Genomic DNA, 576,716 nt, shown 5'->3' with positions numbered 1-576,716 from the left:
TTTGGGACCAAGTGTACGAAGAATCGTTATGACCGCGTCGGTTGTCATAACCTGCACAAGAACACTACCCGCATAAACCTGTTTGATATGTGTAAAAACATAATAAAACATGCAGAACAGCATAATTCAGTGACATTAGTGCTAAATCCATGGCGAAACTATGACAAAAACCCACATTGATAAGAAATTATAGCTAATTATGAATTTTTTACCATAAATAGGGGGGTAAAAGTCATTTTTTACCATTGTTACCATTTTGAGTTGTGAAGAACGTTGAGGAGCTGCAAGGTTGACGGAGCGATTTCCAGCCCATACAGACACCATTCATCCGGCAGCTTGTTCCAGGTAGGTTCTCCTCTCCCTGCGTTTCATTTTGAGCCTTTTTTTGAGCAATTCCACGATGGGATGTGGCCCTTTGGGCGAATTTTTTGAGCGTTGGTGCGCTCTCGGTCAGCGCGGGTTTCTCGCTCGGGACCGCGCTGATCGATTTACATTTACACGTACCACCTCATGGGTCAGCGCGGAAAACATGTGTGCTTCCGCGCTAACCCAAGGAAAAAACAACGGTGCGCCATTATCAGCGCGACTGTTTTAAAAACAGCCGCGCTGGCGCCGTAAAGATTTATTTTTTAAGAAATGAACGTACAAATCTCAACGGTTAGCATCCTAATATTTTTTCATGGTCTTGCAGGGCAAAATGTCTTTTGTTTGGCAAGAGAGAGCTCACGATGATGAGGATATAGCCGCTTATGCACTAGCCGAATGCCGAAATGCAATGCGAGCATGCAGGTTCTTGAAATTCTTCCTTACTCCGCGCCTGAGGGCGCAGCCTGACTTGCTTGAGCTCTTAATCAGAGCTTGGAACCCAGTGGATGGAAAATTCACGATCCGTGGCCAGGACATTGAGTTTGATTCCACGGACATTTACTTTTTGACTGGATTGTCACGCCGGGGCCAGATGCCCATCCTGGAGGGGCAACGACCCAGCGGTGAGACTCTTGATCAGCTCATGGCTCGAGTGTGCCCACGGGCTGTGAAAACACGGAGCGGGAAAGTTGGTATCCCGACAGTGGAGGACATGCCTCTTCGCACCATACTCTTTCTAGTGACACGGGCAGCGGGCTCTTTGGCCAATCATGAGGCCTCAAAGACCCAACTACTACTAGCTCTGGAGTGCTTACAGCCCACCATTTTCAACTGGGCAGCAGCTGTGACGACTAGCATGAAGAGGCAACTGAGCAACTGCCGACGCGGAGAGTCGAAGCAGTTTGCATATGGGTCCCTTCTACTTCCACTCATGCTGGAGCGGGTGTCGGCTCTACAGCTACATACCATGGCCGTGGACCCACCTAGAGGCCCCCGGGAGACGAGGGCCAGCCGATGGGCCCGTGTCATTCCACGTGGAGGTGGCGGCCGCCCAGTGGCTTGGGGAGTGTATTTCCAAGAGTGGCTGGATCGACAGGCTATTATCGTGGAGGACTGGCCATATGCCGGTATGGATTTCCGGAATGATCCGGACATGCCACTGCCCGCGGGAGAGCACTGGGACGATGGAGGTATGACACTTGATCTCTTTTTAATGTTTTTTTGATGTTTTTGATTTTTCATGTACATGCCTTGATAAATGTCACGGTGTGCAGATGTGGGACCCGCGAGACCCATTGGCCTAGCCCCAACGGCACGGAGAGAGGGGCAAGGAGCTGGAGCCCTGGCCCTAGTTCCTCCAGGAGTTGATACGTCGGAGACTGTAGCTCGCAACCTCGAGGGTTTGCTGGAGGGGGTGCCAGATTACCAGGGGGTCGAGGAGGTCCCTATTGCTCATCAGATCCACACAGTGGGGGTGGCACCTAGGATGCACCGCCTTTTGAGGCGAGTGGCACGGGCAGCAGTATGCTATAGAGAGCATAACCCAGATTAGTAGTTATCTAGGTTTTTCCCACTGATGTTTTTGAGAGACACCTGTCTCGGATGTACCAAGAACACCGGATTTATTTTTTGGACATATACACTTATTTTTGAGTGCCTCAGTGCGCCACACGATATATATATATATATATATATATATATATATATATATATATATATATATATATATATACTGTTTTTGGATGGATCGTTTCACATGTGATGATGTTTTTTAATATGTTATGCAAATGTCTAATACAAATGTGATCTAATGTATCAGTTGCACAACACACGACCCATGTATTTTCATTTTTATGCAAGCTTAAAAGCACATATGCAGGCACACATGCAAACTATGCTTGGAAAAGAAATTATTTACACATGCTTATCCTATGGTCTTATTATGTTTTCTATATCTTCTTGTATGATGTTTATCTATTACGCAAATGTCTATCCAACACATGGTTTGCCAATGCATCAGTTAACGTATTTAATCGTCTCGGAATATGTTGATATGTGATATAATCAAAATTCCTTTCTAACAATCTCACACATAAATACAACCTTAGAATGCATTGGTCTCTGATGGAATATCGCCCGTTGAGTTGGTGGACGACAAGTTGGGAGTCCAGGTTTACCACAAATGCACGGATGCCAAGATCAACTGCTTCGGCTAGTAATTCAATTACAGCACTGTATTCGGCAACATTGTTGGTGGTACGGCCCAAGCATACGCCTTGAAGATCTAGCAACTCGCCGTGAGGATCGTAGATTGCCCACGCCGCAGAAGACAAATTACAAGTACTACGGCAGGCGCCATCGGCAAAGCCAACATAAGGTGTACTAGACATCTGCACAAGAAGGAGAAAACAAAATAAGAGGCAAACACGCCTTCACACCAAAGCAAAACTAGAAATCATGCACACATAACACACTTGCTAAGAACACACGTATGTACAAACTAGGTGCACGAGATCATGCATAATATTTTTTCAAATAGAGCCCGTTGCGGGGCTTGTCGAGAGGATTTCCTTCGTAATCGATCAGCTCATATGCCCCCTTTTGCAAAACTCTCTTCACGATATAGGGGCCTAGCCACATGGATTCGAGTTTACCTGCCCCCAGCTTATCCTTAGCTTGATCGTAGAGCAGTACTAGATCTCCCTCAACAAAGGAACGAGGTTGAATGGTATTGTCGAAGTGAGCCTTAACCCTCTTCTTCTGCGCTTCAATAGCTAGAGAAGCTAAGCGACGGGTCTCGTCTAGCCTTTCTAAATAGAGAAGTCGTTCCTCCACCGGAGTGGTGTTGGGAAGCAACTCGACAGCTAACTTTAACGAAGGAATCTCACACTCAACAGGAAGGGTGGCCTCCAGTCCATAAACAAGCTGAAAAGGAGTGAAACCGGTGGCGTCCTTCACAGAGGTCCGGTAAGCCCACAAGGCAGGGAACAGCATCAGATGCCAGTTAGACTTGTGCGTATTCACGGTACGTTGGAGCATTGTGATCAAAACTTTGTTCACGGCTTCAACTTGGCCGTTAGATTGAGGGTAATACGGCGTCGAGCTATCTTGACGCAAGCCTAGCTGGGTCGTTAGTTCCGTCATCATGTGATTACGGAAATGTTTTCCGTGATCTGTGACAATAGCCTGGGGGACTCCGAACCGAGTAATGACATGATTAAACAAAAACTGCACCGCCGTGTAACCGTCTTCGTTCAATGTAGGCATCGCTTCGGCCCATTTGGTGAAATAATCCACGGCAACGATGATGTACCCATGCCCCCCGGCCGAACGAGGGTTACAGGACGTATAATCGATGCCCCATTTGGCAAATGGACCTACGGAAACAACGGGGTGCAGTGGTGCGGGAGGTGCACGCATTTTCCGGTGGTAAACCTGACATTCATGACATGCGCGGACGGCAAGGATGCAGTCCTTAAAGATAGAAGGCCAGAAATAACCAGCACGGAGAATTTTCTGGGCGGTGGCATATCCGGACATATGGCCGCCACAAGCACCGGAGTGGCAGTCATTTAATACCCGCTCAGCCTCCTCGAGAGTCAAACAGCGACGGAGAACAGAATCAATGCCGAGGCGGTATAGGGTATCGCCAATAATGCGATAGGGTTGAGATTGGTGACGAATCCTCCGTCGAGCGTCTTTCGATACATTAGGACGGAAGGAAGACGTCTGCAAATATACTATGATGTCCCCATACCAAGGGTCGAGGGTGCTGATTAGAAACAATGTTTCATCCGGGATATGCTCTTCCGAACGGGATGGTGCAGAAGAGGATGGCAAAGAACAGAGCAATTCTGCAAAGACCAGAGATTTCTTAGACTTGGCAGCAGTAAATTCCAAGTCAAACTCTTGTAGGATGACAATCCATTTCGAGTACTTGCCCCCCAGCAGCTGACGCGACAAGATGTAGGTCATTGGGTTGCAGTCGGAAATCACGGTCGTAGTGCGCAATAGGATATAGTGCCGGAATCGTTGGACGGCGCAGACAGCTGCCAATGCCAACTTCTCGACATAAGCGTAACGAGTTTCTGTATCCAGGAGATTGCGACTAAGGTAATAGATAACGTGCTCGTTGCCATCATCATCATCCTGTACCAGAACCATGCCGATGGTGGTATCAGCGGCAGCTAGATAGAGAGAATAATCACGGTGATAGTTCGGAGGTCTTAGGAGTGGGGCCGAGACAAGGAGGTCCTTGAGTCGCTCGAAAGACTCCTGGGCGATGGCATCCCAATGAAAGGGTGTGTCTCGCTTTAATAACCGTGTGAAACCCTTAGCCACCTCGTTATAATTCGGAATGAATCGTCTAAGGAAATTCACTTTACCCTGCAAGCTCTGGAATTGCTGTAAAGAGGCAGGGGGAGGAAGATTCAAGATGGCCTCCACTTTGAGGGGATCCAGACGGATGCCTTCTCGGGAGACGATGAACCCGAGCAGTCGGCCAGATTCTACGCAGAAGACACACTTATGAGGATTAAGCCTTATGCGGTAGTGTCGACAGCGGAGAAAAATCTCGCGAAGATGAGAGGGATGGTCCTGACGCTTAGCTGAATGAGCCGGAAGGTCATCCAGGTAAGGCTGTACAATGTGACGAATATCATGAAAGGCATAAGACATTGCACGTTGAAATGTAGCACCGGCATTCTTTAGACCGAAAGGAAGCTTCTTATAGGCGAAGGTGCCCCAAGGACAAATAAAAGTTGTCTTATGCTGGTCCGTGGGTGCAATGTTGATCTGGTTATAGCCAGAGAAGCCGTCCATAAATGAGTAAATCTCACTTCCGGCGCACTCATCAATAAGCTGATCGATGAAGGGCGTAGGAAAGTTATCTTTCGGACAGGCACGATTGATATCACGATAGTCAACACAGACCCGGATAGTGCCCTGCTTTTTATTCATAGGGACTATATTAGACACCCAATCCGTAAGAGGAATGGGGTAGATGAAACCAGCTTTAAGAAGCTTTTCGACTTCGGCCTTGATGGCTGCAGCCTTTCGGGGGTGCACAGGGCGTAAGTGCTGACGAACAGGCTTAGCATATGGATACGTAGGTATTTCGTGCACCACTATACTAGGATCGATGCCAGGCATTTCTTCATAGGACCATGCGAAGACATCACAAAATTCGCGAAATAGAGTAGTATAGAGTTGAACTTCCTAAGGAGTGCAAGTGACTCCGATATGAATGTGCTCGACGATCCCTGGTTTGACAGAGATGTCAATCGGTTGGGTTTGCGTGATATTTCCCATATTTCCCTCCGACACTTGATAAAGCTGAATGGGTGTTTGGAGGGGCGGGGATGGGACACATGAAGCAAACCGCTCGAGACATGCAGTCATTTCCGGATGAGGTGGGAGAAACGAAGAGCGATGGTGGTGATCTGACCATGGGAGCTCTTCGAGAGACATGGTCTCTATGATGGCTTCGTCGGAGGGAAATATTTCCTTCAATGGATCTGAAGTAGCCTCATCTCCTAGCCAAGGGAAATGATCATATGAATCGGGAACACTGCTCGGGAGAGCAGGTTCATCAGGGGGAGCCGATGCAGCGACAATCTCGATGTAGTTGAGTTCGGTAGGACTCAACGGCATCATATCACCCCAAGAGTCTTCCTGATTAGCAGGAGGAAGAATCCACGGATCTGAGCGTACAGAGATCATGTTAATAGGGGCGAGATTCGGAGGTGGGTGGGGAAAGACTCCCATTAAAGTGGGATCTTTGAAAAGTCCATCACCCACGTTCACGAGTGACTTTGAGGTATGCTCCACGAATGGCACATTACCTTCAGAAGAAGAGGCGAAGGAGAGATGGTCTACCGTGACAATCTTCCCTTGGTGAGGGAAACGAATGACACGGAACAGGGAGGAAGCCACGGCTTGCATGGCGTAAGTCCAGCTCCGTCCGAGGAGGAGGTTGTATGTCAGATTGGCGTCGACAACTTCGACCTCCACTTCTACGGTCTTTCCTTCCAAAGAGATGGGTAAGCGTTGGAGGATACCGTAAGGACGGGATTCTCTTCCATCGAAAGCTTCTAACGTTGTAGGGGACTGACTCAAAGCAGGGGAACCAATCGCCTTCCAGCAAGCAACTGACATGATGCAGGTTGAGGCACCTTCATCAATAACTGTACGATGAATCGTTCTGCTATTGATGATGACCTGTATAAGGAAGGCGACCTGGTGAGGCAGTCTCTGTGTAAAACCCTCGAGATCGAAAGAAATCAAATCTGAATCTGCCGGGTCGATGCCACCAATCGCTGATAGCAGGGACTTCCTCTGGGAGGGGCAGCTCTGGAGGACTTCTAAAGCGGACATAGCAGACGGAGCCTGAGCTAAGTCCTCAACAATGCTATAGTGCTGGGCAGCACGAGCATTAGGGTTGTAAGATGACTTCCTGAGTACACCTTTTGGAGGGGGTCGGGGGATCGTCTCAGTGCTGGGCCTTTCGATGTGGAGAGGACCAGAACTAGACGGAGGAGCGCTGGAGGGAACCTCCGGCTCTTTCCCGGCACGAGATGGATAATCTTTCGCTCGATTTGAAACATGGATGGGGATCGTGCCAGCCATGAACACTTGAGAACCGAACGAGGAAGAGGATTGAGATGGGTCTGCCACCATTTGGGTCTGCTGGGAAGGGAAAGGCTCTTTGAGCACGGCAGGGGTCCCAGGAGCACCTTTCAATAACCGACTAACTTCGGACCGCCTTGGGCAGTCCTTAGTGTAGTGATCCTCATCACATATGAGACAAGGATACTTAGGTTTTCGTTTAGCTCCTTCCTCGGGTGGAGGTTTAGGGGCATCCTGCTTTGGCTGTCCAGATTTATCTTTAGCTTTCCCCTTATTTTTCCCTTTTGAGGATTTATCCGCCGCGGTGGACTGAACGACGTTTACCTCGGAGGTACTTCCAGGATTAGATTGGCCCTGAGAAGCATTTTCATTAGAAGCGTTCTGTTTTTGCTTCCCAGGGTTCACGGCCGATTTCTTTGATGACGAATTAACAGAGCCAATGACTCCATCAACAGATGGTTTGGGCGGAGCCTTGGTCTGTCCAGGCCTCGGGGCGTCTGGAAAATAATCATACAGAGTACCCGACTGAGAGTATACTAAGTCTAGGTACTGAGCTCGCACGATCGCTTGTTCTTCAGTTACACAAGCTCCCATAGCGATGTCTTTTGCAATTTTAGGGACAAAGGAAGTTGTGAACCAATCGGTCAGGAGTTGATCAAGAATCCAGAATTTGATCAAGCGGCGACGCCTTCTCCATTCATGTATATGATCGGATATGTGCGTAGTCGTGTCCTATTTTAGAGACGTGAGGAGATTGGTCCCTGTCTCGTACCGAATGGGTAACTGAAAATGAGTTAAAAACGCCATAGCCAGCGAGTTGAAATCTTGAAACATGCCGCGATTCAGCTCAATGTACCACTTAGCGGCTGAGCCGGTGAGAGTTCTCTGAAAGAGGCGAAGTCGGATAGAGTCATCAAGCCATGAGTTCGATGAACACCAGAGGTGATAGGTCATAACATGTGCTTGAGGATCCTCACCTGCCTTGCCATCAAATTTTGGACAATCACCGGGTATTTTAGTTGGAACTGGTGGCCAATGCGCATTGTGCAAAATGGGATCATTCGTTAACTTGGACACATCCGGAAGTTCCAACGTCGCTAAGAATGGCAATTGAGGGTTAAAGGACATTTGTGGATGTGGATTCGAGGCAGTATTAGGGTTCCAACCAGGTGGTGGTTGCCCCCATGGACTCTGTCCAGATGGACCTGGCCCAAAAGGGCCTGGCGCATAAGGACCTTGTCCAGATGGACCTGGCCCAAAAGGGCCTGGCACATAGGGACCTTGTCCGTAGGGGTTCTGCCCATATGTATTTTGTCCATATGCAGACAGTTGACCCTGAGTCTACCCCCCAGCACCCCATGTATTAGCAACTTGACCCGCAGGTGCAACATACTGATAATTTTGGTAAGGAGTGACCTGCGTCTGTTGATAATTCTGGTAAGGGGTAAACTGAGTTTGCCCCTGGGGTTGCTGGTAGCCATACATTTGCTGGGCTCCATACTGAGCCTGATAAGCAGGCTGCGCTTGGTAGGAAGGCTGGGGTTGTGGCCCGCCTTGCATTTGATAACCCACTTGAGTTTGAGGCCCAGAATAATGTCCTTGAACTGGCTGGGCTTGGATCATCTGGCCGGAAGGTTGGCCTGGTTGAATTTGGGATGGACCTGCTTGCCCAGAAGGACGTACTTGCTGGGTGCCAGGTTGTCCTTGAGCAACCAAGGGTTGTCCTTGCGGAACAGATGGCCGAGCTGGCTGGATGGCTGGTTGACCTTGCGGTTGGCTAGCCTGTCCAGCTGGATGAGTAGGACGGACAGTGGGTTGGCCTTGTTGCACAGAGGGCTGGCCCGTTTGTCCGGAGGGTTGTACTGGCTGAGCAGTGGGTTGGCCCTGCTGTACGTAGGGTTGCCCCCCTTGCCCAGAAGGTTGCACGGGCTGAGCAGTGGGTTGGCCCTGCTGTACGTAGGGTTGTCCCCCTTGCCCAGAAGGATGACTAGACTGGACAGCGGGTTGGCCTTGCTGCACGTAGGGTTGCCCCCCTTGCCCAGAAGGATACCCTTGTTGGATTGTTGGTTAACCTTGAGGGGTATAATTTTGCCCAGTTTGTCCAGTGGGATACCCTTGCTGGAAACCAGGTTGGCCTTGTTGGATGAAAGGCTGCCCTGGCTGACTAGACGGGTAACCTTGCTGGGTACCAGGTTGTCCTGGGTATCCAGAAGGTTGACTCTGATAGGGAAAATATGGACCTCCCATGGCCGAAGGTTGTCCCGGGTAGGGTTGTCCTTGTGGGCCCCCAGATTGTCCTGGGTAAGACTGGCCATAAAGTGGTTGCCCTTGGGGGGCTTGCACATAAGGTGGCTGGCCTAGATTAGGTGGTCCTTGAGGCTATCCAGGAATTTCCTGGCGCCCACGAAAAGTATGAGTAACGGGATCATAAGTAATGTTTAATGGTGTCGAGACTTCAACGAAATGTTGACGAGGCGCGGATTGAACCTGCTCGAGGTACTGACCGTTAGAATCATAATAAAAGAGCGGACCTTGGTAATTCGGGTCCACAATGGGTTGCCCATGGGCATCATACGGCCCCCCTCCTGGAACAGGACCAGAAGAGGGCTGAGCACTTTGTGCAGGATCGATGACTCCAGACGAAACCCCTGGTTGGCTACTGCTCACTTGACTGTGAGAGGGACCAGCCCCAGGGTTTGTGGATGAAGATGTTGTGACAGCACTGACGACTGGAGTTGAGTACGCTACACAAACAGTTGGATTTGTGGGAACTGAGGTAACAGGCGTATTAGGGGGTTGCGAAAGAAAGGGTTCCGTGGTGGCAATGACACTAGGATCCCATATAGTTGTAGAAGGCATTCTGGCAGCTATTCTATCCCTCATTGATTGATACCGTGGAGGGAGTGGAGAAGTAGCTGGAATGGGAGTTTCAATACTTGACACCACGGGTGTCTCACCTGCGCTGGGAGATGTCTCGTCCATGTTGGAAGTGGACATCGGAGACGACATACTGGGAGGAGTAACAGGAATATCGTCCTCGTCAGGCTCCCAGATAGGGTTCCAATCTTCTTCGTAATCCGGGTCGCCCGGGGCACGTACGTTGATAGGCTGGATACTCGGGATAACCGGAAGAGTATCGCTTACAACTGGTACCTCAGGAGCAACAGAAGATGGAGAACCTTGCTCACTCGGACCGGGAGTTGACGGGTCAGCTAGGATGAAAAACCCCACACAAAACCCTAAAGGAAACTAACGATAAAGACCCTACTCAGACTAACGCATACAAAATCTAACCAGGTGATGTTATCGTGGCCGAATAAATTTTTAAGACACAGGAACTGAACTTGACCTTTTCATGTTTCAAGAGTCGAGAAAAGGACGAAAAGATGACTCTAGTCTCCTTCGAATATTTAATGAGCACGAAGTGACAAGAAGCTCACTAGCACCTTTTCATTTAGGGAGTCCGAAAAGGATCAAAAGTGACTGCTCTGGAGATTCTAGGCAAAGGGTTTACCAAGCAATCCGTAAAACTGCTTATACACCTTGGCAATCGTATGAGAACCAAGGACTTTCCGTACTGGAGTCAATCTTCCCGAATGTTGTGTTCAGTGCGTTACGGCTCGCAGGGCGGCAGACTCGGCTTCCTATGGATCAAGGTCGATAACCTAGTGGGGTCTCCCCTATATACGCGACGGTACGTGGGAGCTCAAATCCATGCTAGACCACTATCAAGTCACAAGAGGAGGAATCACCCAACCGTAATGTGAAACAACAGTGACTAGGTTTAACGACGCCGGAGCACGTCTCTAGCCTAGACCTCTACAATATGAGCGTTAAGTTCCAATGCGTTTTTAGATTTATTCAATTTATTTTATGGTTGATCTTGAATTAAGTTTCGGTTTCAGGCCTTATCGTATGATCTCTCACAATTACCTAGATGCAAACTACATGCCAAAGAATACCATTTTGTTCGATGAATTCTAACTATGAGAAGGTTAAGAGCTTTCAATCAAACAAAATGAACTTAAAACAATCAAACAATCTAATGCAGCTAATGACAAAGAAATAAAATTTTTCTTTTGAGAACACAAATCAATGAAATGCTCTTCTTTTCATTAACTATTGAATGCAAGGTAACATTGTCCATAGGGAGAAAGAGATGCCGAGAGACCTCTGCGCGCTTCCCTGCCTTGGCCGCCTCCTGACCTGACCTTCACGCTGCCCCGTGCCTTGCAGCCTCGCTGCGAGGCCTGCGCTCTCAGCGATCGGGCCTCCTGCCCCCCGTGCCCGTTCCTCCCCTTTTCCTTATCCCCGTGTATTCTCCCCTTCTCTTACCCCCCCCGCCTCTCCTGATCTCGCCTCGCCCTGCCTCGCTTCTGCGCCTAGCAGCGTTTGCTGCTAGGTCGCTCTGGCCTCTGACAGATTCCCGACCATGGCGGCCTCGGGCCCTTCAGGACCGGACCCGGATGAACTAATGAAATCTTTCGCTTCCCTAACCCAGGAGAACTCTTCGGAAAGGATCAGGCCCGTTACTTCTCGCTTCGTGAAAAAAATGGATGAGATCCCTGAAATCCCGCTCCCCCCTGCCCTTCCCAGGAGGGCGGCGGTAGCTCTAGCCGATAGAGGTTTAGTTGGTCAGTTCACGGGTTTATGGCCCTCCCCTCGCACAGTTCAGCGATGGGTGGAAAGAAACTGGAACTCAATCGTGCAAGGCAAGATCGCGATTCGCTTCTGCGGAAGAGGGTTCTTCACCTTCCTCTTCGAAACAGTGGAAGATCGAAACCTAATCTTCAGGAATGGCCCATACTTTATGGACACAAGAGGCCTTTACCTGAACAGGTGGACTCCTGACTTCGATCCGGAGATGGACGTCCCCAACGCGGTTCCCGTTTGGGTCCGGCTCCCGCATCTGCCCCTTCATTGCTGGGGAGATGAATCAGTGAAGGCAATTGGAAATGGAATAGGGAAGTATATTGACAGATCGGAACCTAAGGAGAACATGCATGCATGTGCAAGAATCTGTGTAGAAGTGGATCTAGGAAAGGGACTACCAGAAGCCATCAAACTCAGAGTCGATCAATGGACGCACCTTCAGCAAGTCGATTATGAACAGCTTCCTTTCAAATGCAAGGTATGTCATGAATATGGACATTTCGCCAATAGATGTAGTAAAGCAAATGCAAATGTTTCTGATTCTAACCCTGAAACAGCAGAGGAAGCCTGGGAAACTGTCAAAAAGAAGAGGCCCAACCCTCCAAATGGAAACAGTAAAAACCCTATAGTCTCCCCCCTCCCCCCTTCTCCGTCAGGCCCGACTATTCCCTCATCCTCCAACCAATTCGAAACCCTATCTGAGGTTGATCCTCCTTCCCCCCCCCCCTCCCCGAGAGCCCCCCCTGTCACCCCCGCCTCCCCCCCGCCTCCCTCCCCCCCGCCTTCCTCCCCTCCCCACACAATAGAGAGAATATTAACCCGGAACAAGTCCAAGGAAAGCAACACATCTGTAGAACCACCAAGAAAAGTCGGAAGGAAATCAAATAAGGAGATAAGGGATGAGACGGCAGCAAAAGAAATGACAACAGGGATTCAACAACCAATGGACACCTATCTGGACAAGACGAAAGGAAATGGAGAGAAAGGGAAAGAGAAAGGAGGTTCCCACACCAAAACAAACAAGTGATGAATCTGGTCTCTTGGAACTGTAGGGGGATGGGCTCCTCCCTCAAGGTCAATGCAGTCCGCGATCTTCTTAAATCAGAACACCCTGACATCCTCCTCCTCCAGGAGACCAAAATTAATGAGCAGGACTTCAAGAACTACCTAAAGAATAGCAGAGCCTATGAAGGAATTGCAGTAAGCGCATCTGGCGCCTCAGGTGGTATAGGGACCATCTGGAACAAACAAAAATGGAACCTTTTAAATCAAAGACAAAGCAACTGGTGGATCCGTTCAGATATACAAAACACAGCAGGGACAGAAGATTACACTATCTATAATGTCTACGCCCCTCCCCATTTCCGGGACAAAGATGCTTGCTGGAAGTCAATTGCGGCAGACCTCCAGGGGACACAAGGTCGAAGCATTTTTCTAGGGGGAGACCTGAATCTAATACGAAATGCTGAAGAAAAGATGGGGGGGAACTTCTTGGCAGATCCCTCAAGGGAAGCCCTCGAAGAAATCATTCTAAACCACAATTTAGTGGACTTCCCTCCTCAGAATGGGCGCTTTACCTGGTCCAACAAGAGAGCAGGTCGAAACAACATCAAAGAAAGATTGGATCGTATCCTAGTCCAAGATAGAATAGTGGCTAAATTTGCATGCATCAAAAGCCTCATTATCCAAGGATATTTCTCAGACCATAAGCCTGTAGCACTTAAATTGGATAAAGGAGCAAACTTGGGACCGCTCCCATTCAGATACAACAAAGCGTGGGATAACCAGGAAGACTTCCGAGCTCTGATTAAAGAGCAGTGGTCAATAGAGATCAGAGGATCCCCGCACTATGTTTGGGAATCCAAAATAAAGATCCTGCGTTGGGCCATAAAGCATTGGGCCAAAAGCAAGGCAGTAGCAGAGAATCGAAACAAATCAGCACTCCAAGCAAAGCTAACGCAGTGGGACCAAGAGAAAGATAGCAGACAAGACACGGAAGAGGAGCAAATCAAAGAGATGGAACTTCAAAAGGAACTGTACAAGCTGAACAGAAAAGAAGAAGAGGAACAAAGACAAAAGTCAAGGTGTCTATGGCTCAAGTCGGGAGATAGGAACACCTCCTTTTTTCACAACAATCTGAAAATGAGGAGAGCGGGTAACAACATAGACAAAATAACAGTGGATGGAGTAGAAATAAAAGAGCAAAAGGAAATCATGGAGGCTGCGTCCGCTCACTTCCAAGAACTCCTCACCGCGGACCAGCAAAGTAGTGATGGCATGGAAATCCTTGACACGATGGACTGCAAAATCTCTGAGGACCAAAACTCTGAGCTGGATAAAGAGATTACTGAAGAAGAGATCGAGCAAACAATCCGCAACATGGCCTCAGACAAGGCCCCGGGACCTGATGGTTTCACTGTGGACTTCTACAAGACACATTGGGACATCATCAAAAAGGACTATATCAGAACAGTAAGAAATTTCTTCCAAAAAGGCAAGATGGGTGGTGGAATGAAATCCTCCTTCCTAGCTTTAATCCCCAAAGACCCCAACCCTCTCTCCTTTAACCGCTTTCGCCCTATCTCCCTCTGTAATGTCTCCTACAAAATCATAACTAAGATCCTTGCTAACAGGCTCAAATCCATTCTCCCCACTCTCATCTCTGAGAACCAAGGGGGTTTTGTCCCGAAGAGGCAAATCACTGACAATGTAATTCTCATTCAAGAGGCTATTCAAAGCAGTATCTCTAGGAAAGAAAAGGGTATGATAATGAAGCTGGACATGGCCAATGCTTTCGATCGAGTTAACCACTCTTTTCTTCAGGCTGTCCTTGAAAAGATGGGCATATCCGAGCTCTTTATAAGCAGGGTGCTGGAGTGCATATCGGGCAATTGGACAGCCCCCCTCATCAATGGAAGACCCAGCAAAGCTTTCAAAAGCTCGAGGGGCCTGAGGCAAGGGTGCCCGCTCTCTCCCTTCCTTTACATTCTCATGGCAGAAGCTCTAAGCTCGAAGCTGGAAAATTTGAGGAGGAAAAGAGAAATAACAGGGATTGAAATTGTCAGAGGGTCGAAAGGAATTAATCACTCTCTGTTTGCGGATGATACCCTCCTTATAGGAGGTGCCTCTTGCATAATGGCGAGAAGATTCAAAAAAGTCTTGGACCTCTTTCTTCTAGCCTCAGGTGGCAAACTCAACAATAATAAATGTATGTTATACGCCTGGAACATTCCTAATCATATCTTACAGTGCATTTCCCTCATCATGGAAATTCCAGCTCAGCTAAACTGGTCCCATTTCATGTATCTGGGCCTCCCCCTGGCAAAAGAGACAATCAAATCAGGCATTTGGGTCAAGATCATCGAAAAACTCAGAGGCAAATTGCAAAGTTGGGGAGTGCACTGGTTAAACTTAGCAGGTAGATCGATTCTAATCAAGTCCATCCTCGCCTCTCTTCCCATTTATCAGTTCGCTATCGCTCTAGCCCCGGCAAGCACCCATAAACACATGGAGTTAATAATCCGAAGCTTTCTGTGGCAAGGTGGCAAGCAGAATACTAAGAAGTTCAGTTTGGTCAAATGGGATAAGGTGATCCTTCCAGTGGAAAAGGGCGGGCTAGGAATAAGGGTTCCTAGGCTAGCAAACCTCGCATTGGGCTTCAAACTTATCTGGAGGATTCTAAACGAAAGAGATGCATGGTGGACTACCATAATAAAGAAGAAATACTTGAACGGTCCAAACAGCAATATCCTATCAGAAAACATTATAGAAAGACAAGGCACTCCGACTTGGAACCTTATCAAGAAATCGCTCCCCCTTTGCAAACCTTTCATCTCTAGAGCTCCTGGGAATGGCAGCGAAATAAGTATCTGGAGAGATAGAATAATGGGGTCACAGGCCAGAGATACACTTCGTCATCTGTTTCCCCTCCAACGGTGGATGGCTGATTCGAATTTCAATTCTCTCTCCGACATCTCTTTATGGGATCATGATTGCTGGGCTGGCTGGTCCCTCCCCAATCTCCCAATGAACTTAGCCAATCTTTGGGACGAGCTCAAAAGCTCCCTCAGTGGCTCAGCCCCCACTAATAGAGGGAAAGAAGACAAGTTCGTTTGGGACCCAAATGGGAGCAATTACTCAGTTAAAGAAGGCTACAAAGCCCTCCAGGACATCTCAGTGGTAAACAATTGGTCCCTGTACAAAGCTGCATGGCGCCCTGAATGCCTCCCCAAGGTCAAATTATTCAATTGGACTCTTCTTCACGGCAAAATTCTAACTGCTGAGAACCTCAGAAAGCGAGGTATCCAGGGGCCTTCTATGTGTTGTTTATGTAAATCAGCAGAAGAAACCATCACTCATCTCTTCGTTGAGTGCCCGATTTCTAAAGCTTGTTGGCATCTCCTCTCTGGTGCTATCTCTTCAGAAGCCCTTCCTCCTCAGATCTCGACCCTCCATAAAAAATGGGACAAAAGACTCCATCAACCCAAAAAAGGCAATCACATAGTGCACAGGATATGGAACAGCATCCCTGCTAATCTGAGTTGGCAAATCTGGATTGCACGTAATAAGTGCATTTTCAATAACCAAAAGCCTACCACTACAGGCATTGTGGCTAAATCCATTGCCCTCATTGCTGAGTCTTTCGAAGCAATAGGGGTATCTAAGAAAGACATGGAGGTCGAGGATGAGAGGCTCAAGGAATGGCTGGGAAAATTCAACCTTACACCAAGTCCATGTGCTGGTATCAGAGAAAGGAAGGGCAGTCAAAATTGGAAGCTTCGTGGCACCGAAGAGGAAATTAGTAATTGGATAAGAAATCAAAAAAGGCCTATCCTGTATTTCGATGGGGCCTCAAAAAAGAACCCGGGTCAAGCTGGGGCCGGTGGGATCATAAAGGATTTACAGGGGAACACTATGGTATCCTTTGAATGGGGATTAGGCCAAATGCCCAATAACAAAGCAGAGGCCTATGGTCTCCTTTTGGGCTCTCTCATTTCAAAGAATCTCGGCCTTCAGAACCTTCTCATATTAGGAGATTCAGCTATAGTAATCGCTGCCATGAGCACAGGGAGAGAATTCAAACATCTGGCCCTCAACAATATCAAGAATCGAATCATGGAGAATGTTAGAGCGTTAGGAGAAGTTACTTTCAGACACATCCTCAGGAATTTCAACAAGGAGGCAAACCAGCAAGCAAATCAAGCGGTCAGAAGGAGTCTCGGTCAGGTCAGGGAGAATAATTCATTCTATGTCAAGGATATCCCGTAACCATAAGCCCTCCGCCGCCCCTTATCAGGGGAGAAGTCATTTCAGGCATCCGAGCCATCTTATCGTATCTTTCTCCATATCTCAAAGCTGCACAAACTGGCTTAATGACAGATCCTCTCGATCTCGGGCCTCTAAATCTCTCATCGTCCCCATAGCACGCGTGACATCTCGTCCTTCCAAGGCAGGCTCTCTCTGCGTCTTCAGCAAAGCCCATACTTCTCGTACTCAGACAGTCAAAAGGGTAATCATGGCCCTTGATCGTTTTCCTCCTATCCTCGAGCCTACTCAGTCTCGATTCACCCGCGCGAGGAACCTCCCTTCATCTACAAATAGTGGAAAGCTCCATAACCTTTCCTCAGTCAGTGATCGAGTCTCTACTGCCCTTTCAAATCCTTGGTGTAGTTCGGAAGCTCTCTCCTCTTCAAGGATTCTTGTCATCCGTCCAGAACCAGGGGTAAGACAGTACCAGTTTTATGTGATTTTGTTTTTATTTAACAGTGGTTCTTGTTCCTCCAGCAGAGACCTCCAGAAGGTTGAGAGGCCCTATCGTCTTCTCCTAAATCCTCAGCTTCTCAGCGGTCCTGCGTCCTCCAAGGCTGTCTCAGGTTCCCTCTTCAATAGCACGCACTCACCTCTTATTCCTCAGGTCATTACAATGGCGGGACAGCAAGGCCAGCCCTCCAACCAGGCCCAGAATAAAGATCCATTGGGGAACATTTTCAATAACAAAGAATGCAATATGTGTATGGCACACACCATTATGATCAACAGTCTGAAAGCTCAGGTGAAGGAATTAACAGAGGACTACCACGCGGATAGGAATTCCAAAAGAAAGAAGTTGGAAAAAAGAAAAAGGGAGATTGAAGACTTAAAAGATCGTTGTATCCACATGGAGGCGGTTATAGACCATCTGCGCACCCTCACTGAGAGCCAACAGGCAGAAAATTCGACTAGAGCCAGCGCCCGGAAGGAGGACTCGGTCACACAACACTACCCTTGATTTCATGCATTGCAAATTTGCTTGGTTAGGAGGTTCCTATGTAAGGCAGTACAGCCGCTTGTTTACTGTATTGTGTTCAATTAAGAGAAACTATGAGGATAATGGGTCTGCGTACCCGATTTTGTGCCTCAGTTCTCATTCTTTCCCTCGCTATGTACTAGCTCTTTTTTCAGAAAGTTTTTCTAATATATGAGTAGCCGACATTGTAAAAAAAAAAAACTATTGAATGCAAAAGATACTAGTTTGATTTCTCTTTCAATGGCACTATGCACTTTAAAATGAATTTTGAGAGACAGCAACACCGAGCAACAAGAAGCAAAATCACTCAATGCAAAGCACAACAAGCGTGAAAAGAGCCGATTGAACCCTAGAAACTGTGATCTGTGCCTGGGTAGCGAAACAATCGAAGGATCGGTTCAACAACAATCGCCTCAAGCAAACAAGCAAAGAAAGCAAAAAGAGAAAGGTTTCCGCAATAGCAAAGGCAAGCAGCAACGAACTTTTGTGAACAAGTGAATAAAACAAGGTCAATCCAGTGAAAACGGGATGATGGCACTAGGTCACGAGACACAAAAACGAAATTCGTCCAACAAGACTTCGCAAGCAAGTGTGTAACAGTTCAAACAATAAATATCAAGTCATAAACCAGGTAGAAAAAGCTGGAGATAGTAAAACCAACAGGCTCAGGAGGTAAAATTGAAACAAATTCAATTTTACAGGATCAGCGCGGGTAGCGCTCAGCAACTGTGCGCTGACAAGAGGTCATGCGTAGCAACTTGGCGCTGTCAGCGCGGAAGGACACGACTTAAGCGCGCTGGTTCGATTTCAGAACTGTCGCGACTGTTTTACGTACAAGCGCGATGACAACAGGTTTAAAGAAACAACTATGCGCTGTCAGCGCAACTGTTTTGATATAAACCGCGCTGAGGTTAAAAAAAGAGGCAAAATCAGGCCAAAAACTCCCAAACCAAGGCCAGAACTCTTTAAACAATTAAGACACTTCCCAGATTGAACCAGGAGGGCTAAAAACAGAGAACTAATCCCCAATTTTGAAAAGAGAGAACAATCAAACTCAAACACAAAGATGGACAAAAGAGACAAAAGGCTAGCTCCTACTGTGGTCGCCAAATTGTTGAAGAGGCAAATCCCCTCTACGGATAGAGGCGATCCCTACTAGCCCAGAATGGGACTAGCAACAATCAATCAATGCTACTGTGCAAGTTCCTAATTGCAATTAAAAGAGAGGCAAAGAACACCTACTTGGATTCCAACGCTATGTTTGATGAAGAGATGCCGCTCTCGCTCCTTCGCCTTGGCCGGTCACAATCTTCTGCGATCTCCGTGAATAGATACCTACACACACGAAGAGAAAGACAAACACAAGCGTGAAATCTAATAAAAGCAATTATACATCAGTCAGAAAGGATGTAATTCACATTAACCATCACAAGACAAATGAGAATGGAACCATAAGAGTAGTCATCTATTATTAAATCAATTACAGAGAAAGGTACAACCAATGTTCTGACGCTGAGTCCTTCTCTTAAGGGTCCGGCCAGCAAGTCCCTTAAGCATTCACCCTTGGAGGTAAGTTCTCCCAGCACAAAAGCTCTCTATCACACAAGCAATACTCACAACCTTCCTTAAGCTTGCTCTAGCAAAACCACACTTGTCACACCAACTACCTACTAGCAGCATCAAACCAAGCACTATGAATTCCACACTATCCAAACTAGCTTCTCATGGTAATGGTGGAGGTTTAAATAGAGAAGGAGTCTCCATGGATGGTGGAAGGACAAGCTTATCTTCAAGGAAGGTGGTTCCAAATGACGAACAGACATGCCATAGAAGGGAGGGCGATACTCACAAGGCTAACAACCAGACCTGGAACCATCTGGAAGGCTGGCTGTTGGAACAAATTCGCCCAAACTGGATCAGCGCGGGTGTAACACTGGACTGGCGCGCTGACAGCGCATCACAATAACAGAGCAGGCTGTGTCAGCGCGGTTCAATACTTTGATAGGATGCGCTGGCGCATAAAATTCGACCAGCGCGAGAAACTCGTGTCCTTCCGCGCTGGCAGCGCATCAGTTACACTATGAGCCGCCAGTCAGCGCGGGAATTTTAATAACAGACGCACTGATGAAATAAACTTAGGCAAAATGGGTCATTTGGCCAGTTTAGAGAGCATGAACATGGTGGATTTGATTTCATGGCATGATAGGGAGACTGACAAGGAGACAGTGACAATTTACTGCGTAACACTTGCTTCCACTTGGAGACTGAGAGCCTCTTACTCATCCTTGGTCGAACTCAGTGAGGCAAGTGTCATTGGAGAAGATTCTGGAAGCTTCCATTGTCTTTCCACCTCGCGGAATGGCACTGCCATTTGTCATTTCCCGCTCAACGCACCCTAGTAGTGCATTTAGGTGCATTGCAATGCACCTAGCTAGTGTATTTGGGTGCTATGCAACGCAGCTAGCCAGTGGAGCAGCTGAAATGATCCTGATTTGACTGATTCTGAGCAGTTTCTGGTGGAGAACTTTTGGGAGAAGCTGTAATTTGTTGACCTTGTTCCTTTAGGGGTCGGAACAACACTTTCAGGGACTTAGGATCCCTTGGTTTATGGACATTTCATGCTTAGAGCTGTAAGGCACAAAAATGTCTATAACAACATAGCTCTTTATCGATCAATCAACTATAGTTTTCAAATCTATGGCCTTGTCGTGTTTCAACCCTACCCCCCTATAGCCCCACCCCACAATTCCTATACCCAAGGCTCTATTTTGTTTTTGGTGCATACAAGCTGAAAATTGTTGGTTTATTTTAATTATTCTAATTTATTTCAAAGTCTATAAGTCAACATTCCCATTGAGTTATGTGTTCTTTGCATTGTCTCACAAAATTGTTTAGGTTTTAACCTCGTACAATTAATTGTTGCAAACATATTTTGAATAAAACAAAAACATGAAATGGGAAACACACACATTAACATAGATATTTTACCCTAAAAACTCAAACCAAGAAAACCAGAAATATTGGTGAATTTCGATGGCTTGAAACATTTTTCCATGAATGGTGTCTTGTCCTACAAACTGTGTCTTGTTCTACAATGAACTAGATTTTTAAGATAGATATGGGCCAATTATAGATAGTGCTACACATAGATTTTTATCAATCAATCAACTATAATTTTCAAATCTATGGCCTCGTCGTGTTTCAACCCTGCCCCCCTACAGGCCCACCCCACAATTCCTATACCCAAGGCTCTATTTTGTTTTTGGTGCATACAAGCTAAAAATGGTTAGTTTAATTTAATTATTCTAATTTATTTCAAAGTCTATTACTCAACATTCCCATTGAGTTATGTGTTCTTTGCATTGTCTTACAAAATTGTGTAGGTTTTAATCTCACACAATTAATTATTGCAAACATACTTTGAGTAAAACAAAAATATGAAATGGGAAACACACACATTAACATAGATATTTTACCCTGAAAACTCAAACCAGGAAAACCAGAAATATTTTTTAGTATGTCCATCTTTACAGTACTAAAATACTATATGTTTGTGTGTGTTTGTATCCCATGACATTCATAAATCTCCAATCCATTTATCATGGATTATAATACAATTGTAGTTTCTTAATCGAAACTACAAAACCATGAAGTAAACCACCATGCACCAGAAACCCATTACAAGTAAAACCATGTGTCAAAAACTACCAAAAATGGATGCAAAAAGATGCCCAATTTTTGTCAGGGGTATTGCCCCCAAATTCCCACATAGGGGGGCTTCGATCTCCCTACAAATCCCTTAATAAGGGTAGCTTATTCCCCCTTTGTGACCCACCCATTTCACATGGGGGTATATGTGCAAAGAATATAATGCATACCCAACATTCTCTCACTTGTTTTTTTATTTATAGGGAGTTGCAAGAGTACATTATCAACAATCCAGGGAAATAATGCCCATTATTTCTCTACACCAAGAGAAATTATTTGTGCTCATAGTTTTCTTAATGAATTTGCAACATTATTCAAAGTCTCCACCTCGACCAACAACATCTCCTTTTATTTAACCATATCTCTCACAAAATAATATTGAACATCAATATCCTTTGTCTTAGAATGATACGTTAAGTTCTTCGCTAGGAATATTGCATTTTGACTATCACAATTGATGCTCATAACTCACTGTACAAAACCAATACTTGAACATAATCTCTGCAAGCATACTAATTCCTTCTTGCATGAGTGGCTTCCATGTATTCAACTACTATAATTGAGAGTTCCAATACAAATTATCTCTTTCTCATCTAAATAATTACTTCTCCAAATAGATTAAACACATACCCACTTGTAGATCTTCTACGATCCAAATCTCAAATCATGTCTACATCAATGAAGCATGTATCTTCGAAACTCTATCCAATCATATTATTCCTTGGTAGCACAATCCATAACTAGCAGTGCAGCATAGATACTTGAAATCCCTCTATTTTGTTGTCCAATGTTCCTTCCCTATTTTGGACATATACATGCTTAATACTCCCACTACATGTGCAATATATGATCTAGTATAGCCATTGCACACATCAAACTTCCAACCACATTGACATATGGAACATGTGACACTTCCTCTTCCTCTTCCCGTGTCTCGATACATTGATCTATAGATAATTTTACACCTATAGGAATATATGCCTTTACTATTTTACATTTCTACATATTAAAATTTTGCAATATTGTCTCGACATCTTCCTCTAATTTAACCAGATTTTCTTGCTTTCTCGATGTATTTTTTAATTTCCATGCCCAAAATAAAATTTTCAACACTAATATCCTTCATGTCAACTTAGAATACAATTGAATTTTCACTTCCTAGATGATTTCCATATAAAAAAATTCAAAATAAATAATATGATCATCAACTAATTTGAAATACTAGTGATCTGCTTTGCTCCTTGTGAATCACGTCCCAACATATAAGTATCAATTTTTTGATACCACAACCTCCTTTATTTCTTTAACCCATATAGGGACTTTTTATTATGCATACCAACTACTTCTTTCACTCACCATAAAGCCTTCATACTACTTCAAGTAGATTTCTTATTCCAAATCCCTCTGTAGAAATTTTGTCTTCACATCCATTTGTTCTACTTCAAAATCAAAAGAAACATCAACAAATAAAAGAAATATAATAGAAGTTAACTTGGAAACAATAGAAAATATCTCATTAAAGTCGATTTCATAGACCTGGGAATAACCTTTTGCTACTAAATGAGCTTTGTATTTCTCCACTTTGACTTTTGCATTCAGTTTCTTCTTAAACACCCATTTGCTACCAATGGGATTTCTTCCTGCTTGTAACTCAACTAGATCTCAAGCCTCATTTTTGTCTAAGGCTTTCATTTCTTCAACCATGGCCTTTTTCCATAATTTTCCATCCCCTGAATCCACTGCCTACCTAACAATTCTAGGATCATCATTAGTAATGGACAAAGTAAATTTTGAATGGAAACCAAGTGGAGTATTCCTTTCTAACCGCTTTCTTTCCGTAATTGGTCTCCTCAATACCATAATATGTTCTTCTTCTTATTATTATAATTGTTCTTATCTAGAGTTTGATTCATCATCCTTCAATTCAAACTCTATCTTCTCTAGTTCTTTCTCCCTTGGTATGACTTCCTATTTGACAACATATTTGATTTCTCTAAATACCACATCTTGACTATACACAACCTTCTTAATTTTTGGGTTCCAAAGCTTATAACCTTTCAAACCATATTTATATCCAATTAAGATACACTTTTGGTTGTCTTATTTAGCTTACCCATATTCTCCTTTGGAATGGGTACATAATCATCATATCCAAATACCCTAATATGTTCAAGAGAAGGTTTCTTACCAATCCATGTGGAGTTTTATCATCCAATGTTGATGAGGGTGATATCTTTAGCTTGTAACACATAGTATCCACTACCTCTACCCGAAATTCATGTCCTAACCCGACAGTACTCAGCATGCTCCTTTCTTACTCCATTAGTGTCCTATTTAACATTTATATAACTCCATTATGTTGAGGTGTGTATGGAGTATTATTATACCTTGCTATATGACACTTCTTATAGAATTATTTGAATTCATTCCCATGGAATTCTCCACCATTATTTTTCCTTGACACCTTAATTCTCTTCTCTGTTTGATTTTCCACAAGAGCCTTAAACTCTTTGAATTTGTCAAATACTTTATATTTATTGGGAAAAATACTTTGGGGGGGGGGGGGGGGGGGGGGGGGGGGTTGAATTAGTATTTTAAAAACATTAAACTTTTCATTTTCATATGTTGGCTTCTGTACGCAACTTTACTGAAGGGAACCCGCGTGTGTACGTGACTATTCTTAAGGAAACTACCGTATATCTAGTAAGATTTACTTTCCAGTTAATTCATCTTCTATTTAACTTGATCCAGTGCATCAGTACTTCATTAAAAATTAAATAGACATTAACCAGGTGTATTAAGAACAAAATAAACCATCACACATAAGCAACACACATGAACACCAAGATTTAAGGTGGAAACCCAATGCAGGAAAAAAAACACCTATTATTGTCGTCTCTGTCTTCATTTTAATATAAAGAAAAAAAATTACAGTATTGTACTTTCGCAGACTCATACCAATACGCAGGCACCCACCTGCAGAAGACTACTACCTTCACGCGTTCTCCATATCCTACTGGAAGGGATATCCAACCCCTTGGATCTTGTATTGGATTCAACATGTACCAGTACGCAAGCACCCACTTGCAAAAGGATACAACCTTCACTGGTTCTCCATATACTACTAGAAGGGAGATCTAATCCCCTGATCTTATTTACCAACTACCACTGGAAGGAAGCTCCAACTCCCTCATCTTCGGGGACCACGTTTCATAAATTTTCATACTAGATCCACCTGTTGCACAACATCACAACTTGTAGGCCACGTTTCATCAAATTTTCAGACTAGACCCACTACCAACATTTAAGCTCAATACCCATCATCAAAACTAAAATTCAACCATTGTAACTCAATCATCAATATTTGACCCAACTGAATCAACCAATCACTGAAACTCAATCAATCAAGTAAAACAGTCATATCATTATAAACAAAATACCAAACAACATACTGCACATCACAGAGACCAGATTTGTTACTGCAAACCCTAATCAACCATCTATTAAAATATATACGCTACTTTGAAGTAGAAAACCCGCATATGTACGTTCTTTTCCTAAAGAATACCCGCGTACAAATATTCAACCACTAAAATCTAAAAACTAGACCACTATCACTCTCTAACAAACACTGAATCATACACGGATTTTACTGCAACATTCTGAAAGAACCACAGAACCTTCATTGATCTTCAATCACAATCAGCAAGCAACTTCAATATTCTTCAATCAATCAATCCATAATCAAAACATCACTGTTTAAACCTGGATCATCAAGGAGACGTCATTGACAGACAACAGAAACACATCAAAATTGATAAAATTGATCAAACAACCTTTTCATCAAAACCCTACTTTTTGTACGTGCTTTCCTCAAAGAATATACGCATGTGTACATGCTTTCCAGGAAACAAACCCACGTGTGTGCGACTTACTAGAAACACACTCACGTGTGTACGCACCTTGCAGAATATAAAACTTGCGTACATATCTGCAAATTCATAATCAAATCTTTGCTGCAACACAGAATTTTAGACATACCTAGATCTTGGTATACACAGAAAATCACGCATTAAGACGCTATCAACACAAATCAAATCATCTCATAATCATGATTGTCATCTCAGATCTATTATATTCAAGCCATCATCAAACTCCTGAGTGCATACTTAGTTTAGATCAAGCAAAGCATTAATAGCCTATTATATGCATATTTGCTTCATATCTAACTATTCATAAGATTTCCATCACTTGCACACATACTACCACTTTGATCTTCATAACCTTATATAGCTTAGCATTTATCCAATACCACAGGTCAAAATCATACACCAACCAATGGTTTTCTTAGACTGGATCAAAGCATTCATTGTTGGGCTCAATACCACAAGGAAATACCATGGTAAGTACACTTGCTATTTAGAACACCATGGTGTGGAAACTGTACGTGCCTTTGCTTCTTCATACTTGCATGTGTACATGGCTGTGCTTAACAGAACCCGCGTATACATCTTGAACTTTCAACTTTATCATACCTTTGCCTATGAACTGCTATGCCTTTGTCAAAACACTCTATCACATCTATAGATACATCATGTTTACATCTTCAACAAGTAGATTTCCATCAATAGAAAACTCATAAATTAGGTTGCCATTCATCGTGTAGGTTTCCAGCAAGGACAACACATAATTCATAATGCCAACAATCTCCTCCTTTGGACTTGATGGCAACCACTTTGGTGTTTGGTCACCACAATCTATAGATACCTGTAAAACACATCAAGCCAAGCACCAAGCCAAGATATTCTCCAAACACCAAGCTACTTTCCCCCTTTGACATCAAGGGAAAAGGGCTGACCAATGTTGAATTAAGACTTATGTACCTGAACTACTGAGTATAAACACTGATCATGCTCCCCCTAAGCACACACCGAAGTTTTTGATGGATGTACAATGAAGTACATGACTCTATGACTCATATGACTTGTCCTATCACCAAGGACTCAAACTTACATAAATCACCCAATCACAATGGGTTTACATATTTGACATCATTATTACATCAACTTCCCAAACACAATGGGGTTACAAATTACATCATATATCCAAAAGGACTTGACCACAATAGTCCATACATGAGTGAATTTTAAAATAAGTACATCATAGGTCTTTACATGACCCTTACATAAAATTATATATATGACATGTAGAAACAATACCAAAGACCTTAATAAGACCATGATAGTATACCATATACGATCTGCACCATAATCATATGTCAACAATACCAAGAAAAACAACATGTGACCTGTTGATAAATATCATTAAGAAAACATAATGCCAACAATGCATTATTTGAAGCATAGAAAATGCTCCCCTTGAACCTGTGCCAACTGTTCACTGTTAGATCATTTCATTTATCAATTAGGATATCAAAGAATCTTCAACAACCAGTCATCCATCAAGTCATCAAAAAATTTATACAAGCCAAAATCACTTTCAAATAGCATCAATAGACTGTAACCTTCAACCATCAGAGGAGAAAAGCCAAACAATAATTGACTGAAGCATATTAGACCCTTCTCCTGAGTCTGTCCCATTATTTCTTCATCAAACCAAGATATACGTGATTGTTCAGTTCAGAACTCGCGTATACACACGACTTTTCTTCATAGGATTTGCTTACAGAAACTGAAATACTGAAATTTCACACCTTCATCTCCCCATCAATTTGTTCTATTTGTACCTATGCATTGTTAATATACCAGAGCCATTGTCAGCAGTATAAGCAGCACGAAAATAAAAATCAACCATGAGATTCATTATCAAGACAAAAAGTGTATTACTCCACCTGATATTACACATCAGTGATCTTGAGGACCTGATAATCATCTTATGTTTTCATGAGGTCAAGTACCTCTCACCACTTCTACAGTCACTGATAGAAATATTCATTTAAGAATAATGGATTGCAATAGGCACCATCTTCTTTTACTCTAAGTCTGAATCTTTCTCATATCTATGAGAATTTTGTTCTTCAAACACATATAATTTGTCTCGATTTCTATATCCTCTTATTATGACTTTTCCAGTTACTTCATTCATAACCTTACACTTGGTTGATGTAAACACAATTATATTTCCCTTATCTTCCATTTTTCCTACACTTAGAATATTCTTCTTTAGCCCTTGAACTAATAAAGCATCAATTGCTGCTCTAGTTTTATTAATTTTGGCTTTACCTTGTCCTAGAACTTTTGTTGAAACATCAATTCCAAGAATAACATTACCATGATGGTTCTTCCTGAGAGACTACATTTTACTCTTATCTCCAGGCATGTGATGAGAATATCCACTATCTATGTACCACTCATGTTCATCTTCAAATGAGTAGAGAGAAAGACCACACCTTATATATTCTTATTTGTGGATCCATCTTTTTTAGATTTTCTAATATTAATGTTCTTATCTAGTTGCTTACCATGTTGTTAGTGGCGATCCATAGACTTGTTCCTACATTCTTTTGCTACATGCCCAAATTTGTTACAAGCATAACATCCTATATGCTTCATATTCCTTCTATTGCAATCAATGGCTTTGTGACCAAACATATTGCAAGCAAAACAATATCCCTTAAAGTACCTAGAAGGTGATGATCTTTCTGTGAGTCGGTTATTAGCTTGAAACATTCTACTTCTCCAGTTGGTTGCAACGTGACCATAATTATGACATATAGAACATTTTACATTATTGATCAAAGGAGAAAATTTATTAACACTTCTATAGTTAGGAGTAAATGATTTCCTTTAAAGTTTTTCTTTCCTTGGTTGTTGACAAGGTTGACTTTTTATCTCTTTGTTGAGCACTTCAAATTTTGCATTAGAATTATTTACCTCAACTTGTGAACTAGATTATCCTTCAACAATTTCATGAAAACCAAGAGTAGATTTGATGATAGGAGACCTTTGACTACTAAGAATATTATCTAGAATCTTAGTACTATCTTGAAATCACAAATGTTTAACATTTCTTTCTAATTTACCTTTTAGGATATTTACCTCAACCTGATATTGCTTCTTCTTTTCTAGACATTGTTTCTTCGTGATTTCTTCAACCTTTCTTTCTTCCTCCATTTGTTGTTTTAATTTGAGAATCTCTTCTTTCAACCCATTTCCTTGTTCTTCAAAAACTTAAAGTAGATCTTCATTCGTATTTGATTTTTCAAGATCTTCTTCCCTTAGAGAGATGACCTCAGCTTCAATACCTTCACAATATTGGTTAGATATCATACCATCATGATCCTTGTTATCATAAGCTTGCAACTTATCATTAAGATTAACAATCTTGTTCAAAGCAAGATCAAGTTTTGTTCTAATATCAACAATTTCTTCCAACCTTTCTTTTGAATCATCAACTCCATTTGTCATTTTGGACACATTGTTAGATATAAGATTACCTGAGAGATCTTCCTTTGGGACTTGTTCATGTATTACTTGTAACTTATCCCATACTTGCTTTGCAGTAGTATAATACATAACCTTATTCAATATTGAATCAGATATGCTACAAAAGATGTTACTCAAAGCCTTATTGTTATTTTTCACTTCCTTGTCTGATGGAGGAAACTTGGTGTAACCATTGCACACTAGATGCCAGACATCGAGATTCATCATATTATGTTTCGTCTTTCCTTTGCATTGTTGATAATTATCTTTGCTTGGCATAGGCACATCTGCATGGTCCATTTATTCTAACTTGCCTTGATATACTGCTTGAAGAGGCTTACTTTCACTTTTACCCATAAGTGCAAACTCAGTGGTTTCACTATCATCGTCATTATCATTGTTGCATAGAAAAGAAAATTGATCACATCTTAAATTAAAACCCATACCTGATGATGCTTCATCTTCTTCATTCTTGATCAATAGAACACAAGTTGCTCCCAAACTCAAATATTTGCTGACATCTGTACTTGTTACTGCATCTGATATATTCCTGTTAAAGTTCTTAATAGAAGTATCATTTTCTTCCAGGGCATCCATGAAATTATCATCAGACTCATCTTCAAATGCCATAAGTAATTGACAATCTTGATCAGACTCACCTTCTTCGCCATTTGAAAGACCTTCATTGTCTTCATGTGTATAAAAACTTCTTTTGTTTTCAAACCTCTTCCTATTCATTTTTGCAGCTTCTTTTCCTTTCTCTTGATTTTATTTATAAGGAAATTTAGCAACATAATGACCAACTCTACCACGGGAAAAAAATTTGAAAGGAATCTTACCTCTGAATCTTCCTTTACCCACTTAGAGTTTCTTTACGAAGTTTGCCTCTTCTTCTTCTGATACATAACCTGATTCTTGTAGAAATTTTGAATAATATAACACTTATTCACAGAGATTATTCTGATTATACACTATTTGCAGAATGCATGCATAATACATAACCTCCTCTACCATTGATCATCAATTTGCAGAATTAAGAAACAATCGCATGCGCACATTGAAACATCAATCACACATATCAACACAGTATGTAATGGGGAAAGAATACAGCTGAAAACCCCCAACTATCTATATATTATAATGATAGAGAACATGTAATAGTACATAGTACAATACTCCTCACAAGTACTCAGTACTATCTCCACCTGCTACACACAAACTAGCTCAGATCTGAACAAGTTCCTGGTTCAAATCTCCTCCACTGTTTGCTTGCCTCTACTGCGCAATCCAAGTTGAGAATGAATCTGATCCAAGCTCATTTTCACTTGGCCTGTACTGTGCAATCCTCATTGGCAATCTCAATCAATGATTGTGCAAATATCATGCACAGCTATAGTCACAACTGATAGTAGTCTCACTCTTTCACCCACCTCTAACACTTGTCTCCATTGAACTGTCCATGCACTGAGTTAACTGATGTATTCTTTAGTTGATTTATGAGTTAATAATTAGTGAATTAATTAATAATTAATTCACATCACTCATCACTAGTGTATTTGGCAGTTAGACTAAATACAACTAGTTCAACTAAGTCAAACTGAACACAACTCCATCAACTCCTCAATCAACTCCACCAAACTCAATCACTTGAGTTCTAACTAAATTCCATCATGCAATAGCTCAACTAACCCATAGGAAAAGCGTATTTCCTTCTAGAAGTTGCATGTGCCACATCCGTAGCTCGAACTAAAGTGCTGCAAGAGGATAATATAATGTTTATAGTCCAAATATTATTAAGAGCGAATAATATTCAACTGTTCTATTTTTAGACTGGCAATCTAAAAATAGACTCTGCCCATATGTCTAAAAATAGAAGTCCATCTATTTTTACCAACATGACCAATCATCCACAAATAGCATCCTACAACCCATAGACCATGATCCATATGTCTAAAAATAGACTTTGCGCCAAAAATAGCCTGCAGGCCCACTTAGTGAAGGCGACTTCTTTTCACTAAGCTCCATCATCTTGTTGCATTTTCAACAATTCTTCCTTCTCTTTTCCTTTTGCAGTAGCTTTGAAGGTTGTTTCTCTCATATCTGAAGGACCACCTTTCCTCATCTCAAATGTTGTCAATATTCCATGGAGTTGATCAAGTGTGAGACTTTTTAGATCCTCCATTTCTTCAATAGTAGATACTTTGGTTTCAAACTTCGGAGTTAGAGATCTTAAAATTTTTCAATAATAGAAGTCTCTTTTATTTCTTCACCAAAAATTCTTATGGAATTCACAACTTCATCTACTCTAAGAAAAAATGTTGCAATGCCTTCATCATCATGCATTTTCAATGTTTCATATTGTATTATGAATGTTTGATGTTTAGCAATTTTTACCTTGGTGTCACCTTCATAACTTTGGATAATCTTATTCCACATTCCCTTTGTTTTGTTCAACTGCATTACATTCACGAACTCGGTCTCAGTCAAATTTCCCAAGATGGAATTTACAGCTTTTGCATCGGTTTCATATTGTTTCTTTCCTGTAGTATCTGAAGGAATAGAGGCTGGAAATTGATATCCACTTTCAACGATTTCCCACACATCATATCCTAGTGCCTGCAAGTATTCTCTCATCCTAAATTTCCAAAAGACAAATTTAGTTCCATTAAATATATGAGGTCTGATAGAAAATACTCCTTCGTGACTACTCATCTTGATTAATCTCCTTTAAGCGATCAAACTTCTGCCAAAGGACCTGCTCTAATCCCAATTGTTAAGAAAAATATTGAGGGGGGGGTGAATCAGTATTTTCAAATCATTAAACTTTTCATTTTCATATTCTAATTTTTGTAAACAACTTTACTAAAGAGAACCCGAGTGTGTACATGATTGTTCTTAAGAAAACTAGCGTATATCCAGTAAGATTTACTTTCCAGTTAATTCATCTTCTGTTCAACTAGATACAGTGCATCAGTACTTCATTAAACATTAAAGAGATAGTAACCATGTGCAATAAGAAAAAAAATTAACCATCACACATAAGCAACACACATGAACGCCAGGATTTAAGGTGGAAACCCAATGCGGGAAAACAAACCACTTGTTGTTGTCGTCTCTGTCTTCCTTTTAATATAAAGAAAATATTTTACAATCTTGTATTGGCACAGACTCATACCAATACGTAGGCACCGACCTACAGAAGGCTACTACCTTCACTCATTTTCCAACTTCTACTAGAAGGGAGCTCCAACCCCCTGGATCTTGTACTAGCATAAACTTGTACTAGTACACAGGCACCCACCTGCAGAAGGCTACAACCTTCGCTTATTTTCCAACTGTTATTGAAAGGGAGCTCCAACCCACTGATCTAATTTACCAGCTACCACTGGAAGGAAGCTCCAAATCCCTCATCTCCGAGGACCATGTTTCATAAATTTTCATACTAGATCCACCTTCTACACAACATCACAACTTGTAGGCCATGTTTCATCAAATTTTCAAAATGGACCCACTACCAACATTTAATCTCAATACCCATCATCAAAACTAAAACTCAACCATTGTAAATCAATCATCGATCTCTGGCCCAACTGAATCAACCAATCAATGAAACCCAATCAACTAGAACTCAATCAATAAACTAGAACAGTAAGATCATTGTAACCAAAATACCAAACAACATAGTGCACATCAAAAAGACCAGATTATGTTACTGCAAACCCGGATTAACCATTTGTCAAAATATGTACGCTACTTTGCAATAGAAAAACCACGTATGTACGCGCTTTTCCTGAAGCATACCCACATACAGATCTTCAACTACTGAAACCTGAAAACTAGACCATTGTCACTCTGAAACAAACACTGAATCATACACAGATTTACTGCAACATTCTGAAAGAACCACAGAACCTTCACTGATCTTCAATCACAATCAAAAAGTAACTTCAACATTCTTCAATCAATCAATCCATAATCAAAACATCACTATTTAAATCCAGATCATCAAGAAGACTTCATTGACAGACAACAAAAACACATAAAAATTGATAAAACTGATCAGACAACCTTTTCATCAAAACCCTACTTTTTGTATGCATTTTCCTCAAATAATATCCGTGTGTGTACATTCTTTTTAGGAAACAAACCCGCATGTACACGCTTTTCAAGAAACAAACCCACGTGTACGCGACTTACCAGAAACACACTCGCGTGTGTACGTGCTTTGCAGGCTATAAAACCCGCGTACAAATCTGCAAATTCAAAATCAAATCTTCGCTGCAACACAAAACTTTAGACATACCCAGATCTCGGCATACACAGAAAATCACACGTTAAGACGCTATCAACACAAATCAAATCATCTCATAATCATGATTGTCATCTCAGATCTATTGGATCTGATCCATCATCAAACTCCCGGGTGCATACTTAGTTTAGATCAAGCAAAGCATTAATAGCCCATTATATTCATATTTACTTTAGATCTAAGTATTCATAATATTTCCATCACTTTCACACATATTACCACTTTGATCTTCATCACCTTATATAGCTTAGCCTTTATCCAATACCATAGGTCAAAACCATACTCCAGCCAATGGTTTTCTTAGAAAGGATCAAAACATCTGCTGCTGGGCTCAATACCACAGGGAAATACCATGGTAAGTACCCTTGGTATTTAGAATACCATGGTTCGAAAACTATATGTGCCTTTTCTTCTTCATACTCACGTGTGTACGTGGCTTTTCTTAATAGAACCTGCATATACTTCTTGAACTTTCAACTTCATCATACCTCTACCTCTGAACTATTATGCCTTTGTCAAAATACTCTATCACATTTGTAGGCACATCTTGTTTACATCTTCAACAAGTAGATTTCCATCAAGAGACAACTCATCAATTAGGTTTCCATTCATCGAGTAGGTTTCCATCAAGGAAAACACATAATTCATAATGCCAAAAATCTTTTCTCTAGAGATTGTAGGAGTTTTTTCTTCTTTAACTCCACTCTTAGGAACAATGGATCTGTTGTACCTATCACTAATCATGTGTCCCAACAGCTTATAGAGAGTTCCAATCTAAACTACACTCAATAATACCATTGCTCCTTGAACTTTTCTGCAAGTATCCTTTTCACACATTATTTAACACCTACATCGCTCATCTTGCTTACAAAAGTCAAATTTCTCACTAATCATGGGATATACAGAACACTAGTAAGTGTTATAATGCTTCCACTCACGACCTTCAACTTCACTTTTCCTCATCCTACAATTATGGTTGTCGAGTCATCTCCTATGAAAAATATCACCACCATCATATCTTTCATACTCATAAAACCACTCCCTATGAGGAGTCATATGAAAGGGTGACCTTGAGTCAACCAACCATATAAGGGTGCCCTAAGTACGAATCCCCTCCTTCATATAAGGATGTTTTTTCTTATGTAGAAAGAGAATCATCGAATCCCTTTTCTTTCTTAGTAATTTTGGATCTATTGTCTTTCTTGTAATTTTTTTTGGAGATTTAGATCTTACTCTAGATTTAGGTATTCCTCTTGAGGACTTAATTTTATTTCTATTATGGGAGTGTCATCTTATAGATAAGGCATCTATGTTCTTACTTTCTATGTTTTCTGTCTCATCTCCTCTGATAACAAGGATGAGACTATATTATTGAAACTTAAAGTAATTACCATACTAACTATGGAAATAACCAAACTATACCGTGAGTTTGGTAATGAGCACAACAAATGGATACATGTATCTTCATCTAAAATATTAATATTAACAGATAATAGATGACTTACCACATTATTGAAGGTAATTAGATGTTATGCCAGTGGGGCTTTAATCTTCATCCTCGAGCTATATAAATTTTTCTATACCAACAATTTGTTCACTAGGGACTTAGACTAATACCAGGTTCCTAACTTGTTCCATAATTCCTTCATTATAGCTTATGCTAAAATAATTAATAATATTGAATTTGAGAAACACAATTGTATTGTGCTCTTTACCTTTCAACCCAACTTGGTTCAGTCTTTTATTGGCATCCCTATCAAAGCAATACCCAAATCCACAATGAGTCACTGATCTTTGTCGACCAATAGATCTTCCATTTTGAGCTTACATAGCTCAAAACTCTGCCCATTGAATTTTTCAATCGCTACCTTTGAACTACTCACCATTTCCTTTCACCATAAGAATCAATTATGTAGGTGTCCCATTGTAATAGGTTCTACCACATGCCCAAGCAAAACCCCTTAGCCACAAAAGCACCCCTTGAATCCAAACTTGGTATGATACAAATTGTAGGTTTTAACCCTATACAGTTAATTATTGCAAATATATTCTTAATAAAATAGAAAATATGCATTGGAAAACACACACATTGACACAGATATTTTACACTAGAAACCCAAACTTGGAAAACTAGAAAGATTTTTCAGTATATTCATCTTTATAGTGTGTGTGTGTATATATATATATATCCCATGAAATCAATAGACTACCAATACATTTATCTTGGATTATAATACAACAATATTTCTTTAATTGAAACTACAAAACCATAGGCTAAACCACCATGCACCACAAAAATGCTAAAAAAAAATTCGTGTCTTGAAACCATGAAAAATGGACACAAAAAACCATCGCAAAAATATTTCTAGGGGGCACCCCTCAAAGCCCCATGTAGGGGAGCTTTCACCTCCTAGCTACACTTGATGCAACATGCAACACATGGGGTAATTGTGTAAAGAATATAACACATACCCAACAAATTGATCTTAGGTATGGGTCATGAACTAGTGAATCTTGAAAACATTTTTGCTTAATATCGACATAACTTTTATGTGAAAGAAGTGGCATGTATTAACATCATGTAAACATTGAAAAGTAATACTCAAACAAAGGCACTAGAAATAATGTGAAAATAATTTCTCATTTTTATTTTCTTTTAATGAAAGAAAATTGATCTTAGACAAAAATAATAAACAACAAACAACATTATGAATGTAACAACCTTGGTCAAATTTCCATGTAATAAAGTTAATAAAGGCAAAATAATAACCAAGGTCATGGGGCACGTATTCCAAGCTGGGTGTTGGGAAAAACATCCTAGTGTGGGTGTTCATTCGGTTTATTATGGCTAAGTAAAGTGGCAAAGGCAATGGAAAAGGCTTTGGAAAGGCAAAGCGGCATTAATTGGCATTTTATTTATGAAAATAATAGAAATTAGGAGAAAAGGAAGGTGAAAGGTCACAAGTTGCATGTGAGGAGGAAAATGAAGGAAAATAATGGAAATTGAAGAAAATAGAGGCCTCATTAATAAAAAGGCTTCAGAGGATAAGTTGGTACCTTTTGTCAGTGCAGTTTTTGAGCTCTCTCTCTATTTCTCTCTCTCTCTCACTCTTGGACACTTCGAGCATTCTTGGAGCACTCTAGCATTGGATCAAGGAAAGTAAGGGAAGGACCAATAAGGCAAAGGAAAGCAAAGATCAAGCAAGTAAGAACAGCATCTAGCAGCTACAACGTGATTATTTGCAGGTATCGATTTGCATGTGTGATTTCCTTGTTAGTTTTGGCATGCATGGTACATGCATGTGAGTATTTGGTTCTCTTGTTGTCATTGGCATGGTTTTTTCCAGGTGGTACAGTGTTCTTCAACCTTTCTTTTCCATTTTTAGATAGCGATGGTGTGATGGGTTCTCTTTTATTTAGTTAATTTGGATTGTCAGATGGTTTTGAAACTAAGTGAAGTGGTCTCTGAAAGAAAGAACCCAAGGCCTAGGAATCCCTAGACTAGACTAGGATTGCGGTAAAGCTAGATTTTGTGTGCCTTTGTGGGCCTAGGAATCCTCAACGAGTGAATGGAGGTATATACAGTAAATCCTAGAGGTGTGTGCCCTCGATCAAGCCTATAAATCCTTGACCGACGAATGGCGAGATATACGGTAAATCCTGGAGGGTGGAGTATTGATTAGGCCTAGGAATCCTCGACCGTTGTATGGTAGGATATACGGTAAAGCCTAGAAACTAGGAGGCATGAAAATTCCTTACAGTATAGGTGGAGAAATCTGGTGGCATCCATGCTTTTTTAGGGCCTACTGATATAATGGGGATTGCGGTAAAGCTTAATGAAACCTGGTTTGGTTTGGTTTTGAGTCCCACATTCATTCTTGGAATATGGCACGAGGGTGATTAGCTGAAAGAAATATTTGGTTCAACCAATATATGGTCAGGTGGTTCGTGGAAGTCCCATACCTGGTTGGATTTTGTATTCATTAATAATAGCTTCTTCTCCTTGGTATTTCATGTGTAAATATATTGGTTTATATGTGATTATTATGGTTGTTATATCCTTGTTATTTCTGTTGGTTATATGTTGGTTATGAGTATGTTTTATGATAGACTTGATGTATGGATCTCATCATGTTTTGATTATCAAATGAATGAACAACGAATATATGACCTAATAGATGATATTCAAGCTATTTTGATAAGGCATCAATGCTTCTTGATGATTCTCAGATAAGTATGATACCCTTATGTTTATATATGTTGTTATGACCTGTAGATTGCATATTTGTGACATGTTTGATGAAATGCCTGTCATGGCTAGTAGGGGTCAAATCAATTACTTGTACCAGTGATTGCATTAGTAGCCTTATTCCATTTTTGTTTATCATTTATGGGAGTTTCATGAAATTTTGGGTAGTGGCTTGAGACCTAGCCCTGAAAAGTGGCACAGAATCTAGGGTCATTGGCTCAGAACTGGCATGCCTTGTTGTGGGAGCAAATGGAAGGCATCAGTTGCATGCATGGTTTGTCATGGGAGTGGTTGGGGATCCATATGAGTGAAATATCAAGGATTCTTAGGGGTTGGTCACCTAGAAAGGTTGGTTGGCTCTTGAAGGTTTTGTAGCATGTGTGGAAGGTTATAATGGTTTTGTTTTGTCAGTTCCACTTCCTTAACTGAACATGGGGAGTTGAATCACATCATAGTACCCTCTCATCACAAGCTTACCCTAGCGGACCAGTTAACTTGGGTAAATGTGGGAGGAGGGTGTTATAAAGTGGTATCAAAGCATGGTTCACCCCTTGGAATGGATGGGTGGTGTGTTGGTCATGCATTCATGTCAGTTGCATATATGTGTTCTCTATGCTTTTGGTATATGTACTTTTTGTGTATGCATGGTGGTGGTCATGGTTGTAGTGGTGTCGCCACATAAAAGTGGATGGTGTGTTGTTGGATGTGGTCGTCATGACTGTATTTTGGTTATGCATTGGCTATGCATGTCAGTTGTTATGAAACCAGCTCAAGAAAAGATAGAAAAGATAGATCAACGACTTAGAATTCAGCCTCTTCGAGGGGGAAACCTCCTTTACATTATATAAATGAACAATTCTTGGATGATACAAATGAAAAGACCTCCTTTCTATATATAGGAGTCTAAGGGGTCATAACATAATCAGAGCCGACATAAAAATAATAATGTAAGGGCACAATAATAACAATAGTGGGCTTCTATGGGGCACATTAGTAACAATATGGGCACTACAGGGGTACATCAATATAATAAGTGGGTTGTACTAATAACAATAAGGGGTTACACTAGTATTATAGGGGCCTAACATGCCCCTCTCCTTCAAAAAGCGTTGTCCTCAATGCTTGAGTAGTTCTTGATGCTTTTGTATAAAATTCTTGTCCTCCCATGTGGAATCTTCAACGGGTAAGTTCTTCCACTCGATGAGATACTCTGAAATTGATCGATTCCGTAGCTGTCAGGTTCTTGTTTCTGTGACTGCTCCAGGTTCCAATATGATTTTTCCTTCCTTTTCAATATCTGGCAATATTGTTTGAACTGAGATCTTTTGCAACTTTTGAATAAGTGGCCATACTTCTTTGTCCTTCCATTCATCCCTTGCTTCGTTTATCCAATCTAGTTGGATAATAGAAATAGCACAAAACAATGCTTCCACATCCTCATCCTTGAAGAGTCTTCCCATTCGGTAAGGTCGCCATTTTTTAAGTGCATGTAGTATTGCCAACATTTCCTTCTCATAAATAGCTTGCTTTAGATGTAGCAATAAAAATACCCAATCGCCTACATCAAAACATTTTTCACTATGATGTTGATCTACTTGTTGTTTCATTTGATTTTGCACCAAAGTGGCGCTATGCTTTAAAAGTTGGAGAACTTGTTGTTGATGCTCGATGTGATCTTTCACTGCTTGAACCTTTTTCTTCTTGATATATCCTTCTATCTTTAGAGTTTGAGGAGTGGTAATTTCTTCCAATCCTTTACAAGATATGGTCAGATTCATTTCTTGACGCTCGATGTGATCTTTCACTTCTTGAACATTTTTCTTCTTGATATGTCCTTCTGTCTTGCTAGTTTGAGGAGTGGTAATGCCGACCAGTGAATTACAAGATATGGTTGGATTCATTTCTTCTTTATTGATGTGATCTTTCACTTCTTGCACCTTTTTCTTCTTGATATTTCCTTCTATCTTGAGAGTTTGAGGAGTGGTCATTCTTGCCAATAGTTTACAAGATATGTTCTGATTCATTTCTTCTTTCTCTGGGGTTGGGTCCTGGCATATATCCTCTTCTTTTGATGTTTCTTGATCCTTTTCTTCCTCCTCTTCATACTCTATGTAAAATATTTTCTTCTCAGCACACTTATGACCTTTAGTGCATTTGCTATCACAATTGTAACAAAGCCCTTTTTCTCTTTTTTCTTCCAATTGTTGTGGTGTAACCCTTATAGGTTGTGGAAGGCTAGGAGGAACAACATGTCCATCTTTATAGTTGTGAGGGGTAGACTCCCTTGTTGCCATAATTTTACTTTCAAATATGTCACAAAGCCCTTTTACTCTTTCCAATTGTTGTGGTGTTGCTCTAAAGAAGGTGTTGCTCTTTGTATCCTCATAATGTGCTATCATTTCCTCCATGAGAATTGACCACGTAACAAGTTTTTTACGAGAACAAAGCCCTTTATACCATAAAAATTGATCTGGTTCTAAATATGAAGATGCAATACATACCTTTTGTAACAGTGGTACACCATGTAGATCAAAATATTGCTCCATCTGAAGTATCCAATTTACCGGATCCTTGCCATCAAACTTCCTCATCTTGCTTTTTCTTGATTTTAGGACCTCAAACTTGAAATGATTGTAACTCTGTACTTGCGGATATTTAAGTTCTGAAATTGCTACCTATAGTATCCCTCTGTGTCCTCTTTCCAATGCCACCAGTCTGATCCAAATTGGATTATCCAAAAAAGAGTTATGCATAATCTCCCAATATGATCTGATTATAGACCTTTCCAGAAGAGCGAACTTGTATGAAGTTCCACATGTCAATTTTTCGACCTTTGGCTCTGAAAAAGATATACAAGAAACTACAGTCCGTCCTCTTTCTGTACCTTCTTATGAAATTTCAATCCGATCCCCAGAGAGAAAGTTATGACGATTTTCCCCAGGTTACTTGTTTTGAATGTAATTCAGGAGTCTGCAAAAAGACCAACTTCCTCAGATCATATCTCCGCAAATATCACGCAAAAAGCTCTGAAATACGGATCCAAGGTTCACCACGATTTCTTCTCAAATGGGTTTTTTTTGCGACTTCTGAAACGTCATAGAAAAGAAGTTATAGTGAAAATGCCACGATGACCTGTTTGGAGCAGCGAAACCCTAGAATCCAAAGCTCTGATACCAAATGTTATGAAACCAGCTCAAGAAAAGATAGAAAAGATAGATCAACGCCTTAGAATTCAGCCTCTTCGAGGGGGCAACCTCCTTTACATTATATAACAATTCTTGGATGATACAAATGAAAAGAACTCCTTTCTATATATAGGAGTCTAAGGGGTCATAAAATAATCAGAGCCAACATAACAATAATAATGTAAGGGCACAATAATAACAATAGTGGGCTTCTATGGGGCACATTAGTAACAATATGGTCACTACATGGGTACATCAATATAATAAGTGGGTTGTACTAATAACAATAAGGGGTTACACTAGTAGTATAGGGGCCTAACATCATTGCTTATATATTGTTATGCATACATTGATATGGTTGTAGTTGTCATGCATGAGGTCATGGTATGTGGTTGGTATGATCAGGCATTGATAACTGGATAGTGGTTAAACTGATGTTATATGTTGATGTGATTATGATTATACATGTATTGTGCTAATCTAGTTGATCTTGCATATGAGATATCCTCACCTGAACCATACTGAGGTATGTCGATTAAGTTATATTTTAGTTTTATCTTGACATGGTGTACTTGTAGGAAAGAGATCAGATATGACTAGCAATATGGTAGACTACAAGTCATGAGATTCTCCCTATGGGTCAGATGAGTAGCATGGTGCTGAGAATTCTTCTGACTTGGCAGACACATTTAGAAGTTTGAAGGAAAAAATAAGGAGTTGAAAGTCAGATAATGATAGGATCATTCAGGCACAGGAGAAACAAGCAGACGTTAATGTAGTAATCCTTCAAAGTTTGTCATAATTGTAGAGACATGGACTGCTTCAGATCAGCCATGGGAAGGAGGACATAACTAATGGGGCATATGGCAGTAGGTCTCATGGTGGGAACAGGTCAGATAGAGATGACACGATTAGAGATGGCAGGCTCTTGGATGCTTTGGATAGGAGAGGTGATGGACACAAGTTCTCTTCTAGTTATAATTTTAATTGAAACTATGATCATCATCGTTATCATCCTTACAGGAGGAGTGACAAGGGATATTTTCTAGATGAGTTCAATAAAGCAAAGCCACTTACCTTTGATGGGTATTTGAAGGAGTTAGAGGATGCATAGGCATGGCTACTTGGGATGAAGAAATTTTCTGAGCTACATGATTACATGGAGAACATGAAGGCCATAATAGTTATCTTCATCCTCAAAGGGAAAGCAGACATCTCATGTGAATATGTGAAGCGGGTTAGAGACATCAGGACAGAAGAGTTGAGTTGGAATGAATTCAAGAGAATTTTAAGGAAGAAGTACTTGTCAGAAAGGTACTATGACGGAAAATCCAAGGAATTCTATGACAGATGAGGAATGCATGACTAAGTTCTTGGAGTTATTGAGGTATGTACCATATCTTAAGGATGAGAAGGCCAAACTTCATAGATTTCTCAATGGATTTCCATTAGCATTTAGAGGTCGTATTGAGTATGATGAGCCTCAGTAGCTCTAGGAAGTTATTGGGAAATTTAAGCATTGTTATGGGCAGTCAAAGCGCAAGACAGAATCTCAACAAGTTTGGAAATTGAAAGACAAAGATAAAGGTAAATGGCAGCCGAAAAGAACAAGGCCTCAGGCTGCAGGTGAGAAAGAAAATATTGCACCTTACAAGAAGTTTAATGGGTCACGGCATGGAGGGCGGAAAAATAAAGGTGATGGTACAGGATAGTTGTAGTGTTATACATGTGGTAAGGAGCATATTAAGAGGGATTGTTCACAAAATCAGGGTGGTAGGCCTTAGATTTACAGTGCACAGGAAGCACAAAAGTTGGGGATGTTGGGCAGAACATTCCACGGATTTATGCAGCGTTGGATAACAAGCAGGAATATCACCAGGATTATTTGCAAGTATTATTTTGCATGCATGATTTCCTTATTAGTTTTGGCATGAATGGTACATGCATGTGAGAATTTGGTTCTCTTGTTGTCATTGGCATGGTTTTTTCCAGGTTTGACAGTGTTCTTCAACCTTTCTTTTCCATTTCCGGATAGCCATGGTGTGATGGGTTCTATTTTATTTGGTTAATCTGGATTGTCGGATGGTTTTGAAACTGAGTGAGGTGGTATATGAAAGAAAGAACCCAAGGCCTAGGAATCCCTGGACTAGACTAGGATTGCGGTAAAGATGGATTTTGTGTGCCTTTGTGGGCCTAGGAATCCTCAACCAGTGAATGGAGGTATATCAGTAAATCCTAGAGGTGTGTGCCCTTGATCAGACCTAGGAATCCTTGACCAGTGAGTGACGAGATATACGATAAATCCTAGAGGGTGGAGTCTTGATTAGGCATAGGAATCCTCGACCATTGTATGAAGAGATATACGGTAAAGCCTAGAGACTAGGAGGCAGGAAAATTCCTCATAGTGTAGGTGGAGAAATTCAATGACATCCATGCTTGTTTAGGGCCTAGTGATCCAATGGGGATTGCGTAAAGCCAGAGGAAACCTAGTTTGGTTTGGTTTTGAGTCCCACATTCATGCATGGAATATGGCACATGGGTGATTGGCTGAAAGAAAGATTTAGTTCAGCCAATTTATGGTCAGGTGGTTCGTGAAAGTCCTGTACCTAGTTGGATTTTGCATTCATTAATAATAGATTCTTCTCCTTGGTATTTCATGTGTAAATGTGCAGGTTTATATGTGATTATTATGGTTATTATGTCCTTGTTATTTCTATTGGTTATATTTTGGTTATGAGTATGTTTTATGACATACTTGATGTATGGATCTCATCATGTTTTGATTAGAAAATGAATGAGAAATTAATATATGACCTAATAGATGATATTGTAGATAAGGCATCAATGCTTCTTGACGATTCTCGGATAAGTATGAGACCCCTATACTTAGATATGTTCTTATGACCTGTAGATTACATATTTGTGACATGTTTGACGAAATTCTTTTCATGGCTAGTAGGGGTCAGATCAGGTACTTGTACAAATGATTGCATTAGTAGCCTTATTCCATTGTTGTTTATCATTTATGGGGGTTTCATGAAGTTTTGGGCAGTGGCCCAAGACCTAACCCTGAAAAGTGGCATAGAATCTAGGTTCGTTGTGAGAACTAGCTGAAAAAGTCCATAATTGTTGGCATGCCTTCTGACTGGATGGCCTCAGTCGCATGCGTGGTTTGTCATGGGAGTGGCTAGGGGTCCATATCAATGAAATATCAAGTTGTCTCAAGGTTTGGTCACTTGGAAAGGTTGGTTGGCTCTTGAAGGTTTTGTAGCATGTGGGAAGGTCAAAATGGTTCTGTTTTGTCGGTTCCACTTCCTTAACTATACAAGGGGAGTTGAATCACATCATAGTAGCATCTCATCACATGTTTACCCCAATGGACTATTTAACTTAGGTAAATGCAGGAGGATGGTGTTACAATGAAAACTTTAGAAACTCCAACATGTTTTCCACTTAAATTTTTTCCTATGACTAACAATGCAAAGAATCACATTGTAAAATGGAAAACAAAATCACACGTGTAAAGTAGTAGAAAAATTGCATGCAACATGGAAAAACAAGTAAAATTAGTCCACAAATAGCACATATGGATTTAATAGAGAAAATTGTTCACAATGGCATGGATCACTAAAAAAAGTTGCATATATTAGTGTAAAAAACAAGACAAAGTTGCATGTAGAAATAAAACAAGGTGTGCATTAGAACTAGGAAAAAGTTGTACATAATGCATGAACAAAAAAAACAATGGCATAGATCTACACAAACCCAATAAAAATGAAAATTTTGAGGAAATACACACAATTAACAAAAATAATGAAAAGGGTATTGAAGTAGAACTAATTTCAAATCAACAAAGACAAGTAAAGCACATGAAATACAAGACTAATCTATAGAGGGAAAAATTATAATATCTAATCCCTAGTGGAGTTGCCATTTACTATGGTAGAATTTAACTAATGGATTAGTACACAAGCAAGTGACCTAAAATGCAAAGAATACTTTCCATAAACAAGCAATGTGATGATATGCAAGATCCAGGTTAACGAAAGAAGAAAATATGCTAACATAGAGGCATGCCTTAAAAGCATTCACTTTGGTGATTGATTTGGTGGAGTGGAAGGAGGTGAATCTTGTATGTGACAAGAATACTCAAGAATTCCTATAACCAAACAGCGAAAAACCAAAAACTTACCTTCCTCCAAAGTGATTAACTATTAGTTTAAGAGTGCTTATTAGCCAACTTGAAATCAATTCTAAAATCATTATTCATTTGGACTACCATGAACTTAAATGGTTAACAAGACATTATTGGCGGGGAGGGGGAAGGGATATAAGATTTTAGATGAACGAACAAATAATATTATCTAGAATGTGCAATGATGATCCCAACCCATGTCATTTAGGTTCATTCATCAAGACGACTCCCTGTGGTTTCACAATAAACTCACATCGTAAACTTCATTTCTCTCTGTAACTCATAATAGAAACATGTGGGCATGAACTTTAAAAATCGGTGAAGACCACTAACTTTTACCCAATAAGCTCTACATACACAGGAAGATTCATTTATAATTGGGTGGAGGACCTTCCTTGAATGGGAAAAAAATAATTTCCGAGGGATAAAAACAAAAAGGATAATCACATAGGGATAACAACAAAAAGGACAAAAGAAATAGTAAAACCAGGAAAGTAACAACTTTGTCAACTAGTTGGGTGATCAATTTGAAATATATTGAGTAATAATCAAACATATGAATTATATTGAAAGTTAATATGATATATGAATATTTAAGGACTTACATGCAGTTATTGAGTGATTTTCCATGTACAAGCATAGCAAAGTAAAATTGACAAATTTTTACACTTCCATTTAGGACATTTTAATGTAAGGACCAAATGTGGGTATAAAAAAAATCTGAAAGGGACCCAACTAGGAAGTTTCTATGTCTCATGAAAACAAAATCTAGTTATAAAAGTATTTTAGGTACCATTACTCTCTTGATCATTAATGGCAGAGTAGCATTACTCTTTTGATCATCAAAGATATAGTTGCAATGGATATTAGAAGTGAATGAGTTCAAAGCAAATAATTCATCCTTATGCCTTGAATTATTTTAAAATATATATTATAGTACAATGATAATTATTATTAATATCATAAAAGCATATGCATATATTTATTCCAAAATAAATCGAATTTTTATAATATTTATACAAACTATAAATACATAAATAATTAATATTTTTTAAAGATAAAAATCATATTATTCATCAAGGAAAATATATACATAATCAGTCTATCATTGAACATTCCAAGCTTCAAAAAAAATTGAATCTGATTTTGCTCCTCCTAAAGAGATTAATTGTCTATACATCCAAAAAGGCTATAGCATATCTAGATCATACACACTGATTATGAACACCATGCACCCCTCCTTTGGAAAAACACTCAGGAAACGTAAAAAGGAAACTAGAACTAGCTAGAAAAAGAGATATGTCTCCATGGATTCAATGCCTTCAACGTCCAAAAATTCATAAACACCAACAAAACTCATTAGGAGGCGTGTTCCTCCTTTAAGAGAGAATTTGCCTCAACACATAGTTCTCATAGAATGTGGAAAAAATAGATATTCTCAAAACAAGACATTGTCTAATGGATATCACTGAGGAGAGTTTCTAAGCCGATATTTAACACAAAAACCCTACAACTTGCCCAACCAGTTACGACCTTAGGGTCACCCATAATTTTTAGTCTAGGTAAGCCTCTTTTACGATCCAATTCAGAAAAAGCCAAAGCATTGTAATTTTAGTTTTGTTTCTTGTCCCTTGACCAGGGCCATATCGACAATACAAGAAATGTGAATGGCTAAAATAGATAATGACACCCACCCAACATCGAGGTCGGTGACCTTGACAAGCTCCATCGAAGTAACCCCATTGATCTGAGGTGTACAAGGAATGAAATGAAATGCAGTAAAGTAAATGGAATATACACAGAGAAATATATAAAAGATTACAATAATGTGGTGAACACCCAAATTTTATTAATAAATGAAATAATAAAATATCGTAGAACACAAACTGGATAGAATGGTGGTAGATATCTCTAAATAAAGAGAGATGGAGGCTACACACATTCACAAATGTTATTACAAGAGGCCAAAAAATTGGCCTTTTAACATAAATAAAGAACCTTAGAGGTCCAAAAATATAACCATCGAAGATGAAAATGCGAAAATGTTTGTGATGGTGTTACTTGGTACTCAAATTTATGGGGTTGTAACTTTTTCATACAATCTCTATTTTCTGCACTCGGTAGCCTATTGGAAATGTCTAGCTAAGAATTACACATTCTAGTTGGGGCCTAGGCTAGAAACAATTATTATTTTTTGGGGCCCGGCCACATAAAAAATCATCATTTAGGACCTCAAAACAAACTTGGAAGTTTATGACCCAAAAAACTGTAAAAAATATGCCAAGATGGAGAACTATGCTTTGAGCCAATGGAATAGTTGGGTGGCTACCTATGCCTAGCTAGATCAATCCTACCCCCTTAGGAAGCAATGGCATAAAAAATCATCATTTAGGACCTCAAAACAAACTTGGAAGTTTATGACCCAAAAAAATGTAGAAAATATGCCAAGATGGAGAACTATGCTTTGAGCCAATGAAATAGTTGGGTGGCTACCTATGCATGCCTAGATTAATCCTACCCCCTTGGGAAGCAATGGCATACATTTCATTGAGTGCCCCCATCATATGGGAAAACTTCTGTTGAATTTGGCTCCTAGTTAACCACTTGCCTTGGTGAAGAAGTTGCCCTGCTTTCACAACCTCGCAGAGTTGTATGTGTTGCTAGCAAGTATATTTTGTCTTGGTGTCCATGATGTGATCCACTATAGCCTTTTCAATGTACTCAATATTGAGTAATGTGGGGGTCAATTTCTCAATCACCTTTGACGTTCCCAACAGAGGTGGAAAATATGGTTGAAGCAACTCCACATTAAACATTGGGTGCAAGCCAAGGAAAGGGGGAATGCTTAATTCAAAATCATTTTCACCTACATCATTTGTGATTATGTAAGGCCTATATCAAAGTGGTTTGAGATTTTATTGGGGCTTGTGAGATTCCCTTTCTATAAATGTAACCACACCTTATCACCAACCTAAAATTTATGTGGAGCCCTATGTTGGACATGTTGTTTCTTGTACTTGTTGTTGCCTTTATGTAGGATATCATGGACCTATTGTTTGAGACAATGGATCTGATCAACAAATTTGATTGACTTATATGCCTCAACCTAAGCATAGTAAGAATATGTCTGTGAAAATGCAATGGGCATAGTTACATCAATTAGGGCCAATGGTTCGAACCCCGAGCACACCTAAAAAGGAAGGTAGCCAATATATTTGTGGAGGACTATGTTATAACTATGTTGAACACATGGAAGGATTTTGCCCATGTATGGGGATGCTCAAAGTTGTGCATGTGTAATATATGCACAATCATCTTGTTGACCACTTATGATTTTCCATCCGATTAGGGATGAAAGGCAATCGATTTAGCCAACTAGGTATCCATGAGATACCATAGGCTAGACTAAAAGGTGTTGAGGAACCTATTGTCCCTATATAGAATAATTGTCCTATGTGGCCCAAAATTAACCCAAACATGCTCGAAGAAGAGTTTAGCAATAGCTTCAGCTATGATACTCTTCTTTCAAGGTGACAAAATGGTCATCTTAGAAAATCAGTTGACAACCACAAACACACAATCATTACCATGACTGGTGGATGGAAAACCTGGCATGTAATCCATGGAGAATGACTCCCACTTCTTTTTTGGGGTAGGTATAGGAGTGTATAACCCCTACTTCTCAATGTCTGGTTTAGCAATGGCACATGCAGTGCATCATCTGATATACTATTGGACATCCTATTGAAGCTTTGGTCAATAGAAATAATTTTGAAGTACTATTATTATATTCTCCACTCGAAGGTGCCATGCCACCCAATTGTAATATGAATCCCAAATCAACTTGGCATGCTCACTTGAAGGAATGCAAAGGTGGCCTAGGTAGCACAAGAGCGCCTCATGGAGGTGCAAGTTTGGAAATTTCTTTCTTGTCATTAACATCTAGCATGTGGCAGCAATGTCAAGGTCAGTGTTATATATTTGTGGCCACCTAGAGGTCTCGTGCACACAAAAGTTAATAATTATGGTTAGTGCCACAACTAGGGGTCAACTAAGGCAGTCTATGACATGATTGGTGCTACCCTTCTTGTATTTGATGTTCAAATGGAATTATTGTAGCATGTGGACCATTTTTTATTGCAGTCATTCTATAACTTTCCTTGTAACTGTATGAATTGAAAATGTCTATGATTAGTGTGGATGATTATCTCCTTCCCTATAATATAATGCACCCATTATTGATAGCCTTGCATAATGGAGCACGTCTTCTTATCATAGTTGGGGTATCTTTGGACAGTATTAGAGAGTGTTTTAGTATGATAGGTCACCATATGTCCTTGCTGAGTGAGGAATACACCAATATCATAGTCAGAGGCATATGTATCAATCTCAAATGTTTGTTATAGGTATGATAAGGTGAGGGATTGGTGGAGAGAAAAGGTGGTGTTTCAGATCCTCAAATGTCTTATGTTGTGACTCAGACCATAAAAAAATTATTTTGCTCTACCTTTGGTCACTTGAATTAAGGGCCAAGTTGATGAGCCTAGGTATTGTAGCAAGAATGTTGCAACTCCCAGGGCTACCAGCTTTACTTATCAACCCGAGGTTCGTACAAACTTGGAGGTGACTATGCTATATACACAAGTAGAAGTGAAGGTACTGCCTGTTGTCACTGCTCATCTGGAAAGAGACCCCATGGGTTCCAAGCCAGACTTCTATAGGGTCAGAAGAATCTTTATTTTGATGGAAGGAGAGAAAACCTAGTCTATGGGAGAGCTATTCTACTGCATAAATTAACAAAGCAATCATGTAATGCTAATTTCCTAAGTTGCAAAAGTAAAATCATCAAAACTTGGACTAAGGGTTAAATAATGGAAACTAGGCTAGGTCTGTGTCTAAGCAGAAGAATGGTCAGAGATCAAAATGTTAGAAAGGGGACGTAATGAGAAACAGTGCATAAGAACCGTTCGATCAGGCGGTTGGAAAGCAAATTAACAACTGAGATCAAATCGCAGGAGGGTACGTAGGCAGATGGCCGAACATGGTCAACTAACGAGATGGATGGCTGAGATTATATCGTGGAATAAATCAGCAGATGGATGGTGGAGATCACGGGAAAAAGAAACATGCGGAAATGGTGTTGGGTGAAGCGACAGTCGTCAGATCAAGAGACAGATGGAAGGGAGATATGGAAGCGGGCAAATGAAAACGTGTGAAAATGGGAGAGCGGGTTTAGAGGGTGGTAAATGGAATATCGCGTGCCCTCAAAGCTATAAGCAGTTTTGTAGAATTTCACGTGATTAGCCTCCCCGACTGACATATAGCACGGGGAAACCGCTCATATCGCGTGCCCTCGACCAGATAATGGTCAGACAGGAGATCCACGTGATATCACACGAAGGCCGTTAGATCTAGCAAGGCAGATCTACGATGTGGAATGGACCGAGTAGGTTGATGAGCAGGTGTGCGATAGTCATCGAATCAACTGAGGCAGATCGACGGCGGGGATTTAAAGGGCAAAAATTCAAATGCAAAAAGGAATCTGAGCGGTGATTGGTCAGTTTTGTTGTGTAAAGTGATTTACCGGCAAAAATCGTTTAAACATGAATTTAACAGCTTCTGCTTAAGTGTTTCGTGCTGAAGGGGAATGACATGGGAATGTGAGTGAGGTTTGAATGACAGAAAGAGAGCGAATCGAGCTGATGACTATTAAAGGGGCAGAGTGACAATGAACTCAGTGACTGTGTTTAAACGACAAACCCTTTGTGAAAACCAAAACCCTGTGTTTTTGGGGTTGCTGCAGGGTTTCTTCCTCACATCATGGTCCCAGAGGGAGGAGGTGAGGCTAAGACACCTGTGAGCAACCTTGTGGATCTTTTCTTTGCTACCAGGTTAATTGAAAGCATGAATGAAGCAAACTAAATCACAACTAATCTGTTATGCACTACTGTAATGAGACTGCAACTATTCAAGCAAATGAACAGAAAATAGGAAGTTGCTTAAGTACATGAACAGGAAAGCCATAAATATGTGTTGAACCACTGTAATGAAAATGCATCTATTTAACCAAATGAACAATCAAACCATGCATCTATGCTACTGCTGCAATGGAAATGAATTTCTTAAGTAAATGAACAAAAAACAGGAATCTAAGCTAGGATAACAATACAATAAAGAGGAGCTTTGGCTGCTAGGGTTGGGCCCTAACCCAAGAGCTTCAGCCCTCTGAGTTAACTTAGTGATGGCTCAAGTCAAAACTCATCTTCATTATAAAAGAACTATATTACATCAAACTGTTACAAGGCAGAGTTCCACAATAAAAGTTCGAAACGTGACTAGCTCACAAAGTACTGGTTAACTGACTAAAAAAACTGAGGTCTTAAACCTCTCTATTTATACATCTGAAGTCTCAACGACTTCCCTCAAAATTAGGGAGGTAATAGCTCCCAACTTAATGGTAACTTGTCCTTTCACTTTCACTAGCTCGGCTACCTTCTAGTAGGGAGGTTGCTTGTACTTCCACTTGATTGGTTGTCTTTAGTACTCCTGATTTGGTTGTTTGTACTTTTAGCTGATGGAGGGATATTCAAATGGATGGGCAGTAAATGAGGAGGATTTACCTCCTGTAATTCCTCTCCCTTGTCCCATCTGAGTTTTTACCAAGGTCTTTTACCATAGTTCCTTTCTTTTACCTTTTATCCCTGCATTTCCCTCGCTTTTATCCTTTATTCTTGCATTACATGCACATGAGACCACGAAGAAAAATATCCAACTCTAAATCATCTCATAAGAAAAATATAATCAAAATTATGCAATAAGTTGTGAGAATAGTTGGTTTGATTAAGCTAGGAGGTGAATTAAGGCCAATTAAGGCCCATATAATTACTCAATGATGAGACTCATCACAAGTGATATAATAGAACCCCAACACAAATATTCGGTAGAAGTTAGCAAGACCCAAGATTACAAAGCTCTGTTAGTGTTTCAGGGTTGGTTGCATGACTTAGATCATGGCTAAGTCCACATACACCCCATGTCCATCCACAATGTATCCCAAATATTGAATTTTATGCATGCCAATTTTCCAAATGAACATTTCTCCAAATTGGCATAAAACTTGTGTTGTCGCAGGGTGCTCAAGGCCTACTAAATATGTTGCAAATTTTATGCCCAAGTTCTACTAAAAATAAGGATTTCATCCAAATATAAAACCACAAAATTGTTTGTGGATGGCTATAGGATATCATCAATAATCCTCATGAATGTTGCTAGAGAATTAGTCAAGACAAAGGGCATGACCAACCACTTGAAAAGGCCTTCTTTAGATTTGAATGTTTTCATCCATACATCAGTTGGTTCAATTGGAACCTAATGGTAGGTTGACTTCAAATCAATATTAAATAACTTGGCACATTTAAGCTATTGAAGAAGATCATAAATCCTAGGGATTGGGTATCTAGTCTTGATAGGGATTTTTTTAGGGTTCGATAATCAATACAAAGTATGCATGTCCCATCCTTCTTCTGTACCAATACAATTGGACTCTCACAAGGTGAGAAGCTCGGTTGATTGTGGCCCTCTTGGATGAGCTTATGAATATAACATTTTATTTTCTCATTCTACAAGAGAGAGCATCTATATCGTGGGCCATTAGTAAAGGAGTTCTAGGTATCATGTCAATTTATTGTTTGACTTGCTAATGTAGGGGCATCCCCACAAGGGGAGTGTAGATATCTCTGTATGTCTCTACAATATTGTCCACTTGCTTATGTTTTGTAGATAAGCCTTACGTAAATATTGTTGTGGTTGCAATGACCTTATTTTCACCTTATAATTGAACCATGAAGAGAACAAACTTTTCATCTTGAGATATTACCTTTTTGGCATTGTTTTGCTAAGATAAATGAAATTATTGTAGTTGGGACTACCTTTGGTTTCATGTAGAGTTGAATTATGAGAGTAATAATGACACTATAAGGATGAGACTCATAAGAAAAATGACATTTTCACATATAAGGTTTTCCTAAGAGAACATCACAAACTTCAAGTGCGGCAACATTACATAATACCTCATCTTTGAAGGGCTTGAAGAAATAAGACAGGTAGCAATGCTAACTGACATGGATGCCTTGTCCATGGCTTAACCAAAAATTGGTCTATGGTTAGTGGTGTGGCATTATTGGAAGCTTCAATATCTTGATGACATTAGCTAATATCAAGTTCTTTTATATCTCATTGTCAATGATGAAATGGAATGGGATCCCCTTCACCCACATCTATGACTAGAAGAGGCACTTCCCCTCTTCAAGCTCCTTGGGCTCTTTTGGTTGGATCTTTATGGTTGAGATGGTAGAATTAGGTTATGAATTAATGATATCATTTCCTTTATCGTGTTCCAAATTAGAATTAGAGCCACATTTGTGATGTATTATTAGGACAACAATACTTGTGGAAGCAACATATTGTGTATGAATCAAGGCCCCGTGTTGTTATTGTTACTTTGGGAAATAAGTTGTATAGGATACCAGAGGTAGCACCACCTACCGCCATCTCTTTGGTTACTGCAAAACAATGCAGTAAGCTCATTTCCAAAACCAGGAAATTTGTTTTCTTGATGATATGCCATCAAGGAAAGAAGAATATGGTGGCCACGACCTCCAAACAGGGCCCCTCCGTATGACAACTATAGATGGACAAGGTCATGGAGGAGTATGAGGATATCTTCACCTACCCCACAGGGATTCCTCCGCACTGTCAGGTCAAGCACTCCATCGATCTAACCCCAGGTGCATCGCTGCCCAATGGACCAATCTATTGGTGCTCCATTCTGGAGAACGATGAAATCAAGAGGCAAATTCAGGAGCTGCTATAGAAAGGTCACATCCACCCGAGTTCATCGCCTTGTGGAAGCCCGATCATGTTGGTATAGAAGAAGGATGGGACTTGGAGACTCTGTACTGACTATCGAGCACTGAACAAGATCACTGTCCATAATAGGTACCCGATCCCACGGATTGATGACCTCTTGGACCAACTGAAAGGGGAAAAATATTTCAGCAAGATCGATTTGAAGTCAAGATATAACCAGGTACCAATCGCACCCTCCTATTTGTGGAAGACTGCTTTCAAAGCTAAGGAGGGCCTTTTCAAATGGTTGATTATGCCTTTCGGATTGACGAATGCTCCTGCAACCTTCATGAGGCTAATGGATGACATCTTGCGGCCATTCATCAACTCATTGGTAGTGGTATACATGGATGACATCCTAATATTCAGCCAGAGTTGGGAAGAGCACCTCCACCACATCCGAGAGGTTCTCCACACACTATGGCAACACAAGTTATGTTCCAATTTGAAGAAATGCACTTTTGGCATGACCCAGGTTCAGTATCTGGAATACATTATTGATGAACAGGGGATGCATGTGGATCCAACCAAGATCCAAGTCATTCGGGATTAGCCATCTCCAACCACTCTGACAAAGCTTCGCAGCTTTCTAGGTCTTGCCAACTTCTACCGCAGGTACGTGTTGGGATTTTCTCATATCACTTGGCCCTTAAGTCAAGTCACCAAGGGAGGAGCAAAAGAAAAATTATTTTGGTCTGAATCTCAACAGAAGGTATTCATAGGTTTGAAATATCGCCTCTGCTCCGCACCAGTGCTCGTATTACCAGACTTGCAACAACCATTTGAGGTTGAGACAGATGCCTCTAACTATGCTATTGGGGCAGTCGTTACTCAACACGGGCATCCAGTGGCATATCACAGTGAGACACTTTCAAACACAGTCCGAAGTATCCCACTTATGACAAAGAGATGTATTCCATTGTGCAGGCCTACCGACAATGGAAGCATTACATTTTGGGGAAGGAAATGGTCATCCACACAGACCACCGACACCTTCAGTTCATACAAACCCAAGGGAAATTGCAGAATGATCGCCATGAAAAGTGGTCCACATAACTGCAACAAGTCCATTTGAATATCAAGTATAAGAAGGGAAACACCAATAATGTTGCAGATTGCCTCAATCGACCACCGATCATGGCGTTAACCACTGTGCTCAACTCTTGTGGGCATGAGACTTCTGATTGGCCACTTCTCTACAAAAGCGATCCAAAATTTGGCCACACATACCAGACACTCTTGGAGGGTTAGCATGTTCCAGATTTTCACCTCCATGATGCCCTGTTATGCCACCTAGGTCACCTTTGTGTTCCTTCAAGCGAGCGTGCCAAGATGATTTGGGAAGCACACTACAGTCGGGTTGTTGGGCATTTCGGGGTTGATAAAATGATGGCAGTACTGCAAAAGTATTTCTATTGGCCGAATCTTTAATAGGATGTTGGGAAGTACATCAAATCATGCACTACCTGTGCCATTGCCAAACCAACAATCAAGAAGCAAGGCCTCTATAGTCCGCTGCCTACCCCTAGTCGACCTTGGGAATCCATCTCCATGGATTACATGTCAAGCATTCCTTCCAATAAGCATGGAAATGACTATTTTTTTGTGGTCGTCGACAGGTTCTCAAAGATGGCCATTATGGCAGCTTGCAAGAAGAATATCACATCAGAAGCCACTGCTGAACTCTTCTTTGAACGAGTGTGGGTACACTTTGGGATCCCACAGTCTATCATCTTAGATCGAGATAGCAGGTTCCTCATTACATTTTGGTCAAGTTTCTGGTCGATGCTGGACACCAAACTCACTAATTCCACAGCCTTCCATCCTCAAACTGATGGCTAGACAGAGGTTGTCAACAGGATGATCGTGAACATTCTGCGTATGTACAACTCAAAGCATCCATGCACATGGGACGAGAGCCTCCCCTATGTTCAACACAGCTACAACCGGGCTCTCCACGGCTCGACTAGTCACAGCCCATTTTAGGTGGGCTTGGGATTCTAGCCACTATGTCCCATTGATGCAGGCATGCCATTTGTAGCTACTCACGCAGATTTGGCTCATGTCCAGTCCGAAACAGATAAGGCAAAAAGCTTCATTGAGCACATCCAACATATTCACCAGCAAGTCCATGACATTCTGGAGAAATCAAATGCCAAGTACAAGCAGCAACATGATCAACATCGGGTGCCACATAAGTTTCAGGTGGGCGACAAAGTCTGGTTGCATTTATAAAAGGAACGCCTTACCAGAGCCTATCAGAAACTCCAATATGGTCCTTAAACCATTACCAAGGTTGTTGGAGACAATGCATTTGAGCTCAGCATTCCCCCATTCCTTGGCGTGCACCTAGTGTTCAATGTGGACCGCCTTCGGCCATACTTTCCACCATTACTAGACACATCCGACATTGCAAAACAACTCACACCCACAAAGTTAAATCCAGATTGCATGGAACAAGCTACAACTGATCGGATCATGGACACACAGATTAAGCACACTCGCCAGCAGAATATCCAACTTTATCGAGTTGTCAAAGCAGGCCAACTCCTTCACCAGGGCAAGTGTCTCACCAGGGACCAAGTTCAACAGAAGTTCCCTCATCTCATGGAGGAACTCAACAGAATGGGGACCATTGCTTCCTAAGGGGGCGAGGAATGATCTAGGTGGATATTGGTGGCCACCCACCAATTCCACTTGGACCCCCACCATTTCTTCTTTCAGTTTTTTAGTTTTCTTAATTGTAGCACAATTTACTATTTTTAGCAGTTTTTCGGGTCCTAAACTTCCGAAACCGTTTTGAGGCCCTAAATGACATTTATTTGGAAATCTATCACTAGTGATTTCCTACCTAAAATCGTTTTTTTCGTCATGGTCCTCGGAGAGATCTTTCCAACGAGCTATCATGCGTGTCAAACAGAGATAATATGACTAAGTCGCAACCCCGGGAAGTTGGTTGCCCAACTCACCCCAACGGGGCCCATAAACTCTTGGTGTTACATCTCCTCGGGTTAGGGTTTTGATTGTTTAGGGTTTTCTCTTATTGTTCAATAATAAAAATGCCCTTGAGCCTCATTGTAAGGCAGTTCAGAGGCATGTAGCCGCCACATCTCTTCTCAGAGATAAGCTACCATCGCCCTAGCTGGTTTATTTCCATTTCTGTTTGTAAGCATATTTCAATATTTTACATTAATGAAATGAAGCATTATTTCCATTGCATCTCTGTGTTTATGGTTATATCTGTAATTTTTTGTGTTCCTGTTTAAATCTGGATCAGTTACGCCCACTTTTACATCCCTTTTTGCATCTTATTTTTCATCTTCATTTGCTTATTTTTTCGCATCTATCATTACATCCACTTTTGTTGTGACACAATTTGTGCCATGTTTTGTACTTACAGTTGTACCCACGTTTGCTTCCAATTTTTCATCCATCTTCACATCCTCTTTTGCATAAAATATTGCATCTATTTTTTCATCCACTTTTGTGTTGGGTTTTGCGTCTCATTTTGTATCTTCTTTCGCATGTACTTCCATTGCATCCATATTTTGCATCCAATTTTGTTTCTCCTGTTGCACTCGTGTTTTCATCCACTTTTACATCCCTTATAGCATCTTGTCTTGCATCTAAGTTTGCATATTTTTTTGTGTCTATTATTACATCCACTTTCTCATCCACTTTTGTTGTGCTATGATTTGTGCCATATCTTATGCCTACCATTGCAACCCACATTTTCTTCCACTATTGCATCCACATTTGCATCCTCTTTTGTGTCTAGGTTTGCATCAAATATTGTTTATGTTTTTTGGATCCCATTTTGAATCTACTTTTACATCCACTTTTGATTCGTCCAATTTTGCAACTAATTTTGTGTCCACTATTGCACCCATGTTTGGCCCATGTTTACATCCCTTTTTGCATCCAAGTTTTCCTCCTTTTTTCATTCAAGTTTGTGTCTTCTTTTTTTTACATTCATTGTTGTATCCACATTTGTTTCACCACAATTCATGTTAATTTTTATGCCTACTATTGTTCCCATGTTTTCTTCCACTTTTTCATCCATGTTTGAATCCTATTTTGTGTTCAGGTTTGCATCAACTATTGCATCTACTTTTTCATCCACTTTTGTGTCAATTTTTCTGTCTTGTTTTGCATCTACTTATGTTGTGTCCACTCTTCATCCAATTTACATCTATTTTTACCCCCATTTTTTTTGTTCACTTTTGCATCCCTTTTCCAACACACATCATATTTTTTGCATTGATGATATTTCTTATGACATTGAAAATTATGAACAACTGATGACAATGTCAATAATTATGATGATGATGATAATGAAGATGATGACGATGACATGAATTGTGATTATTATGATAATGACAATGATGATAAAGACGATGGGGGTTACAATGACAATGATGATGACGATGTTAATGACCTTGGCCATTCTTCCCAATTTTTAAATGTTGTCATGGTCATAATCATAATAATTATCTTTGGTGTCATCTTCCGAGTCATCATCATCTAATCATCTTTATCATTATTCTCATCTTGGTCATGATCAACGACAATAATGACATGAATGATGATTATGATGTTCATGATGAAGATGACAACAATTATGATAAAACTTATATTAGTTATAATGATGGGGATGGTGACAATTATAATGATGATGATAATGGTAGTTATGATGATGGGGATGGTGACAATTATAATGACGATGATAATGGTAGTGATGATGATGATCATCATCAATCATCTCTAAAAAATAAAGTTGTTATTTCTCTTGCATATATCATGTGTCCTAACAACCCTTTTCGAACACTCGTAACATTTTTTGGGTGGATGATATTTCTTACAATACCTATAATTATGAACAATTAACGACAATGTCCATAATCATGATGATGATTATGATGATGAAGACATGAATGGTGATTATGAATATAATGAAATGATGACAATAATGATGACGATGATGGTGGTGATGATGGAGATAATGAAGATGATGACCCTCCCTCTAAACTAGGGAGGTACTGACAAAAAAATACTCTGAAGTTGAAATATTCATATAAGAAGGGATCTGGATTGATAAAAATCAATGATGATTTACATCATCATAGCCAACATTGTCAAAATAGAAAGGCCTTGACTAACAATTTTATCTCTCCATTAGATCAAAGCATAATGTTGGGAGGCATAAATTTGGACACCACTGTCTCTCTAGAAACTTACCCCACTAGGATGTTCACTAGGTATGTCCTCACATGATCATTTCCTAATCCACTATCATAATATTTGACATCAGGAAATGTCAATACTCATGACTATCCTTATCTTGGATTAATGTACTTGAGTTATGGCAGTTAGTCCTAGTCAAAGTACAAATTCTCAAAGAATAGTGGTCCCAGATGTTTATCCAATCCACCATTCTCCCTATTGGCGTCTTTACTAGGCTTATGACTGTTAGTCCTGGCCATTGTACATGAAACATGGATAATATGGTGTCTACCCTCACTCCCTCTCAATGAGAGAGGAGACATCCACAAGCATAAGATTTTCTCAAGAATACCCATCATTTTCATAGAGAATAACATCATTAATTTGTTTTCATCACATGGCACCTTTATGATTAAGCATTCATAGATTTGTGGCAAAATATTTCCCCTTTTGTCATTTGTGATGAAATAAAATCAAAAAGTGAAAGCCAAAATCATTAAAGATACATTATAATGATTTATCTAAGTCTAAACTCTAAGGTTGAAGTGAAAATTCATGTAAATGTTATATCTATGAGTTGTGCCAAACTTATGAAAACCTTATTCCTTAAGTCCTATATATAAGAAAAATAAAAAGAAAGAAAAATAAGGCCCAATGAATGGTAACTCATGTATTCACTCCCTCTTTGGAAAATATATGAATATATACACTCCTAGTCACACTTGATCACATGTTTGTGATGGTTAAATCATGAAATCCTCTTTTCCCCTTGCATTTTCACTTCATCATTTAAGCACCTAATTGAGGATCTAAGGAATGTTTGTTTCCTAAGGGTTTCATGTCTACTCTTGGTTTACTTATGTCACACTATTGTCAATTTATGTGACGGAATAAAATACATAAGTTTGTGGAGTTATTAGAACAGTGTATTAAGTTAGTAACTACAGACACATGTATTACATCTTAGTGATCCACATGTGTGGGTTGGAGGCTCATTGCTTGACAACTTTAATGGAGACTACTTTATGGCTTTAATGGTATAGCTTACAAAATATCTTGTTAAGCATTGTGATTCAACCTTTCTTTTCCTCGAGACACTTGATAATATTGAAGTCACTCCCAATAATCCATGGAAATGGGGAGTATAAATTACTTGTGCTAGAAATAGAATTGATAAATAGAGGTTTTCCATTTGTGATATTGGATTCATAGACATTGGATGCATGGTAGTAGTCCTCGATGTCAATTAACTAAAATTGTATTGTCATAATGCGAAAAGAGGTAAACATATTGGTAACCTTGATGTCCTGATCATTTCAAATAATAACCATTCCACCCAAGTATCTCTAAGCATCAATCACTACTACTTGGAAATTCCTCCCCCATTTGCTAATTATATGAGGTAGAACCTCACTTAATATTTTTGTTTCTTATATCAACATTATTGATGGGTGCTTTGCATACCATTTTTCTTTTAGGAGTCTTTGTTTTCCTTTACTATTGAGGCCCCTCATGTTCCATGAGACTATTTTCATCGAGAATTTACACAAAAAGGAAGTATAATGTGACTAAAAAAAAACATGTTAAAATATTTAAGTGCTTGGACAATTCCACTTCATGACTCCTATATTTCCTTAACTTGGGACCAAATGGTGAACTTGATGGCCTTAAGGGAAATTGACCAATGAAAATCTAAAAGAGAGGTGACTTTTGACTTTATCACATATAGTTTAATATACTAAAAAAAATATCCATAACAATTTCATCAATCAATGAATCATTCAAAAAATATCCAAAACAATTTCATGAAGCAATGAATCATTGCATTATAAAATACAATCTATAAACCTTTTGGGAATGTTTTGCTAAACCATGCTAAAAAACCAACATATTTAATATTAATATTTAACAATAATATGGGCAATAACACATTTTGATAAATTAAATAACATATTATCAAGCCTAAAAAATGTCACTAATAGAAAACTATAAAGCATGCAACTAATGGAAGTGACCACTCAAGGCCACCATAAGACAATTAATCTATTAAGACCATGATTAATGGGGACAAAGATCTACAAATGACAAAGGAAAACCTATTTTAACTTTATTGTTTTATTAGGTTCAAGATGAACATTTCAAGATATAATGAAGAACATAATTAGTTTTATTGCATTAAGAAAACCCAAGCACATTCTATAACTTAGCAAGGAAGAGATGTATAATACCCATTTGAGCAATACAACACATGGCATTAAGTTAGTTCTTTATATATAATTTAAACTCCTATCATAAAATCACAAATTTAGCATGAATGGGATGTTTAAAATCCATTTTTATAAAAACAAAATATATTTTTTCTTATAGAAAAAATTACCAAAAACTAAATATATTTTTTTAGAAAATTAAAAAAAAAAATACTAAAACTAAACATATATATATAAATTAATTAATTAATTAAAAAAAAAAAAAAAAAAAAAAAAAAAAAAAAAAAAAACATAAGCAAACTAGAATTTGACACTCTTGTTCACTTTCGGAACCTCATAAGGTGGAATGTGATCTCTTTATCCTCATGTTTAGCTTTTTCCTAAAAAATAAAAGCATAAAAAAGTGGGAAAGAGCCATAAAGCATGGGGAAGCTTTTTCTTAAGCACCAAAGCATTTGAAAAGTGGAAAAAACCATTTTTATGAGGAAACATTATTCACCCAAAATATTTTTCCCAAATTGAACTAATGAGGAATTTGGGGAATCTTCATAGCCTTCACTTTGCTATATATTGGAGGCTTGGCCATTGAGAAAATGATGGGAATTCTTGTATTGTCATGATGCTGAGATCTATCTTGAGAGGGAGAGTTTTGGAGCTAGGAGTTGGGAGAGGTGTTGCTGCAACTACGTCTGATTGTTGTAACTTTCCTCCAACTCCTTTATTAATATAGATTAGTTGTTCTTCCTTCTAAATGTTTCTATTCATTCTTTACTTATTTTATTTAACTAATGAATGTATGGGATTTTGGTTTATATTTATTTATTCAATAATATTTATATGTTTCTAATAGTTTCGATTATCAAGATATTATGTTGTGAAGGTTGGTTTATTCTCTCTCTTATGTGTAGGACCAAGCTTTGGAGCTAGCTAGGAGCGCTTCCTAGCTATACTAAAAACTTCAAGAAGACCTGCATGCGAGGACTCATAAGAATTCCTTCTCTTTTTTTTAATCTATACTCTCTTAATTGGTATGTCCTAGGTTTCCGGTATAAACTGAGAGGGTTTTATGCTCATTTAACCATGCATTAAATCCTACAACAAAATGATATTTATAAACTTTAATATATTTCACTATGTAAATGAAATTAGTAAAATGAACCCATAGAGGGGGTCATCAATGGAAATAAAAGTAAAACTTTAAACAAGAAGCCAAAAGTGGATGTAACCATGGATGCAAAATTGGGAGTAGAATTGTATGTTAAACTAGCCATCAAAACAAGATGCAAACAATGACACAAAAAGGGTTTTAAAGTAAAATTAAAAAAGGGTGCAACACTAGACACAAATAAGGGAACAAAATAGGGCATATGAAAGGATACCAAATTGGGTGCAAATAGGGATGCAAAAATGGACGCCAAAATGAGGATGCAAAGGATGGTGTAAAATTAGGATGCAAAATTGGGTGCAAAAAGCATGTAAGAAAAGACACAAAACAAGATGCAAAATGGGACTAAAAAAGGGTGAAACCAAGGATGTCAAAAATTATACATAACTAGATGAAAAATCAAACTAAAATCTGGTGCAAAATGAGATGCAAATGTGGACACAAAATGTGGCCAAAAAAGGACGCAAATTTGGATGCCAAAAAGGATACAAAATTAGATACCAAAAAGGATGCAAATTTCGACATAAAAAATGGTGCAAAATTGGATACAAAAGAAGAAAAAATTGTGCAAAAATGGGCATAAAAATGGCTGAAATTTGGAAGCAAATTGAGATGCAACATTGGATGTAAAATGAGGTGCATCAAATCATTCAAAACTTGGTGCAAAAACAAATTCAAAAGTAGATGAAAAAAATGGCTCAAAATTGAATGTAACAATAGAGACAAAATGGGATGCAAAGGTGGATGCAACACGTGGTTCAACATAGGACGCAAATTTAGATGCAAAATTGGATGCAAGAAATGGTGTTAAAAATGATGCTAAATTGGATGCAACAAATGATGAAAAATTAGATGCAAAATATGGTGCAAAATAGGATGCAAAAAATGGGAGCAAAATTGGATGCAAAAAATGGTGCAAAAATGCATGCAAAATTTGGCACTAAATCAGATTCAACATATGGTGCAAAATTGGATGGAAAAAATGGTGTAAAAAAAGGCAGAAAAACTGGAGAAAAATAGATGTAAAAATAAGTATAAAATTACAAGCAAAAAATGGCATAAGACCAGATGCAAATATTAGAACAAACTGGATGTAAAAAAAGAGCACTAAATCAGATGCCAAAGATGGTGTAAAACTCGATGCAAATTATGACACAAAACTAGAAGCAAAGAATGCCACAAAAGAGGAAGCAAAAAATGATGCAAAAATAGATGCAAAAAATGGCACAAAACTAGAAGCAAAACCTGTTGTAAAACCAAATGAAAATCTTGGTGCAAAATATGATGCAAAAAATGATGGAAAAATTGGCGTAAAAAAATATTCAAAATTTGGTGCAAAAATGGACGCTTTAAAAATTGTATAATAGAGTCGGATTCAGCGTCAGGCTGCTCATCCTAATTGAGAAAAAAAATGCACTAAAATCTGGTGTTAAATCTGGCCCAAATTACCTGTTTTGTTGTAGATAAGGAGCAGATTTTTCTAATACCACTGATCTGAGGCATACAAGGAGTAAAATGAAATACATGAAAGTAAATGAAACACACACAAATAAATATAACATATATTACAATAATGTGGTGAAAACACAACTTTTAATAATAAATGAAATAACATAATAATGTAGAATACAAACTGAATAGAATGGTGGTAGTTATCCTTGAACATAGAGATATGGACGCTACATGCATTTTCAAAAGCTATTACAAGAGGTTGAAAAAATAACCTTTTAACATAAATAAAGAACTATAGAGGTCCAAAAACAAAACCTAAGAAGATGAAATGCCCAAAGGTTTGCAGATCTCATTGGGATTAGTTGGTACATCAACTTTCTCGAGTTATAAATTTTGCATATGATCTCCCAAAGCCTAGTAATATTGCTTGGGCCCACACCATGTCAAAAAAACACCATTTAGGGCCTCAAAACATCTATGGAAGTTTAACACTCAGAAAATTATAGAAAAACTGCCAAGATGGAAAACTATGCTTTGAGCTAGTGGAATAGGTGGGTGGTCACCTATGTCCACAAGGATCACCCATGGCATGTCATAATGCAAAATAGGAAGGACTGGATTACATTTATCTGGTTTCTCCATATCAATCTTAAATTCAATTTCCAATGTTATAATTTTAGGTGCAAAGGCTTCAAGAGCAAGAGACTTGTCCTCAAAGACCTTGATATTTTGTGATCTCCATATACTAGACGTCAATAAGCATGGAATCCCACTGAAATACTTTGCATGTTTGTATACTAATCATATTTTGAAGCAAACACCCAAACATGTACTTTCTCAACTTCCCTTTGGATTGAATTCATTCCAAATGATAGATACAACCTAAGAAACATAGTTGCATCGATCAAAAAGATGGAAATGAGATTCCTTCTGACTCATGGAAAGGGGACAATGATTAGGGCCATTTCAACCCTTCCTTAGGATAAATTCCTAGGCTATAAATCTATTGATTTATGTTAGCCAAGGTAATATTAGACTTCAAGGGAGCATTTGACTTCCTGATAGCCTTCCATCACCACATACTTTGGCCACTAAATAAGTCATATAACCAATCTTTATATCCAAGTTTCGATGTGAATGATCATATCTAAGGATTTTTGGTCTAGCATATTACATATTATACATTCTATTGAACATAAATGTGATAGGAGTGTACAATACCTATGAAAATATCCCACTCTTCTGCTAAAATCTTTGAGAGACCCAGGGCAGTATTCACCTTCCCCTGATCTTTCCCCTGACTTGTGGAACATGTGCCTAAGCATTAGCTAAAGAAAGGATGCTTAAGTTACCAAGGGATTGGATGAGAGGATATAAGAGGCTATAATCATTCCTTTCTCCAAACCATGGATCCTTACGAATCCAAACATTGTGGCCATCCTCCACCCTCCATGTCACCTATTTTCCTACTAGAGGGAATGCATTAACCAATGTTTCCCGGAAAATTGAACCCTTTGATGATATTTTTGGGAGCCTGAACCAATCAGCTAAGGAAATCCTTTGGAAGTACTTAGCTTGAAAAAATTTAAGCCATAAATAAACCTCTTGAGAGAGCCTCCACAAGTCTTTTCCAACAAGTGCCTTAGAAAATAAGTGAATATCTATAATACCCAATCCTCCTAGTTCCTTCAAGGCCACTAGCCTTGACCACTTGACTTGTGTCATACTTTGTTTACGTATAGCCTCATACCATGAGAAGTGGAAGCAGTCTTTCGTAATAAAATAGATGATCCCTTTAGGAATAACATTTATGGAGGTCTAGTAGTCTTGTATGCTTTCCAAAATTGATTTAAGGAGCACTAGCTAACATCTTATAGATAAGAAATAATTTGCCCAAATTGAAATGTGAGCTTCCACTTTTTTCACCAACCAAAGTCAATTGAAATGTGAGCTTCCACTTCTTTGAGCATGCAAATAGGTATATATCAGCTACAACAATATTATCTCCATCGACAAAACAACATTTTCATTAGGGCATTTCATCAAATAGTTTGTATGCAATGAATCATTAAAGCATTTAGAGATATTTTCAAACACTTTGCATGCAAACTAATATAACAAATTCTTCATAGCATATTTCCTAAATTATAGAAGTCCAAATTCTAAAATTTGAACCAAGTGATCAATGGGAGTTCCCCTCACTATGGTTTAGATTTCAACCTCCGAAACCTCCCAGATGAAAAATGTAGTAGAAACTCTAATGTGATGACTTTGAAGTATGATTTTAGGAGCATTCAGGAAACCTGACTTTCTTTGGTCATATCTCATAAAATATCATGACCTAAGATCTAAAAGTTTAACCAAATGATCAACAGGATTTCCCCTCACTATGTTCCAAGTTTCAGATTTTGTAACCTCTGAGAAGAAAATTTATAGCAAAAATACCAACATGAACTATTTGGTGCATGATTTTAGGAACATTCATAAAGCTTGAGTTCCTCTCATCATATCTCCTAAAATATCACGATCCAAGATTTGAAAGTTAGACCAGATGATCAGCGGGATTTTCCCTCAGTATGGTCCAAGATTTAGCTTATAGAACCTCCCAAAATAAAAATTATAGAAGAAATTCTACAATGACCTATTTAAAGATACATTTAGGAATCCCAAATTCCTTTAGTCATATTTCCTAAAATTTCACAACCCAAAATCTGAAAACTAGACAAGAGGATCAACAAGATTTCCCCTCACCATGGTCCAAGTTTTAGCTTCTGGAAACTCCTAAAAGAAAATTCATAGCATAAAAGTGAGAAATAGTAATCACATAATCCTACATTTCCACATGCAACATATTAACTTGCACATAAAAATCAAGACATCTTTCTTACAACCCCAAGATAGAATTTCAATTTAATCCATAGAAAAGTTAAGGCATTTTTCCTATTGATTCCATGCAATACTTTCCTACATCCATGAAAAAATATCACATATCTATACATTAATTTCAATAAGTAAATCATCATATTCATAGCTCAAAATTAATAACACTATATGAGATCTAACAATGGTTTAAAATGAAGGTGGGACTTCGATTTTCCGCCCCAACCATTGACTAGTAATAACTTGTATTTCTTGTAGCAGTCACCCCTGAGCTAGATCCATGATCCAAGGGGATTTTTCAAGCAAACTCAGCTAGAAATCATGCTCACAAGTTTGGCTCCTTGCCTGTAAAAATCCATTTATGTCCTTGAACTTCTTTATTCAACAAAATGCTAGCCAACTCTTGTTTCTTTAATGTCTTTTTATCCTTTTTCTTATGTGTCTCTTCATGTTCCTCATGGAACATTCTTCAATATATTTCTTGCTAGCTACACATTTGATTAAGCAATGGTTCCAACTAACACCACTTATGTTCTTATTCCTTTTCACCCTCAGATTGTGGAATTTTGATCCCACTCTTCAATCCATTTGAAAAAATGTATAATCATTATAATTAGACTACAATTACATTACAACAATAAGGGGAAGTACACCAGAGGTGTTACAAACACCACCCCCTTAAGGGGAACACTGTCATCGGTGTTCTCAGTAGCAAAATACTAAAATAAAACTGAGCTTTATAAACAACTTTTACATCCACTTTTTCAACAACAAAAGATGGGTGCAACACCCTTATTTGTTCAGACATCTTCCAGATGGCTTAATTGGGTCCAAAGTGTTTCCATTACACCTTAACCTACTCGTTTACTTAATTCTAGAGCATAATACAACAATGTCTAGCCATGCAAACCATTATGCTTAGTCCTCCTTCAGGAAACAATTTTAGCTCATTGCTTTCAAGGACACATTCTTGATCCCAATCGATATGCACATGATTATGTGAAAACAAATTCATCTTTCAAGTTATGGCATCCCCTTGTCTACTTCATTAGTCCCCCAGGAAATCTATTTCTTCTTTCGTGCAGTCACACACCTTCCAAGTTTAGGCACCCCCTTCTCTACTTCCCAGTCCCTTGGGTGATCCATCCCTTGGTAAGGTTTCCCCGCACAAGAAGAGTCTTCATAACCAACGCCTCCCTCTACCTGGATTCAATAACACACCATATCAATCATGACATATCTCATGGTAATCTATGTGTATCATTGGGTTCTAGTGTCACCACAATGGCCCAACTTTATGAATCAAAACTTTAAAACAAATTAAATCATAATCTTACCATAAATTTCTTTGAACCGATAATTAATACTTACCTTTGTGGCTTCCTCTTTTCTCCTGAACTGGTTGGTTTATCAGTCGAGGCAAGCACTCAATGTTGTATTCTTCAACAAGATTTGTCTTCACTTCTGGCTCACTTAGTGGTTCTCAGCCAAAGCAAGCACATAGTGGCAATTATACTGTTCCATGTATTCTTTTCATATAGGTCCAAATAAGCCCCTCCCCCCGCTCACTCACCTTCCAACAAGTGTGGGAACTTCCAATCTCGGTAGTCTTCTATTAACATGAATATTATTTACCACCAAAATTCCCATCACAACTTTGTTATCATCACAACTCCCACATCATTACAACTCCCTCGTCATCACAACTCCTAGACCTAGGTAGTCCCCAATTCCAGGTAGCCTTCTTGTCCCAATATCATCACACCTCAAACAAGGAAGGTGTCCTTATTCAACAAGTATATAAGTGGCTAGCTAGCACTTTGGTGGTAGTAATAGCCAAACTATATGATTTAACAGTTGAAGCAAACACTCAGTGGCATATATGCCTCATCATTTGACCAAGGAGTCTTGTTCAGACAATTTAGTATGTCCTAAATTTCTACATTAATTATCAATCCGGGAGTCATAAACTGATGAAGCGTGGCGCACTATATGTGCAAGACAACCTCTTTCTTACTTTTTATTGTTTTCAATTTTATTTTGTTTTGGAGGATTTTATCTTTGTTTGTCTCCTAATGCGAATGGAAATCCTATTCCTAAGTTTTAAGAATACTTTAGAAGGCAAGTATGGATATATAATTTAAAGAAATTATGTCCTTTATGATGACTTCCAAAGCCTAACACTTCAGAGGATCCAAAACATACTAGTGATGAAATTAGTACTTGAACAAGAATGTAAATGTGCAACTATTCAAATCAAACAAATGATGAACTATTGACCATGAAATCACTATCTCTACTGCTCATCTAAATACAAAAATAAAAGTTAAGCTATTACACTCAAACAAACCAAAAATTGCAGAATAATAAAAGAAAAATCAATTTACTTCACTTATAGTCCGATAGCTCGCCTAGTAGCTTTTCGAGGTTAAGCCATGGCTCTGGAGATAACATTAATAACATGAAGAATTGATATCTAATTTACCTAATTGAAGATGAAAGTAAAATCAAGTCACTTCACTTATAATCCGATAGCTCGCCAAGTAGCTTTTCGGGGTTAAGCCATGGCTCTGGAGATAACGTCAATAACATGAAGAACCTGATATCTAATTAAAAAAAAAAAAAGTAAAATCAAATCACTTCACTCATAATCCAATAGATCGCCAAGTATCTTTTCGGGGTTAAGCCATGGCTCTGGAGATAACGTTAAATGACATGAAGAATTTGATATCTAAACTAACTAACAACAGCAAATGAATAAGACTAAAATCAGAGCATAACTGAAATTGAAAAGCTAAGAAAACAAAGTTAGCAGAGAGGCCAATCTCATGTCACTATTTGATGCAAAAATTATATGAAAATGCTCGAGCGTAACCTATCCTGAAACACACCGATCAGTGTTAGCAAAAATATACAGCGCTGGAAAATCATGTACAGGAATGAAACATTAACACCATAACTAAAATATGAAATATACACAGGTGGAAAAACTATGAAATATCTACAATGGAAATGAGACAACAACACATAAAAACTTTACAGAAATAAAGAAACAAAACCTCAGCCAGCAGGGGCCCTCTGCACGGCCTTGGTTAACACGTTGTCAGTCTGAAATTACGCTCACACAGTCATATAAGACAGAGTCTTGTTATATTGAAAAATAGAGGAAGGATCCTCTCGTTACAATAATAGGACCAATGTCACAGCATAGTACATGAACTAACAGCAAGATTACATAAAAAAAACTAGCTACATGCATTTGCAAACGCGTTATTTATAAACGAAATTACGTAACTTTTTTCCTATGAAACACCTTCAGCAGAGGACACGTAAAAAGACAGCATCCGTGAGCTTAGCGTGTTGGTTGCCATGATCATTCAATCTACCAAAAGGTGGTTGTTGGATTTGTGTTGTGGAGGCAATCTACAACTGTCAAAATGAATCCATGGATCTAGGAACGGTCTCGGACCCTTCACATGTTGAAAACATAGCCCTGTTTGACGTAGAACTCCTCGTTTGACCAAGGCTTTCCTCTACGAATTTGGCTGAACCAATAGGATCTGCTCCATGTCCAAATCATTTCTAAACTTCCCACATGCCTTATTTTGCTTGCCAACACCTGTAACTTAGAGATGAAAAAAAACAGCTACGGAATCCTAGGTCAGCTGCGGAAAGTGGCTGCATTCCGCAGCTGATGAGAAAAATCTAAGTCAAATAGCAAACTCAAAAATATAGTTAGAAAACCACTTAAATGCACTCTTATAATCAATATGTAATGATCTTTGATAGCTTATAAGGCACTGGTGAGGGGAAAAAGTCTAGAAAGTGTGTAGAAGAGATGTAGTTTCAGCGTTCAACATACCCCCACTGTGAAGGTGTTGCATGTCCTCATGCAACCAAAACTGTGACCATCCTCCCTTCAGTTCATGTGTTCTCAGACCTCTACTAACACATCCAGCCTTCTTTTCTTCTTTCTTGGTACCACTATCATCCTAGGCTTTCTCATTACGCACCTAAATTTGAGGTTGATAAGAGCTCTACTCAACCTCCTGCTCTTTTTCTTCAATTTCCTATTTTTCTTCTGCCACAGCCCAAGATGCAACATGGTGTTGTCATGAATAATTTTATCCAACCTGCTCTATTCTTTCAATGTTTCATTTTCTCTTTTGATGTGTCTATTCAGGACTTCTAGTTCAAAAACTTCCTGTTTTAATGATTGGATTAGAGCTTCCTGAGCTGTATTAGGCTGGGTAGATGAAGTGCCTTGATCTGTGGTAGTCTTCTCCAACAACTCAATAAAATCATACATTTCTTGTTGGGTTGGATCTATCTCATGTGTAGCTTTTCTTGGGCTGACCCCAAAATCTGGCTGAGAAGGACTGATCTCAAAATCTCGAGTACGACTAATCTCAAAATCTGGTTGAGAAATAGGAGTATGTTGTGGGCTACGACCGGGAGGGATTGCTGGAGATTGTTTTGGTGTTTCCCCTCCTAAGTCAATGAAGTGGGCCCTTTTAGTTTGTACTTTCTTCAGTTTTCCTTTAAGTCTGGAGCTCCTCCTTAGATTCTGTGAGCTGGTGTCTCCTTTCTCCACACTCTGTTTTTCTTTCCCTTTTCTCTTTGTTGTAGCTACTTGTTCCTTAAGGTAAATTAGTCTTTCAGGAAGTCTTTGATCCTCTTCTGAGGAAGGTTTTGGGGTTTGATAGACAGCTTCAATATTTCTTTTCCCCTTTAGTTTTCCTTGCTTCCTAACCTCAGTGCTTTCCTTCCTACTTTCAGACAACTTCTCTTCCTTATAAGTATCTTTAGCTATGCTAGTAGGAGTGTCCTGAATGTTCACACTTGTTTTCCTTCTCCTACTTTTCCTTGCTGAGCTACTTTCAGGTGTTTCAGGTGGGTCCTGAAAGAAGTTTCTAATCAAGAACTATTCCCAGGTGTCCTTTCTTTCCTTCAACTATTTTTCAATCAAAATTTTTACAAGGCCGTGATGGTAAAGTTGGGGTTCTATGTCATCTAGATTCTTTTGTACAGTTATGGGCATCTTCTTCAGGCTATTCAACAGAAAGTAAGGCAAATTGATGGTTTGATTTTCTAGAAAATTCATTAGCAACCAGATGTGGTACATGTACATGGACCCAAACCGTCCTTCACATGTAATAAACTTCTGAATTATCAGTAATGAACTAGTCCACTTTTCCACTAAAGCAGAGATAGGGATTCCACGTTTGAAAATGGTTATATCCATACCTAGATTGCACAAGATAGTCCTACAAGCCCTCTCATCAAAATCTTTGTTTTTGAACCACCGTTCCCCCTCCTGTGGGAGTTTCGTTGCTGCTGCGATAGATGCCTCTGTGACTGAAAATTTAAGATCTCCAACCTAAACTTCCACGCCAATAAAAGACCTTGCAAATGTCTTCGTGACTTCTTTATTGTGACCTCTGAATTTCTAGATGAACTGCAGCCACAATGCCTTCCTTAATATTCTTTTCAATTGTGGATAACCCTCCATGAATTTAGGCCCGTCCGGCTCTGTCCTTACTAGAAGGCCCATTCCTTCCTCCTACCTTAAAATATCTTTGTGAGTGATGGATTGTGAGTAATGGATTGACGGAGGTGAAACGGTTGTGTTAGTGGGAGATGGAGAAGGATTGTGGAGAAAAACCAGTAGTTGTAAATGGAAGAGCAGAGAACAAGTAGTGAAAATGAGTTCACGAAGCGGAGGCTTATGTGAACAGGCCAGGAATAACAAACGCAACTACAATGGGATAGTATGGAAATAGAGTGAGCCCGGCTTTTGAACTAGAAGGCTACGGAATAGGCGTTAGCATGTTCTCAAAATGACTGTGGATTTGTGCAACAGGAAAGAGCCGTGATCAAATAGATTACGTCCTCATAATTACCCGGTTCACAGGTGGAATGCCAACGTACAACTAAACACAAGTTAAATTTGGAGGCGGATCATGAGGCCGTTAAAAATTAATGCAAAGTTCGTGGTGGAATTATGTAAAGGCCATGGAGCGGTTATGAAAGCTATCAATGCGAATCATTACACATAATGGAGCCGGTGGTTTCATAACTATATAGAATGTGCTTTAAAATGCTATTTGAAATGAATTTTGCTTACCTTAGAATCTTACCACTTCCGTCCACTGACCTTTGATTGGCTGCTTCCTGTTGGTGCTTTAGGTGCTTTATATCTTCAAAATATTTTCCTTTGTCATACCTGCATTTGGTTCTCATTATTATTTGGCTAACATCTGACTGTCAGTGCTGAATAATAGAGTGTTAGCTACAGAATCAACAATCAGCTGTGGAAACAGAATTCAACTGCGGAAACTGACACAGTGAACATATAACTGAATGGAGATGGATGGAAATGAATGCTGACTGAGTGAATGATATATGAAAACTGGTCATGAAAGGGCTTTTATTGGCAGAATGTGATGATGAAATGGAATGAAATGAAGTGAAGTGAAGCGAAATGAAGTGAAGTGACATGAAACTATGAATAAAATGAGACGGATTTTTTTTGGAAAATATAGGGCGTCAAAAGTTTCTGATTTTCACCCTGTATTTTCTGTATAAGACTGCCAATCAGTGATTAGTTTTCAGGCTTATACAATTTTTTTTATTTTTATTTTTTAATAAACACTGAAAAGAACAAAGACTAGGCTGGTGGAGAAGAAGGATTCTTCTTCACCAGCCTTATTGCAGAATTATCTTGAAAGATTTTGACAAATTCCTCCTTTGAGAGTGGCTTATGATAGATCTTTAATCTGTGACCATTCACAATAAGAGGAGTTTGATATTCATCAATGGTTTTGATTCTTACCGCTCCATTGCTAAAGACTTTGTCAATCTCATATGGCCCAAGCCAATGAGTCTGAAATTTACCTTTGAAATCTTTGAACTTGGAATCAAATAACAATGCCCAATCTCCTTCTTGAAACTTTTTCTCCTTGATGTATTTGTCATGCCACTTAGCTCTTTGATATTGAACTAGATCAGTTCTTAGGATTGCTTCTTGTCTGATCTCATCTAGTTCATTCAACTGCTCCATTCTATGCTTTTGGGCTTCTGATAGATCCATTCCCAATTGAACTGCCATCTTGAAGGTTCTAACTATGAACTCAATGGGGAGCAAAACTTCTTTCCCATAAACAAGTTCATAGGGAGAATGTCCTATTGTATTCCTCCATGTAGTTCTGTAGGCCCATAAGGCTTCAGGAAGCCTTTCTGCCCAATTTCTTCTGTGTAGATGAACAGTCTTGGTAATGATGCCTTCAATAACTTTGTTTGTAGACTCCACTTGACCATTTGCTTGTGGATGGTAAGGAGTAGATTTTATGTGCTTGACCTTGTACTCTTCCATTAACTTCTCCACCAATTTGGATGTGAATTGACCTCCCTGATCTGTCATAATTTCTCTTGGAACACCAAAGCGAGTAAAAATATCCTCATAAAGAAAACTAACAATTGAATTCTCAGTAGCAGAAAATAATGCTTTGGCTTCTACCCATTTAGTGACATAATCAGTACATACCAATATATACTTTCTTTGTTTAGATGGTGGGTTAATAGGTCCAATGAAGTCTAAAGCCCATTTTTCAAAGGGTTCGATGAGTACCTGTGGTTATAATGGCATTTCATTTGAGATGGTAGGTTTCCCTACTCTTTGGCAGCTGTCACATCTTTTGACATATTGTTTTGTATCTTTGAAGAGGGATGGCCAATAATATCCTAAAGAGAGGATTTTATAGGTTGTCATTTTGTCAGCAAAGTTTCCGCCGCATGGTTCATCATGACATGATTTGAGAATATCAGGCATCTCATCTTCCCTAACACATCTTCTGATCACAAGATCTAGGCCTGTTTTAAATAATTCGTTAGAAATCCATGAATATTTTTAAATCTCCTGAATAATCTTTCTTCTTTCACTAGGAAATAAATGTGGAGGTAGTTTCCCTGTAACCAAATAGTTAGCTATATCTACATACCAAGGAGTCTTAGTAGTTACTGCAAATAAATATTCATCAGGAAACTTGTCCTCTATAGGAGAATCTTCTTTAGTATTCTGAATCCTAGACAAGAAATCAGCTACTGTGTTTTGTTTCCCTAGTCTATCTAACACAGTAATATTGAATTCCTGTAAAAGTAGGAGCCAACTTGTAACTCTGCCATTAGTAATGGGTTTTTTCATTAGATATCTAATTGCAGAATGATCAGTATGAGTAAATGTTTCATAGTCTATTATATAATGTCTGAACTTATTGATTGCATGAACAACAGCTAAGAACTCTTTTTCAGTCACAGTATAGTTCAACTCAGTGGGAGTTAAATTTTTACTGGTATAGTAAATGGCATAAGGAACTAAATCTTTGTGTCCTAATATAGCCCCTAGAGCTGTATCTGAAGCATCTGTAGAAATATGGAAAGGAAGTTTCCAATTTGGTCCTCTCAAGATAGGTGCTTCAGATATTCTTGTTTTCAAAGTTTCAAATGCTGATTGGAAATCAGGACCCCATTTGAATTCACAGTCTTTTGTAAGCAGTTTGAAGAGTGGAGATGCTATTTTGGTGAAGTTTTCTATAAATATTCTATAATATCCAGTAAATCCTAGAAAACTTCTAACATCTTTTTGACCATTTGGAATAGGTAACTTGGAGATGATTTCAACTTTTGATCTATCAACTTTAATCCCATCCCCTGAAATATGATGTCCTAAAACAATACCTTCAGTAAACATCATAAAGCATTTTTCATGGCTTAATGAAAGGTTTCTTTCTTTACATATTATAAGGACTTTTTCCAAATTTTCTAATGCCTCTTCAAACGAATCACCATAAACTGTAATATCATCCATATATACCTCTACACAATCATGGATTAGATCAGAAAAAATTCCTAGTACTGCTCTTTGGAATGTTGCAGGTGCATTACATAATCCAAAAGGAAGCACTCGATAAGAAAAAGTTCCCCATGGATAGGTAAATGTGGTCTTATTCTGATCTTCAGGTGCTATCTGAATTTGATTATAACCACTAAAACCATCCAGAAATGAAAAGTACTTTTTGCCTGCTAATGTATCTAATACTTAATCGATAAAGGGCAAAGAAAAGTGATCCTTCAAAGTTGCTTTATTCAATTCGTTGTAATCAATGCATACCCTCCATTTACCATTCTTTTTGGGTACTATAACCAAAGGAGAAACCCATCGGCTATCTGAAATTGGGTAAATGAAGTTTACATTGAGTAGTTTTTGGAGCTCTTCATCACTATCTCCCTAAGATTTGGATTCATCCTTCTCTGAGGTTGTCTGATTGGTCTACTATTTTCCTCAATATAGATATGATGGATGCAAGTCTTAGGGTCAATACCTTTCATATCAGTATACTCCCATGCAAATGCAGCAGAATGTCTTTGCAAGATTTTGGTTAGCTCTTCCTGTTGTGACTTTTCCAAATTTTTGTTGATATTCAGTGTTTTTCCTGGAAAATTTTCAATGGTAGAACTACCAAACTCTTCCATAGAGTAAAGAGACATTTGTCTTGATGATAAATATTCAATATCAGAATCTAATTGAAATTGTTTTTGGTCATATTCTGAAGATGTTTCAAAATTTTCTAATGTGTTCAAAATTTGACTTTCTTCACTAATTTCAGAGATAGTAAAGACAGGTTGTATAATATCTTCATCGTCGACCCATTCATTGTCTCCTACTTCTATAATTTCTTTTGTTGGAGGATACAAATTGAATTTCTTTGTCGAACTACCATCAGAAATATACATATCCCCAGATCTACAACTAATGAAAGCATCAGTTGTGGCTAGCCAAGGTCTTCCTAAGATGAGTGGATGCCCTCCTAAATTACTCTTGGGAGTCAAAATCATGAAATCTTCTGGATATTCTCAAGAATCTAAGGAGACTGAAATATCTTCTAGTACACCATCTAGTTTGATTATTGATATATCTGCAAGTTGCAGTAAGGTGGGTGTAAAAAGAAGATTAGGAAGTTTAAGTTGTTCCATAGTCTGTCTACTCATAATGTTTATAGCAGCCCCTAAGTCAATCAAAGTGTTTGGAATTTCTATCCCATTTATATGTGTCTTGACAATTGGACTACCTGGATCCACATATTTCTGCATGGTAATCTTTCCCATCATGATATCTACACTTTTTCCTACTAGGTGGATTCTTCGTGTATCTCTTGGTTTCCTCCCTAGTCTTTTGAGACTCAACTCCTTTATTTTTTTTGCTAGAATAGGAATCTCTCTAATGGATTGTAGTAAGGGAATCTTGATACAGACATTCTTTAATTCATCTAGAAAATCATAGCCAAGCAACAAGATTTGTTTTTCCACCCCTTTGTCAATTTGTAATCTTTCCGGGAAAGGAGGCGTGGATGAAGATACAGGTTGCTCAACTATAAGAGTTGTGGGGGTTGACTCTTTTTCTTTTTCTTTTTGAATGATTGGGTTTTGAAGAGATGCTTCCTTAGAACCTTTATTGACTTTAAGAGAATCCTCCTCAGAGGTACCTTGCTCTTGAACATCTATAGAAGGTTTTTCTAAAACTCTACCAGATCTGAGTTGAACATCATTAAGAGGAACAATCATATAGGTAGGAAATTGTTGTCCTTCTACCATGTAAGAATTCTGAAGATTTTTTTTGTTGGGATTTGGCAATGGCTGGGCTGGTAGTTGATTTGTCTTTTGTTGAAATGGAAGCAAGAGTTGAGAATTTGGATTTTGTTGAGAAGGTTGTTGTTGTGGAAATGGCAATGAAAGTTGTGGGTTTTGATTTGGAAGTTGTGGATTTTGTTGATTTTGAAAAGATGGAGGATATTGATAAAATTGAGCAAATCTCCCATAAGGATTTTGCATCCCTTGTGCCCATGATTGGTATGGATTTTGAGGTTGGGGCCAAGGTTGTTGCCAAGAATTCCAATTTGGCAGGAGCTGAAAATTCATAGGATTGTTAAATCCTTGATTTTGTTGCCCCTGCCACGGTCTTCTTGAAACAAAACAAAGGGACTCTACTGAATTTGGATCTTCCTGAAAGACAGCTTTGAGCCCAGGAATTGAAGGACAATCCTTGGTCTCATGACTTTCTGAGCAAATCATACATGTTTCTACAACTTTTTCATCCAAGGGGAATTCCCTTAGAGCATGTTTCTTTCTACATTTTGGACAAAAGATGGCCAAGGCATCAGCTTCTGCTTTCTGCTTGTTTTGTATTTTAAGGGTGTCTAGTTGTTCACTAAGGCTCCCTAGAATATCAGTTTTGAACTCATCAAGCATATTACCAATCTCTGCCCTACTTACTGATCCAGTTGCAGATTTGTTTGCTCTAATAAGAGAAAGATCTCTCGGCCCTTTTCTAGTTTTAGATTTTCCCCTTGAGAGATGGACACATAGTTCTACTATGTCACGAAGTGGAAGTTGAGAAATGTCTCCCTTCCCCATCATGTTTAAAATATCTATCCATTCATCTCTAATGGCTTTCTATAGAAGGGCTTTCAAGGTTTCCTCGTCTAAATTACTCATTTTTTCTCTCTTTAAGTTGTATTGAAATCTTTCAAGTAAATCCTCCAAGTTTTCATCTTCTTTTTGCATCATCTTGAATACCTCATCCTTATGATTGGTGGGCATACAATAATCCAAGTATCTATCCAAAAATGTTTGTTTCATATCATTCCAAGTCCTAATAGATTGAGTGACTAATCCCATGAACCATTTCAAAGCAGCTCTTTTCAATGTTGAAGGAAATAGTTTGAGTTTTTGAGCATCTTCCATATAGTCATAGGTTCGGCACAAGACTTCAAACTCAAATAGAAATGTTTCAGGATCCTCACTTCACAGCCCATAGAAGTTTGGGAGGACAGATGGTGAAATTTTTCTCATTGTTGTATGAGTTTCCTCATCGGCTATAGGGAATCCAAATGAGTTATCTCCTTCCCTATTTCCCCCATTGTTACCTCTACCGCCTCCATTATTTCCTATTCCTCTACCTCTACCCGCTCCTCCAAATCCATCTACTACTTCCTCTGTCATGATAGTTTCCTCAAAGTCTTCTGGTTCTTCTATTAATGGTGAACAAGGGAGAGTTTCTCCCTTTCCCTCTTCTTCAGGTGATTCTGCTTCTTTGATTACAATATGTTCCCCTGTAGAAGTGAAGAAAGGTTCTTCTCCTAGATCAGATTTAGTAGATAGTGTGAGAGAATCTCCTAATTCGGCCGCTGCCCCTTGAATTCCAGGAATCCTAAGGGTGGGAGTATGAGTCGGAGATGGAGGTGTATCTTGTCTATACCTTGAAGTAGTTGGAGTTGTGAAAATCGAACTTTTGGCCCTAGCTATAAACCTTCCCCTAGAATCTCTTGCTCTATGCATGTCATTTTTTTATTTTTATTTTTTTTTAGGTCGGGCTAATAATTCTCTTTCTAATCTTCCAGGTCACACTAGGTGCAAGAAGAGAGCATAATCAAGAAATTATTGAACTAATAACTCCCTTTTCTGATCCTCCAAATCACACTAGGTGCAAGAGGAGAGCATACTGCAAGAAGTTATCAATTTTTCCCTTCCCCCTTTTTTTTTAAGAGAATGGCTACCTAGTTACACGTCCCCGGCAATGGTGCCAAAATGTTTAGTCAATTTAGTATGTCCTAAATTGCTACATTAATTATCAATCCGAGGGTCGTAAACTGATGAAGTGTGGTGCACTATATGTGCAAGACAACCTCTTACTTTTTATTGTTTTCAATTTTATTTTGTTTTTGGGGATTTTATCTTTGTTTGTCTCCTAATGCGAATGGAAATCCTATTCCTAAGTTTTAAGAATACTTTAGAAGGCAAGTATGGATATAGATTTTAAGGCAATTATGTCATTTATGATGACTTCCAGAGCTTAACACTTCAGAGGATCTCAAAACATACTAGTGATGAATTAGTACTTGAACAAGAATGTAAATGTGCAGCTATTCAAATCAAACAAATGATGAACTACTGATCATGAAATCACTATCTTTTCTGCTCATTTAAATACAAAAATAAAAGTTAAGCTATTGCACTCAAACAAACCAAAAATTACAGACTAATGAAAGAAAAATCAATTTACTTCACTTATAGTCTGATAGCTCGCCAAGTAGCTTTTCGGGGTTAAGCCATGGCTTTAAAGATAACGTCAATAACATGAAGAATTGATATCTAATTTACCTAATTGCATATGAAAGTAAAATCAAGTCACTTCACTTATAGTCTGATAGCTCGCCAAGTAGCTTCTCGAGGTTAAGCCATGGCTCTAGAGAAAACGTCAATAACATGAAGAACCTAATATCTAATTAAAAAAATAAAAGTAAAATCAAATCACTTCACTCATAATCCGATAGCTTGCCAAGTAGTTTTTTGGGGTTAAGCCATGGCTCTGGAGATAACGTTAAATGACATGAAGAATTTGATATCTAAACTAACTAACAACAGCAAATGAATAAGACTGAAATCATAGCATAACTGAAATTGAAAAGCTAAGAAAACAAAGTCAGCAGAGAGGCCAATCTCATGTCACTATTTGATGCAAAAATTATATTAAAATGCTCGAGCGTAACCTATCCTGAAACACACCGATCAGTGTTAGCAAAAATACACAGCACTGGAAAATCATGTACAGGAATGAAACATTAACACCATAACTAAAATATGAAATATACACAGGTTGACAAACTATGAAATATCTACAATGGAAATGAGACAACAACACATAAAAAATTTACAGAAATAAAGAAACAAAACCTCAGCTAGCAGGGGCCCTCTGCACAGCCTTGGTTAACACGCTGTCAGTCCGAAATTACGCTCACACAGTCATATAAAACAGATTCTTGTTATATTGCAAAACAGAGGAAGGATCCTCACGTTACAATAGTAGGACCAATGTCATGACACACTACATGAACTAACAGCAAGATTACATAAAATAAAATAAAAATAAAAAAATTAAAAAAAAAAAAAAAACGAGCTACATGTGTTTGCAAATGCGTTATCTATAAAGGAAATTACATAATTGTTTTCCTATGAAACACCTTCAGAAGAGGACACGTAAAAAGGCAGCATCCATGAGCTTAGCGTGTTGGTTTCCATGATCATTCAATCTACCAAAAGGCGGCTGTCATGGAGGCATTCTACAGCTGTCAAAATGAATCCATGGATCTAGGAACAGTCTCAGACCCTTCACGTGTTGAAAACAGAGACCTGTTTGTCGTAGAACTCCTCGTTTGACCATCATTTGACCAAGGCTTTCCTCTACAAATTTGGCTGAACCAATAGGACCTGCTACATGTCCAGATCATTTCTGAACTGCCCATGTGCCTTGTTTTGCTTGCTGACACCTGTAACCTAGAGATCAACAAAAACAGCTGCGGAATCTTGAGTCAGCTACATTCCGCAACTGATAAGCAAAATCTAAGTCAAATAGCAAACACAAAAATATAGTTAGAAAACCACTTAAATTCACTATTATAATCAATATGTAATGATCTTTGATAGCTTATGAGGCACTGGCGAGGGGAAAAAGTCTAGGAAAGTGTGTAGAAGAGATGTGGTTTCAAGGCTCAACAAATCTAGTTAGTAGTTAGTACACCTTTTGATATAACCTTTAGCATTTCCTTTTCATAACATCATATAAATGTGGGCACATAAATGTCATAATGACATGATCATAATAATAATTAACAACAAGAATTCCCACTTCCTCAATGTATTCCTTACATGACAGGGGTTCTCATTGGATAACCTCATTATGTTATCCCAAACATGTCATGCACATATTCATCATATTTTTAGGAGCATTAACAAATCATCCTTCCACAAGAATGATTCCTAAGAATAACTTTCAAATGAAATGGCATTGCATACATTCATTTCATCATTAATATGTTCATGAAATATAACTTATTCACATGCCAGACAATGTTTTTTTTTTTTGACTTTAACGGTTAATTTTTTAATTGGTGACAAAACAGCTACCGCGTACTTATTACATCGGAGTAGATTCCTCAATTTTATGGTCTCTCAGATTTCTTGTTACACAGTGAGGTCCATGGACTTGCTTTGACACATAATCGCCCTTTGGGAAATAAATTCGCAGAGTCTCTGCCTAAAAGGTTCTGAACATCTTTAAAGGATCGTTTGTCCACACAATCATTGGCTGTTACCTGTTGCCACTGGGAGATTTCAGAATTTGACTTGCTTCAACCTAGAATTTGATATGCCGTCTTCTATCTCTGTTCCTCAGACCTCAACCAACCAGCACTTCATTTTTCAATTATGGCTTTCAAATCAATGGCACAAGACAAAATGCTTTTTAAAGAGAATCAGATTGTGCTTTCATTGGGCATCTTTAAAGGATCGTTTTTCCACACAAGTATTGGCTGTTACCTGTTGCCAGTAGGACATTTCAGACCTGAGTTGCTTCAACCTGGAATTTGATATGCCGTCTTCCATCTCTGTTCATCAAACCTCAACCAACCAGCACCTGATTTTTCAATTATGGCTTTCAAATGAATGTCACAAGATAAGAACATTTTTTAAAGAGAGAGATTGCGTTTTCCTTGGGAAAACAACTTGCTGTCGCTAACAAATATATTCGATGCACTATCAGGTACAATGCTTAGTTCAGCTTGCACTGATGCTAGATTCATATTCCCCTTTGCAGGTGACAAGGCGGTGGAACCAATGGATATGAAATATTCTGTCACATGATCATCTTTCTGTAGTTAATCGAAATTCATGGAAAGGTTTGTTCTGCTAACAGTCTCAACAAGCTTAAGAGTTGACAGACAGGAAAAGGTCCAGAATTATTGCTGCCATTCTTGGCTTTCTTCCGATATGTGGTTGGGGTACCAGTAATAAACTCTTTTATTTCTACCTGTAGCACACCTGTAAAGTGCATTCATCCAATCAATCACACAACGCCCAAGTCGATTCAGGATTCTGCTGGGAACAGAGTTTATAGAGCCTGCCAGGAACAGAGATTCCAAAGCATCTAACTTTTCTTGATTGCCTGCCCTTGGAGCTTGGTGTAATTGATTCCTGGTAACTAGTTCAGCAAAAGCCTGATGGATATCCAAGGTTGCTGGTTCAGTAGCTGATCCCCAATGCATCAGAAAGAACAGTTTTCCTGGGTAAGACTATTAAGGGATGATGCAGAGAGATTCTTCAGAGTTGACTGAAAGGGTTCTTTGGCTGCTGGCTGAGCCAAGATTGGCTTCCAAATCGGCTTGAGAATTTAGCTGCCTCATTATATGATAGAAGGAAATTTTCCGAAACTTGGCCAGCATGGGTCTAATTTTCTTGAGAATTCGGCCTAAATGGATCTGCAAAGGATTCGAGAGTGAGTTCATTGCTTGAATGATGAGCCGAGAGTCTCCAAAGACCGTCAGGGATTGAATGTTCCGTTTAAGAGCCAGAGTCAGCCCCTGCCACAAAGCTAGAGCCTCAGCTCTATTGTTTGATTCGATTCCCAGACCCCAATGATACCTGAGTAATGTAGTGCCATCGGGATTCAGCAGAATTCCACCTCCACCCGCAGCTCCTGGATTGCCTTTAGAGGCCCCGTCGAAGAATAGACAGTGGTCATCTAGGGCCGATCTCCACTTTAGAAATTCTTGTTCTTCCAGGCGTATTTCCCACATAGCATGGCAAGAGGCTGGAGTAATAGGGATGGTTTGATTATTTGGAACAATATCTTTCAGCCAAAGCTCCTCCTCACTGTCCAGATTCGCTTCATTCCTTAAGGCCGGCTTAGCTTCCAATGTCTCTCCCAGAATAGCTTTAATTTTGGATATAACGTTGTTTGATGTGCAGATTTCTCCTCTGAATATTCTGTTATTCCTTTCCAGCCATAACTTCCAGCAGATGAATTTAGGGATCCACATCCATGCAGTCTTAAGCAGGTTTTTTTTATTGAGGCAGAACGATGATAGCTTGGCCCACTCGTGAAGCAGGTTTGGCACATTTCTTGGCAGCTCAATCTTGTCCGCCCTTGAACTCAGAACCCCCTTCCAAACTGCCTTGGCAAAGGGGCACAGCAACAACAGGTGATCAGCTGTTTCTTCCTCTGATATACATAATGGGCATCTGGATGGCCCTTCCATTCCACGTTTTCTCAGGTTATCTCCTGTGAGAATACTGTTATGAGCAAGCGTCCAGCAGAAGAAGTCTATTTTTGGGAGAGAAGGGAAGCTCCATATGAATTTCCATTGCGTTGGGTCTGGAGGAACATTCGGAACAGCAATCAAACTTTTGTATCCTTCAGCAACCGAGAAGGAACCAGTATGGGAGCCCCACCCTCTTTTGTCCTTGGTTGTTGCTGACAAGGGAGATTTTCCTTGGAGTTTGTCTAATAGTAATGAAGCTTCAGATTGCAAATGGTGAGGTACCTCTCCTAGATTCCAGTTGTCCCATCTTCTGCCAGCATCCTCCGTCCAGGTGGATATGTCCCAAAGGGTTTCCTTATTGTTGGAATGCAGCCATAGTTTAATATTTGCCAGGCCTTCTATATGGTGTAGTGGCTGGTCTCCAAGAATCTGATCTTCCCAAATTCTAATTTTTTTCCCATTACCTGGGATCCAGTAGAGGTTGGGACTGAAGTTCTCCAGAGCCGCGATACAAAGCTTGGATATTGGGGAACCTTTGGAGGTTTTTGGTGGAAGGTCCAAACATCTCAAACGTTGACCTTGAAAGTATTTCTTCCACAGTACTTTCTTGCTCCAGCTTATTTTCCCAGCCACAATATTCCACAAAATTTTTGAGCCTAGAGCGAGATTTTGAGCAGCCAAATCTCTCATTTGCAGACCTCCTTCCATGAATGGTCTCTTAATGGTATCCCAATTTACTAAATGAAGTCTTCTTTCATTGTTTTCCCCCCTTCCCACAGGAATCTCCTCAGCATACCATCCATTTTACTGAGAAAGGTTTTGGGGGCAAGGAGAATGGAGTGCTGAAAAAGAGGCATGCTTGTTAGGACAGATTTTATAAGAATTATTTTCCCAGCAGTGTTCAGCCAGGAGGCTCCCCAGGCTTGTATTCTGAGCTTAAGCTTGTCCAAAAGGGGCATCCAGTGGGTAACTTTAGGGATGGATCTGAAAATTGGGATCCCAAGATATTTGAATGATTCCCAATCCTGACAGATTTTCATCTCAAGAAGCCTAGCTATGTCAGCCAGATTTTTGGCTGAGCAGTTCCAGCCATAGATTGTGCTTTTTGAATAGTTTATCTTGCTGCCGGAGGCTTCCTTATAGATGTCCAGTTCCTTTTTAAAAGATCTGGCCGAATTAATGCTCGCTCCACCTAGAAGCAGAGTATCGTCGGCAAATTGGGCATGGTTTATGTCTTTGACATTATGCACCATTCTGAGGCCTGGCAGAATTTGGACTTGCTGACAGAAGTCGAGCTGGAAACTAAGCACTGAGGCTTGAATAGCATAGAGAAGCGGGGACAGCGGACAGCCTTGTCTTAATCCCCTGGAAGCTGTAAAAAATTCAGTCGAACGGCCATTTACCAACGGTGCAATCCAAGGAGAGGCAATGCAGGCTTTCACCCAATTTATGAAGTTTATTGAGAAGCCCATTTTCGTCATAACAGCAAACAGAAAGTCATGCCTCACCCTGTCAAAGGCATTAGCCAAATCGAGTTTTATTACCATTCCTTTCTCTTTTCTCTGGCCACTTGAGTGAACTGCCTCTTGAACCAGCACAATATTATCCAGTATCTTTCTCCCTTTGATGAAGCCTCCTTGGTTCTCCGGTATGATGTCCGGCAGAATATTCTTGAGGCGAATGGATATTATTTTGGTAATCAGTTTATAGCTAGTATTACACAGCGAAATGGGTCGAAATCTACTGAAATCTGAAGCTCCTTTCTCTTTCGGAAGCAATGCAAGGAAGGCTGAATTGGTACTGCCTCCTATCTTTGCGCAGAATTGGGACTTCCTAACCATTCTCAGGAGGTCTTTATTGATAGTTGACCAGCAAGACTGAAAGAACCTAGCAGTGAACCCATCAGGCCCTGGCGCTTTATCCGGTTCCATGCAATCCAAGGCTTTCTTGAGCTCATCCATGCTGATCGGGGCAGTCAGCATATTATTGACAGGGTCTTGCACACAGAAGGGGATTAGATTATACGGATAGGCTTGAGGATCTATAGGCTGGTCATCAGGCGCTGAATAGAGATCTTTAAAAAAGGAGAATGTTGCTCTCTTGATGCCTTCAAAATCTTTAACCACTGCATCTTGGAAGCGGATTTCTGAAACATTTTTGAATTGCTTTCGAGCTTCGGCATGCTTGTGGAAAAAACTAGTATTTTTGTCGCCGGCCTGTAACCATAAGTTTCTAGATTTTTGTCTCCAATACTCCTCTTCGTCCCTACTAGCTTTATGAAGGGCTTTTTGCAACTCAACTTCTTTTTGGAGCAGACTTTGGGTAATAACTGAATCCTCCATTGATGATTGGAGGGCAGCAAGGTTTTCTATAGACTCTTTTCTCTTGGCAGCAGGTGTTTTCAAAGCTTTAGCCCACTCCTTGAGTCTTCTCTTAAGAGCCCGCAACTTTTCTTCCCACACGAAGAAAGGGGATCCCTGTATTTTCCGGTTCCAGACTTCAGAAACCACCTCATTGAAACCCTCTTGCTGAATCCGCAATGGGCTAAATCTAAATGGAATGGGGCCAAGAAAACCATCCATGGAGAGCTCGAGACTTATTGGTTTATGATCGGAGGTGCAGTTGGGCAGAATTTTGGATGATGCCATTAGCCCGCTAGTAAGAAAGGAGGCTTGGACTAGGAATTTGTCCAATCGAGCAGCTATATGGTTGGGCCCTAATCTTTTATTAGACCAAGTGTATTTCCCAGCTGATGGTTTGATGTCCTCCAAATCCCAGCCAATCATGATATCTTCTACCCATTCTCTGGCTGGGTCCCTTACAGGGGAACCACCTTTTTTCTCTTCAGCAGCTAGAGTAACGTTCAGATCCCCTGCAATAATGATGTTTTCTGGATTGTGCAATAAAAGAAAGGACTGGAGCGAGTCCCAACAAATTTTTTTCTCCGATGGAGAGACCGGAGCATAAAGGTTAAACATACTTACTTGTTGACCAGAGTCTTTGTGAAGGAGCTGAGTGAAAATCCAGTGCTGGCAACTTTCTTCTTGAATCAAGTCGTATTTGGAGCTGTCCCAGAAGGAGGCAATCCCACCAGAGGCACCTCTAGCACTGACAGCTCTACCAGGGCCTTTGCGCCAGAATGTTTTGCTGGATTGGAGGAGAAGAGTGTCCTCCAGCTTTGTCTCCTGGATGAGAAAGATTTCAGGCACATGCAACCTCACAATGTCTTTCAGGGCCTCTTCTTTCAGCCTGCTACCTAATCCTCTACAATTCTAGGAGACGTATTTCATTATTTACTGGGGTGGGGGGGAGTGGATCCTTTTGGAGCCTTGTTATGCTTGCGCCCAGATCTGGTGTTCATCATTCCCTTGAGAGTTTTCTGGGAGCCTTGGAGAACATCCATGTAGGTTTTCTCCTCTCTCTGTTTCTTCTTGGATTTCCGGCCCCTGGTCGATTTGATAGGAGAAATTTGTGAGCTGTCTGATTCGGATTCTCTTTCTTCTGATTCTTCCCCTGAGTCAGATGCAAGACTAATGTGCTCGTCGTTGCCTGCTTTTTCCCCTTGATCTGCCTTGGCTAGGTGGGCATTTGATTCTTCTTCGGTATCTTTCCTTTTCTTCGGCTGATCTTCAGTTTCTTCATGGTTCTCTGAGGCCTCCCCCTTTTCACCTGAGGATGGGCCTTCATTTGAGACTGGTTTGGTCTTGTCATTGGACTGGGGATTCCCCTTTGGTCCTGTCTGCTTCTTCTCATTTGGCTTTGAGACTACCTTTCCCTTTTTTATTTCCTTCCATCCTTCTTCTTCCTCTTTGTCCACTGATGGTGCTTTGGGGCAGTTTCATTGAAAATGGTCGTGCTCATGGCAGATTCTGCATTTAAATGGCAGTTGCTCGTAGTCCAGCTTCTGGAAGTGGTGCCAGTCTCCCACTGTAAGCTTGATGGCTTCCGGTAGTCCAGCTTCTAGGTCAACTTCCACGCAGATTCTGGCGCAGGTGTATTGGCCCTTGTTATCAGCTTTGTCGATGAATCTGCCCAGTCTGTTTCCTATCTTTTGCAGAGATTGATAGCTCCAGCAGTGTATTGGCAGATTGGGAAGCCGAACCCAAACAGGGACCTCCTTTGGAACATCGACTGAGGGGTCAAAGTCGGGTGTCCATTTATTCAGAAAGAGACCTTGGTTTCCCATGAAATATGGGCCATTTCTGAACACCAGATCTCGGTCTTCCTTGGTAGTGAATTCGAAGATGAAAAAGCCCCTTCCAACCGCGTAGCTGATCACATTGTTGGGAAGCAGGGGTCTCCAGTTTCGTTGAACCCATTCATCAGTCGATTTTGTTGTTGGCCACCGACCCATAAATTGCCCCACTAAACCTCTGTCAGCCAAGGCAAGGGCGATTTTGATCGTTTGGTCTTCCGGCAAAGCGATTTCTGGGATTTCATCCAGCTTTTTGATAAACTTCGGGACTTCAGGATGAGGTCGTTTTTTCCCCCTCTGCGTTAGAATGCTTCGGAAGGCTTCTGCTGGAGATAGCGGAGGGGTGGGAGAGGGCTCCGCACCCCCTGGAGCAGCCATGGCGGCGGGCAGTCGATCGCAGACCTAGCCTGATCGCATATCAGAGCGCGCGCAGCCTGAAATTTTTAGCTTTTGAAACATTTATTATTGGCCCACATGCCAGACAATGTTAAGTTTAGAAAACCTCTTGGAAATCATGCAAAGCATGCGTTAATTTGGAAACAACGGCTTCCAAACTCAGCTAAAGGAATTTTTCACCCAATTCCTTCCCTTTTACACTTCTTATTGTAGAAATTATGTGTATCTTTGCAGCTACTTATGAATTTTTAATAAAAATCACAAGACATAAACCTACTCTACTACTTTGCAGACAATACTTCACAATTTAGAACAAAAAATTTAGACATGCAATAACAAATAACAAACATGCACATAGTATTTGTCCAAGGAAAAGTAATTTGCTAAAAACCCCAATTCTTGCTTTCATTAATATGATGAATAAAGATGTATTACAATTGCTTTTCTCAATTGAGCACAACCTGCCAGTGAATAACCCCTCTCTCTGCTCACTAAGAAGCTCTGACGCAGACTTAGTCAATTTCTGCCTCTACTTGAGCCCATATTTCCTTGTGCAATTCCTTGAGAAATTAGGCCCCTATTATTTAGGAATTTTTCCAAAATGGATTGTGCAATTCCCAAGGTTGATCATCGGATTGCATGAAACACCTATACACTCAAGACTAGTCTACAATTGATGTTACACTGCCTTGGAACCTCCACCACAACTGGGGAAATCTAATTCTCTGCATGAACTGGCTATATTGGGTTGATTGATTAGTTAATTGGATGATCACTAAGTTTGACTAAAGTCCCATTGCACAACCGACCTTCCACTAGTTCCTCCAATAATTGGAACTAGTTAAACTAAAAACAACCTAAGATAACTGACCTTGATTGCTAAAAATTAGAAATCACACATGCTTAACTGAACTCTAACTCCTCCAACTTGAATTTACTGAGTAAACTAGGTGACACAAGCCATGTCACACAAGTTAACTGCATCCAATTTGTCTATTGATGTGGATCAAATTTGAATTTAATCAATTTAATCAAAGGCAAAATCAAATTCAGATTTTCTTACTGCATTTTTCAACACTCCCTCTCAGCAAGAAAGGGATTATCAACCACCCCTATCCTGCACCTATGGAACTTGAAATTCCATCTTGACAAGGCCTTTTTCAATATGTCAACATCTTGTTCCTCTTTCAGAATACACTGCAACAACATTATCTGCCTCTGCACACAGTCTTGTATATTGTGATACCGGATATCTATATGCTTGTATCGATCAAGAAAAACAGGATTCTCGGAGAGATTGATACAACTTTGATTATCATAGTAGATCACAGTTGGACCCATCATCTGACCAAACAATCCAACAAGTATCTTTCTCATCCAGATCGCCTCACATGTTGCTTGACTTGCAGCCATGTATTCTACTTTTATCGAGCTAAGTGCCATAGATATTTGCTTCATGTTATACTAGGAAACTGCTACAAAGCAAACACTGAAAATTCCCCCCTGGTGTACTCTTTAAGTCTGATGGACTCCCTGCCCAATTTTCATCTATGAAGCCACACATATTCACTCCCTCTGTCTGTATATACCATAATCCAAACTGTTAGTGCCTCTAAGGTACTGCAAAACATGCTTAGATACCTTCCAAAATAATTTGGTTGGCCTAACCATAACTTGGCTTCGTTGTTTTACTGCATAGAACATATCTAGTTATGTGTTCACAACATACATCAATGAACCCACTATTTTTCGATAAATGGTAGCATCCACTTCTTCACCTAAAGTGGCATCCTCCTTCCTCCAATTGGTCGCTAGAGGTGTCTCGATGGGTTTTCAACTCTCCAAGAGTAATATCTATAGTATCTCATTTGCATACTTTCCTTGAGAGACAAATAGTTCCCCATCACCTTGCCATTCTTCCAACCCAAGGAAGTAGTGCATGAAACCCATGTCCTTCATTTAAAATTCTCTTACAAGGTCCTCCATGCAAGATCTGGTCAACTACTCATCACTGGTTAAAATAAAATCATCAACACATAAGACAATAATAAGCAATTTACCTTATACCAAGATGTGATAGAGGTTTGCATCCACTTCACATTTTGGTGAAGCCCAAACCAGTCAGATAGTTGTCGATCCTAGTGTATCAAGCATGAGGTGCTTGTTTAAGACTATACAAAGCTCACTTAAGTCTACACAAATGATACTCTCAATCAAAATTCTCAAAGCCTTCTGGTTTCTTGATGTACACCTCCTCCTCAATAACTCCATTGAGTAATGTTTTTACATCCATCTAGTGGATCTTCCACCACATCTGTGCAACCAGAGCAAAAATTGATCTAATGGATGAGTACCTTGCTATGGGATAAAAGGTCTCCTCATAGCTAATTCCTTCAACTTGAGAGTACCCCTTGGCCACAAATATGGCCTTATGCCTTTTTATTCTTTCATTTGTTTCCTACTTAACCTTGAAGATCCATCGTACACCCACAACTGATTTATCTGTTGGTCTTGGGACCACTTCCCAAAAATTATTCTTTACAATGGATTCATATTCCTCCACCATTGCATCAACCCATATAGGTTGCTGTATTGTTTCCTCAAAAGAGGATGGCTCGGTATCTACAAGCTCAGTCATTAGATCCATGTAGCCAGTGAACCAATCATGGGACCTTCTTTGCCTGCAATGATTTGTAGGAGCACCCACATTCTCCCTCACATCCTGCACAATTCTCTCAGCTTCTCAGGTTCTTTTTCTACCTTGCTTGGATACTTTTTCTTGAGTGGATGTCTCCACCCTCTACTCATCTTCTTGTGGCTGCTCCACAACTTCCTGAGGTTGCTCCTTTGGAGCTAAAATCTCCTCTTTTGGTGGGATCTGAAGCTCCCTCTCAAGAGAGCACCACATCTCTTTCTCCTCAACAAAATTTACATCCCTTCGCACAGCGGTCACTCTTAGGGATGACAAGTACACACAGTAGTTGTGAGGAGTTTATGTATAACCCACAAATACCCCCAATTCTACTGTCGACTTGAGCTTCTTCCTTGATTCTTTGGAGACATGGTAGTAAACAGAGGCTCTAAAAATCTTAAAGTGCGACACATCCGGCTTCCTCCCTGAGAAAGCCTCCTCGGTTGTAATCATGCCTAGAATCTGATGAGGACTATGGTTCTATAAATAGACTTTTGTGTTGCATGCCTCATCCCAAAAATGCAAAGGTAGGCCTTGGTTATACAACATCATCCTCATTTCTCCCATAATGCTACAGTTCTTTCTCTCAGCCACCCCATTCTATTTTGGGTTGTGGGGTTATGTCAATTCTCGTTGAATGTGTTATGCGGAATCTACCACTGCGAATAAAACCGTCTTCCCTATGCCTGTTGGAATGACCTAGAACAACAGAAAGACAAATGGACTAATGTTTTCCTTAAAGAAAATAGATAAAGGGATGAAGCCTACCCAAAATTTTCCATATGCTTCGCTCCTTCCTTGGCTTGAACGCTTCAATCCTACCTCTAATCGAGAGATTATTGATTACATGACTAAAAGTTAGTCACCACAAATATTTCAAGTGAGTTACTAATAAATTTGAACAATTTCAAGTGACCCAACAAAAAACGACTAATTTAGTCTAGGGAAAAAATAAACGACTAGATAATAAGTGACCCAACTAAAAACGATAATTTAAATGACTAATTTAGTCCAAGACTAAAATATATGACTAGATAATAAGTGACAAAATTAAAAATGATTAACGTAAATGGCTATTATAGTCTAAGGATAAAAATATGACCAACTAACAAGTACAACAAGTATATGATTTAGTCATTTATGCTAGTCATTTTTAATTGTCACTTGGGAAATGGAACATTGCAATTTTGATATTGAAGTGTTACATTTCACTAAATTTTGACATTGCAGATGGATTCAGAGATGAACAAGGTGTCTGAATCCATCTACAATGTTAAAATTTAGAGACAAAGGGGATGCTTCCCCACATTCATGGATCACATCAACAATAAACTTGTTAATGTGGACTGGCACACCTTACCCAAGAGATTTGATCTAGGCATTTGATAGTGTAAAACTAGCCAAATATCCATCAACGGTGATAAAAAAATTGTTTAGATAACCCTTATTCTCCCTGTGAAAATACTAACTTTTCCACATTTGTGAATACATGTTAAAAATAATTATAACCATCTTAATCACAAATTAATTATAAATTTATTGTTATTTGTTATTCCGCTTTGATATAAAAGTGCATGTTTAAAAATCTCTTCAACAAAATGAATGTTTAAAATAGTAACCATAAAGGGATTATGTAAATTATATTATTCACTTAAAACAAAAGGTGAAAATCTTCCAGAAAACATATAAGATTTCTAAATCTTAAAAATAGCTTAAAATACAAATTAATCTATTTTTCCATTTTCTTATTTTACAAAACAAAAACACTCCAAGAAAAATAAACAAATTCTCTCATACCTATTTAAAAAGCTAAAGACTCTTCAATATCTTAACACAAATGAAAGTGGTGGAGGGAAAAATCAAAGAAAAGCTAAAAAACAAAAATCAAAGTGGTGGAGGTAAAAATCAAATAAAAGCTTAAAAAAAAAAATCAAAGTGGTGGAGGGAAAAATCAAAGAAAAGCTTAAAAAAAAGACGGAATGCCTTTTTATAAGAGAGGGGCACATTTTACATGTTAATGTAAATAATATGCCATCAAAATTCCACGTTGTTCATAAGGGTTTTCCCAAATTTGACAAGAAAAAGAAAGAATGAAACAAAATCTTATCAAAAAGGTGATGTCACTCAGAGGTGATTAACACTCATACACAATTTATCCCCCCAACAATTGAGGGGTTTTTTTTTTACAAAAATGAAAGCAAAAAAATGCAATTTCACTAGGGAATTCTAGTTTCACACCCTAGATGCAATGCATAATGCATAAGATTTTTCTTTTCAATTTCACTTAATTTTTAGATGAAAACTAAGATGCTAAGTTTAATCACTAATTCAAACAAACTTTTCAGAATGATGACTAAAACACCAATTCGTCTAAGCACTCAATGATAAAATAAAATCAATTTGTAAATGACCTAATGATAAGAACAAAGGAAAATATAAATGAATTCTTATCAAAGGCACTCAAAAACGAAATCAAACCAAATGGAGGCTTTAGAGAGACCAAAAGATACTCAAAGACACAAGGAAGAGTGGCTAGACAAACACTAATCAGAGAGAAAATCAAGAAAAAGAAAATTTGTGCATGAACAGGGGCCAATGCAAGTGCAAAGGAGGCACCAAAGCTATGCAACACAGGATCAAATAAGGCTCAGCTAGGGTGAAATGCTTTGTCACAAGACCAAAGGGTGTGTTGGTCCAAGGATGCAATGTTCTGACACAAGGATTGCAATTGAGACTCGATGAACGGTATTCCTAGGTCTATTATTGACTGAATAAGATAGTAAATTTCTCAAGAAGAGGTAAGACAAGCACAATGGACAAAGAAACCAATAAGGGAATACACCGCTCCCTAGTACGGTCACCAATTTATTATGTAGAATCTACGATTATGGACAGAAGTATCTTGCCTAGGCCTGGTGGACTGACCTAGAACAATACAAAGACAAAGGGACTAAATTTTCCCTTGAGGAAAATAGATAATGGAATGAAACCACCCGCCCGCCCGGCCCGGGTGCCCTCACCCGCCCGCCCCACCCCTCCGGGCAACCCACCCACGCCCCCCTCACCCGCCCGCCCGGCCCGGGCGCCCTCACCCACCACCCCTCCCGGCGCCCTCACCCGCCCGCCCCACCCACCCCCGGGCGCCCTCACCCACCCTCCCGCCCAGCCCGAGCGCCCTCACCTGCCCGCCCCACCCACCCCCAGGCGCCCTCACCCGCCCGCCCGCCTGGCCCGGGTGCCCTCACCAGCCCGCCCCACCCACCCCCGGGCGCCCTCACCCGCCCGCCTGGCCCGAGCAGCCTCACCCGCCATCGCCCGCCCCACCCCTTCGAGCGCCCTCACCCGCCAACCCCACCCACCCCCGGGCGCCCTCACACACCCACCCGCCCCACCCACCCCCGGGCTCCCTCACCCGCTCGCCCGCCCGGCCCGGGCGCCCTCACCCACCCGCCCCACCCCTTCGGGCGCCCTCACCCGCCATCGCCTGCCCCACCCCTTCGGGCGCCCTCACCCGCCATCGCCTGCCCCACCCCTTCGAGCGCCCTCACCCGCCATCGCCTGCCCCACCCCTTCGGGCGCCCTCACCCGCCCCCTCGCCCGGCGCCCTCACCTACTTGCTCGCCTCACAGGAACCCCCCTCCGCCCGGGTGCCCACCCACCCTCCCTCATCCCCACGAGCAGGGCTCGTGCAGGCGCCACCCGCGCCCCCGCCCGGCAAGCAGGGCGATTCCCGGAATCGCCCTGCCTGCCGGGCGGGGGCGTGGGCGGCCCGGGTGGCGCCTGCATGAGGGAGGGCGCCCTAGTGCAGGTGCCACCCGGACCGCCCGCGCACCTCGCCCGACAGGCATGGCGATTCCCGGAATCGCCCTGCCTGTCGAGCGGGCGGCCCGGGTGGCGCTTGCACGAGGGAGGGCGTTGTCACGCCCCCAATTATTTTTTCCTTAAATTGGTTGGGTGCGGCACCGCCTAAGTTAATAACTTTATCCATCGTTAATTAACTTTACGAACTACGCCTTCAACAATTCATAATAATCATGAATTAACATTATTAATGTGCGGAATCCATCAATAATACAAGAACAATAATAACCCAATAATATAAGAGAAGTAATCTTTTATTATATATGTGAAAGATTACAATGACCGGGAGCGACGCTCCACCGGCGTTCATAAACAAGGCAGGCGCCCGCCCGTGCAAGAGCGCACGGCGGTCTTGCCTCAACCTTAACCGAATACACAAAACAACATACAACCGAGTTCTTTGTCGAACGGGCAGGCGCGCCCGTGCACGACCCACGCCCAACACAAACCCAACTCCGTGTATACACTTCGGCAGGCGGGCGCCCTTGCACGCCCACCACCCACACCTCCAACTGTCGTGCGAAGTCTAAGAACCGTGCCCGGCACCCGGGCGCATCTCTCGCCCTTTGCTACGGCTATTCCCCTACTCGCACTTCTCCTCTTCGTTGAAGATCGAAGCGATGATTGTTGGTTGAAATGCCAACTCCCTTCGCGCATATATACGCTACCTCCGTGTAGCGCTATGCTTCGGTCGACACTCCAAATAAACTTCCAACCGCACGCCTTTGAATGATATGCGATGCCTTTACATGGTCGGCCCGCCCATGGTGCGGGACCGCCCCACCAGCTCACCCTACATTCGCCATCGCACCTCGGTCGGCTTGCCTAAACGAGCCCTCCTCAACTCGCCATATAAGTGGAACGCCATTCTGCCCGCGCACATTAGTATAGAGCCTCATCCTTGGTTTCCCACGCATTGTTTCATGCCTTAGTCACATTTCGTGACGTTGGATGCGCGCGCCCGGTCATCGCATAACCGCAGGTCGTCACATCCTCCCCCACTGGAAATCATTGTCGCCCTCGACAATCCTGCTCTTCTCATCAGCTTCCTGTTGTACTTCTCGATCTTGTCCTTCCATCTCCAAAGTGAGTCCTCTGATTCCCAACTTTCTTCCTCCGATGCATTCTTCCATCTGACAAGAAATTCCCTTCTCATGTGGCAACCAACCCCTGTAGTTCTGAGTCTCAAAATCTTCTCCAACTCCAGTCCTGGCTTGTCCACAATTCCGGTTGGTCCTCTCAGTGGTTCAGCTCTCTCTGGATGGTCTGAATCAAGTCTACATCTCTTCAATTGACTCACATGAAAAATTGGATGCTTCATGTGCATATGGCACGGAAGCTCCAGCGCGTAAGCAACTTCCCCCACTCTCTTCTTCACTCGGAATGGTCCCTCATACTTCCGTATCAATATTCTCGTAGTCCCCTTGGCTGGCTGAAACTGCTCCTTGGTAATCCTGAGAAACACCATATCTCCCACACTGAAGTGTGCCTCCCGTCTCCCACGATCAGCATACTTTTTCATCCTCCTCGCAGCATCGTGCAAGCACAAGCGTGCTAACTCCAAGGTCTCCTCCCAAGCCTTCATGAACCTCTTCGCATGAGGACTTCTCAAGAAGCCTCTCGTCACTATGGTATGTGGTGCAACCGGCATCTGTCCATTCACCAACTCAAATGGACTATACCCTATCGCGGAACTCTTTTAAATATTGTAGCTAAACTGAGCAATATCCAAGAGTTCAGGCCAATTCTTCTGATCAGCCGTCACATAATGTCGCAAGTAGTCCTCTAGCAATGCGTTGATCCTCTAAGTCTGTCCATCTGTCTGCAGATGGTAACTCGAACTCATCAACAACTCTGTCCCGACTAGCTTGAACAATGTGGTCCAAAATATGCCTGTAAAATGCGGATCTCTATCCGACACAATGCTCAATGGCAACCCCCAATACTTCACTATGTTCTTAAAGAACAACTCCGCAGTCCGCTTGGCTCCACAAGGTATCTTTATAGGAACAAAGACAGCATACTTGGAAAAACGATCAACCACGACCATAATCCCATTATACCCATGAACCTGTGGCAACTGAGTGATGAAGTCCATCGAGACACTCATCCATGGCCTCTCTGGAATCGGTAAAGGCTGCAACAGTCCTCCTTGCCTCTGAGTATCCGATTTGTCTTGCTGACAAATGATGCACGTATGTACATACTCCTCTACATCCTCCCACATCTTCTCCCAAAAGAATCCTCTCTCCAACAATGCCAAAGAACGACGCATCCCTGGGTGGCCAGCCCATCGCGAGTCTTGGCACTCCTTCAAAAGGTGCCTCCTGAGTCCAGATGACTTTGGAACATAGAGTCAGTTTCCAAAGAACAAGAACCCGTCTCATAGAAAGAACTTTCGTGTCTTCCCCTCCTTTATCTGCTTCACTATATTCTGCGCCAAAGTATTGGTTTCAACACTTTCTTTGATCTTATTCTGCATCTCTTTTGACATCTGAATTGGACTTCTACTCCTAGCTGCCCGGTCTTCTCCCTCCAATGCTGCAAGTTGTCCCTTCCTGCTGAGGGCATCTGCTATCGCATTGTGTCTTCTCGGTCTATACTCGATAGTCATGTCGAATTCTGCCAAGAAGTCCTGCCAACGAGCTTGCTTCGCAGAAAGCTTCTGTTGTGATGCAAAATAACTTGCTGCAACGTGGTCAATCTTGAAAACAAACGGCTTCCCAATCAGGTAATGCCTCCACACATGAAGACAGTGGATGATGGCAGTCATCTCCTTCTCATGAACTGGATACCTTCGTTCTCTATCCTGCAACTTCTAACTTTCATACGCCACCGGATGCCCATCCTGCATAAGAACCCCTCATATGGCAAAATCTGAAGCATCAGTGTGCACCTCAAATGGTCTCTCGAAGCCAGGTAACTTCAGTATCGGTGCTGTAACCATCCTCTTCTTCAAATCATCAAATGCCTCTTGACATTTATCCATCCAACTCCACCTCTTGTCTTTCTTCAATAGGTATGTCAGTGTTGATGTCACCTTGGAGTACCCCTCTACAAACTTTCGTTGGTAGTTGGTCATGCCCAAGAACACCCTCATCTCATGGACATTCTTCGGTTCAACCCAGTCCTCGATCGCCTTCACTCTGCTCGGCTCCATCCGTATGTACCCTTGACCAACAATATGCCCAAGGAACGGAATCTCGGTCTGAGCGAACACACACTTAGACTTCTTCAAGAACAACTGATTTGCCCTCAGTGCCTCGAACACCATTGCCAAGTGCTTCTTATGATCCTCCATGTTGTCACTGAACACTACTATATCATCCAAGTACACTACTACGAATGAATCCAAGTATGGTCGTAGGACATCGTTCATCAAAGTGCAAAACGTAGCAGGAGCGTTACACAACCCGAATGGCATAACAAGGAACTCAAAGCTACCATACCTTGTTACTATCGCAGTCTTCTTCTCATCTCCTTCAGCTATCCGCACCTGATAATACCCATGCCTCAAGTCCAGCTTGGAAAACACTTGGGCTTTTGCAAGCTTGGCAAAGCAATCAGCAGCTAATGGCAAAGGATACCTGTTCCTTACCATCTGCTTGTTCAATGCATGGTAATCACAGTACATCCGTAGCTCATTCGAATCCTTCTTCCGCTGGAACAATACCGGAGCTCCATAAGGGGACCTTGAAGGTCTAATGAAACCTGCATTAGCTAACTCCTTTAACTTTCATTTCAACTCCTCCAACTCAGGCCCTGACAATCGATAAGGTGCTTTAGCCGGGGGTTGCTTTCCTGGCTCAAGCTCAATGCTATGGTCCACTGCACGCCTTGGTGGAAGTTTCTTTGGTAGCTCATCAGGCATCAAATCTGCATATTTGGTCAGTACCTCAGAAATCTCAGCTGGAACAGGCGTCCCCACTCCATCACCTTCGACATCCTTGAACATCACCGCATATGTCTCCATATCTGACTCCTTCATAGCCTTCTCCAAACTCAATGCCGAAACATGCTGCACCTTGACTTCCCTCATTTGCCTATGAGTGGGCAAAGTCCAAGTTTGTGTCTGTCCAACCAGCACCACCTCATCATAGAAGGGGACAACAATAGCCTTGTTGCCCTTCAATAAATCCTGTTTGAGTAGCATATCAAAGTCGTTCATCTCCATCACCGTGAAGTCCAACTGACCCTTCCAGTCTTTTATCTGCACAGGTACTTCATGTACCAAACCCGCCACTTTAGCTCTAGATTTCACTTCCTTGACTTCCACATTTGATGGGAAGATCATCAGTCCAACCTCTTTTTCCAACCGTGTCGTCATGAGGTTATGAGTGGCCCCCGTGTCCACCAGAGCTTGAATGGTCTTGCCATGAACCATCAAGTCCACGAAACCCAGACTGTTCATCCACGATTTCTCCATAACTTTTCCATGTTCATCAAGCTTCTTCAACCCTAAATCAGCTTCACCTGTCATGAGCAACCCTGCTCCATCAAGCTTCATCAACCCTAAATCAACTCTGATACCACCTGTCACGCCCCCAATTCTTTTTTCCTTAAATTGGCCGGGTGCGGCACCACCTAAGTTAATAACTTTATCCATCGTTAATTAACTTTACGAACTACGCCTTCAACAATTCATAATGATCATGAATTAACATTATTAATGCGCGGAATCCATCAATAATACAAGAACAATAATAACCCAATAATATAAGAGAAGTAATCTTTTATTATATATGTGAAAGATTACAATGACCGGGAATGACGCTCCACCGGCATTCATAAACAAGGCGGGCGCCTGCCCGTGCAAGAGCGCACGGCGGTCTTGCCTCAACCATAACCGAATACACAATACAAAATACAACCGAGTTCTTTGTCGAACGGGTGGGCGCGCCCGTGCATGACCCACGCCCAACACAAACCCAACTCCGTATATACACTTCGGAGGGCGGGCGCCCTTGCACGCCCACCACCCGCACCTCCAACCGTCGTGTGAAGTCTAAGAACCGTGCCCGGCACCCGAGCGCATCTCTCGCCCTTTGCTACGGCTATCCCCTATTCGCACTTCTCCTTTTCGTTGAAGATCGAAGCGATGATCGTTGGTTGAAATGCCAACTCCCTTCGCGCATATATACGCTACCTTCGTGTAGCGCTATGCTTTCGGTCGACACTCCAATAAACTCCCAACCGCGCGCCTTTGAATGATATGCAATGTCTTTTACATAGTCGGCTTGCCCATGGTGCGGGACCGCCCCACCAGCTTTCCCTACATTCGCCATCGCACCTCGGTCGACTTGCCTAAACGAGCCCTCCTCAACTCACCATATAAGTGGAATGCCATTCTGCCCACGCACATTAGTATAACGCCTCATCCTTGGTCGCCCACGCATTGTTTCATGCCTTAGCCGCATTTTGTGGCGTTGGATGCGCGCGCCCGGTCATCGCATAACCGCAGGTCGTCACACGCGCCCTCGTGCAGGCGCCACCCGGGCCACCCGCGCGATTCCGGGAATCGCCCTGCCTGCCGAGCGGGGGCGCGGGCGGCCCGGGTGGTGCCTGCACGAGGGAGGGCGGGAATCGCCCTGCCTACCGGGTGGGGGCGCGGGCAGCCTGGGTGGCGCCTGCACGAGGGAGGGCGCCCTTATGTAGGCGCCACCCGAGCCACCCGCGCCCTCGCCCGGTAGGGAGGGCGATTCAGGGAATCGCCCTATCTACCGGGCGGGGGCGCGGGTGGCGCTTGTAAGAGGCCGCCCTCGTGCAGGTGCCACCCGGGTCGCCGCCCGGCAGGCAGGGCGATTCCCGGAATTGCCCTGCCTGCCGGGCGCGGGCGCGGGCGACCCGGGTGACGCCTGCACGAGGGCGCCCGGGCGGAGGGGGGTTTGGGTGAGGCGGGCGGGTGGGTGAGGGCGCCGGGCAAGGGGGCGGGTGAGGGCGCCCGAAGGGGTGTGTCACGCCCCTACACCTGCGGTAGTCTTCCAACCACTTATAGCGAGGTGCGGCACCACCGAACACTTTCTTTTCACCAATACTAATGTTCGTGGACTACGCCTATTTCACTTTTTCCTTAGTTTGTGTTTCGCAACCAAGCAATATTATGTTTATCCTTTATACTAATGAACACCCATACTCATTCATTATCATCAGCAATTATAAAAGAGAACAACAATTGCACAGTATAAAGGGAGGGGCAACTCCCTGTAATATGAGTCTGCCCGATAATATATTAAGAACATCAATTTACAATATACAAGTATGTCTTGGCAAGACCAAGTCTCATACTTAGCCAATTTTTACAATCAAAGGCAACCCTGCCTTTTACAACCTTGTGCACACCTTGCACGATGGGCGGGTGCTCACCCGAGCCACCAAGACACCCACGCCAAGTCCGGCACAAATCTGCACTCCAGAACAATCCCGGGCACACCTTGCCCAACCTTCGACTAATTCCAAGAACACTGACCAAGCGTACAACCTCCTATGAGAAGAGCGCATGAGCTATGCGCATTCCTTCTCTTTTCTGCGCACTTGTCTCCTTCTTGAATCCTTGCGAAGATGCCTTGTTCGAATGATTAGTTTAAACGCTCAAACATGCCATAATATATACACATTTTAGTGTGTGTGGTGGCTTGCCCAGCCGACCCTGTAAGGTCCTCGGGTGCGCAGGCGAACCGGGCACGGGCGCGCGGGCGTGCACAGCGAGTTGGGCTGCATGATCCAGGCGCGCGCACGCGGGCGAGTTGCGGTGGCGACATTTATGTGATGGTCATGCGACGTTCTCTTGGATGTTATGCAACGATGATAAGGGAGCGTTGGTTTTATATGCGTATGGAGCATGGAGCGATACGTTTGGAGGCCGACCTATGATGCGAAGGGAAGCCGACAAGCTAAAGCGAAGTTTTATGATAGCGTTGGGGCGTTGGGCAAGTCGGCCAGGTGCCAGACTTAGCCCCAACACTTGGTATATATTGTAATGGCGTGGAGTCATTTGAATCATCATTCGATCAACGTACATCTTCGCACAAGTAAGTGGAGGCGCAGTCTTGTGCGCAATACAAGGAGAAGGCGCAGTTTTACACATGCGCCCATTCTTGGGCGAGTCGCACAAGGGGAATGCGTTGAGCTTAGTGTTGGGTGAAGGTGTGGGCGGAGGTGCGCCCGGTGGTCGGGTGAGGGTGTGCACAGGTGTGTGGTGCCCGAATTGTGCGACGACTTGGCGTGGGTGTCTTGGCGACTTGGATGAGCGCCCGCCCACCGTGCAAGTGTGCACGAAGGTGAATGAAGGCTGGAACCAGAGGTCGTAGAGTTGGGCAGGTGGTACTACGTGTTGTTCATACGATTTGGGCATTTTTCAAGAGTTGGCAAGTGGGACTACGGGTGGGCAGGGCTACATGGTTTGGGCATTTGCGACCAAACGAAGAGTGAACCGGCGAAGACGTGCGATAAGGTGAACGACGGGTTGGTGAGTCGTGCGGAGACCGTGCGGAGGTGCCGATGAGCTGGGCAACTGAGTTTGCTAAAGTTGTGAAAATTGACTAAGTGTAAATTTGGGGTGTCCAAAGATTTAGCTTGTACATTGTAAAAGTGAAGTTTATATAATATATTGATTCGGGCATACTCATATTGCAGGGAGTTGCCCCTCCCTTTATACTATGAAATTGTCTTCTTCGTTTATAATTGTTGTTGATAATGAATGAGTATGGGTGTTCATTGGTATAAAGGATAAACATAATAATACTTGGCTGCGAAACACAAACTAAGTAGGAGTAAGTGAATTAAGGCGTAGTCCACGAACATAAGTATTGGTGAAAAGAAAGTGTTCGATGGTGCCGCACCTCGCTATAAGCAGTTGAAAGACTACCGCAGGTGTAGGGGCGTGATAGTTGGTATCAAAGCTCAGTTGGAGCTAGTGTTAGAGCAGGGTTGCTCATGACGAAGTGCAGGTGTGGGTACACTTGGAAGCTTGACAGTTGATGACAGTGAAAGCAGGTACTTGCAGGTGAAGGAAGCTAGTTTCACATACAAGTGGAACAAGGGCTGGTTCATGATTGCAGGGAACTTGGTGAAGCTGGTGAATGGTGAAACAAGTTTGGCAGAGGTGAAGCTTAGTGCTTGGACCAAGCTGAACGACAAGGCATGGCAAGTTTGGAAGAATGCGAAGGGAAGCTCTTGCTTACCTTATACAGGTTGAAGAGGATGAAAGAAGAGAATCCCCAGATTCGGAAGGAACTTGAAGTCTTGGAAAAGAATGTTGAAGACGAACTTCTTCAACTTGGTTGGACAATGGAGCAAGGTGAAGTTGCAGATTGTGCTATCAAGGAAGAGGAAGCGGTGATAGTTGAAGATGTTGCAGATATGACAATGATGGAGGATGAACTTGAGATTGATCAAGTTGGACCAGGATCGTGCAGTTTGCAGACATGGATGGATGAGGATACTCACATGGAGGAGCCTCATGATGATGATGAAGTAAGTATTGATACTTGTGTTTCACTTGAGCATTTGGTAGATGGACCGTATGCAGGGAAGGGCAAAACCAGTTTGCTGATGCAAGGGAGCGTCTTACCATGGATGTCTATGATGATTGTTGATTGTTGCAGGACTTGTTGGGGTTGTTTGTGACCTTATGGCAGAAGGTGCAAAGGCCCGTGACAAGGGAGGAACATGATGATCGTTGTGGAGGAGTGGGTCATGTTTTAGCCACTTTGGCTAAGTGCCCGGCATGGCTCATGGACAGATTGAAGGGCACACTCTTGAGGTACGATGGTGCTTGGGTGGACTTCTCATGGCCGAGACCAAGAGCAAGTCTTGGTGGAACCTTTAGTGGGGGAGCTATGATGGAAGGGACTCGTGATGATGATGATATGGTTGGGTGACCGAGTTCACTAGACCAAAGATTGCAGACTTGGATGAGGATGACCGATTATTGTGATGGGTCTACTTGATTGGACTACATGGACAAGTTAGTCATGGACATCAGGTTGGAGACATGGAGCATGGCAGTCTTATGCAAAGACATTATGCGGAAGCACTTGTAGAGGTGTCACTTATGGGCATCCAATGAGGAGTGCCAAGGCAGGGATGTTATGCAAATGGATTTGCTGATGTGACATGGAGATGTTTTACTTATGAGCCGATGGAGAGGTTGTACACTCTTGTACAACAAGGCCATGGAGTTGGATGGATTTGTGAGCAGACAATGGAGCATTCCTACTACATGGAGAGCTGAGGCATCTTGTAGAGACCTTTGGGCCGCGACTTGTATGCTTTCTGAGGTATTGGTTGGGGATGGTTTATGGGGCTCATGATGACATGAGATTGTTGTGACTTTTGGGGACTTCATAGATGGTGGACTTAGAAGATCTGATGCATTTAGGAGCTGAGGTCAGGGACTTTGATGCACGATGGGGTTCATACTTTCAAGTACATGTATGGGAATGGCTTGAAAGAGTGACTTGATGTGGAGGATCGATATGAGACACTTTGGAGTGATGGAGTTACGATGATGATGATGCCTTGGTGGCAACACTTGGGCATGAGTTGAGCCGAGACTCAACTACTTTTACACATGAGAGCTGATTGATCTATGATCATGGGCACCACATGGATAGATGAGACAAGTAGATACTTGTTTCTATGGCAGACTTAATGGATGGCACATTGTAGATATGATGGAGGTTGCTTCATGGACCTGGATGTGACGCACTGAGAGCCAGTTTGATGAGATGGTCTCTTCACATGGAGGAGATACACATATGGATGATGTTGGGATAGATGTGGCTGATTTCATATAGCACATTAACACCAAACATCATGGACAGCATGTTGCAGATGAGATGAGGACTACTTCATGGACCTGAGCATGGCTTACACTTATAGGGAGATGGATTCTTGATCGAGTTAAGGATGTGACAGGATGTTTTGAGAAACGACTAATGATGACATGTGGATGTTCACTCTCATGGTTTGAGTGTGACAGTTGGACTAGCTACCCAACTAGTTCAAACATGGGGGCATGCAGTGTGCAGAGATGTGTTAGCATTGTGTTGGAGTATCATGGCAGCAGTTCACATGATGACACATGATGAGGTTGACACGAGATGTTGTAGTGGGCATGTAGCTTGGATGGATGGACCAACCTTCCATGATGGAGAGCAGCATGTGGTGATTGTGACAGGGTGATCGATGATCATGGATTGAGATGATCTCTAATATATGACATACCGATGAGGTGTATACCTTGGTATGGTGGTCTTGGTGACAGTTGGTTACCGGGGCGAGACATGATGGAGACAGTGGTTCTACATATGTTGCAGAGATGGTTGCAGTATGTGGAGGAGTTGACATCATGGATATTGATCATCTTGGTGGATGGCTACCAGGATGATATGTTGTCGAGGACGACAACGATTTCAGGTGGAGGAGGATGTAAGGTCCTCGGGTGCACAGGCGAACCGGGCACGGGCGCGCGGGCGTGCACGGCGAGTTGGGCTGCACGACCCGGGCGCGCGCACACGGGCGAGCTGCGGTGGCGACACTTATGCGACGTTCTCTTGGATGTTATGCGACGATGATGAGGGAGCGTTGGTTTTATATGCGTATGGAGCATGGAGCAATACGTTTGGAGGCCGACCTATGATGCGAAGGGAAGCCGACAAGCTAAAGCGAAGTTTTATGATAGCGTTGGGGCATTGGGCAAGTCGGCCAGGCGCCAGACTTAGCCCCAACACTTGGTATATATTGTAACGGCGTGGAGTCATTTGAATCATCATTCGATCAACGTACATCTTCGCACAAGTAAGTGGAGGCTCAGTCTTGTGCACAATACAAGGAGAAGGCACAGTTTTACACATGCGCCCATTCTTGGGCGAGTCGCACAAGGGGAACGCATTGAGCTTGGTGTTGGGTGAAGGTGTGGGCAGAGGTGCGCCCGGTAGTCGGGTGAGGGTGTGCACAGGTGTGTGGCGCCCGAATTGTACGACGACTTGGCGTGGGTGTCTTGGCGACTCGGGTGAGCGCCCGCCCACCGTGCAAGTGTGCACGAAGGTGAACGAAAGCTGGAACCGGAGGTCGTAGAGTTGGGCAGGCGGTACTACGTGCTGTTCACACGATTTGGGCATTTGTCAAGAGTTGGAAAGTGGGACTACGGGTGGGCAGGTGTACACGGTTTGGGCGTTTGCGACCAAACGAAGAGCGAACTGGTGAAGACGTGCGACGAGGTGAACGACGGGTTGGTGAGTCGTGCGGCGACCGTGCGGAGGTGCCGACGAGCTGGGCAACCGAGTTTGCCGAAGTTGTGAAAATTGACTAAGTGTAAATTTGGGGTTTCCCAAGATTTAGCTTGTACATTGTAAAAGTGAAGTTTATATAATATATTGATTTGGGCAGACTCATATTGCAGGGAGTTGCCCCTCCCTTTATACTGTGCAATTGTCTTCTTCGTTTATAATTGCTGTTGATAATGAATGAGTATGGGTGTTCATTGGTATAAAGGATAAACATAATAATACTTGGTTGTGAAACACAAACTATGTTATGAAACCAGCTCAAGAAAAGATAGAAAAGAAAGATCAACGCCTTAGAATTCAGCCTCTTCGAGGGGGCAACCTCCTTTACATTACATAAATGAACAATTCTTGGATGATACAAATGACAAAACCTCCTTTCTATATATAGGAGTCTAAGGAGTCACAATATAATCCAGCCGACCTAACAATAATAATATAAAGCCACAAAAATAACAATAGAGGGATTCTATGGGGCACAGAAATAACAATATGGGGGTAATAGGGGCACAACAATATAAATAAGGGGTATAACTACAATAGTAATGGGGTAATCACTAGTATTATAGGGACCCAACATGCCCCTCTCCTTCAAAAAAGTGTTGTCCTCAACGCTTGAGTAGTTCTGGATACTTCTGCATAAAATTCTCATCCTCCCATGTGGAATCTTCAGCGGATAAGTTCTTCCACTTGATAAGATACTCTGAAATTGATCGATTTCGTAGCTGTCGAGTTCTTGTTTCTGTGACTGCTTCCGGTTCCAATATAATTTTTCCTTCCTCGTCAAGTTCTGGCAATATTGTTTGAACTGGGAGCTTGTCGCCTATAACCTTCTTTAAACATGAAACATGGAAAACTGGGTGCAATCGAGAAGCTGCAGGAAGCTCCAATTTGTATGCCATAGTACCAATCTTTTGCAACACCTTGTACGGACCATAATACTTTGGTGATAATTTATTATCCTTCTTAGCTTGCTTTAGGGACATTTGCTTATATGGTTGTAGCCGTAGGAATACCCAATCACCTACATCAAAACTTCTTTCACTGCGATGTTGATCTGCCTGTTGTTTCATTCTATTTTGTGCCAACACGAGGTTATCCTTTAAGAGTTGGAGGACTTGTTGTTGATGTTCGATGTGATGTTCCACTGCCTGAACCTTAGAATTTTCTCTTAAATATGATGTGATGGATGGTGGTTGATACCCATAAAGTGCCATAAATGGGGTCATTTTTGTTGCTGTATGGAAGGAAGTGTTATACCACCATTCAGCCAGAGGCAACCATTTGACCCATTGTGTCTGTTTATCAGATACAAAGCAACGAAGATATCCTTCCAAACATTTGTTTACTATCTCAGTTTGCCCATCAGATTGAGGATGATAAGATGAGCTATGAGCTAACTGAGTACCAAGACAAGAAAATAATTCTGTCCAAAAATTTCCAGTGAAAATGGGATCTCTGTCACTTACAATAATCTTTGGGTTTCCATGTAGCTTTTGAACTGTTTCCATAAATGCAGTAGAAACTGTACTGGCTTTAAATGGATGTGATAATGCACAAAAGTGTGCATACTTGGTAAGTCTGTCAACTACCACCATGATGACACTCTTTCCCTCAGACTTGGGTAAACCTGTGATAAAATCCATTGAAACCTCCTCCCAACGTTGGCTTGGAATGGATAAAGGTTGTAATAGACCCGGTGTCTTAATTGTTTCAACTTTATTTTGTTGGCAAACCAAACATTCCGCCACAAACTTTTGAATATCTGATTTAAGGCCATCCCAAAAAAATTCCTTCTTAACCCTGTGGTAAGTTTTTAAAAATCCTGAGTGCCCTCCTAAGGGAGAAGTGTGCAATTCCATAAGAATCTTTTGTTTTAGCTGGGAATTCTTACAGAGGTATAAGCGATCTTTGTACCATAACGAATCATTTTGCCAGCTAAATGTATCAGAAGTACTGGAATCTTGTTGTAGCTTTCGAATAAGTGCCCACACTTCTTCGTCATTCTTCCATTCCTCCCTTGCTTCGTTTATCCAATCTGGTTGGATAATAGAAATGGCACACAACAATGCTTCCACATCCTCATCCTTTCTTGAGAGTGCATCTGCCACCACATTTTGCTTCCCTTTTTTGTAGATGATTTCAAAGTCATAACCCAACATCTTTGTGACCCACTTTTGTTGCTCTTCAGAGGATAATCTTTGTTCTAAAAAGTATTTAAGGCTATCATGATCCGTTTTTACCTTGAAGTGTCTTCCCATTAGGTAGGGTCGCCATTTCTTAAGTGCATGGAGTATTGCCAACATTTCCTTCTCATAAATAGCTTTGCTTAAAAACTTTCCCTTGATTGGACGACTTTCAAAAGCAATGGGTCTTTCATCTTGCATTAGAACAGCACCAATTCCATTTCCTGAAGCATCACATTCCACAATAAAGGTTTTTGTGAAGTCCGGTGTAGCTAAGACCGGTGCTTGGCACATTGCCTCTTTAAGATGTTCAAAGGCCTTTGTTGCTTCCGGAGTCCATGAAAATGAATCTTTCTTCAATAATGTTGTTAGAGGTGCTGCTATTCTCCCATAATTCTTAACAAACTTGCGATAATACCCTGTCAACCCAAGAAATCCTCGCAGATGCTTTATGGATGTGGGGATTTTCCATTCCTTAATGGCTTTAATTTTGCTAGGGTCTACCTTAACTCCTTCATGAGATACAATATGACCCAAATATTCCACCTCCTGGACTCCAAAGAAACATTTGGATCTTTTTGCATATAATTGTTTCTCCTCCAATAGTTGTAGCACCTTGTCAACATGTTCAACATGATCCTTCCAAGACTTGCTGTAGATTAGTATATCATCAAAAAATACTAACACAAATTTTCTAAGGAATGGTTTGAAAATTGAATTCATCAAACCTTGAAATGTTGAAGGTGCATTGGTAAGGCCAAAAGGCATGACCAAAAATTCATAATGACCCTCATGAGTTCTAAATGCCGTTTTCGGAATGTCTTCAATCTTCATTCTGATTTGATGATATCCGAACGAAGATCCAACTTGGTGAAGTAAATTGATCCATGCAATTCATCCAGTAATTCATCAATGACAGGAATGGGGAACTTATCTTTAATAGTGAGCTTGTTGAGCTCCCTATAATCTGGACACATGCGCCATGATCCATCCTTCTTGTGCACCAATACTACTGGAGCTGAGAAAGAACTTTGACTCGGTTGAATTATACCAGCCTCTAGCATTTCTGCAACCATACGTTCAATTTCACTTTTTTGGACATAGGGATATCTGTACGGCCTGATGTTTGGAGGAACACTTCCTGGAATCAGATGAATAGCATGATCATGATCACGCATAGGTGGGAGACCTTTGGGAGTCTCAAATACCTTGGAATGATTGTCCAGGACTTTTTGGAGATCTGGAGAAATAGATGATTCCAATGTGGAAACATCTAGCGAACATAATTGTGCAATTACACCTCTTTGCTCCTTTTTAGAAGCTTTGTCATGCCATTAGAGCTGATTATCTTTCCTGGTTTCCCTGCAATACCCCTTAATTCAACTTCCTTTCCTTCCACAGAAAATTTCATGAAAAGTTCTTGAAAATTAAAAGCTATTGTACCCAAGGATTGTAGCCATTGGACTCCTAGTACAACATCAGCACCTCCCATTGGAATGGAAAGCATTGGGCTAGTCAATACATATTCTCCCATGGATAGCTTGATATTATGGCACTTTCCAGAACAATTTATTGTTCCTCCATTTGCAATCATCACTTGACACTCTGGTGCTGGATATAGGAAGCAATTCAATTCTTTTGCTACCCTACAATGAATAAAATTGTGGGTGCTTCCTGAATCAATCAACACTATTACCTTTTTCTTCTTGATTTGTCCTTCTATCTTGATGGTTTGAGGAGTGGTAATTCCCGCCAATGCATTACAAGATATGGTCGGATTTATTTGTTCTTCATCTAGGCTTTGTTCCTGGAATATATCCTCTTCTTTTGACCTTTCTTGCTCCTTTTCTTCTTCCTCTTCACAATCTATGTAGAATAATTTCTTCTCAGCACACTTATGACCTTTTGTGTATTTGCTATCACAATTGTAACAAAGCCCTTTTGCTCTTTTTTCTTCCAATTGTTGTGGTGTCAACCTTGTAGGTTGTGGAAGACTATGGGCAACAACACTTCCGTCTTTATAGTTGTGAATGGTATGCTTCCTAGTTGCCATAATTTTGCTTTCCATTTTTCTTGCTAACCTGAATGCCTTCTCTAATGAATCAGGTTCCCAAAGGCGCACATCATGTTGGATATTATCCTTTAAAGACCCTATGAACACATCAATCCTATGCTCCTCTGGAATATCTTTTACCCTTATGTTCAATTTTTGGAACTCCTCAATGTGCTCCATTATTGAACCCTTTTGTTTGAGACTTATCAATTGGCTAAAAAAAGTGTTGCTTTTTGTATCCTCATAATGTGCTATCAATTCTTCCGTAAAAATTGCCCAAGTGATAAATTGTTTACGAGAACAAAGCCATTGATACCATACAAACTGATTTGGTTCCAAATATAAAGTTGCCATACGTACCTTTTGTGTGTTTTGCACATTATTGAGATCGAAGAATTGCTCCATCTGTAATATCCATGTGGCGGGATCCTTGCCATCAAACTTCCTCATATCGATTTTTGGAACATGGTGAGTCTTCGATCCAACATTAGAGTCTATGGAATCATGATTAACATTTCTTTTGTTCTCATCATGAGTTTCCTTTAGTACTCTTTCACCCTTAGTGACCATTTCTTGTAGCAACTTATTCATATTTATCTTCAATTCTTCCATCTTATCATCCATGCCATCAATTTTAGCGTCCATGCCATTCACCTTAGCTTCCATGCCATCCATCTTAGCTTCTACGCCTTTCTTTAAATAGTCCATCTTAGCTTCTACACCTTTCTTTAAACCATCCATCTTAGCTTATACATCTTTCTTTAAACCATCCATCTTAGATTCTGTTCCTTTTTGTGCAAGGGACATTTGTTGCACTTGGTCTTGTAATTTTGATATATCATGTAGCATTTCTTCCTCTTCTTCATGAGTCATGCTAGAGCTTTCAGGTTCCTTACTAGGTGTTTGCATTTTCTTTCCTCGGGGCATCAGTTACCGATAATAATGCTCTACTATGCCCTTTGAATTCCTCAAAATAAATTTTCAAACCAAGCTTAAGCAAAAATTTAAAAAAATCTACACACCTTTTTTCACTTTGTAGGAGCTTGATATTGCCTCTGATGTATCTCTGTACTTTCCAATCATCTAGTTCTGAAATTGTGACCTGTAGTAGCTCTCTGTGTCCTCTTTCCAATGCCACAAGTCTGATCCAAATTGGATTCTCCAAGAAAGAGTTATGCAAATCTCCCAAGTGACCTGATTATAGACTTTCAGTAGAGCGAACTTGTATGAAGTGCCACAGTCACTTTTCGACCTTTGGTTCTGAAAACATATACAAGAAACTACAGTCCGTCCTCTTTCTGTACCTTCTTACGAAATTTCAATCCGATCCCCAGAGAGAAAGTTATGACGATTTTCCCCAGGTCACCTGTTTTGAATGTAATTCAGGAGTCTGCAAAAAGACCAACTTCCTCAGATCATATCTCCGCAAATATCACGCGAAAAGCTCTGAAATTCGGACCCAAGGTTCAGCGCGATTTCTTCTCAAATGGGTTTTTTTTGCGACTTCTGAAACGTCACAGAAAAAAGTTATAGCGAAAATGCCACGATGACCTGTTTGGAGCAGCGAAACCCTAGAATCCAAAGCTCTGATACCAAATGTTATGAAACCAGCTCAAGAAAAGATAGAAAAGAAAGATCAACGCCTTAGAATTCAGCCTCTTCGAGGGGGCAACCTCCTTTACATTACATAAATGAACAATTCTTGGATGATACAAATGACAAAACCTCCTTTCTATATATAGGAGTCTAAGGAGTCACAATATAATCCAGCCGACCTAACAATAATAATATAAAGCCACAAAAATAACAATAGAGGGATTCTATGGGGCACAGAAATAACAATATGGGGGTAATAGGGGCACAACAATATAAATAAGGGGTATAACTACAATAGTAATGGGGTAATCACTAGTATTATAGAGACCCAACAAACTAAGTAGGAGAAAGTGAATTAAGGCGTAGTCCACGAACATAAGTATTGGTGAAAAGAAAGTGTTCAGCGGTGCCGCACCTCGCTATAAGCGGTTGAAAGACTACCGCAGGTGTAGGGGTGTGACAAACCCCAAAACACATGGTTACACACCCCTTCAATGCCTTTACATGTCGGCCTTGCCCTTCCTCATAGGTCGGCCAACCCTCAACGCAAGGCGCTCCCATCGTGGGTTATAAACCATCGCATTTTTTCCAAGTGTCGTAAATTTGTCGTTTACACTTTCGTCGCAAGCAGCTCGCCGTTTCGTCGCATTGTCGTGCAGCGCGTGCCCGCCCGCGCGCCCGTCGTGCACACCGACGCGCCCGGCGCCCGACCGTGCCCGTCGTGCACACCGACACGCCCGGTGCCCAACCGTGCCCGCGGCCGAGGACCTTACAGGGTGGGGCGGGCGGGCGGGCGAGGGCTCCTGAAGGGGTGGGTCAGGCAGGCGGGCGAGGGCGCCCGAAGGAGTTAGGGCGCCGGGAGGGCTGGAGCGGGCGGGTGAGGGGGTGGAGGGAGGGCAGGTGAGGGGGTGCGGGGCGGGCGGGTTGGGGGATAGGTAGGGAGGGTGCCCGGAGGGGTGCGGCGGGTGGGTGAGGGCGCTCGGTGGGTGGGTGAGGGCGCCGGGTGGGGTGTGGCAGGTGAGGGCGCCCGGGCCGGGCGGGCGGGTGAGTGGGGCGGGGGGGGAGTAGGGAGAGTTGGGGTGGGTGGGGCGGCGGGGGAGTAGGGAGAGTGGGGTGAGGGCACCCGGGCCGGGGAGGGTTGTGGGGGTTGGGTCGGGGCGCCCGGGCAGTGGGGCGGGTGAGGGTGCCCGGGCCGCCGGGGTGGGGGGGTTGGGATGCTTGGGGGGTGAGTGGGTGAGGGCGCCCGTGCCGTGCGGGGGGGGTTGGGTGAGGGTGCCCGAGCAAAATGTTTTATTCGTGATTTACTTTTTTACACTGGAATGTTAATGCATGTCCTTTTGGAATATGAGGGGCGGTGGGTGGGGTGATTATTGATTAAAATTTATGATATATTTTCGTTGTTAATTTAAGTTAATATGTTTTTATTATTTACTTATTTATGTGTTTCTATTTTTCAGGAAAATGGCATCAAAGAGAATTTCAGTGAATCTTTCTAGACCAAAGACTCATAAAGGTGCATCTAAAAGAAACATTGGTGAACGAACTCCACCTGAGCTCATGACTACAAATCTTTCAAGTGCCTCAAGTGATAAGAAGATGATTTCAGACTGGAAGAATTCGAAAGAAGTGAAATTTCCATCAAGAATGTGGTATGTGAAAGAAAGAGAAAGCGCAAATGTGAATATATCTCTATATATCGATATACTGAATGATAATGGAATTTTTGAGGTGATGGGAAGAGTCGTAGATATGTGTTCGGTACCAGACACTGAAGTTGTTTACGTACTTACAAAAGCTCCCAAGTCACATGAAAGGGTTAAATACCAACTATCATATTCATTGTATGACACGAGAGAGGTATCTACAAAGTTGTGTAGTCAAATCGTAAATGAGATGACACAAAACATCGTAAGTATTGTTATTTATATTTGTATTTTGCGTTTTTGAAAGTGTCTCGCTATATTTTTTAACTTTGTTTTTTATTGACATATGATATTTTGTTTGGCAGAATTTCGTTGAAAGTTGTTCAATTAGGTTGGGAGGCATTCATTTCATTGAGAATGATATCATGAAAGTTGTCAGCAGTTTTTACTCAGTGTCAGAAGAAGATATGGAAAATAGGAAAAATGAAGTAATTGATAATGCTACAAAACTACATCCAAAGAATCAGAAAAAAAAGGTCTCTGGTGGATAAATCTAGCAAGGGTAAACAAGTTACTTTTGAGAACGATGAAGTTGAAATTGACAATGAAACATATGTTGTCATTACTGAAGATGACATTGGAACTGAGAAGAGCCATAAAAATCCAAAAGTAACAATGCCCAAGAATAACTCTGTTGGGAATGTTATGACCAAGAAAAGTAAAGTTGATGATTTTGAAGCAGTCATTACCAGCAGTCAAGAACCTAGTGAAACTTCAAAAGAAAGCAGAGAAATCATTACACCAGGAGCTGATTTAGAATATGGCATTATCAAAACAAAACAAAATGTCATTCGAGAGAATTTGAAAAAGAGAAACTTAAATGATGGTGGTCGCACATTTCAGCTTAATGTCAGGCAAACCTATAAAGCAAGTGAAGGACAATGTCAATATCAAGTTAGAAAGCCACATCATCTGCATGTTCACAACTTGAAGACATTGATGAGGTACAATCCATATGCTCATGTGGTTAGTTATGTGCTTCTTGTTGATCCACTTCAAGTTCCCAACAAAGAAGCATTTGATAAGTCAAAATGTTTTGAATACAATTATTATGTGCTTGGGGGGAACCATTCTGTAGAAGCTCAAAGACAATTGATGGAGGAATATCCTAATAACCCACGTTTTGAAACAATGAAATGTATCATTTACGCTGGTTTATCTGATACAGAAACAAAGTTAGTGGCATGGGATCATAATTCAGATAATGAATATAGGATGTCTATGACTTTCATCCAAAGGGTTAGATATATTCATAGTGAATTTGAAGAAAAATTTGGTGGGGATAGGACAAAAGTTACTGCAGATTTCCGAAAGGAATGTTGTATGGAAATAGGATATCAAATTGAAGAGAAAACCAATTCAAAAGGTGGAAAAGGAAGCAAACATAATGATTTATTCAGAGGTGTTGATAACATTTTCCAATTGGCATTTAGAACTGGAGATGTTTGGAGGTTGATTGATGAGATTTTTAGCATGTGGGAAGACATTGCCATTAAAAACCATAAGGTCAAAAAGTATAAGCCATTCATATGTGGCAACAGTAAATTAGCTCCTGAAATGAAGCATCTTCCAGACGATATGACTATCACATCTTGGAGGGCGATGCAAGGAGTGAAAGATGAAAAAATTGTCAAAACAATATTAACTCGTGTGAGGTTAGGGGAATTATCATTGGAGGAAATGTCTGAAGAATTTCAAAAGTAAGTTTGTTGAAATATTTTTATTTATTTCTAGATTATAATTATATTTTAAATAAAACATGTTGTTCTTGGTAGTATTTGTTATACATATCATTATATTAACTTTTTGTTACTTTATCTATGCAGTCACAAAGTTTACATGAAAATTCAAGAACAAATGGTTAGATTGTTGAATGAAGATAGTTGGGATGATGTCGTACGCAACCATCTAGATTCAAGTTCTACATCAACATTAAAAGCTTTTTATCTTGCATTTAAAAAGGTATCTTGATTTATACATTCATTTTTATTCACTTGTGTACTATTTTTAATGTATAACTTAAACATATATTTGTTTATTTTATAAAAGATGAGGAAGGATGATAATGGAGTGCCAGATAGTTTCAAAACCTTTATTGAAAAAATAAAGATTGAAAGACTGAGGAAGAAATGTATTAAGGATATTCAACTTGATCCAACTCTTAATCATTTCATTTGGAATGGGCTAGACACTATTCAATATCAATTAATACAAGGCGACTGTGAAGACATTGCTAAACTCATACCTAAAAGGGATTATACCCTAGTCATTGCAGATATTCCCCATGGTTTCAATATTCCAAACATTGACTATGATAGTGACCCTTATACTTATCAAGATTTTAGTAAAGTGGTTGCGGGATTTGTAGAAGTCACGTCATCACCATTATGGAGATTTGTGACATTTCATTCAGACACACAATTGGCAATGATATTGTCAAGCTTCAAGGGGAAAACAAATTCAAGGATGCAGCTTACATGGTAAGACGTTTAAAATGTATATTTGATTAATGTTGAAAAATTTATTTATGTACAAGTTAATTGAACTTTTACTATTTCATGTTACAGGGAAAAGTCAAATCTTCTTCACAATGAAGATCAACAATTTATAAATGATTGTGAGTTCATTCATAAAAGTCAAATCTTCTTCACAATGAAGATCAACAATTTATAAATGATTGTGAGTTCATTCATATTGATAGTTGGGCAAAAGATGAGAGCCATATGTCTATGATTTTTAATCGTGTAGACAGAAAGAGTCATAGCCAAATATTGAGTTATGATGCTGTTGTGAGAAAACTAACATATGAAGACAAAGAAGCAAAAGGAGAGATAGTTAACATTTATCAAAAACCACAATTATTGATTAACTATCTTATAGACATTTGTTCAAATGAAGGAGATTGGGTTTTGGATTTATTTTCTGGCTCTGGTAAGTTTTATTATATGGAATTGAATTTCAATATGTTATTTTTTTAATTAATATGTCATTGTACTAATTTAGTTCATTATTTCTTTTGTGCTTGATAATTAGGTACAACATTAGCATGTTGCCTTCAAAAAGGAAGAAATTGCATTGCAATTGAAAAAGATCCAGTACAGTGCAATTTCATTCAGCAAAGAATTAATGCTCTTCAATTTCTTCTAGATGCAATGCAAGAAATTGGGTTGAAGAAAGGGGACTTTAGTGAATCACGTGTAGCAAAAAAGGAAAAGGAACCCCAACCACCATTACATGGAATGTTTGGAAAGACATACATTGGGAGTTTCGCAGACATCAAAGACCCATTAGAAGAGGAAAATGAGCAAAATGAAACAGAAAATATTGTGGAAGAGGACAATGATGAAACTCTAGAGGACAAAGAGTTTGGATTACGTGACATTGTTGATTAAATTTAAGTTATGCTTGTAAATCAAGCTTTGCAATGTTTTGACTTTGACATTTTATGAGAAGAATAAACACTCAATTAGGGTTGTTATACGTTCAATATTGGTAATATGTGATTTTTGCATTGATTTTTATGTTAATCATTATTTTTTGAAAAAAAAAGGTGATTCTTATTATTTTTTTGACATGAAATTCATAGAAAAAGCTATTATTTAACCATTTTTAGTTAAAATTATCGTATAAAAATTGTGATTTTGACATGTCAATTCTAGCAAAAAATTATCAAAACGTGTAGTTTTTTAGTTATATTTATGTTAAAAATTGTTATTTTTATGTCCATTGTTAAAAAATATTGTTTTTTAGAAACAATTATTTCATGTGGATTGAAAAATTAATTAAGGATGTATAAATATGTAGAATATCGAAAAGTCTAAATATCGACCTTCTAATTTAAAAATGCAAAACGATAAAAACTTCACGGGGAAAAAAAAAATGTGAAGAAAACGACCACTTCAAAAATTATCAAATTTACTAAATAATTATTTACATTTTATACATTAAAAATTTTAAATCCAAAAAACAGGGCTTTTAAAAAAGGAGTGTGATGCAGAATGCTCACTTTTTTAAATCAGCATGAAAATCACTACCATTCTAAAACGTGATGTACATAAAAAAAATTAAAGTGCCAAAAACTATGCTCTAAAAAAACATGTGTGTTCTGCATCACCCATTTCAAAATCAGGTCACTTTTTTGCTATCTCTACGAAACGGGTAACAGTATCAATTCCCATTTCAAAGTTTACATTGTTTCTCTCTTTGGGTTGTAAAGTCAACCAAGACCTACTGCATGGTATGCAACCCTTGCTTGGGTGGTTTTATACCTACTCCCCCATCTCTCTCATAATTGATTGGGGGTTAAGTAGTTCAATTCAAACATCAAGTGTTAGAAACATTAATTTTAGGAAAGATAGGAAACTTCTCAATCTCCCTTACAAGCTCGAATCAATGTGGTGGAAATTTTATCACCTCAACACATTTTATCAATATGCAACAATGTAACAATGTTCCATAACCATTTTCATTATAACAATAAATAGAATAATGCATCAAGAAGCCAATATAGCATCAACAGTGCATCAATATGACATCACATCAACACTAGAAGACACAATTTTTTACGTGGAAATCCTTACAGGAGAAAACCACAAGTTATTCTTCTTCTTCTTCTTTTTCAATTCATTACATGGATTTGCAAGAATTAAACTGTTGGAGGCACTTACACCCAAGATATGCAAGCAACTATTTGTGATAGGCTACAACCTAACTGAAGCACCAACCTCAAAAATGTGCAAGAAACTACCCTTCTATAGGCTACAACCTGATTGAGACACTAACCTCAGAGATGAGAAAGCTTCGACTTTCTTGTAGGCTTCAACCTGATTGAGGCACCAACCTCGGTGGAGGCTCCCACCTCCTTCTTCAACTTCGTGTGGACCACTTTTCATAATATTCAAACTGGATCCACCTGCTCTTTAATATAAGGCTTCAAAATTTATCATGTTGTTGTTGTCATACTATTGTCATCAACCTGTCATACCCTGTCCATGATCTGTTCCAACCTGTTCATCAATCAAGTCACATAAAGCCCTTTTTGAAACCTTGTTATGCCCACATACATGATAGTAACTGTAACCTGCTCATAAGTCCTCAAAACACATAATAGTGATCCTAGACATCAAAATTATGTCATCAAGGATTTCCATGCCTTCATAATTGTTCACCACTGAGCCTTGATCATCGTGCTTCTTCTTTAAACCAATTTGGCCTTGTAATGAGCCCCAAAACCCCCAAAAACTATATAAAACCAATATTCTACAAAATTCCCTTTTGAGGGCACACTCTACAGAATGGTTGTTTCATGATAGCTGATCTACAAAATGTATGTCATTAGTATCTTAATTATGCAACAAAACAAAAATTGTGGGGAAAATTTGAAAATGATTTTTTCCTAACTTGATAACCATTGGGGCTCGAACCTAGTTCTTGGCCATCATTGTACAAGCCCACTACCAATTGGCCTATTGTATGTCACTTGAAACACCATCCTTTCGACTTAGTTTTATTGTGAGTGATCTGCCTTCAAAGGAGAGAGCGTCGAGATTTGATCTTATGTCTTTGTAATATATGTTTCCAACCATTATGTCACCTCAATGGTTCCAAGTGAAATGAGCCATGTCAATAGAACTTGCATCATAATAGAACTCATTAGCCGAACTTTGAAGCCATGTCATAATAGAACTCACCGGGCGAACTCTGGAACCATGTCATAACCTGTTGAGCTTTGGAACCATGCCATAATATAACTCTTGTGGGTAAAATTTTCAATGTCATAATAGAACTCATCGGTTGATCTTTGGAACGATGTCATAATAGAAATCTCTGGGTGATATTTAGAACCACGTCATAACCAAACTCACTGGGTGAACACACATCACAACTGAACTCACCAGGTGAACATTGGAACCATGTCAAAACCCAACTCAACGAGCGAACACTGGAACCATGTCACAACCAAGCTCATTGGGTGAGCATTGGAACCATGTCATAACCGACTGAGCTTTGGAACCATGTCATAATAGAACTCTTCGAGTGAACATGTGATGGAATCATGTAGCGAAACTGCATCTTTACACAATTCACGGAAATTAAATTAATTAAACCCTTGTTTAATTAAACTATTAGACCCCGACCTCTTTAGCGGAACTCAAACCAAATTAAAATTCCATTCAAACCTTATCGCATCCGAAAACTATGCTAACCAGCACACATCTTCTAGAGCGATATCTTTCAGATCTTGTTCATACATAATGAACGGTTGTGATCAATCTGGACTTCAACTGGATTAAATCATAGTCTATATGATATCGTGTCTGAAATCTGGATTAAACCTCGTTCATTTCTCGACGCGATTACCGTTCGATCTGACCCTTTCAAACAGACGGTCACGATTAACTGAGCTATTAACTCAGTTTTATAAAATATCGCGTCTGTTTTTGGAATTAACCTCCGCGCTTGTTGGCACGCGATGACCGTCAGATCACTTCAACGGTCACAATCGATTTATCAATTAAATCAGCTTTATAATGTTATCAGGTCCACTAGCTTGGTTAATGCACTTGTTAATTCACACCCGATCACCATTGGATCTTCTCCCAAATAGATCATCATTGATTCATACTATGATTAATGATGATTTGTTAGTGCATTCAATCTTTGTCCGCTTTCAATTGGCGACCAACAAATTAAATCCTTTGTCCAGGCAATCATCAAACAACAAACTCCACGAAAAAATTCAAGTTTGCACACAATTTCCCGTATATAACAGAGTATTCAACCTACAACTTAAGGAATCAATGAAACCAAATTACATATCAAAAGATCACACAGAAACGCATTTTGAACACAAAACTCCTTTCATTCATAACAATATTTACATATATATTCAAAACATCTCGTGCTCTGATCTATTCTCACCACTACTTAGCTCTCTCTAACACTCCTAACACTTTCTAACACTCTATAACACTTTGCCCCTCACTCTCCTTGCAGGTTTACATTTATAGCATAATTACATAATTATGGATTATACTAAATCCATGATTTTTGCCATAATTTACTCAACTAATTCCTATTTGAGGATCTCATAATCCCTAAGATCCCTATGAGATCCACACATATTTATTATCCCTGATATTCTCACATAATTGAGAATATTTTACAACTGAAAACCTCACACATAGATTTCTCACTCAATCTATACAAGATTCCTTAAAATAATTAAAAACATCACCCCCCTAAATCAACCAAATGAACAATAATATTTTGAGCAGGATGCTCTTGCATCAAACTCTTGATGTAGAAAAAAAATCATAGACTCTTGTCTATGAGGTTTGTCACTTTTCTGTAGTAATGTGATAGCTACAAGTCTGAATGACTTGCTACCTCCAGAATTCCAAACTCTGTTTTGTTGATGGTCCTTCAAAGGAGTAACTTCATCTTGTAGTCTGGCATTAAATTTGCGGAATAATATCTTCGGAGAATGATTAAACATGATTCTCGACTTTCCATACTTCATCATCCTATGTTATGGAAATATAGACTTGTGAACTGTATGTGGAAACTTGAATACCCATTTTCCTGGTTTCCAAATTTTGAACGAGTCTCGAACTGGTTCACCATCTGCACCTATAACTTTGTTAGGTAACTCTGTCGTGCTAAGATTAGTAAGAACTAAATCTGAAAGTTCGCCATCATCATCACTCTAACTGTCAACCAAATTTTGTATATCTATAAAACAATTTTCTCCACCATGCTCTAGGAGTAATTCCTCTTTGTTAATCACATCAACACAGTTGATGTTCTCTATGGTGTCCTTTCCTCCTTTTGTTGCAATTTCTCTAGTCTCAACTTCTTTGGCTTCTGTCTCTTTAGCTATTGTTTCCTTCTCTAATTGAGTTGCAAACTCAACTTCATGGAATGAAAAACAATCATCCCAATTTCCTTTAGGTTCACAAAAGACTTCTTAATCATAGTAATGGTCATTAGCTATCTCTATAGCAACAAATTCCTTATTTAGTACCATACCTACATTCACAGACAAACTATTAGTTTTAAAAATATCAGACCTTTCGGTCTCTTTTGATGATTCAAGCACCAAATTCCCACCATGGAATTTCTGGGTTTCAGCAAATCCTCTTTGTTGTGACTCAACTCCTATGAGTTTCTCCTTCTCCAACAAAGAAATATGCATTTGTTCAATTTTGTTCATCAACATAACATTCCATTTTTGTTGCAATAGATTCCACTTGATCCGTTTCCTTATTCTCCATCCATGTCTTCGGTCTTCATTCTCTTTCTCTTGAAACCATTCCTGTAGTATATTCAACTCTTCTTTCATAACTGCAATACTTATCCTACGCTCTTCATGACTCATCTGACATTTATTTGAACCTTTCCTAAGTTTCTCCATGTTCATTTTCACTAATTCTTCAAACTCAAATCAATAACCGAAATCCAATAAAAGAAATTAGTTACCTCAATCAAATTCTAAAACTGACTCCTCTTTTTTTCCCTTTGCTTCCATTGTGCCTTTGGTTTTCCTTGTCATATGTTTTCTTGATCTCTCGTAACAACATTCATGAACTGCAACAAAACCTCTATAGTAACAATTCCTCCTTGCTACATGATACCTCACCAAGCTTCTCTCCTCCAAGCTTAGCCTTTTGGCATTTCTCTCGTTCTCTTCTTTGGAACCATATGAGCACTCCTTACTCTAAGCTGCTGCAGATCTTCTCACCTTCCTCTGATGTTACTTTGCACAAAAATTATAAAGAGTAACGCTGACCAATCTGCAATATAATCATACTTCACGTAGAATCTTCTTCTACTCTGATACCACTTCGATGCAATGAAACTGCATCTTTACACAATTCGTGGAAATTAAATTAATTAAGCCCCTGTTTAATTAAATTATTAGACCCCCGACATCTTTAGCAAAACTCAAACCAAATTAAAATTTCTTTCAATCCTTATCGCGTCCGAAAACTATGCTAACCAACACATATATTCCAGAGCGATATCCGTCAAATGTCATTCATACATAATGAACGATTGTGATTGATCCATACTTCAACTGGATTAAATCACAGTCCATATGATATCGCGTCCGAAATCTGGATTAAACCTCGTTCATTTCCTGACGCAATTACCATTCCGTCGGACCCTTTCAAACAGACGGTCACGATTACCTAAGCTATTAACTCAGTTTTATAAAATATCGCGTCCGTTTTTGGAATTAACCTCAACGCTTGTTGGCATGTGATGATCGTCGGATCACTTCAACGGTCACGATCGATTTATCAATTAACTTGGCTTTATAATGTTATCGGGTCCGCTAGCTGGGTTAACGCACTTGTTAATTCGCACTTGATCACCATTGGATCTTCTCCCAAATAGATCATCATTGATCCATCCTGTGATCAATGATGATTTGTTAGTGCATTCAATATTTGTCCACTTTCAACCGGCGACCAACAAATTAAAGCCCTTGTCTAGGCGATCATCAAACAACAGACTCCACAAAAGGTTTCAAGTTCGCACACAATTTCCCATATATAACATAGGATTCAGCCTACAACTTAAGGAATCAACAAAACCAAATTACATAACAAAAGATCACACAGAAACACGTTTTGAACACAAAACTCCTTTCATTCATAACAATATTTACATATATATTTAGAACATCTCGTGCTCTGATCTATTCTCACCACTACTTAGCTCTCTCTAACACTCCTAACACTTTCTAACACCCTGTAACACTCTACCCCTCACTCTCCTCGTAGGCTTACATTTATAGCATAATTATGGATTATACTAAATCCATGATTTTTGCCATAATTTACTCAACTAATTCTTATTCTAGGATCTCATAATCCCTAAGATCCCTACAAGATCTACACATATCAATTATCCCTGATATTCTCGCATAGTTGAGAATATTTTACAACTAAAAATCTCACACTAGATTTCTCACTCAATCTATACAAGATTCCTAAAAATAATTAAAAACATCACCCCCCTAAATCAACCAAATGAACAATAATATTCTGAGCATGATGCTCCTGCATCATGGACAATGCTAAATCACTAGACATGCAACCTCCGCTAAAACATTTTGCTCTGCTATATTAATGTCCTGTGAAAAATTGACTTCCGTCAATTCACAAAACTCACATACAAACTTTGCTTAGAATCCTTAGTTTTGTTGTTATGCTTGAGTGTGTCTCGAAATGAGATCTTTCCCTTGTATTTATATTATCCAGGTTGTCCCAAGGCATAGATGGCTGACCATAAAAAATGAAATATTTGGAGTTTAAGCCATATGTTTAAGAGGGTTGACCATAAAACCAATGTAAACTTGGTGTTTAACCCATATGTTTTGTCGCCTATGACCATAATCATGTGACCAAGGACACTAACACCCAACCTTTTACACGATATGACCATGATGCCATGTGACTATGACCCTAGTGCCCATGGTCGTCCGCATGATGACATTAGGATGGTGTCATCATGACACATGGGAACTTGTGAGGGGTGCCACGTGTCACCCATATTTGAACTTTTCACCAGTCAAAAACTGCCAAATGTACCTATCGTGTGGCAACCCTTGGTGGCACCACATCACCCTACTGATGTCATCACAACTAACAAATCGGATTGCACCACATCTTAACATCTTATTCATTCAGTGGGAGTGGTCAAATGTCATGCATATAGGCTCATCATCCATCATTTATACTTGTGATCATTGTTAGATTTGTCAAAAGTTGCATGTTGTTTAACGTTGTTAAATAATGCGCAAGTTCATGCACCCGAAATTGTCGATTGACCTTCTAGTGGTGGATCCACCCTCAACATGTGCAACCTTTAACAAATTTGGTGACTTTGGGTTTTGGCTCCATAGCTTAGGTCCTTAACTAATGTTGATTTTCAAATGACCATAACTTCTCATCTGAAAGGATTTTTTCAGAGCGTTATATACCATTGGAAAGGTCTCAACGAGGACTACCCAACCATAATATCCATAGGTTTATTAGGACATCATAAGTTCATAAAAAAATCAATAATTTCAAACCTCTTTGACTACACTTGATGAGGGCATGCTAGAGATCATGTTGTCATACTACTTCATGCATGATGCTACTTCTTTGTTAGGCATTCCCTTTGACATTAATGACACTTGTTGTAATTAATGGAAATGCTATGTGCAACAATCCTTTCATACATTGGGATTTGTATAGGCTGGACTTCTTCTTCAATATTAGCAATTTAAAATTAAATTTAATAGGATATTTACATCAAACAATTTTGGCATGATATCCATGTTGGTTCTCAAACATTATCATCCTTTAATTACATTTACAAAGCCCAAGGATGAGAAAAAGGATACTAAACCTGACTGCAATTTCCGCTTTTCTTCCAAGTTACCACTAATTAAATGGTCCACGGGGGCCCAATCCTTGTCCATTAGGGACAAATGCCTTTAATTTTATGTTTCAATATAGGGATTTTGTAAAGTTCTTTAGGCACTTATGCATTTCAAACTTAAAGTTTGTAATATTGTAATATTATTTTTGACTGTCACAGAGAGCTATTTTATAGAGTACGTATCCTTTGTGGTTTCTAGGATTAAAAAAAATAATGAAATCTTGTGGATGTTCTTATATTACTCTTTATGATCTTTGAAATAATGAAATCATTTTAGAGTTATGTAAAAATATGGGCCACTTCTTTACTTTTTTTCTATGAATTAGCTTCAAGTATTTTTTTCTCATGATGCATGAAGGGATGTGTACAAGGAATGAATTAGTGAGTTGATATTTATTTATGCTATTTTCATTCCTTTCCTTTATTTCTTTTGAAAAGGCACTTGGTACAGTCATAGGTTAATGTGTTGAATGCTTAAATTTCTATCTTTTGAGTTTTTTTGAACATATGAGTGAATGAAAAAAGGAGTACCACCTATATAAAAATGCACAAGGAACTTTTATAAATCCCTAGGAGTTTGACTTTGGTTCTTAAGAAGAAAAGAGATCAATAGGCATTTGGAAACACTTGTGCTAATTAGAGTGCTTGATATGGAGAAGACTAAAGGAAACTAGCTTGTCATCTTTTGTACACTTGGGGGGGGACTCAAGTGTAGGTGCCAATGAGGACTTGCCAATGCGTATACTTTCTTGTTGTAGATAATTAGTGTAGTGACCATTTTTTTTTATGCGATTCTTAGTTAAGAGGAGTTTATGGTTAAGGTTTTATTATGGTTTCTCTAACGAAGGTTTAGAAAGCATGATCTATACTAACTCGTATTAAACTATTGAGATGTATTTGTAACTTCATCTCTCATATATATATATATATACAAGCTATTCAAACTTTTTGTACTTCCAATTTTGAATTTTAGTTTATGTTCTTGTAGTTTAAAATGTTAATTATATTCATTAATTTAACATAATATTAAGTATATTTTGTTTAATGATTAAATAAATTTATAAAAACCAAGAACTTAGATTTATAGTTGTTAGAAATTTCCTATAATATAATATCAAATATAATGTTTATTCTTTTACACTACTTTATATATTTGATTAGATAAATATCAAATATATATTATTGAAATTTGCATTTCACAATATAAACATTGAAAATTCTCTCTCACACATTTAAGTCTAACATATTTCTAATATATATATATATATGCTTTGCATTATGTTAAGTGAAAAAATAAAAATAAAAAAATGCTATTGATTTGCTTGGAACGAAACTAGACTAGTAACATAAGTTTAAAGTTTCGAGGTTGCTAAGACCTCATCTAACAAGATTATTTTGTAAATAAAAACTTATAAAAACAAGGTGGTTATGCCGGACCTTACATACATCGACATGAGAAGACAAAAAAGACTTAATAGTGTTACAAGCAAAAAACTAGTGAGTCATAACAACTATTGGGCTGAATCTCTAGGCATCCGCGCTCGCTGGTCACTATCCTCATCTAAGGAGAATGAGATATTGATTGATCTCCTAGCTAGAATGGTCAGCTTGCAGTCTATATTGTCATTTTTTTCTTCTAGCTCTATCAATTTGATAGAATTATCCTATTGAGTCCTCATGTACCTCCCTATGTTGCCCACAATATTCAAAATGATGTTTAACCATGTGTCGACTTTGTGTCATGATCAATGAAGTGATGGGAATGCATGTAAGGCACCAAGTATAATGGGAGCTACAATCCGCTTTCATGTGAATTTGTATCATATCAAGGCGAGAAAGGGAGCCCCGCTCAAAGGCACCCTCCTTGGAGACATATTTATAAAATTTCAACACAACATACTTAAACAATTTTAGTCATTAACACCCATCAAATAGATGGACAAAATTATTTACTATTACCATAAGTTTTAATATTGCCATGTTTTATAATTATTTATTTTTTCTTGGGTCTTTTTATAACTGCCTAAGACATAGTATATTGTAATCAATTTTGATCAAAATGCTTTGACTCTTAATTAATTTGCAAATTTTTAGAAATTATTTCTAAAGCTTACTAAAATTTTGGTAAAATTAAATATTAAACTTATTTTTTTTAGAAATTGAAAATTATTTTTAAAATTTGAAATTCTAATTTTTTATTGGTGGATGACTAATTTTATGTGGTTTAAAATTGATTTTTCATAATTAAAAATTGTTAGAAAATAAATAAAAAATCTCTACCAAGTGTCGCCGTAAATCAATTACCGGTTTTTTTTCTTCTTCCAAATTTATGGATTTTTCCATAATATTTTATTTTCCAAAAAACAATTGTGATATACTTTTGCTAACCATGGAAATTGACAGATTTAAAAAACAAAAGCAACAACACATATTACATTGATTTTTCTCTACCTATATTATATATTTTTCACAATTCAATTTAAAATCATGATGCAATATAAAAAATAAAATTTAAGTCAACACTACAATAAACAAGGGCTACATAGTAGCTAGTATTTGCCGCTTAGCTTAAATATAGCTTAATTAAACTAAAAAATAATAAAGACAAAGATTTCATCACAAAAATAAAATAATTAATAAAACATTGTATTGTTGAATGCAATCACCAAAAATTAAAAAATATGATTAACTAATATTGTTTATATTAACATATATACACTTTAATATATATGTTTTAAGCAAAGTCTTTCGTAGAAATATGTTTTTAATATAATAAAAGGTCATCTTAAGTTGAAAATATGGAAAAAAAAATATATATAGATAAAAAAAAAATAATAATAATAAATTAATAAATTATAACTCATACAAATGGTAATAAGACCTCAACCAATCACTTTACAAAAATAAATGAATTTAAATAATAATAAAAAAACAAGCAAAAATTGAATTTCCAATGTTAAACTATTGATAACTGGAATAATTTTTTGGTCAAAGACAAACTAATACACAGTCAAAGAAACATTGAATGTGTAATACCATGCCTGTGTCATAAGATTTTCTCTTTTCTCTTCACAATTTTAATCATAACTTAAAAATAAAAATAATTTAGGAATCTTTTGCACTCATACTTAAGCCTTTGTGTAACTATTTTTTATTTTTTATTTTTTAATTTTTTAATTTTTAATTTTTATTTTATTTTATTATTATTATTATTATTTTTTTAATATACTAGACATTGTATTTTTTTATATTACATATTTTATTACAAGTGAATTATTTGCCATGTGATTAAGACGACACATGATACTTCATATCAATTTGACTTTTTTGACATAGAAATTCTTCCATAAATTTAAAGTTAAATAAATAGTTTGTTATAATAATTAGCTTTTTAAAAATTTATTTATTTTATTTATATTATATATATACATTATTTAATATAAAGATACTAGACATTGTAATTTCTCCTCCTTATTTTGTCCCATAAGCTAAAGATGGAATAAAATGTGCACAAACACATTTCAATAAACTCTTAACTTTTGTAACAAACTATGATGTTGGGGCTAATGTTTCATCCAAAATTATATATGCATCTATCTTTATTTTGCTCCAAGGTTATCTAGTCCATTAATTACTTTCGTTGCTTCCTTCATCCTATTCAAATGTCTTTCATTATTAGATTTATGAATTTGTTCAAGCATTCAATAATTATTATCGATTACTTTTTGCATAAGAGGCGGGTACTAAGCAACAACACTTCATATTACACTTTTTAAAGTATTGATAACCATACTGTCCTTTTCCTGTAAATTTATTAATGATGATTACCACTCTTTTAAATGTATTAATAATAATGATTAGCTTAGACTAATTTTAATCTATTAAATTTTGACAAATTAAATTAATTTTATTATTTAAATAGTAATATTAAACTGGCAATTGCACTTGATGTTCCAAAGGAAATATTGTAAGTAGATGACATATGGAGAAAGAGCATAGATAAAGACATATGTGCTACGTTATAATTTGAGTGAGAGAATTCTTAATGTTATTCAATAACGTTTTCAAATCTAATGTTAAACAACAAATATTTGTTGCAATGTAAGTGTTATGATACGTGAACATGTCACATTAGGGATTTTCTTAGCTGGATTATTTATTAACAACCTTGGATATTGTAATGGTTAGCTCACCAGAATAGATCTTAAAATTGCTACTACTACAGTCAAGCTATGCTCTACTCAGTGAGTATTAACAAAATGACAAAGCACAACATAAATATCATGAAATGAATATGGAACAACAATTAAAAAGCCACAAAATGCAACATCACGCAAACAATATATACCTTGGAGAAGCTAGATGCGGGTAAAATATTTCTAGCAGTCCAAAGTTTTCTTTGTCGTTTAAGTGGGCATGGTCAACATCAACAGTATCTTAATTAACTATGACCATTTCATGTTCCCCTAAATTTTCAATTTTGTTAGATGTTGGGCAAGCATCAATTCTAGTGTCATCACTCAGGCCCAAACATTGATGGTTGCCAAATGCAATATTTTCAATATCTTAACATCCTGACACTATAATAACAACCTATGAATTCAATGAACCTTGAGAAGCCTGATCTTCTCCCATATAAGATATAGGTGCAATAAAACTTGAAGGGGAGTACTCCAAACCACTTTGGTTATACATGAATTCTACAAATCTCCCATATATGTTACCTTCACATTTGACATGTGCAAAACATTCAATTGAGAAAGATTTTACAGAGGCAATTTGTTTAACTACAGAGGATTCATCATCTATCTTTGCAGCCTCGACAGTGAGAGTTGTAGAAACAAAATCTAACATTTTTTTTCATTTGGTACTGATCAGGCTCCTGCAAGCCATTCTCGCCAGGAACATTTTCAGTTGGATCTTCATTTACACCAATGGTTTCATCACCAGGATTCCATCCAAGTACCAATTCCGCAATGACATATCAATCAAGTCAACTATTTCTGTCACATCTTGATAAAAAAAAGGTTCAAGTTGCTCAATAATTTCATTTGCAAAACCAATAGTTGTATCATTGCCTATATGAAAGTGGAAATGAATATTCCTTGTAGGGTCTGGAGGAAGAGACAAAAACATCTCATTCGTGAAACATCTAGTAAAAACTAAACTGTGATACTACTAAAATGCCCAAATAATTTAAACTATGAACCAGAATAGATCTGCCCACAAATGAATAACTTTTATCACAAGTTGGAATTTATTACCTTCTTGGTTTGCAATGTGGAAATGTACAAATATCTTATTGTTATCTTTTATCTTCCCTTTTAATTTTAATTTTTTACCATTTGTCGAGCTTCACACTCCCAGGCTAGCCAAGGGTGGAATAGAACCAATTTTCTTTGTTTCAAAATCAGAAGGAATCTGGTTCTCTCCATCAGTATCCATAGACGAATATTCAGAGGGAGGATGTGAAACAACATTGATATCATTACAAATTGATGATATCTCATCATTTCCGCTAGTGCCCTTCTCTTCCAAAGCCTTAAATTCTTCTTTCTTGTCTCCTAGTCTGAGCATGACAGTTGAGGATTGGGTGCAATTTGTAAACTCCTTATTTCCATCACATTGAAGAAAATGATCCAACAAAAGCTCCTTTGCAAGCAATCTCTAGGTTGTTGCAACCATACATTTTTCAATGAATGCTCTTGTTTGTGGATCTTTTATTTTATTCAAGGCAACATGATTTATACCTTGATGAAGGAAGCGAAATAATCATAGTGTATCAACAAAGGAAATGTTGGGTAAACATTAATCGAAAAATTTCTAAGGGAATTAAAACTGAAAAATACTTAATAATGAGATGACAGAAAAATAATTTACAAATGTCACTTTTCTATAAATTTGAGCTATATTATTGCATTCGTTGTACGAATACTCAAAGGTCACCATCTCCAGCAGGCACATACCAAAAGAATAGATGTCAACCAATCGATCATAATCCTCTTCATAAAGCTCAGGAGCCATAAATTCTAGAGTCCTTGCAAATTACAATTGTTCAAATGCATGAAACCACACCGCTTTTAGGGATCATACAATTAAAGAGATTTTTTCCAAAAACAATTATGAACCTTACCAATAACACTATGAACACGTGCTTGCCACATTATAGTGGAAACTGGTGATTTGTTATGAACAACAATTTTTCCGTGCTAGCTAATAAAAGTAGAGAAAACAATCAATTCTCATAATATACAATATTAAATGCAAACATCATTGTTTCAAACATATTTGTAAAATTAATTGCAACTTTCCAAAGCATGGAGAAACAATCACAAATACAATGTCTTTCCATGTTAAAATTACACACCAGAGAAGCATTGATCGAATGTATTTCTCTAGGCATGCAACTATTTGAATAAAAAACAATTTCATATTTGGCTAAAATGAACTTCTAAGTACTCTTCAAGGAACTGAAATCGAAATGGGCATTCAACTCTTCCATATTAAATTTTGGATTTAGATAATTTCAACCAAAAAATCAGTTATAAGGAGCATGGTTCTGTGTAATTTTGAACATCATTGTTTTGATGTTTCTAAATGCAAGTGGGTCTTCAATAAACTAATATATACTTACTATGAAATATTTATACCATTATTGATAAGTAGAAATGCACTTAAAACAAATGAGTAGAAGGATGATCAATGAAAACATGAATTGGCATCACAATGCATACTGAAATATCTTAACCAAAACAAAGCGAGTCTCCTAAAGAGCTAAAATGTACTTCTCTTTAAAGTCCATCTACTGTATACTTATAGTACGTCTGGAGTTCATCTATGGACAGGGGTACATGTATTCTCTAGAACACTCTACATTACCTTTTAGTTTCTCACCTTTATCTCTTTCTAAAGATTCATAAAATTAAGACTTCGACTTCTTTAATACTTTCCAGATTTGAGGTCACACTACTTTCTCTATTTGATTCCTCTCAAGTAGTCAAATCCTCTTGAACCTTTGGCTGACATAGTTGGAGGTGAGAATGGAAGAACTGGACCATTGGAACAACATTATTTTGTATCAATATGTTTTAAGTTTTATCAAACTAATAGCACTAGACACTGTTAAACATCACAAATTTGTATTCAATAAACAATGTGTTTGGTATACTCTTTAAGGAGATACAAGAATGGAAGATCAACAAAGACTACAACCACACCAAGGATAGAATCTATAAGCCACCATAGTGAAAGAAAATGCCATAAATGAATTCCTACAGTCAACAACCATGGTGAAATAGAAGCACTAACCTTCTACATACAATTTTTATAGGGTGGTTTCTGGAGAATTATGTTATTTCCCAAGCATAATTGAATTGACTTCTTCAAATGAAAAGGGGTCCTCCCAATAACGCCCATAACCTCATTCGAGCCACAAACCTCAACCCAATTATAAACTTGTCCTCAACAATAGCTACAATATGACCACAGACTATGGAAGCCAAAATCATGTTATAAGTTACCAACCAATGCAATCAAAACCAACACACTGAAGAGGAAACTCATGCCAGGCTAAAAAGGAACAATCCAGTCCTTTATCACCATCTTTGCAACAATATGTAAACAATTTCTTATGCACAATTTCATGAGCAACTAAAACTAATGCATTTAAATGTAATTGCCAAAGAAGTTCACTCTGTTAGTTCTAACAATGAACTTTTGCCATGTTATTCATACCTGTCAACAGTTATAAGGGTTCCAGATTTTGTAACTAAGGTTTTTGCCCAACCTTTTTTCATACTCCATGCATCGATTAAGTAAGATTCATGAGGGTTGAGTTAACATCTCGAATTCCTACCAACACTTAAAAAGGAACACATATATTAGAGCAAATGGAAACCTCAGTCATCATGTATATGAGCTAGAATGTACATAATATATAGTTAAGAGTTTGGATGAGTCAAGTTGTAATTGATTTATAATCAACGAAACGAGAATAATGGAATGACATAATGCTTGGAATAGCCTTTGTGAGGCACCTGGAGGGAAGCTAAATAGAAAATTGACCAAAATAAACCTCACAGTATATCAGGTGGCTCAAGACTTGGTTGCAGGGGAAAGCAAATGACAATAATGAAAATGAGCGAACGGTAGGGTTAGTATTTTGGGAAGCCTAACCCTCTTCCCCAACTAACATATTGTAGAGGTCACAATCACTTCCTTGTTCTCTGATTCTGCTACTAATGCACCCTTCTTCCTGTGCTCCATGTTTCAATTCTTCTTCTCCCCCATCCCACTGTTGCCATTTGAATGCCTCTTTATTTCCCCTTCTACCGCTTCACTAAACTTACGTGTATTCTATTTCACCAGAGGTAGTTGCGGGAGGTTGAGTGTGACATTCTCTACCGCGTATAATGATCCAATGAAGAAAAATCCTCTAATCATTTAATACACAAAATCGACGATACATGCCACATTACAATGGCATGGGAAGGGAGTTCTTCCCAAAAGAACACCTTACAATGTAATTAATTTTAAACAAATTTAAGATAATAAAATGAATTACTTATAAGATGTACAATATAGCGTTAAAAAAGAAAAAAAAGAAAAAAAACTTCATATCTTCAATATGGGAATGAAAAAAAATTAAATTTAATTCCAGTGGTAATGATTTGATAATGATTTTGCAACGACGGATTTTACCTGCGGACCCGATTCTGGGCGTAAGGGGCCTCCATATCTCGTAAGTAACTCATTCTTTAGTTCCTCCTATTTCCCCCTTTGAATTCCGGCAACTGGTTATAGTCGTTAGCATCCCAGGCTAAGCGCTGAGGTTTTCTCGGCCTTCAGAAAATTCCCGTGAAAACTTTGTGGCCTTGTAGGCAAATGTTGTATTTCTTCTGAAAACAGAGTGAATACTTAAAAGAGGCATTCGGCTGCTAGGAATGGCCTGAAAATGAAGTTGTTGTGAGAATGCTTCTAAATTCTGCGTTTTTTCCCCTCCCTGAATTGGGTGCATTACGGAAGGGTTTTAACTCGAACGAGCCATATTTTGTCCGAAGCGTATAAGCTGTAGAAAACTGGTCAAATTTGACAATTTCTGCGGCTTAAACGGTCAAAGAAATGAATGTGCTTTTCTGCCACTAGGGTTTTGATTTTTATGGCGTTAGAAGGAGATCCCGGCCCACTAGGCTAAAATCTTATATCGTTATTTTGTGCTTCTGGCAGGGTTTTTAACGCGGTAAATTCCGTGTTCCTCGTCAGAAGCCTTTTTCTGTTCGGAATAACTTTCTCTCAAGGTTAAGTAAGTCATCTGTTCATGGTAACCTTAGGCCGGCTGTGAAAAATGGCGGGATTAGACTATTTCGCGTCTTAACGGTCAAAAATTTGTTGCTACTTACAATTTCGTGATATGAGACTTTTCTGTCTTGAAGGGCTTGGAATAGGCTTAATAATGGACCTTTAATTCCTCTAGCAGGGTTTAAAATCGTTGAGCTCTGTATTTATTGTAAAAATCGTTTTCTTGTTGGGAACATTTCTCTTTTGAGATAAGTTAATTTCTCGTCGGTACTTTAGGTAACAGAACAAGATGTTAGTAATGTGACGGTCTGCGTGTTTAGCAACTATTAAAATCGCTACTAAGTTCAAGGTTTTTTTTTGTTTTTTTTTCTATTTCGAATATGCTTACCGGCTTAAGAGAGTTGTTATGTGGTTTTGAAGCGACAAATAAGAGGGTCTAATTGGGACTGGTACACTCATCCACCTGATCGTTGTAATGGTTTGTCCTAGGAGAATGTTAAGAACGCTGGACGTGTCGGTAAAAGAAGGCACGGGTTTTGGCTGCAGAAGGCTAGAGGAGTAGGTAGTACAAGGTCATAGGTGTGGGCGACGTGGTTGTGGTTATGGTGAGAGAGCGTGGCATAGGCAGAAGAGGAAGCAGAGGTAGAGGCAGAAGAGGAAGCAGAGGTAGAGGCAGACCGCTTCTCCCTTCTTGGCATGGCCAGGGAGCAAAACTCTTTGATGGCAACATCACCAGGCCATATCAGCACCTAGTTGCAGACTTGGAGGCCTAGGAGGCGGGCAATACTGGCGACTTCACAATTTGCTGGGTTGCCACGTCAGCTATCAGGAACATGCTATTGTGGTGCTCAAGGGACATGTTTTGGATTTTGACTCACTTGAGTAATGCCTGGGCAACGTTGCAAACTATTGTTGGTGTTTTGGGCTTCGACTTCTAAATCCTTCCTCGCATATGAACACTTCCTTCTCTTAGAGCCCCATAGATTCTACCTCGTAAGACACCAGACCCCGAAGGTAGAATCTGTGTAACATTGAGGGCCAATCCTCATCCAGACCTTGACAATAGCACAACACAATGGAGGACATTCCTATGGATACCGACACATTTGGTAGCAAAGGATTGCAAACCAGGGGCTAGGGTGGCATCATCCGGCCTCCACCAATAGTGCACCATCCACTAGTTGGGAACCTTTTGCCAACTAAGCACCCTTTGCCTGATGACGATGACTACTATAGACCAATGCCAGTGGAATGGGAAGATCCACCCGAGATCAAGCATGGCGAGGAGAACCTCGACATGTAGAACTTTGCATTATTTAGGCTATCATTGCAACTCAGGCATTTTAAGGTTACTATCCTTCTTTTCTTTTCAATTTTCTTTCTGATGTTCTAAACTATTCGGGAGGTCATTTGGTTTTCCTCACAAGAGCAGATGGTCCTACATGTAATAGTTTTTTACAACCAACCTCTATTGCTTTTGGCTCAATCCAATAATTGGCTGGCCAAGACTCTCTAAGCATGTAAACTCTACATTTTTTGTAATACAAAAATTGCTAACTTACAAAAAATATATATGCTTGTGTGATTTATTTTGTGATATTTATTTTCCTGCAAGTGTGACAATTACTTTCCTACAATTGTGCTCTTTACAGTCCTGCAAAATGTGAATTGGATTGCAAGTAGATTTCTCTTGGTGACTTGTGAAAGCATCTCAATATCTTGTCTTGTGACACTCATTTAGATTACTACAACTTTAGATTGTACTAACACATATGGTGCATGACAATTTGCAAGTTCTATTTGAACCTCAAATTGACAATTAAATGTACAGTCTTTTGGTTGTATTTCTAAACAATTAGAAAGGTAATTGAAAGGCCTGCTATTTTTGGTTCCCATTGTCATTAATTCAGTAAGTTGTCAATGATATAGCAATTATTTGATTTTTTGCTTCAGTAGAAAGAATTTCTTTTCATGAAGATTAATACAATCAATTCTTTTACAACGAGTTACTTAGACAAAACATATTTTTAATTTCTCATGCCCATAACTAGACATCAGAGTTGTAAAATATAACTAGGTTTGGTCTTCATAATGACATGTAATTATGATCTTTGTAAATGATGAAATAAAAAGAATAAAATTATTTTTGTAATGCCTTGCTTCATTTTTTCATGAGTAAGAGATTTTACTTGTTAGTGGCTCCTATTGAGAGCTTTAGGATTTATCATTAACTGAAAGAGTCAATGTCATGTATGAAGAGCTCTTCTTGAGCATATGTAAAATGTATATGAGTCTATGTCTATGTCTAAATAGCCCTCCAAATGACAAGCACAATCCTCCTCTTCATGTCGGCTTCAAGTAAAGATAAGACCTTCATGTCGACTCACAGTTAAAGGGACACATCTCTTCGTTGGATCATGTCGGCTTATTATGGAGACAAACTACTATATATACCCAGCAAGGATCTTTGCATAAGCATAGTTCAGAACTTAGACAACTCTGAGATTTTCGGTGCTAGTTACAGTCAACAGTTTGTGGATCTCTTTGAAGTTTTGGATAAATAATGGCAGTCATCAAGCTCGGATCTCCACAGAAGAACAAGGATGATTTCTCTGAAATTTGGGTCACAGTCACAGTGACAAGAAAGGAGTCTAGTTCGGATGTCAAGATACATAATGAACTCGGAATAGTGATGAAGGAATAGCGAAGATCTTTCATGATGAAGGGACAACAAAGATACAAGCAAGGAGGATCTACAGTAGACAGTTTGGATGCCTCTTTGATGGACAATGTTATAAAAGTAGACAACTCGGATGATAAAGGCTAGAAGGAACTCAGATCTGTCATGAAGGAACAACGAAGACATTGTAGAGACTTCAAATGATGCAAGGTACAGTTCAACGCTATAATGGAGACAATACTTTGATGAGCTATGTGCTATGATTCAGTTCAGATCTATTATAGTCTCGGTACAACTACAGTAAGAAGATCTTGGTGCTATGATGAAGTCACAATGACAAGAAGGATCAAAGGAAAGAGGAAGAGAAGAAGAGAAGACAATGTCTTGGTCTTGGAGTGGCTATTAGGTCAAGGGTCTTGGTCTTGGTATTCGTTAATTGGAATCTCTATAAGAAGAATTTGTGTGGGTTTTCCTCTCAAAAGGTGAGATGTTTTGGCCCTGGCTGAGAAGCCTACATACTGTGTCACTTGTCTCTTTTACTATGCATGTTGGTGATTGTCATGATGAAAGAACACATTAATAAACTAACGAAGAAAAGACTATAAGATAAGAAGTAAAAGTGCATCACAAGCAATTATCAAGCAGAGAAATTATTAACTTTAAATGCCCTAGATTCCTCAACATGGTATCAGAGCTAAGGTGCTGAAGTCAAAGGAAAGTTATCAAAGAGACATTCAAGGATCAAGTTTTAAGAAGGGCATCAAAGCAAGTTGAAGGTTATCAAAGAAAAGGATCAAGATCTATATTGAAGAATCAAACCCTAGATTGAAGAAGCAGTCTACAACAACAAGGGCTTTTGTTTCTATAGTCATCATCAAAAGGCCACAAAAACCCTCATCAAGTTGTCTACAAGGCATGATAAGCTTGAAGGACTTTAAAGATAAAGATCACATCATCTTGGAGAAAGTCAAAACCCTAGAAACATTTTTGATCTACACTACAAGAGAAGTCGAAGTATATTGAAGGCGAGAAGGCATTATCATCATCTTCAAAGCTATAAGGCAAGTTCCCTCTCATTCAAGCAAGGTTCCTCTCCTTGCCCTTGAAGAAGATCATCCATTGGAGCAACAAGTACATCTTCTTCAACCATCATCAAAATGATCAAGTAAGAAGATTTCATCTTCACTTGTCAAGTAAGTATTTTTCATTCTTTAATCAATTTGGTAAAATGACTTCGTGGTTGCAAGGAGATCTATAAGTTGGATGGGTCATTAAAGTTCCTTGCATGAAAAAGGAGGATAGACATAGTCCTCTAAGGAGGTGAAGTCATTGAACATATTAAAAGGTCTCCTCTGAATTCATGGAAATGGAGACATCAAAGAGATGCATATGATAAACTCGTAAGAATACTCTCTGAAGATGCAAGAAGGAAGGTCACATGAATTAGATCTGATCTACACAAAAAGTAAAGGTATCAAAGGATGAAGGATATCTTCATAAGATCTCATCGACAAGATCTAGGAAAGTAGATAATCATCATTGATCTATAATGCACTAACTGATAATCAAGGTAACAAATATCCATGGGATAAGAAAGTTACCTCATTCAACAACTTGTGATTTCTACGCAAGATAGAAGAAGACAAGTTGAGGGCAAAAATGTTGAAGGTTAAGGACTCAAACATTTGCTGGAAGGAAAGGAAGTTTGAAAAATTATGGTTCTCAAAAGAAAAGAAAAGCATAGCTGAGATTCAATGCTATGGATGCAAAGACTATGAACATTACAAAAAAGATTGTCCTTAGATCAAGGACAATAACAAGAAGGATAGAAAAGAAGTCCATTTCACCAAAGAAGTGGAGGAGGTTGAAAGAAGAAAGTTTAAGGAAGAGAAGTATTAGAAGCAAGAGCTCGTGACATCACCATCGAAGACATGAAGGATATCTGGTACAAAGGATATAGCTCTTTGTGACTTAAGTGAAAAATCAAAGGAAGAAGTCATCCAGGACAAGTCTCATCATACATCAGTTTAAAAGGGAAACATCTGCTGAATAAGAATATGTGAGATAGAATCCTCATTGAAGGATCCGTTCTAGAAAAGAAGCAAGTGTTTCATTAGGAACTCCAACTTGTGGATTTCATGGGATGATGTTATGATGACATAAGAGATGAAGCAAATCAAGGGGTTGAAGATCTTTTCAATCAAGGAAACTGCTGAAAGAAGCCTAGATGACCTAAAGGTAAATAAGGTACGTATGCTTCTATTTAATATTATAGTCATGTCGTATGGTTGCAGGTAACAAGGAGCACTACTTCCATTTCAAGAAGCATGATCAAAAGAAAGGAATCTCCTCCTATGAAAGAATTTCAGAAAGGCATGAGTCGCACTAGTTAAAATCAACATAATATGTCCTCATATGAAGTATGAGATGGTTGGCTAAGATTGAGGAACTCTGATTGGAAGCTCCTGGGAATGAAGTATGTGAAAAGATAGGAAGAGATCGTGATAATGTGCAATGAAGATAGAAGGCATTCAACACCCGAAGTCCAAGAAGATTTGACTAGAAGATCTCCAGGAAGAATGTAAAGACTCTGATGGAAGTTGGAAAAAGATAAAGACCCTTGACAATGGATATTAGTGGAAGATGTGTCAATCTACATGCAAGATGTTGATACTTAAAGGAAGATGTGATGGTAAAGACAATCTTGATTTGAAGTATTCATTGATTATTTTTGAACTAATATTTGGATGAGCTTATGTAGGTGGACCATATAGAAGGATGTAATGTCCCTCCAAAAAATATGGCATGAAAACAGATTGACATAAAGCAAAGCTAGATGGAAAATTTGATGGATCACTTTCCGATGAGTTGAGAACATGACTAACTCATGGACAAAAGTGATGGATGAATTGTGCCCTATGAAGAAGTCCCCAAACAAGAAGATTCCTTGACAAAAAAGAAGTTCATGACATCGAAGGAAGGAGCTCTTCAAGCAGCTGGTTGTTCGAGAATCTCCACAAGAGAAGCTACAGAAAGTCCCTAGTTAAGAGGGAGCATGATAAAGAAGTTTTTTACTTGGAAATTCCCAAGCAAGAAGCTTAGGTACATTACTTTGTGATGGAATGAGTACATTCCTTAAATGGAATATGTCCTCCTGGTTTGAAAAAAGAGAGAGACGTGTCATTCTGGTCTTCACCTGGGAAGATAGAATGGAGGATTGTGTAATCATTTGGCATCTGATGCTCTTTGAGGATGAGATAGGGCATCCAACAGTAAGAGTAGTCGTGGAGGACCGATATTCTTTGAGGACTGGGGAGTCCAAGATAAGAATAGTCCTCATGGAGCATACCCTGAGAGAACTCGGGTGGGGTATGTTCTGAGAGAGACAATGATGAGTGTGTCTATAAATCATTGGTCTCGCCAACATTGTGCTCTGATCTTGTGGAGAGATAGAGTTTTTAGTCAAGGCCTTGCTATATAACAATGCCGGTTGGTATGATGCTATACAAATGAGTTACAAATCCAAATTCTTCTTATGGGAAATTCTTCAGATTGAGAATAACCAAGTATCATGGTCCATTATGAATACCTCCCTAGTTAAGAGGAGTGTTGTAGGAGTGCTATGATGAACTCACGATGACAAGAAGGATCAAAGGAAAGAGGAAGAGAAGAAGAGAAGATAGTGTCTTGGTCTTGGAGTGGCTATTAGGTTAAGGGTCTTGGTATTTGTCAATTGGAATCTCTATAAAAAGAATTTGTGTGGGTTTTACTCTCAAAAGGTGAAAGGTTTTGGCCCTGGCTGAGAAACTTACATACTGTGTCACTTCTCTCTTTTACTATGCATGTTGGTAATTGTCTTGATGAAAGAATACATTAATAAGCTAACGAAGAAAAGACTATAAGATAAGAAGTAAAAGTGCATCACAAGCAATTATCAAATAGAGAAATTATTAACTTTAAATGCCCTAGATTTCTCAACAATCAGTAGAGTAGATTTACCAAAAACCCTTAAAAAACTAATAGCACATGGTAATCTCAAGAAAAGAAAGGGCATGATCAACCAAATTACTTGATCTCCCACAATGAGCTCTCTTGCCAAAAAGAAGACTGAAATCTCTAGCTAGAAGCCCAAGGTCACACAAGCTCCATCCTCTGCAACAATGAAAGCTTTATTTTCTGAGGATCTAGTCAATGAGCAGTTCCACTCTAAGGAAGTAACTTTTCTAGACTCTCCTAAAGCACCATCAAAGGAAGAAGACAAGCCCCAACTAGAGGTGGCCCACAAAGTCGAGGAGGAAGCAACCACCTTCGAATTCCCCATCCTTGAGTTAGATGAAGAAACAAAGATGAAAATCATTCCTCACTCAGCTCTTCCCAACTTCCATAGTGTTTCCAAGGAAGATCCTAATAACTTTCTTTTTGAATTTGATGTACTCTACTGAAGCTATGAGTACATGTCAGATGCTAATAAGTTAATCGTAAAGGTTGAGCTGATTTAAAGAACCATTTCTGAAACTATAAAGATTTACTGAATTGTAAATATTGTAAAGGAGTTTTTATGAGCTATCTATCCTGAACAGAGTATGAAACTTAAAAAAAATTTCTGTTCTAAATTTATGCAAAACTTCATATGACTAATTGCTTGATTCGATGATAAGTACTTATTTGTTCTGCTGTGGATGAAAATGTTTCAGAACTTCTCCAGTTTGCTCCCCTTTACCAAAAGACCGAAACCACCCAGCTAAACTGATTCTATTGGTAACTCAAGTTTATAAGGTTCCGTACTTCTTCAATATCCCCTTTGTTCTTCCTTCTTCTTTTCTGATGCCCTCCCAAAACTGTTCTTTCTGGTTTATAAATTGTTTCTTAGCGATGGCCACCCTTCCTCCAGCAACGCACCGCTTCATTTCCTCGTGACACCCTTCCTATGTCACGTCATATATATTTCTTTTTTAAAAGGTATATTGATTTTTGATTAAATATCCTTTTGTTTGATTTTAATATAAAGGTTTAGTCTTATATTAAAATACTTTATCATTAGTTTATTTATTATTTTTTTAATTGATTAATATAATTTATTTAATATTAATTTTATAGATAGTTCATTACATACACCCCCCCTTAAGAAAACTTCGTCCCGAAGTTAGAGTTTTATTTTATATGAATATTTATGACAGCGATTAGTACATTCTTCTTAGGATTGTGTATTGAGGTTAAATTCTTAGTTAATGTGAGGGCACTATAAATTTGGTGTTTTGAATACTTTAGGTTTATAACTTTAATGATCATGTTTTATTTCATCAGGTTCCTTAGTTATTACAAAATCACCCTATCCTTCCTACTATCTTTTGCTCCCATTTTATCTGTCCTCTACTGGAGTATGTCATGGGGTTAGTTATACTGGCATAACCATTTATAAACTCCAAGGATGACAATGTCGGTTATATCGACTTGATCCCTAGTAGGCATCTGGTAGTCATCATCACATGTCTAGGGGAGCGTGATTCGCATAATCCTCCCATGACCCCAGGGTTCGGAGGATACACGGTGGGCAACACCTCCGCCCCTCCTAGTAGAATCAGGGTTAATACCCTATCATGGAATCTCTTTGAGCTTTAATTGTTTTGAGGTTTCTGTCATCATGCGTTCATTTGGTAACGGATATTATCTGCAATCTTAAACACTTGTCCATGCAAAAATGTGCATTAACACATTCCAAACAAATAGCTTATGTATAATTCACACGTGTCAATTATAGTATAACATACTTTGCCTTATTCTATTCATGTCATTAACTTTCATATTAAAATGTAATCATTCTTTGATTTTTATCTCATCAATCATATTGATATGCATAAATGAAACAAAATTATAATATCTTAATTCCCATCAGAAGCAAAATTACTTAAATATTTAAACTTTACTTTGATAACTATAATTTAATAAGATCAATAACATATTCCGTCTTGGTATCCATGTACTAGCGGAATTAAACATATATTATGTCATAAAAATTCACATTTATATATAATCATTTCAAAATGGTTTTGAGTCTCTGATTTAAAGTAAAGTAAATATATACAAAACATGGTTTAAAGTTCTTCAAAATTGACACAAGTTGGGGTATTTTTGACATATGATTTCCATATCTTCCCAAGTAACCGATCCAAGACTATACTTGTCCCACTGGACTTTAACTTGGTCTACCAAACGATTTCGGAGCTGTCGAACTCTACGTTCTAGTATACATAATGGTTCGACCAATATGGTTCCTTCGTCTGATACCTGCAGTTCCTTCCATTGAAGGTTATGAGATTGGTCAACTATGTAATGCTTTAATACAGATACATGAAATACATTATGAACTTTATGCAAGTGAGGTGGCAGTGCAAGACGATAGGCGACAGGTCCAACTCTTTCCATGACTTTAAATGGTCCAATAAATCGGGGTGATAATTTTGTCCATTTTCCGAATCAGATAGTACTCTTATTCAGTTTGATTGGGATGACAACCTGATCCCCTACTTCATACTTCCTATCAGTTCTGTGAGCATCAACATAACTCTTTTGTCTATCCTGTGCTTCTTTTAACCTCTGTCTAATTTGTTTTACTTGCTCCTCCATTTCTTGTATTAACTTTGGCCCTACTAACACTTGATCTTCTAACTTATCCCAACTTAACGGTGTTCTGTAAGGTCTGCTGTATAATGTTTCAAATGGAGGCATTCCGATTGAACTGTGATAACTGTTATTGTATGCAATTTCGACTAAGGATAAATAATTTTCCCAGTGTGATTGCTAATCCATAACATATATCCTCAACATATCTTCAAGTACTTGATTTACCCTTTCTGTTTGCCCATCAGTTTCAGGATGATAAGCTGTGCTCAAATTTAGTTGAGTTCCTAAGGCTGACTGCATGCAAGTCCAGAATCTTGAAGTGAATCGAGAATCTCTATCTGATATAATCTTCTTAGGTACTCCATGAAATCTGATAATTTCATTTATGAATACTCGAGCTACGTCAGCAACTTCATAAGTATCTCTTACGGGAATGAAATGGGCGCTTTTTGTTAATTTATCCACTACTACCAGAATGACATTGTGTCTTTGAGAAGTAAGAGGTAGCCCAGTGATAAAATCCATAGGAATACAGATACATGAAATACATTATGAACTTTATGCAAGTGAGGTGGCAGTGCAAGACGATAGGCGACAGGTCCAACTCTTTCCATGACTTTAAATGGTCCAATAAATCGGGGTGATAATTTTGTCCATTTTCCGAATCAGATAGTACTCTTATTCAGTTTGATTGGGATGACAACCTGATCCCCTACTTCATACTTCCTATCAGTTCTGTGAGCATCAACATAACTCTTTTGTCTATCCTGTGCTTCTTTTAACCTCTGTCTAATTTGTTTTACTTGCTCCTCCATTTCTTGTATTAACTTTGGCCCTACTAACACTTGATCTTCTAACTTATCCCAACTTAACGGTGTTCTGTAAGGTCTGCTGTATAATGTTTCAAATGGAGGCATTCCGATTGAACTGTGATAACTGTTATTGTATGCAATTTCGACTAAGGATAAATAATTTTCCCAATGTGATTGCTGATCCATAACATACATCCTCAACATATCTTCAAGTACTTGATTTACCCTTTCTGTTTGCCCATCAGTTTCAGGATGATAAGCTGTGCTCAAATTTAGTTGAGTTCCTAACGCTGATTGCATGCAAGTCCAGAATCTTGAAGTGAATCGAGAATCTTTATCTGATATAATCTTCTTAGGTACTCCATGAAATCTGATAATTTCATTTATGAATACTCGAGCTACGTCAGCAACTTCATAAGTATCTCTTACGGGAATGAAATGGGCGCTTTTTGTTAATTTATCCACTACTACCAGAATGACATTGTGTCTTTGAGAAGTAAGAGGTAGCCCAGTGATAAAATCCATAGGAATAATCTCCCAATTGGTCGTGAGGTTTTAAAAGACCCGCTGGATGACAATGATCTGTTTTTACTTGTTGACATTCCAAACATCTTGCAATGAATTGAACGATATCACGTTTCATGCCCGACCAGAAGAAAAGTTTCTTGGTATCCGTATACATTTTCTTTACTCCAGGATGTGCACAATACACTGCTCTGTGAGCTTCCTTAAGGATAGTGTCTCGAAGATCCCTATTATCAGGAATATACATCCTCCCATGAAATCGTAAGATTCCATCATCTTCTAGTTCATATTCTTCAAACTTAGATTCTTTTGGCTTTTTACTATTAAGACTAGATCTTACCTTTAAATACCAACTATCCTTTATGAGATGTTCTAGTACTTGTTGCCTTAAGTCTACTTTGATAGGTATGAGGGAGAATATCCGTGGTCTTCTGCTTAAAGCATCTGCTACTACATTTTCTTTTCCTTTAATATATGATATTCCAAAGTCATATTCACTTAGGAATTCACTCCATCGTCTTTGTCTAGCATTCAAGTCTCTTTGGGTGAACAAATATTGTAGACGTTGATGGTCGTTTTTAAGTGTAAAACTTCGCCCCATTACATAATGTCTCCAAATCTTTAAAGTTAGTACTACAACGGCTAACTCTAAATCGTGAGTAGCATAGAGTTCTTCACGAGGCTTTAACTTTCTTGAGACATATGCTATTACTCCTCTATCTTGCATCAATACTGCACTTGGCCCTTGTTTGGATGCATCCGTACATACCGTAAAATCTTTGTCCATATTAGGGACTCTTAAGATTGATGCACTAGTTAGTAGTCTTTTGAGTTCAAAGAATGCTTTATTACATTCCTTAGTCCATTCATATTTAACACCTTTACGCTGAAGGGTTGTAATTGGCTTTGCAATTTTGGAGAATCCTTCCACAAATCTTTGATAGTAACCGACTAAACCCATAAAGCTTCGTACTTCATGTGCGTTTTTCGGTATTGGCCATTCCATGATTGCTTTTATCTTTTCAGGGTCTACTGAGATCCTTTTACTTGATATGATATGATCTAGGTAATGAATCTTTTCCTGAAAGAACGAACACTTGGATAATTTTCCATACAACTGATGTTTTCTGAGGCAGCACAACACTATCCGTAAATGATCTTCATGTTGTTTCTCATTCTTGGAATAGATGAGTATATCATCTAAAAAGATTTGTACAAATTGATCAAGATATTTGCGGAAAACACTGTTCATAAGATTCATGAATACTGCTGGTGCATTTGTTAACCCAAATGGTACCACAGTGAATTCATAGTGTCCAAAGCGTGTTCGGAATGCAGTCTTAGAAATATCGCTTTCAGAAATCCTTAGCTGATGATAGCCTGATCGAAGATCAATTTTTGAAAAGACATCAACTCCTTTCATTTGATCGAAGAGATCATCAATTCGAAGCATAGGATATCTATTCTTTACTAGCGCTCGATTTAAGTCTCGATAATCTATGCATAATTTTAAGGATCCATCTTTTTTTGACAAAAATTACAGGAGCACCCCAATGTGATACACTGGGCCAAATATGTCCTATATCCAATAGTTCCTTCAATTGAATTTGTAATTCTTGAAGTTCTGGAGCTGTCATTCTATAAGGTGTTTTAGAAATTGGTTGAGTACCAGGTTTCAATTCTATTGTGAGATCTAGCTTTCTTTCAGGAGGTAATCTTGGTAGTTTCTTTGGAAATACATCCGGAAATTTGGCTAACACTAGATATTGTTCTAAGGACGGTCTTTTTTCTTTACTTCTTGAATTACATATGCCTGACAACCTTTTCTTAAGCAACGCTTCATTTTCATTGCTGATATGTAGCGTAAAGATACTTTTCTCTTGATTCCTTGAATTTGGATCGCTTCTCCTTCATCATTTATACCTAGAATTCTTTTCCATAACAATCTACCCAAGCTTGATGAGCTTCTAGCCAATCCATACCTATGACAAGATCATAAGTCCCTAAGGTTGTGACATAAACTTTCAATTTAGTCGAACAGACCCCTAGGTCAATTTTGCATTGATCCACACTTAAGTCTACAGATTGGAGTTCTCTTGAGGCCATTTCTACCTGTCTGAAATCATTTTGTCTGCGAGCTGCCAACCCACATTTGTTTAATGCATATGACGAAATGAAACTATCTGTGGCACCAGTATCAAATAAGATTTTGAGTTTTATACCATTAATAATATCTGAAGATTCCACTACAGTGGATTGATGCGTTGCTTGATCGTTGTTGATTAATGCATGAATTCTATGATTGCCTTGGGGATTTGGTATTGGTGCCTTTCCAGTCCTATGCAATATACTTGATGAAGCTTCTGGACAATCACGTTGGAAAGGTGGTCCTCCACATCCCCAACAATTAACCTGTGTCGGTCCTCTTGAATCAGGACGTGAATTTCTAGATAAAGAGCTTCATCCTCTCATGTTGCTTCCTCTCGAATTTCTTCCTCTATTAGTAGTTCCACGAGATTTCCATGGACTGGTGTTTGATGATTCAGCAGCTATAGTATTAACTGCCATGGGAGCTCTTGTTCCTACATCTCTTGGGATAAATTTACCATAAGGTGGTCTTGAGCTACCTCCCTTGAAGAAATTTCAGGGAGTCTTTCCTGAAAACCCTGATTGTAAAGATTCTACTGGCCCGGCATCCTTTTTAATTCCTAGATGTTCTTCTGCATAACGGCCACATTCTACCGCTTCAGCTACTGATGATGGTTTCCACATCCTCACCAAGGCCCTGATGCGAGGATTTAACCCAAATATGGAGCGTTTAGCCTGACGTTCATCAGAATCTAAGTAGTGAATGTATTTCACAAGCTTCATAAACCTTATCTCATATTCCTCCACTGTTTTATTACCTTGAATTAATGTATGAAAGGCTCCTGCTTGTTGTTCTTGAAAATATGGAGGTAAATACTTTGCGCGGAATATTTCCTCGAACAATTCCTAAGGGACATTATCTGTTGTGAGGTGTAGTTGTTTTTCCAGATTTCAACGATTCAAGGCACTTTCTTTTAATTGAAATATATCAATTTTTGTTTTTGCAGAGGAAGAGTATTCTCTTAATTTAAAACATCTGTTCATTCCTTCCAACCATGCCTCAGCATGTTTTCCAGCTCGACCTCCTGAAAATTCTGGGAGTTTAATTTTCTGAAGCTCCCTAGAAATATCTTCCTTTGATCTTTTATACTCAAAATGCTTTGGTTCCGCTGAATTGGTTGCTAAGGGTTGAAGTTCTTCTTTGGTCTTAGCCATGGTTGACCCTTTTAATGTTTTCAATAAAGCTTCCAATGAGTTCATTATCACGGTCAACTCCAGTGCTGGAGCGATTGGTGTTGATGATGGTCTCGATGGAGACGATGATGATGGTGGTGGCGATGGAGATGGTGATGACGACGGTGGTGGCATTAATGACGATGATGTTGCCCGATCACGTCGTCGTCGCCCATTTGTCCTTACCATTGTAATATTTCCTGTATTCATAATAAAATTTATAAGAATTTGAGGTATACATTCAGATTTAACATATGTTTTTTTTTGTGGCAATTTCACAGTTATAAACGGTTATAGTTTTTTTTGTTGCTATTTTTACCTGCTAGGCAGGTCTTACTGGTACCGAGGTCAAGGAGGGTGGTCTCACGACCTCTTTGTCCTAATGCAGGGAATCCTACCCCAATGTGTAATAATACTTTTCTAATGCATGAGTCTTTTAATTATTATTTTTTTTTGTTAATTTTAAGTTAAACTAAGAGAATAATAAGTATTCGAATATAATCTGTTATTATTATTGGGCCAATCTTAGTCTATCTTCTCTTTAAATATATATTTATAGTAAACAAATATAATATCACTACTTTACATAAAAAAAAACCACTGAAATTCTTTACTAATTAATTTAACAGTGTTCTTCTTCGTTATTATAGATGAATAATTTTTTTTTAGCAAATGGAATGTATAATTCGAAGTGCTCCTTGTGGGCTCCTCCCTTCGACTTAGTGATTTTGTATTAAGCGTTGCCTTGGTTTGTGACCTTCGATAACATATATGGCTAGCATTGAATGGAGGCTTCAACATATAACATATATCAACCGAACTTTTAATGGGTCGATATATTCAGGTTTCCGAGCATGTGGTGGCGAAGAACTATTATATATATGAAATATAACGAATAAATTGCGAGCAAATTTCGATGATAGAGTGGCACTGTGGTGGTGGCGGCCCTTTGAAACTTGTGGCATGGCCTTCCCTGGTTATAGACTTGCGCGTATGGTAGTTTTTTTTTTTTGGCAAGATAATTCATGTGGGTTACCACCGCCATTATCTGAAAAGCGAGATAATTCGCGTCAGTTATGCCTGGTATGTGATGTATCCTTGCCGGATATGCGATTTGCCTCTGGCGCGAACCATTCCCGACACTGTATACGCGAGTTTATTCTGGGCAATGCGAGTAATTATTGCCTGTCATGCGAGGTATTTCACTGTGAGTGGGTGCAAAATGCCAGATATGCGAATTATCAATGCCGGATATGCGTGTTATCATGCCGGATACGCGCGTTATCTCCGGTGCATATAACGCGAATGTACAACATATATATATATATATATATATATATATATATATATATATATATTATGATATATATTACGACATTGTAATGGGGAGTTTGGCAGGGTAAAACCCCCATCCGACACTTTCATAATTTAACATCGCACACGGTAAAAAAAATCTGAATATTGTTTATATATCATATAATATAACTGACCCACCGCTATATATATATATATATATATATATTTATATGACCAGTATTAAGGTTTGACGCAATATAATTTATGTTGTTTAATATATATATACGGTATGATATATCATATTTGTTTGAACCTTAATTCATCGCTTGACACCTGAACCGTATTTAAAATAAAGCTATTTCCTTGGCGCGTTTCCACAATAACATGATTGCATACTTCGCATGTTATTTCTTCTATTGACGTCTGGTCCTTTAGAGGTTAGCGGACTTATGTAAAAAAAAATATGTTGTTATATAGCACTGCTATTCATGCCCTTTATTTCCAGTCTTTATGAATTGATCCATACACGGGTATCACTGTGAATTGCAGCAACTAGACATCGGTTGTGGTGGTCTTTTGATAGCAAGAATAGTAACCAAGAGCCTTACGTAGAAGGTTCTAGGAGTACAGGCAGTTGTGCAAGCTGCGGTCACCAGAAAACAGCTAGTCCATGATTGCCGAGCAGCCACCAGAACCAACAAGGAAGCATGTAAAGCCACCAGGTAGCCATCAAGAAGCGGGGGTAGCAGGAATCTCGGGCAGTCAATAGACGAGCAATAGTAGTTGCAGAGATCCGGAAAGCAAAGAAATTTTTTAGAGCAAGTGTTCAGGTTACTTGTTGGGCAATGGCAGGTTCCCGGGCAGGAATTTGAACATCTAGCAGAAAGAAATAGGACCACTTTGAGATCAAAAAAATCAATTTCATGCTTGAACGACTAAGCACGGTTGATCAGATGTCAATGATAATAAGGAAGTTTACCTCTGGGACTTCGCTGCCACCATTTGAAGAATTTCGTCATAGGATGGTTAAGTGCTTAAGGGAAGTACTGTTTGGCCTGAAACCATGCTTGGGTAAAGCATGCACATGTAAACTAATTCCCTCATTACCTTTCTTCTTTTCCGATACAGAGTTACCTTTCTAGAATAAGGACTCTCTTCTTAGTCATCTTAAAAACAGAAGTATTTAGTAATGGAGAGTGTTTTAGTTGCAATTCTTCAGTCAGAAGATGCATTTGTCGCAGTGAAGCACTTGCTATCACTACTATGTTTGTAATAGAAGGTTTTCTATAATATTTTGTCACAAACTTTTTGACTCTTTGTTCTTTGTTTTAGATCAGGCAACGCTGTCTTAACAGACTTAACAGATCCGAGAGTTTGAACATGTCTCTGATATCAAATGTAAAGGCTGAGCTGATTTAAAGAACCATTTTTGAAACTATAAAGATTTATTGAACTGTAAATATTGTAAAGGAGTTTTTATAGAGCTATCTATCCTGAACAGAGTATGAAACCTTAAAAAATTTCTGTTCTAAATTTATGCAAAACTTCATATGACTAATTGCTTGATTCAATGATAAGTACTTACTTGGTCTGTTGCGGATGTCTGCTGCGGATGAAAATGTTTCAGAACTTCTCAAGTTCGCTCCCGTTTACCAAAAGACCGAAACCACCCAGCCAAACTGAGCAGAACCTCGCTGCTTAGTCCAGTAAGCTTCTCAGTTGAAGCAAATTGTTCCCTGTGCCCAGAAACCTCAGAACAACCAGCTCTCCTTCCGTTGGTAACTCAAGTTTATAAGGTTGCGTACTTCTTCAGTATCCCCTTCGTTCAACCTTCTTTCTGATGCCCTCCCAAAACTGTTCTTTTTGGTTTATAAATTGTTTCTTGGCAATGGCCGCCCTTCCTCCAGCAACCCACCGCTTCATTTCCTCGTGACACTCTTCCCATGTCACGTCATATATATTTCTTTTTTAAAAGGTATATTGATTTCTGATTAAATATCTTTTTGTTTGATTTTAATATAAAGGTTTAGGCTTATATTAAAATACTTTATCATTAGTTTATTTTTATTATTTTATTAATTGACTAATATAATTTATTTAATATTAATTTTATAGATAGGTCGTTACATTATTGTTATTCCTTGCCACAATCAAGAATGCAACACTATGCTAGTTCATGAGCCATAGTAAAAGTAGTATCCACATGTGGGAATAGATGAAGAAGAATTCCTAAAAAATACCTAAACTGCGATAAGGATAAGAAAAGAAGGGAAAAGGTTGTTAAAATAACCTAAAATGAAGAAGAGAGCCCTGAAGACAATGTTGAAAGGTTCAACTACAATCTTTACATGGCAAGACAAGAAAACCTAGCTCTTGATACACTACATGTCTTGGTACTATGAGGAATTCAAGATGATTATATTGAACTCCTCAATCTGATGGGAGGTGGAGATGTCTGTCAACAACCTTACACCGTCATCACTGAATTATGTCAAAGATATTCTAGGGGCACTTTGATGGTTGGTAAAAGATCTAGACACATACTAACAAGAATTGGCAAAGGTTGTTGGTTGTGGGGTGACAAGATCAGAGGTTGGGAACATGCTTGAATGTTTTAAGTTTTTAACATCAATTTACTCAGTTCCTTGAGCTACTAGTTGGATACCCTACAAATGAAGAAGAAGAGGAAAGAAACAGAGTTTGCCCTGGTCATCTTCTCCCCGAAGTGCAGAAGAAAACACCCACTGAAGGAATGTCCCTTGGATTAAATTGAGGTTTGTTAATTTTAGGTATGTTCTATGCTTAGAGCAATTTATTTCAATTTTCACAGTTAGCTCCATATTTTTTCCGAATTAGCAATCACATCAGCATTAAAGTAAACTGCAGATAGAACATAAACATAAATCGCAGAAGACAAGCCAAGACAAGAGGACACAAGATGTGGCACTAGCCAGGGACAAACCCCAATGTGGGGAAGCCCTTGATTAATTCTTCTTATATGTTCTTCAATAGTTCAGCAGAGAGAGAGAGAGATAATACATTTACAATAGAAGTCAACACTTTGACTTATCTAGATAAGAGCATAGATAATCTCTATGAAGATGATACATGAGATCAATTGAAGACATGTTGCTTCAACTGATTCTCCAAGGTGACTCCTTCACTTATTGTTGTGCTGCATTTCGTCATAATGCTGCACCTCACCGCGCTGCACCATGTTGCACCCATCATCACTATGTTGCATCTCATCACGCTTCATTAATCATGACTATACCCATCACTGTACTGCATTATGTGCCATTGCTGCACCATGTTGCCATCTCGACCTATGTGTTGGTTGCTCCTTGCTTGCTTGTTGTCTCTAGCATGCTTGTTGTCCTTAGCATGCTTATTGTTGCATGCTAGTTGTCCCTATGTTAGTTAGTTGTCCCTTGCATGCTGCTCTCTTTCGGAGACAAATGCTCCGGCTATTTCGGCAGTACCCGATAGTTCTGATAGTCCCGGTAGTTTCGGCTTTTCTGGCAGTTTCGGCATTTCCAGATTTTCTGGAAGTTCCGGCTTTTCCGGCATTTCCAACTTTTTTGACAGTTCCGACTTTTCCGACAGTTTCGGCTTTTCCGGCTTTTTTGACAATTCCGTCTTTTCCGGCAGTTCCGTCTTATCCAGCAGTTCCGACTTTTTCGGCTTTTCTAGCAGTTCTTGCTTTTTTGACATTTCCGGCTTTTCTGGTAGTTCTGGCAGTTCTGACTTTTCCGGCAGTTCTGGCTTTTCCGGCAGTTCTGGCTTTTCTGGCTTTTCCGGCAGTTCCAACCTTTTCAGCATTTTCGGCTTTTTCGGATTTTCCGACTTTTCTGACAGTTCCAGCTTTCTGCCCTCTAGATGAGGGAAACGTTATTCCTTAGGAACTCTCCTCCTACTAAAACCCAAAGACAAGTAGAGAGAGGAAGAGATTCCAAGTGTGTTGAAATGACTTGAAGGCCACCTCTATTTATACTAAAACGTTGAGCACATGTGGGGTTTATTTGGTTGCTGGCAGACCTTGACGAATTGTCTTATAACGCAAATAAATTCATAACTCCATGAATACTTATTAGAATTGGATGATCTTTAGATCTATCCTACAGCTCTCGATGAGAGGGATCCAAGAAAAATATCAGCTGCCATAAATAAGACGACCCACATGGAGTTTGACCATAGCCACCAATTTTAACACTCCCTCTCAACTAGGGAGAACTCCATCCGTTGATCCATATGTCTGACTGTACTGTTTCTGCCATCAGTGCCCTGCACTGCTCTGCTCTGCTCTGATCTGTTGAGCTCTGCTCTGCTTTGATCTGCTGAGCTCGACTCTGTTCTGCTCTGCTGAACCATGAAGAAGAAGAATTGATTGAGAATGTATCACACTGTTCTCTACTGACCCGAAGTCAGTTTCATTTGAAGAGAGTGTGTCACATCACTCTTACTGACCCGAACTCAGTTTTATTGATCTCAGATATCACAAGAGAGTGTCTCAAACCACTCATACTGATCCCATATCAGTTTCATTGATCCCAGATCAATGTCACAAGAGAGTGTCTCAAACCACTCATACTGATCCCAAATCAGTTTCATTGATCCCAGATCAATGTCACAAGAGAGTGTCTCAAACCACTCATATTGATCCCAGATCAGTGTCATTGATCCCAGATCAATGGAGGTCATCCTAGCATAGGGAGTATGGTAGATATAGCGATGCGTCCATCGATAGTACTATTATGGTCCCTATCCTTATTTCCCTGCTCATTGATCAGATGAGAGGTACTTTCCATGAGTCCCAGACTGCATGGGTAGGATGCCTCGACAGGAGAACTAATCATCCTATCCACAGGAGAACGAATCATCCTATCAGTGGATGCCATAGAGAACTAATCATCTTGGCCCACAGGAGAACTAATCATCCTGTTCCACAGTCACCACGGAGAACAAATCATCATGGCCCACAGGAGAGCTAATCATCCTGTTCCATAGTTGCCACGGAGAACAAATCATCCTGGCCCACAGGAGAACTAATCATCCTGTTCCACAGTTGCCATGGGAGAACTAATCATCCCGAACCACAGGAGAACTAATCATCATGTTCCACAGTTGCCACGAGAGAACTAATCATCCCGGTCCACAGAAGAACTAATCATCTTGTTCATAGTGCACCACTAGGGGAGGGTGAGTTGCCCTGTGGTCTTATGTTGCTCCAGTACGTACCCCAAGCCCCTTAGAGCTCCCAGAGCTCAATGCATGCAACATGCAGGACCCTTATAAGAAGGTCTCTCAACGACTCCAAGTCATTCGGGAACATCACAGATTTGACCTTTCCCTGGGGCTTTGACAAAATTTATGCGACTTGTACATTAGTCTCAATGCGATGGAGCCTCCTCGCTCATCGACTTACCATATCGCAGATAAGGCAATATTTGATGTCTATCTGCTGGAGCAATCATCGAATACGGTATTCCTCAATAATCGAATCCCCCCTCTGGCTGTCACAGAGAATCACAGTGGTATTCATCATGTGTACAAACAACTCACTTAAGAGCTTCTGCAACCATGCAACTTCACATGAGATCATACTCGTAGCTATGTATTCGGTCTCGGTGGTGCTTATAGCAACTGACTTCTGCTTCCTGCTCATCCATGATATCGAAGCAGAATCCAAAGAGAACCAGCACTGCGAAGTGTTCTAGTGATCCTGCACGCTGCCTGCCCAGTCAGCATTCGAATAATCATGCAGTTTCATATTTCTGGTAGTGTATCTCAATCCATGAGAGATTGTGCCCCGAAGATATCTCAGAAGATTCTTGGCACCAATCCAGTGAGGCTCAACCAAATATGAGCTCACCATACTAACTGCAAAACATATGTCTGGACGAAAGTTCACCAAGAACATCAAGGCGAATGAGTTTATCAAACTCAGAGGCATTTCCCAAATCTGGTTCGACATCACTACCATATAACTTCTGAAAGTTAAGATCCTTGAGGTAGTCACAGGCTTGCAGTTTATCATTCCACATCTGGAATCCAACTCCCTCTTACTTCTGCAAATGAGAGGGTCTGCAACTATCAGAAATAGGTCGTCCTCATAAGGTGCCGGTATGAGAGGTCTATCATCCGCAACCTTCGGGTAATGGTTTGGATCGGTTTCACTCCTAGTGAATCTCAACTTCATCAGACAGCGATCAATCCTCTCATACTATGCCCGAGGTGTTTTGCTTCAAGCCATAGAGGGCTTTCTTCCACCTGTATAAATGAGATTCCCAATCATGAATCTCAAACTCTTCGGGTTGTTCCAAACCTGTGCACCTGCTGCATGAGGGGAATGGTACCCTTATAAGATTTTCCTTCGGTACATCCCAGACATGTACCTTCATGCTCTACTTGAATTCAGAAATCCCTATCACCATTTGACTCACATGAGGTAGGCCCCCATAGGTAGACCTCCGGTGTTATAGATGTGATATGTCAATTGACATGATCCCCAATGGACCATCCTGCAGCTTGATACAAATTGCCAACCCTGAACCCATTGAAAAAAGCATCTTTGAAAATTATATTTTTTAACACGTACCTTTCCATCGATGAATGCCACCCTGAAACCTTTGACTTCCATTTCCGTGATGGACACCAAGTTCTTCTTGCAATCAGGTACATAAAAGAGATTCTGTAAATGAATCAAGTTACCCTTATTCAATTGAGAGTTAACATTCCCTACACCCTTTCCAGGATAGATGGCATCGGCTCCAAGTATAATCCCACGATTGTTTCCATCTCTACCAAATTAAAGAGTGCACCCATCTATCCGATGAAGTGCCTTGAAGCATTACAATCTATAAGCCAGATTCCCAAAGAATCTGGAGGAGAGGGCCAATACAAGATAACGCTTCTTTATTTTATCAGAAACAACATTTGATTCTTCATACATGGGGTTCCTTGCTTTCTATGAAGAGTCGACTATTTCCTTGATGACCTGTATTACCTGTCATTCCTTTGATCATTGAAGATGTCCCTGGAATGATTGTTATCATCATCAAGTGATGTGTCCCTGCCATCCGGACGCTCCTTCGCATAATGGACGAACTAGTTATCTGCTTGTTTGGTGTGGAGCCTGATTATTTTCTGTATTCAAAGGTTTCAGCTGGATGTATACCCCAGGAACACTGTACACCCCTCCACGCGGAGGGGGGGTGTGGGGCGGGGGGGGACTTGTCCTTCCCGCGGGTGGGGGTAGTGCCCCCAAAGCTAAAAATAGATTAAAATTGCCTTCTAAAAGTCTAGTAATTTCTAGTCAATCTGGGCTGTTCATTAGGCGGATGATCTGACGGTAGAAGTTATGTTTAATTTAGGGTTTTTTGCCCTAGAAGGCAACCTCTCACTATATATGAGGGAATTGTATTGTGTCTATGGATATCTGGATTTTGAGTGAGAAAGAGAGAGGAGATTGAGAGCGAAGAGGGTGTTACAGCGGATCTGCTGTAGGTTGTATCTCTTCAGTTTGGTGGATAATATAATAAAAGAAGGACTGGCTGTTTCTCCATGGATGTAGCCCAAACTGGGTGAACCACGTATATCTGTGTCTCTCTTGTTTTATGCGTTTTTTGTGTTTATATTTCTGCAATATTTTATGTGTTCCATTGCTCCGTAATATATAATTTTCTAACAATTGGTATCAGAGCCGAAGGTCTATTTGGCTGATAAACTCGTAGAAGAGAAGGATTCCTGGTTCAAGTTGGAGCAATGGCGGAAGATGGTAGGTTTAGGGTCGAAAAATTCAATGGCCAAAACTTCTCGCTGTGGAAGATGCAAATGGAAGATTATCTGTATCAGAAAGATTTGTACCTACCATTGGGCAGAAAAACAAAGATGCCGACGGGTATGACAGATGAAGAATGGAATCTTCTTGATAGAAAGGCACTCGGAACAATACGGCTGTGCCTTGCGGCGCCGGTAGCATTTAATATTTCAAAGGAAACGACAACGCAGGGTTTAATGTCGGCATTGGCCAAACCATATGAAAAACCCTTTGCCTCAAATGAGGTATTTCTTATGAAGCGTTTATTTAATATGAAGATGTCAGAAGGTGGATCTGTTGCAGACCATTTAAATGATTTTAATATAGTTACAAGTCAGTTAAGTTCTGTAGGGGTAAATTTTGATGATGAAGTTAGGGCTTTGTTATTTTTGTGCTCATTGCTAGAAAGTTGGAATGGTTTAGTTATGGCCATTAGTAACTCTGTCTCTGGATCTAGTACTTTAAAGTTTGATGATGTTGGTGCAATCTTTAGCGAGGAAATGCGACGGAAAAGCTCCGGTGAGACATCAGGTAATGCTTTGACTGCAAAGACTAGGGGAAGAAAAATGGAAAGAGGAAAGAGCTTAGGATATCACAGTGAGTCAAGAAAACACAGATCCAAGTCCAAATCGGGGATAGTGTGCTGGAAATGCGGGAAGAAAGGACACCTGAAGAAAGAATGTAGATCTCAGAAGGGAAAAGAAAGAGATGCGCAACAAGAAAACAATCATGAAACAAATGTGACAGGTGAGGTGTTACAAGATGCTTTGATTCTTTTTTTTCGAAAATATTACTGATGCCTGGGGGGTAGATTCAGGTGCCTCATTCCATGCCACACCTGATAAGAAATATTTTCATGACTATGTTCAAAGAGATTTTGGACAAGTCCGTTTGGGTGATGATAAACCCTGTAAAATCATTGAAATGGGTACAGTTTTCATAAAACAGCAAAATGGAAATCAGGGGCTATTGAAGGAGGTAAGGCATGTTCCAGATCTGAAGAAAAATCTGATTTCAACCGGGCAGTTGGGAGGTGAAGGTTGCATAACTACTTTCACAGATAAAACCTGGAAGGTCACCAAAGGAGCCCTGGTAATAGCAAAAGGCGAAAAGGTTGGTACATTGTATTTGTGCAATGGTATTTCTAATTCTGTTAATGCTTTAACCTCTACATGAGAAGATATGGCATTGTGGCATCATAGGCTCGGGCACATGAGTGAGAAGGGGATGCAGATTCTTCAGTCAAGAAATTTGTTGCCAGGTTTGAAGCATGTTGATTTAAAATTTTGTGAAAATTGTGTTTATGGAAAAGAGAAGAGAGTCAGATTCCTTAGAGTTGTGAAAGAAAAGAAGAGCGAAAAATTAGAGATTGTGCATACAGATGTATGGGGACCTGCTCAGGTATCATCTCTTGGTGGCTCTCGTTATTATGTTACTTTTATTGATGATGCAACCAGAAAAACCTGGATTTATTGTATTCGAAATAAATCTGATGTATCTGATATTTTTAAGAAATGGAGAGCTTTGGTTGAAAATGAGACAGGGAAAAGGTTGAAGTGTCTCAGATCAAATAATGGAGGTGAATATTGCAGCAAAGAGTTTGATAGGCACTGTTCAGAGAATGGAATTCACAGAAAGAAGACACTTCCAAGAACACCACAAGAAAATGGTGTGTCAGAAAGGATGAACATGACAATCATGGAGCGTGCAAGGTGCATGAGATTACATGCGAGATTGCCTTTACAATTTTGGGCAGATGCTGTAGACACTGTTGTTTATCTAATAAACAGAGAGCCTTCAAGTTCCTTGGATGGTGCTATTCCAGAAGAGGCATGGATAGGTAAAAAGGTAAACTACTCATTTTTAAAGACTTTTGGTTGTGAAGCCTTTGTCCACATTAATAAAGAAAATAGAACAAAGCTTGAGACAAAATCAAAGAAATGTACCTTATTGGATATGGTGTTAATGATTTTGGTTATCGCTTATATGATTATGAAAATCACAAAATCATTAGGAGCAGAGATGTAATATTCAATGAAAAGGTTTTGTATAAGGATCAGCTGCAGGAAAAGAAACAGGAAAAAGAAAACAGAGAATACACAGTGCTTGACAACATCATAGAAAAAGTGATGGTGCCTGAAATTCATAATGATCAACAGCCAGAACAATAACCACAACAGCAACAAGCACCTCAAACACCTGAAAGTGGTGTTAGAAGATCTACCAAGATAAGTAGACCCCCTGAACGATACTCTCCTTCATTATATTATGTATTGTTAATTGATTCTGGTGAACCAGAATGTTATGAAGAAGCAATGTAGGTAGAAACTAAGAAGAAGTGGGAGCAAGCCATGAAAGAAGAGATGGACTCCTTAGCACATAACCAGACTTGGGACTTAGTTAGGTTGCCTGTAGGTAAAACAACATTGCAGAATAAATGGGTTTACAGGCTGAAGGAAGATGGAGGAAAACAGAGGTACAAAGCTAGACTTGTGGTGAAGGGGTTTGCACAGAAGAAAGGTATTGACTTTGATGAAATATTTTCTCCTGTTGTAAAATGACTTCAATTAGAACTATTTTAAGTCTAGTAGCAGGTGAAGATTTGCATCTTGAGCAGTTAGATGTAAAGACAACCTTTCTCCATGGGGATTTGGAGAAAGAGATATATATGCAGCAACCACAAGGATATGAGGTAAAAGGGAAGGAGAAACTAGTGTGCAGGTTGAAGAAGAGCTTGTATGGCTTAAAACAGGCTCCAAGACAGTGGTATCTAAAATTTGACTGGTTTATCTTTGAACAAGGTTATACTAGATGTCAACTCTGATCATTGTGTTTATCTCAAAAGGCAAAATGATGGCAGCTATATTATATTGTTATTGTATGTAGATGACGTGCTTGTTGCAAGTTCTAACATGTAGGAAATAAATGTGCTCAAAATAAAATTGGCAAACTCATTTGCAATGAAGGATTTGGGTGCTGCAAAACAAATCCTTGGTATGAGAATAACTAGAGACAGGAAGAATCGTAAATTAACATTGTATCAAAGTGAGTACATAGGAAAGGTGTTGAAAAGGTTTAATATGCAGAATGCAAAACCAGTTGGTATACCTTTGGCTAGCCATTTCAAATTAAGCAAGGAGGCGTGTCCCAAGACTCAAGAAGAAATGGCTCATATGTCTAAAGTTCCATATGCATCAGCAAATGGAAGTTTAATGTATGCAATGGTTTGCACAAGGTCTGATATTGCACATGCAGTGGAAGTTGTAAGCAGGTACTTGAACAATCCAGGAAAAGAACATTTGATGGCAGTGAAGTGGATTCTCAGGTATTTGAGAGGTACCACAAATCAAGCATTATGCTTTGGTGGTTCAAACATTGCTCTACAGGGATATGTTGATGCAGATATGGTAGGTGACAGAGATAACAGGAGGAGAACTACAGGATATGTATTTACTGTAGGTGGAACAACTGTCAGTTGAGTTTCAAAAATCCAAAGTGTTGTTGCACTTTCAACAACAGAAGCAGAGTATGTTGCTGCTACAGAGGCTAGTAAAGAAATGATTTGGTTACAAAGGTTTCTTGATGAATTGGGTAAGAAGCAAGAGTTGGAAAGGTTATACAGTGACACCAGAGTGCCATACATCTTGCAAAGAACTCTGCATTTCATTCCAAGACTAAACATATACAGCTCAAGTACCATTTCATATGGTCAGCATTGGAAGATGGACAGTTGAAGCTGGAAAAGATACACACTAGCGAGAATCCTACAGATATGCTAACAAAAGTTGTAACCAGGGAGAAACTGAGAATTTGCTCAGTTTCAATTGGTTTTCAAGTATGATGAAGAAGAAGAGAAACAACCAGGTCCAAAGTGGAGTCATTGTCTAGCAAACGAAGCAGTGGTGGAGTTGCTATAATCAGTCTCCAAGTGGGAGATTCTTGGGTGTGGAGCCTGATTATCTTCTGTATTCAAAGGTTTCAGCTGGATTTATACCCCAGGAACATTGTACACCCCTCCACGCGGGGGGGTAAACCCCCCCCCCCCCCCCGGCTGGGGGGTCCTGGGGCCAGCGGGGGTTCGGGGGTAGTGCCCCCGAAGTTAAAAATAAATGTAAAATTGCCTTGTAAAAGTCTAGTAATTTCTAGTCAATCTGGGCCATTCATTAGGGTGTTGATTTGACGGTAGAAGTTATGTTTAATTTAGGGTTTTTTGCCCTAGAAGGCAACCCCTCACTATATATGAGGGAATTGTATTGTGTCTATGGATATCTGGATTTTGAGTGAGAAAGAGAGAGGAGATTGAGAGCGAAGAGGGTGTTACAGCGGATCTGCTGTAAGTTGTATATCTTCAGTTTGTTGGATAATATAATAAAAGAAGGACTGGTTGTTTCTCTGTGGATGTAGCCCAAACTGGGTGAACCACGTATATCTGTGTCTCTCTTGTTTTGTGCGTTTTCTGTGTTTATATTTTTGCAATATTTTATGTGTTCCATTGTTCCGTAATATATAATTTTCTAACACTACCTTTCCTTCCACCCTGAGAACCGGTCTTCCAATGAAGTGATCTTTAGGTAGGCCATATTCCGTTGCGCCATTATGATAATATTCTCTGCTTCGACTTTACACTTGGTGAATTTGAAGAGGGATGAGGAATCCACTGATCCTTTTGTCCTTTCCCAATTGTCTTCGGTGATTGCTCTCACTCTTGCTTGGGCATTGTCTTCACCTAAGCTCTGATACCATGTTAATTTTAGGTATGTTCTATGCTTAGAGCAATTTATTACAATTTTCATAGTTAGCTCCATATCTTTTCCAAATTAGCAACCACATCAACATTAAAGTAAACTACAGATAGAACATAAACATAAATCGTAGAAGACAAGCCAAGACAAGAGGACAAGAGGACAAACCCCAATGTGGGGAAACTCTTGATCAATTCTTCTTATATGTTCTTCAATAGTTTAGCAGAGAGAGAGAGATAGTACGTTTACAACAGAAGTCAACACTTTGACTTATCTAGATAAGAGCATAGATCATCTCTAAGAAGATGATACATGAGATCAATTGAAGACATGTTGCTTCAACTGATTCTCCAATGTGACTCCTTCACCTATCATTGTGCTGCATTTCGTCATCATGCTGCACCTCACCGGGGTTACACCATGTTGCACCCATCATCACTATGCTGCATCTCATCATGCTTCATTAATCATGACTGTACCCATCATTGCACTGCATTATGTGCCATTGCTGCAGCATGTTGCCATCCTGACCTATGTGTTGACTGCACCTTGCTTATTTGTGGTCCCTTGTTTGCTTGTTGTCCCTAGCATGCGTGTTGTCCTTAGCATGCTTGTTGTTGCATGCTAGTTGTCCCTATGTTAGTTAGCTGTCCCTTGCATGCTACTCTCCTTCGGAGACAAATGCTCCGGCTGTTCCGCAGTTCTGGCTATCCCGACAGTTCTGGCTTTTTTGGCGGTTTCGACTTTTCCGGCTGTTCCGGCATATCCGGCTTTTCCGGCTTTTCTGACAATTCTGGCTTTTCCAACATTTTAGGCTTTTCTGGCTTTTTCGACTTTCATGGCAATTCCGGCTTTTCCGCCTGTTTTGTCTTTTTCGGCAGTTCCGACTTTTCCGGCAGTTCCGGCTTTTCTAGCTTTTCCGGCAGTTCCGGCTTTTCAGGCAGTTCCATCTTTTCTGGCTTTTCTGGCGTTTCTAGCAGTTCCGACTTTTCTGGCATTTCCGGCTTTTCCGGCAGTTCCGACTTTTCCGGCTTTTCTGGCAGTTCTAGTTTTCTCCCCTCTGGATCAGGGCAATGTTATTCCTTAGGATCTCTCCTCCTACTAAAACCCAAAGACAAGTAGAGAGAGGAAGAGATCCCAAGTGTGTTGAAATGACTTGAAGGCCACCTCTATTTATACTAAAACGTTGAGCACATGTGGGGTTTATTTGGTTGCTGGCCGACCTTGACGAATTGTCTTATAACGCAAATAAATTCATAACTCCATGAATACTTATTAGAATTGGATGATCTTTAGATCAATCCTACACCTCTCGATGAGAGGGATCCAAGAAAAGTATCAGTTGCCATAAATAAGATGACCCACATGTAGTTTGGCCCTAGTTGCCAATTTTAACAAGGTTTGATGTAACATCCCTCACATTTACCCTTATTTTTTGTTGGGTGTGGAGCATGATTATCATCCTAATTTAGAGGTCTTTGTTTCAGCCGGATGTATACCCCAGGAAGATTGTACATCCCTCCACGTCGGGGGGGGGGGTGCGGGGGTGCGGGGGGGGACTTGTTCGTCCCCCGGGGGTTCGTGGGGGCCCATTCCCCCCTCGGCTGGGGGGTCCGGGGGCTAGAGGTTCCCTGGCGGGGTTTTGGGGGCAGCGCCCCCGAAGCTAAAAACAGATGTAAAATTGCTTTGTAAAAGTATAGTAATTTCTAGTCAATCTGGGCCGTTCATTAGGCAGATGATCTAATGGTAGAATTTATGTTTAGTTTAGGGTTTTCGCCCTAGAAGGCAACCCCTCTCTTGTATGAGGGTATTGTATTGAGGTTGTGGAATATATGTGTATTCTCAGAGCGAGAAACATAAAGGTGAAACTGTGAGAGAAAATAGAGGATATTACAGCAAATCTGTTGTAAGTTGTGTCTCTTCATTTTGCTGGATAATAGAAAGGAAGGACTGGCTGTTCGGGGTGGACGTAGCCCAAACTGGGTGAACCACGTATATTTGTGTCTCTCTGGTTTTATGTGTTTGTGTTTTTCCGCATATTATATGTCTTGCATTTCTCTGTCATATATATAATATTTTTCTAACAACTGGTATCAGAGCCAAAGGTCTATTTGGCTGATAAACTCGCAGGAAAGAAGGGTTTCTCATTTGAGTGGGAGTAATGGCGGAAGATGGTAAGTTTAGGGTCAAGAAATTTAACGACCAAAATTTCCCGCCGTGGAAGATGCAGATGGAAAATTATCTGTATCAGAAAGATTTGTACCTACCATTGAGCGGAAAAACAAAGAAGCCGATGGCTATGACAAATGCGGAATGTAACATTCTCGATAGAAAGGCACTCAGAATAGTACGGTTGTGCCTCGCAGTGTCGGTCGCCTTCAACATTTCGAAGGAAACAACAACAGAGGGTTTGATTCAGGCGTTAGTGAAACCATATGAAAAACCCTCGGCCTCAAACAAGGCATTTTTTATGAAACAATTATTTAATATGAAGATGTCGGAAGGTGGATTTGTTGCAGAACATTTAAATGATTTTAATACAGTTACAAGTCAGTTAAGTTCTGTAGGGTTAAACTTTGATAATGAAGTTAGAGCTCTGTTATTCTTGTGCTCATTGCTAGAAAGTTGGAATGGTTTAGCAATGGCCATTAGTAACTTTGTTTCTGGATCTAGTACTTTAAATTTGGATGATGTTGTCGGTGCTATCCTTAGTGAGGAAATGCTACGGAAAAGCTCTGGTGAGACATCGGGTAATGCTTTGAGTGCAAAGTCTAGGGGAAGAAGAATGGAAAGAGGAAACAGCTTAGGATATCGCAGTAAATCAAGGAAAGACAGATCCAAGTCCAGATCAGAGATAGTGTGCTGGAAATGCGGAAAGAAAGGACACCTAAAGAAAGACTGTAGATCTTGGAAGGGAAAAGAAGGAGAGGCACAACAAGAAAATAATCATGAAGCAAATGTGATAGGTGAGGTGTTACAAGATGTTTTGATTCTTTCTTTCGAAAATATTACAGATTCCTGGGTGGTAGATTCAGGGGCCTCATTCCATGCCACACCTGATAAGAAATATTTTCATGACTATGTTCAAGGAGATTTTGGACAAGTCCGTTTGGGTGATGATAAACCCTGTAAAATTGTTGGAATGGGTAAGGTTCTTGTAAAACAGCGAATGGAAACCAATGGCTACTAAAGGAGGTAAGGCATGTTCCAGATCTGAAGAAAAATTTGATTTCAACCGGACAGTTAGGCGGTGAAGGTTGTGTGACAACTTTCACAGATAAAGTTTGGAAGGTCACCAAAGGAGCTCTAGTAATAGCAAAAGGCGAAAAGGTTGGTACATTGTATTTATGCAATGGTATTTCTAACTCTGTTAATGCTTTAACTTCCAAAGGAGCAGATGCAGCATTATGGCATCATAGGCTCGGACACATTAGTGAGAAGGGGATGAAGATTCTTCACTCAAGGAATTTGTTGTCGGGTTTGAAGAATGTTGATTTGGATTTCTGTGAGAATTGCATTTATGGAAAACACAAGAGAGTCAGATTTCTTAGAGTTGGGAAAGAAAAGAAGAGCGAAAAAGTAGAGCTTATGCATACAGATGTATGGGGACCTGCTCAGGTATCATCTCTTGATGGCTCTCGTTATTATGTTACTTTTATTGATGATGCAACTAGAAAAACTTGGATTTATTGTATTCAAAATAAATATGATGTATTTGATACTTTCAAGAAATGGAAAGCTTTGGTTGAGATTGAGATAGGAAAGAAATTGAAGTATCTTAGATCAGACAATGGAGGTGAATATTGCAGCAAAGAGTTTGATAGGTACTATTCAGAGCATGGAATTCGTAGAGAAAAGACAGTTCCAAAAACACCGCAAGAAAATGGTGTGTCAGAAAGGATGAATAGAACAATCATGGAGTGTGCAAGGTGCATGAGATTGCATGCAGGATTGCCTTTACAATTTTGGGCAGATGCTGTAGATACTGCTGTTTATCTAATAAACAGAGGGCCTTCAAGTTCCTTGGATGGTGGTATTCCAGACGAAGCATGGACAGGTAAAAAGGTAAACTACTCCTTTTTAAAGCCTTTTGGTTGTGAGGCCTTTGTCCATATTAATAAAGAAAATAGAACGAAGCTTGAGGCAAAATCAAAGAAATGTACCTTTATTGGATATGGTGTTAATGATTTTGGTTATCGCTTATATGATTATGAAAATCACAAAATCATTAGGAGCAGTGATGTAATATTCAATGAAAAGGTTTTGTATAAGAATCAGTTGCAGGAAAATAAACAGGGAAAAGAAAACAAGGAATATGCAGTTCTTGATGGGATCACTGAAAAAGTAAAGGTGCCTGAAAATAATAATAATCAACAACCACATCAACAACAACCACCACAACAGCAATAGGCACCCCAAACACTTGAAAGTGGTGTTAGAAGATCTACTAGGATAAGTATATCCCCTGAATGATACTCTCCTTCATTATACTATTTATTGTTGACTGGTTCTGGTGAATCCGAATGTTATGAAGAAGCAATGCAGGTTGAAAGCAGGAAGAAGTGGGAGCTAGCCATGGAAGAAGAGATGGACTCCTTAACGCATAACTAGACTTGGGACTTAGTCAGGTTGCCTGCAGGTAAAACTACATTGCAGAATAAATGGGTTTATAGGCTGAAGGAAGAAGATGGAGGAAAACAGAGGTACAAAGCTAGACTTGTGGTGAAGGGGTTTGCACAGAAGAAAGGTTTTGATTTTGATGAAATATTTTCTCCTGTTGTTAAAATGACTTCAATCAGAACTATTTTAAGTCTAGTAGCAATGGAGGATTTGCATCTTGACCAGTTAGACGTAAAGACAACCTTTCTCCAGGGGGATTTGGAGAAAGAGATATATATGCGGCAGCCACAAGGATACAAGGTAAAAGGGAAGGAGAAACTAGTGTGCAGGTTGAAGAAGAGCTTGTATGGATTAAAACAGGCTCCAAGGTAGTGGTATCTAAAATTTGACAAGTTTATCTCTGAAACAAGGTTATACTAGATGTCACTCTGATCATTGTGTTTATCTGAAAAAGCAAAATGATGGCAGTTGTATTATATTGTTATTGTATGTAGATGACATGCTTGTTGCAGGGTCTAACATGCAGGAAATAAATGTGCTCAAAAGAAAATTGGCAAATTCATTTGCAATGAATGATTTGGGAGTTGCAAAACAAATCCTTGGTATGAGAATAACTAGAGTCAGGAAAAATCGCAAATTAACATTGTCTCAGAATGAGTACATACAAAAGGTGTTGAAAAGATTTAATATGCACAATGCAAAACCAGTTAGTACACCTTTTGCTAGCCATTTCAAACTTAGTAAGGAGATGTGCCCAAAGACCCAAGAAGACATGGATTATATGTCTAAAGTTCCATATGCATTAACAGTTGGAAGCTAAATGTATGCAATGGTCTGCACAAGGTCTGATATTGCACATGCAGTGGGAGTTGTAAGCAGGTACATAAACAATCCAGGAAAAGAACATTGGATGGCAGTGAAGTGGATTCTCAGGTATTTGAGAGGTACCACAAATCAAGCATTATGCTTTGGTGGTTCAAACATTGCTCTACAGGGATATGTTGATGCAGATATGGTAGGTGATAGAGATAACAGGAGCACTACAGGATATGTATTTACTATAGGTGGAACAACTGTCAAGAGGAGCACTAGAGGATATGTATTTACTGTGATGCTTATTACTACAAAAAAAGTGATAAACCACCTTGTTGCTTGCTGTAGGAACAATTGATAAACCATCTTGGTGCTTGCTATAGGAACAACTGATAAAACACCTTGGTGCTTGTTGTTAGAAGGAAGTTGATAAAGCACTTGGACAGTGGTTGTATACTCTAAGTGTTAAAACAAGCCTTTTGTATGAATTCCCTGAGCAACATTCCTCAGACATTGGATCCAACTTCAGGTTGGTCAGTTGCAATAAAGCTACATTGTAGCTAGCCTATGGTTGGGTGGAGAGTGGAAGTCCCTCCTTCAGTTTCCAGCCAATTTAAAACTCACATATAAGTCTATTATATTTGCATGTGTACAATGTTATGTTTGTGGCTACTATGAGAGTAGGCATGCCTGTGATTTTAAGTATCTGGGTTGTACTACTCAACATTATGTCTATGATTGAAATATGAACCTATATGATTATGTTCAATTAATTGATAAATCATAACCCTTTGAGTAAGTTTAGCTAATTTAAAGGAGGTCAGTAAAGTTTAATTGAATGGTATCAATTTTCTTGGTGTGGTTATATAAACTCTGTGAATTGAGTGTTAGGGGTGCCTATCCCTATTGTTAGTGAATATTCACAAAATTGAAGCTCTCGAGTTGCCCCTTTTGTAATAGAAATTCACCAAAAATTTGAGGTTTCAAGACCTTGGGCCCTTATACCATAATACACATAGTTTTTGGGGTTCAGAGAAGTCCCCATTTGTTTTATAAACCTCCAAGCTTAAGCTCTTCTATCGGTCATTAGATTGACAAAGTAGGCTAATGCAACATATATATATATATATATATATATATATATATATATAGAGAGAGAGAGAGAGAGAGAGAGAGAGAGAGAGAGAGCGAAATCTTTCAAATGACATGATTCCACATAAAAATATTGTGAGTGTTGCACATGAGATTAATTACTAATCCTTTTATTTAAGATGCTTAAACAATGTTTAACCAATGTTTAAACTTATCGGCCCAGGGAACATAATACCAGAGGAAATGCAATATCGGGGAGATGATTCTAGGAGAAATGTTCTTAGGGAAATGGCACTCGGGGAAGTGGCCCTGAGGACATGCAGTGCCGGCCTAGGTAACTACAATACTGGGATATGTAATCCTAGGGATCATGGTATTGAGGAGGTGATCCCAGGCAACAAGTTACTGGGGAATGTGACCTCGGGTAACATGACAAAAAGTGGAGTATCATTGGGGAACATGGGCCCCGAGGAAAGTATTAGAACACCGGCCTGGGAAAGATAGTACTGAGAACCACAATGTCGGGGAAGCTAAAAGTGTGTGTTAGTACTAGTTCGACGTCAAACTGAGAAAAAAGTCTTAAAACTGGAAATAAAAGATTTTCTCGGAAAATTACTTTATTAATACTAAGCGCTGATCGTAATTAATGAAATTAACATTTGTGATTAGTGCTTATCTGAAGTGATCAACAGGATATTGGTAATGAGAGATTTGTTAATAAAATGTTTCATGGAATGGCTGGTGCTGATAGACCTAGCCCAATATGATGTGTGTACCATATGGACCCCACGTGGGGGTGGCATGGCACCATGTGGCCTAGGCATGGCCACATGGGTGCCATGTAGACTTCTCTTGATGATGTGGCCTCTTACATGGGCTAGATTTCTAAAGGGCATAACTTTCTACCCATAACTTGCATTGAGGTAAAATTTATAGCACCATAAAGCTCTCAACAAGCTAAATATGGTGGTGGCATTAGTTTTAGGATTTTAAGAATTTGAGAAAAGAGGTTGTTGTAACACCATCTTCACAACAGACCTTGGAGATCGGATCAAATAGGTAATACTCCCACAACCCAAGATGGCTTTAAGGGGGTGGGAGGTGTGTGACATTTGTGCCATATGTAGCAAAAAACATGCAACAAATAATTGCCCATATCTTCCTAGTTTGAAGGTTGTTAATCAAGAAGTAGAAGAACTAGAACAACTGTGTTTTGTGTCCCAAAAAGGACCATAGCAGTGGAAACCCGAAGGTATGATTCAAGGTTGGTCTCAAGGTTATAATTTTTATTAGACTAACCCTTCTATGCAATATACTTCTCAACCAGGGTGGAGAAAGCCTACTTATGGAGATCCTCAACAGGTTGTTGTAAAGCTACCCATGCAACTTCTACCTCTTTCATAGATACAAGCATCCACATTAGCCCCTCCCCCTCCACAATTACTTGCAAAAACTATTCCTAACCCTAATAATGGAAGGGCAACCCAACCAACATAAGTTGTTGGACTTGCCACCTACCCTACCTATTTTATCTCTGCCCTAGATTGTCAGGATATTCATCTTCGGTCTAGTAAGATATTAACCCAAAACCATCGTCCTATCTATATTGAAGATTTGAATGCGGATGTCCAAAATGAAGAACCATAACAAGAAACATCTCTTGGACCTTTAAATGATCATGCATGCCCCAAATCCCAAATCCTACTTTATGTAGAGAGACTAACCAATTGAAGCCTATTACTCAACCCAAGTTTTACTTCTTGGTAGAACTCAAGAATGTGTGTGTTAAAATATCGTTGTTCCAGTAGTCAAGAATGTGCCCATCTATTTGAGAGTTGCAAGGGAAATTTTTTAAGAATGTTGCTTGAAGAAGGAAGCATCTCCACACTATGCATGTCATAGGAAAGCTATTAGACTTAATGATGAGGGGCTTCTCGCAGCCAAATATTCTAACACTAGCAGGCCGATCGTAATTTAAATATCAATAATATAATCATTCCTAACACTCTAATTGATCTGGGTGTTGTCATTAATGTCATAACTCAAGGAACTATGGAAGCCCTAGGACTCTATGGTCTTAGACAAATGCCTAGTTTATTCCAATGTGCTAACAGATCCACCATTAAATGAAAGGGAATTTTAGAAGAACTAGTGATCTTCTTAGATTCGTGGTAATGTCTCACTGGGTTTATGGTCCTAGAACCCAAATCTTCTCTGGGTGGGTATCCTTTAATCCTGGGAAGGCCATGGTTGGCCACTATCAATGCTTATGTTGGTTGTCGATCTGGTAACATGACCATCTCTCACAGGACCTCTACTAAAACATTGACACTTTATCCTCCCAAGAAGCCCAACATAGCTTTTGAAATACCACTCTGGGCCGACAAAGAGGTTAGTGATGAAGAAGAAGAAGCTCACCTAGTCCTCTCTATGGGCCAATATCTATCCATGAGAGAGAAAATTAAGGATGATGAAACTAGTGATTGAAAGCTTCATCATCTTCCTCAACCAACTCAGATGCTCTTGACTATGTTATACATTCCAAAACATATGCTTCTCTTGCCTCAACAAGGAATTCACCTTTATAACATGAGTCTTCTACTAAATATGACCACGCATCCACTACATAAACTATAGAAATCATCCCTGGGAAGGCCTTGAACGTCAATTAGGGACCGAGTAAACACCAAAAAGATTGATTGGTCGAAGTGCTACAAAATAATAGGGATGCCTTTGCCTAGGATTACTCTGACATGAAGGGGATCCATCCCTATCTGTGTACACACCAAATATACATTAAAGAAGGATCTATACCCATCTTCCTGTTGGAGAATACAATAGGGAAGCTATTAATTCAATTATCCTTAACCTTAATAATTGCTTGTGGACTTTGTTTATCTTCTTATGTTTCTTTATTAGATCTTTTCATCAAACAATTATCAAGAGCAAAAATAATAAAGACAATGGACACAGGAATTAGGCTCCAAGCCAGGGCAAAACCCCTCTAAGGGGAAAACCTAGAAAGAATCTCCTCTTCTTATAGAATCTGCTTCAAAATGAGAAAACTAAGGCCCAAAACCCTAGACCAAGTCCTCCAAGCACCAAGTCAGTCCCCCAAGAATCCCTTCCAATTAGGTCAAGGATTAATCAAGTCAACAAGGGTCAATCCTTCTTCAACCAGCTTCCAGCTTCAACTTCGGCCCCCAGCTTCAAGTCTGCAACTTTGATCCCTTGGAATAGTAGAAATACTTCTTTCTGGCACGTGACAATCTTCCAAGAACTTCTTCCTCAAGCAAGTCAATGTCTTCAAAGTCAACGAGAGTCAAGGCTAGGTCAAAACAGTGTTTCGGCCCTCCTGCAACTTGGATCTGAGATTCTTGGCCTTTTGCAACTTAGACTTGTAATTTTCCGCCTGCAGTAACCCTAACCCTTTGCACGTGTGGACAAAAATATAAAGAAATTAGGTCTTTCTCTTTTGCTTGATCTTCTTCCTTGTCTTCTAGCTTTCTTCGCTCCTCTTCATTCTTGATATCAAACTCTTCTTGGTGCAGATCAAATTGGTGCTAAATGAGGTTGAAGTTGCTTCTATTTATAGCCTTTCCATGAGGTCGAATAGCCTCTCCTAGGCTGACTTGTCATTGGCAAGGCCAACTCGTGCTTGGAGGCTCATAGGACTTTCTAGACTCATAATTAATAGCTTTTACCTATTACAACTTGCCTAATAAGGTCTTATACAAACGACAAGGACTCTCTTGACTTAAGAAAATTATTGATATGACAAACCATAGGAGCATGAAATGCATGCTTGACCTATATGACCAATAAAATGAAGCATGAAACCCATGCTTAAAAATAATATTCTTCTTTCTTCTTTTTCTTGAAACATAAGATATACATATTGACATGAGTATAATGACAATTATGAAGGCCGAAACTAGTTACATTTTCCAACACTCCCTCTTAACTAGGGAGGTATTCATAATTATACAACCGTACAAGGATATTCTCAAACTAAAGAGTTCTCATAAGAAGAGTCGGATTGGTAAGCCATCTCTAATCATCAATCATCATGACCAACATTGTCAGCATGGTAAGGCCTTAACTTGACAAACTCTTCTCATATCAGAGCATAATGCTGGGAGTCTTTGTGTGAGATACCACACTACCTCTTCAAGGTACATACCCTTGTTGGAAAATGTAACTATGTCCAAACGTCATTAATGTACTCGAGTCACTATGTAATGTACTTGTCAAAAGAATAAAGAAAATAATAATAATTATTATTATTATTGTGACTTATGAAAGCATGGGTTTCATGCTTGGGTCACCATATTTTAGGTCAAAGTCCCCATTGAGGACTTCTAGGATTTATTTTGAGTCAATACAGTCATTGGACTTTTGAAGAGACCCTTCTTGGGCTTTTGAATCATGTAAAAAGGTTAAGTATTGAGTCAAATATGAATTATGTAACCTCCACACCATGTCAGCCTAAGGACCATATTCGATCCCACATGAAGCCCATAAAAGCAAGCTCATTGAATTTATTTGGAGCATCATTCTCTCACACAAGTTCGAAATCTCTTGTAGTTGGAAAAAGTGCAAAGTTCTCTTGTAGCTGGGAAAGAGTGCGAAGTCTGTTGCCGGGAAGCCAAAGTGAATGCGAGTTTGGGGAAGTCTAAGGAGAAAGGAAAAATCGAAATTTTGGTGCCTCTCTCTCTCTTTGTTTCGTGGTCTGGATTGGGAGATCGAAGTCTCCTAAGTTTCGCTGTTGTTGGAAGCTGCTAGTCGAAGTTGCTGGAAGGGGTTGAAGATCTGGGAGGTTGACTTGGTGTGGAGGGAAAGTCTGGTCTTGGTCTAGGGTGAAAAGTCTCAAAGAATACTATTGAAAGGAAGAATTATCTTTACTGGGTTTTCCTCTCGAGGGGGTTTTTTCCCTGGCATGTGCCTATATCTTGTGTCTCTTGTTTTGTGATCTTCATACACGCATAATATGGTAATTGCTTGATGAAAGATAAGATAATAAAGAAGTAAAAGAAGGCAACACACTCACAAGTAATTATCAAGAAAGGAGAATCAAACCCTAATATAACTACTTTGATTTTCAAACATGGTATCAGAGCTAAGGTCAGGAAGAGTCAAAGATCACTTTGTTGGCATGGATTCTCCCTCTATGATGAACTACATAAGAATGGGTTTCAACACTGCTGGAAGCTGGATCAAGAAGGTCATCTACTACTTGTTCAACAAGGTCAAGAGTCAAGGATTCTTGGCTGCTCTTACAGGTTCTCTTACTGATGACTATGCTGTTAGAGGCCTGGGATCAACATCGTTGAAGCTGGATAATGGATCGAAGCTGCATTCTATATGTTCCAGGTTTGAAAAAGAATTTGCTTTTTATTGTTTAGAAGATAAAAGGGAAGAATTGTTTTTGTTGATGGAAAAGTATTGGTTTGGGAAAAAGATTCCAATATTGATAATGCTAGGGTTATTGAAGTTCGTGAAACTAGTGAAACTAGGTCTAAAGAGATATTAGACCTCATCCATTCCGATGTGTGTGGGCCCATGTCTGACAAATCACTTGGAGGTCATCTCTACTATGTAACATTCATTGATGACCATTCTAGAAAGACATGGCTCTACCTCCTCAAGACAAAGATGAAGTATTTGATAAGTTCAAGGAGTTTAGGGCTGAAGTGGAAACCCTAACCAAAAGAAAGATAAAATCTCTGAGATCTGAAAATGGTGGGAAATACACTTCTAAGGAATTGATTGCATATTGTTAGGAAGCTGATATTAAGAGGGAGATCATTGTTCCCTATTATCCCGAAAAAAATAAATTGGCCGAAAGGAAGAATAGGCCAATTGAAGAAAGCATTCGAACTATGATCCTTGATCAAGATCTACTAAAGTTCTTATGGGAAGAAGCAGCGTCGACAATCGTCTCCATTCAAAATAGGAGTCCTCATAAGAATCTTGATAATACAACACCTGAAGAAGTATTCACAGGAAAGAAGCCGAGTGTGGATCACCTCTGAATCTTTGGAAGTCCAACATATATTCATGTTCTGTAAGACATCTGCTATATTCTCAAGAAGTATGAAGGAGAACCTCTCAGGACAAGGTAGGTCAAGGAACAAAGGTATGCTTTAAATACATTGATTTCCTTATATTGAAAGGATTATTTATTTTACAGTCTATTACTAACATTGTTATGTCTAGTTATATTGAATCATAATGATTCTTGTTTCTTTTTTTGGGTGATTCATCTCTTGATATATCTACCCACCCCCTCTCATATTCTGAACTGATTTTGTAGAACCCTAGACAGATCATGGAAAAACCTAACTGAAGGGTATGTTAATGTGAATGTCTGAAACCCTAAACTGCTTAGGGATATTGTGAAATGCTTGGGATTTTGGTATGATCAGGAAAACCTAACTTGTTAGGGTTGAATGATAAGCTCTAAAATCCCGAACTTTTGATGTTTTGGTTATGTTGGGTTTGCTATGTTTCTACATTGAAACCCTAGTTCATTAGGGTTTGGTGGAATGTGTGAGCAAGACCCTTATATTGTCTTGTGGTATGTGTGTGTTTGTCTGATCAAACCCTAGTGTAATAAAGATTGTTATGTGTTTAACTCTTATTAATATTTGTGAAGTTGGGTTTGACTAACACATGATATGAAATATATTTACATGATGATGAAATCTAGGGATGTATAGATGTGTCCTCTTGGATGAATCCCTAGCTTGGTCTAGGACAAATGTATTAATGTTGTTGGACATATGATATGATTATGAACTCCTAGATATATGTGTTGACCTAGTCATAGATGGTCATAAGTCTTAGGATTTAATGGAAATCCTCGTATGAGATTCTAAGATGATGGTATTTGGAAATCTAGGGTTTTTTAGCTAAACCCTAGTGAAGTTAAATTGTCTAGTATGTGTGATATAAAAATCTGAAATCTATTAAATGATTGTTGAAAATGAAAATCTAGGGTTTTGCAGTTAAATCCTAATAGTAACATTGTCAAGGGTGTGTAATGTAACAATTTGGGATCTTTGGAATGATTGTTGAGATCGTGAAAATGAAATTCTATGGTTTTGGAGTTGAACCTTAGTCAAAGTAAAATCTCTGAATTTGATGATTTGAGATTTGTGTAAGATTGTTGAAATTATGAAAATGGAACTCTTAAGGGTTTTGGAATGAAACCTTAGTCGAAGTAAAAATCTCTAATGTATGATGAGATGACTATATGATATTTTGAAATTTATGACAAATTGTTGAAATTGAGTTTTGAATGGATTTGATGATTGATCGGAAATGTAGGGTTTGCAAATAACCCTAATGGAAGCTGGTCATGTTAATCACTGAGCTGTGATTGACTTTGATTGATTCTTTTGTATGAAATCTAGGATTTGTATGAATCTCTAGTGAGAAGTCTAACATATGAATTTTGAAAGGTTGTTGGATGCTTTATATTTGTCTGAATTGTTTCTAGGGTTTGCTATATGTTGTAGTAAGGTATGTCATACCTTTGGAAGTAACATTGAAACCCTAGATGGAATGAAAGTTGTTATGAAGAAGTCTAGGGTTTGTGACTAAGTCCCTAACAAGATGATGAAGAGTATATGTCTCTTGTTTGTAAATTAAGTCTAGGTATCTGATATGTATAAAGTTGAAATGCTTCTGTGATTTTAATATGGCTAACATCATGCTTCTATAGATTTGGTTGTACTTGCTATCTAAGTTGTGCAGGTACACAATCTTCAATTTGGTGAAGATGCTCGTTGATAAGCATGATGAGGATGATAGTAACTCTGATGAAATGGTTGGAATTCAGGAAAGATTCTCCGATAACGAAATGAAGAAGCAGAACTCCCTAAGTTAAGGAGTCTGGATGAAATCTCCCTAGGTTAAGAGGGAGCTTGAATGGAAGGAATCTCCCTAGGATAAGAGGATGATTGAGAATATTCCTTGTATAGGAATGATTAGATCCTCTCTGTTTAAGAGGGAGTGACAGATATGATTCTTTGCTTCATGTGTCATGCACTAGACCAGGACTAATAGTCGTAAGTTTTAGTGAAGGCCATGAGTAGGAGAAGGAAATTGGAGAATGCATTTTGAGGTGCTGCTGAAAGAAGGAAAGCAGGATCTGATTGAAGAATATGTTGCTGCATATGAAGTAGGAAGAATAATGTATGATTGAGGAATCTTCTGTCAAAGATTCGGTTGATAGTCCTACTATGGAAAGTTGAGAAGCAACATTTGTTGTTTGGAAGACTGCAGAGGTTTGTATTTGATTATGTACATTTGGTACTATTATTGATTGGGGTTATGTTTGTACAGGTGAATCTCTCGAAGGTGTTGATAGCATGCTGGTTACCAATCAATTGATTGGGAGAGATTGGTTATCCTTGATCTACTGAATCAAGGGGTGTTGAGGCTTTGTGAGTGAAGCATTGTTTGGGAGGACATCTGGCCGACACATTGTGTTGATGTCTAGAAGTTAGAAAGGTGGTGTTGATCATACAACTCTGTTTTTGGATACACACTTGGATTTTTGGGTTGATGGTTAGCAAGTAAGCTTGATGGTACCTAGAGGGGCTGAAAGTTTGAGTCCATCTTAGTCCCACCTGGATAGATTGCCTTGGTCAAGAATCTAATCCATGGCATTGCGGTGCCTAAACTGTTGAGTGACTGTTTGGATAGATTGCCCTGGTCAGGAATCTAGTCCATGGCATTGCGGTGCCTAAAGTTCTTCATGGTTCATATAGTTTGAGATCTTCCATTGTATTTGTACATTATGAATACCTCCCTAGTTAAGAGGGAGTGTTGGAAAATGTAACTATGTTCGGTCTTCATTAATGTACTTGAGTCACTATGTAATGTACTTGTCAAAAGAATAAAGAAAAGAATTATTATTATTATTATTATTGTGACTCATCAAAGCATGGGTTTCATGCTTGGGTCACCATGTTTTAGGTCAAAGTCCCCATTGAGGACTTCTAGGATTTATTTTGAGTCAATAGAGTCATTGTACTTTTGAAGAGACCCTTCTTTGGCTTTTGAATCATGTAAAAAGGTTAAGTATTGAGTCAAATATGAATTATGTAACCTCTACACCATGTTGGCATAGACGGAGATCAAGTCGGCCTAAGGATATTATTCGATCCCACATGAAGCCTATAAAAGCAAGCTCATTGAATTCATTTGGAGCATCATTCTCTCACACAAGTTCGAAATCTCTTGTAGCTAGAAAAAGTGCGCAATTCTCTTGTAGTTGGAAAGAGTGCGAAGTCTGTTGTTGGGAAGGCGAAGTGAATGCGAGTTTGGGGAAGTCTAAGGAGAAAGAAAAAATCAAAATTTTGGTGCCTCTCTCTCTTTGTTTCGTGGTCTAGATTGGGAGATCGAAGTCTCGTAAATTTCACTGTTGCTGGAAGCTGCTAGTCGAAGTTGCTGGAAGGGGTCAAAGATCTGGGAGGCTGACTTGGTGTGGAGGGAAAGTCTAGTCTTGGTCTAGTGTGAAGAGTCTCAAAGAATACTATTGAAAGGAAGAATTATCTTGACTTGGTTTTCCCCTCGAGGGGGGTTTTCCTTGGCATGTGCCTATATCTTGTGTCTCTTGTTTTGTGATCTTAATACACACATAATATGGTAATTTCTTGATGAAAGATAAGAAAATAAAGAAGTAAAAGAAGCCAACACACTCACAAGTAATTATCAAGAAAGGAGAATCAAACTCCAATATAACTACTTTGATTTTCCAACGACCCCATCCGGATGTTCGCTAGGTATGTCCTTTTAGGACTATTCTTATTTTGGATTCCCAATCCTCAAAGAATATCGGTCCTCTTTGACAACTCTTATCTTGGATACCTGTCCAATCCTCAAAGAGTGTCAGTCCACTTCCTATCTTGGATTTTCTATCCTCAAGGAAATCTCAGATGCTTATCCAATCCTCCATTCTCCCTATCATGGCCTTCACTTAGACGTACGACTGTTAGTCCTAGCCTAGTGCATGACACATGATAGAAGAGAATACAATGTCCATCATCACTCCCTCTCAACTAGGGAGGATATCCTCATTCCCACTTGATTAGGGAATAGATCCTTGCTCCTTTACAAGTATTTAAGGAGACTCCTTTACTCCCTCTTAAAAATAGAGGAGATTCTTTTACTTCCTTTCATTTGGGAAGTCATGACCACAAGCTTTCTAGCTTGTCTTCATAAGTGTATCAACTACCAGTTCTTCATGGAGATAGCTACATGGCTCCTTCTTTCCTTTGTATCTCATCATATTGAGCTTCTTTCTTCCTGGATGTTGTGGAGCCATCTTCTTCCTTTAATCTTGTGACAGGATTCAAGCCATCAACCTTTCATATCACTTTCCTCTAGTCATCATCAATGAAGGCATTGTATTGAGCCTTCCAAAATAGAGTTAACCATAGCTCCCTCTAAACATGAAAGTGATCTTCATGAACATCAGGTTATCTTCTTATACTGTTACCTTTCAATCCCAAGATGATGATGTAAACATCTTGACTACATAATCCTTTAAGGATTGTCAAAACCATTCACTCAATCCATATGTTCTTTGAATTGAGTTCAACACCAACAATTGAACTTGCCTCAACTATCATTATGTATTTCTGCAATATCCTTCTAGGTAGCAAAACAATATGTCAACTAGATAACCAATATCAAAATATTAATATCAAACTTACCTTATCATGATGGCCTTTTCATCAAAGTATTAGCTTACTTGAGTCTTCGAGATCAACATCCTTTCACATGGTCCATCTCCATATTGTACAAGAATCCTTCTCCATGCATTCATCTTAATCTGGGTGCCCATGGATCAAACTTGATTACCAAGCTATAATATCTTCCTTGGAGTTGTCATTGTTAACTCCCTTTCTTTCTTTCAGAGACTATACTTGATGTTGATCAATATTGTTATATTTATGCCATGCAATCTTGTGTGAGAGTCTTGATCTCTAGCCATTCCAAAGCATGTCAAATTTCTTCTTTCAAGCATCATGTAGCCATATGGAAGACTTACCAAGCACATTCTCATAACCAACTCTTCTTGCATGATTCTTGTAGATATGAACCTTACCTTAGAGAAGAGTTACTTAAAATATGCATACCTTTGCTTCCATACAACCATCTAGCCATCCTTTCTTGAACAAGCTTGCTTCTTATACTTGTCAAAGATAGGTTTCTTTTCCCAGGAGTAGAGAGACTTTCATTATGCAACTCGACCATCTACATTCCTTCATCCTTCAAGAGTATTGTTTCCATACTAGATGGAATATATACTAGTCATAATGCTTTTTCCAAGAACCTCCCTAAATGATGGTTCTTATTGGATCTTGATGATCCATATTTGCAAAATGACTACCTCTAACAATATGTTAGAAAATGCTTGGATGAACTATAATATGCAATATGGTCCAATCTTCTCATTCTTTGACAGCTAGATGACTTTTCAAAGCAACTTGATTATGTAGACTCTAATTCCTCTACTATCATATGCTTCTATCTATGATGCCATGCTTTTACAAAAATCAAGACTCTTTTAGAGAATGCAATAATGCATGCTACTCTACTTTCTACTTAAAAGAAAGACAAATTGCATAAAGAACTTGGTAGGGATGGAGCTTCCTTTAATAGTAAAGATCCTTGGGATCTTCTCCTTTCAACTTCTTCTTAGGTTCTCCCTTTTCTTCAACTATGTGAGCTTCACTTCTTTCCTTTCTTTTGTTGTTCATCTTGTTTGGACAATCCCTCTTAAAGTGTCCATACTCATTGCATCCAAAGCATTGAATCTTGGACATATTTGGCTTTCTTTTGGACTTTCCAAACTTCCCTTTCTTCATCTTCTTGGTCCTTGCAATAAAGGCTTGATACCTTTCATTTGATTCAGTGTCATCCTTTGCCTTGATCCTAGATTATTCCAAGATACATTGAGCCCATAACTCATCAAAAGGCGTAGTATCCTTCTCAGAGTAGATACTTGTTGCGAAATTGCTCTAATCAGGTGGCAAAGCATTTAAAAGACAAATAATCATTTTAGAGTCAGAAACAGTTTCCCCCAGCCCCTGCAATTGGTCTCTTATTTGTGAGATCTTCATGAGATAAGTGGCCATGTTTTCATCCTTTGACTTCCTTATTCTACATAGTTGATTTCTCAAGGAAATCTTTTGACCCAATGTACTTATAGAGTACAACTTGACCAACTTATCATACATATCCTTGGATGTCTTCAAATCAACAACGAAGGGAACAAGATGATCTTTAATGGATTAATGTCTTCTTGTATTTTGCTAACTCGTGAGTCTTTTCTTTGTCTGGTACAACTACTTCACGAAGGACATATTCCATGAAGTGAATGCTAAGTCAATCCTTTTCTTCCATGCAAGGAAGTTTGTTGATCCAACGAGCTTGTTGCTTTCCTTGCAAAATGTAGCCATATGATCTGTAGATTGAGACATAGAAGACAATACTTACTTGTCAACCAAGAGTCTTCCTTCTTGATGATGTCTCCAACTATCTTGATGTTTTCAAGATCTTCAAGGAGACTTCAAAGATGCCCTAGAATGATGACTTCTAGGATGCCTTCAATAATGTCTTCGAACAACTTCAAAGAGTGGATGATGATATCAAGATTCTTTGATGCTTCCTCTTCTTCAAGATGATGGAATGCACTAGAGAGCCTTCAACAAGAGCTTATCTTCCTTCCTTCAATGAGAGCTTGATCCTTCTTGAGATGATGAAATCCTTGATGTAGTAATCTTCCTTCTAGGTCAATAAGTCTTCTTTTTCTTTCATTGCGTCCCTTTTGTAAATGATTCCCTTTGACAAGCGATCCCTTCGTATGTCAACAAGATGATCTTCCGGCTACCTTCTCTTCATTCATCTTTGCTTTGATTCCATGTTGGAGAATATAGTAGGGCAACTATTAATTCAATTCTCCTTAACCTTAATAATTGCTTGTGAACTTTATTTATATTCTTATGTTTCTTTATTAGATCTTTTCATCAAACAATTATCAAGAGCAAAAATAATAAAGACAATGGACATAGGAATTAGGCTCCAAGCTAGGGCAAAACCCCTCCAAGGGGAAAACCCAAAAAGAATCTCTTCTCTTCTTATAGAATCTGCTTCAAATGAGAAAACCAAGACCCAAAACCCTAGACCAAGTCTTTCTCCAAGCACCTAGTTATCCCTCCAAGAATACTTTCCAATTGAGTCAAGGATTAATGAAGTCAACAAGGGTCAATCCTTCTTCAACCAACTTCCAACTTTAACTTCGCCCCCCAGCTTCAAGCCTGCTTCAATCTCTTGGAATAGTAGAAGTGCTTCTTTCTAGCACATGACAATCTTCCAAGAACTTCTTCCTCAAGCAAGTCAATGTCTTCAAAGTCAACGAGAGTCAAGGCTAGGTCAAAACAATGTTTCGAACCTCTTGCAACTTGGATCTGATATTCTTGGCCTCTTGCAACTCAGACCTGTAATTTTCGGTCTGCAGCAACCCTAACCCTTTCCAAGTGTGGACATAAATATAAAGAAATTAGGTCTTTCTATTTTGCTTGATCTTCTTCCTTGTATTCTAGCCTTCTTCGCTCCTCTTCTTTCTTGATATTGAACCCTTCTTGGTGCAGATCGAATTGGTGCTAAATGAGGTCGAAGTTGCTTCTATTTATAGCCTTTCCATGAGGTCGAATAGCCTCTCTTAGGCCGACTTGTCACTGGCAGGGCTGACTTGTGCTTGGAGGCTCATAAGACTTTCTAGACTCATAATTAATATCTTTTACATGTTACAACTTGCCCAATAGGGTCTTATACAAATGACAAGGACTCTCTTGACTTAAGAAAAATATTCTTTTGATATGACAAACCCTAGGAGCATGAAATGCATGCTTGACCTAGATGACCAATAAAATGAAGCATGAAACCCATGCTTAAAAATAATATTTTTCTTTCTTCTTTTTCTTGTAACATAAGATATACATATTGACATGAGTACAATGACAATTGTGAAGACTGAAACTAGTTACATTTTCCAACACTGATAGCCCTAGTGCTAGATAAATCCAACACTAAGAGAAATAGTGAAGCAAGGATTGTAGAAATTACCTGAAGCTGACTTTATCTATCCAATTTCTGACAACCATAGGGTCTCTCCTCTTGTCATTGTACCAAAGAAGAATGGTAAATGGAGGATTTGTTTGGAGAACTCAAAAAAGCAATGCGTAAAAACCATTTTCCACTTCCATTCATTGACCGAGTATTGGACATGTTAGTAGAAAAGAAATACTTTTCTTTCCTCGGTGCATTTAGTGGTGCAACTTGTTGATAAATCTATAGGGCAGTAGTTAAGGATGATTTCCTTTTCGATGATAATTGCTTGTGTTGTCTTTTTACTTTTTCTTACTTATTAGCTTCTTCTTTTATTATTATGTTCATTTATCATCAAACAACTACCAAAACCAAGAAGAACAATAATAAACAAGAACACAGGATATAGGCTGCAAGCCAGGGCCAAAACCTCTCCACTTGAGAGGAAAACCTGTAAAGCTCTTCTCTTCTTATAGATTCTTCAATTGACGAATTCCAAGGCCTCTAAACCATGACCAATACCCTTCCAAGACAAAGTCCAACCTCTCTAGATGATGTACTTCCTTTGCCTAAGTCAAACCCAGTGAAATCCCTTCCAACAACACAACTTCAACCCCCAACTTCAAAATTTTGGCCTCAACTACAGGGCTGAAATTTTTGGTCCCTTGCAATTGCCACTGCATCCACACGTGTGAGCGAAATTGGCCTTCCAAGGCCTCCTGACAACTTCGCTTCACTTGCTTCCTTGTCTAGGGCTAGTAGGTGACCTATTAGGCCCTTCTTCCAACAACTTTGATCCTCTTCCAGTAGATAGAGAATTTCGATTTTGAAGCAACAAACCCAAGCTTTCCTTCTTTGCACATGTGAGAGAGAATTAGCCCATAAACTTCTTTTCTTTGTCCTCCTTTGCTTGCCTTCTTATGCTTCTCTTTCACTTGAATGAGATGAGAGGTGAATGTGTCCCAAGGAGGTCGAGTTCCCTCCTTTATATAGGATTCTCAAGGTGGACGTGGCTCCTCAAATTAGGCTGACTTCTCAGTTGCTAGGCCGACTTGGTCTTGAAGAGTATTTTGACTCTTTTAAATGCAAAATATTTTTTTTACAAGTTACAATGTGCCTGATAGGGTCTTCAACTAATGATAATGACTCTTTTGATTTCTTGACATAGGACAAACCCTAGAAGCACTCAATGGGTGCTTGACCTTTAAAATAAAAGACCTTGAGCATGAAACCCATGCTCCAAAAATAACAACAATAATTTTTCTTTCATTTTACAAAATACACGAGTCAAAAGTACATTTCATATTTATGAAGACCGAACCTAGTTACACATTTTTCAACACAACTTGATCTATATTGCACTCGAGGATCAAGACAAAATAGTGTTTACGTGTCCATGGGAGATGTTTTCCTATTGTGTTCTGCCATTTAGGTTATGTGATGCTCCCTACACCTTTCAAAGAGCTATAATTGGTGTATTTTTTTATTTGATTCATGATTTTGTGTAAACCTATATGGCTAACTTTACAACATAATGGTGATCAATTTGATGAGGCATTACCAAATTTAGAGAAAACTTATGTTGCACGGCTTCTCGAACTTGGGGGTGGGGTTCTCGTCCCCAAGTACCGGATTCAGTTATGGGTGCTTCTGAGAAGAACCCATAAGAACCAGGTTCTTCTATGAAGAACCAGGTTCTCCGTTAAAAAAGTTTGGGTTCTTTTGTCTTAACGGGTATGGGAAACCTTGATGATGGGTACTTGGAACCCCAAAATCGGGTTCTTTAGAGTTCTTTCGGGTTCATTTTAGTTTTTATTTTTAATTTTTTAATTAATTTAATGGGCTTCCCCTAATATTCCAAGTAGCTAGTTCTTCATCTTGCGAGAGGAATTGGAGTACTTATGCCTTTATCCATTCAGTAAAGAGAAATAGGTTGGGCTCAAAGAAGGTAGAGAACTTAGTGTACATTCATAGCACACTTTGTCTCATATCTCGAAAAGACCCTGGGTACAAGGAGGGTCCTTTCAAGAGATGGGACCAATACACAGATGATGCTATGTGTGTGGACGAGGAGATACAACTAGATGGCCTTATTGAGCTACCTCCAGTTGCTATGGATGAGCAGGAACCTCAAGATGAGAGTGATTCCTACCTGGAGAGCATGCTAACTGAAGATCTGAGTGATGCTGATGACATGGCTTGAGGAAGCCATTGTTCACTATTAGCTATTTTTATTTTAGTATTGTTGACACCTAATCCTTGTGATTGGGTGAATTTATGTAAATAAATAAATTAGAAATATGAACAGTCATCGGGAGATGAACTTAACAGTCTCTCCCTCATGTACATAATGAAGACCTACCTTGTGGAATAATATACAAATCAGTTTTTACTTTGTGGAGTTACTGCCTGGCCTGACATGGTATCAGAGCCAGCTCCTTTTTTTAGCTTTTATGTCCTTTGTAACTCCCTATTCTGCTCCTCTGCTCTCCATTCAAAGGCACTGTCCATACTGCCATTTTCCCTGTCTAATGTCTGTCTCAATTGCTATTTGTATAGCCTGAACGTTTGACTGCCTGAATGACCTGCTCCACGCAGTGCCTATACGCTTGTCTATAATTCGCTGTCCATATAATTCAGGTTCTGACATTTTCGCTGTAGATATATTTTCGCTGTCCGTTTGCAGCCCAGGTTCTAATTATTCTCAGTCACTGTTTACACAGCTATCATGCTGCCACCATAGTGGCTGCCGCTGCAATTCTCCACCTCCGCCATCCGAATGAGCTTGTCTTTGCATTTCTGATATTCACAAAACCATATCTGGTCTGTCGGTTCTTGTCTGAGGGGCGGAAGAAGGATACCCAAGTCGTGTTACCACTGCGCCATGCGGGTAAACCCACGACCTCACCTTTGATAACGCACTGTTTCACTACCTTAGCGCCGGGGTTCCGAGCTCATGCGTGGAGGCACCATGAAACATTTTGAAGCGAGAAATTTTTTTTGATGATGCCTTTTTCTATTAAGCCGATAATGTCACGTTGCCATCCAATCTCCAGAACAATCATGCTCGAGATTTTCAACCGCAGACGACCCTACTCTCACTCTGATTCTGCTTCTTCATTGATTGCACTTGTGTCTTGACCTCATTGTTGCAGGCCGAATTTAGACAGAATTAAGATATATTCGAAAAGTTCGAGGGTTTGGTCCATCAATTATTGGTAGGCTACCTCGGAAACTATGTGAAAGATATTCACAAGGACCAGTTTCGGATCGGCCTCTGGAAAGGAGAGGTTTGTTGGAGAATGTCAAGTGCGCCTTACGCTCATGGTACTACGTTAATTGACTGTTGTTGCTGCGTTTTTGATTGTGAGAAGATGCAAACATACCTTTGTTGGAACGTTGTCCTGGTGAAAGCTGCATATATATTGAACGCTGCCCCACTTTGTGTATGTACTGAAGTTTTTAGCATTATATTCAAGCTGGTCTCTGCCAGATTTGGTACGCTGCTGGTATATACGTTGCCTGATTTTGTGATACGCTGCTGGTATATACATCATTTTAATACATGTGTTGAACTGTACGTTGCTCCATGCATTGACTGTTTTGGACACTGGCTATATATATATATATTAAAATGTCTATTGTATTTAAGCTGCATTATAGTCTTGGGGTATTACAATCTTGAACGCTGCCCAGTCTGAGTTATGTGAAATATATATTGCATGATTGCAGTTGATTTCATTTTTTGGAAAGTCATAGCAAATTATTATTATTTTTTTTTGCTACGAATACTGTAATTATTTTTGGGCTCAGTTCAAATTTTTATGATGGAGAAGTTTGTTGAAAAAGTGAAGGGTTTGGAAAAGAAGACAACTCTTCTTGCACACAGAGAAAATAATCTTGCTCAAGATTCTTCCAGAGGAAGAGGTGGAAGAGATCTCAGAGGCAGGGGGGGCAGAGACTCTCAAGGAGAAATGGCAGATTTGCACTGCATTCACTGCAAAAGAAATGGATCACATGATGCCTCTACATGCAAGCTACCATGGGACAAAATTGAGCAGCAAAGAAACCAATAGAAAGGTAAAACTGATGATATAGACAAAGGTAAAGCACCTGAATCCGCTCACTATCTTGTGGCACAATGTAACATTGGAGTAAATGAGGATTTATTTAATGCTTCACTTGCTTCTTGGAAAAATGATTGGTTGCTTGATTCAGGAGCAACCTGCCACATGACTCAGATTTTTTTTTTTTGAAGATTTCACTGACAATGTTGGAGCAGTATACTTTGCAGACCAATCAAAAATCAAGCCATCAGGGCTTGGCACAATCAGGGTTAAACTGCCTGGTCTTCCAGACTTTCTTCTACATCATGTTTTATATCTCCCACAACTCAAGAGAAACTTGCTGTCCTTGGTCCACATCCGCCAGTAAGGTCACTCCATTCATATGTTTGATGGCAAGCTTGAGGTAAGAAAAGCGTCTGACCACTCACTGGTCATGAGGGGAATAGAAGAGGAAAGGCTTCTCAAGCTGCAAGGAACCTCTGCTCATGCACAACATTTCTCATACAATTCTCATCATGAAGAAGGTACACTTCCATCAAGTTTATTATGGCATGCTAGATTTGGACATTTGAACTATGACAGTCTCCGCTTATTGAAGAAAAATGGTGTTGCTGGTTTGCCTACAATTCCTAGGAAACTTAAGCAATGTGATGCTTGCATTCTAGGAAAGCATAGCAAACAATCTTTTCATGATTCACATTCAAGAGCACATAGAAAAATTGAACTCATTCATTCAGATTTATGTGGTCCAATGCCTGTTCCTTCTGCAAATGGAAATAAATATATCATGACATTTATTGATGACTACACCAGAGTGTGTTGGGTTTATTTACTGAAGAACAAATCTGATACTTTTCAAACATTCAAGAATGTTCATAAATGGGTTGAAATGATGCATAATCTCATATTGGGTCTATTCGCACTGATAATGGAAAAGAATACACATCAAATGAATTTGAAAACTATCTTTGCCAATATGGGATCAAACATCAAACAACTGTGCCTTATAATCCCTAACAGAATGGTGTAGCTGAAAGAATGAATAGGACAATCTTAAATATGGTATGATCCATGCTCTTCTTCAAAAATGTAAAGATAATGTTTTGGGTTGATGCTGTTCTATGTGCTGCATATATAAAGAATAGATGTCCATCTAATGCTATAAGAAACAAGAGTCCATATGAAATGTGGTATGGACATGTTCCTTCGGTAAAGCATCTCAGGGTCTTTGGTTCCACCTGTTATGCCTTGATACCAAAGGTACATAGAAACAAACTTGGTGCTAGAAGTCGTAAGTGTATCTTCCTGGGGTATTCAAACACCTCCAAAGCATACCGCCTCTATGATGAAGTAAATAAGAAGTTTGTTGTATCTAGAGATGTAATTTTCCTTGAATCATCCAAAACCGACAATGTTGTTGAGTGGCAACTTGATCGCTTGGATTGATTCGCAAAAGCAAAATCATTTCAAGAATTTGATAATCAGATTCCACATCTTGAAGGGGGGATTCCTATACTAGATCAACATGTGGAATCTTCTTCTGAAGAACACTCTCCCCCGCCTGAAACTCCAACAACGGATGATGCTTTAAGTGATGTGATTGATAGAATTGGGAGGTTCAATCTTGATTTAGTCCCACTCAATCAACGAAGCAGCCTGGACCATCTGAGAAAGGTCCCCCAAAGTGGCTAACAAAGACACTTGAAAGTGTTCATCCTAATGAAGTTGGAAAGACAGGAACCAGAAATTCAAACCGGCAAAATGGAGGTGATGTAGATGACTCTAATTCACCTGTTGATATGGATGTTTCTTATGATTGTGAATTGAACTTGTCTACAGATTTTGAACCAACTTCCTTCAAAGAAGCTGCTTCTCATGATGAATGGAAAGAAGCGATGCAAAAGGAGTATGATTCCCTCATAAAGAACGGCGTTTGGAAGCTGGTTGATCCTCCATTAGGAACCAAACCAATTGGCTGCAAGTGGGTCTACAAGAACAAGTATAAAGCTGATGGCTCACTTGACAAGCACAAAGCTAGGCTTGTGGCAAAAGGTTTTGCACAGAAAGAAGTGGTCGATTATGAGGAGACTTTTGTCCCCACAACAAAATGGGCTACCATCCAAACACTCTTTGCACTAGCAGCTCAGAACAGTTGGAAAGTCCATCAAATGGATGTAAAAACTGCTTTCTTGAATGGAGATCTAAAAGAGAACGTTTTTATGTCCCAGCCTGAAGGATTTGCTGTGAAAGGACATGAACATAAAGTATGCAAACTTGTGAAGTCCTTGTATGGCCTCAAACAAGCACCGCGAGCCTGGTATGAAAAACTAACTGAGCATCTTCTGAAACTCAATTTCAAACATTTTGATCTTGATGATGCAACTTTATTTGTCAAGAAAGTTGGCAAAACAGTTGTATATCTTGTGGTATATGTAGATGATCTTTTGATGACAGGGAACAATGAAAGCTACATTGCATCCATACAGAAGGAATTGGGCAAAAGTTTTGAAATGACTGATTTGGGCTATGTTCATTACTATCTTGGCATTGAAGTAACCCAACATCCAAAGTCCATATTTCTTTCTCAAAAGAAATACATTGGAGATCTGTTGAACAAGTTTGGCATGACAGAGTGCAATCCTCTTACTACTCCAATGGAACAAAACTTAAAGCTCACATTTATTGAAGGAAAAGAATTTGAGGATGCAACAAAGTATAGACAACTTGTAGGAAGTCTCAACTGCCTAACTACTACCAGACCAGACATTTCGTTTGCTATTGGAATCCTCTCCAGGTTTATGCAAAAGCCTTGTGAGGGACATTGGTCTGCTGCAAAAAGAGTTCTAAGGTACTTGAAGGGAACTCAAGACTTTGGAATCAAGTATACACAGGTGGACGACTTCAGCTTGATTGGATACTTTGATTTAGACTTCAATGGAGACAGAGAAACTGGGGTATCAACTTTAGGATATGCTATGAGTCTTGGATCAGGCGCTGTCCCCTGGAGATCGCGCAAACAATCAGTTCCAGCGGATTCCACAACAGAAACAGAATACGTGGCAGCAGCTGAAGCAACAAAAGAAATTGTGTGGCTCAGGAAAATTCTTGAAGATTTGCAGGTAAAACAAGTACAATCAACTCCACTCATGATTGACAATACCTCTGCAATAAAGTTGGCCAAGAACCCAAAATTCCATGATCGAATGAAGCACATCAATACTAAATATCATCTGATTCGACATCATGTTGAGGCCAAAACAATCCATCTCCGTCATTGTTCCACAAATGAACAAATTGCAGACATCTTCACCAAAGCGCTTGGAAGAGAAAAGCTTGAACGATTCAGAATGATGCTTGGACTCACCAACATCCCTTCAGATTAAGGGGGGGAATGTTGACACCTAATCCTTGTGATTGGGTGAATTTATGTAAATAAATAAATTAGAAATATGAACAGTGATCGGGAGATGAATTGAACAATCTCTCCCTCATGTACATAATGAAGACCTACCTTGTGGAATAATATATGAATCAGTTTTTGCTTTGTGGAGTTACTGCCTGGCTTAACAAGTATTTTAAAATTTCCTAGTTTTTGTTTGGAGATATGTCTTAAGGCAAATTTTGAATGTAGTATGACAATGGACATATATCATGATTCTTATTAATATGTAAACTCCAATTCGCACTTGATATCAAACTAAAAATTTTGAAATTTCATTGTGAATGCTAAATGTTCAATGATGTGCATGTTTAAATATTTAAAGTTTAAATCATAAATATTTTAATTTTCTTGTTTAAAGTTGAAAAATATACAAATTCATGTATATTATAATTTATAAAATAATATATATATATATATATACCCCCGATGAACCCACACACCCTGTTTCAAAAAATGACGTACCCGTACCCGTCCTTGAACCCACCTTTCCTGGCAACATAGGAGAAACCCACCTTTCCTGGCAACATAGGAGAAAACATTAATAAGGTGTAAAGAATCTAATATTTCCCTCAACAATGTGAAATGATGTTAATTGATGGCATCATATTGGGGCACCACATTTCAACTAAAGGCATCCAAGTGGATCCAGTGAAAATCAAGGTAGTATTAACCTTGCCAACTCCACATTAACAAATCAAGATATGAAGTTTCTTAAGGAATGTTGGTTACTATATTGAAATTTTTTTAGGAAGAGTTTTTGTAGATAGAGAGTTGCTAGCATGCATTCAAAGAATTGAAATCTAAGGTATTTTGAGGCTTCTATTTTGAGAGGACCCAATTGGTCTCTCTTGTTTCATATCTCTACATATGCATCAAACACTGCCATTGGAGCTGTTCTAGGACAATTAGAAGGTAATGATCAATACACAATCTACTACATCAACTAAGATATTTCACCTACAGAATGAAATTATATGGTAATATAAAAACAATTTCTTGCAATGGTACAACTGATTAATAAGTTTTGGCATTACATCACGTGATATCCAATGGTATTGCACATAGACCATGTTGTCATAAAATATTTAATGAGCATACCAATTACTAGTGGCAGGGTAACTAGGTAATTATTGTTATTACAAAAATATGATATAACCATCGTAAAAAAACCCTGGGAGAGGTAATGTAGTGGATGATTTTCTTTCAAGACTCACATCTAATGAAAAGGAGCCTCTTGTAGAAGACTATTTCTTGATGAGCGCCTATTTATAGATTCTACTAACTCTCCATGGTTCATGGATATAACTAATTACTTGGTTGTAGATAGACTTCCACATCGACTGAGGATCATTAGACAAAGTCAAAGGTTCTCATGCATCGATGATTGTCTCTTCTACATGGGACCTGATCTTATCATTCAAAGATGCGTGCAAGAAGACGAGATCTATGAGATCTTAAGGCTTGCCATGATGGTACACGAGGAGGCCACTTTGTAGACAAGTGAACTAAGTACAAAGTGCTTCATTAAGGGTACTATTGGCCTACCATCTTCAAGGATGCCAAGGAATATGTAAAGAGGTGCGATAGTTTACAACACATGGGAAGACCAGTGCAATCAGACGAGATGCCATTGCATCCGTAGTTGGTATTGGAAGCCTTGGATAAATGGGCCCTCGATTTTGTGGGACCAATCAATTCTTCTTCCCGCCATAACTCCTAAATCCTCGTATGTATTGATTATGTTATGAAGTGGATGAAAGCCAAGTCACTCTCACCTGCAACCGAGAAACGAGTAGCAAAATTCCTTCATGAGGAGATATTCACCACGTCAAGATACCTTGGGAAATAGTTATTGATGGAGGAACTCAATTCACTTCGAGGCTCATTGTAGACTTGATGGACGGATACAACATCAAACTCTGTGTTACTACACCATATTACCCACAGGCCAATGGGCAAGTAGAAGGGACAAATAGAATTCTTGAGGCTCGTTGAAGAAAGTATAACTAGGTTTGGTCTTCATAAATATGAAATGTACTTTTGATTCTTGTATTTTGTAAAAGAAAGAAAAATGATTATTATTATTATTATTGAGCTTGGGTTTCTTGCCCAAGAAATTTGTTTTATAGGTCAAGCACTAATTGAAAGTGCTTATAGGATTGTCCTAGGTCAAGATGTCAAATAGGGACATTGTCATAATATGAAGACCCCATCGGGCATCTTGTAAATTGTAAAAAGAATTATTTTTGTATTTTACTAAGCCTTTCCAGGACCAAGTCGGCCTAGAAGCTGGAACTCGTACTATGGGAAGCTTATATATAGGAGGCAGTTCGACCTCATTTGGACACAATCAATCCTCTCTCTCTCTCTCAAGCAAAGGAAGAAGCAGAAAAGGACATCAAAGAAGGCAAAAGAAGAAGGAGTGTTTTGGGTCTCTTTCCCTTTCTTTCTCTCCACACGTGCGAAGGAGGCTGAAATTCTGTAGCTTTTTGCTACGGTTTTTGTAGTCAAGCTAGGGTTTCCTTGTGACGGTTTGATCTGATGAAAAAGAGTTGAAAGAAGGGCCAATAAAGTCCCCTTCTAGATCCATAAGTCAAATCAGGTCAACCAAAGTAGCTGGAGGCAAAGAAGAAGCAGTTCTTGTCCACATGTGCAAAGTAGTAGTTGGCCAGGGGGTCGAAGTTGTAGATCTGTAGTTAGGGCCGAAAATATGTGGTTGGAGGTCGAAGAATTGTTGCCGGAAGAGATTTTGCTTGGTTTGGAAAGCAGTAAAGAAAGCACATAATTGAGAAGCTGATCTTGGTCTTGGAAGGGCTTGAGTGTTGGTCAAAGGTATTGGTATTCGTCAATAAAGAATTTATAAGAAGAGATTGAAGGGTTTTCCTCTCAAGAGGAGAGGTTTTGCCCTGGCTTGGAGCCTATTTCCTCTGTACTTGTATCTTGTTGATCTTCTTGTTTTGGTAGCTGTTTGATGATTGAAGAACACAAGATAATAATAATAATAAGAAGTTAATCTTAATCAGTAAAAATACATCACAAGCAGTTATCATAGTTAGAAGAATCATTAATGTTATCTTGCCCAAGATTCTTTAACAAGGCTATCATCACCAAAACTATCCAACTACACCTCAAGGACTGGGTCGACAGTCTCACTGAAGCTCTATGTGCCTACCAAACGACATGGAGGACTATTACCAATTGTACCCCATATGAACTAGTGTATGGAAAAAGAGTATTGTTGCCAACTAAAATCCAAACACTTAGAACAAATGTATAACTTAAAATGGACTCATCTAAAGAGCAAAAGTAGATACTCCTCCAGATCAACGAGCTAGATGAACTTCGCCATTCGGCCTTGCACCAAACAACAATGATACAACATAAAAGAGCTTGGTGGCATGACAAGTTCATCAAGAAGAAGAAATTTAAAGTTGGAAACTGGACCTTTCTATTTGGTTCCAAGTTCAAAGTTTTACGGGGAACTTCCACACAGATGGCTTGGGCCTTATGATATTGATATTATATATGACAACAAATCCATCAAACTTCGAACCATCGATAACGAGAGGACTACTGTAATGGTAAATAGACATAGGCTTTGATTATATCATAAATTCTTATCCAAGGAAGCCTTTTTTAGGATCACCAATGGATGGCTTGACTCAGAGATTGTAGACATAGGAGGATCCCCTGCTGAATAATTCATTCCAAAACCTTAAAAAATAATAATAGTAATAGTAATAAATCCCATGAATGAAAACCCTTAGGGGCATACATGGGGTGTTGAGAAATCTAGGGACAGCTAGATTAGGTGATTCTTCTTACTTTGATAACTGCTTCTGATGTATTTTTACTTCACTTGATTAACTTCTTTCACTTGATTATAATTAGTGTTCTTATCATCAAATAACTACTAAACAATAAAGAACATTGAGACAATAGGAGACAAGATATAGACTATTAGTTAGGGCCAAAACCTCTCATTTTGAGAGGAAAACCCACAAGAACTTGTCTCTTCTTATAGAACTTCCAATGACAAATTCCAAGACCTATGACACTTGACCAAGACCCCTTTAAGACCAAGTCTAACCTCCTTCTGTTTAGTTTTCCTTCTCGAAGTCAATGCCAGTCAAACTTGCCTCACTTTTTCAAATTTCGGCTTCTTTTCAAAATCTCGACCTCTATCACAGGTCTACAATTCTCGGCTTGCCTGTAATCTCCGTGGTTCCACATGTGTGGACTGTTGAAATACGTAACTATGTTCGGTCTTCATGGTGACATATATAATCATGATTTTATGTATTTGATGTAATGAGAAAAATAAATTTGTTATTGTTAATCTTGAGGCATGGGTTTCATGCTCAAGGAATTTTATTTTTAGGTCAAGCTCTCATTTTAAGCTCTTAGGGCTTGTCATTAAGTTATTAAGGTCATTGTCATGTATGAAAGACCCATCTGGGCATGTTACATATTGTAAGAAGAATTTATTTAAGTCAAAGTCTAGTCAAAGAACTCTCCAAGATCAAGTCATAAGGCAAAGAACAAGTCGGTCTTCACAAAGCGTCAAGTCAGCCTCGAGGTAACTTCAAGTTGGCCTAAAGACATGGATGAAGAGTCTATATATAGGAGGGCTCAACCTCATTCTAATATCATCAATCAACATCACATAATTTCAATCAAAAGGAAAAGAATAGGTCTCACATCAAGTGAAGAAGAGGAGGATAAGAGTAGAGATAAAATTGGTCTTTCAGATTTGTTTTGGGCTCAGTTCCTCACATGTGTGGAGTGCATCTAGGGCACAATCTCAGTTGCAGGAGGAAGAAATTATAGTCAGTCCAAGAAGGTGAATCATGTTGGAAATACTGAGAGGGGGGTGAATCAGTATTCCTTAGTAATTAGCACTTTTAAATATTTTCAGAGCATTAGTTAATCTTCAATTATTATTAATTTTTATGCAATAATAACAGTAAATAAAAGAATACAATAGACAAGAATTTTAGGTGGAAAACCCCCTCCGGGTAAAAAATCATCGAATGCCTTTCTAATAAATTCTTTAATCTTTAACCCCAATTGAAATGAAAGCAACAACTCACTAAAATTCTAGAAAAGCATTCTTCTCCAACTCCCATCGGAAGGAGACGCCCCAATGCCCTGGTTTCTTGAGTAGTCAACTGAATGGATGCCCCAACATCCTAGACCAACCTACCACCTTGAAGTGTTCACAGGCTCCAAATTGTAGGCGACTTCATACACCAGCCTAGCACCTCCCTGCCACCCTATAATGACTGAAATGAGACAAGAGTGTGGATTCCCGTACCAAGGAAAACGATACAATATGATTTATAATGATTTTGACCGAACACGCAATCACACCATGACCCACAACCCAACCAAGACATCATCCCAACAGAGACTCCTATACTTCCCAATAATGCCTTTTCGACTCTGGGCAGATTGACTATTTTACAATAATGACTCTTCCAATGATGACACTTTTACAAATGACTCTTTTACAACTTCACAATGATGACTCTTGGCCTTGACACTTCTTCACAATATGCAGATGGCTGTAATGTCTTCAAAGGATGTCTCGCTGCAATGATTCCTTTGATTTGATACTTCCGCTCTTGAATTCTTTCTTGAAGTTGTACTTGAATCTTCTTCTACCTGCATGCAAAATTTTCCCGGTGAAACCAATCCCAAAACAAAACAAAATACCCTTCAACTTACTTTTGCCTGCAAAACACATATAAGTGTATAATAATGAATAAATACAAATTAAAATTACAATGCGTACCTGAAGTGTGCTTGTCACTTTTGTTATTGACTTGTTGCAGCAGTAGACAAAGACTCCCACTCTTGATATAGGCCTAGACTATGCAAGACTATATCCAAAAGTGACCTAAAGATATATACAATAAAAATTGATGACAAACCCTAGACTTTTGATGGACCAAGTTCTAAGTACAACAACAGAGACCATTCTATCAACTATGACAAGACAAGTAACATGAACTTACAACATCATATAGATTTAGCAAACTTGGTGTAGCATCAAGAATATGTAGTATCAAGAATAGGACATTCGAAATGTGGTATCAAAAGTAACTGTGACATATAGAGACATAGAGATATAACCGAGACCCTGTATGTACTTACGTTGTCCTGCAAAAACATATGTCAGAGATGATACTCATTATTGACCACTACGTGTCAACTTCCCATAGCAGTATACCCCCTTTTCCTCGCAAAAGGGATAGCGCTTGATTGACGTGTCCGTGCCATTCGACAGTCATCGTCGACTTGATCAATTTATGTTGTAAACCCAGTGTGCATGTGTGAATTGTAAATAATCTTAGCAGAGGTGATTCATGTATGTAAATTGCCTAGGTGGACCTAATTTTCTAGTGATAATCTACGTTCTGGAAGGTTTTTTGTTTCACCGATCCATGATTGGCAGAGTTTTCCTTCAGCCTAACCCCAAAGTCGGAATTAATTTTGTCATTAGAATCTTAGAGGATCCTAGTGTGTTGATCTGCTAGATTATATTTGGCCGCAGAACTGGGTGGTCTATGAGGGTCTCCGGTTTATGTCAAATGGGTTTTCCCCTTTGAGATGTAAAATTGTAAAAGTTATGATGTAAAGTGTCTTGAGGGTTAGAAAAGGTTTTAATCCCCTCATAAGTCCTAGGTCCTAGGTCCTAGGTGATTTTTCCAAAGGCTAAGTTCGAGGATCCAAAAATAAAAATTAAAGAAATTAATTAATTAAAAAATAGATAAAAATAATAAAAAAATAATAATAAAATTTAAAAATTTAAAAAAATAATTAAAAAATAAAAAATAAAATAAAGTAAAATTTAAAAGATAAATAAATAAATTTAAAAATAATAATAAGTCAAATTTTTGAGTAAATAAATGCAGAATTTTAATTTTTTAATATATTAAAATGCATTAAAAAATTCGATGGATGAAATTAAAAGAAATCTTGATCCTCATCGACGGTCGAGATTAGTTTGACATGGATCACTTGAACTAGCTGTTGGGAATTTTTCTTTTAAATAGGGTGCTAGGGGTCATTTGAGATCAGATTGGATCTGAGAGTCTGGTGCTAAAGAAAGCTCTCTTGTAGTCATTTTTTGTGCAATAAAGAAAGACTTTGGGGTTAAAAATCTTGCTGGTGTTACTCTTCTGGAAATGCTGTAAGATCTTTTATTTTTCTGCATAATTTTATTTTCAGCTATTGATTTTAGCTTGATGAAGATTGATTCAGGCACAGGTATCTTGTCTGATCTCTAGGGTTTGAATGATAGTTTAGATTCTGAAATATAATGGCAGGTATCTCCATTTGATCTGGATTTCACTATCGTTTTTTCCCTCTATGTTAATGGTTGATTTTAAGCTATGCAGGAAATCTTAGTTTTGAGTTTACCGGGCGTTAGGGGAAGTTCTCGGCTGAACCAGCCAACTCCCGGATTGCGTTTTCTGAAAGAGCCTAGCTAGTTTTAATTCCGGGCTTATCATCTGAATTTTTTTATGAATGCATGCAGGGTTTTCTGAAGTATCTCACATTAAAATTAAATTCTGATAATATTATTGTGATTATTGACAAATCTAGCTGCTTAAGAGTTGAAAAGTTGTAAATCCTGTAATTATTTAGCTGATTTAGGGTTTCAATTTTGTTTTCTGCACATATTATTTCTGGGTTTTCTGTTTTTGCCATTGCAGGCTGCAGGTACAGGCTTTGAGAATTTTTCAGGGTTTCCATCAGGCAATGTGAAGCAGCTCAAAGCCTGCATTCCTCACAATCAGTTTTTACAGGGTCACGGTTTTGCTGTCCAAGGGTTTCTAATTCAGTCACCTTCAGATCCAGAAATTTTTGTGGGATTTTCTGAGTTCCTGGGTTTTCATTTCAGTGTTTGAGAAGTTTTAAATGTTTTAAGGCAAGCTGTGTTCATTTACACAGTTTCTCCTTCACGTCCAAGCCTGCGTGCTGTCCAATCTGCTCTGTCCAGCCACCCCTTTGGCATCCTCAGCTTCATCACATTCATCATCTGCGGCTAGCTGCATCCCTCTGGCAACCCGAGTCTCAAACTCCAGCGTTCAGACCTGCAAGAAATCGATTTTTTTTTATGCTGCTCCATCACCCCTCTGCGGATTCACCAAAACCTGCAAAAGTTTCTGTGCTACTCTCATTCTGCTCATGCTGCCCATTATGTCCTCCACGCAGTCCTCCACAAACCTATACGTTGTTGCCTCAATTCTCTGCCTACTTGCTATCCACGCATCGTTCTCCTCTTGAAATTGCAAGCAAAAAAATAAAAAATAAAAAAAACGTGGCTTTCTGTGTTGAAATGCCTCACGCTGCCATCAACCTACCTGCAGCCAGCTCCCACGCAACCTCTCATTACACTATCCCTTTTCTCTCCCATGCTCAGCATCCTGCAAACACTACGCACCTCCCCTCCATCCAGCAAACCTATGCCTTGCGCTGCCAATACGCAGTACCCTCCCCTCCTTAGCGCTGCCCTTCAGTCCTCCGTTCCACGCTCAGCAACGTGCAAAATAAGGAAAAATCACCCACGCAGTCCCTTTCTTCCTCTGGCAGCCCGAGTCAGCTTTCTTTGCGCGCATCCATACCTCAGCTCCTCCACCCGCAACTCTTTGTTTGCTGTCCGCGTCCCTTCCCTCACGTAAACTTGCAAAAAAAAAAAAATAATGAATACGATTTCTTTTTTTCTTTTTCTTTTTTTTAACGTTAGTTACATGGTTTTAGCTTCAGATTTTTATTTATGTAAGTTTATTTTTGTTTAACAGAGTTTCTTTTGGTTTTTTTTTAGATTTTGAATTTAGTATCATTTGGTTTGACTTTTAATCAAAAGAAAAATAAAAAAATATATATATAAAATATAAAAAGGCAAAAAAAGTTTTCCTTTTTAGTTTAGATTTTAGATTTAATTAGTTGTTTGAAATTTTTGATTTAAAAAAAATAAAAAATAAAAATAAAAAAATAAAAATTTGATTTTACTTAGTTTTTTAACTTTATAAAATCAGCAACTATTTTTTTTTTGTTTTTTGGTTTAGGTTTAGTATATTTTAATCTTTATTTTTATTTTAGTTTAGTTTCATTTTATGTTTTAGTTTAAAAATAATATCAAAAATCATTAAAAGTCCCTTTAAATTAGTTTAGACTAGTTTCTTTAATTTTAGATACTTTAGACTTTAGATTTGCTCTATATTTGATTTTAAATCTAGAATTTTAAAATCATATATACAAAAAAAAATAATAAAAAAAAAATAAAAAAATTGAAGTTTCTTTTTTAATTTTTAGACTTTAGTTTAGACTAGATTTTAATTTAGGATTTTAATTTTGTTCTATTTTGATTTTTTAGCTTAGAACTATATAAAAATGTATAATTTTTTTTTTTTTTTTGAAAAAGCTTAGCTAAAAATTGAAAAATCATTTTGGTGTCTTTTTGTGGTATTTTTCTATAGCTAAATGCACTTAAATGTTCATCTGAAGTCAGCTATGTGAAAGTGGTAACTAGTCGACATTTAAATTTTATCATCATTTAAAGCATTTAATTTTTCTTGAAGTTTAATTGCTGAATCATCATTAAGGCATTGTGTGTTTGTTGAATATCTTACATCGTTTGGGTCATTTGATGATAAGTGATTGTTTTACATGGTTTATACTTCTGCAACATTTAATAAATAATCATTTAATCATTGACTCCATAAGGCACTGGTACATTAATTGCTAAATCAATCAAGTGCTAAATCGCTTTGTTCTGTCTTCCAACCCAACTGGTCCACAGTTGGTCTTCATTCATTCAATAGGGTCTACCTCCCTTAGCCGCGGGAGATGGCTTAAACGGAGAGATCGGGGATCAGGGTGACAGCCTCCGATCTGAGCGTTGTCGTGACAATCTGTGCGACAAAACTCATATTTCAAATGTAAACACTAATCAATAATCATACATACCTTGTTGTAGGAGACTTACCCTTGACTGTTAATATGTGGTCCTTATTGCAGTGATCCTTGAATGCATGCTTTTTCTTGCATTCTAGGAGCTCGATATTGAATCTGTTGTATCTATGTAATTTCGGATCTCCAGGGTCTGAAATTTTGTCCTGTGGTAGCCCTTTGAATCCTCTTTCCAACCCCATAGGCCTTATCAAGATTGGATTCTTCAAGAAAGAGTTATGCCCAATCTCCCACGATGACCTAATTATAGACTGGTTCAGTAGAGCGAACTTGTACGAAGTGCCACGTGTCACTGTTATGACCTTCGGCCCTGGAAAAGCTACTCAACAAACTACAGTTCATCTCTTTCTGTGACTATTTACAAAATTTGAATCCAATGCTTAGAGAGAGTAATGACGATTTTCCCAACGTCACCTGTTTGACATGGAATTCGGGAGCTTGCAAAAACCCTAACTTACTCAGATCATATCTCTGAAAATATGGCAAACCAAGATCTGAAATTTGGTCACAAGGTCCATCAAGATTTTGGCTCAAATGGGTTTTAATTTCAACTTCTGAAGCTTCGTAGAAGAAAAGATAGCGAAAATGCCACGATGACCTGTTTGAAGCCACAAAATCCCTACTAGAGGAGGATATGAGGGTCATTATTTATATGAATGTCTTGAGTTGAGAGGGTCCTCAATAAGTAAACATTGGAGGGATTTTAGGAGCAATTTTTTTATTATCAATTATTGACTATTCAATGACCACAACCAATTATGAGTGCCATGATACAACCCCATAGGGTTTTAACCCACTAACTGAGGCTACTAACTTCAAACATGAATATCTCTTAAACTGTGAAGAATTACTTGGCGTTCCATATATCAAAAGGAAACATCTCGACAAGTAGAATCCATTTAGAAGATCCTTGACTCATAATAGAGTAAGTTGTCAAGTCAAAATGTCCACGCAAGATCGGGGTAGCCTCTAGTGCTTCTTGGGTTGACATCAATGACAACCATTGATCAACAATCTCCCCCTTTGGCATTGATGGCAACACAGGTACTCCCCCTGCGATCATGACACCTCTTCCTACTGCCTTCTCTCCCCCTTTGTCATCAATGGCAAAAGGTAACTCTCCCTACAAACAATCATCTTGCGGACCTGTACACAACTCCACTCCCCCTTTCTACTCGAGTAGATGAGAGAAAGAGTCTAATGAAAACTTAGGAGAATCCCAAGCTTTTGGCAAAGATACTCAAATGCTTCACGAAGTAATGGTTTGGTAAAGATGTCAGCAATTTGTTCCTTTGTGCCAACATATTCAAGCTTGATATTCTTTTCAACAACTTGCTCTCTAACGAAATGATATTTAATTGGAATGTGCTTCATTTTGGAATGCATCACAGGATTCTTGGAGATACTGATGGCGCTGGTGTTATCGCAAAAGATGGGAATAGGCTCATCGAACTTAACTTGTGATCTTGCAAAGTTTGCTTCATCTAAAGAACTTGAGTACAACAAGCTGCTGCCGCGACATATTTTGCTTCTGCTGTGGATAACGAGATTGAAGATTGATTTTTACTTAACCATGAAACAAGACAACCACCTAGATAGAACGCTGCTCCACTAGTACTCTTACGATCATCAACACTTCCAGCCCAATCTGCATCTGTATAAGCTTGGATGGCTAGATCATTTCCTTTGGGATATCATATACCATATTCTGTTGTGCCCTTAAGATACTGAAGAATTCTTTTGACGACAATAATATGAGATTCTTTTGGTGCTGCTTGGAATCTTGCTACTTGTCAAACTGCCTACATCACATTAGGCTGGGATGCTGTCACATATAAGAGACTACCAATCATGGATCTATACAACCTTTGGTCCACATCCTTTGACAATTTTTCTAAGCTTAACTTGCAACATGTTACCATGGGGGTAAGGACTGGCTTGCAATCTTCCATCTGGAATTTCTTGAGCATTTCTTTGATGTACTTGGTTTGATATATGAATATTCCTTTATCCTGCGAAAAAATCTAAAGCCCTAAAAGTATTTCAGTTCGCCAATCATAGACATTTCAAACTCACTTTGCATTTTTGTGGCAAAGTCTTTACTTAATCTGTCATCACTGCTTCCAAAGATTATATCATCCACATATACTTCAATAATTGTTAGGTTATCTCGATCCACTTTCACATAAATATTGCTGTCAGCGCTTCCTTTCTTGAATCCCTGTTGATGTAGATATCCGTCAAGACGAGCATACCAAGCCCTAGGAGCTTGCTTGAGACCATATAGAGCCTTCTTTAATTTGCAGACGTAGTCTTCTTTGTCAGAGAGTAGAAAACCTTCGGGTTGTTCAGTGTAAACTTCTTCCTCCAATTCACCATTTATAAAAGCTAACTTAACATCTATTTGGTGGACCTTGATTTTTCTCGAGCAAGCATAAGCGAGAAACATCCTAATAGCTTCCATTCTGGCAACAGGAGCAAATGTTTCTTCAAAATCGATTCCTTCAACCTGTGCATATCCTTTGCAGAGTAATCTTTCCTTGTTCCTGGTAACCTATAATCCTTCAACTGTTTTTCTTCCCCCTGAACGTGTAATGAAACTTCCATCTTGTTCAAACTACCTTCTTGTCAATCGTAGACTTGTGCCATATACTGCTGCATAGACTCGTCCTCTACAAACATTAAGGTGTCAACAAGCCAGATTGTTCAAAATAGTGAGTCACCTAACGGGCATCTTGACTTGAGTCATTATTTGAGGCAACTACTAATTCTTCATGACCTTTTGCTTTTACAAATCCTGAAAGCATAACTGCTGAAACTTTGTTATTTGCTTTGTCTTCCGGTACCTGTTTCCTTTTACAGACCTTCTTATTCCTGCAATATCCAACCATGTGCCCATAGTTATGACACTTGAAGCATTCAATGTTGTCCATAGGTGATTCCATCTGATATCTGCAACCGCGAGTGCTATGGCCATAGTTATGGCATTTGAAACATTCAATGTTTGGCCCATATAGCACGTATTCTCTTATGACAAAATCATCGTGGAACCTGTCTCGTGATCCTACAAACTTGCTTCTAGGGTTTTGCAGATAATGATTGTACCTGTCAAAAACTTCACAATCCCTAGCCATATGTCCATAGTTAGCACATAAAAAGAAATAAACATTAAATAAACAAACATACCTGGAAGATTTTTCATTCTTCTTTGGAGGCGGTGTTGTAGTTTGTTGTGGTCCTTTGTTCTTGATTGCTTTGGTCTTGTTCTTTGGAGTTGCAACATTCTTCTTTGGCTTTTCACTTTGATCAACTTCCTTCTTAGAATCATCCTGCGAAGATGTGGAGCTTGTACCTTCATCAACTAGAGCTTTACCATCTTTAATTTCCTTCATTTTTGCTTCTTCATCTGTCTTATCTTGTAAGTGTTCTTTTTGCGATCCCTTGAGTTTGTTGATCTCATCATGGGTTGCATCAAGTTCTTCTTGCTTTTGAGCAAGATCTTCTTGAAACCATATTTTCAAGATCTTCCTTCTTTTTTCTGCCTCCTCAACCTATAGCTTGAGAAGAGTGGTCTTCTCTACTTCTTTGTTGAGAACCTGTATCTATTCCTTTTGCTTCTCATTTTCAATCTTGAGCCTGCTTATTTCTACTGAAGATGTTTCTAATTCCTTTTGCTTTTGGTCAACAATGGATATGTATCTTTGATCAGATTCCTTCCTTTCAATTTCTGCTTCCTGCATATGTTGTGTGATCCTGCTAATCTCTGCAAACACTGTGTCGAGTTCTTGTTGCTTCTGTTGGAATTCTCTCTTGAGGTCTCATGTTGTTGTATTCTTGATTTCTTCCAATTGAGTTTTAAGACTACTAATCATCTTCTCAGAGTCTTCATTTTCTTTGATGAGTTCTTTTGCTGTCTTCAATTCTTCTTCCAAAAGTCTTGTTTTTTCCTTTTGACTTTTGAGTTCTTTTATCACCTTGATCACTTGATTTTGAAACTTTGGTTTACTTGTTTCTCCCATTTCTTCATCATAATCAGAAGGATCTGAATTTTCAATAACATCTTGACCAGATTGCTTTGTTGAATAGAGATTATGAAGCTTTTCCCAAAGAGCTTTAGCTGTTGAACATTGACCAACTTTTGTTTTCATAGAATTTGGCAAAACATTCAAAATTACATTCATGGCCTTTGAATTGTGCCTTTTAGCTTCGTTAGTAGATGTATCTCTAGAAACAATTGATTCCCATACTCCATGTGCCTGCAAATGTACTTCCATCCTGGATTCCCATATCCAGTAATTATCTGCATCAAAATCAGGGGTTGGTACACAATACTCACTTTCTTTAGATTTTGTCGTACCTGCACTTTCCTTTGAAATCCTTGTAACCCACTTCTTTGACTTTCCCATCTCTATGCTCTGAAAGTGACTTCCAGCGGTTAAGCTGTTACTGAAGGAACCAAGCTCTGATACCAATTGTTGGAAATATTGAGAGGGGTGGTGAATCAGTATTCCTTAGCAATTAGCACTTTTAAATCTTTTCAGAGCATTAGTTAATCTTCAATTATTATTAATGTTTATGTAGTAATAACAGTAAATAAAAGAACACAATAGACATAAGAATTTTAGGTGGAAAACCCCTCCGGGTCAAAAACCAGCAAACACTTTTCTAATAAATTTTTTAATGTTCAGCCCCAACTGAAATGAAAGCAACAACTTCTTAGAATTCTAGAAAAGCATTCTTCTCTAGCTCCCACTAGAAGGACGCCCCAACGCCCTGGTTTTTTCAGTAGTCAACTGAATGGATGCCTCAACATCCTAGACTAACCTACTACCCTGAAGTGTTCACAGGCTCAAACTTGTAGGCGACTTGATGCACCAGCCTAGCACCTCCCTGCCACCCTATAATGACTGAAATGAGACAAGAGTGTGGATTCCCGTACCAGGGACAACGATCCATGATACAATATGATTTACAATGATTTTGACCAATCACCCAATCACACTATGCCCTGCAACCCAACCATGACATCATCCCGACAGAGACTCATATACCTCCCAATAATGCCTTTTCAACTCTAGGTAGATTGACTTTTTTACAACAATGACTCTTCTAATGATGACACTTTTACAAATGACTCTTTTACAACTTTACAATGATGACTCTTGGCCTTGACACTTCTTCACAATATACGGATGGCTATCATGTCTTCAAAGGATGTCCCACTGCAATGCTTCCTTTGATTTGATAATTCTGCTCTTGAATTCTTGCTTGAAGTTGTACTTGAATCTTCTTTTAAGTCCTATGATAGCCCTCTGAGTCCTCTTTCCAACCCCACAGGTATGATCAAGATTGGATTCTTCAAGAAAGAGTTATGCCCAATCTCCCACGATGACCTGATTATAGACTGGTTCAGTAGAGTGAACTTGTACGAAGTGCCACGTGTCACTGTTGCGACTTTTAGCCCTGAAAACGCTACTCAACAAACAATTTTTCCTCTTTCTGTGACGATTTACGAAATTTGAATCCAATGCTCAGAGAGAGATATGACAATTTTCCCAATGTCACCTGTTTGACATGGAATTTGGGAGCCTGCAAAAACCCTAAATTCCTCAGATCATATCTCCAAAAATATAGCGAACCAAGATCTGAAATTCGGTCACGAGGTTCATCAAGATTTCGGCTCAAATGGGTTTTAATTTCAGCTTCTGAAGCTTCAAAGAAAAAAAAGTTATAGTGAAAATGCCACGATGACCTGTTTGAAGCTACAAAATCCCTACTAGAGGAGGATATGAGGGTCATTATTTATATGAATGTCTTGAGTTGAGGGGGTCCTCAACAAGTTAATGTTGGAGGGATTTTAGGAGCAACTTTTATTATTATTAATTATTGGCTATTCAATGACCACAACCAATTATGAGTGCCAAGCCACAACTCCATAGCGTTTTAGCTCACCAACTGGGGTTACTAACTTCAAACATGAATATTTCTCAAACCGTGAAGAATTACTTGGTGTGCCATATATCAATGGAAACATTTCGACGAGTAGAATCCATCTAGAAGATCCTTGACTCAAAATAGAGTAAGTTGTCAAGTCAAAATGGCCATGCAAGATCGGGGTAACCCCTGGTGCTGCTTGGGTTGACATCAATGACAACCACTGATCAACAAATCAAGGGTGAAAGATGTCTGAAATAGCAAGCCGAATAGTCAAAGAAGGGAAGCCTGGCCAAGTGAAGCAAAGAAGAAGTCCCTAACATCCTCAAGACTATCACATGTGCGAAAAGTGTAGTCATTACAGGAGGTCGAGAGTTGTTGTCAAGGAGTTCGAGAATCTCTGACAAGTATTGCAGGGTCGAAGGTTGAAGTTGAAGAAGAGATTGCAATTAAATCAAGAGGTTAACTTTGACTTGGTCTTGGAGAGGTTCATTGTCAAGGGTCTAGGTATTGGAAGTCATCAATTGAAGATTCTATAAGAAGAAGAATTCGTTTGGGTTTTCCTCTCAGTTTGGAGAGGTTTTGGCCTTGGCTGATCGCCTATACCTTGTGTCCTTTGTCTCATTGTTCTTTATGGTTTTGGTAATTGTTTGATGAAAAGAACTCAATAATAATCAAGCTAAAGAAGAACCTAATTAAGAAAAGCAAAAAGTCTTCATAAGTAAGTATCATTTAAGAGAAATCACCTATGCTTGCTGCCCCATAGATTTTTCAACATGGTCAGTTTAGGGCATATATGCGAGTCTTCTCTTCTTCGCTTGTGTTAATCCTTTTTCCTTGACAATTCAACTTTGCAAGCTGATCCTTTGACACCTTGTTTCGGCCTCCTGAAGTGACTGTAATTCTTGATCTTATTGCAACAAAAAGTTGCCCTAGATTCTTTTGCACGTGTGGAGGAAAATAGCCCCAAAACAATTCTTAATTTGCTTGGTTTTCTTCTTGTGAAGTTGCAGAACCAATAGACTTCTTTCTTCTCTTTTTCACACTTCTTGAATGATGAATGGATGGATCTCAAGTGTGATCGACTTCCTTTAATATATGGCTTCATGTCATTGCTCGAAGGCGGACTTGTCTTGGAGGGGTTTTTGACGCTATTTTAACTTAAATAAATATCTTTGACTTGATACATGATGCCCAAGAGGGTCTTCCATACATGACAATGACTCAATGACAAGCCCTAGAAGCACTCAATGGGTGCTTGACCTATAAATTAAATAACCTTGATGAAACCTGTTATCACTTAAGAATTCTGATTTCAAAATCGCTCACATCAGTTTGATGGTTGCAAGTTTCAAGAAGAGCCAGGTATTCACAGTCATAATGATGATTGTATTCATTGCATGAGAAACAAATCTGCAAGCTTCCAATTTGAATTCATTAAACACCAAGCGAGGCAGCTATCAAGCGAGGCAGCTATCAAGTGAGGCAGAGATCAAAGCTTGAAACAATTACCACTCAAGAAGGAAATCAAAGATCTGAAGATACAGCTAAATCAGCCTGAAGTCTATCCTCAACCAAGAAAAACTACATAGCAACCTCATATCATATGGAAGAGTCATTTCAAGGAAAAGAAAGCTCAAGAAAGCTAAATTTTGGCATTAAACTGTGTTTTTGGAATTACACAGTAGTTTCGTAGCGCGCTACGAAACTGCTGTAGGTGATGCCTAATACACAGCAGTTTCGTAGCGCGCTACGAAACTGCTGTAGGTGCAGTTTTATGACTTGATGGACCAATTTTGAGAGACAAAAAGCAAATATTTGTGAAGAAGGATTTCTGAAAGGGAGTATTTACAAGGTTTAAACATCCAGCAAGGGCAAAACAAGTAGCAGAAGGTCGAAGACAAGAATAAAAAAGAAACTCTAGAAAAGAGGAACTTTGTCTCCTAGTTTCTACCAGTCAACTTCTAGAAGAGTTTCTGAGCAGTGGAAAACTACTCTCTGAAAAGTGAAAGAGGTTTTCATTCCTAAGATACTAAAGTGCAAAAACCTCTTCCACTTTCTTCAAATTGATTATGAGCTGGGAGAAAAGGGTGACCAAAGTTGCGCTACGAAACTGCTGTAGGTGCAGTTTTTCATCTCCTGTTTGACAACTGTTTTTCAAAGACTTATTTTGGGCGGTAGGAACGATGTTTCAAAAAACCAAGAGAGGTTTTTGTTCAGAATGGATTGATTCAAAAAAGCCTCCTTCAGTTTCCTCAAATTCATTATGAGCTGGGAGAAACGGGTGACCAAAGTTGCGCTACAAAACTGCTGTAGGTGCAGTTTTTCAAAGAATCAAAATTTCCTGTTTTACACGTCTTCTTCAAGGATCGATTCTGGGCAGCTGGAGTAGTGTTTCAAAAAACCAAAAGAGGTTTTTGTTCAGCATGGATTGTTTCACAAAAACCTCCTTCAGTTTTTCCAAATACATTTTTTACGAGAAGTTATGACCTCTGTCCCAAGACCTATTTTTCAGCCAGAACAGAGCAAGGGATAGTTTCCTGTTTGACACGTGTTTTTCAAGGACAGATTCTGAACAGCTGGAGGAATGTTTTAAAAAACCAGGAGAGGTTTTTGTTCTAGACAACATGGGCTACAAAAAAATCCTTCAGTTTCGTAAAATGTGTCATGGATGAGGAGATAAAGGCTCTGTCCCACGTGCCATTTTCAGGGATTCTAAACCTAAAAACAAGGAAACATGTTCCCTAATTTCTAGGGTTTGTCTTCAGCAGTCAGATGACCACGTGGGAGGCTTCATCAAATTCGACTTCATGGAGTGTTAGGTGTCAAAGAATGCTTTAAATGTTTAGATAAGGATGTTGTAATCATAATAAGGAGTTACACTCCTAGTTGTATTAGGTCACTAGCACTCCTAGTTAACAGCTAGTTCTAATTAATGGTTGGTTTTATGGTTAGAATAGGTGTCACTGATGGCAAATTCGAATTCTCTTGATGAGGGATGATGGAATCCTAATTGTAAATGCTTTATATAGAGCAAGAGGTCGAATTAGCAAAGGGTTGGAGACTTTTTGGCTCAGCTGCTGCTCTATGTGCAGACTGTGTATATTTTTAACCTAATGCAGATTTCTACTTAGACAACTCAAGATTCATGAAGAGTTCTTGTATGTTCTTGTTATGATGTCATCTTCCAATACTTACATTGCAGTGGTGTTTACTTATGATACTCAGAACTCATCACTGATGCTCTGACTTCCTTCATAGATAAACTTACTATGTTTCACTGTTTTGTATTGTCATTTCTACACTCGAACTCTATAATGCCTTGACTTCCATGCTAGGTAGAATGCTTTGGCTTCACTACTCAGGATTCATGAAGGATTTCTTATATTCAGAATGTGTGTTGTCCTTTCCTTAGTTTGTTTACAGTGGTATGGATGTATAATCACTCAGAATTCACTGAATGTGCTCTGATTTCCTGTATGCATCTATAAACTGTGTGGTTCCATATGAGTGTATGTTCTGAATATTCAAATGCTGAATGCCCTGACTTCATGTTAAGCTGATCTTGTTGTGGTACTGAAACATACTTTGACTCCATAGCCCAATGGTAGCCAGCCTTCATCTTTCAACCTATAAACATATACAATTACAAACCATAGAGTTAGCCATCTATTCATATCTTTAATCTAAATCATTAACCCTTTGAGAGAACCCTCTCAGGCTGAGGAGGCTAAGCCTCAGCCTAAAGTAGGTCTGAAATAGTTACTTGAAGTCTTCCTGGTCTGCAGCCTTCCAGGGCCTGATTTTGAGATAACAAAACCCATGCATCAAGAATGATAATAATAAATTTTATTTTTCTCTTTACATCAAATACATAAAATCATGATTACATATGTCATTATGAAGACCGAACCTAGTTACATATTTCAACACTCCCTCTTAATTAGGGAGGTATTCATAATCCATACAAGGTACTTGGACATTCTCAAACTGAAGAATTCTCATAAGAAGAGTCGGATTGGTAAGCCATCTCATAAGCTATCTTATTAGCTTATACTAGAGCATCTCATCATACCAACCAACATTGTCACATAGCAAGGCCTTGACTAACAACTCTATCTCTCCACAAGATCAGAGCACAATGTTGGTGAGACCAACGACTGATAGACAACATCATCGTTGTCTCATAAGGCACATACCCCAACTCGGGTGTTCAAAGGGTATGTCCTTTTAGGAAAATTCCTATCTTGGAATAACACATCCTCAAGGAATTTCCTCTTCGACTACTCTTGTCTATTGGATGCCCTACTGCATCCTCAAAGAGTATCATAATCAATCTCATATGCTTACCCAATCCTCCATTCTTTCTTCATAACATGAAGACAATAATGATGTGTCTATCTCCCCCTCTCGACTAGGGAGGATATACTCATTCCTATAAAATGAATATACACAAGCTCCCTCTTAACCAGGGACTTGCCCAAGCTCCCTCCCAACTAGGGACTTGTTTCCTGCTCTTTGTTGGAGATCATGGTACTATCAGCTGCTTGTAGGGCTTCTCTTCCCATGTCATGAACTTGCATCTTCTTCATCATCACTTTATCGTAGGGCATCGACCATCTTCTCCATTACTTTCCCTTTAATGAACCATAGGGTTGAACCAATAGTCATGTCATCCTTCTCTTTATCAGAAAGTGATCTTCTAGTCCACATCTGGTTTTTCTTCATACAACTACCTCTTCCAAGTTATGTCTCTTTCAGGATCTTCCATCCAGTCACATGAATACTAGTTGTAGGTGAGATCTACAACTCTCTTTTGGTATCCTTGTTCAACCCAACTAGATGATTTAAAAAAAATCAAAATGAACATCGAATCCAAGTTACCTTTTATGATGGCCTTTCATCATGACATCAACTTCTTGCAACATCAACACCTTGCACATTCATAAACACATCTCAAAGACTTTCAGTGTCAAGGGTCTCCTTCCTTCACAGACTTTATTAAGGTCTTCATATCATTTCTATGGATATGTCATAGCTAATTCTTTTAGTTATCGGATGTTGATCACTTATCTTATCTTACGTGACTATAGTTGCATCTTTCAAGAACTCTTCTTCCTTTCTTCACATATTGCTTCCCCAAGGATTTCTATACACAGTTGCTTCATCTTGTCAACCACCTCATATTCCCTATGAGGTCATATTATGTTTATTTCAGCTTATCAATATGTGAGGTAGATCAAGGTATATGCCTTCATGCATATTTCTGAAGGAAGAGATCCTTCTTCTTCGACCATGCGCATGAGATAGAGCATTCAACCATGCTATCTTCAACTATATGATGACATGACTTAATCTATCAAATATATACTTATCTCTTTTCTCCTTTTGGTCATCTAGATTTCTTTCGACAACTTCCTTTCCTTGCTTGAAAGTACTTCAACCATATTGACATGCTGCACTCCTTTGTCACCATACCATCATCCTTCTAAACAATGGATCCCACACAAGGTGGAATGTAGACTATCAACGAGACACTTGCTTCTTCCAAGTAGAGGTGAATCTTCTTATAAAGATTCTAGTGAAGGATCTCGATGATCCTCATTCTGCAAATGCTCCTTAATAATGATGATGTATGATGACCTTTCTATCTTCTATTATGCTAGATGACTTTCTTCCAACCATATATACTACTATTTCAGTTGTCTTTTCATGCTTTCAATGAGGATACCATGAGCTACTTCCTTTCTATCATGATGATTACTACAACCATGTAGACTTCTACTTCAGCTATCCTTTCAAGCTTCTATAATGATGTCATGAGCTCTTTTCTGCTTCAATCGTATGCTTCTAATATGATGCATCCTGTCATACTTACAATGCTTCTTATCCTGACTGCAATCTTTAACCATAGTAGAGGTCTTTTCACCTCCTACTTCTCCTTGCTATGTACCTGAAGATAAAATGTGTGAGAGACCTTAATAGTGAAGATCTATCCCTTCTTCCTTCTTGGATTTCTTCTCATCAGGTTCTTCTACTTCTTCGGTGATATGGGCTTCATTCCTTTCTTTCCTTTTCTTGTTGCCCTTCTTGAGTTTAGGACAATCTCTCTTGAAATGCCCATATTCTTGACATCCATAACATTGGATATTTGACATATCGATCTTCTTTTTTTGAGGACCAAACTTCCCAAACTTTCCTTTTCTCCTAGCCATGGCAGTAAATGCTTGAACTTATTCATTTGATCCAACATCGCTTTTTGCTTTCAACCTAGTTTATTCAACCTTACATATTGGCCAAAGTTCACATAAGGGGGTGGCTTCCTTCTTTCCATATATACTTGATACAAAGCTGCCCCATTCATCAGGTAGTGCATTGACCACAACAATGGTCATTTCTTTCTCAGACATTATCTCCCCTAACTCTTGTAGTTGGTCTCTTATTTGTGATACCCTCATAAAGTATGAGGCTATTCCTTCTTCTTTTGATACCTTCATTTTGTATAACTTAGTTCTGAAAGATATCACTTCTCTTGCAGTGCTCACGGAAAATGGTTCTACCAACTTCTCATAGATTTCTTTTGGTGTCTCCATCTTTGCTACATACGGGATGAGAGAATCCTTGATTGATTCTATAAGGATTCTTTGAGTCCTTATTTCCCCTTTCATATACTTCGATAGTGCTTGAGCTTCCTCTTGAGATGGTTTGGAGATTTAACGCTTAAAATGTCCAATAACGTCATTCTCTATGAGGATCAAATCTATCCTCTTTTTCCATGCAAGGAAATTGATGACCCAACCAGTTTGTTGCATTCCTTGCAGAATCAAGTCATTTCGATAGTAGATTCAGACATAGATATAACGATACTTAATTTGTTGGGAATCATGATTGCTGTTAGACCAAAACCTGCAAGGGTTAGTCAATGATCGCATTGCCAGAGATAAGGATCCACGAGAGGCGGTTAGTCCATGTCACAAAACACATGGGGAGTGTTGGTTTATCCAATGCCCAACAATCTCCCCCCCAATGCGAGTCGGGTGTGTATCGAACTCGTGACCTACGCTCTGATACCACTTGTTGGGAATCACGATTGCCGTTAGACCAAAACCCACAGTTGTTAGTGAATGATTGCATCGCTAGGGATAAGGATCCATGAGAGGCGGTTAGTCCCTGTCACAAAACACATGGGGAGCGTTGGTTTATCCAATGTCCAACATACTTTTCAAGTGAAGTTGCTCCTTTGATGTGATATCTTCAACTTGATGCTTTCTTGATTTTGATGATGATTGATGATGTATGCTTCCTTGAATATGACAATACTTCTTTTTCTAGAGATGTCTTTCTTCAAATTTGCTCGAAATTGTTAGTTTTTGTAGCATCGGATGTGTTCTAGCCACAAACTTTGGTGGAGAAGCTAAAATACATGTATTCACCAAAACCCAGAAATCGTTTATGCAAATTCCACCTAGAGATGGATTAATTAAAATAATTAATCATTTTTTAACATTTCTTAAGTCTAAACTTAGGAAATATGATTAATTAAAGGGTATTAATTAAGTCACGGTGAGAATCTTCTAGAAGAAGACATGGATCGAGTTCTAGTTAATCTTGGCCATCGATTATGTTTTAATCTTGGCTGTTGATGTCTCAATGAGAGATTAAGAAGAAACTCGATGGGGGTTGGAGAACGCACTCGAGACACCAAGGCAATTACTTAGTTGCCCAGGCAGATCGATTTTCTCAGTGGTTGAAGTTTAGCAGAGGAGAAAGAGCCAGTGGGTGAGTGGCATGGGAGAGAGAGAGGGCATCAACATTGGTTCGGGAAGTGCAAGACAAATTCAGGAGGAGATAGTGTGAGGAGAGAGGGAGAGATGCAATCCACTAGAGCACTGTGCAGAAGATGATGTAGAGACACCTACGTATGGGCAGAGGGTCCATCTCGGGGTTAAGGTGTCACTATGGAGAGTGAGAAATTTGTTTCTAAATTTCTCAGTACTTTCCTCTGTTTTGCTGTCTAAATTCTTGTACTTGAATTACTGTTGAAGAATTAATAAAGAAACCCTCATCTGCGGCATCAGTTTTCCCAAATTGGGTTTTTCTAGGGTCATTTGTCCAAAAATCACTGTGTCAATATCTTTATGAGTGTGCTAGAATTTCTCTAATTTTCCAACATTTATTTTCTTCCGCAGTATTTGTTTTGTGAAGGTTGCAGTATATATGTTTCAATATTTTCCGTAGGAAACTGCAAATAATTTGCTTAATTAATTTAACAAATAGAAGAAATATTATCATTTACTGCAGTAGGATTCCGGGTTTCGGAATTTCAATCGAAATGTGATCCCTTATTCAAAGAGAGAGAGATCACCTTGATTTCCTTGATGACGATGGCAATTCTTGTTGTTGTTGTTGCTTCTAAATGATATGATTCTTTCTTCAAGATGATGTGTAGACTAGTCCTTCTTGATGGTTTTCTGCCCTCTTTGATGTTTTAACTTTCTTGATACTCCTTTTGATGATCCTTCTTCACACTGCCTTTCCTTGTCTTGTCACCTTATATATGATACCATGTTGAGAAATCTAGGGGCAACTAGAGTAGGCGATATCTCTTACTTTGATAACTGATTGTGATGTATTTTTACTTAAATTGATTAGCTTCTTCTTTCACTTGATTATAATTACTAATTAGTGTTCTTATCATCAAACAACTACCAACAACCAAACAATAAAGAACAATGAGACAAGAGGACACAATATATAAGCTATCAGCGAGGGCCAAAAGCTCGCCTTTGAGAGGAAAACCCACAAGTACTCTTCTCTTCTTATAGAACTTCAAATAATGAATTCCAAGACCTATGACCCTTGACCAAGACCCCTCCAAGACCAAGTCAAACCTCCTTTTGATGAGTTTTCCTTCTCAAAGTCAATGCCAGTCAAACTTGCCTCACTTCTTCAAATTTCGGCCTCTTTTCAAAATCTCGACCTCTATCACAGGTCTGCAATTCTTGGTCTCCCTGTAATCTCTGTGGTTCCACACATGTGGACGATTTAGGGCAGATTTGTGAGTCTTCTCTTCTTCGCTTGGGTTAATCCTTCTTCCTTGACAATTCGGCTTTGCAAACTGATCCTTTGACACCTTGTTTTGGCCTCCTAAAGTGACTGTAATTCTTGATCTCGCTGCAACAAAAAGTTGCCCTAGATTCTTTCGCACGTGTGGAGGAAAGTAGCCCCAAAACAATTCTTAATTAGCTTGGTTTTCTTCTTGTGAAGTTGTAGACCCAATAAACTTCTTTCTCCTCTTTTTCGCACTTCTTGAATGATGAATGGATGGATCTCAAGTGTGATCGACTTCCTTGTATATATAGGCTTCATGTCACTGTTTGAAGGCCGACTTGTCACTTTATGTAGGCCGACTTGTTTGACTGTAGGCCGACTTGTCTTGGAGGGGGTCTTTGACTCTATTTTAACTTAAATAAATATCTTTGACTTGATACATGATGCCCAAGAGGGTCTTCCATACATGACAATGACTCAATTGACTTGTTGACTCAATGACAAGCCCTAGAAGCACTCAATGGGTGCTTGACCTATAAATCAAATAACCTTGAGCATGAAACCCATGCATCAAGAATGACAATAATAAATTTTATTTTTCTCTTTACATCAAATACATAAATTCATGATTACAAATGTCATTTTGAAGACTGAACCTAGTTACATATTTCAACATGGGGGCATGTTATGTGAAAACTGGGTTATGCTGGTACATACCATGTTTGTGAAAAAATGCAATGAACTCATGAATAGAAGGGAACTTCATGGTTTCATGATGGTTATCTCAAGATCCTTCTGCTCATATTCTCATAGCTCCTTTACAATTTTTTTCTGCTAATAAATTGCTTTTCAGGATATGCAGGAGAGGATGTCGTTGTTGCTGCAACTTTGTTGTCACAAACTTCTTGTTGCAACTCCATTATACAACCCAACTGCTACAACTCTTTTGTTGAACTCCCATTACTGCAACTTTTTTGTTGTGTTGATGCTATTGCAACTCAATGACCAAAAGTTAGTTGTTACAACTTTGTTATTGCACTTCCATTGCCACAATTTAGCAGTGAAAAGCCAATAATTGTAACTCTGAACCACCGTTGCTGCAAATCCGCTTCTCTAGTTCCAATAGCTAAATGGCTGACGATGATTCTTGTTGTGACACCATGACCAGACCAAGATGTAACTTTGGCCAAAACCATTGCTGCAACTCTAAACTCCATTGCTGCAACTCTGAGAATGCGGCGACGCGGCGATTCTGGGATTATGCTATAACTTTGATGCTAATGGGTATCCTAGCTATCCTGTGGGGCCAATAGATCAGCGTGACAACCATCATAACCACTTATGGTAATTTAAAAGGTATGTGTCTTGAACTGTAGAATCAATAATATTGATTGGCATTACCTAACTTGACTTTGATTTGGAACCAGTTGCATCACTCACTGTTCCCACCAAGCTATGACATGATTACCTAGATTGCTCCCTTCCATAATTGGAAACCTCCATCCTCTTGATGGTGCAGTCCATTTTGCAGTCACACTTTGCATGAGTTATGAGTAGCAAGAAAGGGAGGCTTACTCAACCGCATAGAACCTGCATGGGAATTGTTGCTAGAAGTATATGACTATATCAGTGAAATATTTCAACAGGGAAGTTGGATGGAGTGTATAAATAGATGAAGTCACCCTTGAATTTGCCATAAAATTTAGTGAAAATAGGTATGTAGTGGCATGGATAGTGGTGCAAGTGACAGAGGAGGTGATAATTGAGGTAATAGGGCTTGCCCGCATATGAGATTGCAGGTATCATCAAAGAAGGCTAAAGCCTGAAATCTTGCAGTAGTTCCTTGAGACAGAAGTCGTGGATAAGAAAAGAATGAGGTTTGAGAAGAGGTCATTGTTGGGTCTTTGGGGGGCATATAGCTCTAGTAGTGCAGTGATACTTTACTTGCAAAGGCCACCACGAAGTTACATACCTACAACTCCTTCATTTACTGGACCACCTGCAGTATGGAAGACTGATTAATTTACCGTTTTTCCTCTGAAGAGTGTTGCAGAACATGACCTTGCTAGTGCAAAAATCTGCCCCACTGTGAGAGACCCTTTCACAACATGCATTGCATAGAGAAGGCATGGTTTAGAGTGAAGTGGAAAGAGCACCAATAGAATTAGAAGCTGCTGCAGCTTTGTCTGGAGAAGCCATAGTTATTGCAACTTCGCCATGAGACAAAACAATTGTAGCTCCATAAGCTACAACTCCAGAAGTTGCTACAACTCCAAGAGATATAGCCGTAGAATACATTATTGTGACTCCACTAGCCATGAAATACCCTGGTGTTCCAATTAAAGAGGAAATTCTTGAAGTTTTTGCTACATCTCCACAATGAAATGAAGGTAGCCCTGATAGCTACGTGGAGATAATAGTGAGCAAAGCCCCAACAAAGAGATTGTGAAGAATGAAGAAAATGACAACTTATGTTCGTGTCCCAAAGAGGAAAAGGACCATGTATACCCCCACTGTTGTAACTCAAAAAACAAAAGAAGAAAACCCTGCTGCTCCATAAGAACCAACAGGGGTGGAAACAAAAGAAGTTGCAGGAGAAGAAGAATCCCCTATTTCTCCACAAGAACTAGTAGGGGTAATGGAGGAAAGGAACTCTGCTAACACATAGGAACCAACATAAGTGATAGGGGATGTTATGGACTCTATTGAGCCTACATCTGATGAATATATGAGGACATGGGACCTTGCTGAAATACAAGAACCAACAAGGGAAACTCTTGGAGAAGGCCTTGCTACGATTCTAGATGTATACCAAGAAGAAGAAGCTCCAACTCCTAAAGAAGAGAAGGCCGTTTTTGCCCAAGAAGAAGAAGAAGCTGCAACTCTTGAAAAAGAAGAGAGCATTGCTGTCCAAGAAGAAGAAGAAATTGCAACTCTTGAAGCAAAAGAGACCATTGTTGCCCTAGAACTAGAAAAGACATCCAAGGTTAGGAGACAAAAAATAGTAAGTACTCCTCTGTTCATGCCTTTGTATACATCACTTTTAAGGAAGAATCAAATGCCTGAAATGGAGAATTTTAAGCTTCAGACCACTGACAAGTTGTTAACAGATGAATTGATGAAGGGTAGGACTTTTGAGAAGTTAGATTGCCTTTCCCATGGAAAAGATTCCTTTGCTGCATAGGAACCTCTCCCTAAAGCAAGAAGAACAAACCATACCTACAAAAGAGAAACCCAAGAAGTGGTTGTCCAAATAGAAGATACCAGACCTACCTTGATTGAGATATTTTCCAAAACTAAGGACAAAATAGTAGAAAATAAGGTCACACAAGCAGATATTCTTGATAGACCAAGTCACAGGACACGTCCCTTAGGGCCACGTCTCTTGTATTTCACTTGTCAGACATGAAATACGACCTAAGACGTGTCCAAAATGGTTTTTATCGTGTCCTCCAATCACAACATGAGTTTTCAATGTGGCAAAAATGTTCCCTAACATCTTTTCCTCTTAGGACATGTGTCCCACGAAAAGTCGCTCATAAAGTCTGTGCATGGTTCATTTTTTTGTTTTTTTCCGGTCATTTTTCGCCGTCGAAGCTCGCTGGAGTCACTGCTGTGTTGGAAATTGGTCATTGTTTGTTGGCTGGAGTCACTGTTGTGTTGTGTTGGAAGTTCCTTTAGCGATTCCCAACTGTCAACTTCACATCGACCTGGGTCCTGGATAATAGCATTCATGGTTTGGAGCTCGTGGTTTGGGGCTTAAATTTCTTGTTTTGGAGCGCGTGGGGCTAGGTCAACATTTTCTTGTATTCCATATGCCCATATCTATATAATTTGTATCAATGTATTCAAGTGCCTTTTCAGGTGCCGACTGCCATTCACGATTTTTAACTTTTGAAATAGCTTTCTTCATGGTCTCTATAGCTCGATTCATTTGCTTGTTCTCTAAATATCCATCCACAAACATTTCCCATGTTTTGAAATTTGGTTTTCCTCCTTTTTCTAAAACATGTTCAAGAATGACTCTGCAACTTGCCTTTTCAATCATTCCTTTTGTGATATAGGCATCAATTAGTACATTGGGCACTCCAATATCATAACTTAGGCCATCGAATTCCCACTCTTGAAAACATTTTTCAACTCCCTGCATATCTCCAAGTTTGACCAATGAAGAAAGCATGCATATATAGCCATTGTATTGTTTTAATTGCAAATTTCAATGGCTATAGAGAGTTGACTTAAATATATAGGGCTCTACCTAGTTGAGTCTATCTTGCAATTGCCCACATTTTCCAGGATGTGCAACTTGAGTAAGTCAGATTCATATACTAGTCAACAAGAGAGCTAGAACTACTAAGAAAGAAAATATCAGTCTAATGTCACATGTGCAATACGCCATTTGCCCCTGTTGAGATCCTTGATTTGGTTCTCAATCTATTTAATAAGTTAATAACATGAAGATTCAAGAATGAACATTGAGCTGTGAGCAATGAACATCATTGATGTAGTAAATTAATAAACTAATACTATATTTCGATAACTTAATATGGATCAGGGAGTATACTTCAGAATTAAATATAATATATATAACGTGTCCCTCGTGTTCTGTTTCCAGGGTCGTTGTGTCTCGTTTCGAATACTCGTATTTACGTGTCCTCCGTGTTTCGTGTCCTTGTGTCATGTGACTTAGTTGATAGATGGGTGAAAGCAAAACTTTGGAAAACACTACAAGGTATATCTGAAAATTCCTTGAATGCAACAACTGGAGTTTAATCTTCTAACTATTAGCAATTTATTTGTCTTCTCAATTAATTATTCGACAAATAATGATTAAATCACTTATGCATTCTTCACAATAAAAATGTTGTGGAAATATAAAATATAGAACTGAGAAATAGATGCACACACACAAAAATAACACCGTTGTTTTTGGACAAATGTCCCTAGAAAAACCTCGAAGGGAAAACCAATGTAGTAGATAAGGGTTTTATTATTATGCAACAATTTAAGAGAAATATTACAATTGGTTGCCCAACTGGAAAACCTCCTGACAATCTCTTGGCAAAATATTTGTAAGGCGCCCTTGTCTTCCTTTGCAATTGATCAGGCTCTCTCTCGACAACTCGCACTCTCCCAGGCTATTTGTACTGCCTCTGGGAAATGCGAACTGTTGCTCAAGATAAATTTGTACAACCCCGGATCTGCCTCTAGGTGAGACGTCTAGCCTCCCTCTACCTCTGGAAACTACTCGCTTTGCCTCCAGAACTCTGATCCGACAACAAGAAACTGAAACAAGCCTCTTCCGGTAACTCGCACTGGGGTTTCTGACTATTCGCACTACTCTATACGACCTCCTTTGTAGATAACTCAACCTCCTCTTTCTTGTCACCCATACACTGGAAATACTGAGGAAATCCTCCTCCGAAATCTATGCTCCCAAATCTCTACTGCTCCCTCTCTCTGATGCTTCCCTAGGTTCAATTGCACCCATGCTGAACATTGCAAACTGGGTAAGTCGAACTGCTCAAACTCACTTGATTTGATTCCCCTTCCCCAAGCCCTCGGCTTGCTTTTATAATTTTTTGTTGGGAAACCAACAACTAAGATCTAATCTCGATCAATGGCTTAGATCACTTTGACTCCATCAATAGAAGTCTCTAGAGCAAAATCGAATTACCTTAATTAATTAACTTTAATTAACCAACTTCCCTAAGTTAGACTTAGGAAATAATTAAATTATTGGCTAATTAATTTAATTAAGGTGTTTCTAAGTCTTATCTCATGAAACCTTTTTTGGGTTTTGGAGATCTCGTGTTCCTTGTTAGGATATTCCGACACATAGGAAATAGTTAAGTACAACTTGGTCTAGTATAGAGTTAGGTAAAGTGTGTTTCTTTACCTTGTACATTTTGTAACTTACAATCCAACGGTCACGATATGTAGTGATTCGACGGTTCATTCTCTCCTCGGTTCATTCTCTCCTCGGTATTACCGACACTTGATCCGTGGCTTGACACTCAATTGGTCCATGATTTCTATTTAAAGCGCATGGAGGGTCATTTGTAGGGTAATCCGTCTATGAGAGAAGCATATGTAAATTTTCATTCTTTTATTAATAAATTTCCTGAATTGGCTGCGTTGGCTCAGGTCGTGGACTGTTTCCCTCTTTGAGGGCTTTAACCACGTCAAAAATACTGGTGTATTGATCTGCGATCTGGTTGTGAGTGGTGTCCTTTGGTGTTTTGTCTGAGGAACTTACCCTGTAAATTCCTACATGGTATCAGAGCTATTTGAGGGCCGCGTCCGTTGGTGATCCAAATCTGAAGCCAGTAGAACTGCATCCGACTGCCGTTTCCTAGATCTATTGTTTCTGACTGCTTTCGGGCCGAGAGGACTACTCTGTTGTGTTGGGAGCATTTGTTCTAGTGAGGAACCCCTTTCGTTTCATGCGAAAAGGTTTCCGGTAGCCCTAGCTGCGTCATTTTTAAGATCTGGAGGTATACAGTGTTTATTTGCAGTTTACAGTTATTTTCTCTCTGTTTATTTCGGTTTCGGTTTTTTTAGCCTTTTTTTATTACCGGATCTATACCTTTCATTTTTGCGTATGCTCTTTGCCCTACGACTCTGTGCGATCTGGGCAAATCAGAAACAGAAAGGAAGGATTTTTCTCATGCGTATGCTCTTTTCCCTGTGCCTTAGTGTGATCTCGGAAAATCAGAAACATTGAGGAAAATATTTAGTTTCCGGCTAAAGCTAACTTTGAGCCGCAAGGTTCATTTTTGAAAATATTTAGTTTTTCGGCTAAAGCTAACTTCGAGCCGTAAGGTTCGTTTTCTTTGCATGTTCATGTTGGGTTTTGTGTTTTTTGTTTTGTAGGGAAAAAGAGCTTTCTCAAAGCAAGCACGCAACCCAAAGCATCACCCCCCCTCTCTCTCTCTCTCTCTCAAATTTTTTGTATAGCTCAATTGGTTCAAAGCTATTTTAAGAGAGTAGAGGTCTTGGGTTCAAGTCTCCATTTTGTGGGGGCGGACTTTTTCATTTCCGCACATTCCCGCACTTCGTTGGCAACTTCATCAACTTTTTTTCAAAAAGCCATAACTTCTTCATCCGGAAGCCATTTTCAGAGCCGTTTTTTTTAAACCAGCCTAATTTTTCGAGATCTATCCATTGGAACACTTAGTTTCAGCATCTTTAGCTTCAGTTTCCGTTGAAATGGAAAGTCAATACCAAGTTACCCTTGACAGCACCAACTACTTCCAATGGTTGTCCTACATTGAGGATTTACTTAGAAGTAAAGGTCTCTACAGAATAGCCTCAGGCCAAGAAAAGAAACCGAAGGATGAAGATAAGGCTGCTAAATGGGAAAATAGGCAAGATCAAGCACGTGGATTGATAGGGATGTCTATTTCTCCAGATCTTAGATTCCATATTGCAGAACTTGATACTCCTGATGAAGCAATGAAACAAATCAATAAAGTTTTTGGGATTAAAAATGAACTTAGAGCCCATCAACTTGAAAATGAGTTGCTTACATTGGACCCTAATAATTTTTCTTGCATTGAAGATTTCTTGTCCAAGTTCAAGACCCTTAGATATCTCTTGGAAGGTGTTAAAGTTAAAAAAGAAGATAGTAACCTTATCTATTCCATTCTTACTAAGTTGGGACCAGCCTACTCTGTGTTTGTTTCCACCTTCCATTCTACAAGAGAAGCCTTCATTTCTCAAGGAACAGACTACAAGTCCCCTTCCTTTGACTCTTTTTGTGATTCTTTAATAAGAGAACAAGAAAAACTCTTACACCTTGGTCTTCTTAATCTTGGAAACTCTTCCAAGAAAGCGTTAGCCGCCCAGCAGCAACCAAATTCAAAGAATCCTAAGAAGTCATATCCTAAAAGAAATGGTCCTAAACCAAACAAGGTTCCTAAGCAATCTCAGCCTCAAAATGAAAAATCATTTCAACAAAATGATAAGACAAATAAAAACAAATGGAAGAAGACTGATAGACATTGCAACTTTTGTAATCGAGATGGCCACTTAGAATCCAAATGCTTTAAGAAGATGGAAGCCTTGGAAGCAGCGATGAAGAAACATAACATCCATTTGGAGCAATCTTCAACTTCAACTTCATCTTCAGGAATGGCACTTTCTGCATGTGGTTGTCAAGCATCTCGGTCTGGCTATGCACTAAATGTATCTTCTTCTTCTCATTCTCATGAGTGGCTCATTGATTCTGGAGCTTCTTATCACATGGCCAAAAACAAAGCCATGTTTTCTTCTTTAAATGATTGTAACACCAAAAATATATATGTTGGTGATGATAGATCTCTTAGTGTTGTAGGGACTGGAACTGTTCATCTAGACAATGGTCAGTTTAATGATGTATTATGTGTTCCAACCTTATCCTGCAACCTTCTATCTGTATATCAGATAACTCATTCAGGTGAAGGTAAAATCGTTGAATTTTCACCTCATGATGTTGTAATCAAGGACCTAAGAGATCCTAAACAGATTTTAGCTACTGGCATTGCTGATGATTCTACAAGGTTGTATAAGTTTCACAACTTTGGGTCATCAAATCTTCCCTCAGTATTTGTTGCTCATAACGATGAAGTGAGCAAACTTTGGCATGAGCGATTTGGTCACTTAAACTATCGCTCCCTTCAGCATCTATGTAAAGAAAATATGGTGACAGGTCTTCCTATGGTATCTTGCAGAGATGGTGTTTGTTCCGGATGTGTACTCGGAAAACATCATCGGAACAGTTTTGAAAAACGTGCCTCTTGGCACGCCTCAGCCCCTTTACAGCTTGTGCATAGTGATTTATGTGGTCCACTTCCAGTTGTGTCATTCTCTGGCTGCAAGTATTTCTTAACTTTCATTGATGATTTCTCCAGACGCACTTGGGTATACTTCTTAAAACTCAAGAGTGAAGTATTTAACACATTTTTGGCCTTCAAGGCCTTTGTTGAAAAACAATCTGGACATCAAATTCTTAAGCTAAGATCTGATAATGGCGGAGAATATGTTAAAAACACATTCATCAACTTTTGCACTGAGAATGGAATTCAAATGCAACATACTGTTCCATATACTCCACAACAAAATGGTGTAGCTGAAAGGAAGAATCGCACCTTAAAGGAAATGGCTAATTGTATGCTACAATCTAAAGGACTTGGTCTTAGTTTTTGGGCAGAAGCAATTAACTGTGCAAATTACATAATAAATCGCACTCCTACTAAGGCTTTAAAGAATATCACTCCAGAAGAAGCATGGAGCTCAATCAAACCAGATGTAAGTCACTTTCGTGTTTTTGGAAGTGAAGCGTGGGCCCATATTCCAGATGAAAAGCATAAAGCTTTAGAACCTAAGAGTGAAAAATGTACTTTTGTTGGATATTTTGAAGATGTCAAAGGCTATAGACTTATTCCATTTAAGTCCAAAAATGTTATCATTAGAAGAGATGTAAAATTTGATGAAAATATATCGACTTGCGAGCCTAGTCCGGCGGATGTGCCACCTCTCCCTATCTCTTCTACTTTTGAAAACATTTCTTCTTCAGATGATGAAAGTGAGGATGACAATCCTCCCCCACCATCTCAGGATCCTCCTTCAACTCCTCAGCTTCCAAAATGGGTTCGTGCTACTCGAGATGCCTTCAACTCCTCAGCTTCCAAAATGGGTTCGTGCTACTCGAGATGCAACAGGTGATCTTGTCGGTGATCCTACAGATCAGCGACGCACACGTTCTCAGTTTGACAGAGCCTCTTCTTTACTGGCTCAAGCTCCAGTAAATTATGATCCTGACACCTTTGCAGAAGCTTCAAGCCATCCAGATTGGGAAGCAGCTATGAATGAAGAATATCATTCATTATTGGCAAATGATACATGGGATCTTGTTCCTCTACCAAAGGGACGAAAACTTGTTAGATGCAAATGGGTTTACAGAACCAAGTATGGACCAGATGGGAAAGTTGATAGACATAAAGCTCGTCTTGTTGCTAAAGGTTTTTCACAGGTTGAAGGCATTGACTACACTGAAACCTTCTTCCCTGTTGCCAAAATGAATTCTATCTGCCTTGTTCTTTCCCTTGCTGCCTCGTTCAAATGGGAAGTCCATCAGATGGATGTTAAATCTGCCTTCTTGCATGGGGACTTGCATGAAGAAATCTACATGGAACAACCCATTGGCTTTATACAAATAGACTCCAGCCTTGTATGTCGGCTTAAGAAATCCCTTTATGGTCTCAAGCAAGCTCCTTGAGCTTGGTATGCCAAAATGGATAACTTTCTTTTAGAATTTGGCTTCTCTAGGTGTCATTCTGACAATACTGTCTACACCAAGAAAGTGGGCAAGTCTCTTATCATTCTTGTTCTTTATGTTGATGATCTTATCCTTACCGGTAGTGATCCCAACCTTATAAACCATGTGAAGTCCAGCCTTAAAAAGAAATTTGAAATGACAGACTTAGGACACTTTCATTATTTTCTCGGTCTTCAAGTCTTGCAATCCAAGGAGAGTATTTCCCTTTCCCAGTCCAAGTATGCTTGTGATATTCTACGCCATTTTCACATGGAAGACTGTAAGCCAGCTCCTTCTCCCTTTCAGTCTGGAGTCAAACTTTCAGTCACTTGTACTTCTCCTGAAGTTGATGCTACCTTATACTGTCAACTTGTAGGGAAACTTTTGTATCTAACCCATACTCGTCCTGACCTTTCCTTTGCTGTTGGCCTTGTTGCTCGGTTTATGCAAAACCTACGTGAAAGTCATTGGAAAGCAGCTAAAAGAATACTACGTTATGTTCGAGGTAGAGTTCAGTTTGGGATTCATTACAGTGCCGAAGCAGCTCCTCTATTGGTTGGTTTCACTGATTCTGATTGGGCTGGTGACCCCGATGATCGGAAGTCTACTGCCGGTTATGTGTTCACTCTTGGTTCAGGACCTATTACATGGGCTTGCAAGAAACAAGGTGCCATTTCTCTTTCATCAGCAGAAGCAGAGTATCGTGGTGCCGTAGAAGCTAGTAAGGAAGCCTTGTGGCTTCGTCAGATCCTGTCAGAGTTTGGCTTTCAGCAGCAGCATCCGACTACACTTTGGTGTGATAATCAAAGTGCCATTCAGCTATGCAAAGATCCAGTCCAACATCAGCGCAACAAACACATTGAACTGCACATGCACTTCATCAGAAAGCTCATTCATGACCATGTTCTTGAAGTGCAATATTGTTCAACAGATGATCAAGTTGCAGACATCTTTACAAAGGCTCTCACAGAGGCGAAGTTCACTAAACTTCGATTTATGGTTGGAGTTCAGGAAGTTGTCACTAAGGGGGGATAGGCTCTAGTGCCTCCTTCCTTCTCCTATTGTGTCATATTTGTAAATCCTTCAATCCTATCCCAAGTTGTTCTTAAGGGGGGATGTTAGGATATTCCGACACATAGGAAATAGTTAAGTACAACTTGGTCTAGTATAGAGTTAGGTAAAGTGTGTTTCTTTACCTTGTACATTTTGTAACTTACAATCCGACGGTTCATTCTCTCCTCGGTATTAACGACACTTGATCCGTGGCTTGACACCCGATTGGTTCATGATTTCTATTTGAAGCGCATGGAGGGTCATTTGTAGGGTAATTCGTCTATGAGAGAAGCATATGTAAATTTTCATTCTTTTATTAATAAATTGCCTGAAGTGGCCGCGTTGGCTCAGGCCGTGGACTGTTTCCCTCTTTGAGGGTTTTAACCACGTCAAAAATACTGGTGTATTGATCTGCGATCTGGTTGTGAGCGGTGTCCTTTGGTGTTCTGTCTGAGGAACTTACCCTGTAAATTCCTACATTCCTTAGCCTTTTAGACATCATAGAGACTAGAACACCTGTTCCCTGCTGCCATATCCATAAACTAACAGTATAAACATGCTCCATATTACCAAAGAGCTATGAGAAGGAACTTAGCTGTTTTTATATCTTTTGAACCAAGGAGATGAACATTTTGCTAACCCAGATAGTGACAAGAGCTGATGAGACCAATTTGCATTGGTCGTTGGATAAATCCTTTTTTATTATACTGATCCAAGTCTGAGCTTGGTCATTGGAAACTCTGGGCTTTTTTGGGGAATCCATACTTATTGTAGAAGCTGTGGTGAATCTTAGTAATTTTTAAAATAGCAAATATAAAATGTTTGGCAATATTTTTGTAGAACATTTCTAAAGATTTTATATAGTTTCAAGAAAAATTGGGAGTAAAATAATTTTATCCTAAAATGGCAAATTTATCCCCTAAAATTTTCTATGTTAACATGATTCGTGAATGTGATGATCCACTACTCAGCATGTAACAATTCTTGTACTCTGATCCATTGTCTCCATACCCTTGCTGTCCTTCACACCCCCATCATGAGCCTGTGATCCTTCTTTCATATATTTTTCCCATTATTCACCTTCCTCCTGCGCCTCCATTGTACATCCCACACACACATCTATATTGCATCACATATAAAATTACAATATGTAAAAGTTAAACAAATTGAAATGCTAAAATAATATGCAAACATCTTAATCGTTTGATTTCATTCTAAATTTCAACTAGTTACTTCAACCAATTTTCCTTTTATTCCTACAAATTTCACAAGATGCTTTTGTGTCCTTCAAACTAAGTCTTACTCTCTAGATTCTATTCACACTTTCGTCAAGGGATGTGTCTGATGGTCTATCTCATCTCTGTTGTTTACTCCATGATGCAACTAATTTATACCATGTCATGGCTTCCCATTCCATCGGCAAAAAGTCCATGCCATTTTTGGTCCCACATCCTCCTGGATAATAGATTTGCACAGTTTTTTCTATGGGTCATTCTATACAACAGATAGTGACTGGTTAAACCCTTTTCAACCCACATCTTATTTACAGACAACATACTGAAGTTACAATGGCCAACCCTCCAAGGGAATAAATGTGGATTTCTGCACGTTGGGATTGCCTTTTTCCATTTTTAAAGATAGCTTTACATAGAGTTAGAGGAACAGGCTTATGTGGTTCTCTGCAAATAGACTCACTCCCTTATTTGTGGAGAAAGATTTGAATCTTATTTACCTCAAAGGCTCAAACAGCTAGATATTTCAAACTTACTTATTTTCTTAAAAGCGTGCTCTCCAATGTTGCTAGGCTCTAAACCAAGGTGTTTTCTTTTCTTTCTTTTTGTTTCTTCTCCCAAATATGGGTCTAAATATCCGAAAAGATTTCAAAGCTGTACTTTGGTCATCATCACTGTTGCCTTACAAAAGTGGATTGTGTTACAGGTTTGTCTCTTAGAAGCAGGTGGCATGGCATCCCAGCTTGTCCGTGAGTGGATGGGTATTCAACAGTTTCCTGTTGCTACTCAGACAGCACTGCATCGAATACTTGGTAAATTAAAGCAGGAGGTATGATGCATGGTTCCAATTTGTGTGTTCTTTGTGCTGATTCGTGTTCCTGTTGCTTTTATCCATGTCAAGGTAGGTATGCCATAATTGTGTGAAATTTATGCAGAGTGTGGATACTCTCACCATCCTCATTTTGGGAAAAGGTGGTGTTGGAAAGTCTTCAACTGTGAATTCTATTGTTGGGGAAAGAGTGGCCATTGTCAGTGCCTTCCAGGTGTGGATTTCTCTGCATATGCACACCATTTTAAAGGGTTTTCGAAGAAAAATTAGCTTAAATGTTGTAAGCATATTGCTTGAGAATAAAGTTGTTATGGGGTGTGGTTTATAGTGGACTCAATTAACTGGTTTGTAATTGACACTTTAGTGTCGTTTTCATGTAAAATGTGCAGTCTGAGGCAATGCGACCCTTAATTTGTTCAAGGTCAAGAGCGGGCTTTACACTAAATTTAATTGACACACCGGGGCTAATAGAAGGTGGTTTTGTTAACGATCATGCTCTTGATCTTATAAAAAGGTACCAAACGCTTGATATTGCTTCATTGAGCCTATGTCATATATTGCAACTTCTTGTACACAATAGTCTGTCCATTTTAATATCTCTAGGTCATTCTCAAGATTTGTTGTTGAAGTGTATTAGTTTAAGATATCACAGTTTTTATAATGGTTGTGATTAATGATTTCATGGTGGGTCTTCAATCACTTTACAAGAGGGGCTCTAAATCACACTTATTTGTTGAGGTTATCATGGCAGGTTTCTTATAAACAAGACTGTTGATATCTTGCTTTATGTGGACCGGTTGGATGGTTATCGAGTTGATGGCTTGGATTTGCAAGTCACAAAAGCCATCTCTAAAAGCTTTGGGCAACAAATATGGCAAAGAGGTATAGTGGTTCTGACACACGCTCAGTTGTCTCCACCAGATGAGCTAAGGTATGCTGACTTTGTTGACAGAAGATCGGCTATATTGCAAGCTGTAGTCCGTAAAGCTGCTGGATTCAATAAAAGTGAAGCTCAGGTGATTATATATAGCATACATACTTCTGACAGAATTTGGAATTGCTTGCTTTAGGTATATGAATAATTTTGTCATGGTCAGTACTGGGTAGCAATTCATTAACACTCAACTATTATCAAAGTTTTGGAGATAGTTATTTGTCAAAGCTGGGTAATTCTGATATATATATATATATATATATATATATATATATCTATCTATATATATATATATATATATATATAATTTATTTATTTAACTCAGGTGATTTTATATGGTTTACATACTTCTGACGGAATTTGGAATTGCTTGTTTTAGGTATATGATAATTTTTGTCATGGTCAATATTGCATAGCAATGTTCATTAACAATAATCTATTATCAAAGTTTTGGAGATAGTTATTTGTCAGAGTTGGGTTATTCTGTTTTTTTTTTTTAATTTCTTCTTTTGAAATGGGGCTTTATAAATAGTTATTGTAATTATTGTAATATTGGCTATGCAATTGTTAATTGAATGCTTGAACTAGTCCATCCACAAGAATTAAGAATATCATTCAATTTTATTTGAGGGTGGCTAGGTTCTCTTTTCTCTAAAGGCAGATGTAACTTTGTAAGTGACTATCTTTTCTCTATTCTTTAGTTTGATATACATAATATCATTACACTTTCTTTATCAGCGTGAAAATGTAATGAAATCATATTACTCTGTGGATTCTAATCAATTCTAGTTTTATGCTTAATGCATAAATACATGTCAATGTGATTTTTTGACAGTATGCTATGTGTAACTATAGTTATAGTCTCTCCACATTTTGGCTGTTTTCCATCAATAAAACCAAAATATACAAAGGAAAAATTTACTAAAGTATTTGCAAATCCTTTTACATGTTCGAGCACTGATAATTCTTGCTTACACAAAGGGAATCCTTGCTGAGAGCAACCAAAGACCAGATTGGATAATGACATTTGAAGCATTAGAACTTCCTTGAGAGAACATTGGAAGAAATAATGAGGTTGTGAGGTGGAATGAGTCAATTCTCATCAAAGCGAATACATTCTCTCCATTTGCTCCACTCAGGCCTGTGTCGTAGGTGAATTGTCAAGTTATTTTTGGTGCTTCTACTCTGTGATCATATGAATTCTGTTGAAGGCAATTTAACATTACAATAGCTGATACAGTTGCAACACACTACCTTTCTCATGCCTGAATTCAGCCCTTTGTCCTTATCTCCCATTAGGAATATTTTAGCATATTTTCCTACAGGTGATATTCAATTGCTTCTTGCATTGTCACTGCATCTGGACTGGAAGCGATTTTCTGCAGCCACCTATATAAACCAAAAGAAGTAGTTATGCTCCATTCTCCTTTCCATTTCCCTGACTAGGAATCCAAAATTAATGACTCCATTCAAAATCTCAATAAGTTTTATTACTGCACAATCTAGCATCTTAGTGCGAAGCCTCACTAAGCAATGTAGATTGAGAGCAACAATAGGAGAGTTACTACTGTCACCTCGGAAACTACTCTGCTCATTTTAGTGGTTGGACACAGTTGACAACAAGGGAGGCTTCCCTAGTAGATTTTAGGGATCAAGTAACCCAATTTGAATTAGGTTCAATGCCCCTTGAGGGTTCTACAATAAGATTTCACATGGGAATAAGTGTGCAACAATTAGGTTTTGGGTGGATAAAGGTATAATTCCAAGCAATGTTGTTGGAACTGGTGGAACCGGCTGGTCTGATTGGTTTGAGGTTTGGAACCAAAAATGGTCAGTTTGGTACCGAACCGGCCTTTTTTCACCAAACCGACCGATTCTGTACCAAACCTGTTGGTCTGTACAATGTGACCAAGGATGTTCCAGACACAATTAAAAAAAAAGGAAAAAGGAATTGAGTGAGGCAGCCTAATATTCAAGAGTAGGGCCCTACTATTGCAATGCAATTAAAAGTAATGTTAAATTCTTAAAGTCATCGTTTTAGTTAAATTTTTAACATTACCGTTAATTGACTTAGGATGTTAGAGAGTGGTTCTAACCGCATTGAATTTCATATGGGGAAAATAGAATTTTAGATCCCACTCAAAATCCAATGATTTTAATAGTTTTATGGATTTCAGGATTTGGGGGTTGCAACGTTTCCATTGGATTTTGTCATGCATAAGGGTATGGAACTAGCATTTAATTAAAAGAACCAAGCCCTCTATGTACCTTGATGTTAGTGGCATTGATTGTTGAACTCCTCTGCTATGACCCTAGTAAAAATGTACCCATAAATCAAACAAAATCTTGACTTGACAGGTTAATCTTTTTCTGTCTTATTTTAATGCTTAAAGGATGATATTTATGACGAAGATCCCAATCTAGTTAATGATTTTGATGATATGTAGGTATTTGTTGTAGCATGATTATCTTTTGATGCTAGAGGCCTTCTAGAGCCTGTTCGTTGATATATTTTTTGGTTCAAAAATGGATTGTACTCTATGTTATTTTGGTTATATGCACCCTTACATGCTATATAAATGAAAACTTTTGCATATTGTGTATAAATGGTTTGGATTCATATGGATGCACATGAATATATATGTTTTTCTTTAAAATTGGAATATTTATTATTTAGTGTACTTTTGGTCAACCGGATTTTGGTCCAGTTTTTTTACCAGTTCTAGGTTTGGGGGATCTACTAGTTTGGTCAATGGTTCGTTTCTAATAACATTGATTCCAAGAGAATGAGTTCAAGGGTTTCTATGGCTTTCTAGAGGCTTAGATCAACTAATAGTGGCTCAAATATGTTTCTAGGATTGCAGCAAGCAATTAGTTTATAACAACAATAAGAAAAAAACCTTGGAATATATGATAAAAGTGTAAAATTAGGTCTATTTAGTGAGTAAATGAGAGAGTAGATTACAACAATTTTATGTGGTGAGAAAAACACATATAATACCAAAATAAACCATAGACATCAACCCTAATTTATGTCTGAAAAATGCATGTAAAATGATTTTTTACTTTTCCAAATAAATGCATACAAGTCCTAACCCTAGGACAATAATATCCAAGGAAAATACTTCTGCAACTTAATGATTTTGATGTAGCCGGATCCTAATTTAGCATACAACAATTAAAAGAAGAAAATATTTAGGGTTTTGAAGGATTGGCACAAGATATATATAAGATTAGTGTCTTTCTCAATCTAGGGCTAATGGAGTCTAGGAGTAAAAATCTTTGGAAGAAAAGAGATGGATGTGGATTCAAAGAAATTAAGGGAGACAAACTTGTGTCCATCAACTCTTTAACCCTAGCGTTCTTTTATCTTCTTTGGAGATTGAAAGGGAGGGAGATAAACCTAGGTTACCTCAAGAGAAACTTGATGAAAATATTGTGCAAGGAGATTTTAGAGCCATAAAACATCAACAAAACCTTGGTGAAAATTTCATTAAACCCTAATTCATCAACAAGAACAAGATGGAAGAAGATAACTTACATTAACATAGCACATATCATCAAAGAATCACCAATAATCATCCAAGAGAGAGAACCATCCATGAAGAATCCTCCAAGAGAAATTTGCTACACTAGTGCTCCATAGCACACAAGAGAGAAAAAGACAAGTTACTAGTGCAAGTTGATCTCCAAGTGTGACAATGATTGAACGGTAATTGATTTCCCTCTATTTATATGAGGGTAACCAAGTTGATTTTCCCTAATAATAAATCATGATTACTAGTTGGATAGGTCACAAGCTAACCCCCAAAGATAGCTAAATCAATGATATAACATAAAATTATGCCTCAATTAACCCACATGTGTTATTTAAATATTCTCTAAGGGTGATGTTATCCTCCAAGAGGTGCGCCTCTTCACGAAAAGTGCAACAAATGGCTCCAAGGGGTGCATCTCCTCCCAAAATTCATGTGTCCTCATCAACCAGATGCCTAATCATTAAGCAAGGCCTCCTGAACCCAATTTCATCCATAAGGCTTCTCACACCATCCTTTGAAGTATCAAGAAGAGGATGCTATCATGCTAGGGTATGGTGTCATCATGGTGAACAATGTACAATCCCCTCCAAAGGGGTCCCATGTCGTCATCAACATCATCAAATATCCTCAAAAACAAGTTAACGTCCATCAAGTAGGTGCAATACCAGCCTGCGGGTGTCTTGCCATCTTTGGGGTACACCTTCTCTCAAGGTAATGTATTTTGGCTTTGAAGGATAGTGTCCAAGGTCTTGGAGGTAGGTGAGAGTATCATCAACTTTGTCAAGTCATGCCATAGTCCACACTTCTCAATTTATTCTCAATGTCCTCTATCAACATGCCTTGCGTCATCATTGAACGAGCTGGACATCCTTTTTGAAGTGTTGGAGAAGCATCATACAATTCCTCAAGAGATGGTAGCTGTATCTGGGAACAAATATCTAACACATACTCATTAAATCAAGTGAGATCAACATCATGGGTGCAAGAACTAGAAGAGTCTCAAAGTGGGGCAATATTGAATGTTAAAGGTATCAAAGTACTTCACACAAGAATCATCTTCTAATGTCTTCCTAGCTTATGATTTGTACATAATTTACCATGCTTAGGTATGGGAGAGTTATTGCATGGCCCTATTAGGTGCTTCTATCCCTAAAGGGATGGATAGTTCCTAGGTCGAGCCTTCTAGAAGATAGGTGTATGTGATGGGTGTTATGGATTGGGTTTGTACTTTAATGGAGTCATAGCCTTATTCTATTTTATATCGAACTATTATCCATGAGCATCTTTGTAGAGGGAGCACTTAGCTTGCCTGAGTTACCTTCCTTGCCTTTGTTTTTCCAAGCCCTCCATATTTGCCCTTTTCTTTTCTTTTCTTTAGACAACTTGTTTATTAATCTTCATTGGTTATCATGAGATAACCCCTTTTTGCAATGGGCAATATATCGTGTTATTGGGGTCAGGATGTGCATAGAGAGATAACCCCTTTTTGCGATGGGCAATATATCATGTTATTGGGGTTAGAATGTGCATACTACATAGAGAGTTCCTTTTACTTTGATAGGCATGATATGCATGCATACTCTTGGGGATTAGTCGCTATATAAGAGGGGGTAGAGATTAGGCTATAATTTGGCTTGTTCTTTCTTTTCATCCCTTGCCATTTGTTTTACGTTTTAACATTTGGCTCATGCTCTTTCCTTTATTATCACTGCATCAACCTTGGGTATGGAGATAAAGTTCCAATTGAGCCCATTGATGTTAGATAACTATAAAATTGGGAAGCAAGAGATGAAAAGGCACTTGCACTATCAAGATCTTCAATCACCAATGAGTTGTATATTCATATTGAAAATGTATCTAATACTTGGACTGCATGGACAACTTTTGAAAAGATGTTTGATACTCAATCTAAAGCAAAAAGGGTTGAGCTTCATATTAAATTACTTAATCAAAAAATGGCTTAGGTTGAGATGTTTTGGAGTAAATCTCGTTTGAAAATATTCGGCAAGAACTCTTGAAATTTCATTTTAAAGATGTGGAAGAAAGTTTAATGATCACCATTTTGATGAAAGATTTGTGGCTCTCCTATAAATATTTTCTAGAAACATTACAAATTATTGATAAATTAGCGAACCAAACTTTTGATTCCCTTAGCGACTTGTTTGTCCAATATGCTAAGACATTTGGTAAAAAGAACTCAAGAGAAGATGTTCTCTTTACCAACTCAATGAAAGGAGAAATTTCAAGGGGGAGAAGCTCATCAAATGAAAATACAAGAGAAAGAGGAACTTGTAATGAAAATAATAGAGGAAGAAGCTCATATAATACAAGAAGAAAATGTAATTATAATGAAAATACAAAAGAAAGATTCTGGTCGAGTGACAATTATATAGGAAGAGAAAGAATTCAAGACATTGGTCGCGGTCATGGAAGAAACCAAGGGAGAAGAAGAAATGATCAAAATCAACAATACTCCAAGAGGTCTCAAAAAGGTGAAGAATAACTCAACCAAAATGCAAAAGATGTCTTTGCATTGGACATGTGGCAAAACATTATAAAACAAGAAATGAGAATTTGCAGAAGAATAAACAACATTTGAAGTCTAATGGTTCAACGTCAACTCAATATGTAGAAAATGAAGAAGATGCTTATGTATTCAAAACATCTTAGGAGGATGAATATGCAGATTCAATGTTCACCAACTAATTGGCAAGAAAAGAATTTGAAGATGATTGGCTACTTGATACATGAGTTATTCATCATATGTGCTATAGAAAATATTATTTCTAGACACATGAAGATATGGAACCCAATGCAATTTATCTGGCCAATGACAACTCATACACCTCAAGGAAAAGGATCAATTTGGTTTTCTCTTCTGGGAATTGGAAAAGGATTGCTTTCAAATATATGGTAAGTTCCAATCTTCTAGAAAGAACTGTTGTCCTTAGTACTCATTAGACAAGGAGGTCATCAGATCATCATGGAAGATGGATGGATTAGAATCAATTTAGTTAAACAAAACTTCAAAATAATAATGAAGGTATATGAAGATGGAAAACTTCTAAGGTTATAAGGAACAAATTTTCCTCACAAACAAGATTTGGTGGTATCAAGAATTTATTTGCTAGCTTTCTAAGATTATGGCATTACAGATTTGGCCACTTGAATTTTGATAGCCTTAGTAAACTTAAAGCAAATGAGATGGTTAAAGGATTGCCCCATTTCAAAAAGGAGATTGCTAAGTGTGAAGCTTGTATTATTGGAAAACAAAAGAGTTGTCCTTTCCCCGCAAGGACATGGCGAGCAAACCAATGTTTGCAATTAATCCATAGTGACATTTGTGGTCCTATGGAATCCTCTCTTGGTGGATGCAGATACTTTATTATTTTCATAGATGATTTTACAAGAATGATTTGGGTGTATTTTTTAAAGGAGAAATTAGAAGCCTTTGACAAATTCATACAATTTCAACAATTAGTTGAAATTGCCAAGGAAAAGATTGCCATATTAAGAATATATAATGGGGGAAAATTCACTTCAAATGAATTCAATGATCATTACGTGAAAAATGGAATAAAAAGACAATTGACTAGTTCTTATACTCCACAACATAATGGACTTACAGAAAGAATGAATTACACGATGATGGGAATAGCAAAATCTATGTTATACTTAAAGGGGTTGAGCACAAAATATCGGGCATAAGTAGTGCATACAACAATTTATGTAAGGAATCAATCTCCTACATCAACCTTAAGTAAATCATCTTCGAGTTTTTGGCTCCACTTTCTATGATTTAGTTCCTAAGGAAAAAGGACTAAGCTAGAAAATCACAGTATGAAATGCATTCTTCTTGGCTATTCAAATGAAAAGAAAGGATACATGTTGTTATCTAATGGGAAGTTTATTATTAGTTGGGATGTTGTCTTTGATGAGATATAAATTCAAACAGTGCAAGATATTAATAATCTCCTTAATCACTTGGAAAAGAAGGCAGACAAAGCAAGTCCTTAAAGAAAATAAATTTGGATTGAGAAAGACTTAGTCTCTAGTATGAATATTCATGAAAAAGATAACTCTTCTTTAGATGATGATTCCTCAATACAGGATAGGTCTACTGCAGTAACTTCACCACGAGGACAACATAGTAGACTAAAATGGTTTGATTTCTAAAAGATGTTCATGAATATGAACAAAACAAATCATGGACTAGAAGTTTAACTTAGTCAAAATTTTCCTCAATATCTCATGATTCCATTAAATTGACAACTTTCGTAGAAGTAACAAAGAATAAGGAATGGTAGCAAGCAATTGTGGATGAATATGACTTGGTAATTGCTAATATACCATGGAGTCATGGACACTTGTTGATTGTCCAACAAATGTTAAACCATTGGCTATAAATGGGTATACCGAATTAAATATACAGCAAATGGTGATGTAGATAAGTATAAAGCAAGACATATGGCTAAAGGATTTTATCAAAAAGAAGGAATTGACCATGAAAAATGTTTGCCCCGACAACAAAGTGGAACACAATAAGAATGACGATAAATTTGGCTACATAGTATGATTGGACACTTCATCAAATGGTTTGAAAAGTGACTTTCTTATTGGTGATTTAAAAGAAGAAGTTTGTATGACTCAATTTCTAGGATTTGAAGTTGAAGGGTAGGAGCATAGAATTTGGAAACTCATCAAAGCTTTATATGGCTTGAAATAGGCACCTAAAGCATGGTATGCCAAAATGGATGAATACCTTAGGCATGTTGGTTTTCATTGCAATGAGTTTGATGATACTTTATATTTCAGGATGAAAGGTCAAAACTTGGTCATCATTGTTCTTTATGTTGATGACTTAATCATTATAGGCAATCATGAAGATCACATCAAGCAGGTGAAATGAGAACTTCAAAAGGGATTCAAAATGATAGACTTGGGGCCACTTTGATACTATCTTGGAGTAGAAGTTTCACAACAACATCATCAAATCTTCCTTAGTCAAACCAAGTATGCTACATAATGGCTAAAGAAGTTTGGCATGGCAGAATGTAAATCCTCTCTTACTCCTATGGAGCAAAACTCCTAACTTTCAAAATTTGAAGGGGGGAATTGGTGAATAGTACTATCTATAGACAGTGGATTGGCAACCTCATTTACTTGACAACTACTCGTCCCGATTTGTTATATGTAGTAAACATTCTTTCCAGATTCATGCGAGCACCTAGAGAATGTCACTGGAATGCAACTAAAATATTGAGAAATCTAGGGGGCAACAAGTGTATGTGATTTCTCTTACTTTGATAACTGCTTGTGAGGTATTTTTTCTTTACTTGATTAACTTCTTTTTTTCTTTGTTATTATTAGTGTTCTCTATCATCAAACAATGGCCAAATGATAAAGAACAATGAGACAATAGGACACAAGATATAGGCGATCAACCAAGGCCAAAACCTCTCCAACTGAGAGGAAAACCCACCCGAATCCTTCTCTTATAGAACTTCAATTGACGAGTTCCAGGACCCTCCAAGACCAAGTCTTCCTTCCTTCTTGATGATCTTTCCTTACACAACTTCCAGCAACAAACTTCGATCTTCCAACAACTTCTCCAGCAACTTCGACCCCAACAACAATTTCTGCAACTTCGACCTAGAAGCTTCAATAACTTCGACCTAGCAACTTCACAACTTCGACCTTGATGCAACTTCAACAACTTTGACCTAGCAACTTCACAACTTCGATCTAGAGGCAACTTCACAACTTCGACCTTGCAGCTTCACAACTTCGATGTAGCTTCAAAATTTTGTCTAGCCTAGAAACTGTAGAAAAATGCAAAGAGAGAGAGAGAGAGGCCCATAAACTTCGATCTTGATCTTCTTCGTCCTTTTCCAACTTCTATCTTTAGGAGATCGAACTTACTTGAGTGAGAGTGCAAATGAGGTCGAATTCCTTCTTATTTATAGGCTTGTGAGGGGTACGAATTGCTATCTTGAGGTCAAATTCTCCCTTCATGTAGGCCGACTTGATCTTTGTGCCATGACGAGGTCTTGGAGGGTCTTTTGACTCTATTTTGACTCAATAATTTTTTCTTTACAATATGTAACATGCCCAAATGGGTCTTCAATACATGACAATGACTCAATTGACTTTATGACAAACCTAGAAGCACTCAATGGGTGCTTGAACTAAAAATAAATTTCCCTTGAGCATGAAACCCATGCCTCAAGAACACAAATACATTTATTTTTCTCTTTTCATTAAATACATAAAATCACGATTACATATGCCATTATGAAGACCAAACCTACAAGGTACTTGGACATTCTCAAATCGAAGAATTCTCATAAGAAGAGTTAGATTGGTAACCTATTTGTACAACATATCATCTAGCATTGTCACATAGCAAGGCCTTGACTAACAACTCTATCTCTCCAGAAGATCAGAGCTCAATGCTGGTGAGACCAATGATTTATAAACACCCTCATCATTGTCTCTCTTGGAACATACCCCACTGGGTTCTCTCAGAGTATGTCCCATCAGGAATATTCTTATCTTGAATTCCCAGTCCTCTAAGAATATCGGTCCTTTACGACTACTCTTATCTTGGATGCCCTACCACATCCTCAAAGAGTATCAGATGCCAGATACTTACCTAATCCTCCATTCTTTCTTCCCAAGTGAAGACAAGAATGATATGTCTACCTCTCCCTCTAAACTAGGGAGGATATACCCATTCCAATGAAGGAATGTACCCATTCCTATAAAAGGAATGTACCCAAGCTTCTTCTTAACCAGGGACTTGCTTCCAACGACTTTCTAGTTGGAGATCATGGTACAACCAACTGCTTGTAGGACTCCTTCCTTTGATGTCATGAATTTCTTCTTTGTTATGGAGCCTACATCTTTTGGGACTTCTTCGTAGGGCATTGACCATCCATCACTTTCATTCATGAATCATGTCATTCATGTCATCCTTTCTTTCACCAGAAAGTGATTCACTAATCCATATTTGGCTTTCCTTCATACAACTACCATCTCCACTTCATGTTTTCTTCAGGATCTTATCATCGCACGACATGAGTATCAGTTGTAGATGACATCTACAACTCTTCCTTTGGTAGCCCTGCATTAGCCCATCCAGATATTGTTCAAAAATAAAAAATGGACATTAAATTACCTTTGTAATGGTCTTGTTGTCCCCTAAGATGTACACCTAAGTGTGGGAAAAGTTTCTAACCCCACAAGATATAATCTTTAAGGCACAACCCTCAGAGTAGGGGCTGTCACCTATTCCCTACTCACTTCGTTTAAGCTCTCTCCTAGATAAGCTAAGGGGGGTAGTCCCTGAGGATAGTTAGAAAGGGAAAACTTGTTGCAACAACAAGTCTAGGAGATTAAGAGCAAGGCAATTCTTTATCTAAGCAACCTGATTAAAATGATTTAGCAAGTTTGATTACAAAAAAAGGAAAGTAAATATTTAATAGGACAATCCCAATAAGATAAATAAGACAATGACTAGGTACAATGATAAACCAGTGCCTTATAACAATGCTTAGAAGAGATTCAACACTTGCAAAATATTTCAAGTCATAAGATAAATAATGCTGCAAGACAAGTATTAGTATTGGACATGACACAATATTAAAAGATGAGCAGAAAATTTACCTTGCAAGAATAAAAAAAAACTGTACTTAGCTTTTAAAGAGATGCTCAAATAAATGTAACAATATCAATGGACAATGAGCATGCAAATTAAAGTAAATATAGAGTCCTCACAAAATAATAATATGCCAATTTAGACAAAGCCAGATAGGTGGATGCAAACTAAGTTAAGTGGAATGCAAAATCTAACTTTAGAATGCAAATATTAATGCAAGATTTTCAATGGATTACAATGATAACAATGTTGCTTCAAGGAAAGTAAAATGCTAATAAACTTGTAATCAAAAAGTAGTTAAATGCTTCAAACCACAAGGTTACTTTTTAATGACAATAATCAATGAAACAACAAAGACGGTGTTGACTTAGAGCAGAACTCATAATGCTTTTAAGAGGTGCTAGTTAAAGATGTTCTTCACTTAGCTTATATGATGTAAACAAAAGCAAATTATGGCAGATGAGGTTGCTAATAGGAAATTAAAGAAAATACCACTTAGATCTACAATTGCATCTGCAATAGAGACAAGAAATAGATCAAACACTTCAGATGCAAATATTGAAGTTAGATCTAGCATGCTAAAGAGATGAGATGCAGGAACAACTTAGTGAGTTACAAAACCAAACAAAGATCTCTTTTTTAAACAAGGAGAAACAGAATGCCAAGGGATGAAAATCCCAAGCTCCCCAAGAGAAAGATAAACTTTTATTAATGGGAATTACAAAGAAAGGAGCCCTTTGATAGATTAAATGGCTCTTTACGTCAAGGAGTTTAGAATAGAGATAATATCTTTACAAAACCAACAACCTCCTCAAGAGAGAGGCAAATCCACATATGATAGCTGTAACTACTTCAATGATCAGTCCTTAAGCATTTGGATCTGCAACAAGGTGACTGCAAAGGAAAGGTTCTTGACTTAGATAAGAGGATGTGATCTTTTCAATGAATCAGTCCCAAATCAAATATTGTCTGTGCTACAAAGACACTTGCCACTAGTAATGTATATTCCTCGTGAAACAAATGTTAGCCTTTGAAGAAATAATGAACAAGTAGAAACTTTCAGATTTTGAAGGTGACTGATAACTACTCCTGCAAGAACTAATGTTGATCCACCCAAAAACACTTCAAAACAAGTATTGTAAGAACCCTCTAACTCACTGTTTACAAACAGAAAATGAATTGACAATTTAAACTTGCTCACTATTTAGAAGATAATAACCTCTGAAAATCTGAAATTCAAGCTCAGAAAATGGATATTGACTCTGTGTAGCAATGGCTTGAAGCTTAGTGAAAAGTTCACCTCTAAAAATCTGCCAATGAAAATCAGTCTCCAATATCAAAAACTTTTGCCTTCAAAACGATTGAATTCTCTCAAAAATTCAATCTATCTATTTCAAGAAGGGATCCCTTGCATAGAATATGAAGAATAGTACAATTAATTCCGGCTGCTTAAAACCCCCCAAAACCAAATTAGATCAGCAATCAAGAACATATTTCAAAAGAGTCACTGGATAATGATCACAATCTTTACAATCAGCCCAAAAAAATGATTTTAAATTCAAAATTAAATTTTATTAAAACTTTTGTGGGGAAAATTTTAAGGTTCAAGTTTCAGATTTTTTTTTAAGAAAAATTTGGAATGAACATAGCAAACTTCAACGATTTCCTTTGCCAAAAATTAAATGAGACCCCTGCCAAACAAATGTTAGATCTCTGCAAAAATACAAGGGTTAATTGATATGAAGTTTATAGCAAAAAAAAAAACTTTAGCGAAATAATCCAAGAAAAGTCTGCTGCCCTCAAGAAAATGAAAATCATTGAGCCAAAAAATGGTTTGGAACCCTTGTCTAATGATGGGATAATCCTTCAAGCACACGACCTCTATAAAAATTTAATAAAGAAAACCCAGAAAATGGTTTAAACCCCCTTTTTATTTATTTGATATTTGAGGAAATTGACCAGCGCTGAAGGCCCTAAAAGGCCTTGAAAATTTAAGGAGCAAAAGACTCTCGACTCTGCTCTAAAATGACCCAAAAATCTTTTTAGATTAGATTTTATTAAACGAGAGGGAAATTTTATCAGGTCCCAAAAGTTAATCTCCTTCAAAATGCCTAGACAAAAATTTTCTGAATAATCTTAATAGTGATCTCTGCACCAGATTTGGAGTCTCAAACTTTGCTTCTCTTCCCTCAAACAAGAAAGGTTTCAAATGGTTCTATTAGATGCCAAAAAATAAGGCTTCAAACCCAAAAAAAAATTGTTCTAAAACAGTGTCTAGAACTTCTTCAGAACCTCTTCTTTTCTCACTGCAAAAGACCACTATTAGATACACAACGAAATACACAAAAGACCCAGCACTTCACAAAATTTTTGCTGGCAAAATAATGCCTAAAACCCTGCTCAAACAACTCCAAGAAACCTGCAAAAAAAAAAAAAAAAAAACTGCACACAGAATTAACTTGAAAAAAAAATTAGCAGCACACAGAAATTTCAATGGCAAAAATAATGATAAATCCTCCTCAAACTACTTGGTGATCACTGGAAAGTAGAATAATGGCTGGAAGATTTAAATCTGAGTATGCAACTATTCTAGAAAACCCTTACGAAAGAATTGTGAAACACTTTAAAAAAAGGTATGCAAAAGATCAAAGGGTTTTAGAGCCTAAAAAGGCTTGCAGTCTTCCTCTTTTAAATATATAAATACATATACCTAAGACTAAAAATGAAACAATGGATGAAGAAACCAATGTGGAAAAAGTTGAAGTCGGGATTAATTCGGCAAGGATCCAAAAGTTGAAAAACTCGTCAAAGTCGGGAGTTTTTGCAAAAGTCGGCAAAAAGTCGGCAAAATTAAAAAAACACAAAATTATTCATTTTTAAAATTTTTTTTTAACATCTAGAGTATCCACAACATCAAATAAATGCATTTCCACATAAACATGTAAAGAAAGCTAATATATAATATGTATATGAAGTCTAGTGCTACATCACATATCAAAATATTGAATCAACTCCTGAATTTTGAGTCCTGTCTGAATCTCAACTCTCAAGAGTCAAAATATCAACAAAAAATATAATAAATGTATATCATGAGTGATCTAAAAGTCATCAAGTAATCAGTCATTGAGATCCTCTTCCCCTTTTAATTTTTGTTTCCGCTAATTGTATTAAGAAATAAGTCATGCATTTATTCAGTAGATTGTAATCTGCTTGGGTAATAAGGTGTCAGGTGGTGGGTCCAATGAAAATTAATAGCGAGTATCACAGTAGATGTGAAAATTAACGCTTGGTGACTCCAAGCTGCTTATTTTCTGAGAAAACAGTAGATGTCAGATTACTAACCTAGCCTTGGAATTTATTATTCAAAAGCTCTTGGAGGTAAAATCCACTTCTGATACATAACCTTTCCCCACATTTACAGGGAGTTCACCACTAAAGAAGATTCCCTTTCAAAACGTGCTCTCATTGCAGGAGGATCTTTGCTGTCACAAGATTTCACAAGTACTTTGTTCCTGTCTGAAAAATGGGTTCTTTTTTGAGGCACTGGTTTTGTTTTTTTTGGAGAGGTTGTTGCTATTTGATCTTCATGACCTCCTCTTTGTTGTTTCTTCTGCAAGCATTCAACAACTATAACAGTGTTTTTGATGGTGTGGGGTTCTTTCTACGGAAGACTGTTGTATGCTTGTCCTTTTGGTACTTTTGTAATCTTTTGAAGGGGCAATGGCTGTTAGAGTCTGGATCACTGAAAGCCTAGAGGCTTAGCCAATGTATACTTTGCTTTCTAACTAAAAATATGAAGTATAAAGATTTGTTTTTCCTTGGAAAACAAAAACATATCTTAACCTCAAAACTAACAGATTACAAATGAGACTGCTATGCTCGCAAGAAGTATGACAAACAATACAATGCAATAACTTGAAAATGCATGGATGGAAGATTCAATTTATAGTTTTTTCACCTTTGCGGCCTCTTTATCCGCAGCCTGGGAAGGGAGGCAGACTTTTTGGGTCGACTCCCGATTAAATCGGGAGTATAAGGAAAAAATCGCGATTTTTTCCTTTGTGAAAAAATCGCCAAAAAGTCGGGGGATTAAATCGTTTAGTTCAAAAAATCGCGTTTTTAGGATTAAATCGGGATTTTTTGTAGACTTTTTCCACACTGGAAGAAACACTCAGAAAATATTTATAAATTTTTTGTAATGAAAACCCTCATTTATTTTTATTCTACTTTTTCCTTTTGGTTTTTGTTGGGATAAAAAAAAAGCCCCCCAAAAAAAATACAAATAATTATTTAAAAATAAATAAAATTTAAAATTTAATTTTGTTTGCATCAGAAACGTTTATATATATATATATATATATATACAAGCTCTAAAAAAAAGCAGATATTTTTCATGAATAGCTCTTTGATTCAAATAAGTAAATAATGAATGATTTTCTCAAAGCCTAAGCCCAAAAACCTGCAATAAATTTGATAGATAAATCCTTCAGGTAAAATAGAATGGTCTCTCTCACTTAATCACTCAAGAGTTGGTTAACTTAAGAAAAAGCATCCCCTTACACTTGAGATCGGTTTCACCTGAATATTTTCTACACACTTCAGAAATATTTTGTTAGCTTCAGATGAGACATAAAAAATATAATGGAAGAAAATTCCAGCAACTTAAACAAAAGCACGCTAACCACTTCCAATCCAAAAATATTTTCCAGATCTAACTACCAGTGTAAGATAGCTATACACTAATAATTCTATGTAAGCAAATGAAGTAACAAATAAAATCACTAGTAAAAAAAAAATTAGCTCAAGAATTCATTACCATATCCATAAGAGAAAAGCCACAATTTTTCACCCCAAAGACTTGTGTATTATTATTGCAAAATAGAAAAAGCTTCAAGACCAAAAGCTAGAGCACAACATCGAGAGATGATACAATGAGGAGCATATGCTTCCTTATATAGAAAAAACGAGAGCTCTAGAGGCTTCCAAGTGAATAACGGCTAGTTCCATGAAGGTGCACCATTAAATGCTTGATCCATGTCAAAATGATCTCCATCGTTGATTGCTTGAGAGAAAATTCGAATTCCTTGATGTTGCCCTTTTCTTGGTCAAAAAATATTTTGTTCTGACATTTTCTCCTCAAAAAACTCGTTCCTTTTTTCTAGGCCAAAAATATTTTCTTGCTTGATTTGTGGAGATTCCCTTCTTGAAAAGTGCACATTCACTTTTTAATATTTTTCACTTGGAGAGAATTTATTTTTCTCTCATTTTTATTTTCTGACCAAATTCTGGCTAATTATTTAACCATTTTTTTGCCGGAAAACCAAAAATAAAAATCAATTAATTTTCTGGCTTAGAATTTTAATTTATTTTGGCCAGAAAAATTAATTGATTGATACTAAAGGGTATTAATAATTTATTCCACCCTTGGTGGAAGTTAGATTAAGAAAAAATCATTGTGGCTCCCACGCGCCCCCACCTCTGAACTCTTTGCGATCTGCTTGCGGCCGCCTGGGCCTCGGCCCCAGCCATGGACCCTCCGGATCCCCCTTCGGAAGGGATGGATCCACAAAGCGCTTTCTCAGCCCTGGTGAAATCGCTTCCTCCGCAACGCCCCAGGCCTGCCCTCTCAAAATTTGTGAAGAAGTTGGATGGGCTCCAAGAGGTTCAGTTACCCCCAGTCTTGCCCCGCATGGCCGCTCTGTCTCTGGCTGAAAAATGCCTCATAGGTCAATTCACAGGCCTCTGGCCTTCTCCTAGAACCGTTCAAAGATGGGTTGAAAGAAATTGGACTGATAAAATTCAAGGGAAGATCTCCATAAGGTTTTGTGGGAAAGGATACTTCACATTCCACTTCGAATCTAAAGAGGATAAGGATTTAATTTTCAGAAATGGGCCCTATTTCATGGACTCCAGGGGCCTGTACCTCAACAAATGGACTCCAGATTTTGACCCTGAACTGGACGTCCCCAGTGCTGTTCCGGTTTGGGTTCGTCTTCCCCATCTCCCACTCCACTGCTGGGGAGATGAATCTGTACGAGCCATCGGGAATGCAGTAGGCAAATACATCGATCGTAGCGAACCGAAAGAGAACATGCAGGCCTGTGCGAGGATTTGTGTCGAAGTGGATCTTGGCAAAGGACTCCCCGAAGCGATAAAACTGAAAGTGGACGAGTGGAGCCATATCCAGCAGCTCGATTACGAGCAGATTCCTTTTAAATGCAAGGTATGTCATGAATACGGCCATTTTGCCAATCGATGTTCTAAACTTGTTGATGCAGAGAGCGGTGATCAAGAAGGCCAATGGGAACCTGTCAAAAAGAAGAAGTCTGCCCCGGCATCCAAAGCTCCTCTGGAAACTGACCCTCCTGTTCCCTCTGCTCTGCGTCCCTCCTCATCCTCCCCTCCCCTTTCTGCCCAACCCCCTCCTGATCTGCCCCTCCCTTCCTCTTCTAACCCTTTTTTTGTTTTATCTTCCCTTGATCCTCCTCCCGAGGATCCCTCTCTGCTCCCCTCGATCCCCTCCAAACCTTCAGATCCTTCTCCCCCCTGATCATCCCTTCGCAGGCTTCTCTCGATCCCCCTCTTCCTAGGCTTACAAGAAGCTCGTCTAAAGACCATGGATCCTCCTGCGACTCTTACAAGAAATCAGGTCCTGGTAGAAAATCGGCCAAGCAGCATAGAGACGAGAACGCTCAGAAAGACATAGCCATGGGCACTCAAACTCCTATAGAAGCTTTCATCCTGGGGCAACATGAGAAGGAGACAACTCAAGAGAGGCGAGCACCTCTCCGTAAACCAAACACCCAATGATGAAAATTCTGTCTTGGAACAGTAGGGGTCTAGGGCACCCCTCCAAAGTTTTAGCCCTCAGAGAACTTATACACAGTGAAAAGCCAGAAATTATTTTGATTCAGGAGACAAAGCTAGAGCAGCAAGAAATAAGAGGAATAATAGATCAGCAGAAACAATACAAAGGCTGTACCAGTGACTCAAGAGGAGCTTCCGGAGGAATTGCCACCCTTTGGGATCATAGCAAATGGAACTGCACATCAGTAAATCTACATCAGCATTGGATCAGAACGGTTCTGGATAATAAAATAGATAATCAAACTGCAATTATCTATAATGTTTACGCCCCCAACCATTACAGAGAAAAGGAAAGTTGCTGGGATGATTTGAAGGCTAGCATCGATGGTGAAACAACTTCAAATATTATAGTGGCAGGCGATTTTAATCTGATCTTACATGCCAATGAAAAAAGGGGAGGTTGCTTTTCGCCTGACCCCTTCAGAGGCCGTTTGGAAGCTATCATTCGAGACCATGAATTTGTGGACGTTGTACCAAAAAATCGCAGGTACACCTGGAGCAACCGCAGGCTTGGCATTGGCAACATAATGGAAAGGCTGGACAGGTTCTTAATTAATGTATCGTTCCTCTCCTCCTTTTCTGTGGGGTACGCTAGCATTTTATCCACCTCAGCCTCTGATCATTACCCCATAATACTCACGCTGGAAACTCACTGCCCTCTCGGGCCAATTCCGTTTAAATACAGTCCTCTCTGGAATTGGGATCCGGCTGTCAGAGAAATTGTTCAGGGATCCTGGAACCAGCACGTTGAAGGCTCACCAGGTTTCATTTGGGAAACTAAACTAAGAAGAACCAAACAGGTCATCAAAGAGTGGGCAAGAGCCAATTACAAAGAACCTGAAGAGACCAAAAAGAAAATTAAAAATGAACTTGAATGCATCCAAAGAACGATAGAGGTTCATGGCCTCTCTCAACAGAATAAGGAGCAAGAAGGCGTACTCTACGCACAGCTGAGTCACATAAACAGAGAAGAAGAGTTAAAATGGAGACTAAAGTCAAGGCAGCTCTGGCTGCAAGGCGGTGACAAAAATACAACTTTTTTTCACAAACAGGCCACGGCACGAAAAATCAGGAACAATGTTAGCTCAATTTTGGACAATGAAGGCAACCAGCAAAACACCCAAGAGGCCATCAGAAGAGCTGCCACTGAATATTACAGAGAACTTCTAACAGAAACCAAAGGAGAAGAGGATTATGCCGATTTTCTTCAATACTTGCCCAAGGGAATCACCAAAGAAATGAACGACAGCCTGATAAAGGAAATTGAAGAGGAGGAAATCAGAAGAACGATCTGGACTATGAATCCTGATAAGGCTCCCGGGCCTGATGGATTCCCCATTTGTTTCTATAGGGCTTTTTGGGGTTTAATAAAAAAGGACTTGACTAAGTTGATCAGATGGATTCAGAGAAAGGGTAAAATAGGAGGATATACCAATGCCACTTTTCTGGCTCTCATCCCTAAAGAAAACAGGCCCACTTCTTTTTCTCGGTTTAGACCCATTTCCCTCTGCAACTCCTCCTACAAAATTTTGTCTAAAATCCTTGCCTCTCGTCTCAAACCCCTCCTCCCCTCTTTGATTTCGGACAACCAAGGAGGGTTCTTGGCCAACAGACAAATTACTGACTCCATTCTTTTAGTTCAAGAAGCCATTCACTCGAGCCTCTCTAGGAAGGAGAAAGGGTTTATCCTTAAACTCGACCTTGCCAACGCCTTTGACAGAGTTAGGCACTCTTTCCTTATAGCTGTTTTAAAAAAGATGGGTTTTGAGTTGCCCTTCATTAGCCTCATCACTGCTTGCATCTCTGGGCCTTGGATTTCCCCCTTGGTTAATGGTAGACCGGGTGAAGCCTTTCAGTCCTCCCGGGGTCTCAGACAGGGTTGCCCCCTTTCCCCGTATCTATTTATCCTTATGGCTGAATCCTTTAGTCAAGCTCTGGACTACAACAGAAGAGTGGGCCTCATCACTGGAATCAAATTTGGGAATGGAGTCAAGAATATCAATCACTCTCAGTTCGCCGATGACACCTTGCTAATTGGAGGAGCCTCCACCACTATAGCAAGGAGGTTCAAGACTCTTCTCGACAAATTTATGGGGTACTCAGGAGGTTTGGTTAACCAGTTAAAAAGTTGTATATTTGGATGGAATGCAACAAATCAGGTCATCCATAATATCGCAAATATTTTTGGAGTCCCTTGCAACCTCGAGTGGACGCATTTCTCCTATTTGGGCATGCCTGTGAGCCTAGGACCTCTGAAGGCAGGAACTTGGGATATCATCATTGACAAGGTGAAGCGGAAAGTACAGCAGTGGGGTTCAGTTTGGCTCAACCCAGCAGGCCGTCTCATCCTCCTTAAATCTGGTATTTCTTCTCTCCCCCTTTATCGATTCTCTCTATATCAAGCCCCAACTTCCTTTCATAACAAAATGGAAGTAATCCTCCGTCACTTCCTTTGGCAAGGAGGGAAAATCGATAAAAAGAAATTCAATTTAGTCAGTTGGAAACAAGTCATTCAAACCCAGGACAGAGGAGGTCTCGGCGTTAGATCCCCCAAATTTCTAAACCTTGCCTTCGGAGGGAAGATTGTTTGGAGGCTCATCACTGGTTCTTCTACATGGTGGAAAAGGGTTCTGGAAACCAAATATTTGAACTGCCCGAGACAACAATTGCTAGATTCTGCTATACCCAATAGAGATTCTTCAAAAATCTGGCGCTTATGTAAAAAAGCTATTCCGTTCATTGCCCAGAATATATCCAAAGTGCCCAAGGGAGGAGTCAGTATTAAGATTGGAGCTGATAAAATTCTGGGACAACAACCAATAAATAGTCATGAAGAAACCATTCCTATTCTCTCTTTTCTTAACAGCAAGGGTATCCATTATCTGGATCAAATTTCTAGCTGGGATCCTCTATCCCACCTCTGGCTTGGATGGTCTTTCCCTGATGTTCCCATTGCTCTCAATCCTAGCCTTTCCTTTCTGCAGTCTCTCCTCCACAACAAAGCTCCCGTCAAAAAGAATGAGATGGATGGCTTTCGATGGGACCCAACTGGCTCAGATTACACAGTTCAAGCAGCCCACCAGCACATCTGCTACAGCACTTTCCCTATGCCAATATGGAATCACTGGAGAATGGTGTGGAAGTCAGAGGCTCTCCCAAAAATTAAATTTTTTATCTGGACCCTGCTAAAAGGGAAAATCCTAACAGCAGAGAATTTACAAAAGAGGGGTATCAACAGTCCATCTCGCTGCCCCAACTGCTACGCTGCGGAAGAATCTATGCAACACCTCTTTGTAGACTGTTCTTTTGCTATTGACTGCTGGAAAGAATTGTACCCCATTGATAATTTCCCTTGGATTTCCCAGCATTCCATAGGTGAAGTGATACAATATTGGAAAAAGAACTGTCCTTGGAAAAATAAGAAGAGCAACTTAGTGCAGAGGGTCTGGAACACTCTCCCATACACCATGTTATGGAGTATCTGGCTAGTTAGAAATCAAAAAATCTTTAAGGATAAGAACTCGACTTCAAGATTTGCCTGCAACAAGGCAAAGACTCTAGCCCTTGAAACGATTTCTGTCAAAACTCATAGCAACATTGATGCAACTGTGTACAGTGTTGAAGAAAGGAGCTTCATCAGCTATATCCTGGACAAAAACCATAGCACTCAGAATGGCAATATAATGAGAGAACAGCGCAGTCAGGAAACCCACAGTTGGAAGATAAGGTTCAAAGAGGAGGAGTTCGCAATTTGGCTGCAAAAATGCAACAGTTTCTACCTTTTCTTCGATGGAGCATCCAAGTCAAACCCAGGAATCGCAGGAGCAGGGGGCTTGATCTCCAATGCCAATGGGGACTGCGTCCTCTACTATGAATGGGGTTTAGGGAATATCTCCAACAACAGGGCAGAAGCGTTGGCCCTATATCAAGGGCTAAAACAACTCATCAGACTTGGTATAAGATCAGCAAAAGTCTTTGGAGATTCTTCGGTAGTAATTAGTTTAATGGCTCAAAAGAAAATATCACCGAATGCTCTCCTACAGCAGGTCATTCAGCGCTGCCAACTCTTGCATCAGACAATGGGAAATCTGCAGTTTCATCACATCCTCCGCTCTTTCAACAAGCAAGCAGACAGGCACGCCAACAAGGCTTGCGACAGGACAATGGGTAGTCTGCTTTGCAATGCCGAGGAGTCTCTACAGCCTTTGCCATGAATCGAATCAGTTCACTCAGCATCAATTCGGACAGCTCTATCAAGTGGAAATGGTTTCAGATTTTCCAGGCTTGCAACAGGATCATTATCAGCGCTGGGATGTGGCTTAGATCCGTTTCATTTATTACTCTGCTCATTCTGACTAAATCTATTCATCCTTTCCAGAACCGATCCCTCTTGTCTCTGTTTCGCGTAGGATCCTGGCTTCAACGTGACCTGGACGTGTCTATTACCTCATCCTTCGCCCGAGCTCAGCTGCTGATCCCTGTCGCCCCATTCTGTAATCAGCGGCACGCAATGTGGACTGCCTCCCCGTTCTCGTTAACATAATTTAGAAATGCTATGCGGACTGCATCCCCGTTCTCGTTAACATAATTTAGAAATGCTATGCAAATGTCAGTTTTTATTGTTTCAATTTGTTAGAGTTTATCTCAGTTTAGACTCTCTCAAAGTCAGAACAAGCAGGACTAAGGAGAAAATTTCTTTCTGTAACTCCTCTGATCCTGAGCCACCCCGGCTCTTCATGTATCTCAGGAATTCAAGTTCCCTCTTTTTTTTTTATTCAGATTTTAATACAGCAGCCGATTTTGTTAAAAAAAAATAATTCATTCCACTCTTAGATATTTAAGCCATGGTGTTTAAATATGAGGGACCATGCACCAAAATATTTTACATGAAGATATTATAAATAACTCAACCCTTGAAAGGGGGAAACACCTTTAGACATAGACCCTTAATAAATTACCCAATTCTGCGACCAATATGATTTAGTGGACCAAGTGACTTGTAACAGAATAATTTAGCCAATTAGCTTAAATTATTCCCAAATCACTTTTACAAAAGACCTGACTAGAACATTAGTACTCACCTAAGACCTTGACGATAAATTCCACCCTAGCTTTGGGGTGAGGCTAGAGGGGAAAACTCTTCCGATCATCCGTGTGTTTTTTAAAATATGGATGAATCAGTGAGACGAAAAACCTCCTAGGATGAAAATTATTGCCAAAATAATAGACTTACCTAGGTTGTTACATACATATTTGGTATTACTAGAATCATTTACTTTACAAACATTGCAACATGGGTTTATAACTCTGATACACTGATGACTAATGAATCCTGGATATTTGACTACCCAAACATGAAGGAATTCCTTTGCAAAAAAGTGCACTGCTACAAGGTAGTTGACACAGAGTGGTCAACATCTGGGTCTACTTGGGGACACGTTCACTGAAAGAATGTGAGAATCCAGAATCTGCACCCGAGCAACACACAAGTTCATATAAGTAGCATCCATCCAAATATAATAAAAAAATCATCATATAACATTGAACACATGAAATAGAAACTCCAAAATATTTTTCTGACATGTAAAGTAAATCTTTTTAAAGGACAGAAACAAAAATGCTGAAACAAAATCTAAAATAACAAGGTGTAAGGTTAGAAATACAATACAGAGGATGCCCTCATGGCATCAGATGTCATCTTTGTAGAACAATTTGAGCATCTGGCCATTCACAGGTAAGTCTAGTGGTTCACCATGGCATCAGATGTCATCTTTGTAGAACAATTTGAGCATCTAGCCATTCACAGGTAAGTCTAGTGGTTCACCATCCAATGTGCTCAAATGAAACGAATTTGGTCTAGCAAGTCCTCTGATGATATGAGGTCCTAGCCACAAGCTGTCGAACTTTCCATGACTTCCTGGTTTCTCATTTTTGCGCTTCCAGAGTAGCACCATGTCTCCAACCTGCAAAGATCTAGCTCAAGATGATTTATCAAAACTTTTCTTAATATTATATTTGATTTTTACAGATATTATCAAAAGCTTCTCTATGAGTTTCATCTAATTCCACAATTTGATCAATTCTGTGTTGAACAACATCTTCGTCAATAGAGAAATGTTGAAGGAGTTGATAAGCTGGCAATTTAAGGTGCATAGAAAGAGTTACATCCACGCCATAGATCAATTCAAAGGGACTTTTACCAGTAGATTTCTTCTTTGTAATCCTATCTGCCCATAGTGCATACTTGATTTTGTTATCCCAAGCCCGTTTATTGTCTCCTACTATCTTTTTGATAATGGTTATAAGATTTTTATTACTAGACTTTGCAAGACCATTTCCTTGATGATAGTAGTTAGATGAATGAGACAAGACAATGCCATACTTAAAACAAAAATGATGAAAACTCTAAAGAACTAAAAGTCTTGGCATTATCGGTAGTAATTTTAGTAATCGAGTAATGATTTTATCTTCAATAAATTCCATAACAACCCTTTCAGTGGTATTCTTAGTAGGAATAGCTTCAACCCACTTAGTAAAGTAATCAGTAGCAGTTAAGATCCATGAATAGCCATTACTAGAATTCTCATGGAATTTCCCAATGAAATCTAGACCCCAATGTTGAAAAGGAGCTTCAACAACAATAGGTTGTAAGGGCAGGGCTACTAACTTTTGCTTCCCAGTGAATAGTTGACAAGCTTGGCAACATCTAACATACTTGTGCACATCAGAAAAGATCGAAGGCCAATAGTAACCAGCTCTAAGGATTTTGTGGGAAGTAGTCTTTGCAGCGTAATGGTCACCACAAAATCCTGAATGAAATTCAGCGATAAACTTTTTCGATTCAATTTCGTCCACACACCTAAGTATTATTCCTTCGGGATTCCGCCATCCAAGGCCACCCTTCATGAAGCAATACTTAGTTGCTTTCAATCTTATAGCTCTTCTCTTATGAGCAACTAGATGGTTAGGGCATGTAAGATTTTGCAAATAATAAATAATGTCCCTGTACCATTCAATTTCTCCTAACCTTTGAAGTTCAGGTGAAGTTGAAGAATTATTCTGACAAATCAAGCCTAAAGCCTTCTCATTACCTTTAGCCAACATTTGGGCCAATCCTTGACCCTTAACAAGCTTAGTGGGTCTAATTTCCAAATTATACTCTTGAATCTTAGTGACCCACCTAGCTCTAGTCCCTAAGCAATTAGTTTGAGTTAATATATCTTTAATAGCAGAATGCGGGACAAAAGCTATAACTTTAGAATATCCCACATATGTCCTAAAATGCTTAAGAGACTTGACCAAGGCATAAGCTTGCTTTTCCATGGTACTATAATTTAATTCGGAATTCTGAAGCGCTCTACTCATAAAAGCAATCGGTTGCTCATGACCTTCTTTATTTTTCTGAAGCAAAACAACTGCTATAGTATCCTCTGAGGCGAAAGAGAAAATCATGAACTCCTTTGAATAATCTGGGCTGGCTAAAACAGGAGCTTTAGCGATAGAACCTTTGATTTCCTTAAAAGATTTCTTACTATCATCTTTCCATATAAACTTTGCATCCTTCTTTAAAAGACTTTGAATAGGCTTAGCAATTTCTGCATAGTTTGGAATGAACCTCCTGAGAAAATTGATCTTTCCAAGGAAGGACTGAAGGGACCTAAGGTTATGAGGCAAAGGAATGTTCTGGATGGCCTCAACTCTTTCAGGATCAATCTTGATCCCATCCTTAGAAATGATGTGACCAAGTAATTTACCTTCAGTTACTCCAAATACAGATTTAGAGGGATTCAAAGAAATTCCAAATTCTCTACACCTGTTAAAAACTTGCCTAAGATGATCAATATGACTAATACCATCCTTTGAAAAAACCATAAGATCATCTTGATATATTTCAATGATTTTACCAATTAGTCCTTTGAAGGCATAGTCCATAGCTCGCTGAAAAGTCGCTCCAGCGTTAGTCAATCCAAAAGGCATTCTTATGTATTCGAATGTTCCCCATGGTGTGGTGAAAGTTGTCTTATGACGATCCTCTTTCTTTACCCATACTTGATTATAACCTGAGAAACCATCTAGCAATGACATCATTCCTGAACCTGTTACTCTTTGCAACATGGTTTCCATGTTAGGCAAAGGGTAATTATCCTTTTTACATGCTAGATTAAGGTTTCTAAAATCTACACAAAGTCTGATTGTTCCATTTTTCTTCCTAACAATCACCAAATTAGAACACCATGATGAATGCCTAGTATGTGCAATAATTCCAGCTGCTAGCATTTTTTGAAGCTCTTTCTGAACCAAGGGAGCTAACTTAGGATTGATTTGTCTAAGTTTTTGACGAAAGGGTTTATCATTTTCATCTTTTAAAGGGATAGTGTGTTCCATGACATCTTCCCTATAACCTTTCAACTCATCACAAGAAAATGCTAGAACATCTCTATATTCATGAAGTAAATCAATTAACTTCTTCCTTTCTTCCTCCATGGTACCCTTACCAATTTTCACAATTTTTGGATCCCTAGAGGTACCAATATTTACTTCAATGTATTCCCCTCGATCAATCTTCTTCTCTTCTCTTTTCTTTGTAGCATCATGTCTATCAAAAAGTCGCTCTAATGCTTGCCATCCCCCGGGGATAGGATTCATCACATCGTCATTAACACAATTGCATCCTTCCTCCATATAAGCAATGTTTAAATCTTCAAATTCTTCATTCAAGAAGCAAACTACTTGACTATCATCATTAAAAACTTGCCAATGCTCAACATTATCGGGAATTGAAGGCCTAAAAATAACTTCCATCTTGACTTGATCATTTACTAACTCATCAGATAATTTCAAAGTAGATGCTGCCACTGCAAGTTGATCAGCATGGATGTTCTTTTCTCTAGGGACGGCTTGAAGATCAAGAGCATCAAAAAGTTCCATAGTGTCCCAAATTGCATTTCGATATCTCTTGAGTCTATTATTCTTACAAGCAAATTTGTTTTTGATTTGCATAATGACCAAATCTGAATCTCCCTTGATACTAAGCAATTTAATCTTTAAATCCTTTGCCAATTGGAGACCCAACAATAGAGCTTCATACTCAGCTACATTGTTGGTAGCTTCAAATTCCAATCTATAGGTAAATTTGAAAATATGACCAAGGGGAGATTTTAACACAATGCCAACACCTTTGCCATGTCTAGAAGTTGCACCATCAAAATACATATACCATACTTGATTCTTTAAATCAACAATCTTTTCATCCAAGGGAACTATGGAGTTAGACAAAATAGCATAATTCCCAAGGCTAGGTTGTTCTGTTATAATCTCATTATGAGGCCTCTTGGGGTCTTCCACATGAAATCTTCTTTCAAGCTCCCTATCAAGCCTTACAAAACCATTGCCTTCAGGAGAAGGAATAGTAGCATAAGTCCAATTCATTTGAATACTCCCTCCTAGATCAGAAGCCCACTTTCTCAATAGCAACATACCCCAAGCGTCAGGCACATCAATCACAACAATGTCCATGGAAATCATTATATCGGGATAAACAGACAAATGCACTTGTAAATCCTTAATTAAACCATGCACTTCAATTCTCTTAGAATCCATGGCGCAAATGTTGTGATAAGGTCTAGAAATCCTTAAGTTGAGTTGTTCCATGACCTTTTTGGTCATGACACATGCTGATGCACCAGAATCCAACATGTAGTTATACAATCGAAAACCATTAATAAGTAAAGTAATATAGAATGGTTGATGATCTTTATTATCTGGTTCCATACTTTGCAAATATACCGGAGCATCTTGATAACCAACTTCAGGAGCCTTTTCATGAAAAACATCACCACGAGGAGCATCAATAGCCTTCAATAACTTAGCCTTTTGGGAGGGAATCTTTATTATCTCTGTGACAGGAACCAAGATCTTAGCATTATTAATCCAACCTCCCAAATCAATATTCAATCTAGAGTTAGAATTAAAACCAGGGTTAGGAACTTTGGGAGTAATCTGATTTTCACATTGCGCCTTATTTCTCTGCTGATAAGTTAATCCTTTATCTCGAGCGATCTCCAAGATTTGTTCCGAAGAAGGCTTTTCACCAAATAGCTCAGATATCATGTCCTTCTTATCATTAAAGGTATTAATACTATATGAAGATTGAAGATTTTTCACATCATGACTGTTTTCAACAACTTCCATCCAATCTTGCATGGATAAGTGATGCTCATCACCAACAATATTAATTTGATTACTTGTCCCAATCATTCCACTATCCATAATTCTCCTTACAGTAGGACAAGTAGCCTCATCATGAAGGGCATCACAAGCTCTACAATAAGGAGGAGCTTCTTCCACAAGATGAGCAGACTCAAGTGGATTTGGCGGTCTCTGCTCATTTGATGGGCCCCTCTTTTGCCAAGCATTATTATTTCGATGATTCCTAGGTTGGATATTTTGTGCTTGCGATCTTTCCATTTGAACCAACCTGGCTTGCATGGCACTGATTTCTTTAGCATGATTTGACATCATTTTTTCTTGATTAATTTCCATGTTCTTAATCATTTGCGTCAATTCTTTAATAGGATCATGATCAACCTCTTTAATTTCTTTTCCTTTAGAATCACGAGATTTACTTGGACCCCTATCAAAACCTGGAATCTCAGATTTCCCAGATGCTTTCCTACATTGTTCCATTTCTTCAGCCAAAGTCTGTGCGACCCTATAATCATTAGGTTTAGCACGTCTCAACTCATAAGATGTATCATTGTTAAATGCATCGAGATAATATTCTAAAAGAGACTTATCAGTAGGTTTATAATCTTGAGGTAAATCTCTAACAATACCATTAAACCTTTTATTAAATTCTTCCACGGTCTCATTTTCATTCTTCTTTATGGTGTTGATAGCTCTAAGTAAGTGCCTTTCTTCTTTTTTATCTCCATACTTATCCTTAAAGGCAGTAATAATCAATTGCAATGAATCAAACGAATTATCAGGCTTTTCTGTAAACCAATCCAAAGCATCTTCTTCCAAAGAAAGGACAAAGAGGCTCATCTTCACATCTTCATGATTATAGTCAGGACCTCTAGCATATTTTCCCAACCAAGAGCTAAAAGCTTTGAGATGAGCTTTAACACTAACCGCATTATTTCCTTGAAAAGATGGCAATTTGTCAAGACCATTATCTGGAAGATCATGCAGATAACCTTGAATGTTAGCAAAGTTACAAGGGGCAAACAAGTCCATGATGTCTTGTTCAACCGGGTCAAGAAAAAGCAAATGGATATCAGGGATAGCTTCCTGTCCAAGATTATCAAGGAGTCTACGAGAAAGAAGCTTGTGTAATCGAACTCTAAGAGCCCTTTCAGGTTCTGGAGTAGGATTATACAAAAGACTTGGATTCCTTCTAGTAGAGATCCTTGCAGAAAATGTAACAAGTGGAGCTGCCACTTGAACAAGAACCTAACTCTAAAAACCCAATATGCTAAGAACCGAAAGTTAGTCAAGAAACCGAGTCAAAGTAAACTTCTCCCCGGCAGCGGTGCCAAAAAATGTGGTCGCCTAAGATGTACACATAAGTGCGGGAAAAGTTTCTAACCCCGCAAGATATAATCTTTAAGGCATAACCCTCAGAGTAGGGGCTGTCACCTATTCCCTACTCACTCCATTTAATCTCTCTCCTAGATAAGCTAAGGGGGGTAGTCTCTGAGGATAGTTAGAAGGGGAAAAGTTGTTGCAACAAGAAGTCTAGGAGATTAAGGGCAAGGCAATTCTTTATCTAAGCAACCTGATTAAAATGATTTAGCAAGTTTGATTACAAAAAAAGGAAAGTAAATATTTAACAGGACAATCCCAATAAGATAAATAAGACAATGACTAGGTACAATGATAAACTAGTGCCTTATAACAATGCTTAGAAGAGATTCAACGCTTGCAAAATATTTCAAGTCACAAGATAAATAATGCTGCAAGACAAGTATTAGTATTGGAAATGACACAATATTAAAAGATGAGTAGAAAATCTACCTTGCAAGAATAAAAAAAAATTGTACTTCGCTTTTAAAGAGATGCTCAAATAAATGTAACAATATCAATGGACAATGAGCATGCAAGTTAAAGTAAATATAGAGTGCTCACAAAATAATAATATGCCAATTTAGACAAAGCCAGATAGGTGGATGCAAACTAAGTTAAGTGGAATGCAAAATCTAACTTTAGAATGCAAATATTATTGCAAAATTTTCAATGGATTACAATGATAACAATGTTGCTTCAAGGAAAGTAAAATGCTAATAAACTTGTAATCACAAAGTAGCTAAATGCTTCAAAGCACAAGGTTACTTTTTTAATGACAATAATCAATGAAACAACAAAGATGGTGCTGACTTAGAGCAGAACTCATAATGCTTTTAAGAGGTGCTAATTAAAGATGTTCTTCACTTAGCTTATATGATGTAAACAAAAGCAAATTATGGTAGATGAGGTTGCTAACAAGGAAATTAAAGAAATTACCACTTAGATCTACAATTGCATCTGAAATAGAGACAAGAAATATATCAAACACTTAAGATGCAAATATTGAAGTTAGATCTAGCATGCTAAAGAGATGAGATGCAGGAACAACTTAGTGAGTTACAAAACCAAACAAAAGATCTCCTTTTTAAACAAGGAGAAACAGGATGCCAAGGGATGAAAATCCCAAGCTCCCCAAGAGAAAGATAAACTTTTATTGATGGGAATTACAAAGAAAAGAGGCCCTTTGATAGATTAAATGGCTCTTTACGTCAAGCAGTTTAGAATAGAGATAATATCTTTACAAAACCAACAGCCTCCTCAAGAGCGTGGAAAATCCACATATGATAGCTGTAACTACTTCAATGATCAGTGCTTAAGAATTTGGATCTCCAACAAGGTGACTGCAAAGGAAAGGTTCTTGACTTAGATAAGAGGATGTGATCTTTTCAATGAATCAGTCCCAAATCAAATATTGTCTGTGCCACAAAGACACTTGCCACTAGTAATGTATATTCCTTGTGAAACAAATGTTAGCCTTTGAAGAAAATAATGAACAAGTAGAAACTTTCAGATTTTGAAGGTGACTGATAAGTACTCCTGCAAGAACTAATGTTGATCTACCCAAAAACACTTCAAAACAAGTATTGTAAGAACCCTCTAACTCACTGTTTACAAACAGAAAATGAATTGACAATTTAAACTTTCTCACTGTTTAGAAGATAATAACCTCTGAAAATTTGAAATTCAAGCTTAGAAAATGGATATTGACTCTCTGTAGCAATGGCTTGAAGCTTAGTGAAAAGTTCACCTCTAAAAATCTGCCAATGAAAATCAGTCTCCAATATCAGAAACTTTTGCCTAAAGAAAACAATTGAATTCTCTCAAAAATTCAATCTATCTATTTCAAGAAGGGATCCCTTGCATAGAATATGAAGAATAGTACAATTAATTCCGGCTGCTTGAAACAACCCAAAACCAATTTAGATCAGCAATCAAGAACATATTTCAAAACAGTCACTGGATAATGATCACAATCTTTACAATCAGCCCAAAAAAATGATTTTAAATTCAAAATTAAATTTTATTAAAACTTTTGTGGAGACAATTTTAAGGTTCAAGTTTCAGAATTTTTTTTTTTTTTTTGAAAGAAAAATTTGGAATGAACATAGCAAACTTCAACGATTTCCTTTGCCAAAAATTAAATGAGACCCTTGCCAAACAAATGTTAGATCTCTGCAAAAATACAAGGGTTAGTTGATATGAAGTTTATGGCAAAGAAAGAAGAAAACTTTAGCGAAATAATCCAAGAAAAGTCTGCGGCCCTCAAGAAAATGAAAATCGTTGAGCCAAAAAATGGTTTGGAACCCTTGTCTAATGATAGGATAATCCTTCAAGCACACGACCTCTGTAAAAATTTTAATAAAGAAAACCCAGAAAATGGTTTAAACCCCCTTTTTATTTATTTGATATTTGAGGAAATCGACCAGAGCTCAAGGCCCTAAGCCTTGAAAATTTAAGGAGCAAAAGACTCTCGACTCTGCTCTAAAATGACCCAAAAATCTTTTTAGATTAGATTTTATTAAACGAGAGGGAAATTTTATCAGGTCCCAAAATTTAATCTCCTTCAAAATGCCTAGACAAAAAAATTCTGAATAATCTTAATATTGATCTCTGCACTAGGTTTGGAGTCTCAAACTTTGCTTCTCTTCCCTCAAACGAGAAAGGTTTCAAATGGTTCTATTAGATGCCAAAAAATAAGGCTTCAAACCCAAAAAAATTGTTCTAAAACAGTGTCTAGAACTTCTTCAGAACCTCTTCTTTTCTCACTGCAAAAGACCACTATTAGATACACAACGAAATACACAAAAGACCCAGCACTTCACAAAATTTTTGCTGGCAAAATAATGCCTAAAACCCTGCTCAAACAACTCCAAGAAACCTGCAAAAAAAAAATTGCACACAGAATTAACTTGAAAAAAACCTAGCGGCTCACAGAAATTTCAATGGCAAAAATAATGATAAATCCTCCTCAAACTACTCGGTGATCACTGGAAAGTAGAATAATGGCTGGAAGATTTAAATCTGAGTATGCAACTATTCTAGAAAACCCTTACGAAAGAATTATGAAACACTTTAAAAAAGGTATGCAAAAGATCAAAGGGTTTTAGAGCCTAAAAAGGCTTGCCGTCTTCCTCTTTTAAATATATAAATACATATACCTAAGTCTAAAAATGAAACAATGGATGAGGAAACACTCAGAAAATATTTATAATTTTTTTTGTAATGAAAACCCTCATTTATTTTTATTTTACTTTTTCCTTTCCTTTTCTTTTTTTTTTGGTTTTTGTTGGGATAAAAAGAAAAAAAAGCCCCCAAAAAAAAATACAAATAATTATTTAAAAATAAATAAAATTTAAAATTTAAAGTTGTTTGCAACAGAAACGTTTATATATATATATATATATATATATATATATATATATATATATACAAGCTTTAAAAAAAAGCAAATATTTTTCATTAATAGCTCTTTGATTCAAATAAATAAATAAATGAATAATTTTCTCAAAGCTTAAGCCTAGAAACCTGGAATAAATTTGATAGATAAATCCTTCAGGTAAAATAGAATGGTCTCTCTCACTTAATCACTCAAGAGTTGGTTAACTTAAGCGAAAACATCCTCTTACACTTGAGATTGGCTTCAACTAAATATTTTCTACACACCTCAGAAATATTTTGTTAGCTTCAGATGAGACATGAAAAATATAATGGAAGAAAATTCCAGCAACTTAAACAAAAGCACGCTAGCCACTTCCAATCCAAAAATATTTTCTAAATCTAAATACCAGTGTAAGATAGCTATACATTAGTAATTATATGTAAGCAAATGAAGTAACAAGTAAAATCATCAGTAAAAAAAATTTAGCTCAAGAATTCATTACCATATCCGTAAGAGAAAAGCCACTATTTTTCACCCCAAAGACTTGTGTATTATTATTGAAAAATAGAAAAAGCTTCGAAAGCAAAAGCTAGAGCACAACATCGAGAGATGATATAATGAGGAGCATATGCTTCCTTATATAGGAAAAATGAGAGCTCTAGAGGCTTCCAAGTGAATAACGGCTAGTTCCATGGAGGTGCACAATTAAATGCTTGATCCTTGTCAAAATGATCTCCACCATTGATTGCTTGAGAGAAAATTCGAATTCCTTGATGTTGCCTTTTTCTTGGTCCAAAAATATTTTGTTTTGACATTTTCTCCTCGAAAAACTCATTCCTTTTTTCTAGGCCAAAAATATTTTCTGGCTTGATTTGTGGAGATTCCCTTCTTGAAAAGTGCACGTTCACTTTTTAATATTTTTCACTTGGAGAGAATTTATTTTTCTCTCATTTTTATTTTCTGACCAAATTTTGGCTAATTATTTAACCACTTTTTTGCCGGAAAACCAAAAATAAAAATCAATTAATTTTCTGGCTTAGAATTTTAATTTATTTTGGCCAGAAAAATTAATTGATTGATACTAAAGGGTATTAATAATTTATTCCACCCTTAGATATTTAAGCCATGGTGTCTAAATATGAGGGACCATGCACCAAAATATTTTACATGAAGATATTATAAATAACTCAACCCTTGAAAGAGGGAAACACCTTTAGACATAGACCCTTAATAAATTACCCAATTCTGCGACCAATATGATTTAGTGGACCAAGTGACTTGTAACAGAATAATTTAGCCAATTAGCTTAAATTATTCCCAAATCACTTTTACAAAAGACTCGACTAGAACACTAGGACTCACCTAAGACCTTGACGATAAATTCCACCCTAGCTTTGGGGTGAGGCTAGAGGGGAAAACTCTTCCAATCATCCGTGTGTATTTTAAAATACGGATGAATCAGTGAGACGAAAAACCTCATAGGATGAAAATTATCGCCAAAATAATAGGCTTACCTAGGTTGTTACATACATATATGGTCTTACTAGAATCATTTACATTATAAACATTGCAGAATGGGTTTATAACTCTGATACACTGATGACTGATGAATCCTGGATATTTGACTGCCCAAACATGAAGGAATTCCTTTGCAAAAAAGTGCACTGCTACAGGGTAGTTGACACAGAGTGGTCAACAGGTCTTACATAATGACATCTGCTTGTTGTATCAACATTCTGCATTCATATTGACACATCTCCAAAAATATATTAAATGTCAAGGGTCATCTTCCTTTCTAGACTTCTTTGAAGTCTTCATACCTTTTACATGGAGATGTCACAGTCAATTCTTCTAGTTATCAGATGTTGATTTCCTTTTCTATGTGACAGTAGTTGAATCTTTCACGGTCTCTCCTTACTTTCTTCACATATTGCTTCTCAGCAACCTCCATTCATAGTTCCTTCATTTTTATCAACCACCTCATATTCCATGGAGGACTTGTTATGTTGATTTCATCTAGTCAATATGTGAACCATGCCTTTATACATCCTTCCAAAGGAGGAGATCCCTTTCTCTTGATCATGCTCACGAGGTCGAGTATTTATCCATGCTATCTACAACTATATGACATGACTCCATTTTATCAAATACAAGCATACATACCTCATCTCTTCCTTTTGGTAATCTAGAGTCTAGACTTCCTTCAACAACTTCCTTGATTGAAAGAACTTCAATCATCTTGATCTGGTTCACTTCTTTTGACATCATACCATCATTCTATGAATCCCATACAAGCTGGAATTCTCGACAAGTCACTTGCTTCTTCCAGTAGGTGAACCTTTCGATGAAGATTCCAACTGAGGATCTTGATTATCCTTGTCTTGAAAATGCTTCTTTTTTAATGATGTATGATGAGCTCTATATTAGATGGCTTTCTTTTTCCCATAAGTACTACTTATGCTTCTAATGAGGTTATCAACAGCTACATCCTTCTATAGGTGACAGTCATAGACTTCTATTTCAGCTATCTTTCATGCTTCTTTATGATGATGTCATGAGCTCTTGCTTTCAATCGTATGCTTCTATGATGCCAGATGCATCCTATCATGCTTCTAATGATTCCTACCATGATATTTATACTTTACAACAAAAAACTTGAAACATAAACTTGAAAAGAACTAGGTGAGGAAGACTATCTCAATCATAGTAGAGATCTTTTACTTCCTCCTTCTTGGATTTCTTCTTTTCAACTTCTTCCACTTCTTCAGTGATATGGGCTTCTTCCCTTCCTCTTTTGTTGTTGTCCTTCTTGAGCTTTGGACAATCTCTCTTGTAGTGCCCATATTCATGACAACCATAGCATTGAACCTTCGACATGTTCTTCTTCTTTTTCTGAGGACCAAGCTTTCCAAACTTTCCTTTTCTTCTAGTCATGGTAGAAATGCTTAAACTTGCTCACTTGATCCTACATTGATTTTTGCCTTCAGCCTGGTTTCTTTGATTTTGCACGATGACCATAGTTCATTGAATGGAGTAGCTTCCTTCTTCCCATAGATGCTTGATGTGAAGTTGCCCCATTTCTTTGGTAGTGCATTGAGCACTATGGTAGTCATTTCGTTGTCAGGTGTTATCTCTCCCAACTCTTGTATTTGGTCTCTTATTTATGACACCCTCATAAAGTATGACGCTATTCCTTCTTTTTTTGATATCTTCATCTTATAGAGCTTGAGCTTCTGCTTTTGGCAGTTTGACAATTAAACCCTTAACACGACCAACGACTTCATTTTCTATGAGGATCAAATCTATCATCTTCTTCCATGCAAGAAAGTTTGACGAACCAACCAATTTGTTGCTCTACTTGCAATATGAAGTCATTTTGACATATTCAAATATAGATATAAAAATACTTACTTGTCAAGTGAAGATAGTCTGAGGTGATGAAATCTTCTACTTGATGCCTTCTTGATTTTGATGATGATGATGATGACAACGCTTTTTCTTGCTTTTCTTCCTTCAACACAATGCTAGTTAAGCTTGTTTCACAACCTCAAATTTCGATCCTTCTTCAGAATTTCGGCTTGTTGTAGTAGTTTTGCAATTTCCGCCTTTTCTGCGATAACCCTAGTTCACATGTGTGGCTAGAAGATGGACAAATTTGCCTCCTTTCTACTTCGCTTGACTTGACTTCTTTTTATTGTTATTTTGCCTTGCAAAGGAGACCTTTCTTGGCACATAACTTGATCCTTGATTGTGGCTGTAATTCGATACTTGCAACTGTAGAAGGATGTCTTAATACTTCGCGCGTGTGGAGAATATAACCCAGAAAAACAAACCCAAAATTGCTTCGCTCTTCCTTCCTTGTGATAATGATTGTAGAATGTGAGTTTCCCAAGAATGCTTCAAGTGTGGAACCCTTCTTTGGATGAGCTAGGGTTTTGAGGTATTTTTTGATACTCTTAATTATTCCCTTTCAATATGGTGTGAGGGTTAGTCTTCTTGATGATTGATGCTCCTGATATTTCCAAGATGATCTCTTTATACTTCGGCCTTAGAGTATCCTTCTTCGTGTTGCCCTTACTTGATGAAGTCACCTTAGCTCTGATACCATGTTGAGAAATCTAGTGGGCAACAAGTGTAAGTGATTTCTGTTACTTTGATAACTACTTGTGAGATATTTTTTTTCTTTACTTGATTAATTTCTTTTTTTTCTTTATTATTATTAGTGTTCTCTATCATCAAACAACTACCAAATCATAAAGAACAATGAGACAATAGGACATAAGATATAGGCCATTAGCAAGGGTCAAAACCTCTCCATCTGAGAGGAAAACCCACCAGAATCCTTCTCTTCTTATAAAACTTCAATCGATGAATTCCAAGACCTATGACCCTTGATCATGACCAAGTCATCCTTCCTTCTTGATGAGCTTTCCTTACACAGCTTCCAGCAACAAACTTCGATCTTTCAGCAACTTCTCCAACGACTTCTCTAGCAACAACAATTTCTGCAACTTCGACCTAGCAGCTTCACAGTTTCGACCTTGATGCAGCTTCAACAACTTCGACCTAGCAGCTTCACAACTTCGATCTAGAGGCAACTTCATAGCTTTGACTTTGCAGCTTCACAACTTCGATCTAGAGGCAACTTCATAGCTTTGACCTTGCAACTTCACAACTTCAACCTTGTAACTTCACAGCTTCGATGCAACTTCAAAATTTCATCTAGCCCAGAAACTGTAGAAACCCTAACGAAAGAGAGAGAGAGGCTTAAAAAATTCGATCTTGATCTTCTTCCTCTGTTAGGATATTCCGACACATAGGATATAGTTAAGTTCAACTTGGTCTAGTATAGAGTTAGGTTAGAGTTAGGTAAAGTGTGTTTCTTTACCGTTGTACATTTTGTAACTTACAATCCGACGGTCACGATATGTAGTGATCCGACGGTTCACTCTCACCTCGGTATTACCGACACCATGGCTTGACACCCGATTGGTCCATGAGTTCTATTTAAAGCGCATGGAGGGTCATTGTTCGGGTAATCCGTGCATGAGAGAAGCTTATGTAAATTTTCATTCTTTGATTAATAAATTGCCTGTAGTACCCACGTTGGGACAGGCCGTGGACTGTTTCCCTCCTTGCACTTTGAGGGTTTTAACCACGTCAAAAATACTGGTGTATTGATTTGAGATCTGGTTGTGAGCGGTGTCCTTTTGGTGTTCTTTCTGAGGAACTTACCCTGTAAATTCCTACATGGTATCAGAGCTATTTGAGGGCTGCGTCCGTTGGTGATCCAAATCTGAAGCCGGTAGAACTGCATGCGGCTGTCGTTTCCTAGATCTGCTGTTTCTGACTGCTTTCGGGCCGAGAGGACTGCTCTGTTGCGTTCGGAGCATCTGTTCCAGTGAGGAACCCCTTTCGTTTCACGCGAAAAGGTTTCCGGTAGCCCTAGCTGCGTCATTTTTCAGATCGGGAGGTATACAGTGTTTTTTTGCAGTTTATTGTTATTTTCTCTCTGCTTATTTCGGTTTCGGTTTATTTAGCCTTTTTTTTAAACCGAATCTATACCTTTCATTTCTGCGTATGCTCTGTGCCCTGCGACTCTGTGCGATCTGGGCAAATCAGAAACAGAAAGGAAGGATTTTTCTCATGCGTATGCTCTTTTCCCTGCACCTTAGTGTGATCTCGGAAAATCAGAAACATTGAGAAAAATATTTAGTTTTTCGGCTAAAGCTAACTTTGAGATTTTTTTTAAAAATTTCTAGTTTTTTGGCTAAAGCTAACTTCGAGCCGCAAGGTTCGTTTTTCTTTGCATATTCGTGTTGGGTTTTGTGTTTTGTGTTTTGTAGGGAAAAAGAGCTTTCTCAAGGCAAGCACGCAAACCAAGGCCCCCCCCCCCCCTCTCTCTCTCTCTCTCTCAAATTTTTTGTATAGATCAATTGGTTCAAAGCTATTTTAAGAGAGTAGAGGTCTTGGGTTCAAGTCTCCATTTTGTGGGGGCGGATTTTTTCATTCCCGCACATTCGCGCACTTTGCCGGCAACTTCAACAATTTTTTTTCAAAAAGCCATAACTTCTTCATCCGGAAGCCTTTTTCAGAGCCGTTTTTTTTAAAACCGCCTATTTTTTCGAGATCTATCCATTGGAACACTTACTTTCAGCATCTTCAGCTTCAGTTTTTTTTTAAAATGGAAAGTCCATGCCAAGTCATTCTTGACAGCACTAACTACTTCCAATGGGTAGCCTACATGGAAGATTTACTTAGAAGTAAAGGTCTCTTCAGAATAGCCACAGACCAAGAGAAGAAACCAAAAGATGAAGACAAGGTTGCAAAATGGGAAAATAGACAAGATCAAGCACGTGGTTTGATAGGGATGTCTATTTCTCCTGATCTTAGATTCCACATTGCAGAACTTGAGACTCCTCATGAAGCATTAGAAAAACTCGCTAAAGTTTTTGGGATTAAAAATGAAATTAGAGCCCATCAACTTGAAAATGAGCTGCTTACTTTGGATCCTAATAATTTTTCTTGCATTGAAGATTTCTTGTCCAAATTCAAGACCCTTAGATATCTCTTGGAAGGTGTTAAAGTTAAGAAAGAAGATGGTAACCTTATTTATTCCATCCTTACTAAGTTGGGACCAGCCTACTCTGTATTTGTTTCCACTTTCCATTCTACAAGGGAAGCTTTCATTTGTCAAGGAAAAGACTACAAGGCCCCTTCCTTTGACTCCTTTTGTGATTCCTTAATAAGAGAACAAGAAAAACTCTTACACCTTGGTCTTCTTAATCTTGGAAACTCTTCCACGAAAGCGTTAGCCGCCCAGCAGCAACCAAATTCAAAGAATCCTAAGAAGTCATATCCTCAAAAGAATGGTCCTAAACCATCTCAGCCTCAAAATGAAAGATCATTTCAGCAAAATGATAAGACCAATAAAAACAAATGGAAGAAGACTGATAGACATTGTAACTTTTGTAATCGAGATGGCCACTTAGAATCTAAATGCTTTAAGAAGATGGAAGCCTTGGAAGCCGCAATGAAGAAACATAACATCCATGTGGAGCCTACTTCAACTTCAACTTCCGGAATGGCACTTTCTGCATGTCATTGTCAATCATCTCAGTCTGGTTATGCATTAAATGTATCTTCTTCTTCTTCTCATTCTCATGAGTGGCTCATTGATTCTGGAGCCTCTTGTCACATGGCAAAAACCAAGCCATGTTTTCTTCTTTAAATGATTGTAACACCAAAAATATATATGTTGGTGATGATAGATCTCTTAATGTTGTAGGGACTGGAACTGTTCATCTAGACAATGGTCAGTTTAATGATGTATTATGTGTTCCAACCTTATCCTGCAACCTTCTATCTGTCTATCAGATAACTCATTCAGGTGAAGGTAAAATTGTTGAATTTTCACCTCATGATGTTGTAATCAAGGATCTAAAAGATCCTAAACAGATTCTAGCTACTGGTCTTGCTGATGATTCCAAAAGGTTGTATAAGTTTCACAACTTTGGGTCATCAAATCTTCCCTCAGTATTTATTGCTCATAATGATGAAGTGAGCAAACTTTGGCATGAGCGATTTGGTCACTTAAACTATCGCTCCCTTCAGCATCTATGTAAAGAAAATATGGTGACAGCCTGACAGGTCTTCCTATGGTATCTTGCAGAGATGGTGTTTGTTCCGGATGTGTACTCGGAAAACATCATCGGGACAGTTTTGACAAACGTGCCTCTTGGCACGCCTCAGCCCCTTTACAGCTTGTGCACAGTGATTTATGTGGTCCTCTTCCTGTTGCTTCATTCTCTGGCTGCAAGTACTTCTTAACTTTCATTGATGATTTCTCCAGACGCACTTGGGTATACTTCTTAAAACTCAAGAGCGAAGTATTTAACACCTTTTTGGCCTTCAAAGCCTTTGTTGAAAAACAATCTGGACATCAAATTCTTAAGCTAAGAACTGATAATGGTGGAGAATATGTTAAAAACACATTCATCAACTTTTGCACCGAAAATGGAATTCAAATGCAACATACTGTTCCATACACTCCACAACAAAATGGTGTAGCTGAAAGGAAAAATCGCACCTTAAAGGAAATGGCTAATTGTATGCTGCAATCTAAAGGACTCAGTCTTAGTTTTTGGGCCGAAGCAATTAATTGTGCAAATTATATAATCAATCGCACTCCTACTAAGGTTCTAGAGAATATCACTCCAGAAGAAGCTTGGAGTTCCATTAAACCAGATGTAAGTCACTTTCGTGTGTTTGGAAGTGAAGCATGGGCCCATATTCCAGATGAAAAGCATAAAGCTTTAGAACCTAAGAGTGAGAAATGTACTTTTGTTGGATATTCTGAAGATGTAAAAGGTTATAGACTTATTCCATTTAAGTCCAAAAATGTTATCATTAGAAGAGATGTAAAATTTGATGAAAATAAATCGGCCTGCGAGCCTAGTCCGGCGGATGTGCCACCTCTTCCTATCTCTTCTATCTTTGAAAACATTTCTTCTTCAGATGATGAAAGCGAGGATGATAATCCTCCCCCACCTTCTCAGGATCCTCAACTTCCACGATGGGTCCGTGCTACTCGGGATGCAGCAGGTGATCTTGCCGGTGATCCTACAGATCAGCGACGTACACGTTCTCAGTTTGAAAGAGCCTCTTCTTTACTGGCTCAAGCTCCAGTAAATCATGATCCTGACACTTTTGCAGAAGCTTCAGGCCATCCACATTGGGAAGCAGCTATGAATGAAGAATATCATTCATTGATGACAAATGATACATGGGATCTTGTTCCTCTACCAAAGGGACGCAAACTTGTTAGATGTAAATGGGTTTACAGAACCAAGTATGGACCAGATGGGAAAGTTGATAAACATAAAGCTCGTCTCGTTGCTAAGGGCTTTTCACAGGTTGAAGGCATTGACTACACTGAAACCTTCTCCCCTGTTGCCAAAATGAACTCTATCCGCCTTGTTCTTTCCCTTGCTGCCTCTTTAAAATGGGAAGTCCATCAGATGGATGTTAAATCTGCCTTCTTGCATGGGGACTTGCAGGAAGAAATCTATATGGAACAACCCATTGGCTTCATACAAACAGACTCCAGCCTTGTTTGTCGACTTAAGAAATCCCTTTATGGCCTCAAGCAAGCTCCTCGGGCTTGGTATGCCAAAATGGATAGCTTTCTTTTAGAATCTGGCTTTTCTAGGTGTCATTCTGACAATACTGTCTACACCAAGAAAGTGGGCAACTCTCTTATCATCCTTGTTCTTTATGTTGATGATCTTATTCTTACTGGTAGTGATCCCAACCTTATAAACCATGTGAAGTCCAGCCTTAAAAAGAAATTTGAAATGACAGACTTAGGACACTTACACTATTTTCTCGGTCTTCAAGTCTTGCAATCCCAGGAGGGTATTTTCCTTTCCCAGTCCAAGTATGCTTGTGATATTCTTCGTCATTTTCACATGGAAGACTGTAAGCCAGCCCCTTCTCCCTTTCAGTCTGGAGTCAAACTTTCAGTCTCTTGTACTTCTCCTGAAGTTGATGCTACCTTATACCGTCAACTTGTCGGAAAACTCTTGTATTTAACCCATACTCGTCCTGATCTTTCCTTTGTTGTTGGCCTTGTTGCTCGTTTTATGCAAAACCCCCGTGAAAGTCATTGGAAAGCAGTTAAAAGAATACTTCGTTATGTTCGAGGTACAATACAGTTTGGGATTCATTACAGTGCCAAAGCAGCTCCTCTGTTAGTTGGTTTCACTGATTCTGATTGGGCTGGTGACCCTGATGATCGGAAGTCTACTGCCGGTTATGTCTTCACTCTTGGTTCAGGACCTATTACATGGGCTTGTAAGAAACAGGCTACCATTTCTCTTTCGTCAGCAGAAGCAGAGTATCGTGGTGCCGTGGAAGCTAGTAAGGAAGCTTTGTGGCTTCGTCAGATCCTATCAGAGTTTGGCTTTGAGCAGCAACATCCAACCACACTTTGGTGTGATAATCAAAGTGCCATTCAGCTTTGCAAAGATCCAGTCCAGCATCAGCGCAGCAAACACATTGAACTACACATGCACTTCATCAGAAAGCTCATTCATGACCATGTTCTTGAAGTGCAATATTGTCCAACAGATGATCAGGTTGCAGACATCTTCACAAAGGCTCTCACAGAGGCGAAGTTCACTAAACTTCGATATATGCTTGGAGTTCAGGAAGTTGTCACTAAGGGGGGATAGGCTCTAGTGCCTCCTTCCTTCTCCTATTGTGTCATATTTGTAAATCCTTCAATCCTATCCCAAGTTGTTCTTAAGGGGGGATGTTAGGATATTCCGACACATAGGATATAGTTAAGTTCAACTTGGTCTAGTATAGAGTTAGGTTAGAGTTAGGTAAAATGTGTTTCTTTACCGTTGTACATTTTGTAACTTACAATCCGACGGTTCACTCTCACCTCGGTATTACCGACACTTGATCCGTGGCTTGACACCCGATTGGTCCATGAGTTCTATTTAAAGCGCATGGAGGGTCATTGTTCGGGTAATCCGTGCATGAGAGAAGCTTATGTAAATTTTCATTCTTTGATTAATAAATTGCCTGTAGTACCCACGTTGGGACAGGCCGTGGACTGTTTCCCTCCTTGCACTTTGAGGGTTTTAACCACGTCAAAAATACTGGTGTATTGATTTGAGTTCTGGTTGTGAGCGGTGTCCTTTTGGTGTTCTTTCTGAGGAACTTACCCTGTAAATTCCTACATCCTCTTCCTTCATTCTTTTCCAGCTTATATCTTTAGGAGATCACACTTACATGAGTGAAAGTACAAATGAGGTCAAATTCCTTCTTATTTATAGGCTTGTGAGGGGTACGAATTGCTATCTTGAGGCCGACTTGTCCCTTCATGTAGGCCGACTTGATCTTTGTGCCATGATGAGGTCTTGGAGGGTCTTTTGACTCTATTTTGACTCAACAAATTTTTCTTTACAATATGTAACATGCCCAAATGGGTCTTCAATACATGACAATGACTCAATTGACTTTATGACAAACGTAGAAGCACTCAATGAGTGATTCACCTAAAAATAAATTTCCCTTGAGCATTAAACCCATGCCTGAAGAACACAAATAAATTTATTTTTCTCTTTTCATTAAATACATAAAATCACGATTACATATGCCATTATGAAGATTGAACCTAGTTACATATTTCAACATAAAAGCGTCTAAGTACATATAGGGAATAAAAGATTATGGGCTTTTCTGTATGAAATTTACACTTATTGCATATCCAAATGCAGATTTTGCAGGTGCTTTTGATGATGAAACACAATCATCAGTTATTTAATGAATATAGATTTAACAATAGTTTCTTGGAGTTGTGAAAAGCAGGTAACAATGACAAATTCCTCAACAGAGGCAAAATACATTTCAGCTTGGGAAGCAGCATGTGAAATTGTCTGGCTACATAGAATCTTGCAAGTTCTCGGTGCTATTCATAGAACACCAACTACACTATTAATTGATAATTCGACAACAAGAAAAATGGCCAAGAATCCAACTTTTCATAATAAAACTAAGCATGTCGACACCAAGTATCACTTCGTTAGGACTCTCATCAACAAGAGCATCATCAAGCTAGAATATTATCCAATTGAAGATCAAACTTCAGACATTTTCACTAAGCCATTAAGAAAAACAAATTCACCAAGCTTAGAGAAGAACTTGGCATTTGTGAAAATAAACTTAAGGATTAAAGTGGGGGATGTTAACCTCATAATCCTAAAGTATATTAGTTATTTAGTTAGTTTTCCTAGATAGTTTTCCAAGGTGAAGCAAGGGCACAAATGTACAACCAATGCGTCTATCATCCAATTCAACCTGTGATCCATGCTAGAATGCCTTTAAAAAATAAATGAAAGCACTTGAATACAAAAATGATTAATGTACCTCACAATAGGTGATCAACCTTCATCAGATGAGAAAGCAAGATGAATGAATGTACGAATTAGAGAGTGGATGAGAGGCATATGAGGCTGGCTATTTGTGGATCATGATAGGGGTACTTGTTGGCAAACTGCGTCATAAGAGAAAGCGTTTCTCTGAGGGTTACCCAAACATGTGGGTGGGTAACAGTTCTCTTATCCTCTCTGCATTGGGTCCCTTGTATCTAAGCTATGATACTCTTCTAATCTCAAGTTTGAACATATTTCAGCCATAGTTTTCCATACCATTTGAGCTGGGTTTAATTGCTGGTGAGAAATTTAAAGTTGGACGTCCTTTCAACCTCCTTAAATGTGAATTTTGCCTTTGCTGGAATGAATGTCAAAGGTGGGTTAACCATTGACCCTTCACGGCTTTGAGTTATTTTTTCCCGAAGCCTTACTTTTTGTTTTCTAAAATTCACATCAAAGTTCATTATCTGTCATCCCGACTTTGATTTCATCGTGTGGATCTATCTTTTGACCTTATGCTGAAGTGATATAAATTACTCCTCTAAAGCCATCCTTCTTTATCTGATATGGCATTTGGATGCCAGTGTTACATCATAATTCAAAGATCATGAGTAATAAATGTAAGGATAACTATCCATCTCAAGTGAGATGGTGGAAAAATTGATTGCTGGCTTGTGCCATGCAATGGCATCCCTTCCTTGATTTCTACACGTCCTTGACTTAACCTAGGAAAGAGGGTTTGATTTTCTCTTAGCATTTGGAAAGGTTGATTTTAATCATGTTTTCTAATATGAATCTTGCTATGACTAGAAGTTAGTTCCTTGGAAAACTGGAGTCAAGGTCTTAATAAAAAAAAGGTTTCTTTCTCTACATTGTATTCACGATTGACTTTCTCTTTTTATTTTCTTTTGTCAGATCCCAAGGTGGGTACTTTGTCATAAAAGTAGATGGTGTTATTTACACTTGAGATTAAATTGTTAGACCAACATAAAGGTGCCTAAATTTGGCACTACAAACTAAGTATATGACTTTTCCTAGATCTGATAGCATGAGAAATCACCAAGGTTCTGTCTTCCATCATTCACATCAGTTATAAAATTGTCTAAATCACGAAGGTGTAATAGGCTAGCAATGCCAAAGACGAAGAATATCAACATTTGATCAAGAAGGAAGGTAAGAACCTCTGAAAGAGCAGATTTATCAAAAAGGAACCTCAAATTTACGTGAAAGATGACCCAAGGGGGAACATAATAACAAGAATGTGAGAAAAAATGATTATACAGACCAAACTAGTTTTGATATTCAATGGTGTTTTCGGCTGTACAATGCTAATTCTTACAATAGAGGCCCTTTTAAGGACTGTGAAAAGGCAAAGGCTAAGCCAATTTTTAGGGGAATCCTAGAGAGCAAGGATCTTAGAAGTCATTATGTTAGATTTTTGCAGATGAACAGTTGAAACTTTGCTCTATCAAAGGGAGACAACGTGATGGTTACAAAAACCATGAAATCAGTGCCAAAACTCCGGGCCTATAAACATAAATTCAGTGTTTTTTGTGTTCCTAGTGCTGTGTGCAAAAGTAGTAATTGAAAAATGGCTAATGACCTCATACCCCCTATGAGTGGATCCTAGTTGTGTGCCTTGGATTTGTGGCACCCATATTTACTTACTTTATCTTTGTAGGCTGCCCATATCTGCTTCTTTGCATGATCCATGTTAAATTTGGCAGCCAGGGAGATATTTCCCAATAAGGAAATTATTTAATTAGTTTATTTAAATGTGAGTCAATTTGTCTAAAGTTAGGAAATGTGAACGTCAATTTCAGCAAATAATCATAAAAGGAATTTGGAAATTATATTTGAAATTATGAGCAAAAAAAATTTCAAATTTGAAGCTCCCGCCAAAAAGATTTTAAGTTGGCTTGATATATGAAGGGACCTTGAATGAATATAGAAGAGGATTGATCCTTCTCTCTCTAATAAGACTCACATCTCTGTATTAATTCGTTGATGGTGGCAGCAGATAGGTCTGCATATGTCTCTAGTGATTATCAAGCTTGCATTTCTTTGAAGTAATGTTGACTCATTGTAATAGCTATGACATCAGCACCATCATTCTCTGTGTAGTCTTTGCATCAGTTCACGAGAGATCTCGCATCACTCTATGGCTCAACTCAGTTCGTATGGTTCACTTTGTATGGCTCAGTTCAGTTTGTATAGCTCAGTTCAGATCGCATGGCATAGTCGTATGCTACAAGACCTCATTCGCATTGGTTACAGGACCTTACTCTTGCTATACTATAGGCCTTTTATTCTCGCTCTCTGTTCTCGCTCCTATGCTACAAAACTCCCAAGTCTCACTACAAGCTATAAGGACACTCACATGGTTATAGTAACAACTTGTGTCTCTTTGTAATATTTGGCATGGTATCATCATCTTTGTAAGAAAAAAGGTATAATACTCCTTTGTGATGGAGTTGGTTTGATTTCCTTCAATGGCATTGACACAATCCTTTTCTATTTGTATGATATCAACTCACAGTACATATGGCATCTCTACGTGTGGTATTGACACACTAATTGCATTGGACTCACTCTCGGTGATGATACAGGAATTGTATGAATTGTTCGTCTTCGATCTCGCTGGAATCAATACACAGTTTGTGATTAGTATCGACACTATAATCCATGATCAGTCTTGACATAGTAGTCTCATTCCTTGTCACAGTAGTCTCAACACAGTAATTTGGCCGCAATGGTTTATGTGGTTTCCTCGCACTATAGTCTATGTACAACATTGTGTATGAAAAGTACGTATGGCATTGGAAATGAGAAGTATATGTGTAGTATGTATGGCAGAGCAGTATGACTCAACGTTATCTGTATGGGTCTCGTTGTTGCTCAGATTGTACAGGCATGGTGTGACAACGACTCAGGTTGGGGATTGTCACTCTGATCCCCGACCTCTCTGTTCTAGCTGTCTCCCAACAACAAGGTATGGGGGGTAGTCCCTATGGAAGATAGAAACACAAGACTCGTTGGCAACCAACAAGTCTGGGAGACACGATTGAATGTCCTGACCACTAGATTGATTTTAGATATTAGATTGAATTCTTAATGAGACCGGTGCCTAATGGAGTCAACTTACTTGCTTTATGCCAACCATGGAACAAATGACCGGATGAACAATTGCTGCTTGAATGCTTAACTATCCTATATGCTATGCAAATCCTATGACTTAGGTGTGATGCAAGAATGTTGATTGCTTTTAATTAGATGCCTAGTCTAGGTGTATCCTTTCTCTTAATTATTTTGAAGCTAGTCTCTAGAGTAGGTTGTGAGAAAGAGATTAATGATACCTCCCCTAGGTACTAGCCACTGGATGCCTCTGGCGTTGCAAAGACTGTGGCTTTGATGACTACAAGGTTGTCGTGTTAACCACTAAAGAGGTGTTAGGCTCCTCAAGCTAGATGAGAAAGGTGGTCCTATTCTCTATCAACCAAGCTTATGCTTGGAGGTAAGTTTATTAAATGCAAGACTAGTCTTAGGATGCTAATGCAAGATTATTGAGTGTTTTCTTAAGGCGAGATTGTTAATGTTTTAAGTACTTTAGTTATGATTTATCTTAAATTATGACAATAAGTACTTAGCAATGGAAAAAGAGACAATCTCAACCACAAGAGTATGTGCCAATTTAACAAGTGCCAACAAGATACAAGATATATCCACAATACAATTGCTTAAGTGTAAATGACGAGATAATCACAAGATAAATGCTCTTAGAGGAAAAATCACCAATAGGCTCAAGATAAAGTTATCATCCACAAAGATATTAACCGAGAAATGATGACAATGATAACAAGTAAAGAAACTAGAGCACTTATCCACTTTGAACAATTAGCCAATGAGACAATACAAAGATGCCAAGATTATCAATGTTCTTATACAATTAGAAGCTTTCCAAACAATTGCAATTAGATTCCTTAATGCCAATTATTTAAGAGATATTCAACAAATCCTCAAGTTAAGAACACTTAGATTTTAGATGACTTAATGCTCTTTCAAACACAATTAGAACAAGTTACTTCAATGCCAATTAGATTGATAGAGACAATTAGATTTAAAAGATACTCAACCATGTAACAAGATATTAATGTCAAATGCTTTTAGAGAGTGAGCTCATGTGCACAATTAGGATTATGGAACTTCACAAGACAACCAACGTTAGTGTTCTTATCCAATAGCACAATAAAACAAATCTTTTCCACAGTGAACTATTAGAGCATGAACAATAAAAACCTTATGTTCAATGAGCAACAATGAATCTTTTATGGCAACAATGAGTTTTATTTTCCAAGAAAAAAATCGTAATTTCCATTATCAAAAAGAAAATTACATGTTGTATCATCTGCATAAAGATTATGCTAATATCAGAGATGGACCAAGCCATCTATCCAGTGTCACATCATAGTTCAAAAAAGGACCATAAATATTTACATAAAAGTCATATAATATAAACATGATAATAACATCATAACAGTCATAAAATATGTATCAAAAATCAAAACCAGCCGAATGATCATGGAAGATCATTTGGTACATCTCCCCCAACGTGCTCGATGAATGGCCTATGGAAGAACTGATATATTTCCTATTCTTTGTGTTCTTGAATTATCCATTGCCCCCTAGGTTGCTATGCGGCTTCCTTGGAAAGGTCATTAGAAATCTTGTTCCTTTCCCTGTATATGTGCGAGCAGACAATAAAATCAAAGTGTGATTTTAGTGTAATGACCTCATCCAGTAATCCCCTGAGTGTGCACGTGACAATGAGATGCAAAGTTGAACCAATTGATGACAATATTTGAGTCCCCAAAGATCTGTATCTTGTTGCAGTTTTTCTCAAGTGCAAAAATGAGTAGGTGTCTGAGGCTGTTTAGTTCTGAATAATTATTTGTGCCCCGCCCTAATCCCATTTTGAGCTTGTAATAATGTCTTTCCGATATGAATAGTATTGCTCCTCCCCCACAACCAGTGTCTTGGGCCGATCCATCAAAATAAGCCCATGGGAATGTTCTATCAATAACTTCAGGAGTAATAGTACGGGTAGGTTTCGATATCTGATCCTCAGGTACTAAGTGATATAGTGCTTCAATGTTATTGCATATTGATGTCCACTGAATGAGGGAGTCCTGGAATATGATCCGATTCCTGGCTAGCCATATACCCCAGCAGACAAGTAGGGGGAGATTTCAGATTTTTGTGATGCTGCTGAGGTCCACCATGTTTGCCAAGCAGTGGTGAGTTGTGCCCCATACCATCTGATATTGATGTCGAGGGAGATATATATCTGATTCCACACCCGCTGGGCAATGAAGGAAGAGATGGTCTATGTCTTCAGCTTGTTCCTTGCAAAGGCAACATCGTGATGGTCCATGTATAGCCTGACGATTTAGGTTATCATCAGTAGGCGCTTTGTTTGATAATATGCACCACATGAACAATCGGGATTTGTGTGGTGCCTTAAGCTTCTAGAGGGGTCGCCACCACCAAACAACCTCCACCGGTTCCTGTTCTGATATAAGGAAAGTATATCCATCCTGAGGTGTATAATGACTGCGAGGGGATGCAGCCCAGATGATTTCATCCTCTCGATCAGTAATTCTGACAAGTGACTCATCAAGTGCCCCAATGTACCTGGTCCAATCGTTTCTCCAAATATCCGGTAACATGAGGTCTTGTGCTGATAACCAAGCCTGTGAGAGCCATGAAGTGTTTCTCCCATCTGCAATTTGGGAGAGCTGAGTGATACCGACTAGTTCAAGATACTGTCTGAGCGCCAGTGGTAGTATATGTGCATTTCCACATCCCGACCATGCATCAATTCCAAGGCATACATGCTCACCTGATCCAATCCGCCATGCCAATCCTCTTTTTATGACTGATATGGAATGAGTAATAGCTTTCCATATGATGGAAGAACCAGTACTACCCCTGTTCGGCCTACGAACCCATTCCATAACTGTAAGAGGGTATATGTATTTGTGATAAACCACCTCTTTCCATAAACTATCTGATGTTATTATTTGCCAACCCATTTTTGCTGCTAGAGCTGATGCAAATATATTCAAATCCTTTATGCCCAGCCTCCCCATTTTTTGGGCTTTCCAATTCTCTCCCATTTCACCCAGGCAAAGGTCCTTCCAACATGCTTCCCTCTCCATAAGAATCTGCGGCATATTTGTTGTATTCTGTTGGTGATGCCTTTTGGTATCCAGGCCAGAGCCATCCAGTATACTAGTATAGCCTCTAGTACTGATTTAATTAGTACTAATCTGCCTGCTCTAGATAGCCATCTCTGCTGCCAGATGTTGATGTGACCTTCAATTTTTGCAATGAGCCAAGACCAGTCCGCTATGTGGTAATCATTTGGTTTGAGTCTGAATCCAAGATACTTGAGTCTGGCCTCCATGTCTAGTCTTGTGAATTGAAATTGTTGTAGTGCATGTCTTTGTTCATTTAGTAAACAACATACATGCATAATGGTTGATTTGTTGTAATTGGGCATCATTCCTGTAGCTTTACAAAACAGGGACATAATATGGTGTCCCGAATAGATCCATTTAAAAATATTAGTACATCATCGACAAATAAAATATGCGTAAGATAGGATACATCTGTCATCTTGACCCCACTTAAAGACCCAGATGCTTGGGCATTGGATATGAGCTGACTTAAACCTTCCATGATCAGGAGGAATAAGAGGGGTGATAAAGGACACCCCTGTTTGAGGTCACGCTCAGCATGGAAAAAATTGGATGCAACCCCATTGATGAGTATGCTATATGATGCAGATGTGAAGCAACACATAATCCATTTTATGAAAGTATGTGGAAAGCCAATATGGGTAAGTATAAGTTGAAGGTATGTCCAACATGCTCTGTCAAATGCTTTAGAAAGGTCAATCTTGAGTATGATGCTCTTAATGTTCTTGAGCTTAATGGAATGTAGCCCTTCTTGTGCAGTACCAATGGCTTCATGGATCTGTCTATGATTGAGGAATGCAAATTGCTCCTTGGATATCTACTTGGATAAGATGGGCTTGATGCAAATAGCAATGATTTTGGATATGATTTTGTATATGCAATTGCATAAGGATATAGGTCGATAGTCATCAAAAGTTTGGGGGTTATCATCTTTGGGGATGAGTGCTATAAATGTAGAATTAAACCCCTTGTGCATCTTCCCAGATAGTCTGCAATCCTCGATAGCCATGAGGAGATCTGATCCAATATGGTCAAAAAAAGGTAAGATAAAATTCAATAGGCCATCCATCTGGTCCAGGGCTTTTGTCTTTTTTGAACCACTTCAAAACAACTTCAATCTCCCCCAGCGTGACCGGTTTGTTCAATATCTCCACATCCTCCTCATCCACAAATCAAGGCATTGTCTCGGCAATGGTAGCTTCTCGTGGGGCTCTAAACATTTGGGAGAAATGTCTAGTGCCCATATTTGCAAGCTGACTGAATGTGTTGGCCTCCCTGCCATTTTGATCTCTTAAACTCCATATCTTATTGATTAATTTCCTCCCCCTGGCACATTGTTGGAAGAATTTAGTATTTTCATCCCCGGCCTGTAGCCAAATAGCTCTGCTCTTTAATCGCCAAGTCTCCTCTTTCTGTCTTAATAGTTTAATCTTTTCTGCTTCCAACCTAATAAGTTGTTCCTTCCTTTCAATGGATATATAACCTGAATTGCTAGTGCCCTCCATCTCCTTAATTTCTGCTTCAATTTTCAGTATTGTAGCATCGTCTCTTATCTTTTTCCCTTTTGCCCATAATATGGTCCTGTGCTTGATCCGGGATAAATTACTAGATATGACTGCGGCCGGTGAGGAGTTGTTATCTTGGCCATAGTGAATCCAAGATTCCTTTACAATATTATGCAATTCTGCTTCCTCAAGCCAGGCCGAGTTAAATTTAAAAGGAGAGTTTGGCTTACAATTGGAATTCATGACTTCAAAAAAAATAGGGAAGTGATCAGATATTCCCCCCGATCCCACCCACTGTCTAATTCTGTCCAAACGATCCACCAGTGGTGCTTTAATGATAAATCGGTCCAATCTTCGGGCCAGTGCATCCTCGCCTATTCTCCTATTTCGCCAGGTAGGCTGGATCTTGGCTGTGTCTATATTCAGGAGGTTATGTGAATCCAATAGGTGCTCAAAGTATTCAGTCAGGGGATCAGTCTGTGCTCGCACGCCCCATGATTCAACATGTCCCAATGAGAAATTTAGATCTCTGAGAATGACGCTATTGTCCTTATCCATAAAATATGTAGTCATCAGTCTATGCCAGAAGCCTATGCGATTATGACAGGGTCCATATATTTATCAAGCGGAGTGGGGCGTCTAGTTCAATAGATGTGATGTGTGCACCCAATACACCTTCACTTCCCCATATGTTTTCAATCTTAATAGTTCTGTTATTGAAACCTATGGTGCATCCCCCTGATCGACCTCTCACATCAAGTGTATGGAATGTCCAGCTAGGAAGAATGGTTGTTAGTAAGGTGTTGATGGAAACACCCTCTCCCAATGTCTCTTGTAGGAATAATACATCGATCCTCTCAGATCCAAAAAGTCTCCTGAGTGCCAATTTTTTGTCTGGGTTGGCCAAACCCTTGCAGTTGAAAGATAGGCACTTCATGGGGTAACCAATTTAGGGTTTCCTTGTGCTCTAAGAACCTGGTCAATGGAAGTTTGTATGCCCGTTGCCACCTCAATACCAACCCTCTGGATGGCCTTAGATATATTTGATTGCTAGCCCCTTGGAATTTTCTGAGATTTAGGAGGGTCATCACCCAGGCCGAAGGTGTGATGTGGCTTGGGGTGGGCAAGGGATTGAAGATTGTATCTATGTTGTGAGCTATTGCCCGATGTTTCCTCCCATTCAGAATGTAATGAGGGCATACCCTCAATTGTGGTAGGATCAGTAGCCAGAGCAGTGGGGGGGCCAATGCAACATGACATGTGATGGGACTCAAATTGCATGTAGATAAACCCAAACCCGATGCATCAATTGATAAATTGGCATATTCAGAATTCAAAACATTACAAGATGTGGGAGGAGAGGATATGAGAGTACCCGGTATCGGACCAGTGCTCGAGGAGTGAGATCGAGTGACCCGTGCATCAGGAGTCCAAGCATTCGCTTGTTGAGGAGTCTTCCCAGTCTCCCTCCGCTGCCTCGAGGGTTCCGTTGACGTATTCTGTGCAAGAGTAGATCCAGTATCCAATTGTGTCTGTGTGTCCGTTGTCGCTTGTCTTCTTGGGGACTTGATGTGCACATTGCTGATCAACGGGCAGTCTTTATGCAAGTGACCGACTTCATGGCATCACTTGCACCAGAAAGGTAGCCCCTAGGGCCAAACTCCATGTGGGTCATCTTATTTATGGCAAGCTGATATTTTACTTGGATACCTCTCATCGAAAGGTGTAGGATTGATCTAAAGATCATCAGATTCCGATAAGTATTCATGGAGTTATGAATTTATTTGCATTATAAGACAATTCGTCAAGGTCGGCTAGCAACCAAATAAACTCCACATGTGCTCAACATTTTAGTATAAATAGAGGTGGCCTTCAAGTCATTTCAACACACTTGGGATCTCTTCCTCTCTCTACTTGTCTTTGGGTTTTAGTAGGAGGAGAGATCCTAAGGAATAACATTGCCCTGATCCAGAGGGCAGAAAGCCGGAACTGCTGGAAAAGCTAGAAAAGTCGAAACTGCCGGAAAAGCCGGAAAAGCCGAAAAGGCCGGAACTGCCGGAAAAGCCAGAAGCCAGAACTGTTAGAAAAGCTGGAACTGCTGGAAAAGTTGGAACTGTCAGAAAAGCCGGAAAAGCCAGAAAAGCTTGAAAAGCCAGAAAAGCTAGAAAAGCCAGAAATGCCGGAACTGCCGGAGAAGCCGGAACTGCCGGGACTACCGGGAACAACCTGAACTGCTGGGAACAGCCTGAACTGCCAGAACTGTCGGGAACTGCTGGAGCATCTGTCTCCGAAGGAGAGCAGCATGAAGGGATAACTAACTAACATTGGGACAGTTTTATGGTACTTAGCAGCAAATACATCAAGCATGCAATGTTACAGCTAGCATGCAACAACAAGCATGCTAAGGACAACAAGCATGCTAGGGACAACAAGCAAGCAAGGGAAAACAAGTAAGCAAGGTGCAGCCAACACATAGGTCAAGATGGCAACATGGTGTAGCAATGGCATATAATGCAGTATAGTGATGGGTATAGTCATGATTAATGAAGCGTGATGAGATGTAGCATAGTGATGATGGGTGCAGCATGGTGTAGCACGGTGAGGTGCAGCATGATGACGAAATGAAACACAACGATAGGTGAAGGAGTCACCTTGGAGAATTAGTAGAAGCAGCATGTCTTCAACTGATCTCATGTATCATTTTCTTAGAGATGATCTATGCTCTTATCTAGATAAGTCAAAGTGTTGACTTCTGTTGTAAACGTACTATCTCTCTCTCTCTGTTGAACTATTGAAGAACATATAAGAAGAATTGATCAAGGGTTTCCCCACATTGTGGTTTGTCCTTGGCTAGTGCCACATCTTGTGCCCTCTTGTCTTGGCTTGTCTTCTGTGATTTATGTTTATGTTCTATCTGCAGTTTACTTTAATGCTGATGTGATTGCTAATCTGGAAAAGATATGGGGCTAACTGTGAAAATTGAAATAAATTGCTCTCAGCGTAGAACATACCTAAAATTAACATGGTATCAGAGCTGAAGTGAAGACAATGCCCAAGCAAGAGTGAAAGAGCAATCACCGAAGACAGTTGGGAAAGGACAAAAGGATCAGTGGATTCCTCATCCCTCTTCAAATTCACCAAGGGTGAAGTCGAAGCAGAGAATATTATCAGAATGGCGCAGCGGAATATGGCCTACCTAAAGATCACTTCATTGGAAGACTAGATCTTAGGGTGGAAGGAAAGGCAGATAACTAGTTCGGCCATTATGTGAAGGAGTGTTCGAATGGCAGGGACACATCACTTGATGATGATAACAATCATTCCAAGGACATCTTCAATGATCAAAGGAATGACAGGTAATGCAGGTCATCAAGGAAATGGCCGACTCTTCATAGAAGGCAAGGAACCCCAGGTATGAAGAATCAAATGTTGTTTTTGATAAGATAAAGAAGCGTTATCTTGTATTGGCTCTCTCTTTTTGATTCTTTGGGAATCTGGCTTATAGATTGTAGTGCTTCAAGGCACTTCATTAGATAGTGGGTGCACTCTCTAATTTGGTAGAGATGGAAACAATCGTGGGATTATACTTGGAGCTGATGCCAACTATCCTGGAAAGGGTGTGGGGAATGTTAACTCTCAATTGAATAAGGGTAACTCGATTCATTTACAGAATCTCTTTTATGTACCTGATCGCAAGAAGAACCTGGTGTCCATCTTGGAAATGGAAGTCAAAGGTTTCAGGGTGGCATTCATCGATGGAAAGGTACATGTTAAAAATAGAATTTTCAAAGATGCTTTTTCTCATGGGTTCAGGGTTGGCAATTTTTATCAAGTTGCAGGATTGTCCATTGGGGATCATGTTAATTGACATATCACATCTATAACACCGGAGATCTACCTTTGGGGCCCTACCTGATGTGAGTCAAATGGTGATAAGGATGTCTGAATTCAAGTAGAGCATGAAGGTACATGTCTGAGATGTACCGAAGGAAAATCTTATAAGGGGACCATTCCCCTCATGCAGCAGGTCCACAGGTTTGGAACAACTCAAGGAGTTTGAGATTCATGATCGGGAATCTCATGTATATAGGTGGAAGAAAGCCCTCTATGGCTTGAAGCAAAACACCCCGGGCGTAGTATGAGAGGATTGATAGCTGTCTGATGAAGCTGAGATTCACTAGGAGTGAAACCGATCCAAACCATTACCTGAAGGTTGTGGATGATAGACCTCTCATACCGGCACCTTATGAGGACGACCTATTTCTGACAGGTGCAGACCCTCTCATTTGCAGAAGTAAGAGGGAGTTGGATTCCAGATGTGGAATGATAAACTGCAAGCCTGTGACTACCTCGAGGATCTTAACTTTCAGAAGTTATATGGTAGTGATGTTGGACCAGATTTGGGAAATGCCTCTAAGTTTCATAAACTCATTCGCATTGATGTTCTTGGTGAACTTCCGTTCGGACATATGTTTTGCAGTTAGCATGGTGAACTCATATTTGGTTGAGCCTCACTGGATTGGTGCCAAGAATCTTCTGAGATATCTTCGGGGCACAATCTCTCATTGATTGAGATACACTGCTGGGAATATGAAATTGCATGATTATTCGAATGCTGACTAGGCAGGCAGTGTGGAGGATCACTAGAGCACTTCTTAGTGCTGGTTCTCTTTGGATTCTGCTTCGATATCATGGATGAGCAAGAAGCAGAAGTCGGTTGCTATAAGCACTGTCGAGACCAGTGTTACTTGGGAGCGGGAGCGGGAGCGGGGAGCGGGAGCGGAAGCGGGAGCGGGAGCGACCATTTTCAGAAGCTCCCGGTTTGGGAGCGAATCCCGGAGCGATTTTTTAAAAATATATATATTTTTTATATTTTTTAATTTTTGATACATATATGTCAACAAAAACATGTAGAATGATGAAATAGACATAAAAAACATAAAAAAACATAAATTGATCATTGAACCATATCACATCAATCATCTAGAAATTATAATCGTCATCAACCTTAGTAAAATAATAAATTAAAATAACATTCAATTCAATAACATTTATCATCATTGATCACCAAAGTAACAAGTTGTACTTGTAAGCCAAGTTTAACCATTACAAGAAGTAATATCGAAGATATTTCTAAGTCCTAACTTCTAACTGTTAACATGATATGAAATGTTAAAAATTTATAAAATGAAACATGAATAATGAGATGAAATGAAACAACTTTAGTCTTTCACAAAGCATCATATTCATAATTCACAATCATTACCAATGAGTTATAATTGCCAAGGCCCAACTTCAAACTTCAAATTTTCATTGTCACAGTGATATAATGTTTACAAAAAATATCATAATGTCATAATGATATGAAAGAGTCAAGAGTCAAGAGTCAAGGACTCAAAACTCAACACTGAACAGTTATGAAAACTAAAGTGACAAGTCTAATAGAAACTAAAAAAGACAAGTAAACTGTAAATCTACAAGTGGCCCTTGCCACGAGAGTCTCCAGGAGTATAAGTAGGTCTTGGCGGTCTTCTAGGAGTCTCCCGCCCAGACCGACGACCAGAACTAGAGCCTCCACGCGAGGGTGTCGATGGAGGTGGCGACAGCAATGGAACAAGACTCGGGCCCCGAGAACTGCTACTGGATGGTGGAGGTGGAGGTGGCATGGCTGCTGCAGCTGCTTCAGCTTCATCCCGTACAAGCTCATCTTCTAGTTCTTCCATATGTACAATGCCATCCTCCAAATTGTCGTCCTCAGGGTGATTGTCCCAAATTTTATATGTGGGATCTTCATTAGCCCGATCACAGTAATGGCTCAACAACCTCAAATTGTAGTGCACATAAACCAAGCTTTCTGCTCGGTTTTCGTTGAGCCTGTTTCTTTTCACATTATGTATATAACTGTAGGTGCTCCAACACCTCTCTGCAGAAGAAGAATTTACAACCTGTGCAAGAACTTTCAATGCCAATTTTCGCAAAAGTCCGTCGCCGCCATATGTTTCCCACCATGTGAGAGAATCAAATTTATCTTTGTCGTCCATTGCATGGAAGTTACCATACAAACCACTGCCAGTGAAGTATCTGCCTATTTCAAGGCGCACAGCTGCACATTCCTCCCTGTCAGGCACCAACTTTTCTAATGCATCCAGATATCCTTTAGTTACCTCTCGATCTAAATGGGGTTTGGTCCTAACACCACCCCCTGCTGCAGGTTTGCCCAACCAAGAATCTGAGTAGTATTTTGGCGTAAGGATATACGCCAAGCAATGTAGTGGAAGGTTAAGCCTTTTCCACCGTTCACACACACAATCGTGAATCAGATTGTACAAGTCGGGATCTCTGTTATTAACAATGTCTTTTATTTCCCCCAACATGGTATCCATTTTCTCATACACCTCGCCAATCACTGGTTTGTCTGTATCTGCAAACCGAATCATGTTATAAATTGGCTTGGTGAAATCCAATACCTGTCTCACAGTTGTCCAAAACTGCCCATCAAGAGCGGCCTCCTCCACCGTTTCAAAACCTGCAATGTCAGCTACATTTGTAGCCCTTTCCTTTAACACCTGCCAATTTGGACTTGATACCATGCTAGCTAAACCCTCTCTTACCTTCAAAAGGCGCCTGAAGGTGAGGTAATAGCTACCAAATCTAGTCCTCGCAATCTTCAGCAACTCCAATCTCGAGTGACTGCGGAAAAGGCCATGGGTATTGCTATGATTTGTAATAAATTTTATCATTTTTTTTCCTCTCTTGTACAAATCACCAATCCATTGGTATTGTTCATTTTTGTTTTTGACAATATCATGCAACAGAAGGTTCAATGTGTGAACCAAACATCCAGACCAAAATATGTTCGGGTATCTATCCTCAATAATTGCTCCCGCTGCCTTACAATTAGGAGCATTATCAGTGATGACTTGGATGACATTGTATGGGCCAATACGCTCAATTGTTTCAAGCAATGCTTCTGCAATGTTGATAGCGGTCTTGAACTTGTCTGAGTAATCATGTGCAGCTAGAAAAATGGGACCACTTCGGGACACAGCAAGAACACTTATCAATGGCTTGCCTTTTACATTTGTCCATCCATCAGATACAATGGACACCCCATTGTCAGTCCAAGAACTTGTCATTTTATTCAAAGAATGTGATATTTTTGCTTTTTCATGATCAAGGCCAACTGTTCTTGCCTTGTCATACCCAGGGCTCTTGTATCCTTTAGGGGCATCATTTATGGCAGAAACCATTTCGTGCCAATAAGGTGAGCGTAGAACATTGAATGGTATCCCATTTGCATAGAGGAACCTGTAAATTTTTGAATCCACATCATTCCTACACCCCTCATCAAGGAAATCTGATATGGTTCTACGGCATAAAGATGATGACCCTGAGCCTCCATGTCCATATCCACTGCCTTGGGAGGATGCTGAAGGAGTTCTTTGTGAGCTTTCAAAGAAACCCCTTGATCTTTTTGCTTTGTATTGGGCGTCCTCCTCTTCCTTTATGTATTTGGCTCTATCTGCTGTTGACACCGCGTCGCAAGTTCTGATTCCTATTTGTTTCTCTCCATCCCATGCCCTTTTCCCGCAAAGGTGTCTTCTCAAACGGGTGTATGAGCCTGTGAAATCATTGTTGCAATGGGGGCAATGAAATTTAGTGGTTCCACCCCCTCTCCCTGTTTCAGGCCTCTGAACATATTTCCACAATGGAGTTTGGTCTTGTTTAGTTTTTTGACCCTCATGTTCACCCTCCACATCCTCCTCACTGGGGTTTTCACCTATTTGACTTCCTCCGGCTTCTTCATCCACCTCTTCAGTTTCAGGCCCCCTCCGTTTCCTACTCTCCACCACCATAATAACCAGAAAAGGGACCAGGAAGAGGAAAATGCCAATAAAAATCCCCAGGTCCATCGTGTTTGATGTTTGTAGGGTTTGAGTCTTGAATCTGCAAATTAATTTAGTTTATTGGGATTAATTCATTTAATTTATTAATTTAATTTAAATTAATGATCTTTAAACTCAAACAGGTAAATTAAACTAAACAAACTAACTACCTAACCAACTAAACTAACTAAATGATTAAGTTACTTACCTCTGCAAGCTTGCTCCTCGCTCCTTGGCACTTGCTCCTCGCTCCTCAGCTCTGGCTCCTTGCTCCTCAGCTCTTGCTCCTTGCTCCTTTGCTCTCAAACTCAAGCTCAATCTCATTGAAATGATTTTGTTTTGGCCCATTGGGCTTATAAACCCAAAAAAATTAGTTAAATTTTTTGTTTTTTTCGGGTCCGCGGAATTTTTTTCCGCCGAACCGCTCCCGGTTCACTAAAATTCGCTCCCGGAGCGTTTTTTAATGCCCGGGAGCGATCAGGGAGCGATCGCTCCCCGATCGCTCCCGGGCATTAAAAAGCGCTCCGGGAGCGCGGGAGCGATCGCTCCCTGAAGCGCTCCCTCACAGACCAGGGAGCGCAAATTTTTTTATGGGAGCGCGCTCCCGAAAATCGCTCCCGTCCGGGAGCGATTTGGGGAGCGCGTTCCCGACCCGCTCCCGAGCCGCTCCCGCCCGGAGCGCGCTTCGGGAGCGGGTTCGATGGGGGGGGGGGGGCGCTCCCCCGCATCACTGGTCGAGACCGAATACATAGCTACAAGAATGATCTTGTGTGAAGCTGCATGGTTGCAGAAGCTAATTAGTGAGCTGTTTGTACACATGATGAATACCACTGTGATTCTTTGTGACAACCAAAGGGGGGATTCGATAATTGAGGAATCCCATATTTGATGATTTCTCCAGCAGATAGACATTAGATACCGCCTTATCTGCAATATGGTAAGTCGATGAGCAAGGAGGCTCCATCGCGTTGAGATTGATGTACAGGTCGCAGACATTTTGTCAAAGCCCTCGGGAAAGGTCAAATTTGTGACTTTCCCGAATGACTTGGAGTTGTTGAGAGACCTTCTTATAAGGGTCCTGCATGTTGCATGCATTGAGCTCTGAGAGCTCTAGGGTGCTTGGGGTACTTACTGGAGCAACATATGACCACAGGGCGACTCACCCTCCCCTGGTGGTGCGCTATGAACAGGATGATTAGTTCCTTTGTGGGTCGGGATGATTAGTTCTCCCATGGCAACTGTGGAACAGGATGATTAGTTCTCCCGTGGGCCGGGATGATTAGTTCTCCTGTGGCAACTGTGGAATAGGATGATTAGTTCTCCTATGGGCCAGGATGATTTGTTCTCCGTGGCAACCATGGAACAGGATGATTAGTTCTCCTATGGGCCAGGATGATTTGTTCTCCGTGGCGACTATGGGACAAGATGATTAGTTCTCCTGTGGGCCAGGATGATTTGTTCTCCATGGCGACTGTGGAACAGGATGATTTGTTCTCCTGTGGGCCAGGATGATTAGTTCTCTGTGGCATCCACTGACAGGATGATTCGTTCTCCTGTGGACATGATGATTAGTTCTCTTGTCGAGGCATCCTACCCATGCAGTCTAGGACTCATGGGAAGTACCTCTCATATGATCAATGAGCAGGGAAATGAGGATAGGGACCATAGTAGTACTATCGATGGACGCATCGCTGTATCTATTGTACTCCCTGTGCTAGGATGACCTCCATTGATATGGGATCAATGAAACTAATTTGGGATCAGTATGAGTGATTTGAGACACTCTCTTGTGACATTGATCTGGGATCAGTATGAGTGGTTTGAGACATTCTCTTGTGATATTGATCTGGGTCAGTAAGAATGATGTGACACACTCTCTTAAGATGAAACTGACTTCGGGACAGTAGAGAATGGTATGAGACATTCTTGATCAATTCTTCTTCTTCATGGTTCAACATAGTAGAGCTTAGCATATCAAAGCAGAGCAGAGCTTAGCAGAGCAGAGCTCAGCAGATCAGAGCAGAGCAGAGCTTAGCAGATCAGAGCAGAGCAGAGCTTAGCAGATCAGAGCAGAGCAGAGCAGTGCAGGGCACTGATGGCAGAGATAGTACAGTCGGACATATGGATCAATGGATAGAGTTCTCCCTAGTTGAGAGGGAGTGTTAAAATTGGAAACTAGGGCCAAACTCCATGTGGGTCATCTTATTTATGGCAAGCTGATATTTTTCTTGGATCCCTCTCATCGAGAGGTGTAGGATTGATCTAAAGATCATCCGATTCTGATAAATATTCATGGAGTTATGAATTTATTTGCGTTATAAGACAATTCGTCAAGGTCGGCCAGTGACCAAATAAACCCCACATGTGCTCAATGTTTTAATATAAATAGAGGTGGCCTTCAAGTCATTTCAACACACTTGGAATCCCTTCCTCTCTATTTGTCTTTGGGTTTTAGTAGGAGGAGAGATCCCAAGGAATAACGTTGCCCTGATCCAGAGGGCAGAAAGTTGGAACTGCTGGAAAAGTCGGAATTGCTGGAAAAGCCAGAACTGTCGGAAAAGCCGGAACTGCCAGAAAAGCTGGAAAAGCTTGAAAAGTTGGAAAAACAGGAAATGAAGGAACTGCCGGAAAAGCCGAAACTGCTGGGACTGCTGGGACCAACCGGAACTACCAGAACTGCGAGAACTGCCGGGAACTGCCAGAGCATCTGTCTCCGAAGGAGAGCAGCATGCAAGGGATAGCTAACTAACATTGGGACAGTTGTATGGTACTTAGCAGCAAATACACCAAGCATGCAATGTTACAGCTAGCATGCAAGGGACAACTAGCATGCAACAACAAGCATGCTAAGGACAACAAGCATGCTAGGGACAACAAGCAAGCAAGGTGCAACCAACACATAGGTCAGGTTGGAAACATGGTGCAGCAATGGCACATAATGCAGTACAGTGATGGGTACATTCATGATTAATGAAGCGTGATGAGATGCAACATAGTGATGATGGGTGCAACATGGTGCAGCACGGTGAGGTTCAGCATGATGACGAAATGCAACACAACAATAGGTGAAGGAGTCACCTTGGAGAATTAGTTGAAGCAGCATGTCTTCAATTGATCTCATGTATCTTTTTGTTAGAGATGATCTATGCTCTTATCTAGATAAGTCAAAGTGTTGACTTCTATTGTAAATGTACTATCTCTCTCTCTCTCTCTCTGCTGAACTATTGAAGAACATATAAGAATAATTGATCAAGTGTTTCTCCATACTGGGGTTTGTCCCTGGCTAGCACCACATCTTGTGTCCTCTTGTCTTGGGTTGTCTTCTGCAATTTATGTTTAAGTTCTATCTGCAGTTTACTTTAATGTTGATGTGATTGCTAATCTGGAAAAGATATGGAGCTAACTGTGAAAATTGAAATAAATTGTTCTCAGCATAGAACATACCTAAAATTAACAGAGTGAGATCGAGTGACCCGAGCATCAGGAGTCCAAGTATCTGCTTGTTGAGGAGTCTTCCCAGTCTCTCTCCGCTGCCTCGGGGGTTCCGTTGATGTATTCTGTGCAAGAGTCGATCCAGTATCCAATTGTCGCTGTCTGTTGTTGCTTGTCTTCTTGGGGACTCGATGTGCACATTGGTGATCAACGGGCAGTCTTTATACAAGTGACCGACTTCATGGCATCACCTGCACCGGAAAGGTACCCCCTCATAGTCTAGGATCTGCCATCTAATGAGCTCCCTGTATTGCAAGCGGAGACTTTCAACTAGCCCTTCTCTGGTATCCAAATGTACCAGAATTCTGGTAATGGCAATGCTACCGGATTCAATGTATGATCTATCATGGTCTAGATATATCCCCAGATCATCCCCAATGCACCTGAAAACATCCTTCGACCAAAATTGCAGAGGTAGACCCGGTAGTTGTGTACCCAAATAGGTCCCGCCCCCAATTTTTCTCTTTCAAGGTTGAATAGTGGCGCCCATCGCTTAAGTAGTACCGAAGTCATTTCTATGTGCCAGTATTTGGACAACACCCAGTTTGCCTGGTCAGGTCTAGCGAAGATGAGGGCGAACCATCCACGCGTCATAGTAAGGACAACCGATAGTTGATCTAGGATGTGGCCCCAAATCTCCACAGTCCAGCGTTTTAACCTAGCCGAGGAATAGTTCTGGCCTCTGACTCGACCGACTATCACCGTGCTTTCAGTGTCCGTAGCCTGTGCCATACTTATGCCTTCTCCAAAAACAAGCAATCACCCACGTTCCTGCACCTTAGTGCACTTGGATTTTTTCCCGTCCTCTGTGGGTGATTTTCTGGGTTATGTTCAGGCGCCTTTGGCTGGTTATCATCAGAGTCCGATACCCTGGTTTCCTCTTGTGCTGGTATTTGTTGTGATATACCTTCGAAGCATCTAGATGTGCGAACTGGGTGTTGTGGGCGAGAGACCCTTGGGTCGGCCCCTGGGATGTCCGGTATGTTGAGCCCTAGATTCTCTATGCCAAATGTGGCTGCTTCATGTCCAAGTAAACCCCCTGCTGCCACGGATGTCTCTCCAGGACCAGATGTATGATGCACATGCTGTTCATATTCCCAATACTGTAGCTTGGAAGGAGACGGTATTTTTAGTATCGGTTGAGGTTGTTCATCCTGTAAGCTGTATAGGAACTCTGAAGTCGCTGCAGGGGTCGATTGAACAAACCCTAGGTCATTGATGGTGGCCACTTCATCCTCCATCTCAGATATAAATGTCCCGACCTGGACGTCCTGTACATGGGGTTCTTTGGTGTTTGCTTGGCTGGATGTTGAGGTGGATCAACCGTCCAAATTGGTGTTGTATCCATTGAGTCTGATGAGTAGTCAACCAACTCTTCCTCCATGCAAACAACGTTTGTTACAGTTATTGTTGTTCCGAAGATCAATGCACAGATAAATTCTGTCTACTTCTGACAATACTCGGGCCCAGTGAATATTTTATGCAGTCCTCTAGCCGGTCTGTTTCCCTTCCACAGCTTGCTGTCTCACCTCATCTGTGCTAAGAACTGTTAGCCCCATCCAAGTTTGTCAGGTGCCCAAAAGTTACCGTTCATTGAAACCGTCGTCGCCATTTTAACAGTTAGTTCATGTCGTCCCAAAATTTCGTCGCGATTCTAGGGTTTCATCATTCACACCAGAGCCATCCACCACAGTGCATCAATCATCGATCGAGGGTTTCTTTTCCTTCTTGTGTTATTCATGGGTCTAATGATGACAACGAGTTATAACACTTTAGATGCAAAATGAGATGCCAAAATGTAAGTGAAACAATCCACTACCAAAACCTCTTTGCCAAGATCAAATTCATGAATAAACTAAAACTTCTATGATGCAAATGTTACTGTTATAAATCAGACTTCAGTGAACTTATGACAATCACCTTCTTTTTATGAACTAAGCCTAATTTACAAATGTACGATGCTTGAAAATACAAATATAATTTGAGAAATAATTTTCTAAATGATGAATAGTGACAATAGATCAAATGTGTTTTGAAAGTTAAGGTGTTTCCCACAGCCTTAGCGAAGTAAGAAAATCAAACAAAATGCCATGAGCCCAAACAAGGTCGACGCTTCTCTAGAGTTTGTGAACTTGGAGCTCAAGGGTCGAGGAACCAACAAACTCTATATACTTCTTCAAGAAAAATTGTTAGACATATGGCGAATCACTTAAAATAGGCCCAAAATCCACCAATAGAATGTTCTTAACTTCTTATCACCATCTCATGAATAAACAAGCTTTTAAAATTTTAAGCACAATATAGGAAAGCACATACCTAGCACATACCACAGATCATTGAACAAAGAACACCATGAACTGCACCCCAAAGGCTTTTTATTATGATATTTCAAATGTTCTCAACAGATCAATAGAACAACACCTGCGTTACAAAATTACATAGACTAGACTCACAAATTTCATCATGACTTGAGAAGCAAATGGCTTCTAATTTATAGATAAATCCTCCAAGTGGAAAATAACGGCTAGTTGGCTTGATTCCCGTCAAAATAATCTCGACTGTTGATAAATATTTGATCATCTTTTAATCTCCGCTGTAAAAAATATTTATTTTTGAGGAATTTTCGAATTTATCATAAAACCCATTTTTTATTAATCCAAAAATTATTTTTTGGATTAATTTCCTCAAAAATTTGACTTTGACTTAACCACCAAGGTCCAAGGGCTTAATTTTTCTTAAAAAATCCATTTTTTCCTTGGTGGGGGACCTCCAAAAATTAACTTCTTTTTGACCCACGATTTTTTTGGTCATTTTCCACTTGGAGAAATTAATTTCTCTAGAATTAATTTTTTGACTCTAAATTAATTAATTTTCTAGCTTAGGATTTAATTTTTATTTTTGCCAAAAAAATTAATTAATTGACACAAGAGGGGATTAATTATTTTTCCACCCTCAAATACTTTAGCCATGGTGTCTGATTGCGAGGGACCATGCACTTATATTTCTTACATTAGATAATTACAAATTCAGCCCTCAAAGGGGGGGAATACCCATTTGTTATAGACCCTCAAAATATTACCCAATTCTGCGACACAATATTAACTAGTAGACTAAGCGATTTGTAATAAAATAGTTTAACCAAATATCTTAAATTATTCCCAAATCACTTTTACAATAGACTCGACTAAAAACACTAGGACTCCTAAGACTTGACAATAAATTCCACTCTAGCTTTGGGGTTAAGCTGGAGGGAAAAACTCTGCCGATCATCTATGTTTAGAAACACACATAATGCAACGAGACAAAAAACCTCCGAGGATGAAATTCATTGTCAAAACCAGAGGCTTACCTAGGTTACATAATTGAATAGTCGTACTAGCATAATTTACATTACAATTTGCAAAAATTGGGTTTACAATGACATAAGAACTGGTTGGCTGATGATTTTGTGCTTTGAAAAATCTTGTCTAACTACGTCCTTGGACTTGTGACAAAATAGGTGCAATAGGTCCTTTGCACTATTACATATGGTTCCTCTTCACGGCATCAAAGGTACAATTGTAGTTCAAGGCAGAGTGTATTGGTGTGATGGTAGGATATATGTATTGGTATGTTGTAGAGCATGGCAAAAAATATCTATTGGTGTCTTGTAGCATCTAATAGTGGCTGTGATATATGGAGAGACTTTGTCAGTTTAGTATCTATCGTGACTTCAATTCTGGTGTAACTATCTACGAAAGTACTTTGTATCTCAGCTGATTAATTGATGAAATCTAATAGAAGAAGAAGAAGAATTCCGAGTTTTCCCCTTGTCTGGTTTTGCCCTGGTCTTTGACCAATCTTGGTGTCTCTATGTGCTTGCTTTTATTCTGATGTTCCTTTTACTGTTTCGCTGCATTACTAATGATGTTGTTCTTTCTACATAATTACATATGATGTGATAATGTTGTAATGTTGTGGGGAAAATTCAATGTGTAAATGATGTAATGCAATTATCAAAGCAAAGACAATATTTCCCTAAGACAAAATTAACATGTTATCAAAGTTGGATTGAAGAAAAGTCATTGAGATCACCCCTATGAAGACACCTATGTTGGATAGAAATGAAGATGGCAAAGACCTAAAAGAAAGCTAGGGTTTGAAGGAAACCCTAAGTAGCCTTGTTCTAACAATAAAGTTAGGGCTTGATAGATAGTCATGAGGTTAAGGTTTGGAACAAACCCCTGGAGTATGGCCTAGATATTCTAGCATGATTCTGGCACCTGTGATAGATTCAGTGTAACCCTAGATGGGCTGAAGATGATATGTTTGAGCTTAGCTGCTGATAAAGTCAATTGATGATGCCAAGTTGAGGAATCTCCTCTCTTGATGATAGATATATGGTTGATGTCCTGTGGTACTTTATGATTTAAGGATTCTACTGAAGGCAACATCGATATGTAGATGATGGACTATAATGACTCTTGAAGATCGAATCAAGAGGGAGTTGATCACTTCCTTCAATCCTCATTAAAGATAAGTACCTTCTAGATTTATGTTATGACACTACTCTTGTTTAGATTATTTTGATTGTTACTTATCCTTCCTGCTTGGATATTTGAGTATTTGAGTATTTCTAACCTCCTGATGAAGATGTGATTAGCTGATCCTTCTTAAGGATCATTTGGATGCTAGTTGGTGTAGGAACAGGATGAAAGCTGGTACAGGAAAGAGGAAGCTAGAGCAATATGCAAGCTCTACTACTGCCAATGACAAAGCATATATGCTATCTGAATGCTACAAGTTGATAAAGGTATCTGAATATTACGAGGTATGTATAGTATATTGTTTCAATTTAGCTACAATGTTGGATGGCAAGTTAAGCCTTGAGGTATGACAAGAATATCACCCTCATAAATGACTTGATTCATGCATGTCAGTCACATGCATATGAAAGTAAGTTTGATTTCCAGTACATGTGATATATTGGTGCATTTTATAGTAACAACTAATATGATCTCTCTGATATTTGGCAAGCATCTGACCTGTCATGTGACCTTGTTGGATATCATGAGGCCAGAAACATTGATTTTTAATATATGATAATTTGATACTATTGACAAGTATGGTAACCTAATAGCTATAGGTGATTGTAAGATGGATACTCAGGATCCTCTTCTTGTTCTTCTTGATAAGATCTTAATAAGCTGTTACTGCTATGATAATTTAACAATATAGTGAATTTGACAATGTAACAACTGGATGCCTTGACTTGATGATGTTAATACTCTGATGAAAAGTGTTTTGTATAATGTGATAAATGTTGAAGAAAGTGTAACTAGGTTCAGTGTTCATAAATGTAATTTTGATCTTTGTACTTGTAAAAGAAAAGAAATATTATTTTTGTAAATTGTAAAAATGAGTTTCTTGCTCATTTAATAGGTCAAGCACATGCTTGAGTGCTTCTAGGAAAGTCAAAGAGTCAATGCAATTGTTGAAGACCCATGTGGGCTTGTTACACTATGTAACCTATGTATCAGAGTGAAAGAAATATGTCAAAGAAGATCCTCCAAAGCAAAGACAAGTCTCCTCTTCAAGTTGGCTCAAGAAATGAATTTTTATGCACAAATGTCAAGTCGGCCTCACCAGTTGATCAAGTTGGCCTAAAAGGAGGGATAGACTCCCATATATAGGGCAATTCGACCTCACAAAAGGATCACATCTCATCTCTAAAACCATCGAAGAAGAGAGGACGAAAAAGAGGTGCGAAAAAGAGGCATAAAGGTGATTCTAGGGCAGCGAAGAAGAAGCAAGAGAAATCGAGTTTGGGAGGGTTGTTTTAGGGCCTAATTTTGTCACACGTGTGAAGAAAGGAGGGCAGTTCTGTAGTCACATCAGATCCACAAGTGCAACAACATAATCAAGTTTGATTGGGCTAAGAAAAGACATCTAATAAAGCCTCCATCTCTAGCGAAGAAGAGGACACCTAAAGCGAAGGAAGGAAGCAAGTGAAAGGAATCATTTCAATCCCTAGATTAGGCACATGTGCAAAGAATTCAGATCTGCAAGTAGGTAAGAGGATCAACCTCTCAACTTGGAAATATCTCTCAAAGAAGGTCTCATTCTCTAGCCTAAGTGTCAAGGAAAGGGAAGATTACCAAGCGAAGTAGAGAAGGAAAGGAAGACTCCAAATAAGATGTCTCTAAGGAGACCTAGGGTTTCTATAGTTGCCGGAAGAAGTGCGAAGGAAAAGATCAAGGTGCAAAGCAAAAGAAGGCAATGATTGAAGGGAAAAAAAGGAAGAGAGGTTGTGTCTTGTGCTTGGAGGATCTACTGGTCAAGGGTCTAGAGTTTGGCATTTGTCAATTGAAGCTTCAATAAGAGAAATTTGCAGAAGGGTTTTCCTCTCTAGGAAAGAGAGGTTTTGCTCTGGCAGAGAGCCAACATCTTGTGTTCTTGTCTCTTGTTATATACCTAGGGGGGATAATATGGGGTACCAAGGGAGGTACCCAAGGTAATAATGTAATAATGGGATGGGCCATAGTAATAAATAAGGTGGTTAACCCATGTCATGTAAGGGACCACAAGTAGTTAATAATAATGTAGTGGGCCCATGGTATTAGTTGATGGTATGAGGGAACCATGGTAATGATGCATGGTATTGTATGTATGAGGCCTATATAAAGGCTAGAGACTCCACATGGAGGGATATGAAGAGAAGTATTCTTGTATGAACAGGCATATGGCTTGTGGAGTGTTCTCCTTCCTTAAGGAGTGAATGTATGGTGTTGCCCTACCTTAAGGGTTTGATCAATAAAGTATCATTTCATATTATTTCTGGGTTTATTTGCATTATCTTATACTTTTATATCAGATCTATAATATTCTTGGGTTAGATCTACAACAAGTGGTATCAGAGCACTTTCTTGGGCAAACCGTGGAGATTTTTTTTTTATTTTTATTTTTGCAGGGATTTTTGGGTGGCGAAATTGCAGATCAGATCTGTACGTTTTGGTGCCAGATCTGCAGAATCTAATTACAGATCTGTATTCCTTGTGAAAAAATACCCAAATTCAAAAAAAAAATCAGTTGAATCGGAGTCCGGATGAAGGAGATATCGCTGATTTAAAAATCAGTGGGGTTGCAGACAATTTTCAGGACAGCGAGTTTGCGGCGCAGATCTAGAAGTCTTGGTGCTAGATCTGCAAGATCTAATTGTAGATCTGGAATCTTTGTGAAAAAACACATGATTTCAAAAAAAAAATCAGTCGAATCGGAGTCCGGATGAGGGAGATATCGCTGAATTAAAATCAGCTCTTTTTGCAGAAATTTTGGGTGACGGCGGGAGAGTAGCAGCGCAGATCTGAAATTTCAAGTGCCTGGATCAAGATTTCTACCACATGGGCAGATGCAGAATGGTTGTTCCATTTCTAAAAACAGGTTATAATAGAGATTCTGAGCAATATTGACGGATCTGTGACCATTTCAATTTTTCACCAATATTTTTGTGATGGCGGGCCTAGATCGGAGTTCGAGGGACTTGTATAAATTTGACGGTTCTCACACGTCAACATGGCTAGCACAAATGGATCAGTATTTCAGATTGAATCATATCCTAGATGATTGGACTAAGCTTATGGAGGGGACCAGGTACCTGGACAATGAACGATGGCTATGGGCGGAATGGCATCAGCGTTGCAATGGACCTTTTCAGAATTGGGATGCCTTCAAAAAAGCTCTTATAGAGCGCTTTGACCGTAAATCAAATCTTGTGGATAAGCACACACAGACAGACACACAGCCTAGCAAAGCTTTTATTCTTACAGGAAAGAAGGAAACCAAGGAACAAAAAGGGTTATTTTTGGCTGGTATCTCTGTATTGCAGGTTCATGGATTGATTCAAAAGGAGAAAATCATTGTTTCTATCAATCCTAGTTGTAAACATAATTTTATCAGTGTTAATTTGGCAAAAAAATTGCAAGTCCCAGCAAAACAAATTGAACATACACAGGTTGATAATGAGGATGTTCAAGTGTACAAGGATTTGAAGATTTCTATGGATAAATATGTGTTGCATGGTGATTTTTATGCCTCAGAGATGGATAATATGGATGTTGTTTTGGGATATCCTTGGATGGAATCCGTGGGTACTATCAATATTAATGGGCAAAAGAAATTCCTGAAGCTATGGTATAAAAAGAAGAAAATTACATTACAGGATATTTCCATCCATAAACAGGTAGAGCACATGGAGGCTGAAGCAGAAGATGTTCAAGGGACTGACATATCAGATGATGAGCCTTTGATGATCGACAATCAAACACAAACAGAGGCTGCAGAAGAAAAGGTTACAGGTGATGATACATCAGAGGAGGGCTCAGTGGTTGAAGTCATATTGAAAAAGAAGACACCACAACAGGCACCACAGCAGGGTGAAGTCAAGAAAAAGCTATCGTGGGTTAAAACTTCAACATATCATCACCCACATCACCCAGCGAGACAACCATCAAGATGGAAACCACGTTGTCACATGACGGATGGCGAGGAGAGAAGATCCACCCACTACACATCAACACCGAAGAGCTGCCATGGTCAACTTCCATCTCAAGCGAGCGAGGCACCAGCGAGATCGAGGGTTCACCTTTCTCTTGGATGGCTAGATGCACGTGCATGGTATCAGTGGACTACTCTTTTGAGTAGATCTTATTATTTGTATTCTTCCCATGTTTCGGGGACGAAACATGCTTAGGGGGGTGGAATGTTATATACCTAGGGGGGATAATATGGGGTACCAAGGGAGGTACCCAAGGTAATAATGTAATAATGGGATGGGCCATAGTAATAAATAAGGTGGTTAACCCATGTCATGTAAGGGACCACAAGTAGTTAATAATAATGTAGTGTGCCCATGGTATTAGTTGATGGTATGAGGGAACCATGGTAATGATGCATGGTATTGTATGTATGAGGCCTATATAAAGGCTAGAGACTCCACATGGAGGGATATGAAGAGAAGTATTCTTGTATGAACAGGCATATGGCTTGTGGAGTGTTCTCCTTCCTTAAGGAGTGAATGTATGGTGTTGCCCTACCTTAAGGGTTTGATCAATAAAGTATCATTTCATATTATTTTTGGGTTTATTTGCATTATCTTATACTTTTATATCAGATCTATAATATTCTTGGGTTAGATCTACAACATCTCTTTTGTTTTGGTAACTGTTTGATGAAGTAAGAAGAATTCACACTAATAATAGTAAGAGAAGATTGTGCTGATAAGAAAAGTAAAAAGTAGTTCACAAATCGTTATCATTGTTAGAAGAATCTCACTATAACCCAGATGCCCTAGATTCTTCAACATGGTATTAGAGCTAAGGTGACACATCAAGGAAGGGCATCTCAAGAACACATAGAAGATTGAAGCATCAGGATCAAGAATCAAGGGAACACAAAGGTTGAAGCATTAGATCTATAAGCAAGGGTTCTATATCCATCAAAGACAAGGAGGATTGCCATCTCCTCTCATAGATCCATTAGGAAGGACTACAAGCCTGGGAACAACGAAAGAAGAAAGCCTTCCATCTAAAGGCATCTTCAGGAAGGTTCATCCAAGAAGGGATTACATCAAAGACTTATCATCTTCAAAGGAAGGTACTCAGATCCAGGCCCATCATTGAAGATCTCCAAATCTACACATTTTGAAGTTTTCATCAACAAGCAAATCTATCACAAGGCACCTTGAAGGAAGCATCTTGAAGAACTCCAAGATCCAAGAAGTTGAGACTTCATACATCAAGGAAGCAACAAGATCTCCTCATCACTAACACTCTCAAGTAAGTATTTTTATGTCCTCTCTAGAAAATATCAAAATGTCTTTTTGCAAGGAAAGAAACAAATTGGTTGGTACTGTTAATTTCCTTGCATGGAAGAAGAGGACTGATCTACTTCTCAAAGAAAATGAACTTCTGGACTACATCAAAGGGAGTGTCACTGTTCCTGCTAAGGAACGAACTCAAGCCCTAGCAAAGTATAATAATGATGAAACAAGGGCTCAAAGGATTCCGATAGAATTCATCAAGGACCCTCTCATTCCTTATGTTTCCAAACTTGAAACATCTAAAGGAATCTATGATAAGATAGTGGAGCTATTCACAGTTAGTACAACTCGAGAAGTGATATCCTTGCTAATGAATTATATAAAATGAAGATATCAAAGGAAGAAGGAATAGCTCCCTACTTTATGAAGGTCTCTGAGATGAGAGACTAGCTGCAAGAACTGGGAGAAGTTATGTCAGATAGAGAGATGACAACTGTGGTGCTCAATGCATTACCTGAGGAATGGGGAAACTTCACATCAAGTATATATGCCAAGAAGGAAGCTACCCCGTTGAATGAACTTTGGTCTCTATGAAAAATTGAGGAGACTAGACTCAAAGCCAAAGATGATGTGGGATCAAAGGAGCAGGCATTTGCTGCTATGGCCAAGAGAAAAGGGAAATTTGGCAAGTTTGGTCCACAGAGAAAGGGTAAAAGAGATATGTCCAAAGTCCAATGCTTTGGTTGCCAAGAGTATGGACACTATAAGAGGGATTGTCCTAAGTTCAAGAAGGACAATAATAAGAGGAAATGAGAAGCCCACATTACCCAAGAAGTTAAAGAAGAAGATAAGAAGTAGAAGGAGGACTTGCCAGATCTCTACTATGATTGAGATCAACTTCTTCACACAAGTCTTCTTTAAAGTTTTGGGTATCATAGGAACATGTAGCAGTAGGATAGAATGCATGATTTATGAGAATGGAATCTTCAGGAATATAGAAGCATTATGTAGAGATAGCTCAGATAAAGATATTCATGTATAAAGGATGAAGCCATTAGATGACCTCATCAATGCATAAAGCAAATAACCATGATCAAGAAGAATTATCTTAGAAGGCCACTATCATCAGCAGAAAGGAGCAGTTGCAAGATGAGGACTACAAGAACCCTCTAGTGGATCTTCAATAGAAGGTTCATGACTTATAGGAAAAGCAGATGTTGTTGGAATTTCTAAGTTTAACCGTTAGAAATTCATCCTATACTATCTGGTTTATTTCTTCCTACTTGTTTAATTACTTAAGAAGTTATTTACCATGTAAACACTGAAAATAAACACAAGTACAGTATCAACATCTACAGATCATCAACTCAATGAAAACAAGCACACAAGTGACACCGTTATTTTTGGACCAACATCCCCGGAAAAACCCAATGCGGGAAAACCAGTGCAGCTATTCAGAGGGTTTTATTATTATGCAGTTTTCAAAATACAACAAGGGTGCGAGAAATGGCTCACCCAACAGAGAATGCCCTTGGCAGTGGTACCTCTCCTCGGAGATAGATATTCCGGCTGATTAATCACCGGATGAACAATACCACAACAACAATTGCAGCTCCCACTACTCTGTGTCACTCTGATAGGGACTGCGTCACCCTACCTGGCTTACCAGCACCTAGTCTGTCCCACAAAATCCTTCTAGCATTGCCTCTTGGCCCTGCGTCAGCTCTTCTAGCCCCTGCGTTAGCTTCTAGAGCCTTTGCGTCAGCCCCTAGACCCTCTGTGTCTTACATGCTGGCCTCTCCTGGCTCTGCGCAACTCTTGGCTGTCTCTACGTAGCACCCAGCTGCCTTTACGTCAACCTTTCTAGGCTCTACGTTGTCTCTTTGGTACAAACTCTGCCTCTCTGCTATGTATTCACTACCCCTTGCTGCTAATCACTGATTCTATCTCTCTTAGCGAACCCTGCTCTAGAGAATAGAATGACTGATCACAGTGTTTTCTCCAACTGACCCTCAAGCCTCCTTTTATACTTTTCTTGTTGGTCCATCAACAGTTGAGATTAAATCTCTAATCAACGGCTAAGATTAGATTTATCTTGATCCATGACTTTTGGAACATTCTAACCCAGTTTTATATTAATACCCATTAAAATTTTATTTTTCCTAAGTTTTAGACTTAGGAACTCTATTAAAAATATTAATTATTTTAATATCTCCCAAACCGGTAGAATCTGCCCAAACCATTTCTGGGTCTTGGAGATCTCATGTGCTTTAGCCTCTCCACCAATTTTCAAAGCTAGAGCACATCCGATGCTACCCCAAATCAACACTCCCTCTTAGCGAGGACTGTGCTCTAGTAATACTTCACACTGAGTATCACCCCGATTATCTAGCACCGGTCTCTGTGCTGATGCTAGGCCTCCTTGCCCAACATCCTCTGCACTGCTGCAGCCTGTACTGCTACCCATGGCCCCGCCACTGCCACTGCTGCATCCGTACTACAGCTCCCTCTACATCCATGCTGCTACTAGTCCATCCTCCCAGCACTGCATCTGCACTGCATCCCCTCTCATCATGCTGCATCATGCTGCCCATAGCACTGCCACTGCTAACTGCTCCACTGCAACTCTGTTACTGAGAAGTAACTAATCCACCCAATTCTGACATCCCTGTTAGGGTAGAGACAATCCTGATGCTGAAGCTCCCTGTGCCGCTAACAAGTGCTCCCTCTACTGACCTCTGCATTGTTGCAACAACTCCCTGCATCTTGCACCGTTGCACACCTCTCTGTGCCATCCTACACTAGTGCAACACTCCCGTGCCTCTCGCACTGCTACATCCTGCTAGCCTCACACTGTCCCAGGACTCCTACACTGTAGCACTATCTGTCGCTCTGCCTGCATCTATCTCTACCGACTTCTGCCAGTCCTGCTACTCCTCTTCGGGGCTCCCGTAGCAAGGTATAATCCAAGAGGTTGGGTACCTCAAGGATCCTGCCCCTCATCGCCTGTAGTCCATCTGAGTACAACTCGATGTCTCCCCACTTCTTCTCAAGTGGCACATGAGCACTCATCGCACAAGTGTCATCCTCCTCGACTTCCTTCTCTGCCTTTGCAGGCGCTACCTTCGAGTCTGAAGCCTCTCCCTTACACTTCTTCCTAGGACACTGGTTCGCAAAATGACCCGGTTCCCCACAACAGAAGCACTTGACCTTGGAGAGGTCCTTCTTCTTCCTTTCTCTTGCTTTCCCGCAGATACTAGAGCTGCATCCTCTTCTTCCTCCTTCTTGATTCTGACCCCTTTGCTGCTACTCCCCGCCTTGGTCAGCTATCTGATCTCTTCTTGACGATGAGCTACCCACAATTCTTCCCAATCTGGAAGACTCGTCTTGCCCAATATGCTCTGGACAAATACCTCCCAATCCTTAGAAACTGCGTTCAGTGTAGTCCTCACCATCAATTCCTCATCTAGCGTGGCCCCTATGGAAGTTAGTTGGTCACGGATCTCGTTTAAGCGACCGACGAAGACATCTATCTACTCTCCCTTCTACATCTGCTATGCCCTAAGCTGATTCTCCATGAGCATCTTCCTCTGCACGGAAGTATGCTGGTACAATGTCTGCAAGGCATCCCACATCTCCTTTGCCGTTTCCTTCTCGACAATATGTGGTACCACATGATCCTTGACCCCATCAAGGATGATGCACTTCGCCTTCGCCATTGCCTCCTCGTACTTTTCATTAGTTGCAGGGTCAACTAGGACAACCATCACTCTCATGGCGAAGCCCTTGAGGCGATGCCCGTCTAGAATGGACAAGATCTTGGCCTTCCAGACCACAAAGTTGGACGCTCCCTCGAGCCTATCCTGATCTCTCAGCCCATTCACGACCATCTCGCTGCTCTTCTTTCGACTCCTTCAAGTCTCTCAACTTCCCATTTGGAAGTTCTCGGTTCAACTCCCTCTGAGTCTCGATTTTGCTTATGGAAATCCCTCTGCCAACGTCAAGTTGCCCCACTCCGATCGTCTGTGCAATTGCAACACTGATCTAGATTCCTTGGCTAGAAATCCGCCTCGGCAGCAACTCCCTCCACCTTGGTCTTGCCCTGTTAGGTACTGTTCTGACCACAATACCCCACCAGCTTCGCTCCGCAAATTACCCACAACCTCCTATACCCCAACAACTGAAGGATTGAGCCACTTGGCTCTGCGCAATCCCGACACCGGCAAATCAGCTCCCCTAGCCAACTGCGTCAGCCCTCCTGGCCTCTGCGTGAGCCTGATTTTGCCTCCCTTAGCCTCTGCATTGCCTTTCTCTGGCCCAGAATGATGACGTAGTCCCTTTGCATCACTCCTTCCTTTGTCGCCTTCTACAAGGATCAACTCTGTCACTTGGGATAGCTGAATCTGCTGCAAATGCTCTGCTCGGCTGATGCCTTCAGTTTTCCTGTGATCTGCAATCTGGCTGTGATACAATGTTGGAATTTCTATGATTAACCATTAGAAATTCTTCCTGTACTATCTGGTTTATTTCTTCCTACTTTTTTAATTACTTAACAATTTATTTACCATGTCAATACTTAAAATAAACACAAGTACAATATCAACATCTATAGATCATCAACTGAAAGAAAACAAGCACACAAGTGACACCGTTATTTTTGGACCAATGTCCCCAAAAAAACCCAATGCGGGAAAACAGATGCAACTATTCAGAGGGTTTTATTATTATGCAGTTTTCATAATACAATTAGGGTGCTAGAAATGGCTCACCCAACAGAGAATGCCCTCGACAGTAGTACCTCTCTTTGGAGACAGATATTCTGGCTGATTAATCACCGGATGAATAATCCCACAGCAACAATTGTAGCTCCCACTACTCTGCGTCACTCTGATAGGGACTGCGTCACCCTACTCGGCTCACTAGCACCCAATCTGTCCCACGAAATCCTTCTAGCGCTACCTCTTGGCCCTGCGTCAGCTCTGCTAGCCTCTGCGTCAGCCCCTAGACCCTCTGCGTCAGCCCCTAGACCCTCTGTGTCTCACATGCTGGCCTCTATTGGCTCTGCATAGCTCCTGGCTGTCTTTGTGTAGCACCCAGCTGCCTCTGCGTCAACCTCTTCGGGTTCTGCGCTCTCTCTGGTACCAAATCTGCCTCTCTGCTATGTATTCATTGCCCCTCACTGTTGATCACTGATTCTATCTGTCTTAGCAAACCCCGCTCTAGAGAATAGAATGACTGATCACAATGGTGTTTTCTCCAACTGACCCTCAAGCCTCCTCTTATACTTTTCTCGTTGGTCCATCAAAGGCCGAGATTAAATCTCTAATCAATGACTAAGATTAAATTTGGCTTGATCCATGACTTTTGGAACATTCTAACCCAATTTTATATTAATATCCATTAATATTCTATTTTTCCTAACTTTAGACTTAGGAATTCCATTAAAAATATTAATCATTTTAATATCTCCCAAACTGGTTAGAATTTGCCCAAACCATTTCTGGGTCTTCAAGATCTCATGTGCTTTAGCCTCTCCACCAATTTTCAAGGCTAGAGCACATCTGATTCTACCCCAAATCAACAGATGTTTCGACAGGAATTCCACTTATGGGGATTCAAGAAAGGATGATGTGAAGGCAAGGAAAGATGTAGCAAAGCAAATAAGATTGAGGTAATCTCAATTTAGGAAGTTGTCAAAGGAAGCTGAGATGATCAAGGAAAGAATTAAGATGAGGTATGTATGCATCTATGTTTTCAGTTAAAGTCATGCCATCATTTGTATCAATGAGCATTGGGAATTGCTCTGGTAGCATGGTCAAAGAATAGGGTAGATCTCTTTTCATTAAGAATATGCATGAAGACATGGTTCATTCACTGATAAAGGTCAACATGAGTTTCATCATATGGAGTATGAGGTGGTTGACAAAGAAAATCTATAAAGAAGCATATGAGATAAAGAGACTAGGGATAAAAGGACACCATGGACACTAGGAATCAACATTCGACATATTTGTTTAAGGCATCTCTAGGAAGAAGGCATGAGAATTCTAACAAAGGAAGAAAAAGATCAAAGGATTCTTGACACCTTAAAAAGGCCTTGGAGATGTGAAACATGCAAGATACTAATGATTCAAGCCAACAAGATGTCATGATGAAGAGCCATCTTGAAAGGTACTGTTTGACTTAATGTTATATTTTGATTTTTCTTGAGTAATATCTGGATGGAGTCATGCAAGGCTACTGGAACAAAAGTTGTAAGTGTAAGTACAACTAGCATTCATGTGGAGGATGGAAATTTCGGAAAGAAGCATGATGAGAAAGAAGTAGCTATATGACAAAGGTTCCAGATATGTATCAAGAAAGCCACTTTCCATGAAGAAAGGAATGACATGACAAACTAAGAAGGAAAGTGATCGATGGCTAATGCCCTACAAGGAAGAAGCTTGAATGAATTTCATGAGATCAAGGAAAGAAAGTGATCAAGCAGCTGAAAGACCCACAAAGAAGCAGTTGTTGATGGAAAGGAGAGTCCCTAGTTGAGAGGGAGCTCTGACAAGTCCCTAATTAAGAGGGAGCTTGGGTACATTCCTTCACAATAATGAGAATATCGTCCCTAGTTGAGAGGGAGAGATAGACACAATATTGTTGTCTTCACTTGGGAGGAAAGAATGGAGGATTGGGTAATCATCTGACATCCGATGCTCTTTGAGGATGTGTAGGGCATCCAAGATAAGAGTAGGCAAGAGGACTGATATTCTTTGAGGGCTGGCAACCCAAGATAAGAATAGTCCTAGAAGGTCATACTCAGTGAACACCCGGGTGGGTATGTACCTTGAGAAACAATGATGAAGGTATCTATAGTCATTGGTCTCGCCAATATTGTGCTTTGATCTACTTAGAGATAGGGTTGTCAGTCAAGGCCTTGTTGTCGAAACAATGTTGGTTACTATGATGCTATAACAGATGGATTGCCAATCCGATTTCTCTTATGTGAATTCTTCAAATTGAAAATGGCCAAGCACCTTGTAATTATTTATGAATACCTCCCTAATTAAGAGCGAGTGTTGAAGAAAGTGTAACTAGGTTGGGTCTTCATAAATGTAATTTTGATCTTTGTACTTGTAAAAGAAAATAAATATTATTTTTGTAAATTGTAAAAATGAGTTTCTTGCTCATTTAATAGGTGAAGCACATGCTTGAGTGCTTCTAGGAAAGTCAAAGAGTCAATGTAATTGTTGAGTACCCATGTGGGCATGTTACACTATGTAACCTATGTATTAGAGTCAAAGAAATATGTCAAAGAAGATCCTCCAAAGCAAAGACAAGTCTCCTCTTCAAGTCAGCTCAAGAAATAAATTTTTATGCACAAATGTCAAGTCAGCCTCACCAGTTGATCAAGTCGGCCTAAAAGGAGGGACAAACTCCTATATATAGGGCAATTCGACCTCGCAAAAGGATCACATCTCATCTCTGAAATCAACGAAGAAGAGAGGACGAAAAAGAGGTGCAAAAAAGAGGAATAAAGTTGATTCTAGGGTACGAGGAAGAATCAAGAGAAATCGAGTTTGGGAGGGTTGTTTTAGCACCTAGTTCTGTCACATGTGTGAAGAAAGGAGGGCAGTTTTGCAGTCACATCAGATCCACAAGTGCAACAACATAATCAAGTTTGATTGGGCTAAGAAAAGACATCTAATAAAGCCTCCATCTCTAGCGAAGAAGAGGACACCTAAAGCGAAGGAAGGAAGCAAGTGAAAGGGCTCATTTCAAGCCCTAGATCAGCCACACATGCGAAGAATTCAAATCTACAGGTAGGTAAGAGGATCAACCTCTCAACTTGGAAATATCTCTTAAAGAAGGTCTCATTCACTAGCTTAAGTGTCAAGGAAAGGGAAGATGAAGTAGGGAAGGAAAGGAAGACTCCAAAGAAAAGGTCTCTAAGGAGACCTAAGGTTTTTGCAGTTGCCGGAAAAAGAGTCCTAAGTTGCCGGAAGAAGTACGAAGGAAGAGATCAAGGTGCAAAAGCAGAAGAAGGAAATATTCCCCATTAAGGAAATTATTTAATTTGTTTATTTAAATTTGAGTCGATTCATATGAAGTTAGCAAATGGGAACGTCAATTTGGGCAAATAATCATAAAAGGAATTTGGAAATTATATTTGAACTTATGAGCAAAAAAAATTCCAATTTGAAGCTCCTGCCAAAAAGATTTTAAGTCGGCTTGATATTTGAAGGGACCTTGAATGAATATAAAAGAGGACCAATCCTTCTCTCTTCTAGTAGAATTCGTCTTTGTCTAATAAGACTCGCATCTCTGTATTAATTCGTTGATGCTGGCAACACATACATCTGCATATGTCTCTAGTGATTCTCAAGCTCTCATTTCTCTGAAGTAACTGTGACTCATTGTAATAGCTATGACATTAGCACCATCGTTCTTTGCATAGTCTTCGCATCAGTTCACAAAAGATCTCACATCACTCTATGGCTTAGTTTAGCTCATATGGTTCATTTTGTATGGATCAATTCAGTTCATATAGCACAATTCAGTTTCCTATGGCACAGTTCGTATGCTACAAGACCTCATTTGCATTAGTTATAGGACCCTGCTCTCGCTGTACTACATGCATTTTATTCTCACTCTCTGTTCTCACTCCTATGCTACAAAACTCCCAAGTCTCACTACAAGCTATAGGTACACTCGCATGGTTATTGTAACAACTCGTGTCTCTTTGTAATATTTGGCATGGTATCATCATCTCTGTAATAATAAAGGTATAATACTCCTCTGCGATGGATTTGGCTTGATTTCCTTTGATGGTATTGACACAATCCTTTGCAATCTGTATGATATAAACTCACAGTACATATGGCATCTCTACATGTGGTATTTACTATTCACACACTGATTGCGCAGGACTCACCCTTGGTGATGCTATAAGAATTGTATGAATCTTTCCTCTATGACCTTGCTGGCATCGATACACAGTTTATGATCAGATTCAACAATACAGTCCATGATCTGTCTTGTCACAATAGTCTCGTACCTTGTCATAGTAGTCTTGGCAAATTAATCTGGCCACAATGGTTTATATGGTTTCCTGGCACTATAGTCTATGTACAACGTTGTATATGAAAAGTACCTATGGCATTGGAAATGAGAAGTATATGTGCAGTATGTATGGTAGAGCAATATGACTCAGTTTTATTTGTATGGGTCCTCTGTACTATTACATATGGTTCCTCTTCATGGCATCAAAGGTATAGTTGTAGTTCATGGAAGACTTTATGGGTATGATGGCAGCATATACGTATTGGTATGTTGTAGAGCATGGCAACAAATATGTATTGGTGTGCTGTAGCATCTAATAGTAAGTGTGATATATGTCATGACTTCAATTCTGATGTAACTATCTATTGAAGTACTTTGTATCTCAGCTGATCAATTGATGAAATCTAATAGAAGAAGAAGAATTTCGGGTTTTCCCCTTGTGGGGGTTTTCTTTGGTCTCCAACCAATCCTTGTGTCTCTATGTGTGCTTGCTTTTCTTCTGATGTTCCTTTTACTGTTCCGCTACATTACTAATGATGTTGTTCTTTCTACATAATTGCATATGATGTAATAATGTTGTGGGGTGAATTCAATGTGTAAATGATGTAATGCAATTATCAAAGCAAAGAAAAATATTGCCCTAAGAGAAAATTAACAATCCATAGCCTCATAGATGTAGCCCATGACCAACTTTTCCCCATCCACTGCCTGTAACACCTTAATCAGGGGCTTACCAATTTTCACAACCTTTGCAAACATTTTCCAAAAAGAGTTGTAAAAAACCTTCTTTTTGGTGTCTTTGCCATCTTGTCTAGGAGCCCATCGAGATAAATTCCATTCATCACAAGAAAATATTTTCTGCAAGTTTTGGTGTTGAGTACTGAGAGATTGCAATGTAAGGAAGTTTGTTGCAAATCTTATAATGGTAGGCAGAACAAGCTCCTCGCCTCTAGTGTTTTTCCTCTTTAGGCTCAATACTCATGAGTGGTTGTAGATGTATTTTGTGGTACACTTGGCATGCTCTACAATGTTATTTACCTAGTCCACTTTGCCTATGTCCTCAAGCATGAGGTGTTGAAAATGTAGTGATGGAAGGGCGTGTGCCTTAGCTCTTGAAGACCTTGATTTGTCTTTCTCTAGCCATGAGTGCGAGTTCATGAGTTAGATTTCAGTTAGGATGAGTTTATTTCCAGTTTACTGGAATGATCATCAAGATTGCATGTCTAGAGTTGGAGCTTCAATTACATGGAGTCTTCTTCAGTTTGACTACAAAACGAGGTGGCAATTACAAATTCAGTTAGAACAAGTTAGTCTTTGGTCTTGATTGAAGGATAATGAGTTAATACTCTAAGTGTTGATTGGAGAGAGAGAGTATCACTCTCAGTGAACTCATTATCAAAACTTGACTTCTAAAATTAAATTGGGCCTTTCTTGCATGTTCAAATTGGGTCTATAAAGAGGAGGGTGAAGACACATAATACACACAAGTTTGAGTTCATCTTTGAGTGTGGAGAGTGCAAAATTGAGCATCAATTGTGTGCAAGGATTTAGGAGATTGTGCCCTACAAAATAGGAGCTCCTTGTGCACTATGAAATAGGAGAACATGCACAATGAAATAGGGGCTCCAATGCGCAAGGAAATAAGAGCAGGATCAGGGGATTTGCAGGGTTAGTCATGTTAGTTTAGCAGGAGAATGAGTGTGTTCTCAGAGAGAGTTTGCTTTGTAATATATCCTATTGGTCAAGAACAATTAATAAAATTCCACAAGAAGGAAAGCAAGTTTTCCCATTTGGGTTTCCTAGGTAAACAATCGTGTCAATTTGTGTGATTGTGTTTTTATCTCTTGATCATTTTATGTTGCTTATAAATTGTAAAGAGACTCAGTATCTTGGTGAAAGTAAATTTGGTTTCAGTGTTAGTTGCCTTGTTTTCAGAAATTCACTAAGTAGTTGCAAGGTTTCAGGAAAATTAACATGGTATCAGAGCAGAGTACAACATAAATACCAACACCAAATTGATCAGTTAGTGAAGCGCGTAGTTTAGGTTGATGGATTGTGCTAAAGTTTTGAAGATAAATATTTGAATAGTAGGATGGCATTCCAAGGACTAAGAGAAGATCAATGTTTAGAGGGAGCTTTGAATTTTTTCTCATGGATGGAGTGGATATCAGTGGTGTTGGAGGTTAATGGGATGTTAGAGTTTGTGAAGGATCAAATAAATCCACCCCAAGATGCCCAACAATTGTTCTAGCATAACAAGAATGACACCAAGGCCAGGAGGATCATTCTTGAGGGGGTCAAAGACCATGTTATTCCTCACCTCCATGGGAAGAAGACAACATACAACATGTTCAAAGCCATCTTGGATTTGTATCAGGGTTCCACTGATGCCAGGAAGCATGGATTTGCATCATGAGGCGCTGAAGATCCTTCAACAGATAGCCACTAGGATACCACAATGCAATTTTGACAAGAATGGAGTTAGCAAGGGGTGTTAGAAAATTGGAATTAGAAAATCGGAAAGTCAGAAAGATTTTCTTATGTTGATAATTACTTGTGATATTTTTGAGTTCTTATTAACTTTCTTATGTTCTTCCTTTCTCTTTTTTTCGTCAAGCAACTATCAAAATCAAAACACGAAGATCGAAGACATCATATGTAGGCACTCCGCTAGGGCTAAAACCCCTATATAGGGGAAAACCTAATCAAACTCTTCCACTAGCAAATTCAAGTCGAGATAGACCAAGACCTTAGACCCAAAGACCTTACTCCACCAAGTCAGCCTTTCAATATAATTCAACAACCTTCAATAGTCTCTTCTTGTCCAACAGCTATAACTAAGAAATAACCCAGATTTTAGGCCAACTTTAGCATTGCAGTTTTGACCCCTCTAGTAGCTTAGCAACTTCACACATGTGTGTGTGTGTGTGAGAGAGAGAGAGAGAGAGAGAGAATTTCGACTTCTTGTGCTTAATAGAGATCTCCTCCTTTACTAGCCCTTTCCTCTTCTTCCCTTGAATTTCACACTTTTTTTGGCCCCTGAAGTTTCAAATCGAACTTGATGAGTGAGTGCTCCAAATGAGGTTGAACTGCTGTCTCAATATGGGATTTTCTGCCCCTTAGTTAGGCCGACTTATCCAGTTTGAGGTCGACTTGGTGGAGTAGACCTAGAAGACCTAATTTACATCAAAATAAATTTCTTTCTTGATAAATAGAGCCAAAGAAAGGTCTTTTACATTATGACATGGACAAGGATACTTGACATAAACCCTAGAAGCCTTCAATGTGTTGAAGAATCTAGGGCATCTAGGTATGATGAGATTCTTCTGACGATAATAACTATTTGTGAGGTACTTTTGACCTTTTCTTATTAGCACAATCTTCTCTTATTATTATTAGAGTTTGTTCTCTTACTTCATCAAACAGTTACCATAACAAAAGAGACAAGAACACAAGATGTTCGCTCTTTGCCAGGGAAAAACCTCTCTCTCCTAGAGAGGAAAACCCTTCTGCAAATTTCTTTTATTGAAGCTTTAATTGACAAATGCCAAACCCTAGACCCTTGACCAGTAGATCCTCCAAGCACAAGACATAGTCTCTCTTTGGTACCTTCCCTTATGATCTTCAATCAAAGCCTTCTTCTGCATTGCACCTTGATCTCTTCCCTCTCACTTCTTTTGACAATTGGTAGCACTTTCCTTCGTTCCTTTTCCGGCAACTACAAAAACCCTAGGTCTCCTTAGAGACCTCTTCTTTGGTGTCTTCTCTACCTCGCTCAACAATCTTCCTTTTCCTTGATACTTAGGCTAGAGAATGAGACCTTCCTTGAGAGATATTTCCAAGTTGAGAGGTTGATCCTCTTTACCCTACAACAGACCTGATTTCTTCGCATGTGTGGCTGATATATGGTTTGAGATAGGCCCTTTTACTTGCTCCCTTCCTTCGCTAGGTGGGGGACCTCCTTCGCTTGATATGGAGGCCTATTTGAAGCCTCTTTTTAGCCCAATCGAAACTTCTTGGAGGGCTACAATTTCTGACTTGTTGCAACAACAGAATGTCCTCCTTTTCCTTCGCACGTGTGAATGAGATCAGCCCAAAACAGAGATAACACTTGCCTTTTCTTGCCTTTCCTTCTTTGCTTGCCCTAGAAGGCTTTTTCCTTCTATTTCGCACCTCTTTCTCGCTGAATTGCAGAGCTGGTCGAATTGCTTCTTGAATGAGAACGAGCTGCCCTATATATAGTGGTTGATCTTCCTCTTTTGGGCTGACTTGATCAACTAGTAAGGTCGACATCGTTTTAAGTGAACCAAAAATTCATTCTTTGAGCCAACTTGGAGAGGAGACTTGTCTTTGCTTTGGAGGATCTCTTTTGACATATTTTTTTGACTCTAATACATAGTTTCACATAGTGTAACATGCCCACACGGGTCTTCAATAATTATTGACTCTTTGACTTTCTTAGAAGCAGTTAAACATGTGCTTGACCTATCAAATGGGCAAGAAACCCATTCTTGATAATGACAATAATAATAATCCTTTTCTTTTACAAGTACAAAGATCAAAATTACATTTATGAATACCGAACCTAATTACACTTTCTTCAACACAATGGAGGCTTGACCTAAAAACAATTGACCCAAGCATGAAACCCATGCTTAATCAGTCAATTTCTTTAATAATAAAATTTCTTTTTCTTTCTTTTGACAAATACATTACATCATGACTCAAATACAATTATGAAGTTCGACGCCAGTTACATTCTTCAACACTCCCTCTTAACTAGGGAGGTATTCATAATTACATATATATAGAGGTACATGGAAGATCTCAAAATGATATGCTCTATGAAGAGTCATAGCACACTCAGTGCTGCGGACTAGATACCTGACCAGGGTATTCTATCCGAGTGGGACTAAGGGGACTCAAGCTTTAGCCACTCTAGGTACCATCAGGATTTTAAGCTCTACCACCAACCTAGGGATCTAGGTGTGTATCCAAGGTTGGAGCTCCATGACCAACGCCACCCTCCCTCTTCGGGATCTAGACATCAACACATAGGTCAGCCAAATGTCCTCCCAAGCATCTTTCCATAAGATGCTTCATCTCTCCCTATCAACTAAATCAGATATATCCATTTGTCCAAGCATGCTTCCAAAGTGTTCAACCTTTTTATGGAGAGATTTACCTGTACAAACACAAACCCCAATCAGTAATAAACTTTCAAATATAAGTAAACACAAACCTTTGGGGTCCTCAATCATTCTGATGCTACTTTCATCATCAAGTTATCCATATACAATTTGTTGGAAGCTTTCTTCTTCTTTTATTTCTTCAGCAGCACCAAATACATCCTTAGATCTTCTCAAGTCTTTTGTTTGCAACTTCATGAACATTCATCTGTAGTACTTTTGTTTACTTCAAGGTATTTATTGTCATAATATGCCCTCCCTCTCAACTAGGGAGATATACCCTTTCTTCTATCCAGGCTCCCTCTCAACTTAGGGAGATCAACCACTTCCTTCTTCTATAACATCAAAGAACCTTTCACAACTTCATTCCTTCTTACGACATCAAGGTCATCTTGATCATCATCATTCATATAACTTCCTTCATCATGCTTATTATTATCATACAAACATCTTCATCATCTTGAAGATTATGTACCTGCAAAATTTTAATAGCAAGTACAATCAAATACAAACATATAGAAGCATGAAGTTAACTATATCAAAATCATGTCACTATAATGGAAGGATTTAGACTTTAGACATCAAACACCTAAAACTAGTTAGGTTCATAATCAATAAGAGACACCTCTTTCTACATACAAGACTTCAAACTTCTTGCTAGGGTTTGTCATAAACCCTAGGCTCCATCTTCGAGACACAAAACCTTAGATATCAACCTATGCATTGGTTGTGGAGAAGGGGGGACGAGTTTCTGGGATGGCTAGAGTGCACTCCCAAATTTTCAGGGGATGGTAGGTTGGGGATGGCAAGTGCGGCAACTAATTTTTATATTTATTAAAAAATAAAATTTAGTAATTCAACATAAACATGAATGATAAATTAAAATACAAAAATTAGAACTATTACTAATTTTGAAATTCAAATTACAAAATAAAATACTAAAGTCTAATACTATCTAATTATCATTGCGCATCACAAAAACAAATCTCATCATCATTGCCCATTGTCAAGAACTTAAGAAGTACTACTAGTCTGCTACAACCTATAATCTACTATTGTCTACATAATCATTCTATGATGCATGATGAATCATTTCAAAATTTAAGTAGCAACTAAACTTTAAAGACTAAAAGTAAAATTTAATAAAATTGTAAACATGAACAAGTCATTAAAATTTAATTATAAATCCCAAATTAAGAGTCTAGAAATTAAGAACCTTGCGGGACTTGTCATCAGTGTAATGTATATCATAATCATTTAGAATCACTATTATTTACAAAGCACAAAGAGTATTACCATCTCATCTATTTACCTTATAACATTAAGTGTTAAAGATGAGTTAGCCATTGTAATGTTTATTTCAGGAGTAACAAATGTTATGTACAAAAGTAATAATGTCATAAAGTGAAATAAATTATATATAATAAATGATGTTTATGTTAATGTATTCAGGGAATTAGTTGATTGGTTCCTACAATGAATAATGGAACTTGCTACTTATATTGACAACACCACTAGTAATTTAGTAGCACATTGACATGTCATCTAGTCTCTCCTACTTCCCTCTTGCATATACTTAACATGGTATTAAAGTCATGGTGATTGTGGCATAGGGAAATTTCAAAGATTCATGTCAAGAAAAGGTTTGTCACATACATGGAGAAAGGGAGAAGTTCAAATTGAAGGCAAATTAATTCATGTAGTATAGTCATTGTAAACTGTAAACATGAATAAGTCATTAAAATCCCAAATTAAGATTCGCAGACTCCACCCAGTTGCTTGACTCTTACCTCACTTGAAACCTTCGCTCGAGTTCTCTCAACTCTGTTTACCTTTGCCGCTGTGAATGTAGTTCTTTGCTCAACGTTTACCTTTGCCCGCTGTCTCAAACTTCGCTTGACTCTTACTTGCAACCCTCGCAACCTGTTTTTACCTTCAACCTTCGCCCAAGCTTAGTGTTTACTTGCAACCTTTGCAACCTGTGTTTACATTCACTGCCGCGTCTCTGTGACAATGTTTACCTCCGTCGCCGCCATGTAGTGTAGTGTGTAGTATGTAATAGATTTAGTTTAGTGTGTATGTGATAGTTTAAGTTTAGTCGATATGTTTAAGTTGCGATAGGGTTTACGTTTCAAAATTTGTTTTTTAATTTATTGACTTTAATGTTTAGAACTTAGGTTTTAAAATCTATTTTTTTTTTTAATTTAAAATTTTTAAAAGTTTAATATGCATGATATCGGGGGACATCCTAAAGTCCCATGAAAAGTCCCTGATTTTTTGAGGGACGACCTAGAAGTCCCCAAGTACCCGGTAGGGTCCCCAACCAATTGAGGAAGTTTTCGACAAGTTCGAAAGTACTCAAATTGTTGGGTCGGAGGAAACACCAACAATTTTGGTGGGGACGGGTCCCCGTGCAACATAGATATCAACAATTCAATCAAATAACAATTCTAATATACTTTTAGAATTACATGACAGACTCTACCAAGATTTTATCATCAAAACTAAATGAAATCAATATCATCATATCCTAGAATATCAATCTCTACTAGGGCTTTGTTACAAACCCTAGGATTCACAAATTAAAATAGGACTATCAACAATTAGGCTAGCATACTCACATATAAATATCTAGGATTTCATGCACTATCATTTCTCGTCAATATCAATACATCGAAGTTAGATATACAACAACTGTCTCCAGGCTAAGGTTTCGATCATACAGATGAATATACACTTAAGGTTTTATTCCTAGGATCTTACTATAAATATTACAAGGGTTTTGTTCATAAACCCAAATTCACCAAATCCTAAAGATCTAGGGTTTTTAGACTTTATCAACAACCCTAAGGGGACTAGGGTTTCAACATTATTGACATACCCTTAGCATCAAGAGGCTAGGGTTTTATAGTGAACCCTAAAGGTTAGGGTTTCACAAGAATGATCAAAATGATAGTATGATGAGGGTAGATTTAATCTAATGATTAATCACCCTAACAAGAATCTTTAAGATTCAAAACCCTAGACATGACGATGTCAGTATTGTAAAGAAAATATTAAAAGAAGAATGATCGTAGCTTTTATATGAAGAGAACTTTATAACAAAGATTATAGTCTAAGACATACCTTGAGTTGTTCCTTAACAAACCTTGTAGGACATCAATTCTTGAAGGGCTTCCTTTGCAACAAAACTTCTTCCATGCTTCAAGTCTATCCTTTGAAGTCTCCTCCATAACCTTTGAGTATTTAGCAAGCTTTCCTAACCAAGGAAAATATAAAGAAAAAGGTTATTAGCATACAATACAAACAAATCTTGATGTGAGGAGGAAACCAAACATGAAAAGATGAAACAAAGAACAAAATACTTATCTTTTTGGTAAAAATGGTGGAGGCTCCCTCTTAATCCAATCTTGAGGGATACCTACAACTTTATCAAAATAATTCAAAAATGTTCTAACAAGACATGTTAGACCTACAAACTCTAGAAATTAAAACATAAAGGAAAACAATACAAGACTAAGAAGGATATGTAGGAGAGGACTTAGTAGTATAAGTCCTTGACTTCTGATTCCTCAGTCTTGTTCTTCTTAGGTGGAGCTTCATCGATAATATTTGCTTGTTCCCTATCTCTCTTCTTATTCCTTGGATTCTCAAGACATTGATTCTTGTAATGACCCATCTTATGACAGTTGTAACATTCAATTTTGGATAGGTCAACTTTCTTCTTTGGTCCTTTGAACTTCTTGAAGGTTCCCTTTTTCTTGTGATGAGTAGAATAGCTATTAGAGGTATTTTCTTCTTCATCTTCCTTCTTGTTGTTTACTAATGATATTCGAGCTTCTTCTTGACTGCATGCATCCCACATTTGTTCAAATGTTGGAGTATCCTTCTGTTAAAATTGGCAACTAGGGCCAAGCTCCATGTGGGTTATTTTATTAATGGAAGTTGATATTTTTCTTGGATCCCTGTCATCGAGAGGTGTAGGATTGATCTAAAGGTCATTCGATTCCGATAAGTATTCATGGAGGTATGCATTTATTTGGGTTATGGGACAATTCGTCAAGGTCGGCCAACACCCAAATAACCCCCTCTTGTGCTCTACGTTTTAGTATAAATAAAAGAGGACTTTGAGTTTTGACTCTCACTCACTCACTCTTGTGATCTCTCTTCATCCTGTTTTGGGTTTGACGAAGATGAGATCTAGAGGGAGTGCCCCAGGATTTACGCTGCCCTAAGATAACATCCCCTAGATCTAAATGCAGTCTTGGGAGAATAGGCTCTACGTTGCTCTAATGGAGAAGCCTAATGCAGCCATGGAAGAAGCCCTACTGTTATCATGAAGAAACACTTACGCTGGCATGGAAACAAAGCCCTCACACTGCTTAATGAAGAAGCCTCCTATCACAGTCATGGAACAAGGGTTCTAACGTTGTTATGCCCTAAATGCAGAGAGACCTAAACTCTGTCCTAGAGAAATCTTGGCTACAGCCTAACGTTGTCATGGATGACCCTATGGAGATGACCTTAACACAGTCTCCTAGCCGAAGTACTTAAGGAAGTGTCTTAGCCATAATCTGGCCGCTGTCCTGGCCCTAGAAGTAGTCCCCTATCTGTTGTCCTGAGGAGAGGTCTACACGCTGGTCTAAAAGAGACCTAGCTGCAGTTCTGTGTAGCCCTAGTCATAGTCCGGATGCACTCTAAATGTTGGCCTTATTCCGCAGCAAAAGAAGGGCTCTATGCTGCCCTAACCACAGTCCTCCTAGGAGATATAATCTGCAGTCATTAAGGGTTCTATGCAGCAAGAGAAGGACTCATACACGCTGGAAAGAGGAGGTCTTAAATAGCTCTAGACACAGTCAAAAGGAAGTGTATTAAAGAGTGACCTAGACGCAACCATACCATAGCCTTATGATGCACAGGGACAACATCAAAGGAAGGTCTAGAAGTAACTTGAATGACATGGTGAAGAGTTCCTCAAGCAGCAGTAAGGAGGCCTAAAGAGGCCCTAATCTCAGACGTGAAGATGTCCTCATCCGTTGTCACATCTTGCCATAACTACAACTATCTCACTGCTGGTCAAAATCATGAATGAGGTACGTTTGGGGGCAATTGTCATTAGATTAGAAGTTAGAGGGCTAAGCTGCTGTCTAGGGTCTAGTTTGGGTCTGCTTGAAGAAATCTATAACTATAGCCTAGCTGCTCTGTTAGGTTGCAAACCATAGCAAGCAGCTAAGGCTGATATACATTTGTAGCAAAGTGGACGTTGTTTGATAAGAGCAACATAAGTATTGCAACAACATGATGTAGCAACAAGGTATTGCAACAACATGATGTAGCAACAAGGTATTGCAACATGATGATGATGATGTATTGAGTATGCCTTGAGTGTATGATTGGGTGAAACACAGTGACAGGTGCAACTGATGATGAGGTGCAGATCTATGATGAGAGCAGCACAGTGACAAGAACAACAACATGAAGTGCATAGCATGGTGACTAGGTCCAGCACTGTGATGATGAGTGCAGCATGGTGCAGCACGGTGAGGTGCAGCATATGGACAAGATGCAGCACAATGACAGGTGAAGGAGTCACCTTGGAGAATCAGTTGAAGCAACATGTCTTCAACTGATCTCACGTAGATATGATCGATTCTCTTATCTAGAAATTCGAAGTGTTGACTTCTGTTGTAAATGTACTATCTCTCTCTCTCCCTCTCTCTGTTGAACTATTGAAGAACATATAAGAAGAATTGATCAAGGGTTTCCCCACATTGGGGTTTGTCCATGGCTAGCGCCACATCTTGTGTCCTCTTGTCTTGGCTTGTCTTCTGCGATTTATGTTTATGTTCTATCTGCAGTTTACTTTAATGCTGATGTGATTGCTAATCTGGAAAAGACATTGAGCTAACTGTGAAAATTGAAATAAATTTCTCTGAGCGTAGAACATACCTAAAATTAACATGGTATCGAAGTTGAGGCGAAGACAAAGCCCAAGCAAGAGTGAAAGAGCAATCACCGAAGACAGTGGGGAAAGGATCAATGGATTCCTCATCCCTCTTCAAATTCACCGAGGGTGAAGTCGAAGCAGAGAATATTATCAGAATGGCGCATCAGAAGTTTCTGATGGCCTACGTAAAGATCACTTCATTGGGAAGTCCAGATCTAAGGGTGGAAGGAAAGGCAGATGCATTGTTTGCAATAGGTTCGGCCATTATGCGAAGGAGTGTCTGAATCGCAGAGACACATATCTTGATGAAGATAACAATCATCCCAAGGACATCTTCAATGATCAAAGGAATGACAGGTAATGCAGGTCATCAAGGAAATGGTCGACTCTTCAAAGAAAGCAAGGAACCCCAGATTCTTTGAGAATCTGGCTTATTGATTGTAGTGCTTCAAGGCACTTCATTAGATAGAAGGGTGCACTCTCTAATTTGGTAGAGATGGAAACAATTGTGGGATTATACTTGGAGCCGATGCCACCTATCCCGGAAAGGGTGTAGGGAATGTTACCCCTCAATTGAATGAGGGTAACTCAATTCATTTACAGAGTCTCTTTTATGTACTTGATCGCAAGAAGAACCTGGTGTCCATTTCAACAATGGAAGTCAAAGGTTACAAGGTGGTACTCATCGATGGAAAGGTACGTGTTTGAAAATAGAATTTTCAAAGATGTTTTTGAGTTTAGGGTTGTATCAAGTTGCAGGAAGTCCACTGGGGACCATTTCCATTGACACATGGCACCGAAGGTCTGTGAGTCAGATGGTGACAGGAATGCCTGAATTCAAAAAGAGCATAAAAGTACATGTCTGAGATGTAACGAAGGAAAATCTTACAAGGGGACCATTCCCCTCATAGGTTTGGAACAACCCTAGGGGTTTGAGATTCATGATCAGGAATCTCACATAGGCAAGTGGAAGAAAGCCCTTTATGGCTTGAACCAAAATTCCCTGGGCATAGTATGAGAGGATTGATAGCTGTCAGATGAAGCTGAGATTCACTAAGAGTGAAGCCGATCCAAACCATTGTTTGAAGGTTGTGGATGATAGACCTCTCATACTAGCACATTCTGAGGACGACCTATTTCAAACAAGTGCAGACCCTCTCACTTGCAGAAGTAAGAGGGAGTTGGATTCGGGATGTGGAATGGTAAACTGCAAGCCGGTGACTACCTCGAGGATCTTAACTTTCAGAAGTTATATGGTGATGATGACGGACCAGATTTGGGAAATGTCTCTGAGTTTCATAAACTCATTTGCATTGATGTTCTTGGTGAACTTCCGTCCAGACATATGTTTTTCAGTTAGCATGGTGAGCTCATATTTGGTTGAGCCTCACTGGATTGGTGCCAAGAATCTTCTGAGATATCTTCGGGGCACAATCTCTCATGGATTGAGATACATTGCCGGAAATATGAAGCTGCATGATTATTCAAACGTTGACTGGGTAGGCAGTGTGGAGGATCACTAGAGCACTTCTCAGCGCTGGTTCTCTTTGGGTTCTGCTTTGATCTCATGGATGAGCAGGAAGCAGAATTCGATTGCTATAAACATCGCCGAGACCGAATACATGGCTACGAGTATGATCTCGTATGAAGCTGCCTAGTTGTGGAAGCTCTTCAGTGAGCTATTTGTACACATGATGAATACCATTGTGATTCTCTGTGACAACCAGAGGGGGAATTCGATTATTGAGGAATCCCGTATTTGATGATTGCTTCAACAGATAGACATTAGATATTTCCTTATTTGGAATATGGTAAGTCGATAAGCGAGGAAGCTCCATTGCATTGAGACTAATGTACAAGTCATAGACATTTTGTCAAAGCCTCGGGAAAGGTCAAATCTGTGACATTCTCGAACGACTTGGAGTCGTTGAGAGACTTTCTTATAAGGGTCCTGCATGTTGCATGCATTGAGCTCTAGGAGATTTGGGAGGCTTTGGGTACTTACTAGAGCAACATACAACCATAGGGTGACTCACCCTCCCCTGGTGGTGTGCTATGTACAGGATGATTAGTTCTCCTGTGGGCCAAGATGATTAGTTCTCTATGGCGACTATGGAGCAGGATGATTAGTTCTCCTGTGGGCCAGGATGATTCGTTCTCTGTGGCGACTATGGAATAGGATGATTAGTTCTCCCGTGGGCCAACATGATTAGTTCTCTGTGGCACCCATTGGATAGGATGATTCGTTCTCCTGTGGATAGGATGATTAGTTCCCCTGTCGAGGCATCCTACCCATGTTGTCTGGGACTCATGGGAAGTACCTCTCATCTGATCAATGAGCAGGGAAATGAGGTTAGGGACCATAGTAGTACTATCGATGGACGCATCGTTGTATCTACCGTACTCCCTATGCTAGGATGACCTCCATTGGTCTGGGATCAGTATGAGTGATTTGAGACACTCTTTTGTGATATTGATCTGGGATCAATAAAACTGACTTCAGGGCAGTAAGATTAAACTGACTTCGGGCCAGTAGAGAATGGTATGAGACATTCTCGATCAATTCTTCTTCTTCATGGTTCAGTAGAGCAGAGCAGAGCATAACAAAGCCAAGCAGTGCAGGGCGCCGATGGCAGAGATAGTACAGATGGACATATGGATTAGTGGATGGAGTTATCCCTAGTTGAGAGGGAGTGTTAAAATTGGCAACTAGGACCAAACTCCATGTGGGTCATCTTATTAATGGAAGCTGATATTTTTCTTGGATCTCTCTCATCGAGAGGTGTAGGATTGATCTAAAGATCATCCGATTCCGATAAGTATTCATGGAGATATGAATTTATTTGGGTTATGGGACAATTCATCAAGGTCGTCCAGCAACCAAATAACCCCCGCTTGTGCTCTACGTTTTAGTATAAATAGAAGAGGACTTTGAGTCATTCGACTCACACTCACTCTTGTGATCTCTCTTCATCCTGTTTTGGGTTTGATGAAGATGAGATCTAGAGGGAGTGCCCTAGGATATATGTTGCCCTAAGATAACATGCCCTAGATCTAAATGCAGTCTTGGGAGAATAGGCTCTATGTTGCTCTAATGGAGAAGCCTAATGCAGCCATGGAAGAAGCCCTACTGTTATCATGAAGAAACACCTACGTTGGCATGGAAACAAAGCCCTAATGCTGCTTAATGAAGAAGCCTCCTATCACAGTCACGGAACAAGGGTTCTAATGTTGTTATGCCCTATACGCAGAGAGACCCAAACTCTGTCCTAACGTTGTCATGGATGACCCTATGGAGATGACCTTAACATAGTCTCCTAGCCGCAACACTTAAGGAAGTGTCTTAGCCACAATCTGGCCGCTGTCCTGACCCTAGAAGCAGTCCCCTATCTGCTATCCTGAGGAGAGGTCTACACGCTGGTCTAAAAGAGACCTAGTTGCAGTTCTGTGTAGCCCTAGTCACAGTCCAGATGCACTCTAAATGCTGGCCTTATTCCACAGCAAAAGAAGGGCTCTATGTTGCCCTAACTGCAGTCCTCCTAGGAGATATAATCCACAGTCATTAAGGGTTCTATGCAGCAAGAGAAGGACTCATACACGCTGGAAAGAGGAGGTCTTAAATAGCTCTAGACACAATCAAAAGGAAGTGTATTAAAGAGTGCCCTAGCTGCAGTCATACCATAGCCTTATGATGCACAGGGACAACGTCAAAGGAAGGTCTAGAAGTAACTTGAATGACATGGTGAAGAGTTCCTCAAGCCGCAGTAAGGAGGCCTAAAGAGGCCCTAATCTCAGACGTGAAGATGTCCTCATCCGCTGTCACATCTTGCCATAACTACAACTATCTCACTGCTGGTCAAAAGCATGAATGAGGTACGTTTGGGAGCAGCTGTCATTAGATTAGAAGTCAGAGGGCTAAGCTGCTATCTAGGGTCTAGTTTGGGTCTGCTTGAAGAAATCTGTAACTATAGCCTAGCTGCTCTGCTAGGCTGCAAGCCATAGCAAGCAACTAAGGCTGATATACATTTGCAGCAAAGTGGACGTTGTTTGATAAGAGCAACAGAAGTATTGCAGCAGCATGATGTAGCAACAAGGTATTGCAGCATGATGATGATGATGTATTGAGTATGCCTTGAGTGTATGATTGGGTGAAACACAGTGACAGGTGCAACTGATGATGAGGTGCAGATCCGTGATGAGAGCAACACAGTGACAGGAACAACAACATGAAGTGCATAGCATGGTGACTAGGTCCAACACTGTGATGATGAGTGCAGCACGGTGAGGTGTAGCATATGGACAAGATGCAACACAATGATAGGTGGGAGGCACCTTGGAGAATCAGTCGAAGCAGCATGTCTTCAACTGATCTCATGTAGAGATGATCGATTCTCTTATCTTGAAAGTCGAAGTGTTGACTTTTGTTGTAAATGTACTATCTCTCTCTCTCTCTCTTTCTCTGCTGAACTATTGAAGAACATATAAGAAGAATTGATCAAGGGTTTCCCCACATTGGGGTTTGTCCCTGGCTAGCGCCACATCTTGTGTCCTCTTGTCTTGGCTTGTCTTCTGCGATTTATGTTTATGTTCTATCTGCAGCTTACTTTAATGCTGATGTGATTTCTAATGTGGAAAAGACATTGAGCTAACTGTGAAAATTGAAATAAATTACTCTAAGAATAGAACATACCGAAAATTAACACCTTCCAACTGTTAATTTCTAATGGCAAAGCACTCCAAGATTTTGGTAGTCCTAGAAGAGCAGTAATTACGAGCCTTTTATTTTGGTACAACTTCATCTATTGCTTGGAGTTCATCTCTGATTCTAGATATCCTTATAAAGTAGGATGATACAATATCATCTTTCGTCATCTTAATAGTTCTTAATTCATTCTTGAGGCTTGCTATTTGACCAATGTTCTTGATGGTGAATAATTTGGAGAGAGCCTCATACATTTCTTGAGTGGAATCTATGTTGGATATGTATGGAATTAGGTTTTCCTTTACTCCATCCACTATTAGGTTCATGGCCAAGATTTCGGTTTCTTTGAACTTATCTTTCTCTTCTTCATCAGTAGGTTTCTTGACTTTTCTTTAAACAAGATTCAAAACTTTGTGCTTTTCGAGGATAAGATCTATCCTCTTTTTCCATGCCCTGTAGTTGGAGGCTCCTTCTAGCTTTTTTTCTCCCTTCATTGAAGTTGACATAGTTCCTGTAGGCAATAGGCTTCTCTTCTTATATAATCCTTTTCCTTAATGACCTTTGTTTGATCCCCTTTTCTTCAATAGATCTTCAGTCTGCCTTTTTCCTTCTTCTTCACCTTAGCTCTGATACCATGTTAGAAAATTGGAAAGGAAGAAAGATTTTCTTATGTTGATAATTACTTGTGATATCTTTGAGTTCTTATTAACTTTATTATGTTCTTCTTTTATCTTTGTTTCATCAAGCAATTATCAAAATCAAAACACGAAGATCGAAGACACTAGATGTAGACACTCTACCAGGGCTAAACCCCTATATTGTGGAAAACCCAGTTAAACTCTTCCACTAGCAAATTCAAGTTGAGATAGACCAAGACCCTAGACCCAAAGACCTTTCTCCTCCACCAAGTTAGCTTTTCAATAAAATTCAACAACCTTCAATAGCCTCTTATTGTCTAGCAGTTATAATCCAGTAATAACCCATCAATTCGTCCCCCAACAACTCATAATTTCGGCCTAGCTTTAGCACTATATTTTCGATTCCTCCAGCAGCTCAGCAGCTTCACGCGTGAGAGAGAGAGAGAGAGAGAGAATTTTGACTTCTTGTGCTTGATAGAGATCTCCTTCTCCTTCACTAGCCCTTTCCTCTTCTTCCCTTGAATTTTGCACATTTTCTAGCGCCAAAATTTCAGATCACACTTGATGAGTGAGTGTTTGAAATGATGTCGAATTGTTGCCTTTATATGGGAGTTTTTTCCCCTCATGTAGGCCAACTTGCCCAGTTTGAGGCCGACTTGGTGGAGGAAGCCTAGAAGACCTAATTTACATTAAAATAAATTTATTTCTTGACAAATAGAGCCCAAGAAGGGTCTTTTACATTATGACATGGACAATGATACTTGACATAAACCCTAGAAGCCTTCAATGGAGGCTTTGACCTAAAACAATTGACCCAAGCATGAAACCCATGCTTTAATAAGTCAATTTCTTTAATAATAAAATTTATTTTTCTTTCTTTTGACAAATACATTACATCATGACTCAAATATAATTATGAAGACCGACACTAGTTACATTCTTCAACAAAAGGTGCACACTTGGTAAGTATTCCAAGTCATCTTTTCAAGGCCAAGACAATAAAGCCAAAGGGATTTTGGAGTTGGTACATTCAAACGTATGTGGGCTCTTCTTTTCTTCGTCTGTCATGAGACACAGGTACTATGTGTAATATTCCTAATGGAAATTTACAATGATAAACAAAGAAAACATAGCAAAAACACACATAAAATCACACCACATTAAACACCTGGAAAATGCCAAAATATGCGTTGAGCTGAGCCATTTTATTAAGATAAATGTTTGGTACAAGATAAGATTAGAATGCATGCACCTACGCTTCCTCAAGGCAAGCTAACAATGCCCAGGTGATGAAATCAACTAGCCGGACACAAGTGTGCCTGTCCCCAACCAAGCTCTACATTGTCTCTCTGAAATCTGCACTGCTAGTTGCAAGACCCTCCTCCGGTGCTCAGGAAATTCCGAGAAATTATCCCCGAGCTCTCCACCAATAACCCACAAAAACCCACGAAGGAATTGGCCAAATGTTGACCTCAGAATTTCGGCCCAATTTCCCCTAGCTCCTCCAGCTGCTGGCTGAGTTGGTATCCTTGTTTGACCCCTCAAATCTGCCCATAAAATTCTGCCAAATTATTTATGAGATCCTTGTCAAAAACCCAGAAAGGGTTTGCTCTAGTTTTGACGCTCCAAAGTTGACCCCAAATGCTTGGCCCTCCTCCACAAGCAGAAATGTAACCTGCAACAGATGTTGTGTTTGCTGCTCCACCAAAATGTTGGAAAATCCCCCACAATCCCCTCCAATCCAACTCCAAATAGCCCCAGCTCCTCAAACCCCTTCGCAAGCCACCCCACAAGTTGCCTCAACAAAGGACTGCACAGTCCATGGACAGAATGATGCAGGCCCTCCTCCAGGAATTCGAATGGTTGTTGTGTGATGCTTTTTGTCCCTACAAATCTCCCTCCTTTGCCAAAAATTTGATCAAGAGTGCCCCAACAACAATACAACACCTCACTCCAACTCCTCTCCTTCGATCACTGTGTGGCTCTCTGAATTGCATCCCAGCGAACTCAGAATTCGTGTTGCCTGCATGGTCTTCCTTCCAACTCCAAAAAGACTGATGAGATAGCCTTCCTAGGGTGGCACTCGAGGTCCACCGAAGAAAGGGTGAGCTTCCCCCTTGGGAAACTCTTGTGCTAAACAACACTTGTGACTCTGCTAAACAGCTAGAGCAACAACAATCGATTATCAAATGATCAAAAGCCCCCAATGATGTTGCCTTCCTCTTATTTATAATTGTTGTTCTCTTCCTTCATGTGGGCCCCTTCACCAAGCAATTTGAGCTCCCTCCTTAGCCATTCGAATTTCTCCATCAAGGGGGTGTGTATTTCATCATGGGGTGGTCCCCACATCCCACTATGTGATTAATCTTCCCTTTGTCTAATGTTTGGGGCCTCCACTACCACACAACATTAAATTAATTAATGTCCACCTGCTTTTCCTAGGTTTGTATCCAAAATTTTCCCCATCCATAATTTACAAAAATTGAGAAAGGCACTTAGCAGATTTTTATTGGAAGGGATATTACACTATGTCACTTTCATAGATGACTATTCCTAGAAGACATAGATCTTCTTCATGAAGAAGAAGAAATGTTGGAATCATATAAACAAATCAATTTGTGGAGGGAAATGACAAAGCTAGGAAAGTCAAACTCCTCGTTGGATCTAGAAGACCACGATAGCGAGCTAGTTCCACTGTCGCCCCCCTTGTCATCGATTATCAAACTAGGGCATTATTGACGTCATCAATCTCTAACCTTGAACTTATTCACTTAGCCTTCTACATGATTTGGTTATATACATGTTTATGAGGTTATCCTATTATTGTATCATTCTTTACTTCATCTTATCCTAGATTTAGCTTTGGAATTTTCTAAGAGTTGTGTTTGCACTCCCACATTGTACTTGCACTGGTTGTATCCTTCAATCCCATTGACCTGTTTATGATCATTTGTTGGACATTAATAAACTTATCTTATCTTATTGGTCAAGGCCAATAATAGTGAAGAGATTGCACAAGTATGAGCCATAAGAAATTAAGGGGATGATAGGAGAGGATTCAAGAATAACTAGTTAAATCAGTAACACAAGATGATTCGCGTAACGAATACCTCAACCATGTGTAACATCATTCACCTTATAATCCTTAAAAATAAATTAGCAAAATTTAAAATAACTGAAAGAAATCTTAATAGACTAAGATGCATACCATTTGATATCCACGTAGAACATTCTTAGTTAAAAGACTGAGGCTCATGATATGCATAAATCTAGAATATAGATGATGATAAATTATGGGATTTTCTTGTGAAAATTATGAAGATAAGCTAGTATCTTGTCAAAATTGTTCTCAAGAGAAGATTCAACTTGCCAGTGATTCTTCACGGTAATTTTTAGTATGGCATTAATAACTATATATGCCGATATATAAAGAATTTAGAATTTAGAAGAAAACCTCTATAGTAGAGGAGGATTGTACAGTTCTATGGGAAACTCTCTAGAAATGCACCTAGTGATTGGTGTATATATGAGTTGCAACTCTCAAATTCTTTGTTGGAATAATGATTCATTTGTCATATTCTAGTTAATATTATTGTTAAGTTGTTATTTTGAGTAAGAGAAATCTAGAGAGATTTGTGGAGAAAATGTTGGAGAATTGGTGAGAGATTATAGGATATTATAGATTCTTGAGACATCTCCTTTGTTAATTTTTAGGGCTAGATTATTCTCTACTGTAGATAATTGCAATTTTAAACTATTTAACATTTTCATATAACATTTACCCCATAACATCATTTTATCATTAGCAATTATGTATAGAGAACAATAACATCAACAATGTAGTAGAACAGTAAGGAACAACAAAAGAAAAACGTACACAATAGAGACATCGGGATTTACGTTAGAGACCAATGCAAAACCCCACAAGAGAGAAAACCTAACCAAATTCTTCTTCTATTACATATTCATCAATTGTTCAATTGAGATACAAAGTACAATTAGAATGAGGTATAACAATGACATCAAGCCTCCTAGAGCCAATCTTGTTGGACATTGGATAAACCAATGCTCCCGGTGTGTTTCGTGACATGGACTAACCGCCTCTCGTGGATCCTTATCTCTGGCGATGCGATCGTTAACTGACACCCGAGGGTTTTGGTTTAACAACAATCGTGATTCCCAACAAGTGGTATCAGAGCGTAGGTCACGAGTTTGTTACACACTCTACTCACGTTTGGGAGGGGGGGGGGCAGATTGTTGGAAATTGGATACATCAACGCTCCCCGTGTGTTTCGTGACATGGACTAACTGCCTCTTGTGGATCCTTATCTCTGGCGATGCGATGGTTGACTAACACTCACGGGTTTTGATCTAACAACAATCGTGATTCCCAACAAATCCAATTCAGTTCACAACTTCGTTTGTGAATTGAACAATCTGTCCTCTGATAGTCAAACAAGTCCAAGAGAGCTGTTATCATATCATTGTCTCGAGTAGCGTCATCCATGTCATCACAATAAGCGTCATCAATATCAGGAGTCTTCACCCTTGCTGGCTTTACGTCACCCTCCTTGGCTGTTGCGCTGGTCTCCTGACACAATCTCTGCCTTCTTTGTTCATCTGTACTCAATGCCCTTCAACTGCTCTCCCGATCACTAATTCTATCTCTCTTAGCAAACCTCGCTCTAGAGAATAGAATGACTGATCATTTGGTGTGTTCTCCAAGTGACCCTCAAGCCTTCTCTGGCTTGATCCATGTCTTTTGGACCATTCTAACACAGATTCATATTAATACACATTAATATTTTATTTTCCCTAAGTTTAGACATAGGGACTCCATAAAAAATATTAATTATTTTAATATCTCCTGATTTGTTTAGAATCTGCCCAAACCCTTTCTGGGTATTGGAGATCTCATGTGCCCCAACCTCTCCACTAGCTTTCGTGGCTAGAGCACATCCGATGCTACCCCAAATCAACACTCCCTCTTAGCAAAGACTGTGCTCTAGCAATACTCCTCACTGAGTATTACTCTAATCATCTGGCATCGATACCGGTGTTGATGCTAGGCCTTCCTGCCCAACATCCTTTGCACTGCTGCCCATGGTTCTACCACTGGCACTATTGCATTGGTACAACAACCCCCTCTGCATTCGTGCTGATGCTAGTCCTTTCTCCCAGCACTACATTTGCACTGCACCTCCTCTCATCATGTTGCATCGTGTTGCCCACTGCTGCACTGCAACTCAGTTACTGAGAAGTAGGTAACTGATCTCCCAACTGACCTCCCTGTTGGGCTAGAAACACCCACTGATGCTGAAGCTCCCTCTGTTGCTGACAAGTGCTCCCTCTCTTTGACCTCTATGCTACTACAACAACTCCCTGCATCTCGCATCGTTGCACACCTCTCTGTCTTCCTGCACTGGTGCAACACTCCTGTGCCTCTCGCACTGTTGCAGCCTATTAGCTTTGCGCTGTCTCGGGACTCCTACACTGTAGCTCTCTCTGCCGCTCCATCCGCATCCGTCTCTACCCACTCAGCTAGTCCTACTACTCCTCGATGGGGCTCCTGTAGCAAGGTCTAATCCAAGAGGCTAGGTACCTCAAGGATCCTGCCCCTCATCGCCTGTAGTTCGCCTGACTATAGCTCGATGTCTCCCAACTTCCGCTCAAGTGGTGTGTGTGCACTCATGGCACAATCATCGTCTATCACAACTTCCTTCTCTGCCTGTGCTGGCACTACCTTAGTCTCAGAAGACTCTCCCTTACTCTTCTTCCTTGGGCATTGGGTCGCATAATTACCCATCTCCCCACAGTGGAAGCACTTGATCTTGGAGAGATCTTTCTTCTTCTGCTTCTCCTGCTTTCCCTCAGATGCTAGGGCCACATCCTCCTCCTCCTCCTTGACCTTGATCCCTTTGCTGCTGCTACCTGTCTTTGACTGCTGTCTGATCTCTTCCTGGCGAAGAGCTGCCCACATCTCATCCCAAGGTAGGAGAGTCCCTCTGCCCAGGATGCTTTGGACAAACACTTCCCACTCTTCTGAGACAACATTCAGGGTTGTCCTCACCATAAGCTCTTGATCCGGTGTCGCTCCTATAACAGTCAACTGATCTCAGATCTCATTCAGTCCTCCGAGGAAGGAGTCAATCATTTGACCCTTCTTCATTTGATACGACCTCATCTGGTTCTCCATCATCATTCTTCTCTCTGCACAAAAGTATGCTGTTACAGCTTCTTGAGAGCCTCCCACATCTCAACTGTCGTTTCCTTCTCAGCTATATGTGGTACCACATGATCCTTGACCCCGTCAAGGGTAATGCGCTTGGCCCTCACCATCGCCTCTTCATACTTGTCATTATCATTTGGGTCGACTAGGATAACTATTGTCTTCAAGGCGAAGTTCATGACACGATTCCTGTCAAGCACTGATAAGATTCTCGCCTTCCAGACTGTGAAGTTCGATGCTCCTTTCAGTCTATCCTGGTCTCTTACCCCGTGAAGTGCCATGACGCTCCTCTACTTCCCTCCTGGAAGTTCTTTGTTCGACTCCTCTAAGTCTCTACTTCCCGTCTGGAAGTTCTCTTTTGGACTCCCTCTAAGTCTTGATTTCCCTCCTGGAAATCCTTCTGCCGCTTTTCGAGATGCCTCCTACTCTGATCGTCTTGTGCAACTGCACTGCTGATCAGGGTTCCTCGGCTAGAAACCCTTGGTAACAACTCCTCTGGCCCTGCTTTGTCAGGTATTGTTCCGACCACTGTTTTACAAAACGGCCGAATCGACTCCGACTCGGCCGAGTCGAACCGAGTCAATGGCCTGGGGAGTGACTCGGCGAGCTAACCGGTCCGGTTGACCGAGTCACATATGACTCGGCCGAGTCATCCAATGACTCGGCCGAGTCATATGTGACTCGGTCAACCCAGCCGGGTCCATTATGACTCGGCCGAGTCACTGTTGGGACGGCTGGGCAGCGTAAATGATAAAAAAATTTCACTTTTTTGGTAATTTTTGACAAAGTTAAATGCAGTTTATGGATTCCAAAGGGTAATAGTAATTTGTTAAATGCTTTTGGGGTCCATTTCCCCCTCCCAAACCCTATTTAAGACACCCAAATGCTCTCATTCACTCACAGTAGTCTTATGCATTTGAGTGAGAGTCTTCTTTGAGAATTAGTGAGCAGTTCTTGAGCTTGTTTTGGAGCAGCAGTGAGGAGTCTTGGAGGAGCATTGTAGCTAGAGTGAGGAGCTTCTTGGGCAGCCATTTGGAGCAGCATTGAGGAGCTGATTCTTGGAGCAAGCTTGAGGAGGCAGTTTGTGCCTGGAGGTATTTTTTTCCACCTCTATAAATCTGTTTTTGCTTAGTAAATTTTAGGTGCATATCAAGAAAGCTTAGAGAGTGTTTTTTGTCAAATAAATGAACATTGAATCAATTTTTTTTTTTCATTTTCAGATTGTTTTCCTAGTCAAAAAATGGCACCTAGAGCAAAAGATCCTGCTTGGGCATATGTTGAAATGGTTGATAGTCAGATGCATTGCAAATTTTGCCATAGGAAAATTAAGGAAGGTCCTGGGGGCATTAATAGGCTGTGTTGTCGCGCAGATTGACACGACAACGCTCAGACCGGGGGCTGTCACTCTGATCCCCGATCCCTCCGTTTAAGCCTGTCTCCCGCGGCTAAGGGGGGTAGTCCCTGGGAGATGATGAGACCAACTGGCGACCAGTTGGTTGGGAGACACGAGATACGATATGAAAAGGACTCGATGGATTTGGTTAATTGGGCAGACCAGTGCCTTGTGGAGTCAATTTTTAAATGATTACTTTTTAAATGATAAAGAAACATGGACCATGAACAGCAACCATCTATCATCAGCTAAATCATGTGACCAAAACAATATCCGGCAACAAAAAGCTTTGAAGAGATAAATGCCTTAAACCACCATGAGCATCATGAATTATTAACCAGACATTGGGTTTCGTGTTTCGACTTGAAAATTTCAGATCTCAGCATGAAAGATATATCGCGAAAGCAACTGAAACTGGCAAAATGATTTTCCACAAAATTTTTATTTTTTCAAAAATTTTTTAAATCCTTTTTTAATTTTTATTTTTCAATGTTATGGAAATTTAAAAAAAAAAAAATCTAAAAAGTTTAAAACTAAACAAAAAAAATTAAGATTTAAAAAATCTAACAAAACATTTTTATATTTTTTTTTTTTAAATAAATTTAAAAAATGAAATTTAAAAAATTAATCTAAAACTAAAAAAAAAAAACAAAACTAAGGCTAAAACAAAAACATTTTCTTTTTTTTGATTTTTTATGACAAAACTTTAAAGCTATTTAAAATCTAAAGCTAAACATTAAAATATAAATCTAAAAAAAAAAAAAAAAAAAAAATCTAAAATCATTAAAATCTAAAGAAATAAAAACTAAGTTAATGAAACTAAAGCCTAAGTCTAACATATATACATTTCTATGAAATAAAACTTTTAAACTAAAATAACCTACGTATTGAAAAACCAAAGCATAACCTACGCAGACGGCTAAATACTACGTTGCTAACGTTATATACATCGAAACGAATTAATCTGTGATGAACGCATGGAAATAAAACTGGAAAACTTAACAAGGCACGATTTATGTATGGAAAACCTAGCCGTCAATGGAAGATCGGAAGTCTGATGCGGCATTACCACTTATATGATTTAGTCACTGCACAAAAAGGACGCATTGCCTGGAGACGTGATGACCTGCGAAATTTACCTGAGGCGATGGGATTATGCGTTGAATGATTTCGATACTTCACCCGGTCGTATTGATAGCAGACGGCTTGAAAACGGTTTTATGCAAACCCTCAAATCAAATGCAGTGGTGTGCTTCGTCGTGGAGCCAGTAGAGATCAAAATTTCGATGCCAATGACTCGCTGTTTGAGAAACGTGACCACGCAAGCGCTTGAAGAAATATACCCAGGAGCTCCACGACCAGGCCATGCAAATTTTGAGATCTGAGCGGAGCTCTTATCTGACGTTTTCATAAGTTATGCTAGGCATTTGCTGCAGCAGTCATTTTCCACGTGAATCTTTTTAAGCAATCTGAAATGTGCAGCCTCCAGGGAACTGACGTAAATGAGAAAAGTGTACATCCAGAAATCTCCTGATGCAAACCCGTGAGTTGTTTGGAGACAAGCAGACGGGGATGGCAGATTATAATCCTTTTAGAGCATTGTGTATGCGCAGGCTGACGGCGGGGATAATCATAAATCGACGGATCACCGTTGGAAAGCCCTCAGCAAATTTTCGTTGCCACCATACACAAGATTGAAACTTGATTCAAAATCCTGGAGTAACAAATCATTCAACGCGAGGCCAACAACGTTTTTTAAGGTGTTAATCCTGAGTGTTGACTGTGTTTTCCAGCTTCCGACTGTGGACAGAACAGAAGAAAGATTGCAGGCCACTTGAAAATTACAAAACCCTTGCTACCGAAAAGATAACCCTGTACCTGCAATGGACAAAATCACCAAAGAAATGATATAAGCCTCAAAACAAAACTGAAAACCCTAGATCAGAAAAATTGAAACCCTAGAACAGCTAGTAAATGTACAGATTTAGCCCCTTAGCAGCCAGGTTTAGCAGTAAACACAGAAAATTTTTAAAGATAAGAAATTTCAGATTGTCACTGTAAGAAACTTCAGAAATTTTCTCATGCAAATTAAAACATAAAACCGAATGATAGACCCAGGATCAAATCCAGCTGGGCTCAACAAAAAAAACGCTTGCGGGAGTTGGCTGGTTCAGCCGAGAACTTCCCCGAACGCCCACAAAATTCCTTCAGAAAATGTTATTCTGCACAGCTCAAAACAATCGTCAATAAAGAGGGCAAAAATGCTGCTAGATCTCAAACAGTAATGGAGATACCTGTCATTACTCCAGAAACCCTAGCAGCACCCAAACCCTAGCAAGTGGGCAAGATACCTGTACCCACAATACTCTACAAAAGCTATTATTAACAGCTGAAAATAACATATGCAGAAAATGAAATGATCTCACAGCATTCCAAGAGAGTAACACCAGCAAGATATGGACCCCAAAGTCTTCCTTTATTAACCAGAAACAGATTTACAAGAGAGCTTCTTTAGTCTTAGACTCACAGATCGAATGATTTGAAATGACCCCCTAAGACCCTATATAAAGGAAATGATCCTAACGGCTAGTTCGAGTGATCCATGTAGAAATGATCTCGACCGTTGATGAGGATCAAGACATCTCTTGATCTCATCCGTCGATTTATTAACTTAAAATATTATTATTTTATTAGTTAGGGTTTTTGCTTGATTTTTTAATTTTTTATTATTTTTCATTATTTTATTATTTTTATTCATTTTTTAATTTTTTAATTCATTTTAAAATGGATCATTGAACTAAGCCTTCGGAAACATCCCCTAGGACCTAGGACTTAGGACTCATGAGGGGATTTAAAACATTTCTCGACCCTCAGGACACATTACATCACGACTTTTACAAAATTACATCTTAAGGGGCAAACCCATTTAATACAGACCCTCACAAAACACCCAGTTCTGCGACACAACGATAATCTAGCAGATCAACACACTAGGATTCTCCTAAAGTTCTAATGACAAAATCAATCCCGGCTTTGGGGTCAGGTTTGAAGGAAAACTCTGCCGATCCGTGGATCGGTGAGACAAAAAACCTTCCGGGACGTAGATTATCATCAGAAAGTTAGGTCCACCTAGGCAAATTACATACATGACTTCATGTCTGCTAAGATTATTTACAGCTAATACATGCAGACTGGGTTTACAATCAGAAAGATCAAACTGCTGATGATGGCAGGATGGCACGGACATGCTGATCAGGTGCTGCTTCCTTTTTGTCAAGAAAAGACAGGGTGCACTGCATGGGTAGTTGACCAGTAGGGGTCAACATCTGGCTCTACTTGGGGACACGTTGCTGCTTGCAGGAATGTGAGAATCCAGAATCTGCATCCATACAACACAAAAATAAGTAGCGTCCATCCAAAAATCAGCATATACGTTAAGCACAATAAAGATAAAAGCTCTTCATTTATTAACTATCTAAAACAGAAACGAAGATGCGGAAAAAACAAGGAGTAGGGTTAGAAATACGATACAAAGGATGCCCTACGGCATCAGATGTTTTCAATATAGTGCATACTGAGCATTTGCCTGCTTTCAGGCAAATCTGTGGGCTGCTTGTCGGATGTGCCATGTCCAATTTTGCATATGGTAGGACTTTTTCCTATCCGAAAATCAAGCTGCTCACGGCCGTCTGATGTATCAAATCTTCGTCTCATCTTCTTTCTCTTACGCTTTTCCTTTCTGGCAGGTTGAATTACTGATGACCTGGTACTTTCTGTTTCAAAGCTATCAGATGAAGTATGTAAGATATGCATGCTATGTCTTTCTTCATCTTGCATCTGATCTCTATCATTCTTAAGTCTGTCTGGATCACCCTCAATCAACCGTCTTTCAATCGAATCAACAACCTCCCAATAATAAGATGAATCTTGTTGCAGCAAATGAGAAGGCTCCTGATCTGTTGATGTTTGCTGGTTTCTCTCATCTTCCAATTGCTGAAACCTTTGAACTTGTATTCTAGAATGTTGAACCTTTATATCACTGATTTGTCTGGCATGGTGTTCTTGCATGTCTTTTATTACTTTAACATTCTTTTCCTTTATGTCCATCAAGCAATGCTGTATAAAATTTATTTCTTCTTTATGGTTTGCTTGCATGTCAGCCACTTGATTATTATGGTTGAACGTCATGATGGTCATTTCCTCATCCATGGTTAATAGCTTGTTTTGCATAGAGTCAATTTCCCTATCATGATCAGCTTTCATGGTCACCATATTTTCCTCTAAGATCGACAACCTGCTTTGCATGATTCTAATTTCTGTTTCATAATTAGTTTTTATGGCCTCAATTTCCTTAGCATGCTGGTTTTGCGTGACCTCAATCTCTCTATTACGTTTCTCCAGGTGAGTGCATAAAGTTTTCACATCATTGACATAATTAGTTTGATTGATTTCCATATTTCTTACCAGCATCATTAGATCTCGTATAATTTGCTTTTGCTCTTCTTTTTCATTGTCATTTGTCCCTGATTTTTCACTATCATGAACTTGATCTGCAATATTTTCGGTGGATGACACATTTTGACATGAAGAATCGTCCTGGGATCTTTCAGCTGGACCTCCTATCAAATTACTTACATTCTGTTGCACAATTTTGGAGGAAGAAGGCAAGCTGTTTGGATAACCATATCTATCTTCAAAAGCATTGATAATATCAGCCAAAGAAGAGAAAGAATCCTTAGGAAAATTGTTAAACCAATTCAAAGCATCATCTTCTAAAGAAAGGACAAATAGACGCATTTTGATATCACCATGATGAAACTGAGGGGGTCTGCAATATATGATCATGAAGCGAATAAACAAGTCAATATGCCTTTTAGCAGCGATTGGATCACCATCTGAAAAAATAGGCAATTCAGGAAGGGCCTCCTCCGGAAAATCATGGAGACGGTGAGTAAAACGACATGGTTTAAACGAATAATCCATGATGAACAATAAGGGATGATAGAACTAGATCTTTGCTCAAGAAAATCAAAAGATGAAAGAAGTGGAGTCGCCACTTGAACAACAAATCTGATTCTAAGATCCGAGAAGCAATCAACAAACAGATATGCGGTAGGCTTCTTGTCTGGGAAAAATAAGAAAAATGGAGTCGCCACCCAAACAGGAAACAAACCCAAGAGGTACTGCTGATACGTGATGAAAAGATGCAAAATATTGAATCTGCCAGCTCAAATGAGAGATGAGAAGATGAGAAGATGCATGACAAGTCGTTGAAACACCGAGAAAAAGTATCCCCGGCAACGGCGCCAAAAAATGTTGGCGTTGCCGGCTCAAACGAATGATAGAAAGATGAACGATGAAAGATGATGAAATGCCGAGAAAACAAATTCCCCGGCAACGGCGCCAAAAAATGTTGTCGCGCAGATTGACACGACAACGCTCAGACCGGGGGCTGTCACTCTGATCCCTGATCCCTCCGTTTAAGCCTGTCTCCCGCGGCTAAGGGGGGTAGTCCCTGGGAGATGATGAGACCAACTGGCGACCAGTTGGTTGGGAGACACGAGATACGATATGAAAAGGACTCGATGGATTTGGTTAATTGGGCAGACCAGTGCCTTGTGGAGTCAATTTTTAAATGATTACTTTTTAAATGATAAAGAAACATGGACCATGAACAGCAACCATCTATCATCAGCTAAATCATGTGACCAAAACAATATCCGGCAACTAAAAGCTTTGAAGAGATAAATGACTTAAACCACCATGAGCATCATGAATTATTAACCAGACATTGGGTTTCGTGTTTCGACTTGAAAATTTCAGATCTCAGCATGAAAGATATATCGCGAAAGCAACTGAAACTGGCAAAATGATTTTCCACAAAATTTTTATTTTTTCAAAATTTTTTTAAATCCTTTTTTAATTTTTATTTTTCAATGTTATGGAAATTAAAAAAAAAAAAATCTAAAAAGTTTAAAACTAAACAAAAAAAATTAAGATTTAAAAAATCTAACAAAACATTTTTATATATATATATTTTTTAAATAAATTTAAAAAATGAAATTTAAAAAATTAATCTAAAACTAAAAAAAAAAAACAAAACTAAGGCTAAAACAAAAACATTTTCTTTTTTTTGATTTTTTATGACAAAACTTTAAAGCTATTTAAAATCTAAAGCTAAACATTAAAATACAAATCTAAAAAAATAAAAAAATCTAAAATCATTAAATCTAAAGAAATAAAAACTAAGTTAATGAAACTAAAGCCTAAGTCTAACATATATACATTTCTATGAAATAAAACTTTTAAACTAAAATAACCTACGTATTGAAAAACCAAAGCATAACCTACGAAGACGGCTAAATACTACGCTGCTAACGTTATATACATCAAAACGATTTAACCTGTGATGAACGCATGGAAATAGAACTGGAAAACGTAACAAGGCACGATTTATGTATGGAAAACCTAGCCGTCAATGGAAGATCGGAAGTCTGATGCGGCATTACCACTTATATGATTTAGTCACTGCACAAAAAGGACGCATTGCCTGGAGACGTGATGACCTGCGAAATTTACCTGAGGCGATGGGATTATGCGTTGAATGATTTCGATACTTCACCCGGTCGTATTGATAGCAGACGGCTTGAAAACGGTTTTATGCAAACCCTCAAATCAAATGCAGTGGTGTGCTTCGTCGTGGAGCCAGTAGAGATCAAAATTTCGATGCCAATGACTCGCTGTTTGAGAAACGTGACCACGCAAGCGCTTGAAGAAATATACCCAGGAGCTCCACGACCAGGCCATGCAAATTTTGAGATCTGAGCGGAGCTCTTATCTGACGTTTTCATAAGTTATGCTAGGCATTTGCTGCAGCAGTCATTTTCCACGTGAATCTTTTTAAGCAATCTGAAATGTGCAGCCTCCAGGGAATTGACGTAAATGAGAAAAGTGTACATCCAGAAATCTCCTGATGCAAACCCGTGAGTTGTTTGGAGACAAGCAGACGGGGATGGCAGATTATAATCCTTTTAGAGCATTGTGTATGCGTAGGCTGATGGCGGGGATAATCATAAATCGACGGATCACCGTTGGAAAACCCTCAGCAAATTTTCGTTGCCACCATACACAAGATTGAAACTTGATTCAAAATCCTGGAGTAACAAAATCATTCAACGCGAGGCCAACAACGTTTTTTAAGGTGTTAATCCTGAGTGTTGACTGTGTTTTCCAGCTTCCGACTGTGGACAGAACAGAAGAAAGATTGCAGACCACTTGAAAATTACAAAACCCTTGCTACCGAAAAGATAACCCTGTACCTGCAATGGACAAAATCACCAAAGAAATGATATAAGCCTCAAAACAAAACTGAAAACCCTAGATCAGAAAAATTGAAACCCTAGAACAGCTAGTAAATGTACAGATTTAGCCCCTTAGCAGCCAGGTTTAGCAGTAAACACAGAAAATTTTTAAAGATAAGAAATTTCAGATTGTCACTGTAAGAAACTTCAGAAATTTTCTCATGCAAATTAAAACATAAAACCGAATGATAGACCCAGGATCAAATCCAGCTGGACTCAACAAAAAAAACGCTTGCGGGAGTTGGCTGGTTCAGCCGAGAACTTCCCCGAACGCCCACAAAATTCCTTCAGAAAATGTTATTCTGCACAGCTCAAAACAATCGTCAATAAAGAGGGCAAAAATGCTGCTAGATCTCAAACAGTAATGGAGATACCTGCCATTACTCCAGAAACCCTAGCAGCACCCAAACCCTAGCAAGTGGGCAAGATACCTGTACCCACAATACTCTACAAAAGCTATTATTAACAGCTGAAAATAACATATGCAGAAAATGAAATGATCTCACAGCATTCCAAGAGAGTAACACCAGCAAGATATGGACCCCAAAGTCTTCCTTTATTAACCAGAAACAGATTTACAAGAGAGCTTCTTTAGTCTTAGACTCACAGATCGAATGATTTGAAATGACCCCCTAAGACCCTATATAAAGGAAATGATCCTAACGGCTAGTTCGAGTGATCCATGTAGAAATGATCTCGACCGTTGATGAGGATCAAGACATCTCTTGATCTCATCCGTCGATTTATTAACTTAAAATATTATTATTTTATTAGTTAGGGTTTTTGCTTGATTTTTTAATTTTTTATTATTTTTCATTATTTTATTATTTTTATTCATTTTTTAATTTTTTAATTCATTTTAAAATGGATCACTGAACTAAGCCTTCGGAAACATCACCTAGGACCTAGGACTTAGGACTCATGAGGGGATTTAAAACATTTCTCGACCCTCAGGACACATTACATCACGACTTTTACAAAATTACATCTTAAGGGACAAACCCATTTAATACAGACCCTCACAAAACACCCAGTTCTGCGACACAACGATAATCTAGCAGATCAACACACTAGGATTCTCCTAAAGTTCTAATGACAAAATCAATCCCGGCTTTGGGGTCAGGTTTGAAGGAAAACTCTGCCGATCCGTGGATCGGTGAGACAAAAAACCTTCCGGGACGTAGATTATCATCAGAAAGTTAGGTCCACCTAGGCAAATTACATACATGACTTCATGTCTGCTAAGATTATTTACAGCTAATACATGCAGACTGGGTTTACAATCAGAAAGATCAAACTGCTGATGATGGCAGGATGGCACGGACATGCTGATCAGGTGCTGCTTCCTTTTTGTCAAGAAAAGACAGGGTGCACTGCATGGGTAGTTGACCAGTAGGGGTCAACAGGCTGAAACAACACTTGGCAGGGATTAGAGGCCAAATTACCCCATGTACCTCATCAGAAATTGGGGAGATTAGAAAGAATTTGTTGGCCAGCTTTGAGAAATTTAAAGAAGATAAGGCTAGGAAAAAAGAGATACAGGCTGAAATTGGGAGGAAGAGGGAGATACAAAAAATGATGGCTACCAACCCCCACTATGATTTTGAGGGTTCTTCCTCTATCCCTTAAACTGAGGCATCCAACCCTTTCCGTTATGTTCCTCCCTCTTTTGGTTCTGTTCAAGATAAGGGAAAGGGTAGAATGAATTTGACAAAGGGTGATGTGACTATCAAAAGTTATTTCACTCCCTCCTCTCCATCAGATGCACATGGTCCTGAAGTTAGTAAAGGTCAAATTCAGCCCACTTTAGATGACCATTGGAAGAAAGAATTGAGGGAGACTGCTTGTGACTACATAGCTAGATGGTGGTATGATGCTGATATCCCCTTTAATGCTGCTCGTTCACCATATTATTAGCCTATGTTTGATGCCATACATGTTGCTGGAAAAGGCTTCAAAGGCTCTACTATGCAAGAGCTAAGGGGGTTTCGTTTGCAGAAAGAAATTCAATCCATTAATGAGTATTTGCAAGAGTTCAGGGACTCATGGGCAAGAACAGGGTGTACCATCATGTCAGATGGATGGACTGATCAAAGAAACCGTACCATCATAAACTTTCTTGTCTTCTGCCCACAGGGAACCATGTTTTTAAAATCAGTTGATGCATCTGATAAGGTAAAAGATGGCCACTTGTTGTTTCAGCTATTGGATCAGGTTATTGAGGAGGTGGGGGTGGCTAATGTTGTTCAAATCATCACAGATAATGCCTCTAACTATGTTCTTGCTGGTAAACTGTTAGAGGAAAAACACAAGACCATCTTTTGGACCCCATGCGCTGCACATTGCATAGACCTCATGCTTGAGGATATTGGAAAATTAGATTGGGTCAGAAACACTGTAGATCATGCCAAAAGCATAACAAAATTTATCTACAATCATACACTGGTTTTGAGTCTCATGAGGAAACACACTGCAGGCAAGGATATTATTAGGCCTACCATCACTAGATTTGCTACACATTTTTTGACATTGCAATCTATGCTTTCCCAACATAGAAACTTGCAAAAGATGTTTTCCAGTGATGAATGGAATCAAAGCAATTGGTCTAACAAACCAGAAGGCAAAGAATTGAAAAGGAAAGTCCATGAAGAAACTTTTTGGAGAAAGGCAGCAGAGATTGTGAAGCTTGCTGAGCCACTAGTTAAGGTGTTGCGATTGGTGGATGGGGAAAGGTTGGCTATGGGCTTCATTTATGAGGCTATGGATCAAGCAAAGGAGCAAATAAAGACAACATACAAGGATAGAGTGGCAAAGTATGGGCCCATTTGGGCAATCATTGATGAAAGATGGAACAATCAACTCCATCGCCCTATACATGAAGCTGGGTATTTTTTGAACCCACGGTATCATTATAAAGCTAAGGAGTCAGGAGCTTTGAGGGGGGAGGTCAGAGATGGACTGGTTGATTGCATTGAACGCATGATCCCATCGGAGTCTGACCAGCTGGAGATACATCAACAGGTCACATCCTTCAGCAATGCAACAGGTACCTTTGGGAAGAACCTAGCAAAGATTGCAAGAGAAGCAGATGAGCCAGGTAAACAAAAATTTCAATTTTCAATTTCTTAATGGTTTTAAAGTTTTACTTTTTTTATTAAAGTTTGTTAAATCATTTATAATTTGAAAGTTAGATATAATTTGTAATTTTGTTGAGCTTCAGCCTTCATCTAACTCATAATTCATTACACTCCTATGCTTTTTGCAGCACAATGGTGGGAGGCCTTTGGTGGCCAGTGCCCTCAATTGCAAAGGTTTGCAATTCGTATTTTGAGTCAAACTTGCAGTGCATCTGGGTGTGAGCACAATTGGTCTGTCTTTGAGAGGATTCACACAAAGAAGAGAAACCGTTTGGATCAAAAACGGTTGAATGATCTAGTTTTTGTCCAATACAACCTTCGGCTCAGACGAAACCAATTGCTGAACAAAAGACCTGATTCAGATCCCATTGTGTTGGAAGACATTGATCCAACATCAGATTGGGTAGTGGAGAGTCGTCCACCAGAGTTTGATCCTGATGAGGATCTTGATGAACTTGAACATGTTGTTCCAGTTCAACTTCAGCCTGTTCAGTTGAATGCAGATCCCAATCCACCAGCCTCAGTCTCACAGCCAGCAAGGACTCCAGTTGTAGGTGCTTCCTCTGCTCAGCCACGACAGAAGCGCAACCGCATATCTACTCTATCTCAGCTTGCATCTGCTGCACAGCCTGCTAGTGGTACTGGTACCACTTCTACAGTTGCAGTTGGAGACGATGATGATGATGAGGAGCCATGGGGCCCCTTGTCTGAATCTGATGATGATGATCCAGAGATTGGTCGAGATGATCTTGGCTCCTCTGGCAGTAGCTACTAGCCAGTAGAACTAGTATTGCAGTCTGGTCACCATCACAGTTTACTTTTGTTGTAGAGGCCATTTCTTGCCTCCTTGGTTATTTGTATTTTGTTTTGAGTCTTTGATCATATATGACAGTTGACTATGTATTGCCATTGGGTACCATTTTGATATAGTGGATTGGTTCATGAGCCTACTTTGATCATATGTTGTCTTACATCTATATTATAATGCTGTGTGTTTGGAAACATGAATAAAAATCTTTAAAATTATGTTGAAAATATTTAAAATTATGTTTTTTAATAAAAAAAATAAATATTTAATGTATTTTTTACAACGACCGAGTCATTGAAATCGAGCCGGCCGAGTCATTACCGTTTCGGAGTCGGAGTCGGAGTCGATCCTCGGCCGAGTCGGAGTCGGAGTCGGAGTCTTAAAACATTGGTTCTGACTACAGTGCCTAACCAGCTCCACTCTGCAATATTCCTACAGCCTTCTAGACCCTAGCAACTGCCTCTGTGAACTGCGTCAACCCCTCTCTGCCTCACACTGTCTCTGCGTTACCCCAAATGGGTCTGCATCAGCCCTGGGATGCCTTGCGTTAGCCCTCTGGCCCTCTGCATCAGCAACGCTGGCCTCTCTGAGGCTCTATGCAGTTCCCGGCTTCTTCTGCGTGGCTCTGGCTGGCTCATCGTCACACTTCCTTGGCTTCTGCACTGCTAGAAACAACTTCTGTCACCTCGGGACAACTGTTTATGGCTGCTATTGCTCCACTAGGCTGATGTCTCTTAGTCATGTGATCTGCAATCACTCTCTAATACCATGTTGAAGTTTCTAAGTTTACTTAGTTTCGAGACCCTTCATGCACTTTTTCTGATTTATTCCTATCTACTTGTTATTTTTTTTTAACAAATTATTTACAAAGTAAATACTGAAAATAAACACCAGTGCATGCTCAACATATTACAGATCAGCAACTAAAAGAAACAAGAACAAACACACCACATGACACCATTATTTTTGGACCAATGTCCCCGGAAAAACCCAATGTGGGAAAACGGGTGCAACTATTTGAGGGTTTTCTTATTAAGCAATATCAGAGTACAATCTGGGTGTCGTAACTGGCTTACAAAACTGCTCGTGCAACCCCAGCCTCTGCCCAATCTGGACCGTGTTTGCCCCTCTCTATCTCATGCTGGCCCTGCGTCAGCCTTTCTTGGCCTGTGTCAGCCTCAGGAGGCCCTGCATCAGCTTTGGGAGCCTCTGCGTCAACTACGCTGACCCCTCTGGTGCTCTGCGCAGCACTTGGCTGCCTCTGCGTGGCCCTGCGTGAGCCCTTGCTGGCTCTGCGTCACCCTCCTTGGCTGCTGCGCTGCTCTCTCGGCACAATCTCTGCCTTCTTTGTTCCTCTGTACTCAATGCCCCTCAGCTGCTCTCCCGATCACTAATTCTATCTCTCTTAGCAAACCCCGCTCTAGAGAATAGAATGACTGATCATCTGGTGTGTTCTCCAAGTGACCCTCAAGCCTCTTCTTATACTTTTCCTGTTGACATCTCAACGACCGAGATTAAGTCCCTAATCAACGACTAAGATTAGTTCTGGCTTGATCCATGCCTTTTGGACCATTTTAACACAGATTCATATTAATATTTTATTTTCTCTAAGTTTAGACTTAGGGATTCCATTAGAAATATTAATTATTTTAGTATCTCTTAATAGGTTTAGAATCTTCCCAAACCCTTTTTGGGTATTGGAGATCTCATGTGCCCCAACCTCTCCACCAAATTTCGTGGCTAGAGCATATCCGCTGCTACCCAATGTTTTTAAAACCGTTTTGAAAAACCGGTAACCGGTCAAACCGGCCGGTTAGATAGCTGGCCGGTCCGAACCGGCCAAAAAACCCGGTCCAACCTTGCATTTCGCCATATTTGAGGCCCTAACCGGTGAAAACCGGCCGGTTTAGGACGGAACCGGCCGGTTTATGGCATGCCCACCGATTCATGAAAAAAAGCGTTGGTGGTTTGTGGTTTAGGGGTTTTGGGGGGGAGGTAAAGGTATTTTCCCTCCAAAAACACCCTCTCCAAGCTATAAGAGACCCCTCTCACTCTCATTTGTCTCACACAACTGATTTGGAGTGTTTGTGAGTTTGTTTGTGAGCTTGGAGAGTGTGGAGTTTTTGCTGAAGTAGTCATCTTGGAGTTGGAGTTGGAGCTATTTTGGAGATAGTGTGTAGCTGTGCCTGTCAGTGGAGTTGCCATCTTCAAGAGGAGGCTAAGGGAGCTAGTTTGCATTTCCAGGTAAGGATTTGCACTTGATAATTCCTCATTTGAGTTTGCTGTCCATGAATTTTTTTTTTATGTGTTATAAACTTCTCACTTCTATGATCTATCATGTATGCTATAAACTCTCTAGCTCTATGCTATCAAATTTTGTAGCTTGAGCCTTGCATGTGCATTTGTTTTCCTACATTTATCTTTGGTTTTCCATTTTGCTTAGCTGCAATTTTTTTTTTAAATGGCAGATTTCTTTGCAAATTGTTATTATTTCAAGCAAACATGGCTCCAAAAGGAAAGGACAGTGCATGGGCTCATTGTGATGTAATTGATGGAAAAATGATATGCAAATTATGCCATAAATCTATTGGAGGTGGGGGTATTCTTAGGTTGAAACAACACTTGGCTGGGATAAGAGGCCAAGTAAAGCCATGTGATGCACCAAATGCACTGTTAGGTCCTATTAGGGCAGAATACATTTCCAAGCTTGAAAAATTTTATGAGGATAAGGCTAGGGAGAAGGCCATCCAAGATGACATTGCAAGGAAGAGGGAATTAGTTGAAGCCATGAAAGAGAGTGGGTATGATGATTATGAGATTCAAGACTCCACTTCTATCCCTTCCACCAATGACCCCTTTCACTATGTTCATCCTTCTATTGGCCAACCATCAAAAGGAACAAAGAGAACAAACATCCAAAGTTATTTCTCATCTTCTGCCAACATTGCCTCTTCTAATCCCACTTCCTCCCAGCCAAGTTCTCAACCCACTTTGGATCAACATTGGAAAAGACAATGCAAAGAAACTTCTCACCAATACATTGCTAGATGGTGGTATGATTCAGATATCCCATTTAATGCTGCTCGCTCACCTTATTACCAAGCTATGTGGGACTCTGTTATAGCTGCAGGAAAGGGCTTCAAAGGCCCTAGTATGCATGACTTGAGGGGAGCTCTTTTGCAAAAAGAGATATCTTCCATTGATGAGTATTTGGTTGATTTTAAAGATTCATGGCTCAAAACAGGTTGTTCCATTATGTCAGATGGATGGTCCGATGGAAAGAACCACACTATCATTAATTTCCTTGTTTCTTGCCCTCAAGGAACCATGTTTTTGAAATCAGTTGATGCATCTGATAAGGTAAAGGATGCAATCCTTCTATTTGAGCTTTTGGATAATGTTATTCAGGAAGTTGGGGAGCAGCATGTTGTGCAGGTCATCACTGATAATGCCTCAAACTATGTTCTTGCTGGAAAGATGGTTGAGGCCAAATATAAGACCATATTTTGGACTCCATGTGCTGCACATTGCATAGACCTCATGCTTGAGGATATAGGCAAACTGGAGTGGGTAAAAAACATTGTAGAGCATGCCAAGTGCATTACAAAATACATTTACAACCACTCATGGGTATTGAACCTAATGAGGAAACACACTGGAGGCAAAGAGCTTGTTAGGCCTGCAATTACGAGATTTGCAACTCACTTCCTCACGTTGCAATGTCTCAATGGTCAACATAAAAACTTGCAGAAAATGTTTTCCTCTGATGAATGGTCTGAATCTCGGTGGGCTCATAGACCAGATGGAAAAGACACCAAAAAGAAAGTGTTAGACACTTATTTTTGGAAAAGGTCTGTAGAGCTTGTGAAAATTACCGAGCCCCTTGTTAAGGTGCTAAGGTTGGTGGATGGGGAAAGATTGGCCATGGGCTACATTTATGAAGCTATGGATCAGGCAAAGGAGCAGATATGGGCAGCTTACAAGGACAGGTTAGCTAAATATGGCCGTATATGGGAGATCATTGATAACAGATGGAACAATCAACTCCATCGTCCTATACATGCAGCCGAGTATTTTTTGAACCCAAGGTATCACTATAAAAATCGGCTAGGAGATCAGCATGATGGGGAGGTCAGAGCTGGATTGATTGATTGCTTGGAGCGCATGGTCCCTAACCATGTAGACCAGTTGGAAATACATAGACAGCTTACTATTTTCAATATGGCAAGTGGTACTTTTGGCAAAAATTGGCAAAGAAGGCAAGAGATGTGGACCAACCAGGTAAGCAATTCCAATTTCCATTTTGTTTTTCATTTCAAGTTAAAATTGTTTACGTTCTTGAATCTTTACAATTCAAATTATAAACTAAGTTACTAATTAATGTCTTTTTCTTTGCAGCACATTGGTGGGAGTCATTTGGTGGCCAGTGTCCTCAATTGCAAAGGTTTGCAATTAGAGTCCTCAGTCAAACTTGCAGTGCTTCAGGTTGTGAGCGCAATTGGTCTGTTTTTGAGCGCATACACACAAAGAAGAGAAACCGTTTGGAACAAAAACGGTTAAATGATCTTGTTTTTGTGCAATACAACCTTCGACTGAGGAGGAACCAAATGATGAGCAAATCACCTGATCTAGATCCCATTGTGTTGGACGATATTGATCCAACATCAGAATGGGTGGAGGAGACTGAAGATCCTGTGTTTGAGGCTGATTTTGATATCGACATGGCTTTAGCGGGGGATGAGGCAGATGATGTGGCGGCATCAGAACCAGGATCAGTAGCAGCGTCAAGGAAAGGCAAGGAACCAATGGAAGGCACTAGTCGTGCAGGTCGACAAACTCGTGCTTCCATTAGGTCCACTTCTATTGTCATTGGTGGCATTGATACTGAGGTTGCAGATCAGGCTGAGGCATCCTCAGACTCTGAACCAGATGATGTCTATGTAGCTCCTGATGATGATCCTGTGTCTAGTAGTGGTGATGGACTTGATGATTGATCATGTGTACACTGTAGACTTGTAGTAGGCCAATGGCCTCATAGCTTGCAGCATTGTTTTTGGACTTTATAGGCCATTTAGAGCCTCATTTCTTATGTATTTTGCTATTTTGTCGATAATATGTATTGTACTCGGTGCCATTTTGATATATTCACCTTTACATGGTATATAAATGAGTAAACTTTGCATATTTTGTTTCATTAAAAATTAATTATTTAATGTATTTTTTTAAAACAGGTTCGTTTAGACCAAACCAGTCCCGGTTAGACCGGTTCCGGTTGGTAAACGGGTTCATTAGGTGGACCGGTCCGGTCACCGGTTCCGGTTTTAAAAACATTGCTGCTACCCCAAATCAACACTTCCTCTTAGCGAAGACTGTGCTCTAACAATACTCCTCGCTAAGTATTACTCTGATCATCTGGAATCAGTACTTGCGTTGATGCTAGGCCTTCCTGCCCAACATCCTCTGAATTGCTGCCTCTTGTACCGCTGCACATGGTTCTGTCACTGCCACTACTGCATCTGTACGACAACTCCCTCTGCATCCGTGCTGCTGCTAGTCCTTTCTCCCAGCACTGCACCTCCTCTCATCATGTTGCATCGTGTTGCCCATTGCTGCACTACAACTCAGTTACTGAGAAGTAGGTAACTGATCTCCCAAATGACCTCCCTGTTGGGCTAGAAACACCCACTGATGTTGAAGCTCCCTCTATTGCTGAAAAGTGCTCCCTCTCTCTGACCTCTACACTGCTACAACTCCCTGCATCTCGCACCATTGCACACCTCTCTGTGCCTTCCTGCACTGGTGCAACACTCCTGTGCCTCTCGCACTGTTGTAGCCTGTTAGCTCTGCACTGTCTCGGGACTCCTGCACTGTAGCTCTCTCTGCCGCTCCATCTGCATCCGTCTCTACCCACTCAGCCAGTCCTACTACTCCTCAATGGGGCTCCCGTAGCAAGGTCTAATCCAAGAGGTTGGGTACCTCAAGGATCCTGCCCCTCATCGCCTGTAGTCTGCCTGACTACAGTTCGATGTCTCCCAACTTTCACTCAAGTGGTGCGTGTGCACTCATGGCACAGACATCGTCTGTCAAAACTTCCTTCTCTGCCCATGCTGGCCCTGCCTTAGTCTCGGAAGACTCTCCCTTACTCTTCTTCCTTGGGCACTAGGTCGCATAATGACCCATCTCCCCATAATGGAAGCACTTGATCTTGGAGATATCTTTCTTCTTCCGCTTCTCCTGCTTTCCCTCAAATGCTAGGGCCACATCCTCCTCCTCCTCCTTGACCTTAATGCCTTTGCTGCTGCTACATGTCTTTGACTGCCGTCTAATCTCTTCCTGGTGAAGAGCTGCCCACATCCTCTCCCAAGGTAGGGGAGTCCCTCTACCCAAGATACTTTGGACAAACACTTCCCACTCTTCTGAGACAACATTCAGGGCTGTCCTCACCATAAGCTCTTGATTCGGTGTCGCTCCTATAGCAGTCAACTGATCTCGGATCTCATTCAGTCCTCCGAGGAAGGAGTCAATCGTTTGACCCTTCTTCATCTGATACGACCTCATCTAGTTCTCGAGCAGCATTCTTCTTTGCACAGAAGTATGCTGGTACAAGTTCTTGAGAGTCGTCCACATCTCAACTGTCGTTTCCTTCTCAGCTATATGTGGTACCACATGATCCTTGACCCCGTCAAGGATAATGCACTTGGCCCTCGCCATCGCCTCTTTGTACTTGTCATTATCATTTGGGTCGACTGGGATAGCTATTGTCTTCAAGGCGAAGTTCTTGACACGATTCCTGTCAAGCACTGATAAGATTTTGGCCTTCCAGACTGCGAAGTTCGATGCTCCGTCTAGTCTATCCTGGTCTCTTACCCCGTGAAGTGCCATGATGCTCCTCTACTTCCCTCCTGGAAGTTCTCTGTTCGACTCCTCTGATTTTCTACTTCTCGTCTAGAAATTCTCATTTGGACTCCCTCTGAGCCCTGATTTCCCTCCTAGAAATCCTTCTGCCACTTGTCGAGATGCCCCCTACTCTGATCGTCTTGTGCAACTGCACTACTGATCTTGGTTCCTCGGCTAGAAACCCTCGGTAACAACTCCTTTGGCCCTGCTCTGTCAGGTATTGTTATGACTACAGTGCCTCACCAACTCCACTCTGCAATATTCTTGTAGCCTTCTAGACCCTAGCAACTGCCTGTCTGTGAACTGCATCAGCCCCTCTCTGCCTCGCGCCGTCTTTGCGTCAGCCCCTCTCTGCCTCACGCTATCTTTGCGTCATCCCAAATGGGTCTGCATCAGCCCTCTACGTCAGCAACGCTGGCCTCTCTGAGGCTTTGTGTAGTGCCCGGCTTGTTTTGCGTGGCTCTGGCTGGCTCAGCGACACACTTCCTTGGCTTCTGCGCTGCTAGAAACAACTTTTGTCACCTCGGGACAGCTGTTTTCTGCTGTTATTGCTCCGCTCAGCTGATGTCTCATAGTGCTCTTGTGATCTGCAATCACTCTCTGATACCATGTTGAAGTTTCTAAGTTTACTTAGTTTCGAGACCCTTCATGCACTTTTCTGATTTATTCCTATCTACTTTTTATTTTTCTTTAACAAATTATTTACAAAGTAAATACTGAAAATAAACACCAGTGCATGCTCAACATATTACAGATCAGTAACTAAAAGAAACAAGAACAAACACACCACATGACACCATTGTTTTTGGACCAATGTCCCCGGAAAAACCCAATGCGGGAAAACGGGTGCAACTATCTGAGGGTTTTCTTATTAAGCAATATTAGAGTACAATCTGGGTGGCATAACTGGCTTACCCAACAAAGAATTTCCTTAGCAGCTATACCTCACAGTTTGAGAGAAATCCCCTGGCTGAAACCTCGAAAAACCCGTCTGGCAGCTCCTCAGCACAAAACTGCTCCTGCAACCCCAGCCTCTACCCAATCTGGACTGTGTCTGCCCTCTCTGTCTCATGTTGGCTCTGGGTTAGCCCTAGGAGGCCTTGCGTTAGCTACGCTGACCCCTATGGTGCTCTGCGCAGCACTTGGCTACCTCTGTGTGGCCCTGCGTGAGCCCTTGCTGGCTCCGCGTCACCCTCCTTGGCTGTTGCGCTGCTCTCCCAGCACAATCTCTACATTCTTTGTTCCTTTGTACTTAATGCCTGTCAGCTGCTCTCCTGATCACTGATTCTATCTGTCTTAGCAAACCCTGCTCTAGAGAATAGAATGATTGATCATCTGGTGTATTCTCCAAGTGACCCGCAAGCCCTCTCTTATACTCTTCCTGTTGACATCTCAATGGCCGAGATTAAGTCCCTAATCAATGGATAAGATTAGATCTGGCTTGATCCATGCCTTTTGGACCATTCTAACACAGATTCATATTAATACACATTAATATTTTATTTTCCCTAAGTTTAGACTTAGGGACTCCATTAAAAATATTAATTATTTTAATATCCCCTGATCTGTTTAGAATCTGCCCAAACCCTTTCTAGGTATTGGAGATCTCATGTGCCCCAACCTCTCCACCAAATTTCGTGTCTAAAGCACATCCGATGCTACCCCAAATCAACATGAACATCATCACTGTCAAGTGTCATCATCACTATCATGTATTATAAGAGCAAGGTCACTGTGATCAAAAGAGCATGGTCACTATCATCATATATCTCACTGTCATCATACATCATAATAGTAAGGTTAGTGTCATCATGGTCATTGCCATACTTAGCTCCAAGTTCACTGTCATATCAAAGGTATATGTCCTATCATTCATCGAGGTTACTATTATACATATATATCATTATTGTTATAAATATAAATCTTTGTCACATATCCAGAGCACTGTCATGTACATAGGGTTATTGCCATTGCCATATCAAAGATTACAGTGATACTAGGTCACGACTCACTATCAAATAGATTACTTACTGTCATCAAGAGTACATTTACGTAGATCACTGAACCATAGAGTTACAGTCATATTTAGGTCCGCATCAAGGTTGCTGTCATCTATGTATCAAGGTCACTGTAGGTCACAATCATGTTTACTTTCAAGGGTGAAAGTAACATACCCATGAGTTCATAGAGTTAGATAAGCAAGCCACTGAAAAAGCCAAATCACAAAGATACAAAATGTGAATCATAGAGAATGCTAGCCACAAAATACGAGACATCAAACCTCAAAAGCATGATATTTAGAATTGAACCATAGAAATGCGAGCTTCAGAATTGAACCACAAAAATGCAAGTTATAGAAACGAGCCACAAGGTGTGAGCCTCTCTAAGATGCGAGTCATAGTGACATGGAGATATGAAATACGAGCTTCAAAATCAAACCACAAAAATGTGAGCCATATAAACGAGCCACATTGTGCGAGCCTGTTAATTTTAGGCATGTTCTATGCTAAGAGCAAATTACTTCAATTTTCCATATTAGCTCAATATCAATTCCAGATTAGCAATCACATTTAGCATGATAGTAAAATGCAGACAGAACATAAACATAAATCACAGAAAACAATCCAAGACAAGAGGACAAAAGATGTTGCGCCAGCCAGGGACAAACCCCAATGTGGGGAAACCCTTGATCAATTCTTCTTATATGTTCTTCAATAGTTCAGCACAGAGAGAGAGATAGTACATATACATCAGAAGTCAACATTTTGACTTATCTAAATAAGAGCAGAGATCTTCACCATGAAGATAACATAATGAGGTCACTGATCTGATCTCAGGTGAAGGCACACTGCTTTAGCTGATCCTCCAAGGTGACTCCATCACCATGTTGCACCCATCACTGTGCTACACCTCATCATCATGTTGCACCCATCACTGTGCTGCACCCAATCACTGAGCTGCTCTCATCACTGTGTTGCTCCCATCATAGAGCAGTACGTCATCATCATGTTGTACCCATCATCAACAAGTTGTTGCAATGCATCGTGTTGCTACTATACATCCATGCCTATCATCACCTTGTTGTACCATTGTGCTGCACCATACTGCACCATGCTGCACCCATCCTTACTGTCACCTATATGCTGCTCCACTATCATTGTGCACTATACTGCACCATTCATCATGCTCGGCCAAAAAATTCTCTCATGTGGTTTCTACCGAAAGACTTTGTTTAATTCATTATGGATCACAGAAGCTTGAATACATAAACCATTCATCATGCTGCACTAATCATTGTTGCGACTAAACATGTTGTCTCTAACACCATGTTGCATCCAACATACACTCATCCATGCTTGCTGTAATATATATCATTATGTTGCACATACAACATCCAATATGTTGGAACCTATTTACACTTATCAGCGTTAGTTGCTTGCTATGGCTTACAGCCTAGCAAAGCAGCTAGGCTATGGTTGTTTAGGCTTCTTTCATATTCAGGTAGCGGAGACCTTCTCTAGGACAACAACCAAGTCCTCTAACAATCCTCCTTAACTGCCTCTAACAACCCTCCTTAATCTAACAGTATTCCTAAACAATCCTCCTTATGGACTGCATCTAGGGCACCAACATGACACATAAGACTGCGGTTAGAAGCACAAATGGATAGCTGCTATAGTCCTTTATTTTGGTGACTATAACCTTCTCCTTTTACTGCAGCTAGGGCAGTCTTGAGATTACAGGTTAGGAACCATTCAGGCAACGTATTGTATCTGTAGAAATCCCTTTGGACTACGGCCAAATCTTGTCATTTACTGCGGCTAGGGTAAGACAGTAGTCCTCCCATTAGGATTGCGGCTAGGGCTAGCACTCACAGTGGTTAGGGCACATGAAAACCCTCCTCAGCCTACGAACTAGAACAACATATTAGGGACCTATTTTAAGGTCTAGATAAGGCAGCGTGTACAACGTTAAGGTCTTCACCATGACTGCGTTTAGGTCTGCGTTTCTTCACCATGATTGTATTTAGGTCCTAGGGCATCCATCTAGGGTAGAGACCCTTTTCAAGGCTACGTTGAGGACTTACACCATTGCCCTTCTTGACTGCCTATTAGACCTATGTTAGGGCTTCTCCATAGGGTAGCGTTAGGGCTTCCTTGTGGCTGAGATAAACGTTTTCCTCCATGACAATGTAGAGCTTTCCACAACTTCTAGGGCATCTCCTATGATAGCGTAGAGCCTTCTCTATTAGGGCAGCGTTGACTCTTAGGATCTCTCCTCCCACCAAACCCCAAAGACAAGTGGAGAGGAAGAGATCACAAGAAGAGTGTGTCCAAATGACTTGCAAGCCACGTCTTTTTATACTAAAATGTTGAGCACAAGTGGGGGCAATTTGGTTGCTAGACAACCTTGACGAATTGTCCCATAACACAAATAAATTCATATCTCCATGAACACATGTCGGAATCAGATGATATTTAGATCAATCCTACACCTTTCGACGAGAGGAATCCAAGAAAAATATCAGCTGCCATAAAATTGGCCCTAGTTACCAATTTTAACACTCCCTCTCAACAAGGGAGAAGTCCATCTGCTAATCCATCTGTCAGACTGTACTCTCTCTGCCATCAGTGCCTTGCACTGCTCTGCTCTGTTGAACAATGAAGAAGAAGAAGTGATCAAGTATGTATCATACCATCCTCTACTAACCCGAAGTCAATCCCATATAACGGAGAGTGTCTCATACCACTCTTACTGACCCAAAGTCAGTCCCAATGAAGAGAGCGTGTCATACCACTCTTACTGATCCGAAATCACTTGCAAATAAAGAGAGTGTATTATATCACTCTTACTAATCCGATGTCAGTTTCATTTGATCCCAGATCAATATCATCCTAGCATAGGGAGTACGGTAGTAACACGATGCATCCATCGATATTACTATGGTCCCTATGCTCATTTCCCTACTCATTGGCCAGATGAGAGGTACTTCCCATGAGTCCCAAACTACATGGGTAGGATGTTTCAGCTGGAGAAGGATGAACCACTCATCCTGCCTACATGTCGCCAGAGGTATCCTAGGGGAAGGCTGAATCACTCACCCTGTACACAACAAATCACTTGGGGAAGGCTGAACCACTCACCCTATGATTGTGGCTCGGCAGGAGAAGGATGAACCACTCATCCTGCCTACATAGAAAACCACTAAGTGAAGGCTGAACCACTCACCCTATGGTTGCTCATCGTTCCAAGATGTACCCCCAAGCCGCCCCCCAGAGCTCCCAAAGCTCAATGTCCATATTATACATGACCCTTAGGAGAGAGTCTCTCCACAACTCCTAGTCATTCTCGGAAAGTCAAGAATTTGACCTTTCCCAGGGGCTTCGAAAGAATATCGGCGACCTGCACATCAGTTCCAATGCTATGGAGCCTTCTTTCTCCTCGACATACCATATCCCAGATAAAGTGGTACATGATGTCTATATGCTTGGAGCATTCATAGAACACGAGATTCCTCAACAATCGAATCCCCCTCGATTGTCACAGAAGATCCTAGTGGTATCCAGCACGTGTCCAAATAGCGCACTGAAGAGCTTTCACAACCATATGGCTTCACACGAGGCCATACTCGCAACTGTGTATTCGGCCTCAACGGTGCTCAAAGGAACCGACTTCTACTTCTTGCTCATCTAGGATATCGAAGCAGAACCCAAAGTGTTAATTTTAGGTATGTTCTATGCTTAGAGCAATTTATTTCAATTTTCACAGTTAGCTCAATATCTTTTCCAGATTAGCAATCACATCAGCATTAAAGTAAATTGCAGATAGAACATAAACATTGATCACAGAAGACAAGCCAAGACAAGAGGACACAAGATGTGGCGTTAGCCAGGGGCAAACCCCAATGTGGGGAAACCCTTGATCAATTCTTCTTTTATGTTCTTCATTAGTTCAGCACAGAGAGAGAGAGAGATAGTACATTTACAACAGAAGTCAACACTTTGACTTATCTAGATAAGAGCAGAGATCATCTCTAGGAAGATGATACATGAGATCAGTTGAAGACATGCTGCTTCAATTGATTCTCCAAGGTGACTCCTTCACCTCTCATTGTGCTGCATCTCATCATCATGCTGCACCTCACCGTGCTGCACCATGCTGCACCCATCATCACAATGCTGGACCTCATGACTGCTGCACTGTTGTCCCATGTGCCATGGTTGAACCATGTTGTCATACTGCATGTCTCATGTGCTTGCAACACCATGCTTGCCACTGTTATCCATGTTGTCCATGATAGCCATGCTGTCCATGCTTGTTGTTGTACCATGCTTGTTGCTGTACCATGTGCCTTCTGCCATGTCACAGTTGTTGTCCCACTTTGCCTTGCCATACCTTGCAATTGTCCCATATGTCTTAGCATACCTGGTTGTTGTCCATGTGTCTTAGCAGCACCATGTCACCTTGTTGTCCCATGCATGTTAGCAGCACTATGTCCTTCTTGTCCCATGCATGTTAGCAGCACTATGTCCTTGTTGTCCCATGCATGTTAGCAGCACTATGTCCTTTGCTCTCCTATTAGTACTGTAGTCCCAACATAGTTGCTATTACCTTGCTATTGTCCTATGTGACTTTGCAACACTATGTAACCTGTTGTCCATGCTTCTTGCCAGCACCATGTACTCCTTGTTAAATATTTACTTTGCTACACTAGTTTGCAGCACCATGTAACCTTGTTGCCATGTGTTGTTTCACCAAGCTGCACTACTACACTGCATCACTAGATAGGGCATCACCCTACAACCCTTATCTACCATACAAATCAACAAGGCAACCTTCCAAAGACTGCGGTTCTTCAAGGGGATAACCCTCCATACCTACACTATTTCTTTAGGCCTTGTTCGACTGCGGTTAAGGCCACATTGTCCCTTCAACTCCTTCATATTGCGGCTAAGGTCACGTTGTCCCTTCAACCCCTTTACATTGTCTAGGGTAGTCTCCACGTTGTTCCCTTGACCCCTTATATTTTAGTTATGACTCCGCTGTCCACACAGTTGTTCCTCAGCCTAATCTGCCCAGCTTTTTGCACTTGGAACAACCCTTACTTACCACGTTGTCACCTACAACAAACCCTCACTGCGGCCCATAAACTTGGCTGCGTTACGGCTAAATTAGATCAGCGTTTAGGGCTGGATTAGACCAGCATTTATGGCAGCCTTTATGTCTACGTTAGGGCACCCTTTAGTCTGCGTCTAGGGTTGCCTTCCATCTGCTTCGGGCTGCCTTCCATCTGCGTTTAGGGCAGCCTCCTTTCCTCCAATGTCTAAGGCTTCCACTCCTAGATTTCTCTTCCACTAAAACCCAAGACAAGTGGAGAGAGAAATCAAGATAGAAGTGTGTGTATGAAATGACTCTCAAGTCATCTCCTTTTATACTAAAACGTTGAGCACATGTGGGGTATTTGGTCGCTGACCGACCTTGACAAATTGCCTCATAACACAAATAAATTCATAACTCCATGAATACTTATCGGAATCGCATAATCTTTAGATCAATTCTACACCTCTCAATGAGAGGGATCCAAGAAAAATATCAACTGCCATAAATAAGATGACCCACATGGAGTTTGGCCTTTGTTTCCAATTTTAACACACCCTCTCAACTAGGGAGAACTCCATCCGCCGATCCATATGTCTGACTGTACTATCTCTGCCATCAGTGCCCTGCACTGCTTTGCTGAACCATGAAGAAGAAGAACTGATCGAGAATGTCTCATACCATTCTCTACTAACCTGAAGTTAGTTTTATTGATCCCAGATCAATATCACAAGAGAGTGTCTCAAACCACTCATGCTAATCCCATGTTAGTTTCATTGATCCCAGATCAGTGGAGGTCATCCTAGCATAGGGAGTATGGTAGATACAACGATGGGTCCATCAATAGTACTACTATGGTCCCTAACACCATTTCCCTACTCATTGGCCAGATGAGAGGTACTTCACATGAGTCCCAGACTGCATGGGTAGGATGCCTCGACAAGAGAACCATTCATCCTGTCCCTAAGTTGCCTCAGGGTATCACAGGGGAAGGCTGATCCATTCACCCTGTACACAGCGCACCATTAGGGGACGGTGAGTCGCCCTATGGTCGCGTGTTGCTCCAGTAAGTACCCCAAGCCCCCCGGAGCTCCCATAGCTCAATGTATGCAACATGCAGGACCCTCATAAGAGGGTCTCTCAAGAACTCCAAGTTGTTCAGGAAAGTCACAAATTTGACCTTTCCCCAGTGCTTTGACAAAATGTCTGCGACCTGTAAATCAGTCTCAATGCAATGGAGCCTCCTCGCTCATCGACGTACCATATCCCTGATAAGGTAGTATCTGATGTCTATCTGCTAGAGCAATCATAGAATACGGGATTCCTCAACAATCGAATCCCCCTTGGTTGACACAGAAGATCACGGTGGTATCCATCATGTGTACAAACAGCTCACTGAAGAGCTTCCACAACCAGGCAACTTCATACGAGATCATACTCGTAGCTATGTATTCGGTCTCGGTGGTGCTTATAGCAACCAACTTTTGCTTCCTACTCATCCATGATGTCAAAGCAGAATCCAAAGAGAACCAACACTCATAAGTTCTCTTGCAATCCTACACATTGCCTACCTAGTCAGCATTCGAATAATCATGCAACTTCACATTTCCAGCAGTGTATCTCAATTCATGAGAGATTGTGCCCCGAAGATATCTCAGAAGATTCTTGGCACCAATCCAGTGAGGCTCAACCATATATGAGCTCATCATGCTAACTGCAAAACATATGTCTAGATGGAAGTTCACCAAGAACATCAACGCGAATGAGTTTATGAAGCTCAGAGGCATTTCCAAAATTTGGTTTGACATCACTACCATATAACTTCTGAAAGTTAAGATCCTCGAGGTAGTCATGGGCTTGCAGTTTACCGTTCCACATTCGGAATCCAACTCCCTCTTAATTTTGCAAATGAGAGGGTCTGCACTTGTCAGAAATAGGTCATCCTTAGAAGGTGTCGGTATGAGAGGTCTATCATCCACAACCTTCGAGTAATGGTTTGGATCGGTTTCACTCCTAGTGAATCTCAGCTTCATCAGACAATTATCAATCCTCTCATAATAAGCCCGGGGTGTTTTGCTTCAAGCCATAGAGGGCTTTCTTCCACCTGTATACATGAGATTCCTGATCATGAATCTCAAACTCCTCGGGTTGTTCCAAACTTGTGGACCTGCTACATAAGGGGAATGGTCCCCTTGTAAGATTTTCCTTCGGTACATCTCAGACATGTACCTTCATGCTCTTCTTGAATTTAGGCATCCCTGTCACCATCTGACTCACATCGGGTAGGGCCCCATAAGTAGACCTCCAGTGTTATAGATGAGATATGTCAATTGACATGATCCCCAATGGACCATCCTGCAACTTGATACAAATTGCCAACCCTGAACCCATGAGAAAAAGCATCTTTGAAAATTCTATTTTCAAACACGTACCTTTCCATCGATGAATGCCACCTTGAAACCTTTGACTTCCATTGCCGAAATGGACACCAGGTTCTTCTTGCGATCAGGTACATAAAAGAGATTCTATAAATGAATCAAGTTACCCTCATTCAATTGAGGGGTAACATTTCCTACACCCTTTCCGGGATAGGTGGCATCGGCTCCAAGTATAATCCCACGATTGTTTCCATCTCTTACCAAATTCGAGAGAGCACCCTTCTATCCGATGAAGTGCCTTGAAGCACTATAATCAATAAGCCATATTCCCACAGAATTTGAAGGAGAGGGCTAATACAAGATAACGCTTCTTTATCTTATCAGAAACAACATTTGATTCTTCATACCTGGGGTTCCTTGCTTTCTCTGAAGAGTCGGCCATTTCCTTGATGACCTACATTACTTGTCATTCCTCTGATCATTGAAGATGTCCTTGGAATGATTGTTATCATCATCAAGTGATGTGTTCCTGCCATTCAGACACTCCTTCGCATAATGGCCTAACTTATTGCAAACAAGGGATCTATCTTTCTTTCCAACCCTAGATCCAGACTTCCCATTGAAGTGATCTTTAGGCCATTAGAAACTTCCGTTGCGCCATTCTGATAATATTCTCTGCTTCAACTTCACCCTTGGTGAATTTGAAGAGGGATGAGGAATCCATTGATCCTTTTGTCCTTTCTCAACTGTCTTTGGTGATTGCTCTTTCACTCTTGCTTGGGCTTTGTCTTCACCTCAACTCTGATACTATGTTAATTTTAGGTATGTTCTATGCTTAGAGAAATTTATTTCAATTTTCACGGTTAGCTCAATATCTTTTCCAGACTAGCAATCACATCAGCATTAAAGTAGATTGCAGATAGAACATAAACGTTGATCGCAAAAGACAAGCCAAGACAAGAGGACACAAGATGTGGCGCTAGCCAGGGACAAACCCCAATGTGGGGAAACTCTTGATCAATTCTTCTTTTATGTTCTTCAATAGTTCAACAAAGAGAGAGAGAGATAGTACATTTACAACAGAAGTCAACACTTTGACTTATCTAGATAAGAGCAGAGATCATCTCTAGGAATATGATACATGAGATCAGTTGAAGACATGCTGCTTCAACTGATTCTCCAAGGTGACTCCTTCATCTCTCATTGCGCTGCATCTCGTGATCATGTTGCACCTCACCGTGCTGCACCATGTTGCACCCATCATCACAATGCTGGACCTCATCACTGCTGCACTTTATGTTGCACTGTTGTCCCGTGTGCCATGGTTGAACCATGTTGTCATACTGCATGTCTCATGTGCTTGCAGCACCATGCTTGCCACTGTTATCCATGCTATCCATAATAGCCATGCTGCTCATACTACTTGTTGTACCATGCTTGTTGCTGTACAATGTGCCTTCTGCCATGTCACAATTGTTGTGCCACTTTGCCTTGCCATACCTTGCAGCGGTCCCATATGTCTTAGCATACCTGGCTACTGTCCATGTGTCTTAGCAGCACCATGTCACTTTGTTGTCCCATGCATGTTAGCAGTACTATGTCACCTTGTTGTCCCATGCATGTTAGCAGCACTATGTCCTTGTTGTCCCATGCATGTTAGCAGCACTATGTCACCTTGTTGTCCCATGCATGTTAGCAGCACTATGTCCTTTGTTGTCCTATTAGTACTGTTGTCCCAACATAGTTGCTATACCTTTGCTACTGTCCTATATGACTTTGCAGCACTATGTAGCCTGTTGTCCATGCATCTTGCCAGCATCATGTAGCCCTATTGTATATTTACTTTGCTGCACTAGTTTGGAGCACCATGTAACCTTGATGCCATGTGTTGTTTCACCAAGCTGCACTACTACATTGCATCACTGGATAGGGCATCACCCTACAACCCTTATCTACCATACAACAAGGCAGCCTTCTAAAGACTGCAGTTCTTCAAGCAATGGTTTGGATCGGCTTCACTCCTAGTGAATCTCAGCTTCATCAGATGGCCATCAATCCTCTCATATCAAGCTTGGGGTGTTTGCTCTAAAACATAGAGAACTTTCTTCCACCTGCATACTGGATATTCTTAATCATGAATCTCAAACCCCTGAGGTTGTTCCACATCTGAGGTTTGCTCTAAAACATAGAGAGCTTTCTTCCACCTGCATACTTGATATTCCCAATCATGAATCTCAAACCCCTTGTAAGTTTTCCTTCGGTACATCTTGGACATGTACCTTCATGCTCTTCTTGAATTCAGGCATCCTTGTCATCATCTGACTCACATCGGGTAGGATCCCATAATAAGCAGACCTTCGGTGCTATAGAAGAGATTTGTCAACTGACATGGTCCCCAATGGAATTCCTCCAACTTGATACAAATTGCCAACCTTGAACTCAAAAGCATCTTTAAAAATTCCTTATCCACATATGTACCTTTCCATCAATGAATGCCACCCTGAAACCTTTGACTTCCATGGACACCAGGTTCTTCTTGAGATCAGGTACATAAAGAACTTTTAAATGAATTGTGTTACCCTCATTCAATTGAGGTGTAACATTCCCTATTCCCTTTCCGGGATAGGTGGCATTGACTCCAAGTATAATCCCCGCGATTGTTTCCATCTCTACCAAATTAGAGAGAACTTTCGTCTATCCGATGAAGTGCTTTGAAGCACTACAATCAATAAGCCAGATTCCCAAAGAGTCTGGAGGAGAAGTAGTGGAGAGGGCCAATATAAGATAATACTCCTTTAACTTATCAGAAACAACATTTGATTCTTCATACCTGGAGTTCTTTGCTTTCTTTGAAGAGTCGACCATTTCCTTGATGACCTGCATTACCTGTCATTCCTCCGATCATTCAAGATGTCCCTGGAATGATTGTTATCATCAACAAGTGATGTGTCCCTTCTATTCGGACACTCCCTCGCATAATGGCCAAACTTATTGCAAGCATGGCATCTGCCTTTCCTTCCACCCTTAGATCCGGACTTCCCATTGAAGTGATCTTTAGGTTGGCCATCAGATGCTTCCGCTGTGCCACTCGAATAATATTCTCTATTTCGACTTCACCCTTGGTGAATTTGAAGTGGGATGAGGAACCCATTGAGTCTTTTGACCTTGTTCAACTGTCTTTAGTGATTGCTCTTTCACTCTTGCTTAGGCTTTGCCTTCACCTCAACTCTGATACCATGTTAATTTTAGGTATGTTCTATGCTGAGAGCAAATTACTTCAATTTTCTATATTAGCTCAATATCAATTCCAGATTAGCAATCACATTTAGCATGATAATAAAATACAGATAGAACATAAACATAAATCACAGAAAACAAGCCAAGACAAGAGGACACAAGATGTGGCGCCAGCCAGAGACAAACCCCAATGTGGGGAAACTCTTGATCAATTCTTCTTATATGTTCTTCAATAGTTCAACAAAGAGAGAGATAGTACATATACATTAGAATTCAACGTTTTGACTTATCTAAATAAGAGCGGAGATCTTCACCATGAAGATAACATAATGAGGTAACTAATCTGATCTCAGGTGAAGGCATACTGCTTCAACTGATCCTCCAAGGTGACTCCATCACCATGCTGCAGCCATCACTGTGCTGGACCTCATCATCATGTTGCACCTGTCATTGTGCTGCACCCAATCACTGAGCTACTCTCATCACTGTGTTGCTCCCATCACAGAGCACTACCTCATCATCATGTTGTACCCATCATCAACAAGATGCTGCAATGCATCATGTTGCTGCTATACATCCATGCCTATCATCACCATGTTGTACCATTGTGTTGCACCATACTTGTGTTGCACCATATTGCACCATGTTGCACCCATCCTTACTGTCACCTATATGCTGCACCACTATCATTGTGCACTATGCTGCACCATTCATCATGTTGCACTAATCATTGTTGCAACTAAACATGTTGTCTCTAACACCATGCTACATCCAACATACACTCATCCATGCTTGTTGTAATATATATCATTATGCTGCACATACAACATCCAATATGTTGCAACCTATTTACACTTATCAGCGTTAGTTGCTTGCTATGGCTTGCGGCCTAGCAAAGCAACTAGGTTATGGTTGTTTAGGCTTCTTTCATATTCAGGCAGCGGACAACTTTTCTAGGACAACAACCAAGTCCTCTAGCAGTCCTCCTTAACTGCCTCTAACAACCCTCCTTAATCTAACAGTCCTCCTTATGGACAGCGTCTAGGGCACCAACATGACACATAAGACTGCACTTAGAAGCACAAATGGACAACTGCTATAGTCCTCTATTTTGGTGACTGTAACCTTCTCCTTTTACTGCGGCTAGGGCAGTCTTGAGACTGCAGATTAGGAACCATTCAAGCACCGTATTGTAGCTCTAGAAATCCCCTAGGGCTGCAGCTAGATCTTGTCATTTATTGTGGCTAGGGTAGGACAATAGTCCTCCCATTAGGACTTCGGCTAGGGCTAGCACTCACATTAGTTGGGGCACATGAAAACCCTCCTCAACCTACGACCTAGAACAATGCATTAGGGATCTATTTTAGCGTCTAGATAAGGCAACGTGTACAGCGTTAAGGTCTTCACCATGACTGCGTTTAGGTCTGCATTTCTTCACCATGATTGCATTTAGGTCCTAGGGCATCCATCTAGGGTAGAGACTCTTTTCTAGGTTGCGTTAAGGGCTTACACCACTGCCCTTCTTGACTGCGTATTAGACCTATGTTAGGGCTTCTCCATAGGGCAGCGTTAGGGATTCTTTGTGGCTGAGATAAGGGTTTTCCTCCATGACAGCGTAGAGCTTTCCACAACTTCTAGGGCATCTCCTATGATAGTGTAGAGCCTTCTCTATTAGGGCAGCGTTGACTCTTAGGATCTCTCCTCCCACCAAAACCCAAAGACAATTGGAGAGGAAGAGATCACAAGAAGAGTGTGTCCAAATGACTTGCAAGCCACCTCTTTTTATAGTAAAACGTTGAGCAGAAGTGGGGGCAATTTGGTTGCTGGCCAACCTTGACGAATTGTCCCATAACACAAATAAATTTGTATCTCCATGAATACATGTCGGAGTCGGATGATCTTTAGATCAATCCTACACCTCTTGACGAGAGGAATCCAAGAAAAATATTAGATGCCATAAATAAGATGACTCACATGGAGTTTGACCCTAGTTGCCAATTTTAACAAAGCCTCTTTGAGATGTGAGTCACAGTGATGCGAATCTCTGAAATGTGAGTTACTGTAATGAGTGTGAGCCACCACATCGAGTCACAAGAATATATACGAATCACAAACAAGAGATGCGAGTCATAACATCGAGCCTCTGAATTATGCGAGCTTCAAAATCACTGTTGGTTTAATATGAGCTAAAAAGGTGAAGTGCGAGCCACTGTTGATTAAATGCAAACCACAATAGAGAATGCATGCCTCAAATGTTATAATAAGAGCCACTGAAATATGATGCAATCCATACACAAAAGGGTATACAAGCCATACATAAAAGGGTATACAAGCCATGGTGAATATCTGCGGACCATAGAGAAGATGTACAAACCATACATAATATATACAAGCCACAAAATGGTAAATATGAACCATAAAAAGAAGAATATGAACCTTAGAAACTGCCTTAGAGACCACTGAAATGTTTCCACGAAAAGAATGAGTTTCTTTACTCAAATGGAGAAGGATAAACACATATTTATAGTTGTTTCTGAATGTGGGAAGGGTCATGACCATTGGAGGCAGGCCGACTTGTGATTGAGGCAGACTTATGGAGGGAAATTCCAATTCAAATTTGCTCAATAATAATATATATTTCTTTAATGATTGCATGCAACATTAATAATGATGGGACGAGTGCCCAACACATTAATATTAATATTACATTTATCCATTTGATTTTTCCTTGAACAACATAACTTCTTTTTGGGGCACAATGGGATTTCCTTGGGGAAAATTCGTCCCCTAGCTGCCCCAATTTTCAACATCCTCTCATGTATGGATATAGTTCTTTGGTAATGAAATAATTAGAGTTGGATGTGCATTATTGTAATATGCTAAATTATAATTTTGCCAAGAAATTGCTTTAATAAAAATTTAACCATAAATTCCTCCAAACAATAGCAGAGCAAGCACCATGAAATTAAAACAAAATGAAATAGATTTATAACATGGAACTCAAAAACACATAAGAAATACTGCAACTCAACTTTATTAATAATGATATAATAGATCAGTACAATAGCTAGAATTAACTGAGAGAAAGATGGCCACCAGATAATCTTCTGCAAGCTAAACCTGGAATCCAAAATACTATAGATGACAATGATGCCCAAGTTGAGAATCTGGATGATCCTCACTCCAACTTCAGATCTGTTGTAGATCTGATCTCTAGTTGTTTCCACTGAAGCTCTGTGAAATTCCTAGATGGAATCTCCTTAAGGGTGTTGGGTTTTCGTTGAATACACAATAGTAAACCTAAGGGTTTTTGTCCCAGGGCTTAGCTGAAGTTGTGAACTCGTTCATCCAACCCTCACTACAAAAATGATCAACCAAACCAAGATATCCCCAAATGGCTTGCTCCTCCTCCTTTTATAGATCTTATGGATCCTTCTAGAAGCCTTTATTTTATTATTGGCCTTTTTCTCCATTTAGCTCTTTTCCCTCCTTTTATTTAATTAAGTGACTGATTAAAGTCACATTTTAATATGGGAAAACGGTAAATTAGCCACCATCCTTTCTCTAGCCACTGAAATCCACTTTTCACCATCCCATTCTGTAGATCTTCTCGTTTTGGTTCCAATGAGCTATTACACTAAGGTGTTTCATTAAATATACCTCCTGGAATGACACCTTAAGTGTAGTTAATTTAAATAGTCTCAATAATATCCCCATTTTATGGGAATTATCAGAATGCAACAAAATGAGAAGTGAATTGTGTGAAATTGATCTTGATAATGAAATATGCCAAGTGAATGCCATTGGGCCCCATAAAACTCCTCAAAACCCTTCGGGGACCCCTGATGACGTAATCCTGGTCCTATGAGCAGCCCATGACGTACCTTGGAAATTCATCCTAGCTGTGCGATAAGGGAAACTGAAAATGGGGATATTACAAGGCATCTCGCGGTTGAAGAATGTAACTAGGTTCAGTCTTCATAATTGTATTTGAGTTCCAATGAACTGTACTTATGAAAAATAATTTTATTATTATTATTATTATGACTTATTAAAGCATGAGTATCATGCTTGGGTCATCATGCTTTCGGTCAAAGTCTGCATTGAGGACTTTTAGGATTTATTCTAAGTCATTAGAGTCATTTGCCATTTAAAGAGACCCTAATTGGGCTTTTGAATCATGTAAAAAGAATTACTATTAAGTAAAATAAGTTATTTGTAAATTGTCACCTACACACCAAGTCGACCTCAAGGAGATCAAGTCGGCCTCAATCTGGGTAATTCAACCTCACCAGAAGCCTATATATTGGAGTAGTTCGAATTCATTTGGAGCATTCACTCTCTCACACACAAGTTCGATATCCAGAAGAAAGAGTTGGAAAAGTGCGAAGTAAGAAAGGAAGGCAAAAGGAGTGCAAAGTTGGAGAAAGAGGAAGAAAAAGAGAAAATCGAAATTTTGGGCTATCTATCTCTCTCTTGTGTGGATTCCTCTAGGAGATCGAAGTCTCTCTTGTCAAGTTGAAGTTGTTGTTGCTACCAGTTGCTGGGTCGAAGTTGTTGCTGCTAGGTCGAAGTTGCTATTGAAGGGTTATCATCTACAAGAAGAAAGGGTTGACTTGGTGTGGAGGAAGTCTGTGTCTAGGTCAAGAGTCTTGGATTATCTCAGGAAGTTATTAAGGAAGATTTGTTGACTGGGTTTTCCCTTAGATAGGGACTTTGCCCTGGTTGTCTGCCTATATCTGGTGTCTATGATCTTTGTGCTATTGTTTTGGTAATTTCTTGATGAACTAAAAGATAAAAGAACATAAAGATAAAAGAATCACAAGTAATTATCTATATAAAGAAAATCTTTTTGCCTTTTTGATTTTCTAAGACTCGCCCCAAGATTGCTTGCCCTCAAGCAATCCGTATCTGCCCACTGTAGAGGCATTTTCACACTAATACTAGGATCCCATATGAACCACTAGGCCACATCATGCCTCCGTGCTAAACATATATTAATGGATCCCTCAATACTTGGATCGCAACAAACTGCTAACTCATTCCACTGTTGAGAAATCAATAGTAGCAGAATTAGGGTTTGATTTCTCTTTCTTTATAATTACTTGTGAATTATGTTGGCTTCTTTTACTTCTTTATTATATTATCTTTCATCAAGCAATTAAAAAATTATCTGTGTATAAATATCACAAGAACAAGAGACACAAGATGTAAGCGCTATGCCAGGGAAAAACCCCTATCTAGGGCAAAACCCAGTCAAACTTCTTCCTTTAGTAGTTAAGACGAGATAATCCAAGACTCTTCAACCTAGACAGACTTCCTCCAACCATGAAGTCAGCCCTTCCTTCTAGAAACTTCGATCTAGATCTTTGACCATGTAGCAACAACACTTCGACCCAACAAATATAGAATTTGGACCTTCCTAGCAAGCTGCAACAAAATTTCAACCCAGCAAATCCAGAACATCAACATCCCCAACAGCAAAAGTTTGACCCAACAAATATCTCAGTTGATTTGATGACGTCATGTTGAGGCAGGGTCATTAAAGGGCCACGTTGAGTCCTCTTTGTACCAAGATGTTAGAGAGGGCTTTATAACTCTCGAACAAGGGTATGGCCCCTTGGTCTCCATGCAATACACCATGTGGGACCCCAAAGTGGTTTTGGGGCACAAATACTAGTCTCATGGGTCTCCTAATGAAAGAAAATCTTGTACACTTCTCCAAATGAGGGCTCTAATGATGGTTCTTTCCCTCCCAAGTCATTGAGTTGAGACAAACCTCCTCTGGGCCTTGGATGAACTGCCATAATCATGCTAAGTCGGCTAGAGCACACTGGTCCAAATGCATCCATCTCATGAATAATGTGGGGCAATGAACGCACTGTGGAAGATACTGAGGGTGCCCATGGCATGAAACGATGCTCGAACACATGGAGTCCCATGGCTCTCAACGCATCCCCTAGTTGTGTCAATATGATCCTCTTGTCGGCTTGGGCCCCAATTAAGTTGCCCAGCCCATGATGAAGCCACCTGCCAATTACATATAAGATCTAATGCGCTTCCTCACCATCAGGTACAATAATTCATTAGTGCATCTAAGTGAACCAAGATTGTTAATCAAGGGCACATTGATACTTCATAATTGGCTTCCCTTCCAAATTTGGGGCTTTAAGCTTGTAATAGTGTTACCTCCTTAGGTAGGAGTGGCTAATAAACAACCCTATTAGGTTTTCCCAACCCCTAAGGGGAAAGACAAGTCCAAGGTACATCCTTCAATTGATAGGGGTCATGTGAATAATGATGAGATGGATAGGGACACAGGGGTCTCAAAACCAAATGCCATAGGTTCAAGGATGGTAATGATGAGAGATGTCAATTTATTTGGTGTATAAATGTGGGAGGGAGCAGTCGTGGATACATGAGTTACCTCGACATTTATTTTTCCACCCTTCTTCATTTGCCTTTTGCCTTTTCTTGATTTTTCTTTGTATTACTGCTTGGGGCTCCAGGAAATGAGAGCATGTTGTGTTTGATATAAGCAATTATTAGCCCCTTAATGTCAGGCAATTCATTGCCCACCAGGGGTTGGGATGTGTATGGGTTCGTTAATGATGTGGGGGCAGTCATGGGGCCCTAGGAACCAGGGTGATGGCCATGATGAAAGGGTAGATCTCATGTTTGGCTTTTGCCCACGTGCTATATTGAATGTCTCAGCCATCTTTCACATTTTATGATGTTCTTTTCTTTTGTTTCTTGCTTGTGGCCATGATATGCTTTTAACGTTCTTTTCGCTGCATCATCCTTCGGGGCAACAATTCTAGGCCGGATCTAGACATGTGGACAAGGGGAGGGGGTGTACCAGTGCCTTATGGAACTAGTGGCCATGTGGACCCAGAGAGGGACGATGATGAAATAGGGTTTGTAATGTGTGGAGGTGAGTGAAAAATGTGAAATGGGAAAATGAGACTACGCTACCAAAATCGGGGTTTCCCAAGTAGTGTCTTTCTTGAAGCCTTAAGCCAATAGGGGAGATCCCACGGGACTAGGATTGAGGATTAACACCCCATTTAAAGTGAGGGAACAAAACTATAGTCAAAACCCTTCCATTTTCCAAGTCACCCAAAAATCCATGCCTAATATGCCCAAGGAAAAACAAGCATAAGCACTCGATTGCACAATGAAAAACATAACTTGAGGGTCGGATTGCCCACCTTTAAACATATGCTCTCAACAAATGGGGAAGGGGACATATGACTAGTTCAACGAGCTAAGATCAAATGGCACAATAAATCGGCTGCACTGGTGGTCGTTAGGAGTTGCTGGCTGTCAGTTGAAGAGATATTCAGGCGAAAATTTCCCCTGTGGGGTCACCCACTTTTGATGGGTAACAAACCCCACTAATCTCGCAAAAACTCAGTCTGCATTTGCGAAAATGGAGAATAGCATCATACTCATCCCACTGTTTGGTCTCCACAAAATCTTCAACACGCGATAGTAACTTTGTCCAGGGAATCACTCTATCGCACAAGACATTTCATTCCATTAAAACTCAATGTGCACTTGCTACCTTGCCATGACTCAGCTGCGTAAAACTCCATGCGGATGCTGATCCACAATTTCCACTACTGATTCGACCTCCAATCATATGTTGTCTCCGTGCAAATCCAACTTCGCAACAATTAAATCTGGCCTATACTTGACAACTCACACCAGTAATTCGGACTGCGAGAGGAATGATGAAGGCAATGGATTGATCCTCTTGGAAATGAACCCCTTAGATCCCACTGATTTGCACTACCAAATTTTTGCTTGTGCATTTCTTGATCGCACACTGCTACAATGTGCCAAATTGTAGCATTGGGACTCCTGCAAATAAATATATTGGGCCAAGGAGATATCAATTTTGTTCCATGGGACTCTTGCAAATAATTCGGACTGCGAGAGGAATGATCAAGGCAATGGATTGATCCTCTCGGAAATGAACCCCTTAGATCCCACTAATTTGCACTACCAAATTTTTGCTTGCACATTTCTTGATCGCACACTGCTACAATGTGCCAAATTGTAGCATTAGGTCTCCTGCAAATAAATATATTGGGCCAACGAGATATCAATTTCGTTCCGTGAAGATTTGCTCCTTAAATCTCCTATAAATGATAATTTTGGTTCGATAATTTTCCAGAAGAAACCCTCAGGTTAGCAATAAAAACCAACTTTGATGCCACTGTAATATGTTGAATTATAATTTTGCCAAGAAATTGCTTTAATAAAAATTTAACCATAAATTCATCCAAACAATAGCAGAGCAAGCACCATGAAATTATGACAAAATGAAATAGATTTACAACATGGAACTCAGAAACACATAAAAAATATTGCAACTCAACTTTATTAATAATGTGTTGACGAGTGCTAGAAATCCGTCAACCAAGGGGGTCTCCCCGATTTGAAGTCCCAATTAAATCTCACGCCAATTGGAATAGGAGCCCCATCCGGAGTATTGGCCTGGTTGCCATATATTCTTATAGGTTTGCCTTGGCTTTAGCTATCAACAAGAGAGAGGAACGCATATGTGCCTTCGAAAAGCAAGTAAGTGTGCCTGGTGAGTGTTCGGTTGTAGGTGTGTCAAGGTTCTTCTACTGCGGAGGGGAAAAGAAGGTGAGCCTCTAAGAGAGAGGTAATAGTACCACTCTGGTAGAAACACACACACACAAGAGATGTCTGTCTAACATCCAGCGGAATAGTCCACAAAGATGCGACGACCATTGCAATCACTACAACACATTCTCAATATGATAAGCACTAAAATAACCAAAATAGTTCAACTACTTTAGTATAGGTGAAAACAAACATGAATCATAAACATTCACAGAATAGTCTTACAAACATTCATAATCCATGCATGAAGAACATGTTGGCCATCAAGCTTCATATATTAAGTAAAAGTCCCAAGACACATGTATACATCGAACACCACTAGCTCCAATAATGGAGCGTTGGAGCCACTACTTGCTCCTCAAAAGAACTAGCTTGTCTCTCTAATGCCTTGCGGGAGGAGCCAAGGTGAAAAGTCATTTTCTCATACAATGAGGGTGTATATATAACCAATGGGGTGATGCTTCACCTCCCTTGTGACTCTTTGATTACCCGCATTCCTGTTTGACTTCCTATGATTTTTTGACTTTACATGGTTCTTCATCTTCTGTACATGTCCTTTGGAATTCCACTTTACAATACATTTTCGAATAAGAAATTACATAATCCACAAGAATGATGTGGCATATGACGACTCATGACATGACATGACATGACACTGCTAACATGGACTTCTTGATGACATGGCAATGTCAAGCCATTCTTGCTGCTCCTTGCTATGTGTCTTCTTGGGAATGCTCTTCTGTCCACCTCCATATGGCTTAGAGGTAAGGAGTCTTCAGTGATATCAGGTCTTGAGTTGCGGTCACAAACTGGTGCCCTTTTCTTTCTCTTGATTGATCAACTTGCATAATCAACTACAAAGATGTCTTCCATCATGTTTCTCTTCTCCATCTCCTTCATCATCCTATCATGGTATGATGGAGTATCTGCATCTGCAATTCACTCATGACAAGACGACATCAGTTCGATAAATCCCTAGTCTAAGATGATGCATGTTGATCCACTAACTGAGCCGAAACTGGATGGCAGGCTGAGGGAGAGGCTCAGTGACTGCGCAATTGCGTAGCTCAAGCAGTCAAAGGTGAAGCTTGAGCCTTGAGACTGCGCAAGGTGTAGTTTAGTCTAGACTGAGCAAGCAAATTGCGCAGTTTTGAAGCTCAGTGAACCACGCTTAAGGGTTGAGCACTGATTATGCCTACTGCGTAGTTCTGAAAGGCTAAGCAAGCCGAGTGATTACACAATTGCGCAACTCAAAAGCTCGAGGGCTAGGCTTGAGGTCAGAGACTGCACAATGCGTAATTGAGGCTAGGCTGGAGGGCTAAATTGCGCAGTTTTGGAGGCCAAGGTCTGGGCTTGAGCACTGAAATTGCGTAGTGCGCAGTCTTGGGAGGCAGGAACTACGCATTGCGCAGTGTCAAGAGGCAGGGTTGTAGCTAGAGGGATAAGACTGCACAATGTGCAAAGTTCTATGAGGGCCAAATGAGGCTAAGTTGCTTGGTCAGAGAGCTTTCAGAATTTGACTAAGTGTGGGATCGATGAAGTTGATGTGAACAATGATAAGACTCAACTGTGATCACACACTTAGAACACTTGACGACACAACAACATAGATCATCCAGGACACATGAACAACATACTTCCCTTAGTGCGACAACTTTGCGACAACTCACGACAAGTGCGACACTAAAGATACACTTTGTGACAACCGTGACAACACTTGTGCGACAGTGCTTACAACTTTGGAAATGAGTGCGATGGATGTTTACATGGTAATATCAACTCATTTACACAAAGGTCACCCCTTGAAACCCCCAAAAGAAGTTCATATACACTATGCGACACTTAACATGCGAAAAGATGATATTTTGATTTCCTTGCAAAAGGGACCAAAACACTTAGAGAAAACACATACAATGGATTTCAATGTTTACGACAACAATATTCAAGACCAAGGTAGGCTCTGAAATTTGGTGCAGGCCAAAATTTTGGAGGGTGTTGTAGCAGCGACAACACTTGGCGACACACTGGTAGAATTCCAGCTTCTTTGTCTTGGTTGACTCTTTTGTGCAAGGTCTCAGTTCTTTAGGGAGTATTGATTCATCGTGCAGATCACTTTGGCTTCCCCACTTACCCCATAAATAAACATGGTCCCCTTTGTGCCTTCTCGATAAAACACACACAAACATAAGATTCAACAATATCGCAATGTTTTGAATCGGAAAGGGTAGTATAGTTTGCGAGCTTTATATTTTCAGAGTATAGTTTTTCATCTCTGGTGTTGCTCTGTTGCTGCCATCAGGCTTGGAGAGTACCCTGGCACTACGTGAACACAAACACTGCTTTGTTGCTAGCAAGCCTAGACAGTACCCTAGCAGAGTTGCTTTCTTCACCTCCTTGTGCAGGAAGCCTTTCTCTTCTTTCGTCTTTATTTATATATTTAAATAGGATTGTGCATAGGCACTTATTCATTTTATGGGCAGAAGAGGGATCCTGACTTATTGAGAGTAGAAGAGGTTGTTCCTTCAGAGAAGCATATAGAGACCTCTCATTTAGGTTTGCTCGTTTGAGTTTTTCCCCTTTTCCTCCTCTACTGATCAGATAAGTGTGAAAACACTGAAACATAAGGAATCAGAGCATAAGGTTTCTAGAATAGACACAAGTATCATGGTTCGACACAAAACTCTCCTCACAGACGGATTGTATTTTCCGTCAAAACATCATCGACCAAAAGATATAGCCAACACAAAGGAGGACCAAAGGTTAGCCAAATGTTGTAGTGTCACAAAGTCCTTTTCTATTTTGCCACATTTCCTTTTGAGCCGAAATGGGACACCCTTCATGCAAATTCTCATTAACAAAACAGAAAAGAAAAACACGACACAACCAGAAAGCAAAACAAAGCACAAGCAAAAGGAGGCTAAACCAAACACGATGCAAGACAAAAGTAGGAAAACACAAGAAAGATTAAGGAGAACAAGTGCAGGATGAGTGCAAGAGAGGGGAAACTAGAATGCAACTAATCCTACTCCTAACCTAAACAATTAGAAGGTCAGGGTCAAGTGTAATGAAATTTCCAATGAAGCCACCGTTGTTGCTCCTGACCTGCATACACAAAGATGTGAGCAATTAAAACAAATACAAAATATTGTGCCACAGAAAAGATAAGAGCTTGAATAAATTGCACAACAAATAGTTCTTGCTTGTCAGCAAAAAGATAGGCCATAACCACTACTTCTAACTAATGTTGCACGAAGCAAGGACGCAGAAGCGTCATTTCCTAAAAATCTAGGAAGCGAAGCGTCTACTATATATATATATATATATATTCCATTAACATTAAAAAAACATTCAGAATACCAAATTAGTTGTAGAAGATATGGAAGAATGCATATTTGTACATAAATCAAGATACAGATGGCATCCATTGTACATTAATGATTAATTATTCGAGCATCAAACATATAGAATCTAGATTCTTCTCCTCTTGTCTAGCCTTTGCCTCTACCTCGATTGTCTAGGGATATTAGTCGACATTGCCCAATTTTGATCAAACTACCTACTCCAATACTTAAAATATGGTAAAAAAAGCTTAGCATGCTTGATCAATGATTTTGATTTGATTGAAAGGTAATTTTTTGCTAAGGGCATGACAAAGGAGTTCAACAATTAACACCACCAACACTAGGATACATATAGGGCTTGGTGCTCTTGATTAAATGCTAATCACATACTGTCATACATGATATAATCAATGTCACAAGGGTTGCCGAATTTGAACCTTGAGGTTTGAAATTCGGCGAACCTCAAAAACATATTCGAATTCGCGTTAGGTTCGTTCAATAAAGTTTGGATAAGTTTTATTTTCTGTCTACTTTGCTTTATTTTATGTTGCAAGTCGACAGTGTTTTAGTTTTGGATTTCGAATTTCTTTTAATTTTAAAATTTCATTTAAATTCAAACTTATTTTGCCCCATGAATTCGACTTGGACCATCTCGTGGGAGAACGAAAGGTTTTATGATACCAATACTATCATCTATGTTCAAATTTTATACCTGTAATTAAAACGCGCACAATGGATTACAGTAATGAAAATGCACACAACATCCAACTTATGTTGTATGATAGCCATCATCATGCTTCTAGAAGAAAATGATTGTACTAAACTTTGTGCCAAGAGAAAATCAACACAGTCGCAACTACATTCGCACAGAGAAGATTGTTGCTTTGGCAACAATAAACGTTATAGTTTTTAACCGAATTACATTGAAATAGTTCTGTAATTTACTTTATACATATTCTTTGATTTTTTTTGTTACTCTTTGATATAAGTTAAAGAGGTAATATATTAATATTATAATGAATTTATGTTAAATTAATTTTAAAGCTTTTTAATTTGAGTATGGTTAAGATAGTTTTATAACTAATTTACACAATATATATTAAAAGGATAATATATTAATATTATAATGGGTTATATCCTAAGTTCAATTAAATTTTATATTAATGATATATATATAAAGAGTAATTATATTTGTATTATAAATATAAAAAATTTAAAATATGAATATTATCTTAAATGTATATACATATATTCGAATTTAATGACGAACCTTATGAAAATTTTGAATTCGAATCGAACTTAATTGTTGTCGAACTTGAATTCGAACTTGAAACATGTGACATAGGATATAATCTAATGAAATGCCACAATCGCATTGATCCTGAATTCCTGAAAATTGTTAAGTCTGCTGAATTTTGAATAGGATATGAAATTCTATTTTCTCCATATGAAGTCTGACGAGGCTGGAACCACTCTCAAACATCCCAAGTCATTTCGTGGTAATGGTAAAAATTTAAGTAAAAGGATGAAAATGAAAAATAAAGGAGAATGTCATTTTTACTTTAAGAATTTAACGTTACCATGAGGGAGCATCTAGGAAGCATCTAAGGAACATCAAGGGAGCACCTTAAGAGTGTTCCAGAAGCCCCAACCCAACTTAAGGCAAACAAAAAAATAAAAAAATATTTAGAACCTTGTGGAACCGCCCATCTCCCTTCAAATTCATGCCCGATCCGCCACGGATCCGGGGAGGATCCGTCATCAAACCTTCGGTTCGGAAATCTAGAACTGTCAATCGAGCCGGTATGGTTCCAAATTTCTAGGAACCGTCTTCGTTGGCCCGATTCGTCGTTCCAAATTTCCAAACCGCGGATCTGACGATGGATCCCCCACAGATCTGTACAAGACTCGATTCCTGGTTTGAATCCTTGGGGGGAAGGTGTTTCGTGCAACACTGCTATTTCACATTCTTACCTTTTTGATGACCATTATAAGCAGACAAACCATGAAAGCTTCTTGTGAATGCACCTTCATCTGTGTCATCCTTCTTAGAAAGCATGAGAAAAGACCGAAACTTTCTATTAGCCAAAGGGCTTGCTAAGAAAGATACTTCCAGGCAATCATAGATTGGATCGTGAAATTCGAAACAATCCTCTTGAAAACCCCACAATCCTTGAAAAGATGAATTTTCAATTAGAAGCACAGGGTCTGAATGAGAATCTTGTGAGAGACAATTGATCTAATCATATTCAGTTGACTTGTCAAGACAGTGAGGACCCGACATGACCATCAGCGAAGGTTGAAGTGCCTCAACCGTTTGACAAGTACTCAAAGGATGAGATGTTAAACCATGAAGATCAAAGGATGTAAAACAACTGTCATTGGATGTGCTGATGGGAAAATGGTAAGTTGAATGACAGTCATCAGAGACAAAATCATGATCAGATGGACTGATTGAAGCATCATATTCCCAATTAGTAATTAACCAAGATAAATCAATTTGAACAGCTCGACGAGTGCTCTAAAGAATAGAACCAACTTCCTCGCATGCCGAATGTGACAAACCATTTTGTAACTGGTGACAAATTGCACAAGCATCGAAATCATCGAAAGAATTGAAAAGGAATGCTAGTATAGAAAATATATGAAACCAATCCAGATGTAATTGGTGAAAAAGAGGAACTTGATTCAACAAATAGCTCAAGTTCTTGCCAACACTCAAGAGGATTTCTAGTGTCGTGAAGACATTCACAAGAAAAACTAGGAGCTGATTATTCGCCATAGCACTCAATAGATATGGAATTTTCAGACAAAGGTGATCTCCAAATTGATTAGCTTCATGATTCCGCACATTTATGAAAGGTATACACTCCAAACCTGAATTCAATACAAGAGATTTGCATGAGGATGAATTTAATACAACAGTATGATCAGAAACTTGATCTCGAGAAATAGGAAAATTGTAATGAGGAATTCCAAAATCCATCAAGAACGAGTTTGCATCCAGTGAAACAATACGAATGAAAGAATTGTGCGAGAAAATCTAGATCTGACATGGTTTAGGAATTTTACCAGGATTGCGAGAACCTGACATAACCATCAACAAGAGTTGAAGTGCCTCAACTTCCTAACAAGTTCCGGAACTTTGGAAAGACAGATAAGAACATTTTATAAACTGAGTCAGATCACAAATTGCATGTGGACAACTATTATCGATTAAGTTAACAGGATCACCATTATCTGGATGGCAACTATCTACATCATTGGTTTGATCAGATTTTCCAACTTCAACAAACAAATTACTCAAGTCATGATATTCCTTTGATTGCAAATCTAAGGATGTATGAATCAGAAAAGTCTCGTGATCACATTGATTCAAAGAGTTGCCCCCATACAAAACAAGAGATGATAAGGGATGGAATGGATGCTCTATAGTTTCATCGCTTTCTTCTTCTTCATGGATATTCTCACTATCTTGTGTCATTTCAAGATTCAACTCATGAGATAACAAACTTGAAGAGCATTGAGAATATCCATCGCAAGTTGATGCATTGTAAAGAGTAGAGCACAAAGGATAGGGAGGTGAAGAGGAAGAATTGCTCATAAGTAAATCTTCTTTGACCGAAACAGATTTAAGATCTATATCTTTCGAAACATAATCTCCTTGAGAAACTGAAAGATCAATTGGTGCACTTGGGCATTCGTGATTGCATACATCAATAGAGTCATCATCATCGAAATGATTGTTACCCAAGGCTACAGATCGATTGGAAGAATTGGTTGCATTTGATTCACTACCGAGATTAGCAGATTGAAAATCATCCAAGAATGGAAGTGCATCATCTTGACATGGGTAGGTTTGAAAAAGGGAAGAGAGATCAAAAGTCTCTTCACTTTCCTCCTCCTCTACTAGTGTAATGTGACTGCCTTGTATCTGATCGCAATTTGAACCAACAACTCGAAAATCAGGAGAGCGTGAAGGGCTAGTTGGTGGAGCAGATTGATCACGCAGATCATGATACGCAAATTCATGACATGTAGATGATAGAGGATGGTAGATGCCCCTTGAAGAAGTAACACTTTCAATGGAACCAGATTCAAGATTGATGTTAAGAGTGTCAATGTCATCTTGAGGAATGAAAGGATTAGCCTTCACCCTAGGCTCCATGAGCCACTCCAAGGTTTCTTTCATTAGATCTAAATCATGAGAAGCAGAAGGAGGATGAAGAGATGGATTAGGAATTTGATTTGTGGATTTCCCAACTTTATTATCATCGCAAGGAGGCACCCACATCAAGACTGGAAAAGGAGGAGGACAAGGAACAAAAGGAGTAGTAGGTTCCTCCTCTAAAATTTGAGGTGTCTCATGATTTACAAGAGTCAGGGAGGTAAAAGCATCAGGGGGTTCAGATTCACTGTGCAAAGAGATATGAACCAAATGCTTAAACTTTTGTTTAAAGAAATCCCAATCTGTGTCTTCTCCCAGAAATTCATAACAAAGGTGAAGGAATCGATTGGAAAAATCCTCAATTGATTCATTAGGCTTCATTCTTAGTTCAATTCTTTTAATAACATTCTGGTAATCATACCTATTAAATGCTTTATGAAGCTCCTTTGCAAGCTGGTCGAATGAATGGATAGAAGCAACAGGTAATGTATGACACCATCGATTAACGTGACCTTCAAATGTGAGGGTGAGTAATCTAGCCATGACATCCTTGCAATGTATTTCGTTAGAAAAGAAAAAACGAACAACTTGAAATAGATGTTCACGAAGAGTTAATTCACCCTCGCCATCAAACTTAAATTGGGATAGGTTATGGAAAACTTCCACAAGGATGGTAAGATTAAGCTCTTTAGAAAAACATCCCGGGATTATGATTTGGGGAAGAGCCATTTTGAATAAGAGATTCAAAGTAGACTCAATGGGCACAACCTGTTGTTTGACCCTCCTAGAGCCATTTGTTGACAGGCGTTGGAAATCTATCAACCAAAGGGGTCCCCTCGATGTGAAGTCCCAATTAGACCTCACACCGTTTGGAATAGGAGCCCCATCCTGTGTATCAGCCCAGTTGCCACGTATTCTTATAGGTTTGCCTTGTCTTTAGCTGTCAGCAAGAGAAAGCAACGCATGTGTGCCTTCGAAAAGCAAGTAAGTGTGTCCGATGAGTGTTCAGTTGTAGGTGTGTCAAGGTTCTTCTATTACGGAGGGGAAAAGAAGGTGAGCCTCTAAGAGAGAGGTAATAGTGTGACTCTGAAAGAAACACACACACACGAGATCTTTGTCTAACATCCAGTAGAATAGTCCACGAAGATGCGATGAACATTGCAATAAATACAACTCATTATCAATATGATAAGCACTAAAATAACCAAAATAGTTCAACTTCTTTAATATAGGTGAAAATGTTAAAATTGGCAACCAGGGCAAAACTTCATGTGGGTCATCTTATTCATGGCTGATAATATTTTTATTAGATTCCTCTCGTCGGGAGGTGTAGGATTGATATAAAGATCATCCGATTTCGATAAGTATTCATGTAGATATGAATTTATTTTGATTATGGAATTATTATCAAGCCGACCTACAACTCATGTAGGCTCAGAAGCCCAACAGTCGCCTCTATTCACCTACCAACGTTGTGTATAAATATAAGAAGACTTTTCCTCATTTGGACTCACTCATCTCATCACATCTCTCTCTCTCTATTGCGCAGATATGAGTCTCTTCTCTACTGCGCTGAAATGGGTCTCTCTCTCTCACACATGTGAAGCCGGAAGCTGTTGAATTTGAAACTGCAACTGCAGAAGTAAAGATTGACTTGCGTGGCCTAGAAGATCTCCTTTTTGGAACTGCGCTGTAGGTTCATCTGAATCTCCTTTGGAAGCCGCAACTTTTGGTGGTGGAATGAAGTCAATCCGACGAACGGTTTGCAAGATATCGACTGCCCTAGTTTGAAGCCGGAAACTGCTGAAACTGAAGCTGCAACTGCAGAAGTAAAGATTGACTTGTGTGGCCTAGAAAATCTCCTCTTTGGAACTGCGCTGTAGGTTCATCTGAATCTCCTTTAGAAGCCGCAACTTTTGGTGGTGGAATGAAGTCAATCTGACGAACGGTTTGCAAGATATCGACTGCCCTAGTTTGAAGCCGGAAACTGCTGAAACTGAAGCTGCAATTGCAGAAGTAAAGATTGACTTGCGTGGCCTAGAAGATCTCCTCATCTGAACTGCGCTGTAGGTTCATCTGAACCTCCTTTGGAAGCCGAAACTTTTGGTGGTGGAATGAAGTTAATCCGACAGTCGGTTTGTGAGATATCGTCTACCCTAGTTTGATAATGAAGCCGCTAATGTTGATGCTGCTGATCTAGGGTTTGATACTGCTGATATGAATCAGATTTATTGTACTATTTCTCTCTGCTGAATTATTGAAGATAAAAGAAGATTTGATCAAAGGGTTTCCCCACACATTGTGGGGTTTGTCCCTGGCTAGCCGCCACATCTTGTGTCTCTTGTCTTGGCTTGTTTTCTGTCGATCGTTTAATGTTCTATTTGCACTTTACTTTATATACATGTGATTGCTAATCGGTGGAATATAATAAGAAAAAGAAGTAAATTGTTATAAGCATAGAACATACCATAACTTAACATGGTATCAGAGCTGAGGTGAAGACAAAGCCCGAGCAAGAGCAAGAGCAATCATTGAAGAGAAGATTGGCAAGGCTATCCTAAAAGAACTATGGGGTCCTCAACAGTCTTTCCTGCCGAAGACAAGCTCCGTGAGAAAGCTGACTATCACGGATGGAAGATGTCTATCGATCTAACCCTTGAAGATCAAGGAGTGCTGGACCATGTAAGAGGCAATATTGTTGAGCCTTCATCAAATGCATCTGCTGCTGCCTGGAAGAAATAGAAAAATGGAGAAGTCAAAACAAAGAAAATCATCCGGGACTCTATCGACAAGCGCTTGGTGGCCTACATCTCTGATCTAGACACCTCCAAGGAAATCTACGACAGACTGGTGAGTTTATTTAAAGTTAATGATGCAAATCAAGTTTTGTTTCTTAGAAATAAGTTGAGGGAAATCAAGAAGGGTAAAGATGAAAGTATGCAAGCATACTTCTTAAGAATCACTGAGATCAAGAACGATCTCCTATCTATTGGGGAAACCATTACTGACAGAGAAATGGCACTCACAACTCTCGGAGGATTACCATCTGAATGGTATGTGTTCAGGACTACTCTTCTGAACAATAATGTAATTCCTAGTTTCGAGGAATTAATGGCTAGATGCATTCAAGAACAAACAAGGGTAGAAGAGCAAGAAATGCCCTTGCCTAAAGGTCCTCTTGCTGCTTTTTTCTTCTCATGCTAAGAAAAGAAATAATTCTGGGTCTAAATCAAAAGGAAAGGCTGGACCTAAGGGTGGAAGAAAAGGATGATGTTACATCTGCGATAAAGCAAGTCACTATGCAAGGGAGTGCCCTGATAGAAAGGACTCACACCGGGACAATGATCCAAATTCCTCTGATGGCAAATCAAAGGAATGACAAATTCAACAGCAAAGGTAAGAGGAGAGCTGGGGATCGAGGAAGAGGACAACCATTCAAGAAGGCTAGAAAATCCAGGATGTATTAAATGCACCTGACCTCAAAAAGAACCTAGTGTCCATCTCGGCAATGTAAGACAAAGGCTACAAGGTAACCTTAAGAAATGGCAAGGTATGTATATGGAAATGCCTTTACTCTTGGGTTTAGTGTTGATTCATCATATCAGGTCGATGGAAGTCCGCTAGGTGTCATGTCTTGTGACACAACTCTTCAGTCCGAACTTTGGCATCAGAGGTTTGCCCACCTTCATTACAAAGCTCTACTTGGTGTGAAACAAATGGTGACAGGGATGCCCGAATTCCAAGTAGAGAAAGAAGGTGTATGTCCAGGATGTGTCGAAGGAAAGCTCAAAAGGGGACCGTTCCCCTCAAGCCAAAGCAAGACCTCCGATGTATTACAGTTGGTTCACTCAGGCATATCTGAGGCTGGCATTAAGAGGGAGACTACTACACCACATACTCTTGAGCAGAATGGTGTGGCAGGAAGGAAGAACCACATGATGATGGAAGTTGTCCGGGCCATGCTACATGATCAAAGACTTCCAAAGTTTCTATGGGCTGAAACTACAATCACCGTCGTATATGTACAAAATTGATGCCCTCATCAAGCATTGGGTTCCTAAACTCCTGAAGAAATGTTCACCACCGGTCAAAGGGAAGTCGTGATTAGTCATGATGTCACCTTTGACAAAGATATGGCTCTCAGCAAGGTGGACAATCTGCTGATTTTGAGTAGCTCTTAAGAAGCTGACACCAGGGAACCGAAAGAAAAGGATGATGAATCAATGCCTGATGTAGAAGAACCCATGGATCCGATTGATCCTCATTCACATGAGCCTTCCTCTTCTAGGAAGAGGCCTTCATGGCTTAGGGGGATACTTAATGATGCTGAAGGACATGCTGCACCCTGAGGAACCTTCCATCAAAGTAAGAAACTTAACAGGTATCAGGGATACCTGACCATCATGAGCACGATCATACAAAATGAACCTTCATCATTCTTAGATGTCATCAAGCATTAACTATGGAAGGATGCTATGACCACAGAATATGAGTCGTATATGTATGGAAAAGTATAAGGTTCATTTTGTTGCTCGTGGTTTATCCCAGAAGGGAGGTATAGACTATGATATTTGCACCTGTTGCCAGATATACGACCATCCGCTTGATCATAGACCTTGTGGCTTCACAAGGATGGAACCTACATCAGATGGATGTTAAGACCGCGTTCTTGCATGGTTCTATCAAAGAAGAGGTCTATGTGGAGCAACCTAGAGGATTTGAGATTTATGATTGAAAATCTCATGTATGCAGGTTGAAGAAGGCTCTCTATGGGCTGAAGCAAGCACCCCGAGCATGGTATGAGAGGATCGATAGCTACTTGATGAAGCTGGGATTCACTAGGAGTGAAGCTGTCCTAACCTTTACTTTAAGGTTGAAGATGACAAGCCTCTCATACTGGTGTTGTATGTGGATGACCTCTTTCTAACAGGTGCAAACCCTCTCATTCACAAATGTAAGAGGGAGATTGCTTCTGAATTTGAAATGAAGGACCAAGGACTTGAAGTGTGGCAGAAGCCAAGGGAAATTTTCCTATCTCAAGGAAAATATGTGGTAAATATGTTGGAAAGATTCAGTATGATGGATTGCAAGCCTGTGACTACCTCAAGGATCTTAACTTTTAGAAGTTATATGGTAGTGATGTCGGACTAGACTTGGGAAATGCCTCTGAGTTTCAAAAACTCATTCACAATGTTGTTCTTGGTGAACCTTTGTCCGAACATATGTTTTGCAGTTAGCATTGTGAGCTCATATTTGGTTGAGCCTCACTGGATTGATGCCAGGAATCTTCTGAGATGTCTTCAGGAGACAATCTCTCATGGATTAAGATACACTGCCGGAGATGTGAGACTACTTGGATATATTGATGCTGATTGGATAGGGAGTGTGGTGGACCGTAAGAGCACTTCCGGGTACTGTTTCACCTTGGGATCTGCTTCGATATCCTGGATGAGCAGGAAGCAGAAGTCGGTGGCTTTGAGCACCGCCGAAGCAGGATATATTGTTGCTAGCATAACCTCGTGTGAGGCAGTCTGGTTGCGAAAGCTCTTCAGTGAGCTGTTTGGATTTACATTGGATACCACTGTGATTCTCTGTAACAACCAGAGGTGGGATTTGATTATTGAGGAATCCCGTATTCGTCAATTGCTCCAGCAGATAGACATCATCTGGGATATGGTAAGTCGATGAGCAAGGAAGCTCCATCACATTAAGATGATGTACAGGTTGATACACCTTGTCAAAGCCCCGAGGAAAGATCTAATCTGTGATTTTCCCAAACGACTTGGAGTCGGCAAGAAACCTTTGTACAAGGGTCCTGCATGTTGCATACATTGAGCTCTGGGAGCTCTAAGGGCTTGCGGTTCCTATTGGAGCAACATATGACCACAGGGTGACTCACCCTCCCCTGGTGGTGCACACTGGAACAAGATGATTCGCTCTCTTGTGGGACAAGATGATTCGCTCTCTTGTGGAACAAGATGATTAGCTCTCCTGTGTAGCAGGATGATTAGTTCTCCTGTGAGGCCTGGATTGATGTGTTCTCCATGGCAGCCTGGATTGATGTGTTCTCCACAGCGATTGTAGCAGGATTGATGTGTTCTCCTGTGAGGCCTGGATTGATGTGTTCTCCATGGCAATTGTAGCAGGATTGATGTGTTCTCCTGTGAGGCCTGGATTGATGTGTTCTCCATGGCAATTGTAGCAGGATTGATGTGTTCTCCTGTGAGGACAGGATTGATTAGTTCTCCTGTCGAGGCATCCTACCCATGCAGTCTGGGACTCATGGGAAGTACCTCTCATCTGATCAATGAGCAAGGAAATGAAGTTAGGGACCATAGTAGTACCGATGGACGCATCGTTGTAACTACCGTACTCCCTATGCTAGGATGACCTCCATTGATCTGGGATCAATGATACTGGTCTGGGACCAGTGGTAGGAGTTGTACCATACTATGACGCTGACTTCGGGTCGGTTGAGACTGGTCTGGGATCAGTGGTACATACTCTGAGACTGACTTTGAGTCAGTGGAGGATGATATTGGTCTGGGACCATTGGAGTTGTACTCACTATGACGCTGACTTTGGGTTGGTTGAGACTGGTCAGGGACCAGTGGTACATACTCTGACACTGACTTTGAGTCAGTATGATACATCCTCGATCATTTCTTCTTCTTCATAATTCGGACAAAAGCAGAGCAGAACAGAACAATACAAGAGCAGAGCAGAACAGATCAAAACAATACAGATCAGTGCAGGCAGAACAAGACAAAGCAGAACAGGCAGAATAGAGCAGAGCAGGGCAAGGGTCAGGCTGTACAGGGCAGTGCATTTGATGGATGAATAGTAACGACCGATAGACAGATTGCAGATGAAGTTCTCCATGGTTGAGAGGGAGTGTTAAAATTGGCAACCAAGGCAAAACTTCATGTGGGTCATCTTATTCATGGCTGATAATATTTTTATTAGATTCCTCCCGTCGAGAGGTGTAGGATTGATATAAAGATCATCCGATTCCGATAAGTATTCATGGAGATATGAATTTATTTTGATTATGGAATTATTATCAAGCCGACATACAACTCATGTAGGCTCAGAAGCCCAACAGTCGCATCTATTCACCCACCAACGTTGTGTATAAATATAAGAAGACTTTTCCTCATTTGGACTTGTTGTCGCGCAGATTGGCACGACAACGCTCGGACCGGGGGCTGTCACTCTGATCCCCGATCCCTCCGTTTAAGCCCGTCTCCCGCAGCTAAGGGGGGTAGACCCTGCGAGAAAGTGAAGACCAACTGCCAAACAGTTGGGTGGGAGACACGATACACGATATGATAAGCACTAGATGGATTTAGGGATTTAATAGACCAGTGCCTTGCGGAGTCAATGTTTAAATGATTACTTTTTAAATGATAAAGAAACATGGACCATGAACAGCAACCATCTATCATCAAGCTAAATCATGATGCTCAAAACGATATCCAGCAACTGAAAGCTTCGAAAAGATGAATGCTTAAAACTACCACGAGAAACGCAAATCATTAACCAGATATCAATTTCGTATCTCGGCTTGAAAATTTAGATCCCAACATGAAAGATATAACATGGAAACCACTGAAACTGGTAAAAATAATTTCCCACGAAAATTTTATATTTTTTCGAATTTTTTTTATTTTTATAAATTAAAAAAAAAAAGCAAAAAATTAAAAAATTTAATTTAAAAAATCTAAATAAAATCTAAACTAAAATAAATTAAAATCTAAATATACAAATTTTAAAGCCTAAGCTAAACTACGATAACTCTACGTTAAAAATAAAAAAGGAAAATCGTATTTCATTTTTTGTTTTCATGATATAAAATTAAAACAAATCTAACAAAGCCTAACGTAACTTAAAACTAAACTTATAAAATTAAATTCAAATCTAAGTTAAAATCTACGCTAAACTACGATACATGAAACAAGACATTAAAAAGAAAACTAAAACGTGACCATAGCTTACCATCAAAAATGATTTATTTACCTGAAAGCCCGTGTGTGAAATATTACGCTTGAAAGTGCCCCTTTCGAAATCTACCTGACCCGTCTGCGGAGAAGATCAATATGGCTGCCTGCCTTACGTTTTGGATTACCTGGCTATTGGAGTTAAACGCTGCAACCCGAGTCGATTCACGGTTTGATGAATGCCAGAAATCATGACCCTGGCTCAAACAAAAATTTAAACGCAAGCAACAGAAAAAACAATGATACGCAGAGCCTCTCAGGTGTTCTCAGAGGGTACGCTTTAATTCAGATACCCAAATTGCAGAACTATGCAAATAAAAAGCTTGAGCCGTAACAGTTGAATGCTATGACGGAAATGCTTCAGAAGTTTTCAGATGAAGCCGTAAAACCAAAGGAAATTTACCATATGTTTCAGAAAGAACGACTTTCTTACCACGCAAGCAACAGAAATGACTTTCGCATACCTGGCCCGAAACAAAATCTTCAGACGTTAGGAACTCACGTGCAACAGCTAGCTAATCCAAGAAGTGAAATGCGTTTTTTGTTTGTTTGCAGGTTCCCTTGAAGGCGATTGGAAATCATTTACGAATTTGCTGAGCATTTCTGATGGACAATTTCGACTCAGGTCTGCTACCTGGCGAGGAAAGGATCACGTCGAATGTTTCTCAAATGATGGCTTTCTTATTTGCGCATATACAAACCGGCCACACATATATTTCGTTTTTTGCAGTTTTTCTCTTGACGGCTATCAGCTATATGAAGCCACAGCGTGGAAGGAAATGCGTAGATTTTGCAGATAGCCTGAATGATTATGAGCTTATCCTGGCACGGCTTCAGGTTGACTGCAGCGTCTTTATACTTTACACTAGAATTTTGACTGCGTAAAGATGAAGATCCAAGGGTTTTCACCAGCAAGAAGGATCGCGCACAAGTTAAAAAAAAACCTGGAAAGAAACCCTGTTCCTGCAGATACAAAAAAAAAGAAAACCAAAACCCTAGTAAAAACTGAATAAAACAAACATTTAAAACCCTAAATCAGCCTAATAATTTACAAATTATGGCCCCTGAAATGCCAGATTTAACAATAACAGCAGTAATTTTTTCAACATATCAGAAATTTTTGAACTTCACTGTGAACAGAAAGAAAATCTCTCAATGTAAAACAGAAAAGAAACTTTAAATGATTAACCCAGGGAACAATCAGCTAGGCTCTGCACAGAAAGTGCTTGCGGGAGTTGGCTGGTTCAGCCGAGAACTTCCCCGAACGCCCACAAGATTTCCTTCAAAAAATGTTTTCCTGCACATCTCAAGCAACCATCAGCAAAGAGAGAGAGAAAGCTGCTAGATCTCAGGAAATAATGGAGATACCTGCCATTATTTCAGAAACCCTAGCAGCCCTCAAACCCTAGCAGGTGAACAAGATACCTGTGCTCACACTACTCTAAAAACAAGCTATGATTAATGGCTGAAAACTGAAATATGCAGAAAATTAAAGATCTCACAGCAATTCCAGAGAGCAACACCAACACGATTTGGACCCCAAAGTCTTTTTATTAACCAAAAAATCAGATTACAAGAGAGCTTTTTCAGTACAGACTCACAGATCAGATGATTTGAAATGACCCCCTAAGACCCTATATAAAGGAAATGATCCTAACGGCTAGTTCGAGTGATCCATGTAGAAATGATCTCGACCGTTGATGAGGATCAAGACATCTCTTGATCTCATCCGTCGATTTATTAACTTAAAATATTATTATTTTATTAGTTAGGGTTTTTGCTTCATTTTTTAATTTTTTATTATTTTTCATTATTTTATTATTTTTATTCATTTTTTAATTTTTTAAATCATTTTAAAATGGATCACTGAACTAAGCCTTCGGAAACATCACCTAGGACCTAGGACTTAGGACTCATGAGGGGATTTAAAACATTTCTCGACCCTCAGGACACATTACATCATGACTTTTACAAAATTACATCTTAAGGGACAAACCCATTTAATACAGACCCTCACAAAACACCCAGTTCTGCGACACAACTATAATCTAGCAGATTTGACACATTAGGATTTTCCTAAAGTTCTAATGACAAAATCCATCCCGGCTTTGGGGTCAGGTTTGAAGGAAAACTCTGCCGATCCGTGGATCAGTGAGACGAAAAACCTTCCGGGGCGTAGATTATCATCAGACAGTTAGGTCCACCTAGGCAAATTACATACATGACTCATGTCTGCTAAGATTATTTACAATTAATACATGCAGACTGGGTTTACAATCAAAAAGATCAGGCTGCTGATGATGGCAGGATGGCACGGACATGCTGATCAGGTGCTGCTTCTTTCTGTCAAGAAAAACGGGGTGCACTGCACGGGTAGTTAACCAGTAGAGGTCAACAGGACTCACTCATCTCATCACATCTCTCTCTCTCTACTGCGCAGATATGAGTCTCTTCTCTACTGCGCTGAAATGGGTCTCTCTCTCTCACACATGTGCAGCCGGAAGCTGTTGAATTTGAAACTGCAACTGCAGAAGTAAAGATTGACTTGCGTGGCCTAGAAGATCTCCTCTTTGGAACTGTGTTGTAGGTTCATCTGAATCTCCTTTGGAAGCCGCAACTTTTGGTGGTGGAATGAAGTCAATCCGACGAACGGTTTGCAAGATATCGACTGCCCTAGTTTGAAGCCGGAAACTGCTGAAACTGAAGCTGCAACTGCAGAAGTAAAGATTGACTTGCGTGGCCTAGAAGATCTCCTCTTTGGAACTGCGCTGTAGGTTCATCTGAATCTCCTTTGGAAGCCACAACTTTTGGTGGTGGAATGAAGTCAATCCGACGAACGGTTTGCAAGATATCGACTGCCCTAGTTTGAAGCCGGAAACTGCTGAAACTGAAGATGCAACTACAGAAGTAAAGATTGACTTGCGTGGCCTAGAAGATCTCCTCATCTGAACTGCGCTATAGGTTCATCTGAACCTCCTCTGGAAGTCGAAACTTTTGGTGGTGGAATGAAGTCAATCCGACGGTCGGTTTGTGAGATATCGTCTACCCTAGTTTGATAATGAAGCCGCTAATGCTGATGCTGCTGATCTAGGGTTTGCTACTACTGATATGAATCAGATTTATTGTACTATTTCTCTCTGCTGAATTATTGAAGATAAAAGAAGATTTGATCAAAGGGTTTCCCCACACATTGTGGGGTTTGTCCCTGGCTAGCCGCCACATCTTGTGTCTCTTGTCTTGGCTTGTTTTCTGTCGATCGTTTAATGTTTTATCTGCACTTTACTTTATGTACATGTGATTGCTAATCGGTGTAATATAATAAAAAAAAGAAGTAAACTGTTATAAGCATAGAACATACCATAACTTAACAGAAAACAAATATGAATCATGAACATTCACAGAATAGCCTTACAAACATTCATAATCCATGCATGAAGAACATGTTGGCCATTAGGCTTCATATATTAAGTAAAATTCCCAAGACACATGTATACATCGAACACCACTAGCTCCAATAGTGGAGTGTTGGAGCCACCACTTGCTCCTCAAAAGAACTAGCTTGTCTCTCTAATGCCTTGCGGGAGGAGCCAAGGTGAAAAGTCCTTTTCTCATACAATGAGGGTGTATATATAACCAATGGGGTGATGCTTCACCTCCCTTGTGACTCTTTGACTACCCTCATGACTGTTTGACTTCCTATGACTTTTCGACTTTACTTGACTCTTCATCTTTTGTACATTTCCTTTGGACTTCCACTTTACAATACATTTTCGAATAAGAAATTACATAATCCACAAGAAGGACGTGGCATATGATGACATGACATGACACGACTTTGCTGGTATGGACTTCTTGTTGAAAGTGTAACTAGGTGTAATATTCCTAATTAGCCATGGCTGATTGGAATATTCGATTTTGCCCAATTTTTGCCTTCTATAGTTATTTATAAATAAAAAAAGTGGGGACGGGGGACATAACTCACTTTAAGAATAAAAAGTCACTTCCTAGTAGCACAACGTTGTGACTTAAGGAGGAGCCAAGGGGGCCAAAGGGGGACGCAGAAATGGGGCCCACGCAGACACATGGAGGGACTGCGCAGGAGAGAAGAACACATGGCAAGAGGGGAATCACGCAGGAGGAGGTGAGCCTAGGGATTGTGAGGCTATAAAATATAGAGGAGCCCCCTCATTTTGGATCATTCAGTTATGTGCATTTTGAGCTAGTCGTTTCGACTTCTGAGCACGCTGGTTGTTTAGCTGGTCTGCAGCACTGTTTAGTCACTAGTGCATTGAGTGTCTCCGTTTGGAGATCTCACCCTTAGCCCCGGGGGACTTCGAGTGCCTGCTCCGGCAAGGTATTTCCATCGGTATTTCAACGGTTGTTTTATCAGCATTTCAGCAGCGGTTTCATCAGCATTTTGGAGGACTGTGCAGCACTTCGAGAGGGACACAGTTCTTTTTGGTTGTAGTGCTGGATGGGGGTTTTGCAGGTGGAGTTATGCTGGGAGATTGAGCAGGGGTCCAGCTCTTGTCTCATTGGAGGACTTTTGGCAGGGTTTCAGGTAGTCTTTCAGGCAGAGTTTAGAGGGGTTTTCTTCAGTGGCAGCGCAGGGAATTGAGCAACTGCACAGAACCCCAAGAGGGTGTTTTTCGAGGGTCGGCCATTTCAGGAAAGCTTTCTGGGTTTTTCTGGGTTTCTTGAGTAGAGCTTGAATCCAAAGTTTCAGCTTTTTCTGAGGAGGGGAGTAGCCCCAAACCATCATTTGTTTTCTAGCAGCAACAACAGCACAACAGCAGCGTCCACGCAGAGAGGCCATTCTTGTCATTCTGAAAGTATATCTTCACTTGCCTTGTGCAAGTCGGGGTGTCATCTCTCTACTCACCTCTTGTACTCATTTTATTGTTCAGTATAATAAAATGGCTTAGCATTTCTCGCTGCATTTCTTGTGTATCTGCTTATATTTCCAATTTACATTATTATATGTTGTTCCATTGTTATTTTATCACTTCTGGGTTATTATATCATTTGCACATATTTGGTTGGAGTTTTTGCTAGGGTTTGAGGAATATTCTAGGTTAGGAATATTACAGTGGTATCAGAGCATAGATTTGGCTCAGCCTGTGGAGCTAGCAATCTATGACACCAAGGGAAAAACCCTACATTTGTTACAGAGGTAGGAGGTACAGAGACATTGGACGTAGGTTGGAGAATACCTACAAGGAGGGAGACTGTGTTCCTGTGGTGGACACAGAACAGATGGCCAACGAGGACGGAAAGAGATTTGCGGATATGCTCCTCAAATCAGTGCAAGATCTGTCGAGGCAGATTGAGGTGATGGGGAAGAGATTCACGGTAGTAGAGGTCAGACAGCGGGAGAGCCCACGAGTTTTTCAGATTGGTGAGGGATCAGGTGCATCCCATCACTTGCCAGAGCAGCGTGATACTGTGCAGCAGGTGGCCTCACATGCCCCTACACGCTCTACCATGCCCACTTTCTTAGGAGCAGACACAGGGGCCGTAGCCCAGCAGGAGGCAGAGCCCGGACATATGGGCGATTATTTTGCAGAGTATTAGGCCTATGGGCAGGAGTTCAGGGAAGCCCTCTCATTCAGATATTTTGTTCAGCTCCAGCGGGATAGCAGACCCCGCGACCATCATAGAGGGTACCGGCATTACCATGATGGCGACACCCACCGTACAACAAGGAGATTCCACTTGCCTACATTTGATGGCTCATCAAATAGTTCAGCAAAGTCTTCGGTGGAGAAGCTGGACATTTATTTCCAGCTTAACCAGATGTCGGAGGCAGAGGCCATTAAGGTGGCAACATTGCATTTGGATGGTGAGGCCCAGGATTGGTGGTTTCATGGGATGGTTACACTGGGGCACTCCACAGTGACGACATATGCCGAGTTTACCAGGAGACTGATGGAGCCATTTGATCGGAGGGATCCAGAGCAGCATTTCGTTGAGATGACGAGGCTCAAACAGACAGGGAACCTAGAAACCTACATTGCAGATTTCTTGAGGATCTCTGTGATGGTGCCAGACCTATCCACGGCATGGAGGGTCTATATGTATGTTGAGGGGTTCGCAGAGCCACTTCGGGGTTTAGTCCGATCTACTAAACCAGCCACACTCCAGGACGCTATCAGCAGGACCCGAACACCTTACCCCCAGAGACAGACTTTTCAGTCTAAGGGGAAGAATGTGAGGATTCCTCCTCCAAAGGGGAATCCAGGACGAGTACGCTTGACGACAATGGCAGGAGGGAGCTGAAGAAGAAGTGGTTGTGCTTCACCTATCAGGAGCCATGGGCACTAGGACATACATGTGCTGCTGGCAAAGCACATTTTATTGAGGTCTTCTCCGAGAGCAGTGGAGAAGAGGATAACGAGGAGGATGTGGAGGCAGGAGATAGCCATGCCATACAGGGACCTTTGCCACCTCCACCACCAGAAGCAGGTGGTGCATCTTTTGCACCCATCGGAGGGGCCCTTACAGCGTTGCGAGGAGTTCCCAAGTATCTGATGCTACGTGTATGAGGGACAGTACGTGGCCAGCACGTATCAGTTTTGGTTGACATTGGGGCAACTTACAACTTCATTGATGCACAGATGGTTGAGTGGCGAGGTATTCAGACAGAGAGCTTCGATGGGTTTTTAGTATTGGTCCTAGGAGATCTGACAATGACGTGTGCTCGTTATGTCCCAGAGCTTTCAGTGACGATGGGCACCTACACATTGACTGACCACTTTTTCGTGGTCGATATTCCAGACACCAACATGATACTGGGTGTTCAGTGGCTTATTACTCTAGGGAAGGTCACGATGGATTGGAAGACCCTAGAGATGGAGTGGGATGATGAGAAGACAGGGAGGCATGAGAAGATACGGGGACAACACACATATTCGCCTCAGACTGTGTCGGCTCATCGGATGGAGGCAGTCTTCCGGAAGGGAGACATAGAGTGGGCAGTGGATTTGTGTGCATCAGAGGTAGGGACTACAGGGTAGACGGTACATCCAAAGATCTAGTCCATCCTTGATCGGTATGCCATAGTGTTTGGAGAGATTCCACCAGGACAGCCACTGGATCGGGGGTTTAAGCACACTGTTGAGCTTGAGCAGGGCATCTAGGCAGTGATCACCACCCCCTATAGGCACCCCAAGGCCTATCGGGACGAGATTGAGCGGGCTATCTAGGAGTTGCTGGCTCTTGGGCACATTCAACCGAGCACGAGTCCTTTTGCTTCTTCTGTGGTGTTGGTGAAGAAGAAGGACGGTACATTAAGGATGTGCATTGACTACAGGGCCCTGAACAAGAAGACCCTAAAGAACAGGTACCCCATACCCAGGATCGATGAGTTGATGGACGAGTTGAGCGGAGCATGATTCTTCTCAAAGATTGATTTGAGATCTAGGTACCATCAGATTCGCGTGAGGGAGCAGGACATTCCCAAGACCGTCTTCCGGTGTCACTATGGGCGCTTTGAGTTCTTGGTGATGCCTTTTGGGCTAACCAACGGCCCCGCTACATTTCAATCCTGTATGAATCACATCTTCCGTAGTCACCTAGGAAGTTTGTGTTGGTATTCTTTGATGACATTCTCATCTACAACAGGACTTGGGAGGAGCATCTCCGGCACAATGAGACAATATTGCATATCTTACAGGAGCAGCAGTTCTATAACAAACTCTCCAAGTGTGAGTTTGGGTTGACGGAGATGTTGTATCTAGGACACATCATAGGAGTGGACGGAGTCAGAGTCCATGGGGAGAATATTAGGGCCATCAGAGAATGGCCGGAGCCCATAAATGTGACGGAATTTCGAGGATTCATTGGCATTTGTACTTACCATCGGAAGTTTGTCAAAGGTTTCTCACAGCTTGCTACACCCGTGACAGATTTGACGAGGAAGGGGGCTTTCAGTTGGTCAAATACAGCACAGCGAGCCTTTGACAGGGTCAAGGAGGTTATGAGCAGCTGCCTAGTGCTTGCATTGCCAGATTTTACGCAGCCTTTTGTTTTGGAGTGTGATGCGTCGGGAGAGGGGACCGGCGCAATGTTGATGCAGGGAGGTCACCCTATAGCCTTTGAGAGCCGGAAGTTCCTTCCGCACGAGAGGTTGTATTCTATATACGACAAGGAGATGTTGGCCATCATGCATGCATTGGTTAAGTACCGACAGTATCTGGTGGGTAACAGGTTCAGGGTGAGGACTAATCACAACAGCCTCAAGTTCTTTTTGGAGCAGAAGCAGCTACAGGAGAGGCAGCAAAAGTGGATCAGCAAGATCCAAGCATATGACTTTGACATTGAATATGTCAAGGGTAAGAACAACGTGGTAGCAGATGCCCTTTCACGTAGACCAGCCATGTTGTCTCTTATGAGCTTGGATACAGACTGGAGGGCTTGACTCTTAGTAGAGTACTCCAAGGACAGGTTTGCATGTGAGGTTCTGGATGGGCAGGTGGCAGATGACAGGTACAGGGTGGTCGATGAGATCATCTATTACAGGGACCGGATCTTTTTGACTGAGGGGTCTCAGCTCAAGAAGAAGATCCTCTAGGCATCACATGATTCACCGTTGGCAGGACATCAGAGGTTTACCAAAACCTACAAGGCCATTAGGGAGAGGTTCTCATGGAAGGGCCTCAAGGAGGACGTACTCTGGCACATCCGGGAGTGCGATGTTTGCCAGAGGAACAAGGGAGAGATGAGCCATCCCGTGGGATTATTGTAGCCTCTTCCCATTCCGGAGGGGAAATGGGAGAGTATTTCGATGGACTTCATCACAGGGTTGCCCATGGTACAGGGCAAGGATTGCATCTTTGTCGTCGTTGACCGACTGACAAAGTACGCACACTTTTTTGCCATATCCGCACACTATACAGCAGCACAGGTGGCCGAGCTGTTCTTTAGAGAGATCTTCAGGCTACATGGTCTTCCTAAGACCATCGTTAGTGATAGGGACAGTCGTTTCATGGGTGGGTTTTGGCAGGAGCTTTTCCGGTTGGTGGGGACGAAGTTGACACCGAGTACCAGTTATCACCCACAGACGGATGGGCAGACAGAGATAGTTAACAAGTGGCTAGAGGGCTACTTGCATAACTATGTCAGTGGGCAGCAGCGAGCATGGTTGAGGTGGCTGCATCTAGGGGAGTACTACTACAATACTTCACATCACATGTCCATTGGTATGTCACCCTTCTATTCTTTATATGGGTATCATCCTTTATCTTTTGCTGACGTGATGTTTGGTGATAGCAAGGCTCCCAGAGCCAAGATATGGATAGAAGAGAGTCAGGATATTCTTCGAGCTCTCAAGGATAACATGGCTACAGCACAGAACCAGTAGAGGTTGTATGCCGACAGGGGTCGGGTGGAGAGACAGTTCGAGGTAGGGGACATGGTCTACCTACGGTTACAGCCATACCGACAGTCGTCACTAAAACAGAAGGGGGTTGAGAAGCTTAAGCCCCGCTTTTATGGGCCGTACAGGGTGATACACAGGGTTGGATAGGTTGCATATGAGTTGGAGCTGCCCCAAGGCAGCAAGATTCATAACGTTTTCCATGTATCATGCCTGAAAAAGGCATTGGGGCAGCAGGTGACAGTGACAGATGAGCTACCACCCATGGATGACGAGGGGCATTTAGTATTGCATCCGGAGGCTATCATTGATACCAGGGAGAGGCAGCTACAGAGCAGGACGGTCCGAGAATTCTTGGTGAGGTGGAAGAATTTGCCGGATGAGGATTCCACTTGGGAGAGTGAGAAGATCTTGCAGCATCCATCACTTCAGTTGCTTAAGGACAAGCAACATTTTGCTGGGGGAGACTGTAATATTCCTAATTAGCCATGGCTAATTGGAAAATTCGATTTTTCCCAATTTTTGCCTTCTATAGTTATTTATAAATAAAAAAAGTGAGGACGGGGGACATAACTCACTTTAAGAATAAAAAGTCACTTCCTAGTAGCACAACGTTGTGACTTAAGAAGGATTCAAGGGGGCCAAAGGGGGACACAGAAATGGGGCCCATGCAGACACATGGAGGGACTGCGCAGGAGGGAAGAGCACATGGCAAGAGGGGAATCACGCAGGAGGAGGTGAGCCTAGGGATTGTGAGAGGCAGAGGCTATAAAATAAAGAGGAGCACCCTCATTTTGGATCATTCAGTTATGTGCATTTTGAGCTAGTCGTTTCGACTTCTGAGCAAGCTCGCTGTTTAGCTGGTCTGTAGCACTGTTTAGTGCATTGAGTGTCTCCGTTCGGAGATCTCACCCTTAGCCCCGGGGGACTTCGAATGCCTGCTCGGGCAAGGTATTTCCATCGGTATTTCAGCAGTAGTTTTATCAGCATTTCAGCAGCAGTTTCATCAGCGTTTTGGAGTACTGCGCAAAACTTGGAGAGGGACGCAGTTCTTTTTGGTTGTAGTGTTGAATTGGGGTTTTGCAAGTGGAGTTATGTTGGGAGATTTAGCAGGGTTCCAACTCTTGTCTCATTGGAGGATTTTTGGCAGGGTTTCAGGCAGAGTTTAGAAGGGTTTTCTTCAGTGGCAGCACAGGGCATTGAGGAACTGCGTAGAACCCCAAGAGGGTGTTTTTCAAGGGTCGGCTATTCCAGGAAAGCTTTCTGGGTTTTTTTGGGTTTCTTGAGTACAGTCTGAATCCAGAGTTTCAGCTTTTTCCGAGGAGGGTAGTAGCCCCAAATCTTCATTTTTTTTCTAGCAGCAGCAGCAGCACAACAACAGCATCCATGCAGAGAGGCCATTCTTGTCATTCTGTAAGTATTTCTTCACTTGCCTTGTGCAAGTCGAGGTGCCATCTGTCTAATCACCTCTTATACTCATTTTATTGCTCAGTATAATAAAATGACTTAGCATTTCTCGCTGCATTTCTTGTGTATCTACTTATATTTCCGGTTTACGTTATTATATGTTGTTCCACTGTTATTTTATTAGTTTTGGGTTATTATATCATTTGCACATATTTGGTTGGAGTTTTTGCTGGGTTTCGAGGAATATTCTTGGTTATGAATATTACAGTGGTATCAGAGCATAGATCCGGTTCAACCTGTGGAGCTAGCAATCTATGACACCAGGGGAAAAACCCTACATTTGTTATAGAGGTAGGAGGTACAAAGACACTGGACGTAGGTTGGAGAATACCTACGGGAAGGGATATTGTGTTCCTGTGGTGGACGCAGAATAGATGGCCGATGAGGACGGAAAGAGATTTGCAGATATGCTCCTTAAATCAATGCAGGATCTGTCGAGGCAGATTGAGGTGATTGGGCAGAGATTCACAGCAGTAGAGGCCAGACAGCGTGAGAGCCCATGAGTTTTTCAGATTGGTGAGGGATCAAGTGCATCCCATCACTTGCCAGAGCAGCGTGATACTGCGCAGCAGGTGGCCTCACATGCCCCTACATGCTCTACCATGCCCACTTTCTTAGGAGCAGACACAGGGGCCGTAGCCCAGTAGGAGGCAGAGCCCAGACATATGGGCGATTATTTTGCAAAGTACCAGGCCTATGGGCAGGAGTTCAGGGAAGCCCTCTCATTTAAAGATTTTGCTCAGCTCCAACGGGATAGCAGACCCCGCGACCATCACAGAGGGTACTGGCATTACCATGATGGCGACACCCACCGTGCAGCGAGTAGATTCCACTTGCCTACGTTTTATGGCTCATCAAACAGTTTGGCAAAGTCTTGGGTGGAGAAGCTGGATATTTATTTCTAGCTTAACCAAATCTCGGAGGCAGAGGCCATCAAGGTGGCAAAATTGCATTTGGATGGCGAGGCCCAGGATTGGTGGTTTCATGGGATGATTACACTGGGGCACTCCACAGTGACGACATATGTTGAGTTTACCAGGAGACTGATGGAGCGATTTGATCGGAGGGATCCAGAGCAGCATTTCGTTGAGTTGACAAGGCTCAAACAGACAGGGAGCCTAGAAACCTACATTGCAGATTTCTTGAGGGTCTCCGAGATGGTGCCAGACCTATCCACGACACGGAGGGTCTATATGTATGTTGAGGGGTTAGCAGAGCCACTTCGGGGTTTATTCCGATCCACTAAACCAACAACACTCCAGGACGCTATCAGCAGGACCCGGGACTTACAGGATGTCTTACCCAGGACCTAGACATCTTACCCCCAAAGACAGACTTTTCAGTCTAAGGGGAAGGATGTGAGGATTCCTCCTCCAAAGGGGAATCCAGGATGAGTACAGCTTGACAACGATGCTAGGAGGGAGCTGAAGAAGAAGTGATTGTGCTTCACCTGTCAGGAGCCATGGGCACCAGGACATAGATGTGCTGCTAGCAAAGCACATTTTATTGAGGTCTTCTCCAAGAGCGGTGGAGAAGAGGATGACAAGGAGGATGTGGAGGCAGGAGATAGCCACGCCATATAGGGACCTTTGCCACCTCCACCACCAGAGGCAGGTGATGCATCTTTTGCACCCATCGGAGGGGCCCTTGTAGCATTGCAAGGAGTTCCCAAGTATCTGACGCTACGCATACGAGGGACAGTACGTGGCCATCGCGTATCAGTTTTGGTTGACAGTGGGGCAACCCACTGTTGAAATTTGGTACCGGAGGACAGGTGGTTCCCTTAGGCTTTGATCTTTGGCCTAGGGAAAAGTGTCCAAAAGAATTTAATTTTTCTCCTAAAGTGACTTTATAATTTTATAAAGTTAAATCTAATTTAAAAGTGACTTTAAGTGATAAAGTTATTAAGTCTAATTTTAAAGTGACTTTTATAAAGTCAATGAAAAATTAGAAAGGAAAAGTGACTTTGGAAATAAATGACTAAGTGGGTCTTTATTAAAGTGGGGTGAATTAAAAAATAGAAAGTGAGATTTAAATGAGCATTTAATCTCAACCATTGATCTAAATCTATTTCAGCCATTGGATTTAGAGATCACCCAAAAGTCACTTGGAGTTATATTAAAGGAGGAAAAGGAGGAAAAGGTCATTCATTCTTTCATGAGCAGATTGGGAGAAGGAGAGCAAGAGAGCAAGAGAGATTTCTGAGCAGGAAGGAGAAGAAGACAGCAGCTTGGCACACATTCCAAGGCAACAGTTGAGCAGATTTGTACAGCTGATTCAGCACATAGTGAAAGGCAGATTTTTGCACAAAAATCGAGGAGCAGTTTGCTGATTTTTCTGCACACAAAACGGAGGTCGTACAGCATTTATTGCTGTCTTGTTTGCTGTAATTTCCAGATTGCTGTGAGGCACGGGAAAGGAGATAAGTTGTAAATTTGCTTGCTGATTTTTTGCTGAATAATTCTCACTGTAAAAAGACAATTTTCAGAAATAAAGAAGAGCTCTCAAACTGGTTTTCCCCAAGAGTTGTAGGGGGTTTTTCCAGGGTCAAGTTGACCAAAAATATCAGTGTTTTAATGTGTTTTAATGGCTGTTTTTAATTGCTGATTTTTAATTCTGCAATTTCCAGCATTCTGAAAAATTTCCAGAATTTGTGTTTTCAGCAATATTTTTTTTTTTCAGTCTGTTAAATGTATGGTTATGGGAATGGGCATTTAACTACATGGGAGAAATAAGGAGAAACTGAAAACCGGGGTGGGAAAACAGAAATTTTTACATGGTATCAGAGCTTGAGTGCTGAAGGGCAGTTTGGGACAGCAAAAGGAAAAATTACAGTTGCTGATTTTTCACTCAGAAAATTCCAGCAAGCTGATTTTTTCATAAACAGCAGTTTTATCTTTACTACAGCAGTGCTATTTTTCAGTTTTAGGACAGCAGGATGTCATTGGGATTGAGGGTGGAGGATAGGCTGGATGGGCATATAAATTACAGCGTTTGGAAGGAGAGAATGCAGAGTATCTTTGAGGAGGCAGAAGTCTGGGATATCATGGTGCATACCGCACAGAACCCTGTTGTTGTGCCCACTGATGTTACTCAGTTGGCTGAGTATAAAAAGAAGAACAATAAGGGTAAGAGGCTGATTCTAGACGGAATCAAAGACCATTGCATTTCTCATGTGAGAGGAAAGAGCAATGCCCATGAGATGTGGACAGCATTGTCCAATCTCTACCAGAGTACCAATGAGAACCGGAAGATGGTCCTGAAGGAGAAGCTGAAGAACATTAAGATGGGTAATGATAGTGCAGCTGGATATCTCACAAAGATTACCAATGTGAGAGATGAGTTGGCAGCGATTGGAGAGGCCATTCCATCCACTGAGTTGGTGCGTATTGCAGTGAATGGCCTCCCCCGTTCATGGTTGAACTTTGCTGATGGGGTTTGTGCACGTGAGACCATTCCCACATGGGAGAGGTTTTGGGATGATTGCATTCAGACAGAGATCAGGAAAGGACAGCTTGGGGCAGCCAAGCCAGTTGAGCAGGATGAGGATGTAGCACTGGTGGCAGGAGGCAAGAAAGGCAAAGGGAAGAAGCAGGCTTCCACAAGCAGTGGTGGGGGCAAAGGCAAAGGTAAAGGTAAACCGGGGAACACACAGAAGGACTATTCCAAGGTGAAGTGTTGGAATTGTCAAAAGATGGGACACTATGCAGTTGTGTGTCCGGAGAAGAAGAAGAAGAAGGGAAAGAACCAGGACGTGGCAGCTTCAGCTGAGATTGAGGACTTTGCAGGTCGTTTTGACCGGGAGTTTGCGTTCACTACATGTGAGTCCTCTAGTGCAGGATCACCTGCCACACAGGTTCAGAGGGAGCATGCTTTTCCCTCGATTAGCGGAGCATCTACAGGTATTTGGTATGTGGACAGTGGGGCTTCACGTCACATGACAGGAGTCCGTGAGTACTTCTCAGAGGTTTCAGAGAGTGGCACTGATATTGAGGTAGTACTCGGTGATGACAGAGTTGTTAGAGCAGTCGGGGTGGGGACAGTGACATTTCAGAGGGAGTCCAAACCTCCCTTGAAGGTGTCAGAGGTTCTTTATGTGCCAGGGATGAGGAAGAACCTCATATCTGTCTCAACTTTGGAGGACAGAGGATATGACGTACTGTTCAGGGGAGGACAGGTGTTGATGTATCCCAGGGACACTCCAGCTGATTCAGCTAGAGTGATAGGTGTACGCCATGCAAAGGTGTACAAGTTTGCATTTCAGCCCCTTTTGGCATTGAGCAGTAGTACCGACAGCAGAGCTAGCAGTTCTGAGCTGTGTGAGATTTGGCACCGCAGGATGGGACATATGTATCATGGAGCCTTGAGGACATTGCGGGAGATCACTACAGGTGTGCCAGATTTCAGTACTGATCACTTTGATACTTGCAGAGGTTGTGCGATGGGCAAATTTGTCAAATCCCCTTTTCCCAGCAGTGACAGCAGAGCGACGGGGATACTTGATTTGATTCATTCCGATGTGAGCGGTTGGATGTCTCATGTTTCCTTGAGTGGGTATGAGTACTATGTTTTATTCATTGATGATCACTCCAGGAGGACCTGGATTTATTTCTTGAAGACCAAGAATGAGGTCTTCAAGCGGTTTCAGGAGTTCAGAGCTCTTATGGAGACACAGACAGGCCGAAAGATCAAGTCCTTGAGGTCGGACAATGGAGGAGAGTACACCCTTGGAGAGTTTGTTGACTATTGTGCGGAGGCAGGCATTAGGAAGGAGTTCACTGTTCCTTACAACCCCCAGCAGAACGGGGTTGCGGAGAGGAAGAACAGATCCATCATAGAGGCTGCCAAAGCTATGTTACATGATCAGGGGTTGCCATTGTTCTTGTGGGCAGAGGCCTGCAACACAGCTGTTTACTTGCAGAACAAGAGTCCGCATCGTGCCTTGGGGCACATGACTCCGGAGGAGGCTTTCTCTGGGAAGAAGCCTGATCTTGGTCATCTTCATATCTTTGGATGCATTACATACTCCTATATACCCAAGGAGAAGAGGACCAAACTAGAGCCCACCGCAGAGAAGGGTATCTTTGTGGGCTACAGTGAGACCTCAAAGGCCTTTCGGATTTACATTCCTGCACAGAGGAGAGTTGTTGTCAGACGGGATGTGAAGTTCGAGGAGGACAGGGCCTTTAGGAGGTCACGGGAGTTAGAGTATCTGGATCAGCCAGACCCTCAGCAGCAGTTGAGTCAGTCGCAGGGATCCAGTGGGCAGGGATCAGGAGGATCCGGAGGTACATCTATGAGGATGTCAGGTCCGTCAGTGAGCAGTGGCTCATCGAGCCAGAGGGGTGGTGCTCCGGGTAGCATGCAGAGCAGTTCACAGAGCAGTTCACTAGGGAGTCCACTGATGGACAGTTCACACGGTACCTCAGCTTTTACAGGTTCAGGTGCAGGCAGGAGGACAGCAGACAGACAGTCAGGAGTTTAGGCTACTGATGATGATGAGGAGGAGGAGTTTCATTCTCCGGTGGAAGAAGTGCGCTCAGGGAAGAGGAAGCCCAAGTGGCTTCAGGACACCTTGAGAGATGCCACATCTGTTGCTGAGCCGAAGAGGCCGGTCAGAGAGAGTAGACCACCTGAGAGGTTTTGTAGTTATATGGCGATGGTTACCAGCATCCTTGACTCTGAGCCTTCTAGCTATGAGGAGGCAGCTAGCCAGCAGGTCTGGAGAGAGGCCATGCAGGAGGAGTATTCTTCTATCATGAAGAATGATGTTTGGGAGGTGGTGCCGAGGCCTGAGGGCAAATCCGTGGTTACTTCCAGATGGCTTTACAAGGTAAAGCATGCTGCAGATGGCAGCATTGAGAAATTCAAAGCGAGGTTTGTGGCTAGAGGGTTCTCCCAGGTAGAGGGAGTTGATTATGAGGAGACTTTCGCTCCCGTGGCTCGATATACTTCGATCCGCTCCATTATATCGATAGCAGCAGAGATGGGTTGGAAGATCCACCAGATGGATGTGAAGACCGCATTTCTCAATGGCTTCATACAGGAGGAGGTGTACATTGAGCAGCCACAGGGCTTTGAGGTGCATGGGAAGGAGTCCCATGTGTGCAGATTGAAGAAGGCCCTTTATGGCCTGAAGCAAGCTCCCAGAGCTTGGTACTCCAGGATAGATGCATACTTGCAGGGGATGGGTTTCACAAAGAGTGAGGCAGATCCGAACCTTTACTTTATTGTGATTGGTGAGGAGCCTCTCATTCTGGTGCTGTATGTGGATGACTTGATCATTACAGGTGCAAAGAGACTCATAGAGCACTGCAAGAGAGATCTTGCGGCGGAGTTTGAGATGAAGGACATCGGCTTGATGCATTACTTTTTGGGTTTGGAGGTGTGGCAGGAGGAGGGGCATTTCTTCCTGGGGCAGGGGAAGTATATTGTGGACATCCTTAGCAGATTCCACATGGAGGATTGTAGACCCATGTCGACACCGATGATCACCAACTGGAAGAAGCTTCATGCTTCGGATTCCGAGTTGGTGGATCCCACATTGTACAGGCAGCTGATTGGTTCCTTGATGTATTTGGTCAACACTAGAACAGATATCTGTTTTGCAGTCAACACGATGAGTCAGTTTATGTGTGAGCCTAGGAAGGTTCACTGGGTGGCTGCAAAACACATTTTGCGGTACTTGCAGGGGACAGTGGATTATGGTCTGGACTACAGGCAGGGAGATGGAGTGAGATTGGCAGGATACACTGATTCTGATTGGGCAGGTTGTGCTTCTGATAGGAAGAGCACTTCAGGGTGTTGTTTTGGGTTGGGTTCAGCAGTAGTGTCATGGTTCAGCCGGAAGCAGCAGTCAGTAGCACTGAGTTCAGCGGAAGCAGAGTATATGGCAGCCAGTCTAGCTAGTTGTGAGGCCATCTGGCTTCGCAAGATGTTGTTTGGCTTATTTGGTCAGCCGTTGAGACCTTCAGTGATTTACTGTGATAATCAGAGTTGCATTAAACTCACGGAGAATCCAGTATTTCATGACAGGTCAAAGCATATCGGGATCAGATATCATTTCATCAGAGACTATGTTCAGAAGGGAGCTGTGAAGCTTGAGTATATTTCCACTGATGAGCAGGTTGCAGATATCCTTACCAAAGCCTTACCACGGGGCAAGCATGTCTACTTCAGAGACAAGATGGGTGTGGTGAGGAACACCTTCCTCGGTAAGAGGGAGTGTTGAAATTTGGTACCGGAGGACAGATGGTTCCCTTAGGCTTTGATCTTTGGCCTAGGGAAAAGTGTCCAAAAGAATTTAATTTTTCTCCTAAAGTGACTTTATAATTTTATAAAGTTAAATCTAATTTAAAAGTGACTTTAAGTGATAAAGTTATTAAGTCTAATTTTAAAGTGACTTTTATAAAGTCAATGAAAAATTAGAAAGGAAAAGTGACTTTGGAAATAAATGACTAAGTGGGTCTTTATTAAAGTGGGGTGAATTAAAAATAGAAAGTGAGATTTAAATGAGCATTTAATCTCAACCATTGATCTAAATCTATTTCAGCCATTGGATTTAGAGATCACCCAAAAGTCACTTGGAGTTATATTAAAGGAGGAAAAGGTCATTCATTCTTTCATGAGCAGATTGGGAGAAAGAGAGCAAGAGAGCAAGAGAGATTTCTGAGCAGGAAGGAGAAGGAGACAGCAGCTTGGCATACATTCCAAGGCAACAGTTGAGCAGATTTGTACAGCTGATTCAGCACATAGTGAAAGACAGATTTTTGCACAAAAATCGAGGAGCAGTTTGCTGATTTTTCTGCACACAAAACGGAGGTCGTACAGCATTTATTGCTGTCCTGTTTGCTGTAATTTCCAGATTGTTGTGAGGCACGGGAAAGGAGATAAGTTGTAAATTTGCTTGCTGATTTTTTGCTGAATAATTCTCACTGTAAAAAGACAATTTTCAGAAATAAAGAAGAGCTCTCAAACTGGTTTTCCCCAAGAGTTGTAGGGGGTTTTTCCAGGGTCAAGTTGACCAAAAATATCAGTGTTTTAATGTGTTTTAATGGCTGTTTTTAATTGCTGATTTTTAATTCTGCAATTTCCAGCATTCTGAAAAATTTCCAGAATTTGTGTTTTCAGCAATATTTATTTTTTTCAGTCTGTTAAATGTATGGTTATGGGAATGGGCATTTAACTACATGGGAGAAATAAGGAGAAACTGAAAACCGGGGTGGGAAAACAGAAATTTTTACACCCACAACTTCATCGATGCACAGATGGTTGAGTGGAGAGGTATTCAGACAGAGAGCTTCGATGGGTTTTGAGTATTGGTCCCAGGAGATCAGACCATCACGAGTGCTCGTTATGTCCCAAAGCTTTCAATGACGATTGGCACCTACACATTGACTGACCACTTTTTCGTGGTCAATATTCTGGACACCAACATGATATTGGGTGTTCAGTGGCTTATTACTCTAGGGAAGGTCACAATGGATTGGAAGACCCTAGAGATGGAGTGGGATGATGAGAAGACAGGGAGGCATGAGAAGATACGGGGACATCACACATATCTGCCTCAAACTGTGTCGGCTCATCGGATGGAGGTTGTCTTCCGGAAGGGAGACATAGAGTGGGCAGTGGAGCTGCATGCATTAGAGGCAGGGACTACAGGGCAGACGGTACATCCAGAGATCCAGTCCATCCTTGATCGGTATGCCATAGTGTTTGGAGAGATTCCACCAGGACAGCCACCAGATCGGGGGTTTGAGCACACTATCGAGCTTGAGCAGGGCATCCAGGCAGTGATCACCACCCCCTATAGGCACCCCAAGGCTTATCGGGATGAGATTGAGCGGGCTATCTAGGAGTTGCTGGCTCTTGGGCACATTCGACCGAGCACGAGTCCTTTTGCTTCTTCTGCGGTGTTGGTGAAGAAGAAGGACGGTACATTAAGGATGTGCATTGACTACAGGGCCCTGAACAAGAAGACCCTAAAGAACAGGTACCCCATACCCAGGATCGATGAGTTGATGGACGAGTTGAGGGGAGCACGATTCTTCTCAAAGATTGATTTGAGATCTGGGTACCATCAGATTCGCGTGAGGGAGCAGGACATTCCCAAGACCGCCTTCAGGTGTCACTATGGGCACTTTGAGTTCTTGGTGATGCCTTTTGGGCTAACCAACGCCCCCGCTACATTTCAGTCCTGCATGAATCACATCTTCCGTAGTCACCTGAGGAAGTTTGTGTTGGTATTCTTTGATGACATTCTCATCTACAACAGGACTTGGGAGGAGCATCTCCGGCACATTGAGATGATATTGCATATCTTACAGGAGCAACAGTTCTATGCCAAACTCTCCAAGTGTGAGTTTGGGTTGACGGAGATGTTGTATCTGGGACACATCATAGGAGTGGATGGAGTGAGAGTCCACGGGGAGAAGATCAGGGCCATCAGAGAATGGTTGGAGCCGAGAAATGTGACGGAACTTCGAGGATTCATTGGAATTTGTACTTACTACTGGAAGTTCGTCAAAGGTTTCTCACAGCTTGCTACACCCCTGACAGATTTGACGAGGAAGGGGGCTTTCAGTTGGTCAGATACAACGCAGCGAGCCTTTGACAGGCTCAAGGAGGTTATGAGTAGCTGCCCAGTGCTTGCATTGCCAGATTTTACGCAGCATTTTGTTTTGGAGTGTGATGCGTCGGGAGAAGGGATCAGCACAGTGTTCATGCAGGGAGGTCACCCTATAGCCTTTGAGAGCCGGAAGCTTCTTCTGCACGAGAGTTTGTATTCTATATACGACAAGGAGATGCTGGCCATCATGCATGCATTGGCTAAGTACCGGCAGTATCTGGTGGGTAACAGGTTCAGGGTGAGGACTGATCACAACAGCCTCAAGCTCTTTTTGGAGCAGAAGAAGCTACAAGAGAGGCAGCAGAAGTGGATCAGCAAGATCCAAGCATATGACTTTGACATTGAGTATGTCAAGGGTAAGAACAACGTGGTAGCAGATGCCCTTTCACGTAGACCAGCCACGTCGTCTCTTATGAGCTTGGATACAGACTGGAGGGCTCGACTCTTAGTAGTGTACTCCAAGGACAGGTTTGCATGTGAGGTTCTGTATGGGCAGGTGGCAGATGACAAGTACAGGGTGGTCGATGAGATCATCTATTACAGGGACCGGATCTTCTTGACTGAGGGGTCTCAGCTCAAGAAGAAGATACTCCAGGCATCACATGATTCACTGTTGGCAGGACATCAAGGGTTTACCAAAACCTACAGGGTCATTAGGGAGAGGTTCTCATGGAAGGGCCTCAAGGAGGACGTACTTCGGCACATCTAGGAGTGCGATGTTTGCCAGAGGAACAAGGGAGAGATGAACCATCCTGCGGGATTATTGCAGCCTCTTTCCATTCCGGAGGGGAAATGGGAGAGTATTTCGATGGACTTCATCACAGGGTTGCCCATGGTACAGGGCAAGGATTGCATCTTTGTCGTCGTTGACTGACTGACAAAGTACACACACTTTTTTTCCATATCCGCGCACTATACTGCAGCACAGGTGGCTGAGCTGTTTTTTAGAGAGATCTTCAGGCTACATGGTCTTCCTAAGACCATCGTCGGTGATAGGGATAGTCGTTTCATGGGCGGGTTTTGGCAGGAGCTTTTCCGGTTGGTGGGGACGGAGTTGACACCAAGTACCAGTTATCACCCACAGACGGATTGGCAGACAGAGATAGTTAACAAGTGGCTAGAGGGCTACTTGCGTAACTATGTCAGTGGGCAGCAGCGAGCATGGTTGAGGTGGCTGCATCTAGGGGAGTACTACAGTCTACTACAATACTTCACATCACATGTCCATTGGTATGTCACCATTCTATGCTTTATATGGGTATCATCCTTTATCTTTTGCTGACGTGATGTTTGGTGATACCAAGGCTCCCAGAGCCAAGATATGGATCCAAGAGAGTCAGTATATTCTCCGAGCTCTCAAGGATAACATGGCTACAGCACAGAACCAGTAGAAGCTGTATGCCGACAGGGGTCGGGTGGAGAGACAGTTCAAGGTAGGGGACATGGTCTACCTATGGTTACAGCCATACCGACAGTCGTCACTAAAACAGAAGGGGTCTGAGAAGCTTAAGCCCCGCTTTTATGGGCCGTACAGGGTGATACGCAAGGTTGGACAAGTTGCATATGAGTTGGAGCTGTCCCAAGGCAGCAAGATTCATAATGTTTTCCATGTATCATGCCTGGAAAAGGCATTGGGGCAGCAAGTGACAGTGACAGATGAGCTACCACCCATGGATGATGAGGGGCATTTGTTATTGCAGCCGGAGGCTATCATTGATACTAGGGAGAGGCTGCTGCGGAGTAGGACGATCCGGGAATTCTTGGTGAGGTGGAAGAATTTGTCGGATGAGGATGCCACTTGGGAGAGTGAGAAGATCTTGCAACATCCATCACTCCAGTTGCTTGAGCATAAACAACATTTTGTTGGGGGAGACTATAATATTCCTAATTAGCCATGACTAATTGGAATGTTCAATTTTTCTCAATTTTTTCCTTCTATAGTTATTGATAAATAAAAAAAGTGAGGACGGGGGACATAACTCACTTTAAGAATAAAAAGTCACTTTCTGGTAGCACAACGTTGTGACTTAAGGAGGAGCCAAGGGGGCCAAAGGGGCACGCAGAAATGGGGCGCATGCAAACACATGGAGGGATTGCGCAAGAGGGAAGAACACATGGCAAGAGGGGAATCACGCAGGAGGAGGTGAGCCTAGGGATTGTGAGAGGCAAAGGCTATAAAATAGAGAGGAGCCCCCTCATTTTGGATCATTCAATTATGTGCATTTTGAGCTAGTCGTTTTGACTTCTGAGCACGCTCGCTGTTTAGCTAGTCTGCAGCACTGTTTAGTGCATTGAGTGTCTCCGTTCGGAGATCTCACCCTTAGCCCCGGGGGACTTCAAGTGCCTGCTTGGGCAAGGTATTTCCATCAGTATTTCAGCAGTAGTTTTATCAGCATTTCAGCAGCAGTTTCATCAGCATTTTGGAGGACTGCATAGCACTTGGAGAGGGACACAGTTCTTTTTGGTTGTAGTGCTGGATTGGGGTTTTGCAGGTGGAGTTATGCTGGGAGATTGAGTAGGGGTCCAGCTCTTGTCTCATTGGAGGATTTTTGGCAGGGTTTCAGGCAGAGTTTAGAGGGGTTTTCTTCAGTGGCAGCGCAGGGCATTGAGGAACTGCGCAGAACCCCAAGAGGGTGTTTTTTGAGGGTCGGCCATTCCAGGAAAGCTTTCTGGGTTTTTCTGGGTTTCTTGAGTAGAGCCCGAATCCAGAGTTTCAGCTTTTTCCGAGGAGGGGAGCAGCCCCAAATCATCATTTGTTTTCTAACAGCAGCAGTAGTACAAGTTCCAGTGTTGATAATATCGGTATCGGGAAAATATCGGCGAGGGTCCAGAAAATATCTTATCGGCAATATCGGCGAAAATATCGGCAAAATATCGGCAAATATCGGCAAGCATAAAAAATGCATAATATATTCATTTTTTTCAGATTTTTAAACATATAAAGCAATAACAACATGAAATAAACACATTGGCACATAAATATGAAGAAAACACTGATATATATGATGTCAAATAGAAATGATATATCAAAGGCGATACCAAATCGTGCTAATCCCTGATAATTGTCCATTCAAGGACTCAAATGTGGAGAACCAATACAAAATAACATCACATATAATAATAAAAGTATCTCATCATCATGAGTTACATGTAGCATAACAAATAAAACTAGCAGCTATCTATCTACTGCCCTCTCCCCCTTTTATGGGAAAACATGATGGGCTGTTTGCCAGGCCTGCCCCTAGTAGTAGAAGGCCCTGACACTGCCTCTGCACCTAATGTCAAATAATGAGTGCTAGGCATGGAGTTATGCTCTCCTATATCCATAGCAGATGGTGTTGATGCTGATGCTCCCGCAGTGTCCTCCTCCTCCTGCTCCTCCTGCTCCTCCTCTAAGTGCCGCTGCTCCTCTGACTCCGAGTCCTCCTCTTGCTGCCCCTGCTCTAATGGATCATCTGCCACTGGCTCTAACCATGAAGGTGACTCCTCCAATATGGGCTCCTGAGACTCCACCCTCCACGGAGACAATACATCAATATTGTCTAAGGAAATGGCATCTGGATCCACTAGTGATTCTATTTGCCTCACTCGAAGTCGGATGTTGTAATGCACATACACCAAATCGTTGAGGCGTGCAAACTCCAACCTGTAAGAGTGTCAAAAAAAGTAATGAGTCTTGACTCTTGACTCTTGACACTTGAAGGTCATAAATTAAAAATTAAAAATTACAATAAGTGTAATTGCTCAACTGAAGGCTTGAGTTCAAAGTTATACCTGTTGCGCTTTTTGGCGTGTATTTTCTCAAATACACTCCAATTGCGCTCACACCCTGAAGAGCTACATGTTTGACTCAAGATTCGTATAGCCAATTTTTGCAAATTTGGTGCCCTTGCACCATAGCTTCGCCACCAAATATCTACAACAAAATAATGAAATAAAAAATTCAAAAACTTAAAAGTTAAAAGTTAAAAGTTAAAACATAATTAAATTCAAATTTCTAATTTCTAATGAGTGATGACTTGTCACTTACGTGGCATGAAGAGGGCCCTTTCCCTAATGGCATCATCAAAGCCAAATAGGCCAACACAATCCTGATAACACTGTACCTCGCGCTTGATTTTGCTACGAAGCTCAGAATCAGGTACCATCCTCTGAATACAGGAATGAAGCCCTTCCATCACCTCGCCATCAAAATCAAAGTTGCATTTGTATGAAAATGCAGGGTTGAGGAAGAGTGCTGCTGCATGAATGGGTCGATGAAGCATCCCTGTCCACCGACTATCGATCACATCCCATAACATCATCTGCCTATCAAGGCCAGCAGAACCCTTGTCTGCATAATAGGAACGAATGGCCTCCTTGGCCCTATCCATGCCCTCATACAAATAAGGCATTGCAGGCTTCTCTCCATCCACCAACCTAAGAACCTTTACTATAGGTTCACTAACTGCACATGCTTCTTGTACTCCACGCCAAAATGTCTCAGAGTACACCATATATTGAAGGTATTCAGCATAGAGCAACGCATATATTGAAGGTATTCAACATAGAGCAACGCATATATTGAAGGTATTCAGCATAGAGCAATGCATATATTGAAGGTATTCAGCATAGAGCAACGCATATATTGAAGGTATTCAGCATAGAGCAACGCATATATTGAAGGTATTCAGCATATATACAAGGCATATATTGAAGGCATAGCCATATATTGTAATTTGTAAGGCATATATTGAAGCCTGAAGGTACCTGTATCAGACAGCGCCCCAATGGAAAACGACAGCACCCCTCAAACCCTCGGGCCTCCTTCGAAGTTCGCAGCAACCTTCCAGCGCGTGAAAAACCAAAATGACTTAACAGAAAGCGGAAAAATTCATTTATAGAGCACGCGCGTAATTTTTTTAACCGGCTCCCGCGATATTTACAATCGTCGCGCGATATTTTCGAATTTATCGCCGATATTTCGGATTTCTCACGCGATTTTCAGACTTGGAAAATATCGCGATATTTTAGTGCCGATATCTCGTTTCCTGGAAAATAGCGCGATATTTACGAATATCGCCGAGATATCGGCGATATTATCAACACTGAGTACAACAGTAGCATCCACATAGAGAGGTCATTCTTGTCATTCTCAGAGTATTTCTTCACTTGCCTTGTGCAAGTCGAGGTGCCATCTATCTAATCACCTCTTGTACTCATTTTATTGCTCAATATAATAAAATGGCTTAGCATTTTTCTCTGCATTTCTTGTGTATCTGCTTATATTTCCGGTTTACATTATTATATGTTGTTCCACTGTTATTTTATCACTTCTGGGTTATTATATCATTTGCACATATTTGGTTGGAGTTTTTGTTGGGGTTTGAGGAATATTCTGGGTTAGGAATATTACACTAGGTTCGGTCTTCATAAAGACATGTAATTGTGGTTTTATGTAAAAGATGTAAAGAAAAATAAAATTATTGTAATGCTTGCATCATGGGTTTCATGAGCAAGGGACTTTATTTTTAGTTAAGGCTCCCATTGTGAGCCCTTAGGGATTTTGTCATCTAGTGATAAAAGTCTAAAGAGTCATTGTCATGTCATGAAGGCGTGTTACAAATTGTAAAGAGTCATATTTGTTTTGTAAGTCACCCTCCAAGACCTTGTCACTAGCCCTCACTCAAGTCAGCCTACAATGTAAGGATGATTCGAGAAAGATGAAGTTAGCCTACTCTAGAGATCATGTCGGCCTAATAGACATGGACAAACAACTATATATAGCAGTGTTCAACCTCATTTGGAGGATATCAACTCGGTGAAGCAAGTCTCTAATAAGAAGTGTGCAATTCATCTTAGAAGGAGCCTTAAAGTCAACGAGGGAAGAAGGAAGGATAGCAAAGGAAAAAAGTCTTTGTTGTGGATTGTCTTTGGGCCAAATTACCCTCACACGTGCGAAGGTTGCAGGTCTGAAGTTGGCAAGGAAAGATCGAAGATTGCAGTCACCTAAAAGTGATCTTGTTTGGGTGGAAAACTTCGCTCAAGGAAGCCGAGTAAGAAAGAGAAAAGAGTCTCCCTCTTGAGGAGACTATTCTTGAAGCAAAACTGATCTAGGGTTTTTGTTGTCAAGAAGAGGAACTGCAAACCTACAAGAAGAGGCCGAAATTCTAAAGGAAGCCAAGAAGAGGAAGAGGAAGAGCAACGTTGATCTAAGGGTGAAGAGGAGGCTTGTGACTTGGTCTTGGAAGGGCTCTAGTGTCAAGGGTCTTTGTCATGGTCTTGGTATTCGTCAACTAAAGGTTTTATAAGAAGAATTTGTTTGGGTTTTCCTCTCAAAGAGTGAGAGGTTTTGGCCCTGGCTGACAACGTATATACTGTCTCTTGTCTCTTTATTGTTCATGATTTGGTAATTGTCTTGTTGAAAAGAACACAATAATAACTCAAGAAGAGAAGATCTTAGTCAAAAAGTAAAAAGACACTCACAAGCAATTATCGTAATAAAGAAATCACCTATCTATTGATGCCCTAGATTTCTCAACATGGCATTAGAGCTAAGGTGACAAAGTCAAGAGGGGCATCTAATGAAAGAGACACATAAGGATCGAATATCAAGAAAGGGATCAAAGTGAGTCGAAGAATACCAAAGCAAAGGTCATCATACCGGAACCCTAGATCGAAGAACATTGTCATCATCTTCAAAAGGATTTGTAAAGTGAGCTCTCTCTCATTAAAGCAAAGCTTTAACCTTTGAAGAACTTCATCAAAGTGATCTCTCTACCAAAGGGATCAAGGATTACTCTTGTAGAAAGAATCTATCAAGGAGTAGTCTTCTACTATCTATATCATCAAGTTAAAGGAGGAAGCAAGTGGAGAAAGCAGCATCTACACAAGAAAGTATATTTATGACTTCATCTGAATCTATCAAAATGTATTTTTGCAAGGACAACAAAAAATCAGTTGGGGCTTCAAATTTTCTTGTGTGGAAGAAAAGAACAGATCTAAACCTTATTGAGAATGAAGTCATGGAACACATCAAGGGGTCAATAACCCAACCTTCTAAAGAAGATGCTCAAGCACTTGCCAAATACATGAAAGGGGAAGTGAGGGCCCAGAGGATTCTCATAGAATCCATCAAGGACTCCCTCATCCCATATGTATCAAAATTAGACACTTCAAAAGATATATATGACAAATTGGTAGAGTTGTTTTTCGTAAGTACTGCAGGAGAAGTTATCTCTCTAAGGCAAGAACTCTACAAATTGAAGATCTCAAAGGAAGAAGGAATAGCCTCATATTTCATGAGGATTTCAGAAATAAGAGATCAACTTCAAGATCTAGGTGAAATAATGTCTGACAGAGAAATGACCACTATAGTATTAAATGCACTACCAAAGGAATGGGGCAACTTCACTTCAAGTATTTATGGGAAGAAAGAAGCCACTCCTTTCTAGGATCTATGACAATTGTGCAAAATCAAAGAAACTAGGTTGAAGGCAAAAACTGATGTAGGATCAAATGAGCAAAATCAAGCATATGCTGCCATGACAAAAGGAAAAGGAAAGTTTGGTAAATTTGGTCCTCAAAAGGAAAAGAAGAACATGGCTAAGGTTTAGTGCTATGGATGCCATTAATATGGGCACTATAGAAGAAATTGTCCTAAACTGAAAAGGGACAATAACAAGAGAAATAAGGAAGAAGCCCATTATATTGAAGAAGTGGAAGAACCTAAGACGAAGAAACCTAAGAAGGAGGAAGTGAGAGATCTCTACTATGACTGAGATAATCTCCTTCACTAAAAGTACTCTTTAGTTGTGTAAATTATAGCTATCTAAATAGGAAGCATTGTAAATAAGATAGGATGCATCATATTAAAAAATGGCATCATGGTAGAAGCATTAGAAGTAAGAGCTCGTGACATAGGTAACATGAAGGATGTTTGGAACAAAATCTATGGCAGTAAACTATGTAGGGTATAGCTCTTGGAAACCTCATTGAAAGCTCAAGTGATACTTATGGAAAAGGGAAGAAGTCATGTAAGACAAGGCTCATCATACATCAGTCAAAAGGTAACAATCGTATGATAGGATATGCAAGATCCTCTAGATTCTCTGAAGGAATCTTCATTGTAAGGTTCACGTATCATGGGGGGAAGCAAGTGTTTCATCAAGAATTCCAAACTTGTGGAATTCATGGGATGTTGATATGCTGACATAACAGTGAAGTAGATCAAGGGAATGAAGCTCCTTCATTCAAAGGAAGTTGTTGCAAGAAGTCTGGATGACCCAAAGGAAAGATGAGGTATGTATGCTTACGTTTGATATTGAGGAAGTCATGTCATATGGTTGCAGATATCATGAACCAATGCTCTATCTTAAGAGCATGATCAAAAGAAAGGATCTCCTCCCTCAAATGCATGGGTCACATATTAACTAGATGAAATCAACATAATATGTCCTCGTATGGAGAATGAGGTGCTTGACTACAATTGAGGAACTCTTATTAGAAGCTCATGGGAATGAAATGTGTGAAGAAAGAAAGGAAGAGATCATGGAATATGCAACAATGGTAAAGATAGTCAACATCCGAAAGACCAAGAAGATTTGACCTTGATATCTCCTAATAAGATATGAAGACTTTGATGGAAGTCCAAAAAAGATGGAGACCCTTGACAATGCATATCTTTAGGAGATGTGTCAACATGTATGTAGGATGTTGATGACTACAAGAATATGTCATGATGAAAGACCATCACAAAGGTACTTGTGATTTAAGTGTTCATTTCTTATTTTTGAACAAGTATCTGGATGGGCTTATGCAAGACTACCTAAGGAAGAACTATGGATGTCTTCCCGGAGAACCATGTAGAAGGATGTAAGATCCTTCCAAAGAAGATAGTATGAAGAAGGCAACATAACATGAAGCAAGGCCAGAGGTAGACTGATGGATTGCTTTCTGATGAAAAGAATGATGACATGACTGACTCATGGATGAATGTGATGGATGGTCTGTGCCCTATGAAGAAGTCCCAAAAGATGAAGACTTTGTGACAAAGAAGCATTTCATGACGTCGAAGGAACGAGTTCTTCAAGCAGCTGGTTTTCTTTTCATCTCCACTTGAAGAGCTAGTGTAGGTCCCCAATTAAGAGGGAGCCTAGAAACATGTTTCTTACTTGGAAGAAACTTGGAAATTTCTAAGCCAAGAGGGAGCTTAGGTACATTCCTTTCATAGGAATGAGTACATTCCTTTAGTGGAATAGATATGTCCTCCCTAATTAAGAGGGAGAGATAGACACATCATTCTTGTCTTCACTTGGGAAGACATAATGGAGGATTGGGTAATCATTTGGCATCCAATGCTCTTTGAGGATGAGATAGGGCATCCAAGATAAGAGTAGTCATAGAGGACTGATATTCTTTGAGGACTGGGAATCCAAGATAAAAATAGTCCTAATGGAACACACCTTGAGAACCTAGGTGGGGTATGTTCCGGGAGAGACAATGATGAGTGTATAAATCATTGGTCTCGCCAACATTGAATTCAGATCTTGTGGAGAGATAGAGTTGTTAGTCAAGGCCTTGCTATGTGACAATGCTGGTTGATATGATGCTATATAGATGGGTTACCAATCCGATTCTTCTTATGAGAAATTCTTCAGATTGAGAATGACCAAGTACCATTATGAATACCTCCCTAGTTAAGAGGGAGTGTTGAAAAGTGTAACTAGGTTCGGTCTTCATAATGACATGTAATTGTGATTTTATGTAAAAGATGTAAAGAAGAAAAATAAAATTATTGTAATGCTTGCATCATGGGTTTCATGAGCAAGAGATTTTATTTTTAGTTAAGGCTCCCATTGTGAGCCCTTAGGGATTTTGTCATCTAATGGTAAAAGTCTAGAGATTCATTGTCATGTAATGAAGGCATGTTACACATTGTAAAGAGTCATATTCGTTTTGTAAGTCACCCTCCAAGACCTTATTACTAGCCCTAACTCAAGTCGACCTACAATGTAAGGATGATTCGAGAAAGATGAAATCGACCTACTCTAGAGATCATATCAGGCTAGTAGACATGGACAAACAACTAGATATAGCAGTGCTCATCCTCATTTGGAGGACATCAACTCAATGAAGCAAGTCTATAATAAGAAGTGTGCAATTCATCTTAGAAGGAGCCTTAAAGTCAGTAAGGGAAGAAGGAAGGATAGTGAAGGAAAGAAGTCTTTGCTGTGGACTGTTTTTCAGCGAGATTACCCTCACACGTGCAAAGGTTGCAAGTTTGAAGTTTGCAAGGAAAGATCAAAGATAGCAGTCACCTAAAAGTAATCTTGTTTGGGTGGAAAACATCGCTCTAGGAAGCTGAGTAAGAAAGAGAAAAGAGTCTCCCTCTTGAGGAGACTATTCTTGAAGCAAAACTGATCTAGGATTTTTGTTGTCAAGAAGAGGGACTGTAGACCTACAAGAAGAGGTCGAAATTTAAGGAAGTCGAGAATAGGAAGAGGAAGAGCAGCGTTGATCTAAGGGTGAAGAGGAGCCTATGACTTGGTCTTGGGAGGGCTCTAGTGTCAAGGGTCTTTGTCATGGTCTTGGTATTCGTCAACTGAAGGTTCTATAAGAAAAATTTGTTTGGGTTTTCCTATTAAAGAGTGAGAGGTTTTGGCCCTGGATGACAACCTATATATTGTGTCTCTCGTCTCTTTATTGTTCCTAAATTGGTAATTGTCTTGATGAAAAGAACACAATAACAACTTAAGAAGAGAAGATCATAATCAAGAAGTAAAAAGACACTCACAAGCAATTATCATAATAGAAAAATCACCTATCTATTGATGCCCTAGATTTCTCAACACTTCTTGATGACATGGCAATGTCAGGCCATTCTTGTTGCTCCTTGCAATGTGTCTTCTTGGGAATGCTCTTTTGTCCACTGTTGTATGGCTTAGAGGTAAGGAGTCTTCGGTGATATCGGGAATTGAGTTGTTGTCGCAAACTAGTGTCCTCTTGATTTCTCTTGATTGATTAGCTTGCATAATTAGCTAGAAAGATATCTTCCAACATGTTTCCGTTCTCCATCCCCTTCTTCATTATCTTGTCATGGTATGATAGAGTACCTGCATCTGCAATTCACTCATTACAAGACGACATCAGTCCGATAAACCCCTAGTCTAAGATGTTGCATGTTGATACACTGACTGCGCCGAAACTGGATGGTAGGCTGAGGGATTGGCTTAGTGACTGCGCAATTGCGCAACTCAGGCAATTAGAGGTGAAGCTTGAGCCTTGAGACTGCGCAATGCACAATTCAAGCTGGACTGAGCAAGCAGATGGCACAGTTTTGGAGCTCAGTGAACCAGGCAGAATGGTTGAGCATTTATTCTGCCTACTGCGCAGTTCTGGAAGGCAGAGCAATCCAGGTGATTGCACAATTGCACAACTCAGGAGCTCAAGGGCTAGGCTTGAAGCCAAAGACTGCGCAATGCGCAATTGACGCCAGGCTGGAGGGCTGAATTATGTAGTTTTAGAGGCCAAGGTTCAGGGTTGAGCACTGAAATTGTGCAGTGCGCAGTCTTGAGAGGCAGGAAATACGCATTTCATAGTGTCAAGAGGCAGGGTTGCAGCTAGAGGGTTGAGACTACACAATGCGTAGTTCAGGAGGGTCGGATGAGGCTAAATTGCTTAGTCAGAGAGCTTTTGGAATTTGAGTAAGTGTTGGATCAATGAAGCTGATGTGAACAATGGTAAGACTCGACTATGATAACACACTTAGAATACTTGACAATGCAACAACATAGATCATCCAGGGCACATGAACAACATACTTCCCATAGTGCGACGACTCACGACGAGTGAGACACTAAAGATACGCTTTGCGACGATCGCGACGTCACTTATGCGACAATTCTTACAACTTTGGAAATGAGTGCGACGGATGTTTACATGGTAAGATCAACTCATTTACACAAAGGTAACCCCTTGAAACCACCAAAACAAGCTCATATACATTGTGTGACACTTAACATGCGAAAAGACAACATTTTGCTTTTCTTGCAAAAGGGACCAAAACACTTAGAGAAAACACATACAATGGATTTCAATGTTTGCGATGACAATATGCAAGACCAAGGTAGGCTCCAAAATTTGGTGCAGGCCAAAATTTTGGAGGGTGTTGTAGTAGCGACAACATAATGATTTAATAGATGAGCACAATAGCCAAAATTTTCTAAGAGAAAGAAGACAATCAGAAAATCTTTTGCAAACTGAACTTGGCCTCCAAAATACTATAGATGACAATGATGCCCAAGTTGAGAATTTGGATGATCCTCACTCCAATTTCAGATATGTTGTAGATGTGATCTTTAGTCGATACCGCTAAAGCTCTGTGAGATTCCTGGATGGAATCTCCTCAAGGGTGTTGGTTTTTCATCCAACACACAATAGTAAACCCAAGAGCTTCTGTCCTAGGGCTTAGTTGAAGCTAGGAACTTCATTCTCCAACCCTCACTACAACAATGATCAACCAAACCAAGATATCCCCAAATGGTTTGCTCATCCTCCTTTTATAGATCTGATGGATCATGTTGACCCTGCTGCCTACACCTACCTACAAGTCAGTGAGAAAAGCCTTCAACCCCACAAGGTGTGGTTGGTGGCAGGGAACTAAGAGAAGGGGTTGTCACACTAAATCCCCTCTCTCCTTTTAAGCTATCTCCTAGGTTAGCTATGGGGGGTGGTCCCTAATATGGAAAACTAAGATAAAATAAATGTGAGGTTCTAGGAGAGATGTTAAAATGAAAGTGGATTACTTTTAAGAATTATGAGCAAAATATGATATGAGCAATAAAAATCATTAACATAATAAAACCATAAAACCAGTGCCTTAAGATAAATTGCTCAATAGGAATGAAAAATACATTTGCTCAAAACAAAAGTAGAATGCTTCCAAAAATGAAAGCAAAGCAATCTTGAAATGGAGACAAAGATGTTAGCGTGATAATCGATACAAGATATAAAATGTTTTCAAAATATAATCAATGCCTAAATCAAATCATATAAAGATATCTTGCAAAAGGAAAAGAAATTATTGTTCTACTTGCAAAAAGAAAATGAAACAATGCTTGCCAATATAAAATATTCAATAATGACAAGTAAAATGGAAAATTGCAAGTGAAATCATAATATGTATTAGCATGAGATGCACCTATACTAGATTTGAATGCAATTAGTCTTGGTTATTTTTAATCTAAAATGCCTAATCTAAATGAGAAGTCCTCCTCTTGAGTTCTTACCAAAGGGTAAAAATTGGGGTGACTGTAAGAAAGAGGGGGCGAGGGCACGGAGGTGTCATTAACGATACCCGTCCCCTGAGTCTTACGAGCCAGTTTGTGCCCTCATTCGTACAAGGGGACAAGCTACTTTCATAATTGCAGGGTCACAATGCTTTTACCTTACTTCGTACTAGATGGAAGAACTTTCCAAGAAAGTCTTTTTCCCTATACTTTCTATCAACCAAGCTTATGCTTGGAGGTTAATTGAGTTAAAATGCAAACTATGCTAGAATTTGTAAATGATATGCAAGTAAGTTTTCCCAAGGAGATTTGCAATGCTTCAAAATAATGGAAATGAGATAATGCTCAAAGTAAATTGCAAATGTAACTTCAATTGGAAAAATGAAATTAGCTTGTAAGAGAATTAAAGTGATGAAAGTAAGTTTGCTTTGCAAAAAAGGAAATTGCCTCAAGTAGATGGAAATGGTCGCAGTGATGCAACTTGAAAAATTTCTCTCAAAGTTGTACAAGACATGTAAACAAAGCTTCATAAATAAATGGAATTGTAAATTGCTCCAAGTAAATGTCACAACCATAAACTTCTGGCAACTGAAAATGAGATGAAGCTAAAAAGTGAATGCTTGCTTGTAAAGTTTGCTTTGAAAGTAAATGAGCAAAACCACAAATGAGCCTATAGTGAGGTAAATTGTAAAGAGAGCAAATGTTAGACAACTAAATTAAACTTGCTACACAAATTGAGATACTTGCATGTAAGAAATGAGTTGCTCTAAAGCAAAATATCAACTTATACTTCAAAGAAAAATGAATGAAAGGCAAAGCATCAAATGAAACTTGTAGCAAAATTTAACTTAGAAATTGAAATGTGATGGTGAGGTTGTGTTAATTTTAGAGCATGCAAAATGAGCTAAAAAGGAAAGTTAGAAAAGATGAGATGCCAAAATTAATCCACCCACACAAAATCCTCCTTCTAAATAAGGAGAAAGGATGCCTTGGGTAAACCCAAGCTCCCACAAAAAAAAAAAAGAGATCTTTTATTAAGATATTACAATGGTGTAAAAGCCTCTTAAAGGGCTGCCCAAAAGATGAAGGAGATTTGTACAAGATGAGAGCTAGAAATAGCTAGAATATCCCTCCAAACTATAGCAACCTCAAAGGGCAATGAAGTCCTTCTAAAATCAGAAAATTACAAGCTCCCAAAGGCCCACGGTCTAGCCTTCTTTGCAACTCCTTCTAGTGTCCATGGCCTCCTTAGAATAGATTTTGGGTGCTTGAGAGGTCCTACAAGAAAGATTTCAATGGTCTTTTCTCAAGGCACTTGTTGTCAAAATTCCAATTATGGGCTGCAAAACCAAGACAAAATTAATGTAGAACGCACATAAAATGAACAATTATGATACAAAATAATGTACAAAACCAAATCAAGTGATGAGGATGATGTTTGAACCCCATCACTTGCCTAGCTTGGAAAATGTTCTTAAATAACTAAATAAATCAATGAAAGCACAATTTTTTTAAAAGAAATTTAAATTTAGAAATATTTTCTTGTACACAAGCTATGTCCAAGAAAATCTCTGCAAGAAACCACTTTATAAGATAAAACTATGGAAATTTAAAGAGCCAATGGGAGCTCTTTCGAGAATGAGTCAAGAGTGGGTTGGTCTCTCCAAAGACTTCCCCTCACGTTTGATATTTGAATCCCAACAAGATTTTCCTCTACAAAACTTCAATCAAACATTAGTCCCATATAGATTTAGCAAATAAGCAATGATAAGAAAACTCTAGAAATTTATTGGAAAATAACTAGAGATTTCCACACCTAGAGCATACTCCTAAATCAATTGCCAATGCAAGATAGCTTTACATTAACAAATCTACAAGATCATATGGAAATAAAATAAATCAAAGCATGAGCAAAGGAAATTATACCAATAGTGAGTCAATCATCATACTCCAAAAGAAGAAGAACTCATGAATGAACCCCAAAGTCTTTTATTGCAATTGAGAACAAGTGTACATAAGAGCAGAGCTTTCCCAAGTACAATAGCTCATAACATCATACAATATGAGAGCCCATGGCTCCATTATATAGAGAGTTGGGAGCAAATCCCAATGTAGAATGACAATGACAAATGGCATTAGAGTCAATCCCAAGGTAGAGAGATTAAACAAATGGCATTAGAGTTAATCTCAAAGTAGAGAGATTAAACAAGTGGCATGTGGTGACAATCCCAAAGAGAAATTCGAATTTGTTGAATGAAGCGCCAATGCCAAGTGTAAAAATTGAATTTTGGCAAGTGGACATCATTTTCTTCTTCCTTAATGTACCAAATTCGAATTTTATAATGGAATGATAGATGTAGATGGATGATAACCCATGTGGAGACAATTTCCCACAAAAATCTCCACCAAAAATCCTCCCAAATGTGCATTAACTTCACAAATTCGAATTTCCAAGAAAGCAACTTTCTCATTTATTGTCAAAAATTCGATTTTATTTGAGCACATGTCCTTTCCTTAATTTTAGGAATCCACATCACCTTGGGACTTCACATTAACTCCTCCATAATTTTCCACCTCATTTTTACAACAATTAGCATGCGTGGATATTTATTATTCTCCATTTATTTAATTTTTGGCTTAATTAATTGCCAAATTTCCAACTAAACATAGGAAAAGTGGGTTTTGACTCTTGAGGGTTCGAAACTCATAGGAAATAGTTAAGTATAACTTGGTCTCGTGTAGAGTTAGGTAAAGTGTGTTTCTTTACTATGTACTTTTGTAACTTACAATCCGACGGTCACGATATGTAGTGATCTGACGGTTCACTCTCTAGGTATTACGGACACTTGATCCGTGGCTTAACACCCGATTGATCCATGATCTCTATTTAAAGAGCATGGAGGGTCATTTATAGGGTAACCGTTCATGAGAGAAGCTTATGTAAATTTTCATTATTTTATTAATAAATTGCCTGAAGTGGCCATGTTGGCTTAAGTCGTGGATTATTTCCCTCTTTGAGGGTTTTAACCACGTCAAGAATACTGGTGTATTGATCTGTGATCTGTTTGTGAGCGGTGTCTTTTGGTGTTCTGTCTGAGGAACTTACCCTGTAAATTCCTACATGGTATCAGAGCTATTTGAGGGCCGCATCCATTGATGATCCAAATCTGAAGCCGGTAGAATTGCATCTGACTGTCGATTCCTAGATCTATTGTTTCTAACTGCTTTCAGGCGGAGGGGACTGCTCTATTGTGTTAGGAGCAACTGTTCCAGTGAGGAATCCCTTTCGTTTGACGCGAAAAGGCTTCTGCTAGCCCTAGCTACGTCATTTTTAAGATCTAGAGGTATATAGTGTTTATTTGTTGTTTATAGTTATTTTCTCTCTGTTTATTTCGGTTCATTTATCTCTTTGTTTTTTTTATTACCAGATCTATACTTTTCATTTCTGTGTATGCTCTTTGCCCCGCGATTCTGTGCGATCTAAGCAAATCAGAAACGGAAAGGAAGGATTTTTCTCATGCGTATGCTCTTTACCGTCGCGCTTTAGCGTAATCTCGAAAAATCAAAAACATTGAGGAAAATATTTAATTTCCAGCTAAAGCTAACTTCAAGCCGTAAGGTTTGTTTTTTTTTGTATGTCTGTGTTGGGTTTTGTGTTTATTGTTTTGTAAGCAAAAAAGGGTTTTCTCAAGTAAGCATGCACCTCAAAGCTTCAGTGACTAAAAAAACGACCCCTTCCTCTTTTCCAAAAATTACTAACCTTTTAAACTAACTCACTTGGTCCAAGGTTTCTTTATGATAATAGAGGTCTTGGGTTCAAGTTTTTCTTTTTGTTGAGTTACTTTTTCAAAAAGCACATGTAGCTTATGTTTTAAAGTTAACTTTATGTAAAAGTGTTCTCACCCAGTTTAAAAAGTGAGTCACTTATAATTCTAAAGTCTCTTTATCTTTTATTTATGTTACAATTTAGCGGGTAGCTCATAAAGTACTATTGTGAAAATGACTTTCACTTATTTAGAAAAGTGAGTCACATAATTTTTTTTAGAAGTGAGTTAATTAGATTTATATTTGGAAAGGGGAGAGATTTTTTTTAAATATAACATTATCATTCATTTCCGCACATTCATGCACTTTGTCGGCATCTTCAACAACTTTCATTCAAAAAGCCATAACTTCTTCATCTGGAAGCCGTTTTCAGAGTCGTTTTTTTTAATCAACCTATTTTTTCAAGATTTTTCCATTGGAACACTTATTTTCAGCGTCTACAGCTTCAGCCTCTGTTAAAATGGAAAGTCCATGCCAATTTATTCTTGACAACACGAACTACTTCCAATGGTGGTCCTACATTGTGGATTTACTTAGAAGTAAAGGTCTTTACAGAATAACCTCAGGCCAAGAAACCAAACCTAAAGATGAAGATAATGCAACCAAATGGGAAAATAGGCAAGATCAAGCACGCGGGTTGATAGGTATGTCTATTTCTCCATACTTTAGATTCCATATCGCAGAACTTAATACCCCTAATGAAGCAATGAAACAACTCACTAAAGTTTTTGGAATTAAAAATGAAATTAGAGCTCATCAACTTGAAAATCAGTTGCTTATGTTGGACCCCAATAATTTTTCTTCCATTGAAGATTTTTTATCCAAATTCAATACCCTTAGACTTCTCTTGAAAGGTGTTAAGGTTAAGAAAGTAGATGGTAGTCTTATATATTTCATTCTTACTAAGTTGGGATCGGCCTACTCTGTGTTTGTTTCCACCTTCCATTCTACAAGAGAAGCCTTCATTTCTCAAGGACAAGACTACAAGTCCCCTTCTTTTGATGCCTTTTGTGATTCTTTAATAAGAGAACTGAAAAAACTCTTACATCTTGGTCTTCTTAATCTTGGAAACTCTTCTAAGAAAGCCTTAGCCGCCAAGCAACAATCAAATTCAAAGAATCCTAAGAAGCCGCATCCTAAAAAGAATGGTCCTAAACCAAACAAAGGTCCTAAGCAATTTCAGTCTCAAAATGAAAAATCATTTCAACAAAATGATAAGGCAAATAAAAACAAAGGGAAGAAGACTGATAGACATTGCCACTTTTGTAATCGAGATGGCCACTTAGAATCCAAATCCTTTAAGAAGATGGAAGCCTTGGAAGCAGCAATGAAGAAGCATAACATCCATTTGGAGCACTCTTCAATTTCAACTTCAACTTCATCTTCGGGAATAGCACTTTCTGCATGTGGTTGTCAAGCATCTCGATCTGATTATGTGCTAAATGTATCTTCTTCTTCTCATTCTCATGAGTGGCTCATTGATTTTGGAGCTTCTTATCACATGGCCAAAAACAAAGCCATGTTTTCTCCTTTAAATGATTGTAACACCAAAAATATATATGTTGGTGATGATAGATCTCTTAGTGTTGTAGGGACTGGAACTGTTCATATAGACAATGGTCAATTAAATGATATATTATGTGTTCCAACCTTATCCTGCAACCTTCTATCTGTATATCAGATAACTCATTCAGGTGAAGGTAAAATCGTTGAATTTTCACCTCACGATGTAGTAATTAAGGACCTAAGAGATCCTAGACAGATTTTAGTTATTGGCATTGTTAATTATTCTATAAGGTTGTATAAGTTTTACGACTTTGGGTCATCAAATCTTCCCTCCGTATTTGTTGCTCATAATGATGAAGTGAGCAAACTTTGGCATGAGCGATTTGGTCACTTAAACTATCGCTCCCTTCATAATGTATGTAAAGAAAATATGGTGACAGGTCTTCCAATGGTATCTTACAGAGATGGTGTTTGTTCCAGATGTGTACTTGGAAAACATCATTGGGATAGTTTTGAAAAACGTGCCTCTTGGCACGCCTTAGCCCCTTTACAGCTTGTGCATAGTGATTTATGTGCTCCACTTCCAGTTGTTTCATTCTCTGGCTACAAGTATTTCTTAACTTTCATTGATGATTTCTCCAGACGCACTTGAGTATACTTTTAGAACTCAAGAGTGAAGTATTTAACATGTTCTTAGCCTTTAAGGCCTTTGTTGAAAAACAATCTGGACATCAAATTCTTAAGCTAAGATCTGATAATGGCGGAGAATATGTTAACAACAAATTCATCAACTTTTGCATTGAGAATGGAATTCAAATGCAACATATTGTTCCATATACTCCACAACAAAATGGTGTAGCTAAAAGGAAGAATTGCACCTTAAAGGAAATGGCTAATTGTGTGCTTCAATCTAAAGGACTTAGTCTTAATTTTTGGGCAAAAGCAATTAACTGTGCAATTACATAGTAAATCACACTCCTTCTAAGGTTTTAAAGAATATCACTCCAGAAGAAGCATGGAGCTCAATTAAACCAGATGTAAGTCACTTTCGTGTTTTTGGAAGTGAAGCATGGGCCCATACTCCAGATGAGAAACATAAAGCTTTAGAACTTAAGAGTGAAAAATGTATTTTTGTTGGATATTCTAAAGATGTCAAAGGATATAGACTTATTCCACTTAAGTCCAAAAATGTTATCATTAGAAGAGATGTAAAGATTGTTGAAAATATATCGACCTACGAGCCTAGTTCGGCGGATGTGCCACCTCCCTCTATCCCTTTTACTTCTGAAAATATTTCTTCTTTAGATGATGACAGTGAGGATGACAATCCTCCCCCACCTTCTCAGGATCCTCCTTCAGCTCCTCAGCTTCCAAAATGGGTCTGTGCTACTCGAGATGCAACAAGGGATCTTGCCAGTGATCCTATAGATCAACGACGTACACGTTCTCAGTTCGATAGAGCCTCTTCTTTACTGGCTCAAGCTTCAACGAATTATGATCCTGACACCTTTGCAGAAGCTTCAAGCCATCCAGATTGGGACGCAGCTATGAATGAAGAATATCATTCATTATTAGCAAATGATACATGGGATCTTGTTCCTCTACCTTAGTGACAAAAACTTGTTAGATGCAAATGGGTTTACAGAACCAAGTATGGACCAGATGGAAAAGTTGATAAACATAAAGCTCGTCTTGTTGCTAAGGGTTTTTCACAAGTTGAAGGCATTGACTCTATTGAAACCTTCTCCCCTGTTGCCAAAATGAACTCTATCCACCTTGTTCTTTCCCTTGCTGCCTCTTTCAAATGGGAAATCCATCAGATGGGTGTTAAATCTACCTTCTTGCATGGGGACTTGCATGAAGAAATCTATATGGAACAACCTATTGGCTTTATACAAACAGACTCCAGCCTTGTATGTTGGCTTAAGAAATCCCTTTATGGTCTCAAGCGAGCCCCTTGGGCTTGGTATGCCAAAATGGACAGCTTTCTTTTACAAACTAGCTTTTCTAGGTGTCATTTTGACAATACTATCTACACCAAGAAAGTGGGCAAGTCTCTTATCATTCTTGTTTTTTATGTTGATGATCTTATCCTTACTGGTAGTGATCCCAACCTTATAAACCATGTGAAGTCCAGCCTTAAAAAGAAGTTTGAAATGACAGGCTTAGGACACTTGCATTATTTTCTTGGTCTTCAAGTCTTGCAATCCAAGGAAGGTATTTCCTTTTCCCAGTGCAAGTATGCCTGTGATCTTCTACGCCATTTTCACATGGAAGACTGTAAGCCAGGATCTGACGAAGCCACAGGTCTTCCTTGCTAGCTTCTACAACACCACAATACTCTACTTCTGCTGAAGAAAGAGAAATGGCACTTTGTTTCTTGCAAGCCCATGTAATAGGTCCTGAACCAAGAGTGAACACATAACCTGCAGTAGACTTCCGATCATCAGGGTCACCAGCCCAATTGGAATCAGTGAAACCAACCAATAGAGGAGATGCTTCTGCACCATAATAAATCCCAAACTGAACTGTACCTCAAACATAACGAAGTATTGTTTTAGCTGCTTTCCAATGACTTTCATGTGGGTTTTGCATAAACCGAGCAATAAGGCCAACAGCGATGGAAAGGCCGGGCCAAGTATGGACCAGATGGAAAATTTGATAAACATAAGGCTCGTCTTGTTGCTAAGGGTTTTTCACAAGTTGAAGGCATTTGACTATACTGAAACCTTCTCCCCTGTTGCCAAAATGAACTCTATCTGCCTTGTTCTTTCCCTTGTTGCCTCTTTCAAATGGGAAGTCCATCAGATGGATGCTAAATCTACCTTCTTGCATGAGGACTTGCATGAAGAAATCTATATGAAACAACCTACTGGCTTTATACAAACAGACTCTAGCCTTGTATGTCGGCTTAAGAAATCCCTTTATGGTCTCAAGCAAGCCCCTCGAGCTTGGTATGCCAAAATGGATAGCTTTCTTTTAGAAACTGGCTTTTCTAGGTGTCATTCTAACAATACTGTCTACACCAAGAAAGTGGGCAAGTCCCTTATCATTCTTGTTCTTTATGTTGATGATCTTATCCTTACTGGTAGTGATCCCAATCTTATAAACCATGTGAAGTCCAGGCTTAAAAAGAAGTTTGAAATGGCAGACTTAGGACACTTGCATTATTTTCTTGGTCTTCAAGTCTTGCAATCCAAGGAAAGTATTTCCCTTTCCCAGTCCAAGTATGCCTATGATCTTCTACGCCATTTTCACATGGAAGACTGTAAGCCAGGATCTGACGAAGCCACAAGGCTTCCTTACTAGCTTCTACGGCACCACGATACTCTACTTCTGCTGAAGAAAGAGAAATGGCACTTTGTTTCTTGCAAGCCCATGTAATAGGTCCTGAACCAAGAGTGAACACATAACCTGCAGTGGACTTCCGATCATCAGGATCACCAGCCCAATCGGAATCAGTGAAACCAACCAATAGAGGAGATGATTCTGCACTGTAATGAATCCCAAACTGTAAGAACCTGAACCTCAGGGTAATTTCTAAATAGTAGTTCCAGAACTTGAAACAATGATTACAAAATTTTAAAGAAATTTAATCTAATGAATACTAACCTTTCTGCTTTGCTAAAAATATTGAAAATCTATCTGCTTTGCTGCGATTCTTGACCGGCTATGTCACCAAAACGGTCAAAAACCACCCTGCCGAACTGAATACAACCTAGGTACTCAGTCTCAGAAAGCTTACAAATGAAGCAGTCTGATTCCCTCGTGCCCAAAAACTTAAGTATAATCAAGACTTGTATCCAAAATTATTCTCCACTCTGCTGTGTCCCCCCGCCCCCCCAAATTGGTTTTTTTCCTCTTCTTTTATTTCCTCATCCACCGCTTTCTCTTCATCCCCGTGTCAAAATTTTGGTTATGTGTACTTTATGAAATCAAATCTCATTTGATTTCGTTGATCATTATTTGGATACATAGTTTAATTTAATAAAGTTTATTTATTATATTTTTTTAATGAATTTATTAAATTTATACTTTTTTAATTAATTTATATTATTATTTTATTATTTTCTTAATTTTAAATTGTAAATTTTAATCTATACTTTAAAATTAATATTTTCTGCTAGTTTTAAGGACTTATCATATATATGATACTCTGGTGTGGTATTAATTTATTACCTTAAGTTATATCTCCTCCTGTAGTAACTAGTTTACATATAGTGTGATAGATGTGGGTCCATGCATACGTAATTATCGTATGGAGGCCTCGTATATATGCTAAAACTCATATTTTAGTTATAGGCGGGTCATTACATACAGCCCCCCTTCCAAAAACTTCATCCTGAAGTTAGGATTATACTAAAATATATTAGTAATTATAGTATATTATTATTTTAGTAATTATTGCAGTTATATGAGGACTATGTTTTTTGATTACATACTTGTTTAATGTGAGAACATTTTAAAATTTGTAATTTTAAAATGAGTCGTAGCGTAGAACCTTGTTCGGACTTTAAAGCTTAGAGGTAAATATGAGGCCCAGGCTTATATCCGACACCCGCCTAGTTAATCAACTGCGTGCTAAGAAATGGCGTGAGGTATGTAGCTTATCGACGTGTAATGGTGTGTATGCTCCGTGGGCTCTTACGTTAAAAACCATAATACATGATATAAGCCATCATGTAAATGAAACAATGACCCATTTGTTATGTTTAGGGCCTGGCACCTATCATCGGTTAAAAGCCCCATGCTCCATTATTAAAAAGGAGTGGTGCCCAGCGATATAATTCCATATCATAGGGCTTCATACAAATTAAAACTTAAACCCTGATTCAAATTATATATAACTGTTTTATAATGAGAGGTCGGGTCATTGTTTTTAATATCTACAAACATAATTCTCAACTATATCTGTAACTAGAATTATCGTACCATTTCCGTCATATTAAATTATTATATCAGGAGGAGATATAAATTAAGGTAATAAATTACTACCACACCAGAGTATCATATATATGATAAGTCCTTAAAACCAGCAGAAAATATTAATTAAATGATACACGCAAGTAATATAAATTAAGAGCGAATGTAGTAACGTTATATAAAGTAGTGTAAAAAAAAAAAAATTAAGATCCATGCATTAGAATAAGTATTATTACGCATTAGGATAGAATATCTTGCATTAGGATAAGGAGGTCACGAGACCACCCTCCTTGACCTCTGATACCAAAATGTAAGAACCTGGACCTCAGGGTAATTTCTAAATAGCAGTTCCAGAACCTGAAATAATGATTACAGAATTTTAAAGAAATTTAATCTAATGAATACTAACCTTTTTGCTTTGCTACAATTCTTGACCAGTTATGTCACCAAAACAGTCAAAAACCACCCTGCCGAACTGAATACAACCTAGGTACTCAGTCTCAGAAAGCTTACAAATGAAGCAGTTTGATTCCCCCGTGCCCAAAAACTTCAGTATAATCAAGACTCGTATCCAAAATTATTCTCCACTCTGTTGCCCCCCTTCCCCCCCCCCAAACTGGTTTTTTCCTCTTCTTTTATTTCCTCATCCACCGCTTTCTCTTCATCCCCGTGTCAAAATTTTGGTTACGTGTACTTTATGAAATCAAATCTCATTTGATTTCGTTGATCTTTATTTGGATACATAGTTTAATTTAATAAAGTTTATTTATTATATATTTTTTTAATGAATTAATTAAATTTATTAAATTTATACTTTTTTAATTAATTTATATTATTATTTTATTATTTTCTTAATTTTAAATTGTAAATTTTAATCTGTACTTTAAAATTAATATTTTCTGCTGGTTTTAAGGACTTATCATATATATGATACTCTGGTGTGGTATTAATTTATTACCTTAATTTATATCTCCTCCTGTAGTAACTAGTTTACATATAGTGCGATACATGCGGGTCCATGCATACGTAGCTATCATATGGAGGCCTCGTATATATGCTAATACTCGTATTTTAGTTATAGGCGGGTCATTACACAAACTAAACTGTACCTCGAACATAATGAAGTATTCTTTTAGCTGCTTTCCAATGACTTTCATGTGGGTTTTGCATAAACCGAGCAATAAGGCCAACAACAATGGAAAGGTCAGGTCAAGTATGGACCAGATGGAAAAGTTGATAAACATAAGGCTCAACTTGTTGCTAAGGGTTTTTCACAAGTTGAAGGCATTTGACTATACTGAAACCTTCTCCCCTGTTGTCAAAATGAACTCTATCTTCCCTCGCTGCCTCTTTCAAATGGGAAGTCCATCAGATGGATGTTAAATCTACCTTCTTGCATGGGGACTTCCATGAAGAAATCTATATGGAACAACCTACTGGCTTTATACAAACAGACTCTAGCCTTGTATGTTGGCTTAAGAAATCCAATTATGGTCTCAAGCAAGCCCCTCAAGCTTGGTATGCCAAAATGGATAGCTTTCTTTTAGAAATTGGCTTTTCTATGTGTCATTCTAACAATACTGTCTACACCAAAAAAGTGGGCAAGTCTCTTATCATTCTTGTTCTTTATGTTGATGATATTATCCTTACTGGTAGTGATCCCAACCCTATAAACCATGTGAAGTCCAACCTTAAAAAGAAGTTTGAAATGACAGACTTAGGACACTTGCATTATTTTCTTGGTCTTCAAATCTTGCAATCCAAGGTATTTCCCTTTCCCAGTCCAAGTATACCTGTGATCTTCTACGCCATTTTCACATGGAAGACTGTAAGCCAACACCTTCTCCCTTTCAGTCTAGAGCCAAACTTTCAGTCACTTGTACTTACCCTGAAGTTGATGCTACCTTATACCGTCAACTTGTAGGAAAACTTTTGTATCTGACCCATACTCATCCTGACCTTTCCTTTGTTGTTGACCTTATTGCTCGATTTATGCCAAACCCACATGAAAGTCATTGGAAAGTAGCTGAAAGAATACTTCGTTATGTTTGAGGTACAGTTCAGTTTGAGATTCATTACAGTGCAGAAGCATCTCCTCTATTGGTTGGTTTCACTGATTCTAATTGGGCTAGTTACCCTGATGATCAGAAGTCTACTGCAGGTTATGTGTTCACTCTTGGTTCAGGACCTATTACATGGGCTTGCAAGAAACAAAGTGCCATTTCTCTTTCTTTAGCAAAAGCAGAGTATCGTGGTGTCGTAGAAGCTAGTAAGGAAGCCCTGTGGCTTCATTAGATCCTGTCAGAGTTTGGATTTCAGCAGCAGCATCCGACTATACTTTGGTTTGATAATCAAAGTGCCATTCAACTATGCAAAGATCCAGTCCAACATCAACGCAGCAAACATATTGAATTGCACATGCACTTCATCAGAAAGCTCATTCATGACCATGTTCTTGAAGTGCAATATTGTTCAACAGATGATCAAGTTGTAGACATCTTTACAAAGGCTCTCATAGAGGCGAAGTTTACTAAACTTCGATTTATGGTTGGAGTTCAGGAAGTTGTCACTAAGGGGGGATAGGCTCTAATGCCTCCTTCCTTCTCCTATTGTGTCATATTTGTACATCCTTCAATCCTATCCCAAGTTGTTCTTAAGGGGGGGTGTTAGGATATTCCAACACATGGGAAATAGTTGAGTATAACTTGGTCTAGTGTAGAGTTAGGTAAAGTGTGTTTCTTTACTATGTATTTATGTAATTTACAATCCGACAGTCACGATATGTAGTGATTCGACGGTTCATTCTTTCCTCGATATTACTGACACTTGATTCGTGGCTTAACACCCGATTGGTCCATGATCCCTATTTAAAGAGCATGGAGGGTCATTTGTAGGGTAACCGTTCATGAGAGAAGCTTATGTAAATTTTCATTATTTTATTAATAAATTGCCTAAAGTGGCTGCATTGGCTCAGGCCGTGGATTGTTTCCCTCTTTGAGGGTTTTAAGTTTTTAACCACGTCAAGAACACTGGTGTATTGATCTGTGATCTGTTTGTGAGCGGTGTCCTTTGGTGTTCTATCTGAGGAACTTACCCTGTATATTCCTACACAATTAGCATGTGTGGATATTTATTATTCTCCATTTATTTAATTTTTGGCTTAATTAATTGCCAAATTTCCCACTAAACTTAGGAAAAGTGGGTTTTGACTCTTGAGGGTTCAAAACACATTTTTAACCCTTCAAAGTGTGTCATATTAGAAATTTGAGGGTGAGAGGTGCAAATTTTATTACTCATAACCCATACAACTTCTCTAGACATAATTTATTACATTACAAATAAAATTTTATTAGCAATTTCCGCAGTGCGGAAAATCTAAAAAATTAAAAAGTGACTACCTAGACCTAACCAAATTCCACGAATTTTTTTGTGTGATATAGTATGGTAATATGCATCGACTCTAGACACTAAGATGTGTTAGGGGCTCAAATTTCAAACCGTCACCTCGGCTTTGGGGTAAAAAGTGAGTGAAAAAACCCAAAAAATTATCCACCTCTGAAAAAGAAGGGATAATTAACCAGATAAAAAAATACTCCAAGGTGTACTCGTTTCCTGATCGAGTCTCAACATCCTAGGCCTGTTACTCAAAACTCATCATTACTAGTATCACTTATTACAATTCCCCGCAGGGTGTGGAATCTGGGTACAAAAAAGATGATGAGTAAATAGAAGTAGAGTTAAAAAAACTCTGTTGACTAATGATATCTGATGGTACAAGTTTCTTCTAGATCATCTTTGGGCATGGAATCTTCATATAATCATCAGGTGCCACTCCAATGGTCAACAGATCCTTTTAGAAGCCTTTATTTTATTATTGGTCTTTTTCTCCATTTATCTCTTTTCCCTCATTTTATTCAATTAAGTGACTAATTAAAGTCACTTTTTAATCTGGAAAAATGGTAAACCCACCATCATTTCTCTGGCCATTGAAATCTACTTTTCACCATCCCATTCTATAGATCCTCGTTTTGGTTTCAACGATCTATTACACTAAGGTGTTTCGTTAAATATACCTCCCAGAATGACACCTTAAGCATAATTAATTTAAATAGGCTCAATAATATACTTGTTTTACGAGAATTATCGTAATGCAACGAAACCAGGAGCAAATTGTGTGAAATTGATCCTAATGATGAAATATGCTAAGCAAATTCCATCGGGCCCCATAAAACTCCTTGAAAGCCCTCGGGGACCCTTGATAACGTAATCCTACTACTGTGACTGGCCCATCACGTACCTTGGAAATCCATCCTAGCTGTGCTATAGATGAAACTAAAAATGGGGATATTACAATTATTGTTGAATGTTTTTGCTATGTTATTTTGTTGGTTTATTTCTTCATTTGGTGTCAAAGCCATTGTCAAAGAGTTTGAGAAATTTGTGAATTTGAAACTTGTGTGAATGCATAGATTGTGTGAACCCTAGAGAAGTTCCACATTTGAACGTTTTAATCTGTGTGAGTAGGGTGTGTAGAAAACGAAGCGTGTGAGTAGTCGAAGGAGACTAGCGTGTGAACCACCAAAGCAGAAAATGTGTGAGCATGCTAGCCTTGAACAATGTGTGTGGAGTAAACTTGTGTTGGATAATAGCTGCATGGAGCAAACTTGCATTGGAGAAATGTTTCATTGAAATCTGAAATGTGAGTTGAGGAGTGGAGACTTGCATGATGCGTGGAGTGTAGTGCATGGAGTTGCATGGGATATCTTAAAGAACACATATAAAGAATTAGAACACATTAAAGAATTCAAAATTTATAAGAAAGCCTCTATAGTAGAGGAGGAATGTAGAGAAATTTCTATGGGAATCTCTCTAGAAATGCGCCTAGTGATTGGTGTATATACTAATTGCAGCTCACAAGTTTTCTGATGGAATAACGATTCATTGGTCATATTCTAGTTGTTAGTATTATTGTTAAGTAGTTATTTTGAGTGAGAAATCTAGAGAGATTTGTAGAGCAAACGATGGAGTGATCGATGAGATATTATAAGAGTGATTGAGAGATTATAGAAGATAATAGATTCCCGAGACATCTCCTCTCATGTATAAGTTATTTGGTAATGAAGTAATTAGAGTTGGGTGTGCATTATTGTTGAATGTTTTTGCTTTGTTATTTCGCTGGTGTATTTCTTCATTTGGTATCAAAGCCATTACCAAAGAGTTTGAGAAATTTGTGAGTTTGAAACTTGTGTGAACGCGTACATTGTGTGAATGTTGGAGAAGTCGCAACATTGTAATTTGTTGAGAAGCGTGTGAGCAATCGAAGGATACTAGCATGTGAGCAACGTAGAGTAGACTAGCCGTGAACAGTGTGTGTGGAACTTGTGTTAGAGAATAGCTGCGTGGAGTAGACCTGTGTTGGAAAAAAGCTGTATTGAAATTTGAAATGTGAACCGAGGAGTGGAGACTTGTGTGCTGCATGGAGTGGCATGCATGAAGTTTTTAAAATATTAAATGTGGAATGCATGAATTTTTTTGATGAGGTGAAAAGTTCACACAAAATCTGAAATAAGAGGAGTGACTTTTCATGAACTTTAAAATTCTCCCTTTTTTAATTATGTGATAATATTTTAATGCAAGATTTATGAGTTTGAGAGAGTTAGTGGACAATACGATTTGAGCACGAGAGAGAATTAGTGGAGGAATCTTTTTATATGAGAATCGTTTTTAATGAATCTTCTTGTGTTGGCTGAATTGTAAATGTGAGAAAATATATTTTTTGTAAAGATATTTTATATATCTCTCACAAGTGGTGTAAAAAGGTTATGTTACTTTTTCTCTCTCATTAAGAGATATTGCTAATTGAGAAAATGTATTAAGAGAGAAAGTCTTGAAGGACTCTTGTTTAATCTTTGATAGAATTGAGCTTATTAGCTCTTCATTGTACTCAAATATTAATAAAATGATATTTTGTGATGGTTGTTGAGTCTCAATTTTTGAGACATTGGTTCTTGTTCTAGGTCGAAGTGGGACACATTGTGTTCATTTTTGCATTTTTCTCTTATTCTCCAATGGTGACAAGCACTATTGTGTTGCCTAAACTTGTTGGCACAAATTGTTTCCATTGGAACAAATGCATGCAACATATATTCATTACTAAAGATTTATGGGAACTTGTAACTGATGGATATACTATATGCCTTCTCCTGACGAATTCAAAGCATTGAGTGATGATAATAAATTATTAAAGGAACTTATTGAGAAAGATAATGAAACACTTTCACTCATAGGGAGTGGTGTTGAAGAATCTATATTTCCAAGAATCAGTGGTGTAGCATCATCCAAGCAAGCGTGGGATATCTTAAAGAACACATATGAATATGTGGTTGTAGCTAAATTGCAAACATTGAGGGGGAATTTTGAAAATGCCAATATGCAAACTAATGAATTCATTCATGATTACATAAAAAATGCAAGATCTTATTAATAAGATGAGCTCATTAGATGAAGATGTTCCAGAAAGAAAAATTTTGAAGATTTTAAGAAGTGTTCTACCCAAGTTTATGATGACCACCACTAGTATTATATTCTCCAAAGATTTAAATACAATGAAAATTGATGAGTTGAGGATTCTTGTTAATTGTTGACGAAAATCAACCATCTGAGGAAGTGGAACATGCTTTTTTTGCAAGGCATAGAGGAAGAGGAAGAAGCAAGGGTCAATCTTTGAATCAGAATCAAAATAGAAATCCACAACAGTCACAAAACAATCATGGAAATGCATCCCCTTCAAGAGGAAGAGGCAGAAATCCAAGTCAGTTTGGAGGACGAAGTAGAGAAGGATTTCATGGAAGAGGAAGAGATGGATCTAGAGATAGAAAAGGCCCATAATGTCATTATTGTCATAAATTTGGTCATCTTGAAAGAGATTGTTATGCAAAATTGCGAGATATGGAACATAAGGGTGCCAATACAATTGTTGAAGAAACTAGGAATGAGAAGTTATTCATCTCAAATTTGATGGCACACAGTGAAGAAAGTGAAACATGGTATATTGATTCGGGATGTTCAACTCATATGACATCTCAAGAGGAGTTGTTTACTAGAATTAATGACAATTATTCTGGTAAAGTCATATTTGGTGATGATAGTGTTTCTGAAGTGAAAGGGAAAGGTACAATTGCAATACTAGCATTGCATGGAAATAAGAAGTTAATTGAGGACACTTTGTTAACATCGGCATTGGAGAAGAACCTACTTTCTGTAGGACAAATGATGGAGAAAAATTACAAGTTAGTGTTTGATAATAAAGAGTGCTTAATTATGGATAAGTTGAATCAAAATACAAGTGTAACATGAGGAGAAATGACTAAAGATAGAATTTTCAAGCTCACCTTTGATTTGAGTACTTCACAGAGTTTAAATGCAACAGAGGAAGCAAATAGTAAACTTTGGCGTTTAAGGTTGGGACATTTGAATTTTCAGAGTTTGGTATTGTTAAGGAAGTAGAACATGGTGAATGGTCTTCCTTATATCAAGTTGGATAATGAAGTATGTGAAGGGTGTATTGTTGGGAAACAACAAAGGGAATGTGTCTCCAATGGAACATGGAAGGCTAGAGAACGTCTAGTGTTGGTACATTTAGGTTTGTGTGGTCCAATGGACACTGTGTCCTTTGGAAAGGCATGTTATTTTCTCACTTTCATTGATGATTATTCCTAGAAGACTTGGGTGTATTTTTTGCAGGATAAGTTTGAAGTGTTTTCTCATTTTCTCGAGTTTAAGGCTTTGGTTAAAAGAAAAGTGGTTTGAAAATTGTCACCCTACTAATAGATAATGGGAGAGAGTACAAGTCAAATGAGTTTTTGAGTTATTGCAAGAAGAATGGAATAAAACGAGAGTTTACCAATTCATACTCCTCAATAAATTGGAGTCGTAGAGAGGAAAAATAGGACCATAGTTGAAATGACTTGGAGCATGTTAAAAATTGTTAAAATTGGCAACTAGGGCCAAACTCCATGTGGGTCATCTTATTTATGGCAACTAATATTTTTCTTGGATTCCTCTCATCGAGAGGTGTAGGATTGATCTAAAGATCATCCGATTCCGACAAGTATTCATGGAGATATGAATTTATTTGTGTTATGTGACAATTCATCAAGGTCGGCCAACAACCAAATTACCCCCACTTGTCCTCCACGTTTTAGTATAAATAGAGGTGCCTTGCAAGTCATTTTAGACACACCTCTTGTGATCTCTTCCTCTCCACTTGTCTTTGGGTTTTGGTGGGAGGAGAGATCCTAAGAGTATACGCTGCCCTAAGAAGAAGATGCCCTAGCTCTACGTTGTCATGGAGAAGCTTAAACGCTGCCATAGAGAAGGCTCTACGCTATAGAGAAGCTTAACGCTGGTATGGAGAAGCCCTAACCGCTGGCCTAATGATGCCCTAACTAACACACAGTCATGAAGGCAAGAAGCCCTAACACAGTCAGGGAAGAAGGTGATATCACAGCAAGGAAGTGAGTCCTAAGTAAAGACTTCTAGATGTAGTCCAAAAAGGAGAATCTATCCTTACCCTAGCCGCAGTGAGGAAGTGTCTTAGCCACAGAATTCTGGCTGCAGTCCTGGCCCTAAACACAGTCTTCTATCCGCAATCTTTGAAGAGACTTGGCCGCAATTTTATGTGCCCTAACTGCAGTCAGTTCAAGCCCTAACCGCAGTCATAATGTTGGCTCTCATACGCTGTTCAAAGGGTCCTCAATCCGTTGTCCTAAGGACAAGTCTATACGTTGTTCTAAAGAGACCTAGCCACAGTTCTGTGTGTGCCCTAGTCTCTGTCCAGATGCATCCTAAAGGTTGGCCTTATTCCACAACAAGAGAAGGACTCTATGCTGCCCCAAACGCAGTCATCAAAGGTGTTATAATCTGCTATTTAGAAAGAGTCAAGGATGCAGCTTCTGAGGTCTTATGTGTTGCTTGTAAAAGCCTTTCACGTTGTCATAAAGAAACTCTACGTTGCCTAAACGTTGTCATAGGAGAGGACCTTGAACATTGTCCTTAAGTAACACTGTGTCATGAAGAGTGTAACTATAGCCTAGCTGCTTTGCTAGGTTGCAAGCCATAGCAAGCAGCTAAGGCTAGTAATTGGATACAGTATTGCAGTGTAGTGATGATGGACATGGTGTGATAGGTGACAGCATGATGAGGGCAGCATGGTGCAGTATGGTGCAACACAATGGATGCAGCATGATGCATTGCAACAGCTTGAAGATGATGGGTGCAGCAGCATGATGTGAGTAGTGCAGCAGCATGATGATGATGTATTGCAGTAAGCATAGTGCAATGAAGGGTGCAACACAGTGCAACATGATGATGATGTATTGCAGTAAGCATAGTGCAATGAAGGGTGCAACACAGTGCAGCATGATGATGATGTATTGCAGTAAGCATAGTGCAATGAAGGGTGCAACACAGTGCAGCATGAAGGATGCAGCATAATGATGATGAAGAGCAGCATGATGGGTACAACATGATGATGAGGTACAACATAGTGATGAGAGCAGCTTTGTGATTGGGTGCATCATGGTGATGGAGTCACCTTGTAGGATCAGTTGAAGCAGTATGTCTTCACTGGAGTTCAGATCAGCTACCTCATGTGTTATCTTCATAAAGATCTCTGCTCTTATTTTGATAAGTCAAAATGTTGACCTCTGATGTGTATGTACTATCTCTCTCTCTGTTGAACTATTGAAGAACATAAGAAGAATTGATCAAGGGTTTCCCCACATTGGGGTTTGTCCCTGGCTGGCGCCACATCTTGTGTCCTCTTGTCTTGGCTTGTTTTGTGCGATTTATGTTTATGTTCTATTTGCATTTTACTATCATGCTAAATGTGATTGCTAATTTGGAATTGATATTGCGCTAATATGGAAATTTGAAGTAAATTTACTCTCAACATAGAACATACCTGAAATTAGCAAAAACAAGGTCTCTTTGAAATGAGTTTTGGGCGAAAGCAGTACACACAACAATATATACTCCTAATCGATGTCCTACAAAGGCAATGTTGAATTTGACTCTAGAAGAAGTAGGGTCGGGATGCAAACCAAGTGTTGCACATATGAACGTTTTTGGTTGTATCGCATATCCACATGTTCCTAAGGAAAATAGGAGAAACTTAGATGATAAAAGTGTGAAGTTTATATTTATTAGATACAATATTGAAACAAAAAGTTACAAGTTGTTTGATCCTCAAGCAAAGAAGGTGATAATAAGCAAAGATGTGTTTGATGAGTAGGGAATCTATCAACCGAAACATGTACAATTTGAATTTGAGAAAAAATGCAGTGGATATTGGTGATGAATCAAATTCCAAGTCAACAAAGATAGATGAAGTTGAGAAGAAGCCTAAGTGGCTTGAAAAGGGTCATTCAAGGAGGAGTATGTTGGATATAAATTTTGAAAGAAGGATTAATAGATCTCAAAATTCTCTAGTGATTATGCACTTATGGCACAGGTAATGAAAATGGATGACCCATAGAATTATGCAGAAGCATCGAGAAAGAAAGAATGGAATGAAGTTATGGAAGCAAAATTGAATTTCTTGGTGAGAAATGATACATGGGACTTGGTCAAATTACCAAAAGAAAAATATGTAATTGGCACCAAATCAGTTTAAACTTTATAAAATTGTATAAATTAGATGTCACAATTGATAAGGCTGGTTTAGTTGCAAAAGACTATGCACAGAGGCAAGGCATTGATTATACTAACAAATTTTCTCTAGTGGCAAAGTTGGATACAATTAGGGTGGTACTTGCATTGGCTACACAATACAAATGGACAATTTTTCAAATAGAAGTTCAATCACCTTTTTTGAATGGTTATGTGGATGAAGAAATTTGTGTAGCAGCTTGAGGGTTTTGAATTTCTAGAAAAAAAGATTGTGTTTATAAGTTGAAAAAGGCCTTGTATGGTCTAAAGCAAGTGCCAAGGGCATGGTATTTAAGAGTTGATAAGGATTTTCAAGATCATGGCTTATTAAAAGTTTATCTGAGCCCAATCTCTATATCCTTCAGTCAGGATAGGACATCTAATAGTTTTCCTTATATGTTGATGATTTGATCTACATAGGGAGTAGTGTTGAACTATTTCAAAGATTTAAGTCACATATGATTGTTGAGTTTGAGATAACAGACCTTGGTGAATTGCATTATTTCATGGGTATTGAAGATTGGTAGAAGGAAGATGGTGTTTTCATGTTGCAAGCCAAGTATGCTTGAGATACTCTGAAGAAGTTCAGAATGTTGAGTTTCAAGCCAGTGGCAACTCCTTTGGAAATTGGGTTGAAGTTATATGGACATGATGACTACAATTCATTTGATGTTACTTTGTATTGCCAATTGGTTGGAAGTTTGATCCATTTAACTACAACTCAACTAGATGTTTCCTTTGCAGTCGATATGGTATCAAGATTCATGGCAGAACCCAAGGAATTGCATCGGAAATCAGCTAAGAGGATTTTAAGATATCTGCGTGGTATAGTTGGTTATGGTTTGGTATACATATCTACAAAAGGTTTTAGTTTGATTGGTTATACAAATTCAAATCTGGCTGGATGCGTGGACGATAAAAAATCGACTTCAAGGTATTCATTCAACATGGGTTCAATAACAGTTGCTTGGAGTACTAACAAGCAACCCACATTTTTTTCTTCACAGTAGAAGCAAAGTATAAAGTAGCAACAATAGCAACATCTAAAGCAATTTGGTTGAGAATTCTAGAGGATCTACATGAGCAGCAAGAGCAACCCACTTAGTTGCTATGTGATAATCAAAGTGCTATTCAAAGTTCAAACCATTGTTTTGAACATTGCAATTTTATCGTCTAATCGCGATTTTTTTGGGAGGATAGTTTTATTGGCTAATAAAATCAATGATTTTTTCCAAATGAAAAAAATTGCGATAAAATTGTAAAAATCACCAAAAAATCATGAAAAATCTCCAATAAATTTTTTTTGAATTCATTAAATAACAAAAATTATAATTTATTATTTTTATAATTATTAATTTATAATTTATGACCCTCATACAAGTTGGAGTCCCAACGCCTTAACGACATGGTCTACGTCTACTACAATCTCCGATTGTGGGTGAGGCAACTTCAAAAGACACCTGAAGTGGAGGCCCTCTCATTGGATGGGATTGAAACCATTGCTGCATGGAGGGTTGACGCTGGGAGGCCTGTCATGGAATTGACCCCTGATTGGTTAGAGGAGGCAGTGGAGGAGGTAGTAGTTGCAAAGGAAAGAGTGGAGGATGAGGAGGAGGAGTAACAGTTGGAGGAGGTGACACCATCTACCATGGTCGCCAGTAGAGAATGTGGTCTACCTCCTCTTGCTCCTAGTTCTTCTAGAGGACATTAGAGTGCAATGCCAACCCCAAGGTTGCCTTCATCTAAAGGGAAAGCTATTATATTTTCTTGCAAAAGGGGCAGAGGAAATCATTAGTTACTTGGTGGTTCATTTCATTGTATATGACTCATGATATGAGATACATTATTGTACTTTTTGTTGATATTTTGAGGCTGAGTCTGGACTTAGGATTCATGACATGATTCACTGTTATGTGTGATGTAGCACTAGACATATTACACATATTATATATTAGTTTTCTTTTCATATCTATGTGTCAATGCATTTATTTTATGTTGTGGATGTTTTATATACTCAAAAAAATAAAGAAAAATGAATAATTTTGTATTTTTAAATTTTGCTGATGTTTTGCAGATTTTTACTGATTTTTTCCCAACTTTTACGAATTTTTTTTTCCAGACCCTCGTTGATTTTATCTCGATCGCAATGTTTGCAACATTGATTCAAATGACCAAGAATCCATGATTTCGTAGGAAGACCAAGCACATTGATATTCAGTTTCATTTTGTTCGAGATTTGGTTCAACAAGGAGTGATCGAGATCAAGTATTACAAAACAAAAGAACTGGTAGCTGATATATTCACCAAAGTACCATCTAAAGAAAAATTCTGCAAATTCAGAGATGATCTTGGAATATTTCCAAATGATCATTATGAGGGAGAAATGATGGAATAATGATTCATTTGTCATATTCTAGCTGTTAGTATTATTGTTAAGTTTTTATTTTGAGTGAGAAAAATTTGGAAATATTTCTGAAGAAAATGTTGGAGTGATTGATGAGAGAATCAGAGATTATAGGAGTGATTGAGAGATTATAAGAGATAATAGATTCTGGAGACTTCTTCTCTCATGTATAAATATAGTTTTTTGGTAATGAAATAATTCGAGCTGGGTGTGCATTATTGTTGAATATTTTTGCTCTGTTATTTTGCTGGTGTATTTCTTCATTTTCTCCTGTCATACGTTAGGATGGTGGTCTCATCTTGAATTGTTACTATATAATTGGTGGGTTGACCAGTCTTCTCCAGAATACTGTCCACTTTTATTTAAATTTTCCCTCAGCATTAGGTGTAGTTCTTTCCTGGCATCCTGCCATTAAGTTACTTCTTGAAGGACGTCTTCTTATGTGAATATTTCTCCTTTTCAAAGGTTTTCATCTGTCCATTATTTGGGATATGCACGATGTCTGCTTTTTGCTTATTGGCTTCTTTGCTGGTACCATAGTCATCCTAGTCAATGCACTATATGACATTAATGGCTAGGAACAAACTTTATCTGTAATAAACATTAATATTATCCATTCAATAGATTTCTATTGCTGCAGGCTGCAGGGTCTAGAATTTAATATCGTATTTTCTAATTATCACCTGAAGCTTTTGTATTGCAGATTCCAGTTGTGTTAGTGGAGAACAGTGGGCGCTGCAATACTAACAGTGGTGGGGAAAAGGTTTTTTTCCTGCATCCTTTTTATCTCTACCTTTTTATGTCTTTGTGTTCCTTTAACCCAAGTTAGTCAGATGATCTTCTGTATACCTCAAAAGTTTCATTCACTTCCCTTATGGGGTTCTGTTGGGTACAGGTTCTCTCAGATGGCACAGTTTGGCTTCCTAATTTGGTAGAGAGGATTGTGGAGGTGGCAACAAATGGCAGTCAACCAATTTTGATTGACAAAAAGTTAATTGAAGGTCCTGATACTAATCAAGGGGGCAAACGTTGGATTCCTTTTTTTTGGGCACTGCAGGTATTTCTCAATAATTGTATTTTCTTGTGATAAATATAAACCTGTGCTTTGCTAATACTTATTTTGCTTAAGAGGTTATGGTTGCTTCCTTTCTGATGAAGTAATGCATCATATTGACAATCCTATGCAGTACTTCTTTATAGTGAAGCCAATCCAGAGGGGTATACAGAAAGATATTGAAAACGAAAAATCAAAGCGGCCTTCTTGGGAAATTTATGATGAAACAGGCAATAAGACTATATTTTATAGCCGACGTTAAGTCTCAGCTGTTTGGAGCTGATTTAAAAGCAGATTCGATTCTTTCTACATCCTTTGATTTTTATCTAGGGGTTTGAGTGTTTTATTTCCCTCCAGTTCTGTCATTGTTGTTGACTTTATCAGAGTGATATTAGAACTGCTATTGAAATAATCCAACTGCAGTGGTATATTCTTTTCTTATCATAGTTGTTCTAATTCTGGTTGTATAAACTCATGAAGTCTCATGACAAGTGTCAACTCCAAGTCATTGGTTCTGGTGCAAAGCAGGTAATTTTGTTTGTCTTGTTTACTCTGTAACATTAACTATGAATATATAAAATTCAGAGTTTACTGTCACACTTTTTCTGCCCGTTGCACACCTATTCTGCTTGTCTTGGTTTGGGGATAAAGATATGTGTAAATACTGTCCAATCTGTGGCTACAGAAAATTTGAGATGTGAACGTAAAGCCTTTGGCATCAGTGTATTTCTCACAATGTGCCAAATGATTTCTGATATCAACGTGTTCCATAACCACGTGTGGAACTGTTCTCTCTCCTTTCCATCACTATTCTAAATTGAAATCCATTAGAAACGGTTCACATGCTCACCAATGAACGGGAAATGTTAGGTGTATAATTGTAGGTGAACCTTTGAAATATACCGAGTAAATAAATAAGCAATATTGCTGTCAGGAGAACGTCGTGGTCAAAATAACTTACTATTAAATTTCAGTACGTATTACCAATGTTTTTTCGAAATGATGCTTATATTATATATAAAAAAACATGTTACATTTGCATGATTCAGACACTTTAGTCGCAACAGCAAAGAAATATGATGTTTGATTGTAATGCGAGATCTAGACTGCCTGTCATTTCTAGAACTCCTGGACTTGGCCTTTAGCTGTGGCTTAGAACTTTGACAGAACTTTTCTTTAAACTAGTATTTAAACAGAGTGGGGATTTCTAAAGATAATGAAGCTCATCTTTCTTTAAAGAGACCAACCTGATACGATGCCATATTCCCATTAAGCAATTCTCCGATGGATTTGACCAAGGAGTATGGCCTCCAACTTAGGGAGTATCCAATTCCAAGGGATCTTGGTTGCATTACGCTCCCAAAATAGATGTTTGAAAAATTCCTTAATCTGACAGTGTGGATAGAGGGGTCTGCGAAATTAGATTTTTCCAAGTTGCCAGTTGTTCATCCCTAGGAGATCTGGGTAGATTACCAACCAAACAAAGGTCCTCGGGTCAGTAGGGGCTCTAGTTGACCTCAATCTCTTTCCCGCTTGAGAATTCAATTATTTTCCGAATCATCGACTCTTCACCTTTGATATAAATTTGGGGCATACGTTCTAGAGGGGAGCACTTTGTGAAACGTTCCCAAGTTAAACTTGATAAGCTTAAGAAATTTTGAATTGTAAATGTGGGAGTATGGCTCCAAATTACAACGAGGATGAATTGCATAGTGACTCCTAGACTGGAGAATATTGCCCAATAACCTTAAGATCACAATGTCAAATAAGCATATATATCCTTCTGAATAATTGTGAGGATCTTCTATATATGTAATTTTTTCACTCATTATTCATAGAAGATTGCCAGATTGCCGTATGCGAAATGGTTGTTATTATTACCCCATGAGGCACGAGGATACTCTTAAGTTTGCCTTTCTTGTCATACTCATGAGGTATACCAAGGCTTCCATTGTTAACACATACAAGCAGGGATCTGAAGCGTATCCTCGGCAACTGGCTTTGTGCGAAGAGATCCTATTGGATAATACACTAATGACAGCAACTATTGCCGAGGCATTTGCAAGAAGGGTCTAGACACTATTGGTGAATGTTAACCCAAAGCACAAACATAAAAGTATCTTCAAAATGAGTCCCAACTAATTTTGTAATACACCTCATCAAAATAAATATCAAGGAATCTTTTCCCTCAACTTGGTGCACTCCATATCTTCTTATGTCGTGAGAATCGTGTCTAGAATGAATTTCCCTTCAATAATTTTGGATGTTATCTTATGGACTCGTAATTCTGGTCCTTTAGACATGACCATATATGTTATTGTCAAGTGTATGGCAATATGCCAACTAGTGATGTCGAGGGGCAATAACTTGAATGTTTGAGAGGTAGGTCTTGCACTCTCATCACTTAGGGTTCAAATGCATTTGGCTTGTTGTGATATGGTTAGAAGGGTAGATGTCCCCCAGGGGTGGGACCCCTCTTGTGGGTGTGTCTCTAGATGTCTTGACCCTTGTTAAGTCGTAAGTTATTGTTATATCTGGCTTGCAGGTTGTTGGACATACTTTTGGATTATAGTGGCAGCTAGTAGGTTTGATCTTGGGCCTAGCGTAAGTCACTCGAATAAATTATTGATTATCATGGCTAAAAGAAAACATATGCCAACTAGTGATAATCTAGTCAATGATTTGGTGATAAATTTAGTCAAACTTTCATTTGTTATGCAACCATTTTCTTGAATCAAGTAAGAATCATTCCTAATTTCTTGCCACTTAAAATGAAAAAACTTTCATGATGCATTCCATGTTAGATGATTTGTCATTCATCTTACATGATCCCATATACAAATTTTCTTTGGAAAGTTGTCATATACAACTTTTTTCTTTTCAAAATTTCTTGCTACAAGCAAGATCTCTCCAACCTCCAAACCTTGATAGGAACACCATTTCCCCATCCCTTGCATGTTGCAAACATTTGATCCGAAGAAGGATAAGGACATAATATATCTTAACAGTCACTGAGATGAACATTTTTGCGATCTTAACGAGACCCTTCACTACTACTTGCAGATACCCATAAATTATTTTTGAGTTATTATGTTTCTCAAGGAAATCAAAATAAACTTTGGGTAATGAATATGTTCTGGGTGTGTTGATTTGTAATCAATCAAATTATGAGCAACTCATTTCCCATCATGGAACTAAATGTCTTTAATAAATTTTCTCTAGTGTACAATGAGTTTCACTTCGTTGTGGGGGAGCAACCCCCCCCCCTTCCATCCCCCCTTGAATCTGCTTCTGAATCGCATCAAAAGGGACCCCGGGAGCGACAGGGTGTGAATTTTAGGGGCGCGCTCCCTAAAAAAAATTCACTCCCTAGATTTTTTCGCAATTTTTTTTTTGCAAACACGTTCCAAACACAATTTTTTTTCAAAGAAACAAGAATTTTTGAGTGGGGCAGCTTAATGATCAAGCCTATGGCCCTAGTATTGATATGCAATTCATGGTAATGTTAAATTCTTAAAGTAAAAGTGACATTCTCCTTTATCTTTCATTTTCATCCTTTTACTTAAATTTTTAACATTATCATGAAATGACTCGAGATGTTTGAAAGTGGTTCCGACCTCATTGGATTTCATATGGAGAAAGTAGAATTTTAGATCTCACTCAAAATCCAACAGACTTATCAGTTTTTCAAGATTTCAGGATTAGGGGGATTGCAATGTCATGTCCTAGTGCATGGAACTCGTATTTAATCAAGAACACCAATCCCTCTATGTACCTTGATGTTAGTGAGATTGGTTGTTGAACTCCTCTATCATGACCCTATTAAAAATGTACCCATCACTCAAACAAAATCTTGACTTGACATGCTACATTTTTCTATCTTATTTAATGCTTAGAGGGTGATACTAATGACAACGATCCCAAGATAGGCAACGATTTTGATGATATGAAGGTATTTGTTGTAGCGTGATTTTTTTGGATGCTAGAGGCCATCGAGAGCTTGTTTGTTGATGTATTTTCGGTTCAAAGATGTATTGCACTCAATATTATTTTGATTATGTGCACCCTTATATGTTATATAAATGAAAACTTGTATCTTTTGAACCTGTGGTTGATGAAGATTGTAACTACTAGATGATTGATGTTATATGGTTTAATCCATGTTTTATGCTTTTTATAATTAATTCATCATTCTACATGCTTTTGTTGACATATATGCATTAGAATAAATAAAAATATATATTATATGAAATTCGCTCCTGACTCGGGAGCTTTTGAAAATGTCGCTCCCCACTCCGGCTTCCACTCTCGCTCCCAAGCAACCTTGATTCTAAATGCATTTTTGTTCTATTATTTCTTCTATATTTGTTACTGCATTGGTTAAAAGAGAACGATGTTGTATTTGTTTATTGTGATTATCTAAATTGTAGGGAAAACTATAAATTCAAATGCCAACATAACATAATATACCAAACGCATTCAGTGCAGTGATTTTACCCCGAAGAATGCTTGGTGAAACTCTAACAATAAATAAGAGACTTTGGTAGGCTTTTTACTAAATTACAGAAATGCAGCTTACAAAGGGTGCATATGAGTGCTTCTACACGCATGATTCAAAGGCTACAAGAGGAAATTCTTCCTCTAAAATGTTGTTCAATTCTCAATCTGTTCTACAAATGGCTCTTGATGTCGCCTTATTTCCGTGCAACAAATTCCAAGCTTGCATCGATGCAAATACTTCATTTGTATCATTGTTTGAAACTTCACACGATTCCTCCTGAACTTGGTGAGCGTTATGCACAAGTGTGTCCTAAATTCTTGTCCACTAGGGACTTTTGAACAAAGCCAAATATATTGATGCGTTGTATTCCTTGAGCATGTATGATTCTCAACTTTGGCAATGTCTAGGTTGGGATACGACCCTCCCCATACGTCCATGGAAGTGTTCAAATTCCTCTCCGTTTAAACTCGATGCTGCCTTAATATGGAATTGGTAATTCCCCATACCAATGTTCATTTCCCAGTGAACCCAATTTGCTTTCTTTCTCTTTTGAGATTTTCCTCTCTGCCAAGGTGGCGGACCAATACCTCTTCCCCACAAAGATTTTGATTTTTGTTCCCAATGGGGAATATGCTCTCCCCCCATGGGATGTCTCGTTGTTTCCTATGGCACAACAATGAAGTTGATTTCTATTCCCAATGAAGAATATGCTTTTACCTGTGGGATTTCTTGTGTTTTCCCAAAATGCTTCAAGAGTCAATTTAATTCTCTTTCTTAGACGTCAATCCACAATGGGTTTCTTATGGTATTGGTTGTTCTTCCTATTCCAGTTTCCACCTATATCAAGAGGCCCAAATGAGTTTCTTTAGAAGTTCGATGGAGGAATACTCGGTCAGAGTGTCATCCGTTCCTCCTTATGCCCAGGTTTTTTTTGGGGCTAATAATACATATATACATAATATCCTTTAATTATTTTTGAATCTATGGTCTAAAAAGTTGGCATTCTTGCTAGGAAAACTTTTAAGTCATACCGAGAAACTTTAAAACTAGCCGTAAAATTAACGTATTAAAGAAATTTATTTATAAAGTAAGGATTTTAATATGAAAAAGAGAGATTGCAATTTCTCAATTGATACAATGATACTTGAATACATGACGACTAGTGATTTTAAAAGAGTCAAAATTGTTGAGAAATCTAGGGGCAACAAGATAGGTGATTTCTCTTATTTTGATAACTGTTTGTGATGTATTTTACTGATCCTGATTAGCTTCTTCTTTTACTTAATTATATTTAGTGTTCTTATCATCAAACAACTAGCAAAACAATGAAGAACAATGAGACAAGAGGACACAAGATGTAGGCAATCAACCATGGCCAAAACCTCTCCACTTGAGAGGAAAACCCACAGGAATTATTCTCTTCTTATAGAACTTCAATTGATAAATTCCAAGACCTGTGACCCTTGACAAATACCCCTCCAAGACCAAGTCAAATTACTCCTTTGATCAACTCTTCTTCCACAAAGTCAACACTGGTCAAGATTGTAGCAACACTTTGGATTTCGACTTCTCTTCAGAACTTCGGCTTCTTTTACAGGTTTTTAATTCTCAACATGCTTGAAATCTTCTACGATTTCACACGTGCGGACGGATTGGATTAGAGTGGGGAACCGTCTCTTCTTCGCTTGGATAAAATCTTCCTTCTTGAGAACTTGGCTCGCAAAGAGATTTCTTTTATCACAAAATTTGGATTTCTTCTGCAAATCGTCCTTGCTGCAACCAAAATGATGCCCTAGCTCTTGCACATGTGAGGAGATTTAGCCCAGAACAGATCAGAAAAATTTTGTTTTCTTCTTCCTTTAGATCTCCTTTCCTTCGCTCCCTTGTAGGTCTTCTTCTTGCTCTTTATCGAACTTGTTGTTGCTTGATGGATCCTCCTTTGAATGAGGCCAAGAGCTCCTTTATATAGGCTTCCAGGCGCACTTTGTAGGCCGACTTATCTTTTGTGAAGGCCGACTTGTTGCTTGTACCATGATGAGGTCTTGTAGGGTCTTTGACTCTAGATTTGACTTAAATAATTTTTTTGTACAAAATGTGACATGCCCAAAAGGGTTTTTCATACATGACAATGACTCTTATGACTTGTAGACTAAATGACGAGCCCTAGAAGCACTCAATGGGTGCTTGACCTAAAAATAAATTTTCCTTGAGCATGGAACCCATGCCTCAAGAATAACAACAGTCAATTTATTTTTCTCATTACATCAAATAAATAAAATCATGATTACATATGTCATTATGAAGACCGAACCTAGTTACATATTTCAACACTCCCTCTTAACTAGGGAAGTATTCATAATCCATACAAGATACTTGGACATTCTCAATCTAAAGAATTCTCATAAGAAGAGTCGAATTGGTAAGCCATCTTTTTTCAACGTTTCAACCAACATTGTCACATAGCAAGGCCTTGACTAACAACTCTATCTCTTCACAAGATCAGAGCACAATGTTGGTGAGACCAATCACTAATAGACACCATTATCATTATCTCTTAAGGCACATACCCCACCTGGGTATTCATAGCATATGTCCTTCCAAGACAATTCCTGTCTTGGAAGACCACATCCTCAAGAAATTTCCTCTATGACTACTCTTATCTTGGATGCCTGAGGTCATCCTTAAAGAGTATCAGATGCCAAATCCTTACCCAATCCTCCATTCTTTCTTCACAATATGAAGAGAAGAATGATGTGTCTATCTCTCATCATGGCCTTAACTAAGACTGACGACTATTAGTCCTGATCTATTGCATGACACATGAAGTAGAGAATCATATATGTCTCTCCCTCTTAACTAGGGAGGACTAACCTATTCCTATAAAAGGAATCTACCCAGGCTCCCTCTTAACCAGAGACTTGCCCAAGTTTCCTATTAACTGGGGACTTGTTTCCAACAACAACTTTCCGTTCATTGGTGGATATCATGATACCTTCAGCTGCTTGTTGAGCTCCTCCTTTTGATGTCATGAACTTCATCTTCGTCATTATGGAGACTTCATCTTCTATTTCTTCTTTGTAGGGCATCAACCATCCATCACTTTCCTTAAATGAACCATAGGATTGAACCAATAGTCATGTCATCCTTCTTTTCATCAGAAAGTGATATTCCAATCCACATTTGGATTTTCTTCATACCGCTATCTCTACCAAGTCGTTTTTCCTTTAGGATTTTCCATCCAACTGCGAGTGCTAGTTGTAGGTGACATCTACAACTCTCTTTCAGTAGCGATGTATCAACCCATCAAATGTTGTTCAAAAATAAAAATAAAATGAACATCAAATCAATGTTACCTTTTGTGATGGCCTTTCATCATGACATTTGCTTGCTTGCAACATCAACATCCTGCATAAACACATCTCCAAAACTTTTAAGTCAAGGGTCTCCTTCCTTTATAAACCTAGTCAGGGTCTTCATACCTTCTTTATGGAGATGTCATAGCCAATTCTTCTAGTCATCGGATGTTGATTTCTTTTTCTTACGTGACCATAGTTGCATCTTTCATGATCTCTTCTTTCTTTCTTCACATATTGCTCCCCAAGAACTTTCATCCATAGTTCCTTCATCTTTGTCAACTACCTCATATTCCATATGAGGACATATTATGTTGATTTCATCTTGTCAATATGTGAACCATGCCTTCATGCATCTTTCCAAAGGAAGAGATCCTTTTTCTTTGATCATGCTCATGAGGTAGAGCATTTACCCATGCTATCTGCAACTATATGATGACATGACTTAATCTATCAAATATATACATACCTCTTTTCTCCTTTTGGTCATCTAGACTTCCTTCGGCAACTTCCTTTCCTTGATTGAAATTAATTCAACCATCTTGACATGATGCACTCCTTTGTCACCATATCATCATCCTTCTAAGCAATGGATTCCACACAAGGTGAAATGATCAACAAGACCCTTGCTTCTTCCAAGGGAGGTGAACCTTGTAATGAAGATTTCAAGAGGGGATCTTGATTAGCCTCATCCTGCAAATTCTCCTTCCTAATGATGATGATGCATGGTGAACTATTTCTATCTTTTATTATGCTAGATGACTTTCTTCTACCCATAAGTACTACTTATGCTTTCAATGAGGTAACCAAGAGCTACTTTCTTTCTATGACGACTTCTACTTCAACTATCTTTTCAAGCTTCCACAATGATGTCATGATCTCTTGCTTCAATCATATGCTTCTAATATGATGCCATATTCTACTAAGATGCATCTAATCATAATGCTTCTCATCTTGACTGCCATGGTAGAGGTCTTTTCACCTCCTACTCCTTGTTATGCATCGGAGAAACCCTAATAGTGAAGATCTATCCCTTCGAATTTCTTCTCATCGGGTTCTTCCACTTCTTCGGTGATATGGGCTTCAATTCTTTCTTTCATTTGATATCTTTATCTTGTGTAGCTCAGTTCTTAAAGATTTGACTTTTCCAATGGTGCTTACAGAGAACAATTCTACTAACTTCTCATAGATTTCCTTTGCTATCTCCAACTTTGTAACATAAGGTATGAGGGCATCCTTGATGGATTCTATAAGGATCATTTTGAGCCCTTATTTTCCCTTTCATATACTTGGCTAGAGCTTGAGCTTCTTCCTTTGAAGGTTTAATGATTGAACCTTTAACATGTCCAACAACTTCATTTTCTATGAAGATCAAAATTTGTCTTCTTCCATGCAAGAAAGTTTGATGACCCAACCAATTTGTTGCTTTCCTTGCAAAATGAAGTCATTTTGATAGATTCAAACATAGATATAAAGATACTTACTTGTCAAGTGAAAATATTCCTAGATGATGAAATCTTCAACTTGATTCCTTTCTTGATGATGTTGATAATAGAAGATGTCTTCCTTCAATTATGCTTTGATAGTGATCCTTGACTCATGAAGAGGGAGATCACCTTGATTCCTTGATGATTATGGCAGTGCTTTCCTTGACTCATGAAGAGGGAGATCACCTTGATTCTTTGATGAAGATGGCAGTGCTTCTTCCTGCTTCCTTGAGATGTAGAGGCTTCAAGATGCTTCAATGTGAAGTCCTTTCTTTGAGATGAGGAGGGTCCTTGAGATGAGCTAGGGTTTTGAGGTCTTCTTATTGTTGCTTCTAGATGGTGTGATCCTTGAGTAGTCCTTCTTTATGCTACTTAGATTGTTCGACCCTTATGTATCCCTTCTTGATGATTCAATGTCCTCTTTGATGTCTATACCTTTTCTCGATACTCCTTTTTCAAGCTACCTTTTCTTGTCTTGTCGCCTTTGCTCTGATGCCATGTTGAGAAATCTATGGGTAGCAAGATAGGTGATTTCTCTTACTCTGATAATTTCTTGTGATTTATTTTACTTATATTGATTAGTTTCTTCTTTCACTTAATTATATTTAGTGTTCTTATCATCAAACAACTACCAAAACAATGAAGAAGAATGAGACAAGAGGACACAAGATGTAGGCGATCAACTAAGGCCAAAACCTCTCCCCTTGAGAGGAAAACCCACAAGAATTCTTCTCTTCTTATAGAAATTCAATTGATGGATTCCAAGACCTATGATCCTTGACAAATGCCCCTCCAAGACCAAGTCAAATTACTCCTTTGATCAACGCTTCTTCCACAAAGTCAACACTTGTCAAACTTGTAGCAACACTTTGGATTTCAACTTCTCTTCAGAACTTTGGCTTCTTTTACAGGTCTGTAATTCTCGGCCTGCCTGAAATGTTATATGATTTCACATGTGTGGACAGATTGGAGTAGATTAGGGAACCTTCTCTTCTTCGCTTGGATAGAATCTTCCTTCTTAAGAACTTGGCTTGCAAAGAGATTTCTTTTGTCACAAAATTTGGCTTTCTTCTACAACTTGTCCTTGTTGTAGCCAAAATGATGCCCTAGCTCTTGCACGTGTGAGGAGATTTAACCCAGGACAAATAAAAGAAAAATTGGTTTCTTCTTCCTTTAGATCTCCTTTCCTTCACTCCTTTGTAGGTCTTCTTCTTGTTCTTTATCGAACTTATTGTTGCTTGATGGATACTCCTTAGAATGAGGTCAAGAGCTCCTTTATATAGGCTTCCAGTCACACTTTGTAGGTCAACTTGTCATTGCCCCTATGTCGACTTATCTTTTGTGAAGGCTGACTTATCTTTTGTGAAGGCCGACTTGTTTCTTATACCATGACGAGGTCTTGGAGGGTCTTTGACTCTAGATTTAACTTAAATAAATTTTCTTTACAATATGTAACATGCCCAAAAGGGTCTTTCATACATGACAATGAATCTTATGACTTGTAGAATCAATGACAAGCCCTAGAAGCACTCAATGGGTGCTTGATCTAAAAAAAAAAAAATCCTTGAGCATGGAACCCATGCCTCGAGAATAACAATAATCAATTTATTTTTCTCAATACATTAAATACATAAAATCATGATTACATATGTCATTATGAAGACTGAATTTAGTTACATATTTCAACAAAAATTAACAAGACTAATTGGTCGTACATGGACTAAAGGACCTCATGGCGCTTGATAGCCATGAGAAACAAAGTATGAAGCCCTTATCATATATGTTTATAACAAAAATGTATGCAGACTGAAACCGATTAATTGAATTTTGGGGCCCTTAATCGAGTGATGTGTGATGTTATCTGTGTTTATATTTAAGATATCATTATCCATGTTAACCACATATTGAAATGAAAAATAAATATAAAAGTTGGGTTAAGGCATGGGGATGGAAACACAATGATGTACATACTACTATTTTGGTTTATTTTAGTCCCTACAAAATTCATAATTTAATGAATAAAAGGCAAATTACAATTTTGACATTCTATATTAATATTGCTAGTTCCATTAAGGAAACCTCGGTTCCAAATTATTATAAAAGCATTGTTTTTGTATAACTATGTCCAAAATATTTCATAATCTCCTACAATGTAGTGGAGATAAGATGCGAGAGTTGTGGGGTGGGGGTTCTTTGTAGACTTGGGAGGAAATAAGGAATTAACTTTTGCTTTGGATCTTGGGAATGTGGTGAACAATGAATTAGACACATTGACCCTTTTCCAAGAATTAATGTTGATGAAAAACATAGGAATTAGGTAGTGTACAATGTTGGTGGACTCAATCATAGTGCTTTGACATGTCTTATAAAACAATCACAAATGTACTATAAGACAATTCCACAAGATCTTAGTTTAAAAAGAATTATACAAAGATCACAAGAGCTAATTGAAGGCTAAATCCAGATTAAGTTGTTTCATGTTCTGAGACCTCGTGAATCTCTTATAGGCCAACAAGTTAATGAAGTAGTGGCTCTTGGTGCAGGAACATTAAGAGCAAAAGGGGTATCCTTATACCTCTTACATCCCATGAATTTAAACTTAGTCTTAATAATTTACTTCACATTCGTATTTATGTGTTCAAAGGCAAGTGAACAAGTGGTAAGGTATCTATGGGGAGATGGGATAGATCATACCTCCCAAATGAGTGATAATACTCTCATTTCAAAACATTGGAGTTGTGGATCATTAAAATATTGAAAAGATGGGACACCCATGGGTAGATGGGATAGATCATAACTCCCAAATGAGTGAATACTCTCATTCCAAACATTAGAGTTATGGATCATTAAGAATATGGAAGAGATGGGAAGGGTGATTGAATGTGGTTTTAGTTGTTCATTTAGATGTTGATCCTTCATTCTTCTCGCCCAACACTTTATTTGTGTTGGTAGAGGGAAATATTAAGTTATTGAGTTAAACCCTCAACAAAGTGATTGGAGTCCATTTTTGGGAGGCCAAAGTGGCTTTTCAAGTGTATTGAGTAGTGTGCGTGGAGGGATGTTGAGTAGAAGTTTTATTTTAGATTTATGTACGTGTTGCAAGTTACTAGATTTAAGGATGATGGTTAAGAGGAATTCTCACTTAGATATAGAGGTTCATGGTGTGTTGTTTTTGTTGGTTTGGAAGTGAGATATGTGGCATGACAAATGGGAATACAAAGTCCCGCGAGAGGCTCAACAAAATAATAGGCATATCATTGGAACCCTCTTTGCAATTTGAAAGGAACACAAAAAAGGTCTTTGAAGCATTCATGGAGAAGCAAAGCAGAAACTTTGGGGTCAATACCTCGTGTTGGTTTCCTCTTTAGTTATTATTGGGCCTCACTTGGTATCCCAGTTGGGATAGGTTGTAAAAACTATAATTGGTCGTTCTACCCCAGTATCATCCTTGAAATGAGGGAAAGTGCCTGGAGGGTTTCTTTGGGATGTGTATTCCATTAAAAATAAAAATGTTGATGGATGAGAAGAAAATAATGTAGAGATCCCGATAGTGAGGGGAATTACAACCTAATTACTATACTGGTTCAATTCAAACAAATGTGGTAAATGAATGGAGGGAACAACAACACAAAAAAAAAGTGTTTTGAGAGGTGCTATGGAACTCAAAATAGTTTACAGTTTGCATTTTCCCATGTTAGTGTCCAATAGGAAATCTTAAGTGGCAATAATGAAGTGTCCATTTGAATTCATTACTCTTAAATCAATTCATTAGATAATATTCCTACAAAGATTTCAAAAATAATTTCAGTTTCCAAGGCACAACTTAGAAAATCATTAGATATTTTGAATTTCTATGATTGAACACTCCATTATCTTTTGTTTTAGATTAACACAACACCAATTTTAACCACAACTAATCTTTAATACAAAATCTAGCTTAAAAAAATATACATAATGTTTCCATTATAAAATATATCATTTTTACCAAATTCTTGCCCTTTTATATGATCAACATTTTTCAAAATAATCAATCCAAAATTTACATAACTATAATGTCACTTGTATTTATCATTGAAGCATATATCCATTTAATAAAAACATACAATGTCATGAAAATAAAAATATGATGGAGATATTAAAAAATTATTATTTCCACCTCCTTGTTGATATGTCATAACATTTTTATAAGAAGTCTTGCTTTTGAATCCATTTTCTATAGAAGCTCTTTGTCATGAAAGACATGATCGTATAAAATTGCATTAAAAATAGTAGATATGTTTTTAATTTGGTTTCAATATCAAATTGTTTAATGGATTTATGTCATGCGTTTCATTAATCACTTTGTGAGAATCTCAAAATATTGATTTTTAAAATCATATATTTAATAATAATTATAAAAATTAATTTCAATGTTATAATCTAACTTTAATGATATATTTTCAAGTAAATTTATTTAATATTTTATCTAATTTAAATTCAAAATTTACATCTTTTATGTAATCCAATTTTCAATTTTAAAATATAAGAATTTTTAATATTTGTAACACCCCTTTCTCTTCTTGGTCCTCCTAACTACTCCATCACCCTTCTATCAATATTTTCAATTATGATATGTTTAATAGGGTTCTCAACCTTTTATTACTTAAAACTTTAATGATACTAATTCTCTTAGTATCACATAGAGTAGAATGCAACTTCAATTAAACTTGAATTTTCAATTGTCATCAATGTGGGTCTTCTCAAAAATGGGTACTCTTTGGATAAGGAATTTAATTATGCATGCAACGAGTGTCTACACTCAAAATTTGATTAAACCTATAAAGAGATAAGCCAAAAATACAATAAAATGGTAGTTTTATTTGTTCCCCTCCAAAATTCATAACTCTTGTTTTATTATTTTAACTATTATTTTATTATTTTTCATTAGGAGGTCACTTTTAGGCTGAAATTTCCTTTAATGCATAAGTCAATCTAACTAGTGGATAAGTCGGCCTAGTTTAGGCCCCAAATGCACTATAAATAGGTGTGATAAGCAACATTTGAAGTCATTCACTCAAGATAGTTCATATATGTTCAGATAAGTGCAGAAAAGGAGTTTTGAGGTTCATACCTAATGAACCAGAAGTGAGGAGTTGATTTGGAGAGACTTTTTGGGAAGATTTTTTGGCACATTTTTGAAGGGTTTTTGGCTTATTTTGGAAGCATTTTTTGGTTTATTTTAGAAAATTTTTTGGCACACCTTTTGAAGGTTTATGGCCTTGGTTAGAAGGTTGATTGCAAACCTGTTCTTGAGGGCTAAATTTTGTCCCCTTTGAAGGTCAAATTTTTTTATTTGTGTAGAGGGTCGAATTCCAATGTGGCTACATGCTTCTTTCAAAGAGAATGTTCCCATAGCATTTTGTACCTATTTAAGAAGATTCGGTCTTATTTGAATTTTTATTTTCCTTCTTTCATGTTAGGTGTCAAAGGATTTAGGAATTGTATAGTTAGAATTCATTTTCCACTAGGTGGAAGGTATCCAATGTATCTGGTCATGCTCTTGAGAATATGACTAGTAGTGCACAACAATAAATTCCCTCAAAGCGATAAAATGTTATTTTAAACATGAGAACTTTTTTACCTGGTAGAGATTAACTCATTGATGCCAATAATCCTCCCAAAAGAGAGCAATTTTCCCATCCCTGATTTTCCATAAGCTATGATCTTGAATGAGGTGACAATTTATCCAAGTTACATTCCAAAGATGTGATTCCTTGATGTCTCCTTCTACTCAGATTAATTAGAATTCTTCTATGTTATGGGAATATATTATTTTCCAAATTAGGCTCCACAATGCACGAGGGATTTTAAGCCATCTCCACCAGGTTTCACCCCCAATACTTGACATAATTTTTTTGAATCCATTAATCCTAGTCCTCGTGGTTTGGGCTTTAAATTTTATCTTAGAAAACTAGGGTGCATATTTGTTCTCTTTTTACTTGCTAAGGAAATGATCATTGAATGTTTATGATCTTTCACGGAACAAATTTGGGAGCAACTAGGGCTAAGAGGAGATAGTCAAGGAAAGCTTGTAAGATCAATTGAAGAAGGGTCACTCTTTTGGAAATATTCAAAGAGATGAAAGTCCAACATGATAGGTTATTTTCTAAATTAAGCAATAAATATTCCTAGACTTTTAGGCGAAGAGGGTTCTCCACTGAGGGGGGTAACTATGTTATTCCCCTTCATTTGTGGCATTCCATCTATTCAAGATTCTCAATTGAGTGAGTCCTATAGACAACCTAGGTTGGTATGGGCAATTGCAAGTTCATATCAACCAAGAGAATCAATATTTGCAAGATGAATATCTTATTGTTAAAGTCAATGTATGTTCATTGTTTTTTTACAGTATGACATGCAAGTGCATGTGAGATGAATTGATAACTTATCTATGCACTTATTTTTCTTCATAACCTCTTCCATGTCCAATTCCAATTAGCTAGTTAAACCTCATGAGTGTAGTGTAAGAACAATTCATTAATGGAATATATCCAACATAAGAATAATAACATTAGTTAACATAAAAATGATAGTACAAATGAATAATCTACACACACACGCACATAAAAATAAATGGGAAATGTGTATACCAGAAAAAACTTTGGCAAATGCGCCCAAGAGAGATACAAGGATTGTTTACATTAGGAATTCAAAGCATATATGATAAAACAAAGAAAAATCCTCCCCCCATCAAAATGAAAAAAGGAAGGGATACAATTTTAAACCGTCCAAAACTTAATCTTGTTGCTTATTGATTAAAAGAGTAGATTCTTACAAGTTGTTTACACAAAATGATACAAAATCAAAGCATAATCAAGAATTGATCAAAATGCGTGCCTTACTAAAACCAAGGGAGTTTACAGTTTGTCAAGAGCTAGAACTTCCTTCTTTGTGGTCGTTCCTTCCTTGTGTTAAAGGAGGAGAGGGACACAATTTTTTCTAACACTTCTGAAAAGGATGGAGAGGAAAGAGCATTTCCTTTTTGTTCTCCTCATTTGCAGATGAATCTTATTTTTCTAGTCACCGAGGCCTTATCTTGATAAGTTTGTAAAGAACCCTGAACAAGAATTGCATCTGTTTTTGAATATTCTGTAGTCTCTAATTGTATTGGCACTGATGATGAATTGGGATCTTGAACCTCTTCTACTTCTCTCTAATTTATTGGAGCTCCAAATTTGTTATTGGAGCAGGATTTGGGCTTGGAGGGAGGTTAAGACCCCCTTGTAATTCGATTCTTTCTCTTTCTTGAAACTTTCTTAAAGCTTGTTCATCATTATTCTGAGGAGTTGGGTTCAACTTATAAAGTGATGAAGAATCTTTGTTGATTGGAATTTTTTTGAAAATTACCCATACTCATGGCAAGTGTTACATTTAGAAGGAACCTGCTCATAATCAAGAGATTGAAGATTGCTCCAATGTTCCAATTCAAGCTAGATTGCCCATGGAAATCCCTTATCAAAATATATTTCCACGCATATTGTAGCAAAAGTGAGAGTACCTCCTTTAGGCTCTGCATGGGTGATATAATGACCTAGCTTGTTTTTTATTGCTTTGGAAGTATCCTCACCCCAGAAGAAAATGGGGAGATTCAAAATTCTAACCTAGACAGGGGCTAAAGGTATTTCCATGTTCATATTGAAATCAAAGTTCCAATGGGATAAAAACATTCCCTTAGAGCCCGTGAAGTAAGGACTAGATCTTAAGATAAAATCTATATTTTCCTCGCTTTCAAAAATAATAATAAAAAAAAACCTTTACTACAATAAAACATTGAAACAAGGTCTTGATCACCCCAACACTTAGCAACTCATTTGAAGATAGTGTTGGGACTGGACCAAAGACTTATCAATTTACCTATTAATCCTCTCTCCTTCAATATGAGTGCCACTAAGGAACCTAAGTCCAACTTGGGAATTACATTTGATTGTTTGGCACATATTCTATTTTTAGAGATAGAATTTCTCATAGAAGAAGGGATGTCCATTGTGAACAATGAAAAAACCATTGAACCTGCACTGAGGGACTACAACCCTTGAATGTTCACTAAGGGACTGGGATTTGTTGGCTTCTCTTGAGGAAATACATTAGCTTCTCTCCTCAGATTTGAAACAAAACTCAACTATCTGCAAGCGTTATTGAATCACCTGAAGCAAGGCGGCAATGGCTAGGAAGCCCTAGAAGAAGTGAGAGCATAGCCTCTACTTCATTCTCTTCTCTTGGTTCTTTTTTCTATAAAATATATAATTAACAATAAATAAGTGAGTTTATCATACATTGAGTTTCCATATATGTAAATAAACATGCCTTTATACATGTGATGCTTAAATATTAATATCTTTATTATTATGTACTTTATTTTTGTTACTTTGCCACCCACTTCAAGGATGCTTTGTATTTAAGGCATAAAAGAATATGATGCTAGCATTTTTGTTTGTAATGCTTTCATGTAATACTATGTTCATGATGTTGTCATAGTTGAAAAAAATGAAGCAATATGATCTTCAAATTCTAAGAAAGTCTTGTATTGTTGAAGAGCTAATTGACCCCATTTCATTATTTTACAATACTATGCAGTTGTAGGTTTCATGGATAGAACTGTTTGTTTTGTGATTTCAAGAAATGACCTCTATTTTGAGACCAAATTGCACTAAGGTTCAACTTTTTCAAACAATAGGTCAAATATTAATTTTATTTAGAGAAAGGTCAACATGTGATTGGTTAAAGTGTTAGTTCTTGTGATTAGGATGTCAAAAAGATGACCTTGTAACATGATATTTCCTTATCCTAATTTTAGAGTTTTCTTGATTCGCCTAAATTAGAGATATGTCTTCTTCATAAATTTGTATTGCTTTGTTGATGATTGAACTATAATTAGTAGACACGTCAATTTTCTATTTTTTGTACTTCGATGTTTGAAAATATTCCTAATTCAACTAGATTGGTCATTGTTTCCTTGTTGAATGAATCTTTATCGATGAGTTCTAATTTTTCCTATTGCACACACACGTATATTGATTTATGCAATTAATTTTTGATTATGATTTATGAGATGATTTTTTAATCCTTTTTTAACCATAACTAATAAATTTATATTAATATAAATTGACATCCAAGGTGTAGTAGTGAACTAGAGTTGCAGCAAAAATTTCCTTCTAGCTATGATCTTCATACATGTGCAAAGACCAATATTTTACACAATACATCCATCCAAAAAAACATCATAATTCTCATTCCTGATTGTGTATACTAGATAGAAGGTACCCATAAATTTAACATGTTTTTACTTGCAAAAGACATTACATAAGGAGGTTGTTTCCCAATGTGGGGGAGGTGCTAACTTTTGTTCTACATTCAAATTAGGAAGAGAGCGATAAGGAGCATTGATAGAGAAACTTGATGATTTGGGAGATTTGTGGTCTTGTTGCCTTGAGATTTTCAAGTCTTCCATTTAATTGTTGACAACATCTATTTCATCCTCCATACTTTATATTTTCTAACTCTAACTCATGATGATGTCCATCATGGTAGACCAATTCAATTGCTACCAATTATGCTAGATGTAGCTAGAGATGATTTATTTGATGTGGCAAGTCATAATATCCTCTGCATAGTTGTGAGAAATCTCATTTTCTTTCTTGTATTGTTGAGCCATATCTACCAGGAGAAAAGTAAGTTTTGAATCCCTCCAATTACAACCAAAAAAATTGATTCACTGTGAGCTCCCACATTGGGAAAAACAAAGGAGATAGGCACAAGAGCAGAGCCCAACATGGAAATATCCATTATGTCACATTGTTCACCAAAGTTGACGGTGGAATGAGATTGAAAACGAAGAAAAAGTCAAAGCACTTGCAAACTGTGACCAATCTATGACGACGATGACTAAAATTCTGAGTGTGTTAGGCATGGTGATGGCTAAGAAATTCGGGGGCGAATTCTAGCATGCAATTTGGAATCTAAGCATTATACTGAACTCATATATCATGGTAACTAGTTGTAAGAAGTGTTGTGACATGAGCAAGGGGCATGGGATAGAAGTAGGGAGGTACAAAGGAGTGATCAAATAATTACCCAGTGTTTTGATTTCCCACGTGATTGCATACTTCCCTTTGCCATTTGATTCTTACCATTGTTAAATATTCAATGGATTGGGGAGTTAGGACCCGTGTCATTGATTTTAAAAGTTATTTATTATTGCTAAGTGGCATGATTTGCTAGCAAATATGTTCGTTGATTATTTTGCTTCATAATGTGAAGAGCTTTATTTTCCTATATGTGGTTCATAGCATACCAAATCTTGTTGAAAATTATCTTAATATTATCATTTATAGGAAGAGAACTATAACGAAGGTGTTCAATAATATGTGAATAATCTCCCATAATAATTCATTTTCTAATGTTTAATGCAATGACTTACTTGATTTCTTGATAGAATGTTTTTGCCTTTGCTTGATTATTCAAGGCTCTACATAAGATTCATGAAAAATCTATTTCTTCTTGTTCTTTGGGGCATATCAATACACCCCCCCCTATTTCGACCCCTTCTTTTTAAAAGGAGGGCATGGGGTTGAGTTATGATCCACTTATGTGTGCACGGGTCGTGAAACATTTAGTATAATCTCTCTAAGTGCAACTACACATTCAACCACTATCTCAAGATGTCCCCATGGCTCCAAGCTAGGACATCATGGGAATTGAACCTTTCCCAATGATGAAAATTTCATTTCTTTCCACCATTGGATCCACCCCTCTTGGGCTTAATTGAAAAGGAGGGCATGGTGGTGGGATTTGTTTCACTTATGTGTGCACAGGTCACAAGGCCATTTAAGATAATGTAGTCGACTGCAACCACACATTTGATCACTACTTCAAGGTGTCTCCATGACTCTATGGTAGGCCCTCATGGGAATTGAACCCTGCTCAATGGTGAAAAACTCCTCGATCTCCGCCATTATATCCAACCCTGTCAAGCACAATTCTTTTCATCTTTATTAACAACAACCTTGTTAACTTGTTTGTTTTCATATCTTGTAGTCCTCCCATTATCTAGAAAGATCACATCTAATTTATTTTATCAAATCTTTAATAAATGATATTTTAAATATGAATTCATTGTAAAGACCTATAATATTATTTTCTATCTTTAATAAAAAAAATTAACCATTTTCCTTTGGGTTTAAGATCAAAGTACTGGTGTTTCCGTAAGACATATACATATTTAGAATTACTTTAATGTTGGTTAAAATCATAGATGCAATGTTGAATTAGAATATGAAATATAATAATAACTCACTGCTTATTTGATATTATTATTTTACTAAACACATTACACTTTATAATTTCAGAAATTAATAATGGACTTGTTAGCGCTTGAAATTTCACCTCAGGCTGAGAAAGGCAAACTCCAAGGCAACATCAAACCACTTAGCCTCGTAGCTAGCCCTACGGGGCAGGAGAGGGCTCTCTCCGGTATATCTCGGTAAAGATATTCAATGGGCGAGATAACCAAAAAGGGAACACTGATTTTAGGCTAGTAAACTGATAAAAAGGTTTGAATTGGGAAGTTTTAGGATTTTGGTGGAAAATCGGGGAAAGGCAATTTTGGGTGCGGGGATTGGACACAGTTTTTGCAGGGGGTTCTTTGGGGCAAGGTAGGAGACTGTATTGATGCCTTTGAATTAAGTGAATGGATAGGAATGACTGGTGAGGAGCTAAAGAGAGCAAGAAACCTTCAAGAGTTCTCTTTAGACAGATGAAAACATAAATATTAAGCAAACTTAAAAGCAGAGCATGACAATCATGAATTCTACTTTAACACTTCATTCGCCTAATTTGTAGAAGGAAAAGTAAGATGATGAATCACATAACAAATTTACAAGTACAAAGAGATACACACCATCAATACATGTAACCACAGGAATCCCAAAAAAGACTGCAAAACCCTGGTCTTTCTTCCTTTGCCAAAACTGCAAAGATACAATGAATAATACAATAGTAGCTTCTCCCTCAAGAGTCCAACCATGAAAATGACCAAGAAAGTACATAATATAGGCAATCTAACATATTTCCTTACCTCTAGGGGTCAAGCTCACTATCCTAGGCGCTGTTTCAACCAATTCTAAACTGAGCACTAAAATCTAGGCAGTCAAAACAAATTGCCTCTATAAGCTAGGAAACCAATTCATTCATTAAATGTTTGCTATTTCATGAATGAATCTTCTAGAGTAGGTAAATAAGTGTCATTTCAACATGAAAATACATTAATTACATCAAAGAGGGTGAAAAATCCCATCACAAGTCAAAACTGGTCAAAGCTGGGCGAATTCCTGAGCTGTAGATGAATTCCTGTGAAAACTGCCCAACAGGTCGCGCCCTCTTCCTAAACGGGTCGCGCTACTTTGGAGCTGATTTGGAGGTACTTCCAGGTGTCCAAATGAGGCAAAAGTGGGCTTGTTGGAAAGGTCTAGATGTCTACTTTCCAACCCAAGTGGAATTTCTGAATTTGGTGGTCATTTGCCCCTCCAAAATTGCAATCTCCCAAGACTACTTCCTGTGTGTCAAAAAGGTGGCAGAAAGTCATTTTTTGCTTGTTTTTTGACTTTCTGGAGGCCCAAAACTTGGTGAAATTTCTTGGCAATGGCTGAGCAAGTGTATCTTTGCATGAAAAATCCAAAAATGCTGAGTTTTCCCAAAAAGGAGTTGCCCAACGAAAAGGTCGCGCGCGGCGCACGACCCGTTGGTGGAGAAAACCTGTTTTTTGCCAAAAAAATCACAAATGACCAAAAATGCTCAAAATTTTTAGAATTTTGTGCTGGAAGTGAGTTATTTAACACCATGCTCCTTCAAAGAAGCCTCAGCCAAGATGTGGAGGGGATCGGGCCTTTTCCTTTGTTTTAGTGCTTTGGTTAACCGCCCTTGGATCACCTTCATTTTCGCCTTGCATACATGCATTCGAGCCCAATAGTGGTTTTTCATGTTTCGGAGCAGGTCCTTATCTTTATTGGCCTTGGCCAGCAGCCTCTCCAAATGAGCATTGACCCGTAGAAGCATAGCCTCACGCTCAACGGGTACCAAGTCACCGGGTCTCTTGCGCGCCAAGTTGCGGTCCTCATGGATCCTCCGCAACTCATCAAGAGTGTGCTCCTCCTCAAGTTGCTTGTTGCGCTGCTCTAAGTAGGTGATTGTCCAATTTGCCATGTCCAATCTTTGTTGTAATGAGTCATTTTCAGCTCTTAGGTGCTAAATGATCTCCTTTGAGTCTAGGCTAGGAGAAATGATGTCAAGATCAACAACCTCTATGCCTGGAACACCTGATGGCCCCTCATCAATCTTGGGTTGTTTGCCTCTCTCTGGTACCTGTGCTACTGAAGAAGGCGAGGCCCCTTCCACCTGATGTGGAGATAACACTCGCTGAGCTGATGAAGACGGCGAGACCCCTTCCACCTAATGTGGAGAAAATACTCGTCGAGCTACTGCAAATAAGGCCATGTGACCTCTCTGATATGTGACCAATGGAGGAGAGCTGACATGTCTGGTCTCAGGGATATCATGCTGTTGTGAAGGCCCTCCCTCCTCATGAACAACCTCAGGGGGTGATGATGCTGATGCTGTGAAAAAATCCCGAGAGATAAAATCCTCCCATGGGATACCCTGCTGAGCCAACTGATGTATGACCACAAGCTGGATCAAACCATAATGATAGATGCTCCTGTGCTGCTGTGCTGGACTCCTTCTCTGCACCAAGGGCACCATCTTCTCAATATTTCGGCATATGAAAACTGGTATGTTCATCATCCATACCCGTGTGAAATGCATCAACAAGCGAATATGGTACGAATACAAATATGCAAATCTGCCCTCACAAGTGAAATAGCGCATGATAAGCCTCATCAAGGGAACATACTCATCCCTCAAAAATCTGAAAGGAACTACACCAGTCATGTGTCTCATAAAGTCAGGTTTAATGTAGGGCTCATACTGAAATCTATCCAACAGTTTGCGCTTGTTCCACACTTCTCCAACATTAGGTATCCCTGTTGCTTGGGCAATCATCTCAGGTGTCAATGTAAAATCCACCCCTGCAAGGTTCACATGCCCATCATGCAAATGCAAAACAAACAAGCGGGCCAATTCCCTGTGATGCTGGATTTGAGAGATCCTCTCACAAAATTCATAACATGACAGATAACGGAAACATGTGACTGCAATTGGACAAGCCTGCAAATCGGTCAAAGAGGTGGGCTCCTCTCTCTTATGGTGACCACTCTTACCACCCCTGTGAGGCCTCCTTTGTACCTCAACCTCCGGAGTTGACTCACGGTCATCACTTTTCTCATAGTCGGTCTCGGTTTCTGACATGGTTTTGAGAGCAAAGTGGCTGGAATGTACTGCTGCTTCTGCTCAAAAATCTGCTAGTTTAATTGTTGAAATGCTGCAACCTTGAAGCAATCAGGGGTTGTTTCGCAGCTTGCAGGCGAATTTTGGTGGAAGAATTCCCAACAGGTCGCACGCAAGGTTGAACGGGTCGCGCGCGCCCAACAGGTCGTGCCTGTGCTTTTTTTGAACTGCGATGGGCACCCTGACAACGTGCGCAAGCTTGAACGGGTCGCGCGCGGGCACTCTATGCAATTTCGCCCAATTTCTCTTCAATCACTCTTCACTATTGCTTTGAGGCACAATGATGACTAAATGGAGGGAGAGAGGAGCTTTATAGGCTTTGATTTAAATTAATTTCCTTTCAAACCCTCTTTCTAATGTTTATATCATGACACTTTTTCAAAATTTGAATACTGCTGATTTTATGGTTTCCTTTTATCCTGAAATTGATTGAACTGATGCTTTTCTTGAAATTTTTTGCAGAGATAGCTTCTGAGGAATCTTGGCAAAGGGGACCAGGGCTGCATGCTGACTTTCAAAGAATTTTGAATTTTTACAATTTTTTACAAAAATTTGAGAAAATGACCTTGGGCTTTAAAAACAGGGTTTTTAAATCCAAGGTAAAAATTAGCTGTACAAGATGAAATCTTTTGAAGAAACACTTTGATAGTCATCCCTCTGGCCTGCTGGGCATTTATTGACCTTTAAAGACATGACCTTAAAGACAAATTGGACCTAAACCCTAGACCTAGGACTTTTGACCTCAAGACAAGACAAGTAACCTTGAAAGAGTTTATTGACTGAAACAACTTGATCCAGCAGTGCCAAGAGGGGAATAAAGACACCGGCTCCTCCATCAGGGTTATGGCATGCCTAATGGAATGCAATGAGATGACACTGATGAGACACCTACTTATGCAAATGCAAAGAGATTTGATCGCTGATGGAGGGCTACTAGACCGACTCTAACAGGACTAACGACAAAGAAATAGAAATGCTAATATATTTTCTTTAAATTGCCCCTTTTATAATATCTAATTACATATGTAGTTACTAATATTAGTTGGTATATAATGTTTATATATATTAACCAATGGTGATAAACTGATGAATTCAATTATAAATCAAAGGCTTGACAAATCTTTATATGTTTTAACACCCTGTAATCGGTTATAGTGCTAATTTATTTTCTTTATAAATCAATGGCTTGACAAATCTTTATATGTTTTAACACCCTGTAATCGGTTATAGTGCTAATTTATTTTCTTTGTGGAAATGCATGATATACACAAAAGTATTTGATGTTGTTGTTTTATTTGTAATATGTATGTTAATAACTTATATTATTAATTACTTCTTTGTTTGAAATTAAATTGGAAATATATAATTTATTTAAAGTTGAAATATTATATTGGATAATTTGAGATATATTTTTAATATATATATTGATTTAGATATTATTATTGATGTATATTATGTCGTTTTATATATATTTTATTGGATAATTTGAGATATATTTTTAATATATATATTGATTTAGATATTATTATTGATGTATATTATGTCGTTTTATATATATTTTTATGTTAATGCTTGATTTGTAAAATGTATTGTGTATGTTAATAATTAGTTGTATTAATGTTTTTGTCTATTTTTAAGTTAGATTTGAGATGTTGAGATGTTATGTAATGATTAACTCTAATAGTAGACGTAGTCTATATTGAAATTGGTAAAAAATTTAAAATGTTTAATTATGAATAACCAAAATTTAATTATTTGAAAATATCTTTTGTTTAATACATGATCCAATAAACATAAAGAAAAATCATTAATTCATGTTTTTAATTTATTAAAAATTGATTAATAAAATGTGGAAGGAAATGGGAAGGGAAAAGACTCGAGAACGACTATCTTTACATTTTCTAAGCACAAAAATGTGTTGTTGTAAAAAGCTTATAAGTTGTCAGTGCTTTGATGCAGAACTGGCAATGCGAAATAAATGTGACCGGAATGGAATTGGAGCTTGAGTTTCAACAAGGAATTTTACAAGTTCTCAAGCACATGGATTTCTTGAGATGGTGGGAATTTCAAAGCCTAGAAAAGGTTGGGAATCAACATTTCGTATTTGCTTGAATAGGAAAGAGAGATGGTTGTTCCTCTTATCATCTTACTGCAAGGGCTTCCTCATCTTGAGCATCTAATAATAAATGGCAGGTTTCTGTTGGTAAAGAATAGTTTCTAGGGTTATGATTATTATTTAATTTTTGCATCTTCCAATGGTTACTTGCCCCTCTGTTTTAATATTAAGACTAAGATAAAATAGAGTTCTCTTTGTAATGAAATGCATGAACTAGGTAGAGATCAGATACCCACCATGTTTAAACCCCCCACTGGCCAATCTGAGGCTATGATGGTAGAAATAAATGAATTTGACGACAATGAAATGGTTGTGATGGTGTATTTGTTGCAAAGAACTCATGCGCTTGAAGATTTGAAATTTGACTTACCAGAGAAATATTGTGAGGCACAACACACTCGATTTTTTCAAGAATTATCACATTTGTAGATATGTCATAACTCGGCCTTTCAAAATCCTCATCAAATGATCATTAAACCCAGTAGGGATTATGCCAGTGCCTAGATTATTACAAGGGGTTTTTCTTACAATGTGAATTTTGGGTTTTTTTAATTAATTACTATTTTGTGCCTTAAAACCAGAATCAAATCATGTTGCTATTTGTGTTATGATAAATGTTTTAATTTGATAATTACAATTTAAATCATTTTTATTTTTATCTTAGAAAAAAGTGTTTTACTCAATATATCAATCATATTTATTAATGTGGTTGTGCTAGTTATAATAATTTAATGCCATCATATAAAATTTAACCATTTTTCAAAGTGAGTTCATTGTTGTACAAAAATATGCAATATGTTGATGAAATGATTCAATCAATAATCACTCAATTTGATTGATAGTTGAAATATAAAATTTGGATGAAATTATATCTTTAAATTTATTTTCAAATATTGTTACTATAATTTCATTAATTTTGACAAAATTAAAATAGTTGTAGTTAAATCTAACAAAATATTATTCTTTCAATTATGCATATTAAATCATAAAAATGCTAAATCAGATTTAACTATTTTTTGCGTTAATTTTTTTTTTTATATTCTATTAAATCATCAAAACAATTATACATTTTTATACTAAATATACAATTAGAAACAAACCTTTGACTAAATCAACCTCAACCATAATAGTTTTTAATATTGATCTTTCAAATAATCATAACATTTTGCATACTTATTATATCACAAAAAATGGTAAATTACATTTGAATAATTTTAGAAATCAATTTGTATAACTGAAATTTCTATTAAATCATGAAAATAAACCTAAATTAATATATTAATTATAAAAATAGATAAAGACGACTTTTAAGTAAACAAGACTAAGGCTCGACAATAATGATTATTAATATTGATTTTATAAAAATAGGCATTTCTTCTCAATTCTTACACCAAAGGATTATACAAGGAACCTAAGATTTTCTTCAAATGTTCTCCCATTACCACTAGTGCTTAGAAAAGACTAGAACTTGTAAATGTAGATACTAGATTCCCTTATCAATCTCCAATTAAGGCCTTTGACATTAAGGCTTCCTTGTATCCCAATGGTCAATGAGTTCTTCTACAGACCCAACATTACATGCATATCATAATGTTATCAAAATGAAGCACCATGAATCAAAAAACGTCTAAATATTAAAATGTGACATTACATCTATATCATAATGCTATTATAATGAAATAAGAATACTTATCATCACTATAATTTCTATTATAAAGTGTATTTTTTTTACTTATTTTGTGGGGTATGAATTTCACCTTTACATTTAAACATAGGAAAAAAAGATTTTAATTTTTTTTACAAGAAATAAAAATACAATTACTAGATTTTAGATTCCTCTATTATGAATTATTGGATTGCAATCTTTCCAAAAAAATCCACAGTATATATATCTTTGATGATCTATGATTAGGTCAAATTTTGCTTTTGAAGGTGGATCCTAATTTGGATTTGCATTGTCAACTGTCAAATATGTTTACTATGGATTATTCTTTGAAAAAATTGCATCCAAGTACATTTACCAATTTTCCATAGATTAATACTTTTAAAATTTATTATTTTCACTAACCTTGAATTTCAATTATCATTCAATTTACCATAAAGTAATAAAGTTAATGTCAATTATCATACTGTGATGTTGAATCTCAAAATGATAGTTCATGTTAGGCACATTTAAATTAACAATCCACCTTTGTCGTATGACGATGGAACCTTAGTCTTGAAAATTCCAAATGACATAGTAGGAAACTTATCATTTTGTTGAGATATAATTTTTATTGCATTATTGTATCAATCAATCTTGTTTTGTTTTCCATTGTTCTTAGTTATATGCCTAATTTCATCGATGCCAATTGGAGTCTCATGTTGGCATTTAAAGTGTGCATACTTAAAGTGTCTATTAGAATTCTTATTGGTATATACAAACATATTAACAAGAGGATATTTTAAAGTTGTAGAACTACTTAAAGATGTCAACATGATGTATTTGATTGTTTATTCTTACAATCTCTCACATACAACGTGTCTTTAAAGGAGAAGGAAGAGGATGAACAAACACGCATATTGCATATAAGGTGGTTAATTTATGTTAATTTATGTTAATTGATGTATATTATCAATCACCCTTTTGTAGGTAGGCCAACAATTTTTTAGAGAAGGTTATGGACATTAACTAGTAATAATACCTTTTTAAGAGAAGTACAAAAAATTTAAACCAATTTAAGAGGGATGATGATGAAAAAATGTTATTTATTAATATCTTCCTTGAATTTAAAAATAATTAATCTACTTTTAAAAATACATTTATTAGCATAATTAAACAAGAACTAATTATTTTAATGAGTTTCATGTAATATCCATTGAAAAAATAATTTTACATCCATTATTACTATATGGATTATAGCCCATTAATGTGATTAATTGTGCATTCATTCATGTGATATAATGTTGTTTTCCATATACTTCATTTTTTTTAACAAAATATGAGTAATACATATTTTAATAAAGGTTGTACTGAAGTTGACAACATTGTTTTAACATACATAGTATCTTCTTGATTCATGTTAATTGCAGATATCCAAAACAAAATACAAAGATTTTTAATTTCCTTTAGAAAAATTTCCTAGTTTTTTCTAATACAATATATCATATAAAATGTACTTAAGATAATAATACCATACCTAATCCTTGGGTGTGATTAATATATGGTTACAACTGTTGAAACCGTCAAGGAACAAAAAATACTTTTTACCAACTAAGGTATCCAGTATCTGGTCTATAAATGGGAGGGGGAAGTAATCTTTGAGGATGGCTTTGTTCAACTCTCAGTAGTCCACACAAATCTACCACCTAAAATATTTCTTTGGAATTACTCTAATGGGGGAGACCCATTGGTTATCAAAAATGGGGTAGATAAAACGGACATCTGAGAGCTTTTGAAGTTCTTCTCTCACAATATCCCTGAGCACAGGGTTCATTGGTCATTAGGGTTGTCAGACAGGTCTAGCCCCCTCCTGAATATAGATGTGATGAGTACAAGTCTCAGAAGGAATTCCTATCATATCTTCATAACTCCAGGTGAATGCACCAAGATGATTTTGCAACATTTTCACCAACTGCTCTTGTTGGGATCTTCCTCGAGTTGTGATTTAATCTATAACGATTTACCTGGACTCATCTCAATAAGGGTAGCACTAGGCTGGTGAGAATCCATGGCAGTCACTTAATTCTGTAGTGGTGATGAAGCCTAAGGATCGTAAATCTATTGAAAACCCGAGCTAAACATCAGATAAAATAGTTTGTAGTTTTGTAAAGAGTCCAGGTTAACAAGTCACAAGTCTGATTTTCCTCAGTAATTCCATAAAATGAAAAATATGATCGAAATGGAAATGGATTGGGTATCCTCATCACTACTACTCTCGTCAAGCCACAGTGTATTAAGAAGATCCTAGGTGGATCTGGCAGGAGGATAAAGGGTGACTTTATTTCTTAATTCCCCATGTGCAATAAGCATGTCAGTAGAGTGGAAACCAATATAGGCATCAATTGTGGAAAGTCATGGTCATCCGAAGATCAATGGATGTCCACCTATATGATTTTTAGGCTATAGGACTATAAAGTTTGCAGGGTATTCCCAAAAATTTATGGAGACGATCATGTCATCCAAAACACCCTCTAGCTTGATTTTTGATCTATCTTCAAGCTCTAAGACGGTGGGTGTAGGGAGAAGGTGGAAGATTCATAGTTGCTCCATGGTATGCCTAGTCATCACGTTGAAGACCACTCCTAAGTAAATCAAAACATTGGGAACAAGAATGCCACCAATATGGACAGAGACAACCAGGTTTCCAAGGTATGTATATTTATCAACTAAAGCATGCCATGTTGTCAATTCAACTGCCTTGCCAATAAATTGTATTGTTCGTGGTTTTGCTCTCTTCCTACCTGATCTCTTGATGTAGAGTTCCCAGATGGTCTTAGCATATATAGGAATATATTTGAGGGCCTGCAACAAAGGAACTTTAATAAAAATGTTCCTCATCTTAAAAACCAAGTCAGACTCAAGGTTTGGGTCAACTTTCTCCACAACCAACGTTGCAGGGTAGGGAGGTGAGCTTGAAGATGGTAAGTTGTTAAATTTGGAAACTAGGGACAAACATCACTTTGGATAGCTATTATGAGGCAACTGATATTCTTCTTGGATTCCTCTTTCCAAGAGGTGTAGGATTGATCTAAATATCATCCCATTTTGACATGTATAAATGAAGTTATGAATTTATTTTGATTCTGGACAAATTGTCAAGGTCAGTCAGCCAAAAAATTAGCCTCCTCCAGCCTTCAACGTTACATATATATACAAGGTGCATCCTCCTCATTTTGGCATCACTCTCATTCATCTTTCTCTCTCTCATCTTGATTGGGTACAGATTTCTGGGCTTCTCTCTCTCTCCACATGTGCAAAGGAAGGTCTGATTTTCTAACTATTGTGTTGACTAGATTTGACTGAAATTTCAAGAGGCCGAAATTTAAGTAGACCGAAATTTCAGGAGGTTGGCTTTGACCAGTGTTGACTTCAATTTTTTGAGGGAGACTTTTCTTTGGTCAAACAGCAATTATGGGCACAAAAACCAAGGCAATTTGACCAATGTTGACTACCCTAGTTCTGGTTGATGGGTTAACTTTAGTTGCCCATGTATGATTGGTTAATATTAGACTATTTTGGGCTGCATTATCTTGTTGTTGGAGGCCGATTTGACCAAGGTTGATCGATTTGTTTTGGAGGTCAATTTCAGCCTTGTTAACTAGTGTTGAGTTTCTAGTTAGGGCTTTCTGTTTCTGTTGTTTTATCTTATCAGAATGGGCAAGTGAATATTGTAAATTGTACTCTCTCTTTGTTGAACTTTTGAAGAATTATAAGAAGAATTGATCAAGGGTTTCCTCACATTGTGGATTGTCCCTGGTTGGTGCCATATCTTGTGTCCTCTTGTGTTGGCTTGTCTTCTATTGTTGTTGTTTATGTTCTATCTGCATTTTACTATCATGATGATGTCATTGTTGAACTGGATATAGATATTGGGATGGTAAAGAAATTGAAGTAAAATTTCTCTAAGCATAGAACATACCATCATTATCCTAAAATTAACATGGTATCAGAGGTGAGGTGAAGACAAAGCCCAAGCAAGAGTGAGAAGAGAAATCACCAAGAGGAGCAATCATTGATCAAAGTCAAGATCCAATGGCTTCCACATCCTACTTCAAGTGTGATGATAAGATCCATGATAAGTCTAATTATCATGCATGGAATATGTCTCTTGATTTGACATTAGAAGAACAAGATGTGATGGATTATGTGCATGGAAAGATTTCAGAACCTCCTTCTAATGCATCGGCGACTGCTAAAACCAAATACAAGAAAGGTGAAGTCAAATCCAAGAAGATCATCAGGGATTCTATTCATAAGAATTTATTTGCTTACATCTCTGGTTTGAATACATCAAAGGAGATATATGATAGGTTGGTTGGCATGTTCAAATCTAGCAATGCAAATCAAATTCTTTTCCTCAAGAACAAGTTGAAGGATATAAAGAAGGGAAAAGGTGAGGATATTCAATACTACTTCATGAGGATTATCGAGATAAAAAAATGGTCTTGTTTCAATTAGTGAAGCTATTGTTGATAGGGAACACACTCTCATTGCCCTTAGAGGTCTTCCTCCCGAATGGCATGTGTTCAACACTACTATTCTCAATAATGACAGAATTCTAGGTTTTGAAGAATTGTTGACTAGATGTTCTCAAGAAGAAACAAGGATGATGGAATTGGAGATGCCTTCGAATAGGAATAATCCTACCGCATTCTCCACTCATGCCAAGAGGAAGAACAATGCAGGTTCAAAGAAGCAAATTCAAGGAAGACAGGGATTCAGAAATGGAAGGAAGGGAAGATGCTTTGTTTGCAACAAGTTTGGTCACTATTCCAGGGAGTGTCCAAATAGAAGGTGCAAATCTCATGATGATGATCACAATCATTCCAGGGGAAACAACAACAATCAAAGGAATCGCAGGTTCAACAACAAAGAGAAAAGGAATGCTTCTGCTGCTCAACTTGGAAATGATCGAGCTTCTAAAAGAACAAGAAACTCCAGGTATGATGAGTCTAATGTTGTAAATTCTAAGCAAAAGGAATTTTATCTTATATATGCCCTCTCTACTGCCTCTCCTTCGGATACTTTGGGAAATTGGTTGATTGATAGTGGTGCCTCGAGGGACTTCACCCGGTACAAGGAGGCTCTTTCAAATCTGATAGAGAAGAATACAAATTTGGAGGCAATGCCACCTATCCCGTGAATGGAGTTGGTAATGTTACCCTTCAATTGAATCAAGGTAACACCATTCATCTTCAAGAAGTATTATAAGTACTTGATCTAAAGAATAATCTAATGTCTATCTCAGTGATGGAAGATAAAGGATTCAAGGTGGCATTCATCGATGGAAAGGTATGTGTGTGGAAATGAAATTTCAAAGGAGCATTTACTCTTGGATTTAGGGTTGACATTTTATATCAAGTTGTAGGAATTCCACTGGGAGCCATGTCTTGTGACACATCTCTTCAATCTGAACTATGGCACCGGAGGTTTTCTCATCTTCACTATAAGGCTCTACCTAATGCAAGGAAGATGGTTACAGGTATGCCTGAATTCAAAATAGAGAATGGAGGTGTATGTCAGGGATGTGCCAAGGAAAAATATACAAGGGGACCATTCCCCTCAAGTGATAGCAAGACCACAAACATTTTGCAATTGGTTCATTCTGATCTATTTAGTGCAATGCCCGTGAACTCATTGGGAGGATACTTATATTATGCAAACTTTATAGACGATTTCTCTCGCAAGACTTGGATGTATTTCTTGAAGAAGAAGGACAAAGTATTCTCATGGTTCCATTCTTCCAAAGTTTTGGTTGGAAATCAAACTGGGAATAAAATAAAAATATTGAGGATCGATAATGGAACCGAATATGAATCAAATGAGTTTAGAGATTTTTGTAGAGAAGTTGGCATTAAGAGGGATACTACTATCGCATATACTCCTGAGAAAAATGGTGTTGTTGAAAGGAAGAATCGTTCTATCATAGAAGCTACTCGTGTCATGCTTCATGATCAAAGCCTTCTGAAATTCTTATGGGCCAAAGTTGCAAACACCGTCTATATGTTCAAAATAGATTCCCTCATCAAGTGTTGGACTCCAAGACTCCCAAAGAAGCTTTCATCGGTAAGAAACATGATGTTTCTCACTTTAGAATTTTTGGTAGCCCCAGATATTTTCATGTGTCGAAAGAAAATAGAAGCAAATTGGATTCTTTCGAGAAGAAAGGAACATTTGTGGGCTACAGTGAAACTTATAAGGCATATAGAATCTATGTGTTAGGTCAAAGAGAAGCAGAGATAAGTCATGTTTCCCTTGGGAAGACTAGTAGCCTTCCTCTTCTAAGGAAGGACAAAGAAGCATATTTCGGAAAGTGGGGAGAATCATAAGATGAGCATATGCCCGATGTTGAAGGACCAATGGATCCCATTGATCCACCCCCTCATGAGCCCTCCTCCTAGAAAAGGACACCCTGATGGCTTAGGGAGACTCTCAAAGATGTTGAGAGACATGTTTCACCCAGGGGGACATTTCGTGAAAGTAAGAAGTCGAACAGGTACCAAGGGTACTTAATTGCTATGAGCACCATTGTTCAATCTGAGCCTTGCACATTCAAAGAATTTGCCAAACACTAAGTTTTGAAGGATGCAATGAATGAATAGTATGAGTCAATTATGAATATTTATGTTTTGGGATGTGGTCCCTAGATCCAAGGAAAAATTCTTTGTCACCTCGAAATGGCTCTTCAAGATCAAGCATGGAGTTGATGGAAGTGTTGAAAAGTTCAAGGCCATATTCATTGCTCAAGGCTTCTCTCAAAAGGAAGGTGTAGATTATGATGAGATATTTGTACCAGTTTCCCGCTACACCACCATCCGTTCGATTATAGCCCTTGTTTCCTCACAAGGATGGAATCTTCATCAGATGGATGTCAAGATTGCCTTCTTGCAGGGTTCACTTAAGGAGGAAGTGTATGTATAACAACTTGAGGGGTTCGAAGTTCAATATCATCAACCACATGTATGCAGGTTGAAGAAAGCCTCTGTGGGTTGAAGAAAGCAACCCGGGCTTGGTATGAGAGGATTGATAACTATCTAATGAAGCTAGGATTTAGAAGAAGTGAAGTTGATCCGAACCTTTATTTTAAGGTTGATAATGATGGACCTCTCATCTTGGTACTCTATGTTGAAGATATATTTCTGATACGTGCAGACCCTCTTATTCATCAATGAAAGAGGGAGTTGGCTTCCGAATTCGAGATGAATGACATAGGAATGATACATTACTTCCTAGGGTTGGAGGTCTGGAAAAATCCAAGTGAGATTTTCCTTTCTCAAGGAAAATATATTGTGAATATTCTTGAAAGATTTGGGATGGGTGACTACAAGTCCGTGACTACTCCAATGGAACTTAACTTCAAGAAGTTATGTGGAAGTGTTGTTGGGCCCGATTTGGGAAATCATTCTGAGTATCGTCAACTCGTGGGGCCCCTAATTTTCTTGGTGAAATCTCGTCTGGACATTTCTTTTGTAGTGAATACATTCAGCTAGTTTATGTTCGAGCCTCATCACATACATTGGATTGCTGCCAAGAATCTATTGAAGTATCTTTGGGGCACGATCACTTATGGACTGAGATACATTTCTGGGAATGTGAGGCTCCATGGTTACTCTGATGCAAACTGGGCTGGAAGTGTGGTGGATCAAAAAAGCACATCTGGATGTTGCTTCTCTCTAGGTTCTGCGTTGATATCATGGATGGGGAGGAAGCATAAATCAGTTGCCTTGAGTATCGTTGAGGCTGAATATATTAATGCTAATTTGGCCTAATGTGAAGTTGTTTGGTCAAGGAAGCTCTTTAGTGAGTTGTGTTAGTGTCAGTATTTGAAACCTTCCATCAGTGATAAAATATGCTCTTACAAAGTGGTTTTAGGATGTCAAAGTCAAATTTTGTCATTTCAGTGAGTCTTCAAGTAAAATTTGGTCACTAGGTATTAGGTCTAGGGTTTGTTTTCACTCTTTCCAAAGTTTTCCAAGTGTCGGTCCATGTCACCATTCAGCTGAGTGTACCATCATTCAGAGAGTTGTCATCATCATTTCAGGTTCCCATGGGTCATTTTACACCTTGTTCGTGCTTCAGTTGTACTTGGGTAAGGCTCATTTCCCTCTCCTAGGGTTTTGAAAGTAATTTCTCTTGGATGGTCAAATCATCAACAAAACTTGTATCCTGATGTTCATAAACCTTCACCTATCCTTAATGTACCTTATTAAACACTTCCCATCACTAATATCCCTCAAATTCATCATTTTCCCACAAACCCTAGCTTCTTGCTACAATTTGACAATTTTCTAGGCTAGCCCTGTGTTTTTCCCTTTTGGACCCCTTCCGCTCACTCAATATTTGAAATTCCACTTTCTTTTGTTTCCTAAAATATCTCCCTACTTCCCAAAACTTTCTCAAGAATTTAGAAGCCAAGAATTTAGAAGCCCCTTATCCCCTTCATTTCACTTCATTTCGACAAATCCCCTATTTCACACATCGGGATAGGTTTTACTCAAATGATGTTTCTAAGAAAAAAGAATGAATTTAGAATAAGTGAGAGAGGTTTTTGTCCAAAATAGTCCAAGGAAGAAAAACCTCCTTCACTTTTTACACAAGTGTCATGGTTTTAGAGAAATGTCAAAAATATAGTTGCCTTAGGAGAATTGTTACACCTCTAGAGTGACCTTGGGAAAATAATTATTTCTCCTAGCTTGGTTGGCCAAATGAATTTATTGATGAGTGAAATGATAACTAGACACAAATATATTTCTAATAAGTTATCATGAGCTCAATTTGGAGTTGAGGAAGACCTTCAAAAGTTGACTGCAATTGCACTCTGCATTTAGGCAGCCTCATTTTGCACATTTTGACCAGTCTTGGGAGATTTGGCTTTTGACAGAGAAAATGAACTCCAAATTGAAAAATTAAAGATGTTTTGGAAATTATACTCAATAATATTTCCAAATAGCTATCTTGCACCCAATTTGGACACCAGGAAGGCCTCCAAAATCGGTCTGCAAAAGGGCATTGCGCATCAAATTTTGCAACACAGGAAATTTCAGCTGATGGCGCTGCGCATTGAGTTGGCACAATATTTTTCAAAATGGCTTGCATTTTTGGATTCCTCATGGAAAAATAATGAAACTCATAAATTTTCATAAAAAATTGAGGAGATTTGGGTCACCTAAAGGTTAAAAAACACCTAAAAAATGCCCTCTCTACCACTTTTTGGACCCACAGGAAGCAGTCTTGGGAAAAATGATTTTTGAAGGGTCAAATCAACTCCAAATAAGAAAATTCAAAGTGTCTTAGAAACTAGACAAGTAGAGCTTTCCAACAATTTATCTTGGGCCTGTAGGTTTTAACCCTGTACAGAAATTACCTGCATACGAATTCTAAAACACAGAAAATAAACAATGCGAGAGCATAACACATAAAACACATATACACAGAGATTTTCCCCTGGATCCCAAAACCGGGACTACCAGCTTGATTTTTCATTATATTCCTTTCAATGTTAGAATACATATTTATATATGCCGAAGCATCCAATACCATGGACCGAAAACCATCGCATCCAAAACCATGGACCGAAAACCATAGGTAGGTTCGCCCAACCTAATATAGGGTCCAAAAAAAAAAATTCCCGGGGCGCTGCCCCGAACCCCATAGAGGGGGGCTACCCTCCCCCCTTGTGACCCCCCCGCTACGCAATCGGCGCAACGAAGGGGGGGCTCCGCCTCCCCTCTAACCCCCCAATTCACTACGTGGGTTAGTCGTGGAAAGAATATAACACAACCCAACAATCTCCCACTTGTTGTTTTCTTTCCACACGGGGCCACAGGAGAGCTTAGTCACTTTTCCAGCCCTGAAATGCCCATTGTTTATTTACACCAAGAGAACTTCTTAGAGCTCACAGATTTTGTCAATGCATCTGCAGTATTCTTCAAAGTGTCCACCTTTACCAGCAACACCTTTTTGTCTTCTATCATATCCCTCACAAAGTGATACTGAACATCAATGTTCTTTGTCTTTGAATGATAAGCAAGTTCTTTGCCAAGAAAATTGCACTTTGGCTGTCACAGTCTATTCTTATAGCTCCCTGTACTAACCCCATACTTGAACACAATCTCTGCAACCAAACTGATTCCTTGCTTGCATGAGTGGCTGCCATGTATTCTACCTCTATAGTTGATAGTGCCACTACAGATTGTTTCTTACTCATCCAACTGACTGCACCTCCAAATAGGTTAAACACATACCCACTTGTAGATCTTCTCTGATCTAGATCTCCAACCCAGTCTGCATCAACAAAGCCATGAATATCCAACACTCTGTCCAATCCTGGTCTTCCTTGGTAGCACAAACCATAATCACTAGTGCCACGCAAATACCTGAAAACCCGCTTCACTGTTGTCCAGTGCTCCTTCCCTAGTTTTGAAATAAACCTGCTCAATACTCCCACTACATTGCAATGTCTGGTCTAGTACAGACCATTGCGTACATCAGGCTATCGACTGCACTCGCATATGGAACATGGGACATGTCCTCTTCCTCTTCTTGTGTCTTGGGACACTATTCAGCAGATAACCTCACACCTACAGGAATAGGAACCTTCACCGGTTTACTATCCTGCATATTAAACCTCTGCAGTATTGTCTCGACATACTTCCTCTAGTTTAACCAGAGCTTCCTCTTTTCCCGATCTCTTTTAGTTTCCATGCCCAAAATATAGTTAGCAGCACCAAGATCTTTCATGTCGAATTTGGAGGACAATTGGGTCTTCAAATCCTAGATAAGTTCTTTGTCATTTCCAACTAGCAACATATCATCCACATACAAGACCAAATAAATAACACGGTCACCAATTAATTTAAAATACACACAGTGATCTGCTTTGCTTCTAGTGAAGCCAAGTCCCCGTATAAATGTATCAAATTTTTGATACCACATCCTTGGTGACTGTTTTAACCCATACAGAGACTTCTTTAACTTGCATACCAGTTCTTTCTTACCCTTCACCGCAAAGCCTTCAAGTTGCTTCATGTAGATTTCCTCTTCCAAATCCCTGTGAAGAAATGTTGTCTTCACATCCATCTATTCTACCTCAAAATCAAAAGCAGTAGCAACAGATAAAAGTAACCTAATAGAAGTTACCTTGGCAATAGGAGAAAAAATATCGCCAAAATCAATTCCCGGCACTTGGGAATATCCTTTTGCTACCAACCGAGCTTTGTATTTCTCCACCTTCCCTTCTGCATTTGTCTTCTTTTTAAACACCCATTTGCTGCCAGTTGGTTTCCTTCCAGCCGGCAACTCCACCAGATCCCAAGCCTCATTTTTGTGCAAAGATGCCATTTCATCAACCATGGCCTCTTTCCAGAGTTTTCCATCCTCTGAATCCACTGCTTCCTTCACAGTTCTGGGATCATCATCAGTAACAGACAAAGCAAAATTTGAACAGAAAGCAGATGGATTATACCTTTCTAGCTGCCTTCTTTCTCGAATTGATCTTCTCAGAGCCAGAGTTTGTGGCTCTTCATCTTCTGATTCCTCCTCTGATGCAGAGTCTGATTCTTCCTCCTTTAGCCCAAACTCTATCTTCTCAGGTTCCTTTGGTTGGACTTCATGTTTAATAACATCTTTTACCTCTCTGAACACCACATCTCGGCTGTACACAACCTTCCGTGTGACTGGGTTCCAAAGCTTATAACCCTTTAAACCATCCTTATACCCAATAAAGATGCACTTTTCATATTTACTATCCAACTTGGTTTGTTTCTCCTTTGGAACATGTACATATGCATCACATCCAAATACCCTCAGATGTGAAAGAGAGGGTTTCTTACCAGTCCATACTTCTTGTGGAGTCTTATCCTCCAATGTTGATGAAGGTGACCTGTTGACCAAGTAACATGCAGTATCCACCGCCTCTACCCAGAATTCCTGTCCTAACCCGGCACCACTGAGCATGCTTCTTGCCCTTTCCATCAACGTCTTGTTCATTCTTTTTGCGAATCCATTTTGCTGAGGTGTATATGGAGTAGTCTTCTATCGTGCTATACCACACTTCTTACAGAATTCTTCAAATTCCTTGCTGCAAAACTCTCCACATTATCTGTCCTCAGCACCTTTATCTTCTTCTCTATCTGTTTTTCCACCAGAGCATTAAATTCTTTAAACCTGTCAAAGACTTCAGATTTCTTGTTAAGGAAATATATCCATGTATTCCTTGAGAAGTCATCTATAAATGATACATAGTACACAGACTTACCCAGTGATGGAACCTTCATAGGTCCAAACACATCAGTGTGCACAAGCTCTAATATCTGTTTCGCCCTCTTAGCACCAGCGTAGAAACTCACCCGATTCTGCTTCCCATATACACAATTTTCACAGAAATCAAAATCCAGAGAGCTATTACTCATACCTTCTACCATACCTTTACCATGAAGTATTCGAAGGCCCTTCTCTCCAATATTTCCAAGCCTTTGATCCCACAGCATGGTCTTCTCTCCAGAGACCACTAGATTTTCAGCTCCACTTTCAGGAACCACAGAACTGTTGCACCCATCAACAACAGTGCTACCTTGCAGCTTGTACAGAGTTCCAGTCCAAACTCCCTGCATCAATACCAGTGCTCCCCAAACCATCTTGCAGGTATCCTTCTCGAACACTGTTTTTACACCTGCATCATCCAACTTGCTTACAGAAATCAGATTTCTGGCCAATGCAGGAATATGCAGAACACCCGGAAGTGTTCTAACCCTTCCACCTTGTAACTTCAACTTTACTTTTCTGCGGCCAATGATTCTAGCCTTCCTATCATCTCCTAAGAAGACATCACCACCATCGTATTTCTCATACTCGCAGAACCACTCTCTATGGGGAGTGAAGTGAAAGGATGCACCTGAGTCAATCAACCATGCCTCATGATCTACATGTGTACTTGAAGAAGCCAAGTACACATCCCCACCTTCATCTGAGGTGGTTTTCGCCTCTGCAGAAGGAGCATCATCAAATCCCTTTCCTTTATCAGGAGCTTTAGATTTACAGTCCCTTTTGAAGTGCCCTTCCTTTCCGCATTTCCAGCACACCACCTTTACAGGTTTTCGTGGAGATTTAGATCTCCCACTCGATGACTTTTTTTGTTTCTATTCTGGGACCGTCCTTGTACAGACAAGGCATCACCATTCTTGCTCTCCATATTTTTCCGTCTCATCTCCTCCATCAGCAAGGCTGAGACTATTTCATCAAACTGCAAAGCAGTTGCATTGCTACCTATTGCAATAACCAGACTATCCCACGAATCTGGTAGAGAACACAACAAACTGATGCACTTATCTTCATCTGAAATTTTAATATCAACAGATGCTAACTGACTTAGCACAATATTAAATGCGTTCAGATGCTCTGTCACCGAGTCTCCATCTTTCATCCTCAGGTTATACAGCTTTTCCGCAGGAACAGTTTATTCACCAGAGACTTCGATTGGTACAAAGTCCTTAACTTGTCCCACAAAGCCTTCGCCGTAGCTTCCCCTAATACATTCAACAATACTGAATCTGAGACACACAATCGTATTGTGCTCTTTGCCTTCCGATCCAACTTCTTCTATTCTTCATCGGTCACTCTCGTTGGTTTAGTACCTGGATCTACCGCAATCCACTGATCTTTATCCACCAACAGATCCTCCATCTTGAGTTTCCACAACTCAAAACTCTGACCATTGAACTTCTCGATCTGTATCTTTCCGCTGCTCGCCATCTTCTTTCACCCCCAAAATCGATCTCGCAGATCTCCCACTGAACAGGGTCTACCACAGGCCCGAGCGAAACCCCTCACCAAAAAAGGCGTCCCCTTGAAGCCAAAATAGCTCTGATACCAAATGTAGGTTTTAACCCTGTACAGAAATTACCTGCATACGAATTCTAAAACGCATAAAATAAACAATGCGAGAGCATAACACATATACACAGAGATTTTCCCCTGGATCCCAAAAGGGGGCTACCAGCTTGATTTTTCATTATATTCCTTTCAATGTTACAATACATATTTATACATGCCGAAGCATCCAATACCATGGACCGAAAACCATCGCGTCCAAAACCATGGACCGAAAACCATAGGTAGGTTCGCCCAACCTAATATAGGGTCCAAAAAATATTTTTCTGGGGCGCTGCCCCGGACCCCGTAGAGGGGGGCTACCCGCCCCCCGCTACACAATCGGCGCAACAAAGGGGGGCTCCGCCCCCCCTCTAACCCCCCGGTTCACTACGTGGGTTAGTCATGGAAATAATATAACACAACCCAACAGGGCCTGATTTGGTGAAGTGGAAGGCCTCCAAAAGCAACCTTGAAGTGGCGCTGCGCATCAGGCAAATTTTTGCCAATTTTGCCTAAAAACTCATAATTTCGCCCAGTTTGACTATCAGTTGACTTTTTCTCTTCTTCTTAGTAAATTTGTAATGTTTAATGATGTAATATGATGTAAATATGATGAAAAATGACTTGAGGGGGTAGATACATCAGTTAGAGGTGGTTTGAGGTTGAATGAATCAGTTTCCATAGTTTTAGAGGCAAGTTGTTCCACTGCCTATTTTCCAGTTCCTAGTTTAGATGTTGTTGAAACAGCTCCTTGACTCATGGATTCGACCCCTGATGGCTATCATAGGTGGTTTGATGCCTATATTATGTACTTTCTTAGTCATTTGTAAAGGTTGGACTCTTGTGGATGCTTTGAGCTTTTATTGTAAATCACTTCTGCAGTTTGGCAAGGAAATGAACCAGGGTTTTGCAGCATTTTGAGGGATTCTTATGGTAATGTGTTTTGGCATTGTTTCTTCCTCTGTTATTTAGTTTCTCTTATGTGTATATGTGCCAACATCTATTTCTTTCTTCATAAATAAATGAATCAAGATAAATAGGTGGAATCCATTGATATTCAGTGCTCTGCCTTGAGGATACATTTAGTTTTTAATGTTTTCTACTATTTGAAGAGGACTCATGAACTTTGCATGCCCTCTCCAACTCCTCACCAGTCTTAGACCTACCATCACACCCAATTCAAAGTGCCAAAACACTTACCTACCTTGCCCCACAAAACCTCCTGCAAATCTGAGTTGATTTCCCGGACCCAAAGCTGCCTTCTTCATTTGATCCAACAACCAACCATTAAAATCAAACAAAATCCTCTGACCTAATATACCTAGCCTAAAATTAGCATTCATTTCAGTCATCTCAAGCCCTAGTTTCCATATTCTAATTGAGATTGACAAGGAGAAAGCCCTCTCCCGACCTGGTAGGGATAGCTACCAGGTTAAGTGTGGTTTGATGTTACCCTAGACCTGCCTTCCTTCAGCCTGAGGTAGATTTAGGCACTAACAAGTTGTTTGGACATGTGTTAGATACCACCATGATCTTCTGTGACAACCAAACTAAGATTCGTCTTTCTGAGAATATCGTGTTTCATGATCGCTCCAATCATATTGATATCAAGTACCACTTTATCCAGGATATGGTATAGTGGGGAGCAATAAGGCTCCATCATATTGGGACCAATGAGCAAGTTGCTAATATTCTTGCGAAGCCCCTCAGGAAGGTCGAATTTGTAACCTTCTATGAATGACTTGGAGTCGTGGAGAGACCATCTTATGAGGGTCCTGGATGAGATTGATAGTGAGCTCTGGGAGCTCCATGGGGCTTGGGGTACTTCTTAGAGCGATGAGAAACCATAGGGTGACTCACCCTCCCCTAGTGGTGCATTGTGTATAGGGTGAATGGTTCATCTTCCCCTGTGATATGCCATGGTGACATATGCATAGGCTGAGTGGTTCACCCTCCCCTATGGCATATGAGCAGGATGAATGGTTCACCTTCTCCTGCCGGCACATCCTCCCCATGTAGTCTGGGACTCATGGGAAGTACCTCTCATCTAGCCAATGAGAAGTGAAATGAGGATAGGGACCATAGTACTATGAATGGACACATCGTGTACCACTGTACTTCCTATGCTAGGATGTTCATATTGATCTGGGATCAATGGAAACTGACTATTGTTCAATTAAGAGTGGTATGGCACACTCTCTGTTGTTGGAGACAAACTTCGAGTCAGTGGAGAATGGTATGATACATTCTCGATCATTTCTTCTTTCTTCATGGTTTAGCAGAGTAGAGCAGTGTAGTGACAGGGATGGTACAGATTGTCAGACAGTTTGGCAGGTGATGTTCTCCCTAGTTGAGAGGGAGTGTAAAATTCGTTAACTAGGGCCAAACATCACTTAAATTGGACAGCTGTTATGAAGCAGCTGATATTTTTCTTCCATTCCTCTTTCTGAGAGGTGTAGTATTGATCTAAATATCATCCCATTTTGACATGTACAAATGAAGTTATGAATTTATTTTGATTATGGACAAATTGTCAAGGTCGGCCAACCATCAAACTAGCCTCCTCAAGCCTTCAATGCTGCATATAAATGCAAGGTGCCTCCTCCTCATTTTGGCATCACTCTCATTCATCTTTCTCTCTCTCATCTTGATTGGGTACATATTTATGGGCTTCTCTCTCTCCACACGTACGAAGGAAGGTCTGATTTTCTAGCTGTTGTGTTGAAGATTTGACCGAAATTTCAGGAGGTTGATTTTGACTAGTGTTGACTTCGGTTTAGTGAGGGAGACTTCTGTTTGGGCAGGTGGCAGTTCTGGGCACAAAAACTAAGGTAGTTTGACCCTTGCATTTACCAACATTGACTTCCCTAGTTTTAGTTGTTGCGTTGACTTTAGTTGACTAGGTTTGACTAGTTAATTTCAGACTTTTGGCCTGCATTATCTTGTTGTTAGAGGCTAAGTTGACCAAGGTTGACCAAGTTGTTTTGGAGGTCAATTTCAGCCTTGTTGACCAACATTGACTTTCTGGTTAGGGCTTTCTATTTCTATTGTTTTGTCTGATCAGATTGGACAAGTGAATATTGTAAATTGTACTCTCCCTCTGTTGAACTTTTGAAGATTAATAAGAAGAATTGATCAAGGGTTTCCCCACATTAGGGTTTGTCCCTAGTTGGTGCCATATCTTGTGTCCTCTTGTGTTGGCTTGTCTTCTATTATTGTTATTTATGTTCTATCTGAATTTTAGTATCATAATGATGTGATTGTTGAACTCGATATTGATATTGGGCTAATAAAGAAATTGAAGTAAAATTTCTCTAAGAACAGAACATACGATTGTTATCCTACAAATAACATAAGGGCTATGAGTTTTTGGGGGAAAGCTTTGTTGCAATATCATTGTTTTAATGATGAGGGGTTTCCTCCTCATTTTTGTCTTTAATGATCACTGAAGGATGTTTTTTTTTTCCTACAGTCCTCCCCAACCTCATTTGAAGATCTTGGACCTCAACTGGCATGACTCCGTTATGTAGGGAAAGAATTAAAGAAATTTTGAGGTAAAAAATTGGCCTCAAAGCAAAAATGTACAAAAAAAGATTAAATTTATAAGAACCAATACGATTCAATAAGATGATGTCAAACATGGGGGATGATTCACCATTTTTGGAGTAAAAATGTAAAAAGATTAAAAAAAAAAAAAAAAAAAACTACTTTTTCAACTCATATTTTCAACTTATCTCCCTGCGATGTTACTCAAATTTCAAGTGGTGGCACTCGTTGGATGCAAAAATTAATTTTGCATCCAAGGAGTACTCATGTTGCATACTTTCGATGGACCCTACTACATGAAAAATGTGAAATACCTGAAAAATGTGATTGCAATCATGTTTTTTCATGTATTTCATTTTTTTCATATAGTAGAGTCCATCAAAAGTATGCAACATGGATACTCCTTGGATGAAAAATTAAATTATGCATCCAACAAGTTCTCTCACCTGAAATTTGAGTAAAATCGTAGGGAGATAAGTTTTTTCCCAAGGAAAAGTCGTAATTTTATTAATTAAAACAAAATTACATATTGCAGATGCTATGGTGCATTGCATCAGCAGTGTGGCTGCTGATCAAAGATCATGAAAAGAAACAATAAATAATGTACATATGGGGGGAAAGTCAAGCTTTTCGCCATTTTTTCTTCTCAACCTTTCTCCACCCCCTGTGAGACTCTGTTGGAGATATAAGTGCTAGTGCTACATCAGCCACAGGTTGGGGTTTTTCTTTATCAGAATTTGATGTGTTTGATATGTGTTGACGTTTGGATCTGCTCATATCCATTGTTTCTGATATCCTTGTCGACTATGCGTCTATAGGTTCTTGTGGATTTATGTCTTCTACGTCTAATTATTTGTTCATCTAATTTGTCTCGTTGGGTGACATGTTCCACCTCTTCTTCCTCCTCGTCCTCTGATAATGGTGGAGGAAATTGGCATCCCTTGGCTTGTTTCCCCATTTTCTTCTTCCTACGAGTGTCTTTTTTGGTTGTTGGACACGTACTTTGTAGGTGTCCTGTTTGTTGGCAGGTTTTGCATCTGAATGTTGTATTTTCATAATCTAAAACCCGTGTCCAGCACCTCTATCTATGCTTCAATTGAATTTGGTCTAGCAATCCTTTGTTGAGGTCTACTTCCACACATATTCATGCAAAAGTGTAAATTTTTCCCTCTAGTCTTTGGGTGTCCATTTTGATGTAACACCCGATAGTATTATCGATTCCTACAGGTACTTGTTGACTCCAGAGGTGTATTTGGAGATTGTGCAGTCGAACCCAAACTAGCATCTTAGAGACAACCATTGAATTTGCATCAAAGTCTGGGAACCATGGTGTGATGAAGAGTCCTGTGGACCCCCAGAACCAAGGTCCTTCCTGTATTACAAAATCTCTAGCCTCTGTTGTAGGAAAGTTTACTATGAAGAACCCCTTGGAACAGAGATGTATTTCACATTGTGTAGTCCAGTTTGTGAAGATCCAATGAAATAGATCAACCAGTTTGGGCCAAAAACAATTAAATCTACATATTATTGCTTGTCTTTCATATATAGTGCAGTGCTCATCTGTTTCTGGTATATCTATGCTATATTCTGGGGTATGATTTAGTTGTTCCACGATATATGGCCTTGCATCCATACCTGTTTGATTTGGTGCTGCTTCGACTGTATTTTTCCCTTGAAGAATGTTTTTGAAGGATATACTTCCTGTTTTCTTCCCCTGATGTGTTCCTGTAATTTTTGTTGTACCAGTCCCACTTCCCTCACCCCTATAAGGATTTCTGTTGTTGTCTACCACGCCCCCTCTTATTCTCAGATTGAGAATTATTGTTGACAAAGGTGTGATTTTGTAGTCCCTGAGGTACTTTGTGTCCTGGAGTACTCTGCTCCCATGTATCAGATTTTGTGATCTGGTGGGATATCCAATTTGTTGTAATATAAGATTCTGCAATTGCTTTACAGAGTCGGTCTCTTTTACCCAAAGTAATTTTTATTTTTTTTTTTTCCGGCAGGGGTTTTGACAAAAACTTGGAAGTTGTGGGAACTTACCGGGGATCCATATTTTGTTGCCAGCTGAGAATGGCTTGTCCATGGATCTACAGATTCTCCTCGCCGCAGAGTGTGCTCTACATTCCCTGCGTTGTGGCCGCTGCTTCCCTTGGAGTGATCGTCCTTGCTGTGCTCGGATCCATCCTCTGCGGTCTCGTATTCCCCTATTCTTTTCTTGTTCCTGGTAGAAACCCTCGTCCAGTACATCGCTTTCGCCCAAAACCGAATTGGGTTTGCTGTGAAGGGCAATGGGTCGGATCTCTCCTTGTTGGGCTTCTTGTCACCATAGATCCTATTCCTCGTGTGATTTCCTCCATAAATAGTCCCTGGTTCCAGAGTTGGGGTCTTGTTTTCACCACTTCGGCTCTGATGTCCTGCTACAGCAGCCTTCAGCTCTGGTGCCTGTGTCATTTCCTGCAGAAAAAATGCATGCAGTGTTTTGACCTTGGCATAGATGTTGGGGCTCACCATGAGATCTATCACGGGCAGATCTGCGTTAACTTCACCTGGACTATTGACCTGGCACCCATCCTGCGCTACCCAGCCCTTCCAAAAGGCATCCTCTATTCCTTTTTCAGTTGATTAATCATCGAATCAGGTGCCTGACTATCTTCAAAAAACCCGTTCCTATGATCCCTTGTCCCTTTCTGGATAAATCGTATCAGATCTAGAGGGGCGAGTTCAGCCATGACCTGAATAGTGGTCGATCTGCCTCAGGGGAAGCGTATTTTGGTTTGTGGAGGAACCTGACAGCTGCTCTGCTGTGTGGACCTCGAACCCCCTTCCTGATTACTCCTATGCTCCCCCTACCTCTGGTCTGGTGTGCGGTGGCATTGCAGAGGGTAGATTTAGAAACCCTAGCCATCGCTCCTCCCTGCACAACAAAAAAATCAGTGTGGTTGAGATATTATCTCAAATAACTAAATTCGTAGGGAGATAAGTTGAAAATACAAGTTCAAAAAATATATTTTTTCCCTCCAAAATTTGATGAGGTAATCTAATCTTATTTTATTATTTCCACTATTATTTTATAATATTCCTTAGGAGGCCCATTTTAGACCTCAAAAATTCTCTAATGGGGGCAATTCAAGAGGGAGAATCTATTAAACTACTTTATTGTTGGGTTTGGGCATTGGTTGTGCATGCAATTGTGGTGGCCTAAAAGATTGAGGTGGTACAGGTTTCATTTGTTGAGGAAAAGTATTTGGTTGAGAACACTGAGTTTGAGGGTACAATGGATATGGTGCAGGATATGGCTATTGAGGTGGCATTGGTTATTGAAAAGTGGAATATGAAGGCCCTCTGCACCATTGTTTCCAAGGGTGGTTTTGGCCATACTGTTGAGAGTACCCTTGCCATGATATTGAATAATTCCAATTCTGAAGTGAATGTTGTTGTCCATGAAAATTGGGAATACTTTCTGCAGGTTCAAATCACATACCTAAACTTACCTATTGCCATAGTTTTTTCACTCCCATTGCATGCAGTGGTTAAGATGTTTGTTTTCCCTCTCAAATAATCACCTTTAAGCTTAGTATGGAGGGACACTTATCTATAAAGGTCCCCTGCACAAATGACACAATTATTAGTAACAATTGCAGGAAAATCATGTAGAGGGTGTTTTTGTCTACATTTTGGACAAAATATAGAAAGTGTAGCACGTTGATATTCTTGCTTCTTTTTAAATTATAAAATATCCAATTTCATATTAAATTTTCAACCAAGTTAGTTTTAAAATTTTCTAATAGATGTCCATGTTTAATTTTAGTAACACCAACTATTCCAGATTTGACATTTTTAAAATAATTATCCCTCAAACCTCTACTACACCTAGATTGGTTGCATGAATATCTCCTGCACAATTCACAAATCTAATCAAAATCCAATTGAGATACATAGACTTCTTGTCCTAACAAATTTAATACATTAATTGATTCATCCAAAAAACCTCATAAAAATATAGTTCTAGCAATATTTGGGTCTAATTTATGTTTGACCTTTAGAGACTATATAGAAACCTTTCAAAGTAGTCTTCAAAACTTTTGTCTTCCCGTTGTGTCATTCTAAAAATTTCATCTTGTAAATCATGAGCCTTACAATATTCCTGATATTTTCCAAGGACTATTCTTCTCATTTTGTCCCATGTTCAAACGGAATTTCCCCCAAACCCCATGAACTAGCATAGAGTTGCGTCCTTAAGTATGGTAGGGAAGAGTTTAAGTTTTTGGGCATTGAAAGAGTAATCATAGGTCTTGCACAGTACATCAAACTCAAAAATAAATGCATATGGGTCTTCATGAATCTTACCATGAAAGTGTGGGAAGGCTGATGGCGGAATATTTTTCATCTAGACTATAGAATCAAGGTCCACGATCAGGAACCCAAAAGTAAGTTCCTCCTGTGTAATGTTCTCACCACTTCCTTCACTGTGATCTACCATATTTTTGTTGTTTCCAATCCGGTTATACCCAATATCTAGTGATGGGGATTGAGGTTGATTGTTTATTATATTTTTCTTGCCTACAGACCCAACCACAGAAGGAGGATTAATTATAAAATTTACACTTTTATCACTTGTTGGTTGAGATACACCCAAATTGTTCTCTCCATAATCCAAGTGTAGTGTTGTGGCCTCGTTGGTATAGGTATATTTAGAATTCTTACTTGCAGCAAACCTAATGTTAGAGAATGGAATTTCAAAAATATTAGAGCTAACTTTACCCTTCTTATGTCTAGGACCCTTACCCCTTGCCATACATGTTTTTTAAAAAAAAAGGTATAGAATAAATCAAAGTAAATATTGTAAATCAACTTGTTTCCTTTCAATAACACTAAATAAAATGTTGCAATTGTTGCTAAAAAAATCACACCAAAAGTGGTCACTTATAGGAAAAGAACCAAACCTTCCTAACAACTAGCACAACAGAGGCACACCTCCTACTGAAAATAACACAGATTCTTACCTCTAGTGCTGGAAAAATCCAATCAAAAGTACATATTACCACAGTCTCATCCCTTAGTGCCTCATCGGTAATGGTGCCAAAATTTTGGGTGCAATATATTGGAGATTAATATACCAACATTTATTATCTCAATACAAGGTCTCGTAGACTTCGAGATGCATCATAGTTTATGCTAGAATAAGTCCTATGATAACCTGGAAACCAATATCTATCTGCTCAATCAACACTTTCATATTCCAAAAAATAGATCAGACTCTTGAATCCAAATCAATTATGCGACCCTAATGGAATTATTCACAAAATAAAATCCTAATTAATAGCCACTATGGTTTGTTGATTATGGATCCTTCTGGGTTGACAGACCTAGTGTATTGTTCAATCATCTAAAGGACAAAAGAGATCAGGAAACCATATAATATGCACACCTTCAATGAGGGAACAAAACTCCTAACACAAGCTCCTTTCAAGTTAACAAACCTAATGTATTGTTTAGTTGTCCAGAGAGAAAAAGGGATTAGTAATTCCTATAGTATACACACTCGTGAAGCAATAAAGGATAGAGTCTCCTTTCCCTGACTCCTTCTAGGAAGATAGACCTAATGTAATGTTCAGTTTTCTAGAGGACAAAAGGTTAACAAAGGTCTCTTCACAAGATTAAAGCACCCAAAAGAACCAGGCCCACAGTACACTCTATAAATAACATTACTCAATCTCAATCAGTAAACATGTCCTAATTTATCTAATTTATGTCACTACCATTTTCTTCTATCTCAACAATAAATATACTATAATAAAATTAAGGGATGCAACTTGTGATTATCATTGCCAAGATTTACTATGATCAAACCATACACTCTTTGCTTGATGTTAATATTGATATTGATTACAAATAAACAAAACAGAGTATATGAGGTGAGTATGGAAACACAAGCACTAATACCCAGATTCAAATCTTGACATATTATTATTAAAGGTTGTTTAAATATCGATCTTAACACAAAAGCCTTTGTCCTATAGGATCAACAATAAACAAACCAGATATGTATAAAGACATACATCAATAAGCCAAGTGAATAAATATAAATACAATGGTCTCCTTGAATGAAGTGTTTGAGCCTATTTTTATAAAGCCTACTCTATTATGTAACCAACTCAAATACCCTGTAAACAAACTCGATTAATTACAACCTTATGATGAAGATCAAGTTAAAAGATTTCTTATGCTCTTCAATACATCAAACACTTTAACAATCACGCATCTAAGAAACAAAGTATTACAAGGAAACAACTCTTTCAATGACTCAAACTCATCATCTATATTTTAGACCTTGCACTTTCACTCATGCATCTAGGAGATATGTAATACAAGGTGTGATCAATGCATCTTTAAATATTTCATGTCAGATTTGAAAGACCCACGATAGATCTATTCAAACTAACCCTCAAATCACAACATGGAAACCCATATCATACATTCACGAGACTATATATATATATATACATTCACGAGCGCATATATATATTACTAGAGTCTTGCATATATGAAACAAAGTTTTGTTGTGTAACAATAAAGGTTAAAAACGAATGTCAATCGTGTTCCTGAAGATTATACTAGAAGATATATCATAGTAACATAATATCAAGCCTTCATTTACCTCATATATGTGCACTCTTAAGAATTAATTCGATAATACTACAAATATAATGTCACTACATATCCTCACAATATTGAATTTCAACAAGCTTTAAATATGAAGAATATCAAACCATTCAACAATTATAACCTTAAGCCAAACCACAAGTTTTCATATATATATATATATATATATATATATATATATATATATAAATTAATATCAAAGCATAAAATAAACGAAGATAAAGAGGACAATGGGCTAAGTTGGTGGGCCTAAGCCAACCATCTCATTTTCCTTGAGAAACTAAATCAAGAAAACACAAATCGAAGACAATGTAGGAAGAGAATTGGCATCAAATTGATATTAAAGATGCAAGTCTTGATTCATGAGCTCAGAAATATCATAACCCAGTGGCTCTAGGAGTGATTCCAAGATTCAAAATGACAACATAATGCTAGAATAGAACTGCTAACTTGGCTTAGAGTTGAAGCTAGAACTTTATAATGTTTACAATAGAGATATGGGCTAAAACTAGACATAGTAGTTACAAGACTGGAAAAATACAGATTGAAATGATCCATCATGTATATCTATTTGGTAGCACTAGTTTGCTAAAGCTAGAGTGAAATGAATATTTCCTACAGAAGAATTCGGAAAGAAATCCTCATATCTTGATCAAATACCAAACTGAGTGTGAAACAGCATGCCCTTTGACCTAACTTGCATTAGTGGAATATGACAGTGTAAAAGTGTCTGTTCTTTTGTGCCCACGTGGTATTCTTCAAGTGGAAAAAGTGTACATGGCCACATATTTTGATTCCAGGTACCCAAACAAGGTGTAGGACCAGTGTACTTTTCATCAACAACACTTTTAAACAAAAATAAAGCTTTAACAAAGGACTTGAACTAAGGAATCTTGGCATTAATTTAAAAATATATCTTGTAACTTCAAAAACATTATCTAATGTATCATATTCACCCGTTATTATGTATAGTTAAGTTATACAGATGTGAAATAGGGAGTTTAGGAGAGGTAAAAAGGGACAACGTGATAGGAAAAACTCTTCAATTTCCAAAATCCACAGCCACCAAGTTATGTCGCACAAGCATGCAAGTCAACATGGCTAGAATTTTATGGATCTCAACAATCTTATAAATAATTGTAAGATGTTGCGAAAAGGTGTTAGGCCTTAGTCTAGGTGGATGAGGACCTAGTACTAGGTTGCACCTATTATTTTGTCTATCTTGTGCAAACCCATGATCCACTTCTTGGAATTCTCCCATGTCAAAGTAATTGACTTGGAGTCCTAGTTGAAACTCAACCCATAACTCCACCTAGAAGTATAGAGGTACCTCCCTATTATTACAGCGGAGTTTATTGAACACCATAAACCACCCATCCATCTAATTGTTTAGAAATGGTTAGTAGGTGCACCAATCCATAATCCATAGAAAAAAAAAAAAAAAAGTGTTGACTGGTAAAGGCTGGTTGTTTTTTGGGTCAACAAACATAGACAAAAAATATTTTTCAATAATGTTGAGGTCTCTAATTTAGTCTTTATTTAGAAATGTTCTATAGTGTTCATACATTCTATCCTTATAATAAAAAAAATTAGTTAACTAGCTTTGGGAGTTGGAGATGGATGATACAATTGAGATTAAGGACTTTGCAAGAGACACTCATAACATATCTTTGGTGTTTTAGAGATCCTGTCTCAGTGACCTCAATGTAACTAAGGATGCATCAATTTCATCATTTAGATTTCTTGCTTCTTGGTTTGGATTTCACTGTTCTAAATTTTGCTTTAGTGATGGTGGGTTTTGGTTTTGATTAGGTTCCATATTAACAAATTTCCTTGCAATTAAATACAATGATTGTGTATAGGGTATTATTTTGATTAATTTTTCCAATTTTGAACCAAATTTATTGTATTTTTTTTAATTGTTAAAATTCTTACTTGGGCTCCAAAGATGAGGTACTGTGTTGATTTGGCTCTCAAGGTTGTTTTGGAAGTAACATTTTTTCTCATTGTCTCCCATAAATGCATCATGTAGTCCTAGTATGGTAAAAATGGGGTCGCAAGTTCATAAATAAAAAATATTATTAAGAACACTTACATGTTCCTGGAGCATATGTGTATTCCTAACAACATGTGTGCATTCCTAATTCATGCTGAGCTAGAAACCTGACTAGCATCTCAATTGGAATCTCGGGCCTTATCGAGTGTGTATGCTTAAGAATGCATGTGTGTTCCTAAGCCATGCCAAGCTAGCAACCTGGTTGGCTTCTGATTGGAAACTCAAAATTTGTTGAGCATGGATGCATAGGAATGCACACATGTTCCTACAGGTGTGCATTCTTGATGGCCCCATTTCCACTTTTGAGGCCATCATCTTCATGCACCCACCCTAAAACTATACCTGATAATGACCAATAAACCAAACAACAAATATGAACACACATACATAAGGAAAGTAGGAGTTATATACTCCAACATTTCCCCATAATGACTACTTGTATTAATCTTTATCAATTGAGATCTTCATCTTCTTCCTCTCTGTAACAAATGCTTCACTATGACTTGAAGAACTTCCTAATTAACAGAGTCTACATATGGTCTAACCCGACACATTCAATTCGTACCTAGATCACATAGACATCACCAACATGTCAATGTCCATATAATGAAACAACCATATATTGGAATGCATGGGTACCTAACCATTGCAACCACCGGTTAACTAGGATGTCCTTCATGTACATGCTTCATTCAACCTATTGATGAATTCTCACTAAATGTAAAACCTCACCTTCTAGATTCTACAACCAACAATATGGTCCACTCATATGGAATCCAACCAACACATGACCAACCCCTCTAGGTGTTAAAGAACTCCCTAATAGAGGGTACTGAACTAAACTAGATAAGAACTATCCAAGTCATCAGGAACACATGATAAATGGGTATGCATGACTCTTTAGGTCGTACAAGTATATGCCATTTTCATATTACATAGATATGGGTACATACATTCTCCAACTCACAAAGATACCAAGTACTACAACTCTTCAAGGGTTGATCCAGTAAATCAAGCATAATATATAGACATGCTATAACTACAATGTGTGAATCACATTCCGATATGGTCATTGTTAGTGCCTAGATTTGCATACTTTTACTCACCCTTTTAACCTATTCTTTTTATCCATTTCACGTCAATTGTGGTTAATCGATATCTTAAAACGTACAGGTATACCTCTTGTCATGTTTTTATGGATTATTGGTCAATGAATCATAGTCATAGGGGAGTATTACCTAAGCGGCTTGCTAATTCAGTTATTTCTGTAGATTTGAAGGGAGAATGACCATGACTGTGATTCAGTGGATGATACTGTCAAAGCTGGCAGCGCTATCCTTGAACATTGGCTACAATAGTGAATCAATATCTCGATTGACACGCTGATATATTTTACATTTTGTTTCGTCCTGAAAACCACCATGTAATTAAAGGCAGACAATGTCGTAATGGGAACTATATTATTGACAACATGTATAAAGTAGATTTGCGAGCTGTGAAAACTATCGATGTTAAGAGTCATTAAGGTTATAGGAGAAACACTCTAACTCTAAGTCTGTAATAGCATACTTGTAATATTTCTTTAATTAATGATAGTTTGATCTTCTGAGCATATCGTGATTCGTTGATCTCGCCATAACCCTGATCAGGGAGTTAGGCCCACTCTCCTGACCAGGTGCTGCTGGATTAGATGTGTGTTAGGTTTATTTCCATGAGTTTATTGTTGTTGTGAATGTTTATCAATGTGTTGTTGTGAGTCCTAATTGTTGTTACTCTTATCGTTGTTACAGTTGTTACTTGTTGTTACTCTTATTTTTTGATACAGTATTGCTTCTTGTTACACATTGATGAATTTATAATTAATGTTCAATGTTGGGTAGGGAAACTCTAGCCTATATATGCAGTGCACGATAGCCTTGAAATAACTCGTAGAACCCCGAGTTGACAATTAAATGTGGATTGGGTGAATTGCATGATTCATACTTGGACACCAACATTTTGGCGTTGTTTCCATGGAGGCTATCAAAGGCGTGAAAGTACGACCAGTGTTGAACATAGGATTGATCTCTCATCCTAGGGAAGGAAGCTTACACCTTGCTCCAGGTCCTGAGTATTAGATCATTTGGTTGTTTGGTTTCTTGTTTTTCTTGTTTTTTAGGATTATTCTCTCGTCCTGGGGAAGGAAGTTTTTATCACCTTGCTCTAGGTCTGGAGCTTTAGATTTCTTTGTTCTGCTTTCATAAGTATTTCTCTCTCGTCCTGGGAAGCGAAGTTTTAGTTTTTGCCTTGTTTCAGGTCCTAAACTTGATTTTTTGTGATTTGTTTATTTTCTTTCTCTTGTTTTCTTTAGGGGCCACTCTCTCGTCCTAGGGAGGGAAGTTATTATCATGCTCCGGGTCTTGAGATTTTCATTTGTTTGAATGTTTCCCTTTTATTTCTTAATTGTATGAACAGAGACACCAATAAAAGGGGCAGAGGGAGACCCCCAAAAATAAAAGGGGTTGATTTAGGTAGAAAAACTTACATCCAAGAGATCATCTCAAGGGTTGAGTCTGGAGCATCGTCACGAGCTGTTGCTAGGGTAATATCTCATACGAGATCTGGAGGACAATCAGTTTCACAACCAGAACCTCCCCCAATAGCAGAAGTGAAATTTGGGGAAGAAGAAGTAGCAAGTAGAGGATCTGAGGAACTGCATATTGCAAGTTCAGAGGAAGAAGATTTGAGGGAATTCTTGGCACCATTTGATCAAGGGAGTGTTGTTAAACAACTTCAATCACCTGTTATAGAACAGCCAGAGCCAGAACCTGTTGAGATTCCAAGTGGGTATTGGCAGATATTCATGGCTCCTGCAACTTCTTTGATCAAATTTCCAATTGGAGATATCAGAGGTGATGTACCTATGAAGCCTATTCCTTTGACAGAACTACCTAATTTCGATGGTCTTACTTACAAGGATTCGGACACATTCCTTTTTGAATTCGATGTTGTTTTTCTGGGGTATGATTATATTTTTGATGCTCAGAAATTAAAGATAGTCCCCGATACTTTGAAGGGAACAGCTTTGAGATGGTTTATGGGTTTGGGGGGGAATCTATTACTACATGGGATGATATGAAGACGATTTTCCTCAAGAAATGTCAGGACTGTTGCAAATCTTAGGATGTAAAGGAAGAAATTTTTAAGATTATGCAGAAAGAGGATGAGAATATGGAACATTTTGTGGAACATTTTCAATATAGTCTGTAGAGATCAAACCACAGTCACCTGGATAAGAATATATAGAAGATGATCTTTCTCAAAGCACTGAGGGAGGAATCTCTGGAGCTATTGGACGTAGTAGGGAGAGGAGATATATCAAAGGAAGAATTTGATACCATTTGTGAATTATGCATCAAGTGTTCACGAGGAGCTGTGAGAAAGAGGCAGGGAATTCGAACTCTCAAAACATCCAGTGTGGAGTTACAAAGGCTGAAATTGGGAATTTGTTGGACAACCTAAGAACTAATATCATGAGCACATTATTATCGCAGCTAGATGTGTTGCAGGAAAAACATAAGCAGATGGAAGCAGAGAAGGCTATGTCTATTTTATGCCTTCAATGCAGGAAGAAGCATCCATTGAAGGAATGTACATTAAATTTCGTGGAGACTTGTGCGATATGTGAACATATTCATTCCACTAGCACTTTTCCGTCTCTTCCTGGATTGAAGGCACTCTTTCAGGGAACAAATGAAGAAGAAGATCAGCTTTCTTTTATGGGATCAAGGGAACCATGGCAACCACAGCTGCCGAACATGAATCAAAGTATGCCTCAAGACTCGTCTCATTATTTTAATAATATGAATTTTGGTCTGCAGTCTGCACCTTTTTCACCCTCTTGGCCACAATCTTACCAATATCCAATGCCTTTGAAACCCTGGTACCCTCAGTCTAGTCCAAATTCTTCATGGTCCCAAAATTGGCAAGGACCTCCTCCTCCTCCTTCAAGACAATCCTCCCATCCTATGCCACAACAATAGCTACATCTGCCTACTAATGCGCCCACTAGTAATCCTCCTCTTCATCCTCAACTGCTTGTCCAATCCAATCCAAATCCAAAATAATAGAGGGGATCAACAGGTTGAGACACTCAACCTCCCTGCATATAGTATTTCCATTATGGAATGCAACGAATTAAATATTCGATCTGGTTGGGCGATCAATACTCAGACTTCGCGTATAATTGTTGAACATACCGATGGTGAAGTCTTAGAACCATAATAAAGAACGATAGGGGATGAGTCAGCACAGATTTATATAAAGCAACAAACCCCTTCACAAACTGTTGTTACTAGATGATGTTAGATTGGTCCACCTTATCCAGAAAGATTATCTTTGAGAAAACAAAGTCCTTGTCCTGAATTTGAATTTTAGGGGAATTGCAGAATTTATTCGTTAAAATTATGTTACTTTAGGCTATGAAGGATGTACTGATTTATGCTAAGATAATTAAAGAGTATTTTTCTAAGAAACCTGGCAGAAAACCGAAGGACCCACTTACTATTCATGTCATGGGTAAATTATCAGATATAATGTTGGGGAAATCTATACTTGTCAAATACGGGGATCTTGGGAACCCGATTCTGATAGTACAGATTAATGGGGTGGATATCCCAAATGTACTGGTAGATTTGGGGGAAGCAATTAATGTTATAACCTCTGCAACCATGATTACCTTGGGTCTGTGGAACCTTAAACCAACTCCCACCGTCCTAGAATTGGCAGATCGGTCTACTATAAGACTGGTAGGGAAGCTGGAAGATATCACTATTTTGGTAGACTCATGGCAGTACCTCGTTGACCTTTTGGTTTTACATACCCAATCCCCAGTTGGTGGGCATCCTTTGATTTTAGGAAGACCTTGGCTTGCAACCGTAGATTCTTACATTGGGTGTCGGTTTGGAAACATGGTAATATCCAATGGGGAAGTTACAAAGAACCTTATCCTTTACCCCCCTGCAGAACCAAGTTCATCAAATAAACCTAGATTTACCTTGATACAAAAGTATCTACCTACCAAAGAGCCTGAATCTAAGAATGAATAAGTTAGACCCATCCTTACCATCAGCAAGGCTCTTTGTTTTAAGGATGAAATGAAGGACGATGCCATTAGCACCTTTCTCAGCAGTCCCAACTCCGTTTCTAATTCAACCTGTCAATTGTTAGAAATTGTCATGAGTTGCAATGTTCAGGAAGATATTGAACCAGAAATAGAAGTAGAAAATATTCCTGAAATTGTACCTCGTAATAGTGTTCCTATAGAAATTGAACCAGGGAAAACATTAAATATTAATCCTAACCTTTCACACTCCCAATCCGAACAGTTGTTTAAAGTCCTTCAGGAGAATAAAGAAGCCTTTTCTTGGGAGTATATAGATATGAAAGGCATCCCTATTGATTTATGTACTCATCATATATACATTAAAGAGGAATGTCTACCTATTAGGCAGCCACAAAGAAGAATGAATCTTGCCTTAAAAAACATTGTCAAAGATGAACTACAAAAGTTATTAGATATGGGTTTTATTTATCTCATATCGGACAGTCAATGTGTTTCCCCACTATTCATTGTTCCTAAGAAGAATGGAAAGTGGTGGATTTGCGTTGATTACAGGGAACTAAACAAAGCAACTCAGAAATACCTTTTTCCCTTACCCTTTATTGACCGAGTCCTTGATCATTAGTCAGGAAGGAGTTTTTCTCCTTTCTTAACAGGTTTAGTGGATACAATCAGATACAAATAGCTCCTTAGGATCAGGATAAAACTACCTTCACTTGCCCTTGGGGAACCTTTGTCTATCGAGTCCTTCCATTTGGCCTCTGTAACGCACCTGCTAACTTTCAAAGGGAAATATTAGGAATTTTCTTTGATCTAGTTAATGATAGTGTTGATATTTACATGGACAACTTCACCCCATATGGGTATTACTTTACAGAAGATTTGAAAAACTTAGATAAAGTACTTGAAAGATGCAAACAAACACATGTTTCTCCTAGCACAGTCAAATTTCATATGATGATGAGAGAAGGAATAGTGTTGGGACACTTGCTTTTAGCTACAGGAATTCATGTTGATCCTATGAAAGTAGAGGTAATATTAAAATTTCCTACACCTAAGACACTGAAACAGGTATGCAACTTTATTGGTTATGTTGGCTATTATAGGTGTTTCATAGAAAAAAAATCTAAAATAGCATTCTCACTTTTTCAATTGCTACCTAATGATACAAAATTTGTGTGGACATATGAATGTGAAGCAGCTTTTGTAGGAATCAAAGAACTAGTCTGCAAGGCTCCAATATTACATTGTCCTCACTGGAAGCTCCCATTTCACATCTCTATTGATGCTTCTCAAACAAAAGTAGGGGCGGTTTTGGGGCAACAAGAGGACAAGAAACCGTACGCAATTTACTATGTCAGCAAGAATTTGACCCCTACTAAATTAAATTATACAGTAACTAAAAATGATTTCTTGGATGTCATTTATGCTATTAATAAATTTGGGCATTATATCACAGTGTATCCTAATTTCGTGCACACTTATCATACAGCTATCAAGTATATGATGAACAAACCAATAACCCCTGATTGCGTTACAAGATGGAGTTATTGCTAATTCAAGAATTTGATATTACCATTGTAGATAAACCAGGGAAAGATAATGTAGTTGCAAATTTCTAATTCAAGGTTTTGGGGCCTTCTATTTTTCGTGATGCAAGGAAATATGTTAGAGGGTGCGATAGTTGCTGGCGGATGGGTCAGCCTGGTCAGGCGGATAAAATGTCATTACAGCCCCAACTAGCTCTTGAGCCCTTTGAAAAATGAGCTATCGATTTCATTGGCCCATTTAATCTGCCTTCATAGTAGAAATTTCACATTTTGGATTTCACGGATTACGTGACAAAGTGGGTAGAGGCCAAGGTTGTTGTGAAAGCAATAGAACAGGTTGTCTCAGACTTTTTATTTGAAGAAATTCTTGCATGGTACAGAGCTCCTAGAGAGATAGTTTCAGATGGAGGGGCACAGTTTACATCACATATGATAGCAGGACTTATGAAAATGTATGGAATCAAGCATAGGGTAACATCTCCATATCACCCTAAGGCAAATGGTCGAGTCAAAATTACAAACAAGGTACTAGAGAATATTCTTACAAAGACTATAGCAAACCATCATCAGAATTGGACTAAAAATCTTCCTGAGGCACTGTGGGTGTATAGAACAACATGGAGTAACACAACAGGGTTCTCACCATACGATTTTGTTTATGGGAAATCCCCTTTCTTTCTAGTGGAATTCAAAATTAAGACGCTGAGGACAACCCTTGAAGTAGGTTTAGATCTTTCAGAAGCCCAGAAACACCGACTGTAATAGTTGAATGAATTGGATGAAATTCATTTGGTAGCTGTCAAAAATACTATTGCAATCCAGCAGGATCGAACTAAATGGCATGACAAATTCATTAAGAAAAGGGTGTTTCAAAGAGGAGATTGTGCATTACTCTATGATTCTCTATTCAAGGATTTTAAGGGAAAACTCTGCTCCATGTGCATGGGACCATATGAAGTTGACACGGTGTTTGATAATGGGACTATTAGACTTATAACAATTGATGAGGCACATACTCCTTTGATCGTGAATGGACATCGTCTCATATTATATCACCGTCCAGCTTCAAGGGACTCCTTTATTAAATATCTCTCTGATAACTATGTTTTTGAAGTTATTAGTGCATGGAATTCCTCCTCTACACCCATGATCTAAAAAAAAACAATAATATATATCTATATATCTAATATAATAAAATGTTGTTACTACTCTATCATTCTTTTTTTTCATGCAGGTATCTCACTGGTGTTTTTACTCCTTCAGTGATGTTACTTTGATCATGGCAATTTTATCTAAGTACTTCACTGGTGATGTTACTCCTTTGGTGTTGTTACTCTGATCATGGCAATTTTTCCTAAGTACTTCACTGGTGTTGTTACTCCTTCAGTGATGTTACTCTGATCGTTGTGATTTTGTCTAGGTACTTCATTGGTGTTGTTACTCCTCTAGTGTTGTTACTCGTCCAGTGTTGTTACTCTATCACGATTCCGTTTAAGTATCCTGGTGTTGTTACTTCGTCACAATTTTGTCTAAGTATCCTGGTGTTGTTACTCCATCGTGATTTCGTCTAAGTATTTTGTTGTTGTTACTCCATCGCAATTCCGACTAAGTGTTCAAGAAGTGTTGTTACTCCTCGAGTGTTGTTACTCCTCGGGTGTTGTTACTCCCTCGATGTTGTTACTCCTTGGGTGTTGTTACTCCCTCCGTTGTTGTTACTCCGTCAAGGTAAGTTTCCAGGTACATCCCCGATCGACTTTGTGGATTTGATTGATAATTCATGTGACATGACTCGATATGACTGCAGACATTCATCCCTTAGTTGGGGGGGGGCACTATAATAAATGAAAAGGATGCCATAATTAAATTACAATAATGACTTGTTAGTATCATTATTGAACCTTGTTCTAAAGAGTGTACACTCCACGATTTCCACCATACTTCGCACGATTACCCATATACATCAGGACTTGAAGTTAGTACTATTGTAATAATGAACGGTCCCTTCAAATGATGCGAAGTAATTACCATAATTACCACTCATTATTACCATTATTCGCCATGGATTTTTCATATTTCACTGTTATCCTCCCGATTTTCACTCTCACTGCACCCCATCACTATCACAACTCTCTCACTGCAAATCTACCTGCCGACACTCCTCCTCGATAGTCTGTTGTTACTTCAAAGTTTTGTTACATAGCCATTGCAGAATGGGTGGGCAGGTTGGGGGCACAAATTAGAAAGCACAGAGCAGGTTTGATGCAATGCAGATGTTTGGCAAGTCTTCTTGGATGCGGGATGGCATGTGTATTTCGAGAGGCTACAAGGATTTGACAAAGCCATCATAGTTGAATTTGCGTTAAACCTGGAAGGAAATCATTCCAGAGTTCGTGGGTTGGATATTTCTGTCACGGAGGAAGCTATTTCAATTTCCAGTGGGTTGTAGTGAGGAGGTGAGAAATGGTTCTCTCAGAAGTCTCCTCTGCTAGAGTTTTCGAAATTGTTTTTGCAGGCTGGGGAGACAACGGTCCAGAAAGGAAGAGGGTATGATCGTAAATCTCTGCCATACCCATGGGCTGAGGTGGCGTATTTTTTTATGAGGTATGTTACCTACGAAGTTCATTTCTCTACACTATTTAAGTATCATTTCAAACTCCTTACATGCCTTCAGTTTTGGCATGCACAAGTTCATTATTTAGACATGTCATATTTCTTATGGAGCATCCTTCACTTAATGGTGCAATCTGACCGCTGGTATTGACAACCATTAGCGGTTCTCACAAATCATGGGTTAGTTAGATTATTGGTGGTGCATGCTCTGTCTTGAACCTTCGTGGCTTGGCCAAAATTCACTGAGGTAGCGGAGGAAGAACTTGCATGTATGTTGCCTACAGGGGAGGAGGAAGAAGACTTAGCAGTGGAAGAAGAGGCCACAGACGACATTGTTCCAGTGTCGCCTGTTGGCTCAACATAAATAGACACAATGGAGATAGAAGAGAGTGTAGTCGATGCTGCTCCACAAGAACCAGTGTCAACTACCAATTTAAGAGGAGAATCGCCGCCATTGGATGCAGCTACAGATGGTGCTGACACATAAGAACTAACATCACATGTTCAAGCAATTGAAGAACCTTTGGTTGAAAATGTAGGTGGTGTTGACACACAAGAACCAGCATCACATGTTCAAGCAGTTGAAGAACCTTTGGCTGAAAATGTAGGTGGAATTGACACACAAGAACCAGAACCACCTGTCCAAGCAGTTGAAGAACCTTTGGTTGAAAAAGTAGGTGGTGTTGACACACAAGAACCATCATCACCTATTCAAGCAGTTGAAGAACCTTTGGTTGAAAATGTAGGTGGTGTTGACATACAAGAACCAACACCACTTGTCTAAGCAGTTGAAGAATCTTTGGATGAAAGTATAGGCGGTGTTGCCACACAAGAACCAGCACCACCTACTCAAATGAATGTGGAACTTTTGGAGGAAATAGGGGCCGCAGTTGATACTAATCCACAAGATCCATTTCTGGTTGTTGGGCAGAAGGATTATTTGGAAGAAGCATAGGTAGAAGGATAAAAACAGTCGGTGAACATAGAAGAAGAAGGAGGAGGGCCTACGTCAACAAGCATTGAGAGAATGGAAATTGATGAAATTATTACTCGCTCTCATTTTCTTGCGTATTTTCCAAAAGGGGCAAGTAAATCTCATTCCTCCATATGCACAGAGAAAGAAAAAGCTTCTCCCCTGATCCTAAAATTTGTTGGGACAGTTAGAGGAACCATTATCGACATTGTTACTCAAAAAACAGTGTCAACTGGTGAAAGAATTGAGAAAATTGAAGGGTTAGTGGTCGACACTTCCACAGAAGAACCATTGTCAACCGAAGGACAAAATGAAGAAGCTATGGTCGGTACTACTTCTACAGAAACCATTACTAAGTAGATGGAAGAGGATGTTGTTGATCAGACTAACCCGCAAGGGATAGAGACCATTCCTAAACAAATGGAAGAGGATGTTGCTGATAAGACTAACCTGCAAGGGCTAGAAACCATTCCCGCGCAGATGGAAGAGGATGTTGCTAATCATACTAACCCGCAAGGGCTAAAGACCATTCCTGAGAAGATGGAAGAGTATGTTGCTAATAAGACTAACCCGCAAGGGCTGGGAACCATTCTTGAACAATGGAAGAGGGCGGTCAGGCAACAGAGCAACTACAAGAAGAGGGTGTCAAAGACACTACCCCACAAGACCCTGCAGTGAATCCAGAGCCATAGAGGGAATACATAGAGATCCTAAGACCTAAAGAAGGAGATGGCAAGATTGTTCCCCGAGTCGAAGAACAAGTGGAAGAAATCAAGTAAAACAAGAACCAGTTAACAAATTTGTCAACATCAACCCACCAGGCCCTAGACCAGCTACGAGACCTGTGGAAGAAGTTGTTGTAAAACAAGAGTTCATTGAGAAATGTGCAAAAAGGAGACCCCCTCTTAAGGAAAGATATCAGTCACAATTCAAAGAAAACATGTAGTTGAAATTGGAAATCATTAAATTGAGAAAACAGGTACAGTGCTTACGAAGAAGAGTGAGGAAGCACAAGAAAAATGTTGTGAAGCCCCGGCTTGAAATTGTTTAAGTGGCAGCACAGACCAAATCTAGGCCAACGACTTCAACAGCTACATAGACATAATTGTTTTTATATGTGATCGAAGCACATGAGTTTGTCATGATTGTAGAAATACAGAAGTGGCAAGCTACAGCAGCTCGCCTTCAACAGGGGACCACTCCTTTAGAAGCCCACCAGGAAGGAATAAGGGAAATTCACGAGCAATCTGCGAAAACAGTCTTCGGCTACATAGAATAGATAGAGAAGGAAAAGCAGAAGTAGGAGAGACAGAAAAAGCGAATTGAGGGACTCGAAGAACAAGTGAAGCTATTAAAGGTCGATAAGGAAGAAATATTTACTTTGGCACAACAGGTATTGGTTTTTCGACCCCCTGCTCATAGCTATGCTTTGTTCCTCCATGAACAGTATCTATTATTTTGTTTAGTAAGTTTCCACCACGAGCTTAGTCATGAGATGGAAAATTCAATGCAGTTTCTGTGCATCTTGAGATGCCACAATATTTTGGATCAACACTTGATGTGCGAGTTGTACAAGGATTATTACTTTATGGGAAGTGATAAATCATTTAACCCAGTTCCATATGTAGGAGACATTCAATTGAGAGCCTTTACCTCCTACGCAGTTAATCTAGTTAAATGGAAGAAGGCCTTCGACACATTCGAAAAGAATCAGGCAAATAGGCCACTTGTCATTCGGATGGAGAATTGTCAGTCTGTGAATGTTTATAACAAACATGAAACCCTCTTAGGGATCGACGAATGGAAATAATATATGTTGGCAACCCAAAAATGGTGTGTTGATATATGTACAAAACAAATCTTTACTTGTCAAGAGGAGGCCCGGGACAGCTTCCAGAAATAGTGGATGCTATCTTCATCAGTCGTTAGGATACGAGTGCCTTTTGGGGCCCCCAATTTTGCTCGAGCTCTAAACAAGGTACCTTGGTATATTGAATGCATGCAGCTTCGTGGGGTCCGATGGATGGGTTTGAGGTTTCGATTTCCCATTATCTGGATGTTATTCGATCAATACACTCTAGCTTATGAGGTAGGCGAGGATTGGTGGAAGGAAGTCATCCAGACATATGGATATAAGCCTCCAGGGATAGAGATGTCTACAAAATACGATCTCGCACAACTTCATGTTGATCATCGCACTTTCAACCCTAATCTGCGCAGGTGACAAATTACATGAGGACATGCAGTAAGGCCAGTTGGGGGGAGATGTTGGTGGCTAGATTTTGCATACTTTTACTCACCCTTTTACCCTGTTCTTTTTATCCATTTCACGCCAATAGTGGTTAATTGATATCTTAAAATGCACAGGTATACCTCTTGTCATGTATTTATGGATTATTGGTCAATGAAGCATAGTCGTAGGGGATTATTACCTAATCATCTTTCTAATTCAGTTATTTCTGCAAATTTGAAGGGAGAATGACTAGGACTGTGATTCATTGGATGATATTGTCAAAGTTGGCAGCGTTATCCTTGAACATTGGCTGCAACACTGAATCAATATATCGATTGACACACTGTTATCTTTTACATTTTGTATCGTTCTGAAAATCACCGTGTAATTAAAGGTAGACAGTGACTTAATTCTGGGAACTGTAATATTAACAAAATTTATAAAGTAGAGTTGTGAGTTGTGAAAGCTATTACTATTAAGATTCATTAAGGTTACAAGAGAAACACTTTAACTCTGAGTCTGTAATAGAATACTTGTAATATTTCTTTAATTAATGACAGTTTGATCTTCTGAGCATATCATGATCCATTGATCTCGCCACAGCCCTAATCAAGGTGTTGGGCCCACTCTCCTAACCAGGTGTTGTTGGATTAGATGTGTGTTAGGTTTATTTCTGTTAGTTTATTGTTTTTGTGAATGTTTATCAGTGTGTTGTTGTGAGTCTTAATTGTTGTTACTCTTATTGTTGTTACAGTTGTTACTTGTTGTTACACTTATTTGCTTTTACAGTATTGATTGTTGTTACACATTGACGAATTTATAATTAATTTTCAATGTTGGGTAGGGAAACTGTGGCCTGCACATACAGTGCACGATAGGCTTGAAATAACTCGTAGAACCCCGAGTTGACAATTAAATGTGGATTGGGTGAATTGAATGGTTCGTACTTGGACACCAACAGTCATGAGTTTGGTATCATTCACACAATTTTACCATAGTTTTTCCATTTGATCTTGATCATTGTTGCTCCATCAAATATTTGCTACTACCATAGTGCTTCAACATGCACTGTCACCTTCTTATCTTCTCTCTTAGCTGAAACTCAATGATGGGAGTACCAATCTCTTTATCATATGCAGGACCCTTTTGGCCACATTGATGTGAACTCATCATTCCCCTCTAAAAATTCATCCTACAAATAATCTTGGTTTCTCAAAGGAGAATAATGCAACTAGCTTCAACCTCAAAAAGTGTCCATGCTCCTCCCTTCATCTAAAGAAATATTATTATAGGACATTTTGTCACATCCGATCAGTGAGCCTCCTAATGGGATAAATCAAAATCCTATTCCCCCTTGTCACCATATTGCATAAATCCCTAAGCATGTATCTTTAATTTCCTAGAATTTGAGCCCTAAACTGCATCATCTAAGCCAGTTTTAGGACCAACCCTCCCTGTAAGCCTATTGGGGTGCATTCACCAGCAGATTTCTCCATTATGGCTTACGTTGGTCACAAACAAGTTGCTCCTTTTGCACCTATGTTGGTTCTAGAAATCTGGGAGAATGATCGGGATTCTAGAAGCTTCACCTTTTAGGAGTTTCCAAAAGTTATTATAAATACTTACCTTGGATAAATCATTTGGACCTTATCCATCCCTACATTGGAGTTTTCACCACTTATCCTTTGATCCTTTCCCTCCATCAAAGGTGGATCTCAAGCCTAGATTGGTAAATAGATAAGAATTCATGAACTACCTATCCTTCGTATATATTTACCTCATTCCACAAGCACCTGGTTAGTTTTTGGGTTGGATTTTGGAGAGTGATTCTACCCTTATGTTGTTTTCATGAGTGGTTATTATCTCATGCATTTAGGGTGATTGGAGGTGCATATTGTGAGAAGGAAAGGACAAGTCAACAACTTGGAGGAGATCTTCTACAATATCAACGGATACTTATGGTTGCAATCTCCTTCCATTTATATTAATGCAAAGAATTAATTGTTTTTCTATATGTGGTGTTGTTATTTCATTTATTTCAATACCATGTTGATATATTGAATGACGTACTTAGATGATGCTACATACATCTCTTAGTTTCTTGGCTTGTGTTATCTGACTGTGCAGGTTCTAATTTTGGAATTCGGTGCTGGGATTGGAGCTTCCAAGGCAAAGAAGGAGCGAAGCATGCGAAGGATTCCAGGTAGGCCTCACTCCATCATCTATTTACTTCAAGGAAAAGCATTGTGATCCTTGTCTCTCTTTTGTTCTAGATTAGCCACCGACCTAGGGGAGATACTTTTGTACGCAATCGTAAATCTTGTATAATAAATTGGCGACGCCACTGGGGTACGGTTAATTTCCTTGGTGGTTTCCTTGTCCATTGTGATTTTCTTACCTCTTCTTCAGACCTTTATTGTCTCACTCCGTCCTAAATAGACCTAGGAAGCCCTTTCATTGAGTTTCACTTGCATTTTTAGTGTCAGAACCCTTTATCACAACACCTTGTGGTCTAGAGACAGTGTGTTGCAGTGCACCCTAGCCTTCTCTACACTTGTGTTGCATTGCAACCTGACCCTTTCAGCACTTGTTATGGTATCAGTTTGATGCAAAAAAAAAATGTGATTTTCTCTCTGATTAATGTTGTTCCAGTTGGTCCTCCTTATGTCCCTGAGTGTGTCTCGGTCTCTCATAAACCTCCATTTGGCTTGCTTTTTATTTTTAGCGCCTTTGATAATAATTTGTTTAGATTTTATTTTGTTCTTGTCATTAGGTCATTAGCAAACTAAATTTTTTATTCATTGAGTGCTTGAAATAATTGGTGTTTTAGTCATCATTTTGGACAGTTTTCTTTTATCAATGATTAGATAAATATCTTAGTTTTCATATGAAAATTAAGTGGAATCCAAAAGAAAAATCTTATGTATCATGCATTTCATATGGGGCTTTGATTTTGATTGGAAAAGTGAAGTTGAGGAGATTGATTGTTGCATCGCTTATTTGTTGCATTTTTTATTGATTTCTTCTTCCCCTACTTAGTTAGGCCTTTCATTATTAAAACGAAAATGAAAAGAGTTATTTTTGTCATATTAGTTGCATCATAGGCGTGTTTAGGTGGCATTGCATTTTGAGCCTTGAAACTCAAATCTAATTCAAGAACACTCTAAAATTCATCTCAATTAGCCTAAGGAGCATTTGAAACTTAATGACACACATAGAGGTCAAGGCTAGAGATGTGTTTCAGCGTCGTTAAACGTAGGAGATATCATTTTTTGTCAGAGTTACAATTTGGAGGTGATACCTCATTCCACGTATGTAAGTGTATAGGATCGTTCTCCACATACCTTCGGGTATATCGAATGGCGCTCCACGCATGATAAGTATATGGGAACACTCTCATCAAATGGTTACACTTTAGACAACACTACTTTAAACTGCACTCCCACGTACCGTCAAGTATATTTTGGGAGTCCCCTATAGGATGTTATCCATCCATAGGTAATTGAGCCAGCTGCCTTGTATACCATGATACATCGAACACATCATTCATGGAGATTTCCTGCACATGCGTTAAGTCCTTGGTTCACCAAGGTGTATATTGTAGTTCACAGTTTATTGGTAAATATGTATGCCTAGTTACCCCTTTGTTTTGTTTATGTCTTTAATTTCTAAAATCAATTAATTGATCGTGGAACAACATCCTCCCCGTGGAACTACTCCCTAGTAGATCTTAGGTTGAGACTAATGGCAACAGTTCCTGAGTATACCAATCAAGGAAACCCATTTGATGGGAATCCTAGTCCTTTTCCTCCTTTTGGAAATATTGATGCTCCTTATATGGCAACAATGTCCCTTCCTGGATTTACCATTAGTTTTCTAGTTTGGTTGTTTTGGTTCTGAATGTCGAGACTGCTTCTCGACCAAGTTCTCCTCCACCTGAACAACGTCAACCTCAAGTTGATCTTAAATTTGACCCTTTGCCTTCTTCGGTTGTTCGGTCTTCTTCCTCCTCTTCCTCTTTATCTGGTGAAATCCTCAAAGTTAGTAACCAGGTGATTAAGAAGAAGAATAAAAATAAGCAGGGGAACAACCATTACTACGAACACAACTGGTATGGACAAATCTTCCAATCAACCCCGTAAATTTAAATTCCCTTGCATGCTTAGTAAGGGTGATCACCTTCGTAGAGATTGTCCTGGTATTCCAAAGGTATCATAAGTGTGGTCCACAGGCTCACATCAGCCTTTGTTGTCAGCTTTTGGAGATGTTGGTGACAAAGCCTCAAATAGTGATCGTAAGGTCCATGGGAAAAAGGGTAAAGTCAAATTTCCCTGTAATTTATATGAAGGGAATCATCCTATTCACCTTTATCCTTATATGGAAAATTGTTGGAAAACCTTACAGGTTCTCATCCACGACTTCCAGTTGGTTACCGGAAGCTTTCTCCCAATCCTCCACTAGTTGATGAATTGATTGATCAGAATCTGAACCCCATCAATCCCACTCTCTTTGAATGTGAATCCCATTATTTTTTTCCTGACCAACCATTGGTTGAGAAAATGGTTGACTTGGTTCCACCTTTGATTAATCATACCCTTCCTATAGAGAGTGAACTTCATGCCGCTCAGGTTCTTCTCATTTTTTCAGGTTCCAATGAACTCGAGGATAGTTCTCCCATTCCCACGGCACAAGAGATAAATTCTCCCATTCCCACAGAACTGGAGAGCAATCCTCCCATTCCCATAGCACAATGGGGCAGTTTTCCCATTTCCACGGCACCCCCTCTAAGTAGTATGGGCACTTCCTTTGATTGAAGTTGAATGGCAGGATATCATCTTCCTTCTTATGTGCCCTTCCAGATCATAGTACATGATTCTAATGTGGTTGTGCCTAGCACAATCATAGATGAGGGCGCATATGTTAGTATTATGTCCTCAACTACTTGGAAAGCTTTATATTCTCCGCATTTTATGCCTGTTACACAGAATATGTTGCCTTTTAACATAGGAACCAGTCAATCATTAGGGATCCTTCCTAAGTTTCCTATTACTTTCGGAGGAAAGGTTACCTATATCGATGTGATGGTAGTCCAAGGCCCTTTGGATTTTAATTTACTCCTTGGGCGTGACTATGTTTATGTCATGGGAGCTCTTGCCTCTTCGTTCTTTCGTGTGATGTGTTTCTCGTATGAAGGAAGAATCGTGACTATTGACCAGTTTTCATTTTTTGGCCCTAATTTGACTCACAAAAAACCATCTTCCCTAAATGCTCCTTATATGCAAGTGGTATCGCCCCTGCCACAAATTAATTATGTGGCAACCTGTTCAATGTTCGCATCTACTGATGATATAGTAGGTGATATAGTGCATCATTTACTGGGGCATTGGAGTCTGATCTATCCATTGGATCCTTTGATCCCTTCCAAAGCATTGTTCTCCCATCTGATGAGAACCTATTGGAAGCCATGGTCTCTTGGAGGTCATGATCTAATTTCGAAGCAGAGTTCCTTGTCTTGTGTCAAGCTCATTAAAAAATGAAACATGGTGTCGGAGCAGTGTTCCTTGTCTTCTATCAAACTCGTTAAAAAATGAAACAAGGTGTTGGAGCAGAGTTCCTTTTCTTGTGTCAAGCTCGTAAAAAAATGAAACAAAGTGTTGGAGTAGAGTTCCTTTTCTTGTGTCAAGCTCGTTAAAAAATGAAACAAGGTCCTGGAGCAGAGTTCCTTGTCTTGTGTCAAGCTCATTAAAAAATGAAACAAGGTCCTTGGAGCAGAGTTCCTTTTCTTGTGTCAAGCTCCTTAAAAAATGAAAAAAGGTCCTCAAATCAGAGTTCCTTGTCTTGTGTCAAGCTCCCTAAAAAATGAACAATGTCCTCAGAGCAGAGTTCCTTGTCTTGTGTCAAGCTCCTTAAAAAATGAAACAAGGTCCCTGGAGAAAAGTTTCTTGTCTTGTGTCAAGCTCGTTAAAAAATGAAACAAGGTTTCGAAGCAATGTTCCTTGCCTTGTGTCGAGCTCGTTAAAAAATGAAACAAGTTGTCAGAGAAGAGTTCCTTTTCTTGTGTCAAACTCATTAAAAAATGAAACAAGGTCTATGAGGATAGTTATTTTACTATGTCAACCTCATTAAAAAATGAAATAGGTTCCTTGGAGCAGAGTTCCTTTTTCTTGTGTCAAGCTCCTTAAAAAATGAAACAAGGTTCCTTGAGCAGAGTTCCTTGTCTTGTGTCAATCTCATTAAAAATAAAACAAGGTGTCATGGGCATAGTTATTTTCCTATGTCAAGCTCGTTAAAAAATGAAACAAATCCCCTTCCAATTCAAGTCTTTGATTAGATATCATAAATTCCAAGTTGATTCTTTCACTTGATCTCGTAAATGAACCTTCATTCCATCCATCTATTAGTACTTAATAGTCTACTTAGGTGTATGAAATGAAGCTTGGGGGGCATGTACCTCGAATTGAGTCATTATGCTGGGGGCATGCAAAATTATTTCAAGCACATTTTTTCTCTGCTTCAAGCTTGTGTAAAAATGAAACCACTTTCAAGCATAGTTTCCCATGTTTCAAGCTTGCGTAAAAATGAAACCAATTTCAAGCATATTTTCCCATGTTTCAAGATTCTTTATAAATGAAACTATTCCCATTTTAACTCTCGTGATTTCCACTTTTATCAGCCTGTTTTTGCCAAATGATCCTTGGTTTTCTCATTTCATCATCACCATCTGCTTGGCTGATCATACGCTTTCACTTGGTTTTTTTACCCTTTCCTGAGGAACCACTGCAATGAGTGGTATTATTAGCTAGCCTCTTGACCTTTGCGTGTTTTTAGAAGCTCCATAATGACCTAAAGCAATTGCTACCCTTTATACAACTCATTCCTCCAGGAGGACTCCTCTTTCAGCTCTTTTCAAACTCCAAAAATATGAAAATATTGTCGAGCACTTGTCTTTTTGAACTCGTAAAAGTAAATGAAAATATGTCTACTCAGTATAAGTTTAACCCTTTTTCGGACTGAGATAGACTAGCTATGAAAAAGGAATACCTTAGTCAAACATAGCTAAGAGATTCTTGTGGGTATTGTTTTCTACGTTTTCGAACTAAAGGACTACCTACAAAAAGGGACATTTGGAGTTTTATTTTCCGCCTCTTTATCAAACTCTCTAAACATGAAAAGGATTTTGATTTTTACCTTCATTGGACTCGTAAAAACATCAAACAGTGATGGAATTGTCAAACATGACAAGGTCGAACCACTCCTTCTCAGGGTTCGTTAAATATACTCAAAGGGATTCATCCAAAGGATGAACTTACAGATCAAGCATATGTTATCCTCCTCAAGCTTGTTAAAAAATAAAGAGGTACTAACCAGTATGGTTGGGGAAATTGGGAAAACAAGGGATTCCATTTTGCTAATGGCAGTGAGTCTCTCTTGAACATGACACTCTTCCACTTCATCTTTGTGGTTGTTGGGTTGGGTAATTTGCTTATATTTTGGTTATCATACCATTTTTAGAGTCTCCATCTCAGTTTGGGTCAATGCTGCCAACTCCATTCAGAGTCATTAGTGTGTTCAAGGGAAGTCATTCAGTTGATCTCCGCTAAAATACTCTTAAGCCTTCATTTCATATTTTCATTTCCTGATCCAGTTCCATGTCAACATCATTATGATCACTCTGTCTCAATCATCATACCTGTTTTGTGTCATTTATGGGGGATACATCAAGGCCCTCTTGCGACGGGTCACTTCTTGTTGACATCAACACATCATCCAAGAAGTTGACTTAGAAACACCCCCTAGTACCTTGGTGCTTCAATACATCAATGTAAAGTTTCCTCGCTCTCGGCTACAGGTTTACATCAATGGCCTTCGACTGAAAGATTCTATGTGGTGTTCGACATCAGTTCATTTATTCACACCATATGGATTGTACTATGGTACCTTGAGAACCATTAACATCATTGGTGGTTTCTTTCGCGTCTATTAATGGCTTACATCATTATTTGATAATCAGATGGTGTCTACCATGTTCGACTCCGGCTCATTGATTCACATGGTTAGACTTGTACTTTGATTGGTTGTGTGAACAAGATAGAAGACCTCGGATCTATTTTCATCCATCCGGACTGAGATTTCAAGATTATACATAGATCACAATGTATGGTGGCCATGATCATTTTGACAGTCATACAGTCATGGGTCCACCAATTGCATATGTGGACACGTTATATGATCATTGTACATGTTATGTTAGCTTATGAGCTTAGTATGGATATGCCTTCCTCAGCGTACAAAGATGGCATGTTGTAAATGTATTGTAACAGATGAATCTCACAGGTTGTCCTTGATCCCTACTTGTCACAAGGTAAAGCACTTCAATCATCAGTCATCATATTTGACTTTGCACTTTAGGGGGCATTATTTTATAGGCCATTTTGTCACATCCGATTAGTGAGCCTCCTAATGGGATCAATCAACATCCTATCCCCCCTTGTCACCATATTTCACAAATCCCTAAGCATGTACCTTTCATTTCCCGTAATTTGATCCCTAAATTGCATCATCTAAGCCAGTTTGAGGACCAACACTCCCTATAAGCCTACTGGGGTGCATTCACCAATAGGTTTCTCCATTGTGGTCTGTGTTGATCAGTGGCAGATTGCTCCCCTTGGCACCTACGTTGGTTCTATAAATCCAGGAGAATGATCGAGATTACAGAAGCTTCACCTTCTAGGAGTTTCTAGAAGTTGTTAGAACTACTCACCTTGGATAAATCATTCGGATCCTATCCATATCTACATTGGAGTTGTCACCACTTATCCTTTGATCCTATCCCTCCATCAAAGGTGGATCTCAAGCTTAGATTGGTAAATGGATAAGAATTCATGAACTACCTCTCCTTCCTATATATTTACCTCATTCCACAAGCACCTGGTTAGTTTTTGGGTTGGCTTTTGGAGAGTGATTCTTCCCTTATGAGTATCAACATTAACTTGTTCTTATTTGGTGTTTCCAAGCACAAAATAGCAATCAATTCTAACAAATTGCATTACCTTACTGAGTTGATCTAGCTCAACATTCTTCTCTTCCTAACTCTAGATAAATTCAAAAACACATTCTACTTTATCATGATTGAATATTTCTAGAGTCAACGTTGGTGGAGTCACACAGGTCTCCTTCTTGTGAATAATTTATTTAAGCTTCTTCTCCTTTAGCACAGATATGATTACAAAATTCCCTTTGTAGAACATTTGTTCAACAATTTAGCATGTATTCATCTTCACTTATTCCCTTACGCATTATGGATATCACCTTTGTGATGGTGGGAGCAATCCCTCGCAACAGTGGCAACAATTGAGCATAAATCTACAAATATTCTTGATCTCCTTGATTCTCTCCAACTCTCCTTGACCCCAATCTTTACTATTACCTCCAAATCTCCATCATACAAACTTGTTTGTTTCATGCTTTTATTTTCATCGCCATAATTGCAACAATTATCAATCACCCAAATCCTTCCACTTGGTTGTGACCCTGGTACCTTCTCCTTTAGCAACAATTGACCTCTCTCTTGGCCCTCATATTCCTGGATATTCCCAGAATCTTCAATCGACATAAGGATGTCCATCATGACCATGTCCAAGAAGTGTGTGTGCTTGATGATGCCCTTGAAACAACCACTAAATTTATCATTAGCCACAAATTATTCATGTAATTTTCTTCAAACAACTAGTCTTCTTCAAGGGATCTTTGATTTTGGCACCAAATATATCTCATGGCATATTCCTAACATAGGTTGGTCAAATACACCTTTAGTTTTCATTGTAATCAATCATCACTTCTTCCATGATGACTACCATGGCAGCTGGGTAATAACCATGCCATCCATATCTTTTCCATCAACCTCAATACCTAACATCTCTCATGTAGGTGATACTTAACATAAACAAGATCACAATTTTGAATCCCACCGAGTGTATACAATTGCCAAACTTGAGGAAGATGAACATAAAAAAACAATCAGCTATGGGGCACAATCCAACTGGCGATAATGCTATTGCATTTTTTAATAAAGATCTTCAATTGATTTACTTTGTTGGCGCCCATGATGCATTCATTTTCAAGTTTGGATTTGAGGGTTCTCGACCATCGAGCACCTTCCCATTTGCATCATAATACTCATAGTTTTACTATAGTCTCACTGAAATTATCACAGGTTAAGCATCTAAGCCCTGAATTGACACATGGCTTGCTATTTTCACCACATCTACACTTCAATTTGATGCAAAATCTCAAACAATGAGCATACAAGGTACCTCTTCAATGGTTGTTATAAACCAGTAAGATTCCTTGCATGGGAATCTGATCTGGTGATTTCTTGCTTAATTTTTTCTTCAATTTGTAATTATTATATGATATCTTTTTTTGCTCCTTACTATGCAATTATCCAAAGACAAAACCTTAGCATTAGCAATAGATAATTGCTTTAACTAATCAAAATTGTTCAATACAGACAACAACAATAGGTTTCCATGGATGCATATCACTGCACCATCCAAAGTTAATTTGTGGGTTAAGGAAAATCCTTATAGTAGTCCAAGATCACTTCTTGTCTTCAGAGATTCTCAACCTATCTACAAGAGATTTGTTTCCCAATCATCTCCCAATATTCTTCTTCCTTTCAAACCTCACTAACTGTCAAATTCTATGCTAATGATGATAAATATCATATACCTTTACCTTGTACTTAGTCTTACATGTGTCTAAAGAATATAGTATGGTGGTGTGGACATGCCCTCCTATGGTTGTTAAAGTTTCCACCATCACATATTCAAAATCAACCTTTCACCAATCTTTCGCCACCTTTTCCAGCAAATTTCGCATGGCTTTACATATTCAAATGGATTAATCTTAGGACAAGTCTGTGGGGTGGGGGACAAAATCATGGAGAGGAAGAATTTGCGGGAAACTTGAGTGGATTTTGGTCCAATGATTGGAGCTCTTATTCTCAACCTTAGAGTCTATTTTATTATATTCCTTGACCCTTTTAACCAAAACCTCCTCCTTAGGGTCGAGTATCTCTAAAGGGACATGGTTGTCAAGCTCCTCTTCATAAGATGATGAACAAACTACTACTACAAACAACACACTAGATACTACTCTTTCCATATCCTTGGGCCCTCTCGGGAGGGAGTCAGGTCCAGAGCCACTCTAATACCATGTTAAATTTGGAGCGTAAACATTATTTAACACACACATAATGTAATGATAAAGGTAAACCACAGGGAGATCTTACACTTTAAGGACCAACCATTGGGAAATCTTACACTTTAAAGGACCATTATGCTTCCACAAATACTTCCACCACCAACAAGACTCCCTAGATAAGGAAGCTTCAAATTGTGTTTAATACATCAATTTAGTAGAGAATTGGCTAGTGGATGGGTTTTTGGTCCATATAAGGAAGTCCTCATCCTCATATGAGAGTTGAATCATTGAGGAAATTAAACAATCCACATATGGATGTCATTTTCGTGCTTCTTCATTTGTCAGGCCTATGACTGTAGTAAATTCCCACCCATTCCAACTCCATAAGGAAATTGAGCTCGAGCATATGCTAGAGAGTAAACACATACATAATGAAAATTTGCAATGGTACTGTTGGACAGTCTTTATATATCTCCAGCACAAACCAATTGGTCCATGCTAATTCTAATACGCTTGCCACCACCCACCTTCCAAGCAATCCAATTGACAATGATAGGAAGAGAATTCCCCACAATAGCAGAGTTAGTTACAGATTTATGAGGGTCCCTAATCTAATCAATTACATCCTTCCCCGCAAAGTGATTTTCTCATTGATTTTCCCCAAAGTGATTGATTGTTTAAGATTCATCATAGACTCTTTATTGTTGGAGATCTACAAAAGAGATTTGGCTTCTTTACACCCCAACCACCAAAGAGCTTAGGTTTTGCAATAACAATCCACTTAACTGATGGAAAACCTTCTAAGGACCAACCTCCAACCCATAAGAACCTGAAGCTCAGCTTACGCATTCTATTTGGAATACCTTTAGGGATAGCCAATATCAAAGTCCAACAGATGGGTATGCACTCAACATAGACTTTACTAGAATCAAATGAGCACCTATTAAAAGGACCCTGTTGGCCCAGATGGATATTCTATCACCTACTTTTTTAATCATCCATTTCGAGTCTACAACTTTAGATGCATTTGGCTTCAAAAAGAAACCCAAGTACTTAAATCCCTCCTTCAATTCTTTTCACTGAAAAGAAAAAATGTGATCAATCAAAACCTCCACCAAGTCTTAAATGTTTCCAAATGAGATCGATAACTTATCCTCATTGACCTTCATCCTTGTGACAAGTTCAAACCTTAGAAAATTATTTTTCATATCTAAAATATTAGGGGGGAGAATTGTTGAGAAATATAGGGCATTATCATTAGCTGATTTCATTGACCTTCATCCTTGTGACAAGTTCAAACCTTAGAAAATTATTTTTCATATCTAAAATATTAGGGGGGAGAATTGTTGAAAAATATAGGGCATTATCATTAGCTGATTTCTCTTCTACTAATGACTGCTTGTGAATGTTTTTTACTTCTTTAGATTAGGATCTTATTCTTGTTAGATTATTAGTGTTCTTCTTCATCAAACAATAACCAATGCATGAACATAAATAAACAAGAGACACAGCATGTTGGCTATGAACCAGGGCCAAAACCTCTCACTCTTTCAGAGGAAAACCCACACAAATTATTCTTAAAGAGATTCCAATTAACGAATAATAAGACCAAGACCCTTGACCTAGTAGCCTCTCCAAGACCAAGACATAATTCCTCTTCCATCTTCTCATTCATCCTTTCTCAGTTCCTTCTACTTCATATCTTTCATCATATGAGATCATCATTGTTATGTATTTATATCAAACTGAGGTCACTATAATACTCCTCTTCCTCCAGCAATAGAACCGAATCCTTATGTCTGAGATAGTACCGAGACTTTATTCAACACAATATCACAAAGGGCTAGTCACATACTAGTGATCCTCTTCCTGAATGATTCTTCACTATGAGATATACTGAATCAATGTGGCATAATAATGAATGATATGTTCTTAATGATCTTCATGATACGGAATTGTGACTACAGAGACCAATCTCTTCCTCGCTATCACTGTGATCTGTAACCAAGAGGGATATGAATTCCCTTTATCACAGAATTGTAGCCTTCGAACTATTTCCCTCATTGAATATGATATTCAAAACAGAGGTTATCCAAATTTATTTATGTTACTATTTACCTGAAATCGTAAAGAGACCCATCCGAACTTCTCTCTTCCATCATCTAAACTATTGATTGTAGCTACCCTCTGAAAATATCAGAGGAACCTAAACTCTAATTGTGTCTTCTGTGATGACCCTAGCCTTGTATATAGTATTTCGACTATGTAATAAGCTGACATGTACAACGAATGAGTGTGTCTTCCAAATTTGAGCCAACATGAGTTTTTTTACTCCTCTTTGAAGTCGACATGAAGAGAGGACTATGTGATTATTGTTGGAGGGCTATATAGACTCATATACAATTGACACATGCTCAAATTGACTCTTTGACTCAATGATAAATCCTAAGGCTCAATGGGAGCCACTACTAAATAAAATCTCTTGCTCATGAAACCCGTGAAGCAATCCTTACAATAATAATAATGTTATTCTCGTATTTTCATCATTTAAAAAAGTCACAATTAGATGTCATTATGAAGACCGAACCTAGTTACATTTTACAATGCTCCCTCTTAACTAGGGAGGTATTCATAATGGTACTTGGTCATTCTCAATCTGAAGAATTTCTCATAAGAAGAATTGAATTGGTAAACCATATGTCTAGCATCATATCAACCAACATTTTCACATAGCAAGGCCTTGACTAACAACTCTATCAACATGATCAGAGCACAATGTTGGTGAGACAATTGATTCATAGACACCATAATCATTGTCTCTCGAGGTACACACTCCACCCGGGTGTTCACAGAGTATGACCTACTTTTGGATTATTCTTATCTTGGGTAGCTATTCCTCAAAGAATATTGATCCACTACGACTACTCTTATCTTGGATTCCCTTCTCATCCTCAAAGATCATTGTATGCCAAATGTTTACCCAATCCTCCATTTTGTCTTCCTAGGTGAAGACCAAAATGATGTCTATCTCTCCCTCTCAATTAGGGAGAACATATCAATTCCTAAACTCCCTCTTGGCTTAGGGATTTCCAAGTTTCTTCCAATTTAAAAACTTGTTTTCAGACTCCCTCTTAATTAGGGACCTATAATAGCTCTTTAACTAGCTTCCTGAAGAGCTCCTTCCTTCGATGTCATGGATTTATTTGTCAAGGATTTTTTATCTTTGTGGCTTCTTCATAGGGCACAGACCATCTATCACTTTCATCCACGGGTCAATCATCTAATTATTCCTTTCATCATAAATACATTAGTCTTTATTTGGCCTTGCTTATGTCATTCTACTTCCCTTTGGCAATCCTACATAAGCCCATCCAGATGTTTGTTCAAAAATAAGAAATGAACACTTAAATCAAAATTACCTTTGTGATGGTCTTTTATCATGACATCTTCCAGTGTGCATTAGCATCCTGCATACATGTTGACATATCTCCCAAAGATATCCATTTTCAAGGGTCTCCATCTTTTTCAAACTTCCATCAGAGTCTTCGTATCTTTCCAGGAGATTTCCTAGTCAAATATTCTTGGTATTTCGGATGTTTATTTCCTTTACCATGGTTGCATATCTCACGATCTCTTCCTTCCTTTCTTCACACATGATATTCTTAGGAGATTCCATTCAAAGTTCCTCAATTTCAGACAACCACCTCATACTCCATATGAAGACACATTATGTTGATTTCATCTAGTGTGACCCATGCCTTATAACAACATTTCATAGGAAGAGATTCCTTTCCTTTGATCATGCTTCTCAAAATCGAGTAAATATCCATGTTACTTGCAACCATACAACATGAATTTATAATATTGAATACAAGCATACATACCTCATTTACCTTTAGGTCATCTAGTCTTCTTTCAGCAACTTCCTTGATTGAAGAGAGCTTCAACCCCTTGATCTGCTTCATATGTCATCATACCATCATCCCATGAATTCCACATGTTGGATTTCCCGATGAACCAATTTCTTCCACTCTAAATCAATGAATCCTTTGATGAGGATTCCATCAGAGGATCTTGCATATCCCTATCTAGCAAATGTTTCTTTTGACTTGATGTATGATGAGACTTGTCCTGGATGACTTCTTCTGGGAGTCTGGGAGACTTGTCCTGGATGACAATCTTTCTTGTAGTTCTCATAGCATTGAATATTAGTTATGTTCTTTCCCTTAGAAAAATGTCTAAATACATTTTCCCTCAACCTGTCTTCTTCTATCTTGCATATAAACCATAAGTTGTTGAATGGGATAGCCTTCCTATCCTCATATACATTGTTACCTTGTTCATCAGTTAGTGCATTCAGAACAATGATGATTATCTCTCCCAGATATTTCAATTGATATCTTATGAAGATGCCCCTATATCCTTTAATACCTTCAAATTTTGTAGACCAGATCTGAGTGATGTGACCTTTCTTTAGCGCAAATTCAAAGAATAGTTCCACTAGCTTATCATATACTAACTCTTTGATGTCTCCAATACTGCTATATTAGGGGACCTTTCATAAGAATCTCTTTTCATATATTTAGGGGAGACCTTTTAATTAATATATTCAATGACTTCACTTTCTTCGAGGACTATGTCTATCCTCCTTTTCCATGCAAGGAATTTTGGTGACCCAACTAGCTTATAGATCTCCTTGCAAAACAAAGCCATGTTACAAAATTTGATTATAGAATGAAAGATACTTACTTGACAAGTGAAGATGAAATCTTCAACTTGATCACTTTTATGGTGGTTGAAGAAGTTGTATTAGTGCTCCTTTTGGATGATCTTCTTCCAAATGAAAAGTCCTTCTTCAATAAAGGAGATTGCTCCTTTTATGATGTCAGTGCCTTTAGATCTAGCTTCCTTCGTTGATGGTGATTGATGAGGATGTTTTGATGCTTCCTCAAATGATATTCTTCAAGGTTAAGGAGGGGATCCTTGATACAATGATAGGGAGATTTCCTTATAGATTTTAAATATGATGATAATGTCTTCTCGCCTTCAAGATACTTCAACTTCTTAGGTAGTGAATGAGTGCATATCAGAAATGCTTCTAGGGTTTCGAATTTCTTCAAGATGATGTGATATTTGTCTTTGAAGTATTTCAAGCTACCTTGATAACTTGATGAGGTCCTTTGTGGTCTTTTGATGATGACTATAGGATCCAATGCTTTTTCTAGTGTAAACTTCTAGCTACTTTGATTTGTAGATCTATTTGCCTTGAGTAGAAATAAGGCTTTTGGCCTCGATTATTTGATGATCCCAAGACTTATTCTAAAGCAGACCTTCTTATTTGATCTAGGTTTGATTATCTAATGTATATCTTTGAACTTTCACTTTGATGTCCTTCAACTTGTTTTGATGCCATTCTTGAAACTTGATCCTTAAGCGTATCTTTGATTTCATACCCTTTTCTTGACTTTGACACCTTAGCTCTGATATCATGTTGAGAAATCTAGGTCATTAGCATTAGGTGATTTCTCTTCTATTAGTGACTGCTTGTGAATGATTTTTACTTCTTTAGATTAGGATCTTCTTCTTGTTAGATTATTAGTGTTCTTATTCATCAAATGGTAACCAATGCATGAACATAAATAGACAAGATAAACAACATGTAGGTTATGAACCAATGCCAAAACCTCTCACTTCTTAAGAGGAAAATTCGCACAAATTATTCTTATAGAGATTCCAATTGACGAATACCAAGACCAAGACACAAGTCCTCTTCCATATTCTCGTTCATCCTTTCTCGATTCCTTCTACTTCAAATCTTTCATCATATGAGATCACAGTCGTCATGTAGTTATATCAAATTGTTATATCAAACTGAGGTCATTGTAATACTCCTCTTCCTCTAGCAATAGAATTGAATCCTTATGTCTGAGATAGTACCGAGACTTTCTTCAACATAATATCATGAAGGGATAGTCACATACTAGTGATCCTCTTCTTGAATGCTTCTTCACTATGAGATATACCGAATCACTATGGCATAATATTGAACTGTAGGTTCTTAATGATCTTCATGATACAAAAATGTGACTCCTTCCAAGACACCGAACTTTGATCTTATACATACACCAATCTCTTCCTCTCTATCACTGTGATATGTACCCAAGAGGGATTTGAATTCCCTTTATCACAAAATTGTAGTCTTCGAACTATTGCCTTCACCAAGTAGGATATCCAAAACAGAGGTGATCCAAAAAAAAATTCGTTACTGTTTACGATCATAAAGAGACCCATATGAACTTCTCTCTGCCATCATCCAAAATGTTGACTATAGTTACCCTCCAAAAATATCAAAGGAATCCAAGCTCTAAACTATGTCTTTCACGATGACCCTAGCCTTGTATATATAGTAGTTCAACTATATAATAAGATGACATGTGCAACGAATGGGTGTGTACTCAAATTATGAGCCGACATGAGTTTGTTTAATCCTCTTTGAAGATGACATGAAGAGAGGATCATTTGATTTTCATTGGAGGGCTATATAGACACATATACAATTGAAACATGCTCAAGAAGAGATCTTCATACATGGAATTAACTCTTTGACTCAATGATAAATCCTACGGCTCTCAATGGGAGCCACTAACAGATAAAATATATTGCTCATGAAACCCATGAAGCAATCCTTACAATAATAGTAATTGTATTCTCTTCTTTTCATCATTTACAAAAGACACAATTACATGTCATTATGAAGACCGGACCTAATTACATTTTACAACAAGAACCACCTAGAAAAATGAGGATTTCATCCATGAAGAGAAGGTCGGATATTTCCATATGATTTGAAATTTTTACTCGTCTCAAAACATATGAGGTTATGGCTTTTTGACTCATTTTACTCAGAGCCTCCACTACCAAGAAGAAAATAAGGGGAGACAAGGGGCATCCCTACATAATTCCCCTTCAGGCTTTGAAAAATGGGGAAAGGCACTCATTAATAAGGAAAACAAATGAGACAAATTAAATGCATCCCATGATCCAATTCATGGTTTTCAAGTTAATCCCAATTTGAATCAAAACAACCTAGTGTATGTCCAGGCCACACGATCACATGCCTTGGAGAGGTCAATCTTCATGGTGATGGCTAGAATGTTGTGAGACTTTATAGAACGTATAGTTTCGTATTGTAATGTCACTAAGTCGTGAATTTGTTGGTTTTATAGGAATCCAAAATGTTCATCAGATATAATGTCACTAAGAAACAATTTAATTCTTATTGATATGATCTTGGTAATCGATTTATAGAACACATTACAACACGAAATAGGGTGAAAATCCCAAAAATACCGACCCTCCTACTTTTGGGGACATTAAAGAAATTTTGAGGTCTATAATGGACCTCCTAAGGAATATTATAAAATAATATTGGAAATAATAAAATAAGATTAGATTACATCATAAAATTATATAAGGGGGAAAAAACTACTTTTTCAACTCGTATTTTCAATTTATCTCCCTATGGTTTTACTCAAATTTCGAGTGGGAGCATTGGTTGGATGCAGAATTTAATTCCTCATCCAAGGAGTACCCATGTTGCATACTTTCGATAGGCCCTACTACATGAAAAATGAGAAATACATGAAAAATGTGATTGTGGGTAGCAGGGTCCATCAAAAGTATGCAGCATGGGTACTCCTCGGATGAGGAATTAAATTATGCATCCAACTAGTGCTCATGCTTGAAATTTGAGTAAAAACGTAAGGAAATAAGTTGAAAATACAATTTAAAAAAATAGATTTTTATTTTGTTATTTTTTAATCTTTTTACTTTTTTATTCCAAAAATGGTGAAACATTCCCCATGGTAGACATCATCATCTTGAATCCCACTCATTCTTATAAAGTTGATTTTGGTTGTACATTTTTGTTTTGAGGCCCATTTTAGACCTCAAAATTTCTCTAATGATAAGGCAAACAAACATGGACTTTAAATATCCATGCACAAATCCATTGCGATGTGATTCTCTAACCACTTTCAAGGTATCATTTTTTAGCAAATCATAAAAATCCATATAAAATTCAGCAGTGAATCTGTCTGGGTTGGGACTCTTCGCTTGTGGATAGAAGATAAGCACCAAGCACTTTATATTTAGATCCTTTTGCCTCCATAACTTCATTCATAGCTTGTGGGAATAGGTCTAGAGCTTCCAACATTTAAAGTATTAGACATTCTTGAGGATCTATGAAAATAGTCCTAAAGAGATTTTTTCTAACTTCCTCATTTTCCTTGAAAGAGTGAACCAAATCCCCATCCTAATTTTCAATTTTCCAAATTTAATTTGTATTTTTCCAAAAGCATAATGGTGGGAAAAGTTTGGTGTTATCGTCACCCTCAGTGATCCATATAGCTCTAAAATTTTGTTGCAAGACATCCTCTTCCCATGCCATATGATTCCTCATGGAAGCCCTAAGGGATCTTAAGAAATTTAACTCCTCCCCTAAGAATACTTCTAAAACATTTGAGAGAAAAATGTCAGCAATTTTAGTCTCAATGTCTTTAAGTGTCGCTTCTTGGCTTTTCTTATATGATTTGTTCCATAGATTGAATTTTTTATTTAAGATGCTTTAGATTATTAGAAAATTGTAGCATATATGGATATTGCTCAATGTCACTTATATGAGTCTATTTTTCTTCCACAATCTTCCTAAATTCATCTATTTTTAACTAGGAGTATTCAAACTTGAAAGGGGACAAGGGATTTTCCTCATTAATTTTTATTATTAAAAGGATAGGGTAATGGTTTGATATTCCACTAGGAGTGATCCAAGATTTAATCGACAAGTTTTGAGAAAGCATGGATTCTTATACATAGAATTGATCAATCCTTTTGGATACCACATCCTCAAATGTTCGAAGATTTTTCCAAGTAGGAGATATCTTAACCAAAGCCACATAAACTAGTTCAAGGGATTGAAAGTTGAAAATAGCAACAAGAAATACTTAAAATAACATCTAGAAATTCCAACTTAATTTTTCCTTGAATTAAATTGTAATTATTTTCTCATAGCAACTTGTAATAGTTAACTAAGTTAAGTTGAATTAGTTAGCTTTAGAATTTTGAGTTGGAAGTATTTATGTATTCATGTATATGTTCTCCCTAAATTTTAGGGGTCCAAGTTGAGTTTATTTGAGTTGTAATTAGGTAACTCAGTTTGACTGAGTTATAGATAGTTAAACTAGTTCTAATTGTTGGTGGAACTAGTAGAGATTTAGTAGTGAGTTGGTGCACTGGTGCATCGTCAATGCTACTCCAACTAACTGCATATTCCCTCATGAGAAACACATGCATGCCAGTTCAGAGAAAAATCTATTTGAGACTAGAGTGCCAGGACACTATACTATCAACTGTATGATATTCTGAGTTGTTCAGATCATGCATGCAATCAGAGAAGGACCTCAGTTTGGATTGTGTAGTTATGGAAGAAGGATTTCCTCATTAAATAGAGGTTAATTCCTCTAGGAATTGTGCAAGGAATTGGAAGCTTGGGGGCTTGGAAATTTGGCTAAGTATTGGTCAAAGGAAGTTAGTGAGGCAGCGGATAGAAAAAACTTATGCAGGTTGAGCTCAAGGTTAAGCAGAGCATACTGTATTCATCCAAAAATTTTGACCAAGAGCACAAGGAAATAGGGGCTTGGATATCTGATGAATAGGCTAAGGATTTGGCTTGAACTAGCTTGTGAGCTAAGAGTTTATTATACTTATGCGGGGATTGTTATTCTGAGAACAACCATTGTATTCTCATCTTGGATTTCTGATTAATGAAATAGATAGTAGGAGTTTTGAGTTGTGGCATTCCCCAGATAAATATTGTGTTATGTGCCATTGATTATCTTCCTCTTTCTGATTATTGTTTTCAACGATATTTATGTGCTTCCGATGTAAAGAGTAGAGTAGATTCTTGTCTTGTGTTTTAGAAAATTACATGAGCTGTGAATCTACAGGCTAATCTACATTGTATCAGAGTTGAAGACAGTATACTAGAGGATATTTCAAAATTTGAGTTTTAGGTTACAGGTGAAATTCGAATTTGCATTACATACTTCAAGATCGGCAGATGGTGTTCTACGGTTTCCGACTCGAGTATGCCTTGGATGGAAAATTGAATTACATAGCTTGGAATGACAAAATGGAGAAAGTTCTAGAGGACAATGGCCTTAAGGAATTCATTGATCAAGACATTCCTAAGCCACCAGCATCGGATGCAAAAGATCTGGCCAAATGGAAGAAGTGTGTGGCAAGGGCGAGGCGAATTATCCTTGTGGGAGTTCGAGACCACATTGTCTTGAGTCTCCATGGCAAGGAAAATCCACATGCTATGTGGAAAGCATTGACGGACCTATTTCAAAATAGCAGTACCATAGGAAGTTGGCACTGAGGACATGTCAGGCGGAAAGAGTCGATTGTGCGGACACAACCAACCTCCCTAGGAGCCTAAGACTCTCTAGTGACAAACAAGACAAACGAGAGCAATCCTTCTCTAAACATGCATTTACTATATAAGAAATCAAGTGTTTAGATCCTACCTATAATCCAACGCTGTTGTAGCAGTCAAGCCTCACTGATCCGGATGAGCTCCTCCTTCACTTTGAAACCTGCATCCACTAACAATCAAACGATTAAATAGCACTTGATAATCTCATAGAATAAAACATATTTAACACATAGACCAAGGAGTACATGAAACAACTCATAAATAACAAGTTATTGAGAAGAATGGACTCATTTGCATTAATAGGAAACAAAAGGAACAATTACAACCTGAGCCTTGGTGTTGTGCAAGTCCCTCCCAGGGTCCATCAAGAGTTCTCCTTTACTTTGACAAAGCTCACCCACTTCCAAATAGAACAAGCAAAGATGGTAATCTCTCCTCACAAGCTTCTAAATGGGAGTCCTAATTCCAGCAGCATCTACCCTTAGAAATGTATAGCTTCCAACCTCTCCTCCTTCTGGCCCAATGCCTGTATTTATAGTGCTCAAGAGGAAGTTATTCAAGTCCACCATCAATGGGATAATCCCCTCTTTGGATGGGATAGCTCCCTTATTGATGGGATAAGTTCCTCTTTGGTAGGGGTACATGAACCATCTGGAGGCGCTCAATACACGTCGAACAACCTTCTAGAATGCTCTAGAAATGACCACAAGTAACTTTTTAAAGATGAAACTTGCGCATTTTGACCTTTACAGGGGGACGCACCTGCCCCTTTACATACAGAGCGTCCAAAGACGCAGCTTTTGTGAACATTGGGTGCGTACCCGCAGGTAAGGTTGAGAGAACCTGCGTACCCAGAGATAAATACATTTATAAAGACTTTCTCTCTTTTTGGAGTTTGACATGGAGAGCAGAGGCATAAGACTTGCCTAAGAGGATAGCATGACTGTTGATAGAGCCATACTAACTGTAAATAGTCATGGTGACATTTTTAGTGTAACAGATTGCCCCCTAAAGTGCGAAGCCTGTAATAGATTAGGGTTTTGTATTATCTAGGAAGGGTGAAGCGCTTTATCATTTCAAGGATTATCTCGTGGAGAGCCTGGTCAGAACCTGCAATTTTCAACACAAAATACATGTATAAGATTATATCATCACTGAGGTAGGCATTCCCATTCTCAGATCAAAACTTTAACTAACAGACTAACTACTCTGATACAGGAATGATCTTGTAGTACATCATAATCATAGACTTTTGTAGACATAGTATGGGCGCAGCCTGGATGGTGGAAACTAGATCCAGGGTCTTAATTTCTACTTCCCGAATTGGTACGATTCTAGCCATGCGAATAAATGAGTTGATGTCGAACATGGTAGAAACCACTTGATTACCAGTCGATGATGTAAACTGTTAACAAGTGTGAGAGAGACCACCAGTAATGTCAATGGTTCTCAAAGTACCTAGTACAATCCATGAGATGTGAATGAATGAGTTGATGTCGAACATTTCACGGAATCCTTCGATCGAAAGTCAATGATGTAAACTGACGTCAAAGGTGAGAAACCTGCCATTGATGCATGCAGACTTCAAGGTACTGACGATTTCTAAGTCATCTCTCTAGATAATGTGCTGATGTCGATAGAAAGCGACCCGTTGCAGGCAAGCCCACAACACGAAATCATTGTTCAAGTTGAAGAAATGTTGCTGTAAGGACTGACTCAGGGATGGTCAAATGGATGACAAGTATTTTGCAGATGAAAGTTTTGCTTGCAGACCTCTTGAACACATAACGACACAACAGATGGCTTGGTGACGAATGACTCAAAGTTAATCCCCGGAACCCGGCTGAAGACTTTCAATGTGGTTTGATCAACTGTGAGGCAGAGGATTTCCCAACCCAGGTGAATGAAAAGTGTCGTGTCCAAGAGTGGTAATAAAGTTTCTGATGAGACAAAGGATAACAAATAGGCTCATTCTTCTCTCTTTTCCCCCACCATTTCTGGCAAGTACCTCTTTATTTTTAACAAGCTTGAGGAGGATAACATATGCTTGATTATAAGCTCATCCTTCGGATGAGTCCAACCTAGTTTTGATTCGAACCCTAGGAAGGAGTGGTTCGTTCCTGTTTGTAATTGAACAGGTCCTTTACTGTGAAATTTTAACGAGCCCAGTATAGGAGAAACTCGGCGTTTTTCAATTTTAGAGAGTCTGAAAAACTTAAGAAGACTCCAGGTTGAACTTTTTCGTAAATTTGTGTCCCCCAAGCCCGAAAAAGTATAAAATAATACCTGGGAGAACCGCTTGATCTTGCGACCAAGGAGTACTTTCATAATTAGTGCCTCTGATCTGAAAAGTAAAAAGTGATCAAGGACACGTCGTTTTATTTCTAGTATCGAATTTGAAACGACAAAAATCCGGCAATCTTTTCATGTTTTTACGGTCAGAAAAGGGCTATAAGGGGACCGTCTTTTAATTCCGTTTTAACGAGTTTAAAAGAAAAACTCGGCAATCTTTTCATATTTTGAGAGTCTGAAAAGGGCTTAAAAGAGAACTCCAAGGTGTCACTTTTTCGTAAATTTTAACGAGTTCGAAAAATGATAAAAATGTACTCATAGTTTTCATTTTTTCGGAAGTTTTAATGAGTTCGAAAAAATGATAAAAATGTACTCATATGACCGACTTTCAATTTAATTTACGAGCAGGAAAAGACAGAAACAACTCGGCATTTTCATTTGTTTTACGAGAATGAAAGATAGCAAAATAATCTCGGGATTTTCATGAGTTTAACGAGTCTTGAAAATAACTGAAATTGACTCGAGATAGGTTTCATTTTTACAAAAGCTTGAAACAGATAAAAACTATGCTTCAAAGTAGTTTCATTTTTTCACAAGCTTGAAATAGAGAGAAAACTGTGCTTGATGCCCCCTAAGCATAACTGCTAGAGCGCATGCCCCCCCAGCTTCATTTCATTCAACCAGTTGGATGAAATGAAGGTTCAATTACGAGATCATTTGAAAGACTCAACCTAATATTGTAAGAAAATTACTAAAATAACTAACCTAAATATACAACTTAACATTTATGAGATCTAGTCAAACTCGCAACTCAAGTAGAGGAGGATTTGTTTCATTTTTTAACGAGCTTGATACAGGAAAAGAACTATGCTCGGATTCAGTTTCATGTTTATGCAAGCTTGAAACGAAAAACTATGCTTGTTATAAGTTCACATGCCCCCAGCATAAAGATGCAAACCAAGGTACATGCCCCCCAAGCTTCATTGCATTCAATGAGGTGGATGGAATGAAGCTTTACTTTCAAGATGTTGGAAAGATTCGACTTGAAAAGGGAGTTGTTTCATTTTTTAACGAGCTTGACACAAGACAAGGAACTATGCTCATAACTACTCTCTACAATCTACCTAACAAAAACTCTACTCTAAAAACCTTGATTCATTTTTTAACGAGCTTGACACAAGACAAGGAACTATGCTCTAAAATCCTTGATTCATTTTTTAATGAGCTTGACACAAGACAAGGAACTATGCTCTAAAATCCTTGATTCATTTTTTAATGAGCTTGACACAAGACAAGGAACTATGCTCATGACTACTCTCTACAATCTACCTACTTAACCTAGCCTTGTTTCATTTTTTAATGAGCTTGACACAAGACAAGGAACTATGCTCAAAAAGTTCACATGCCCCCAGTATAACGATGCAAAGCGAGGTACATGCCCCCCAGGCTTCATTGCATTCAACCAGATGGATGGAATGAAGGTTTACTTTCAATATTTAACTTGAAAAGGGAGTTGTTTCATTTTTAAGGAGGTTGACACAAGAAAAGAACTATCCTCATACCTGATTCATTTTTTAACGAGGTTGACTCAGTAACAGGAACTATCCTCATACCTGATTTATTTTTTAACGAGGTTGACTCAGTAACAGGAACTATCCTCAAAACCCTTCTTTCTACAATCTACTTACATATCCTAAAATTTAGCTGATTCATTTTTTAATGAGGTTGACTCAGTAGAAGAACTATCCTCATGCCAACTGATTCATTTTTTAACGAGGTTGACACAGTAAAAGGAACTTTCCTCGGACTCCTTGTTTCATTTTTTAACGAGGTTGATACAAGAAAAAACTATCCTCGCACTGATCATGGCTTTCAACTGGAAGAAAGACATGTCAATGGACATACCTTGATCATGGCTTCCAAGAGATCTTCATCAGAAGGAAGAATAGTTCTCTGGAAGGAACACATGTCAAGGGACTCAAAAGGGATAAGAACATCGTGTTCAAGTAATCCCATAGAGTTTTCCATGTTAATTACCGGATCTAAATCAACAGTGAGAGGCTCACTTACATCGATAACTGAAAACATGGGACCAGTTGCCACATAATTAACCCGTGGCAGGGTAGATACCACTTTAGAATCAGGAACATTTAGGGGTGTCATATTATTGGTAGTTGAAACAAGACTAGGGAACGAAAGCTGGTCTACAGTCACAATACTACCATTGTGAGGGAAAGACATCACGCGAAAGAGTGTCGATACGACAACTTTCATTGCATAAACATAGTCTCGCCCAAGGAGTAAATTGAAATCCAAGGGACCTCGAACTACCATAAGATCAATACAGACAGTTTTACCTTCCAAGGTAAGAGAAAACTTAGGAAGGATCCCTAAAGGTTCACTAATGGTTCTGTTAAAAGCTTTCAGATTCTGCGTAATAGGCGCAAGCTGAGGGGAACCCAAAGCTTTCCAAACAGTTGAGGATAAAATACTAACAGAAGCACCTTCATCTACCTAAGTGCGATGTATGTCCCTACCACCAGCCTTGACAATGATTTGGAAAGGGATGGAGGAAGGAAGATGAGGTTCTGTCAGTTTATTCCAATCAAAGGAAAAGACCTCAGTACTTGGAGGGGGTTCTGTAGAAACAGGTGAAATGCCCCCCGGCAGAGAAGAATCTGATGTAACAAGAAGAACCTGAGCGGTATGAAGTTCACTCTCTAAATGGAAAGTGGGATCGACCGAATGTGAAATTGAATCGACCACTTGATCAACTAATGGATCATCAACCTAAGTGACATGAGTTTCACTCTCCAATGGAAGAGTGTGATTGACTGTACTTGAATTTAGATCAATCACTCCGTCAGTTGACGGTAGGTTGGGAGAAAGTTTACGGTAACCAGTTGGAAATTCTTGTTGTGGAACAGTAAGTTTTTCCAACAATGTTGAGGCTTCATCCATGTGAGGGCAAATGTGAGTTTGATGACTCCCTTTGCATAACTTACAAGGAAACCTAACTTTACCCTTTTTCCCAGGAACCTGACTATCACTGGTTGATGGATCAACGGAAAGTTGATGAGATTTTTCTGACCATACTTCCAAGACCTTTGGAATACTAGGACAATTGACAAGGAAGTGGTCACCCTTACAAAGCCTGCAAGGGTATTTGGGTTTACGTTGCATGTCGGAGTTTTCCTCAACACAACTAACACTTACAGTCGTGGTTGGTTGGTTGACTTCTTCTGATCTTGCTTCTTGTTCTTCTTCTTCTTCTTCCCTTTCTTCTTCTTCTTAGCCTCCTGGTTACTAGCATCAAGGCTTTTACCAGGTGAAGAGGAATAAATGGAGGAAGAAAAATTAGGCGAAGAAGGTAAAGGGTCAACAGAAGGTTGGTGATGTTGAGATGGTGAACTCTGTTGAGGTGAAGCATCTGGTTGAGATGGAACAATTGGAGTATTTTGGGCCAACGAAGTTGAAAATAACCATATCGGTAAACCTATTGTAAATCCAGGTAATGACAAAGTAGCCATATAAGGAGGACCAACATTTCCAAAGTAAGGAAAAGTACTAGGATTCTCATTAGGAGGGGTTCCTAGGTTGGTAAATTCCGGAACTTTTGCCATTATATTCAACTTCAGTGAATTTTATTAACAATTTAAAACTAAAATTAACAATTCACAATTCACACCTAACAATTAAAATTCACAGTTTACACCTATGGTCTCTAAAAGTAAAAACAAACAAATTAACATGCGCTATCAAATCTAGGAGTCAAACCATACACAAACAGTAGCCTTCCGGACCGAAAACACTAGTTGGTGATGAATCCCAACATCGCCGAATTCAGTACAGAAGTGGTGGGTGGAACAGTTACCCCGACAACCTGCTTAATGAATAGACTGGACCAAGTTCCTCCACTTTAACTGTCTCGAGTGAAGTGAACCCCCCAGAAAATCCAAGTGAGTCTAGCCGACGTCTGCTCCAGGTACAGTGGGATCTTCCCTCCACCGTCACCTTGGGTAGAACCCTAAAGATAATGGTCACTAAGGTCACCAACAGCAACAAATACACCTGGGGGAACAGTCTACGACCCGATAGCATGCAAGGGCAGAGTAACAAGCTCAATCCCCTTGTCGGCTCCTTGACAATAATCCAAGGTTTACCGACAAGTGACCCCAGGCTCCTCGACAATAATCCGAGGTTTACCGTTTGTAGTACGTGCGTATCTGGCGTCTTTCCCAATGAAGGAGGATTGATCCCCTCACTGGTCCGGACACGGTCTCGTGCTTCTCCTTTAAGAGGAGCTTTCCCAGAGCATAAATGTAACAATTGGATTTATCCTACCACAAGATGAGCTACTTGTTTGGTTTTGCTGTCTTGGAGAGTTAATTACTCTCCTACTCCAAGACACTAGCATGATCTATGTTGGTGTTTCAGAGCCCTAGAAATGTAAAAATTACTAGATGAATTTTAATTAAGCGCTATGTTATTAAGGCTGTTATTACTCAAATGGGTAAATGGATATGAAACCAATGGTGTTATGACCCGACTCAACTGAATGCAATCGAATATGATAATGTAATCTTTTCAATTTGATGAATCCTAACTAAAGTAAGGAGAGAGTTTCCATTCACTTCCAACAATGCAAAAAATTGATCACTAAGAGAAAATATAACAAATTCTCTAATGCACTAATTTCATCAAGAAAAACTAATGCAAATCAATTCCAAAATCTTTTTTTTTTATTTTTATTTTTGTGTAAATTCAAATCAAAGAGAGCTGATCTAAATCTACGATTGATTTTTCAGAATGTAAACTATGCAATTGTAATCTATGCACAATTCACTTGAAAAGTATGCAAATGTAATCTATGCAAATTTTTCATTCATATTCTGAAAATGAGAATTCTAATTATGCAAATGTGATCTATGCAAGAGAATCCTCAAACACAAGATGATTCTAATGTAATCTAAGAACCAATCAAGTGCAAGTTGAGAAAATTGGGTGAGAGTTCCAAAGATCAAAAAATAAAAACACTCAGAGGCGATTAACACTCATACACAATTTAGCCCCCCCCCCCCGGCGAATGAGGGGGAAATTTTTTTGCAAAAACAAAAGCAAAAAGATGCAAAATTGTGAAAGGACTGAGAGAAACCTCCAAGTAATGACCAAAGGAAAACAAATCAAGAATTTCTCAAGAAAGAGACTCAAAACACCCAATTGATGAAAGCTTAAAGCAGGAATGCCAATGAAACAAGCTTAGGTGAAGATCTTTGACAAGAGACTAATGGATCTGGGCAGTAAAAACTAAGAAAAAGCAAAATCTAAGAGAAAAAATGCAAAAAATGGAATTTTCTTAAATTTTAGCAAGGGACGCAGGCAACCCGTTAAGACAAGTGTGGGCCCGCTCTGTGCACACAGCGACAGTGCGTACAAGGACGCACTGTGCAATACTCAGAGGGTGCGTCCTACTGGAAAATTCAAGAAAAACTAAATTGAATCTAACCCTAAGCTAACCCACCCAAAAACAAAGTCACAGAGCCAAAAACCAGAAAATAAATGACTTTTCTCAGATCAAAGTTGCATACAAAGGAAAAGACTTTCACATCAATGGATTCCCCAGTGGAGTCGCCATTTTGTCAGGCGGAAAGAGTCGATTGTGCGGACACAACCAACCTCCCTAGGAGCCTAAGACTCTCTAGTGACAAACAAGACAAACGAGAGCAATCCTTCTCTAAACATGCATTTACTATATAAGAAATCAAGTGTTTAGATCCTACCTGTAATCCAACGCTGTTGTAGCAGTCCAGCCTCACTGATCCGGATGAGCTCCTCCTTCACTTTGAAACCTGCATCCACTAACAATCAAACGATTAAATAGCACTTGATAATCTCATAGAATAAAACATATTTAACACATAGACCAAGGAGTACATGAAACAACTCATAAATAACAAGTTATTGAGAAGAATGGACTCATTTGCATTAATAGGAAACAAAAGGAACAATTACAACCTGAGCCTTGGTGTTGTGCAAGTCCCTCCCAGGGTCCATCAAGAGTTCTCCTTTACTTTGACAAAGCTCACCCACTTCCAAATAGAACAAGCAAAGATGGCAATCTCTCCTCACAAGCTTCTAAATGGGAGTCCTAATTCCAGCAGCATCTACCCTTAGAAATGTATAGCTTCCAACCTCTCCTCCTTCTGGCCCAATGCCTGTATTTATAGTGCTCAAGAGGAAGTTATTCAGGTCCACCATCAATGGGATAATCCCCTCTTTGGATGGGATAGCTCCCTTATTGATGGGATAAGTTCCTCTTTGGTAGGGGTACATGAACCATCTGGAGGCGCTCAATACACGTCGAACAACCTTCTAGAATGCTCTAGAAATGACCACAAGTAACTTTTTAAAGATGAAACTTGCGCATTTTGACCTTTACAGGGGGACGCACCTGCCCCTTTACATACAGAGCGTCCAAAGACGCAGCTTTTGTGAACATTGGGTGCGTACCCGCAGGTAAGGTTGAGAGAACCTGCGTACCCAGAGATAAATACATTTATAAAGACTTTCTCTCTTTTTGGAGTTTGACATGGAGAGCAGAGGCATAAGACTTGCCTAAGAGGATAGCACGACTGTTGATAGAGCCATACTAACTGTAAATAGTCATGGTGACATTTTTAGTGTAACAGGACAAATTTCGAAAAATCAAGATGGAGGCGAGCGACTCAATTCCAAATTACTTGACCAAGTTCACCCATTGTAAGGGTGAGCTTGGAAGTGTTGGAATCACTATTTTCAAGGATGATATGGTGAGCCTATCTCTTCTAGGACTTCCCAAGAGTTGGCATAGTTATCAAGACTCTGTCAATGGGAGGGAAAAGCTTCCATATTGGGAACGACGTAGTCGAATTTGGTATAAGAGGAGTTTCAACAGAACACCAAAGATGGGACCTCTTCCAAAGAAGTGGAAGAGGACTTTGCCTTAGCGAGTTAGGAAAAGAATATCAAGGGAAATAATTCCCAAGGCGAGGCAGGCGGTAAGAAGAGAGACTTGTCGAAAGTCAAGTGTTTTCATTGTCACGAGCATGGGCACTATGCCACGAATTGCCCACAGAAGAAAGCAAGCAAGAAGGAGCTTGCAGTGGTTGCAGCAGGTGAAGCTCTAGCTTCACAATTCAAACTTGATTTCACTCTCAATGCATTCATGGCCAACGTTGTCATGGGAGGCATGTGGTATCTTGATAGTGATGCCTCGTTCCATGTGATGGGGGACAAATGAGAAAGACCTCAAGCAAAGCATAGAGTTTGGAGATGACGGGAGGTATAGAGCTACCGAGATCAGTACATTTACCTTTCAAAGGGAGTTTAACTCCCCTATGAGGATCATAGATGTGATGTATGTTCCAGGACTAAAGAAGAATCTTGTTTCAGTCGCAGTATTGGAAGACCGTGGCTATGATGTGATTTTTAGTAAGGGAAATGTTTTCCTTAGACGCATTTCCACAGGACAGGTGAAACAGATCAGTGCATAGGTCAAGAACTTGTATGCTCTTGAGGTACAAGATGCATGCAAAGCCTTTAGGAGCAAGGCAAAGGTTGAAGAATTGGTGGTTGAGAGGGAGAGTGAATCACCTCTCAACATGCAGCCCCAGAAGAAGCCTCAGAAGCAAACTCAGAAAATTGTGGAGCAGCCACAATTGGAGAAGCAAAGAGGATACCGAGTGGAGGCATCCACTCATGTAGAGACCCCCAGTAGGGGGGACTTCGAGCCAAGGGGGAAGAGGGAGAACATGCAGCCATACCTCCAGGTGTGAGGTGGGGAGGTGTGAAGTGATAGTCCCAAGAGGGTTGAAATTGGGTAGGGTGCATTGAGAGGTTTTATCTCATGGATCTTACCTTACTATGGGAGCCCAAAGTACATAGTAGCTGGAGGATTCAGTGGTGATTGATGCAGTCAGTGATCAAAGTGACAGAGGCTAGATCAGTCAGATAATGAAGAGCAAAGAGAAGGGTTGACAACAATGCAGAAAGGAAGAGTCAGCAGAAGCGTAGATTTTTCAGTCAACAAAGCAAATAACAGTTGGAGACTTTGATGACAGATGCATCATACTGATTCAGGTTGGATGTTTTTTTTTTTTTGGAGTTGTTGTAGCAACAACACTAGAGAGAAGTGTTGCATGCAGAACATTGCAAAGGTTTAGGATCAGGATAGAATTGAATTCCTTTCTTGTTGAGAGGGAGTGTTGAAAATAGCAACAAGAAATGTTAAAAATAACATCGAGAAATTCCAATTTAATTTGTCCTTCAATTAAATTATGAATTAAATTGTAATTATTTTCTCATATCAACTTGTAATAGTTAACTAAGTTAAGTTGACTTAATTAACTTAGGTATTTTGAGTTGGAAGTCTTTCTGTAGTCATGCATATGTTCTCCCTAAATTTTAGGGGTCCAAGATGAGTTTATTTGAGTTGTAATTAGATAACTCAGTTTGATTGAGTTATAGAAAATTAAACTAGCTCTAATTGTTGGTGGAACTAGTAGAGGTTTAGCAGTGAGTTGGTGCACTGGTGCATCCTCGGTGCTATCTAGCTAACTAAAGATTCCCATATGAGAAACTCATGCATGTAAGTTTAGATAAAGACCCAGTTGAGACTAGAGTGTAGAGACAGTGTACTATCAGTTGTATGATTTTTTGAGTTGTACATATCATGCATCCAATCAGAGAAGGACCTCAGTTTGGATTGCGTAGTTATGGAAGAAGGATTTCCTCATTAAATAGAGGATAATTCATCTAGGAATTGTGCAAGGAATTAGAAGCTTGTGGGCTTGGAAATTTAGTTAAGTATTGGCCAAAGGAAGTCAGTCATGCGGCGGATAGAAAATACTTGTGTAGGTTGAGCAGAGCATATTGTATTCATCCAAATTCTTTGACCAAGAGCATAGGGAAATAGGGGCTTGGAGAGCTATTAAATAGGTTAAGGATTGGCTTAAGCTAGCTTGTGAGTTGATAGTTGATTATACTTGTGTAGCGATTGTTCTTGTGAGAACAAGCATTGTATTCTCATCTTGGATTTCTAATTAATGCAATATAAATAGTATGGGTTTTGAGATGTGCCTTTCCCTAGATAAATATTGTGTTATGTGCCATTAAGTATCTTCCTCTTGTCGATTATTGTTTTCATCGATCTTTATGTGCTTTCGCTGTAAAGAGTAGAGTAGATTCTTGTCTTGTGTTTTAGGAAATTACATGATTTGTGAATCTACATGTTAATACATAGAAATAAGTGGACAAAATAAGCCTCCAAGGGTTCAAGCTAAACCTGCAACCTCATACTTCCCTTAACGACGTGGTGAAGTTTAAATCACCACCCAAAATAATAGGAGCATTAGACAACCACCTTGAAGCAAAAAGATTGTCCCAAAACAACTTGCGGTCCATATAAGGCCTGTACACATTAATTATCTTCCATATAGACTTTAAGCTCTTAAATTACATTCCACTGAAATAATATTATTATGAGACGTGGAAGAAATATCCCTAATGGATGGGCTCCATGTTGTTAGCAAACCACTGGAGATAATAATGGCATCGAGGGTGAAAAATGACCATCCCTTTAACCATGGTTCTAATACTATGTGAGCTCTCTCTCCATTGGTCAGCGTCTCTTGCAAAAGAATGATGTCTGGATTGCATGATCACATGAGACATTTGATGGCACATTTTTTAGGGGCACCCCCACAAAAATCCTTATGTTTAAAGAGATAACTATCATTTTGGAGCTTTCTCTAAGGCTATTTTAGCTCCAAGAGCCCCCATTATGGTAGATTTCCTTCCATGTTGAATGTTCTCTTTGGCCCTTTGTTGGGATTTGGACAGGAAATACCTTCTACCCACTTAACCAATGGAAGGGGTGTCTTTGGTCAGGCCACCTTTAGATACAACATTTGGCAAGGAGTTAAACCTAGATCTTAAATCATATTTTCTTCAACCAAAAATACTACTACCTTTATTTGATTCTCTATATAAAAAATCAAGTTCAAGAAGAGAGAGAGATGAGCTAGAGTCTACCTAGAGGGAAGGGATTATAGCTGAATTAGTGAAGCCTTATGATAATTAGTCGATGGAGGTGACGTCTTTGAAATTACGGGTGGATTACTAGATCCTAGGAGATCACAAGAGGCATGCAGACCTCTTCCTACATAGGAGAGGGGGGAATAACAACCAAAAAACCACCAAAATAATTGGGAGGAAGAATTATGTCCATAGAAATAGCTTCACATGGGGTTAAAACATTTGTACCTTTGGAGTCCATCGCCTTGACCTTAATCGGTGGAACCTCGAAAAGAGCATTATCTAGGTTGATGTAATTGTTCTCATACATTATGCCTTCATCAAGCACAGGCTTTTGTGACCCATCCTTTTTAACCAAACCTTTTTCCATCCCACGTTTCCACAAAATTTGTAGTCGCACTAATCTAGGAGATGTCCTATTTGTTTGCATGTGAAGCACCGAAAGGGAATTCTTCAACATTCCATGATTTGTGTCCACTTCCTGTAAACCGAAGCTCCAACTCCTCCACTAGTCCATCACGCATGTTGACCTTGGTTAGAACCCAAACACATCTTCTATCAAATTTTGTCATGAAATCCTCTTCTAACCATATGAATTAGCCTAATTCTTCTTTATGGCTTGCAACATATATTTAAACCAGAAACCCATGGGAAGTCTGGGAAGATGGCCCAAACCTTTTTTAAATCCATTAGATCATGCAAAAGTTTTAATTTTAATCTCCGCTTATCTAAAAATAAATTAGACTTCCCTCGTTCCAATATTTTCCCATTATTGTTGATACATCAGATTTTGACATAAAAACACAAAATTGGCTTCTAATTATCATTTATACAAGAATTTAATGAAGCTTAACCAGCAATATTCCCTGAAAATTTCCCTATGACTATTCCCTTTCTTTCATACCTTAGATGGGCCAGCAAAACCAAGGCTAGTAGAAGGTGGAGAGGGCTTAGTGGCAACCTACCCTAGAGAATTCAAAGAATTTTCACCACCTTTACTACCTTCAAAACACTCAACATTGGGAGACAAAGTCTCAGGATCTAGTGAAGGAATGAACGGATTAGATATATCCCAAATTAATCCTAATGCGACAAAAACATGTCGCTCAAACACAGAGTGTCCTCACCTCATCGATTAGCATGTTTGTAGAGATTAAAAAACGCCACCACTAAATCCTCTGAATACAATAATCCTATTCTAGGACACTTGTGATCGAAAATATAAATCGGCATAAAATCCAACAACCACAGTGTTGGAAATAAGGGAAAGAATCCCTAGAAAAATACAATCACCGCAACTCAGAAAGGTAGTTATGCACACCCTATACTTCCTTGTCACATATCTAAAACAATGTTGAGACTGGAAAAATGCCAAGCTCCTTATGATTCCCCCTAGTGACATTCATCTTATTAATCACTTTATAAATACATAATAAACATAATATATAATTATAAAAACCATAGCACATGTTCTTGAAAACACTAAGTTGTCTTCATCCAAAAATTTCATTAGAGGGATTTTAGATAATGACGACATTATTAATCCTCTAATGCTAAGAGGAATGTTATAATGATATTGTTATTAAATGGTTGTATGAAATACACAATTATCGATGACCCATCTTACATATCTTGTTTATTTTACATATGGTTTGTACGTGCATCACCTATATTACTCAAGAGAACTTTGATATGCATCCCCTAGATTGTTTTTTTTTTTTTAACAATAACGGTTATGGGTTGTTTGTATTCATCTTGGCCTGAATGCCGAAAAACTTATTACATAGGGAAACTCATTGCCCTGTTGCCTCACTCTGCAGTGACTAAGAGTGCAGCTGGAGCTTGCAGAATTCCTAAATGCTATAGAGTCCATGAAATCCAATTCAGTGATTTTCCCCCACTTGAAGATGCAGACAAATTTATTTAATAACCAGCAATAAAACATGGCAGCGATCAGGTTATGGAATGGGTTCCCATGTTTCTTTTCCGTCTTTCATCTTGGTTCCGACAGGGAGGAGGACAGCTTTGTTGGCTTCTCTGTCCGCCTCTTTATTGTGATTTCTCAACACATGATAATATCTCAAATTCTGGAAATAACTTTCCAAGCCTTTGATTCTAGTTATCAATCTTGCTAGATTAAGATCCAAAGCTGGGGATTTGGTAGCCATTGCGTTGATGATGATCTGGGAATCTCCTATGATGTTAGCTTCTTTTATGTTTAATTCTTTGAGGCTCTGGAGACCTTGAAGGAGGGCTAAGGCCTCCGCTTGAATGCTGGAAGCATGTCCGAGACCCCAGGCATAGGATTGGACTTTTTCTCCTATTGGATTTAGAACGATTCCTCCTGCTCCAGCTTTGCCCGGATTACCCTTTGCTGCCCCGTCGAAAAAGAGGGAATGTCTTGCTTGCATTTTGATCCAACCTTGCATTTCATTTTCAGGCTTCCTTATCTGCCAGTCTTTAATAATTGGGGTGATATTGGCTGCTGGTTGGAATTGAAGGCCTAGAGTCGATCCCCAAGCGATGTCCTGTTGGCTCAGATTAGAGTCATCTTTGGTATCCGCCAAGCACTCCTTAATTTGACATTTAATTTTATTTTCTAAAATCCTGTGGCTATGCTTTGTATTCCTGAAGATTCTTCTGTTGCGTTCAAGCCATATCTGCCAACTTATGATCTTAGGAAGAATTGCCCACGCTGTTCTGATTACCTGATTTTTAGGGGCTGGGCCGGGGTAAATGAATGCCCAGGTTGAAAAGAGACCCGCCATGGTGCCAGGGAGCTTGAAATTCGGGTTTGGAATGAGAGAGGACCATACCTGCTTGGAGAAGATACACTCAAGAAACAAATGGACAGCTGACTCTGCGTTTTCTCTGCACAATGGGCAGATGGAGGGACCATAAAAGCCTTTCTTCTGAAGAATGTCGTAGGTGAGAATTTTGGTGTGACAGAGCTGCCAGGCAAAGTAATCAACCTTAGGCAGTGAGGGAATGCGCCATACGCCTCGCCATGGAGCTGGATTGGGAGGAACATATGGACATTCGTTCAGTTTATTATACCCCTGTGAGACAGTGTAGCCTTTGACGCTCGTGCCCCATCCTTTCTGGTCTTTTATTCTCCTATGAATGGGCGCCAAACCGTGCAGACAGTCCAGAAGCGTGGCCCAGTCTTTTACCAGATGCTCCGGCACATCGAACTGCTTCCATCCTGCCCAGGAACCGTTATTCCACTGTGAAATGTCCCACAATGTGCGCAGACATTCTCTGTCCATCCAGCTGCGCAGCTCATTGAGGGAGACTCTGCTATCGATCGGCTCTTTATTCATAATTCGATCGCTCCAAATTCGAACCTTTTTACCGCTGCCTGGAATCCAAAATGAGTGCGCAGTTATTAACTGGGCCGCTTTAGCATGGAGTTTCAGGAATGCTGAATTGGGCCTATGAATGACGTTTTCCAAACACCTGGTGCGGGGGCCCCTGAAGTATTTCTTCCAGAGTGCGACTTGAGCCCAGCCCGGATTGGGGGAAGTGATTTTCCAAAGGATCTTTGCTGCCATTGCCACGTTCTGTTGGCAGAGATTTTTGAGCTTTAAGCCCCCCTCCCACAACGGCTTGGTTATGATTTCCCAGCTAATAAGAGGAATTTTTTTTTCATTATGTTTTCCTCCCTTCCAGAAGAACCTCTGGATATGTTCTTCCATTTTTTTGATGATGTTTGCTGGAGCAAGGAGGCTAGTGAATTGGAATAATGGGAGACTGTGCAGCACTAATTTAATCAAAACAGATTTTCCAGCAGTATTTAACCAAGAGTAGCCCCAGGCTTGAATTTTTGTTTTGAATTTTTCCAACTGTGGTAGCCAGTCTTTGCTTGTGAGTTTCTTATGGTGTACAGGTAATCCCAAGTATTTAAAAGAAGACCAGGAGGAGGAGGCTGCGAAGCCCAGGCATCTTGAAATATCAGATAGCGCCCTTGGGGTAATGTTCCAGCTGTATATGTGGCATTTGCTCTTATTTACAGCACTGCCTGTGGCCTTACTGAAGTCATCCAAAACCACTTTGAATTTTGATGCAGAGGAGATTGTGGCAGGTCCCAGCAGCAGTGTGTCGTCCGCAAACAGTGCATGATTTATGTTTTTTGCCCCTCTTGCAATGCACAATCCGTTAATGTCTTGATCTTGCATCCTTTTGTTTAACAGGAAGCTGAGGATGGATGCTTGAATGACAAATAGCAGAGGGGATAGAGGACACCCCTGTCTAAGTCCTCTCGAAGCTTTGAAGAAGTCAGTGGCTCTTCCATTCACTAATGGGGCGATCCATGGCTCCGAGATGCATGCCCGGATCCATTTAATGAACTTTTCTCCAAACCCAAATTTTCTCATAACATTTAACAGAAAACTATGATTTACTCTATCAAATGCATTGGCTAAATCAAGTTTAATTGCCATACCTTGCTCTTTTCGGAGAAGACTTGAGTGAATTGCCTCTTGGACGAGAAAGTAGTTATCCACGATCTGCCTTCCTTGGATGAAGCCTCCTTGATTCTCAGGGATTATTTTAGGAAGAATGGGCTTCAATCTGTTTGCGATTATTCTGGTGATTATTTTGTATCCAGTGTTACATAGGGAGATCGGACGAAATCTGCTGAAGGTGTTGGCGCCTTTTTCCTTGGGGATAAGGGCTAAGAAGGCAGAATTTGTGCTGCCTCCTATTTTCTGGGTATTCTGAGATTTTTGCACCATTCTGAGCAAGTCCTTTTCTATAATCGGCCAGCAGACTTGGAGAAATCTGGCTGAGAAGCCATCCAGCCCAGGGGCCTTATCTGGATCCATATCAAATAGGGCTTTTTCCACTTCCTCTTTGGTGATTTTGGCCTCAAGATTTTCCTGTGTTTGCTGAGATATTACAGAGGGTACAACATCTAGCAGATCTGAATTTTGATTCTGATCCTTGTCCTCACTATACAAGCTTTGAAAGTGTAAAAAGGTTGATTTCTTTATGTATTCAAAATCTTTATAGATGTCATTCTCTTCTTTGATCTCTGAGATAGTGTTAAAACATTTCCTCACCTGGGTTTGTTTGTGAAAAAAGGCAGTGTTCCTATCCCCAGCTTTGAGCCAGAGATTGCGGGATTTCAGTCTCCAGTATTCTTCTTCAGCTAGGCAAGCCTTGTGGTATCGCTGCTGCAGATGAGATTCCTGATCAATCACTTCCTTAGTGATTGTGTCCTTCTCCATGCTCTTTTGATGGGAATCAAGCAAGGTTTTCAAGGATTTTCTGTCTGTAGCCGGATTAGACAGAGTTTTTGCCCATCTTTTGAGAGCTCCTTTTACCCTTCTGAGCTTTTCTTCCCATACATAGAAAGGCGAGCCTTTGACCGACTGATTCCAACAATCTTTGACAATTTGCATGAAGCCTGGCTCCTTGATCCAAAGCGGGCTAAAACGAAAAGGGATAGGGCCCAGATCAAGATGAGCTAGAAGCTCTAGTTTAATTGGCTTATGGTCCGAAGTGCTATTAGGGAGAATGTGCATTCTTGGTTCTAGTCCTAGCAGTAAGAAGGAGCTTTGAATAAAGAATCTATCTAGCCTGGCAGCGATATGGCCTGGGCCTAATCTTTTATTAGACCAAGAGTACTTACCGGAAGAGGGCTTGATATCTAGCATGTCCCAGTCCTGCAAGATGTCCTCCACCCATTCCCTAGCTGGATCTCGTACTATGCTGCCTCCCCTTTTTTCGGAAGAATGGAGAGTGAGGTTGAGATCTCCGGCTATTATTATATTCTCCATATTTGCCAGATCTGCTTGTTGTCTTATGGAGTCCCAACAGTTCTTTTTTTCCCCAATATTGATTGGAGAGTAAACATTAAAAAGACAAAAAATTTCCTTGGTGACTAGATTCTGCATTTTCAGCAGTAACCAGTGGGTATTTCTAGCCTCAAATAGAACTGCAAATTTACTCATGTTCCATACAGTGCCAATTCCTCCCGAGGCTCCCCGGGCAGAGATTGCTCTTGCTTCACTTTTGTACCAGATTTTCTTACTTGATTGGAGGAAGACAGTGTCTTCCAGCTTTGTCTCCTGGACAAGAAGTATGTCTGGGGTTTCTGTTCTGATTAAATTTCTGATAGCTTCTTCCTTAACTTTTCTCCCCATACCTCTACAGTTCCAGGAGATGATCTTCATTATTTGTGTTTCTGATGGGCTCCCTTGGAGCCTTGGATCTGGTTTTTCAGCGTCTTTGACTTTGGTGCCAGCAGTTTTTCCAAGGTTGGTTGGCTGCCCTGAAGTTTTTCTTTGTAGGTCTCCTGCTCCCTTTTTTCTCTGTCCGTTTTCCGTCCTCTTGTAGATCTTCTTACTGAGGTTTGGGACTCTCCTATTTCTCCTTCCTCTTCTGATTCTTCAGATTCATGTTCTTCTTCCGCCTCTTCTAGATTCTTGTCCTTGGGATCTACAGCTCCTTTGGAGGAGGTTGAGGGGGTACCTTTTTCTGGAGGAGCTGTTTTGTGGACCTCGGTCTCCTGAGCCATTTCTGTCTCTTTTTGAAGCTCGATCTCCTGGGTGCCCTCTGTTTGCGAACTCAGAGGGTCAAATTTGTTTTCAGGCACGGTCTTGATCGGTATCTGGTGAGCAGTAGTCTGTTGAGTCGCTTTGCTGGTAGGGCCTCCCGGTTTCTGATTCTTAGGATGAGCTTTGGATCTCTTGACTTGGTTCCATTCGTCCTCCTTCCCTTGCATCGTCTCGTTGTTGTTAGGGCAGTCTCTGGTGAAATGTCCATAAACATGGCATTTCCGGCATTTGAAGGGTAGTTGTTCATAATCCAGTTTTTGTAGATGCGTCCAACTTCCGACCTTTAGTGTGATGGCCTCTGGTAATCCCACCTCCAGATCAACCTCTACGCAGATCCTGGCACAGTCATATTGATCTTTGTTATTTTCTCGGTCTATGAATTTCCCCAGGGCGTTTCCAATATGTCTCAGTGAGTCCCAATTCCAACAGTGGACCGGGAGGTTTGGGAGCCTGACCCAAACCGGGACTGCTTTGGGCACATCAACTGTCGGATCAAAGTCTGGGGTCCAGTTGTTCAGGTACAAACCCTGAGGACCCATGAAGTAGGGGCCGTTTTGGAAGATCAGATCCTTGTCTTCCTTTGATGTGAATTCGAATAGGAAAAATCCTCTCCCCAGAAAATATGAGGTGACATTTTCTTTGATTAGCGGTGCCCAATTCCTATTGACCCAGCTCTCGGTGGACTTTGGAGACGGCCATAGCCCTGTAAACTGGCCGATGAGAGCCCGTTCAGCTAACGACAGTGCGACTTGGATCGGGGTTTCTGGAGGAAGAGAGATCACCGGGATTTCATCTAATTTTTTGACAAACTTCGTTGCATCTGTTGTTCTCTTCTTTGGGAGGCCAGCCAGGAGCTAGGAGAAGGCCTCAGCTGGCGTTCTCGGAGGAGGAGGTGGGGGAAGCGTCTGAGGAGAGCCCAACCCCTCCATTGATTCAAACCCCAGGGGCTGGAGGATCAGAACCCGGCAGGATCCATGGATCGGCCAACCACTGCATGCAAAGCAGTTCAGGAGGCAGAGATCGAGCAGGTCCGATCAGCTGCACAGAGCTCACGCGGGTTCACTTGCAGGGCGCGTAGTCCCAGTCGTAGGACGCGCAGGCGCAGCACCAAAAAAATAATAGGTTCAAATGTCAATTATTATAAATTAATTAGATGCATCACCTAGATTGTTGTAGAGAAGTTTAATATATTTATGTAGCATGCATTGTAATTGGCTTATAAATACAAGAAATATAATTTAATTTAATTTTGATATATAAGTTTTTTTCTTCATAGTTGGAAAATCTATCATAACTTAGTTGTTAAACTAGCAGTGCGTTGACAGCTGGAAGAATTCCTCCTGCAACGAATGAGTATTTTCCCGATCAAGGTCCCAATTAAACCCTTTTTCGTTTAGATGATCGTATACTCTCTGGAACAAAGGTTCTGTTTCTTGTGTTATCTAAACTAATTTATAACAATAACTAATCTAGGGAAAATATATGACATATTCTAATATTTACAATTATCTACAAAAATATAAACATAAATTGTTGGTATGATAGGTTCAGTTTAAACAATGAGGACTAAAAGATTCTAATGAAAACGATACCACGTGAAATATCATGTAGTTTCAAATCCTAACTGGATTTTGGGTCCAGATAATTGCATGGATAAGTTTTGAGAGAGTTTTTATATAGAAAACTCTAAAAAAATATTTTTTCAAGTTTTCATCTTATTCAAACATTTTTTTTGTTATTTTATGGAATATATATGCATGCATTAACTAAAAGAAATAAAAAATAACATTTTTCTCGAAAACGAGAAGAAATAAAATCCTATCGATTGAATATAAAATTCCAATCATCAAGTAGTAATGAAAAATTAACAATTCATAAGACTTTGTTGATAAATGGATGTAGATCGTAACATGTCATGAGAAATGTTTAACGGAAAAATCAAATATTCATTTATAAATAAATAGCACAAGTTGAAGAGAAATATCAAAAGCATCCATTAAGAAATTAAATAGATGTCCAAACATAAATCTCATAGCCCATAACACATTAAAACTGAAACTAGCCTTCAAAAAGTTGTTACTTCAAAATTGATTCAAAAATACAAGTCTTGAGTCTTCACAATTCTTCGACCGCTTACACCAATGTAAGAGGTTCTCTAATACTTGAAAAAATAGGATATGTTTCAAAAGATAAGATAAGTCTTAAAACAAGAAAATCAAAAGGTTTTCTAAAAGTAGATAGTTGCTTCTAAAAATGTAAATTCTATCATTGTTCAATTGTATCTCCCTAATAAGTAGGTAACTTCTCCTAGTCTTCATAATCTTCATAGTTCAAGTTAAGCAATAGATGGGGTGCATGAACCTCGATGTGTTTCACCCATTGTGAATACACCCAACAATTGAGAAGTGAATAGAAGGAAACTAATTTATGCTAATTTGACATCTGACAATCAAACCTTGGACTTTCTTCTTTATTTTATGATATTTGCTTTCAAATTTCGCAATGATCTTAATTTTCTCGAAAGGAAGTTGGAGTAATTTCTAGAAATTTTGTTGCATCCAAACCTTTATACTTTTAATTTCTTGTTGATATTTGATGACATGCTCCTCTGTTGGGTGTCTTACTTCCCTTGGAACAATTTATTTTAGTGTCTTGGAACCTAGAAGGTCGAATTCTTCTTAAAAACCAGTTCCTTTCTCCCAAATTGTCAAACATTGCCCTTGAGCATTTTTGTTCCATTCTTTGATTTCTCTACCTTCATCTTCTCTATAGTTCAATGATGCAAGCATTAACCTCTTATCTGTTTTAGAAACTTTTGGAATTTCATCAAATTGAAATTCCTTCTCCCAGTCAAGAATAGACAAAAAAAAAAAAATTAATTCTTCTATTAAAGAATCAATCCTCTCATTTACATTTGTAATTTCTCGATAAAATCTTGAGATTTTATCCATCTGTTTGTAGAATTTTGATCAACCTTTTCTTAAAATTAGACAAATTTGCAATGCTCTCTTTGAAAAATTCAAGGCTCTATGTGGCTTCTTGATTCTGATTGAGTTGGCTTTTAAGAGAATCAATTTGATCTTTTAAAGTCATAGTCACAACCTCAGTATTACTTTAAGCTTCTTCCTTCATAATGCGAGTTTGATTTTCATGCATTTGCCATAATTTTTTAATATGTTGCTCATTTCTTGAATTTAATTCTTTCAATTCCACCTGAAAATATTTTTGTAGATTTTCTCTCTCTACTGTGAAACCTTGAATTAGAGTTGCAGAGTACTTTTGCCAATTTTCTTCATTAAATAATTCATTCTTCTCTAATTGCTTCTCTAACACTTTAATTTTTTGTAGATTGTTGTCATATGAGGCTACAAGCTCATTTAGATGATATTGGTTATAATTTACAAAAGCTCTTATGGCCTAGGAAGATTCTTGGGACTTCTCTTTTACATCTTCTTGAGCTTGCCAACTGAATTTAGACACAGACTCTAAAGAATCATGCTTTATTTTCTTTGTTCTCCTCACTACTGACTTGGTCTGAGAATTGAAATAGTAATATGTTAAAGAAGGAACTGTTTCTAATTCAAAAATTGGTTTGAACAAAAAGGATTAGCAAAGGATCTTGGTGGAAATAGGTATCATTGAGGCCTTAGGAGATGTAGTGGAAATAGCATCCATCTTTGTTTATGATTCCATTGCCTCTTTATTTTTCTAAGTGATAGTATCATTAGATATATGATTTTCCTTCTCTTTTTCAATTTCCATTTCTTGACTACTTGTGTATTATGGTTTCTTCTGCTCTGTATCTTCGGGTGAATTGATTAGAATAATATCTTTCTCACTTACTGTTTTCTTTTCTGCTACTTTGGTTGTTACTGGATTCTCTTGCTTTTTTTAGTAACTTTCTTCGTTGTATCTTCTGTTGTAACATTATGATCTTTCTTCATTACTTCATGGCTTTCTACTTCCTTATCTGTAATAACAACACCTTTCATTTTCTCAATTTGAACTTCTTTTTTCTTTTGAGAGACAACAAAAGGATCTGAGGTGATTTGGTTGAAATTAAATTGAAGGAATTCAGAAGATTTTAGTTCCTTAAAAGAGATATTGAGATGAAGACCTTTTTCTTTTAAGAAACTTTCAACCAAATTTTCTCTAAACTTTTGTAACTGGTTTCTTGCTTCAATATCTAAAATCTTTCCTCTTTCTATGGCTTGCTGAAAATCATCAATATCTATGAAAATATTTTCAAAGGGAGGCTCTTGATGAGCAAATATTTTCATAAATTTAAATGTTGTATAATGATTGCTAATAATCTCATGAGGATAATAATCACACTGAGATAGAGAATGTATCTAAACTTCTTGAAGTTCTTCTACTTCCTTGAATCCATGTCCTTTTTCTCTGTATTTATTTCACCAAACTTAATTGAAAACCCAGGCCAAATTTTCTTCTGTAACTTACTTAACTTCCTAGCCTAGCCATTCAAAACATCTTGATTTTCCACTTCTCTTAGGGCGAGTCTTTCAAGTATATAATGGGGTAGGAGATGAGAGCCAACCTCACTCCCATAGACTCTTATATAAGAAAATAACTCTTCAACAAACTAGTGACCAATGGACTCTATGACTTCTTTCAAATTTTGACTAATTCTTAGAGGGGTTTAACCAAACAGGAGTGAGGTTATGTCATATTGGCATAATTTTGAATAGGGAGTTGTTGGTCAGAGGGGTAGTTCCATTTCAGGAGGGGAAATGGGACTGAGGCAATGACAATATCTATCATATAAGAAGACATACATAAATGTGTTTATAGCTAGGGGGATATGATAATGACAATTTTAAAGCATTTGTGATGTTTTGTGACAAAATGTCTCCCCAATTGAGATGTCTATCATCATGGAGTATGCTACGAATTATTGGAATCCATTTGATTTTACCATGTTCAGTGTATCGCTCCCGAAATTATTGGGTTAGCATTTTGATGAGAAATCTTATGGGTTTCTTGAAAATAGCTATGGGACATTCCTTGTTAGCCTTAAGATTAAACCCTTCATTTTCTTCCCTTAGCCAATCTTCAATTACTTTGTCATAATTCTCCCCGCATTTCTTGAAGACAATGTTTCAAATTTTTTTAAGGAAATCAACATCGCGTTGGATTTCTAGGGGATTGAGCTTATAGATGGTCGATAGGACATTTGTTTTCCATGAGGCTATGAAAATTTTGTTATGGTCTTCTATTGTTGGGTTTGAAACACCAACATGAGAAAAAATCCATGAAACCATATCATAGTAATGGAAAATCCTGGCCCTAAAAGCTACCTTGTGTAATTTTGTTCTTCTAATACCTTCAAACTAATTATTCTTTGTTTGAGAAGACCTTGCATTTTTTAACCATCCTCTATCTTCAAAGAAATAAAAAAATCTCCTCCCATCTCATCGTACCTTCTTTCTGGGTCTTGTAAGTTGAGTCAGAGATGAGGAATGGGTTGAAGTTGGCCTCCTCCATATGTGGATTCTCTATTTCTTTAAGCTTCTCCTTTATCTGCTCCATTCATTGTTTTGTCATTGGCGATTCTCCTTTCTTCCCCATTTTGTGGCCTGTGAATAGAGAATTGAAAACATATAAGCTTTTCCTAATCAAATTTTGAAATTGAACTAAGAATCTTTTATAGTATTAGCCTTCTTACATAGAATTTCAGCAACTAATATCGTATTTCTTCAGTTAAAGTTTCTTTGAACCAGGTGTAAAAGAATGAAACAACATGCAAGAGAAATTCTCTAGGGAGTTATGATTTTTTATTAAAAAACTAAGGAGAGTGTGATTTAATTCGTTCATTAATTTCCCGTTGAGTAATCCAATTGTCTTTTTTTGTAAATTGAGATAGCATCGAGAAATTTATTATTGATATCAAAATGAGTCCATTAAGCGTGAAACGATGAAATTTCAAATCAATACATTTCAATCACATAAAAACAAAATGCATGCAAATCAAGGAAAACAATATTATTTTATTTGAGGAGTTGGGCAGTCAGGTGGTTGGGAGGTCAAGAGTTTGTTTATTTGTTGAAGTTGTATTTCTTCCCGACCCCCGACTACACAAAATCCTCGTGTTGATTGTAGGTCGGGTAGTTGGGAGATCGGGCGGTTAAGCGAAAATACTTAAGGAGTTTTGGAAGTTTGCCTGACCTGCTAGTCGAGAGGTCGAAAGGTCAGGTATTCGAGGATACTTGTTGGAATGAATGTACAATGACTCTATAAATTCAATATTAATCCTAGGATTCCACAATGGGGACTTTGACTAATATAATGATGACCCAACCATGAAACCCATGCTTTAATAACTCATTGTTACAATAATAGAAATTATTTTATTTATTCTTTTGACAAGTACATTTTATGATGACTCAAATACATTAATGAAGACCAAAACTAGTTACATTCTCCAACAATAGTTTCATTTGAAAATGATTTTTATGATTCTGGCTCCAACCTCTAAAACTATTTTTTGATGTTTTTCTTTAATTTTTTGAAATGTTTTTGGATTTTTAGAAAAAACAATAAAAAATGTGTTTAGGGTTTTTGTTTTTTTCCCTAATGTACAAAACAAAAGAGGTATGTTGTAATCCTGACAACACAGGGGGACAACCATCATTGGTTGTCATCCATGAATGCAGGTTGACTCATCATTGTTATTCAAGGTTTTCCACACCACCTAGAATTACTCATTGGTGGTCCATAAGGGAGTAGGCTTTCACTCCTCCCAGATGCCTCTAGGTCTTGGGCCGCTAACTTGTTTCCTTACGTCTAAGGAAGATGAACTCTTAGCCAAGAAGAAGTAGTTTTATGGCATACTTCTTTCCCAATAGAATTTTCATTTATAAGTGGAGTTGGAAATTGGAATTTTTTTAAATTTTCTTCTCGAAAATGATTTATGGTCATAAAACTACTTATGCAAGTATTTATGTTGAGGTGTATCTAAGTTAGTTTAAATTATTGAAGGAAATTTTTCTAGGTGTGAAGGTCGCATCTAGACTTAAAAGTTGGATTATGACCAAATAGCTCTTTAAGTACATAAAAAAGTGGTTATGCAAAAATCAAATAAGCAAGGGATGAAAGAATGAAAAGACTTGATAATGAACTCTTACTTATTATTAATGGAGTGAATCTTGAGAACAAAATAGGATAGTTTCATATAATTAAGTTGGGTTAAAAGCCAAAACTTTTGAAACTATATAAAATAGAAGGGCTTGAACCTTATATGTGCATTAAGGACAACATTGTGGTAGCATCCTTTCTACTTCTATATTTTGTATTTAGATTTTATATGCATCATCCATGTTATTCTAAAGACCTTTTATGTCTATCACTAAAATTGTTTTAGTTAAAGAAGTTTTAGATATGCAACAACTATTGCAGATTGCTTATAAATTAAAAGAAATGCAAAGTTTTAAGCATTGCTAGTGTTTGCTTAATTTAGTATTTAGTGTTTTTTGACTTGTGTTTTTATCATCTAATTTTTATTATGATCTATCAGAATTATTAGTCATAAAAGGTGTTTGACATTTAAAAAAATGGCTTGATATGGATTATTTATAGTCTTAAAACCATATGTGCAAGGATCTATGTTGAGGTGGATTTAAGCTTTGGCTTGCTAATGGAATTGGTGTGGAAGGTGTTATATGGACTCAAAAGTTGGGCTATGACCAAGTTCCCTTTAGGTGTAGATCTTATTTTAGCATTGGTCCCTTGGGTGTCACTTTCCCTAAGAAGAATTGTAAAGCTTCCCTCTCAAGCACTCCAATTAAAAAACCAAAAAGGCTCTCAAGCCCATATTGTGGATTGGTATAATGAGGCATCATCTTGTCACTAAAAGAAAGAAGGTGCAAGTAGAGCTCAGGGTCAAAAGCCTAAGTTGCATCATTAAAAAGTGTGACTAGCTCCTTCGAAAAGTGTGCGCATTGGAATTTTGGCATGTTGAGGGTTGAAAGAGACCATGCACCAAAACCATGGTTATGCAAATATCAACCATCTGCCCAAAGTAGCAACAATCCCATTATGTCAAAATGCTATGCAGAAGAAGAAAGCTTTTGGCATCATCCAATAAATGATGATACCTATAGCACACCTAAAGTGTGAAATACTAAGCTTGAGTTGTAAACTAACTTGTCTCTACAATCCTAAAGAGTTAGGTAGTGCTCATGTGTTAGGGATTGAGCACAACAAAAGATAGGCAATGTTCATTGGACAAGGTAATGCAATGAGCTCATTTAAAATGTGTGCATGTTGAAGTTATTGAGCATTAAATATCCAAAGAAGCTTGGTGTGCATCGAAGTGTGGCTATTTATAGATAAATTATGCAAGTGAAATACAAAGAGGCTTGGTGTGCACCAAAAGCATGTTTATTTATAAATTAACTATGAAAGCGATAAAAGCATGCACCGAAAGAGAGGTTATTTATAAATCAACTATGCACTTGATAAGGACATGCACCAAAAGTGTGGTTATTTATAAATAACTATGCAAGTAAAATATTGAAAAATACTTGGTGTGCAACCAAAGAAAGGTTATTTATAGAGGATTCGCTATGCATTTTGAAGTTTTAAGGAACTAAATGTTCAAAGAGGCTTGTGGTGCACCAAAAGCATGGTTATTTATTATTAAACTACAAATGTGAAACATTGAGTGAGGCTTAATGTTTAGCAAAATTCTTGTTAACTATGCACATAATGAAATGAATTTTCTAGGAGGGCTTCAACCTTTGACCTTGTGTTGAATAGCCACACACTTTAACAAACTGAGTTATTCTAACATGGTTGAATTAGAATAAAAAAATCTTATAGACACTCTCTTTTGTATTGTTGAGAGAAACATTGAAAGAGACTTGTCATGCACCAAAATAATGTTTATATGGAGATCCACTCTGCAAGTGATAAAGGTGTGCACCAAAAGTATTCTTAATTATTGATCAAGTGAAATTTTGAAAGAGGCTTGGCTTGCACTAAAAGCATGGTTATTTATATAGGCTTGGTGTGCACTAAAAGTGTGGTTATTTATAATACTACTATACAAGTGAAACATTAAATGAAGCTCGATATTTACCAAAAGTGTGGTTAACGACACCAAATGATAAAAAATTTATCTACATGATGGAGGGCTTTAACCTCCAACCTTATGGTTAACAACCACATACTTCAACCAACAAAATTATGCCAAGACTATCACACTAGAATCAAAAGCTTTTATACATGCCCCTTTATATTGCTAAGAGAAGCATTGTAAGAGGCATGAAATGCACCAAAAGTGTGTTTATTTATAGCTCAACTATGCAATTGATCAAGGTGTACAACAAAAATACAATTATTTATAGACCAAATAAGCAAATGAAATGTTGAAAGGTAGCCTCCAACCTTATAGTTAGCAACCACATACTTCAACCAACAAAGTTATCCCAAGACAATCACATTATAATCAAAAGCTTTTATACATGTCCCCTCTATATTGCTAAGAGAAACATTACAAAAGGCTTAAAATGCACCAAAAATATGTTTATTTATAGCTCAACTATGCAAATAATCAAGGTGTATAACAAAAACACAATTATTTATAGACCAAATAAGCAAATGAAATGTTGAAAGAGATTGCACACAAATTATGATTATTTATAATTTCTTAGCATGCACTAAAAATTTGTCTACTTAAATTGTAATAATTACACTCAACTTATGGAAATGAAATGTTGAAAAAAGCTTGATGTAGATATTTGTAATTCAAAGTGTATAACAAAACCAATTTATTTATATTTCAACTACACAAATGATCAAGGTGTACAACAAAAACACAATTATTTATAGAACATATAAGCCAATGAAATATTGAAAGATATTGCAACAAAAACACAATTATTTATAGAACATATAAACCAATGAAATATTGAAAGATATTGCACCCAACGTATGATTATTTAATTATAAAAAAGAAAGTATGATTATTTAATGAAATATGGAAAGATATTACAACCAAAATATGATTATTTAATAAAAATAAAAAAAAAAAAGTATCATTATTTAATTATAAAAATCGCTAGAAGGAAAGCTTTTATAGAACGTATAAGCCAATAAAATATTGAAAGATATTTCACCCAAAGTATAATTATTTAATTATAAAAAGAAAATATAATTATTTAATTAAATATATATATATATATATGATTATTTAATTATAAAAAACGATATTATACACTTTAAGAAAACAGAAAAAAACAAAACAAAACAAAAAAACAACCAAAAAACAAAACTTTTATAGAACCTATAAGCCAATGAAATATTGAAAAATATTGCATCCAAAATATAATTATTAAATTATAAAAAACAATAACAAAAACTTTTATAGAACCTATAAGCCAATAAAATATTGAAAAATATTGCATCCAAAATATAATTACTAAATTATAAAAAACAATAATTATTAAATTATAAAAAAACAATAACAAAAACTTTTACAGAATCTATAAGCCAATAAAATATTAAAAAACACTGCATCCAAAAAATAATTACTAAATTATAGAAAAAATAAAAAAAAAATAAAAAATTATAGAAAACAATAACAAAAACTTTTATAGAACCTATAAGCCAATAAAATATTGAAAAATATTGCATCTAAAATATAATTACTAAATTATAAAAACAATAATTATTAAATTATAAAAAAACAATAACAAAAACTTTTATAGAACCTATAAGCCAATAAAATATTAAAAAATATTGCATCCAAAAAATAATTACTAAATTATAGAAAACAATAATTATTAAATTATAAAAAAAACAATAACAAAAACTTTTATAAAACCTATAATCCAATGAAATATTAAAAAATATTGCATCTAAAAAATAATTACTAAATTATAAAAAAAAAAAATAACAATTACTAAATTATAAAAAAAAATAACAAAGACTAAATTATAGAAAACAATAATTATTAAATTATAAAAAAACAATAACAAAAACATAAAAACAATAATTATTAAATTATAAAAAAAACAATAACAAAAACATAAAAACAATAATTATTAAATTATAAAAAAACAATAACAAAAACTTTTATAGAACCTATAAGCCAATAAAATATTAAAAAATACTGCATCCAAAAAAATAATTACTAAATTATAGAAAACAATAATTATTAAATTATAAAAAACAATAACAAAAACTTTTATAAAACATATAAGCCAATAAAATATTAAAAAATATTGCATCCAAAAAATAATTACTAAATTATAATAAAAAATAACAATTACTAAATTAAAAAAAAAAAATTATAAAACCTATAAACCAATAAAATATTAAAAAATACTAAATATTAAAAAACACTGCATCCAAAAAATAAAAGCCAATAAAAGGAAATAAAATATTAAAAAATACTGCATCCAAAAAATAAAAGCCAATAAAATATTAAAAAATATTGCATCCAAAAAATAATTACTAAATTAAAAAAAAAAAAAAAAAAAAAAAAAAAAAAAAAAAAAACTTTTATAAAACCTATAAACCAATAAAATATTAAAAAATACTGCATCCAAAAAATAAAAGCAAATAAAATATTAAAAAATACTGCAGCCAATAAAATATTAAAAAATATTGCATCCAAAAAATAATTACTAAATGATAAAAAGAAAAAAAAATATAAAAAAACTTTTATAAAACATATAAGCCAATAAAATATTAAAAAATATTGCATCCAAAAAATAATTACTAAATTATAATAAAAAATAACAATTACTAAATTAAAAAAAAAAATTATAAAACCTATAAACCAATAAAATATTAAAAAATACTAAATATTAAAAAATACTGCATCCAAAAAATAAAAGCCAAATAAAATATTAAAAAATACTGCATCCAAAAAATAAAAGCCAATAAAATATTAAAAAATATTGCATCCAAAAAATAATTACTAAAAAAAAAAAAAACCTTTTATAAAACCTATAAACCAATAAAATATTAAAAAATACTGCATCCAAAAAATAAAAGCCAATAAAAGCAAATAAAATATTAAAAAATACTGCAGCCAATAAAATATTAAAAAAAAAAACCTTTTATAAAACCTATAAACCAATAAAATATTAAAAAATACTGCATCCAAAAAATAAAAGCCAATAAAAGCAAATAAAATATTAAAAAATACTGCAGCCAATAAAATATTAAAAAATATTGCATCCAAAAAATAATTACTAAATGATAAAAATAAAATAAAAATATAAGAAAGACACTAGAAGGAGGGCTTGAACCTCCGACCTTGTGGTTAACAGCCACACGCTCTAACCAACTGAGCTATTCCAGCGCGGTTATCAGTGGTTTCCAAATATTTTATGGGATAGAAGTGGTATTTAATCTCAAACACCAAAAAGTTTCACCCAACCTCGCGAACTAGGGTTTACGGCATCATTCGTTATGGGTGTCTGGGTGTCAGCTGGAGTTGCGTAGGCTCCTCCTTGGGAGTAGTTGGATCTCACCCTCCACAGGTTTGGCTCTTTACGGCATTTTATTTTAAATTAGAGAATTGGTAATTAGGATTCCAAACGGTTAAAGAATAAAAATTTTAATGTTAAACGACGAAATTCAAATTAGTTAATTTTAAATTTTAATTTATTTTATTTTGAATTTTATTTTTAAAATTTTGATAAATTCTAATATTTTGTTATTAATCAATTTTATATTATAATAATAAAATATTAGAATTTTTAAAAATTTTAAAATTAAAATTCAAAATCAACTAATTTGTGTTTGGTCTTTTAAGGTTCATTTTTATAAAATTTTAAAATTTTTATTATTTAACTGTTGGAAATTTATCGTTGTATCTCTGAGATTTATATATTTTTGGTCAGTTGATCTTGCTCCTCATCCTGGTTTTGATGATGAACCTAGATCTAGGATCGAAACGCATCGACCTTTTGTTCTCTATGTGATTTCTCCGGAAAATCTGAGCATTATAGTTTATTTATTTTTTTAATGATATATATTTTTAATGATGTTATTGTGTTTATTTTGAAATAGGGTTTTCACAATATTAATTTAATTTTCAAAAATTATTAGGTGGATAGTAGATATTTAACCTACATAGAATATTTTAAATATCAATAATAATATACACAAATCAATCAAGGGTTAAGATATATCTCCAAAGTAGTTATGTTTTTTTTTCCTTTTAATTAAATTGATTAATTTAAGAAAATGTCATGTGAACAAGTGTCATATGAAGTGAATTATGGATTTTGGGGCATGTGGTAATGATAAGTCATAGTATTGGCTCATCAGATTATAACAAAGCCTATATATAAATTAAAAATCTCCTTGGTAAAGGGGATTAGATCTCTATGGTTAAGAATTTTGTTCCATGTTTTTTTTAAATGTATATATATTTACGCCGTAAGGCGTTTCCCTCTGAGACTAACTCCCCTAACTGTCTACCTGTCTTCATTGTACACCATTGGATCTTTCGTTAGACGATTGAATTATGATCAGCGGTTGATTTACATGTGACTAGATGCGGGCGGTTGTAACCGGCGGTTATCCTTTCTTGATAGAATGTGATCGATCACTAACTGGCGTTTCTTGTTTCTGATTTCAAGATGATCAGTTGCAAGATTATCAGCAACAGAAACCCTCAAACTTAGCACTCTATTCTTGTTTTAGCAGAATGTTTTCGCTGATTTCGTATATATTTACGAATTCTTGATAGCTGAGCGAGCTTAAATGTATGATAAGGCTAACTTTGTGTTTTGTTTTGCGCACTATTTGAAGCAAACGCCCCCGAGCAGCAGTCCACAGTTCAATTTGTTATTTTTTATAATGGAATGGTGAATGTTTACAGTGTGCCGGCTGAGAAGGTATTATATTGATCTCAGCAACAAATTTAATACATTCACAACAAATTTCGTATATATTTTTGACGTAACATTTGCATCTTTAGTCCTCTTAGCAGATTTCATGTCCGTTTTCCTGTCTGTAATCACTAATCCAAATGCAACGCTGACAAGATTTCACGTCAAAGCTGGAAAAACAGGGCAGCCTAAGGCTAGCGTTGAAGAAGCCCACGTTCCAACAAGCAATGTCGTTACAATCCCTTACTCCGATCTCCTGGTATGCTTATTTTAAACTTTATTTCATGGATTCCTATAGATTAAGTTTTAGGCTGCTCAAAATAGATTTACAATGGAATATAATGTTCTTTAACGGTCTCACTGGGTTTGATAATGTTTTATTTAAAAATTCTGAAACTCAACATTGGGTGGTCACAAGTGTCCAAAATGCATTGGAATTTGCAAATTTTTTGCTAGGTTTGTTTTCACATTTTGACAATCATGGATCGCATTGGAGTTAGAAAATAAAAAAGAGTTTGAACAGAAATTGTAATGGGCTATACCACTCAAATTGCACACTTGAAAAAAGACCTGATTCTGCAGACTGGTACATCATTGAGTTGAGAAGTAATTCACCCAAATGCATTAGGTAGATCATATTTTTCCAATGCGTTAAGCCCTCTTTCAAAAGTAATGTACAACAATAATTCTCGGAATTGTCTTTTGAATCATGTAATTAGGAATACTGTGCAAACCTTTTTTGTTCAGTCTTCTTCACCCTTCTTAGCAATAGCCACGAGCCACGAGGTTCTTCCTGTATGCTCGGCGCCATTCGTTTCAATCTTGCCATGCTAGTGATGCACATCATCTTCATCACCAAAATTCTTCCAACTGTCTTGAATAACTTTTTGGGCCAATCCTTAACCCAACTTGGCTATTGTCTTGTCACTACTCATCCCGTATAAACATAGAGTTCGATATTTTGCTTTTGGTCGGGAGGAAAAGAATTTCTACATATTTCCAATGAGAAAACATACACTGTTTCCCAGATCTCTCAGGAATGTTATTACAGAGACATAACTACATAAAATATTAATTTATACTTGTCTTTCAGACGTGACACCTGATACTTCTTTGGCAATTCCTTCAATAGCTTTTAAGTTTTATATAGGCTCCCAGGCTTAAGATCTGGGATTACTTCATCATTTGCCAATTTTTTCCTTGCAGCTGTTCTTGTTGGCATGCTTCTTGTTTTCTGGTTCAAAGTCCATATGCTAGAGGAAAAGACTTTCTATATATTTCCAATGAGAAAACATGCACTGTTTCCCAGATCTCTCAAGAATGTTATTACAGAGACATAACTAGATAAAATATTAATTTATACTTGTCTTTTAGGCGTGACACCTGATACTTCTTTAACAATTTCTTCAGTAGCTTTTATATAAGCTCCCAGGCTTAAGATCTGAGATTACCTCATCATTTGCCAAATTTTTTTCTTGCAGCTGTTCTTGTGGGCATGCTTCTTGTTTTCTGGTTCAAAGTCCATATGCTAGAGAAAAAGACTTTCTATATATTTCCAATGAGAAAACATACATTGTTTCCCAGATCTCTCGGGAATGTTATTACAGAGATATAACTAGATAAAATATTAATTTATACTTGTCTTTCAGACGTGACACCTGATACTTCTTTAACAATTGCTTCAATAGCTTTTATATAGGCTCCCAGGCTTAAGACCTGATATTACTTTGTCATTTGCCGATTTTTTTCTTGCAGCTGTTCTTGTTGGCATGCTTCTTGTTTTCTGGTTCAAAGTCCATATGCTAGCTTGCTTTTGCTGGGATATCAACATCTTAATTCTCTTGCCTTTTTATCATATTAGTTAGTATTAGTTTTTTGGTATTTTCTCTTTAGCTAGGGGATTGTTGGAAGGTTGGGTCAGGTCATCATCAATTTGAATCAGAAAAATACTGAATTGCAAGGAGGAAAAAAAACTGGAACTAATGGTCTCATAGACTATTTTTAGTCCCGTAGACCTTAAAATATCATTTCATTTCATTTCACCTCAGAAAAAGGGGATGATAAAATCCGATCTACTTGTTAACATTCGAAACCATCCGTTTCAATGTAACTGGAAATAGTACACTGTCACCACGTACTCATTCGCTGTTGTTAACATTCGAAACCATCCGTTTCAGTGTAACTGGAAATGGTACACTGTCACCACGTACTCATTCGCTGCACTTTGGGTTAGTGTTTGTTAACTACGGGGGAGAATCCTTAGATGACTTGGTGAGTTAAACTAGAATGCAATAAATGGTCACTGCCACCCAATTCAAACTACCAGCGACTGTCCTAGACAAGTATTTTCGTAATAATGGAAAACACAGCAAGCAATAAGTGATTAAATGGATAAAAATTCAGATGGCAAATGGTGCAATATTTACCTATAATTCAGAGGACAAAGTCTATTGCAATTACTCTATGAAGGATATGCCAAAAGCAACAAAAATGAATTTACAACAAACTGTAAATTGACTGTTTAGAGGCTGAAAAGTACACATAAACCACAACAAGTAGTCGACTGTTTTTATGAATTGAAGGTTATTTTTATGTAATTTTTTGAGTTTTTTAAATGATCTTTTACGATTATTATGCATGAAAACTAAAAAACACACACACTTCTATTTCTGTGCCATAATGCAAGCTAATCTTACTGTAATCTATCTAAAACAGAACGAAAATGAGCTAAATGCCTACTCAAATATGCCTAATAGTGCATCTTATTCTATAAGAACTTGTTGTTTAGTAAACTAGAGCCTTTTAATGGAGTCAAAGAGATAAAAGGAAGATAAAGTGAATAGGGAGGAAGACAATTTGAAGATTATCTCTCAAATCCAATTAAGATCAAGATTAAATATTAGTGAAAGCATAAGAAAATAGAATTTTCACACATGAAGAACTTGTAGTATTTTCCAAAGAAAATCTGTATTTTTATTATCTAAAGTTGTAAATTGAACTAAGTTTCGATAAGTTTTCACAACTTGTAGTATTTTCCAATGAAATTCTGTATTTTTATTATCTAAAGTTGTAAATTGAACTAAGTTTTGATAAGTTTTCGTAGCAAGACTCCAAGGTATGAACTAGCTTTGCTAAATGGGGAAACACTTATCCTGATCCAGCAAAACAGATCCACCACCACAGGTACTCCATACTAGTAGTTTTTTTTTTTTCTTTTTTTTTTTAAATCTAGGATAATCGGTAACTGATGAGAGTTATCTTGAACAAACCCAGGATCAAATCTAATTGGCTGCCACTATAAACCTAGGCTACGTGCAACAGCCTGCAAGCCGCACAATAGTAGGAAACTTATGCCTCAACAAGAGCCGAGACGTCCGCTATGGGGTCGTCTATTCTTCTAGCCAAGACACAACAGGTCATATATATACTCAATGAGATTTGAACGCTCATCTCGTGGGTTTCACCCAGCGAAACTTACCGTTAAACCCCATATCAATCTCAATTTTCAATTTCTCTAGGGGAATAAGCAAAGGCTAAGGGGGAGAAGAAAGCACAAGCACTGAAGATCTCACAAAATAAAATTGAACTCTTCTTCTCTTTGCTTGTAATAATGTATAGAACCAGAATGAGGAAAGAATGGGGGAGACAAAAAAAAGACAGAGTATCAAGAAAGGAGTGTTATATTTTCAAGCAATTACCAAAACAATGAAGATCACACCACAACAAAATACACAAGATATAGGCTCCAAGCTAGGGCAAAACCCCTCCAAGGGGAAAACCCAGAAAATGCTTCTCTTCTTCTTTAGAATCTACTTACAAAGAGAATTCCAAGACCCAAAGACTAGAGCCAACAACCCCACCAAGCACCATGTCATCCTCCAGCAAGATCTTCTTCAAGGTAACTTCCAAACTTCAACCTACAACTTCATCCCAAAATTTCGGCCCTGCAATTTCGACTTCCTACAATTGCATCTTCACGGAAATCCTAGCTTCATACATGTAAGAGAGAGAGAGAGAGAGATATTTTCCCAAGAAACTTCACTCTTTTCTTCCTTTCTTCATCCTTCTTCGCACTTCTTCTTCTTTGCTATTTCAAATCAAATTGAGTCAATTACATCTATGTCATCACAGATGATTGGAATGGGTTTATCATAAGTAGCTTACATATCATGTAGATTTTGTTTCAACCATGAAATCTGACTACAACTAGTTGTAGCTACTATATATTCAACTTCAATAAAAGAAAGGAATATAGATAATTGTTTTTTCCTAAAGCAATATACTAAGTGATTCCATCATTGCTCTTACTAAGTATTGCATGGATCTATTTCTTCTTTCAACCACACCACTTGGAGTCTCAGTTCTTCCGAGCCCACATAAATTTGTGTGAACTAGTTGTAGTCGCCTACTTCATGAATTTTCTTTGGGTTTGAAGGGCACTCAAATTTTCTTTCCAATTTGACATTATTTACAGATTGTGTTACTTGGCTTGGAAATTTCTTGCAAGTCCCATACAACTCCATTTTTGTTGAGCTTCACAATATGGTCAAAATTTAGGTGTCATAGTTTGTTGTTTTAGCCTGTCATCACAACTCCTGGTCTTATGCAGTGAATAATGAATTTCGGTGTTGAAGATTTAATCTAAGTCAAGAATATCTGATGTATTTTAATTTACAATGCTCATAAGGTCTCAGATCTATATTTTTATAGAATACAATCACATCATATGGTTTCATGCAATTCAATTTAAGCTCCAAAGAATTAAGGAATCAATCTATATTTGGGTCATTCGGGCAAGATTTCTTGTAAGAAAAAAAATAAAATCATAAAGCTTGATACTTGGCCTTGCCATTTCTGATCAATCCAGTAAAATATAAATAGGAAAAAGAGATTGGCATTTTTTGGGGGAAAGTAATATTCAATCATCTGCGAAGTTTGTGAAAAGGATTGTCTGTCGTATTTTATGGCATGAAGGAACAAAGTAAAGGATGAAATGAAGTCTAGATTAGAGATGTGTAATTGTAGAATATTGTTAGAGAATGTTTGTGAAGCCCAGTAGAGGGCCTAGAAGAGGAATCGAATCATAAAATAGGTTAAATGTAAAATGACCTTTCAAGTTGATTCATCCAATTTTTTCCACTCTAAAAGAATTAAGATAAATGAAAAATAATATGATCTGATACAAATCATGCCTCCCAATTTTTGAAGGCTTTTGATCCTCAAAATTCATACTGAATTAGGTGAGGAAATTCTCTCTACCTTCTTCTTGGAGTACTATTTGTATTTTCTTGGTATTTTTCCTTTCAACTCATTCTACCAAAGGTCATGTTACCCCTATCTTCTAATTCTTGACCTCTTTTGTAAAATTGTATGCTTTTCAACTCTGCTGGGGCATTTGGAGGTAAGTCCTCTATGGAAGGTAACGCATGATCCTCTTCTTATTCTGAAATGGAAGGCTCATAGAGTTTGAGACTTTCCACATTCATTATTGAGTAAATGTGCATGTATCAAGGTAGGTTGAGTTTGTAGGAATTATCTCCCACCTTTTCCAATATCTCAAAAGGTTCATACCACAAAACCTTGATCTTCTTACCATCAGGACCCTATAGTATTTCCTTGTTCAACTGCAACTATATTTTGTCTCCTACTCTAAATAAATTCTTTGTTACATGCTAATAATTCATGGTACTATATTTTTATTTTGATTTCTTCAATGT

General features: G+C 39.0%; 2 protein-coding genes and 1 non-coding gene across 5 annotated transcripts; 1 reads left to right on the top strand and 2 right to left on the bottom strand.

The window, feature by feature from the left end:
- The first annotated feature begins 134,019 nt into the window (after positions 1 to 134,019).
- Positions 134,020 to 450,894, top strand: LOC149160113 (translocase of chloroplast 34-like). 3 transcript variants are annotated; one of them, XM_089436621.1, is made up of 9 exons: positions 134,100 to 134,156; positions 134,642 to 134,717; positions 228,954 to 229,076; positions 229,183 to 229,290; positions 229,466 to 229,590; positions 229,828 to 230,092; positions 449,947 to 450,006; positions 450,139 to 450,300; positions 450,431 to 450,894. In XM_089436621.1, the coding sequence occupies exons 3-9, from the start codon at positions 228,978 to 228,980 to the stop codon at positions 450,557 to 450,559; spliced, it is 948 nt and encodes a 315-aa protein (XP_089292747.1). In that variant the 5' UTR covers positions 134,100 to 134,156; positions 134,642 to 134,717; positions 228,954 to 228,977; the 3' UTR covers positions 450,560 to 450,894. The 3 variants fall into 3 exon arrangements, with proteins under 3 accessions (XP_089292746.1, XP_089292747.1, XP_089292748.1); XM_089436622.1 differs by having other exon boundaries at positions 134,118 to 134,156; positions 134,642 to 134,712; XM_089436620.1 differs by lacking the exon at positions 134,642 to 134,717 and having other exon boundaries at positions 134,020 to 134,156.
- Positions 416,000 to 417,014, bottom strand: LOC149160114 (uncharacterized). Its single transcript, XM_089436623.1, has 2 exons — positions 416,638 to 417,014; positions 416,000 to 416,523 (listed from the first exon to the last, which is right to left on the bottom strand). Exons 1-2 carry the CDS (start codon positions 416,999 to 417,001, stop codon positions 416,333 to 416,335), a joined length of 555 nt encoding a protein of 184 aa, XP_089292749.1. The 5' UTR covers positions 417,002 to 417,014; the 3' UTR covers positions 416,000 to 416,332.
- A 118,491-nt stretch (positions 450,895 to 569,385) lies between the features above and the next one.
- Positions 569,386 to 569,459, bottom strand: TRNAN-GUU (transfer RNA asparagine (anticodon GUU)). Its single transcript has one exon. It is a non-coding gene; the product is annotated as a tRNA-Asn (tRNA).
- Positions 569,460 to 576,716: the final 7,257 nt, after the last annotated feature.

The sequence above is a fragment of the Pinus tabuliformis genome, chromosome 5_2 (assembly GCF_031772625.1).
Source record: "Pinus tabuliformis cultivar Carrire ecotype Pingquan chromosome 5_2, CPIR1, whole genome shotgun sequence".
NCBI classification, from domain to species: Eukaryota; Viridiplantae; Streptophyta; class Pinopsida; order Pinales; family Pinaceae; genus Pinus; species Pinus tabuliformis.
This window is presented reverse-complemented; position numbering and strand designations above follow the sequence as displayed.

What these genes read in the sequence shown, in the direction of transcription:
- LOC149160114 (XM_089436623.1), bottom strand. Translation starts at nt 417,001, where the DNA reads ATGCCTTATTTGTATGAGGGCATGGATAGGGCCAAGGAGGCCATTCGT. An exon ending in AAGGGCCCTCTTCATGCCAC is followed by an intron (nt 416,524 to 416,637) that starts GTAAGTGACAAG and finishes ATTTTGTTGTAG; the next exon opens with ATATTTGGTGGCGAAGCTAT.
- LOC149160113 (XM_089436620.1), top strand. Translation starts at nt 228,978, where the DNA reads ATGGCATCCCAGCTTGTCCGTGAGTGGATGGGTATTCAACAGTTTCCT. An exon ending in CCATTGTCAGTGCCTTCCAG is followed by an intron (nt 229,291 to 229,465) that starts GTGTGGATTTCT and finishes TAAAATGTGCAG; the next exon opens with TCTGAGGCAATGCGACCCTT. An exon ending in GCTCTTGATCTTATAAAAAG is followed by an intron (nt 229,591 to 229,827) that starts GTACCAAACGCT and finishes TTATCATGGCAG; the next exon opens with GTTTCTTATAAACAAGACTG.